Source organism: Lissotriton helveticus, chromosome 5_1, assembly GCF_964261635.1.
Source record: "Lissotriton helveticus chromosome 5_1, aLisHel1.1, whole genome shotgun sequence".
NCBI lineage: Eukaryota > Metazoa > Chordata > Amphibia > Caudata > Salamandridae > Lissotriton > Lissotriton helveticus.
Window position 1 is genome coordinate 367,828,071 of NC_136065.1, and position 576,716 is coordinate 368,404,786.

At 47.8% G+C, this 576,716-nt stretch overlaps 2 protein-coding genes across 15 annotated transcripts in view; both read left to right on the forward strand.

The window, feature by feature from the left end:
• The first annotated feature begins 72,281 nt into the window (after positions 1-72,281).
• On the forward strand, positions 72,282-354,075 carry LOC144753169 (uncharacterized). 4 transcript variants are annotated; one of them, XM_078640940.1, is made up of 13 exons: positions 72,282-72,527; positions 181,149-181,288; positions 275,810-275,872; positions 280,306-280,431; positions 288,162-288,308; positions 290,056-290,118; positions 306,387-306,512; positions 320,177-320,323; positions 322,005-322,067; positions 335,413-335,538; positions 339,483-339,626; positions 353,346-353,464; positions 353,900-354,075. In XM_078640940.1, the coding sequence occupies exons 1-4, from the start codon at positions 72,366-72,368 to the stop codon at positions 280,307-280,309; spliced, it is 369 nt and encodes a 122-aa protein (XP_078497066.1). In that variant the 5' UTR covers positions 72,282-72,365; the 3' UTR covers positions 280,310-280,431; positions 288,162-288,308; positions 290,056-290,118; positions 306,387-306,512; positions 320,177-320,323; positions 322,005-322,067; positions 335,413-335,538; positions 339,483-339,626; positions 353,346-353,464; positions 353,900-354,075. The 4 variants fall into 4 exon arrangements, with proteins under 4 accessions (XP_078497066.1, XP_078497062.1, XP_078497065.1 ...); XM_078640936.1 differs by lacking the exons at positions 72,282-72,527; positions 181,149-181,288 and adding an exon at positions 221,589-223,527; XM_078640939.1 differs by lacking the exons at positions 72,282-72,527; positions 181,149-181,288; positions 339,483-339,626 and adding an exon at positions 221,589-223,527.
• A 213,554-nt stretch (positions 354,076-567,629) lies between these two features.
• UBR4 (ubiquitin protein ligase E3 component n-recognin 4) overlaps positions 567,630-576,716 on the forward strand; it is a 2,329,353-nt gene continuing 2,320,266 nt past the window's right edge. For all 11 annotated transcript variants that reach the window (XM_078642504.1, XM_078642505.1, XM_078642507.1 and 8 more), the window contains exon 1: positions 567,630-567,797. In XM_078642504.1, coding sequence (XP_078498630.1) covers positions 567,676-567,797 — 122 coding nt within the window. In that variant the 5' untranslated portion in view covers positions 567,630-567,675. The remainder of the gene's footprint in view (positions 567,798-576,716) is intronic.

Here is a 576,716-nt window from a genome sequence, read left to right on the forward strand (position 1 = left end):
AGAATCTATAAACAGAACACCTAGGCAAAGAAGTAAAAGGCGCAGAAACAAGAATGCACAAATAAAGTCCTGGAAAAAGCCTACAAAGGGTAATAAGCCAAAAGATACTGAGGATGAGGTTCTAATAATAGAACCTAAAGTTCCCCTAATCCCCCCGAGGTGGCTTGATTCTGTAATTCTAGACCTGCAAAAGCACCTGGAGGCGTTTATAACCAGCCAAATTAAACCGTTGGTTAGTAAACTAGATAAAATAGCCAATGAATTGCAGAGACAGGGTAAAGCCATAGAAATTTCAATATCTAACCAATTAGAGAAGGCTGTACCAGCAGTCAATTTACCAGCTCAACAACCCCTAGCACCTAATAACTGTGTAAGCAACGAGCAATGCACAATCGCACAAGTGCATGCAGTGCCTAAAGGGGTAAAAGAGGGAGGGGATGGAAGAATACAATCACATGGAAGTGTGGACAGAAATAACACAGTAGGACAGGGACACGTAATACAAATGTACTCTGAGATATCTGATATCCCTCAACAAATAGGCAACTATCAAATAAGTAGGGAGCAAAATGATAGATCCCAAGGACCCCTACCCTGTGTAAATCTACCACCAGAAGCAAGCCCCTTTGTTGTTATCTTTGCTGGGGTACCTGAGCTCAGACGGGGGCAGAGAGAATCCTATATAGAACTCAAAAACAAGATCACTAATTGGCTAAACATCCACAGACCCGTGCAGGGAGGGGAAGGGGGGGAAATTTTACATGTAAGGAGGACAAATTGGGTGGGTAATAGAAGGAAAGATATTGAAGGGAACTGTATAATCGCCAATATTAGGAACCCGAACCTAGTGGACTATATATTGGATAACAATAACAGAAATACAACCAGTACAATAAGGACCATGCTACTAGCGTATTTCTACCCTAGGAAATTGGCTACATATCCCCCAAACTTCCAACAGATTAGATGGGGTAGACCTACAGATGGGCACTGGGCAAGGCCCCGGGAGTATGGCATTCAGCCCTTATCATCCCAGGGTAGACCACAGTGGACAAACAGATGTAGCCCCTTACAGTCCCTGGATGAGAATGAATGACTAGGGACAGAAGGTGAGGAGAAGGACGAAAAGGGGATAACGTATGATAGGGAAGCAATAGTCCAAGGAAGCAAACAAAGGCAAAAACCTGTAGGACATCCACATACCCAAGTTAAAGAAAAAGAGAGGGCTAGGTTAGAGAGGACAGTTGACCTGAGTCTAACTGAGCTGGGCATAACAGCTGGTGAAGAGCGAGTAGGAAAGTTGAACATTATGTCATGGAATATAGCGGGCCTATCCGGAAAATTTGAAAAACCAGATTGGAGAAATTATCTCCAGGGTTTTCACATTCTAGCATTCCAGGAGACATGGGCAGTCAATCCTACACCATACCAAATAGAGGGCTATAAGAGCTTCTTTGTGCCGGCACAAGAAAGCAGAGCAGGAAGAGCCAGAGGAGGGCTGGCACTCTATGTTGACTTAACCCTAGAAGGTAGATGGTCAGTACCAACCTGGACGTCACACACCCTGCAAACTGTAACTTTCCAGAGCAGAGGGTCGAGGCTACAGCTGTTCAATGTTTACAATCCAGCACCTATAAATGGGAAGAATGCCGCCCTATGTGAGATAGATGAAAGACTCACACAAGAGGCGGATCAGAGGAAAGGGGGGGGGGGGGAACCAATGACATTATTAATGGGCGACTTTAATTGCCACCTCTGTCCAAACTTGCCCCCTATATCATTAGACTGGGACACCTGCCCACTTAAAGATGGGCCGCATTTTGAACATAATCATGAGGGCCTAACACTAAATACAATATTAGAAACCCACTCATTAGCACATACCATTGACTTAATAGTCCCAGAGGTAGAGGGCACATATGTTCCAACGTTTAAGGGGAGAGGGTGCTCTACTATTATAGACTTCATAATGATATCTACCTTCGCCAAAAATAGAATTACAAAGGTTAGAACGAAATGGAGCACCTTTAGTGATCACAACCCCCTAGTTATGGAATTTATACACACTTGTAGGGAGGGTAAGTTTATACATAGGGACACTATCCTGCAGCCCACAGACCAGGGGAGGCGACTAAGGTGGGCGAAGATAAATTCCCAGGAGTTTTACAAAATATTAATCCAAAAAGGAGGGAAACAGATTGAAGACTGCTTGGATCCCCTAATAGAAGGACCAGAATTAGTTGCATCATTTGCATCCCTGACAAATGTAGTTGATAAATTACTGGAAGCAAGAGGCCCAAGTAAGGGTCCTAAGCAACCAAGATGGTTCGATAAGAGTTGTTCTAAAGCCTTGAGGAACCTAAAAGTATGCCTCAAAGCTAACCCAAGGGACAAGACAGAAGTGGCAAACTGCAGACCAGTCTATAAAACGAAAGTAAAGGACAGGAAGAATATCCTACAATCAGAAGTATGGGCTGACTTGAGAGAGGCGGGAGAAAACAGGGACTTTGCAGAATTTTGGAGAATTGTAAATAGGCCCTGTTTCCAAGATAACTCCGCCCCGGTGATTAGCACCAATATCCTACCAGAGCAATGGGTCGCTCACTTTCAGGGTCTTTATAATAAGTCTAAACTAGCAATTCAAGAAGGGGAGTGGGAGGGTACCCGAAGTGCTGAAATAGTTCTAGCAGTAGAGGAGATAACAAAGGCGATCCAAGGTTTGACCCCAAATAAAGCACCTGGCCCAGACGGTACTCCACCAGATTTATACAGAAGCAACACAGACCTATGAGCCCCAATCCTAACCAGGGTCCTAATCGCGGCTATCAAATCAGGGTTACCACGCTCCTGGTCAACTGCATTGATCGTACCCATTTTTAAGAAAGGGAGCAGGGATGATCCAAAATGTTACAGGCCGATCTCGCTTATTGATGTCTCGGCCAAAATATTAGGTCGAGTGATCTTGAATCGGCTTATGGAGTGGACAGAGGAGCACCGAACTATAGTTGATATACAGTACGGGTTTCGAGCCGGCAAATCAACTAGTGACCAGTGTCTGAATATGTACCTGCTAACCGCCAAATACACAAAAGCTAGCAAGGGCACGGTCTACATGGGATTTATGGACCTGGCTGCGGCCTTTGACAATGTGAATAGGACTAAATTGTGGGCTATGATGTACAAGATAGGCATTGATGTGGGGTTGATAAATATCTTGAAAGAGTTGCACTGGAACACCACCGCCAGGGTCCGTTTTAGCCCAGAGGGGGGGCGTACTGACCCATTTTTATGCTCAACAGGAGTAAGGCAAGGGTGCATTCTCGCCCCTTTTCTTTTTTCACTCTACATCAATGCCTTAGAGAGTGCCCTCATCTCCCTAGCTGTGGATTGCCCTAAAGTAGGACTGCGTCACATCCCAGTACTATTGTACGCGGATGACGCGGTCTTGCTTGCTCGAACACCGAGGGCCATACAACAACTGGTGGATGGATTTGTCAAGGTTATGGCCGACCTAGATTTATCTGTTAATCTAAATAAATCTTTTGTTATGGTGGCTGGCAAAAAACCCGCAAATAAATGTGTGTTCAAAATAGGGTCACATACCTTGGATAAAGTAAACACTTTTCCCTATTTGGGCCTCCTATTTGATGGTGATATTCAATTTAGCCAACTGGTCGTGGAACATTGTACCAAGTTAGTCTCCTCGAATGGTGCTATATTAAGCTTTGCTCGGAGGCTGGGGCGATGGTGCCCCGAACAAGTAATGACTTTATATGGTTCAATTAGTACGGCAAAGGCCTTGTATGGCACGGAGGTGTGGGGCTTCAGGGACTGCAAACAATTACAAGTAGAGGAAGATAAATTTCTTCGCAGAATCCTGAAAATCCCACACTCCACCTCTGCCGAAATTGCTCATGCAGAACTTGGGATGCCATATATTTCAGACTATGTTAAACTAAGGCCAATTATAGCATGGATCAGAATTTGGACCAATCCGGAGGCATCACTGAGTAGGGAAATTGTCTTAGACTGCCTGCAAAGGGATAAAGGGCTACAAATTCCTTGGTTAAAATATGTTAAAGGCTCCTTATTGGATATAGACCAGTATCACCTTTTTAGTGACCCGTCCTTGATCTCTAGCAGCTGCAAACTAAGGGTGAAAAAGTTGCTTCTAGAAAAATTTGAATCTGCTAGATGTGGTCTTGGTCCTGTAAAGAGTTCAATAGCAGCTCATGGTTTAGTGACAAATGGGGTCGGAATGGAGTCTTATCTGTTTCTGATGTATAGCCAGTATGACAGATTTTTAATGTGCCATTTTAGGCTCAATCTGTTACCTAACATTTTAGCTTACCCCGCGGGTTTTACTGTAACGATTGAGCAGAAGGGTGCCTGCAGCTGCGACAATAGGTCTCCGCAGGACACCCTTCATTTTGTACTTTTATGTTCATTTTATAGAAATCCTAGGCGTTTATTTTTGGTTGACATCCTTAGGAAACAGAAATTTCGCCACGCAAGAGCTGCAGTGTTTTTCTTACAGAAAGCCAGTGATACACATACCTTGTGTGCCATTTTAAGTTTCTTAAAAGTAGCCGTAAGACTGAGAAATACAAGAAATTAATTAATCTCTGTAAATAACTATTTTTGCTTATGAATTGTAGCTCCCTCTCTGTATACTTTTTAATTATATTTTATCAAAAGTTCAGAAATGTAATTTAATGAAATTTTTACTGTGTAATGTATTTTTATGAGGATTTTTTATTCTTCGAAATAAAGATTTACTGAACTGAACTGAATACTTGGCCCCCCTTGGCTCACAGAGCACAACCCAACGATTGATTGGAGCAACAGGACAATAAGGATGGATTCCAAGTATTGTCTGGAAAATTGTTTTGAGGAAAATGAGAGTATGCAAGAGTTCAATCCAGCCCACTCTCTGTGTCAAACTGGAGATTCAATATGTGTGATTAATGCACTAGAGATACCTGAAGAATATAAGGATTTTCAGGATGTATTCAATGAGGTGGAAGCCGAACAACTTCCTCCACACAGAGTCTATGACTGCAAGATTGAAATTGAACCTGGTTCCAATCTACCTTGCAGCAGAGTGTACGCATTAACCGTAAAAGAGCACAGTCACCTAAAGGAATACTTAGACAATTTCATTCGACCCTCTCAATCCCCGGTCTCGTCGCCTTTGTTTTTCGTGCCGAAGAAGGAAGGGGATTTGAGGACCTGTATCGACTACAGAGCGATCAACAGAATCACACAAAAAAATCGATACCCGTTACCTCTAATATCAGTTTTATTGGACCAAGTGAAAGGTGCCCAAATATACACAAAACTCGACCTGAGAGGTGCTTACCATTTGGTCAGAATGCGCGAAGGCGATGAGTGGAAGACGGCCGTCAGAACCCGATTTGGATTGTTCGAATATCAGGTCATGCCTTATGGTCTTTGCAATGCCCCGGCAGCCTTTCAGCACTTCATCAATGATGTACTAAAGGAGTTTATCGATCAATGTGCCATAGTATATATAGATGACATTCTAATTTACTCCGCGGATCAGGAAAGGCATCAGGACCAAGTGCGAGGGGTTTTACAAAAATTACGAGATAACAGACTGTTTGTTAAACTGGAGAAATGCGCTTTTAACGTCTCCCAAGTAGAATTTTTGGGCTTCGTCATCTCCCCTAATGGTATACTTATGGACCAGCGAAAGATCGAAGCAGTGGTGAATTGGAAATCCCCTGAGAGTGTAAAAGAGGTTCAAAGCTTCATTGGATTTGGCAATATCTATCGAAGGTCAGTGAGTTCTCGCAAAATTTTTTACCGCTTACTAAACTGCTCAAGGAAGGAATCCAGTTTGAATGGACAAGAGAAGCTGAGGAGGCCTTCAATTCCTTGAAGCAAGATTTCACGTCAGCTCCAATTCTTCAACATGCTGATCCCACTGAACCTTTTTATGTCGAAACAGACGCTTCAGATCAAGCTGTTGGAGGAGTTCCATTTCAACGGAACAAGCTTACAGGACAATTGCATCCAGTCGCCTATAGATCTACGAAACTGTCCCCAGCTGAAATTAATTATACCATCACCGAGAAGGAGCTGTTGGCGATAAAAGACGCTTTCAAGGATTTGCAACATCACCTTATGGGAGCTCAGCATCAGGTGACAGTATTTACAGACCATCGTAATTTAAAGTTCCTGAAAACGGCCAGAACACTGACTCTGAGGCAGTTGCGATGGTCGTTATACTTTGCCGATTATGATTTCGTAATTACCTACCGGCCTGGAACACAAAACGGGAAGGCTGACGCCTTATCCAGAATTGACACCGAAAATCAAAAGATGCCCTTGGAGAATCAATCTATCATTCCGAAGGAAAAGATAATTGGAGTTACAACCTCTGTCAATCTTGAAACTAGTGTATCCGAAGTGATGAGTCCAGAGGCTATGCTAGATTGGGTTAAGGAAAAAGAAGGCAGAAACATAATTTGTCAACTCCCTTACTTTCAAGGACATTTGTATATTCCCACCAAAGAATTACAGCAACAAGTAATGCAAGAGTGTCATGATGCAAAGTTGGCAGGACACAAGGGAGAAGCGAAAACCAAGGAACTGATCAAAAGACATTATTGGTGGCCGGAAATGGCTAAGGATATCGAGGAATATGTTAAGACTTGTGAGATATGTGCTCAGGGAAAATCTGAATGGCAGGCCCCGAAGGGTTTGCTACAGCCCTTACCCACTCCACCTTATCCTTGGCACACGATCACATTAGATCTCATCACTGATTTACCACTCAGTCAAGGTTATAACACCATATTAGTAGTGGTAGATTCTTTCTCGAAAATGGCACATTTCGTAGCTTTAAAAGGAGTTCCTTCAGCAAAACAGTTAGCTACTCACTTTAGTACAGAAATAGTGAAAATACATGGAATCCCCAAGGTAGTAATCTCTGACAGAGGGCCACAGTTCATTTCCCATTTTTGGAAATCCTTCCTGGAAAGTTTAGGAACTGAAGTAAGATTCTCCACTAGCTACCACCCTGAAACCAATGGTCAGACCGAGAGGGTGAACCAGGAGCTAGAACAATATTTAAGTGTGTTATTATTAAAGCAGGATGGAAACTGGTCAGAGTATTTGTGGGCGGCTGAGTTCGCCCACAACAATGGGAAGAATGTATCCACAGGTTTCTCCCCCTTCTATATGAATTACGGAAGGCATCCCAACTCAACTCTTAGGCAAATCGACATTTCCGTCCCAGCAGTTGAGGATTTAGTGTCACATCTAGAACAAATTCACCAAGAAGCTATAGAAAATCTAAGAGCGGCAAAAGAGAAGTATAAAACCTATGCTGACAAGAAGAGACGTGAAGGCCCCCTTTTAGAAACAGGGGACTACGTTTGGTTAAGTACTAAAAACCTAAGACTAAAGGGAAACCGGAAATTTCAACCTTGGTTTATTGGTCCTTATCCAGTAGAGAAAAAGGTTAATCAGGTGACTTAAAGACTTACCTTGCCGTCAAAACTCAAAATTCACCCAGTGTTCCATGTTTCTCTTTTGAAGAAATCCCCAACTAATTTGAGAAAGAAACTACCTCCAAAACCCCTACATTTTGAGACTGGAACAGAGTACGAGGTCAAGGAAATCCTAGATTCCAAAAATTTCAAAAGGACAACTGTACTATTTAGTAGATTGGAAAGGATATGGTCCTGATGAACGATCTTGGGAGCCGGATGAAGATGTTCACGCTCCGAAGTTAGTCAAATCCTTTCATCTTCGATTCCCAACAAAACCAAGAAGGAGAAGATCTACCTTGTTGGGGGGTACTGTCGGGACCCTAGGACCACAGGTGGCTCTGATTCAGCACCGAAAGCATCAACACGAGGATTTGAGATCAGTTGGGGGTTCCTGGTCCGATAGAATACGATATCGGAACTCCAAGATGGCCGCTGCTTGTGGGCAGAGGTCAGCGGTCTAGTTCATGGTCCTCCGGTGCAGCCGAGTCCAGGTGGAGTGCGCGCTTGATGAATCTGCGCACTTCACCAGAGATTCGACCGTGAGGAGATGTTTCCCTGTAGTTCCTGCGCGTATTTAGAGAAAGTAATAACCGAGTAGTAAAGTAGTAAGTCGGACGACAGTTAATGACTGACAAGGAGAATTCTGAACAGAGAGCACAGCTTGTGAACGTTCGTTGACAACAACAACAGAAACTCAAGCGACAAATCTTACCTGACCACAGAACTCGAGTTCACGTCGAGCAGCGAAGCTGGACCCAGCGGCTGACAAGAGAAAACCAAGAAATAGAGATAAGTGACTAGAACTAGTTTGTTGTTAAAGTAATGACTTTATAAAATCTAAAAGGGAAAAAGATACTTACCGGAGATAGAGACTGAATAATCTTTCGATGAAGTGTATAAATAAGACAAGCCCAATGGAAGTAATCCTAGAGAAAAATAAGAGAATAGAAGACAAGGAATGAATTAAATTCCAAGAGAAGATATACGAAGAGTACAAGATTAAACAGAATAGCTAATCAGTAAGTAGATCAAGAGCTTAATAAATAAATAGAAGGTTATATTAGCTTACACACATAATAGTTAACTCTGGTGTCCTTTAAACCATAGGAAAGGTTGGCAACAAAATAATAAGAAGCATATGAGAATAAGACTACAGGAGTACTGGAACGAAGTGAGTAAGTTAAAAAGAGTAGTTTTTCAAAAGCGAATTAGGGAGATCCTAGAAACTAATCCACGTACATGTGATTGTGCATTGCAGGAAAAAACATAGGAAGCCAAATTCACTAGCCAGTACAAGAAAAGGAAGGCAAATAGAAGAGAGGGCAAGACTCTTGGAAGCTTATGGTAGGTCAGAGGAAGAAAGAAAGCCAAGATTAGAATAGAGTAGAGTAGTCATAGGAGAATCTAATTAGTGTTGTTTTCCTTCAGGTACTCCAATCTGTAGCGGTCTGCAGGTCGGACTGACGAGAGGAACCAGCCAAGAAATTCTCTTCTTGTTTATTATTTTATCCACTTTCCCCCTTCCCTCCCGAGGTAACCAGTTGGAGACTCGTTTACTTGAGCTCTAGTTTGTTACCAGGGGTGGATTTGGGATCAAGCATCTCTGTTCCCGTGCAGTTACCTAAGGAGTTTTCTCATAGTCTGACACCTGGCGCCTTTCCCCCTTTGCTGGCATTTAGGGCATGCTCAACTTCAGCCAGGGTAAAATTTAGGGCCAGTGAGATGGAAAGAGGCCTTGAACTATTGCTGCGATTCCCTTGATTACACTGGTTGTATCCTCTGTTAATCCAAAAATCTGGGCAAAATGGGCTATCCAAGTCGATTCGTCGATTGTGACTTCTATTTTACTGGTCTCCCTTGGACCAGAGAGGAATGGAGTGTTTATAACGTCCCAGAAAGCTGCACTATCATTGGTTACACAGCTGTTGTGTAAAGCTACCCATAGTTCCTCTTTTAATTCCAACTTTCTTTGTCGTAGGACCTTGTTGTATGTTTTTCTAAATTGGATTACCTCTGTCCTATCCATATTGGTTTTTTTAAGAGCGGTTTTAAGGTTAGAGTAGGCTTTTGAACAAGATAAATTAAACCAGCCAACCCTATTTTTTCTTTTTCCTTTAGGTATGATAGTTAAGGCTTCATTAACGGATTTGGTTACTACCTTAAAGTTGTCTAGAATCTCCTGCGAGGTTGAACAATCCGCCAAACATGAACTAATTGCAGACATGGAGTTTCTGACAACCTTTTCAGTTATCATTTCCGGATCTGAACGGATCCATTTTATGGAGTAACCATTCAATCTGTTCATAGTCAGACTTTCCTCCTCATAAAGCATCATCGGCTTATCCGTACCTCGTGCCAACTGCGCGGAAAAGGTTATAGAAATCGGGAAATGATCGTTGAATACGCAGTCATGAGTTTTAAAATTTGTTATGAGGGGTGAAGCCCTAGTAGCCAAAAGAATAAAATCTATACAACTAGAGGCTCCTCTGCCGTTGAAAGTTGTACTTAAGGGGACAATGGGAGATAGCAATTCATTTGCAAGGGCCAGTTGAAGGAGCGAAATCGACTCGTTCAAACACGCACCAATACAAGAGTGGGGAAAATGAGTGATATTATTTTCTTGCTCGTCTAAGAGGCCGCATGTTATGTTATCATTTCTTTCACAGAGAGATAAATTGAAGTCACCACCCCAAACAATGATGGGATTTTTCCCGTGATGATTATTGTTAAAGTCTATAATGAAATAGCGAATTTCCTTCAGCGTCATTTTTAACTGTGATTGTTGTAAGTTAATTTAGAAAATAATTAGCACAATGAGGTCCAGTTTATCAGTGGCTATTGAGATTATTTGGTAGTTCTCCTCGTTTTTTAGGGTACTAATTTCTTTTACCTGTATTAGGTTTGAGATATAAACCCCTAGCCCACATTTTGCGCGCCCTGATGTAGATGTAATTGCAGGTGAAAAGAATGTTTTATAACCATTTAAGTGGATTGGTTGTACAGCCCACGTCTCTTGTAAACACAAGATGCCATAGTTCCGCACAAATGTGAGCCAATCTCCTTGGTTGATCTTAGAGCGGAGGCCATCAATATTCCAAAATTTAACGCTGAGGGGAACCACTCGTGGAGAGTTAGTATCAGGCGGTAAATCTGTAGTTGAGCCTCCAAGTTTCTTTAGACTCGTACTACCCGTTAAAGAGGCCAAGACTAAGTCTGAGTCGTTTATTATTGGTGAACACTGTAAAAGTGATTTGTTGCCATGATTAGCTATGGGAGATTCTTGATCCTGTTCGAATAGGACCAAGCTAGGATTGGAGGAAAGAGTCACAGGATTTACTGCACGCACTGCTACCAGAGGGGGAATACAAGCTGGAGTGACTGGTCCATCCCTGCTATTTCCCTCAAATATATGAGGAACAGACCCCAATGCACAAGTTGGTCGCAAGTCCACCTCCTCTAAAAATGATAGAAGCTCAAATCTGTTAGAGGTTATAACAGAACCATTTGTTTTCACACTAGGCTTGGGGAAAGGTTTATAGAAAAAACCAAGAGGAAGGGGCAGAATTGGTGTTGGTATTGCAGGTAATTCCTCTTTGTAGGTTAAAAGAGAGCGAACCATTCTGGGCGTCCTAAAGTTTATAACGATGCAATCACCCTATATAGATTTTATATAGGGACCCACCGACCCTACTCTTCGGGCCATCAGAATTTGATTTATATACTGAGGGTTAAAGTGCTTATATGTCATCAGCCAATCCACTACTTTATTACGAAGGGAAAACCAGGATTCAGTCTGTCCCTGTTTTAAAGGTGGAACCTCCGTTAAAACCAACACATAGGGACAGGATGCAGGTGGCAAGTTTAGGTTATCTGTGTTGGGTTGAGCAATAGAATTGGTGGAGTAAAGATTATTATTATCCTGCCCTTGATTTCGCATATTCTCCACCCTGGCACTAACCTTTAATGTGCGGTCCTCTACTATGGGATTTTTTTAGAGTTTCCAGGTGCGGCTCCTTTAAGGAGCCAGACTTGGGCTCTTGGGTGGATTGTCTGCAAAGACCCTTTTGCGATAGGGAAGAATTCGTACTAATATGGGTCATTTTTGAGATTGCCAGTCGAGCACTAATTGAATCTATATTCTCCTTCAGTTGTTCTAGCTTATTCTCAATACGGGCGAATCTTTCATCAAGGAGTGTGGTCATCTGGGATGTCATATCTCTGAGCTTCACTTCTAAGATTTTTTTTATAAGATCTTCCATATGAACCCTCAAGCCTTGTAAGGCGTCGTTAGAATTTATAGTAGGGGTACTTAACTGCGCTTCAAAGTGACTTGGAGCTTCCTCTGTTTGGGTTTGTATTGAAGCTGTTCCCGAAGAACTAGGGCCATGACAATCTTTTTCCCTTCCCTCATTGCCCTGCTTATCTCCCTTCTGTTTCGTTCTTAATGCTCGCCCTTTCATTTGTTTGGTTTGTTTCCGAGTTTGGGGCCCTTTCCCTCCGGAGATAGAGTTATCAATCTCCCTCTCCTGTGTATTAGGAGGTAGAGATTGGATATTCGAGGGGGTGGGAGAAAGTGTTTGGGGATGATTATCTTTGGGGTTAGTGATCTAGTGAGTTCTTCCTCCCTGGTCAGCGGAAACTGTAGAGGGTCGAATGAGAGGCTACGCTCAGTTAGTAGAATCTCATGGTTGGGAAGGGATTCCGCTCTCACCAGAAAAGCGTCCAAAGTGCCCACTGTACTCGCGTTTCTCCATCAATTTTAATTCTTATAACAAGAACTCACAGTTAGTAAGGGGTAAATAGGCAGGCTTAGGAACGATGGAAATAAGTAACTACTATTATCAAAACAACAAGAAAGGAAAGACAAAATAACTCTTCAAACAATGGAGCTCGCGCTAAGGGGGACCAACGTCAGAAAGTCCGTACCGCCAAAGTTCTTACCAGTCCTCGAAATATTGCAGCTCAAGGCGAACAGCCAAGGGACAGGGACGGAGCGGGAGAAGCGAGGTGTTTTTAAAGCCCCCAGTTACAGGGGGGAGGGGCAAGTTGGCTGCTGGTAGCCCCACTGATTCCTGGGACTCGCAGTTCCTCTTCGTGGCACCCCACACGCAGTTCAAGCAGACCATATTCAAAACATCACCTCTTGGACACCACCAATTTCCACTTTAGGTGGGAAGAAGAGTGAGAGGACGATGCTTACCAACTGCACAAATGCTTCCTTGTGCCTGTCAAACGGCAAAGGTTGGCACCTTGACGGGCACGGCCCTATGTCGCAAGCCTTTAGGGCATGCTTTTGGTCATGCTAGTCCTGGTTGTGTTTTCGCTGGGCTGCACAGTAGAAACGAGGAACGTGTGGTCTCATATCCAGAGACCTTGGGGGATTGCGGTGGGTTTACTGTGCCAGTTTGGGATCATGCCCCTAACGGCCTACCTTCTAACTCGCGGTTTCCCCGTGAAGCCCGCGCAGGTTGTCAGGGTCCTCATCATGGGGTGCTGCCCCGGAGGGATCATATCTAACATTATCACATTATGGGTGGAAGGAGACATGGACCTCAGGTAAGACTATGTTGCGCCCTTGTCATATTAACTTGTGTTGCCCGCAATGTATGTGTCTATTTCCAGAACAGTGGAACCTGTAGACTGCTAACTAAACACTTTACACCCATACTTTCACAGAGGCCACCCCATCCTCCAAAGGTGAGCCTCATGTTCACCTCATTGTTTGCTGGTGTGGATGGAAGTTTACTACTAGAAATGCATGCTCGACATAAAAAGCAATGCCACTATTACTATTGTGTCATATTAAGTGACATTACTTACAATACTTTTCAGAATTATGGAGGAGAAAATTGATGTTAGGCAATGAGTTATGAATAAGTGTAGGTCTATGTTTTCTTAACTTGTTTTTCTTTTTCTTTTTTTCTCCGCTCCCTGATATGCATCTGTGTGTCTTCACAGAATTAGGAATCTCATTTTTCTAATAATTGGAGGTTGAAACGTAATTTTAATTCATAATGTTAATGTAGTCTTAAAGAAAAAAACTGTTTTCCCAAAAGCCCTTGATTATGTGTGTGATTTTGTCATTTAAAAGTAATTTACAAAAAAATGTGGTGATAGGTTCCTAATTCCTCTTTTGTGAACACTGCACGATGCACTTTTCTAAATTCCACACATTTCCCACTTGCATGTCACAAGCATACAAAAAAAACAACTAGTATTCAAGGACCAGTGTAGTGGTATTAAGGCGTTGTCAAGCCCATCTTTAAGTGACGCTACTGAGGAACCTGGCCGCCCAAAAAAAACTGTAGTTCCTTAACAGACGTCCTTAAACTACTGAGATACTTGAATCTTTCATCGTGACAAATCCGTCCTCCTTCTAGACACTTGAAGCCTCCTCAGTGACTCCCAGTTTGGTTTCTACACTTTTTTAATTTGTAAAAAATAAGTGATGCCTAAAACAGAAACAGGTATTAACCATGAAAGTGGGGAGAGGATGTGGCTACTGGTCAGAGCTGCAGTGTTCGGAGCTGGGCAGCAAGGTTTGAGTCTAGGTGTGGGCTCAAAACCATGTGATTCTGGGCGAAGCACCATCAGCCTGATTCATGAAGCGAAATAGCGCCCGCAATGGCTGCGAAAAAGCAATTGCGGGTGCAAAACACGAAAACGGCATTCAAGTACGAAATAGCGAATTCGCAAAAAAATAATAGCGATTTAAATAGCGATTACGCTATAATAGTCGCAGACTCCGGGTAGTCGAGCATTAGCGATACGGAAATAGCGACCAACCACGGAATCTGCGAAATGAATAGCGAAACGCAATATTGTCTCAATCGGCATTCATGAAATAAATACATTAGCGAAAAAGCGCTAATTCGCACGTTTGCGCGGCGCAATTTAAGGACAACTCAAAGCAGGTGGTAACCATAAAAGCCATGATTAAGTAAAATTTGAAAAACTGTTGGCCAATCACCAACAGGTCCAGGCCTGACCAATCACACATAAGGACATTCAGCAGCAGCATTAGGCGTTCCACAATGCCTGGGATGTACATGGTGGTGAGGCGGCGAAGGCTACAGCGAGCAGCACGGAGGAGACGCATGAGGCAGGCAAGGATTTACCGGCAGCGGGTCACCTTGCTGGGCCAAACCAGAGAACAGATTTATGCTAAATACAGGCTGAATGGGGAAATGATCACCTGGCTGATACAAGAACTCGACCCCATCATGCAGCACCCAACAAGGCGAAACAATTCTGTGCCCACACATGTGCAGGTATTGTGCAGCCTGCACCCCCTGGCCTCCGGCAGTTTCCAGGGCATAGTAGCCGCTGCTGGGGGGATATCCCAGCCCACCATGTCACGCTGCCTCCACACTTATGTTGACGCCATGCTCAGCCAGCTCCACCGGCACATCACATTTCCCACGAGCCAACAGGAATTGGACCTGACAAAACTACAATTTTATAATGTCGCCCATTTTCCCCATGTCCTCGGCTGCATAGACTGTACCCACGTCGCCATCTGCCCACCAGCTGCCACGGAGTATATGTACCGCAACAGGAAGTCCTACCACTCCCTCAACATACAGATGGTCTGCAATGCCAAGACCATCATCACTGACATTGTGGCCCAGTACCCAGGGAGTACCCATGACTCCTTTATCTTCAGGCACAGCGGACTCCACACACGACTGATCAGGGGAGAGTTTGGGGAAGGACACCTACTTGGTAAGTACACTTTGTCGACAATGTCACATTGCTATGAAGTAACTGCGCTGCACAGGCAATCAACATCTGCTCCTCTCATTCAGGTGACAGTGGCTACGCCCTACGGGAATACCTCCTGACCCCTTACCTCAACCCTGCCACACCTCAGCAACGGCGCTACAATGTTGCGCACATCCGGACAAGGAACTGTATAGAAAGGACATTTGGCCTGCTCAAGAGCAGGTTCCGTATACTGCACAAGACAGGTGGGGCCATGTATTACAGTCCTGCAGCATGCTGCCGCATTGTGGCTGTCTGTGCAATGCTTCATAACATTGCAACCAAGCGCCGGATACCTGTTGACATCTCAGGCAGTGAATCTGAGGGGGACGACCGGCCACCAGCACATGCGCACCATGCACGCGGGGAGAACCCAGCTGAAGGCCACAGACGTCGCAACCACATCACAGCTAACAATTTCTAGCCCACCCCCTTCCCCCACCCCACATATCACAATTGCATGCAAAATGTAATGATTACACAAGGCTAATGTGTGCAGTAAAATAAATGTATTTGTTTCATTCACAAGAAAAAGGTTATGGTTTCAACTATTTACAAATTACAGTATTCCTGCATACTGCATGTGAAGGTTCATGGCAGGCTTAGCGTCAGCCTGCGCCAGTGTCCCTCACACAGTGTCATTGGCGCCTCCGGCGCGTAATGCCCAGGCGCCGTTGAGGCTCATCCTCATCCTGGGCAGCTGTACCAGGCGTAGCCCTGGTGCTGAGCCTAGGTGGCGGGACCTGCGTGGCAGAGTGGCTGCTCACGCTGGAGGCACCCTCACTAGCATCGTCTCCCCCTACAATGGCCGGTAGCACAGGTGTATGAAGTGCCGTCACGGCGGTGGTCAGGTGCTCCAGCACCCTAGTGATGTCCTCGCAGCACTGGACCAGTTGGTGCTGCTGGGTGAGGGAGCGCCGCGACAGCTGGGTGGTGGCATTTGCTGCCACATAATTTGACCTACTATAGGCCGACAGCCGGCTCATCAGCTGGTGGTGGCGCCTGCTTGCAACACTGCGGTGTTTGAAGAGCGCAGCAGTGTTCTCCTCCATGGCCGTCGTCATGCGGTCCATGGCCGCCGTCATGCGGTCCATCCGCTCTCCAACTCCCGCCACATTGCGGCCAATTTTATGCAGCTGGAGCTGGATGGCTCCTTGCTGCTGCGACTGGCGCTGGTGGATTCGGAGCATGCGCCGCTCCACGCTCATGCAGGCATGGAGATGCCCATTGCCCCTCCTGCTGTTCGGCCGCTGTGTTGCGGATGTGGCTGGCCCAGATCTGGTTGCACGAGCTGCAGGTGGTGTAGCAGCTGGTGTTGCTGGTGCGGCAGGAAATGGAGGCACATTGGTGGGGTGCCTGGCTCTGGCAGCCGGTTGGCCGGCAGATGTAGGAGCACGTACGGTGGGGGGCCTGGCCTTGGCAGCCGGTTGGCCGGAAGATGTAGGAGCAGGTACGGTGGGGGGCCTGGCTGCTGGTGTTGGTGCAGCGGCAGATGCAGGAGCAGGTACGGTGGGGGGCCTGGCTGCTGGTGTTGGTGCAGCGGCAGGGGCTGGGTTTCGGGTACTGATTCCTCCTCCTGGGCCTCCTCATCAATCTGCAGCCTCTCGCTGTCACTGCTATCATCGCCACCTGTGAGGGTAAGTGGATACTCATTAGGTGCATGTGACTGTCAGACGTGCAGATGTTACATGCATGCTGGGTGTCATTCCCTGGATGGCTGTGGATTTGCGCACTTTGGAACCTTTCTGGCCGCATTGTGGTACTACTACATTGTGGACATACTACATCTCCCACAATGCTTCAGGGCATTTCCTGATGCACAACATAGGCATGACTAAGGGCCAATGAGTGAGCCTATTTGGTCAGGGACGGTCATAGGGGACAGGGTCGCAGTCGCATGCCACTTACCTTGGGTGTCTTGGGTGGGGCGGGAGGAGTCCAGAGGGGTCACGCCAACACACGCCTCCCTCTCCAAGGTGTTCTCAACCTGGTCCTCCAGGGGTGTGTTGGGTGGGACAGTCGGTCCGCCACCTCCAGTGCCCGATGCCTCACCAAGGCGCTCCGCCACCCTCTCCTTGGCACGCCCTCGGAGGTCGTACCAGCGCTTCTTCAGCTCCTCCAACGACCTGTCCGCCACGCCCACCGAGTTTACGCTGGAGGCTATCCCCAGCCAGATCCTCCGCTTGTCCTGCTCTGGGACCTTTCTGGAGTTGGTACCAAACAGCCTGTCGTGGTTGGCCACCACCCCTTCAATCAGGTTCTCCAGCTCCTGCTCGGAGAACTTGAGCTTGCGCTTTCGTCCAGCGCTGTTGCTGGGGCCAGGGACAGGTTCCTCGGACATGGCGGTCGCTATTTCTGCCGTTTCTGGAGTCGCTAACGGTGCTTTAGCGTCTGCTTTCCGTCGTGCACACTCGAAGGATAGCGTCACTGTGGTGTTTGGGGGTGGGAACTGGCTGCTTCCTGGTTGTGATGTCATCACGGTGCTCGGAATGCGTCTTCCCGTTTTCCCGATCGCGCGAGAATGCGACTCGCATTCCCGATCGCACGGGATTGCGAGTCGCAATCCCGTGCGATCGGGATTGCGAGTCGCAATCCCGTGCGATCGGGATTGCGAGTCGCAATCCCGATCGCAGGTAGCCGGGAATAGCGATTTTTCTGCGTTTTTTGTAGGTCGCTAACGCCTTTAGCGCCCGCGTGCGAGTCGCTATTTTTTCCCCGAAAAGTACATGAATGCCGTTTTGCGTTTCCTCAATAGCGAGTCGCTATTAATCGCTATTAGGGACACGCAAAACGGCCCGTACATGAATCAGGCTGTTAATCTCCCCGTGCCTACCATAAATGAATGAGCCCTTAACTGGGGATCATGAAAAGCTCTGGTGTTGACTAAGAGCGGCTCAAATTAAGCACTGGCCATGCCGCAAGAAATGAAATCATAATCAGAAAGGAGCCGTTCAATACCAGACACCAGGACCACTCTTGTGCTGCTCTGATAATGCCTGCGCTCTCTGCACCGCAAGAGAAAGTGGACATTAAAGCTCCCCTTCACAGGTAACATTGACAGGCAGTTTCAGGGGGCGGTTGGGAGCTAAAAGTAGTCCTGGAAAATGTGTCATACCAGATCACTAGTGTAGCTAGTGGATCTAGACGGTAAGTCTCAATGGGCTCAGGATGAGTTGAGAGGGCAAATGTTATACTTGTCAACCAGAAAATGGTGTTATTCCCTTAGGGCTGTTTGCCAGGCTGGGAAGATAAGGTCACCATAATGATAATGGTGCCCGCCCCCAACAGCAGCCTCCTGGTCCTGGGCCTGCCAGGGGTTTTCCCTGTGTCTCGTATGGCCAGTCCATTCTGGGGTAAAAATAATGATGGTGGTTCTAACCTGTAGTGAATTCCAGCACCCGCCCTATAATGTAACATCACCCATTCATACTGTCAACACCAAATACATAAAGGCTCTGGAATATTACGATTGGCCTACATATCCATTTCAGCACATTTAAAATCCCCAAACTTAAAAATATGGAGGGAATCGGAACGAAACCATATGTTGTTACGAGCAGAAGAAAACATGCACACCCAAAGAAAATCAGAATACCACACTGTCTTCCTGCCGCCATTTATCGAGGAGATCTTCAGTTATAAGTATGCACTCATAAACCCCTACTTTTAAACCCAGCCAGCAGGTAAAAGCTCAGACCACCAAATACACGGCTATGGGCACCTTTGCCTAAAAAGACTTTGACAACCAAGAAGAAAGATATCTGGAAAATGTATATCAAAATTGCAGGTTAAAATATATTTAAAAGAAGATGCTCATAGAACATAAAAAATATTTCCTGAACCGGATTCCACAGTGCAGATTTCTCTCAAAACGCGTATCTTCAGTTCAGTAAAGAGATGTGTGGCTTTTCAAGGACTGTCTGTTCATGGGACATGTTGCTAAGAGAAACAAAAACAAGCATTGGCATAGCCAATAGGTCTCGCCTTTGGGACCTTTTAAGTGTTTAGCCATGCAACAGTTGTTGTTGCACCAAGAATATTGTGCTGCATAACTAAATACTTAGACAGTCCCAAAAGCGCAACCTATTGGCTATGTCAATGCTTGTTTTCATATTTGTCGGCCCATCTGCCCCCGGGGGAGGTGGGGTTTAGAAAACCCACTAGCACCAGGGATATGTATATATTAGGTTTGGTGGTGGCCCCTTAGGTAAGGGTTGCCCCAATGGGATGGGGCAAGGGTTATTATTTACTTCTGCCAGTTTTTTTGTCCCCCTTGGTAGCAGATTAACCAATTGGGTAGTGACATAGCAGGTTATAATGTCAATAGTTGTATTTATTGTGAATTGCAATTGTAATGTATTGAGTGAGGCACCATGTTTATCAGGAGACCCGGGGGAACGCTGGGTGGCAGGAAATTTGTGTCAGCCCAGTGATCGTACAACTCTCCCAAATAGAAATGTAAGGACATTTTGATTTTTTAGCTAAATTTGAGGTTTGAGGGGATTCTGGGTAGGAAAACATTGGGGGATCCACACAAGCTATACCCCCCTGGACTCCCCCCTCCATTTTCAGAAATGTCTAGGGTAGGTAGGTTTCCCTTGATGGCCACCGAGCCTGGTACCACAAACACAGATGAGCCCCTTGCAAAATCAGGTCATTTTGCGATAGGTAATTTTAATGTCTTCACAATACATTTTGAGCCCTTCCCTGCCACGGGTACTTGGCCCACCCACACAAGTAAAGTACCATTTATAACCAGGAGACTTGGGGAAATGCTGGGCGAGTGTAAGCTTGTGGCTCCCCCCAGATTCCGGAACTTTCCATCACAGAAATGCAGGGAAAATGTGGGTTTTTTGACAAAGTTTGAGGTTTGCAAGGGATTCTGGGTAACAGACCCTGGTAAGAGGCATACACGTCAACCCATACTGGATTCCCCTGGGTGTCCATTCTTCAAAAATGTACAGGTTTGCTAAGTTTCCCTGGGTACCGGCAGAGCTAGGGTCTAAAATCCACAGCTTGGAGGAACATTGCAAAAAATGGTCCGGTTTCACTGGAAAAATGTGGTGTCAACATTTTGTTTTGGACTGTTTCCTGTCGCAGGTACTAGGCCTACCTACACAAGTGAGGTACCCTTTTTATCAGGAGATTTGGGAGAACACAGAATAGTAGAACTATTGTTGCCAATTAACTTTGCATTTCTGCCTTCCAAATGTAAGACAATGTGTAAAAAATAAGACATTTTGAAAAATGTTCTTTAATTCACATGCTTGTATGGGTACCCACAATTTGGGAGATGTGCAAATAACCGCTACTTCTAAACTCTAGATTTTGTTCCCATTTCACAAATATATAGGTTTCCTTGATACCTAGATTTTCACTCTTTATATTTTACCAAATGATTTGCTAAATACTCGATACACAATGAAAAACCATTGCAAGACGCAGCTCGATTATTGGCTCTGAGTTTCTCAGGTTCTAGGTAAACCTACATGTTCTATATATCACGGCAACATGAAGGGTCCAGTAGACATAAAGGTATATTGCTTTCAAAAACCTGCCATAGTTAGAAGTTGTTACAGGTAAAAACTTTAGCAGAAATGGCTGTTTTTTTCAAATCAATTGCCATAGTTTTTTATTTTCACCTGTTAGTTTTGATTTCTTTTAAAACCTTGAAGGGGCGTGGCCAAGATAGCGGCGGAGTAGGACGTGCCTTTAGTCCCTCCGGCGCCGCATGTTGCATAGCTTTGTGTATCGCCCTGATAGGCGCCCATCCAAGCCAGAAACAACGGTGTCTTGTGCCCTGGAGCTGTCCGGCAGTGTTTGGCGACATTATTTTCGCAGTTGGAGCCTGACAGCGGAGGCGCAGCAAGGTGCGGCCTAGACGAGCGGCGCGCCAGGAGGGCCTCGTGGTTGGCGGAGTAGGGCGACCTGTAAGCCCCGGAGCGGATCGGTCTGCCCTGGAGGCGGTGCGGTCGGTGAAGAAGTTGCTGGGGCGCTAGGGACAGTCTCAGGGAGTGCCTAGCCTGGTGTGGAGAGAGCAGCTGTCGCGAGCAGAGCAGCGGGGGGCCCTCTGTCTCCCCGCGGCGGAGGTTGCAGCGGTGACCGGGCCTGCTGCAAAACGAGCGGGGTCTCTGGAGCTGACTGGTGCCCGGCGTTGGCACTGATTCCCGCTTCCATGCACTGCCACGGCCTTTGGAGGTGAGGAGTGAGAGAGGGACTCCTTGAGCCGATTGAGCTTCGGTCCGCAGACCGGCGGATGGCACTGGGGGTTGGCAGCCGACCAGCGCTGGAGGGAGGAGCGGTGTCCCTGGCCCGGAGGGGGGCTGGGCGGCCAAGACTGTTGCGTGACTCCCCGGCTGCGGCCCGGGGATTACAGTGGGCCCCAAGGCCCGGGAAGCGTGAAGGAGGCCTAGTGTTGGCGGTAGGGCCCTTTCCACACCCCTAGAACTGGTCACAGCGGCATGTGGCGCCAGGAGGAGAGACGGTGGGCCCTCGTAAATAATTCCGCTTCCCGCCTAGCAACTGGACTTTTCCCGCCGGGGGTGTGGAAGCGATTGTGCTGGACTTTGTACACGGGGGGCCAGGTGCCCCGGCTACGGAGAGCGCTTTGGGCCTTAAATGACCACCTGAGCGACAGTGCGGCTGTGGCCGAAGTGTACCTCTTGTCCCCGGTTGGATTTGGTGGGTGGGGGCTGCTAGGGTCCGGAGGTCCCTGACTGGCCCGTGGAGGCGCGAGGAAGTTTGCAGGAGGCTGGCTGAGGCATAACATCTGTGCACCTGGGACGAAACAACCTGGCCCTCCCTGGCACCTGCCTGAGTTTGATGTTGTAGGTAGTGGTCGGCCATCCCTGGCCTGGAGTGAGGAGTGCTGCCGGAGTGGGCGGGGAGGCCGACGAGCACGCTGAGACCCCGCGGCGGGGGCGGCATCGGAGGCAGCGCTCCCTGAGCAACAGGTGGGGGCCCTGTGCTGCCTAGAGCTCGACGGAGGCATTGATCCCCCTGCTTTGGCCCTGTGAGACTGCTGGAGGTGAGGAGCAGGGCGGGAACCCCTCAGGGCGACTGGGATTCGGTCCGCAGAGGGTGGAGCGGGATTGTGTGGCCGAGACTGTTGCTGTCCCCCCCACCCCCCGGGGGCTCCGGTCGGTACGAGGAGGCTGGGAGAGGCCTAGGTTTGGAAGTAGCACCCTTCACCCCTCCCTTGGTGCCAAAACTGACGGCGGTCTGTGCCCGAACGCAGAAGTACATGGGGCCATGAAGAACCCACTCGCTTCTTGCCCAACGGAGTGACGCTGCCGCCTGGAGGTTGTGCGATAGAGCGACGATTGGGCTGAGACTAGCTTACAAGAGGCCTGGGGGTTTGTAGCTGCCTGGAGGTCTGCGGGGCTGCTAACGGAGGGAGCCGCTTGCCCTGTCTGGTATTGCTGGAGCGGCGGCTGTAGGAGTCCGGGGATCCCTCACTAGTCCAGGGGGGTGCTGCGTAGCGGGCTGGCTGCTGTATGAATCCACTGCTTGACCACTCGAGGGCGGGATAGCCGGGCTCCTTCTGGTTGCCGTGTGAGTGGGCCCTCGACGGCGAGGGGCGTGAGCAGGGGTACTGGACTCTGGTTGGTGCGGCCCTCATCGCCTTAGTAGCTTGCTTGCAGGCTCCCCCAGGGAAGGCAATGGCGACGACCAGGATCAAGAAAGACATGCCGGCGAAAGATGGGGCCCAGAAGGTGGCTGCGCAGCCCTCCTCGCGGGTAGTAGATAAGTCCCCGCGGTGGGAAGATAATGAGGCGCCAGCGACCAAGGCCTTCATGATAGAGCTGTTCTCTGCTATCAAGGAGGACATTTCAGAACTGCGCTCCCAGCTGGCGTCTGATCTTCGTGAGGTGCGGCGGGACGTGGATGGTGTGGGAGAGCGGGCCGCGACCTTGGAGGAGCACGATCTGGGGACGGTGGAGGACATACATAGGCTCCAGCAGGACGTGATTTGCCTGACGGAGCAGAACTTAGACCTGCAAGCCCATGCCGAGGACTTAGAGAACAGGTCCCGCCGCAATAACATTCGGATTCGGGCGGTGCCTTGGAAGGGCGAGGGTTCGGACCTGCGGGAGTATGTGGCAGCTCTCTTCAAACACATCCTAAATGAGGAGGACCTGCAAGATATCCAAATGGACCGAGTGCGCCGTGTCGGTCTGCCGCGGGGACCTAAGGCCCCTCCTCCTGATATATTAATGTGTGTGCATGACTTTCAGCTCAAAGAATGGATCCTGCGAAAGGCACGCAACCTTACTCCCCTTCAATTCCGCGACCACCGTCCTTTGCTTTTTCAGGATCTTGCAGCTTCTACTCTGGTAAAACGGAGGGAATTTAAGCCTGTCACCAACTACCTACGGGAGCAGAGTGTTCACTATTCCTGGGGGCATCCATTCAGGCTTAACTTTAAATGGAAGAACAGGCTGATTCAGGTCCGGTCTCTGGAAGCGGCCCTTGACTTCTTGGGGATGGAACGGCCCAACCCCTCATCTGACGCCAACAGTTCTCCCAGCAGGCGACGACGGCGCTCTGCGGAATGGCAGAGAGTTGGTAAACCTGCTCCCGCTGCAAAACCTGACTTGTCAGCGAGCTTGCTGGAACGGGGGCTGCGGTTGCCTCTGTGGCTCTGGTAACGGATGCTTCATTGGGCACTTGAGGTACGGACCCTTCGCTAGGCCCTAACAGGGCCGGTAGCTGGCGCCGGAGGAGACTGTCCACAGGAGGTAAATGAGTAGCATTTCTGTGTCCTGGTCTGGAGTGGAGTCCTGTATCAGGAATTGGTTGAACGAAAGGTTGGCGCCATGTTCCCCTGCCTTTGGGGCCTACTTTACGAACTATCGTTTGTTCCTTTTTCTTGAACGGTTATGCCTTGTGTTCTTGGGGTTTTCCATGGTTGGGGGAGGGGGAGACTGGGAGTGGGGGGGTTGGGGGTTGTGTTGGGGGCTCCACATCAGCTAGGGGGGGCATGGGGAAGGATCCAGAAGGGGCACCAGGGGGGCGCTTTGGGACCACGCGTGCCCAGGGTTGCACTCAGGGTTGAAGTTCTGTCCCACTTGTGGCCAGGCTGAGTAGGGAGCTGAAGGTGGTGAGTCTTGATGTCAGAGGCCTTAATAGCACAGTGAAACGTGCTGCTGTCCTATCATTATTGGAAGGCGCGGAGGGGGACGTCTGTCTGCTGCAGGAGACTCCTCTCCTTTCTAAAGATACCCGATGCCTGGCGGACAGGCGTTTCCCTTTGCAGCTGTGGTCTTCAGGGCCTAACAAGAAAACGGGGTGGCCATTCTTTTCAGCGCGCGGGCACATTGTAGGGTCGTCTCACAGGTAGTGGAGATTAAAGGCAGATTCTTAGCTGTGCGGATTCAGTGGGGGGAGACAATGTTCACGATTGGGTCCATATACGCCCCAAACATGAATCAGGAGCCCTTCTTGCAGACAGGGCTTGCACAGGTCCTGGCATCCCCTGATGCCCTAGTGCTGGTAGGTGGGGATTTAAATATTGTTATGGAGGCTGACGTTGATAGATCGGGACAGCGGTCCAATGAGGCTGGGGCTCTGACCTCGGGGGGGGGGGGAAGCAGTGGCTGTTGGATTGAGGGTTGCACGGTACACGCTGCGCTGGATTCGCGGAGGGTGGAGCATACCACGGACTCTGCCATCATAGAGACCTTTCCCCACTTATACCAGACCCTGTATCAAGCGGAGGAAGTGCCTGCTACGGGAGTCGCGGACTACCTCGCTACCTCTGGCATTACCCCCTTGCATAGGGACTCAGCGGAGAGTTTAGACTCGGAGATACGCATTGAAGAGGTCATCTCGGCGATTGCAAAACTAAAAGTTGTGAAGTCTCCGGGGCCCGATGGCTTCTCTGCTGTTTTTTATAAGACCTTCTGTAGGGAGCTGGCTCCTCTCCTGACCCGTCTTTTTAATTCTTTTCTGGCCCGGGGGCGGTGACTCCGTCCATGTCGGAGGCTGCCATTACGGTCATTCTCAAACCAGGGAAGGACCATAAAGAGTGCGGATCGTACCGGCCGATCTCGTTACTAAACATTGACGCTAAACTCTTTGCGGGCGTGCTTGCGGCGCGGCTTAGCCCCTTGATGGATGGGATTATCGAAACTGACCAGGCAGGATTTGTTCCTACAAGGCAAGGGGGTACAACATGAAACGGCTGCTACATCTCATGGACGTGGTTCACCACTCGCGGACGCAGGCCTTCCTGCTCTCCATAGATGCGGAGAAGGCCTTTGACCGTGTAGATTGGGAATACCTGTTTGCGGTGCTGAGGACCTTTGGGGTGGGAGACAACTTCCTGAGATAGATTCAGTGTATCTACGTGGCCCCTCGGGCGGCGGTTCGGGTGAATGGCTGTCGGTCAGCACTGTTTCCTATCGAGAGGGGGACACGACAGGGGTGCCCCCTCTCCCCGTGCTTTTTGCGCTCTATATGGAGCAGTTCGATCAGCGCGTTCGGTCGAATGTGGACATTGCAGGGATTAAATTTGAGACTGACCTGAATACGGTCAGCCTCTATGCGGACGATGTCATCTTGGCGCTCACTGATCCTTACTCTTCTCTGCATAGCCTTTCGAAGGAACTGTCTGAGTTCCAGAAAGTAGCCGGCTTTAAAGTTAATTACTCCAAGTCACAAATCCTTAACCTATCCATTCCAGAGACGGATGTCCGGGACTTGAAGCAGGACTTCGAGTTCCAGTGGGCTCCATCTGACATCCCGTAATTGGGTAGACGGCTGGCCCCTTCTATTGCCAAAACGCTATCCCTGAACTATGCGCTGCTGGTTGAGCAGGTTACGAAAGCCGTTACGGATTGGTCCCGTCCTAACCTGGCCTGGAATGTAAGACTGGCGGCTCTAAAGATGACAGTACTTCCCCGAATACTGTACCTCTTTCAAATGTTACCGTTAAGTCCCCCGCACGGCATCCTTGGGAAGCTGCAGGGGCTTCTCAATAGGTTCTTATGGAACAACAAACGGCCGCGGCAGGCCCTGTCCGTGGCAGTCACGCCAAAAGCAGCCGGAGGGCTGGGCTTTCCTCTGTTGACGGCCTACTTTCAGGTGACCGTTCTGCGATATATAGTCGAATGGAACAGGCCCATGTCCAGCAAGCATTGGAACTTTATGGACCAGACGGTGGCAGGTTGTAATATCTGGAGAGAGCTTTAGCTGCTGCGCAAGCATAGAGCCTGGGGCCTTAACTCCTCCCCGGTGACGTCTCCGACCCTTAAGGCATGGGATCAATTGACTCAACGCAAAAGGTGGACTTCGTTCCCCTCCCTGATGACCCCTATCGTGGATAACGCGGACTTTCCACCGGGCCACACGTCCGCGGTCTTCCAGCGCTGGCGAGAGGAAGGCTGCAAGAGGGTTGGTTCCCTTTTTGACTTAGATGGTTTGATCCCGTTCGCCCGGCTGCGAACAGAGTTCTTTCAACTGCCGGTCACTGATGCTTTCCATTATTTGCAAGTGGCGTACTGGGTTACCCATCCGGCTAATGTGGCATCCATGTCCCGCCCTTTGACAGCGCTCAAAAAATGGTTGGTCTGCAAGAAAGACAACCGGAAACTTATCTCGGAATTATACGCGATGATAGTGCATCAGCCCAGGAGGCAGCGTACAGCGGCGCAAGTTAGATGGGAGACGGAACTGGGTCTCCCGCTGACGAAAAAGGAGTGGGAGCACGTCTTCTATCATGCACAGCACACGGCCGCTAGCACTGCGGGTACCGAGTCAGCCTACAAAGTAGTGACGTATTGTTATTATACATCAGCACGCATTAGGGTGTGGGATCCCTCCAAGTCGGGCCTCTGCTGGCGGGGGTGTGGCCTTACAGGGACGCTGGCGCATTTGTTGTGGCATTGCCCAAAATTGAATAGGTATTGGACTACGATCTAAGATGAGTTAGACTCTGCGTTTCAGATTACATTCCCCCGGTCTCCAGAGTACACTCTGCTAGGGCTTTCTTACCCCAAAGTCTTTCCCCTGCGCTCACTGAAAGGTAGACAGATTGCGCTGGCGCTGTTGGCTGCGAGGCAATTGCTCCTGGTGCAATGGAACTCTCCGGCTGAGCCCGACCCTCGGGACTGGTTCCAAAGGCTTTGGCACATTTTAGCGATGGAGCGGCTTTCGATGGGAATGGAAAGGAAAGGGTCGGAATATGCTCAACTGTGGGGCCCATTCTTGCAGCTCTTATCAAAGGACCTCCGAGAAGTAACCTGCCCGAAATACCTGCAGATTCTGCAACTCATTCCCCTGGAGCCACCAGTGTCCAAGTCCGGGGGCGGACTGTTCTTTGACTAATCTAGTGATTGTAGAAGTGCCCTGAGATGAGAGAAGCTGATGCGGAGCGGGGTGGGAATGGGAGGGGGGTCGTTTTCCGGAGGGGGGTAGGGGGAGGGGGGTTTTGGCTCATTTTGTTTCTCCCTTTTGCACGTTTGTTCTTTGATAAAAGTCGGACACTGCAGCACAGGTGGGGCAGCTACCCAAACGCTGTGTCATTGCACTGAGGTTACGCCCTGCCGGCAAGTTGATGTAGGCAGCTGGGCTGTGTACCGTGCCATGTTCCCGCTAAATAAAAATGGTTGACTCTAAAAAAACCTTGAAGCACCTACACAAGTGACCCCTTGCTGAATTCATATGTTTGTCTACTCTTCAGAAATATATATTTTTCCGGGATCCATTATTGCTTTCACATCCATTTCAACTGCTATCTGGAAGGAGGTTGAAAGCACAAACAAATAGGAAAAATAGGCTATGTCCCAGTAAAATGTCAAAACTGTAAAAATACAGCTGTATTTTGGCCAATTTCTCAGTTCCCTCCAGGGGAATCCACAAACCCTGGGTACTTTTAGAATCCTCAATATCTTGGAAGAAAAGGAAGCAAGTTTGGCGTGGATACCTTATGTGGAAAAAATGTTACAGGGACCTAAGCGCGAACTACCCAAAATAGCCACACAAAAAAAGCTTGGGGGGGATGAGGCCTATCAGCTACGGGATTATTGTGTTTTAGCCAAGATAAGTGCACGTTCACAATGCTAGTAAAGCGCTCTCCTTGTTCTTGTTTTAACATGGTACTCTGAGGCCTGAAGGCAGGGCCGGCGCTAGGCATGGGCAGTGTGTGCAGCTGCCCAGGGCCTCACACTCAGCTTACAAACAGGGGGCCCCCGCTTCACTGTGAAAGGCCAAGCTTTCACAGTTAGTCCACCTGCTCCCCCAGGGCCCCCTCCCCACACAATCACAATACACATCAGGGATGTCACAACCTTGCTGGTCCGGGCATTGTGAGATTCCTGGGGGTGCAGCGGTGGGGGGAAGGACAAACAGAGTGGGGACTGCAAATATGTTGGCTCACAGTGTCAAGGGCGGGGCAGCACCTCTGTTAAGTAACGGCCATTCCCTTTCTGCATTTTGTTCCTAGGCGTCAGAATGCCCCTTTGTGTCCAGGAACAGCCAGACATAGGTAAGGAGAGGTGGGTGAGGGGAGGAGGGAGGAGCCAGATCACTGGCTTTTTTAAACTTTACATCACCCATTTTTTTAATGAGAATATGCATTTAAAATGCATGCACAACTGCCGTGGTAGAGCAGTGTGTTGTGAAATGCCTTGTTACTGCTTCGAAGGGTCAGGGGAGGGGGCCCCTTTCCCTGGGCCTCTAAGCACTAGAGCAAGTTGCAAGGTCCAGATGAGGGGGCCCTCCTTCCCTGGGCTTTGTAGCCATTACTCCCTCTTTCCATTATTGTACCCCTGTGAAATGTATCCAAAAAAAGAAACACTTGCTGGAAAGGTAGTCTATTTCTAAGATTTTTCACTTCCCAAGTGCAGCCTCGGGACAGAGAGAAATAAAAGGTTAAAAATGTGAAAGGCAACTAAAGCAAGACAGTGTGTCGAAAAGGGGCCAGATTGATTTTATTCACCTCCAAAACACGTTAGTGCCACTTTACAGTGATTGCCAGTGATGCACTACTTTTGTTTTCTTGTATTTCTCTGAACAGCATTTTTTTTTCCGAGTGGGGAAGCACACCTTTCCTGGAGGTACTGTGCAATACCCGCTTGATGGGCGGGTAAGAAAACAAAATGCATACCACTGCTCAGTATTCACGAATGTTGACTTTTTAAACCATACTGCTTACATTTTGTAAGGATCTTGGCAATGGACATTTAAAATGGTCCCTTCTGGTCCTGTAGTCATGTCCTTGCCTTTTCATGCAAAAGCACTCACTGATTCTGAACAGTGAGTGTAAAAGAGTTGAGGTTAGCATGTTGTTCATGCTTACATTTTACATGCTTTACTTAATCTTGGATTCCCTATGTGTGTTTGCTTTTTCTAGAATGTTACTTTTTTTAGGCAGCATATTGCCCATGTCTAGTGCGTAATTTGAATTGTGTCGCATCAAGGTGTTTATGGCGGGGCGCAATTGAGTTGTAGGTGAAGGCAGTGCGAGTTTCCCTCAGTGGGGCAGTATGGTGGTCAGTGGGGGAGAGGATGTGGCACTATGGTCAGAGCTGCCAAATTTGGAACTTTGGAACCAGGTTCAGCCTTCATGACCAGTCCACCAGACCACTCTGCTGAGAGAGCACATTTACATGCTAGACCTGAGAAGGCTCCGAAAGACCTTATAAGAATGGTGTCTGAACACCAGCAGGTGGACCATAGCCGTGGCAAGTGTGGGTTAACCCTGAAGGCCTGTCCACTACAACCCCTATTGAAGCTCACCTCCAGTCTTGCAGGCAGGCCTACGAAGCAGCACCCTAGAGCAATAGTGACTCCGTCACTGCGGTTACAGGACCCTTGAGCAGGGAGGCTCTAGGGTGGTGCGACCGGTGAGATCGCACTGAGAGCTGACTGCAGGTGAGAGCGTCATGTTTTTTAGTATATTTTGTTTAAAAGCACTTGCTGCCTCCTTCCTGGCCTCCAGCAATTATCGGCAACAATAAAAATGTCATGATATCTCTGATGATTAATGTTTCTTCCTAGAGAGAGATAGAGTTTCGTCAGGTGGAATTGTTGACAGTAGAGCAGAGGGTTAATGTGCCTGCTGCAAAGAACATGTACCGTGCAGATCACTAAGTCAACATGATGTAAATAGACCAGTGGGTTACTGCTTTTGTCAGAGATCCTTTTGTTACTTGCAGTTTATAAGTAACAATCCTAACACAGAACAATGAGCTATTAACTGTCATCTAAGAGCTGCATACAAACACACAAGGTATAAATTAGAGCGTTATATTTTTCCCCAGTCTTTGATTATCCTAATGATGCAAAAAGGGTTAATTTGGACAGAAATCAATTCTGGTTATTAAAGAGAATCCCCAACCCTGGTATTACGTTTTAAATTCAGAGTTTGTGTTTCTCCAGATAAATAGCTATTAAACTATACTGCCTACTAGTAGGATTGTCATGTGACTCCTACACCTTGTAGTCCTTTGTCTTTTGTAACATTACCTTTTGTGATTTACACACGTATGATTGATTGTCTCTGTGTAATGTGTGTGATATAAAGTTCTCTGACACCCTACACTGATGTCAGTGGCGCTGTAAATCAAATTGAATGCATCTGAGCAAGAATGTGGTTATGGAGACTTGAGGGACACTGTTAAAGGGTGGTAGTGAGGGAATTCGTGCTAAAGCCAACCACTTCGGCTTCCTACAGTTCTAACACCAAATCAAAAACGTTGATTTGAAAACCCCTTCAATCTGAAGCATACCTTTAAGTCAATGTATGATTTATTAGTGGTCTAGGTTGTTTTAAGTCTTTTTTTATTTATGTACAATCTTTATTTGTTTGCAATGGTGTCTTGTAATTTTGTATTATATGTGTTGTGTTTTTGCACTTAACATAATTCTGCCGAGTAAAGAGCCCACCCACAAAAAAGATTGTCCTATGACTCTGGGATACTTGTGAGAGGATTTACGTTAATACAAATTACTAAGTATTAATGTCATCCTAAGGTAGCACAATAATCGCACAGAAAGACAAGGGAGCTTTTTGAAATTTGCGATTATATCCATGAAGTGAGGTGTTTTCTCTTGTGTCATTTTATATTTTGAATGATCCCGCCCCTCATTACCTCAACAGGATCTCCCCCCTTTATGAGACAGAACAGGGATGTTTATCATGCATTCATCTGGAAATAATCAGCTAACATGAGTAAAAAATATCCATCTTTGTGAGACCTGCACCTAGCTTTTCCACCCAACGCGACAAATGTAATCCATTTAATACAGTTTTAAAATATATGGACTTATTTAATTTGTATATTTATCTTTTTGTCCATGTTACTGATATCCACATTAGATCTCTTCAGTGATGCCAAATAAGATCAATAGTCCTGCAATGTCACTTTCTGTGATGTCACTTCTTGTGATGTTACCAAGATGGCTCCTCCACTAGGGCGGATGAGCGTCTCCCCACTGCTTTCTCGCACAGCGAGAAGCAGAAACATAAAATGCTAAAACTAAAATGTTATGTTTCTGCTTCTCACAATGTGAGAAAGCTGAAGTCTTTGGGTGGGGGGGGTTCTGCTCTAGGGCAAGGGAGGAGAGGCTTGCACACTGCTAAGGGCTCTGACTGTTTGGTCGGCCCTCTGGGGTCGACCAAACCAGTCATGCGCACTCTGGCCTTCCTCGTGTGGCTGGTCACCGTCCTGACCAATCACAATGCTGTCATTTTAACTTTGTGATTGGCTTAGGAAAGGGGAGGGAGGCTGCAGGAGAGCAGGGACAACTCCAGACCCCGGAAAGGAAGTTTAGTTTTATAATAACCCCCTACCATCCCGCAAGAACCCGCGAGACCCCCCACCCGCGAGTCATGCCTGCCGCGACTGGATGTTACATGCAAATTAGAGGATCCTCACATCTTCCCTTTCGCCCGGGGCCCAGGCCCGGTTCTAGAGGGTGGGCCAGGCCCACCCAACATGAGCCTGGCCCACCCAAACATGAGCCTTGGCCCTCGCAGTGAGGACATGAATGCCAATAGAAAATGTGCACTTTACGATGTTTTTCTTCCTATTCTGGGCGATACGTGATTGGGCCTGGGCTTTTTCTCACACCTAGCCCAAATCACCCATCTCCAGGGCTTTAAGTGGACTGGGTCTCACCGGTGCTGATCATCGGAAGTTTTTTTGAGGAGTCCTCAAAACGGGTCTCTTTCGGGCTCTGTTTTGTGCCCTGGGACAGGAGGTCTGTTTTTTCCGGACTGCAGGGACAGCAGGCACATCGATGTGCGCGTGCGCACAGTGCTCACTTCTCACTAGTGGAGAAGTTGCGGGGTGACATCATGCCAGGTGAGCGTTGTAGGGGGAAGGGAAATCCTTTAAAGAGAGTCATTTTCTCTATGTATTTCCCTTTTCTTTTTTAAACTCAGGAGCAGCAACATTGTCGTGGTGTCACCAGGGCTTTGAGTGGATGCTTTTTTAATATTAACCTCTTCCATGCTCATGACGAGCTGAGCTCGTCATGAGCCATGGCGCTCCGGTGCTCATGACGAGCTCAGCTGACAATAATAGCAAAATATAGGCCGGACGGCACACTATGCTAAGCACAGATTTTTTTAGCGTAAGTGTTTTTAAGACACGTCCTTAATTACACTGGCCAGCCCCTTTGAGAGACCCCCCCAGTTTTTTCATCCCACTTAAAGCCCTGACCAACTCCTTTTAGAAAGGTGGGCTGTGTTGTGCAAGTAAAATAGGGGCATGACGAAGGGAACAGATTCGCAATTTGACACTGAGTAACTTTTGCCTACCCCTGTGCTGCAGGGATATTTCTATTTCTGTTCAGCATTGGAGAAAAGAAGTTTGTTTATTCTGAATCACCTTTCCTGACTCCTGCAGCTGCTTATCAGATCAGGCTGTGACCCAAGGAGTAGGTAAGAAAATGTGTTACTATTTTTTTTTATTTTTTTTAATCTGCACAGGCCCAGCAAGTCACATACTTTGTGTATGCTTCATTTAAATAGTTTTTATCATGATCATGGCCATGATGTATGCAAGACAACAATATAAAATGTCCAGAGAAGTGGTGAATAATGATCCGGCAGGAGAGCAGTCCTTTGCCTGCTGGTAGTTTCGGAATGCAGATAAACTGTATTTCATTTGGATAGCTCAGTGGGTTACTGCCTTTATCACAGAGATTCTTGTGTTACTTGCAGAACAGAAGTTACAATCCTAAAATAGGACAGTGACCTATGAACTGTCATCAAAGAGCTGCATACAAACATGAATGGTATAGTTAGAACTTCACTTTTTTGTGTTACTATATAGTTAGAATTTCCCCAGTCTTTCATTATTTTAATGTTGTTAAAAAAGAGTTTGGGCCGATGTACATTTTTATTAGTAAAGCCAACCCACAACCACTGGGGTATGCTTTAAATCCTGAGTCTGTGCTTCCCAAGCCCAAACCCTCTTAACATATACTGCCCACCAGTATGGATGACATGTAATTCCTACACCTTGTAATCCTTATTGGCTCATGTGGCATTCCCTTTAGAATGATTTACATACTTCTATGATTCACTGTTTCTGTATAATGTGTGCATGATGTAAAGTACTGTGACACTCTACACTATATGAGTAGCTCTATACAACAAATGCAATGCATATGAGAGGGGACTACAGAGAGATGAAGGGCAGTGTTGGAGGGTGGTAGTTATGGTATCTGCGGAAAAAGAGATCATTGTTGAGGCGCCAAAAAAGACTTTCGCCTTATCGCTAAAACAGGCCCTACCATGGCCTTTCTGTTTATATTTAATTAGCAGTCAGGTCATTAGGGCAACTGTGGAACATATTTTAAAGTGCGAGCCACTTATCTTTACTGCTATATTCAATGTTTTAAGTTTGAAGGTCATCATCATCATCATAAACTTTTATTCGATTGCCACATATTATTGCAACCATAAAAAGTACAAAAACATTAGATTTATACAATATTAAAAGACGTATACAGAGTAAGTCAATCATGTTAAAAAGAGAATAAGAAAATGTAAGCTAAAAAATATAGATTACTCATAGTTACGTCGGTATTTGATGCAAGCTTTTAAAAAATTAGCTACATACTTCGCTGTAATGGGAGAGTTCAGGCATTGCAAAGTTGAATATGCTGGGCGACAAGTTCTTAGGCCGATTGTTCTTAGTAAGGGCAAAATCCAGACCTTCCTCGGGAAAACATAAAATTTGCAGAAAAAAAGAATATGTAAAGTTGATTGGGGGGAAACATCATCACAAGGGCAAGGAATAATAGCAGGGGACCAGTTTTGGATGTTTGGGAAAGTTATGAGCCGAAAAAAGGAATTAAAACGGAACCTTGTAAGTAGGTACTTTTCATAATTGTTCAGGGGAAAGGTTAGGTATGGTTGAATACCCAGATGGGTCTGTACGGCTATAACTTGTGAATTTGTAGATTTTACCAGTTCTGCTGCACTTCGAAGTGCTCTTAGATGAGACAAACATAGCTTTTTGAGATTTCTTCTTGAAATGTCGCTCATACTCCATGGATCATTGAAGAAGTTGGTACGATCGATGTCCTGGAAAAAGTTCCTGATGTAAGCTAGCCATGGTATTTTTTCCCAGTTAACAAGAGCTGTACAGTCTGAAATTATGGAACGTGTTAGGTGGCACTCCTCTTTGGTCCAGATACGGTGCCACAAAAGCACAGGTTGGCAACAGATGGTGTCTGTGATAAAATCCATGCCCAGTTCGGCTAGCGAGGCATAGGTTGGCGCACTTTGTGGTAGGGCCAAGAGATATTTCGCAAACTCGTTCTCGATCGTTTGGAGTGGGCCTATCGGACCATAGCCCCAAACCCCTGCACCATACGTTGCCACACTGTGGCATTTTGCATAGTATATTGTGAGTAATTCAGGGGGTGCCGGTTTCCCCAGTTTCTTTGAGAAGGAAACTAGGGCTGCCTTCGCTCTCAGAAAGAGCAGTTTTTTGCTTGCCACGGCCTGCCGCCAACTCAAGGAATCGTCCACCGGGATGCCCAGATAAGGATAGGCGCGAGTTCTTTCAAGTTTGATTTTGTCAACAAAAATGGATTTGGGGGTTTTTATTTTCGGTCCAAGGTGCATTACGAATGTCTTTTTTATATTGACCTTGAGGCCAAGCGAATCCATATAAGAACAATATTTATTAAGCTGTGCTTGTAGTTGGATCAGCGTCCTGGCAAAAATGACTGAGTCGTCCGCATATAACAGCGTAGGTATAGGGCGATGTTTTATTTGTGGAAGGTCCTGGCTCCCTTCTAACATGGCTGCCTCCAAGCCATTAGTATACAGATTGAACAAGAAGGGAGCCAGTACACAGCCCTGTCTGACTCCTTTTGTAATTTTAAAAGGGGGGGGTGAGTTCTCAGCTGGTCCCATATCTGACTTTTGCGGTTGCGTCAGAGTATAGTTCGCGCAAGAAACCTGTCAGAGCAGGATCAACGCCCATTTCCTCGAGGAGGGCCCAGAGTTTCGAATGCTGTACACAGTCGAAAGCTGCACTGAGGTCAACGTACACCAAAAATAAGTGGCCTTTTTTTGCATTCACATATTTCCCTATCAGGAGAGCAAGGTTCAGCGCCTGCTCTACAGTCCCAAGACCCTCCTGGAACCCGTATTGGAGGTCGGTCAAGATGTTATTGGTATTTGCCCACTCCTGGAGACGTTCCAGCAGCAAACGCCCCGCTACCTTACCCAGGGAGTCCAGGAGGGAAATGGGTCTGTAGCAGACCGGGTCATTCCGGTCGCCCTTTTTGAAGATGGGGAGGAGGATGGATGTAGACCAGGAATCTATAAGGCCCAAGGTTGTTATCGCGGTCAGAACCTGGGTGAGAAGTGGAGACCAAAGCTCGATGTTATGAGTAAAAATATCCACCGGCACCCCATCTGGACCGGGGGCCTTGCTTGGTTTCGACTTTTTTAGGGCCCTAATCACCTCTCCGTGTTCAAACCGGATGTTTAATGGGAAGATCTTTGAGACTATTGTAGAAACGGTGATAGAGCTTTCCTCGGTTGAGTTAGTTAAGGATTCTCCGAAAATTCTTGAAAAGTGGGAGACCCATTCTTCAGCAGTTATTGCAACGTCGAGGTGTTGAGTAGAAGACGAATTTGACAGGAAGGGAGATTTTACCACACGCCAGAAATGACCGCTGTCCCTTGATCGACAGCTGAGGTGAAGTTGTGACCACAGTTTAGTTTTAATATCTTTGGTTCGTTTTACTCTTTCAGCCTTATAGAGTTTTCTTAATTTTGCTATCTCTAAAGGGTCCCTCGGGGTGATCTGCAGAGCTGCCTTGAGATTTGAAAGTGCTTTCCGACACCCGGAATTAAACCAGCTCTCGGACGATGGATTCCGGGCGATGGTACGCGTTAGTTCCTCTTTTATTGTTCCCAGAATCCTGCCGAAGCTAGCCAGCACTGTTTGGGGGGATGAGCAGGGGTCTAGGCAGTTGTTAACAGAACAGATGGCTTTTTTAAGGACTTTCTGTGTTACTGCGTCAGGATCTATTTTAGCCCATTTCACTGAAAACCCGTTTAGTTTGTCCATTCTTAATGATTCCTGCGTTAACAGGCTTCTAACATTTGTGTGAAGTGATACTGTTTGTAGATGTATTATAATTCTATTTGGGTAATGATCACTAGAACTGTCTGTGCCTGTAGAAAATTTTTCCAATTGTCCCTTTAAGTTCTGTGAGCAAAGAATGAAATCAATTATACTGGACAGACCCCTACCATGAAATGTTGTAGAGAAGTCGACCTGAGGGTGAACCAACTGATTAGCATAGTCTAACTCCAACATGACAAGGCTCTCATTCAGAGAGTTCCCAGTGGAGCTATGTACAAAATGGGCTAGAGGGGAATCGAACTCGTCATTCAATCCACAATTCCCATTACTGTGATTAGGGCAGAGTGGGATGTTGAAATCGCCTCCCCATATGATGTAATAAGGGAGAAACGATGATTTATTCAGCTGTGACTTTAAGCAGGTGGTAATTTCATTAATTATCTGCACACAATCGGTGGGTGCAAGATTGTTATATAGGTTCACCAAGAGGAAAACAGATCTATTATCAACATTGATGCTTAAGATTTGGTAACATGCTTCTTCTTTTAAAGTGGTAATTTTTGTAAAAGATAAGATGTTAGTTACATAGATGGTTAGACCACCCTTAGGTCTTCCGGACAAACCCTGTGTTGCTGCGATTAAAAAAGTTTTATAGCCCACCAGATGGACGGGGACCGTTAGCCAAGTCTCCTGGAGACAGAGAATGTGGTTCTGGTTGATCATATCCGCCCACGATTGTAAATTGGTCTTGGTGCGAAGACCAGCAATATTCCAATATAAGACGGATAGGGACAACTCGTTAGATGGGAAGGAGTCACCTACTTGATTATACGAAAAGACTGTAGTTGCATTATCAGTCACGGTGAGTTGGAGAGGGCATGTCCGAGTCTCTATATGTAAAAGAGACTTGGATCCCTCAATCAAGGGGGGCATTTGACCAGAAAAGATTTTTAAATCCTCCACAGCAGGACCTGTGGGGACAGCGGGACAGGATAAAGATAATGAGGATTGGGCACTGATAGGAGTAGAGAGTGACAAATTTATGTTTATCGATAAATTTGTCAAGGCTTTCATTATAGACGATGGAGGAGTAGGTGTCCTCCGAAACTGAATCATGCACTGTGGGGTAACTGGCGGTCAATCGACCATTTCCAGACAGTCATACCTATTTCTTGTTGGGAGACCTTGCCATCCCGCCAGAGGAACCTGTTCTCTATTAGAAAACCAAGGCCGAAATTGCCATTCTCTACTGATGTTTCTCTGGGTAAGCCAGGGGCCCTCATAGTCCCAGGGCCTCTCCAGTGAATGCTCCCAATTTGGAGCCATTGGATTTTGATTGTTATATTGGTTGTTATGTTTCGGAGGGTAGAAGAAGGAAAGGCGATAAGCGTCAATCCCCCCGCTCTTAGCTAGAACTGGCCATGAGCAGATGTGATCGACAGTAACCGGGTCTTCACAGTTAACTATTATACAGTCTCCCTGTATGCTCTTAGGTTCTGTGCCTATCCACGATACTCTACGCACTGTGGATATTCTGCTAGTAAAGGCAGTTTGCGTTGGCCTGTTAATATTAAGCCACTGTAGGACCTTATTTTGAAGGGACCAAGATGGTTCCTTCGTCATTTCCGGGAGTTCCGGAACCCCCGTAAGAATGACGGTGAAGGGGGACGCTTCTCGTGGGAGGTGAAACGGGCGTCTGGACTTATACCCCCTTTTCCCGTCACCTGGTATATTTAACATGGGGTGCCGGGGAATTAAAGGTGGAATTGGTCTCTGGGGTTGTGACTGGACGAAACCTATGTCAGGAGTCGTCTGAGTTGGTACAAGTTGAGGTGGGGCTGACTGGTGTGGGATAATAGTCGAGGTCGTAGCTGTTGGCCCGCTTCCAGAGGTAGGAGTGGGTGGAAAGGGAATGTGAGGCTTCTTGGCATTTGGTTGCATGGTTTGAGGTGTTGGGATATTTGAAGCTTTGGATTCGGGGACGTTTTTTAGACCGCCTTGAACAGTAGAGCTTTTGGAAATTCCCTTGCTAGCCCCTATGTTGGATTGAATCATACTATGATGACTAGATGGTTTTTGGGTCAGCTTTGCTAGTTGTCTTTCAATAGCCATAATGCTACGTTCTAGGGGTTGGAGGTGGTGTTTTAGGATTTCCCTAAAGCTTGCCAGGAGCTGAGTATTTGTGCTACATAAACCACAAGGCTCCCCAGCATTTACTGTAGCAGGAAGGGTTAAGTTTACCGGTTGGTCTGTTAAATTGATAGGTTGGGTGGATGGAGCATTTGGAAAACTCTGCATATTTGGAGAATTAGGTTTTTCATTGTTAGTAGAAGTAGCCTTAGTGTTTCTTGATTTGTTTTTTTTCTTATCTTTTTTTTCCTTAGGGACAGCTCCCTCCTTTACCCCCGTATGGTGGAAGCCTGTGCTTGGTTCCTGGGACTGTAATAACTCAAGGTCGGGTGTGTTTTCTAAATTCCCTAGGGTGTCTGTGTCAAGTGAAAGATTCGAAACAGAGAGATCTATAGATCTCGGGATTGAATGGATCTCTGCTGAGACAATTGGCTGTAGTTGTAGTGATTGTGTTAATGCTGGAGATTGTGTTAAGACGGGTATATCAGTTGACTGTTTAAGCGGAGATTGGGCTAAGGCTATAGGACCCAGTGACGACCTTCTGGCGATAGCGAGATCGTATGAAACCCTTCGCTCTAGAAGGGATATGCTTTGATTAATGACTTCATTTGTCCGTGTAATGAAGCGGTCGAGAGGGCCAGTGGGTAAGGCATTGGCCATAGCAGTCTTACTTCTAGTCTCCCGGGTCATGATAAGTATATCAAGGATTCTTCCTAAAGTAGTACGTTTGGACTACTGATAGCAACAACAGTGGAAGTACCTGGTCTTCAAGGTGTATGTTGCTTGAAAAGAGAAACCACGGAGGGTGGCCCAGCCCAGTCTAGCTCGGTCTAGAACGGGCTAAGACGGGCCCGCCCTTGGCCCGGGCTTCGCCCGGCGTCCCGCGAGAGGGAACTGGAGAGACCTTTATGCGCCTCCTGGCGCAGAGTTCTGACGTTGGAGACCTCGAGGGCTGCCGGGAGTTGTAGGCAGCCCCTCGCCTCACTCCACTCGGCGGCCCCGCTGTTAGTTGTCGAGAAACAGCAGGGCGGCGGAAGGCAGGCGGGAATGACAGGGTCTCGACAGCCAGGTGAGGAGCTTGAATGAATCACCACAGGGCAAGTAGGAGGACGAAAAACGAGCAAAACAGCGCAGCCCCGCTCACTGCAACTGGAGAGACCTTTATGCGCCTCCTGGCGCAGAGTTCTGACGCTGGAGACCTCGAGGGCTGCCGGGAGTTGTAGGCAGCCCCTCGCCTCACTCCACTCGGCGGCCCGCTGTTATTTGTCGAGAAACAGCAGGGCGGCGGAAGGAAGGCGGGAATGACAGGGTCTCGACAGCCAGGTGAGGAGCTTGAATGAATCACCACAGGGCAAGTAGGAGGACGAAAAACGGGCAAAACAGCGCAGCCCCGCTCACTGCAACTGGAGAGACCTTTATGCGCCTCCTGGCGCAGAGGTCTGACGCTGGAGACCTCGAGGGCTGCCGGGAGTTGTAGGCAGCCCCTCGCCTCACTCCACTCGGTGGCCCCGCTGTTAGTTGTCGAGAAACAGCAGGGCGGCGGAAGGCAGGCGGGAATGACAGGGTCTCGACAGCCAGGTGAGGAGCTTGAATGAATCACCACAGGGCAAGTAGGAGGACGAAAAACGGGCAAAACAGCAGTTTGAAGGTGATTTTACTAATGTTTTTCATGGGAATAATAAAAGCAGTGCTGGATGGTGGCTGATATAGGGCTGTGAGATAAGGTGCACAGGAGAGGGATGGTAGAAAAGTGGATAATCGGGCCTGGAAGTACTTGTCTTCTTGTCTTGAAACCTGGCCTGTTGGAATTTGAGGGTTTGCACTTAGGTCCAGACATTGCTTTTAATTTCAAATAACTCTCCACGTGCTCTGTATACACACAGAATTGATTTGATCTGTTGTATCGTGGTGAGTGTTTGCAAGTAAATATAATGTAATCTAGGGCTTGTAGGCTACCACAAGAGGCAACAAATTGGGCCTGCAGTGGCCCACCCAAATGCACCTTTGGCCCAACCAACTAAAAATTCCTGGAGCTTCCGTCCTCTAGCTGGGCTTGGGGGGGGGGGTGTACTGTTAGCGATGTTCCGTGCACCGCGCTTGGGCTTCCCGAGGGTCAAACCACCGGAGACTATGATATGTAGAAGTTGGTGCTGCTCAGTACGCCGCGCTGTGTTTACTTAACCTCAGATAAAACGTGCGTACAGCCGCACGTACAGAACACTCGCCCGCCGCCCGGCCTTCTCACAGGCTCCATCGCCAGAAGGATGCAGTTCAGAAAAGGCTCGAACACGTAGGCTGGACAAGTCCTCCTTGTGACCAATCACAATACAGGGTTGCCGCGGGGAGCTTAAGGACACATTTTTGGGATAACAACATGCATAGTGCGCAGCGTAGACAAAAGAAGGGGAGGGGGGCACAAATATATGGAAGCTCAGGCTAACGGAACGTATATATGTCTTTTACAGTTTTGGACGTGATTTCACTAATGAGCGTTTGGCTGCTTTATTGACGCTACGTCTCGCCCACTGTTACGTCGCTAGCCACCCTCCGCGTAACGTTAAGCGTAAATGTTTATGACATCATGATCTGCAATTGTTACGACATAGGTGGGTTATATAGCAAGTACTTTCGCGCATTTCCTCAGATCCTCTTCCCCGACCCCTGAGCTTCTGTCACGCATGGCCAGGCAGCATTGCCCGAAGAAACCCCGCCTCGCATTCCGACCAACATGATGAGTTCCCCGGCCTTTTCAGATGAACCGGATTCTCCTTTAGGTAATACCGCCCACTTCATGCTGCCCTCCGCCATTAACGACGGCCCCAGACCTCTCATCTCCGAGAATGGCACTGCCTTTCCGCCTGAAGAGAATGACGCAACTTGTCCCCTTCCAAAGGATACCGACTCCAACACGACCACTGCCTCTCTTCCTTCTAACTCCGACAACTCAACATCCTCTCTTGATTCTTGCAGGAAAGTCACCCATAGTCAATCCTATGAGGAACGCCTTGAAGCTGTGGTAAAGATATTTGAGGCCATGCATCCTGGGGAGAAAGACGTACGCCCTTCCAACTCGGATAAATATAAACATTTCTGCACCCGGTGCGACATGTATCGTGCACAGAATACCCTTAGATTACCGACTCCCCATATTAGCTTGTCTAAAGCCTTAATTTCCTCCGAGACTACCGCCCTGGAAAATACTAAAATTTCTGTGCCAGTCTCAGAGACCGCTGGCATCTGTCCTATAATCCTCCCAGTAGAAAGTTCCCCAACTGTTCCATCCCTGGAGAAGAAATTAGACATTGTGCCCATCTCTCCCACGCCTTTAGTAGAGCCCAATCTTTTTACTGACCCCTTAGTCAAGGCTGACCCCTCTGCTCTGCTTTCAAGGGACTCTAATCATAGAATAGACACCAACCTCAACCTTGGCATAGTTGATCAATCGCCTGCCCCTGCATTAGACACAGACCTTCCTCCTAATGCTTCAGTAGAAGCAGACTCTTCTGCACCCTTATTTGACCAACATCCTTCCCTTGAAGCGGACACCTCATTCTTACGTCCCCCATTATCTTATTTTGATTCAGGCAGTGCCACCTGCTCTGTCCCCCCATTAGTAGATGTCACCCCTTCTCCCCTAGCGTCTGTTGATTCTGACTGTGCTCCTTCTGCCTCTTTGAATCCTTCAGTCTTGGGTAAAGGCTCTCCATTCTTAAGTCCTCGCTTATCTGATTCAGGCAGTGCCACCTGCTCTGTTCCCCCTTTAGTAGATGTCACCACTTCTCCCCTAGCGTCTGTTGATTCTGACTGTGCTCCTTCTGCCTCTTTGAATCCTTCAGTCTTGGGTATAGGCTCTCCATTCTTAAGTCCTCGCTTATCTGATTCAGGCAGTGCCACCTGCTCTGTTCCCCCTTTAGTAGATGTCCCCCCTTCTCCCCTAGCATCTGTTGATTCTGACTGTGCTCCTTCTGCCTCTTTGAATCCTTCAGTCTTGGGAATAGGCTCTCCTTTTCACCCATTGGAGGTAAGAGTGGATACCTCATTCTTAAGTCCTCGCTTATCTGATTCAGACAGTGCCGCCTGCTCTGTTCCCCCTTTAGTGGATGCCACCCCTTCTCCCCTAGCATCTGTTGATTCTGACGGTGCTCCTTCTGCCTCTTTGAATCCTTCAGTCTTGGGTATAGGCTCTCCATTCTTAAGTCCTCGCTTATCTGATTCAGGCAGTGCCACCTGCTCTGTTCCCCCTTTAGTAGATGTCCCCCCTTCTCCCCTAGCATCTGTTGATTCTGACTGTGCTCCTTCTGCCTCTTTGAATCCTTCAGTCTTGGGAATAGGCTCTCCTTTTCACCCATTGGAGGTAAGAGTGGATACCTCATTCTTAAGTCCTCGCTTATCTGATTCAGGCAGTGCCACCTGCTCTGTTCCCCCTTTAGTGGATGCCACCCCTTCTCCCCTAGTGTCTGTAGATTCTGACTGTGCTCCTTCTGCCTCTTTGAATCCTTCAGTCTTGGGTATAGGCTCTCCATTCTTAAGTCCTCGCTTATCTGATTCAGGCAGTGCCACCTGCTCTGTTCCCCCTTTAGTGGATGCCACCCCTTCTCCCCTAGTGTCTGTAGATTCTGACTGTGCTCCTTCTGCCTCTTTGAATCCTTCAGTCTTGGGTATAGGCTCTCCATTCTTAAGTCCTCGCTTATCTGATTCAGGCAGTGCCACCTGCTCTGTTCCCCCTTTAGTGGATGTCCCCCCTTCTCCCCTAGCATCTGTTGATTCTGACGGTGCTCCTTCTGCCTCTTTGAATCCTTCAGTCTTGGGTATAGGCTCTCCATTCTTAAGTCCTCGCTTATCTGATTCAGGCAGTGCCACCTGCTCTGTTCCCCCTTTAGTAGATGTCCCCCCTTCTCCCCTAGCATCTGTTGATTCTGACTGTGCTCCTTCTGCCTCTTTGAATCCTTCAGTCTTGGGTATAGGCTCTCCTTTTCACCCATTGGAGGTAAGAGTGGATACCTCATTCTTAAGTCCCCGCTTATCTGATTCAGGCAGTGCCACCTGCTCTGTTCCCCCTTTAGTAGATGTCACCCCTTCTCCCCTAGCGTCTGTAGATTCTGACTGTGCTCCTTCTGCCTCTTTGAATCCTTCAGTCTTGGGAATAGGCTCTCCTTTTCACCCATTAGAGGTAAGAGTGGATACCTCATTCTTAAGTCCTCGCTTATCTGATTCAGACAGTGCCACCTGCTCTGTTCCCCCTTTAGTGGATGCCACCCCTTCTCCCCTAGTGTCTGTAGATTCTGACTGTGCTCCTTCTGCCTCTTTGAATCCCTCAGTGTTGGGAATAGGCTCTCCTTTTCACCCATTGGAGATAGGAGCGGAGACCTCATTCTTACGTCCCCGCTTATCTGATTCGGGCAGTGCCACCTGCTCTGTTCCCCCTTTAGTGGATGCCACCCCTTCTCCCCTAGTGTCTGTAGATTCTGACGGTGCTCCTTCTGCCTCTTTGAATCCCTCAGTTTTGGGAATAGGCTCTCGTTTTCACCCATTGGAGATAAGAGTAGATACCTCATTCTTACGTCCCCGCTTATTTGATTCAGGCAGTGCCACCTGCTCTGTCCCCCCATTAGTAGATGTCACCCCTTCTCCCCTAGCATCTGTTGATTCTGACTGTGCTCCTTCTGCCTCATTGAATCCTTCAGTCTTGGAAATAGGCTCTCCTTTTCACCCATTGGAAATAGGAGCGGAGACCTCATTCTTGCATCCCCGCTTATCTGATTCAGGGAGTGCAACCTGCTCTGTCCCCCCTTTAGTAGATGTCACCCCTTCTCCCCTAGGATCTGTTGATTCTGACTGTGCTCCTTGTCCCTCTTTGAATCCCTCAATGTTGGGAATAGTCTCTCCTTTTCACTCATTGGAGATAGGTGCGGAGACCTCATTCTTACGTCCCTCCTTATCTGATTCAGGCAGTGCCACCTGCTCTGTTCCCCCTTTAGTAGATGTCACCCCTTCTCCCCTAGCATCTGTTGATTCTGACTGTGCTCCTTCTGCCTCTTTGAATCCTTCAGTCTTGGGAATAGGCCCTCCTTTTCACCCATTGGAGATAGGAGCGGAGACCTCATTCTTACGTCCCCGCTTATCTGATTCAGGCAATGCCACCTGCTCTGTTCCCCCTTTACTAGATGTCACCTCTTCTCCCCCAGCATCTGTTGATTCTGACTGTGCCCCTTCTGCCTCTTTGAATCCCTCAATGTTGGGAATAGGCTCTCCTTTTCACCCATTGGAGATAAGTGTGGACACCTCATTCTTACATCCCCACGTATCCGATTCAGGCAGTGCCAGCTGCTCTGTTCCCCCTTTACTAGATGGCACCCCTTCTCTCCTAGTATCTGTAGATTCTGACTGTGCGCCTCCTGCCTCTTTGAATCCCTCAGTGTTGCGAATAGGCTCTCCTTTTCACCCATTGGAGCTAGGAGCGGACACTTCATTCTTACGTCCCCGCTTATCTGATTCAGGAAGTGCCACCTGCTCTGTTCCCCCTTTAGTAGATGTCCCCCCTTCTCCCCTAGCATCTGTTGATTCTGATTGTGCTCCTTCTGCCTCTTTGAATCCATCAGTTTTGGAAATAGGCTCTCCTTTCCACCTATTGGAGATAGAAGTCGACACCTCATTCTTACGTCCCCCCTTATCTTATTCTGATTCACTCAGTTCCACCTGCTCTGTCCCCCCTTTAGTAGATGGTACCCCATCTCTCCTAGCATCTGTAGATTCTGACTGTGCTTCTTCTGCCAATGTGTTGGAAATAGGATCTCTTTCCCCCCAATTGGAGAATACCGACTCCTGCGAAACCCCCCAAATTTGTCATACTCGTAAAAAATATCTACATCTTTTGCACCCTCCTGTGGGAACACCAAGTTCACTCCTTCCTCACGAGTGGAGTACCTTCATCGCTGTTGCCCCAGTGTCAAATGCTGATCTACCTAATCTCTCCATGTGGGAAACTGCCTCTTCAGTAGTTGACAATCAGTTTGACTCTCCATCAGACAATAATTCTACATGCCTTTTGGCAAGAACGGATTCTTCTGTTCCCCCCTTACTGGATGCTACCACCCCATCTCCCAGTGGGATTGATATCAATCTCTTCGATCCCCTTTCAGAGCTTTCCAACACCCTTTCCACAACTGCACCTGATTCCGACTCTTGTCACCGTACCAAGGCATATATCGATCTGACAACACCAGCTCCAGTGGCAACAGATCTTTCAGCTCCCTCTTCAAAGAGTAAGGTCCTCACGCCTTTCCCATCAGGGACTACTACTCACATAGTGGATACCAGTGCTTCTGCCTGTCTCTTAAAGAAAGATCCCTCCTCTCCCCCCCCTTCATTGGATACTGACTATACTTCCCTATCAGAAGCTACTATTCCCATAGTGGATAGCAGTGCCTCCTCTTCTGCCCCCCCAGTGTATACTGACTATGCTCGCCCACCAGATGCTACTACAGTAGTGGATAGTGGTTTCTCCCCTCTTACCCACTTATTGGATACTGACTATACATGCCTATCAGAGGCTACTATTCCCATAGTGGATAGCAGTACCTCCTCTCCTGCCCCTTCATTGGATACTGACTATACTTGCCTATCAAAAGCTACTACACCCATAGTGGATAGTGGTTTCACCTCTCTTACCCCCTTATTGGATACTGACTATACTTGCCTATCAGAGTCTACTATTCCCATAGTGGATAGCAGTGCCTCCTCTCCTGCCCTTTCATTGGATTCTGACTTTACTCGCCCACTAGATGCAACTACTTCCATAGTGGATAGCGGTGCCTCCTCGTTAACCCCCTCAGTGGATACTGACTATACTCCTCCGTCTGATTCCACCTTACAGGATAATGATGTCTTATTTCCTTCCAAAATGGATATCAACCCATCTGTTCCATCCCCAGAGAATGTCAAACCCTGTGTTGCTCCCTCCATTGAATACCAAAATATTTGCATCCCCCTAATGAAATACCAACATCTTTGGTCAACGCTTGAGGGAATACCAACCCCCCTACTTCTCAGTCAGTGGAATGCTGAAATCACTTTGCCTGGTTGTACTGACAATTCTGATCCCCCTTTCATGAGTCCTGAGCCCCTCCCTCAACTCACGGGCGATAGTGACTCTGTTTTAGTTCCCTCAGGGATGTCTGACTACTCTCCCTCCACTACAGAGAAAGCATACTTCTCAATGTCACAGCAACATGATCTCCCAGTATTACTCCCAGAGAAAATCAGCTCATCTGTCTCTGGCACAGAGACCACCAAACCCTGTCCAGAAACAATTAAGGCCTCTACGTCCAGAGTTGATAAAGCTGAATCATCTGTTTCCACCACAGAGAAAATCGACCTACCTCCCTCCTTCCCAGAGGAAACTAGTCCCTGTATCTCTTGTGCAGAGAAAACTGATTTCCCTGTCTCAGCAGAAAAAATGGACCCTTCTGCCTACCGTTTTGAGAATTCAGTCCTCTCCATGTCCTCCTTAGAGAAACCTGATTCTCAAGCCTGCTTTTTAGAGACAGAGAAAAGTGATACACCTCCTTCCACTCCATTAGATACTAACATTTCTAGGCCTCTCTCGGACCTCCTTTACCCCTCGGGGGATAAAACCCCATTGGTATGCATCAAACTCCCCTCGGGCAAAGCTGATTCATCTCATGCTCCTGCATTAGACACTGACCTTCCTAATACTTCAGTGGAAACAGACTCTTCTGTACCCTTAATTGAACGCCATCCTTCCCTTGGCGCAGACACCTCATTCTTAAGTCCCCCCTTATCTTATTCTGATTCAGCAAGTGCCACCTGCTCTGTTTCCTTTTTAGTCGATGGCACCCCTTCTCTCCTAGCATCTGTAGATTCTGACGGTGCTCCTTCTGCCTCTTTGAATCCCAATGTGTTGGAAATAGGCACTCCTTTTCACCCATTGGAGATAGGAGCGGGCACCTCATTCTTACGTACGCGCCTATCCTATTCAAGCAGTTCCACCTGCTCTGTCCCCCCTGTAGTAGATGGCACCCCTTCTCTCCTAGTATCTGTAGATTCTGACTGTGCTTTTTCTGCCTCTTTGAATCCCTCAGTTTTGGGAATAGGCTCTCCTTTTCACCCATTGGAGATAGGAGCAGGCACCTCATTCTTAGGTCCCCGCTTATCTGATTCAGGCAGTTCCACCTGCTCTGTCCCCCCTGTAGTAGATGGCACCCCTTCTCTCCTAGCATTTGTAGATTCTGATGGTGCTCCTTCTGCTTCTTTGAATCCCCCAGTGTTTGAAATAGGCTCTCCTTTTCACCCATTGGAGATAGGAGCGGACACCTCATTCTTACGTCCCCGCTTATCTGATTCAGGCAGTGCAACCTGCTCTGTTCCCCCTCTAGTAGATGTCACCCCTTCTCTCATAGCATCTGTAGATTCTGACAGTGCTTCTTCTGCCTCTTTAAATACCCATTTTTTGGGAATAGGCCCTCTTGTTAACCCATTGGAGAATACTGACTCCTGCGAAAACCCCTATATTTGTGATCCTTGTATGAAATATCTACATCTGTGGCGCTCTCCTATGGGAAGTCCAATTTCACTCCTTTACCAGGAGTGGATTACCTTCATCGCTGTTGCCCCCTTGTCAGATACTGATCTACCTAATCTCTCCATGTGGAAAACTACCTCTTCACTTGTTGGCAATCTGTTTGATTCTCCATCAGACAATACTTCCTTTTGCCTTTTGGCAATAACGGATTCTTCTGTTCCTCCCTCACTGGATGCTACCACCTCTGCTTCACTTGGGATTGATATCAGTCTCTTTGCTCCCCATTCATTGATTTCCAATACCCTTTCCACAACTGCTATAGATACTGACTTTTGTCCCCGTACCACAGCATATATCGATCTTACAACACCAGCTCCAGTGGCAACAAATCTTTCAACTCCCTCATCAAAGAGTATTGTTCTTATGCCTTTCTCATCAGGGGCTACTACTCCCATAGTGGATAGCAGTGCTTCTGCCTGTCTCTTAATGAAAGATGCCTCCTCTCCTGCCACCTCAGTGGATAATGACTGCACTTGCCCACCAGATGGTACTACTCCCATAGTGCATAGTGGTTTCTCCTCTCTTGCCCACTTATTGGATACTGACTATTCTTGCCTGTCAGAGGCTGCAATTCCCATAGTGGATAGCTTCTCAATATCACAGCAACATGATCTCTCTGTATTACTCCCAGAGAATACCATCTCATCTATCTCTGGCACAGAGACAACCAAACCTTGGCCTGAAACAGTGGAGGCCTCTACGTACAGGGTAGATAAAGCTGAATCATCTGTTTCCACCACAGAGAAAACCGATCAACCTTCTTCCTTCCCAGAGGAAACTAGTGCAGAGAAAACTGATGTCCCTGTTTCTGTGGACAAAATGGACTCATCTGCCCACCTTTTTGAGAATTCAGTCCTCTCCATCTCCACCTTAGAGAAAACGGGTTCTCCTGCATTCTCCTTAGAGACAGAGAAAAGTGATGCATCTTCTTCCACCACAGTGGAAGCAACTGTCTTTGTCCAAATTGAGCTCGGTGTCTCTGCTACAGAGAAAATCGACCTCTCCTTCTCCTCTCCTGTGAAAATCGACGTCCCTCTCTCGAGTCTAGATAAATCTAATACATTATTCATCTCTTCAGTGAAAACTGTAGTGTCTGTCTGTGGTAAAGAGAAAGGTGACCTCTCAATCTGTTCCCCCCATAAACCCGATATCTCTATTCTCACCAAAGAAAAATCTAACCTTTCTGTCTGCACCACTGAGGAAATTGATGTCTCTGTGTGTGCCACAAAGAAACGCGATGTCTCTGTCTCCTGCGAAGGAAGAAATATCACCTCAGTCCCCTCTCCAGACAAAGGCGATCTCACTGTCTGCTCCACAGAGAAAAGTGTAGTCTCTGTCTCCTCCCCCAAAAAATCTAATGTCTTTGCCAAAACTGAGTTCCCTGACTGTGTCATAGAGAAAACCGACTCACCTATCTCCTCTCCACTGAAAAATAACCTTTCTGACTGCTCTACATTGAAAACCGACCTCTCTGTCCCCCCTCTAGTGGAAACTTGTTTCCAGGAAGTCTTTCTAGTAAAAAGCAACCTCACTGACGCCTCTCCAGTGGTAGTGGACGTCCACGAAGTCTCTTCAGTAAACACTGACCTCTCCGGCGACTTTTCGGCCAAAACTGATATCCAGGATGTCCCGCCAGTAAAACCTGTCTCCTTTCTAGAGGTAATTGACGTTCAGGAAGTCTCTGCAGTACAAACTGACCTCTCTGTTGCCTTTCCAGTGGGAACTGATGTCCAGAACCTCTCTCTAGTAAAAAATGACCTCCCTGTCACCTCTCAAATGGAGACTAGCATCCAGGATTTCTTTCCAGTAAGAACTGTCCTCTCTGACGCTTCTCCATCGGAAAGTGACATCCACAAAGTCTCTCCTGTAAAAACCGACCTCTCTGGCATCTCTCCAGTGGAAATCGCTGCTCAGGATGTCTCTCTAGTAAAAAGTGTCCACTTTTCAGCACAATCTGACGTCCAGGATGTCTCTCTAGTAAAACCTGACCTCTCTGCCTCTCCAGTTGAAACCACAGTCCAGGGTGTTTCTCCAGTCAAACCTGACCTCTCTGCTGCCTCTTCAATGGAAGCTGATGTCCAAAACATATCTCCAGTGCAAACTAACGTTCCGGATATCTCTACAGTAAACACTGACCTCTCTATTGCCTTTACAGTCACAATCGCCTCCCAGGATGTCTCTCCAGCAAAAACTGACCTCTCCGTTGCCTCCTCAGTTGAAACCGCTGCCCAGTGTATTGCTCCAGTAAAAACCGACCTCTCTGTTGCCTCTCCAATGGAAATTGATGTCCCTCAAGGAAAAAATTACCTCTCCGTATCTTCTCTAGTAGAAGCTGATGTCCAAGTAGTTTCTCCAGTAAAAACCGACATCTCGGTCGCCTTTGAAGTTGAAATCGCCACCCAGATTGTCTCTCCAGTAGAAAGTGTCCCCTTGTCTGCAGAATCTGACATCCAGGATGTTTCTCCAGTAAAACCTATCCCCTTCCTAGTGGAAATTGACGCCCAGGATGTCCCTCCAGTAAAAACTGACCTCTCTGCCTCTCCAGTTGAAACCGCAATCCAGGGTGTTTCTCCAGTCAAACCTGACCTGTCTGTTGCCTCTTCAATAGAAGCTGATGTCCAAAACATATCTCCAGTACAAACTAACTTCCTGGATATCTCTACAGTAAAAACCGACCTCTCTAACACCTTTCCAGTCAAAATCGCCTCCCAGGATGTCTCTCCAGCAAAAAGTGTCTCCGTTTCAGCAGAATCTGACATCCAGGATGTCCCTCCAGTAACACCTGTCACCTTTGTTGTGGACATTGAGGCCCAGGATGTGTCTCCAGTAACAACCGACCTCTCTGTTGCCTCTTCAGTTGAAACCGCCGCCCAGTGTGTTGCTCCAGTAAAAACCGACCTCTCTGTTGCCTCTCCATTGGAAATTGATGTCCCTCAAAGAAAAAATGACCTCTCCGTATCTTCTCTAGTGGAAGCTGATGTCCAAGTAGTTTCTCCAGTAAAAACCGACGTCTCGGTCGCCTTTGAAGTTGAAATCGCCACCCAGATTGTCTCTCCAGTAGAAAGTGTCCCCTTGTCTGCAGAATCTGACATCCAAGATGTACCTCCAGTAAAACCTGTCACCTTTCTAGTGGAAATTGACGCCCAGGATGTCTTACCAGTAAAAACTGACCTCTCTTCCTATCCAGTTGAAACTGCAGTCCAGAGTGTTTCTCCAGTAAAACCTGACCTCTCTGTTGCCTCTTCAGTGGAAGCTGATGTCCAAAACGTATCTCCAGTGAAAACTAACCTCTCTGTCACCTTTCCAGTGCAAACTAACGTCCCCGATATCTCTGCAGTAAAAACCGACCTCTCTGTCGCCTTTCCGGCTACAATCGCAACCCAGGATGTCTCACCAGTACAAAGTGTCTCCTTTTCAGCAAAATCTGACATCCAGGATGTCCCTCCAGTAAAACCTGTCACCTTTCTACTGGAAATTGAAGCCCAGGATGTCTCTCCAGTAAAAACTGACCTCTCTCTTGCCTCTTCAGTTGAAACCGCCGCCCAGTGTGTTTGTCCAGTAAAAACCGATCTCTCTGTTGCCTCTCCAATGGAAATTGATGTCCCTCCAGGAAAAAATAACCTCTTTGTACCCTCTCCAGTGGAAGCTGATGTCCACGTACTTTCTCCAGTAAAAACTGACCTCTTGGTCGCCTTTGGAGTTGAAATCGTCACCCAGATTGTCTCTCCAGTAAAAAGTGTCCACTTGTCTGCAGAATTTGACGTCCAGGATGTCCCTCCAGTAAAACCTGTCACCTTTCCAGTGGAAATTGACACCCAGGCTGTCTCTCCAGTAAAAACTGACCTCTCTGCCTCTCCAGTTGAAACCGCAGTCCAGGGTGTTTCTCCAGTAAAACCTGACCTCTCTGTTGTCTCTTCGGTGGAAACTGATGTTCAAAACATATCTCCAGTGCACACTAACGTCCCGGATATCTCTCCAGAAAACACCGACCTCTCTATCGCCTTTCCAGTCAAAATCGCCTCCCAGGATGTCTCCCTAGCAAAAAGTGTCTCCTTTTCAGCAGAATCGAACTTCCAGGATGACCCTCCACTAAAATCTGTCACCTTTGTTGTGGACATTGACGCCCAGGATGTGTCTCCAGTAAAAACTGACCTCTCTGTTGCCTCTTCAGTGGAAGCTGACGTCCACAAAGTATCTCCATTAAAATCTGACCTCTCTGTCACCTTTCCCGTCAAAATTGCCACTCAGGATGTCTCTCTATTAAAAGGTGTCTCCAATTCAGCAGAATTTGACATCCAGTATGTCCCTACAGTAAAACCTGTCACCTTTTTAGTGGAAATTGATTCCAAGGATGTCTCTCCAGTAAAAACTGACCTCTCTGTTGCCTCTCTAGTTGAAACCGCAGTCCAGGGTGTCTCTCCAGTAAAAACTGACCTCTCTGTTGCCTCTCCAGTGGAAATTGATGTCCCTCCAGGAAAAACTAACCTATCCGTACACTCTCCAGAGGAAGCTGATGTCGACGTAGTTTCTCCAGTAAAAGCCAACCTCTCTGATACCTTTCCAATCGAAATAGCAGCCCAGAATGTCTTTCTAGTAAAAAGTGTCTCCTTTTCATCAGAATCTAACATCCAGGATGTCCCTCCAGTGAAACCTGTCACTGTTCTAGTGGAAATTGACACCCAGGATGTCTCTCCAGTAAAACCTGACCTCTCTGCTTCTCCAGTTGAAACCGCTGTCCCGTGTGTCTTCCCAGTAAAACCTGACCTCTCTGTTGCCTCTTCAGTTGAAGCTGACATACACAAAGTATCTCCAGTGGAAACAAACCTCTCCGTCACATTTCCAGTGCAAACTAACGTCCCGGATATCTCGCCAGTAAAATCCGACTTCTCTGGCGACTTCTCAGTCAAAATTGCGGCCCAGGATGTCTCTCCAGTAAAAAGTGTTTCTTTTTCAGCAGAATCTGACTTCCAGGATGTCCCTCCAGTAAAACCTGTCAACTTTTTAGTGGAAATTGACGCCCAGGATGTCTCTCCAGTAAAAACTGCCCTCTCTGTTGCCTCTCTAGTTGAAACTGCAGTCCAGGGTGTCTCTCCAGTAAAAACTGACCTCTCTGTTGCCTCTCCAGTGGAAATTGATGTCCCTCCAGGAAACACTAACCAATCCATACACTCTCCAGTAGAAGCTGATGTCGACGTAGTTTCTCCAGTAAAAACCAACCTCTCTGATGCCTTTCCAATCGAAATCGCAGCCCAGAATGTCTTTCCAGTAAAAAGTGTCTCCTTTTCATCAGAATCTGGCGTCCAGGATGCCCCTCCAGTGAAACCTCGCACTGTTCTAGTGAAAATTGACACCCAGGATGTCTCTCCAGTAAACACTGACCTCTTTGTTGCCTCTCCAGTTGAAACCGCTGTCCCATGTGTCTTCCCAGTAAAACCTGACCTCTCTGTAGCCTCTTCAGTTGAAGCTGACATCCAGAAAGTATCTCCAGTGGAAACAAACCTCTCTGTCACCTTTCCAGTGCAAACTAACGTCCCGGATATCTCGCCAGTAAAATCCGACCTCTCTGTCGCCTTCCCAGTCAACATTGCTGCCCAGGATGTCTCGCCAGTAAAAAGTGTCTCTTTTTCAGCAGAATCTGACATCAAGGATGTCCCTCCAGTAAAACCTGTCACCTTTTTAGTGGAAATTGACGCACAGGATGTCTCTCCAGTAAAAACTGACCTTTCTGTTGCCTCTCTAGTTGAAACCGCAGTCCAGGGTGTGCCTCCAGTAAAAACTGACCTCTTTGTTGCCTCTCCAGTTGAAACCGCTGTCCTGTGTGACTTCCCAGTAAAACCTGACCTCTCTGTTGCCTCTTCAGTTGAAGCTGACATCCACAATGTATCTCCAGTGGAAACAAACCTCTCTGTCACCTTTCCAGTGCAAACTAACGTCACGGATATCTCGCCAGTAAAATCCGACCTCTCTGTCGCCTTCCCAGTCAAAACCGACTCCCAGGATGTCTCTGCAGTAAAAAGTGTCTCTTTTTCAGCAGAATCTGACAGCCAGGATGTCCCTCCAGTAAAACCTGCCCCCTTTCTAGTGGAAATTGACACCCAGGATATCTCTCCAGTACAAACCGACCTCTCTGTTGCCTCTCCAATGGTAATTGATGTCTCTCCCAGAAAAACTAACCTCTCTGTCACCTCTTCAGTGAAGACTGATGTCCAGGATGTCTGTCCAGTAAAACCGAAGCGCTGTGTATCCTTTGACACCAATGTTGTCTCTTTTTCTTTCGAAACAGACTACCAGACTTGCTCTTTAGAGGATAGAGATCCCTACTCCTTCTTAGGTCACAGCCAATCTGTTGTCTCTTATGGGAATGTCCCCCCTTCTGTTTCTTCCTCATGGGATGATGAATCATGCATAAGCTCCCAAAATAATTTGAATTATTCGATATGCCCAAATTGTAGTTCTTGGTCTTTTGCTGGCAGCCACAGCGATGCTGCCCCCTATTCCTCCATGCCAGAGAATACAACCCCCACTACTTACACTTCCAGTTGTGCCTACTCCCATAACGTCTGTCCCAATCATCTCACCTGCTCTTTGTCCTCATTAGGGAACGCTGAGCCCTACGCTTATCCTTTACAGAATAATAACGACGGTGTTTGCTTTCGGGAGACCAACCGTTCTGTCTCCCCCAAGAATGTTGCATCCTCAGTTTCTCGCCATGAAAATTGGGATTTCTATTATTCCACCCTACAGACTACTGATCTCCCTATTTCTTCCTCAAGAGATGCTTCACCCTGCAGTGTCTACTATGAAGATGCTGTCCCCCCTACCTCTCCCGCAGAGTGTACTGACCCAGGTGCATACTACCTAGAGGAAATGGATAATTATACAGTCTCAAGTTGTGCAGGTACATTGTGCCCCAAGCATTCAGCCTCTTCTTTCTTAGAGAGCGCTGACCCTTTCTCTTCCACCCGAGAGGATAGGTATCTCTCTGCTTCCTTCTCCAGGGATGACTCACGTTATAACACCAGCAGCAGACATGTTTCTCCTCATGCTTCTTGTGCCTCTCCCCAAGAGCATACTGCCATCTCTGCTGATTCTTCATTATACATCTCCTCCCGTACGCCCCACTCCGAAAATATCAGCCTGCCTCTTTCCTCCCCAGGAAAGGCATTCCCTTGTTCTCCGTATCCCGATATTTCTGACCCTTATGCTCTCTCCACTAAGAAGACGTATCCCTCTGATTTGTGCCCCATCAGCACCTACCTTTCATTATTCCGTAGCATGAAATGTGACCCCAGTCCTTGACTGTTTCCTGCCCAATCATTCTCTGCCACACCATGAATACATCTGTTTAGGAATTGCTGCCTGGCCATGCTCTGGACCATCATGCCCTGCTGCTATCCCATCTTTTCAATTTTCTGTAGAGAATGAATTCTCCCTCATATCGAGGAATGATCTCTAGTTCTTTGCCTTGCTCATGGGGCTAAGTATGCTGCGCATGCTATCCTGGAAGAAGAAGCATAACGAAGGCAGAAATGGTGAGTCATCTCTGGAAGAGTGGTGGTCGGTGTATGTGAGTCCATGGGGAGGGTGGAGGGCATGCAGCCCTCAGATCACAAAGGCGTGTTTACTTTTATCTGTAGAAGCAATGTATGCATAGAGGTGGTGGCAGGCACGCCGAGCCAACCAAGTATGTTGTTTTGCCAGAGCTTGTTTATATTTTGCTACAGTGTAGATCCATGAAGAGACAACTTGTGCAATATATTCCAATTTGCTCATTACAGTATATTTAAAAAAATGTTAAACGTATAATTGCAATTAAGAGGGTCCATTGTAGCCCTCGATTCTCGGATTCACTGCACTTCCTGCACCATTGAGAGATACGCCCCAATGTTATCACATGCAGAGAGGAACACTTTCCCCACTTTAACTTTAACTTTGCGCCGGGATGCCCCTTCGCTGGGGTCGCTGAGCGCATTATAAATTGTTATAACATAACATAACATAACACATACAGGTGTCACATAATTGCAGTGCACCAAGTGTACATCTTTCCTTTAAAGTCATGAAGTGGGTTATCTTCTTTTCCCTCACCTGTTTTAATGCTTTTCCATTTTTTCTATGGCCCTGTTTATTCTGCTCAGTATATCACATGATTCTAGATGTCTGTTGTGGCACTAGTGACTTCCTGCTTCGAAATGGAGCTCCCTTTACAGTGGAGCGAGTCAGCAGAGATGTAGCTATGCCTGTGCACCAAATCAGGGCGGACTGGCCTTTGGTTCCACCTTGAATTTCCCAGGTGGACGGCAGCTATTGGAGGCTGGTTTTGAAAGCCAGGGCCTCTCTGGAGCCCGTCACTTTCCTCGGCTGCCCGAGGTGATTTGCAACTGACATGAGAGGCTTGGAGAGAAAGAGATTGAGAGAGCGAGAGATCCGAGAAGGGAGGGAAAGGATGAGTTGCTGGCAAGCGAGAGAGAGCCAAATAGGGAAAGGGGGTGGGGCTTGTTGAGGGACTGACTGGAAGTTAAAAGCAGCCTTGGCAACAACTTTTTCAAACCAATGCCTGCATAGTGCTGCGCCGAACAAGTGAGCATAGAGTATTCCACTGTTTGTATCCCAGCATCGCGACCTTCAGTTCCTCTGGTTCCCTTCCTCCACTCTTTCCATTTATCTTCTGCCTCTTCTTCCCTCCTCTCTCTCTCCCCTCTTACACTTGTCTCCAGTCCCTCTGCTTTTGTCCCGCCGTGCCCGCTGGAATAAACCCTGGGGACCTGGACCTGGAGAGAGTGACAGAGGTGCCGGCTGCCTTGGGACTAAACAACTGGGCTCTAATGCCTGCAGCTGCCGGGGAGATGCCCAGTGTGAGATTAATGGCCAGTACGGCCTTGGTTTGCAAGGGCTGCTTTTAAGTTCCCCAGCCTGGCCCTGCCAAATCATCAAAGTCAGGCAGACCATTTGGGCCCCCCGCCCATGTCGATGGCGGGGTGTTTTTCAATAACTAACATGGCAGTACTTCTTAAAGTAATACAGCTGCAGTGTTGTATTCCTTGGGGCAAACTCTGTTTACCATGACATGGGCATACTGTTCACGACAGAATCTAGGATGCGACAATAACTGGCGAAACTGGGTCTGGCCGAAACCCATGACATGAATAATTAATTGTGTGTGTGTGGGGGGGGGGGGGGGGGGGGGGGCGGTGGTATCGGTGACATTGCAACAATTCAAGGCATTGGGGATACCAATCCACTGGTAGCCTCCTTTACGGTAGGCTAGCAGCACAACTTCTTGACGGCTACCAATCGCGCCCACTGGGGCCTGCGAGTTACTCAGCCCTCACCATTCTGCTTGTTATGTTGGGGATGGGACATACCCAACATATTTGTTTGCTGAAGTGGTTTTGACTAGTACTTGATCACCAACCCGGAGGACTCAGCTCATGGCATGTCTTATTTGGGAGACATGCTCGTTCTGTGCCGGACGTCCAGGCAGTGTTTCAGCTACTTAATTTTTTTCCGTTGAAGTTTCCATCACCTGTGGAATGGTGTCACCCACTGCCCGATTCATGCAGAGAGTGCTGGGGCTCACCTTGGTTCTGGCATGTGGCGTGAGATGGTATTCCCTCTGAAAAGAGTAGAGAGCGCTCTCCCTGATCTGTCCATTGTCTAGGCCAGGAAGATTCGCAGCCCCTTATTCAATGTCCACATGAACCGTTTTGCCTCTCTGTTAGCTTGGGGCCAACGAGGTGTGATTTTTTTTTGATGAAGAATGTCCTGTGACTGCAAATACTCACCAAATTCTTGACTGGAGAATGGAGGGCCATTGTCAGTTTGGAGTTTGCCCAACAAACCAGTGGCTATGACTTTTTCAAATCGTGGTGTGGTCTGGCTGGCTGTTGTTGACTCGATGACCTCAGCTTCTGGGAACTATGTGAAATTGTCTAGTATGTGTCTGCCATCTGGTAAACTTTCAAAATCAGCACTGGCCCGGTGCCACAGAAAAGGGAGAATGGTCTCTGTAGTAATGGATGCCAAGGACTCTGCATGACTAGCAGACTGACACAGCAGGAATTGTCTTATTGTCCGTTTCACTAGAACTTCTTGACTAAGGAACCATACCATGCACCTCAGTCTGGATTTTGTCCTGACAATCCCTTGATGAGCTGTGGTCAACCACCCATTGTTGCAACGTTCTCAAAATCATCAAAAATCCTTCTGGGGACACTACTAGTTCCAGCCGGACATTGTGTTACAACACCAGTGTCAATTTTGCTTCCTCCGTGCAATGAGAGACTTTTTGAGTTAGAGTGTGCCAGTTTCACGTTGTAACTGAAGAGAAGGCTAACTGGAGGCATTTATCACTGGCTGTAGCTTGAACAATGTCTTCTAGTGAGATGGGCAGAGGTCTGGACCCTCTCTACCACCAGCCGGACATATTCCTCTATTTCTTCCACATCAGACGCCTCTTCCCCGGTGGCCTGCCTTGCAAATATGGGCAAATTACGTAATCTCCCTATACCTAATAAAATTAATGTGTCCATCTGTAACACAACCGGTGTTCATGTAAAACGCTCTGATACCTTTGTGTCGAGTTTGCGCTATATAAAACTTCCAGCAAAAAAAAAAAGTCTAGTCAAAAAGTCAGCAGGATTCTGGGCACCGTGTCAATATACCACTGAGAAATGGTAGGTCTGCAGCTGGAGGATCTATTTCACAATCCTTGGAGGAGGCTAAGAGGAGGATCCAGTGAATAGAGGAACCAGCGTTTTGTGGTCCGAATAAACAGTGAACGGTTGACTGTAGAGGTATAGGTGGAAATGGTAGCAGCCCCAGTGTACCACAATGGCCTCCTTTTCAATGTGAGAGTAAGAGTGTTTTGTCTCCGTCAAAGCACGACTGGCATACATTACTGGAGCCCACTCGCCATTTGCTTGTTTCTGGTACAGCCCCTAGACCAATGGGACTCAAATCTACAGTTCAACCCCTTCTTTGGGTTTAAGAAAGGAACCCCTGACTACAGGATTTTAGATTACACCTGGACGAAACTCTGCTACAGAAATCCCGGAACTTCGGCGATCTACACGACTAGATGACTGAAGAATCTCCCTTGGAGTAAAGGAGTTACTCCCCTGCTTGGCAGGCACCTAAGACGCATCTGCCCGGTTTGCATCTCCGAAGCTCCCACCGGACTCCGAAGTATTTGTAACACAGGAGGTGGGTTTCCAGACTTCCTATGGGCCGAACTGCGTCCTCAGCAAAGCTGAGACCCGTAGCCCTTGTGGATACCGTGGAACCGGAACCCCTGTACACCATGCACATTTGCAAGTGCATTAGCTTCTCGACTTTCCTTGAGGCTGTGCATTGGGTTACTTGTAGCCCGGACCCTGAGCACCTATTCTACCGAAGATTGCTGGCCCTTTGTGTTTCCGCTCGAGGTACCGTCGCGATCCCTGGTACATTGAGTGGTGGGTCTCTGAGAAGGCAATTTTTTTTTGTTGTGGAATTTTTTTATTAATTTTCGTGTTAATCATACATTTCAGGAACTTGTGACAAAAACATGCAGTACAGCTTCTCACAGCGTTAACAGTACAAGTATAAATACATCCAGCTCCAAACCGTGCATTCGTATAACAACTGAGACCCATTTGTCGTTTATTCATCCACGGGTCACTATACCTCCTCCGACTCAGAGTCACTGTCTTCTCGGTCTGATAGTGGATCACAAGGTTCACCCCTATACTTATTCCATGCCCCCCATAGAGCATTCCACTTTTTAGGGCAACCCCTGTTACGATATATCGCCCTTTCCGCAATCATGGCTGCATCCATATCTCTGCTCCATGCCACTAGGGTCGGCACCTCCACCCCTCCCCACCTCTGTGCTACAATTCTCCTGGCCGTCATCATGCCCAGCGTAACCCAACATTGCCCAATGCGCGTGAGGTCGTTTGACTCCCAAATATTTAATAAACAGCGCCTAGGCTCCGGCAGTAGCGAGACCCCCTCTACCTGTGAGATGGTCCGCATCACTTTGGCCCAATATTCCGCTATCCTGGGGCAGTCCCATATGGTATGGTAAAAGGTACCCTCCTCTCCACAACCCCTCAGGCAGTAAGGATGTTCCATCCTCCCTATCTTGTGCAGAGTGCCTCTAGTGTAATAGGAGCGATGCAGTATGCGTAATTGCACCAACCTAAGTCTTGAGGGTATACCCACCTCCCTTGGGGATCCTAACGCTTCCTGCCACTCTGTATCATCCATGTCGCCGAGCTCATGGGTCTAGTTATCCCTCAGGGGCCCCATTGGGTCAGGCAAGTTATTTATGAATTTGCGGTAGGTGAGAGATGTCGCCCTCTTTGGCATATAGTCTGTCAACAGTCTGTCCTCTAACGGGGACGCCTCCGGGACCTCTGAATCTGTCGGTAGTACTGCCATCAAGGCGTGCCGTATTTGCATATACCTAAATCTTTCTGAGGGGGCCATTCCATACGTTTGTCGTAATTGCTCAAAGGAAATCACCTCCCCCTTTCGCCACATGTCACCCACCGTTGATATTCCAATGGCGTCCCATTGGTCGAAACACTTGCTTTGTCTAAGTTTCCCCAGGCGTCTCGTATCCCACAACGGTGTAAGTTGTGTTATGACTCCTCGCCATCCTAGTCGTGCCTGAGCCGTATGCCATAGACCGAGGGTATGTCGCAATGGTCCGAATCGCATTTCCATCAGTTTCTTATCATAAAGTGGAGCCAACATATCCTCCACGCCCAATTGCGCTCTATATGCCTGTAGTGCCGGGTCTGAACGTGGAAGGTGGATCCACTGATTAATCACCTTCAGCTGCGCTGCCCAATAATAAAGTTGTACATCAGGGAGTGCTATTCCGCCCTCGTACCAGCTACGCACCAGCTTCGCCTGCGCAATACGTGCCGGTTTATTACTCCACAGCAGTTTAGATACCTGCGCTGCAATTGCCCTAAAGTATGAGGGTGCTACCGTATATGGTGTGTTTTCTAGGATATATAGAAATCGAGGCAAGGCCATCATTTTAAATAGCGCTGCCTTCCCCACCAAGGTTATCGGCAGCGTTTCCCAATGACGTACGTCACGTTTGAGCCGATCAAGCGGCGGCTGCAGATTTTTATCATAGAAAATTCCCGGGTCAGTTGTGATGTGTACCCCTAGGTATTTGAACGTTCGATCCGCCACATGCAGCGGGCAACTAACAGGGAGACGCGGTGGCAGGCTGTGAAGTACGTACATGATGGACTTGGACCAGTTGATAGTGTATCCTGACGCCCGACCAGACGCTGTACATACATATAGAAGGGTGTTAATGGAGCGCGCAGGGGAAGTCAGATACAACAGGATGTCGTCCGCGTATAGCGAGATACGATCTTCCCATGTGTCCATCCACTGAAGGCCTTTGATCGTTGGCTCCCATCGCACCCAAGCCGCAAGCGGCTCCAGCACCAGGGCGAATAGTAGTGGCGACATGGGGCAACCTTGGCGCGTACCTCTTTCCAGAGGAAAGTCCGCCGACATGTGGCCATTTGCAGACACATGTGCCATAGGTTTGGTATAGAACAACCGGACCCAGGAACAAAACTTCGGGCCGAATCCCAAATGGCGCAACGTTGCGAATAGAAAGGGCCAGTGTACCATATCGAATGCCATATGTGCATCCAACGACAGCACCACCGCCGGCACCTGTAAGTACGCCGAGCGTGCAATCACCCCATGCAACCTTCTAAGGTTAAGCGCTGTACTCCTGCCCGGCATTAAGCCAGACTGGTCCGGATGTACGAGGTTCGTCAGATGTGGCGTTAGACGGAGCGGCAGCACTTTTGCGAGAATTTTAGCCTCAGCATTGATATGGGAGATAGGTTGATACAAGGCACAGACATCAGCCGGCTTTCCGGGCTTCAAGATAGTCACTATGGTGGCCGTATGTAGGTCTAACGGTAGCTCCCCAGCCTGCAAACTGTCAGTGTACATATTCAGCAAATGGGGTGCAATGGTATCCGCCATCTTTTTGTACAGTTCGATCGGCACACCGTTTGGTCCCACCGCCTTGCCCGATTGCAGTGCCCGGATGGCCACCTGTATCTCCTCTACTGTCGGATCAGCCTCTAGCGTCTGTGCTTCTTCTGGAGACAGCTTGGGCATGGCAAGATCCTGTATATAAGTCAGCGCCTCATCTTCTGAAATATCAGAGTTGGAGGCGTACACAGATTGAAAATGCCGCGCCAGGGTCCGTACTATTTCGCACGGGTCTGTCGTGGGCTTACCTCCCCCGGTGTCTAGCTGTGCTATCCATCTGTCGGTCTTTTCCCTTTTATCCAACCATGCCAACAGTTTCCCTGCCTTGTCGCCTATTTCATAAATTTTGTGTCGCGTGGTCGTCAGTTGTTGCTTAGTCAATTCTGTTAGGTGCCCTTTGTGGCTCTGCTGGGCAAGATCTAAGGTATGCGCCGAGTCGGGGTTGGGTCCTGAGTGTGCTCTGCATCCGCCATGGCCAATTGGGATTCTAGATTTTGCAATTCCATTTGCCCCTCCCGCCTGAGTGCAGTTATGGACGCCAGAGCTTGCCCTCTGATGACTGTTTTAAATGCCTCCCTTAAGATAGTGGGGGAAGCAACCAAACCTTCGTTTTCTTTGAAATAATTTGTCGCCCCTTTCCGGAGTCCCTTTCTGATCTGACGGATTTGGAGGTAGCCGGGGCGAATCGGGTAGATCCGCCGCCGCTGTTGTTGGTGAGTGGTGTACGTGAGTACTAATGGGGAATGGTCAGAGATACCCTGCTGTCCGATTTCCACACCGTCTACCTGCAGAAGGCTGCCCGCCGAGCCCAGAAAATAATCTATTCTCGTATGGCTATTATGAACATTGGAGTAATAGGTGTATTGGCGTTCTGTGGGGTGGTATTTCCGCCATATATCTATCAGTCCCAGTGCTTCCATAAAGCTCTGAAGCCTTGACATGCCGGTCGGGACCCTCCTCTGTGGGAATCTGTCCAAGGAATCACTTGCCACCACATTGATGTCCCCCCCCAAAAACCAACTCCCCAAACGGTAACCCCAGCAAGAATGCACTGAGATCAGGTAATGTAAACGGAAACTATGTTGAAGGGCTTCCCCTCCCATTGCGCATGTATGGTAGCAAATCTCCCCGTATTCTCAGACTTGACCTGTTTTATAATTAGGGGAAAGTGTTTTTTTATCAATATGCCCACTCCTCTAGAGCTAGACGTGAATTCAGAGTATACCACCATTTTATATCCTCATCTATCCATCGTATCCCCATCTATCCATCGCTTTTGTGGACGTACCCATAAGATGTGTCTCTTGCAGCAATATGATTGCCGGGCTTTCTCTTTTAATGTACTGCAAAACCAGACCACGTTTGATCCTGTCACCCAAACCACGCACATTCCACGTGAGCACTCTGTGGGATGGTATCATTGTGGTGGGCCCCCGTGGTATCACCCTGCATTGTGTCTCCCATCATGGTAGCCAATAGGTATGGTGGTCTCAGTGATAAATGACAAAAGTGAACACCAGTGTGTCCCCGTGAGCGCTAGCACTGCTGAACCATCGCCGCACCAAACAAGAACATACAAAAAAGTCAACAGATTAAAAAACAATCCCAGCCCCGCCACCCCTCTTCCTGCCTTGCGGACCCACCACTGCACAACTGCGCGCCACACCAACTTAGCAGAGTGTTTAGATCCCCATACCTAAAACCGTACTTGCATGTGCTGGGGTGGGAAGTCCGAGGAAGTCCATTCAGTCCCCTAGCCCCAGAGTCATTACATCTCAATATTACCATCACGGTCATCAAAGCAAGGTGAAGTCCACATTGTTGCCGGGCTTGAGCGGGCCAGAAAACTTGCAAACAGAGCCTCATCTTCCCACAAGGAGACCTCGTTACTGAATAGCGTTCATTCTCCTGAGTCTTTCTGCGATTGTTCCTCATTCATCCCCTCTTGCTTCGCGGCCTCCGAGTCTTCTTCTCGTACTTGACGCCGTCGCCCCTCTGCGTCCTGCCAGGCTTTCCTGCTGTTCGCCATCCCTCTTGATCTTGAAGAAGCTCCTGCGGCGTGCCGAGACAGCCGCCGTGTAATCCGGAAAGAATGAAATATGCGAGTTCTGTACACGGATGGGCGGTGCCACCCTGGCCGTCTGAAGGATGGCGTCCCAGTCACGAAAATTGAAGATGGGGGCCAACACGAGACGCGGTGGGCCCCAGGTTTGGGTTTGCCACCCGGTAACCTATGCGCCCTCTCCACGGAAAAGAATTTTGAGAGTCCCTTAGGTTGCAGGCGCGTGTTTATGAGGTCTTCGACATAGAGGTCCATTGCAGGGCCTCCTTCCGATTCTGGAATCCCCGTAATGCGGACATTATTGCGACGGGAGCGACCTTCTTGGTCATCCAATTTCTCTGCCATACGCTTATTCTCTGCCTCCAGACGCGCTACCTTCTTTGTCAGAGTTGCCGAGTCTTTGGAAAGGGCGGCCGTCACCTGCTCCACCTCCGTCACTCTAGCTGACATTTTCTGGAAATCGGCTCGCAAGAACGTGACAACTGTAAAGATGAAACCCACTGTTGTTTGCACTTTGTGGAGGGCTTCCATGATATCTTCGAGCGTCACCTTGGGATCTCCCTCGTCTTCCTTTTGCTTCCGTTCCTGACTCTTAGCTTCTGGCAGTGGGGGGAAGTCTTTAGAGTATGCAAATTTATCCAGCTTTCTTTGTTGATTTGTACGAGGGCCTCTACCGCTCATCTTGCTGTCTACTATGGCGCCTAACCACTGGAGCAGGGGTCGGACGGGGGAGTCCCTACACAACGGGACTGATGTGGATGTACTTTCGCTCCTCGTGAGTTCGTCGCTGACTGTCACCAGTCCCCCTCAGCACAGCGTCGCCACCGTGACCCACTCAATCGTCACTCACCGGGCGCAATGGTCCCTGGCACTGCTGCGGTCCTCAATCCTGATCGACACCACACCAGGTCACAGTCCTCAACAGTTCACGGAGCAGTTGCCTCCACCGCGCCTCAGCCCCAATGTCCACAGGTCCTTTCCCAGACCAGCAAGCCCACACCTCACTTCAATGCTGTCTTCAATCAGCAGCCCAGCCTGACAAGCCTCCACGCTGACAATATGTCCGCAATGCTCCGCGGGGACCTGCAGTCATCAGCCGTCTCTCAAAGCTCCATGGGGGGGCCACGTGCGCATCTCAATCCAGCCCCAGCGTCAGCAGGCCTCACCTCCGCCCCACAAACCTGCCACGGCCGCACTCCAGTGCCGCTGCCAACCCCGTCCGCCTGTCTCCTCCTGCCGATCTACTCCGTGCCTTAATCCTCGCAGGGGGGCGACGGCCCACACTCAGCGCTGCGCTCACCCTGCCGTCAATGCGCTCAGTTTGTCTTCCGCTGACCGCAGGGGCACACCGCTAATCTCCGGTGAGCATCCCTGACCTTCCTGGGTCTCCGCCGGCCAGTCTTAGTCAATCGAGGCCCCGGCTGCCGCAGATGAACTAGGCCCAATCTGCCCTCGGCTATAGCTCAGAGCAGAATCCTCCGTTTCTCCACTGCGCTGGGTCGCGCCGGGTCCGTCGCTCGTTCCGCACCTTGTAGCGGCTCTGGGTCCAAGTTTAGAGACGGATTATTGAGCGGATTAATCGGGGAGAGGTTCTCACCCTCGGAGCCCCGTTAGGCTGCGGCCATTTTGCTCGCTGCTAGCCACGCCCCGCCCCCCCAGAAGGCAATTTTGACTTTCCTTGGGCTTCCCTGGTTTCTCCAGAGGCGCCCTGACTCTCCTCCACTTGGTGAGTCCCCCAAACCTTGCTGGTCTGCACCGAAGCCTATTTTCTCTTCCTGCGTGGGTTCCTGTTGCCAAGGCTTGTTGGGTCCAATCCGGGCACCGACAACACAGCACTCGACATCCTTCGTGGGACAGCTCAAATTCAGTTCCTGGTCGTCGTCGACGCCTCCTGGTCCTTGCGGCTGCTGAGTCAAGCTTCACCTCTTCACACCTGACTCACCCGACATCAGTGGGCATTCGTCTATTGTGGCCCTGGTCACTGGCAAGTGACCCAGACTCTGTCCTCTCTGCTTTCAGGTTCTTCATATCTTCGATCCAGGCTTGGATCACCCCTGACACTTTCCACTTCGACGGCAGCAGCACTTTGCAGCAGATCACCATTGAAATCAACGACGATTCCCAACACCAAAAGACACCTATGCACCCAGCTTCCCTGGGTGAGGTAACTCGAGTACTCCGGTGCTCCCGTGGGTGTTGGCCCTAGAACCCCTTAAGTCTAAAGAGGTTTGCTCAAAGTCTTCTCCTAAGTGTCCTTAAACTTTAAATTTCCAATGGGGCAGAACTTTGGGGTCCACACTGCAAGTGTAACTTTGAAGTGGATGAAAACAATTTTGTACGACGGTTACTATCTTTACCTAATAGAACTCCAATGGTACCGGTTTTCCTAGACATTAATCTACAGCGCACTGACAGTCTTGCTGCGTTACGTCCCCTTATGTATTGGATAAGAATTTGGACAACGGACGAGCTTGTCCATTACAGATCGGGGTTACAAGAGATAATGCCCTTTGGTATTCTAAAAGATATCCCATGGTTTAAGCATATCGCCACCTGGTTCAAAAAAATAGGATTAGTAAACTATTGGGAAAACCCACAAGAGTTAACGAAATCCTGTAGCAAAATAGCAAAACGTTCATTCTGGAACTATTTAAGTAACACATTGCTACAGGATATCAGTTTAGGACCTCTAACTACAAGGTTTCTTCAGTTTTAAGACATTCCTAAATTTGAAATTTTCTTGGATGAAGTTAACCCCTCGGTAGCAAACTCATTATACCTTAAATTCAGATATGGGGTCTTGCAGACCAATGATAAGAAATCCAAATGGGGCAGTAATGCACAAGATAAAGATTCTGACAAATGTGTTTTTTGTAAAAATTTTACATCTGTCAAGGAAAATGCTATGCATATTTTATTTTTTTGTCCAGCATATCAATACTCGAGGGAAAGATGGATCAAACCCTTATGCAACACCCTCAAACTAAGACACTGCAGACAGGCAGAACGGATTTTACGATCAGACACTACTCGATTGGTAGTTTTTTGTGTGTCTAGGTTTCTTATGAACGTAATGTTCCATAGAGCCAAAAATGGCCTAAAATTGTAATTGCAGTAGTGCTTTATCTAAACTGTTACAGGAGGTAATATGTCCACTTAATTTTTATCTCAAAATTACGTTTGTCTATTTTTATAACATTATATTGGAGTAATCTAGTATTGATTGACCAACCGAATAGCAACATTTTAAATTTCAATGGAATGTATGATTTTAATTTTAATACCCTGCTTATTTTTTATATTAATATAAATATTTATTGTATTTTTTATATAAATGATTTTATCGGTAAACTAATGATGAATTGTGGAAACAATTGCCCCATCCCTGTTATTTGGTTTAATTGTTAAGATTGTTTAATTGCTGTGATGATGATTTTAAAATTCAATGTGATGTATTTTTATCTTATGCACTTTTATGGTCTAAAGAAGACCGAAATAAAGTATTGAATTGAATTGAAATTTCCAGCTGCGACTTTCCCATAGAAGCTAACGGCGATTCGCGGCTGTGTTCTCACAATGCACGCGTCCCCCGTGGGTCCCCTGCGTCACTACCTTGGGTGGTTCCTTGTGGTCCCAGCGATTCTACAGGCTCTAGGCCTTGTGTCTAGTCAAGTCGTGGTTATTATGCCAATTTCTTAATATATGGTTTGGTTCGTCCCTAGGGCCTAACGTAAATTGTTCTAATTTACTGTGATATATTAAGTGTAACATATGTGCTTTGACCTCTAGCCTCATAAAGAGACTAGTAGGGTGTGTTTAAGAATACATACATATATTTTATATATATACCTGGTGTGGTTCTCCTTTCATTTAGCCATTCAAGAGATTATAGACTGGTAAAACAAGCTGCTTTACATTCCTTCAAGACTTAGCCTGAAGGCTCTCTCAATAGCTACCGCTAGGATAGCTTTCAAATAAGGTTGTCTTTAACCTATCACCTCTAAGGGGTTGTTTGGACTTGTGCAAGGTGCCCACTATAACTAGTGGACAGCATATGCCAGGCCAACTTCTCACACCTCAATATACCAACTGTGGGATGTACAAAGTACTTACCATCACATTTAGAGGAGAGAGCCCTTCCACTGGGGTCCTGGTTAGCAGGATCCCAGTGAACTACAGTCAAAACACACTGACATCAGGCAAAGAATTGGGGTATCAATGCCAGAAAAATCCTACTTTCCTACATTGATAACCGGCCCAGAGATCCATCTTGGAAAACCACCTCGAGCCAATAACCTCAGCCATAATGTCATTAACCATGGGTGTCAGGTGTCACTCATGTTGGATGCCAGATTGGGTAGGAGCATGTCAACATATATTCTGACCTCTCCTGGCTGCTTGGGTTTTTGTGCCACCACGATCAGAGATACCCAGGGTGTAGGGCCATTGACCTTTTAAATAATGTCAGCCTGTTCTAACTTCTGTAATTCTGCCTCCACCTTGGGGCGTAGATGGAACACCATCCTCCGATGCTTCAATGCGACAGGCTGGATGAAGTCATCAATGTGCAGCTGTATGAGATGGTTTTTGAGACATCCTATTCTGTCGAATATGGGTGCAAAGTTATTCACCATTTCGTCCATGCCTCCCAAATGGACGCAGAAGGCAAAAGCGACGTTACGCTGTCCAGCAGATCAACAGCATTCCAGAGCCACCTTTGGTAATGAACACTCTGGCACAAGTGGTGTGAGACTCTTGCCTGAGCTCCGTTGTGAACACTCCTGCTAGTGGGAGCGATGTTGATGATCTATATTCAAAAACTTGGGTGGATGTGGGGCGTAAGATCAGTTGTAAAGGGAGTGTCTTCAGGACATCCTGTGCCAGAATATTATGTAAAGCCTCTGTTTCGATTAACAATGGCAGCTGATGGCCAGCCAGGAGGATGTTGCACTTAGGAATGCGTCTCTGCGGATATCCAGTGGGCTGCAGAACAAGGATGACATGGACTGCTCCTTGTTGTTTTGCCCGCTGAGCCGGCCCGATGCACTTGTGTCCCTCCTGGCGTGCGTTTTGATCCGCAAGCCTGCTGCTTCCCGTCCCTGACGTTTCTCTGAACCAGTTCACTCCGCGTCCGTCCATTGTGGGTCTACGGCTGTGGTCCATCAGTACAACCGATAATCAGACTCTTTGTGGGTTGCTGCCCTCTGGTCTCTGACTTTCCGCTGGGGTGTTGCGGATCCCTCCTCGAGGATCACAACTGCGGGCTGAGACGAGGAGCCTTCACGTACTGGGGCTGCCTTGCTGCTCCAGGCACGGTTGCTCAGGAGTCTTGCTGCCTGTGAATTTTACCGTTGTTGTTGCTGATCCCTCGTCCTCGCGTAGAAGTGCTGGCGAGTTGAGACGGGGGGTCGGCATGTTCTGAGAATTTTGGAGAAACACTGATGACAATTTACGCTGAGCGATCCAAATACAACAAGCACATCTTCCATTAAAAAGAATCATATTTCAGATCCCTCCTCGACTCAGCCAAAAACAGACCCCAAAAACTTTTTGACCTCATCAAAAGCCCAAACTGCTCTCCTCAAACCATCAAGCCTGAGGATTCTTCAAAGAAAGCAACAGAATTCGCTATATTCTTTGATGAAAAGGTCAAATCACTTGTGGATCAGGTCTCCCACCCCACCCCCATTGAGGAGCGAAAATCCTTAATCACTTGGCAGAACCTTTCCACCATCTCGGAAGATGACCTCTTCAAATGCATCCTTAAAACCAAACCCTCCAACCATTCTTCCGACCCCGTCATCAGTGTCATAGCCATTGATTTCTACTTAAATACTCTCTCCTACTGGACCAGGCTAGTCAATCTTTTCCGCAGCCAAGGCTCCCTCCCTGCTGCCCTCAAAACAGGACAGGTTACCCCTCTCCTAAAAAAAAAAACCAACAGATGCGAACGACTTCAACAATTTCCGCCCCATCACCAACCTCCCTTTTCTTTCGAAAATCACAAAAAAATGTGTGGTGAAACAACTTTCCCTACATATTATGGACAATAATCTCCTTGATGTGTTCCAGTCTGGCTTCATTCAAAATTGCAGCACTGAAACAGCCCTGCTGCAAGTGATTGATGTTGCTCTGCACATACTCGATTCTGGGGAATCGTGCCGTCTGATTCTTCTTGACCTCTCTGCAGCCTTTGACACTGTTAATCACAACACCCTCCTTAACACTCTTCAACAGAGAATGGGCGTGGAAGGCACAGTGCTTAAATGGTTTGCTTCATTCCTCTCGGACAGATCCCAAATGATCAAGATAGCAAACAGTCTTTCGTCTCCATTGGCGGTAGGCCAAGGCGTCTCCCCAAGGTTCTATCCTTGCACCCACTTTGTTTAATCTCTATCTGGAACCATTATGGAACCTCGTAAGTAAAGCTGGGATCCACTACCATCTCCATGCGGATGACACTCAAAACTACCTCAAGGTGTCTTGCTCACACGTTCTATCACTCCTCAACTCTGCTCTCAACTCTATTCACAACTGAATGTTAGTTCACCAACTCATTCTCAATCCCTCGAAAACTGAAATCCTCCTCCTATCTACCTCTCTCTCCCCTCCTCCTGTTCAATCCTGGATGGATCAGCTGAATTTCTTCAACAATAAACCCATCATTGTCAACGGCGCTAAATCCCTAGGTGTCATACTTGACTAAAGACTCAAAATAAACTCCCACATCAACTCCATTGCTAAGAACGCACGTAACCAGCTGCGCCTTCTGTGGGGGTTTAGTCGGTTCTTCTCGGAGAAAGACCCAAATACCTTGGTCCAATCGCTAGTTCTATCTAGACTGGATTACTGCAATTCTCTTCTGACTGGCCTACCCAAATCTCACCTCTCCCCTCTCAAATCCGTCCTCCATTCAGCAGCTCACTTTATTTCAGGATCCAAATGAAGTGACCACATCACTCCTATCCTGTCTTCTCTTAGATGGCTTCCCATCGAGGCAAGATCTATTCACAAAACTGCTTGCATCACCCACAAAGCCTTGCACACTTCCTCCCCTTGTTACCTGACGAATAAACTGAAAATGTCCGGAGGCTTGAGACCTTCTTGGAATGCCAAAAAGTTTCTGCTTGAGCCCCCCTCCTTCAAAAGGGAAAGATCGATGGCTCAATCGTTCTCAGGTAATGCGGTGAGAATCTGGAATTCGCTTCCTCCATTGCTCCGTGCCACCACCTCTATCCAGATCTTCAAAGCTGACCTCAAATCTCTTCTCTTACAAATACACTTTCAGAACTAATACCTTCATTCTCAGACCCCTCTAGGAAGTTTGTTCATCATTGTAAATTTGTAATATTTTCTTGTACATTCCCCACCCTTGCTTAACGTGTTTGATATTGTGTTCTTGCCTTCTATGGTTTTATCCTTCCTCTTCTAGTCTCCTGTTTATTTTTGTAATGTTCTATTTTGTAAAATTTCTCTCATGTAACGTAACTGGTTCTATTGTACAGCGCTCTGACACCTTCGGGTAAAGTCTGCACTATATAAAAATACATTAAATAAAAATAAACTAAATAAATCCCTACAGGCACCAGATGGGGCAGCGCGACCTGGAAGAAAGCCGCCTTACGTGATGGCCAATCCCCACACACACCACAGCGCATCGGGGATGACGAGGCGCCTCCTGCATGGATGCAGGATGCATGCTTGCACCGCTAGGCATGGGCGCCCAAGAAACAGGAGAGCGGGTAAAAATACGGCCACAGGGGTGCAGCGGAGCCACAGGATACACTCCACAGCCTTCGATCAGGAGCCAGTCACCGCAAGCAGTAGAGGAAGCACGCATAAGGGTGAGCGAGAGCCCACTTGTTGCCATGTAGTTATGTCGGCGGCACCCAGGCCTTTAAGTAGGCCGGGTGTAACTGGTGCTGAGCACCGGTAGTTTTTTAAAGGCGGCCTCAAAGCGGGTCGCAATTGGGCTCTGTTTCCGGACTGCAGTGACATGATGTGCACGTGATCACACTGCTCACTTCTCACTAGTGGAGAAGTTACGGCATGACGTCATGCCATGTGAGCGTAGTAGAGGAAGAGAAATCCTTTAAAGAGAGTCATTTTCTCTCAGGATTTCCCTTCTCTTTTTGAAACTCAGGAGCAGCAACATGGTTGTGGTGTCATCAGGGCTTTAAGTGGAAGCTTTTTCAATATTATATACAAGCCATGGTTGCTGCTTATTTATCTTATGCAACTAACAATTATTGACAAAGCCAATAGTCTGATGTTACTTGTTGTATCATATATCTGTATGCAATGACAGAAACAGCAAAATACAAGTCGGGTGGCACACTATACTAAGCACAGAATTTTAGCTTTCGTGTTTTAAGCCACGCCCTTAATTATATTGGCCACACCCCTTTGAGAGACCCCCAGTTTTTTCATCCCACTTAAAGCCCTGTGGCACCTCCTAGAAATTAGGCCTCACAGAAGTAGAAAAGTAACTTAACTGACACATGGGTAAAGTGGTACTAGAACTGACCACTAAGCAGACTCCCCGGGCCCTTTTATTAACTATGCAGTAATGTCACCGCAGTAACCATCGTTGCCAACAGTGGTGGGGTTAATTTGTCAAAGCCCCCTCAACAAACACATATCGTGGGATGTGCCATAACACTGCTGAGCCTGAACACTCCCAGAGCTTCAGAGAGCAGCTCACTGTGAACTAGACACACAATTGAATGTAGAACGGTGTAAATATTGCTGTTGTCAGGGGGTAGCTTCTATCGGCGCAGCACTAGCAATGGCACCAGGTCCAATGACCTGAGGGACCCACATAACCGTGATTATTGCAGTAATTTATCATTCAACAGCATCCAGGAGACATGATTCTTTCCTTGCACTAGGTCCCAAGACAGACTGGTTACACTACTGAATGCATGCATAGAAAAGAGGTATCATTGAATCGCAAAGACTGTTACTATAAGCAGTGCTGCTGGAATTATTTGTTTTGGCATAAATATGGATTAGATGCATTTGTCACACTACCAATCATCTGCTGCATAATATGCAGTTTTTAACGGATTCTAAAAATACAGCGACGTGTTAACTCACAATGAAAGGCCTTTCACAAAGGTTGGCTGGTCACCTTTTTGTTGCTTATTGGTATATTTGGGAGTTAAACTGGTACTAATGAGGTGGAAACTATCCTTAGACAATGTTACAAAGTTTAAAAATAATCTAACGAAGTGATACAATCACAAAATGTGCAGCAGTATTGTGCATTATTTGCCTTTTGCTTGTGGCATAATTTAGTCAACTCTGCCACTGTAGTGTAGTTCCTATATTCCCAATAGGCTCTGCGCATTGGAATAATATATCCTAGAAATTTGACGTAGGACTTAAGTCAATAGGTCTCTATCGAATATACTAAACTTAATTGTGTGTGTCAGCTAACTCAGAGTTCACTAGAAACGTTCTTGAATTCACAAGAAGGGATTCGTTTCTGACAACCACATAAACATGACAACTTTGTTTCCCAAGAATAAGAATATATCTCTCAGAATCGTGGAAACAATAGATAACTATTTTACTACAGAGTTGCCGAGAAATAGTGAGACGGGCGTTTTCAATAAAAGGTTTATTGAACAGTCTTCTTTCTCATGCAAGAGAGGTGAACTGCTACAATCGTTAGGCAGAAAGCAAAGTATAATGCGTACAGCGAGAATAGTATTATAAAATAATACTGTAAGAGCATTGTATGGTTTCTAAGCCATATAAAAATACATACATAAATAACGTAGACTAAAATACTCAACTGGTGCTTCTAAAATACGCCTACCCCAATGTACCTAACCTAAGTCTAGTACGTGGGAAGAAGTAAGTATGATCTTTTGCATAGGTTTAGTTATGCCAAGAATCTACCAAAGGTTTCTCTAGGTTTGTCAGGGTCTGGGTGGGTAAGGACGTACACCACGACTTGTACTAGAGTAACCGGCTTTTATTTAACAGGTATGTCTCAGTCAATACGGACAAAGCAGGGAAGCACAGAAGATCGTCACACCCCGCTGGGGGTTGTTTTTCTTCCTGTTGTGGACTCCTCTCCCTCGTTACTCGTCTTGGCTTCTCGTCGGGCTCTCTTGGGTCGGGGGTCTGGTGCGACTCGAGAAAAGACAGAGACAAGAGAGCCGGGTTACTGGACAGTTCGGGGTTATAACGTGGGAGGGGGTAAGGGAGTGAGGGGTCACCAGGGTTCCACCACCTTTCAAACACTAGTTGGTATCTAAAGTGACAGAGGGAATGTGATCTTACCCGTGAGTCCCCTCTTACCCTGTCCCACCCCTAGAACTGAAGAGCCCTTGAAATCGTCCCCGTACCTTGTGCAGCCACACTTCTCCCTTGGAAGTGTGGCAGGGCGGCTCGTGGGAACGTTGGCCTCCTGGCTTGTCGAGTTTCGGCTCTGGCAACCCCTGTAGAGGCGTGAGGTCCCTTCCGTCGTCTTCTTCCTCCGTGGCGTTCTTCTCCTCGCGGCTCGGCTGCTCCCCGGGAGATTGCGCGTCGGTGTTTGTCAACGGGGCTTCCTTAAACGCCCTCAAAGTCCCTGATTGGTCGAGGTCCGATGACGATCTCCCTCCTGATTGGCTGACCCTTTAGGAACTTCCCGCTGACGTCACGAGAGGTGGGTCCAGTGACGGAGTCGGGAATGGCAAAGCCGAGGCCATCCAGGAAACGTCCCAGGGGTCCTGCGAACGGGGCGGAAAGTGACAAAGGTTAACGGATTCCACGCAGCCGCCCATGACAGGGACCACGTCATCGTCACACAAAGAGGGCAAGGGGGAGTAACTGGTCCCAGTTCTTCCCGTCTCCAGACAGGAGTTTCTTTAGTGTTAACTTCAGGGAGCCGTTGTAGCGCTCTACCAAACCATCTGTCTGGGGGTGATACACGGATGTTTTGATGTGGTTAATGTTTAACTGCACACACACCTGTTGCATCAAACGGGAAACAAAAGGGGTACCCTGGTCGGTAACAATTTCCCTTGGAAAACCCATACGGGAGAACACCTCAACCAGCCTCTGGGCTATGGCAGCTGAGGTAGCGGCCTTAAGAGGAAAAGCCTCTGGATATCGTGTAGCATAGTCAACCAATACAAGGGCGTACTGATGACCTCTGGACGATTTAGGCAATGGGCCGAGCAGGTCCATCCCCACGCGGTCAAAGGGAACTCCTATAATGGGCATAGGTACCAAAGGGACCGGGGGAGGAGTGTAGGGATTCCGTTTTTGACATATTCTACACTCCTGACAGTACTTCTGGACTTGAGCGTAAATGCCCGGCCAAAAAAAATGTCGCAGTATGGACTGTCCTGTTTTTTCTGCCCCTGAGTGACCTGCCAAAAGATGGGCATGCCCGAAAAACAATATCTGGTCACGAAAGTCGTTCGGGACCAACAGTTGGGTCTCTGCGTCAGCTTTCGCGAGTCTATACAAGAGGCCATTTTTTTCTATGAAAGTAGGGTAACTTTTGGTGGAGGGGTCTTGTCCGTCTCGTGCGACCTGCCATGCATTCGTGAGACTTGCGTCATTTAACTGAGCGGTTCTAAAGTGTGTATCCCTGGCCCACGGTTCTGAAGCCAACATGGAGTCATGGGGGAGGGATAGGTTTTGGAGGGTATCCAACAACAACGCATTAAAGGAGGGGTTATCGGTTCCTATGATAATGGGTTCGGGTAATTTGGACATAACTCCTACAGTGACATCCATGCCTTTCCCTGAGGGTGTGTATAGCGTGACTCTGGCTACAGGGTATCCCTTAACGTCCCCATGGACACATCTAATATGGACCTGTTTCCCCGGGACGAGAGAAGAGGGATCCACCAGCTCCTCTCTTATCACGGAGTGTTTACATCCGGAATCCAACAACGCTCTTATAGAGACACCATTAAGAGAGACCCTTACATAGAAAGTGGTTCCTGTTTCTTGGGCGTATAATATGGACCTGGGTGCATAGCTCACATCCATGGGTTCGTCTTCTTTTTCCTTTTTTTTCCGACAGTACCGGGCTATATGACCCCATTCCCCGCATTCGAAACATTGAGGGCCGGTGTTGGGCAATTCAGGTCTTTGGAACCGTGTCTTTGGTGGTGGTTCTGGTACTATTTTCTGGAATTTCTTTTCGGGTTTAAGGGGTACTATAACTTTATTTGGTTTGTCAGGTTCCCTCATGAACGGCTTGCCGTGAGCCCGGGCATAGCTGGTGGCCATTTCTATGGCGTGCTCTAGCGTCAACCCAGCATGTTGTTTGAGCCACCTTTGAGTGCTGTATGGAAGGGCTTCGATAAACTGTTCGAGATACACTTTGTTCATGATGGCATCGATGTTGCCTTCCTGGGGTTTTAGCCATAGATCAGCAGCTTCCTTCAACTTAAAAAACAAAGTTTTAGGTAGGTCCCCGGGAGTCCCTCTTTCCTGGCGGAAACGCAGGCGATGAGTTTCTTCATCTACCCCTAGCCGGTCGAGGATGTATTGTTTTACCACCGCGTATGCTGTGGTGCCATCTCGATTTACTGTTTGGTAAGCCGATTGAGCTTCCCCAATCAACAACGGGGCTAGGTAAAAGGGCCACCTATCCCCAGGCCATGAGCTTGCTCTCGCCGCCCTCTCGAAATTGAGAAAGAAAGCAAGGGGGTCCTCTCCTGGAGTGAACTTCTGCAGCGGTACTACCGTGCCTGGGGGCGGGGCTGTAGCCCTTCCTTGACCCAGAGCAGTCATTAGTTGGGTCTGTCCTTCAGCGAGTTTCAGTATATTGTCTGACTGGCTTTGGATGGCTTGGGAAAATGCAGCCCGGTCGGCCTCCATTTGGGTCAGTATATTTTCCATTCTTTATCGGATGGCGTGGTTCTCGTCGCTCCTATCTGGCTCGCCACTTGTCAGGGTCTGGGTGGGTAAGGACGTACACCACGACTTGTACTAGAGTAACCGGCTTTTATTTAACAGGTATGTCTCAGTCAATACGGACAAAGCAGGGAAGCACAGAAGATCGTCACACCCCGCTGGGGGTTGTTTTTCTTCCTGTTGTGGACTCCTCTCCCTCGTTACTCGTCTTGGCTTCTCGTCGGGCTCTCTTGGGTCGGGGGTCTGGTGCGACTCGAGAAAAGACAGAGACAAGAGAGCCGGGTTACTGGACAGTTCGGGGTTATAACGTGGGAGGGGGTAAGGGAGTGAGGGGTCACCAGGGTTCCACCACCTTTCAAACACTAGTTGGTATCTAAAGTGACAGAGGGAATGTGATCTTACCCGTGAGTCCCCTCTTACCCTGTCCCACCCCTAGAACTGAAGAGCCCTTGAAATCGTCCCCGTACCTTGTGCAGCCACACTTCTCCCTTGGAAGTGTGGCAGGGCGGCTCGTGGGAACGTTGGCCTCCTGGCTTGTCGAGTTTCGGCTCTGGCAACCCCTGTAGAGGCGTGAGGTCCCTTCCGTCGTCTTCTTCCTCCGTGGCGTTCTTCTCCTCGCGGCTCGGCTGCTCCCCGGGAGATTGCGCGTCGGTGTTTGTCAACGGGGCTTCCTTAAACGCCCTCAAAGTCCCTGATTGGTCGAGGTCCGATGACGATCTCCCTCCTGATTGGCTGACCCTTAAGGAACTTCCCGCTGACGTCACGAGAGGTGGGTCCAGTGACGGAGTCGGGAATGGCAAAGCCGAGGCCATCCAGGAAACGTCCCAGGGGTCCTGCGAACGGGGCGGAAAGTGACAAAGGTTAACGGATTCCACGCAGCCGCCCATGACAGGGACCACGTCATCGTCACAAGGTTCTAATCAGCTACATACCTTTTTACAATGAAGGAGGTCTGGTATCTCTGTCTCGAGACTCGATTTCCCAACAATCCCGCAAGGGGAGTCGGAAAACACTGGATCTGGATTCTCAGCAGAGAAGGGCAGCTTCCTGATCAGTGCGTCAGCTGGAGAGTCGGCTTCCTTCAGCACTTGCTGTAGCGAGCTGCGTCGGGCAAGTAGGTCGTTGAACTGCTCCGAACCACTGTATCTTGCTATAGCAAGTGAAGGCATATTTATACCTTGAAGGTGTTAAGGAATGCCATCGTTGACGTAAAGTCGGGCACATGAACGTCATGGATGAACCCCTAAGGAATAGTTGTTTATGCATAATAATGAGTTTTTGTGGCGAAATCAATATCCAGGCTAAGGGGAAGTCCCTTCTGCTTAAGAGTCTGGTTTTCCAAGAAATCGTTGTGCCGTTTGGTGAACGGATGGAAGTAGCCATGCCTGTATTTGGGTAGCATGGGCTATGCCTAAATAAGGGCTTGATTTCTATGCCTATATAAGGGCAACGTGAATTGTACCTATATAAGGGCATAAATCGGGAAAATTCAATAGGAGCCTAAAACGCCACACAACACCACATAATTTGGTCCTCCTTTGCCGCATGATTCCGGTAACGCTGACTGTAAATACCTGCTCAAGCTTCGCTACACGCCACTGCAGCCTACATTATTTGGCTTGGTTGACATGCTTGAGGTGTCGCCACCCGGAGGTAGATTTCTTGCACCTAACGTGGGTGTGTCTGTGGTTACGAGATAATGGAGTGATATATTTCACGCACTGACTGAAATGATTGGGACAGAGTTAAGACCCACCCCACTCAGAGCATTGCAAGGATATGGACATTATCTCCCTTCGTCTATCAATAAGTAGATCTGCGATTGGAGCAACTGCCAGTCACATGTAGCGACAGGATTCCCTACTTGGTACACATTCCACAACTCTACATTCCATAAATGTTTTCTTTTCAGCATTATCCCTCTTTTAATACTAGCTGGTCTTTTATGTGGCTTTGAGTAAACTGCTAAAACTTCTGTTCCTAGCCTCATTTTTTTTCTTTTACTACATCCAAAAATGCTGAACTTCATAGACTGGACAAGTGAATTGTAATGGGTTTGTATGGTGCCCTATAGTCGAAGTTGTCAAAGCGCTGAGGGAAGGAAATCTGCTGTATTCTAGATGCGCCCTGAGAGATACTAGATTTACTGAGTGGAGAAGAGCCAAGTTTCCAGATGTTTTTTAAAGACGGTCAAAGACTGTTCCCAAAATATGAGCAGGCAAGGTGTTCCATAGTTTGGCCACAGCCACCAAGATGAAACGGCCTCCCCATCTTGCCTTGTCAAATCTGGGAATGATCCCCTTCTTAAGGGAGGAAGATCTGAGAAGCCTGCAAGCCCTGAAGGTGACTGGGGGTATTTACCTCTGCCAGGGGACTCGCTGTCCTACAACTAATGACGGCAGAAAGGAGTGGCCGGATACTGCACCGCACTGCATCACATTGCGCTGTATAGCGCCCTTCAGTCTCCCGCGGGCTGTGCCCGGCCCAATGGCAGGCCTGTCAGCTCCCATCTGCCAGTCGAAGCAGAGCTGTGCCACCCCTCTGATTCCTGCTTTATGGGATAAGACATTCTATGTTTCCCCATCCACCTTCTCTGGTTGCCCTTCTCATCAGCAGGCTGCTAGCCCAAGGAGCAGGACTTATCTCGCAGGACATTGTCTGCCTGTGTGCTGTATGTGACAGCTACTCTTGCAAGCCCCTGGGGTCTTCCATTTTTTCTGAACACTAGCATATTGTGGAAGAATGTCTAAACGGAAATTAGAGTCGATAACGGGGGGAATCTCTGGCCAAAAGAAAGACTCCCATGCTTGATGGCTATATTAAGAATGTCGTGGGAAACATTGACAAAGAAATACTTTCCATGGAAAGAAGGCTTTCTCTCTCACGCCCGATGCCAAATGCACTGATGCGGCAAACACACAAGACTTTGCCCATGAGTCCATAGACCAGCCAGAAGTAGTCGCTACGGTAGACAAGGCCAATTAGGTGGTCCATCCTTGTACTTCAGACCCACCACCTCTAGTCTTATCCTCTCCTTGTGCCCCATCATCTCTTAAGACCCCATTTCAACCTCCCAAACTTTCAAGTTGCAAATACAAAAAAACAACACCCATAAATTCAGTGGCAAAGTGAGCAAGGGACCCACGTCTGGGAATAACCTGCCAATTTAGGGCGAACAAAGCAAACACACTGAGATGATGGACGGAGCGCTGAAACTTTTCAGACACTCACCCCCAGTTAGCTTTGGTTAAAAGCAAGGCACTGCTTTCACAGGCTCAGTACATTGAAAACATGAGGTCTTCTGGAAAAAAATATTAACAAGTAAAGTTGTAGTGTAGTTCCTATTATCCCAATAGGCTCTGCGCATTGGAATAATATCTTCAATAGTATAGACGTAGGACAGAGGTTAACTAGGTCTTCTACTGACGATATTAGACTTAAAGTTTAGTGTTTGCCAGCTAGCTCAGAGTTCACTAGAAACTTTCTCGAATAGACAAGGAGGAGTTTAACCTCCCTGGATAGACAAGAAGGGATTTAGTTTCTGACAACCATAGAACATGACAACTTTGCTCTCCCCTAATCAAGAGTGTATCTCTAGAGTCGTGTGAAAACAAAAGACAACTTATTTTACTCAGTCAGTTCAGTGCATTCTTAGTTTCACCAGATTGTAGAGAAAAGGAAGAGACAGGCGTGTTCAATAAAAAGATGTTATTTATTGATCAGTCTCTTTTCTCATACAAGAGAAATGAATCGCTATTATTGCAATACTTATAGTTAAGTAAAGTGCATACAGTAATAACAGAATTATAAAATAATACTGTAAAAGCATTGATATGGTTTCTTAGCCATATGATACTTAAAATGGATAAAATAGATACATACATATATACATTGACTAATCGTACTCAACTGGTGCTTCTAACTACGCCTACCCCAATGTACCTGACCTAAGCCTAATACGTGGGCGGGAGTAGATGAGTAGCAGTTTAAGTTAAGTTTGCTTTGCCAAGGGTCTGCTTCAAGAATTCTCTGCAAGGGGTTATTCAGTTCAGTACCTGGGATTTAGAAGGCTGGAGGGCTGGTATCTCTATCTCAGGGCTTGATATCCCAGCTGCCTGCAAGGGCGGCTGGAAGCGCCGGAGCTGGATTTCTCGGCAGGAGAAAAGGCAGCGTCTCTCTCTCAGCGCGTCAGAAAGGAGGGGCAGCGTCTGTGGGCTTCGCTGTCAGCTGGGCTCCTCGGCAAGTCTCGCTGCTCCAATCTTGTCACCACCTCGTGTGTTTGCTTAAGGCAATGTCGGTATTATTTATACCTGAAAGGTGCCGAGATTGACGTAAGGATGGACATAAATACGTTAATAAGGATGTCATACGAACTGGTCGTTCGCACATTCTTTACTGAAGTTCTCGGCTAAATCAAAACAATAGCTGCGGGGATTTCCCAGGTCGTGGTAGGTTTGATTTGTTTTGAGAACACCGTATGCCTATTAGGGGGCTGGAGAAATAGTGCTTGCCTAATGAGATGGCATGCGCTATGACCTAATCAGATAACGGGCTTCTGTGCCGTTGTGTGGCTAATCAGATAACGGGTTTCTGTGCAGTTGAATGGCTGCTAGTTAATTATTAACCAGACAAGGGTCAGAAATAGGGGGATCGATACAGTACCCATAGTAAATACATCACACCCACTCCACGTAATCTATGTCCATATTTACAAATCTAGGCATAGTAAACAAAACTAGTAGTGCATGTGTATACCGAACCACCCCAAAATACAATCAAATGCATTCTGAAAATTGGAAATGCGAAATACACGAAAAGATGAGTATAGTTACTATATGCACTTCAAGCAGTATAATAATGCTAAATCTAAACGCATATTTTGAAATCAGCATGAACGAAATGCGGAAATTACACATGAAATGGCTCTTAATACAGAAGAAAAATTCGAGACCATCTCATCACAAAATCATAAATACTTGTGAACATGCTAGAGGGTAGCTAATGTCTCTAGAGTAGCTAAAAATAGAAATTGTATTCTCTAAGAATAGTTTTACTTTAAGCAGAAGATAAGTGTCCCCAAAAATCGTAAATATTTTTGGAAATGGATGGGGAAAAAATGTCTCGCTCTTTGTAAAAACTGGTGAGAAAATTTCTTATTGCTTTATTTTCAAAGTTGAAGGCCAAATTCAGGGTGTAGGGAACGCCGTGTGCTAGTTTGTTCAAAGTCATTCTTTCTGCTCTGGTGAAAACATCATATTGTTGAGACTTTCGAAAAAACTGTCAACTGCTTCTTGCGAAAGTTCCACTAACTCGGAAAAATTTTGTAACATGCATTCATGAGCATGATTGCCTTCATTGATGTTTCGATCAGCATAGCTGACAGAAGGTCGTACCTGATCGATGCTGCTTTCATCTTGTACTTCACTACTCTTTAATCGTAGTGGTGAAGTCTCCACGAATACCGTCATCAGGATTGGTAGCCGCTGGGGACAGTACAATGCATGAGCCGTTACCGGACCCAACAAAGTCTCTGCGTCCATTGGCACATCCGATTGTAGTGTCAGACAGGTGTCCAACACGCATTCTTTGCCGCATAGCAAGCACCTTAATACAGGCATAACACAACTTTGCCACATCGGTCTAAATGAAAGAAACCAAGTCATGTTCAGGTCTCTAAGCCGGGCTATTCCAAGGACTTTAGTTATGCGGTCCCTGTAGCGTATGGCTAGGATCGTTTCTTCCATTGTTGCTGGTGTCTTGTCTGTGACGTGGTTTGCCATAGCGAAGTAACAGGATCAAAAATAGGATGCCTGCCACTAGTCCCAAAAGGAGAGGAAGTCCGCCAAAGATGGAATGGACAAAATCAAGAAAAATACCCAGGATGGCTTTGAATGGGGTTAAAGCTCCCGAAAACACTGTCTTAAATACACTCGAGATTCCACTTGTATCAGAAATATTTAAGATTTCGCTCAGTATTTCTGCGAAATGTATGGGGGAATTGGTTGATAACAGTGAATGAATTTCTGCAGTTGTCCTTGCAACTTGGAGATCATACGTTTCTTTTGATGACGTTAACTGGGTTGGTGTCTGTAGGAGCACAGTCTTCATTCTGCTTAAAGTATCAATTCGAATAGAAGACATTTTCAAACTGGGCCATAACCTTGCCTCCCTGTCTCGAGCATCGTTTGGGAACAATACTCGTTCACAGCACATGACCTTCGTAGTCACGGTTATGAGATAAGGTTTTCCGGGCAGCAGACTGCAACATCTGCGATCTACAATTAGAATGTAACTCCCGTTCGAGAGTCTCCTAAAGAATGGTTCTATTTGTGTTGCAGGTGTGCCTAGCTGGTGACATGAAAGGTTATTTGTAGTCCCTTCACAGGCTCCATGCAAACTAATACCCTGACACAGAAGTGTACCGCTTAGTGATCTTGCACAATTATTGCCACTAAGAAACACATTCTGGCCTTTATTACTAACACATGTGTGTGTATAGGGCAGGTTCCATGTTGACTTAATGTACCCTTTACCCAACCTTTCATACTGGCCTGCCTGTATATATTTTTGGCAGTATTGAAACTGGAAAGTTGTTATCGGAATATTTATTATCCCATGTATTATCCATTCAATGACAGGTCGTTCTGACATTGTCAATGGTAATCTCTCAAGTTTTTCAATGCTCAGAATTGTATAGTCAGCACCCTTCTGTGCCAAACTGATTTGTTTATCAGTAAGGTTAAAGATATTAAATAGTGACGTTGTGTTGATTAAACGCCAAGGCACATAGCCTGAACGCAGATTTTGTAACGTCCAGCCAAGTTGTACAATAGAACGCAATTGGGACTGACCGTGTTGTAACATCAGTAAGTCTTGCTCTATTATATCGATTGCTGAAGACACAATACTGTCCAGTGAATATATTCTGGAGGACAGAGTCATTAACCCATTGTCCGCAACAGAAAGTGATTTTTCCAAATTAATACGGTCAATTTCCCGTATTTTTTCTGCTGTCTCAATTTGAGTTACTTTCCAAGCTTCATTGTAAGCTGCATATATAGAGGCCGCTATGAAACGTTTTTGATGCTGTTTGCGTGGTCCCATAATGAAATCACGCAAGTCAGCACCCTCTTGAAGTAAAGTTAGGTGTTGCTTAATTTCTGCCAGTGTGGATGTTTGTAGCCATTGAAGGCAGAGCTTGCCCACACTGTAAGTAGTTACTATCCCTGGATGTTGTCTTTGGGAATATCTAGGGTCTGGCCTGGTCAATTTGAACCCCTGTTTTTTGTTCAGGAATCTGTCTTGACAGTTATTTGTATCAGTGAGCCAGATCAACCATTGTTTCCAATCAGGATGTGTTCTGTTTTGGTTTTAAAATATGGTTCACGTCTATCTCAACATCTATAGAGCTATTACTGTTAGTTGTTGGCTTTGGAATAGACGGTTTGTTTAAGTCTTTGATTTTGGCTAAGCCAAGACAGGTAGTTTGTTGAATAGTGTCATTCAAAAATATAATTTGTTCTGGGATCATGCAGGCTCTGAACAATGATTCTATACCTTGTACTTGCCAATCTTTTGTACCCCAAACAGTTTTTGTTTCAATGTTATTGTTCCAGAAATCAAAACCAAATGTATTCATTTGCTCAAAAAATGAATCTGAATATATCAATTTCGTGTTTGTAAGCATGGTCTTCATACCTGTCTTATTCGACAATTTGAAATAAAATGTTTCTGCATTACTTGTGTTAAACCCTGAAAAATATGAATATTTATCATAAAATGTTTTAGAACTACCCTTTGGAGGAGTAGCACAATGTTCCCATTGGTTATAATTTAAAACATTTCTAGGTTGTGCAGATTTATGGAGATAATGGTTACCATAGTGGTTTTAGCAGAACATTTGATCATAATTAGACGAACCCTGCAAATAATCATGTTCTGTAAATTTAGCAGACATTACTAGGTCAGACATCATATCATTTATACTTTCAAAGTCCCAATCATCAGCAAATGTGCTTGGTTTTACAAAGTCACTTAACGAGATCTTAAATTGATGTGGATACTTCAGGATTTCAACCGGGCCATAGATTTCATAATCAGTATTGTCCCATGCTACACCGCCTGGTATAGGATTGGCTGTGAAGTTCACTGGAGAAAGTTCTCTTTTCTTGACGTGTGAAGATGTGTGTGGTTTAAGGACCAAGTTGATTTTCTGGCTTGCTGTGTCCATTTTAGAATATTTTCCCTCAATGAAATGTCCCAAGCATAGTACCATGATGAGCCAAAGTATGAGGACAAATGCACCTAATGTCACCCAAATTTCAATCCATGGAGAGGTTAGATAGGTTCCCTTTAGTTGATGAAAAAGTTCCTTTGTTTTGTCTTTAAAAGTTTTTGTTGATGGCTGTACTTCTGGTTCACTTGGATCTTCAGAAAAATCATCGAAGTTGATGAAGTAGCCGGATGCCGTTCTGTCAATTGTTCCAATTGCTTCTGGATTACTTTTTGGTTTTGGATTTTGCTTTGTTTCAATAGCAAAGTCTGTTGTTACATCATCGTAGGTTGTTGTTCTTTGATGAAAAGCTTTTATTTGGGTTTTAAGAGGTTCAATTTCCATTGCTTTATTGCATAGTCCTTGTTGTTTCACTGTAGATTTTCCAAATGTGATCAGTCTTTCAGTTTGAACCTCTGTGGATGTAGCAAACTTTGGTGTTCTGCTACTTCTTGGGAGTTCACTTGGCCTACTATTTGTTATCGGCCACATGATTGTGGTTTAACCAGGTCGATGGATATGACTCGGTTCTCCTTTTTACCAGCAAGGGGCGGTAGTACTACTGATCTTGTCCCGTTGATAGACAAGACAGGAACTGCTTTTCTGTAAGAAGGCCCAAATTCCTTCTTTACCGCGATCTTCTCTCTGACCAGATCCCCGACTTTTGGAATCCAGACAGGCCTTGCTGGGACAGGTGGTTTTTCTTCAGTGGTTGTTGGCTGCTGTTTCAACTTTATGTTGCTCAGGTCTTTTCTTGTTTCATTTAAGTCCTGTAAAATAGCCAAGCGATCTTTGATATAAAAGCATTTTTCTTTAACCACTGAAGTCTGACTATCTAAGTCCTGGATTACCATTCTAGTCCCAAACAATAGTTCGTACGGACTGAGTCCTTTCAGAGAATTTCTTGGCAGGTTATTTAGACTACGTTGGACACTTATTAAATGTTTGACCCACCCAGCTCCTGAACCTAATATCTTCGCTGTTATAGATTGCTTTATGCCTTGGTTTTTTCTTTACACCATCCCGTTTCCCTCAGGAAGGAAGTGAGAAGAGTCCCGCAATGCAATGTTCATTCTGGCCAGGCACCCCCCATAAGCTGTTTTAGAGCTAAAGGAAAGATTTTGGTCAGAACGTAACATGCTTCTAGCGTATATGCCATTATAGACTCGCAAATCTTTGTATAACAGTTCCGACGTCAGCCGAAAGTTGGGGTCTACATTATAAGTGAAAATAGTCTTTACATGTTAATGTGACGCATTATTCATACTGGTTTTTATTTTTTAGTTGATTTGATACATTCTGGAGTGAAACGCCATGGTATTAAACCGTTTCTCTCGCCGCTGCGATCTCTGTTGCAGTCTGGGCAGTTTTTTACAAAAATGTGATGATGCAGGCTCATGCCTGGCCACCAGTACACTGATTGTAATTCTTCCAGAGAATCTTTTAGCTTAAGGTGTCTGAGACCCTCACCCATATGTGCGGCTTCTATTAACAAGCCTCTCCTGTCCGTGTTTGGAATTACTCTATCCCCCACTCCAGGGATTCAAGCAAAAGGGACTGAGTTTGCATCGATTATGTATGTATAATTGAGTGGGTAATTGATCGGTAGCGCTGAGCAGTCGCCTTTTGATGACGTTTTTACTGCCAGCACAGTTTCACCGTCAATGTATTTTACTGCACGCTTTTTTGTAGCTACGGAAGCCGATTTAGTTGCTACCGCTGTGGCTGTCTCAGCCAATGAATTCCCTACAACGTGAACGCCATCACGCCGATGACTCAGTGAATGTATCACGTGAGTTTTTGGTAGTTCTTTCTGTAAAAGAACTACTTGTTCCCAAAGCACTTTTTGCTTTATTGTTGCACCTGTGTCATCTTTGTAACCGTTTTGAATCCATCTCTGTAAATCGTTATTGTATGATTTGACGCAGTAATACGAATCGCACACTATAAGTGTCGGGAATTCGCGATCGGCATTATCTAGCGCCATTTTTAACGCTATTATTTCAGTTTGTTGTTCTGAATTATTTTCCACTGAGTGTGTTTTTGTAAGTAGAGGTCTTAATTTACCTCCGCGCCACACTTCTTTTACAATTTCGCATGTGGCGTTGTAAGCCAGCTCTCCCCAAACTGAGGGTTGAGCATGACCGTCTGTATATATTACACAGGCGTACAGTCGTAAAGGCAGAATGTCGGTTGACAGAGGGTATTCTCTCTCATAATCTAGATATTTTAATTCTTTCATTTCCGGGTCAAAATAGTATTTTACTTTGTCTGTAGCAACAGAATTTACCCATTGTATCCATTCTGGATTCAGTGCAGTTGTCGGAAAATTACATGGTGTTGTTAATGCCTCAAAAGCTGATTCTGCTGTTCTGACTGTAACCTGTCTACCGTCGGCTTGGTATTTTTCTTTTGCTACAGCTGTTTGAACCGCATGAACAATGTTTTCCTTAATGCTGTACCTTTTTTCAGTTTCTGTGTACAAATGTGATTTGTATGCAATCGGTACCTTCTCTCCTTCATTAGAGGTCAGGTATGTGAATCCGCATCTTCCTGGGATGACTCGAATCACAAGGTTGCGTGTGTTGTCACGTGTTTGTAATTTTGTTTTAACTAACATATCTGTTTGTAAAGATCTCAAAATTTCTGTGTGTTTTTGAGTCCAATTGATTCTTTTAAAATCTGGTTTTATAGGATCATAAAGAGGTTTAACTCTCTCTGCATAATTTATAATGTAAGTTCTTCCGAAATTTAGGAAACCTAGAATTGATTGTAAGTTTTTTAGTGTTCTAGGTGCTTGGATTACAGCACATTTCTCTAGGAAATTGTCAGCCAGGCTTTTGCCTTCACTTGATAGTTCATATCCTAAAAACAGGACTGTTAGATGGGCAATTCTTGACTTTTTAAAGTTGAATTTGTAACCCTCTGCTGCGAACCCAAGTATTATGGTGTTCACTCTCTTCAAGTGAGTATCCAAGTCATCATCTGTTAGATAGATGTCATCGACATAAGATAATGCCTCATCATCATATATTTGTAGTAACTCTGTTACTCTTGCTGAGAATAATCCTGGGCTGTTCTTGAACCCCTGGGGCAAACGACAGAATTTCTTTTTGCGCGCCATTTATTGAGAACGCGGTCAAATATCTGCTCTCTGGTGCTATATTTTGACAGAAGAATCCATTAGAGATGTCTAATGTTGTTTTGTATTTTTTGCGCACTATGTTATTCATTAGTGCAGCACTATGCGAGTTTTGTACTGCAAAAGTTTTGCAACATGAGTTAAGGTGTCTGTAGTCCAAAACAAGACGATATGAATTGTCTGGTTTGGAGACAGGAAACAAAGGATTATTCATTTGTGAGGTGCAAGTTTCAATCACCCCCTGGTATTCAAGTTGATCTAGGATCTCTTTTACCCGTTTTCTAGCTTCTTGCTTAATTGGGTACTGCCTCTGAGCAGTAGGTTGTGATTTTAACTGGATTTTGTGAGGAGGAGAGTCCTCATCCCATCCCACATGGTTTTTATATAATGCAGGAGCTTGGGCTACTGCCCACTTTCTTGCAAGTGTATATTTTTTATGAATTGGAATATGATTTGAGAAGGCAGGCATAATTATTTCTTCGCCATGAGGGCACTCCCTGACAAACTCTGGTGGCCAGTCTCTTTCAGCTAGAAGGATGTCATAGCCCTTGGAGAGATTATCCCAAAAGAGACCCCTTATTTTCCTAGTCTTATCCCCCTCTATACGCAATGTTATTTCATATATTTTATGAGGTTTGCTAACTCTGGTATCTGCAGTTTCCACCTGAATGTATTCATTCGTGTCCACTGTCTCCAGATGATTCATAAGGATCTTGCGAGCTATGCTCACTTCTGCTGCGCTGTCTAGCATTGTCTGAGCCCATTCTCCGTTTTTCAGCTGTGTCCTCAGTATTCTCGGCATGGTTGATTACTTTAATACTGGCTACCTTCTTTTTTGGAAACTGTAATTTTTTATTTTGATGAGCAGGTTCCTTGTCTTTGTACTTGACGTGATCTTCCCTGTGTTCTGATCGTCCTCTTCTTTCCGATTTCTGCAAGGAAGTCTGAAAAAATTGAGAGGGACATGTATCAATATCTTGATATCTATCAGGTTTCTTCAGATTATCCCTATTTCTAAGGTTGTATTTTTTCTCAGAGGGCTCCCTCTGGGGAGACTTGTGTCCTTGGTCCGGAGATCTTTCTCTCTGCCGAGGAGACCTTCCTCTGGACTGGAATTTTTTTTATTTTGGAGTTGATTGTTTATTTCCATCCCACATCTTCTTTGAAGTGTTTAGATTATTTTTAATAAATACCTTTTCAGGTTTTTCTATTAGTTGGGGTTTCACTGGTTTCCCACCCAAACTATCTCTTCCTAGTTCTTCATAGGATTTTTCTATGATTCTGGCAATTTCAAATGGTTGGTCTGCTATATCTGTCTCTTTCAACCTCTGGCGGATCGCCACATTTGCTGCTTCTCCCTTTATATTGGCTAATAATATTGCCGAGACCTGTTTGAAGTCTTTTAGTAGTTTCATACCAAGAGTTAAAGCAGGTTCTGGACCGTATTCATCTTGAATTTGTTTTAGCACATCTGGTATTACTGACATGGATGGAACACCATGTGTTTTTGTGTAAATGGAAGCAAAGACTGTACCCCAAGTGTCACAGTCCTCCACATGTGGTGCGATTCCCATTGGAAGACAGATAGTCAGAATCCTGTGTTTCTCAACCGGGGTGGTATCTGGAAATACCGCCTCTATTTGAGTGATTTTTTGTGCTAACCAGAATGGAATTTGTTCCCGTTTTGCGGGTACTTTACCTAGACAGGACTGTATGTTCTGTGGTGTAATTTTATTTGTGTTCCCCTGGTGAGGGATCAGCTGTGGAATTTTAATAGCTGGTTGGACTGTTGAAGTCCGCATTACATATTGGACTAATTGTCTATGTATTTTAATTAATTGTTTTAGCTGTGCTAAAAGTTCTGGTGCAGACATTTCTTCAATGTCTGGATGTGGTGTGTATCCGGCTAGGACCGGCCACGTTGCTCCTGGTCTACCTAGTGGTCCGAGCCTAGTGATGTGATAATTATGTTTTAGGGCGCCATTAAACTAGAGCAGGTGCTCTTGGTATTTGAGTGGTATTTCCACCTCCTCGAAAGGAGTGTACTCATTAGGAGGTTCCTCTATTTTGTAATAGTGGAAGTCCTTTGTTACAGCGTTTGCTGCTGGAAAGTTTATCCATGAATAGAATACCTCTGTCTGCCGATATTCGTGTGCCTCAATTACGAATATGACTGTACCACCTCTCGGTGTCAGCCCATTTTCTATAAGTTTTAAAGTTATAGATTTTCTTATGTTGACCGGGATGAGTATTGCATCCGGGTCTTGCTGTAGGAGACTATTGTCAGCCGCTAGGAGTTGAGCTGCTATTCTAGCTGTCTCCCTTTCTTCTTCAGCTTGTGACATTCTAATGTCAAGAAAGTTATTTTATTTATTTGCAGATCAGGTTTCTATGGAAACAAAGATTAGATGCACAATATTTTGGAACAGTGTATCCTTCAACGTTGAATAAACCAAGAACCATACATAGGAGTCTCCTCCTACTAAGTTTGGCGGATTTAACCTTTCACCCACTCCAGACGTCTTTGGAGTATTATGGGGAAAAGGGGTCTGTGTGAAAAAGCACGACTGAGTTACTCTAATGTCTTACGTTAGATTTATCGCCTATCCAAACAGTTGGGCGCCATGTAGTGTAGTTCCTATTATCCCAATAGGCTCTGCGCATTGGAATAATATCTTCAATAGTATAGACGTAGGACAGAGGTTAACTAGGTCTTCTACTGACGATATTAGACTTAAAGTTTAGTGTTTGCCAGCTAGCTCAGAGTTCACTAGAAACTTTCTCGAATAGACAAGGAGGAGTTTAACCTCCCTGGATAGACAAGAAGGGATTTAGTTTCTGACAACCATAGAACATGACAACTTTGCTCTCCCCTAATCAAGAGTGTATCTCTAGAGTTGTGTGAAAACAAAAGACAACTTATTTTACTCAGTCAGTTCAGTGCATTCTTAGTTTCACCAGATTGTAGAGAAAAGGAAGAGACGGGCGTGTTCAATAAAAAGATGTTATTTATTGATCAGTCTCTTTTCTCATACAAGAGAAATGAATCACTATTATTGCAATACTTATAGTTAAGTAAAGTGCATACAGTAATAGCAGAATTATAAAATAATACTGTAAAAGCATTGATATGGTTTCTTAGCCATATGATACTTAAAATGGATAAAATAGATACATACATATATACATTGACTAATCGTACTCAACTGGTGCTTCTAACTACGCCTACCCCAATGTACCTGACCTAAGCCTAATACGTGGGCGGGAGTAGATAAGTAGCAGTTTAAGTTAAGTTTGCTTTGCCAAGGGTCTGCTTCAAGAATTCTCTGCAAGGGGTTATTCAGTTCAGTACCTGGGATTTAGAAGGCTGGAGGGCTGGTATCTCTATCTCAGGGCTTGATATCCCAGCTGCCTGCAAGGGCGGCTGGAAGCGCCGGAGCTGGGTTTCTCGGCAGGAGAAAAGGCAGCGTCTCTCTCTCAGCGCGTCAGAAAGGAGGGGCAGCGTCTGTGGGCTTCGCTGTCAGCTGGGCTCCTCGGCAAGTCTCGCTGCTCCAATCTTGTCACCACCTCGTGTGTTTGCTTAAGGCAATGTTGGTATTATTTATACCTGAAAGGTGCCGAGATTGACGTAAGGATGGACATAAATACATCAATAAGGATGTCATACGAACTGGTTGTTCGCACATTCTTTACTGAAGTTCTCGGCTAAATCAAATCAATGGCTGCGGGGATTTCCCAGGTCGTGGTAGGTTTGATTTGTTTTGAGAACACCGTATGCCTATTAGGGGGCTGGAGAAATAGTGCTTGCCTAATGAGATGGCATGCGCTATGACCTAATCAGATAACGGGCTTCTGTGCCGTTGTGTGGCTAATCAGATAACGGGTTTCTGTGCAGTTGAATGGCTGCTAGTTAATTATTAACCAGACAAGGGTCAGAAATAGGGGGATCGATACAGTACCCATAGTAAATACATCACAAAGTCAAGTCGTTTCAAGGCAAGAGCAACAACAGATTAGGAAATATAAGTGGGTTGTGAGGGGTTAGGTGTTGGATGTGGTTGATACATAACCCTATTTAGGGGGGGAAAATTCAGCCGGGCTAATTGCTAAAAACATCTCCCAGTTCTCAAGAATAGCACTGTCCCATGTAAATGCATTCTCACCTCTATGTCAAAGAAGTTATTCATATTAGACATTGGCATTATTGAACAAAGGGAAAGATACATTTTTTTGTAAAACTAGTACCTTAAATATGCTGCCCCTATTGAGTCTATTCATCTTGAACTGGGGATATCGAGTAGCTATATATAGGGTTGGTGACAACGCTCCAATTTAATATGTTTTTAAAGTTTATGACAGTTAGTTACAGGGCACATATCCCACAGCATGAAACGTCATTGCAGAGCCATTATTATAACATTCGTGCAATTTCGATTATCAAGATACATTCTTTGGTTCTGTGAAGAGTGGTGTCTGTTTGCGTGTCATGGCTGATGGGCGTTTATATCTACCCACCTTCTCTGACTTTGTGTGTCCGGATTCATGTCAATTCAGCGACATCTACCTGCTCTGTGATTTATGTTGTGGGGCGGTGGGTAATACCTACAATGGGACGACTTAAAACATAACTAGGTGAATACAACCGGGGTTGGATACTCCAGCAGTCTCCGCATCTGTGCTAACCTCATTACAGTTAAGCTTGCTCCACTGTTTCCAACTACCCACTATATAGGCTTTGTTTCTAATGGGGTGTGGGCAGCTCTGGTGGTACCTGTGGTTAGTATGTTTGCACCCTTGCTCTGGCTGTGTCTGATATATATTCTCTGTCAACCCATGATTTTAGCTATGTGTGAGACCCCTTCTGCGTCTTCGCCTGTGTGCAATAACTTGGTCAGCATCGCATCCCACCCAGCCGCTATTGGGGTCCTGTGATGTCCTCACGGCGAATTGCGACGCTTTCAGCTTTGGCCCAGGCCAGCATTGCGTGTCTCCATGCATAAATGTTGGGAGGGTCCTGGGACTTCCACCTTTTGGTGATTAATCTTTTGGCTACTACAATACCCAGATCTAGAAACCTTGCGGACACCTTATTTCCACTAGTTCGGTTGTATAAGTGTAGTATGTTTGCCTGCCATTCAAAAGGTATATGCTTTGTGCAGGAGGCCAACATAGCTGCCACCTCTCTCCAGTAAGTGTAAAGGCGGGTACAGCATCATAAAATGTGTAATAGGTCAGCATTCCCCAGAACGCACCATGGACAAGTGGCATTTGTGCGGTTGAAGTAACAATTGATTTTGGCAGGTGTAAGGTATGCCCTTTGTGTGATATAGTACTGTATTTGGCGGAAACGCATGTTCTTCAGAATGCTTATTGGGCTCTCTAGTACCCGAGCCCATTCCGTGTCTGAGACTAGTCTCCCCCAATCTTGCTCCCATCGGATGCGAATGTGACGCAAATTGAATGCTGTGTGCTGGTGGGGAGAGGCAGCAAACCACCTTGTGAGGTATCTTTGATTGACTATGACATGTAGGTACTGCATAGTGAGATTAGTGTGATGGCTCAGCAGGAGGAACTGACCGGGTGGGAGCCTTTCTTCTACCTGTTATTTCACATATGGAACTAGTGTGCCATCTCGATACAGGTCGCCCAGGGATTGGACACCTGCCTCATGCCAGTGACGGAGCTCTGTTGCTGTTACTGCCGATCGGCCTTTGGATGACCCCTCTAGTGGTAGTGGTAGTGCCGGTGCGTATGGAGTGACTTGCCTAGTTAGAAATAAACTTCTGTGGAAGCACTTGTATGCTACTCCAAGCTGCAGGGGTTTAGGGGGTCTCACAGTCGGGCCGGGATGGAATATCTTCATGAGTCGTGATAATGTATAGGGTGGACTCATGGCAGCATTGTAATTGCGCTGTCGATCAGCGAGCCACCAGGCTATCCACTGTAATTGGGCAGCGAGATAGTATTGCTCAAAATGTGGGGCTGCATGGTCTCCCTGATCTGTGGAAAGGTATAGCTTTTTAATTGCCAGGCACTGCCTATATAAAGTCACTGACTAATTTCTCCTACATAATAAAAAAGGAGAGGGGACATACAGTGGCAAGTTTGAGAAATAGTATAAAAATCGTGGGAGAGTCACCATCTTGGTGAGAGCTACTCGACCTGTGACAATGAGCGGGAGCGTACTCCAGAATTGCATTTGCGACCTTATGACGGTAAGTGCTCTGCCCAAGTTACTGTCGAACAAGTCTGTTGGGTGTCTATATATCCGGATACCTAAATAACGAAACATGTGCACCATCCATTGTGCCGGCTCGCCATCAAGGACGTATCACGGGTCGCAGGCTCCCTCTCTAAACGTATATAGACAGGACTTGTTAGTGTTCAATTTTAATCCAGAGAGGGTAGCTAAATCACGTAGTATGTGCAGAGGCACATTACTGGTGTCCCTAACGTATACCAATAGGTCATCCTCATACAAAGAGACTTTATGGGTGTCATATGCCAGTGGGATGCCGTCTTCCAGTGTGGCACGGATTATCTCCGCTAACTGCTCAATGGCAAGTGCAAAGAGTAGGGGAGACAGTGAGCAGCCTTGCCTAGTCCCCCAGCGTACTGGATTGATTTCTGAGATGTGTGGGCCCACTTTCACCCTCACGGACTATGCTGATAAACATGGCCCCAGGGTATACTTTTCCAGAGCTGAGAACAGGAATTCCCACTCCAAGGTATCAAACGCCTTCTCTAGATCTAGAATTAGGCAACCTGCCTCTTGCCATTGGTTAAGCACCCGGTTGAGGAAAGTGTTACGGGACGGCACAAACCCGTTCTGATCAGAGTGTATCTGGGAGGGGACCACTTGTACGAGTCTGTCTGCTAGGACTTTCGCCAAACTTTTGTAGTCTATGGTTAGCTGTGCAAGTGGCCTGTATGAGCCTAACTCAGTGGGTTCCTTATCAGGCTTAAGTAATGTCGCCAGGTTTGCTTCGCGCAGTGACAGTGGGAGACACCCCTTATACAGCGCCTCAGCGAACAATGCCTGCAGGTGTGGTGCCACTGTTGTTTGATTCGCCTTGAAGTATTCCGCCAGGAATCCGCCGGGATCTGGTGTTTTTCCTGTGGCTAGGGATGCTATTGCAAGCCTAATTTCCTCTAGTGTGATTGGCTCATTCATTAGTTCCCTATGTTCAGGTGTCACCTCGGGCAACTGGATGGCGTCCAGAAATGCTTGCATTACTTGCTCGTCACACTGCCCTCTAGATTGATATAGTGTGGCATAGTGATGTGCCATAGCATTGTGTATCTCTTGTTGTGTGTATACTAACTGTCCCATATCTGTGTACATTGCTCCTATTGGTTGACGTGTGTGTTCCTGCCGAATGAGACACGCCAGCATCCGACCCGCTCGGTCTGCCGACGTGTGGATGTGTGCAGTGTGTACTACATAATTATGGCACCTGAGTCTTTCTGATTGCTCTGTATGTTCTACCTGCAGTATCTCTAGGCGCTGGGCACCCCTCCCACCCCTTTGGCACCTTGCATCTCGTACTACAGCAATTGCGCCTCTATTTAATGAAGCAAGTCAGATAGTTGCTTACATTTGTTCCAAGTGACCCCAAGGCAGTGTCCTCTCATGGTCACCTTAAAGGCCTCTCATTCAATTAGCTTGTCGCCCACCTTGTCTTCATTGTCTTCAAAGACTTCTAGAATGGAAGTCCCTTTTGACGAATGTTAGAACCGGCTATTTCTGGTAGGCTAAGGCTGATGCCAAAGCCAGGCAGAAACCACCATTCTAGTCAGGGCAAGGAAGTCACACGCCAAGATAACCCCTGCTCACCCTCTAGGTAGCTTGGCACGAGCAGTCTAGGCTAAACTCGGAGGCGATGTGTAAAGCATTTGCGCCAGCGCACAACAGCAACAACATACTAGGCACACCACAAAAGGAACTCCACACAAGGTTATATTAAAATAACTTTTGTATTGTAAAAATCACATCAGATAGAAATCACACCTGTACATGATGCCAACTGGCACGGCAATATTCACAAGGGATTATTTACAAGACAGGGCCACATGGGCCACTGTCGTAATCAACACATTGCAGATATAGAAATACTTGTCAGAAATTAGAATAAAAGTATATAAAATCACTGTAACACAAAGTAACAGTTATAGATCACATCCAGTAATTACTGGGAACAGGTAAGTACCTCCTACGCAACCCTAACCACCTTAGGTGAATGTCACGCCGGGGACCAGGACCTCACTAGGACCACCTGTACTAAAAAGAACAACCACCTAAGTATCACACAGCATTTAGGGGTCTAAGAAAGCACACATTACCCATGATGTATGAAACACATTCAGAGGAGTAGTAAAGGAAAACCACCTAAGTATCACACAGCGTTTAGGGGTCTAAGAAAGAACACATTACCCATGATGCATAAATATACATTCAGAGGAGTAGTAAAGAGAAACACATAATGTATAAACCTACACATTCAGCAGTGTTAAGAAGAAAGCACCTGATGCAATAAAAATACATTCAGAGGTACCATAACAATACAGTAGCGCAAAAGTCACATGATGTCTAAAAATATTCAGAGGTGCAGGAATAAAAACCATACAATTGCGCACAGCCTTACATAAGCCACCACCTGTGGCAGTCCCTAGGCCAACTGGCCTTGTTGGGGCAAAGATGCCCTGAGTCTCAATGTCAGGGCGCGCTGTTATGCAGCGCCAGTCTCAAGAAAAGCCTAAACGTAGCAGGTGCCCACTACTTGCTGGGCACCTGGGAATCACACAAAACCTAAACGGTGCAGCTGCCCACTAATTGCTGGGCAGCTGGGAACTTCATACTGCGACAGGGTCCTCACTGACCCTCAGGCGCAAACTGCGCCACGCTGGAGCCACACAGGCTCTACAAACACCTACGTCCACGTTGGAGCCACACAGGCTCTGGCATGACATGTGCCCAACGTTGGAGCCACACAGGCCCTTAAAACCACGGTGTCCCCTTGAGCCTCTCTGGGCTCGAGAAACAAAATTGGGGCGGGAGCCTCTCGGGGCTCCACAGAACAAAGCATGCCCCCAGAGCCTCTCTGGGCTATATCTCCACGTTGAGGCGACCCACTGCCAACCGGGGCCGCCCTTGAAGCCTTCGTGGCTTCATACTGAATAAGCGCGGGCTCGCGCTACTGGAGGGGGGGGGCGGACACCGACAATGTGTCCCGGCGCCCCTCCCTTCCCTTCTGCCCTCATTGGAGTCCTTCACGGAGGACTCGAAATCGCCACCTGCCCCCCAATGGTCGGAGCGGCCCCTTCAGCACACGGGGCCGCTCTTGGCTTGGTGCCCTCACTGGCACCACATCCGTCGCCTCCCCCCCGGAGCCCTACTCACCGGCTCTGGCGGGGGAGGCTCTTCGGCATCTGAGGAGCTCCTGCTCCTCGCAGTCTCACCTCGCTTTTGCCCGGTCCAGCCCAGACTCACCGGGACTCCGATGCGGGACGCCAGCCTCTTCTCTCTCTCCGGGGCTCCCTCAGCACAAAGGAGCCCCAGCAGCAGGCGACGCGTCCTCCTCTCTTCTTCTGGGCAGCGCGGGGCTCCTCTTCCACCACGGGGCCCCGCCTGCACGCCTGCACGCTCAGCTGCTCTCTGCCGCTCTCCTTCTCTCGGCGCCTCGTCTCCTCGGGGCTCCCTCAGCCGAGAGGAGCCCCGCGAACGGCCGCCATCTCCCGCCTTCTCCTTTCTTCCTCCCCGGGCTGCGGGGGCGGGCACTTCCGGCCGGCCGCGCTGGGATTGGCCGGCCGGCCGACCACTTCCGGGCCCTTCTCCTTAGGCAGGCAGGCGGGGGGCTGATTTCTTTTACGGGCCAGATGCCGGGTGGGCACCGGCGAAGCACACAAGCGCTTTCCAGCGCAATTAGCCAAAAGGCAGCGCTTCCAGCGCTAGAACACAAATAAAGCGCTTTTTAGCGCTAGAACACAATCCACAGCGCTCCTAGCGCTAGAACAAAAATAAAGCGCTCTTTAGTGCTAGAGCACAATCTACAGCGCTCCTAGCGCTAGAACAGCAGGCAGAGCGCTCCCAGGCGCTCAGGGGGAAGCACAGCGCCTCCAGGCGCTAGAAATACCACTCCAGCGCTCTCCACAGGAAAATGCAGCTTCTCCATGCTGCAACGGTCCCTGAGCTTCCCAGGGGGCAAAGCCAAGTCCCCCCATCAGCCCAGGCAGGGCAGAGGGGTCCCCCAGGAGTCCAGGAATCCAGGCATCAAGGGGCTGGGCAGCGCCCACCCCTGGTAGATTCAAGTCAGCCACAAGAGCAAGAACAAGAACATTTTGGAAGGGGACACAGCCCCTTCTTATACACAGTAAAGCCTTTGAAGTCTTTTGAAGTCTTTGTGTAAGCGGGCCCTGAGCCCTGGGTGTTTCTGGTTTCCCTGTCCTGTCAGCCTCAGGTCAGAGGTGACAGTGGGCCATCAGGAGGGAGAGCCAGCAGGGTGGTCAGGCAGGCACAGCCCGACACCACCAGACGCTATTTCCTCCCATCCCTGACAGCAGATGGGGCCTTTCATCTACCGCTGACTCCGACCCCCTCCCTCTGGGGGCTCTGCAGCGCCTGGCACCCTCAGACCAGACAGTCAATCTACAAGCAGGCCCAGTCACTCCTGGGCCAGGCTCACCAGCCAATCACGTGCCAGCAGACTCACTACACAATTATGCCAACTTCTAAAAGTGGCGCTTCTAGACTAGACACAACCATGCTGCATACACCATTATGCAGCATTCATTCTCACGAGTTCATACATATCAAACTCGACCCTGCACTCCCCACACATCAGGAACTACCATGGGCATACATATTCCCCATTCATTCCTATGGGAGGGCAGGTCACTCACCACACATACACAGAGAGCACACGCACTTTACACTGTGCCACAGTGAAAAAGTGCGCAGAGGCCTAAAATCACCAACCCAGGTTCCAGAAACAGGCTAGGAAAAAGCAAAAAGTCTCGGGGTGAACCTGCCCAAAGGACCGGGTCCAACACAACCCCCTTCCAGCCAAAACGCAGGGTAGACCAATCACTTCACTGATGGGCTTCACTGCTTTGGGCGACAAAAACACGGACACGGGCCTGCACGGCAGGGACACCTTCCAGTTTTTCGCCACTCTGAACCCACATAGATTTCCTCAACAAAAGCTCTCTGGCACAACTAGGATACCCCACTGGTACACACTAGTCATCCACAGCCAGGACCAGGCCCTAGGCCATCCAAATATCACAGGTCCTAACCAATCCACAGAGTGGGGGCAGTAGCCCCTGGCACACAATAGCCAATCTCCACTCTCTCTCTCAGGGAAGCTACAACTACCACTGATCCAACAACCTTGGGACCACACCCTCAGGTTGACCAGAGGTCACGGCAAGAATGCCCCATCCTACCTCTACTCCACCAATGTTAGAACTGGGGGTCTCTAGTTGGCAGAGGTAAGTACCTTAGACCAAGTAGGGACCCTTGCTTCTAGTCAGGGTGTAGGAATAACCCTCACAGGGAAGCACTCACCAAAACACAACTCTCCTACCAGATCAGGACCTCACTCCGTCACTGGTCTACCACGTGGAAACTATTCCACTTCTGAGGTACAAAGCACACAGCACAGTCCCTCTTCAAGCAGGTGGGGGGCACAGCACACAGCGAAGCCCCCTTTCCTCTACCTTAGTGGAAACAACAATTGCAGGTGGGCCCCAGAACACACAGCAAGGGCAGCCCCCTCAGTCTCTTCAGCTGATCCAATTTGGTAGAGATTCCTCTTGACCTAGAAGTTTCCTAACCTCCCAACCTAGGATCTAAACCCTCAGGTTGCACCGGGGTCAGAAGTACACCGTCCTTCTGCACCCCCTTCCAGTTCCATGATTACAGGCCCAGTATGTCTCAGGCTAGACAGAGCACACGCCAGCGGCGTATCATCAACACACTTTCCTCCGGTACTCCCTCTCACAGTGGGATTCTCAGTATGTCTAAGGCTAGACAGAGCACACGCCAGCAGCGTATCAGCAACACACTTTCCTCCCCCCGGGGTCAGAAGTAAGGACACCGTCCCTCTGCACCCCCCTCCAGAGTTCTGCACCCTCCCACTTTGGAGCGGTACCCCTGGAAGCCAACACCAGGTCAGGGCACTGATTACAGATGCCCTTCCCTCCAGGTCAGGCTGAACCTGAACCTGGCCTCCCCCCTCCTCGGGGAACAACCTCCAGAGGCCCCAAAAAATGGTCAAGCACTCTAGACGGTCAAATGCCCAGCGAACCAGGACTTTTGCACTTTCCACTTAGGAGCGGTACTGCCCAACACTAGGACCGCCGGAGTTCTGATTACAGACACTCCCCGTCCTCTAGACACAGGAAGCTCCTCCTCAAATGACTTGTAAGTACAGCCTAGGCCCCTGACCTGGCGCTCCCTTAGGGAACCCTCCAGGCCCTGAGACAGGGTTTCGGGCCAACGTGGGACACACCGTCCCACACTCACTCCGCCTCCACTGAGACAGGACGTGAGCCCCTACACCCCTACCATCCTAATGGGACCTAGCTGGGCTACACATGAACCTCTTCACCTACACAGGATCATCAGATACACAAGCCACTACTTTTAGAATCACTCCCTAATGCTTCTGCAAGACATCTAGCACACCGCCAGACGTCCACCTTCTTGTCCAATGCCTCTGCAGGACCTCCTGCACACCACCAGAGGTACACCTCACGTGCAAGCTCCTAAAAAAACCTCATTCGAACTCCTCCAGTTCCAGACACCACTCATCCACACACTCCCCCTCCAGACTGGTGAGACAGTTCCTCACTGCCTCTGACTCTCAACCTGTCACCCTCTTACTGAGCACCAGGCACCATACTCTGGGAACTAGGAATGGGAATTCACGCACTGGACACATTTTAAGCTGCCACCACTGGATCCTACCATACTGGGGAATCCAGACACACACACTACACTCAGGGAATAACCACCCTCCTGAGCAAGCAATTTCTCCTCCACCCTCCCTCTCTTCCATCTACCCACACAGGGACAGGAACAGGAATTGGACACTGGACCCAGCAAGGGATTCCTAATCTATGGGAACCTCCCCTCTCTACTGGCGTCCCACCCTGTCATTTTCTCTCATCTGCCACTAAACATAAAGCGCAGGAACACCATCTGAAAATGACACTCTTGAGGAAAAACAAAATCAAAAACAATAATCCCAAACATGTGACTATCTGAAAAATGCAGAGTTTTTGTAATGTAGCCAGCTGTCGCTATGGCACTGCGCAAACACAAGTCCAAATCCGCACCGCTGACCAACAATGTTAGAACCGGCTATTTCTGGTAGGCTAAGACTGATGCCAAAGCCAGGCAGAAACCACCATTCTAGTCAGGGCAAGGAAGTCCCACGCCAAGATAACCCCTGCTCACCCTCTAGGTAGCTTGGCACGAGCAGTCTAGGCTAAACTCGGAGGCGATGTGTAAAGCATTTGCGCCAGCGCACAACAGCAACAACATACTAGGCACACCACAAAAGGAACTCCACACAAGGTTATATTAAAATAACTTTTGTATTGTAAAAATCACATCAGATAGAAATCACACCTGTACATGGTGCCAACTGGCACGGCAATATTCACAAGGGATTATTTACAAGACAGGGCCACATGGGCCACTGTCGTAATCAACACTTTGCAGATATAGAAATACTTGTCAGAAATTAGAATAAAAGTATATAAAATCACTGTAACACAAAGTAACAGTTATAGATCACATCCAGTAATTACTGGGAACAGGTAAGAACCTCCTACGCAACCCTAACCACCTTAGGTGAATGTCACGCCGGGGACCAGGACCTCACTAGGACCACCTGTACTAGAAAGAACAACCACCTAAGTATCACACAGCATTTAGGGGTCTAAGAAAGCACACATTACCCATGATGTATGAAACACATTCAGAGGAGAAGTAAAGGAAAACCACCTAAGTATCACACAGCGTTTAGGGGTCTAAGAAAGAACACATTACCCATGATGCATAAATATACATTCAGAGGAGTAGTAAAGAGAAACACATAATGTATAAACCTACACATTCAGCGGTGTTAAGAAGAAAGCACCTGATGCAATAAAAATACATTCAGAGGTACCATAACAATACAGCAGCGCAAAAGTCACATGATGTCTAAAAATATTCAGAGGTGCAGGAATAAAAACCATACAATTGTACACAGCCTTACATAAGCCACCACCTGTGGCAGTCCCTAGGCCAACTGGCCTTGTTGGGGCAAAGATGCCCTGAGTCTCAATGTCAGGGCGCGCTGCTATGCAGCGCCAGTCTCAAGAAAAGCCTAAACGTAGCAGGTGCCCACTACTTGCTGGGCACCTGGGAATCACACAAAACCTAAACGGTACAGCTGCCCACTAATTGCTGGGCAGCTGGGAACTTCATACTGCGACAGGGTCCTCACTGACCCTCAGGCGCAAACTGCGCCACGCTGGAGCCACACAGGCTCTACAAACACCTACGTCCACGTTGGAGCCACACAGGCTCTGGCATGACACATGCCCAACGTTGGAGCCACACAGGCCCTTAAAACCACGGTGCCCCCTTGAGCCTCTCTGGGCTCGAGAAACAAAATTGGGGCGGGAGCCTCTCGGGGCTCCACAGAACAAAGCATGCCCCCAGAGCCTCTCTGGCCTCTATCTCCACGTTGGGGCGACCCACTGCCAACCGGGGCCGCCCTTGAAGCCTTCATGGCTTCATACTGAATAAGCGCGGGCTCGCGCTACTGGAGAGGGGGGGCGGACACCGACAATGTGTCCCGGCGCCCCTCCCTTCCCTTCTGCCCTCATTGGAGTCCTTCACGGAGGACTCGAAATCGCCACCTGCCCCCCAATGGTCGGAGCGGCCCCTTCAGCACACGGGGCCGCTCTTGGCTTGGTGCCCTCACTGGCACCACATCCGTCGCCTCCCCCCGGGAGCCCTACTCACCGGCTCTGGCGGGGGAGGCTCTTCGGCATCTGAGGAGCTCCTGCTCCTCGCAGTCTCTCCTCGCTTTTGCCCGGTCCAGCCCAGACTCACCGGGACTCCGACGCGGGACGCCAGCCTCCTCTCTCTCTCCGGGGCTCCCTCAGCACACGGGAGCCCCAGCAGCAGGCGGCGCGTCCTCCTCTCTTCTTCTGGGCAGCGCGGGGCTCCTCTTCCACCACGGGGCCCCGCCTGCACGCTCAGCTGCTCTCTGTCGCTCTCCTTCTCTCTGCGCCTCGTCTCCTCGGGGCTCCCTCAGCCGAGAGGAGCCCCGCGAATGGCCGCCATCTCCCGCCTTCTCCTTTCTTCTTCCCCGGGCTGCGGGGGCGGGCACTTCCGGCCGGCCGCGCTGGGATTGGCCGGCCGGCCGACCACTACCGGGTCGCTGCGGGCCCTTCTCCTTAGGCAGGCAGGCGGGGGCTGATTTCTTTTACGGGCCAGATGCCGGGTGGGCACCGGCGAAGCACACAAGCGCTTTCCAGCGCAATTAGCCAAAAGGCAGCGCTTCCAGCGCTAGAACACAAATAAAGCGCTTTTTAGCGCTAGAACACAATCCACAGCGCTCCTAGCGCTAGAACAAAAATAAAGCGCTCTTTAGTGCTGGAGCACAATCCACAGCGCTCCTAGCGCTAGAACAGCAGGCAGAGCGCTCCCAGGCGCTCAGGGGGCAGCACAGCGCCTCCAGGCGCTAGAAATACCACTCCAGCGCTCTCCACAGGAAAATGCAGCTTCTCCATGCTGCAACGGTCCCAGAGCTTCCCAGGGGGCAAAGCCAAGTCCCCCATCAGCCCAGGCAGGGTAGAGGGGTCCCCCAGGAGTCCAGGAATCCAGGCATCCAGGGGCTGGGCAGCGCCCACCCCTGGTAGATTCAAGTCAGCCACAAGAGCAAGAACAAGAACATTTTGGAAGGGGACACAGCCCCTTCTTATACACAGTAAAGCCTTTGAAGTCTTTTGAAGTCTTTGTGTAAGCGGGCCCTGAGCCCTGGGTGTTTCTGGTTTCCCTCTCCTGTCAGCCTCAGGTCAGAGGTGACAGTGGGCCATCAGGAGGGAGAGCCAGCAGGGTGGTCAGGCAGGCACAGCCCGACACCACCAGACGCTATTTCCTCCCATCCCTGACAGCAGATGGGGCCTTTCATCTACGGCTGACTCCGACCCCCTCCTTCTGGGGGCTCTGCAGCGCCTGGCACCCTCAGACCAGACAGTCAATCTACAAGCAGTCCCAGTCACTCCTGGGCCAGGCTCACCAGCCAATCACGTGCCAGCAGACTCACTACACAATTATGCCAACTTCTAAAAGTGGCGCTTCTAGACTAGACACAACCATGCTGCATACACCATTACGCAGCATTCATTCTCACGAGTTCATACATATCAAACTCGACCCTGCACTCCCCACACATCAGGAACTACCATGGGCATACATATTCCCCATTCATTCCTATGGGAGGGCAGGTCACTCACCACACATACACAGAGAGCACACGCACTTTACACTGTGCCACAGTGAAAAAGTGCGCAGAGGCCTAAAATCACCAACCCAGGTTCCAGAAACAGGCTAGGAAAAAGCAAAAAGTCTCGGGGTGAACCTGCGCAAAGGACCGGGTCCAACAACGAACAAAAGGATTGGTCCTCTACTGCAACTGGTTGTAGTCGCCATGTTGGGATCGGTGGGGGATCTACTGTCCAGTTAAGTTGTATGAGCTGTGGCTTATGATCAGAATGTGTGCGCCCCAGCCAGGTACTCTGTCTTCTGAATGTATGGGAACAGTGCCGGTGAGCCCACTATGTAGTCTTTTCTTACATGGAGCCTATGTGCTGCGGAATAAAACGAGTATGCCTGCATGGAGGGGTTTAGGGCGTGTCAGATGTCTTTTAGTGACCAGTGGGTTAGCCAGTGCCTTAAAGTCTGTGCATTAGAGTGTGCTGTGGTTCGGGTGAGTGGCAGGAGCAATCTGTCAATTTCTATATTGAGCACTGCGTTAAATTCACCCCCAATTAGCCATGGTATTCCTCTCCACTGAACCAGCACCCTGGTTAGATTGTCGAGGAAGGTGAGGTGGTCCGAGTTTGGCGCATAGACAGAGCTTATAAGCAATGTTTGGCAGTTTAACCTGCCTTTCACAAAGGTGTATCTACCTTCAGGGTCTATAATCTCTGCCTCTTTAGTGTATGGGACCCCGGCTGTAAGCCACACTAGTGCACCTCGGGTGTGGGCTGAGTAGGTGGTGCCATATACTTGTCCCCTCCAATGCCTGCGCAAATGGTCCAGCTCTGCATGGGTCAAATGCGTCTCTTGTAATAAGGCTATGCTGGTGACCCTACGCTGTAGTGTAGTTCCTATATTACCAATAGGCTCTGCGCATTGGAATAATATATTCAGCAGTGTAGACGTAGGACTGAGGTCGACTAGGTCTCTACTGACTATATTAGACGTAAGGTTTGCCAGCTAGCTCAGAGGTCACTAGAAACTTTCTCGAATAAACGAGGAGGAGTTTAACCTCCCTGGATAGACAAGAAGGGATTAGCTTCTGACAACCATATAACATGACAACTTTGCTCCCTCAGAATAAGAGTGTATCTCTAGAGTCGTGTGAAAACAATAGACAGCTATTTCACTCAGTCAAGTGTGCATACTTAGTTTCACCAGAGTGCAGAGAAAAGACGGGCGTTTTCAATAAAAGGTGTTATTTATTGAGCGGTCTTCTTTCTCATACAAGAGAAATGAATTGCCACAATTGCAATACTTAGCATGAAGTAAAGTGCGTACAGTAAAAGGAGTATTATAAAATAATATTGTAAAAGCATTGATATGGTTTCTTAGCCATATGTTTCTTTAAAATAGATAAAATATATACATACAAATATACATTGACTAACGTACTTAACTGGTGCTTCTAATCTACGCCTACCCCGGTGTACCTGATCTAAGCCTAATACGTGGGAAGGAGTAAGTAAGTAGCAGTTTAAGTTAAGTTGGTTTTTGCCAAGGAATCTGAATCAAGAATTCTCTTAAGGGTTTAGTCAGCTCCGTACCTGGGTGTTAGAAAGCAGGAGGTCTGGTATCTCTCTCTCAGGACTCGATATCCCAGTAACCCGCGAGGGTATCTGGAAACACCAGAGCTGGATTTCTCGGCAGGAGAAAAGACAGCGTCTCTCTCAGTGCGTCAAAGAGGAGGGGCGGCGTCCGTGGGCTCTCGCATCAGCTGGGCTCTCGGGCAAGTAGATAGCCGCTCTGCTCCAAAATCACCACCGTGTGTTTGCTTAAGGCAACGTTGGTATATTTATACCTGAAAGGTGCCGGGTTTTGACGGAAGGTTGGACATAAGACGTCAATGAAGATGTCACTAAGAACTGGCCGTTCTTAGAGGGCTCACAGGAGTTCTAGGACGAAATCAAAACAGAAGCAATGGGGAATTCCCAGGTTGCTGGAGGTTTGGTTTGTTTACAGAACTTGTTGTACTTTCTAGGAGCCTGGGGAAGTAGCCTTGCTTAATTTGGGCAGCATGGGCTATGACTAAATATGGATATGATTCTTATGCCTTTATAGGGATATTATTTATTATAACCACATAAGGGCATAAATCAGGAATATCGAATTAGGGTCCTAGATAGAACTACAACACCCACTCCACGATCTAATGTCCCTCATTACTTAAAACTAAGCAATAGTAAACATATAATGGTGCATGTGTTTTCCAACCCACCCCAAAATACATAAATTTGCATTTGAAATGGTATATGGTGAATACACGAAAATGAGTATTGGTACTGTACGCTTTTCAAGCAGTGGTATCATTCAGTTAAAAAAATGCATATATATATCAGCTGGATGAATTGCGAAAATGACACATGAAATAGCTCTTAATACAGAAGAGAAGGTCGAGACCATTCCATCACATAATAATACAAATTCTGTACATGTGCTAGAGGCTGAGGTAAAATATTGTCTCTAGAGTTCCTAAAATAGAAGCTCTGTTCTCTAAGAATAGTTCTACTTTAAGCAGAGTACATGTGCCTAAAAAAAGGTAAATATTTTGGAAGTGGAAAAAAAATAATTTCGTTTTCAAGGGAAAAATAGTTCCAAAGGTTTTCAGTAGCTTTTGTTTATCAAAGCTGAAGGCCGAATTTAGAGTTCAGGGAACGCTGTGTGCTCGTTGCTTAAAGTTATTCTTTCTGTTCAGGGGAGAACATCATTTCTGACAGACTCTCAAAAAATTGGTCTACGGCTTCAGGTGAAAGTTCGACCAAGTTTGAAAATGCCGCAACAGTACAGTCGTGAGAATGATTGCTATCATCGATGTCAGGATCAGCAATGCTCACAGAAGGTCGTACCTGGGTGATGCTGCTCTCACCTCGTACTTCACTACCCCCTAATCATAGTGGTGAAGTCTCAACGAATGCCGTCATCAGAATGGGTAGCCGCTGGGGACAACACGATGCATGAGCCGTTATAGGACTTAGCAAAGTATCTGTATCCAATGGTACTGCTGATGGTAGTGTAAGACAGACGTCCAACACGCATTCTTCTCCGCATAGCATACATCGAAGCACAGATAAGATGCAATTCTGCCAGATGGGTCTGAATGAAAGAAACCAGGTCATATTCAGATCTCTTAGCCGGGCTAATCCAAGGACTTTAGTTATGCGGTCCCGATAGCGTATAGCTAGGATCGTTTCTTCCAACGTTGCCGGAGTCTTGTCTGCGACTTGGCTTGCCATATCGGAGCAGAAGGATCAAAAATAAAATTCCTGCTACGAGTCCCAAAAGAAGTGGTAGGCCGCCAAAGACAGAATGGACAAAATTAGGAAAAATGCCCAGAACTGTTTCGAAGGGTGTTAACAGTCCCGAAAAAATTGTCTTAAATACATGTGGGATGCCACTGGTATCTGACATATTTAGGATTTGGCTTAGCATTTCTGCGAAATGCACGGGGCAATTTGTTGATAAAAGGCTATGTATCTCTGCCGTTGTCCTTGCAACTTGCAGATCATATGTTTCTTTTGATGACGTTAAGGGCACAGTTGTCTGTAAAAGAACAGACTTTATTCTGCTTAAAGTATCAATTCGAATAGAAGAGATATTCAAAGAAGGCCAAATTGTTGCCTCCGTATCTGGAGTGCTGTTTGGATACAATACTTGCATACAGCAAGTGACCATGGAACTCACGCTGACGAGATAGGCTTTCCCTGGCACCATGCCACAACAGCTGTGGTCCACTATTAGAATATAGCTCCCGTTAGAAAGCCGTCTAAAGAATGGCTCTATTCGTGTTGCAGGTGTGCCGTGCTGGTGACATGAAAGGTTATTTGAAGTCCCCTCACTGACCCCATGTAGGTTAATACCTTGACACAGAAGTATACCGCTTAGTGATCGTTTACAATTATTACCACTAAGAAATACATTCTGTTTCTTTTCACTGTAACATGTATGTGTATAAGGTAATTTCCATGATGACTTGATGTACCCTTTACCCAACCTTTCATACTGGCCCGCTGGTATATACTCTTGGCAGTATTTAAATTGGAAAGTTGTTATCGGAATTGTAATTATTCCGTGTATTATCCATTCAATGACAGGTCTTTCTGACATTGTCAATGGTAATCTCTCAAGTTTTTCAATGCTCAGAATCCTATAGTCTGCTCCTTTTTGTGCCAAACTGATTTGTGTATCAGTAAGGTTAAAGATAGAGAATAATGACGTTGTGTTGATTAAACGCCAGGGCACGTAGCTCGAACGCAGATTTTGCAACGTCCAGCCAAGCTGTACAATAGAACGTAATTGGGACTGACCGTGTTGTAACATTAGCAAGTCCTGCTCTATTATATCAATAGCAGAGGATACAATACTGTCCAGTGAATATATTCTGGAGGACAGAGTCATTAACCCATTGTCCACAACAGAAAGTGATTTTTCCAAATTAATACGATCAATTTCACGTATTTTTTCTGCTGTTTCAATTTGCATTACTTTCCAAGCTTCGTTGTACGCAGCGTATATACCGGCCGCTATGAAACGTTTTTGACGCTGTTTGCGTGGTCCCATTATGAAATCACGCAAGTCAGCACCGTCTTTAAGTAAAGTCAAGTGTTGCTTAATTTCAGCCAGTGTGGATTTCTGTAGCCATTCGAGGCAGAGTTTCCGTACACTGTATGTTGTTACTATCCCTGTATGTTGTCTCTGGGAGTATCTTGGGTCTGGCCTGTTCAGTTTTAACCCCTGTAATTTGTTCAGGAATCTATCTTGACAGTTATTTGTGTCTGTGGGCCAGATCAACCATTTGTTCCAATCAGGATGTGTTCTGTTTTGGGTAAAGATATGGGATACGTCTATCTCAACATCTGTAGTGCTATTACTGTCAGGTGTTGGCTTTGGAATAGACGGTTTGTTTAAGTCTTTAATTTTGGCTAGGCCAAGACAGGTTGTTTGTTGAATGGTGTCATTCAAGAATATTATTTGTTCTGGGATCATGCAGGCTCTAAATAATGCTTCTAGACCTTGGACCTGCCAATCTTTGGTACCCCAGATGGTTTTTGTTTCAATGTTGTTTTTCCAGAATTCAAAACCAAATGTAGTCATTTTTTCATAAAATGTTTCCGAATAGATCAATTTAGTATTTGTCAGCATTGTTTTTACCCCTGTCTTATTTAACAGTTTGAAATAAAACGTTTCTGCATCACTTGTGTTAAACCCTGAGAAGTATGGGAATTTCTCGTAAAATGTTTTCGAACTGCTTTGAGGTGGAGTTGCACAATGTTCCCATTGATTATAATTAAAAACATTTCTAGGCTGAGCAGATTTATGCAAATAGTGATGTGCAAAGTGATTATAACAATACATTTCTTCATAATTTGATGAACCCTGTAAGTAATCATGTTCTGTAAATTTTGCTGACATTACTAAATCTGACATCATATCATTAATACTTTCAAAGTCCCAATCATCAGAGAATGTACTTGGTTTTACAAAGTCACTTAACGAAACCTTGAACTGATGTGGATATTTCAAGAGCTCAACCGGGCCATAGATTTCATAATCCGTTTTGTCCCATGCTACCCCACCGGGTCTTGGATTGGCTGTTACATTCACTGATGATAGTTCTCTTTTCTCGATGTGAGATGACTTGTGAGGCTTTATGACCAAGTTGATGTTCTGACTTGCTGTGTTCATTGTACTGTATTTTCCTTCAATGAAATTTCCCAAACAAAGAACCATGATGAGCAAAAGCAGGAGGAAAAGTACACCTAACACAATCCAAAATTCAATCCATGGAGAAATCAGATAGGTTTCTTTGAGTTGATGTAGAAGTTCAGTTACTTTGTCTTTAAACGTTTTTGTTGCTGGCATTTCTTCCGGTTCGCTTGGATCTTCAGAAAAGTTATCAAAATTGATGAAGTAGCCAGATGCAGTTCTGTCAATTGTTGGAATTGCTTCCGAATTTTCATTTGCTTTTGGATTTTTCTTTGTTTCACTAGCATAGTCTGAGGCTACATCGTGGTAGACTGGTGTTTCTTGACGAACTGTTGCAATTTGGGTTTCAAGAGGCACAAGTTCCATGGCATTGTTGCATAGTCCTTTTTTATTCACTGCAGGTTTATCAAATGTGATTAGTCTCTCAGTTTGAACCTCTTGTATTGTAGCAAGTTTTGGTACTCTGCTATTTCTTGGGAGTCCACTGGGCCTACTACTTATTATTGGCCACATGATTGTGGTTTTACCAGGTCGATGGATACAACTCGGTTCTCCTTTTTACCAGCAAGGGGCGGTAGTACAACCTAAGACAGGTACTGCTTTTCTGTAAGAAGGCCCAAATTCCTTCTTCACCGCGATCTTTTCTCTGACCAGATCCCCAATCTTTGGAATCCAGACACGCCTTGCTGGGACAGGTGGTTTATCTTCAGTGGCTGTTGGCTGCTGTTTTAACTTTACGATGGTCAGGCCGTTTCTTGTTTCATTTAAGTCCTGTAAAATAGCCAAACGATCTTTGATATCAAAGCATTTTTCTTCTACCACTGAAGTCTGACAATCGAGGTCCTGAATATGCATTCTAGTCCCGAACAATAGTTCGTACGGACTGAAACCTTTCAGAGAATTACTTGGCAGATTATTAAGACTACGTTGGACACTTGTTAAATGTTGGACCCACCCATCACCCGAACCTAATACCCTCGCCGTTATAGATTGCTTTATGTCCCGTTTTTTTCTTTCCACAATCCCATTTCCCTCAGGATGGAAGGGACAAGAGTACCGCAATGCAATGCCCATGCTGGTCATGGCCTCCTTATAAGCTCGAGAGCTAAAAGCAGGACCCTGGTCAGAATGTAGCATGCCAATTGCGTATGTGCCGATGAAGACTCGCAAATCTTTTATAACAGTTCTGGCGTCAGCCGAGCGCTGGTGTCTACATTTTAAGTGAATCTAGTCTTAAACATAAATGGGACGCATTTCTCCTATTGGATTTCTGCGTATAGATAGCCTTATGCTTTCTAAAAGAAGGGTCCTGGCATTGCTCCAGCTGGTTCGCCACTGCGATCTCTGTTGCAGTTTTGACAGCCCATTGCAAATTTGTCGTTTTGCAGACTCATCCCCGGCCACCAGTATTCTGATTGTAATCCTTTCAGAGATTTCAAGATCTCTTGGTGCCTTAGACCTAATCCCATATGTGCTTCCTGAATCAAGAAGACTCTCCTGTTCGTGTTTGGAATCACTCTATCCCCCACTCCAGGGATTCAAGCAAAAGGAAAGAGGTTTGCATCAATTATGTATGTATAATTGAGTGGATAGTTCACGGGTAGTGCTGCACAGTCGCCTTTTGAAGACGTTTTTACTGCCAGCATGGTTTCCCCGTCTATGTATTTTTCTAAACGCTTTTTTGTGGCTACGGAAGCCGGATTAGTTGCTTCCACTGTGGCTGTATTAGCCAATGAATTCCCTGCAGCGCGAACGCCATCACGCTGATGACTCAGTGTATGTATCACGTGAGTCTTTTGTAGCTCCTTCTGCAAAAGAACTACCTGTTCCCAAAGCTTTTTATGCTTTATTGTGGCACCTGTGTCATCTTCGTAATCGTTTTGAACCCAGTTCTGCAAGTCATTATTGTAAGATTTGACGCAGTAATGCGAATCGCACACTATTAGTGCGGGGAATTCGCGATCGGCAATATCGAGCGCCATTTTTAAAGCTAGTAGTTCAGTTCGTTGATCCGAACTATCTTTTACTGATTGAGTCATAGTTACCAATGGTCTTAATTTTCCTTTGTGCCACCGGCATTTAACAACCGCGCACGCAGCACTGTAAGCTTGCTTACCCCCAACTGCGGGTTGTGCTGATCCGTCTGTATATATTATACAGGCGTACTGTGCTAGAGGCAGAATTTCGATTGGCAGAGGATATTCTAATTCATATTTTAGATCTTTTAATTTTTTCATTTCCGGGTCAAAATAGTATTTCACGTCTTCTGTAGCAAGAGAATTTTCCCATTCGATCCATTTTGGATCTAATGCCACCTTAGTCATATTGCGTGGGCTTGTTAATGCCTCAAAGGCTGATTCGGCTGTTAAAACAGTTATCCTCTTGCCTTGTGCTTGGGCTCTTTCTTTTGTTACAGCAGTTTGAACCGCATTTACAATGTTTTCTGTAAGACTGAATGTTTTTTCAGCTTGTGTGTACAAGTGTGATTTGTAAGCTATTGGTACCTTTTCTCCCTCATTAGAGGTCAGGTACGTGAATCCGCATCTTCCTGGGATGACTCGGATTACAAGATTGCGTATGTTTTCGCGTGTTTGCAATTTTGATTTAGCTAACATGTCTGCTTGCAATGATCTAAAAATTTCTGTGTGTTTTTGAGTCCAATTGATTGGTTTGAAATCAGGTTTTATTAATTCATAGAGGTTTAACCCTCTCTGCATAATTTAGAATGTATGTTCTTCCGAAATTCAGGAAACCTAGAATTGATTGTAAGTTCTTCAGCGTTTTTGGTGCTTGGAGTACAGCGCACTTCTCTAAGAAGTTGTCTGCTAGGCTTTTGCCTTCACTTGATAATTCATATCCTAAAAACAGGACAGTTAGATGGGCAATTCGTGACTTTTTAAAGTTGAATTTGTAACCCTCAGCTGCAAACCCAAGTATTATGGTGTTTACTCTTTTCAAGTGAGTCTCCAGATCATCATCTGTGAGATAGATGTCATCGACATAGGATAATGCCTCATCATCATATATTTGTAGTAACTCTGTTACTCTTGCTGAGAGCAGTCCTGGGCTATTCTTGAATCCCTGTGGGAGTCGACAGAAATTTTTCTGCGACCCCATTATTGAGAAAGCGGTCAAGTACCTACTTTCAGGTGCAATGTTTTGACAAAAGAATCCATTAGAGATGTCTAATGTCGTTTTGTATTTTTTGCGCACGATGTTATTCATTAGTGCTGCACTGTGTGAGTTTTGTACTGCAAATGTTTTGCAACATGAGTTAAGATGTCTGTAGTCCAAAACTAGACGATATGAATTGTCTGGCTTGGAGACAGGAAACAAAGGATTGTTCATTTGAGAGGTGCATGTTTCAATCACCACTTGGTATTCAAGTTGATCTAAAATCTCCCTGACTTGCTTTTTAGCTTCTTGTTTAATTGGGTACTGCCTTTGTGCAGTTGGTTGACATTTTAATTGGATTTTGTGAGGAGGAGAGTCCTCATCCCATCCTACATGATTTTTGTATAATGCAGGAGCTTGAGCTACTGCCCATTTTCTTGCATATGTATATTTTCTATGAATTGGAATATGATTTGAGAAGGCAGGCATAATCATTTCTTTGCCATGAGGGCACTCCCTGACAAACTCTGGTGGCCAGTCTTTCTCAGCTAAAAGGATGTCATAGCCTTTCGAAAGGTTATCCCAAAAGAGACCTCTTACTTTCCTAGTCTTATCTCCCTTTATACGCAGTGTTATTTTGTATATTTTATGAGGTTTGCTTACTCTGGTATCTGCAGTTTCCACCTGAATGTATTCATTCGTGTCCACTGTCTCCAGAAGATTCATCAAGATCTTGCGAGCTATTGTCACTTCTGCTGCGCTGTCTAGCATTGTCTGGGCCCACTCTCCGTTTTTCAGTTGTGTCCTCAGTATCCTCGGCATGTTTAAATATTTTAATACTGGCTACCTTCTTTCTTGGAAATTGTAACTTTTTACTTTGTTGAGCAGGTTCCTTGTCTTTGGACTTGACGTGCTCTTCCCTGTGTTCTGACCGTCCTCTTCTTTCCGATTTCTGCGAGGAAGTCTGAAAAGATCGAGAGGGACGTGTATCAATATCTTGATATCTATCAGTTTTTTTCAGATTATCCCTATTTCTAAGGTTGTATCTTTTCTCAGAGGGCTCCCTCTGGGGAGACTTGTTTCCTCAGTCAGGAGATCTTTCTCTTCGTTGAGGAGAACTTCCTCTGGACTGGAATCGTTTTTCTTTGGGAGTGGATTGTTTATTTCCATCCCAGTTCTTATTTGGAGTGTTTAGATTATTTTTAATAAATATTTTTTCAGGATTTTCAGTTAGTTGGGATTTTACTGGTTTCCCACCCAAACTATCTCTACCTAGTTCTTCATAGGATTTTTCTATGATTCTGGCAAGTTCAAATGGCTGTTCTGCTATATCTGTTTCTTTCAATTTCTGGCGGATCGCCACAGATGCTGCTTCTCCTTTTATGTTGGCTAATAATATAGCCGAGACCTGCTTGAAGTCTTTCAGTAATTTCATACCCAGAGTTAAAGCAGGTTCTGGACCGTATTCATTTTGAATCTGTCTTAGTACATCTGGTATTACCGCCATGGACGGAACACCATGTGTTTTTGTGTAAATGGAAGCAAAGACTGTGCCCCAAGTGTCACAGTCCTCCACATGTGGTGCGATCCCCATTGGAAGACAGATAGTCAGAATTCTGTGTTTCTCAGTAGGTGTAGTATCAGGAAATACTGCCTCTATTTGAGTGATTTTTTTGTGCTAACCAGAATGGAATTTGTTCCCGTTTTGCGGGTGTTTTACCAAGACAGGATTGTATATTCTGTGGTGTTATTTTGTTTGTATTCCCCTGATGAGGGGTCAGCTGTGGAATGTTAATTGCTGGTTGGACTGTTGTAGTCCGCATTACATATTGGACTAATTGTCTATGTATTTTAATCAGTTGTTTTAGCTGTGCTAAAAGTTCTGGTACTGACATTTTTTCAATGTCTGGATATGGTGTGTAGCTGGCTAGAACCGGCCACGTTGTTCCTGGTCTACCTAGTGGACCGAGCCTGGTGATGTGTTTGTTATGTTTTAGGGCGCCTTTAAACCGGAGCAGGTGCCCTTGGTAATTTAGTGGGATTTCAATCTCCTCGAAAGGAGTGTATACATCCGGAGGTTCCTCTACTTTGTAATAGTGGAATTCGTGTGTTACATCGATTGCTGCTGGAAAGTTTATCCATGAATAGAATACCTCTGTCTGCCGATATTCATGGGCCTCTATCACGAATATAACTATACCACCTCGTGATGTCAGTCCATTTTCTATAAGTTTAAGAGTTATAGTTTTTCTTATGTTGACCGGAATGATTATAACACTCGGGTCATTTTCTTGGAGACTTGTGTCATCCGCTAGGAGTCGAGCTGCTATTCTAGTAGTCTCCCTTTCGTCTTCACTTTCCGTCATTTTTACTAACAGAAAGGTTTTTGTTGCTGATCAGGTTTCAAGGAAACAAAGATTAGGTGCACAATATTTTGGAACACTGTATCCTTCAACGTTGACTAAAGCAGAAAACTTTACATAGGAATCTCTTCCTACTAAGTTCCGGCGGATTTTAACCTTTTACCCACTCCAGACGTCTTTTGGAGTATTTACGGGAAAAGGGTTCTGTGTGAAAAAGCACGACTGAGTTACTCTAACGTCTTGCGTTAGATTTATCGCCTTACCAAACATTGGGCGCCATGTAGTGTAGTTCCTATATTCCCAATAGGCTCTGCGCATTGGAATAATATATTCAGCAGTGTAGACGTAGGACTGAGGTCGACTAGGTCTCTACTGACTATATTAGACTTAAGGTTTGCCAGCTAGCTCAGAGGTCACTAGAAACTTTCTCGAATAAACGAGGAGGAGTTTAACCTCCCTGGATAGACAAGAAGGGATTAGCTTCTGACAACCATATAACATGACAACTTTGCTCCCTCAGAATAAGAGTGTATCTCTAGAGTCGTGTGAAAACAATAGACAGCTATTTCACTCAGTCAAGTGTGCATACTTAGTTTCACCAGAGTGCAGAGAAAAGAGAGACGGGCGTTTTCAATAAAAGGTGTTATTTATTGAGCAGTCTTCTTTCTCATACAAGAGAAATGAATTGCCACAATTGCAATACTTAGCATAAAGTAAAGTGCATACATTAAAAGGAGTATTATAAAATAATACTGTAAAAGCATTGATATGGTTTCTTAGCCATATGTTTCTTTAAAATAGATAAAATATATACATACAAATATACATAGACTAACGTACTCAACTGGTGCTTCTAATCTACGCCTACCCCGGTGTACCTGACCTAAGCCTAATACGTGGGAAGGAGTAAGTAAGTAGCAGTTTAAGTTAAGTTGGTTTTTGCCAAGGAATCTGAATCAAGAATTCTCTTAAGGGTTTAGTCAGCTCCGTACCTGGGTGTTAGAAAGCAGGAGGTCTGGTGTCTCTCTCTCAGGACTCGATATCCCAGTAACCCACGAGGGTATCTGGAAACACCGGAGCTGGATTTCTCGGCAGGAGAAAAGGCAGCGTCTCTCTCAGTGCGTCAAAGAGGAGGGGAGGCGTCCGTGGGCTCTCGCATCAGCTGGGCTCTCGGGCAAGTAGATAGCCGCTCTGCTCCAAAATCACCACCGTGTGTTTCCTTAAGGCAACGTTGGAATATTTATACCTGAAAGGTGCCGGGTTTTGACGTAAGGTTGGACATAAGACGTCAATGAAGATGTCACTAAGAACTGGCCGTTCTTAGAGGGCTCACAGGAGTTCTAGGACGAAATCAAAACAGAAGCAATGGGGAATTCCCAGGTTGCTGGAGGTTTGGTTTGTTTACAGAACTCGTTGTACTTTCTAGGAGCCTGGGGAAGTAGCCTTGCTTAATTTGGGCAGCATGGGCTATGACTAAATATGGATATGATTCTTATGCCTTTATAGGGATATTATTTATTATAACCACATAAGGGCATAAATCAGGAATATCGAATTAGGGTACTAGATAGAACTACAACAACGCTGTAGGTAAGAGTATATGGAATATCGGCGAGTCTGTGTGTGCATGCCATGCACATTCCATTTGACTATGTTAGTGTGGTCCATGGCGCATCAGTAAGCATTCTGCGTGCAGTGAGAGAAAGCACTATCTCCTGATAATGGGGGTCTGCAGTTGTACTCCGGAGTTTCATAACGAAAATAAATAGGGGAGACTGAACAACTCTGCGCGTATTTGCGCATGGGTGAACACACAATTGACATTTGTCCAAACGAGGGATGCCAACTGTGGCAATTGTTCTGCTTTTGTATGGCTTGTGGGTTTGGGCGGTAGGTGTTTATGTGATGTTCTATGCCCCTTTATACAACAGTGAGGGGCCTAGGAATCCCAACTAGCCTGTTGGTGCATATGATTGTGAGTGTTGTTGAGCATATGCAGTATCTCTCGTGCTGACACCAAGGGGGGTGGAGAGGAAACAGAAATGAAACGCATGCAGTGGCACAGGTAGTGTTAATGAAAACTGCCCTCACTGTGTGACATGCTTCATCATCGGGTCTGCTTACAAAACACCCTGGCGTAGCCACGCACAGGATGGAGCATAGGGAAGGAGAAGACAACAACATACAAATAACACAAAATGGTGTGTACAACTGTGCTACCACCACAGACTGGGAACAGTGATAGTAACAAGTGCAGTGAAAGAAAATGTTAAAACTGACTCGTGGGTAACCTATCGATCACCTTTATTCCAGGGTCCCACGGTCAAGATTAAAAACATAAAGGACAGGCGCGTTAGAGAGATTGCTAGATACTCACAACACCCCTCCTTGTACTGCAAATGTCAACATGTTTCGACCGTGTATGTATGCCCACAATAAAGGGTCACGTCGGTCTTCTTCAGGACTCCTATCAATCTCAGTCATACAAACCCTGTTACCTTATTCTGGTTAATTACCAGGGTACCGAAAATACAACGATCCCAACGTGTGGAGACAGTTCCCCTAACACGGGATACAAATACTGAAAAGTAAAACATACATGTCACGGGGTATTCGAAGGATTCTGGTGAATAACCTCTCATCCATGGTATTGCATATTAATAAACACACCCCTGACACACAGAAGTTAATTCTAACCTATGTGTGTATCTCCATCCTCCCCATAGGAGTGAAATCAGGGTCATGGAAAAAATACTCAATCAATCCTTATTTCTCCATATATTCTCCAAATGGCTGCGGGCGGGGAGAACCCCTAAGGACACAACCTGCAGCAGGGGAACAGGGAAGAAAACACAGTGCAGACCAAAAACGTAAGCTCCAAAATACTTAGGAATTCACAAGCATCTTCCTCATCAAAATTCCAGGTCACCCCTTGAGGGACAAGCCCGCTTACTGTCCTGAAGGTGGTTCATGCCACTGCGGCTCGCCTCAATCCCGCCGTGTAGTGATATCACTAAGGAAATTGTTTCCCTGGTTGAGGAAGCAAGGTCTAATGACTGGATCTCTGACCTTGAAGCTGAATTTTTGGTTAATAAACAGCCGAGAACTCCTTATTTTTATGTTCTCCCCAAAATTCATTAATTTATCAGACCCCCTCCCGGGAGACCGATTGTCTCAGTGATGGGTTCCCTGTTGGAACCTCTGTCGCAATTTTGTGACTTCTATTTGAAACCTTTGGATCTGAAAGAGACACGTTAGTATTAGATTCCTTACCTTAGAATATCCCCAGGCGTCAGACTGGATCCGGAAATTTTTGCGTAGCAGTACCCTTGCGTGTCGGTAGGCGTCGTCTGCGGCTCCGCGTCCGTCGTCAACGTCGTGGGGGCCGTGATGACGTCGTCGGAGTACTTAGATGCCGCCTCCGCGTGCTGACGTCAGTTCTTCTTTTTTCCGCGCCAGCAAGCGCAGATCTGGAAAAAGCAGTAACCCTAGTCACTTTTTGACTAACTTTTTGATCCTTTTTGATTGCTATTTCGAGTCTCTCGACTCCGACATGGTGCCTTTAGGGATGCCCGGCTTCAAGCATTATGACGATTGCGACCGGCTGATGTCGGTCACGGATCCTCACCGAGTGTGTTTGTCGTGTTTGGGCGTCGACAAGGCCTGCTCCGACTGTCGGGCCCTCTCTTAGAAAGCCAGGTGGGAGCGGTCCCGTAGGCGCCTCGAACTCCGGCAGTCGGTCCCGTGCCGTGAGAGGTCCCGATCCCATGGGAGGTCGAGGGACAGGTCGCGGGCTCGGAGCCACCACAGCTCCGAGAGTAGGCCGCACTCCTCCGGGTCGAAGTCGTCGTCAGGTAAGAGGCACAAGAAGTCCAAGCGGCGTCATCGCTCCTCGGACTCCCCCCGACGCTCGCGCGATGCGGCCGGGGGTTCGGGTGACACCGCCCACGCGGCTCCGTCGGAGTCGCGGGCGCCGCGTGCAGCTCCACACCCTCCGGTCCCTGGGCTGAACGCGTCGCCGGAGGAGATCGAGCGCTTCCTCATGGCCATGAGGAAACTCTCTCCTCCGACGGGCTCCGCGGCGCCTTCGGTCCCAGCGGACCCGTCTGGGAGCCCTAGCGGGTCGGCGGCTCCGGCGGGTCCCCGTTATCCCGACGCCGCCGGTGCCTTCGGGCCCGGCGCCAAGGGGTCCAGTTGTTCCGACGCCGCCGGTGCCTGCGGGCCCGGCGCCGCAGGATGCCGCTGGTCCTCCTTCGGGATCTGGTTCGTCGCCGGTGGATCTGACGACCTCCCCGGCGTCGGACCCTCAGGTGTCACCTCCGGCGCCGTCCTCGGGCGGCGCCGTCCCCGGTTCCACCTTCGTTCCTGTTCCGGCGTCGGGACGGCCCCGATGGGCGCCGCTCCAGACTCCGGTTGGAGAGTTCCATCTCTACGAACAGGCCCCATTAGATGAGCACCCTGAATTTCAGGAGATGGGTGATGAAGAGGACTGGGAGGGGTCTGAGGACCCTCTGACCAGGGAGTGTCAGTCTCATGAGGACTGGGCAGGAGACCTTGGGGAGGCCAGTGGCCTGGACACCTCTCCAGACACTGGTTTTGTCTCCCCTCCTTCCGTGGCATCGGAGGAGGGGGCAACTTATAGTGTGGTGCTGATGAGGGCTGCCAAGGCCTTGGGCCTTGAGCTCCCCGTCGCGGCCGTGAGGACTAACCTCCTCACTGAGGTCCTTAAACCGCAGTCAAGCTCGGCCGAGCCTCTGCTGCCCTTTAATGAGGCCTTGACCGACGTTCTTCTGGGCACTTGGTCCAAGCCCGCTACGGGTTCGCCCGTAGATAGGAACGTGGCCAGACGCCACCGCCCAGCCCCGGGCGACCCATGTTTCCTGTCCTCCCACCCTACCCCCGAGAGCCTGGTCATCCAGGCCTCCAATTCCCAGACCGCATTCCCGTCCGCCCCCCCGGACCGGGAATCCAAGAGGTATGACCAGTATGGGAAGAAGATCTTCTCATCCCTTAGCCTCGGCCTGCGGTCTTCCAACACCGCCTGCCTCTTGGGACGTTACACCCACTCTGTGTGGGATAAGGTCGCGGAAGTGCTGCCAGAGTGTCCGTTGGAGGTATGGGCCAAACTCGGCCAAGCCCTTGTGGAGGGCCGGGATGCAGCCAAGTATTCCATCCGGTGTGGGCTGGATACCACTGACTCCCTGGGTAGAGCGATGGCAACGACGGTGGCGGTCAGACGCCACGCCTGGCTGAGGTCTGCCAACTTCTCGGCAGATGTCCAGAACACGCTTATGGACATGCCGTTCGATGGCCGTCGCCTCTTTGGCGACAAGGCAGACCATGCGCTTGAGCGTTTTAAGGACTCCAGGGCTACGGCCAAGTCCTTAGGCCTCTCGGGCCAGCGCCAGCAATCGGCTGCCTATCACTCCTTTCGTGGCCACGGAAGAGGTGCGCCCACACGTGCTGCCAGCCACGCACCGCAGGGCAATACCCAACGCGGTGGCGGCCGTGAGAACCGCCGTCCAGGCGGTCGGGGGCAGCGGCGAGGTCAGTCCACACCTTCCCCCGCAGCATCCGCCTCAAAACCCTCCTAGTCCGTGCTTTCAGGCCCATGTGACGCCAGTGGGAGGCAGGGTTCGCCATCACCACCTCCACTGGCGCACTGTCACGTCGGACAGGTGGGTGCTGCAAATCGTCCGAAGGGGCTGCTCCCTCCCCTTCGAGGCGACTCCTCCAGCCATGCCACCGCAGAACCACCGTGTATCGGGGGATCACTTGCAACTTCTGCAGGAGGAAGTTACGGCCCTCTTGGCCAAGGGGGCCATCGAGCGCGTTCCTGGGCCAGAAGTAGGGTGTGGTTGCTACTCCCACTACTTTCTGGTACCCAAGAAGGGCAAAGGGGGCCTACGCCCTATCTTGGACCTACGGAACGTCAGCGGCTTCCTCCGAAAGGAGAAGTTCAAGAAGCTGACACTGGCTCAGGTCCTGGCTGCCCTGGACCCAGGAGACTGGATGGTAGCGTTGGACTTGCAGGACGCTTACTTTCATATCCCCGTCCTGCCTGCCCACCGGCGCTACCTGCGGTTCATGGTGGGCCACGAGCACTTTCAATTTACCGTGCTCCCCTTCGGCCTTACCAGCGCCCCACGGGTGTTCACGAAGGTGATGGGGGTGGTCGCAGCTCATCTGCGCAGGTTAGGGGTTTCAGTCTTCCCCTACCTCGACGACTGGTTGTTGAAGGCGGGCCCGCCCCAGACAGTCGTCAGCCACCTCCAGACGACGGCAGACCTCCTGCACCAGCTGGGGTTCTCCATCAATGTGCCGAAGTCACACCTGTGTCCCTCTCAGAAGCTCCTCTTCATCGGAGCGGTTCTGGACTCGGCGCGGTTTCGGGTTTATCCGCCCGAACAGCGGGTCCGGGATATTCAGGCTCTGATTCCCATCTTTCAGCCGTTATCCCGGGTTTCGGTCAGGTTGACGCTGCGGCTTCTGGGTCTGATGGCCTCCTGCATCCTACTGGTGCATCACGCCAGGTGGCGGATGCGGGCTCTGCAGTGGGACCTGAAGTTTCAGTGGGCCCAGCATCAGGGCAACCTATCCGACCACGTCCTGATCTCGGAGAGCACTGCGAGACAGCTGCAGTGGTGGCTTACGGACCGCGATTGGGTCAGCGGCAGATCCTTCTCCCTTCGTCAACCGGAGCACGTAGTTGTGACGGACGCGTCCCTCCAGGGCTGGGGAGGCCACTTGGGAGAGGCGGAGATCAGAGGCCTCTGGTCTCCGGCGGAGACCCGGCTCCACATCAACCTGTTGGAGCTCAGGGCGATTCGTCTAGCACTGAAGGCATTCCTCCCCTCTGTCCGGGGGAGTGTAGTGCAGGTGTTCACGGACAACATCACCGCCATGTGGTACTGCAACAAACAAGGCGGGGTGGGGTCGTGGATCCTTTGTCAAGAGGCTTTTCGCCTTTGGCAATGGCTGGAACGCCAGGGCATGACCCTGGTGGCTCAACACCTGGCAGGTTCTCTGAACGCCAGGGCGGACGAGCTCAGCCGTCGGTGCATGATGGATCACGAATGGCGTCTGAACTCGGACGTGGCGCAAGGCCTCTTTCAGCAGTGGGGAGAGCCTTGGTTAGATCTATTCGCCACCGAAGAGAACGCGCAATGTCATCAGTTCTGCACGTTGGAATTTCCAAGGCGGCACTCGCTCGGAGACGCTTTTCGTCGCGAGTGGAGTTGCGGTCTGTTGTACGCCTTTCCGCCTATACCACTTCTGCCCAGAGTGCTGAAGAAGATCAGGCGCGACCGGGCCCAAGTCATCCTTGTGGCTCCGGACTGGGCTCGAAGGTACTGGTATCCAGAGCTACTCAGTCTGTCAGTCGATCCCCCGCTTCGTCTGCCTCTTCAGGAGGACTTTCTGTCGCAGCAGCAGGGGACGGTCCTCCACCCGAACCTGTCCAGTCTCCACCTCCATGCTTGGAGATTGAGCGGCGACAGTTGAGGCCATTTGACTTGCCTCCTGAAGTCTGTAACATCATTCTGGCAGCCAGGCGTCCCTCCACAAAGTCGGTATACGCCTGCAGGTGGAACAGATTTGTGGCATGGTGCACAGCAAAGGCTGTGGATCCTCTTTCTGCCCCTCTTTCTGAGGTTCTTCTCTTCCTTCTTTCTCTTGCCCAGCAGGGCTCTGCTCTGGGCACTATCAAGGGCTACCTTTCTGCCCTTTCAGCCTTTCTCAGGCTACCTGATCAGCCTTCTTTGTTCAAGTCCCCTATTGTAAACAGATTTCTTAAGGGCATCACTCACACGTTTCCTCCTGTTCCGTTTGTGATGCCTCAGTGGGACTTGAACCTGGTGTTAACATTCCTGATGTGCGCTCCCTTTGAGCCACTTCACAACTGTCCTCTTCGCCTTCTGACCTTGAAGACTGCTTTCCTGGTTGCCATCACCTCTGCCAGGAGAATGAGTGAGCTCCAGGCTCTTTCTTGTACTCCACCTTTCCTTTCTGTCCATCCGGACAAAGTGGTGCTTCGTACCAAACCTTCTTTCCTGCCCAAGGTTGTCACCGCCTTTCACATCGAGCAGTCTATCACCTTGCCAACCTTCTTCCCGCCACCGCATCCCTCTAAAGAGGAAGAGCGGCTCCACCGTCTGGACCCAAAACGTGCGCTCTCATTTTATCTGGATCGCACACGCCAGTTCCGGGTGGATGACCAACTCTTTGTTGGTTACGTGGGCGCTAAGAAGGGGAAAGCGGTGCACAAGAGGACCATCTCCCGGTGGATCATCCTGTGTATCCAGGCATGCTACTCCTTGGCTAGGAAGGAGCCCCCGGTTGGACTGCGGGCTCATTCTACCCGAGCGACGGCGACTACCACTGCCCTGGGCAGGGGTGTGACCTTACAAGACATCTGTCAGGCAGCTACGTGGGCATCGCTGCACACGTTTGCAAGACACTACTGTCTGGACAGCCAAGTCCGGAGGGATGGCTTTTTTGGCCGTTCCGTCCTCCAGGACTTTCTGGTGTGATTATTGGTTCGCAGACCCACCACCGGGGTTGGTATTGCTGGGGTATCTATTCTAAGGTAAGGAATCTAATACTAACGTGTCTCTTTCAGATGCACAAGTTACTACTTGTGTAACGATATATCTGTAAGAGACATTAGTTAGCATTAGATTCCTTACCGACCCACCCATCCTCCCCGTTCTGCGAACCAATATCTAGGGTTAGGGTTGTTCCCCTTCAGGGCCCTAGTTTCAATGGCACCAGTGTTGGTTTTTAACATGGCTCTGCGTTTCTGGCGCGGAAAAGCTGTGTCTAAGAACTGACGTCAGCACGCGGAGGCGGCGTCTAAGTACTCCGACGTCGTCATCACGGCGCCCACGATGCCGACGACGGACGCGGAGCCGCAGACGACGCCTACCGACGCGCAAGGGTACTGCTACGCAAAAATTTCCGGATCCAGTCTGACGCCTGGGGATATTCTAAGGTAAGGAATCTAATACTAACTAATGTCTCTTACAGATATATCGTTACACAAGTAGTAACTTGTGCTTCAGAAGTTGCCGGCTTATCTAAGGGATACTTTTGATATCCTACACCATCTGAAGGACTTGCCGTTTGACCCTGGGACTGAGTTTCTCATAGGCCTCGATATCAAGGCCTTGTATACCAACATTCCGCAAAGAGAAACCCTCAGGGTATTGGAGGACATTTTGTTCGCGGAAGACTGGCCCTATCAAACTCCTAGGGCCTTCGTCTTACATCTGGCGGAAACAGCCCTGACCAAGAATTACATTGAATATGTGGGGGCACTATACCTCCAGACCCATGGTACCTCCATGGGCAGTGTTTTTGCCCCGAGCTTGGCAGGGCTTTATGTGGAAGCTTTCGAGAAATCTATGATTTGTGACATCTCTTGCCCTTTGTCGTCCCATATAAGACACTGGCATCGTTATATTGACGATGTCTTGGTAATCTGGAAGGGTGATGAAACATCTGTTCACCTCTTCTTGAAATGGCTCAACATGAGGAATCCCTTGCTTCACTTCACTTCTACTGTTACCAAAACAGGGTTACATTTCTTGGATCACTTGATCGAACCTAGTACTCCAGACAAGAGTCTTTCATAAACCACAGACAAGAATTCACTGTTAGCCTTTGACAGCTTCCACCCGAAACCCCTTAGGGAAAACTTACCGGTTGGACAGTTTTTCCGTATACTACGTAATTGTTCTGCGAAATCAGATTTTACGGAGGAGGCAAGTTTACTATCTGAGAAACTGTCAAGGAGGGGTTACCTTGCCCGGGTGGTCAAGAGAGCTAGAAAGAGAGCGACCATTATCAATCGGGACCTCCTCCTGTCCAAAACGATTAGACCTGTTACTAACAAACCTGTTTTTGTCTCCACATTTAACACCTTAGGAGCTTCGTAAATAAACCTCCCCAGTGCTGCGCTGTCCATTATCCAGTGCTGAACTGGACGTCCAGCGGTCGCACGCAGCACTGGGGAGGTAGTGCCCGTGACGACCGTTGGCCGACGGCAGCACTTAAAGGGTTAACATGGCTTCTCAGCAGATCAAACAGACTGTCCTTAAGAATTGGAGGATTCTGAATTCGAATTGGTTGAGCATAGAAAAACACTATTCTCATTTAAACGGAGTCAAAATTTGAAAGATCTATTAGTCCATACCAGACCTAAGGGCACTCGAGATGGTGGAGCTAGTATATCTACTCACCTGCCACCAGTCACTGGGCAAACACGGTGTGGTTCATGCAGTGTGTGCCATTTGACCATTAACACAAAATGTATCGACATTGGCTTGGCATACGTCTGAGAACAGAGAACCCACACGAATTGTAATTCGGAGGGGGTCATTTATTTGATTACGTGCCCTTGTCTGAAGCAATATGTCGGGATGACAAGCCGAAAAGTTAAAACCCGGATAATGGAACATCGAAGCACTATTAGATGTGGGAGATCTAATACGAGATTGACTGCCCATTTCCTAGAATTTCGGCACTCTACGGAAGATCTGAGGTGGTCTGTGATTGAAAAACTACAGTTGAATTCTTTTGGTGTGGATAAGAATAGAGCTCTCTTATTGCGAGAACAGAAATGGGTCTATCGATTGAAGAGGCACGTGGTGGGATTAAATGATGATATCCCGTGGCATGCGCTCCCCCTGTGTGCCTATCCTGGGGACCTTGGAACAATGTTGTTTTACATCTGTGGCTCTATTTGTATTGCACGCATGTAATGTGGAATACATTTTGTATCTGTAGACTCTTGTTTGGCACTGGTCTTAAGTGCCCTTTCCTGCACTCTCCTTGAAATTTCTTGTTTGATAGGAGGCTGGTTGGGGGATGCACCCTAGTGGCGGCCTTATACTACCCGGAAATTGACCTTCCTGACTGGCTTATCGGGGGCTAAGGCTTGGATTAGGGGAGTTGATTTTACGATTTTCAATTTCCCTTTTGGGAAATGTTCCCGAGTTCTGTTCCTCTGTATTGTCTTGATCTGTTCATGTCGCAGTTGACGTCTACTATTTGCGTTATGCACGTTGGCTCACTCGAATATATACATATTCTGAAACTGTGGCAATGTCCGCTGTCATTCTGTATTACACTTGTGACGGCAGTATGGGGCAGACTTGGAAAGGGGCGGAGTGATGTAGGTGGGGGCCTTAGCTTCCCAGCATAGAATCCTCACGCATACGTGTCCCACGTGACATGGGGACGTATGCGGAAGCAGGAAACTTAACGCTCCACCTAAGGCACATACGGCACACTACATGGCGGGATTGAGGCGAGCCGCAATGGCGTGAACCACCATCGGGACAGTAAGTGGGCTTGTCCCTCGGGGGTAACCTGGTATTTTGATAAGGAAGATGCTTGTGAATTCTTAAGCAATTTGGAGCTTACGTTTTTGGTCTGCACTGTGTTTTCTTCCCTGTTCCCCTGCTGCAGGTTGTGTCCTTAGGGGTTCTCCCCGCCCGCCGCCATTTCAGGCATTCTAAATCTGTAAACTCGGTGAGTGCAGGCTGGGGGGAGGGAGGGCGTCAATAATTATCATGGGGCAATGGTCATAAAGCCCCAGTTTTAACCGCATGCGTGCTAGCGGGTTTTCCCGCTGCGCGCTGAGATTTTGAAAATCGCGCGTTACGTGACAAAGCCAGCTCGCCATGCGCGTAGCGTAGGTAACGCCCATGACGAGCTGGCTTTGTCATGCGCGTCAAAGGGGTTAAATACAAAGAGTTGGAGATGTGTGGTGGATGTTCTATGTGCGACAGCGGCTGATACGAATAGCTGGGACGGTTAGATATTTACTGTAGTAGGGTATGGAGAAATAAGGATTGGTTGAGTATTTTTTTCCATGACCCTGATTTCACTCCTATGGGGAGGGTGGAGATACACACATAGGTTAGAATTAACTTCTGTGTGTCAGGAATGTGTTTATTTATTTATCATTTATTTTTTTTTGAAAACCTTTATTTGCATCAACAGGATAGACAAGCGTGGGCCCACAACCAATCCGGCCGGCCACAATTAAAATTAGCTAAAGTCAAAATAAGCAACACAAGGCCAGATGGCAGGCAGGCAAACATATTTAAAACAATGCTAAGGAAAGGACAAGCGACATTAACAGCCCAATATCAGGATCAATGAGGTCCATTTTATAATAGGGGACAAGGCTCATGGCAGATTCATAAAATACGGAAAAAACAATAAATAAAAATACACCCTCGCCAAAATGGGAAGAGGAGGGGGAAGGGAGGGGGGACGTGAAGACACGAGTCGGTCGTAGCACAAAACAAACGCAAAATATAGTAGATAAGCATACAAGTACTACCAGCATCTCACGCCCCCCACCCAATAACACGCTAACGAAGGCAAGGGGAGCAGATAAACTGCACGATCGAAACCTACTCGCCATACGAGCCTGGGGAAAAAAGGGGGGGGGGAAGGGGAGGGGGGAGGGAAAGGGGAAAAATAGGGGGGAAACAGAGGGGAGGAAACCAATAAGGGCAAGAACAGGGAAAGGGGAAGAAGGAGGAACAGAGAAAAAGAAATATAAAAGGAGAAACACAATCGTGCAAGATGGGCGCCACCCCGGGCCAGGCATCCCGCGGCTAATAATACAGAAGAAAGTAGAGAGCTGGCGAGAAGAAGGGTATGGCAGTCGCGACGGAGCATCGAAACAGATAAAAGTGGCATAGCGACAGACCCCAACCCACTCATGCCAGAGAAGCGAGGACAGAAGCGGCACCGTTATAAAGTGATAGAAAAGGGCCATAGAACCGAAAAAAAAACATCTGAAAGACCCCGCCCACCCGTCCCACCCCGCACCCCTGCAGAAGGCTACGGCCTACCCTCCAAACAGCGTGCCTGTCGCCCTAATCCGAAACCCGAAATATAGTAAAGAAAGAAAGTAGAATAAGGAGACAAAAAAAAGGGAGGAAAGGGAATATGAAACAAAAATAAGATGTGAGGGAGGAGCCAGAGGATATGAACAAACACACTCAGCTACGACCCTCCCCCGACCAGCAAATGAATAATTATCAAATCAGTGCTACACCTTCACATACAGCAAAAACCCGCAGGGGGGGGGGGAAGGGGGGAAATTTTAACGTTTCACAATGTCGAGAGTACAAGCATCAGTGCAACAGACAGGTAAACCAGCAGTCTATCAGTGTCTTGCAACTTACCCCCAGCCCTTCCTAATCACAAAACCAACCCAATAAAGGATAACATGAAGCGGACCACCCAGCACAGAATAATCGTAATGTTGACCAGGGTTACGGCAATGATGTAGAGTAGGGAGAGCCACCATACTAATGGAATACAAAAAGTCAATGAAGCAAGTCAATTGGAGCAGCAACGACAGGGCAAGCAAAAGCAAGCCGAGTCCAGTTTCGCAGTTCGACAATGCAAAGGTACCCCACCAGGACAAAAGCTCGAATCCATCGAAGTGGGAGCAAACAGCGGTCCACCGTAGTTCCCAATTGTCCGGGAAGGAGCAGATCTCCGCGTCATGTGCAAGTCCTCGAAGTCCGGGCGGTGAGAAAGCGGAGGTTCAAAAGCCACCGGCCCATCAAGCGGCCGAAGAACAGCGACAGCAACTCCTGGCGCAGCCGAAGGGGGCAAAGCAATGGAGGCATCAGGACGACAGGGGTGCATGAAAGAGCGACGACCCAAAATGGCGGCGGGCCGCATGGGGTCGGGAGAAGCACCGGGGGCCAAAACAGCGTACAAGGACATCAAGGCGTCCAGGACATCTCCGAGCGTGGGCGCTCGAGCACACGCCCAGGCCTCCGCGCAATCCGGCCAGCAAGGTTCGTCGGTGCAGAGCGGATCACCCCCCACGTTGTTGGTAGCCATTTTGTGAGTTTCGCCGCCCCGCACTCCACCGTGGGCCCCCAAACAGTTCCCAAATGTAGGACTTTACAGACTTCCGGAGGTTCCCAACAATGGCCTCACCGGCACAGAACGGGCAGGCGCTCAATGGGGGGGGGCCCCCCTCCGAACAGTGGCGGGCCCCACAAGCGAGAGCCAGGCGCGGGGTCCAGGGCTGCCGGACAGAACAAAGGCGAAGGGACCCCTTCACACAGTCAGCCCCCGACACATCTCGTCCCCCTCCAGCCGCACGGCCCACAAATCGGGGCCGGTTCAGGATCGCCGGGGCATACACACAACGGCTCCCACCAGTGGCTCACTCTCGCGTCCGGGGCCGGCAATCTCAGCACCGCCGGTCGGGTCCCACAGGCGGGTCTCGAGCGCCCGGAGGCCCCAATCCCACCGAGGGCACAGCTGCGGACCCACAGCACGCAGGAGCCTCCGGACCAGACGGTGAGTAAGAGTGGGTCGTTAAATTCCAAAATCTGTAGTGAAGTATCGTCGCAGTACAGGATATAGTGCAGGATATTCGAGGTTGGCCGGAGGGCCGACGGAGCCGAGCTAAAAGGCGGCCATTATGCTCTCGAGCTAGGCTCTTCCCCCAGGAATGTGTTTATTAATATGGAATACGATGGAGGAGAGGTAATTCACCAGAATCCTTCAGATACCCCATGACATGTATGTTTTACTTTTCAGTATTTGTATCCCGTGTTAGGGGAACTGCCTCCACACGTTGGGATAGTTGTATTTTCGGTACCCTGTTAATTAACCAGAATAAGGTAACGGGGATGTGTGACTGGGACAGATAGGAGTCCTGAAGAAGACCGACGTGACTCTTTATTGTGGGCATACATACACGGTCCAAACATGTTGACATTGGCAGTACAAGGAGGGGTGTTGTAAGTACCTAGCAATCTCTCTAACACGCCTATCCTTTATGTTTTTAATCCTGACTGTGGGACCCTGGAATAAAGGTGATCGATAGGTTACCCACGAGTCAGTTTTAACATTTTCTTTCACTGCACTTGTTTCTATCACTGTTCCCAGTCTGTGGTGGTAGCTCAGTTGTACACACCATTTTGTGTTATTTGTATGTTGTTGTCTTCTCCTTCCCTATGCTCCATCCTGTGCGTGGCTACGCCAGGGTGTTTTGTAAGCAGACCCGATGATGAAGCATGTCACACAGTGAGGGCAGTTTTCATTAACACTACCTGTGCCACTGCATGAATTTCATTTCGGTTTCCTCTCAACCCCCCTTGGTATGAGTATGTTGTATTAGGGGGTTTGAGGTAGATGAGTAGTTGACCCTGTCCCCTTATCTTTTGTGTGAAGTAGTATGTCTCATGCTACCTGCCTGCACATGGAGCCTAAATGCCTTCAGGCGTGCTGCAAGTGTTCATACAGTACGTAACCAATGCTACTTGGTACCCACTAGTGCGTATGTATTGCTTGCTAGCAGTTCGCCCCCAAGCTTTTTGTGTGCAGTTAAATTATTTCATCTGCTGTCTGTGGCGTGATATCCGAAGGGTGCGGCCCTTCCATATCACCAAACCTGGATAGTGATGACACACTGGCCCTCGATGAGTGGGTTTGACTCGTGTCACGGCCTGTGGATTGCTGGTTTGTTCTGACCATTGCTGCAACTTGTAGTGCTTCCTGCCACTCCATCTGTCTCTGTTCAGAGTCCGGAGCAGCTGACAACGACGGCACCACCAGGGCCTCCGTGCCTGCCACTGTAGCGAGTTCTCTTGCCCTGTCTTGCTGGTGTAGCATCCGCCTGGGGCCCAACATCTGGCCCGACTCCTCCAGCCAGTCCCACACCTCAGACGGTGAATCAAAAAAGCGGGTAGTGTCTTTTGTGACTATGCGTAGCCTGGCTGGGAACAGTAGGGAATAGTGTATGTTGAGCTCACGCACCTGACGTTTCGCTGCAGCATATGTGCCCCTGCGTCCTTGGACCTGTGCTGTGGAGTCCGGGAATATCATGATTTGGCTACCCTGGATTTTGAGGTCTGCCAGCTTGCGCGTTTCGCGAAGTATTGTGTCTCTGTCCCTGTAGTTGAGCAATTTAAACAGGAAAGGGCACAGTCTAGCCCCCGGTGGAAGTGTGTGCGCCGGTAATACACGGTGTGCGCGTTCAACCACAAAGTGTTCTGACCGGGCACCTGCAGGGGGCAGGTCTCTAAGCCAGCGTTCCTCGTACTCCACTGGACTGCGGCTCTCTTCTTCCTCGGGGAGACCCACTACACGGGTGTTATTGCGGCGCAACCGCCTTCAGGTTCTTCCACCCAGTCTTCCAGCACATCCATGCGATCAAGTAGATCTTGCAGAGCGGATGAGTGGCTTTGAGCTGTGGGTCTCAGTACAGACCACCTGCGTGCAAACTTTGTCCGCTAGTTTCTGGTGGTCTGCGTTCGGCAATGTGAAGTCAGAAGTTACCTTATCTATCTTCGACTCTAGCGATGTCCTTGTTTGGTCTAGTGAAGCCCCAATCTTCTCCACTGCCGCCAGGACCGTGTCAAATTTAATTGAGAGTGTGGACTGCACTGTGTCACCTGGGTTGACCTCTCCCGCTTGTTCTGCCTCCAAGGCGCCTGCACGTGCTGTAGAGTGCTGCGTGTTTGTTCGCAGCAGACCCATGGCTAATTTCTGCGTGACAGTATTCAGCTGGCACCACCCGCTGTAGTGCTAATTTCTAAATTAGGGCATAAGTGGCCAGTCCTCAGCTGAATAGACTTCTCTGTAGGCAGTGCTGCTATCCTGATGTTATGGGGCACAGTTGAACTTGCAGCATATGTGTTGTATCACCATTTCCCTACAAGGTCAGGTCGGCCTCCCGGCCACTTGGTTGCCCCGCCATCCACAACAGTAAAGGTTTCTGGAGTGCAGAGCCCACGGAGTCTCCAGATCCGATCCCAGCAGCTGTGTCTTAGTCTCGGGGAACTTTAATCTGAGCGTCGAATCCTAGCTTCCTAGGAGGTCAGGGCAGACATCCAGTACGTGTACATTTGCTTAATTTGAATGCTTTGTGCTACGATCCGGGTGGTCGTGCTAGAGCCTGCGGGCCCGCATGTCCTCTGTAAGTTGGTGAGGTCAGTCACACTTTCCGCGTGGCACCCCCAAGTTAGCGCTGTCTGCAGCTACTCTGTGTGCCGCTTTCAGGTTCAAGGCCAGTCAGCTAAGGCAGTGTCCCACTATGCAGCGTCAGCCCAGTGCTGCCTCATGCCCTCCGACTCCCCACCGTGCTCCCAATAGCCGTGACTTGACTGAGAAATGGGCCTGCCTCAATCAAGCAAGCCCCAGCTTCCTACAGCAGGCCGCTCCCTGCGCGTTCCGTATCAGTAGGCCATGTGGGCCCTCCTGCTTCTCCCTCTGTCCCATGCGAGTCCTCTTACCGGCATCCTTGTGTGCAGGTGACAATGTCTGCCTCTGGGGCCACGTCCTCCTTCTCATAGCCATTCTGAAACTCTCACAACTTCAGGCCTTGCCCACGGTGTCTTGTTCCTGAGCCCTCAAATCACCAACGACACGCTGCCTCCGAGTTCGGGTAGACCAGTTCCTGGGTCTGTATGCTTGCGGGGCAGCCCACCACAGCCGAATGATGCCTGCCTGCCGGTCCGGCCAGTGGCTGCTCCGCAGGGTCCCCAGGTGGCACACCACAGCCTCCTCCTTCATCACTCTTCAGCTCGCCAGACCCGGATCTCCACGGCAGTGTTGAGTTCCCGTTGGTAGTAGTGGCCGCAGCTGTGCAGCATCAGCCCAGTGCTGCCTTGGGCCGCCTGGCCCCCCCCTTGTGTTCTTGATGGCTGCAACTTGATTTAGGAGTGGGCAAGAGGCGCCTGCCTCAACCAGGCAGGCCCCAGCTTCCTACAGCCGGCCGCTCCATGTGCATTGATTATCAGTGGGCTGCGTGGGTCCTCCAGTTCCTCTCTCTGTCCTGTGGGGGGCCTCTTACCGGTGTCCTTGTATGCAGGTGACAATGTCCGCCTCCAGGACCACGTGCTTGATTGCTGATGATATTGTCCGGTCCCGGAGCTGTGGCCTCCTTCGAACGGCTGCTCTGCAACTAACGCAGCTGTAGGCCTAGCCCACTGCGTCCTGTGTGTGCGCTCCCCAGTCATCAAGGACACGCCGCCTCTGAGTTCGAGTAGACTGGTCCCTGGGCCTTTCACTTGCTGGGCGTCCCACTGCAGTCAAATCGCGCCAACCAGCCAGTCTGGCCAGCGGTTGTTCCGCAGGGTCTCCAGGCGGCACACCACAGTCACCTCCCCCAACACTCCTCAGCTCACCAGATCCCGATCTCCACAGCAGTGCAAGAGTCCTGTCGGTCACAGCTGTTGCAGCCCGGTTCCCAAGTGAGAGCTCAGCAGTCCTTCTCGCCTGCCTTCCTGCAGGGTACACCCCACTAAACCAGGTAGGTGCCTGCATGGTTGTATAGGTCCAATGCTTCTGTGTTTTCAGCCCTTGGCGTGAGATCGCATTATTTATTCAGGATAAACGGGGGATATTCAGCGGAGCGCTAAGATTTCAAATAGGCCATGATGGCTGGCAACCACGCCCCCCCCTTGACAACGCTCTGATGGGGACATTTGAATGTTTTGGGCAGAATACAAAGGTTTTTACTCTTTCTAACCAAGCACTTAGCCACTATAAAATTAATAAGCTGGATATAGAGGAAATGTGAATACCTGAAACATATAATATCAGGAGTAGTTCACTGGCTAATCACATGGCACTTTGTTTAGTGTAAAAGAAGTTGGATTTTGTAGTATTTGCGTGTATTGGACAACAATTTCAACCGTATTCAATTTGTAATTTTTAAGATGGATTTGCGTTTTTTTATTGTTGATGAATATTTTGCCATTAAAAATGGTTATCAGTGCTTGGAAAGGACTAAAATGCGAGGACAGATTATAGGATATTTGTATGGCTTCACCTCAATATATGAATCATGTATTATGTGTCTGCCTTTTGCTGCATCTTAACCTTTTATGCATTTTTTAAACCATTATTTTTTAAATATGGGTCCGCTTGATGCACAATGTGTTACCATTTTTTGCCAACTCAATGAAAAATATTTAAAATCTATTTAAAGTTGATTTTGTGATTCTGTGTTATTAATAATGTGGATCTCAAGGCAGTTCTAAATCTTAATAAATAAACTGAAAATTAATTTGAGGTCCTGGGAAGCAGATCTTTTGTTTATATTGTGGTCTCGTGGGACACAATTCAGCTGAAACACGAGTGCTCCATACCTGCAGTGCAGGAGCTCCTGCATTGTCGCGTCTCCCTCAAGTTAAATGTGGTGACTACAGGCATTGTTTATAGTTGCCAGGAAACAGTGACATGCGTGCCAAGGCATGTCACTGGTTGTTTCCTAGAAGCTATAAAGAAGCGTGAAGTGCCTCTTTTCTTGTGTTTAGGCTGAGACTTAGGGAAAAAATGGAGACCTCAGGGAAATGCAAACAAAAAGCAAATAATATTGAGGAAGAGCCAGAGGGGTTTGCTGAGGTACCAACCATGGCAGCTACACAACATAAGGACGTTTAGGGTGTAGTAGAGCTGATGGAACGGGGAGATGACCTAATTCCAACTTTAGCAGCAATGGAGCAACAAGTAAGATTATTGTCCGGCATTTCATTTGACTCATTGAGTGCCATTGCATCAACTGCTGGTTCATCCGTAGCAGAAGACGTCGGTTATGGTTGAGATCTTGGGTGGATGCAATCCAAATGGCTCTTTTGATTGAGATACACTTTTCAGGCAGGAAGCTGTTTGGAATTCAGCTGGACGAAATAATAAAAAACTCTGTGGAAGACAGGAAAGTTATGACTCCTTCGAGATTTCCAAGAGACTGATCATTTTTAGAGCAAAAGAGCTTTGGCTTAGGTTTTCAGGGTTTCCCTCCAAATCCATCTTTAAAGGAAAAGGCCAAGCAAGATGACTTAATTTCCCATCATCATCTTCAATGGAAGTGACACATTTCTCATCAGCATCTGCACAGGAAGTGACATCACTGATTTCCTGCCAAAATTGATTTTAGAAGAAAAAAAAACAATAGGACTTCATTTGCCATCATCCATCTGCACAGAAAAAGACATAACTGTATTCCTGTCATTCATCTGCAGAGAAAGTGACATAACTTCCTGGCTTCTCTCTACTATTGTCAACTCTTCAGGGCATCCCCAGCAAAAGGCAAACACAGACAAGTGCATTGCCTGATTTGGCCTGTTAGAGCCTGGAAGGGCCTTGTGCCAGAACCCCCTGTTCTAGTGAAACCTGCAAGGTCAGACTATAATCATGTGCCCCATAATGTCAAGCCCCACAATCATACCCAGATTTAGACAACTCATCCACTCATATAGCTTTTGCATAACACTTAGTCCCAACCTTGAACACATCCTACTAACTACCACATACCCTTAAACTACATAGCACACATTCCAAGTCATGCTCGTTAATGCTTACTCTGCACACCAGACATTCCAGACCTCATCACCCATCACAAGCTTTACACCCTCTTTGTCACAGAAACATGGTTCACCCCCACATTTTCACACAGCCTAGACATCCTTCTTCCCACAGAATACAGCATCTGTCATGTGCACCAGGAATATAAGAAGGGTGGAGGCCTCAGTGTCATCCACATTTCCTCCTAGTCCTGCACACTAGGCAAGCTAGTAACTCAACTTCATGGAGCTGCCGACATGTAATTTTCCTCTCTCTGCATCTCAGACCGCCACATTCCAATTCGTGCTCAGGCCTTCAGGAGAGAACAAGAATTTCTTTGATGACTCATTCGAACTCCTCACACCTTGTCCATTCTACCTGCCCAGACCAACCTCTTGGGTGACTTCAGCCTCCCAGACAACGCAGGTCAAAAAAAGAAACAAGAGATACCTTCTTTAACCTCATCAATACACTCAACGTGGTACACCATATCACACAACCGGTACACTCCAAAGCCCACATCCTTGATCATGTCTTCTCAACATCAACAGTCCAATGCAAACTATCCATACCTATGGACTGGACTAATTACTCTGTTCCACCTGTAGCTCCCTGCTTATGTACTAAAAATGAACCAAGGTAAACACAAAAGAGAAGGCCCAAACCTTTAGAACCTTCAAAGACTAACCCATCGACACCCTAATGCTGGAACTCATCTCTCACCCCATCAGGTCTATATCGAATGCCTACACCCTTCTAAACAACTTCAACATTGTTTTAGATAGTTATTTAAAGGTCCATGCCCCAATTACCGCACACAGATACACGCCAAATCCTTTAGCACCTTAATATTCTGAAGTTCTTGCTAAAAATAAACAATCCATTCCCAGACAGGAAACAAAAGTGAAGTTAAGCATAATTCCAGAGAACCTCTTTATACGAAGGCCCTCCACGCAACATAAAGAAGAGCTAATCACATCAACAAAAGTATACTATTACACCATGACCATTAATGAAGCCTCCAACAGAAGCAGAACATAGTTCAAGACAATCAAGCACTGCATCAACCCCTTGCAATGCCATCTATCTCTTCTTCGGGAAACATACAGAAGACAGAACATTGATGATACCAAGCCTGCTTCATCTTCCACTTTCACCCCTTCCCGTTGAATCCAGCAATGGTCAGCCTTCAAAGCCCTGTCTCTCTCAAATCTGATTGACATAATCAAGTCCCCCAAAAACAATTCTTAGAAAATTATCTTACCATTGTCATGGCTAAAAGCTCTCTCTGGGGATGCTCTCTTACACTTTCGTACTCCTACTTACCAATATCAATGTCTCCTTCACTCAAGGCATCTAACCCTAAGCTATCAAGACTGGCCAGATACTCCTGCTTCTGAAGAAACCTACAGTAGACCCTGATGACCTCGCCATCTATTGGCTCATCACTCACCTACCATTCATTGGCAAAATAACTGAAAAAGCAATCTATGTTCAACTCCAAGATTACATCATTGCTAACCGTCTTCTGTATGACCACCAGTCTGCCTTCTGAACACACTGCAGCACAGAGTCTGCCACCTTATACATCGTAGGTGATGCCCTTGTGACCAAAGATGAAGATGAGACAGTCGACTTTCCCATCCACATATGCTCCCTCATACATTCCCTCAAATGAATGGGATTCACCAGCAGTGTTCTTTTCTGGTACTCTCTATCCAATTGATACTAGTTAATTCAAATGGACACCTTCGTAACAGCATCAAGATGCAGCAATATGCTAATGATACACAAATCTAATTGAAGTTCTCCTCTTCTCCAGACATTCAACACCTCAACACTGCTTGCACAACTTCCAGACCTGGATGTCCAGTGCCTGCCTGAAGCTCAGCCCAACCAAGACAGAATTGCTATTGTTTGCTAAGAGGAACAATGAAAATACAGTACAAACGTGTCATGAACTTTGACAGTTTCTGAACCCTAACTCTCACTGTATTCAACCTGGAAACCAATCTCTCCCCCAAGCAGTATCTTACTAAGAACAACAAAGATTGCTTGGTACCAGCTCTCTCTTTCAAGTCAAGTTGTTTCTTCTTGAAAGCGACTTTAAAACTGCTGTTCTAGCCTTTGTATTCTTACAGCTAGATAGTGGTAATTCCCTATTTTATAACTTCCCACACGCCACACTGACATCCCTTAGGGGCATTCTGTATACCACAGATCGTCCTATCTACGCCTGAAGAAGCATAGTCTCATAACCCCCATCCTGATTAAACTCCCTTGACTCCCCTTGCCAGCCTGCACCATCTACAGAACCAGCTCCATAATTTACGAAGTAATCACAACCATAACTACCGCTTATCTTGCAGACAAGTCACCTTCTCAGGTGGTTCTCGGCACACCCATAGCCAGGACACCATCCGACTGCAAACTAAGTGCCTGATTTAGATCCTGGCAGTGTTATTGCCAAGTCCGCTTCTGCTGCGGTCCCAAGTATTCCGTCGAGCTGTTGGCAGTCCGCCCTCCCTATTTAGATGTTGTGCCTATAGAAAGATGACCACCGTGGGTGGGGTCTGCTCTTGCTGGCTAACAGTACTCAGCTATCATCAGGCCAGCGGGATTGCGCGGAGCCGATTTAGAAGTTCTCATTGTGCCGGCCGCGGAGTCCTGACTGGGTGAGGCCATGCGGGTGTGGAGATAAGTAAGTATGACTTATACATATATATGTTGGGAATCTGTCAGCATGTATATGTAGGTGATGTGTGCTGCACATATTTTTACATATAGCATTCCACACCAACAACATGCACACACTATTGAATGTACACACACACCCACCACAGGAACTTTCCTTGGATCTCAGCGGCAATGGGGTGGCTGAGCGTCGTGCCCAAGTAGCAGCAGTACAAGATGGACCTGGACAATGGCATTCAAGACAGGATCCATGGTGGGACCCCGGAAAAAAGGTTGATTTTTCACCACTTTTTCGGCAGTTCCGCCAACTCTTGCTTGGAGGTTACGTCAACACATTTGCCTCGATGGAAAGGCACATCGTAATCTGGATGGTGGGAATCTGGGCTGGAGTCCGTCCGACAGCCAATTCTGCTTCTACTGCCGTTGACACAGTTGAGAAATTCTTTGGGGATTTGCTGGGTCTGCGGTGGTCTTCTCTCCACAGACCTGCCAATATCTAAATCCGGGGTGAGGGGCACCAAGCCACCGTGGGCACTAATCCGGCAAAAACTAAATCGGGCCCTATGAAGTGTAAAATAGTAAAGCAAAGTAAACCGGCCTTTACCATCTACGCACTTAGAATCTGGAATAACATCCCCATATTCATTAGAACTGCCCTAATTTAGGACAGAGTATTTTTAAAGAGCACTACATCCCAATGAAATAACTGTCCACAACTCAACTTCCTCATCTATTACCAGGGCCCCTCGAAGTATGCGATCCTGCGGCTGTTGCATTTTTCGCATAATTATGGTTTTTTCACATACTCCATCAATTGCTACATAATCTTCAGAATTTAAGGAACATATCTCCTTCTCAAGTGGATCAAAAGTTACTAAAAACGACATGAAGACGTGTTTGTGTGCAGTGGAAGGCCCTTTGCAAAGGTTAACTGGTCATCTTTCAGTTCCTTATTTCTGTGTTTGGTTGTTAAACTGGTACTTAAATTATGAGATCTATGCCCAGCCAGTAGTACCATGTGTAACAATGACAAAATATGGATTTAATACTATAAACAAGCATTTGCAATGCAATAGGTCTCGCATTAGGAACGTTTGAGCTATTGGTATTGTAAATGTCACATTTTTTATTCATGTGTTGGTTTTGAAAATAGCGAAATTAATAGCTTTGTCATTTACAATGCCAATAGTTTTAACTTTTGCAAATGTGACACCTACACCATTTGTAATGCAATATGTGTTGTATTTACGTGACTTAGATGTATTGATATTACAAATAACAATGGCTTTTAATTTTTTGAAATAATTAATACTTAAATAAAAGTTATTGTAATTTATAATGGCAATAGCTTAAACTTTTTAAAATAACTTTTGTGAAGATTATGTTCAGTGTATTTTATTGTGACGAAAATCCAAGAACAGAAGTGAAATATTAACATCTTTTTGTGTGATATTTGTAAAAAAGCTTGAAACATTGAGAGAACATATTTGAACCAGTTGTTGTTGAATGGTTGCGATAGATAGATAGAGTGAGGGAGATAGATAGAGGGAGGGCGATAGATGGATAGATAGAGTGAGGGAGAAAGATAGAGTGAGGGAGATAGATAGATAGGTAGAGATAGAGTGAGGGCGATAGATAGATAGATAGATAGATAGATAGATAGAGTGAGGGCGATAGATAGATAGATAGAGTGAGGGTGATAGATAGATAGAGGGAGGGCGATAGATAGATAGTTAGATAGATAGACAGATAGAGTGAGGGAGATAGATAGAGTGAGGGCGATAGATAGATAGATAGATAGATAGATAGATAGATAGATAGATAGAGTGAAGGAGATAGATAGATAGAGTGAGGGCGATAGATAGATAGAGTGAGGGAGATAGATAGATAGATAGATAGATAGATAGATAGATGGATAGAGTGAGGGAGATAGAGTGAGTGTGATAGATAAATAGATAGATAGATAGAGTGAGTGAGGGTAATAGATAGAGTGAGGGCGATAGATAGATAGAGTGAGGGTGATAGATTTGAGTAGGTAAATTCCAACTTTTTCCATGGGAATAGGATCATGAAAAGGAGGGGTGGTTGTTCTACAAAGTACACTGTTTGCATAGGAATTGTTGACCTGCTTCATTTAATTGGTATTTCAGGGACGTTGCTTTAACAAAGATGCCAAGGCTTTTATAAGTAGATGCATTTCCCTTTCTGCATTTGTTTTGGAGCATTTCAGAGTGGTTATTTCAACTTGGAACACAGGTGTCGAAAGCAATGTTCTGGGGTTGAAAGGTACTACGGGTCTCATGATTAAGCAGTAAGTGAGAGAGGGAAAGAAGCAGGGCAGTTACAGTCTGTTGGCTACATGGGTGCGGGTGAGGGGAGAGTCACGCTTTCTCTAGGCTGGTTGGCACCCCGCACGTGCACAGTGATGCCAGTAAACGGCACAGAGATGCAAGGGCCCCCTTTAATGGAGTTGATAGAGCGTACGGGGGTAACCGGGGGGCCAAAGTACCCTCACGGTAAGCGGGCCCTCTGTGCATGCGCACTTAGACGGAAGGGAGGGGTTAATAGGGCGTACGGGGGTATCCGGTAGGGGGTATACCCCCATGGTAAACGGGCCCTCTGCACATGTGCACTCCGACAGGAGGGCGTGGTTAATAGGGCATATGGGGGGAACCGGGGAGGGGGTGTACCCCCACGGTAAACGGGCCCTCTGCGCATGCGCACTCCTTTCAGGAGGGCGTTGTTTAGTGATAAGGATCTGACACCAGTTATTGACCTTGCCATAGGCCTAAATAGGTACGCAGAAAATATATTGTATGTGATTGATATGTTAGTCTCGGATAGGAAATACCTTGTACTAGAAATATGTTAAGGTTAGCCCTCTGATTTTTAGTAGTTAGCCGATTGCGGTAGGCAGTAGGTAATAAGATTGGGTGCATGTGGAAAGGACGTTTCTGTACTGGGAGTAAATGTCAGACGCATCTCAGTCATGGAGATCCTGCCTGGCCCCCTGCGGGGCACTGAAGAGAGGGTGTTGTTGAATGGTTGCACAGATTGATGCTGTGGTGGCGCTGAGTGATGTTGTGGTGGCGACAAGTGATGCTGTGGCGTTCAGTGATGCTTTGGTAGGGCATAGTGATGTTGTGGTGCCCCTGTCATGGAGATCCTGCCTAGACCCCCTGCGGGGCACTGAGGAGAGGGTTCATATTTCACTTTAAGACTTTCTCTTCCACATCCTCGTAACGGGTCTGCCTGGCCACAGTTTAGTTTTAGTTTATTTAAATAATTGCAAAGTTACTAAAAACCATTGCAAGAAAAAGTTATACATGATATAAATACATAAATACGTGAAGTGCATAAAATTAGTAATTCTAAACCCACCGGGTATAGTGGCGTTTCAGTTTGGAGTCCGAGCATTATACATGCAGTAATCAATATTCTCTCCGCGGAACTGGTGGCAGAGGTGCTGGTACGACTGGGCGCGAGGAAGGTAAGGCAGAAGTGGCAGCAGGCAGTTTAGATGGATCTGGCAGCGCAGGTTGGGCTGGCAGTTGAGTGCGCAGGTAGAAAGCAGTAAAGATAAGACTGGCAGAGGCCATGGGGACTGCAATCATGCAGCGCCTGTGGGACTGGCAGCAGATTGCGCGGGTGAAAAGGGCAGCGGGTAGCACAGGGTGGACCGGCAGAAGAAGTAGCCCGTGGGGAAGACGGCACAGTGTGTATGCAGGTGGGAGTGGTATCAGAGTGCACAGGTGGGACTGGCAGCGTGGGTGGGGCTTGTAGCGCAGCGCGCAGCAGGGACAGGCTGCGCAGGTGAAGCTAGCATCAGAGCGCGCAAGTGCGACACGCAGCAGCATATAGCGTCGGTGGACCTGACGGGGGGCAGTGAGTGTTGAACTGGCATTGAGTGGGCAGCACAGGTGAAACTGGCAGTGGGAAGTGTGTGTTGAACTGGCAGTGGGCAGCGCAGGTAGGACTGGCAGTGGGCAGTGTGTTGAACTGGCAGTGGGCAGCGCAGGATCGACTGGCAGTAGGCAGTGTGTATTGAACTGGCAGTGTGTGTTAAACTGGCGGTAGGCAGCGCAGGTGGAACTGGCAGTGGGAAGGGTCTGTTCAACTGGCAGTGGGCAGCGCAGGGTGGACTGGCAGTGGGCAGTGTGTGTTGAACTGGCCCTGCGCAGGGTGGATTGGAAGGAGAGGAGGGGGCGCTGTACTCCTGTAATAGTGAGAGAGAAGAGCAGAGGGAGGAAAGAGCCGGTAGTGTGCTCTGCGCCTACATTGGGAGGAGGGAGGGCTGCCCCTTACCTACTGAGGGGAGAGGAGGTGTCAGACGAGAGTGGAGGGGGGGCTAGTGATTGAAATGTCCTTATTCCATATATTTTGCCGATCACCGATGTCAGGAAGAAACAAGTCCGGATTGCAGATTTTTAAAGGCAGCAAATAACAAGTGCCACCCGTCGCCGCGAAAGTGATAGTAATCGCGGCTGGTGACGCGAGTGGTGCGCATGCGCGCGCGACGGGAAAAAGTGCTGTGCACGTCGCGCACGTGTGTGTGCGTTCTAGCAAGCTGGTCGCCTGCAAGCTTGTGGCGGGTAGCACTTTTGAAACTTTCTAAATGTCTCGCTGACAGCGCATGCGCGCTGGTTCAGCGAGACTTAAAAAGGACGCATAATTTGCCTTTTCTTGCCGCATAATTTAGTCATCTCTGCTTTATAATTTGGTGTGCCCCTGCTGCATATTTCCAGTGGCCCTGCCTATTACTCACCGATTTTAAGCTTGCCTTTAACCATGTGCGACAGTCTGCTACCTTTTGGCTAGTTTCCTGCTATAGAAATATCTTATACAAACAAATCAAATTAGCTCTTTCAAGAAAGAGACACAGCGATAATTACTTACCGGGGGGAGGAGCCTAGCTCGAGAGCGTAATGGCCGCCTTTTAGCTCGGCTCCGTCGGCCCTCCGGCCAACCTCGAATATCCTGCAATATATCCTGTACTGCGACGATACTTCACTACAGATTTTGGAATTTAACGACCCACTCTTACTCACCGTCTGGTCCGGAGGCTCCTGCGTGCTGTGGGTCCGCAGCTGTGCCCTCGGTGGGATTGGGGCCTCCGGGCGCTCGAGACCGGGACCTCGCCTGTGGGACCCGACCGGCGGTGCTGAGATTGCCGGCCCCGGACGCGAGAGTGAGCCACTGGTGGGAGCCGTTGTGTGTATGCCCCGGCGATCCTGAACCGGCCCCGATTTGTGGACCGTGCGGCTGGAGGGGGACGAGATGTGTCGGGGGCTGACTGTGTGAAGGGGTCCCTTCGCCTTTGTTCTGTCAGGCAGCCCTGGACCCCGCGCCTGGCTCTCGCTTGTGGGGCCCGCCACTGTTCGGAGGGGGCCCCCCCCCCATTGAGCGCCTGCCCGTTCTGTGCCGGTGAGGCCATTGTTGGGAACCTCCGGAAGTCTGTAAAGTCCTACATTTGGGAACTGTTTGGGGGCCCACGGTGGAGTGCGGGGCAGCAAAACTCACAAAATGGCTACCAACAACGTGGGGGGTGATCCGCTCTGCACCGACGAACCTTGCTGGCCGGATTGCGCGGAGGCCTGGGCATGTGCTCGAGCGCCTACGCTCGGAGATGTCCTGGACGCCTTGATGTCCTTGTACGCTGTTTTGGCCCCCGGTGCTTCTCCCGACCCCATGCGGCCCGCCGCCATTTTGGGTCGTCGCTCTTTCATGCACCCCTGTCGTCCTGATGCCTCCATTGCTTTGCCCCCTTCGGCTGCGCCAGGAGTCGCTGTCGCTGTTCTTCGGCCGTTTGATGGGCCGGTGGCTTTTGAACCTCCGCTTTCTCACCGCCCGGACTTCGAGGACTTGCACACGATGCGGAGATCTGCTCCTTCCCGGACAATTGGGAACTACGGTGGACCGCTGTTTGCTCCCGCTTCGATGGATTCGAGCTTTTGTCCTGGTGGGGTACCTTTGCATTGTCGAACTGCGAAACTGGACTCCGGCTTGCTTTTGCTTGCCCTGTCGTTGCTGCTACAATTGACTTGCTTCATTGACTTTTTGTATTCCATTAGTATGGTGGCTCTCCCTACTCTACATCATTGCCGTAACCCTGGTCAACATTACGATTATTCTGTGCTGGGTGGTCCGCTTCATGTTATCCTTTATTGGGTTGGTTTCGTGATTAGGAAGGGCTGGGGGTAAGTTGCAAGACACTGATAGACTGCTGGTTTACCTGTCTGTTGCACTGATGCTTGTACTCTCGACATTGTGAAACGTTAAAATTTCCCCCCCCCTCCCCACCCCCCCCTGCGGGTTTTTGCTGTATGTGAAGGTGTAGCACTGATTTGATAATTATTCATTTGCTGGTCGGGGGAGGGTCGTAGCCGAGTGTGTTTGTTCATATCCTCTGGCTCCTCCCTCACATCTTATTTTTGTTTCATATTCCCTTTCCTCCCTTTTTTTGTCTCCTTATTCTACTTTCTTTCTTTACTATATTTCGGGTTTCGGATTAGGGCGACAGGCACGCTGTTTGGAGGGTAGGCCGTAGCCTTCTGCAGGGGTGCGGGGTGGGACGGGTGGGCGGGGTCTTTCAGATGTTTTTTTTTTCGGTTCTATGGCCCTTTTCTATCCCTTTATAACGGTGCCGCTTCTGTCCTCGCTTCTCTGGCATGAGTGGGTTGGGGTCTGTCGCTATGCCACTTTTATCTGTTTCGATGCTCCGTCGCGACTGCCATACCCTTCTTCTCGCCAGCTCTCTACTTTCTTCTGTATTATTAGCCGCGGGATGCTTGGCCCGGGGTGGCGCCCATCTTGCACGATTGTGTTTCTCCTTTTATATTTCTTTTTCTCTGTTCCTCCTTCTTCCCCTTTCCCTGTTCTTGCCCTTATTGGTTTCCTCCCCTCTGTTTCCCCCCTATTTTTCCCCTTTCCCTCCCCCCTCCCCTTCCCTCCCCCCCCCCTTTTTTCCCCAGGCTCGTATGGCGAGTAGGTTTCGATCGTGCAGTTTATCTGCTCCCCTTGCCTTCGTTAGCGTGTTATTGGGTGGGGGGCGTGAGATGCTGGTAGTACTTGTATGCTTATCTACTATATTTTGCGTTTGTTTTGTGCTACGACCGACTCGTGTCTTCACGTCCCCCCTCCCTTCCCCCTCCTCTTCCCATTTTGGCGAGGGTGTATTTTTGTTTATAAATTTTTTCCGTATTTTATGAATCTGCCATGAGCCTTGTCCCCTATTATAAAATGGACCTCATTGATCCTGATATTGGGCCGTTAATGTCGCTTGTCCTTTCCTTAGCATTGTTTTAAATATGTTTGCCTGCCTGCCAGCTGGCCTTGTGTTGCTTATTTTGACTTTTGCTAATTTTAATTGTGGCCGGCCGGATTGGTTGTGGGCCCACGCTTGTCTATCCTGTTGATGCAAATAAAGGTTTTCAAAAAAATAAAAAATAAAGAGACACAGCCTTGGTGAGAGTCCACCCCTCACAGAAATCCCGGTCAGAACAGTATGGGAGTCCAGCTCAACTTCCTAAGAGATCCTGGCTACATGGACAGGAGCTAACTCCCAGTGTGAGCTTGAATATCTCATTTTGCACAGGTTGGGAAAAGAGCTGTCTCAGATTGATGGTCCTTCACATATCAGAGAGGGAATTCCAGATTGTTTTCAAGTCCCTGCCTCCAGATTTTCTTCCGTGCAACTCGGCTTCCAACAAATTCAGTAAAAAGTCAAACTTTTCTGGAGGAAGTTCAATAACTGCTTCTCAAGAAAATGATTTTACCTGTACCAGTTTATCAAAGAAGAAAAGGAATGTATTTGATTCATTTTTTTTTTTTGCAGAGTTTTATATAGCGCGAACTAGAACCGAACCGAATCAGTTATCAGAGCGCTTTACATAGCACCAGTTACGTTACATGAGGACACACTTTCATTTTAGGCACGGGGAGATTAAGTGATTTGCCCAGAATCACAGAGGGTTTTTGGCATCGTTACCGAGACTCGAACCTAGATTCCGAGGTCGAGCGCCTTAGCCGTTAGGCCAACCCCTCTCCCCCTGGACCCCCTCCATGGGTGGTCTTTATTTGATAAATAACTATGCGGGTAAATTGAGGCTGGTCCTTGACGTAAAAAACACGAATTATTAAATCCTTTATGCAAAATCCAAATTGCTGACTCTGCAGAAAATTCTACCTTTTATCAATCAGGTAGATTTCTTGTAATTTCTGGATATGTTAGATGCTTATCTCCATGTGCCAATTCATTCCAAGTCACAGAAATTTGTCGGCGTTTGTATAAAGGACCAGCACTACCAATTTCAGATCATTCCCTTTGGCCTTGCTCTTCACCCAGGGTATTAATTAAGGTTCTTGCACAGCTAGCGGAAGTCATTTATAATAGAGACGTTCAAGCTTTCCTTTATCTAGATAACTGGCACATTCATTCTTGTTCTCACCCTAAGGCTTGTATTTAAGTTCACCAAATGTGCAAAATGGTACAAGACAATAGATTTGTACTAAATCACAAAATGTCTTTTCTGATGCCTACACATTACTTACGCTTCATTGGGGCACACATCAGACCAGATGTAGGACAGATGTTCCCAGCCCTGGAGATAAGACAGCTGTAAGGCGAGGGTCAGTCAACTAACAAAAATGTATTTAAGGCCAAGGCGGCGATGTGAACAGACATGTCTCGGGCGAGCTCCGTCGCCCCGCTGCCTCAATTAGCCATAATAAGCGGAATTCGGGGGGCTTTCTGGGGAAACCGGCCTGCCAACTGCTCCCTGGACAAGGGGTGACCTCCGGGGAAATCGCCCCGGGGAGAGAGACCCAGCGGGGGCCGGATAGTGACCAGAACGATTACCGGCCAGGGTGCTCCCGCCATTTTGTCACCGAGCCCGGCGACTGGCGCCCGGAGCGCGTCTTCATAGCAGGTGTCCCCTTGAGCTACAGAGGTAACCGGAGGAGCGAGCGGTCTCCAGCGGCGGATTCCCCAGCTGCCGACTGCACGTCGGGAGACCAGAGACCGGAGGGGAAGCTGCAGCCGATTTAGAGGCGACCCCCTGGCGGGGGTGTTGCTGGAGCCCGGCTGCGGACATCACGCGAGACCCCGGCTTCTGCGGAGGCGCAAGGCCGCAACTGGCGCGGGGAGACAGCCGACGGACCTGCTGCTGCGACGCCCTGCTGCGGGACCACGATCGGTTGCTGAGGTATCCTGGAGAGCTGTCCCCGTTGTGCCCGCCGCCTGCCTGCTGACGGCTGAGCCCTGGACCCTTGAGCCGCGACCGGGCTCCTCCAAGGTACTGTCCGCCATCTTGCCTCCCCTGCCGGCCGCCCGCCGCCCGGGTGCCTGCCCTCCCGCGCTGTAGTGCGACCTGGCTGGACACTGCGGGCCCTGACGGGTGGTGCCCGCCTGCTAGAGCGGGGCCGGGCGCTGAGGAGAAGGCCCTCCCCACATCACGCTGCCACTGGGGTTGAGGGACCGGACTTTGCCTTGAGAGCCACAGCGGGTCCCTGTCCCACCTTCGGATTGCCAGCGGAGCGGGGTGGTGGAGCTGCGGGTGGCGGCGCGATCCCCGGATGGAGGCGGAGTGACTGCACGGCCGCCGGTCCTACTCCGAGACCCGGCTTCAGTGGAGGGGTGAGGCCGCTCTGGGTGCGGGACGACTGCCGGCTCCCCTGGTGGGGTATCGTCTTGCTCCCTCTGACCCTTGCTGGACTGTCCTCGGCGCCCCCCCTCCTGACCTGCGGACTGCTGCTCTGCCGGCGCTCTGGGCTGAGGTGTCGAGACCGGTCACGCTGCTTGCCTTCCCTGCCGGCTTGCCTCCCTGTCATGGAGCTGAGTCGCCATTTTGGACCCCTGCATCAGTGCCTCTGCTTGACTCCGCCACCCTTGGGGACCCTCTGGGAGACGTTAGAGAGAGTCGGGCCCCACTGGTCAAGCTCCGGTGCCCGCGCTGGACCTTCATCTGCACTCCTGCCCCACGGCACCTGGGGGGAGCTTTGGGCTGACCGGCTGCCTGGAGCTATGGCGGCGCCTGGAGCTGCCGCGCTGTGATTGAGAGCGCCGGAGGAGCTGCCCGCCACCCTGGGCCCCCGAGCGGGAGATTGCCCTCCGTCCTGCCTCCGCTCGCCGACATCTTCACCCGGTGTACTTGCCCCTGCAGCCGGTGGGGGCCTGTGACGAGTGCCTGACGCGGCGGACCTCGCTGGTACACCCGCGCTGACCCTGGACCTCTGAACAGGCCTTGGAGTGCTGTTGCCTGCCACCTCGCCTGCACAAGCGACCCCCCAGCGTCCTGGACCCCTGCTGCTCGGGCGAGCCTAACCTGCCACCAACGGGCCGGGCCTGCCCTACCTCGGGCTTGTGGAAGTCGTCCCGCGCTGTCTCCTGATTCCCGGCCTTGAACCCCTGATCGTAGGACCTGGGCTGCTTGACCACCGGGGCGCTGGTGCGACCTCCCTTGAACTTTTCTTCATCACGACCCGGAGGATCCACGCAACAGCCTGCCCTACCTCTCACTATCCTTGGTCACTCCGAGTTGGTCATGACTCGGGGCAGAGGGACCAAGCCGGACCCCCCCCCAGCGACGACCAGGGGTACATCTGTGGCTTCCATGTGGGGTAAGGCGGGTTCGTCGCCATCTTCTGGGGGTCCCCCGTCATCGGGGGAGAAGCCTCTGCCGCCGGCCGACTCCCCTCCGGTGACTCAGGCCTTCATGTCCTCCTTCATGGCAGATCTTAAGTCCGAAATTGGGTCCCTCAGGACGGAGGTCCACACATGCGTCAAGGAACTACGCAAGGAGGTCACTGACCTCGGCGACCGGGTTGATGGCCTGGAGAGGATGGTCGATTCCCGCACCGACGACCTCGAGCAGATCTGGCAGAGAGTGGCGACCCTCGAAGAGCAACACATCCAGCTCCAGATCAAGCAGGAGGATTTGGAAAACAGGGGGCGCCGCAACAACCTCCGCATACGGGGTGTGCCACTCGGAGAAGAGGGGACTAATACCATGGCCTATGTGGCGCTACTCCTGCAAGCGGTGTGGGGCGAAGAGGACGCTCCCCCACCGCGTCTTGACCGCGCACACCGAGTCTTTGGAGCGGGGGGCAAAGCCGGCCTCCTCCCAGACATTGTCGTCAGACTTCATTACTTCACGGAGAAGGAGGCCATACTCAAGGCGGCTAGGGACGCCCCGGACCTGCGGTACGAAGGCCACAAGATCCAGATCTTCCAGGACCTGGCCCCCACCACGCTCCACAGGAGGAAGGTCTTCCGCCCGATCACGGAGAAGCTCCGGACCCTCAACATTTCCTATCAATGGGGCCATCCTTTTGCTCTCATCTTCAAGTGGGAGGGCAAGCGAAGGGCCCTCCGGTCCTACCAGGAAGCGGCGCAATTGCTTGAAATGCCGGGGTCCCCGGATCACAGCCCAGCCCGCTCTCACCACCCAGAGAAGGCTCCTCCGCGCCCCGACTGGTCCACTGTGCGTAAACGTCGCCGGTCCCCCCCTGTGGACGCCCTCTCTGCCTCGCAGACCAAGCAGGACATTATTGCTCACATTCGCTCCCTCGAGGGCGACCGCGGGGAGCAGGACTCACAGCTTCCCGCTTCTGGCGCTGAGGGCGGGGACCGTCCTACGACACCAGAAGGCCACTGATCGTGACCACTGAGACCCGAGCTGCCTTACGCCTACACTCGCCCCTTGGGCACACGGACTTATCCTATCGTGCCACGGCGGCCTGTTCCTACTGCTCTTGGAGGGGGACCTCCCCTTCTCTCTAGCGGGTCGCCCCTGTGGCTTCCCCCCCCTGTGGGGGTCGGAAACATCTGACACTGGACACCACCTCTCCTGGGTCCTGCACCACTCCACTGAGCTTCGGTGCCCTCTCGGCGACAGGTCTGCGCATGCGGACCCATGACTCACCCCCGGATTACCTAGCGGCAGCGGGGTGGACGAGCTGCGAGACGACTGGATTTCACTTCATCTACACAGATCTCTGCTCCCCCCCTTTGTCCCATAGGAAGTGACATTCCTGAGTTCATCCAAACCCTCGGGTAGAGGATGTCTGGTACCTGGGACAATGTACACTGGCCCTGTTGGCCTGTTTTGGTTATATCTCTTCTTTGCGCCCTTTATATTCCTTCTCTCTCATCTCTTCCTACTTTTCTCTTGCTCTGCCTTCTCTTACTGTTCTCTCCCCGCGCCTGCGGAGGGGTGGCATGGTGGGTCCTACGGGGGTTGACACGCTGGAGGCGAGGTGAGGCTGCCGCTGCCCTGGCTGCGGGGGGATTTGCTACACTGGGTCTTGCGCTGCTCCACTCCCCCTTGGTACTATGACAGCGAACGTCCCTACACCCTTGAAGGTCCTCTCACTCAATGTCAAGGGGCTCAACTCCCCCAACAAGCGGAATCAGATATGGCGCTACCTCCTACACCACTCCCCTGACATTATCCTCCTCCAGGAGACGCACCTTCTCAGGGGAGACACCACACGCATGGCGCACCCTAGATACCCCACACAGTTCTGGGCATCCTCCGACACCAAGACAGCGGGGGTGGCAATCCTCTGCAGGGCTGGCATTAGGCGGGGACCCACGAAACCCTTCAAGAGTGCTGACGGGCGTTTCCTCCGAGCCACGGTGCAGGTGGGTCGTATACAGCTCACCCTCGGATGTGTATATGCGCCCAACCAGTCGCAGGACAAATACCTCCAGACACTCCTGCGGGATCAGTTCCCATCGGGTGACCCTAACGTGATCCTGGGTGGAGACTTCAATCTTGTCTGGGACCCTGAGCTGGATCGTGCGGGGGCCTCCTTCAATGGCACGGGAGCGATGTCCGCTACCCTTAGAACGCAGCTTACAGACCTGGGACTCGTGGATGTGTGGCGCTACCACAACCCGGGGACCCGGGACTACTCCTTTTATTCACACTCCCATCGGACATACTCCCGAATCGACTATCTCTTCACATCCCTTGAATTGGCCCGAGACTCCTTAGCTGCCGCTATATCCGACATTTCCCTGTCAGACCACGCCCACGTGGAACTTTTACTGCAGGACCCCCTGGCCCATGCCACTCGTGAACGCCGATGGGTGCTCCCGCCGAGAGTCCTTCGGGACCCGGAGGACGTCGCCAGCATCCGTGACGCCATAGACTCGTATTTCGCTGTTAATGACACCCCTGACTTGCCCTTTCATACGATCTGGGATGCCTTTAAGGCCACCATTCGGGGTCATATCACCTCCCTGGCGGTGGCGCGGAGGAAGGAGGCGTTCAAGATGGAAACCGACCTGGCTAGCGAGATCAAACAAGCGGAGGCCCGGGACCGGGACTCCCCTTCACGGGCGTCAAAGAGAACTCTCGCCAACCTCAGGGGGCAACTCCGCGCTCTGCGCACCAACAAGGCGGAACACTCCCTACTGGCGCTCAAACAACGCTACTATGAGGGCGGGGACAAAGTTGGCCGCCTGCTGGCCGGCAGGCTGCGGGCACGTGCCGCTAGGGCCCACATCGCCAATGTCAAGCGGCTAGACGGCACCTGCGCCACCACTGAGAAAGCCAAGCAGGCCGCATTTGTCGCTTACTATACTTCTCTATATGCCGAGGAGCCTACCTCCGCGGAGGCACGGGAGGCCGTTCTTGCGGATTTCGAGGGGTCTCCACTGTCTCCGGCGTGTGCAGCTACACTAGAGGGCCCCCTGCAGGAGGAGGAAGTAACGGAAGCTGTTAAAGACCTTCCCACTGGGAAGACCCCGGGACCGGATGGCCTGCCGTTGGCCTTCTATCGCCTGTTCCTGACCCAGCTCCGCCCGCACCTGCTGCGGCTATACGGTTCCTTCTCGGACACCACCGGCCCGTCCCCTGACATGGGCCTGGCGGAAATCGCCCTGATCCCCAAGCCAGGGAAGGACCCCACCTTATGTGCCTCCTATCGCCCCATTGCCCTCCTGAACACTGATCTTAAGATCTACACTAAGATCCTGGCCAAACGGCTGGACCCGTACATGCCGGGTTTGGTAAACCCGGATCAGGTGGGTTTTATACGGGACCGCCAGGGGGCCGACAATGTTCGCAGGCTGGCACATTTAGTGGGGAAGGTGCAGCATTGGGATATCCCGGCCTGCCTCCTTTCACTAGACGCGGAAAAGGCCTTCGACCGGGTAGATTGGTCCTTCCTGCGGGCGGTCCTCCGGAAACTAGGCCTAGGCCCTACCATGATTTCTAGGTGCATGGCCCCGTACCTCGGGCCGCAGGCCAGAATTCGGGTCAACGGCCAACTGACATCGCCGCTCTCGATCCACAGGGGCACGAGGCAAGGATGCCCGCTTTCACCGCTCCTGTTCGCCCTAGCGGTGGAACCCCTGGCGGAGCTGATTAGGCGCACTCCTGACATTCACGGGATCCCCCACGGGGGGCGCTCCAACAAGGTAGCACTGTTCGCGGACGATCTGATCCTTACTCTTACGCGCCCTCGGGACTCTCTCCCAGCGGTGCATAAAGCCCTCACACTGTTTGAACAAGCGTCCGGCCTTAAGGTTAACCACACCAAATCTTGGGCTCTGAACCTTACCATCCCCGAGGAGGAGGTCTCTTTCCTGAAGGGGGTCGCGCCCTACCGTTGGGCGGAAGATCACATTAAATACCTGGGCCTGGACCTCACGCCCCACCTCGACTCGTGGTCCTCGAGGAACTGGGCCTCTTGCCGCAAGGAGGTTCTGGCGGACCTGCGGAAATGGAAGCCCTTGATGATTTCTTGGCTGGGGCGATTAAATGCGGTCAAGATGTTGGTCCTCCCCCGTATTCTATATGTTTTCCAGTGCCTACCCACCCCGATCCCGCTCCACTGCATCAGGAATCTCCAACGTGACCTCACGTCCTTCATATGGGGTGGCAAGCGACCCCGGTTCTCGCAGAAGGTTCTCATGGAACCGAGAGACAGGGGCGGTCTCGCCTGCCCAAATCTCCTCCACTACTACTGGGCGGCGCATCTTCGGTTCGTGATAGAATGGGGTGCACGCGAAAGCGACAAGCACTGGTTCCACATGGACCGAGTAGTCACGGGGCGCACCATATGGGATCTCCCTTGGCTGCCGCGTGTGGCGCGCTCCAGAAGTGCATACATGGCGGTCCCGACGAAGACGGTTCTTGACGTGTGGGACAGAGTGGCAGTGCCCAAGGGTCTAACGACGTTCCCCTCTCCACACCCCCCCATTGCAGGTAATCCGCACTTCCCTCCTGCTGCCCGGACCCGGGCTTTTGAGAGCTGGACACAAGGAGACTGCAGGGTTGTGGGGGACCTCTTTCTTGGGGGGTCGCCTAAATCATGGCCAGACTGCAGGGAAGAATTTAACCTCCCTTTCACCGCCAGCTTACAGTATGCGCAGCTGCGCCACTGGACTTCGGGAGACGACATGTTTCGGGCTGCTACCAGGGCATACACTCCATTCGAGAAGTTGGCACGCTCCCTAGGGGGACTGAAGCGGCTCATCTCCCAGATCTACAACATCCTGCAACACCCCACCATTCCGCCCGCACACCCCTACCAAAGGCAGTGGCAGTCGGCAACTGGCGCCGATATCACACCTTCACAATGGGCTAGGCTGTGGACTGACATTCCCAAAACCTATCACAGCATCCCGCAGAGGGAAAACGCATACAAGATGCTTACGCAATGGTACTACACCCCCCTGCGACTCAGCAAAATGTTCCCCACTTCCTCCCCACTGTGCTGGAGGTGTGGCACTGCGACTGGCGACTTCGTACACATCTGGTGGTCGTGCTCTACCCTGGCTGTCTTCTGGAAAGAGGTCCTTAGTCACATCAAGAAGGTGTTGGGTTTCCCCCTCCCTGAAGAGGTTTGCACACTCCTGCTGGGCATTCGACCCCCCACACTTAGGGCCCTCACGCGCAGCGACTGGATCCTCACCCTTCACATGTTAGGCGCTGCCAAACAACTCATTGCTCTGTACTGGAAGCGGGCTGAGGCACCGCCGATAGCTTCCTGGTTCGTGCGCCTCTGGCAGGTCCTGACTATGGAGCTGCTCACGGCGCGGATACAATCGAGGGGGGTGCGCTTCAAGGCGGTGTGGGAACCTCTTGTGCGCCATCTGTGCTCCATCAGCTATGCCCGCCATATGCCTCCCAGACTTCGCGCCCTGCAGTTATTTGAGGACGCCCTCATCCCTGCTGATCCGAGCAGACTAGGCTCTTAGTCGCTTCCCCCGGTGTAGGCTTGCGTCTCCTATCCCCGACCGGCGACTGCAGTTTCTCCCCCTAGACCCCTCTCCGTCTCGCTACTGCTCAATCCTCTTCCGACTTTTTCTTCTTTCCTACTTGCCTCTCTGGCTTCCGCCCCTCTAAGGGGCAGTTTGGGCCCCGTTGGGCCTTTTGAAAATGTGACATCACTGCTCTCCCTCCTATACGCGCCTCCCCCGCACAACGATGCATCGCCAGCGTATGGCCGCCTCTTGCCGTCATTGCCCCTAAGCCACGCAGCCGGCCCCCTCCAGGGGTTGTAGGCAGGGCGCTGTGTTAATGCTTCATCCTCCCCTGGCTACATGAGTCTACACACTCTTTTTTGCGCGGCCGGCCCCGACATGGGGTTGTAGGCTTATCGCTGTGTTCACAATAAAACAGTTTTGAACAAAAAAAATGTATTTAAATTCTCCTACAGCTAGTGTAGCCTGGGGACAGAGGGCAACAATGATCCTGACTCAGTCATGCCTGCCTGTAGTGTTATGCATGCACAGCACTGCCTTGACAACAGTGGTTTAGTGCACTATGCCATTCCACATGTAGGATGCACATCCAGATTGTTTAGTCGGGAGCTACATCAGATGGTTAATGAATATACCTGAAAGCCTGCGGCAAGTCTTTTCCCAGAGATGCAAAGTACCTGTGTTTTCCGAGTGGTCTGTCTTTCACTGACACAACATTGGTGATGGGATGGCCTCATGCTCCCTACATTACTTCCAACAAGTTCCCAGAAAGCCCCCAGAAATCCTGATGCTGCAAGCCCAACTCACGCAGGTCGTTCCTCACTGCATGGCCTGCCCTCTGTCAGTCTCACCTCAGCTGCTGCGGGGCCTGGTCTCGTGGCCTGTTGGAGTGCAGCCTCCAAACTGCACCCATTCTTGTAGACCAGGGCTCCATTTTTCACGGGGTAAGCATCAGCAAAATGATGAGTACAAATTATGAGAGAACCAGGAAAGTCCTACCAGACATTGTGATGTTGGAGCACTCCCATAAATTTCCAGTGCCAGAGCTTCACAAATGGAAGCAGCGCTCAGTGAGCCCTTCAAGTTGGCCTCAGTCAACCAGCTTACAAAAGCATCCAAACACACAGAGATGACATCCAGGCATCTGCGTGGACACTGTTGAGGATCTTTTCCTCACTCAAGAGAGTGCCCGGCTTGAGGAAAGAAATGTGCATCACTTTGCAAAGGTCTGCCAATCCTCTTGTCCCTCGAGACAAACTAAAAAGAAAAGTGCTAATGCTGTTGTGCCACCCTCCCTGACATACCAGCTGATGACATGGACTATGATAAGGAGGATGAAGGAGAGGATCACAATGTGTATGCCGTTGAACAAGAACAGCTTACAATACGCACCCAACCCCACTATCAGTACTCCCATGGAAAACCAACACAGGAGCCTTTGTTACTGTGTTAAAGATAACTTTTGTCTCTCTGGATTCCCAGATGTAATTGAAACCCACCATGATAAAGATCTACACCCATGATCACCAGCAAAGTTGCTGCTGTGTGCTGCATGAAAAGAGAGCAGGACAGAGCTGTATCTACTCAGATATGGCGCTATTGCTATCTTCCCAAATGGTGCACACATTAGGCTGCCATGCGCCACGTACAAAGCTTTGCACCTTAGTGCAAGGGTGTCTGTGTGATATCTAGTGTGTGCAATGTACAGTACAACACATATGCAAGGAAGCTGGAAAACATAACACTTTTCTCCAACTTTATCCCTACGTCCAGGAGAGGAAAATTTTTGCACAAAGCCTTGTCTACAAAGGTTAGTAGATAGGGCTTTGTTTGTCAAACTCCATGGGTGGTTGATTCAGAAGACCGATGCACCACCCTTGGATGCCCCCTTTACGCAAAGTGGTGAAAAGCAGCTCTACATTGACTTACTTTGGGGCTACTTTCCAAGGCAAAACAAGTTTTGCCACCTCTGGTTGTGGAAGTCTTCTGTCTGCTAGCGAGGTGGCTGGCAGTCTGTGTGGTCTCTACAATGATGAGTACTTTGTGAGGCCCTCCATCACAACCTGTTTGTTGAACAAATCCTCCAGATATATTTCCATGCATTATCCATTAACATTTTCAGTAAGATCAATCGTGCATTCTTTATACGTGAACATCCCTCCTCATTGGCTGCTCCATACTCAAATACCCTGTTCTTTTTTTGTAAATCCAACAGTTGCATCTGCATGCCTGATATGCGGGACTGGGTATCCGCCAATGATGTCTCTGTTACATTACTCTTGATTATCAAATCTTTAATTACGTTTTGCAGGAAGTAAAAAAAAAAAGCATACAAACCTAGAAAGATCTCCACTAGAGTCCCAGTAAGAACGCATCCCTCAAGCCTCAGCTTTAAAGTATAGAAAGAAAACCATTACATTAACAGCAAAGTTCCAGCTAGAGCAGATTATCTCAATAAAGTTGACTAAAAGAAAAAGAGGAAAAGAGGAAAGTTAAGAGAAAGAACATATTGTCCATGCTTAGGATCGTTGATTTCCTCATGTCATTAAGTAGGTGTGGAACTCATCAGATCGCCATACCTCTGCTTAATTTTCTAAGCAAGTAATGTATAAGTTGAATAAATCACCAATATTAGCATGAGGCTAAGGCAACTCCACAAAGGTTTTAAAAGAACCTTCTGAAACTAAATGCTTAAAAGAATCAATACCCTTTTCTTGCCATAGAGGTAAATTAAGCAATCGATCTTCAATATCATCAATAAGCCGCCAGGGGACTTGTTTGTGGACATAACCGTTTTGTTTTATGACCCTATGACAACCTGACCAAATCGTGATTGAAATCATTAGTATGGGGATGTTCTTTGCACTATCTTTCACAGCCAGGTGTAAGTCACTTTCAATTGTCACTGCAAACATGATTGGTTGTTTGCAGCATGATCTAGTTCTGCCAGTCTTGGGTAATCTCTTTGTCATCCATAATTCGTAATTTGGATATCGATGCTACAAAGCTAGGTGTGAGGGACATAAAAAGGTATCCTACCAAATATATAGGTAAATAATGGTGCGACCACCATTTTGATTGAATTCTGCCCCATTGGGAAAGCTGCAGTTTGGACCATTTTGCAAAGTCCTTCTGCATCTGAGCTTACAAGATTCTTAAGTTGTCTATGACCATACCCTGAATGTTTCTACTAATGAAGATACCCAATTATTTCATTTTGGTTTGAGCCCACTCGGATGGGTATCCTCTGAGAGATGGTGCGTGCCATCATGCTTCTAGTCATAGACGTTGTTTTGCCCTTCATCCAGCTCATTTTATACCCTGAGAACTCAGTAATTATTTATCACCAATAGTTTTGGTACTGAAGTAGTAGGTAAAGAAAAGTTCAGTATGTAATTATCGGGATAAAGCATTATTTTGAAGTTGCCTGCCACCGTGTCTATCCCTCTAATACCATTTGAGCTTCGAATTAACAATAGGTAAAGGTCCTAAGGGCCAGTAGAAGGAGCAGGGAAGAGAGAGGAAACCCTGGCTGGAGCCTCTGCTGATCATTATCCCTTTAGACAAGAAGACATTCTTGTTCATCAAAGCAGTGAGTTTTGGTTTTTAGCCATTTTGTCATTGTTGTGAACTTCAGACCCAGGCTCTTTCTGTGCATACTGCTAAACAGTTAGCCCCACTCTACTATATCAAACACCTCAGTGACGAGGGAGGGTGTTAACTTCTCACCAGTAAAATATTTTGTTTTCTATAGTAGATGTATAAAGTACGCAGATGATTCGTGGATGAGCAGCCAAGTACGAACCCCATCAGGTTTGCTTCAGTCAGTGACAGTACAAAAAGTCCAAAGCTTCCTCAATCTTTTTTTTTTTTTTAAACAAATTTTATTGTTTTTTTTGTCACAAAACACACATCAATTGTTGCATTTCCTATGTCACCCATCATATTTAAGTGATTCTTTACAGTAGAGTCCTAAATAGTGCACCCCGGCATGAACAGGATCAAGTATAGAAAATCTCAATAAAGGGTATTCCTACCCTATCTTGCCCCCAACATTCAAGAGATGCTAAAGTTAACTCCCCCCCCCTCCCCAGTTCCCACCATCGGCGCATGGTTTATATTGTAGTTATTGTGGTTCTAAAGCACAGGAGTCGTCAGGTAAGGGTTCATGCAATGTACCTGTCGTGTTATAGGGGTATAGTCCAATCATAGTGTTAGTCCTCCGGGTCGTGTCGTGTGTCATAGTCACACAGTGTTCGTACCAGGGCCTCCCACGCTTGTGCCATCTCCAAAGCCTTGTCATTCTGTTGTCGTCGTGCCGATTGAAACCTCAGCGTGCTCTCCCCACCAGCCTATTTAAGGAACTCATTGCACCATCTAGCACCCGCAGGACCCGTCGGTGCCTTCCAGTGCCGTGTAATTTCGCGCTTCGCAAGGATGAGCCCCATGTCTATGAATTTGCTTGTAATCTTATTTTTGGGGGTATGAGGAAACCAATGGAGAACCCCAACAGCCATGTCAAACCTCAAGTCTCGCTCTGTCACCTCATTAAGAGTATCACCCACTGTCTTCCAATAAGGGTTTAGACTAGGACATGTCCATAGCATGTGATCGAGCTCTACACCAACTGCCTTACATCTGGGGCATCCCGCGGAATCTACAGCAAAGTATTTTTTGATCTTCCCCGGGGTTAGGTATGCTCGGTGGAGGATGTAGAAGTGGACTAGTTGAAATCGCGCATTACGCGTGCTCTTCCAAGCCCTTCGCAGCAGTTGTGCCCATACTGTCTCAGGAATTTCTCTCCCTATATCAGCCTCCCATTTACCCTTTAGTGTCTCCAGAGGAGGCAATCCCTCGTTAGTCATTCTGGAGTAAAGGCACGTGACTGCTTTAACCGTTCCCGCTGCCATCATGGTGTATTGGCAGGCCATTGTCGTTTTTGGTTCGTCGAGCCCCTCCTTCCAGTGTGCTTGTATTGCACGTGTGAGTGCCGAATGCAGCAGAAAGTCCCCCCTAGGTAGTTCATATCGATCTAAGAGTGTCGGAAACGGCAGTAGCGTTCCGTCTTCATAAAGGTCTCCCAGGACTTGGATCCCCGCCTCCTCCCATTTCTGCAACTGTGACCAATCTCCGCCATGTGGCAGTGCTGTTAGCATTCCCAGCGGGATTTCGGGGGCATATGGGTGGGTCACGCACGCCCTACGTTGTGTCCAGTTCCAGCATAGTCTAATTGTTTTTTCCTCTTGTGTGAGGTCACGAAGGACTAATCTTTGCTGCATTGCTATATAAGAGAGCACATGTCTAGGTATTCCCAGACCCGTCTATCCTCCGGTCCTCTGAACTCGCGTGCTATTTCCTGGGTGTATATCTGTAATTGGGCCGCTAAATAATACACTTCAAAGTTAGGGACAGCTAAGCCCCCTTCTGATTTAGGTCTCATCAGTGTTGTAAGAGCTACTTTGCGTCGACCCGTTCCCCAGAGGAAGGACACTATCATAGATTTCAGGAGCCGGAAGGTAGCAGGAGGGATCCAAACGGGAAGCGTCCTAAAATAATATAAGAGGCGCGGGAGCGCCACCATTTTTAGCAGCGCTATTCGACCCGCTACCGATAGTGGGAGAGTGGCCCAGAAGGACATACTACCCTTCAGTGCTCTGATACTGTATTTCAGGCAGCTGGGTTCCCACCTGATTGCCCTGATTGTGGTGGGCTGGATCTCCCCTTTGCGTACTGGGAATAAACATGTCTTGGACCAGTTTACTTTGAGGCCGGAAATTTCACAAAAGGTGGTCAAAAGGTTGTCGGCTCCCACTAGGGCTCCGTCGGTGTCCTCGAGAAAGAGCAAAAGATCATCAGCATATAGCGATATGAACTGCTGCCCCGTCATGCTCCGCAATCCCCTATAATGGGCTCCCGTGCGGTTTGACATTGCGAGGGGCTCCACAGCCAGCGCAAACAGCAACGGGGACAGCGAACATCCCTGTCTCGTGCCTCTTTCTACTGAGTATTGTGGCGATATCAGTGCGCCCGATTTTACTCTAGCCATTGCTGAAGCATACAGCACAGCAGTCCACTGCAGGTACTCCTCTCCCACCCCATAGCGCCTAAGTACTTTGTAAAGGTATTCCCATTCTAGGCTGTTGTATGTCTTTTCTAGATCTACCGATAGTGTCATGGGGTGGGGGGCCTCCACATGGTCTTCTTCTAGAAGCCGTATCAGTCGGCGTATGTTCATGGTGGTGTTGCGCTTAGGTATGAAGCCCACTTGGTCCTCATGGACCAGTGTGGTCATATATTCTAATAGGCGGGACGCTAAAATGCTACTCAAAATTTTATAATCCGTAGTTAGCATCGATAGCGGTCTGTAGGACGTCGTATCATTGTTCTCTCTACCCGGTTTAAGTAGGGGGATTACTAATGCCTCGCGCATGGTGTATGGTAGATAACCCAATTGTTTTGCCTCTCTGTAGACTACTAACAGCCGTGGAGCCAATAGATCCATGTATTTGGCGTAGAACTCAATGGGCAAACCGTCCAACCCCGGGGTTTTATTGCATGCCATCTATTTTATGGCGCAGCGGATTTCTCCTAGTTCAATATCTTTGCCCAAGTTCTTTGCTTGCTCAGGGTCTAACACTGGGAAGGGGAGCTCCTCAAGAAACATGTCTATAGTCGGAGTACCGGCCAATAATTTACTTTGATACAGCGTTTCATAATAGTTTGCGAAACTACGCAGGATTTCAGGCTGGGTGTATACTTTGTCGCCCTTTGCCATGGGTATGGACACTATGGGAGAGCTTCTCCTCATGGGGTTGGCGAGCCAGGCCAACAGGGCTCCTGACTTGTCTCCCTCTGCGTGGGATCTGGCTGGGTATGCGTTGTAGTCGAAGCTGCGCAGCCTTTCTATTTCAACTGCGACTGCTTCTTTCGCCGCTGTGCTCTGCTCTTGTAACTCGGGACGGCCAGGTCGCAAGAGCTCCATTTCTCGGAGTTTCTTGTCTGCCTTATCAAGGTCGTCTAAGAGCACCTTTCGTATTCCTGCCTTTTTACCTATGCAAAACCCTCTAACGACTATTTTGAAGGCATCCCACTCCCTCGCTCTCTCCCTCGTCGTGCCATCATTCTCGTCGAAATAGTGGGTTATCCTCTCATCCAGTGCTTTATGGAAAAGTGGATCTTCTAGCATTTCTGGGCGTAGTCTCCAGGTAGGAACAAAGGAGGCGCCCGGGAACCACTGCATAGCAAGCAATAAAGGATTGTGATCAGATAACGTCCTCGACAGATATTCCGTTCTCACTATCGTTGGTATTAACGTTGAGGAGCACAACAGCGCATCCAGCCTCACATGGAGCTCGTGCATTCCCGAGAAAAATGAATAATCTCGGGTGTGCGGGTGCTGAGCGCGCCAGATGTCGGTTAGGCACCCATCTTGATTACCATTCCAGCCTGCCCTTAGCTATGCGGTGTGTTGGGGAGTCAGCCAGCGGAGGGTGCGATCTGTCGAGGGTTACATCTAATACTGAATTGAAGTCACCTCCCATTAGCAGTGGCCCTACTAAGAAGTGGGCCAGGGAGCCTGACAGTGTCGCAAGAAAGGCCAACTGGTCCACGTTGGGCGCATATACGTTGCAAAAGTTAATGTCCCTGCCTCCCAGCTTTCCCGCTATGGTGACAAACCTCCCCTCAGGGTCTACCACCTGCTTGGCAACCTGAAAAGGGACCCCAGCCCTGATCCAAATTAGTGCGCCCCTAGCGTATGCTGAATATGTAGTACTGTATACTTGGCCTCTCCATCTGCGCTGCAATGCTATCCCCTCTGCCTTCGTTAAATGTGTTTCTTGCAATAATGCTATCTGGACCCCTCTGCACACCAGGTAGGCATGTATTTTATGACGTCTCGTCATGGTGTGTAGACCCCGCACGTTCCAGGTAATGCATCTCAAGTCAGGTAAGTCACCCATTGTCCCACAGTGCCCCGTGTCCGCTTCTCCACCCGACATTTACGTGTTCTAAGTGTGAAAAATCTCTAGCACCGATGGCGTGCCCTCCCCCCAGAAATATAACATTCTCCCAAACTCCCCCCCCCCAGAACAGGACCCAAAGATCGCAATCTAGTTCTCATCCAAACACTCCCAAAAGAAACTGTCAGATAAACCCAATGGTAGTCACCGCAGGTGTGCCTTAAGGGCAATGTGGGGGATTGAGTACCAACGGGAAGCCACCCTCCACTCGGGCCTCTTGCGAGTGATCGAGCCTTAAATAATTACGTGCAGCTGATACCTTCACCCGCCTCCTCTCTACAAATAATCAAGCAGCCCCCTCCCTCAGTTCGTAGCAATTAGTTCACCACAGTCCGTACCCCAACCGCAACAGCTCACCAGGATTTCTCATTGTTCGTCTAATATTCCTTCGGCCGTCTCTGGGGTGACCGTGGGCATCGGCACACTGTCAGTTTCCGAGCACTCAGTGTCTGAGCAGTCATCGCCCCTGCCGGATTCTGCCCCCTCTGTCGTTGGTGCATCCTGTGATCCCGAAATGTTGGACACCACCTCCAGAACTCCCCGCCGCTCCGCCGCCGTCTCCGACAATGAAGGTCGCTCTAGTCCTCTACGTCGATTGCGTATCCGCCTGGACTTCCGTCGCGGCAGCCCCTCTGACACCACTTCAAGATGTGAGCCAAAGCCGTCTTTTCCGGCCCTGTACAGTTCCAGTCAGCTACATACGTCTTCTGGTGTGTCAAATAATTTGGTAGAGCCATCAACGATTATTCGGAGTCTAGCCGGGAATAATAAGGAGTATTGGATGCTCTCGCTTCTCAGCTCTCTCTTGACCGCCAGGAAGGAGGTCCGTTTACGCTGCGTTTCGTAGGTGTAATCCGGGAAGATGTTGACTTTACTGTTCTCCACCTGAAAGGGACCATTTAACCGAGCATTGTGAAGTAATAGGTCTCTGTCTCGGTAGTGCAGCAGCCGCGCAACCACTGGGCGCGGAGGGCGGCCCTGCTGTAGCGGTCGGGACGGGACCCTATGCGCCCGCTCCAGCGTGTAAAAGGGGGACAGACCTTCCGGCGCCACCTTTGTTCGGAGCCAATCTTCAAGAAATCAAACCATTTCTCCCCCCTCAATTTTCTCTGGCAGTCCTACGATTCGGATGTTGTTCCGGCGATTGTGCCCTTCAGCTTCCTCGGCTCTTTTCTCCAGTGTTTCTATGCGGTCCAACACATCAGTCATAGTGGCTGAGAGGGCTTTCTGCGCTGGCTCCAGAGTGCGAACAGTGTCTTCTACCTCTTTAACCCTATCAGACAACTTGCCGTGGTCTGCTCTGAGCAATCCGAGTCCCGTTGCCACTTGTGCTATATCTTGTTGAAGTGCCGCACGGGTATCTGTTATCGCCGTCAAGATCTTGTCCAGCTGGTGTTATAGGTGTGGATCCCGTGGCGGGTCGGGATCTGGTTGATCTCCCTTGTCCGGCATCTCTGCGTCCGATGTGGATTGCGTGCCGCCCTTGGCTCCCTTCGGTTTCCCCATGTCGGTGGTGACGTCCAATGCCGTCCGCGACGAGTGGGGGGAGCCGTCCAGTGGCAGGCGAATCTCCCTGAAGCCTATTTCGGTTGGCGGATGCCCCAGCGGTTGGGAGGGATATCACCTGGGCGTGCGTAGCTCGGGCTCAAAAGAACAGTCACAGAGAGCCCATGAGCAGGTCACCGGCAGTCTATAACAGCTATATCTGTCCAAGATGGTTCCAGTCAGGAACACTCTAGACCTCCGGTGTAGGGAGGCCTCGGCGGGGGGAGGCGAGCCACCGGGGGCTCCCACACAGCGCGGCAGTCCACCCAGCGTCAGCTCCAAGGCCAGTCTCAGCAAGGGTCTCCCAGCCCCACAGATCACCAGCCGGGTCGCTCGCGCACCAGCCGAATTCGCAGGCGTCCCAGGGAAGGGCCAATCTCAACCGAACGAGGGTCTGTCGCGGGAAAGGGCCTGCGTGGCGTACCCCGTGTAACTAGGCGTAGCCAGTTGTTAGTCCTCCAGCGCTGTTTAGTAGTGCCACTCCACAGGAGGCCCCCTGCCCGCGCCGCCCCGCATCAGCCGCTGCACTCCGCCACCAGTGTGAGCCCCAAAGCGTAGCAGTCAGTGTATGGGTGCCCCCTCCTTTGCCCCCGGCATATGATGACAGATTTCTCACCGTGGGGTGGCCTCTTATTGATGTGGATCAGCCTCACAGCGGGAAGCACACCGTCGACGTCCCCGCCTCCACTCTCGCACAGGGGGGTCTCAAGTGTATCCAGGGGCCCAAGAGGCACCGCGCCGACGTAGAGGGGGTCCTCCAAACAGACTCCGACGACTGGGCTCTGATGATCAAAGCTCCCCGCCGGCAAGCGCCGTCCGACACGGCAGAGCGCTCTCCACGTTATCCCCTTCAATGGTCGCCCAGCACACAGCAGGGACCCCCCGGCAGTCCCCCCGGTCCTCCGTCCACTCCTGCAGCCAGGATCCGGCTCCAGCGCGTCCGTCCGGCAGCTTGTTCAAGGGGCCTCTCACCGCACTCCTGACGGCTGCAGAGGGGGGGGGGGAGGGGGGAAGCGATCCGCTACCCCCTTCACTGTCATTGCAATCGGATCACAGCTCCTGCTCCAGAGCAAAGCCAGAGCGTGGCCGCGGGAAGTCCAGACACTCCTCTGTGCAATAAGGGATGCCGACGTCCCAGACCAGCTCCGGCAGCGGAAGGCCTCCTCCAGCCCGGGGGCTCACCGCCCACCAGTGCCGCTCGCAATCCGGTCGGGCGGTTTACGCCACCTCTCGCGCCCAGTATTCCCCTGCGGCCGCCGCCCGGTAGGGTGCTTCGCCCGGGCCCGCCGCTGTATCCGGTATTCCGTAGGGTCCACCGGGGCATCCAAGGACTTCGGCGGTTTCGGAGCTAGAGGGACTCCGCGGGCGCCATTTTGTCGGGTTGTTCTCTGCACCTCCGGCCATCAGCAAAGCTCGGCACACTCCTCTGCAGGGTCGGACAGGGGGTGTTCCGCAGCCACGTCGCAGGAGTCCGCTTCCGCCGCTCTTGTGAGGGGAAACGGGAGCCTTAACGTTTCGCAATCAGGATAATAAAGGGCTCGATCATGGAGCCCAGCGCTCAGGCGACCTCCACCATCGGTGCCCAAGCCACGCCCCCTCCAAAGCTTCCTCAAGATAGTTATTGTCGACAATAAAACCATACTGGTGGATTAGGTACTTAAAGCTTGATTTAGTGTTTGACGCATGGGTTGCTCTGCCACACTTGTAATAAAGCGAACAGGCTATATTTCACGTGTATATGCCAGTGTAGATACTCTCCTAACAATAACTACACAGCTAGTTAAGGAGACTACATCCAGGGACTAGAAACCGAAACCAAAAGAGTGTAAGGAGCATATAGAGACTACTGCATGGTGACCTGTCTGTGCCTTCTGAGGTTCCAGTTTTTTTGAGAATTACATTGTGTAGTGGGAGACAGAATTGCACCATGTAACTGTTGTCCCTCTTCTCATATGAAGTTTGGAACATTGTAGTGTCTGAAGCTTATTGTTTGGATGGAAAAGTCTTCTTCCTGCTAATAGAAATGCACCTGTGTCCTGAGTACCCAACTGTACTGATGTCTGAATCCCTAAAGGCAATTCTGTTGTCATTGGCAAACACGCATCATGTGTGTTTGTCATGACGTGCCTGTCTCATGGATTGCGGTCTTTTTTTTTTTTTGGGAGTACATTTTTTTATTAAAGCATTCATAAAAATGGGCATCCAGGAACCAGCACAGCTCAGATCAATTAACACAGCATTGGATTTCCTTACCAATTGGTTGCATAACAATTTCAACCCCATGTCCATATTCGTCATCAGCAGTATCAGTGAGAGTTCTTAAACACAGTGGTCACTTCTGCGGAACTGTGGGGAAAGCACAAATATTGCCTCTGTCCATGTTCCATTTCCCCCATACCCGATCCCATTTCTGTAGGCACCCTCTGTTTTACACCAATCCATATCTCTTTGCCATTCCCCCGGGTCGGTGTCTCCGCCACCCCCATCTCTGGGATATGTTGAGTTTGGCGATCGCAAGACCCAGGGTGGCCCATAGTTGTTCAGCACAATTCATGTCGGTGGCCTCCCACACATTAAGTAAACACAGTTTGGAAGCCACAGGCAGGGCGACACCACTAACCTCGCCCTTCTCCTCCACCACTTTAGTCCAGTACATCTGGATGATGGGCATTCCTAGAGAGTGTGATAGAAGGTGCCCACCAGCCTCGTTGACACTCAGCATCAACACTTCTGCCCTTCTTAACCAATACTGTGCACGAGATGTACGTTCTATGGAGGATCTTTAACTGGATCAACCATAGGTGTGATGATATGGCAACTTCCAGAGGTAAGTACAATGCATCCCGCCAATCCTCATTCTCATAGTCCCCAAGGTCCACCCACCAGCCTGTATGTAGTTGTTGTAGTGGGTCCTGAGTGTTGTTGATGATTTTGAGATATGTGAGTGCAATAATTTTCCGATCTATATGTTCGGTGAGTAATCTGTCCTCTAGAGGGGTAGCCTCCGGACATCCCCCTGCTCTAAGTGTCGACCTCAATGCATGTTGTATTTGTATGTATCTAAACACCTCCCCATATGAGAGTTCATAGGCTTGTTATAGCGTGGCAAACGTAAATATGCTACCTTTTTTACAAGATCCCCCACCATTGACAGGCCTATGGTATCCCATTTGTCAAAGCCTTGATATCTGATCAGCTTGCCCAGTTTCTCAGCATGCCACATGGGTGTACTCAGTCTAAGTTTGCCACCCCTGACCAGCCTTCTTGTGACGGCGTGCCACAAGGACACTGTAAGGGCCATAGGGCCTGTGAAGTGCTGCCTGCCCGGTCTCGTTTATAAGGCTTCTCCGAAACCACCCTTGCCCATCAACCACCTGTCCACTCGGCTGGGTCTTACTGATCGCTATACACTCATTGAATCACAATCGAGAGATGTGTAGCCCAATAATAGGCTCGGATATTTGGCTGCGCTATCCCCCCATCATACCAGCCCCGAACAAGCTTGATTGTAGTGATATGAGGGGGCTTCCCATCCCATAATAGTGTTCTGATTTCACCGTCTATTGAGTTAAAGTACGTTTCAGGAACGTTAAATGGCGTAGAGGAAAAGGGGCAGTGCCATCATTTTATAGAGTGCGGCTAGCCCAAGCAGGGACGCCAGTGACGGACGTCACTCTGCAAACGCTTCAGAGGGCCCAGTAGGTTCTGCATGTAAAAGATTGATTGGTCGGCCGTCACGAAAATTCCCAGATAGCGAAAACCGTCCGTTACTATGTTCACACCACATTCCAATAGAATATCCAGAGTATCTCCTGAAGTTGGAGCAAATCTGTAGGACCCTGGCAATGAAGGCATGAGGGGAGGTGACGTATAGCAAAATGTTGTCTGCATAAAGCGAGAGCCTGTCCTCCCAACCATCTGCCCATTTTAGACCACGTATCAGCGGGTCACCACGTATCCAACTCGCCAGAGGCTCTAAGACCAGCGCGAATATGACGGGCGACAGCGGGCAGCCCTGTCTTGTTCCACGGTGCAGGTCGAATGTCTTTGACGTGTGGTCGTTCACCACTACCTGTGCAAGTGGTTCGGTATATAATAACCGAACCCATTCAATACATTTCCTACCAAAGCCCAAACGTTCCAAAACAGCAACTATGAAGGGACATTCTACTGTATCAAAGGCTATATGGCCATCTAGGGACAATATAGCTGCGCTTTCTCTTATAGTATCCTTCCGAGTTTCTTCAGGTTGAGGGCTGTGTTATGACCCAGCATAAAACCGACTCGTCCGGGTGCACTAATTCGGTCACGATTGGCAGCAGACGAGTGGCCAGTATTTTGGCCAGGATTTTAACCTCAATGTTGAGCAATGATATGGGGCGGTAAGAGGAGAAATCTCCAGCTGGCTTTCTTTTTTTATGGATAACGACTATGGAGGTTGCACGTTGATCTTTAGGCAGTATCCCCTTACTTTTACTCTCGAGGTACATGTTCAGCAGGTGGGGAGCCACCTTTGTGGCAGTTAGCTTGAGTAGTTCTACCGGCAGGCCGTTGAGGCCCATGGTCTGTATGCTATGTATAGCCCCTGTTATTTCCTCGATAGTGAGATCTGCATCAAGCGTTTGTTGATCCTTCCTGGTCAACGTTGGGATCTTGATGTCTTTAAGTAGCTCCTGCGAATCAGCAATTGAGTGTAAGGCCTTGGGGGAGTAAAATATTCAGCAAAGCCCTCAGCTATAGCTGTCCGGTCCCTCGTCCACACCCTGTCACACCCGTAAATTGCTGCAATCCATCGGTCTGCCCTGTCTCGTCTTTCTAGCCATGCAAGCAGCTTGCCAGCTCGATCACTGTGCACATATATCCTATGCTGTTGTGTCCGGTATTTATCCCGGGCAGTCTCAGGGGTCAACGCATTATACTCCTGGCGCTTGAGCTCCAAGACGCGGGCACCCACATCATCTTGCATAGTGATAATAGCCTGCTCCTAGTCCTGAATATCTCAATCTAGTTTTTCCAGTTTTTTGTACTTCTCTTTTTTATACCCCACCACCAGGGAGCGAGTCTGCCCCTTTATTACTGTTTTATAGGTCTCCCACATAGTATGAGACGATTGGACCAAGCCCAAATTCTCGAGAAAGTTGTTACCTGTAGCCGAGCCTGCATACTTTGTCTTCCGCGCCTGCCATGATTTCCCGGTTTGCCGACCTTTTGCCACCCGTCCAGCCACTCCCAGGCCGCTTCGGGGACTGTGAAGAACCATGTTTTACCCTCCACCTCAACTCTGAGTTTTACAGGAAACAGCATAGCATACTTCAAGCCTTTACCTCTAAAGGCTTTTTTGACGTCGAGGAGGCATCGTCGTTGCTTTTGGACTTTCATGGTGAAGTCAGGGAAGAATGTGATGTTGCTATTTTTAATTTTGAGAGGAGGGGCAGTACGTGCTGTTTGCAAAATCAAGTCCCTGTCCCGAATGTTAGACTCGTGCAAGTATTGGCCTAGGCGGTTGACCCGGTCTGGGCCGGCCACCCGGCACACGGTGCGCTCTTTCTATAGAGAAGAATTTGGAGAGAGTTTTGGGCTGTAGCCACTGGGTGATGAGTTCCTCAACAAATAGATCCATGGCGGGTCCATCGGCTCTCTCGGGAACCCCCAGGATTCTAACGTTGGTCCGCCTGGCCCTCCCCTCATAAGCATCCAACTCTTCTGCGAGGGCCTTACTGCTGGATTGCAGGTCATGAACTTGTTTCTCCAAGTCCTTTGTGGTGCTGGCCAGCCCTGAGTCACCCTCTCCACCTCTTTAATACGGTGGTCCATCTTCCTAAAGTCCGCAAGTAGTAAAGCGATTTCAATGGACACTGTGTCAATTCTGGATTCAAGCGATGTGCGCACCACTGTGACCACCTCTCAGATGTCTTGCAAGGAGGGAGAGTTTTGCTTCTTAGATGCATGGTCCTTCTCGACTTCAGGATGGGACCCCTCTTGAGCCTTATTCCAAGAAAACGTATCCCGCTACGGCTGGTGTGTGCCGCGGCTTCCCTTGCTCCCTGACGGATTGCGGTCTTGTTGGACCAGGAGGCGCAGCCATAGCACTACCCTCATAATGGCCGAAGGCTACTATCTTCACCAAAAGTTAGCAACAGCATACCATGTGGTTATCAATAGGATCGATCGGGCCATTTTTAACCTATGTCAATGGAGTGAGCCCTACAGACTCGCTCACTTTTAAAAGTTCCGCTGCTGTGTACTCAACTCAACCTTAAGTCGGGAACAAAGGCATGCGCAGGTCGGAGGTCACACCTCCTGCCTCCCATGAAAGCTAGTGAAGTGGCACATCAAGGTGGGAGCTTTAAAGGCTACACCATCTCTGATATGCATATGCTGACTCCCAGGGGAGGAAACAGCCCTCCCTCTGCCCAAGCCACATTTGCACCTGGGCAGGTGGGAAATTAGGTATGCAGGAGGTGTACACCCCCAGAAGGCTAGCCACACCTCTAGGGTGAGCTGCCTGGTCTGTACAGCTAAGGAAAACTTCTGCCATTTTTAAAAGTGGTAGAAATAGTGGGTTCTGGGTAGAAAAGGTGACCTACACCTGGTGGTTACAGAGCTGCGGCTTGCCCCTTGCACCTACACCTGTAACACCCCTAAATCTAGGATTTAAGGGCTACCCCTGACACCAGAACCTCAGTTCTGAGCAAGCTGTATCAAAAAAGACAAAGATGAGACCCGTGTGTGCAGCTACAGGACCTGCACAGACCAAAAGACGGATACTCTACCTGTCGCGACACTCCTAGAACTGCCTGAGACTCGTCATAGGCTACCTCCCGGTTCCCCCAGACTGAGGGACCCCTGTGAGAGCCTGAAGCACCCTCAGACTCTCCTGGACTCGTGGCACGAATCATCTGTGAACTATAGAGAAAACAATGCTCCAGATCCGAACAATCAGAGTAATTTGGGCAGCTTAAGAATCACCCAAATCCAGATGGTCTTGTGCTCTGTGGGAACTGTAGTCCTACCTTACACAAAGTTACAGGCAGCTACCGTGTTCCCGGGGACCACTGGACGTCTAAGTACCTTTTTCCAAGGATTGCCAGTGCCAAGGCTTGTTGGTTGTCAGACCAGCAACCAACCCCTGTGCTCGACGCTGCACCTACAGGGAAGCCTATCCAACCTTCGACCGATGTCAGCGACCTTCCCATTGTTGTATTTTTGCAACTTGTTCCCTGCAGCACCATGTAAGCGGTAAAAGCAGCTCTCCCGTAGCTGCTGCTCAGCACCTGGGACAGCTAGGACAACTCTGCGCCCGAGCTCTTCAGGCCAGGTAAAATTGAACTGACTGTTGTGGCCTGGTCCTGGACGCACATCACCTTTATCCTGCAAAGGTTCCATGAAACTCAACCTAAAAGTGACTGATTGTCACTAGTGGTTTTTCCCACTGACCGCAATGATAAAGTCTCACTGTATTTGCACTAATTTTATATTACTTCTAAAATCTATAACTCCAGTTATATGTATGCTATTCCGTTAATTTTGGTCCCTAAATTCAGATAAAAATACTCTTTATGTTTATAAATTGGTGTTGAATGTCTCTCAATTACTTATCGTCCATATTGGTACTCTGAAAAGCTTAACACATGTTCCTCTGATAAAGCCTGACTGCTCTTTGCAACACTACCAGGACTGAGCTAAAGATTTATTATTGTGAATCCAAGGATCATTCTTTGGGGTCTGTGAGAGAATTGCATGGTGAAGCCTAACCAGCATCACCACATAATAAATACTCCACCTTCCCATAAGAATGTTTGCTCTATCTTAGGAATTTGAATATTTTATGTATTTGATATTTTAGGCAAAACTCAGACTTGAAATTAAGCGGAATTCATGAAAGTTAGCCTTTATAATAACTATATCTTCAGCAAGGATGATTAGTGAAATTTCTGGTGATGATATTTTCATGTTTTTCCTAGGTAAACAGTTGTGCTTCATAGTTTGTTCTTTCTACCCTAAAGTAATCTTAATTTTCCAGCTAATCTAGGCTGTTAATTTTCCCACTTTATGTTCTTACTCAAAAGCCAATACATGGCAGTCCTTCTAAGACGAATAATGATATTAAACTAAACTAAAAACGCTAGGTCTTCAAAACCGCTGCATGTCATATGCTATGACTTTTACATAAAATCTTGTTCCCCTCCCCCAAACAAATGCATAGGTTTCTTTATCAACATGGTGGCTGTCCACTTCCTGGTAGACCTGGAATTCACTGGGATTAGTAGACGAAAAATAGCAACTTCAGCTATGTAACAGAATATTACCCCCTCAGCTATGTCCTTTTCATCCCTATGGTAACTTTTAGTGAGGCATTTCTGCATCCAGACAGACCTTTTCCCATGTTTTATGAGATACTTCCTGTTTAGCATAGTCTCTCTTTCAGCTCTATGCTTTCAGAACTTCTACCGTCTCCTGTAATTTTCTGTCTCCTGCGTACTTGACAAAGGTATGGATGTTTTAATTTACAAATATTTATTGTTATTTGAAATGTTACTCAAAGCACGATTTGGGTGTTTTTAAGCAAGCTGGCCACTGACGCTCTCCTCGTTCATGTACTGGCTGGGGTGGGGATCCTTCTTGGAGTCCACAGTCGCTGCCATTAAGAGAGCTCTGTTCGGGCGTCTCAATCAATCAGCATTTGTATAGCACAGCACTGTGACACCTAGGGGTTTTTGGGCGCTATGGATTTGACGTTTCCACAAAGAGCCAGGTCAGAACCAAGAATGAGGAAAAATAAAAGTCAGAAACGAATAGGAAGAGGAAAAGTAAAGGTAAGAAACGATTAGAGAGAGGACAAATAAAGCAGAAAGAGCAAAAATAACATGCAGAAAGAGCAAAAATAACATCCAGAAAAAGGAAAAATAATGGTCAGAAATGAACAGGAAGAGGCAAAATAAAGGTCAGAAACAAGAAGAAAGAGAAAAAAATAAGGTTCGTAACTAGCAGAAAGAGGCAAAATAATGGACAGAAACAAGAAGAAAGAGAAAAAATTAAGGTTCGAAACTAGCAGAAAGAGGCAAAATAAAGGACAGGTTGAACAGAGAGAGGCAAACATAGAGAGCAGAAGTGGGCAAAACAAGCAGAAAAACAAGCAAAAAGCAACCAAAAAGAAGCAGAGCAGAGGAGGTGCACACATAAGCCAGCAGAGGGGTGACTGCGGACAAGCTGGACAGGATAACTGTTGGCAGGGGGAACTGGCACGAGGACCTGCTCTCAACACTGTGCTGGTGCTTCTTTGCACTTCTGGTGCAGGAAGACAAGGGGTGCACACATTTTTTCCCATTTAAAAAGATAATGCTTTTAGCGCATCTCTGCAAAGCAGTTTATGTTATCTGGCAAACTGGTGTGGACGCTGCCTTAGCAAGTCAATTTCCTGTGTGCAATCATGGAAGGACAACACGCACATTCCAAGCAACATCATTTGGAACCAACTGAAACAGAAGAGAATGTTTTGCAGATTTGAAGGGCTGAACTCCAGCCTCTTAGGAGGCTGTAGATTCTGCATTTACTGGGCCACAGTTAAAGTGACAGATGGAGGATTAAGACTAAGCAAAGGACACTGATCAGAGGGGCAAAAACGTCCAGGGAAGCCACTTTTATGATCTTCTCAGCCATATTGGTGTACTGGGTTTTGAAATAAAACCTCAGCAGAGGAGGGTTTTTATGGTAAATACAGTGGTGCCCAGGTAGATGATCTGCTGCTGCATGAAGTCATAAAGCAGATTCTGCTTAAGGAATAGAAGGACACAGATAAGCAATATAAACCTTGCCTCTTCAACACGAGGTACGCTTTGTAAGACTTTGATTTCTCTTTTCTGCAGATTCCAAAAGGGAATACTATTTTGGTGTCCATGGCCGCCTCTTCATCCATGGTGTCTGAAGACTCAACCATACCTGATGTGGTGAATAGAAAAGCAGAGACCACACTTAAGACATTTTTTGCTGCGCTGCCTTTATGCTATTTACTCAGCATATGCCACTCAGAAGCTTTTTAAGGACTTTCACTCATTATATTATTGTTTCCAAGACAGTGGAGATTCCTAACCAGTTCTTGCCAAAATGGAGCTGCTTCCTAAGTTTTATCAGGTGTGTCGTTTGATGGTCTCTGGGTAGCTTCATCCTCCACTGGAGCGGCGGTAGCTGGTAGATGATTATTGAGGATGACATTATGGAAATTTGAACCCTCTCAGAGAGCTCTTGTCCTCAAGCTGCTATAAACGGGACCCAAATTATTTGGTGGTGAGCTAGACATTATGGTCCAGAAAGCGTCGGAAGAAAGAAAGATCATTAAGACATCAAAATTGTATTCTGGGGAAACCTATTTTCTTCCAAACAGACACCTCAGAAGACACAAGTTAAACATCCCTTTCGTAGATGGGCCTGAGCTCGGCGGGCTGCGTTTACAAATGAATTCCAACCACTCAACTCTCAAGATCAAACTCAGTCACAAAAGTGACTATGCCAGAGTTTGGACACGACTACCAATTTTATGTTCAACAGTGGGAAGAGTGCATTGCCAACTCCTGGGTTTTGAACCTTATAAGACATGGGAACTTCATCCCTTTTCTGAATTCTCCTCTTCCTCAGATTCAATACATACCTTCTTACCAAAAGACAGATGTAAAGCTTAGTCAATGGTCCTGAGGTTATAGTCACTGCTGCAGAAGGATCAGTAAACCTGATGCCGTACGAACAATTTGATACAGAATTTTATTCTATTCCTGTTTTAGTGCAGAAAGTAGATGTCACTTTTCAGCCTGTTCTAGATTTTAAGACACTAAACAAGTACGTCCTGGTGGAGAAGTTTTGTATGATTTACCTTCAAATTTCTAGCCATACTGGACATCACAACCTGTATTTTCATGTTCCCATTCATGCAAACCGTCGGATTTCCATACGGTTTGCAATTAAATATCAACATCTGCAGTTCCAAGCTTTTCTATGTGTGTTGGCAACTTTTCCCAGGGTTTTTACAAATGTACTTGCCTATCTTTAGTTTTGTGGAGTATATGTTGTCCGTTCCTTGATGATAGGCTGTCGTCTGCTTCTTCTGTTTTCTCAGGCTCCGCAGAATGTAGACAAGGCATTGGAAGTCGTGCAGCTCATGGGCTTTTTAATCAACCTTCGTAGTCACACCCTCAGCTACTGCAAGTCAAGACTTTTATAGGGGCCAAGTTTAATAATGCAAGTGGTTTAAGTCTTCCTACCTCACTGCATGGGTGTGACACTTTAGAACTGCCTTGCTTTTCACCTCAGTCAACAGTAGGTGCCAGCCAGCAAATGCTTGAGCGTCCAGGGACTAATTGCAGAATTGACTGGAGCGCATGGGCTCTTGTCCACCTCAAATAATTAGTGAACCGCATTGGGCCCCAAGTTCCCAGAACCTTCCTTGACCTCGACCATTCAACAACAGCTACATTGATGGTTAATAGAGGCCAAATTATCAAAGGTGGTTCCCCTACACCTTCCTCCGCAGAATCACCTGACCACATATGCAAGTCTATGGGGTGATGCCCAACACTGGAAGACCTGGAGCTGAAGGTTCAGTGGTCTTAAGAGGAGCAGTTGCACTCCCCGAATCTCTTCAAATTGTGAGTCATTTGCAGAAGGCTGCAATGTGTCAGTAAGGACAGACATCCAGGTGACGAGGGCCTACCTAAACGGGGGGACCAGGAACATCAGTCTAAACCTTCCGGCTACAGAGATATTTTCTTGGACAGAGACCCACCTTCTATCCCTGTCAGTAATTTACCTTCAAGGCCAGTTGAACTTCAGGGCGGATGGTCTAACTCGCATCCTTCTATTCTCCTTAATGTACCATCTAACCGTTCAGGAGTGCTGTTGGCTTTGTGCAGGGTTCGAAGACCCATGGATAGATATGTTTGCGACAGGAACAACTCAGTGTTGGGTATATTTTGGCCAGAGATGTGGTGGCCAAAGGTTTGGGCGATTGGGTAGAGGGTCTTCTCTATGCTTTCCCTCCAGTTCCCCTCATCTCAAGGAGCCTTGCGAAGATTCTGGAGGAGAGGACCTCAGTAATCTTGATAGCACCCTTTTGGCCACGTTGGCCTTGTTTTCTTCCCCTGATGTCTCTGTCTCTGGGGAAGTACTTTCACCTCCAAACAGTTCCATATCCTTTTCAGTTCCCTCTCCTGCCCGCAACCCACCTTCAACATCTCAGGTAGACTACTTAGAACTTGAACGGATAGATTTACAAAATTTAGGCTGTCCTGAATATTGCTATGGTTACTCAGCTGAGGAAACCATTAACTTACTATAAAAAGTTCCAAAAGGGGTGTACAGCATGTGCTCTTGACCCAATTTCTATTGATCCATTCAAGATTTTAGATTTCCTTAAGGAAAGGTTTTCTAAAGGGTTATCTCCAGCCACTCTTTCTGCTCAATCGGCAGCTATAAAAGTTCTTTGCTTGCCTCAGGAATTCCTAGAAGATCTCCCCAAACATCATTGAGCTCTTAAAGAGTTTTTGTAACCATCATTGCATAAACCAGTTCCTTCCTGGGGTTTGTCAGTGGTCTTGAAAGGGTTGCAGATGCCTCTATTCGAGCCCCTAGAAACAGCAGTCTTGGCTGTCAGCTAAGATGGCCTTCTTTATAGAAATCACATCTGCAAGAAGGCTTGGGAGTTGGGAGTTGGGGGCTTTGATGAGCTCTCATCTTCATTTGCTATTCTTCCCAGACAGGCGTACCAAGGGAGTCCGAAAGGCACCACATGTCCAGGATGCCTCATCAGTCCTCCGTGATGGAGTCCAGCCTTGGAGAGCTGTGGTATGAACGTCAGATTTAGCAAAGTGCATGGCCATTTTTGAAGTGAAGAAGTGAAGAAGATCTTCTGTGTTCCCTCATGATAGACTCGGAGGCGGGCAGGGTAGAACATCGTTTACGGCACACCGGCCACCTGGAGTCTCACTGGTAAGTATTCCCGTCGAGCAGACTCCACTGCCACAGTGAAGCCAGGGAAGAAGGCAACATTATTGCCATGATAATCGTCCCCCTTTCTCTGGAGAGGGGCAGGACCGCATTGCGGTCTCAATAGTTGAGCAGTTTGGCGATTATTGGCCGTGGCTTGGTCATGCGGGGGCCCCGCCTGCAAGGTCTTGTGCTCCCTCTCCACGTTAAGTACAGAAGACAAGTGCTGACTTCCGAATATCTCCTCCAGCATGTTTTCCACATAATTTTCCAATCGGCCGGTGTTGGTGGACTCCGGTATGCTCGTAATTGGGAGGTTGCTGCAGGTATTTTTTTCCGCCTGGAATATAACCAATATTTTACCCATATTCAATTGTTTAGTGGTAAACAACTGTATATCATCTTCTGCAGCAGATATCTGCTGCTCCGCCGAGGTAAGGCGTGTTGCATGCTTATCTAGCTTGGATGCCATACTGTCCATTCTAAGATTCAAGATACCAATCTTTCTATCAATTGACTGCAGACTGTGCTGCATAGCAAGTAATCTGATCTCTAGAGTGGGAGTAATCTGAGATGGCTGTTCTTGTTCAGTAAGAGTGTGCGTGCTGTGACAATTTAGGTGTGCACCTCAACTCAAACGTGAGTCGGGTCTGCTGTTTATCATGTTTCCCCATGTTGAACGGGCTTCCAGCTGCAGCAAGTAGTAGGGTAGCAGAGCTCCCAGTCCTGCCACTTGTTGGAACCACACGTCACTGGAATCAAACTCCTAGAGCCCCGCTTGCTCCCCCGCTACGCCTCCTGACCTCTGGAATGTTTGTTTATCTATGCATACCGCATCTCCCCCGTCATGTAGGGCCTCACTGTCATGTTGCAACTGATGATAGAATAAGAGTGGCCAGCGTGACCCCCAGTCACTGATCAATCGGTAGCAGCTAAACTGAACAATATGGGCAGGTTTTAGGGCAATCCACAGTCCGCCCCTTCCACCACTTGTCCAGGGAGTCCTGCCTGTGCGGGCCAAGCATTAGACTCGGGTAGCCCGGATCTCGGCACTCCATGCAGCACATTCGCAGGGGGTCACAAACCAGAGCAGATACAAGGCCGGGTGAGGCTCACCAGTATGCAATTGGGCCCTCAGCGTGTACAGTCCAGTGCCACAGGGGGAGAGCCTCTGAACTTTTCAGTACGGGCCAAGTCTAGCTCTCCACGACAGATCAGGTGCTCCAAGCGGGCCGGGAGCGATCAGCCTAGGGTCTGGAGGTCCCCGGACCCATTTCTCACCTTGGGCTCCGCAACTCCACAGTCAAGTTTGCCCAGCAGTAGGAAATCACCAGCTTCAGCCGAGGCATTCAGCATTCCGTATCAGACATCAGCCCATCTAGCACACGTTCGGTGATGGTCCACAGGGCCGGCCCAGGTTCTCGTCAGTAAGCCCGCCCAGAGGCCGGCAGTCTCCCCAAGTCCCCAAGGTACAGCGCACTACGTCTCCCCTGGCAGGATCGGTGCTGCAAGGGTCAGCTCTCGCCCACCATATCTTCCTGCTATCACCAATCAGCTACACCAGAGCCCTCATTCCAGTAGTGGCCCACAGCCCAGAGTTGCAGAGTTTTTCCATCAGTTCATTAGTGTGGCGCCGCCATTTTCTCACCTCGGCTCAGATTGGCCCCACACCTCTACACCGTCCAGAACGATGTTATCTATTCAGAGGTTAATTAACAGATTGTCGAGCCTGGCCGGCAGAAGTACACTAATGTGCGGCCATCTTGCTGTGGGCTCTCTAGCCCCCTCCCTTCCCCAAAGGTAAAGATGTTTACCTTTTAATTGCAGTTAGCCATCATGGCTAACTTGGTGAACAACCGTTACAACGAAACTATTACAACGCACTACAATTACAACGCGGTCATTACATCGCAAACCATTACAACGCATTGCGCTGGGGGGCGCTCTAGGATAGGGAATAAGTTTAATTTTCTATCCAACACCTTCCCTAGTGTCCACGGGGACTGGAGTTGGAATAGAAAATTATACTTACCACTATCCAGCACCTCTAAGCGCTATGCGTTGTAAAGGTTTGCGATGTAAAAACCGCGTTGTAAAGGCAGGCGTTGTAATAGCCTGCGTTGTAACGTCATACATCCGGCTAACTTCATTACTCTTGATGGACTTTCCCAGCCTCCTGTTTGTCCGAGTAATCTGTGGCCTACAAGAGAGCGTCATGTCTGGTGCATGGCATTGTGAAGGCTGCAATGCTGGTAGCCCTAAAGGAAAATCAACTACCGGTAATTCTCTGTGCAGTCTCTATTTTTATTTTGTGTAAAAAGACTGAATATTTATTTTAAAATAATATAATTATTTATATATTAATTTTAAAAGTGTTCTTGGATTCCCCTAGAAGTGTCCACACCCTAACATACTTGGATAATTAAGATAACCATCGTAGGAATTACAATTACAGGTAACAACATTTTATTGCATTTAACATGGAAAATAGAAACCATCTTCGCTTTCAAGTTTGTAGCATGTATAAGTTAGGTTCATGTTTTTTCATATTGAGTATTAAGTTCTTGGGGCCATACTAAAAGGTTTTTGAAGTTATTTAATATTTCCATATTACTAAGTCCATATCTTTTCTTTTTTTCTTTCCAGTCCAATTGCACCAGCAAACATATCTCAATACTCCGAATGCTAAAATGGCTCTTGGATAATATCTCAAGGGAATGGCAAAAGAATGAAGACAAAAAGAAGAACATGCTTGTTTTGTGTATAAAATGTCTGCAAAGGGCAACGTGAGTCTAGACAAGTTATATAAAAGTGGATAGATTCTCATTTAACGTATTAATATTACCAACTGGGAAATCACCCATCCCAAGACTGCCCAATTTAGTTAATATTTAATTACTTAGGATATCTAAATAGTTACCTAAAAGGAGTTACCATATTTCTTATATGCTACTGTTTTGATTGTGATGCTCCTGTTCAAGTGGTGTAAGTTGATTTCAAATGTCTTTTTTCATCACATACTGCTACATACACTTTTTTAATAGTAAAAAGTAAAAAAAAAACTCATGCTGGCTCAAGTTGCTCACTTTGGGGCCTATTTACAAACTGCATTTTGCAGTACATTTAACTCCTTAACTGCGCCAAATGTTCCGCGCTAGTGCGGAATGTTCTATTGCGCGGGCGGGGCCGCGACGGCCAACGGACGTGCGCAGCACCCCAAAGGTAGTGAACGCGACAGCCGTTGGCCGTCGGCAGCAGTGATGAGGTTAACAGTGCTACAATACTACTACTACTAAAGTACCACAAAAGGCTATTCGCAAACCTGTGACTCTAATTGACTAGGAATAGCGATTTTCAAATAGTGATTTATCTGAATAATTTCTACTGGGTTGCAAATCGACCTACCTCATGAATATTAATGAGGTGAGCTGCAGTTTGTGACCCATTGGGAATCACAGCCATCACAGGGATGGTGGCCAGCAAACCACTATGTCTGTACATGCGTTTTAATAAATGTTTTTTTGTTGTTGAATTGCAACCCGAAACGGGACAGATTTCAACAATTTAAAATGAAATGTTTGGTTTCATTTTTTAAGAGCAGGCAGGACCACTGCCTGTTCTTAAAAATGTTTTCTCAACATTCAAAAAGAGGTAGAGGTCCCCTAATGAAAAAATATAAGGTGCCACAACAGGATCCAGACTTCCTGAAAACTGAATTGAAGGCTGATTTAATTATAGTACCCGTTCAGTTCTGGATACTACAGCTCAGCCAGAGTGAGAAAGCAAAGATTTAGGGGCACATGCAGCATTCTAAATACCGGTCACAACGGTGCAGATTCGTAGAATCTGCCCCTTTGCGACTGGTATTTTTGCATTCGGGATGCATTAACCCAAATGTAAATTTGCAATTTAAGTAATCACAAAATTTGCGATTCCTTCATACATAAGGAATTGCGATTACTAAATAGAGATTTCTTAAAATTGCTATTAAGGAATCAGAATTCATTATGTTGATGCATGTGCCCCTTAGATGCTACTGGCAGAAAAGTATGTTAGATTGCAGCTATTCATTTAAAAAATACCAGTGTGACGGCAGTCCTCACAAGCTATCTTTTATAGAATTTCTTGTCAAAACATCAGCAGCAAGACTTCACTGCAATGCTTCATGGAAATCCATTGATTTCTAAATCAAATTATTTCTAGCTCTGGAAACTGATATGACTAGATTAAAAACATAGAGTTTGGTCTTCAATAATTGCGCTGTGTATTGCTCCAATTGATATTCATTCAAACACTACAACTTTTTTATAAAACATCACTTTTCACATATAGTTATGGATCTTGTATTTTGCCACCTTTCTGAGATACCTGCCTGGAAAACCTTTTGAACATTTGATAGTTGAATGCAACATGTTCGCATTGTACCGGGAGTTCTTGTCACAAGAATCACCCATATTCAATTAGATGTATTAATGTTCTGTCTGTGTCAAATGTTGCACTTTATTTGTGTATTGATCTCTAGTTTGTATCTAATTTTTTTAAACCCTTGTGTTAAATGAAGTAAATGTATTAATGTAATGATCAATCAAATAATTAATTATTGTTGGTCATTTTTAATTGCTTTCTTGATTAAGTGTACACACAGGGTCTTTTGCTTTGATTCTGGCAATCAGTGGTCCAACCTCCCATGTTTTAAGGACCTGTCCCCGTTTCCCTTCCAGGGATTCAGAAACATCAACATCACAACCCTGTGATGGCAGTAAATTGTAGTGGGTTGCAATTTGCGACCTGCCTCATTATCAGGTAGGTTGAATTGTACCCCACTCCGATTCGATATTATGTGAGCCCGACCTATTATTACATGCATCAGTTCACAAAATACCACTGAATTCACTAAAAGTCAGTGCGAAAATTGTGACAACTTTTAGCAAATCCTATGTATCTGGCTCCTAGTTTTGAATGCAGTCCCATTCTATGTTTAAAATGGTCAACAAATGTGTCAAGAGAGGAAAAATTTACATTCTAGTCTAGTCCTTAGTCAAATTTTGCCACAGGCAGACCAGTCATATTGCATGGGCATCATAGATCTTAAAGACACATATTTCCACATTCCTATTTGTGTGTAAAACACAAACGATTCACAAAAGTTTGAATAGAGAGCTTCCACTACTAGCCATTCTGACTAGAGTCTGGTCCCTTTCCCTTTTGCAAGTCCATAGCCATCGTAGTAAATCTCTTCGGTGGAAAGGTCTCATCATCTATCTGTACCTATAGCTGATTCACGGATGTATGACGTTACCACGCATACTTTTACAAGGCCTACCTTTACAACGCATTTTTTACAACGCAACATCCTTTACAACGCATTCCTTTACAACGTATGCATTTGAAACGAAATTTTAAAAACTACCTTTAAACGCATTCCCTTACATCGCATACTACCTTTACAACGCATACCATTACAACGCATAACATTACTTTGCATGTAAGGTAAGTATTGGATAGTGTAGGAGTAATAATTACTATTCTAACTCCAGGGGGAGCAACAGTAGGGTAAGTGTTGGATAGTGTAGGGGTAAAAATTACTATTCTAACTACAGGGGGTGCAACAGTAGGGTAAGTGTTGGATAGTGTAGGGGTAAAAATTACTATTCTAACTCCAGGGGGTGCAACAGTAGGGTAAGTGTTGGATAGTGTAGGGGTACTATGTGTTGTAATGCTATGCGTTGTAATGGTATGCGATGTAAAGACTGCGTTGTAATGACATGCGTTGTAGTGGTGTGCGTTGTAGTGTCATGCGTTGTAATTGTTGCGTTGTAAATGCATGCGTTGTAATGGATGTTGAGTTGTAAAAGTTTAGTTGTAATGGTAGTGCATTGTAAAAGTTGCGTTGTAAAGGTTGTTTCCCCTGATTCACCACAATGGCTACGACGTTTTCTACAAACAATTCTTCTCCGGCGTAGAGGGCGTTGCCGTAGTCCAGTCTGCTGGCGATGAGTGTGCGAGTGACGGTTTTCCTGGAGTTAGGGGGGGGGAGGGGTGGGATCCACTTGAATGTCTTGCATGGTATGCGGAGGGTGTTGAAGCATGCGGAGGAGACAGCGTTGATGCCGAGGTTATGTGCATGGTCCGTTGGGATGGAAGGGTTTCCGAGGGCAGGGGGCCACCAGGTGTCATTCAGGTGTCATCCCATGCAGAGGGGGTAGAGCCGAAGATGAGGTCTTCTGTTTTCTCCGAGTTGAGTTTTAGGCAGCTGTTCCTCATCCAGGTTCCGACAGCTTTCTTCCCTTCTTGGAAATTGTGCCCGGTGATGTCGGGTTCTTTGGTGAGGGAGAGGATGAGCTGGGTATCATCTGCGTAGGAGACGATGTTGAGCCCGTGATTTCTGATGGTGGTTGCGAGGGGAGTTATGTAGACGTTGAAGATGGTGAGCTGAGGGAGGATTCTTGGGGTACTCTGCATCTGATCCCTGTCAGTTCTGAGAGGAAGGGCGGGAGTCTTATTCTCTTGTTCTGCCTGAGAGGAATGATCGTAACCAGTCTAGGGCCTTCCTTAGATGCCAGCGTCGTGGACCCTGGTGGCTAGTGTGCGGTGGAAGACAGTGTTGAAGGCTGCTTACGGGCAAGGAGGATGAGGGCTTCTGCTTGGCCTTGGTCGAGGAGGGCATTGATGTGGTCAGTTGCGGCGAGGAGGACTGTCTCGGTGCTGTAGTTGCTGCTGAATCCAGATTGAGAGGAGTCTAGGATGTTGTTTGTTTTGATTAAATGTGCTAGCTGGGTGTTGACAGCCTTTTTTATGACTTTAGCTGTAAATGGAAGCAGTTAGATGGACCTGAAGTTCTTGAGGTCCGTCGGGTCTGTGGAGGGCTTCTTTAGGAGGGGTTGACTTTGGTGCGCTTCCAGTTGTCAGGGAACGTGGCTAACTCGAGGGAGCAGTTGATGCATTGACGTAGCTCGAGTACGATGGCAGTGGAAGATGTGCGGCGGGCAGGGGTCAGAAGGTGCTCCAGAGTGGATGCTCTTAACGGTCTTTAGGGTATCTTCTGTCGTGAGTGGGGTCCAGGTGAGGCAAATGGCTATATCTAGGGGTTCCACTGCTGAGGCAAACAAGAGAGGGGAGAGTGGGCAGCCCTGTCTGGTGCCCCTGTGGATCAAGATTGGGGCGTAAGCTAGCCATTAATTCGTAATCACGCTACAGGAGAGGTGTAAGGAGCCATTAGCTTAGAGATCATTGTTGGTCCTAGGCCAATGGAGTACCTTTATGGAGAAACTGCGAGTCAAAACAATCAAAGGCTTTCTACTGCATCAAGGGATAGCAGGCAGGCCGGGATGTTTAGCTTTTGGACCTTTTCAATAAGATGGGTAATTCGCCAAACATTGTCAGCTCCCTGTCGGTGGCGAATAGACCCCACCTGGTCGGGATCGATCAGGCCTGGGAGGTAAGGCTTGAGGCGGTTTGCTAGAATATTAGTGTATATGTTGGTGTCAGTGTTAAGCTGCGCGATGGGCCGATAGGAGGTGCAGAAAGAAGGGTCTTTTACCGGTTTTGGTATAAGCACTACTTCAGCATTTGAAATTGTGGGAGTAAGGCCCATGGTGTCAGAGAATGTATTAAAGAGGTGGAGCAGGTGGTCCTGAAGTTGAGGGAGAAAGGCGCGGTAAAAAGCAATCAGGAGGGGGGCGTGGCTTACGCGCCGGCGAGCTATGGCGCATCTTCCGTGAGCTCCGGAACAGCGCGGGACTTGCTGTTTGTTTCCCGGTGTCTTGTCCTTCGGCGGAGACCAGCAAAAAGCATCTTTCTACGGCGGAACATGATCCCCGTCTGCTGCGAGGTGCGGCGGCCCTCCTGAATGCCGCTTTACACAGTTTTGCCGGTAAACATCCCTCGGCTGTAGTGGAACGCGAGCGGCCGCCATTTTGTGCCGCCGAGCTCGCGTTCCGTTTTTTATTTATTTTTGCCGCATTACCAGCCTGTTGTTTCTCCTGATGCGATATATGGCCTTATGGTGCTGGGGTATGATGTGGGGACCGTTTAACATGTTCCTACTCTGCCCTCGCGACTTTTGGCGCTGCAACTCTCTTCATGTCCTCTCATTATCTTCCTATTGATTGACGGTGGCCATTTTGTGGTGTGTCTGGCGCACTATCCATCACCTTCAGCTCCTCATCTCATAATCATATGTGGTGTTCTGGTTGACCTCCTGTGGTCTCAATTCTTATGGACGCTTTGCTGTTGCCTTTCTACATATTCCTGGATGGTTTTTTGCGTGCACATTACCTTGAGTCTTGCTCCATTTCGACGCACAACGTGTGGGTTTGCGTTGTTGCTTCTCCTTTGCTCCGTAGTACCTCTTCTACGGCCTCTTCGCCCCAGTACCTCTGCTTGCTACCTATATAGGGTCTCACCGTTTTGGTCCTTGCGGTGTGAATTCTCCTCCTGTGGTTCTCCTAGTTTGCCCCTCTGTTGGCATCATGTCTCAGAACGCGGGACATGCGAGATCTTCTGTCACCGGTACTACACCGAAACGTCACAAGAATGACCCTCCTTCTCCTATTCGTTCATCTCAGAATCCTGTGCTGGACTCCATTTTAGAAGAGGTTCGTGGCTTACAACCATTTATGGTGGCAACTAACGAGAAGCTCAAGCAGATAGAAGAGCGCTGGGTCGTTATGGAGAACAAGGTTTTACAACTCGAACAACGCGTCAGTGACGTCCAGGATGTCTCTTCGAAAATTCCTATTCTAGAAAAAGAAATACAGCAGCTGAAACTCCACACAGAGGACCTTGAAAATCGCAATAGGAGGAATAACCTTCGTATTTATGGTGTTCCGGAGTCCCTTGAGGGGACCGACATGGTGTCCTTCGTCCGCAAATTCCTCTATGAACTTTTGGACCTCCAACCGGAATCTACTCCTCTGAATATACAGCGTGCTCACCGTTTGGGCCGACTCACGTCAAACCCGACCAAACCTAGAGGCATTATCCTACTTTTTCTTGAAATCACCGAATTGATGACTGTTCTTAAAGCTGCGAGACTTAAACGTCGCCTCCTCTGGTCAGGACATACCATATTTCTTGCCCAGGATTTATCAAATGCCACGAATGCTCGTCGCAAGGAGTTCCTCAATTTACGACCACATATGAGGGACTTGCACATTCAATATGGAATCCTGCACCCATGTCTCTGCAAAATAACTCACAACGGTCGTTCCCGTACATTTGATGATCCTCTGAAGCTTCGTGAATACCTTCGGACCGTCTCTGCTGCACCTTCCACTATGGACACCAATGACTGAAAATGATTAATATATTTTTCCTACATTCACTTATCTCATGTCTTGACGACTGTTGTGGCCTTGTCCTGGTTTCTCTCTTGTAATTCTTCCCTATGACTTCTCTTCCATTTGTATATCTCATATCCCTATTCCCGCGCTTTCCGTTGCTCTGTGGGGTTGCCGCCTTCGCCGGCGTCTCCATGCTCCTAATGTCTAACTCTACTCTGTTCTCTCAGATCTGGCTTCTTTGTCTTGATCTGTTTGTTCTCTTTCTTCCTCTCTTTCTTTCTTCTCTCTTTTTTCTTTTCACAGGCCATGCATGTTCTCCCAATGCTCATTTTTGTTCCGTGGTTTTCTTTGTGTGCCTATCTTCCTTTCTTCCTTTTAACTCCTGTGCTTCTCGTTACTCCCCTACTTCTTTCCGTATGCTTGACATGCTCATTCGTCTAATGTCTCCTCGTATTTACCCTAATCTTCTTGCCTTTTGTCATATTCATTATGTGATTCTCATTTTTACCGTGTTTGTCTCCACTGTCTTCCCTTGTAGTTTTTCACCCGCAGTGTATTGGACCCAGATGTCATCCTTCTACCTTGTCTTCCATCATGTGTAATTTTGTGACGTGGAATGTTCGTGGTCTTGGACACCCTGTTAAACGTCAAAAGGTATTGTCCCATTTATCCAAGTTAAACGCTCAGATTGCTTTTCTCCAAGAAACGCATTGTACTGATGTTGAATCGTTGAAACTTAAGAGGGCGTGGGTGGGTCAAGTTGTATTTTCTCCGGCTGTTGATAAAAAAGGTGGTGTTGCTATTCTATTTCGTAAAGGTTTGGATGTTCAAATTCTATCCTCTCAATCAGATGCAGAGGGTCGTTGGGTTATGTCAAAGGTGACTATACATAACAAAACTATGGTGCTTCTCAATATTTATGGCCCTGTCCGACCTGACCCTAAATTTTGGGCGGATGTCAAAATCCTCATTTCCTCCATTGACTGCCCTAATATTGTCTTAGCTGGCGATCTTAACCAATGGTTAGACCCCTTTTCAGATAGACTATCCTCCTCCAAATTCCAACCTGATAAGACACACAAATCCTTCCAATCAGCCATTGCTTCACGTCCCCTCTTCGATGTGTGGAAAACATGCAATCCAAACATACTCGAATATACATTCTACTCTAATGTTCACCACACCAGGTCCAGAATTGACCATATTCTAGTCAGCAAATCCCTTCTCCCTGCAATTCAGAAATCTGAAATAGGTTCTATATTTCTTTCAGATCATGCACCTGTGTATGCCACTTTTGACCTGGCCCAAACCTCCTCCTCTTTCAATCGTTGGAAATTTAACACTTTCCTTCTCTCCGATTCTGTTTTTATGTCTAAAGTTAAGGATTTTATCTCTGAATACTTCACCCTCAATTTGCCCCAAGACACGTCAGTTTCAAACAATTGGGATGCTTTTAAAGCTGCTATACGAGGTTTCACGATTTCTTATGTATCTCGGAAAAAGAAACTCAATCGTGATAAATATACCGCCCAACTATCCAACATTAAGACCCTTGAACACTCTTACTTCTCGTCCAAGAATCCTGACGCTCTCCACCAACTTATTAAAGCCAAATCTGACCTTAATCAAATTGCCACAGTTCAAGCTTGCAATACCCTCTTGAAGGTTAAATCTAAATTTCATGGGGGTCAGAATAAAGCGGGGAAAATGTTAGCAAACTATCTCAAAATTAAATCTGAGCGTAAATCAATTGGCTCCATTCTCAATGAGGTAACCAATACAACAGTTTCCTCTGACGAGGATATTGCACAAGTATTTCATAACTATTATAAACTCCTGTATACTGATGACACGCACCCTGATGATGATAAACTTTCCCGCTTTTTCCAAGACCTCCCCCCCTCCTCCATCTCTCCCTACCGAATTCCATCAATTAGAGTCTGAAATTACCCCTCAGGAAATTCTCAAGGCAATTACCTCCCTCAAAAAAGCGAAAGCCCCTGGTCCAGATGGTCTCCCAATTGAATTTTACTCCAACATGCATTCTATTTTTGTCCCCCATCTTTTACAACTTTTTAACTCATTTATCGCAAATGCCAAAGCATCTGGCTCCTTTTTGGATGCCCTCATAATTATAATCCCCAAACCTGATAAAGACCATTCCCTATGTAAAAACTATCGTCCCATATCCCTTATTAATTACGATTGTAAAATTTTTGCCAAAATTTTAGCGGCCCGCCTAGACTCCCTTATTCCTCTGTTAATCACAACCGATCAAGTTGGTTTTGTGAAAGGTAGATTTGCAGCTGATAATGCCCGTGTTTTTGCCAATATTATCTCCCACAGTAAACGATTCAAAACCCCTCTAGCTGCCCTATCCTTAGACGCTGAGAAAGCGTTTGACCGAATTAATTGGAAATTCATGTTTAAAGCATTACATTGGTTTGGGTTTGGCCCCCACTTCATTTCCTTAGTTAAACTACTGTATTCTGCTCCCAGGGCTAGTGTTTTTGTTAATAATCAATTCTCAAAATTCTTCCCCTTATCCAGAGGGACAAGACAAGGCTGTCCTCTTTCCCCTTTACTTTTCATTCTTTGCCTTGAACCCTTCCTCACTAAAATCCGCTCTAACCCCCTAATTCAAGGGTTCACTCAGTCCTCGATTGAGACAAAAATTTCAGCCTATGCTGATGATGTCCTGGTTTACATGGCTAACCCTGTTTCTTCCTTCCTCCATTTTTAGAAGAAGTCCGCTTATACGCGTCTGTTTCTGGCTATAAGCTTAATCTCTCTAAAACGGAGGTCCTACCCCTCAACTCATCTTGTTACCAATATATGTTTGCTTCAACTGATTTTGCCTGGTGTCCCTCTAAGATCAAATACCTGGGTATTTGGTTCTCCTCTACCTTGCGTGACACACTCAAACTGACCTTTACCTCCCTTACTCAAAAGATCCAATCTCTCCTCCAACTATGGTCTCCCCTTTTCCTTTCTTGGTGGGGGCGTTTAGACACCATCAAAATGATGATTTCTCCACATATTTTATATACTGTATCTATGCTACCTGTGAAAATCCCCAAATTATATTTCAAGCGGCTGAACTCCATCTGCTCCAAATTTCTGTGGAATGATAAAAGACCTCGTATTTCCTTGCATAAACTTATACGTCCAAAATCTGAAGGTGGAGTCCGCTTTCCTGATTTTCAATCGTACCATTCTGCATTTTTATTAAAACAGGCCTTCTCATTGGCATTTGATTTCAATGATACTCCTCTCCCTAGATGGATTGCTGTCGAAAGGTCCTTGTTAAAGGACTTTTCTTTCCAACACACCCTTTTCATGTCAAATTGTACATTCTTGACTGTACACCCTGTACTGAAATACTCACATACTCTGTTGCATAATATATTCTCGAAAGAATCGTCTCCATTACAAACTTTTCTTTCCTCTAGCGTATGGTATAACAAATATCTTAAGTACAAGGGTAAATCTTTCTACTTCAAGTATTGGAAAGAAAAGGATATTATGTTTGTGTACCAATTTTTTTCTGGTTCATCTATTATTTCATTTGACATAATGCAAACTATGTTTGATTTACCTGCACATTTTCACAAAGACTTTGACATTATTACTTCTGCCATTTTATCTCACTTATCTACCCTTCCTACTTTTGATTTCCTTCCTTCCCTTACTCCTTCCACTCCATTATATACTATGTTCACTCAACAAATACCAAAAGCTGCGTTCATTTATAAACTGTTATTAGAGAATGTAGGCCTTAGGCCTAAAACTGTTATTGAAACTGTTTGGGAAAATGACTTATCTTTCTCGTTATCTGTTGATGTTTGGGATCGCTTATGGTCTAAACTGTTTAAGACTTCGATTTCAGCCCGTATTACTCAGTCACTTTTTTTTCTTTACCATAGAGCTCTAATTACCCCCGTCAGCATTACAAAATTCTCCCCTTCCTCCTCACCCCTTTGTTGGTCCTGTTCCTCTCACCAAGGTACACTTACCCACCTCTTATTTGATTGCCCATCAGTTCTCATTTTTTGGAACGCAGTTTGGAAATATTGCATGCGTATTTTTCATTTCTCTGAACCATTTTCATCGTTGCATATTTTTTTAGGTTCCCTATCTGATGTTTTGGATTTACATTCTTATAATGCAAACTTGTTTGATCTTCTCATTGCAACTGCTTTCAAAGTAATCCTGTCTTGTTGGAAGGATAACTCTAAACTGTCTGTGCATACATGGTGGAATTTTGTATGTGATGAGCACAGAATTGCAATTGCCTCCTCCTCTTCTGTCACCTTAAAAATCAAATCTGATCTTACCTGGCTGCCTTTCTCTACCTTCTTATCCTCTCATCCCCCTCCCTAACCTTTCCCTCCTTTCTCTATCTCTTCTTCTTTTTCTCTCTTCTTTTCTTCTCTTTCTTTCTCTCTTCTATTTCCTTCCATTTCATATTTTCTCTGAACCTTTTTCGTCCCCACTTATCTTTTCTGATTATCGCATATTGGTTCTGTTATTTGTCATACTGTAATATTATATTGTACTATCTTTCTTAAACAAAATAAAAACCTTATTAAACTGAAAAAAAAAAGCAATCAGGAGGGCATCTGGGCCCAGAGTTTTATTTAGTGGAAGTTGTTTAAATGCTCTTTGAATTTCGTGTAAGGTAATTGGGTCTTCCAGTAATTGCGCATGCTGAGTGTCCCAAGGGTCCCATGGACATGCATTGAGAAAGGAGGAAGCCTCATCAGGCATGAGGGGGTCTGCGGTGTATAGTTAAGTGTAAAATGCAGCAAAGACCTAACCCTTGTCTCGTTCGGATGTGGCCCAGGTGTTGTCCGCGCATTCAATTTTAGAGACATGAGCTTTAACAACCTGGGCCCGTACACGACGTGCCAGTACAGCCCCCAACTTGTCTCCCCCTCAAAGAATCTGTGCTTAAGTGACATAAGGGTATGTTCTGCTTTATTAATGCAAAGTAGTCTCAATTGACCTCCAAGCATGGCAAGTTGTTTTTTGAGAGTGAGCGAGGGTGTGACATGATCCCTGCGTTCCAAAGCCTTAACGTCATTAGTTAAGCAGTGTTCAACCAGGCAGGCTTCTCGGGAACGGGCGATCATTTTAGAAGTTATAAAACCTCAGATGGTTGCTTTAAAAGCATCCCACTGTGTGGCCTTGGGTGGTTCCGGGGGAACGTTCACCTCAAAGTAAGCCGAGATCTCCAGACGGACTTCTGCCAAGCCTACTGGATCTCCTAAGACATGGGGGGGAAGGCGCCATCTACTGGGGGCCTCGTATTGTCTACCCGGGACATGGAAGGTCACCGCCACATGGGGAGTGGTCTGATATAGCTATGTTTGAGATCTCTGCTGAGTCTAGATATTTAATCAGGGATTGCGATAGGAAGTAGGAGTCACATCTTGAATAATAATGGTGTACATGAAATAAGAAGGTATAACCTCATTCACCCAGGGAGTGGTACCTCAAGGCGTCCTTCAGGCCAATCTCTGTGAGGTCCCTCATCAAAGCAGCTGACATTGCCCCTGTGGTCTGAAATGAAGTGGCGCTACCGACTAGTGTGGGGTCCCACACCATGTTGCAGTCACCTCCAAGAATCACCGCATCCGCTAAAGAGTGTAGATGATCCTTCAAGAAGGATCTGAGAAAGGCATCTTGCCCCTGGTTGGGCGCATAGATGTTGATACGGGTCAAGGGTTGCGCACTCAATTGGATTTGGAGCTTTACATAACGTCCCTCAGTGTCCCATGTCACTCGAGAAGTCGCCCTTCCCAGTCCGGATCTGATTAATATGGCAACCCCTGCCGTTTTGGAAGTGGCTGATGCCCAGTATTGGGGAGGCTATTTCGGGTGAGCCATGACCTGGATATCTGTAGAGAGTAAATGGGTTTTTTGGAGGAAGATAATATCAGGTTCATGGAGGAGTAGGTATTTCGTCTTTTATTAGGAGAGTTAAGGCCCCTTAACAATAAGAGTAAGAAGTTTCATTGATTGGTTTGTGGTCATAGTGTAGTGTCACTGGGAGTGTCCGGGAAGGCTGTCTTAGTCATGGGTGGGGGATTGGTACTCTCCTAGGGAGAAGAGGTAACATTTGTGGGGCGTATGACAGGCACTCCCAGCGGAGAGATCGCGTATGGAAGGTTGTACGAGGGCCGGTATGTCGGACTCGCCCTGCCCCCGATGTAGGAAGGGAAGAATAGGTGGGGAAGGAACAAATAAAGGTGTAGTGATTAACTCCAGGTAGACATGATGAGTTTCAAGAGGATTTATTCAGGAAAGTTACAGGATACAAAGATGAGTAATACAAGCCCCACCAGGAGCAGACAGCATGCTGCGCAGCCCACTCAAATGTGACTTCTCTGACAGGTTCTCAACATTCTGAACAGCATCATCACAGCAACATTCTACTGGTGTTAAAATAGCATTGCATCTACAAGCGCGAGATATAACATATCCCCCTTTCGTATACCATAAAACAAAATAGGTAAAATAAAAAGAGAAAAACCTAAGATAGAGAAGAACAAATATACAGAAGCAACAAGAAGAATGAAACAAAGAGACAACAAGAGACAATAAGAAGAATGCAAAGAAGACAACAAGAGAGATAGAGAAACAGATAAGAATAACCCATCCTCCCTTCTACAAATAGAACAGAAAAACTGGAAAGACATAGGGAAAGAAAACAGCGAGATAGAGGAAGAACGCAAAGACACTAATAGCAATCTCCAAAACACACCAGCTGGCCAGGCAAGCATGCAAGGATGCAAGAAATATAACAGAAACAACACTGGGGAAAACCCAGACACGGACAAAAAGAGGCAAACAAAAGAGGAACGAAAAACAAGCACGCTGGACAATAAGAGAAAGAAAACAGGAGACTGAGAAAAAGAAAAAGACCAGAAACTGAAAACATGAGAGTCAGAGGACAGATGAGAAAAACAAAGTGAGAAAATCAGATCCTAAAACTACGTTGCAAAATGTAACAATGCAACGGGAAAACATAACGTCAAGAAAACAGTGGAAATAGGAGTGAGACTAAGATGACATACCCATTGCAAAAGTAAAGAAGTGCCCACGCATGTGAACATGGGACGAAAGACATGTAACAATAAACCATGTTCAGGCAACGTAATCTGGAGTTGACACTGAGAGCAATGAAGTAATGGGACTCGGACCCATACAACACACATGTAAGGGAACATGAGACAAAAACCCAAAACAGGTTATCGAGATAAAAATGAGTTAACGTTAACCAGATAATATGGGTCTGAACCCATAACTTATACCTAGGAATAGAAGGTTAACAAATGCAACAAGCATTTACAATGCAATGGTCTCGGCATTATTAAAGGTAGAGCTATTGGCATTGCTCATGGCTTTTTTTTTTTTTTTTTTTAATCATAAATAAATGGCAATGTCATTTACATTGCCAATAGCTTAATCGTTAAATAAATGGCATTGTCATTTACATTGCCAATAGCTTAATCGTTGAATAAATGGCATTGTCATTTACAATGCCAATAGCTTAATAGCTCGCAAATGCATGACCTATTGCATTTACACCCACACAGAGCCACACACACAAAGCAAACCACACACACATACAGAGCCACCCACGCAGAGCGCCACACACACACAGAGGCACACACACACACACCCAGAGCCCCACACACACACACCCAGAGCCCCCCACACACACACACACCCAGAGCCCCCCACACACACACACACAAACACACCCAGAGCCCCACACACACACACACACACACACCCACCCAGAGCCCCACATACACACACACACACCCAGAGCCCCACACACACACCCAGAGCCCCACACACACACACACTCAGAGCCCCCCACACACACATACCCAGAGCCCCTCACACACACACACACAGAGCCACACACACACACACACAGCCACACACAGGACAGCAAGCACAGCGAGGGGGTAGGGAAGCAAGCACAGCGAGGGGGCAGGGAAGCAAGCACAGCGAGGGGAGCAAGCACAGCGAGGGTGCAGGGAAGCAAGCACAGCGAGGGGGCAGGGGAACCAGGGGTCAGGGGAGCAAGCACAGCCAGGGGGCAGGGAAGCAAGCACAGCCAGGGGGCAGGGAAGCAAGCACAGCCAGGGAAGCAAGCACAGCCAGGGGGCAGAGAAGCAAGCACAGCCAGGGGACAGGGAAGCAAGCACAGACAGGGGGCAGGGAAGCAAGCACAGCCAGGGGGTAGGAGAGCAAGCACAGCCAGGGGGCAGGAGAACAAGCACAGCCAGGGGGCAGAGGAGCAAGCACAGCCAGGGGGCAGGAGAGCAAGCACAGCCAGGGGGCAGGGGAGCAAGCACAGCCAGGGGGCAGGAGGCAGGAGAGCAAGCACAGCCAGGGGGCAGGAGAGCAAGCACAGCCAGGGGGCAGGAGAGCAAGCACAGCCAGGGGGCAGGAGAGCAAGCACAGCCCGGGGGCAGGAGAGCAAGCACAGCCAGGGTGCAGGAGAGCAAGCACAGCCAGGTGGCAGGAGAGCAAGCACAGCCAGGGGGCAGGAGAGCAAGCACAGCCAGGGGGCATGAGAGCAAGCACAGCCAGGGGGCAGGAGAGCAAGCACAGCCAGGGGGCAGGAGAGCAAGCACAGCGAGGGGGCAGGAGAGCAAGCACAGCAAGGGGGCAGGGAAGCAAGCACAGCGAGGGGGCAGGGAAGCAAGCACAGCGAGGGGGCAGGGAAGCAAGCACAGCGAGGGGGCAGGGAAGCAAGCACGGGCAGGAGAGCAAGCACAGCCAGGGGGCAGGGGAGCAACCACAGCCAGGGGGCAGGAGAGCAAGCACAGCCAGGGGGCAGGAGAGCAAGCACAGCCAGGGGGCAGGAGGCAGGAGAGCAAGCACAGCCAGGGGGCAGGAGAGCAAGCACAGCCAGGGGGCAGGAGAGCAAGCGCAGCCAGGTTGCTGTGACTGTATCTTGCATGCCCTCTGTTAGGCGGGGTGAGACTGGGACAGAAAAAGGCACGTGCACCTGGAGCACCCGAAAGCTAAATAGGGTCCCACACTTGCAAATAGGACAGTTGAATTCGTACATTTGTTGGTGTTTTGCAGCGTGTTGGAGATACTGTAAACAGTCGAGGCTTGGTAGCAGGTAACTGTAAATACTCATTGTATTGTATTGTATTTCAGGGTACATGGCCCCTTGGTGACGTGAATGCACACACTGTGAAACATCCAGTGACACCTAACTGAAAGCGCAATGTAGTGGACCAATGAGAAATGACAGAAAATTACATTCCATGTACATGCCGATAGCTCGCTGTCTGACTTTTCTTTCCTCCCAACCTTTATTTGACTACATAGAAATAAAAACAGGATTGATCTGAATTCAAGAGTGCTTTCAATAGGGACTGGTTTTCGTTTCTAAATTTTGTCTTGTTTTAAGGTGGTTTTCTGTATACGTTAGCACATTAAATGCAAACCTACAGGCTTTGGCAATTCGTTTTTATCAATGATGTTGTTTGAAAATACCTCCCTTCCACAAACATAATCTTACACACTTAAAGCACACCTTATAAACACTTATCCCAAAATGATGTCACTGTAAACACACAGCAGACCTATTGACTTTATCAATTAGATTCTAGTTAAATGCGTTCAAAAACACCAAATCCTCCCCGCACACAAAATGCTGGTAAACATGCATATTTTATTTTTTCCTTTTTTAATGCAAGCGGGTGTGCTCTGAGACATACATAAATCACTGCCACCTTCTCCTGTGTGCGGAGTCAGGCGTTTTGATGCACAAAGACGCGGATTGCTCTGTGACCTTTAATGAATAATATAGCAACTCATTTGCATGCAGTGGTGCTCTCCCTTCCGGATCAGCACTGTCCTTGTAAGCGCCCCCCGATCCCACCTCCCCTGCGCGCTCCGTGATGCTTGGGAGCTCACCAGATGCCAAGTGTAACGTTGCAGTTACCATAAATGATGACGCTGCAAGTATGGAGGGTAAACTGGTATTTATTAGTACATCAGCTCTAAGGAGCGCCGAACCGCCGGCCACTGACTCGGCCTGAGCGCTAATCCTTTTCACGCCTCCTGCGCGCACAGCCTAACCTCGCCGTCTGCACGTCACGTGGTGTACGTGACGTGCGAACACTAGAGCGCGCCGCTACATATCTCCCCTTTTTTCCAATGCAAACTGTTAACTCACAGTCCGTCATTTATGTCAAAGTCTCGGAACCAGGCTGGTTTGATCACCGCCCTCCCCCTCTGGGTCAGTCTCACTGGGGTAGACAGGGTCCTTCCTTCCTGGCTCCCTTCCCCGCACCTTCCCCTGGTTAGTGCGGCCTCCTTACTTTCTCTCCAGTCCGTGACGTCTTCGCTAGCCAATGTTTTGTTGGCACCTCCTGATCTCTCCTCCTGTCGCTCTCTGCTCCCCTCCTCAGGGTCTGCCTCTGGGTGTCCATGCTCTACAGTATCCCTTTCATCGTTTTCCAGGTCTGCTCCAACTCGGTCCCAACTCAGCACTTTGTTGCATCTTGCCATGCGGTCCATAGACCATGTGTTTCCGTCGCTTAACCGAGCTGCTCTGCCCCGCACTTCCTCGACTTGCATAGGTTTGCTGTACTTGCTGTCCCCCTTCCTTTGTAGGGTGGCTAGCTTTACTCGCACCCATTCTCCCTTTTCCAATCTTGTCTCCTTCACATTCCTCCTGTTGTCGTAGTGTTTCGAATAGACAGCCTGTGCTTTTTCTAAGTTGGCTCTTACTACTGCGGGGGACCATTCGCTTGTTATTGTTTTTTCTTTCCATACTCGATTGTCTTGGGTGAATGGTTCTCGGCCCCTTAGTATCTGGAAGGGACTGTATCCTGTCCCTGTAGGGGTTATCCTGTATGCCCAGACCAGATGCCACAATTCCTTCTCCCAGTCCTTGTTGTTGGAGATGGCTGCTTGAACCGACCCCATCACCACTCTGTTAAATCTCTCTACCAATCCGTTACCCGCTGGGTGATATATAGACGTGTGTTTCACCAGTATGCCGTTTCTCTGCATGAAATCCATCCATTTCTCTGATTTAAATTGGGGTCCATTGTCACTCAAGACGGACTTCGGGATACCTTCCCTCACAAACGTTGACGTTGCTGGCATTAGTCATCTCTCGGGTGGACTATGCCAATGCCCTATACGCAGGCATCCCGCAATACCAAATCAAAAGACTTCAGCTGATACAGAATCAGGCAGCATGCCTCATTTACCACCAACCTAAACATCACCACGTCCGTCCCCTTCTTAAAGCCCTTCACTGGATTCCTGTATCAGAGCGTTGTCAATTCAAACTAGGCTGCTTGACCCACAAATCCCTGGCCGGCATCGGCCCTTCCTTCATTTCGTCGCTTCTGCACCCGTACGTCCCTTCCAGACCCCTCCGATCTTCCCACCACGCTCTCCTTCAGACGCCCAGGTTTAGGCGCAAAAAGCACGGAGGCCTCAGATTCTCCTTTCTGGCCCCCTCACTCTGGAACTCTCTCCCTCTGGAACTTAGACTTTCCTCTTCTTACCTTCACTTCAGGTCTCTCCTAAAAACTCACCTCTTCCGCTGTGCTTATACATAAGCTCCCCTGCCCTCCCTTCTTTGTCTCTTCCTGATTTAGTGAACAGCGCCAAGAAACCGTCCGGTGTATGCTGCGCTCTATAAATCCTTTTTACATTACATTTTACACAGACGTGTCGGCCAGGAACTTGACGTTTCTGCATCCATCGCCTCACCTATTTTTAGTTCCGGCCACTTGGAATATCTATCCATCAGGACACAAACATACTTTTGGACTCCTTGCGCGTCCAGGATTGGCCCCAGAATGTCCACCGATAACTCTTCCCATGGGTTACTCGGGAGATCGAACTTTCCAAGGGCAGGGCGTAGTGGTTTAAGGGTCTTATCCGCCCCTTGGCACTGTGTGCATTCCCTGACATGCCTCTCAGCCCTTACGTCCATCCCTGGCCACCAGTAATTTTGTTTAGCTCTCAATTTCAGTTTTCCTATTCCTAAGTGACCTTCGTGGAGCATGCTCAATAGTTTGTGGATGATTCCTGCCGGAGGAATGACTTTCTCTCCCCTGTACACGAACACTCCTAGGTCGTCCATCGACAACTCATCTCTGACTTCAAAATAGGGTTTGAGGTGCCCTCGTGTTTGTTGCTTGTCTGGCCATCCACTGGTGATGTACGTCTTCACTTCCTCCATTATCTGGTCTTCCCTGTATGCTTCCTTCCATTCCTGAAGACCAATGTTTTTTTCTTGGTCGTCTGTGAGCGCCACCATTTCGTCCCCTCCATCTTGGTCTTCTCCACTCACGTCCGTAGTTGCTGCTCTGCTTAAATAGTCGGCCACCCTGTTCCTGCTGCCCGGGATGTGTTCTACATCGTATCTAAATTCCAGCAATTTGATCGTCATCTTCGCAATTCTGGGCATCGCACTGGCATGTCCGCTAGACGTTAGTACTTTCAGGAGGGGTTTGTGATCCGTTCTCAACAAAAACCGTGTGCCCCACAAGAACTGCCTGAATCTGGTCATGGCCCACACTACCGCCAGCATTTCCTTTTCAATTACACTGTACTTCTTTTCAGTTTCAGTTAGCGTGCGGGAGGCGAAGCTGATCGTTTCCATTCTCCCGTGGCCTCTGTCTTGCATCAGGACGGCCCCCAACCCTTTGTCGCTGGCATCGGTGGTGAGCACCGTGTTTCCTTGGGGGTCATATCCTTGTAGCGGTATTGCTCCAGCTATTTCTCTCTTTATGACCTCAAATTCACCTTGTGCCTCCTTCGACCAGTCAAATTCTGTGTTGTCCCTGGTCAGCTGCCTCATGTGGTGGGTCTTGGAGGCGAAGTGCTGGACGAATTTGCTATAGTATTCCGCCATTCCCAGGAACGAACGGACTTCATCTTTGTTGGAAGGTGGTGGAGCTTCACAAATGGCTTTCACATTGTCTGCTTTTGGGGTGACGCCTCGTATCCCAATTTCATGTCCCAAGTATGTCACGGACTCCATTCCTATCCTGCATTTGGACCATTCAGCCGTGAGGCCCTTGCTCTCGAGGATTTTTAGTACTTTCTGAAGTTTGTTGTCGTGATCCTGCTTGTCTTGTCCCATCACCAGGATGTCGTCCTGAAAATATTGGAAGCCTTCGGTGGTTCTAAACAGTTGGTGCATTAGCTTTTGGAACACCGCAGCCGCTGAGGCCAGTCCGAACGGCATGCGGCAAAATTGGTAGCACCCAAAAGGGGTGATGAAAGAGGTGAGTTTACGGCTTTCCGGGTGCAAGGCAATCTGATGGTAGGCGGAGGTCAAGTCTATGGTGGAATACCATCTGGCTCCTTTGGTTCTAGCCAGCATTTCCTCGATCCTGGGCAACGGGAATTTCTCCACCACGATGCTCTTGTTCAGTTCACGCAGGTCGATGCACAGCCTGACCTTCCCGCTGGGTTTCATCACTACTACCACAGGCGCGAGCCACTCCGCGCACGTGATGGGTTCTATGATTCCTTTCCTCTCCAGCTCCTGTAGTTCCTCTTGTACTGCGTCTCTCACTGCCAATGGTATGTTCCTCACCTTGTGGGCCACCGGCACGGCGTCTTCCTTCAGGATTATCTTGTGGGCGAATTCCTCCATCCTGCCAACGGTGCCTCCAAATACCTTGGGATGTTCATCTTTCCATTTTTTCAGGTCCGGCCAGGATGTCGGTTCTGTGAGAAGTATCTGTTCTTTGCCCCTTGGGTCCAGCTTGATTCCCAGGTCGCCTTGGTCAAGCCATCCTAGCACCGAGGGCCCCCTCTCCGATACATAGAGTTTGCAGAACGCGGACCGGCCTCTGAACTTGAAATGCAACGGCCTGAACCCTGCCATGGGTATGCGGTCCCCATTGTACATCACCGGCCGAATGTCCAGCTTCTCCAGTTCTGAGCCCAGGTGCGGCACAAAACACTCCTCCCATACTGCTCTCTGGACGATGGTGTAGGGCGAACCTGTATCGGCTACCACGTTTATCGGTACTCCTCCTATCGACATCTCCAATACTGGTTTCCTTGTTCTCTTGCCGTCGACACTCATTACTTGACCGTCCACACCTAGTACCTGGTCCTCGATGTAGATGACTGTGACGACATCTTCCCCCGCTTCTTCGTCTTGCTCTTCGCCGTCTTGTCCAACGTACTTCACTACACTTTTGGATGCCTTTTTTCGACATACCTTCTCGTAGTGTCCGACGATTCCACAGTACATACATTTGGCGCGGAATGCTGGGCATCTCCTGTCATGCGCTTCATGGGACCAGCTCCCGCACCTGTAGCATGGCTTCTTGTTGTGTCCCGCTTGTTTGCCTGGTGGACCGGGGTTGCCTTGCCACTTGTTGGGTCCTTTCGCCCCCGACCCCCTGTACTTGAAATCTCGGCGTGGTTCCTCATCGTCGGCTTTGTTCACCATGGCAGTGGGCCCCGTTTCCTTCCTCGTTGCTTCCGCACACCTGCGCGCTAATTCTGCTCTTTTGACGATCACCATTACTTCTTTCAGGTTGGTGTCTCCGCTGGCCCATAGTGTGCCTTGCACGGCTGTGCACGTGGTGTGCATTACCACTTGGTCCTTGATGAACTCTTCTTCCCAATTGTCGTACTTGCACGTGGATGCTAGTCTCTTTAGGGCCGCCACATATTCCTCCACCGTCTCGCCTGGGCGTTGCCTCCTCTGTTGGAAATTAAATCTATCCACCGATACGCACACCGCCGGTCTGTAGTGTTCGTTTAGGTCATCGATGGCATGGGCGTACACATCGTCGTCCGTGCTCCCTCTTTCCTTCGGCACCAAACTCTTGTATATCCTCAGGCCTTCGGGGCCTAGATTGAGTAATAGGATGCGTTTTTTCCTCTTGGCGTTAAACTCCTCCTCACTTTCGTCTTCCAAGACTCCTATGAAATTGTCTATGTACTCTCTCCAGTCCTCCCACTTCATAAGTGGCTCCCCCGGCCTGGGTAGAAATTGTACTGGCGCCATCGCATATCCCGCTTGCGCACTCATCTTTTCACTTTTGACCTTGGTTGGCGCGCTTCCCTGGTTCCTGGGACTGCCCGGCGTGTTGTCCTGCTCCTCCTTACTTGTGTGCCGCTGGGGACTACTTGCGTCCGCCCCCTCGCTCTTTGGTGGAGGATCCAGCGCTGTCTCTCCCGTTCTCCGGTCGCTGCTTGATTCGGCACACTTTGGCCTGTGGCTGTTTGGTTGGGCGCGCTACCCCTTGGATCTTGGGTGGTGCCCCGTCTCTGCAGGGTCTCTTCCTGCTTTCTCGAGCGTCCCTGGGCTCTGCCACGCTCCTTAGGGCTGGTACCTGTGTTTGTTTCCTTCTTATGTCGTTCCTTTCTGGCTGGTACTCCTGGCTTCCAGCTCCTTTGCTCTCCTGGCTCCCTTGCAGCTTAGCCCCAGTGCCCCGGTGTGTTTGTTGGTTTCCTCGGTGGCTCCTGGTCCAGCTGTGCTTGGTGGGGTTGGTTCTGCTATCCCACCCTCGTCGCCATTGTAACGTTGCAGTTACCATAAATGATGACGCTGCGAGTATGGAGGGTAAACTGGTATTTATTAGTACATCAGCTCTAAGGAGTGCCGAACCGCCGGCCACTGACTCGGCCTGAGCGCTAATCCTTTTCGCGCCTCCTGCGCGCGCAGCCTAACCTCGCCGTCTGCACGTCACGTGGTGTACGTGACGTGCGAACACTAGAGCGCGCCGCTACACCAAGCACGACCCCCTGCAACGCCCCAGAGAGCGAGGTCCTGTTACCATGCTGTGGCTCCCACGGTGTCCAGGGGTTACACTGCGCCTCTCTTTGAGTCGAGTGGGATGCTGGGGTGGTATAAAGTGCAGGCTTTGATTATCGTCCTGTACACTTCAGAACCTGTCTAGGACAGTGGCGCTGGAAGCAAGACAAGCTCTCCAATGCAAAGAAGAACTGTGGAGTCACATACCTCGGCCTGATGCCTCCACAACCACCCCCTCCCCCCGCCTTACTAATGATAGATACGCCCTGGGTGAGGAAACATGTGGGACCCATCCCGAAAACATTGCTGATTTTGTTCTGCTCCTTTATTACATTACTGGTTGTAAATAGCATTTGCTGTGCCGGTGTAATATTGCATCTTTATTTGCACAGTCTCTCTGCAGCAGATGCTTTAACCCTCTGAGCTATCGTACTGGCGCTTGTTTGAAAATACCTCCCTTCCACAAACATAATCTTACACACTTAAAGCACACCATAAAAACACTTATCCCAAAATTATGTCACTGTAAACACACAGCAGACCTATTGACTTTATCAATTAGATTCTAGTTAAATGTGTTCAAAAACACCAAATCCTCCCCCGCACACAAAATGCTGGTAAACATGCATATTTTATTATTTCCTTTTTAATGCAAGCGTGTGGAAAAATACAAACTGGGGGGGCACTACCAACCAGAATATAAGATCCTTAATTATTGCCCGGCGATGTCGCCTCTTGAACCCACAAAGAAGTTAAACTATTGAAGAGGCAGGCGCTGGAGACTGGAAGGCAGGAAACAAGGTTTTTATTCTCTCCGGAGGAGAACACAACGAAACGGACAGAAGGTATCGTTCTGAGGTGCTCTAACTGCATCCCGGAGGCCTGGCCTCTTATACACGAGTTTATCTCTTTATTACATGTAACACATTCTCGTTGATACTTTGATGTACGGAAAGACATCCTCAGAATCCCCCCTTCCCAGCCCGTTCCCATGCAAGGCTACAGTGGAAGTCCCCGCCCCGTTCACAACAGGTGATGATCATTGCGCAGCTGGGTATTCTGCCGATTCACGGAGTGTGCGGGTTTCGATCGGATCTCGTGGGATGGGGGGGGGCTTTGATCATCTCGGGGGTCCTTTGAGGAGGGAAGCTTCCTATTGTATGGGGAGGGGCAAGAGAGTGGTATCGGCAGAGCTAGGTGTCGGCCTGGGAACGGGGAAGACAGACGGGCACACGGGGAAAAGGGGTTTGCATCAAAAGGGCCGGAGGTCATGACGGGGAAGCAGGGAGATGTCGCGCTGGGAACAGGATGAGGGCCTGGGGCAGAGCAGCGCCGAAGAGGGGTTTATGACTCAAGGCAGGTGCAGGCAGGGGGGGGGTTGCCAGCGAAGTTAGGAGAGAGAGAGAGAGACGCGCTGGCTCTCGGCGAGAGCAGGGAAGCCATGGTGTCCAAAATGGCGGCGGTTTTACGCGCACAAAAGGTTTAAGGAGAGCAAGAGGGCGCCGATAATGTTGACGGTTTTCAGCCTAACTTTTAACAGTCCTCCCTTTTCAACATATCTAGCCAACTTGCTTACTCAATGTCAATTTTCATCAAATTCCTAACTTCGGTATCATATAATGCCCTCATATGTTCGCTTCCAATGTCCACAGTTTTGGGAAAAATACAACTCGCACATAAAGAACACATAGGTGGCAAACATTGAATTCCTAAGCATAGGCCACATATTACAACTACGGGAATCAGGATAATGGTGAGCAGTCTCCAGCCCCAGCTTTTGACGGTGTCCCAGAACCAACCACCAAGCGACCATTCTTCTTGCTCTTGGTGGACTTCCGAAGAGAGTCTGTGAAGATGTTCGATGGCTTTGTACACTGAGGGTGAGTTGTCCGGTATGTATGTACAACAGCTGGCCCCAATAATGCGGCATGCTCCTCCACGGTCCGCCAGAACTACATCTAGAACGAGGCGGTTCTGAAGAGCCACCAAACGGACCGCTTGGAGCTCGGCAGTGTTGTTGGCAAAGATGCCCGCTGTGATGTTCATGGTTGTCTCGACTGCCTGAGTCAAATGTCGGATGGCACGGCTGTTTGCCATCGGGCCCCAGAGGGGGACGAGTCCTTTCATAGCATCGAGGAACTGTGCTCCTGTTGAGTCGGCTTGCTCAACGTCTTTTGCTCGTTTTTGCCTGTGGTGATTCGCTGGGGCCACATAAGTTGGAGGAAGGACGAAGGAGATGTAGCAAGTGCCCCCCCAACCTTTGGGGAGCCAGGTGTAGGCCTTCGTGCCACAGATGAAATACATGTTTGGGGATGACACAAAGGAAGGTGGATCCGTGGAGTCCAAAGTTCTGGTAAAGCGGCAAGCGCTGTGACCCACCAGCTGTGTCCCAAGTCCTTCTACACACATGTGGCCTGTGACGTTGATGACCGTCAGGGCTACAGTCAGAGTGGCAGCCGTTCGTTTCCGCAGATAGGAGAAGGTGGGTCTGGTTGGATTGTTGAACACCTGCATTTCGATTCGTTCTTTGGCCGGAATGTCCATTTGGGTTGAGTCGCTGGGGGTCAGCGGGCAGAAGTGTGTCTTTGTCTTGTTTCGCCCGGCCCCGTGAGAAGAACGTGCTACAGCTCTGCTGGAGGTGGCATTTTCCGTATAGCTCTCTTGCAGGAGGATCAGCCAGGCAAGGCAGGAGCCGTGGACGGAGAAGGGTGAAGGGATGAATGGTATTGAATGTCCAGTGGCATGGGGTAGCAACCCACAGATCCAGCAGTTGGTGGCGTTGGTGGCAAGATTGTGCTGGTGAAGTAGCTGCACGAAAGAGTTGTTCCAAAACTCCTTTCGCCTCTCTCTTAGTTGAGGAGAGAGCGAAATTAGATAATGTTCCTTCATGGTGGTAGGCTGAGCAGTGGTTAGGAATGTTTCGTGAGCAGGTGCGTGTTCTTCCATAATCCAGAGCGTAGTCATGAGGAGAAAACAGAGGAGGATTACGATGAAGAGTGCAATTGTCTTTGAGCTATGGAGTCTGTCTGTTCTCGGATTTCTGTAGTGGGTATTTCCTGTTGTCTCAGTCGGCTTCTTGTTTGGCGCTTCCATCATCTTCTTATCTGGCGCTTCCATCATCTTCGTCTTCAAGGTGCTCGGTAGTGGGCAGGACCACAGACTCAGTTTTAGCTTCTCTCCAGGTAACCCTTGGTAGTTTGGGTCACCGTTCTGAGATTCTTTAACCTAGTCCGTGGCCTACTTAGCCGAAGCTCCCTCCTTTCGACGCAGGAAATACCCTTCTCGAGATGGCACAGTGGGGTCAGGATGTTTTGAAAGTTCAAGTGTCTCTGTATCAGGGTAGCAGTTCAACGATGGTCGGTCCCGGTTCAGGAGCTCTTCTTGGGTGTTGACGGTGTCTGTCGTGGCCAGGGCTGAAGAGACCTTTTTGCAGTGATGAGCGTGCAGCCAGTGTTTCTTCCCCTCCACTCGAAGTGCGGTCCGAGTGGTGATCAGCACTTGCCAGGGGCCCGTCCACCGGGGTTCCAAACTCTTTGATCGCTGAAAGTTTCGGATCAGCACGAAGTCCCCCGGCTGGATGGCGTGACCCGGACCCCTGGAAGCATCGGGGATGGCCTGCCGCACCTGCTGATGAAGGACAGACAAAGTTTCAGTCAATTTGTACAGATAATCAGACATTAGGACATCCGGAACGTCATGAATGGACGTTGGTTTCGGGGCAGACCAGACGCTCATGGGTCGACCGAAGACAACTTCATAAGGGGTTAAGTGATGTCGGGTGGGGGTAGAGCGCATCGATAGCAATGCCAATGGGAGGGCGTCTGGCCATTTCAGGCCCGTCGTAGCCACTATTTTGGCCAGTTTAAGCTTTAGTGTGGCGTTGTGTCGTTCGACCAGCCCAGCAGATTGAGGGTGGAAGACTGCGTGGAATTTCTGTTTGATACCCAGCCCATTTAGGATGAGCTGGATAACGTTGGCTACAAAGTGGGGGCCATTATCACTCCATAAAACACGACAGAGGCCATAACGGGGGAAAAACTCTTTTAACAGGACCTTTGCAGTGGCCATAGCGGTGTTGTCACGGGTCGGATATGCTTCCACCCATTTGCTAAATGCGCACACCACGACAAGTACATATTTCAGGCCTTGGCATCTGTCTAGCTGGATGTAGTCCATCTGCAGGACTTCAAATGGGTGGTTTGGGACCCCAAATCCCCCCCGGGGTACTACAGTTCCCTTCCCGGGGTTGTGTTGCAGGCATATTAAGCATTGTTGGACCAGGCGTTTGGCGGAATCTGGGATCTTGTCATTGTGCCAAACCCTGGAGACAAGTTCGATCATGGGGGCTGATCCTATGTGGGCTGGGGAGTGTGCCATGGATAATATGGGAATCAAGTATGAATCAGGTAGCAACCATCTGTTCGTGTCTTTTGTCCGCCAGCAGCCTTCATCGTCTTTCAATCCCACCCGTGCCCATTCAGTCAATTCGTGTTGTGTGCTAGCCATTTGTATGTCTCTAATTGTGTCCTTGGCGTCAGTCCAGTTTTCTGCTTGTGACCTGGTCACGTACATACGTGTTGTCGTTCTATTTTCAGCTGTCGTTCGGGCGGTGATGTCGGCTAGTGCATTTCCCTGTCCAATAATGTCTGTCACCTTCTTGTGTGCCTGGCATTTGATAACGGCAAGTTTGTTGGGGAGGAGGACAGCTTCGATTAAGGCGGAGACTAAATCCCCGTGCAGGATGGGTGTGCCGTGTGAGGTCAAGTATCCTCTCTCCCTCCAGAGGAGCCCAAAATGGTGAACCACCCCGAAGGCATACTGGCTGTCGGTGTAAATGTTCGCCGTGGTTCCTGTTGCCAGGATGCAGGCTCTCGTCAAAGCAATCAGTTCCGCTGCCTGGGCAGATCGCTGGGTGATGCGGGCTGTTTCTACTACAGTTCGAGCCGTGGTGACTGCATAGGCAGCGGAAGTGGTACCATCGGAGAGTTTGATGCAAGAACCGTCCACCCACAACTCCCCGTCGGGGTCAGGGAAAGCTGTGTCTCTGAGATCGACCCTACTCCTGGTCTGTTCGTCCGTAAGAGTCACGCAGTCATGTACGGGGTGCACATTGGGGTCGTTCTCTGGCAAGGGTAACAGAGTTGCTGGGTTCAGTGTGGTGCATCTTTTCAGGGTGATATGGGGGGCAAGCAAGGTTAGTTCGTATCCAGTCAGTCGTGCACTCGTCAGATGTTGCGTCTTGGTTTGGTTCAGGAGGGTGTCGACTGCATGGGGTACCAGTACCGTGAGGGAACTCGAGAGTACAATCCCCTCACTCTGTCGGATAGAGACTGCAGCAGCAGCTACAGCTCGAAGGCAGGCAGGCAAGGCTCTGGCGACAGGGTCAAGAGTGGCAGAGAAGTAAGCGCACGGTCGTTGCTTAGGACCGATGGCCTGGGTCAGGACAGATAAAGCGCACCCCTCCCTTTCGTGAGTGTAAAGGGAGAAGGGCTTTCTGTAATCAGGGGTACCCAGGACAGGGGCTGAGCAAAGGGCATCTCGTAGTTCTGTGAAGGAGGTTTGACACTCAGGAGTCCAAGGGAGTGGGAAAGGGACGTCTTTGTTTAGGAGAGAGAGCAGTGGTTTTACAACGAGGCTGAAGTTTGGCAACCATTGTCGGCAGAAGGAGGTGAGGCCTAATAGGGAGCGAACCTGCTTCTGGGTCTTAGGGACAGGGGTGTCTAGAATGGTCTGGATTCGATCAGGGGTGAGTTTCCTTCCATCTTTGGACAGAAGGTGGCCTAGGTAAGTGACCTGGGGTAGGCAGAATTGCAACTTCTTCTTGGAGACCTTGTGGCCATTTTCCGCAAGGAAGTGCAAGAGTTGAATGGTGGCGGTAACCGCTAGAGGGGTGGTGTCGGCTGCCAAAAGGATGTCATCGACATATTGTACCAACACCACCCCGTCGGGTAACCGGACTTGGTCTAGTTGCCTTTTGAGGGCCTGGCTGTAGATGCTAGGGCTCTCCGTGTAGCCTTGAGGGGCTCGGCAAAACCTATATGAGCGGGATTTTAGGGTAAAGCCGAAGAGATATCGGCTGTCTGGGTGGATGGGGATGGAGAAGAAAGCGTTCTTGAGGTCGATGACGGAAAAGGTGGTGGCAGTGGATGGAATCAAGGTCAGGATGGTGGTGATGTCTGAGACCACAGGGTACTGGGGTACCACCACTTTGTTGATCTCTCGGAGGTCGATGATGAAACGGTATGCTTTCTCATCTCCCTCTCCCTGCTTCTTGATAATGGGCAAGATAGGGCTGTTGCAAACGTTGCTAACCACTTCCTCTACCACTCCTGCGTCTATCAGTGACTGGATAATCATTACCAATGCCTTCTCGCCCTCTGGCGATATCCGATATTGTGGGAGTTTTGGGAGTGTTGCGTCTGGTCGGACAGTAATGTGCACTGGGTCAATTAACATACGCCCTACGTCCGAATCCGCTTTGGCCCACAGATACGGAGGCAGGGTGTCAAGCAGGGACGCGTCGACGTCGGTGATGGAAAACATGTGTCGGGGGGAACAATGTTTAAGCAGAACGGGGTTGTCGTAAAGAAACACTCGAACTCCATCTTGAGAACACCTAATCGTCGCTCGGAAGTGTTTCAGTAAGTCAAGTCCCATAATGGCGTCAGGGCTATTGGAGGAAAGCAAGAACGTGGTGTCGGTGGTGTTGTTTTCTATGTCAAAGAGAATCGGGGCAGACAAAGGGTTGGTGGAGGGCGTTCCATCGAAACCTGTCGATGTTATGAGTGAGCCAGACAAGGGTGCCCTTGGAATCAGTCGTTTAGATAACGCACTACGTGTTGCGCCAGTGTCTACCAGAAATGGAGACTTGGTACCCAGGACCTTAGCAGTGACATAAGGGCCCTGCTGGTCAACATAGAGCTCGACTGGATCCCTCCCTCGCCCTTGGCTGTCCTATGCAAAGGTGTGAGTGTCGTCATAGTCAGATTGTTGATATTGGTTCTGTCTGGGTCGATCGAACGTATTCGGTCTGCTTGATCTGTCATTAGTCGCGTCATTTGGGGGCCCTCGTTGTGTTCCCTTAGGTCTCGGTCCGTTTGCTACATCCCTGGGGTCTCTGTTCCTGATCATTTCCAGGAGAACTGGGCACTGGGATTTCCAATGGCCAGTCCCTTTGCAGAAAGCGCACTGGTCATCTCTAAGGTCTGTGCGTCCACTGTAGGGAGTCAGAGTGCGGTCCTGGGGAAATGCAGTCTTAGGGACGTTTGTCTGGTAGCTTCCCCGGTATTGGTCTCGTCCTATAGTCACCCCTTGCAGTTTGGCAATCATCACCCTCTCTTTTAAGTCTTTCTTCTTTTTCTCTGTCGCCCTATCGTTTTCATTTTTCTGATGCTCATAATATTGGGCCATTTGAAGAATCGCTGTAGGTTTGGAGGCTGCCCAACTACTCTCGCTGGCCTGTAGTTTCTGGGAGATGTCCAATGATAGGCCCTTAACATAATTCTGGACAAACAGATGGTGTCCGGTTGCAGTGGTCATGTCCTGGCCGCTGTAATCGGAGAACACCGTTTCAAACCGGGAGAAGTATTCCGATACATCCTCCTGGGGTTTTTGGCGACAGGCTGTTACTATCGACCAGTCCACTTTCTTTTCTGGGATCAGGGTTTTTAATTTCTCTACAATTTTATCTGGGAGGTCTAGAATGGATTTCAATGGCTTTTGTCCTGGTCCCCGTTGTTTGTCCAAGTCATCGAGTTGTGGCCAGGTATGTCCGAACAGCTCAAGGTGGTCGACTTTCCGGATTTGCTTCCACACATCAGCTGGTAGACATAACCCGAAGAACAAGTCGATGTCAGCCAGGGTCATGATAGTTGAACCCAGGGCTGTACCCAATTCAGTATAGAAGGCAGTAGGGTTTTTACGTAGGTCGGGTAGAGATTTCCGGAATGTCAGTATCTCTTGCCGGTCCCATGGCTGGTAGACCCAGTTGTATACTACCCTTCCCTTCGCATCTTGGTTGTTTGCATCATCGTGAGTCCCTGTACCCCGAGGAGGAACCCAGTAAGGGGCAGCCTCACGTATCGGCATCATGGTGTTGGATTGCTCGGTTGGTGGTTCGGTCACTACGGGGGCCGCGGATTTAGCTCCCGGCTTTCGTTCAGTGAGGTGGCGGAAAACCTCAAGCGTACGCGTAAGGAGGTCCGACACATCACACTCGCCCTCATCCCCGATATCGACCTTCCGGTACAGAGTCCTTAGGCTCTCGGGACCTTTGTCTCGATATCGGTCCTCGTATGCATTCAAGACATGATAACACAGTCGTACGGTAAAATGTCGTCTGTGACTCCCTGTATACGAGCTGAACATATCTGTGATGTACTCTTCATCATCCTTCCTTTCTACCAGTGTCCTTGCTATTTTGTCGATCCCCGCTCGCTCATCTTTGTCTAGCCTGTTTGTTCTTGCAAGGCCAGTCCCTCGAGTCTCATGCTCGTCTAACGTTGTCGTTGATGCGGGTTTTAATACAAGGGGTTCGGCTGGCACAGAGGCCATTGGGGCCGACGCTGCGGCGGTACCTTCGTTTGTACCTGGGGGTGGCGCGTGCTGCGCCAAGGGCCGAGAAGGGGCGTATGGAGGGGGCATGTAGATGATAGGAGGACCTAACAGCAGGTCCTCATTGGCTTGTCGTTTCGAGGGTAAATCAGGGTAGAGCATGGAGGGGGTCCTAACCGGACACTGGCTTGGCGTTTCCCTTTCTAGTTTCTGTTTAGCTTTCTCTCTTTCCTCTATCTCCCTTTTTAGTTTCTGAGCAGCTAGGTGGGCTGCTTTTTGCAGCTCTTTTTCCAACCTACTCTCAGTTTTCTTTTTACGCTGTTCAGTTTCTTTTCGCCACATGCCGAAGCTATCAAGCATAGTGGGTGTTGTCTTGTTTTTACCTAGGGCAGTTTCTAGCATTTTTATTTTATCATCATCGAAGGATCCTGTCAGGGGCCATTGACTTTCTTGACCCTGTTTTGTATATTTATGCCATAGTTTACTATAGGCAATAGCGGTCAATCCATGCTTCATGAACATGTCCTTATTAGGGGTGCCTTCCAGTGGGGCTGGATGGTCCATCTCTAATAAGCGGTCCGGGCTAAACAGGCTACCAATCAGTGGGGAGAAGACAGACATGACGGCTCGTAACGAGGGACTAAAAAGTCAGCACTGCCTATCTTATCACTAGGTGCAAAGACTAGACAGAATATTTCTATTCTACGTTGTTTGCAGGCAGTGAATACCTCATGGATCACAATAACCAAAGACCAACAAATAACAATGGGGAGAATGAGTAGGTCCGCAAAGATCTGCGTTACCTACCTTTTTCACTATCTGCAAAAAGGGTGGTCTCTTCCCTGTTTGCAGACAGGGAATCTCCAGGAAACAATAATTTTGCGAACAACAGTTCAGTTTCAAGCAATTATAGGGTGAGGGAGAAAAAAATAAGCACGGCTGCTACCCTACCTATCCTCCACTGCTTGCAAAGAGAGAGACCTTTGTTTCTCCGTTTGCAGACAGTGAATCCCTCATGGATCAAGATAACAAAAGACCGACAAATAGCAATGGGGAGAGTGAGTAGGTCCGCAAAGATTTGCGTTACCTACCTTTTTCACTATCTGCAAAAAGGGTGGTCTCTTCCCTGTTTGCAGACAGGGAATCTCCAGGAAACAATAGTTTGTGAACAACAGCTCAGTTTGTATTTTTCCACAAGCGGGTGTGCTCTGAGACATACATAAATCACTGCCACCTTCTCCTGTGTGCGGAGTCAGGCGTTTTGATGCACAAAGACGCGGATTGCTCCGTGACCTTTAATGAATAATATAGCAACTCATTTGCATGCAGTGGTGCTCTCAATCAATCAATCAATCAATCAAGGCATTTATATAGCGCGCTACTCACCCAGAGGGTCTCAAGGCGCTTGGGGGGAGGGGGGGGTGGGGTCCGCTACTGCTCGAACAGCCAGGTCTTGAGCTGCTTCCTGAAGGCGAGGTGGTCCTGGGTGAGGCGAAGGTGGGTGGGGAGGGAGTTCCATGTCTTGGCGGCCAGGTAGGAGAAGGACCTTCCTCCTGTGGTGGCTCTTTGGATGCGGGGGACGGCGGCGAGGGCGTGGTTGGTCGATCGAAGCTGGCGGGTGGGAGTGTAGAAGTTGAGTCGGTTGTTGAGGTATCCTGGGCCTTGGTTGTGCAGGGCTTTGTGTGCGTGGGTGAGGAGTCGGAACGTGATTCTCTTGTTGATCGGGAGCCAGTGCGGGTCTCTCAGGTGTTCGGAGATGTGGCTGTGTCGGGGGATGTCCAGGATGAGTCTTGCTGAGGCGTTCTGGATCCGCTGGAGTCTCTTCTGGAGTTTGGCAGTGGTTCCGGCGTAGAGGGAGTTGCAGTAGGCCAGTCGGCTGGTGACGAGGGCCTGGGTGACCGTCTTCCTAGTCTCGGTGGGGATCCACCGGAAGATCTTGCGTAGCATGCGCAGGGTGTTGAAGCATGACGAGGAGACGGCGTTCACTTGTCTGGTCATGGACAGGGAGGAGTCCAGGATGAAGCCCAGGTTTCGTGCGTGGTCCGTTGGTTTGGGTGCGCTGCCCAGGGCAAGGGGCCACCAGGAGTCGTCCCAGGCGGAGGGTGAAGATCCCAGGATGAGGACTTCCGTCTTATCTGAGTTCAGTTTCAGGCGGCTGTTCATCATCCACTCGGCTACGTCTTTCATCCCTTCGTGTAGGGTGGCTCTGGCGGTGGCGGAGTCGTTGGTGAGGGAGAGGATCAGCTGGGTGTCGTCGGCGTACGAGATGATGTTGAGGTTGTGCTGGCGTGCGATGGCCGCAAGGGGGCTCATGTAGACATTGAAGAGAGTGGGGCTGAGCGATGAACCTTGGGGGACTCCGCAGATGACTTCGGTGGCCTCTGATTTGAACGGGGGGAGGCGGACTCTCTGTGTCCTTCCGGCGAGGAAGGAGGTGATCCATTCTAGTGCCTTTTCTTGGATTCCGACATTGCTGAGGCGCTGTACTAGGGTGCGGTGGCAGACAGTGTTGAATGCTGCGGAGAGGTCCAGGAGGATGAGGGCCGCTGTTTCCCCGTTGTCGAGCAGGGCTCGGATGTCGTCAGTGGCGGCGATGAGGGCGGTCTCGGTGCTGTGGTTGGCCCGGAAGCCAGACTGCGAGGGGTCGAGGGATCCATTTGTCTCGAGGAAGGCGACCAGCTGCTTGTTGACGGTCTTCTCGATGACTTTGGCCGGAAACGGGAGGAGCGAGATGGGGCGGTAGTTTTTGAGTTCAGTGGGGTCCGCTGATGGTTTCTTCAGTAGAGTTCGGCGTGCTTCCAGCTCTCCGGGAAGGTTGCGGTGGCGAAGGAGGTGTTGATGATGTCCCGTAGGTGGGGTGCGATGATGGAGTCGGCCTTGTTGAAGACGTGGTGAGGGCAGGGGTCGGTTGGAGATCCGGAGTGGATGGAGTTCATCATGCGTAGCGTTTCTTCGGTGTTGATCGGGGTCCAGGCGCGGAGGGTGGTGGTGGGGGGCGCAGGTGAAGTCGTGGGGAGCGTTGACTGTGTGCTGAAGCTGTTGTGTATATCTGCGATCTTGTTGTGCAAGTAGGAGGCGAGGGAGTTGCAGAGGTCTTGCGATGGGGTGATGTCGTTGTTTCCGGCGCTGGGGTTGGAGAGCTCTTTGATGATTTTGAAGAGTTCCTTGCTGTTGTGTGCGTTGTCGTCTAGTCGCTCCTTGAATGCGGTTTTCTTGGTGGTGTGGATCAGTTGGTGGTGTTTTCGGGTGGCGAGCTTGAGGGTGGTCATGTTGTCTGGTGTTGGGTCTCTGCGCCAGGCTCTCTCGAGGGCTCGGCAGTTCTTCTTGGAGCTCTTGAGTTCGTCGGTGAACCATGGTGCTTTCTTACTGCCGGGTCTGCTGGGCGGGGTCCTCAGTGGGGCGAGGTCGTCTGCGCAGTTGCTGATCCACCTCGTGAGGTTGTTGGCGGCCTGGCTAGGGTTCGCTGAGCTGGCGGGGGGGTCCTGGCTCAGGGACGCGACGAGCTGGTCGGCTGTGATCTTGTTCCAGCTTCTGCGTGCAGCCTGTTGCTGGTGGTGGTGGATCGTGTTCTTTTTGAAGCTGAAGTGGACGCAGCTGTGGTCCGTCCAGTGGAGTCCGGTGGCGTGGCTGAAGGCGATGTCCTTGCTGGAGGAGAAGACGGGGTCGAGCGTGTGTCCGGCGTAGTGGGTGGGGGTGGTCACCAGCTGCTTGAGACCGAGGTTGGCGAGGTTGTCCAGTAAGGTGGTGGTGTTGCGGTCGTTGTTGTTCTCCAGGTGGAAGTTGAGGTCCCCGAGGAGGATGTAGTCAACGGAGGGGAGAGCGTGCGGGCTGATGAAGTCGGCGATGTCTTCGCTGAATTGTGTGCGTGGTCCCGGGGGTCTGTAGATGAGGGTGGTCTCGGGGTCGGTGTGGATCTGGAAGTGCAGGTGTTCGGCGGCTCTGAAGGTGTCGTCGATGTTGGTCGTGATGCCGATGGTGTTCCTGTGGATGATGGCGATGCCTCCTCCGGTCTGATTGACGCGGTCCCTCCGGGTGATGTTGTATCCGTCCGGGATGGCGATGGCGATGTCGGGTGCTGAGGAGGCGTTCATCCAGGTTTCCGTGAGGAAGGCGATGTCTGGTGATGTTGTGTCGAGCAGGTTCCAGAGTTCCACGGCGTGTCTGTGGAACGGAGCGGGTGTTGAGCAGGATGCACTTCAAGTGGTTGCTGCTGGTTTTCGGGTTGGCGGGTGCGGGTGCCGTGCAGGTCCGGATGCAGGAGAACTTGCAGGAGTGGCAGCTGAAGGGTCCGTGTGTGCGTCTTGGGGTGGCTCGGTGGCATCCAGGGATCCGGCCGGTGTTGAGTGCGTTGAGGGCGGCGGCGTCGTAGGTCTGTCGGGGGCGTCTTGCATCGGCGGGGGCCAGGGGTCCTGGCACTGGGCGCGGTCCAGGCGCAGACGGGCTTGCCTTTGGCGCGCCTTCGGCGCACAATCGGCGCACCTGCTGCGTGTCAACGCTGCGCGTGGGAGTGGGCGACATAAGTTAGGAGCCGGGAGGGCGGGTCAGCTGGGTGGCGGCGAATGGGCGTCTGGGGGCTTGGCCGCAGGGAGGCAGCGGCGGGAAAGTCTGGGCGAGCGGCGGCTCTGCGGTGGATGGGGCGCTCTGTCGGCCGGCTCTGCGGTGGCTGGGGCGCTCTGGCGGCCGGTATTGCGGGCTGGGTCGCTCAAGTGCGGTCGGCGTCAGCGGGAGGCAGGAGGGGGTGACCAGGCCTAGGGAAGGCGCTGTGGTCACTGAGGAGGGCTGTCTGCGGTCCCCATAAGTTAGAAGCCGGAAGGGCGGGTCAGCTGGGTGGCGGCGAATGGGCGTCTGGGGGCGTGGCCGCAGGGCGGCAGCGGCGGGAAAGTCTGGGCGAGCAGCGGCTCTGCGGTGGATGGGGCGCTCTGGCGGCCGGCTCTGCGGTGGCTGGGGCGCTCTGGCGGCCGGTATTGCGGGCTGGGTCGCTCAAGTGCGGTCGGCGTCAGCGGGAGGCAGGAGGGGGTGACCAAGCCTAGGGAAGGCGCTGTGGTCACTGAGGAGGGCTGTCCGCGGTCCCCTTAAGTTAGGAGCCGGGAGGGCGGGTCAGCTGGGTGGCGGCGAATGGGCGTCTGGGGGCGTGGCCGCAGGGAGGCAGCGGCGGGAAAGTCTGGGCGAGCGGCGGCTCTGCGGTGGATGGGGCGCTCTGGCGGCTGGCTCTGCGGTGGCTGGGGCGCTCTGGCGGTCGGTATTGCAGGCTGGGTCGCTCAAGTGCGGTCGGCGTCAGCGGGAGGCAGGAGGGGGTGCCCAGGCCTAGGGAAGGCGCTGTGGTCACTGAGGAGGGCTGTCTGCGGTCCCCTTAACTTAGGAGCCGGGAGGGCGGGTCAGCTGGGTGGCGGCGAATGGGCGTCTGGGGGCGTGGCCGCAGGGAGGCAGCAGCGGGAAAGTCTCTGCGGTGGATGGGGCGCTCTGGCGGCTCTCCCTTCCGGATCAGCACTGTCCTTGTAAGCGCCCCCGATCCCACCTCCCCTGCGCGCGCCGTGATGCTTGGGAGCTCACCAGATGCCAAGCACGACCCCCTGCAACGCCCCAGAGAGAGGTCCTGTTACCATGCTGTGGCTCCCACGGTGTCCAGGGGTTACACTGCGCCTCTTTTGAGTCGAGTGGGATGCTGGGGTGGTATAAAGTGCAGGCTTTGATTATCGTCCTGTACACTTCAGAACCTGTCTAGGACAGTGGCGCTGGAAGCAAGACAAGCTCTCCAATGTAAAGAAGAACTGTGGAGTATGTGCCCCCTGTTGGGGAGTAAACCAAAGTCATGATTTGGGTGAAGTGGGGGGCACACATACATCGGCCTGATGCCTCCACAACCACCCCCTCCCCCCGCCTTACTAATGATAGATACGCCCTGGGTGAGGAAACCTGTGGGACCCACCCCGAAAACATTGCTGATTTTGTTCTGCTCTTTTATTACATTACTGCTTGTAAATAGCATTTGCTGTGCCGGTGTAATATTGCATCCTTACTTGCACCGTGTCTCTACAGCAGATGCTTTAACCCTCTGAGCTATCGTACTGGCGCCATCTTACTGCAGCTGCATGAGGCCGGCCCACTAAAAGCGACCACAGCCTGGAACATATTGCAACGAGGGGAATAATGTGGTAAATGTTATTAAAAGCGCGATCAGGGAAATAATTTCCAATTACAGTGCATCAGCCGCCCCTCCTCACCCGAAATCCGGCCCAAATTATGTACATATTTTTGTTGCGCTTTTGATACATCAAGGCCTCTGATGACAGGCTCTGATAGATATAGGATTTAAGAGTGGAGCGGGCATACTTTTCACGCTCACCTGGCCGTCAGCGGGCAGCGGGAGGGTGGGCGGGAAAGGAGACACGGACAGCGGGAGGGGGGGGCGGGAAAGGAGACACGGACAGCGGGTGGGGAGAGGTGGGAAAGGAGACACGGACAGCTGGAGTGGGGGCCGGAAAGGAGACATGGACAGCGGGAGGGGGGGCGGGAAAAAGACACGGACAGCGGGAGGGGGCGGGAAACATACACGGACAGCGGGGCAGAAGGCAAGACAAGAAAGAACAAGCATTTGCAATGCAATAGGTCTCGCATTAGGAAAGTTTGAGCTATTGGTCTTGTAAATGACAAATATTTTATTTATGTGTTGGTTTTGAAAATAGCGAAATTAATAGCTTTGCCATGGGCTGGAACGGTCAGCAGTGGCTTGTCTCCCATCCAGAGAAGCCCTGGCCTGCCTGCTGGGGCTGGACGGGGCAGCTCCAAAGCTGCTGTGCACGTGCTGGTGTCTGTCGAGTGACATAGTGGGCAAAAAACGATGGATTGGAATGCGGCCTGCAGCGTTTGCCAGTAGCGGAGACGCTGCCATTGCACCCATCCCCGCTGTGCATGTATCCGAGCTGGAAAGAGGCCGAGGGCGCGTGTTGATGCTGTCAGTATCCTCACGTGCAGGCATAACGGAGATGAGAGGTGGCATAAGGGAAAGAGGGGCATAACGAAATGGAGGGCGCGCAAAACAGGAAGGATGAGAGAACGGCTGAGAGAGACAGAGGGCAACAGAAAGAGACATGGGAGGGAGAGACACATCTGGGAAGATGAGGGGGAGGGGGTGTTAGAGAGATGCGTGCGAGAAAAGATGACGGGAAACAGAGGGAAAGAGGGAGGATGGTAGAAAGGAGTAGTCGAGGGAGACATGAGCGCCTGGAGAGGGGTCAGAGAGAAGTTAAAAGTAAAATTAGAGATAGGGTGAGGGTGGGAAGAGAAGGCGAGGATGGGAAGAGAGGGTGAGTGGGGGGAGGGCAAAGGAGACGCTGAGATGAGGGGGCACAGAATGGGTGAGGGATATCAGTAGAGTCAGAGAGAAAGAGAGACAACGAAACACACAGTAAAGTGGTCGGACAGACCACAAAGGGTCGGAGAGATGGAAAGCGAGGAGGGGAGACTTTTATTTTATTTTATTGAATGCATTTTTATATAGCGCGGACTTTACCCACAGGTGTCAGAGCGCATCACCGTAGAACCTAGTATGTTACATGAGGAGACTACAGCGCGAGAGAGACCGATGAGGGGACACAAACTAAAGGAGACAAAAAAGTTGTTGGACGGTGGAAGAAAAAACACGGTTTAAGAGGGGCAAAGACAGACAGACACAGGGAGACAAAAAAGTAGGTGGACAGTGGAAGAAAAAACACAGTTTAAGAGGGGCAAAGAAAGACAGACACAGGGGGATGGGGTGATGGAGACATGGAAAGGGGGCAAGTGATTAGGGGACACAGTGTTGGAATACGGCCTGCAGCGTTTGCCAGTAGCGGAGACGCTGGCATTGCACCTATCCCCGCTGTGCATGAATCCGAGCTGGAAAGAGGCCGAGGGCGCGTGTTGATGCTATCAGTATCCTCACGTGCAGGCATAACGGAGATGAGTTGCACTTTTAAATACCATTTTCATGTTAATTTGTAACGTGTGGCTCCAAACTTGGCAACATATATTCATCACTCTAAATTGTGCACTATGAATAATTCAAGGACGAGAATTTCTTTTAAATGCCTGGCAATGTTCAAGTCTCTCTCGTTCCTTTGAGAGGTGCAGCTTGTGGGATTGTCAGACATCCCCACACACGCTGTACAATAACAGTGCGCCAGCCCCACAACACTGGCGTCTGAGCGTGCATGTCTGTAGAATGAGAATGTAAACACGCCCCGGTCACTGGAGTTTAAAGGAGCATGGTGCACCCATGCCAAGGATCTGTACGCTCTAAAAAGCCACTAAGGCAAGTTCGTGTAACACCCACCACCAATATTGACTTTTTTCTTAACATTTCGGGGATGCGAAGACCAGCGTTTTAAAATAAAGTAATCCAGTTTTTTTTCTCCAAACATAGTACAAAATAGAGACACTTCCTGAATCGAGAAATCAGTGCAAATGTTGTTTGATTATACAAGGACAGTGCCTGGCGAGTAACCACAACCCCAGGCTGCTTTTATTTTAGTGCAGGGATTCAATGGCAAACACGCGCAAAACCTCCCGGACATATGTGAATCTATGCGAATGATGCCTGATGGCAGCAGTAGCAACTCCCGGGCGTGGGGACATACTGCCTGGTCTCCCACTAACCAGGTGCAAGCAGTCCCCAAAAAAACAAATGCAAAAAAGCGAAGAAAAACCAGAAAAGCAAACTAATAAACTGGTGTTCTTACTCACCCACGCCGTATTTTTCTTCTTTCTTGGTGGGGACCTATCAAATCATTTTCAGGGAGAGCTTCGGCGGGGAACCCCTTTCTTTGGAAGCGGTATCTGGGGGTTCCTGACCCACCCGGAACCCCTGCTCCCCGTCACACGAGCGCCGTCAGGCAGGGCGGCGGAACAGGCAGGAAACTGCACTCTTCTAAGCGGCCATTTTCCATATCTCTGGCCAGCAGCAGGAAAAAGTTTTGCCAAGACGGCATGCGCGGCTGTTGCCCCGCTGCTGGAGAGAGGCGAGCTCCGGAGTCCGACGGGCCTCAGAGGTGCCCGGCAGCGGGTCCTGGTCTGGTGGGAGCTACAGTAGGGCCGGGAGGCAGGGGAACCGTGGATCCCAGCGCCGGGAGGGAGCAGAACCGCTGGTCCTACGGCTTGGAGTGGGAGGAAGCTCCTACCCGGCAGCCGAGATGGGAGGGAGCTCGGCGAAAGCCGCGGGGCTGGGTTGGGAGGAAGGTCGGCTATGGCCTCTGGGAAGGGAGGAAAGTCGGTGCGGCTGGGTCCCGAGAACAGCTGGGCGGACACATCCAGCTAGCGTGGCGCGTTTTTCTGCAATTCTATAAAATAGTCGTAGGAAATAACACACGTTGACGTCACGGTGTTTAAAAGTACATGGTCAAACTTTATTTGATTACCTGACAACATGTGTAAATTCCCACCTTTCGAACTTGCCTTCATTCACCTTATTACAAAGCATGGATGTGCTATTCTGTTTAAAAAGCAGTTCAGCGTTGCCATGTTGAGAACAAGCAATCGTGATCGGAAAACAAGCTCTTTTAAAAAATGCCCGCCCCCTTTAGCAATAACGAAACCAGATCAAAAACGAAACCTGCCGTGGGGCTGGACTTCCGTCTTCGGGAGCCCGCGCCCACGGAGTGCCTGAACAGAAAAGCAGTGCTGGTGACACGGGGCTCCCATGCCCGAGGGAGAGCCCCGCGGAGGCTGCAGAGTCCGGCGATGCGGTGAGTGGGGTTGATCGGGGGTCGTCTTTATGTGGGGGGGTCGTCTTTATGTTGGGGAGGAATTGTCTGTGTGTGTACTCTCATGTGTGGGCGGCGGCGGGGGGGCTGGGGAGGTGTGGTGTGTGTCTGTATGTGTGCGCTCGTGTGTGTGTTGTGTGTGCCTGCCTGCGTGTGCATGTGTTGTGAACAGCCTGCCGGAATGTATGTGTGTGTGCGTGCCTGCCTGCGCGCGTGTGTGTGTGTGTGTGTGTGTATGTGCCTGCGTGCATGTGCGCGCGTGTGTGTGCCTGCGTGCGTGCCTGTTCACCGACGCGAAAGCGTGCGCGTTCACGCACCCAAATCCAGCCAAATCGGCAACAGAGGCGCGTAACACCCTCCTGTCCCTAATTCCCCCGAGACGGCTGACTAAAGTTGTCGAACTGGAGCATCCTATCGGATGCAACTCCAGCTCGACCTAAAAAGGATGAAAATCCATGCATAAATGAGCAGATGGGACTACAACCCATTGCGATTCAAAACATGTAAACTGAAATGATGGACTCTTGCCGGTGCGTATCTAGGGTCCATGAACGTACAATGTAGATAAAACTAAACTCATTGTACAATCCTATTAAGGATAAAATAAAACAGTACTGTGAGCAAGTAAAGTCGCACAATGTAGATCTAACTGAACTCATTGTAGAATCCTATGAAGGATAAAGTGGAGATAAACAGAAACTTATCCACCATAAGACGAAACGTAAATGCAAATGGTAAAACACAACCCCTAATAAACAAACTATATGTGAACGTGTCACCGTATGTATGTGAAAACGTGAAAAATTGCATGCATACAAAAGTGAATATTCTGCCAATGAACATTTGTCTCTGTAAAAAAAAAATCTTGCCCCACGAGAAAAACTATTGAGAAAAGACATGTGATATGGTACCAATGAACTTGAACATGCAAATACATTTGAAAGCCAACAAACTGATAAGAAAGAAATGAAACATGCACCGTAAACTTAGCATATCGGAATAGTCACTGGTGTGCCTGTCACCGGGATAGAAATAGAAAGGCTTGTTTGGCACAATTCCCAAAAAACTGGCAGAATAACTTGAGTAATGCAGTAAATAATACCAACAAGCATTATACATTGACTTGAAAAATCACCAGTGAGCAAAATCCTACTCCAACTGAAAAATGGATGATAAAAAACAGGCTTAACTGTCCCAAGAGACTTGAACAAGAACAGACTTTGCCAGGGGGCACAGTCACAAGTCTGTGCGAGTCACTGATGCTTCCAAGAGCTGCCACCACCCACCGGCTGAGCAGAAGCGCTCTGACGTAGAAGAACAAGGAGGTACCTGCATAGAAATGCGCTGTGAAGACAAACTAGGAGAGCAGGAGAGGAGCCGATCTCGCCGATTTCCACACTGCGACGCTGCCGCAGTTGAGTAGCGTGATTGGCAAAACAGACAGTGACCTCGGAGAAAACGCCAATCCCAAGATGGCGGCACGCTCCACTGACTCCGCGCCGGGTGGCTTGCAGTCACAGCCTGCTGTCAAGCGTTGCAGATGAGCTGCCTATATAGCGACATCACAGAGAAACACAGAGCTGACGTTGCAGGAGAAAGAAGATCCCTCGAAGCAGGAGATCCCACAGAGCTGCCAGCGTCAGCAGAAGGTTAGTGCGCGCATTGGAAAACGCCACGCGTCTCTTTTTGAATCTCCCACGCAGCGGTTAAACTGCAAAGAAACGATGGGCCTCCCCAAAACAAATAGATAAAACTGAGTATGCTCACCAAACTTCCTCTGTTGCCTGGGTCAATGGGTTGATCACAGAATGACTTGAATAAAGATTTTTGTAAAATCCTTGTTTTAAAACACCAATGGAGAGTTAAAACAGACCCATGTGGTAGCGGTCTAGTTGTTCCGGAGACGGAACAGGAAGCAGCTAGGCAGGAAGCGGAAGGCGGCCAGGTTGTTTGCTGGCGCCGACCGCAAGAGCAGTCACGCAGCCCCGGCGCTCCCAATAAATACATAATTTAAAGCAAAAACGGAGTCTATGATCATCATTACAATGGCGACGAGTCGGGATCTCTAAAGACCCGCGCACGCACACGCGACCTCGGCGATTACACCCGCATTGTGCGTTAGACACAAATTAAGCTCCGGAGCGCGGCAGAGGAGCTGGGACCAGTGAAGTTTTGGCGCGAAGGTGAACCACCACGTCCCCATGCCAAGCAACTGACAGCCAGCCAGCCAAGCATAGTGCACCACCCTACCAAGCTGGAAAAACGCCCAGAAAAACGCCCAGACAGCAGAGGGCACCAAAGGACAGTGAGGGACCACTGCTGATAACCAGAAGAACACGGCTGGGTTGTGCACTGCGGAGGAACATCACCTGGTGACCAGGCACCCAGGCAGAGTGACACACGCTGGCGCAAAAAGCAGGCCCATCACGTCCAGGGGCGGTAGGGGCAAGGCAGGCGACATCCGACACCACTAGGGGCACGCTAGTGGAGGATAGCGAAGAGGAGAGCGGGGGAGACGAAGGAGTGGAGCAGGACGCTCCGGGCAGTCCGACCAGGCAGGCAAACGCCGCATCTACTGGAAGGAGGAACGCACCAACCATGGCGAACCCGAGCAATTCTCTCACGCAGCTGGTGCCATTCCTTACGAAGAGCGGAGAACCAGAGAGAAAATGGGAGGACTGGAAGAGGTACTTCCTGAATTACCTGGAGGCATTAGAAGAGGAGGGCGACACCCCATTCACAAGCAAAAGAAAAAAGAAAATTTTGCTCCACAATTTAGGCCCAGAAGGGCTCAGGATCTACGACACCATAGTGAAAGGTGAGAGGACGGCGGGGGACGCGGAAGTGTTTGATCACGCCATTGAGGATTTGGACGCACATTACAGACCAGTGGTGTGTGTCGCAATTGACAGGTTCAATTTCTTTCAGAGAAAGCAGAAAAATGGTGAGTCAGTGGACGAATACGTGGTTGCACTGAAGAAGTTGGCCATCACCTGCAAGTTTGGAACCCTACATGATGAACTCGTTAGGGACCAAATAATTATGCATACCACCAGCTCTCACATTCAGGAGAAGCTGTGGGTCAACGGCGACGCTCCCCTCAAGGAGATCTGGGCGATGGTCAAGAAGGCCGAGTTGTCGAAGAGGTGCGCTCAGGCGGCGAAGAGGGATGCCCAAGAATCACAAGCGGTGTGCAGAGTGATGACGCCCAACAGAAATGACCGATGGAAACAGAGTGATGCGAGGAGGAACCAAGGAGGTAGCAGAGCAGAGTTCCATACAAGACCGCAGTCGGACGGCAGGACACACAAAGCGGGTAAAGCACAGTGTTACCGGTGCGGTAGCAGCTCTCACTTGGGCAACGACAAGGCATGCCCCGCCTTCAGGGCCAAGTGCTCCTACTGCAACATATTCGGACACTATGAGAAGGTGTGTCGCAGGAAGCCCAAAAGCGCAGTGGTGCGGCTGGTGGACCAAGAGCAAGGAGGTGATTCCAGCGACCAGGAAAGTGCAGTGGAAGAGGAGGAATTCCTCTACATCGACGTACAGATTTTGGAAATGGATGGCTCCAACACGGATAGACCCAGGCTAGACATGCACATAGGGGGAGTACCCCTGGAGATGATTGCGGACAGTGGAGCACCTATATCTATAATCCAGAGACGTGTGTGGGAGAACGATTTCGCACCCATTCTCAAAGACACTTTGTTACCCATGGATGTGAGACCGGTAACGTACACCGGACAAAAGATTCCCATGCTGGGCTATTGTCCGCTCATGTTCGAATTTAGAGGCCGGCAGGCGCAATGTAAACTGTATGTTGCAGAGAAAGGCCCATCTGTACTGAGTTGGAAAGACCAGGGGGCATTGGGAATTCAACTCAACCCGGGAGGCATAGAGAAAATTCTACTGATGGACATGGAAGTCAAGGAGAATGTGCAGTTGTGGCGGGCAACGTATCCGAGAGTCTTCAATGGGCAGATAGGTGAGCTGAGCAAATACACGCATCTCATCAAACTCAAAGACGGAGCGGTGCCGGTAGTGCACAAAGTGAGGAACATCCCGTTCCGCAGCAGAGAGGCAGTACAAATAGAATTGGAAAGGCTGGAGAGGGAAGGCGTCATCAGAGCGATTGAGAGTGCGGAATGGCTATCTCCCCTGGTCGTTGCCCAGAAGCCCAACGGCAAGGTACGTCTATGTGTAGACCTGAGAGAATTAAATAAGAACATTGTCGTGGATAAATTCCCCCTTCCGCGCATCAATGAGATGTTGGCAAAAACTAAGGATGTCACATGGTTTTCCACGGTGGACCTATCATCCGCCTACCATCAAGTGAAGCTTCACCCATCGTGCACACACCTCACCTCCTTTATCACGCCATTCGGGTGTTATGAGTTTGTGAGGATGCCGTTCGGCCTTGCCTCGGCAGCGGCCGTATTCCAGAAAATAATGCACAAACTGTTGAAAGACCTGAAGGATGTCCTTTTCTTCCAAGATGACATTTTAGTGATGGGGAAATCAATGCATGATCACAACGCAAAGCTCCACAAGGTGCTACAAAGGCTGCAGGATAATGGGTTGACTGCTGAATGGTCCAAGTGCAGTTTGGGAGTTCAGTCTGTCACATATCTCGGTCATGAGATTAGTGGACAGGGAATAACACCCAAGAAGGCAAACATCAGAGCCATCGAAGAGGCACCCACTCCAGAAAAGAAGGAGGATGTTCGGTCATTCTTAGGAATGGCTGAGTATTACAGCAAGTTCATCCCACAGTTCGCAACCAAGACACACTGTATGAGACAACTGCTTAAGGAAAGAAACAGGTTCCAGTGGAGAAAGGAAGAGCAAGCGGAGTTCGATGCACTCAAACGAGAAATGAGCACTGCAATTCCCCTCAAGGGCTTCGATCCCAGAGCTGAATCCGTTCTCACCACGGACGCAAGTGACCGAGGCCTAGGGGCAGTCCTGATGCAGAGGGAGGATTCGGGTGAGATGTCGACGGTCAGCTTTGCCTCCCGTTCGTTGACGCCTAATGAGGAGAAGTTCAGCGTGGTGGAGAAGGAAATGCTGGCTGTAGTCTGGGCAGTGGAGAAATTCAGGCAGTATCTATGGGGGGCCAAGTTCCTTGTCAAAACGGACCACAAGCCATTAGTTCGCGTCCTGACGTCGAGCGGACATGATCATGCCACACCCAGAATCGCCAAGATGACCCTCCGATTATTGGACTTTGTCTATGATGTTGAGCACATACCGGGGCCACAGAACAAAGTGGCTGACTTTCTGAGCAGGGCGGCGGCCATGGACGAGGCACAGAATGAGGAAAAGAATGACTGGGAAGGATATATGGTAGCAACCATTCAGGACACCGAGGAAGTAATAAGTGCCCAAGACTGGGAAAGTGCCTACAAAGAAGACACGGATCTGGAAGCAGTGAAAGGCTACGTAACACATGGCTGGCCTGAGAAGAGACATTTGAAGGAGGAATTGAAAAGGTACTGGGAAGTTAGGGAGGAGCTGTCTATAGCGGACAACCCTGTGTTCCTACTCCGTGGTGACAAGGTGGTACCACCCCAGAGCATATTGGAACGGCTGATGTCCTTACTCCATGAAGGGCACCAAGGGATCACGAAGACTAAAGCGTTGGCCAGACAGGCATACTGGTGGCCGGCCATTGATGCACAAGTTGAACGGCACGTGCGCAACTGTGAGTCCTGTGCCAGGGCTGACAAATCTCAAAGCATGCTTAGGCCGCCATTGGGAAGATTTCCTATTCCGGAAGGTCCATGGGAAATGTTATCGGTGGACATAATGGGGCCAGTTCTGGACAAAGATGGTACTCCGAAATATGTACTAGTGGCAATTGATAAGTATTCCAAGTGGCCGGAGCTGCAAGTATTGGAACAGGTGGACACTGAGGCGGTGATACGTTTCTTGCGCACCACGTTCGTCAGCGAGGGCATCCCCAGGATCATCACCTGCGACAATGGTCCCCAGTTCACGTCTGAGAAGTGGATCGCCTTTACCAGCAGGAATGGCATTGAAGTGAAACACACCCCGATCTACCACCCCGCTGGAAATGGACAGGTGGAGCGCTTCAACCGGGTGATAATGGGCACCATACAAGCAGCTATTGAAGATGGCCTAGATTGGGAAAGAGAGTTGGAAAAAATGATTTGGGCATATCGCATTACACCCGGAAGTACGGGCTATAGCCCCTTCAAGATCTTAAGAGGTAGGGAAGCATTCACCAAAGACAATGCGGCCTGGAAGAAATTGGTGGTGCAGAGCAAGTGGTCACCAGCGGTGGTAAGAAAGAACCTGGAGAGAGCACAGGACATATACACTGTGCATTACAACAAAAGGAGGAACACGCGCAGTACGGAATTGGACAAAGGAGAGTGGGTGAGGGTGAAACTCGCCATCAGGAAGAAGAAAGGGGAAAGTAAGTTTTCTCCACCCCTCAAAGTAGTGGAGCCATACTCCCGGTCTGCACTGCTGAGCGACGGAAAGGTATGGTCTATGGACAGAATGGCCAGGTGCAGCAAGATAATGAAATGGGAGGAGGAGATAGAAGAAGGAGCGGAACAGGTCATTGAAGAAGGAGAAGGTGAAGTGAGTGTGAGACAGGAAGAGAATGTCGGAGGAAGTGGTGAGAGACAAGGAGAGAACGTCGACGATACTGATAGGAGATCTGCAGGTGAAGGAAGAGAAAGGTGGAAGCCAACAGGAGAAGGAAACAGAAGAGAAGGAAGTGGTGAGAAGAGAGAGAGAGACAGAGAAGAGGAAAGCAATAGAGAACGAAGAGATAAAGGTATGACGGAAGGTGAGAGGAAGGAAGAGAGAATGGAGACTCGTGTAGGAAGAAGAATCAAGGTACCGGAGAGATTTAAAGATTTCGTAATGGACTAGAAGTAAGACTTTGTAAATTGTTGTGTGATTAAAAGGGGGGAGATATGTGGTAGCGGTCTAGTTGTTCCGGAGACGGAACAGGAAGCAGCTAGGCAGAAAGCGGAAGGCGGCCAGGTTGTTTGCTGGCGCCGACCGCAAGAGCAGTCACGCAGCCCCGGCGCTCCCAATAAATACATAATTTAAAGCAAAAACGGAGTCTATGATCATCATTACAACCCAGTTCCAAACTCTGCGACAATGACTATGTGCAATACACCCAAACTGAAACTGCCACAACGCAAAATGTAAACACCAGTATAATTCAAGAATCAGTAGCACACAATGCCTTTGACCATAATGACCATTTTACGCGATGTTGAAGTATGGCACACTTGGGCTGGAACGATGTGATCAGCGTATCCAAGTGAGAAAATTGAGTTGAAGCACAGCAACTCATGTACAGCTGAAAGAGGAAAAGCAGGAACTGGCACAATTGTATTGTGGGCAACCGGTGGCAAGGTCACTGGTGCGGCTGAGGGATGCCAGTATTCAATAAACACGCAGCTGTAGTTTAATAGAAAATCCTTTACCTTTGCTGAGGGCTAGAGGTTTACCAAGCCCTTAAAGTTCAGGGGATACTCCTTCTTGTCAGGTAGCCCACACAGGTTCTTTTCGTCAACTTGTAGCCATAAATTTGTAGTATTTAACTCCAGGTAGATGTGATGAGTTTAAAGAGGATTTATTCAGGAAAGTTACAGGATACAAGATGAGTAATATACGTCCCACCATGAGCAGCTAGCATGCTGCTCAGCCCACTCAACTGTGACTTCTCTGACAGATTCCCAACATTCTGAACAGCATCATCACAGCAACATTCTTCTGGTGGTAAAATAGCATTGCATCTACAAGTACAGGATACAACAAAAGGCCAACAGGGCCTGTAAGATGTACTGCCATCTCTGGAATGGCTCGAATGTCGAGATTGAGGCCATTCAGAGGATGTCACCCCCCCCAGTAGGCACTAGGTGAGTGGGGGGAGTAGTATGTGACAGTGTGGATGGCGCGGGCTCCGAAGCCCGCAGCGAGGTTAGAATGGTGGTTGGAATAACCGAGCCATTAGCTATCAGGGAGAGAAGCTAATGGGGTAGTCAACAGAGGCAGGTAGGCTGCCTCTGCGACCCTCCCTGGTCTTGTGAGAGTGTAAGAGAGTATGCCAGCTAGCAAAGTGACTGTGTAATGCTGAGTCTCAGGCTATGGACCGAGAGGGAGGGTTACTTCAAAGCATAATGAGTTAGAGAAAACATTTGAAGTCGTTTATACAGGTGGACAAATTGTTAGTTGAAGCACAGTAGCTAGAATAAGGATCATAAATGTTCCCTTGGCAGGGGATCTTCCTGAATGATTCAGAGCATACCTGGTCCATTAGTGTGAATGTGGCTTTCCGAGGTCTCCGAATTGTGAGTCGGTGAGCGAGGAGCGCTCATGGTGCGCAGGTGGTTAATAATGCCCCTCTTTGTTTGGAGAGAGGTCTGTTCTTTGACGCGTGCCCTGCGTTTGGGGGCCAGGACAGTAAACCATTCCGGACACATCACCCCTCTGCGGGGGGACCCCGGTGGAGAAGGCCCCCTGTCATCCGAGTCTATGAAGGAGACGCTTTGCTTCATGCAATGAGCGGAGAGCGTGTCGCTTGCCCTCCCAAGAGAAAATTAATGTGAAAAGGTGGCCCCAACTATATTTAATTTGAGGAGCCCGTAATTTGTGTGTAATAGGCTTGAATTCTTTACGGCTACAAAGAGTGACCGGGGCAATGTCCTGGAAGACTTGATTGGGGTGGCCTTTGTACGTCAGATTTGTTTCTCCCTGTATCTTCAGGAGGATGGCCTTTCTGAGCTCTCCCTGGTCGAGAGCGCTGGGGCTGCGAGCTAGCTGAGACCGAGCATTTTCTTTGCTGCTTTTATCACGTTGCCTGAATTCATTTTTAAAACATTTTAAATTGTGTAACTATTTTGCTGCTGGGGGGCTGTAAATCATTTAGTTAAAAGGGGAAAGTAACGAGGCACACTGACACCCCTTCACACGCCACTGCTCTCTGTTTCCTGCCTCGCCCAGCCGTTTACTGAACCGGCTGCAAGCGTCGGTGGGCGCCATCTTTGGTGTGGCTGGGGCTGCGCTCTAGTCGCGCCGGCCTCCCGCCCTCCTTAGCTATTTAGCTTGGCCTGGAACTCGCTTCGCTGCCTTTCTGAGCTCTCCCTGGTCGAGAGCGCTGGGGCTGCGAGCTAGCTGAGACCGAGCATTTTCTTTGCTGCTTTTATCACGTTGCCTGAATTCATTTTTAAAACATTTTAAATTGTGTAACTATTTTGCTGCTGGGGGGCTGTAAATCATTTAGTTAAGAGGGGAAAGTAACGAGGCACACTGACACCCCTTCACACGCCACTGCTCTCTGTTTCCTGCCTCGCCCAGCCGTTTACTGAACCGGCTGCAAGCGTCGGTGGGCGCCATATTTGGTGTGGCTGGGGCTGCGCTCTAGTCGCGCCGGCCTCCCGCCCTTCTCACACTCTATATAACTAGCACTATGATCAGACGGCGCAGCGGGCTGGCGCAGCGGGCGCGCCGGACGCGCGCCGAAGCCGCGCCTAAGCCAAGCCCGTCTGCGCCCGTACGCGGCCGGACACGGCCCAGGACCATGACCCCTGGCCCCTTAGTGCGCTATTCCTCAAATCAACTCAGACTGCTTAATCCGCGATATGTTAGCCACCATTGCATCCCCTTGCCTCCCTCCACCGCTGTGGGTATTAATCCCGCCCCGTGTTCTGGATGCCAATATCAATTACCGTCTCCACTTCTGTCTGATTTATCAGTTCCTGATGCCCCCTCCAATACGATCATTACTCCCTCTCGGGGCTGTCGAGCAGCGCTCATTAACACGCGCTCCCTCCCATGCCATAGTCTGGATATCAGTGAGTTTATCATTACTCACGATCTTGACTTCCTCTTCGCCACCGAAACTTGGGGAGATGCGGGCTCGGGACCAGACTTCTGTCAAGCTACCCCTGATGGCTATAGCTTTGTGAGACATGACAGACAAATAGGAAGAGGGGGAGGACTCGCTATAATTTACAAGAATCAGTACCACACTACGCTTGACCCCATTCTATCCACTAAATGTGAAGCAGCAACTTTTGCAATCAACATTAATTGTAAACAAACCTTCAAAGGTATTCTGTTATACCGACCTCCTGGACCTCGGAACTGCTTTCTTGGTTCCCTCTCTGAGCTAAATGACTATACCATAGACTCCACTGACTACACGATACTGGGAGATTTTAACTTCCCTTTGGAAGAACAGGGAAATCATGATACCTTCCAACTTACTGCTGACTTCCTAACTTTAGGACTTCAACAATTGGTAAAGGGAACTACTCACCAGGCGGGACACACATTGGATGGTGTGTTCACCAATAACTCTCTCATCACTATACTAGATATTTTACCCCTTACCTGGACTGATCATAGGGCTATTATCTTTGGTATTGACACTCGGCCAGTTAACCCTCCCTTTTCTAGACCACCCAGCAGAGAAGGAATTCGTGCCTGGAAGAATGCTGATATCCCTCAGATGGCAGATATCTTGACATTATCTTCCCCGATTATAGGATCCAACCTTGTCCCTTCTGCTTCCGATTTCCAAGATTGGATCAGGAATGCTGCTGATCAAGTAGCCCCGGAAAAGTCTATCCGACCTAACAGAAGACTGCCATCAGCGGCGTGGTATACAGAAGAGCTTAGACTTCATCGACAACATTGTAGGAATTTAGAAAGACGCTGGAGGAAATCCTATTGCCCCATAGCTAAGCAATCCTACAAAGATGCCTTAACTATATATAAAAAGGCTATCATTGCTCAGAAAACGATTTTTTTCTCGACCCAAATAGATAATGCCAGTAACTCGGCCAGAGAATTGTTCTCAGTGGTCACCTCCCTATCTACTCCTTCGTCTGGTTTTGGAGTTGAACCCTCCCAGCCTTTCTGTAATGCGTTGTCCACTTTTTTTATCACTAAAGTGGCAGATATCTACGCATCTTTTGGTGGGGATGCAGGGATTAGATCCACTGTCAGCAGTAAGGAAACACCCCATATTAACCATGCCCCCCTTTCCTCATTTGCCGCCACCACAGAAGACCAAATTAGCAGACTCATCTCCATCACCAAGTCTGGATCCCCTTTGGATCCATGTCCTCCTTCAGTGATGGCTAATTTAAGTGAGGTGATTTCTCACCCACTTATGGAAATCTGTAACACTGCCTTTCAAACCGGCTGTTATCCAGCCCCGTGGAGGAAGGCAGTGATTAAGCCTCTTTTGAAGAAGCCCTCTCTGGATCCCTCCGACGTGGTCAGCTACAGACCCATTGCCTGTCTCCCCTTTCCCGCCAAAATTTGCGAAGCTCTGATGAATAAACAACTCTCAGAGTTCGTCGACATTCACCAACTCTTAGACGAAACGCAGTTTGGCTTTAGGAAAGGACATGGAACGGAGACCGCTCTAATAAAAGCTTCAGATGAAATTAGAGCCATTATGGACCAGGGAGGTGCGGCCATCCTGATTCTTCTAGATCTGTCCGCAGCATTTGACACGGTCGACCATGCTATTTTGGTCGACCGTGTCACAGCTTTGGGGATAAACGGTTCGGCTAGAGACCTTATTTCATCTTTCCTGGCCGACCGTACCCAGACAGTCAAGTTGGGTAATTACTACTCTCCCGTCTCTGCATTACCATGTGGAGTACCACAGGGCTCCTCGCTAAGTCCCACGTTATTTAACATCTACGTAACGGACTTAGCGAGGGTAATAAAGGCCCATGGGGTGCGATTAACATCCTACGCAGATGACACCCAACTGGTGCTGACGATCCATAAGAATGGCACAGCGGTGGCAGCCAATTTCCAGGAGGCTATGCTTGCTGTTAGTATGTGGATGTCCTCCAATTGCCTAAGGCTTAACTCGGATAAAACCGAGGTTATGACCTTTGGCAATTCCTCCCCAGAATGGTCCTCCATCTGGTGGCCCAACCAGCTGGGTTCTCCACCTGTCCCAGTGGAAAAGGCGAGGAATTTGGGAGTCATCTTCGACAGCAAGCTGACATTCAACCTTCATGTCAACAAGGTTGTCTCCTCTGCTTTCTTTATTTTAAAGAAAATTAAGAAATTGCTGCCTTACCTCCCCACCTCAGCTGGGAAGACCCTAGTTACCACCTTGGTATTTTCTAAAACCGATTACGGAAATGCCCTTTTTCTCAATACCCAGAAACTTGTGTTGTCTAAGCTACAGTCTTTACAGAACGCGGCTGTTAGAATTCTCTTAGACATTCCTCACCGCCAGCCTACTACCCCTGCCATTCGCCAGCTTCATTGGCTCAGAATAGAGAGCCAAATTAAATTCAAGGCCCTCTGCATTGCCTACAAGGCAGTGCATGGCGTCGGACCCAAGTTTCTGACTGAGGCATTTCAGCTGTACATTCCCAAAAGGCTGCTGAGATCTGCTAACACTTGCCTCTTACCAGTACCTCGCACAAGAACGGCAACTTGGGGAGACAGACGCTTTCTGTTTGCCACACCAAAACTTTGGAACCTTCTACCACTAAGTATCAAAAATGCCCCTAACTTGATGAGCTTCCGGAGGCTCTTAAAGACATGGTTGTTCAATCAGTGAATTCTATTGCTGCGGTCTTGCTAGCCCACATATGCGCCGAGACACCTCAGGGTAATTGTTGCGCAATAAAAATTTCTAAATAAATAAATAAATTCTTTTTCTACAAAGAAATTTACTCAGATGAGAATGTCTGAGACAAAGCCCTGACGGTCCCAGGGGTCAGCACTTCGGGGCGCTCTGTCCAGGGCCGGTAGGGAAGCATCATCGTCTGCTCTGAGTGTGTGCAGAAGTACAGTGGGGAAGGCCAAAATGTCCTGGTCCTCTGCTCCCCACGGGACCCCGCTAATGCGGACATTGTTTCTCCGGCTGCGGTTTTCCAAATCTTCTTTTTTCAGTTGCAGGTTAATATGCTGGTCTTATAGTTCAGCCATTCAGCGCCAGAGGCTCTCATGATCTTCCACGTGGGGTGTCCATCGTGCACTCAAGGTCGTCCACCCGGCCCCCAATTTCGGTGACATCTTGTTGGATTTCTCATAGGCAAGATTTAAAGTCACTCTTGAGCAATCCAATTTCAGCCTTGATTTCTTGTAGAAATAGGTCAAGAAATCCTGTGTAATCGGCGCCACCATCGGTTGTTTGACCGAGGTGGAAGTATTCGGCGGGTCCGAAGTAGGTAGCTGCTGGGGAGTGAGTGGATTTCAACCATAGGGATTCCACCGGATTGTCTTAAGCTAGAGTAGGTGCAGAGTCTTTGCCCGCTTTGGGTCACGGCATGGCGGAAGACAGCTTTTTCCTGAATGTTGCGTATCACAGAAAAAGACACAAGAGGACAGGGAAGGAAATGCTAGCTTTGTGGGCGGCAGTCCCCCCCGGGGATGCTGTGGACCAGCCGCGGCGGAGTAGTTGAGGGTTAAGACCCTATCTGTGCCAGCGGGTGGGCTTGGGTGCCATAGGCTGTTTGGATCCCATCCACGTCTGTGATAGCGGTGAACCCAGAGATCCAGGGGAGGGCTCGGGGGGAAGGCGCCAAGAAGCTGAACGAAAGAGATTAATAGAATCGGTGAGCAGGCCCTGTAGGAGAGATCCTTCATCTGGGGGCCAGAGGGAAAAGTATGGAGGATCCAGGGGTGCGAGTGCAGTTGTAAAACTTCGCTAAGTTTCAGCCCGTAGGATTGTCCTTAGCTGGGGTGAGCGAGGGTCTTTGCTCCTTTTTTAGAGCGTGGTATGGTGAGAGTTAAGTCCTCCAAAGTACAGTGCATAGGAAGAATGATTCCAGGGGATAAGGGATTTACGATGTGCTGGGAGGCCATTGTTGTCCTTGCTATGGTAAAGTAGTCATATATCAATTCCCCAGTGCGTACAGATGGAAGCCTCAGAATGGTGTCCACCAAGGGCCCCCTCACATCCGTAGAGAGGTCGGACCCCCAAGCTCCAGGAGAGGTTCGAGAGGAGGGGTGCCTCCGGGGTAGGCGAGAGGGAGGTGGGTGCAGAAGTTCGCTGCACAGTCCCCTCAACCGGTTCCCGGAGTTCAGGAAACAGAGGGAGGGGTCAGTATGCTGGTGCTCAGGGGAGCCGAGGGTGCAGGCCCTATTCCAGGACCTGGCAGGCGTACAGTGCACCTAGAGGGGTAAACACACAAGCCAATATTGAATGCAAGCTGTTGTAGTAGGGGGCCGCAGTATCACATGCCCATGTTTTGTCCACGCTAGACACTTTGCACTCCCCAGTACCGCCAGGAAGGCACAAGTCCAGGCCTCCAGGGAGGGACACACCAAGATTCCACGTAGTGGGTCGAGGGGGGGGGTAGAGAGTCTCGCCGCTCGAACCCCGCAGCTGATCTCCCTCACCCCAAAAGGTGTCAGAGCCTCGTGTGGCCCCCACCTCAATAATCAGCAGGCAAAGCAATGGGCGTTAGTTGAGTAGAAGGGAGTGGGGGAAAGAGCTGAGGTCGTTCATAAGGCCAAAGGTAAAGTGTAGGTATCCTCTATGAGGCACTTCAAGGGATAGGTAGTGAGGCCAGGACACAGCCACACTTGTCTATGTACTGGCCATCTCTCGGATTCAGGGGAGCAGGCTCCAGTCTCCCAGGTGGGCCCAAGTGAGAATCAGCAGGAGGGATAAGGGAAGGTAAAGACCTTGCTGCTCGGACCTCACAGCCGATCTCCTCTACCCCCGCAAGCGCTGGCGTAATGCTGATCCTCACAGCGGTCAGGGCCAAAATTAATGGTCGTGCAGGGGGGCGATGGCGAGGGGGTAGCTGGGAGGCAGCAAGGCGGAGGAACGTTGGTCTCTGCGATTCCCTCCCGGGATGTTCAAGCAGGAGGTCTCTGGAGGAAGGCGGATGGCATGCAGCTCACGCAGCCAAGAGCCTAGCAAGAGAGGGAGGAGGGTGTGATCCCCGCAGCGATCCCCGTTACCTTCAGGTGTATCACCGCCAGTCGCGTCTCCTCTGCGATGCAGGCCAGCGGCAGCAGGAGTTGCGCAGGGCCCCGGCCCAGAGCACGGTCCGGAGGTGAGGCCGATATCTATGTTTGGGGCCGCAATGCAGTTGTCACTTCTCTCTAGGGCGCCCCTCCGAACTTTGTCTGTCGCCTCCCCGCAGGTCGCATTCACTTTCTTTTTAAGGCTGCTGCTAGTAGGTCCGCCGGTCCTTAGGTTGCGGCTCCTGCTGGACGATTTTACAGGCCTCTGCAGTCGGGCCCATTCTTAGGTCTCGGTCGGGAAGCAGCTGGGCTCTTCATTAGCAGGGCATTCCCCTCGCCTCTGCGCCAGTCCCCAACGAATTCGGCAGAAAGAAGCAGCCCCCAGGGCAGGCGTGTTCCGCAGCAGAGAAACCAAGCGGGGTAGAGGTGACCCCACCAGTGCAGGCCCATAAATGAAGCCCAAGATGGCGTTATCGCAGAGCACGGCTACTGTGTCTTGTTATATCTGGGTCTGCAGGAAGGGTCCCCAGCAGATTTTCAGGGTGTCGGGGGGGCTCCCAGCGTGGTCCAGGAGCTGATCCCTCGCCGTCGAGCCTGACAGCTAGCTCTTACCCTAGCGAATGAGCTTTAGCATGCCGCAGTGGATTGGAGCTCCGAAATTGCACGTCTCACTCCATTCGTGGCTCGGCCACGCCCCCGAGAATACCTTTTTAACAGAATGATCGAAAGCAATAATATACACTTTCCTTCTGATTACTCTGCTTTACAAGGTGGTGCCCAACTGAGATTCTCAATCAATCAAGATTAATAAAGTGCAGCTAATCACCTAATGGGGTATGCTGGTGCTTGCAGTTCCTGAATGGCTCATTTGAACAGCCAGGTCTTGAGGGTCGTTCGGAATTCTGGAAAAGAGGTGATAGTCTGACTTGCTTGAGGAGGCTGTTCCAGGTCTTTGCAGTGATGTAGGAGAAGGGCCATCCTCCACTTCTGCTTTGGTAGATCTGGGGAGTGTAGGCAAATGATAGGGAGGCGGTACGTAGCATAATCTGCTTGACAGTTAGTGAAAGTTCAGGCAGCGGCTAATGTAGTCGGATCCTTGGTTATGAAGAGCCTTGTGTAATGGATTAGCAGCTTGAATTGGCACCTCGTCTGAAGGGGAGAGCCAGATTTTTTTATAGTTATTCTGATGGGAGGCTTCCAAATAGATGAGACATACTTACCATAGTTAAAATCAGAATCCTTCATCCCAGCCAGTGTTGCTAACCTTTACCAGGTTGCTCATCATGTAGTAAGGCTACCTAAACTTGCCTATTATGTTCATGAACATTTTGGGAGAATTCAAAACTCTTTCCACCAGGTCAGCAAACACCTCCGTATGGAAGAGATACTGCATCTGGTGCCTATATTAAGCAATTGATGCAAGAGGTTGCCAGCATGTGATGGTACCTCCTTATTTTCTCATTTTGCCCAAATATGGTCTTATGTTTGACACTGATCACTGCTTATCGGAAGAATTCATCTTGGACATCTTTTTCACTGTTATTGTGATCACAGGTTTCTCTTCCAGGGGATACTCACCAATACTGGTGGTGAACCAGGTAATTAGTGCTGCAGCTGATGCTTCGGGTCTGGCAGGCCATGGCTACTCTCATGGCATCTGCGCTAGGCGATCCTCTTGGCTATGATTTACAGGTCTCAAACTTGAAGCCCAACACAGGATCTTGAACCTAGCCTTCAGTGGAACCTCCCTTTCCGGCACCCATGCCAATGATGAAACGGCGAGGATTAAATCTGAATTCTGAACTCGACACCCTGAAATCAGTAGGTCTGGAGAAGCGCAAGGACTTTAGGTGCAGATACCGTCCCTACGATACTCGCTAGGATCAGCAGATGGTTCAAACCCCTCACTTGACCTCCCAACAGCATCACCAGTCTAGATCCCACCACCGTCCGCATCGGCCAATACGAGGATGGGAGAGCTGCCAGAACATCAGCTTCCTCTTCTAAGCAACCGACCAAACAATGAGCACTTGCTTCCCCCAGCTCTGTTCCCCACTCCGGTGGAGTGGCAAAAAATCACAAAGGGTGCTCAATATAGTGCAGAATAGTTACTCAATAAGATTCAAATCCCTGCCTCCTGCAATCCCACCTCAGAGAGCAAGACCTGCTTCGGGTAGAGGTAACTATTGTTCTACAAAAAGAAGCCATCGAAAAAGTTCCCTGGCCCCTTTTACGACAGGGGATCTACTTCCTAGTCTTAAAGAAGGGCCCAACTCGAATGTACAGGCCTATACTCGACCACAGACTCTTAACCCCTTCAGTGCTGGACACTTTCAGCAGACGTCGCGTGCACTACCTCGGTAGTGCTGCGCACGTCCGCTGAACGTTCCGGCCCCGCCTGCGCAATAGAACGTTCCGCACCAGCGCGGAACTTTCAGCGCAGCAGAGGGGTTAAACAAATGTATCCACAAAGAAAGGTTCAAGGTGCTGGCACTAAATCAAATGTTCCCCAGCTCCATCAAGGGGACTGGGTGTGCTCCATCGACCTGCAGGATGCACATTTCCATATAACGATTTCCTGAAAACTTTGGAAATTTCTGCAGTTCCAGGTGGCGTTAGAGCACTTCCAGTAAAAAGTCCTCTCTTTTGGGCTCAAGTCAGCCCCACGCACGTTATAGAAGTGCATGGCGGTATCTATACCTGGACGACTGGTTGCTCAAGTGGTCGTCTCCTTATCTACTGAAAGAGCACCTCAAATCCTGCATTTGTGTGCTAGGTCATTTGGGCCAGTAAGTCAATTACAAAAAGTAAATTCTCAATCCAACCCAAAGAATTCTCTACCGGGATGCTAATCTGGATACTGCAGATGCAAGAGTGTGTCTTTCAGAGGAGAGATTCTGCTTAATCAACAACAAATACTGCACTCTCCTCCACACACTTCATCTCACGACCAGACATGTATCCTCGCTACTGGGATCCATGGCATCCTGCATCTTCTTCGTCCCCAGTGCCAGGTTGAAAATGCGACCTCTCCAGCAGGCTTTAGAAGATCAGTGGTCACAGATTTCAGACTGCTGCTCCCCCAGATGATCAAGGAATCCCTAAGGTGGTGGACGCAACGTCCTCATTTGATGAAAGGAGTTCATTGCCACCAGGACCTTCCCAGTCACATAATCATCACGGATGCATCACTTCAGGGATGGGGAGCCTACATGGGCCCTCTCCAAGTTCAGGGGTTGTGGTCTTTAGCGGAGAAGAGTTCCCACATCAATATGTTGGAACTTTGAGCGGTACATCTGGCGTCAAATAATTTTTCCCTTCCATCCAGACACGATCCCTGTTAGTCCAGGCAGACAACACCACAACCATGTACTAGTGCATAAATAGGGAGGCACCAGGTCAAGACCTCTTATCGCTAGAGGCCCAAGCCATCTGGAGATGGTTAATAGCAAGAACAATAACTATATCTGCGATCCATCTCCCAGACACCCTTAATGTACATGCGGACACCCTAAGTTGCAACTTTGTCGAAGCTCCCGACTAGGTGCTAAATGGCAAGATTGCACAGGACATTTTTCAACGATGGGGATCTCCAGACATCAGTCTGTTTGCAGACTCCACAATCGCAAAATGCTGCGTCTTTGCATCCAGAAATCCCTAACCAGGTTCCTTAGGGAATGCGCTTATGAACAATTGGTCAGAGACATTACTTTACGCCATTCTGCTAATCCCGCTCATTCCTCTAGAAATCAACAAATTCTACAATGTCAAGTATAAACTGTATGAATATTCGGAAAGAATCAAGTATGACTGTATGAACATTCTGACAGAATCAAGGAGGCCATCCACGATGAAGTCATACGCTTTCAAATAGAAGCTGTTCCACCTATGGCGTACCACTAATGGCCATGATCCCATCCTAGGACAGAAACAGGTATTCTTCCCTACCTGTTGTATTTGGCTAAATCAGGCCTTCAGTTTACCTCTATAAAGGTTCACTTGGCAGCCATTACAGCATACAGAAAATCGCCCACGCAGGATTCCTTTTTTCAGATGCTTTCCTTGAAGAGTCAAAAAAGGTCTATCCTCCTGTTAGTTCTCCCACTCCTCCCTCGGAGCTTAGTGTAGTCTTTCCTAAATTGATGGGTCCTCCCTTAGATCCCGTATGTAAAGCATCTCTGCAGCATTTGATGTGGAAGACTGCTTTCTTAAGGACAATTACCTCTGCTGGCAGAGTTAGCGAGATACAAGCTCTGTGTTCTAAAGAACCGTATCTCATTTTCCATGCCAACGGGGTGGGCCTTAAAACCCCCCCTAGTTTCTTACATAAGGTTGTTTCTGATTTTCATATTAATCAGGCTATTACACTCCCTACCTTTTTCCCGACCCCTTCCACCCCTCCTAAGAGAGCATTGCATTCTCTAGACCTCAAAAGGTTTCTGAAATTCAACCTAGACATAACCAAGGGCATAAGGTAATCAGACCATTTATTTGTAAATGATGGTCCCTTGGCCCTTTTGACCAATAATACTGCAAGATCAAATACTTTGGTAGCCATCTTGTATTTCTAGGTTCGGGCGTGTATCCCGAGAAGGCAACCCTCCACACAGAATTTCAATATGTATGGACTGTGGGGCAGCTCCAGTGCATGTACTAAAAATTGGTGGCTCTGTGTCGACACCTAGGGCAGGCGAACGGTGCCTCTGGGTATATCCATCCTATCTTGTGTGGGGTAAGGTATATCAATATTTATATATCTGAATCTGGCATTACGAAATACATTTTTTGGGTACTCCAGAGCAATTTGCCACTCTTTATCATTGATTGCGCGACCTACCACACTTTCCCATCTATCCCTCAGTGGGTGGAGAGATAGCCCCGTAATTGCAGTCAGTGATTTGTAATGGCAAGTGATTATCTTTCAGTCCCTACACATTGTGTACAGCCTCTGTAACTTTGCGTACTGGGGGCACGGCGATATCTATATTACACTGGCACTTTACGGCTTGTAGTATCCTTCCATAAAGTAAAAGATGTCCTTGAGGGAGGTCCCATATGTCTTCTAGGGTCTGAAAACTCATAAGGGTGCCATTAAGAAAGAGGACCCCTATCATGTCAATCTCCACTGTGCTTAAGTTCTGTACGTCTATTTCTGTTAAATGGCCCTTTTTGAATATGATCATCATAAAGTCAACTAAATCTGCAATACTATCCAATAGTAGCGGTATAATTTTTGGAATGTATTTGTGAGTTGAAATATTATCACTCCCTTTTAGGTTCCACTGGTTATGGTCAGCACCTCTGAAGTCTCCTCCCATTCCGCAAAATAAAAGTTTGGGCTGATATATACAAATCACATGCAGCTTAAGTGTCCTTCCTAAATTCTTAGCTCCTCAGCCAGAGCCCACTCCAACAAATCACTTTCACAATGTGATACCTGGGGGGGGTCTTATGTTTTGCCATCTAATCACTAAGCATTGTCTGGCCAACACTGAGGCCTAAAGCTCAAACCTATGTTGAGCTTTCTTGTTTTTTTGGTTTGGAGTTAATCCCCAGCACCATATAAGCACACCCAGTCACCTTTTTCACCATAGGTTCTATCTCACTCCAACAGTGTGCAGCATTGTGCATTACCATATCATGTTAGGAATGCAGCCTCCATTGCTCCACACACATACACACAAAGGGAACATGCAGATATATCATGTTCAATTTTACTGTTATACGGTAAGTTCGGTGGAGGCCATTAAAATGCATTAATTTGAAAAGTTAATTGCTAGATACCGTCTGCACTTGAGTACATGCTACCTTCCATTCACTATCCATCAATGAGGTGTCCGTATCTACTGATGTCTGACTGTCAGTGGTGCTTGTTTATGGCTTTGTATAGATGCAAGATTATCTGTCGTTATTGGCCCATTTCCAGCAATCCTGTCAAAGTAGCAGGTGTGTCTGGTGCATTAGGGAATTCAGGCCAGATCACACTAGCAGTTTAAGCCAGCTTTGCATATTGCAGGAAGTGTCCAGGCCCAACCCCATACGCCTACCAGGTTCCATCAAAAATTATACATTCCTATCCCGGGTACAAATACGCAATGGTAAAAAATATCCTCCATCCTTCCAATTTATCACTGACATTTCTTCAGCAATGTTGTGAAATGTCTGTAACCACCTATTTCCAGATCTCTAGCAAAAAGAGAACCACCCAAAATTCTTTTAACCATATCTACTCTGTCAGAGGGAGGGTCGGAAATGAAAGCTAGGGGGCCAGAGAATGGAGACAAGTTGTTTTATTGAAGTCTTTGATAAAAAGTATTTGAGGGTATTTGTAAGTGGTTAGTTGTTGGGAGGCAATTATTGTCCAAAATTAAATCTCAAAATCCGAGTATGGCGCAGCAGAGGTGTGATGGTTGTGCAGTATGGGCTGGATGGCTTCTACTTCCAGGTTGTGGGGTTCTTCTGGCTGGTGGCGATTTTCCAGGATATACAAATCAAGGGGAGAGTGGACCACTTGTCCTGTGTCACCAGGGTCACCAATTGCGGGTTTGGTCTTTCTTGTAAAAAGAATCCTCATATACGGACGCAGGCGTTGCGGCGGTATATGTTGATTCTCCGCCTATGTGCACCGTAAAAGCATGATCATTTTGTCTTTTCTTTGTAGGTTATGCTGTCCTCCACCTGGAGGAAGACCCACTGGTTTGACAGTAGTGGTCAGAGATAAGAAGGGTTGTGCAAGTGTTCGAATAAGGGTGAGTTAAAATTCCTAATTCCGGTCTCTTGTCCTTTATTCTTGAGGCGTAAGGAATTGGAAGTTAAAAATGAGTGGTCGTGCGCTTGTGGACTTAGTTAGTGGTCTTACACACTGGTGATAGTGATCATAAAGGTCAACATGTTTCAGCCTCTTGGAACCTCTAGGCTCTAGAGGCTTTCGTCAGGACCATAAAAAGTTAAGAACCACTTCTGGCTCTTATTTGTGAAGGGTGAAGTAGGTTTGTACTCACTGCCTTTTTGTGATGTTGGTCAGATCTAATTAGTCTGTACCTGGAGGATTTGAAAGAAAAGAAGAAAAGGAAAAAAGTACATAATGTCGACATATTGTGTTAATGTGATTAATACATGACTTTTTGTATGCTGTCACTTTTTCAATTAACCTATGTAATTCTTATAGGATAAGGCTGCTTGTGAGCGTTACTATTGTGTAATGCAAAGTTTAACAAAGTGTGCATCAAGGCAAGAAATTCAAAGTACAGTTCATTCATCTCGTGTAGCGTGCGTTTCTGAGCGTCCACCGTATCATAGGTGAAATTGGTTTGCACCTTCTTTTTCGCAGATGCACGTCACGTGCATGTGTGGCCATGTTATGTCTCGGTATACTCAGAAGTTTGTTTTGGCATGTTTTTGGTAGAGTGGAACCGCACGTTAAACTTTATGTGGGAGTGAGGCAGAAGGCCATACATGTGATGGTACGATAGTCGTACTTATCTATAGTCGTGCTTATATATAGGGCGCTTTTATGGGGATTATGAGCAAGATTTTCAAACTAAACTCAGAGAGTCAGACATGTTTCATCATTATAATGTGGTGATTCTTTTATCTGATCGTATTGTCATAGGCGACTTACATCGAGGGGAAGTTTGAGCCTGATCTCATTGACTCGGATGGTTGCCATTAGTGGCGGGTGGTTTTGACGTAGGAGAATATTTTCGCCCACATGTCTTGGTGCCCCAACTGTAAACGGTACGGTTTGTTTTATGCATGTTTAGCGGTCAGGGTAATTAACATAGTATTACAAACACAATTCTGGTATTTTCGATCATTACCTTGTACATTTTTCGGGTCTACTATCATCGAGTGTCCCACTTAGTCAGCAGGGCCTATTTCTGGTAAGACATAATGAGGGAAAGGGTGTCGGTTATTCGTATCTTACTCCCGGTTACCCTGTTCTTCATGGTTTGGCTGTCTCGTTGGCTTACCGGCGCGTGTACAGAGCGACTTGTTCTGACTCTGTCTGTGTGGTTCTCGGAAGACGCGGTGACGTTTTCCCGGCGTCTTTACAGTAGTTTAGACAATTGACATAGGCAATAGACTATCTTTGGTAATGGTTGGCAGATTGGTTGGCATCTGGGTTCTGTTGAATCTGAATAGAGACTGCCGCGATGTTTTTGTCGAAAATTGTGGTTTGGAGTTTTTTTTTTAATCGTATGGTTAATTCATGGGTCAGTCCTATGTATTGTAGAGGAGCAATTTTTTATTATTTTCACTTGTGGTTTGCTGCAATGGTTCTTAGTTCTAGTGCAGTTTCACAGGTATATTTGGTGTATAACAGTACATTTGTCATTATGTCACTAGGGCTATAGTGGATTTCATATATGGGGTCTCATTCATTAGGGGTGTATTCTGACTTATGGAATTTTGGAGTTTTAAATTCATTATTACATTAGTGACTCCATGGATAGTGGTAACATGGTGTTTCCTGGGATTTTATGCTAAAGTATGCCATGGAATATTGTCATTAAGCCCTTCTTTGTCGGTTTTCAGGCGGTGCACCCAACGTTGTTCTTTTTCTTACAGAATGTGTTCTGCATTGTGGTTCCTGTTGGGTGGGGTCTCTAGAACAACCCAGTTTTGGTCTCCTGGGCGATGATCTAGTTCAATGAGCAGCCCTGTCAAGTATCACGCTTCAGGCGTGATTCTAACGCATTTCAGTGTGGTGGTCCGCATCACCGCACTGAAATGCGAAGTCACGCATATTAGGGCTTGTGGTCCTCAGCTGTCAGAGCTGCGGTCGAGCTCTGGCCTGTTTAATTACTAATAGCAGCCGGTGAAGCGCGCGCAGTTCGACATACTAAAGAGCCTGTTTTGTTGAATTTATCACTGCGCAGCCGCACGCATTCCGCACTTTCTTGACGTCACAGCAGCTGCAGCCAATCATGGGTAGTGATACCGGGCGGGAGTTAATTCAGCAGAGCCCGCTCTCTGTAAAATGAGGATTTATGTGGATTTGGAATTGAGCATGAGTCCGACCCCCGAGGACACGACGGAGGCCACTGTGGTCTTGACGCCGCCCAAACAAACTGGCCAGGACCCCTGACTGCAGCTCTCAGCTGACACTGAGCCAGGCCAACCGAGCTCGGCCTGTCAGGCATCGGACGAGGGGAGGGCGGCCGACATGGAATGCAGCTGCTCTCTCCACAATCCCTGCATAAAGTAAGTGTGTGGACGCATAACATGATTAATTGCAGTAACGTTAATTTAAAGTTCCAAATGTTGTGGTTCCCGTAATTTAGAGACTCTGCCTGCCAGCAGTGTCTATTTAGTGATAAGAAATAATATTTACCAAATGTCCTGGATAGTGGTGGGGTAATCTTTGCTACAAAACATGCCTGGTACCGTCGGAGCGAACACTTTCTATGTAGAAACGCAAATATTCTGACAAAACTTTGAATTGTCTAGTCCCGGCTTTTTCCTGACCTCAGGCCACTCTGTACCTCTTTTCGGTTAGGTTGGCCTCTGCAAGATTCCCTCGGCCCGCCTTCAGAGCCATATCTAAATTTCCATGTATGCATGAGACTTTTACTCGAGTGTTTACATGGCTCAAGCTCTAGACGGTAACTGTGGATGGCAGCTCTTTGTCAACTGATTAATGTTCTTCCTGGAGCGCGATCATTTTAGTGAAAGTCTTGACTGATTATAAGTAGCACAGCAGGTTAATATACCTGCTGCAAAATACGCGATCCATGCAGATCAGGGAGTACACATAATGAAAATAGGCCAGTGCTTTAGTTAGAGAGGTAATTTTTTACTTGAAGTGTATAAGTTAAAATCCCAGTTTAGAACATGGAGCAAATAACTGTCATAAAAGAGCTGGAAGCAAACTGGAAGGTAGAGATTAGGTCGCTATGACACCCCCCATCCCTGTCTTTCATTATTATGTTGCAAAAAGGGCCTGGCTGACTGTAATTTATGTGTGCCTCAGTCTCACTCTCCTGAGGCTTGCCCAATGCTTAGAGTCTTTGGCCGCTGACCGATCAGGTTACAAGGGCACTAGGTTGTGCCCTTCAATTTCTGGTGCTTTGCAGATATGTTTTAATATTGTTTTAGGAGTTTCTAGTTGCTCAAATGGGTGTCATTTCTGATAATTGTATGTTTCCTTCGTATTCAATGCTTGATTTTGCTTGTGAGAAAGTGTCACTCATAGTTGTTTAAATGTCACTCATTATTACACTGAAATTATGAAAATGTCACACATAGCAATCTAAAACCTTGGCAGCTATGAATGAAGTGTCTGCTCATTTTAGTGGTTGCTTTTTTACAGGTGATGTTGCTCCTGTGTTCAATGATCGGTTGTTTTATCTTTCGGCATGTCATGCCGATGTAACGCAGGTTGCCGGAGCAGGTAATCATGTACACTAAGTGTGTGGTGTTGCAGTTCGTGTGAGTGCGTAGTTCCCAATTCAGGTTCGGTAGTAATTGTAGGTTTTTGGTCACTTTTGTCAAGTTGCATACGGTGCATGTACCACAGGGATAATGTCCTGTTATGGGGTCCATATTACACGTGGACATGAGGCTGTTCTTCTTAGATGTCACCTTTGGTCTCGTGTGCACTAGGATGTCTTTTATATTTCTGGTTCGTTTGTTGGCAAACCTGGGTTTGGGCATGTCAAAGTGTTCGAGGTGAGTATCCTCCAGTTTTTGTTGATTATCTTCTTCACATCATTCGATCCAGTGTTATAAGTGGTAACGCAGGTTAGAAGATCTTCATGTTCCTCCCGTGTAGTTGTCTGTAAGAGATTTTCTCTGGGTTGGTTCCGTGCTCTTTTTTGACATTTCTTTATTGTCTTCATAGGATAGTTTCTTTTGACTAGGCTTCTTTCCAAGTCTTTTGCTTGTGTTTTGTAATCTTCCAGGTTGCTGCAGTTCCTTTTCAGGTGCAGAAATTGGCTGTATGGGAAATTCTCCCTCAAAGGGCGGGGTGGAAGCTGTCATATGTCAGTATGCTGTTGCGGGCTGTTGGTTTGTAAAAGGTTTTTGTGTGTAGGGTACCTCCTCCTGTAAAGATTGTGATGTCAAGAAAGTCCAGTTGTTTGTTGTTAGCCGTATATGTGAACTTGAGGCACTCATCTCTTGTGTTGATCCAAGTTACAAAATCATTGAGAGTTTCTGGCGTGTCATCCCAGATCATGATCACGTCGTCAACGTAACAACGCCAAAATGTAATTCCTTCTCCGAAAGGGTTGGTTTGGGGCTGTATTTCTGTAGTAGGGGATCTCTGTGTATAGTCATAATCTAGTGAATAGTCCCGCCCATGTGCGTGGACCCCGGATTAATCAAAAATAATCTCTTAAGCTGTCTTCATTGCAGTCCTGCATAGACACTTAAGAGAAAATTAAAGACAATAATGCAGCCTGTACCTACAAGGCTACACTGTCCAGTACTTCAACTAGAAATGCCAAGGATATAGCACCAATAAAACATTTAACACAATCTGTCAAGTTTCACCCATAGAGAAACTTTCCTCCCCTCACCAAATCCTTGGAATGATAGAGAGGAAGGTAAGGACAGACAAGCCTAGCATAGGCTGCCATTATGTGTCTGGAAAAGGGATACCATGCCTTTAAGGAACTCTCTGGAGACCCTCGGTATCCCAGCATGCTCAGCCCCTTCCTTTTACTTTCAGTTCTTTTTTCCGGCTCCTGCTAGCAGGACCCTGGAGCATTGAGCTCTCCCTTTTTGGGTGTTTTGTTAACTTTTTGGAACTTTTAAAGTGTTAGAGTGTGTTCACTCGACTTATTTTTGCTCCTTCTTCACTTTTCTGGTGATTTTGGCCACTCTTTTATCAAATATGCCTGCCTTATTTGAGAAATTTCCAGAGTGTGTCAGGAAGAAGGCAAGATCTGATCCACACAGGGTCTGTATCCTGTGTCTCCCTTCTTCTCATGTTCCTGGGACTTGTGAGATCTACCTGCAGTTTTCCAGTAGGACCCTGAAGGACAGAGAGAAGATCAGGCTCCAAGGACTGGAGCAAAGAAGACAGCAAGGTCAAGGTGGGTCTGGGCAGGAAGGGGCTTCTTCCTCAGCCCGTGCTGAGGCCTCTGGGGGGCTCCCCAGTAAGTAGAAGGTCAGAAAACGCCACCGGTCTCCGTCGGCATCGATAGCCTCGTCGTCGGCGTCGAGAGGAATGACCACGGTCTGCTCCCCGTCTCCCCAGGGCTCTGGGTCGAAGCGACGTCGACGTTCGACATCGAAGGGATTGACGTCGAGACCTCCATAGAGGTCGACGTCGAGAACTGCTTCATCGTCGAGTCATCATCGACATCGAGAGGGTTCAAGAAGGCGCAGGCGGTCGACGTCGAGGCGTCACCGTCGTTCACCATTGACGTCGACTAGACGTTCGGTGTCGAGAAGGAGATCATCATCGACGTCGAGAAGGAAATCATCGACGTCGAGAAGACGTTCATCGACGTCGTCAAGGAGTTCTCCAATCCCAGCACCAGCAACAACGACATCACTCCTTCACAGGATCTCTGCGACTCTCTCGCCTCGTACTTCCACCGCAAGATCGCCGACATCCACAACAGCTTCTGCGCACCTTCCACGCACCCAATCGTCGAACCAACGCCCCCCACCGCCACCCTCCGCACCTGGACCACGGTGACCACCGAAGGAAGACCCAGCCCGCACGATGAACACCATCCACTCTGGATCCCCAACCGACCCCTGCCCCCACCACGTCTTCAACAAGGCCGACTCCATCATCGCACCCCAACTCCGGGACGTCATCAACTCATCCTTCAACACCGCCACCTTCCCGGAGAGCTGGAAGCATGCCGAGCTCAGCGCCCTACTGAAGAAACCAACAGCGGACCCCACCGACCTCAAGAACTTCCGCCCCATCTCGCTCCTCCCTTTTCCTGCCAAAGTCATCGAGAAGACCGTCAACAGACAGCTTGCAGCCTTCCTCGAGACGAACGGATCCCTCGACCCCTCGCAGTCCGGGTTCCGAGCCAACCACAGCACCGAGACCGCCCTCATCACAGCCACCGACGACATCCGAGCCCTGCTCGACAACGGGGAAACAGCGGCCCTCATCCTCCTGGACCTCTCTGCAGCGTTCGACACCGTCTGCCACCACACCCTAGTGCAACGCCTCAGCAACATCGGGATCCAAGAAAAGGCACTGGAGTGGATCATCTCATTCCTCGCCGGAAGAACACAAAGAGTCCGCCTCCCCCCGTTCCGATCCGAGGCCACCGAAGTCATCTGCGGCGTACCCCAAGGATCTTCGCTCAGCCCAACCCTCTTCAACATCTACATGAGAACTCTGGCAACCATCGCACGCCAACACAACCTCAACATCATCTCCTACGCCGACGACACACAGCTGATCCTCTCTCTCACCCGAGACCCCGACACCGCCAGAACGAGCCTACACGAAGGGATGAAAGACGTCGCCGAATGGATGAAGAACAGCCGCCTGAAACTGAACTCAGACAAGACGGAAGTCCTCATCCTGGGACCATCGCCCTCCGCCTGGGATGACTCCTGGTGGCTTCCCGCCCTGGGCACCGCTCCCAAGCCAACAGACCACGCACGCAACCTGGGCTTCATCCTGGACTCCTCCCTCTCGATGACCAGACAAGTCAACGCCGTCTCCTCATCGTGCTTCAACACCCTGCGTATGCTCCGTAAGATCTTCCGATGGATCCCCACCGAGACCAGGAAGACCGTCACCCAGGCACTCGTCACCAGCCGACTGGACTACGGGAAAACCCTCTACGCGGGAACCACAGCCAAACTACAGAAAAAACTCCAGCGCATACAGAACGCCTCCGCCCGACTCATCTTGGACATCCCCCGACGCTGCCACATCTCCGGACACCTGAGGGACCTGCACTGGGTCCCCATCAGCAAAAGGATCACGTTCAGGCTTCTCACCCATGCACACAAGTCTCTCCACGACCTGGGCCCCAAGTACCTCAACGACCGCCTGACCTTCTACACACCCACCCGCCAGCTACGCTCTACAAGCCTCGCCCTCGCCGCCGTACCACGCATCCGAAGAGCCACCGCCGGAGGAAGATCCTTCTCCTACCTGGCAGCCAAGACATGGAACTCCCTCCCCATCCACCTCCGGCTGACACAGGACCACCTCGCCTTCAGGAAACAACTCAAGACCTGGCTGTTCGAGCAGTAGCAACCCCCTCCCCCCAGCGCCTTGAGACCCTTCCGGGTGAGTAGCGCGCGATACAAATGCCATGATTGATTGATTGATTGATCGACGTCGAGAAGGCGTTCATCGACGTCGAGACGGCGTTCATCGACGTCGATAAGGCGATCATCGACGTCGAAAAGACGCTCAGCGTCGAGGAGGAGTGCATCGTCCTCCAGGAGGTGTTCCAAAGCCAGGACTGTGTCTTCGGTCACCACAAGTCCACGGTCGCGGCGGCGCCGTCGCTCGGCTGCCAGGGGTACGGCCTCTATGTCCCCGCCTTCAGGTCAGGCGAAGAAAAGGAAGAGAGGGGAAGAGGCTCCGGGCTCGGAGCACTCACAAGTTTATTCCCCCGCCAAGCCGAGGTCACCTACACCTCCTCCGTTACCTAAGGACCCTCCTCCACGTAACCCAACGCCTCCTCCGCCACCTGTTCCTCCTCATCGTCCTCCACCTCCTACGCCGCCACCTCCGCCGAGGTCTGCCTCGTTACCACATCTCCCGACGCCGCCTACGGGGCCACCGCAACCTAGGCTCCGGTTTAGGCCTCCACAGCGCCCTCCGCTGCGGCCCATGGAACATCTGAGGCCGTGGAGGTCAAGATCTTACTCCAGACGGAGGGATAGATCCAGGAGTCGCCGTCGCTCTTCTACAAGATCCAGACGGCGCCATAGGAGGGACCGGTCGAGGTCCCGCTACACGGATTCCTCTAGTGCCAGGGGACTATTCACCTACCCTGACGGATTCCCCTCGGACGAGGGTGTCTCCAGTAGACGACATAGTGTCCTTCCAGGACATTTTGCTACGAGGGGCGGCTAAGCTGGGCATCACGCTCACTGTGCCCGCGCCACTGACGTCCGTCATCTTCGAAACGCTGCACAAGAAGCAGTTGTCTCGCCCTTTGCTGCCCTTGGTGCCTGGGCTGGTAGAACCGGCCATGGAACTGTTTCTCACGCCTGCGTCTACGAGATCGGCACCTTCAAGGCTGCAGAAGAAATATAAGGCTCCTGACTCGGACCCAGCATTTCTCCGGGTGGATCCCACGCCTGACTTGGTGATTGTGATGGCAGCAAGAAAACAGCCCGCCACCACCCCATCATCAACAGTGCCTCCTGAAAAGGAGAGCCGCTGGATGGATACGGCAGGCAGGAAGGTTTGCGGGACGGCCTCCACATCGATGAAGGCCGCGAGTGCCTCAGCCCTGTTGGGATGTTACGATCGGGCTCTGTGGGAGTCCTTCCAACAGTTTTCGGAACACCTTCCCCGGGAGAAGCGGGAAGATTTCCAAGAGATCCTCGCTGAAGGTCTGCTGGGTTCCAACCAGGTGATAAGTTCGGCTGCGGATTCTTCCCTCTTGGCAGCCCACGGGTACTGCCATGGGGTCAACCTGAAGCGCCACGCCTGGCTGCGTCTTACATCCTTGAAGCCCGAGGCGCAGCAGAGAGTTGCTAACCTGCCCTTTTCGGGCGAGACCCTCGTCGAGAAACATGCGGACAAGGAGATGGCCCGCATGAAGGCGGATGCGGAAACCCTGACGGCTGTCGAGTTGGAAAAGCCTAAGGAACAGAAAAAGACCTTCCGCCCTTTCCAGAGGCGGTACGGGGGGCAAGGCAGAGGGCAGGGTCGGCAGGCTGGACAGCAACAACAACAGCAGCAGTTCCAGCGGAAACCGTTCCAAAAGCGCCAGAGGGGCTGAGGGGGTCGACAGTCTTCCTCTGCGACCGGAGGCCAATACCCTGTTAAGAAAAAGGGCGATAGAAGACGTCCCTCCGTCTCAAAGGGGAAAGGGTCTTTACTTACGCTTCTTCCTAGTACAGAAGAAGGACAATAACGAGTTCAGACCCATTCTGGATTTGCGACAAGCAAACAAGTGGATTCACAGGGAAAAGTTTTGCATGCTGTCTTTGCACCAGATTTATCCTCAGCTGCAGAGAGGAGACTGGCTGTGCGCGATAGATCTGCAAGGTGCGTACTTCCATGTGCCCATTGCACGGAAACATCGGAAGTTCCTGCGCTTCCTCGTCGGCGCCAATCACTATCAGTACACCGTACTACCGTTTGGACTGAAGTCTGCACCCAGGACTTTTTCCAAATGCATGGCTGTGGTAGTAGCACACCTGAGAAAGAACAAGGTGTTTGTCTACCCGTACCTGAACGATTGGTTGATCAAAGCCTCCACCTTCCAGGAAGCGCAATTGTACTTCAACAGGACGGCCGTCCTGTTGAACCGTCTGGGGTTGCACATAAATCTGTCCAAGTCTGTCCCGATTCCTGTACAGTGCCTGCAGTACTTGGGAGGCTCCATCAATACGCTGTCGGCAAGCGTGTCTCCTTCGGAGGAGAGGCGCTTATCCATCCTTCAGAAGGCTCAGGCTCTCATAGCTGCTCCATCTACAACAGTGAGGATGGTGTCTTCTCTACTGGGATCGATGGCCTCTTGTATCTTCCTCACTCCGCACGCGCGCCTACACATGAGGCCGCTACAGGAATGTTTGGATGACCAGTGGGATCAGAGGAAAGGGTGTTGGGACGACTGGATTCAGTTGTCTCTTCACGCCCAACAATCCCTGAGATGGTGGTGCTCAGCAGAGAATCTGTTCAGAGGGGTTCCTTTCCACAAGGACATCCCGACTCAGACTATTGTGATGGATGCGTCTCTCCTGGGCTGGGGAGTGCATTCAGACCATCTGCAGATCCAGGGAACGTGGTCTCCGACAGAGTCCACGTATCACATCAATTGCCTGGAACTCAGAGCTGTTCACTTGGCACTGAAGGCCTTCCATCCGTCCTTCCAGACCAACTCCTTGCTTGCGCAGACGGACAATACGACCACGATGTATTACCTCAACAAGCAGGGGGGCTCGAGATCACGCACACTGTCACAGGAGGCGCAGGCGATCTGGCACTGGCTACTAGCCAGAGGACTGACGATAACGGCAACTCATCTGCCAGGTGTGCAGAAAGTTCAGGCGGACGCCCTCAGCAGGTTGCTTCATGAAAACCACAAGTGGTTCATAAACGACGAGGTGCTCAACGTCATCTTCACCATGTGGGGCACTCCAGAAGTGGATCTATTCGCCACCGCAGAAAACAGCAAATGCCGCGACTTCGCCTCAAGGTATTACCAGCCGGGGACTCTGGGGAACGCGTTATGGATCAGCTGGTCGAACAGCTTTCTGTACGCTTTTCCACCCATTCTCCTGATTCCAGCGGTGCTCATCAAGCTGGCCCGATCCCGGGCGCGGATGATCCTCATTGCGCCGGAATGGCCCAGACAGTGGTGGTTCACGGACCTGCTTCACCGGTCTATCCTACCTCATCGGCGGCTGCCGTGTCGGCCGGACCTTCTCACGAAGTTCGGGGGGCGGATGGTGCACCCCAATCTCTCATCGTTGAGTTTGGCGGCATGGCTCCTGAGATAGTGCAATATGGCCACTTGAATCTTCCTGAGGATTGCATGGACATATTGAAGGAGGCTAAGAGGCCATCTACTAGGACCTCTTATGCTTACAAATGGAAGAGATTCTGCATCTGGTGCATGTCTAAGAACTATGATCCGACGACCTGCAAGGAGGATGTTATCCTTCCATACCTTCTGCATCTAGCTCAGTCTGGCCTTAATTTTCATTCCATTAAGGTTCATCTAGCTGCATTGACTGCTTACAGAAAATGCCCTTCACAGACATCCTTCTTCCAGATTCCTGTGATTAACGATTTTTTGGAAGGGTTGAAGAAGGTGTTCCCTCCTGTTCGGCTTCCTTCGCCTTCATGGGACCTGAACGTGGTGCTTGCCAGGCCGATGAAGGAGCCTTTCGAGCCTATTTATAAGGCTTCACTGCAGCACCTGTCTTGGAAGGCGGCATTCCTCGTGGCCATTACATCGGCCCGCAGGGTGAGTGAAATTCAGGCATTGTGTTGCCAGGAACCTTATACTGTATTTCATGCTGCTAAGGTTGTTATGCGTACTCACCCTAAGTTCCTTCCCAAGGTGATTTCTGATTTTCATGTTAATCAGACTATAACTTTACCAACATTTTTCCAGAATCCTTCCACTCCAGCGGAACGGTCTCTTCATTCCCTGGATGTCAGAAGGGTGTTGAAATTCTATCTAGATAAGACCAAGGATATTCATAGATCCGGCCAGCTGTTTGTCAACTATGGGTCGGTTAGGACTGGTCTGGCTACTTCGAAACAGTCCATCTCTAGGTGGATTGTGTCATGTATCCAGCTCTGTTATGAGAAAGCGAATAAGACCTTAGGAGGTAAGCCTAAGGCTCATTCTACCAGGGGCAAAGCAGCTACCACGGCTTTGCTTCTAAATGTTCCCATTGCAGAGATCTGCAGGGCGGCCACTTGGAAGTCGGTCCACACCTTTACTAAGCACTACTGTCTGGACTCGGATGCCAGAGCAGATGCTCAGGTTGGGCAGGCTTCGCTGCGGAATCTGTTTGCACAATAGTGGTGTTGTCTTTATTTCTCCACCGCCGGATTGTTTTTGGATTGGCTTGCCATTCTACTCACTAGATTATGACTATACACAGAGATCCCCTACTACAGAAGGAGTAGTTTCTTACCTGTAACTCCAGTTCTGTAGTAGGGGTATCTCTGTTATAGTCATAAGCGCCCGCCCTCCTCCCCGGTGGAGAAATTGGTACTGTGATGTATGCTACAGGCCTTGCTTTATGCACCTTCAAAAAGAACTGAAAGTAAAAGGAAGGGGCTGAGCATGCTGGGATACCGAGGGTCCCCAGAGAGTTCCTTAAAGGCACGGTATCCCTTTTCCAGACACATAATGGCAGCCTATGGAGGCTTGTCTGTCCTTACCTTCCTCTCTAACATTCCAAGGATTTGGTGAGGGGAGGAAAGTTTCTCTATGGGTGAAACTTGACAGATTGTGTTAAATGTGTTATTGGTGCTATATCCTTGGCATTTCTAGTTGAAGTACTGGACAGTGTAGCCTTGTAGGTACAGGCTGCATTATTGTCTTTAATTTTCTCTTACGTTTCTATGCAGGACTGCAATGAAGACAATTTAAGAGATTATTTTTGATTGCTCCGGGGTCCACGCACATGGGCGGGACTATTCACTAGATTATGACTATAACAGAGATACCCCTACTACAGAACTGGAGTTACAGGTAAGAAACTACTCTGTGTTCTTGTTCAAACGCACTTACGTATAATCCGGCTACGCTTGGGGCAAATGTGCTGCCCATAGATGTACCATGGCATTGTCCGAAGAGGGTACCTTCAAATTCAAAAAAGTTTTCTGTAAGCGCTAATTTGCAACATTCCAGTACGAAATGCCTGGGTGTTCTGTAGTTCCAAGTTTCACTGAAAAGAATGGCTTCTAGAGTCTCCAGTGTTTTTTGTTGAGGAAGGCTGGTGTAGAGGCTCTCTACATCAAGCCCTACTAGGAGCATCATTTTCTCATCGTATGGTTGTCCGTCAAGTAGATTCAAAAGATCTCGGGTGTCTTTTAGATAGGTCGGTGTTTTCTGTACCAGTGGACGCAGGTATTGGTCAGCAAATTGGGACAAAGGTTCTAGGATTGAGCCAATTCCAGAAACTATTGGGCGTCCAGGTGGTGGATTTTTGTTCTTGTGTATTTTAGGTAGGGAATAGAAGTATGGGGTTCTGGGTTTGTTGGTCTTGAGGAAGTTGGCTTTGTGTTGCGAAATCCATTGGTTGGTTTCAGCTTCTTGTACCATCAGTTCAATTGTCTAATACAATCTGTTGGTAGGGTCTAAAGAGAATTTCTTATAGAATTTTTGGTCTTAAAGGAGTGTAGTGCATTGTTGGTGGTATCCTTCTTTGCTTAGCAGTACTATCGCTCCTCCTTTGTCTGCCGGCTTTATGACAAGTTTGTAATTTTTGCTTAGTTCTTCTATGGCCGGGCTTTCTTGTCTTGACATGTTGATGTATGGTTTTTTTGATGTGTTTCCAAGTTTATCTATTTCTTGCATTATGGACTGCTCGAAGGCTTGTATTTCTACTGGTACCAAGTGGGCTGGTGGGCAGAAAGTGGATTTCGGTCTGAGTTTAGTGTCACTTTCTGTAGTTTGGTAATCTTTATCTTTGAAAAAGGCTTTGAGTTTTATTTTTCTGCAGAATTCACCCATCTCACATTTTAATTTGAAAATGTCGAGAGGGCGGTGTGGGGACGAAGCCGAGTCCTTTGTTTAAGACGTTCTCTTGTTCTGCTGTTATTCTAACTTCTGTTAGGTTTACTACCAGTGATTCGTTGAGCTAGTTCCCGGTTGTTCTTTGGTCATGCTCCTGGTGTTCATCCGTCTCTCTTGTTCGTTCCAAGTAACTGATTTCCTTCGGTTTCTTTGATATTTGGGGCCTCTTCCTAAAAAAGGAGGAGGGGATTTCCCAGGATACTCAGAGGAAAGAGAAACAAATGGCGGTAAGTATAATTGTGGGTTTCTATGCTACCCTTCACCTATCCTTGTGACAGTCGTGCTATACAAAGGTCACAACGGTGAGACATGTGAGGGAAGGGCATGCCAGGGAAACAGAAAGGAAATTGTGCGACGAATAGTAAAAGACCAGACTGAATCCCCTTTTCAAGTCCAACTAGATGCCCCTCCCTCCTCGTACGCCCAAACGAAAAATAGTTAGCCGGACAGGCTTTTGTAAATCAAGCAAGATTACTCAAATAAGCAAAAATAAATGGGACTGTTTCAATCAGTGGTTCGGCTGTGTTTGCTCTGGGTTGTTTTTGTGACCAACTGCGGCCCTGAACTCAACGGACATCCCGCGTCCCCCTCCCTTCCTTCCCCTCCAGAGTCCCCAGGTCACCGTGTACTCACCGCCAAAGCCGTAACTCTCCCTGAGTTACGGCGGCAAGCTCGCTTCTCCTGGGGGCGTCCACTAGTCTTTGCTCCATGTCTCGGATTCTTCTTCCGGAGCTGCGTTGACTGGGTATTCGGTCTGCGGTGTTCCTTCCCTTGGTCCGGCAGGAATTCTCCTCGGCCTGACGTCTTCTTGCTTGGCTCCCACGGCGTCTTCGGTTCCTCCGTCTCCAACTTCAGCGTTCGCCCCGTCTTCATGCCCGAGGCTTATTTTCTCCGCCTCTCTCAGCGGGGATTGGTTGTCCTCGTCTGCGTCATCCTGCAGAGGAGAAGTCACAAGGAGTCTGTTAACCCCTCCATGACTGGACCTTTTCACTTCTTCCTGCAAATGCCGAGCCCCCAGGTTTGCGGCATTCAGTCCCCATCCAGACACTCCCTGACATACTCATACAGATTCCTTTTAACATACTACTTGCGGCTGTCGTTCCAAAGCGCCTTTACCCCACATTTGGAGAATCAGAAACAGACTTACACATAGTGTTCTGTGGAGTAATCTATTCCCTAATTATCAGACTCCTTGCACCATTTTACAGGACATTGGAGCTGTGTCATCATGCAGTACAACAACAGGCTGCTCCTCTGCTAAGGCGGAGGAACGTCGCCCCGCTGCCTTTCAGCATGGCAAGAAAGAAAACAATGCTAGCATTGCACTTATTTATTTTGTGTAGTTACTATAAATCTATATAGAATCTGCACGGTTAGACAACATAGCCAGTGGGATAGGTGTCCAGACTGATTCACGACACCCCCACCAGATATGTTCTCCTGTATACCTAGCTAACTCACAGTGCCACTATGAACTCCTCTTACCAATTAGCGAATCGTTTCTGGCAACTATCGAACATGACAACCCTTTCCCCTCAGGGTTCATGGAAACAGTACAGTACTTTTCGCTCAGTCACTCGTGCTCATTTTGTCTCAGAGAGATACACAGAATAAACGGCGGGGACCTTTTCAATGAGCATTTATTGAACCAGCGCCATTCTACTGTAAAATATATGTGCTGCAATAGCCATAAAACAGAAACAGATATAAGTGATTATAAGCACCAACAGAGTAAAAGGATGGTAGATTTCTACCATAGTGCTAAAACAATGAGTATATGCAGCCATATAAATACATGTCAGTAATAATGCGTACTCCTACGATGCAAACCCTAACTAGATGTACCTAAGTGTACCTAGCATGTATGTAGGTGTATAGCCAAGAATCCCCCTAGGATGTAACCAACCCTATCTTGGTCTCGAGATGGACACCCCACAAGGGGTGTCAGACCACTGAGTGCTGGATTGTCAGCTTTCAGGAACCTCAGCGTTACGTGTCAGTGTGTCAGCATGGAAGTCTTTCTTCTCTGCCTGCCCCAGTAAAGATATGGTGTTTATATACCCAAAAGGTATCTTCAAGGGTTCTACCTTTCTGTGTAATGTTGGCTGAGGATGACGAAAGGGATAACCCTTTTACATAGTTATAATGCAGAAGATGGTAGTCCTGCTGTGATTCTGAGAATCCTCATGCATAATAAATTAGGCTAGTTTTCGGAGAAAACCACACAACATCTATGCAGCACCTAACTAGGTTGTAGTACAATGGTACGGTAAATGTAGGTGAAAAGTTAGGTGACCACCGAAGCCTATATTGGGATTCATTACAAAGCATAACATCCACTCCTCATCCGACTGGACAGCATACTAAAAAGGGAATGGCCTTCTAATCAATCATAAAACATTGTAAAAAAAAAATCATAATAAAAATTATCTAAAAGTTTATAAAAAATGTCTAAAAACTCTATAAGTCCTTTAAGATATGCTCATATATAGTTTGAGCAACTGAATGCGCCTGAAAGCCATGGTGCTCATTAAGAGTAAAGAAGAAAAAGAATTCCAATTTCGGTTGTTTTTGGTAAAGGCTGAATTTTTCTCAGCACACGGAAAGCAAAATATTTATTTGTCCTGTGTGGGAGACGCAACATTACTGTTGTTTGCCTACGCAGACGAAGGTCCCTGTAACACCTCGCAGATTAGATCAATCAAACAAAGGTGATCTTCAGTTCCCACAGCTGATGCGGGGGGAGCAGTTGAAACATCCAAAGCCTGCGTACCTGTAGTAGAGCCAGTATCCATTCCAACATGAGCTGAAGCATCCCGTGGTGGTTCTAAGAATAACAACATCAACATGGGAATACGCTGAAGACACTGCACTACGCGGGTCATTAACGAATCCAGTAATACATCCACGTCTGGTGGCGCAACTGATGGAAGTGTTAAACAGAGATCCAACACGCATTCGTGTCCGTAGAACAAGCAGCGGAGAACAGGCAAAATACAGTCAATCCAGATGGTCGGAATGATAGGAACCAAGACTTGCTTAGCTCGCGATGTCGAGGTGTGCCCAGATGGAGTACCATGTGATCATGGTAACATCGCTCCAAGTGCGTTTTTTCCATCTGCTTGGTGACTGGGACGTCCATTGCGTAGCAGAAAAATAAAATCAGGATTCCCACTACCAGTAGCAGGATAAGTGGAAGCCCTCCAAAAATGCTTCCAAATATGAAGTGTAGAAAAGCTGGAATCACTCCGAAGACTGTCTAAAAGGTGCTTAACAGTCCAGAATATATGGTCTTAAATAGGTGTACTATACCCTTCGTATCATATATATTTCTCTGACATGGCAAGGGCAATTTGTTCATACAAGTGCCTGTATCTCAACTGAGGACCTTGCAACTTGAAGATCAAACATCTCTTGGGATGAGGTTAAGGGCACATCTTTCTGTAAAAGGATGGCTTTCATTCGGCTCAGAGTATCAAACCATATAAAGGAAACATTCAACAAAGGCCATAAAGGCGCCTCCCTAACTGTATGAGTCGTGGAAACAATACTTGCATACAACAAGTAACCCCGGAACTTACTGTCACTAGATATACGATGCCTGGAAGCATCCCACAACAAGCTGGGGACCCTTTCAAATGACAGGACAAGTTTGCAAATGAACTATTACAGGCCCCTTGAAGAATATTATCCTGACAAATGAGAGATCCACTCAATTAATTTGCACAGTCTGTACCACTGAGAAACACTTCAGTTTCTCTGTTCCTGCATCTAAATCTATAGGGTAATTCTCAAGATTCATGAATGAATTCCCTACCCATTGCTTCATACCTTCCTACCTGGTGGTGTTCTAGGCAATATTGCAACTGGAAAGTTGTTACTGGCAATGTTATATGGCTATGAACCATTCTGTGGACGATGACTCTGCCACGGTGAAAGGTAATTGGTCTTATTTTTCAATGTGCAGCATTGTATATTTTGCATCCCTTTGTGCCATTCTTGTCTGCTTTTCAGTCAAATGATATGCAGAGAACAAAGACGTACTGTTGATATATCGCATGGGGGGCACATAACCAAAGCCCAAGGATTGTAGCGTCCAGCATTATTGACATAATAGAACTCAACTGTGATTGCCCATGTTGTAGAATGCACAGATCTTGTTCCAGTATATCTATAGCAGAAGATACAATGTTGCCTGGTGTATAAATTCTGGATGTCAGTATGGTCATTCAATTGTCAACCACAGCCAAAGCCTTTTCTAAGTTAACTCTGTCAATTTCACGTAGCCCCTCAGCAGCTTCCTGTTGAGAGACCTTCCACATTTAATTATAGACAGCGTATAAGAAGCGTTTATGATGTGGCTTCCGGGACCTGGCATAAAATCCCTTTAATCCATGTCTTCTGAGAGCAAGGACAAGTGTTGTTTCACCTATGACAGTGTTGAGGTTCTTAGCCAAGCTAAGCATAACTTCCCAACACTGTATGATGTCACCACGCACGGATGTTCTCGTTGTACACAGCGTAAGTCAGGCCTATGGATACTAAACCCTTCGGTGGTACCCTTGAATCTTGACTGACACCTATTTGTGTCGATAGACCAAACCAACCATCCCTTCCAATTGGGATCTGTTGTAATTTTATGAAAACGCCTTGCATGATGTCATCTAGTGTACCCTCACCCTTTTCTGTATAGTGATGCCTACGCTCATAGTGTGCAAGCAAGGGAATAGGAGGTGTGTACAAGTCCTTGATCTTGACTAACCCAAGACAGGAAGTCTGTTGCACGGTGTTGTTGTGAAAGATAATTTGTTGTGGTATGAGGCATGCTCTAAATAGTGCCTCAGTTCTCTGAACCTGCCATTCCTTAGTACCCCAGACAGATTTTATGTCTATAGTGTCTTTCCATAAGTCAAAACCCTAATCAGACAGTTGGGCAATAGACATTTGGACAATAGAGGATGCAGAGTATATTTGCTTCGTATTAGTAAGCATATTTTTCTGTGCAAATGTAGGCGCAAGCTTATAATAATATGAGCATGGATCAGATGTATTGAACCTGGAAAAATGTGCAAACGTTTGTGAACTACCTTTCGGTGGTGTTGGGAAATGTTCCAATTGGTAATATACAAAAACATTATGTGATGCACTTGTTTTATGCAGGAAATGATGACCATGATGTTGGTAACAATACATGGTGTTAAAATCAGATGAATCATTAAACATTTCATTTTTTGAAAATGCTGCAGACAGTTCTAAATCAGACAGCATACTATTTACAATCCCAATCGTCAGAGAATGTGGAAATGCACTGGAAGTGCTACAGCGCATGCATGAGAGCTGTTTGATATAATAGAATCTCTGGAGGAATGCTGGTGTTAGGTAGGCTTGATGCAGATACAAAATTGGATGTTTTTTCAAACAGTGGATTGCAAAAGACTTTCTTTGGGTACTCTAGGGTCGGCTCCCATTCTTTATCATGTAATGGGCGCTCAAATTCGCGTATGGTCTTATATACCCAGATAATCAAGCCTGGGGCCTATGTGCAGTGTTGTATGGAGTACCGGGTGTGTCATTGGCTCTCCCTCGGATAGGTCCCAGAGTGTGCGGCAGTCTGAAATGATTTGTCCATGGAGGACATGGGACAAGTTGTCCGTCTGCGAACAGAGTCTCTACCTCAAGTAGCGAGTGGTCCGTCCATGTCTGTAAGAGTTGGGTTGTATAATATTCTGAACCCCTGGGTAGACCAGCTAGAGGTAAAGGGGATATAGAGTGGGGTCTCTCGGGAGATACGGTGGATTCTCATCATACACCTACGGGCTATCTCTACCTGTATGGGATACGTTGTGCTGGGGCAGTTCCCTGGAAGCAGTAAGTGGCATATCGCCGGTACCGGCAAGGGGCCGGTTTCAGAACTGGTTTCCTCCAGGTGTCGTCCTGCCATCCACCAGGATAACCATTGGAGTTGTGCTGCCAGGAAATACACCTCAAAAGATGGAGCCCCTAGTTCTCCTTGGTCTATAGGTAGGTGCATAGTTGTGAGGGCTACTCTATGTCGACCATTACCCAGTATGAGGGATCTGAGCAAGGAGTCCAGTTCTCGGAAAAAGGATCCGGGGGGACGAGTGGTATGTTAGCAAAATGGTATAGTAGTCTAGGCACTATGATCATCTTTGCTATGGCTAGTCTGCCGATTGGGGCCAAGGGTAGAGTTTTCCAGAATCCCACTGAGCTCCGTATGGCTATCAGTGCTCGTCGGTGGTTGCCTTCATATAGGTCAGCTGGGGTATGATAGAGTCAGAAGCCTAGGCATTGCGGGGCTTGGGCACTCCAGGCGTGCTTAATATTTCCTATCGGGACCTCCCGTGGGGGGAGATCTGCGTTCAGGTAGTATATGGTGGATTCCACCCAGTTTACTTGCAATCCAGGTGCAGCTGCGAAATCCCTAAATGTGGCCCATAGGGGGTCTAGATCCATTGTCACATCCCGCCCGTATTGTAGCAAGTCATCTGCATATAGGGACATGCTGTGGGTGATGCCAGCTAGTGGGATTCCCTAGCTCTCCCACTCCTGGTGTAGACGGATTGCCAAGGGCTCCATTGCTAAGGCAAAGAGGAGGGGGGAGAGTGGGCACCACTGCCTTGTGCCACACTTCACTTGGAAGGGTACTGAGATGTAGTGACCTAGACGTACGCGGGAAGTAAGGTTGGTATATAGTAGTCTTGTGTATGCTAGTTGTCTCTGGCCCACTCCCACGTGCTGCAGGACTGAGAAGAGATACAGCCATATCAGGGTGTCAAAGGCTTTTTACAAGACCAGGCATACCGCGTGGGGGAAACGACCCCGCACCTGGTCCTGAACGTGGAACAGCCTGTGGATATTTTGGGAGGTATTGTTGCCCGGCACAAAGCCGCATTGGTGTGAATGTACTAGTGTTGGGAGAATCTGGGTGAAGCAATCCGCTAAGATCTTGCTCAGGATCTTACAGTTTGCTGACAGCAATGTAATCAGCCGATACGAGGTTAGTAGGGTTGGGTCCCTGTTAGGCTTTAGAGAGGACACAAAGAGGGATTCTCACAGCCACCCTGGGAGTTCCCCCCACTTTCAACACCGGTTTATACATTTCCTCCAACAAGGGCTCCAGCTGGGCAATGACATCTCTGTCCTTATAGTTCAGGATTTTCACAATTAGTGCCCTGGGCTGTGTGCATGGGGTAGAATTGGCACCAGGGCTCTGTGACCCCTTCAACCACAATTACTGCTGAGGTGCAAGACGCCTTTGATCCACTTTTCAATAAATTGTCCAGTTCATTACCTCCAACTCATTCTGGGAACCTTTAAATAAAAGGCTGTTGCAGCGAGAGCTCTCCTACGCATCTTCAAGTCTATTTTCTAGAGAGACTTAGCTTTGACAGAGTGAGAGTCACTTTTTTTTATATATATATATATATATATATGTGTCACTTTTTTATATATATATGTGTCACCTCTGTTTACATCATAGCCACCTTCGTCTATTTGGTCAGGCTTCTCATTTATTTTCCCCAAGTCCACTCTCAAATGGGAGACTTTGATTACAAGGGTATGAATTTTGTACTCCAGTGTGTGATGAGACTGCTTTAGTGTGATAAAATGTACGTTCCCGTTAGGTGTCCACCACTCCACAATCTCCTATACTCTTTCCAACCCCTTGTGAGGGTGTCCTCCAGTGTACTGGTCTATATTCATCTGCTGCGAGGATTGTAGCAGCCTGTCATGGCCAATGGCAAATGTATTACGTTGGAGACCTCAGTGAGTTAAAGACAAACCGATAATGCCTTACTTCATCCTAGCTATCAATTATAGCAGTCTCTTCAGTTCATGATCAAGTGAGGAACCTCTGCCCATGTAGCACGCCTGAGTCTCCAGGCCAGGCAAGAGTCTGTGGATTTTACACAGTGTGCAAGGACGCTTTTCTTGTTTCCTCGTTGCATGAACAATATGTAGAGCGGAATTAACAGAGAAAGTGCTGTGTGGGGTCTGAAGGGTGGGGAAGCATCAAAGGGAAATGGCCAACAGTAAAAATCTCCATTATTTAATCCAAGTGCCATTGCAGCTCACCCACTTTTACCCACTGCGGGGGTGCCAACATGCACCTCTACTGTTGCAACCATCATGTAGGATGGGAGCATACTTCCATGAAAATCAGGCTGCTTCACCATATACCCAGTTCACCCTCCATGGGCAACAATCAAGCATCTCACCTCCTACCTCATCAGACCCAGGTGCTCCCCTGAGGGTTTTGCACAACTCCAACATGGGGAGACAGCTCCTCCTCTGTTTATCAGCTCCTCCTTTAGAGCGCAGCTCATTCGACCACTCTGCCTCACGATTCTTTGTGCAGGCCACAGCCGTCCCTCCCACACCAGCACCAAACTCACTTAATTTTGTGGAAAGCAAGCAGTCAAAGTCCTTGCCACTGCAGCCTCTCCTAGTTTCAGAGGGGGAAGGGCACCTCTTACCCTTCCAGTCTCATGTAGTTTGGGAAGGCTCAGGCAGATTGGGCAACCCCCAAAATGTAGTATTGGCAAAGATAGACAAAAAAACGTATTGTATCAAGTTATTTAAAATTATCAGAATATAAAAAGAGCAACCTGGTTAAAACAAAAAAAAACTGAGCGACAAGTCAAAGCCTAATCAATCGATACATATAGCAGCACTCAACTCTATAAGGAACCAGGGGCCATATATATGAAACTTTGGTTTTGCGATTCTCAAATAGCTATTTTTTGCAAATCGCTATTTGAGAATAGCAAAATGCTATGTATGTAGGATTTGCAAATAATTTTGCAAATCATACATATTCCTTAATTGCGATTGGCAAATTGCAATTCACAATTAAGGAATACCTCCCCATTCATTCCTTTGGGCCTAGAGGCCCATAGGAATGAATGGGAAGACATTCTCAATTTGCGATTCGCAATTAGAGATTCGCAAATTGAGAATGCAATTTCAAGGGTGCCATGGTGTCAAAAGGACACCCTGTTGCACCCCTGAAATGTACATGTGTGCAAATGTGACACACATACATGCCCTAAGGGCATGTATGTGTGCCACATTGCTCTTTGAACTTGAAGTTGGTGGTAATTTGCGATTCCTTAAGGCCAAATTGCACTTTTTCTGGGCCTCTTACATAGCATTTAAGAAATCGCAATTTGCGATTCCTTAAATGCAATCGCAAAATAACAAATCACAAATTTTGCGATTCCATATTTTGCGAGGCTGTTTTCCTTTCATACATCCCACTTAGCTATATTGCGTTCGCAAACGCCAAATTCGGCGTTTGCGATCGCAATTTTGAATGATACATATGGCCCCAGATCCACTAATGGGCAAGTTGCGATGATATCCATATGAGATTAAAAGAGCCATCAAATGAAGAGAAAATAACAACGTACTACAAAACACTACACAGAAGTTATGTAGGCTACCAAGAGATATGTAGAGAGGAAATGTTTAATAAAGAAATTATCATTGCTAAAATGCACCGAGCAGAACCCTCAAACAGCATCAATGCAGCGTGTCCGATTGCAGCAACATAATTTTCATCATAGTTTGGATGGAATGCCACAGAGCCTACTAAAAGAAATTCATTTTGGCTGGGGTCTACCGTCTACTAATCGACTTCAGTGCAGGGCAAGCCATGTCCGCCCCAGCCAATTAAACCTTGTTCAAAAACCAAAGTAGTGAACTCTAGGAAGTGATATTGTGGTCGATCTAAAGCTGCCGTAAAACATCTGTAATGCAGATGCAACTTCCTACGGCAAATCTTTTTGACTATGGTATGCACAGCTGTTTGAAAATAAAGAAAAGAAGTCCAGGAACCAAGTGTAGTCCCCAAAAAATGGATGAAAGGGCTAGGCACTTTGGCGGTTAAGATAGTTAAAAACTCTCCGACTGTAGATTCAGCTTTAGCGCTTCTTTGGAAGATTTCATACATCTAGCTGATAGCTTCCGGTTCACACCACTTAGACATGCCGAGACAGCCGTGTTGCATTGTCTTATGTCATGTTTACAAAAGAGGAGTTTCAACCAGTAGCATCTTCAATTCTTCAAAACTGGGCACATGCATATTATGTGGAAAAGACTTTCCTTCTTACAGTTACAAAAGCGGCAGTGCTGTTCCGTAGACCCGGTTAAGCGCCCCTATTTAAAGCCTTTTAGAGGAATTAGACCACATTTCAGCCTCGGCAGATATTTTTTAATTGCCAGTTTCATGGGGCAGGCTAAGTACACTGCTTTCCCCGGCACTCGGTACAGTAAGTCACATAAACTGGCATGGGCGTTTCGAGAGAGTTCTTGTTTGTTGTCAATTCCGGATTGTATCTTCCCCGTTTTTACCAACAGTTTTGCAGTAAGCTTCGGAGTTAAGTTGTGATCAAGGATATAAGGTGCCTCAAGGGCTTCCAAGGCCTCCCTATGGTAAGGTTCCCACATTACTTTTTGTCGTGGATACCTCACCTTATCTGTTCCTTCAGAGACTCTGGAGATGCAGCTCTAAGTTTCACGTAGTATCCCAAAAACTGAGCCTTAAACATTATTGATTGCTTATAAAGACCAAATTCCCGCTTAGTCTATGGAGATGGTTGCGTCCGGGAGGTTGAATAGACATCTGGTACATCTTAATTACACTTTGTCCAGCCAACCCGAGATATGGTCCTTAAAAATCAATGAACCATACATGAGTGTTAGTATAAATTTGTCATTATTTACTTTACAGATGACCGATAGATCGGGCCACTCATCTTGGAAGCCAATTTTTTAAAACTCATTATCATTGACAAGGAGGAGTCCTTTAGGTAACAAAGATGTGAGAAGTGGGACCTACTTTGTTTAAATAAAAGCCCAGATATTTAAGACTTGTCCCTTGTTCTAGAGCGATGTTATTCATTGACAAATTGAATTAAGTTTCACGTCTGTTTCCTACTCCGCAAGCCATGATTTTCTTTTTGGCATAATTAACTTCAAGTTTGTATTCCGCACAATAAACAGCAAGGGCCGCCAGTGATTGCTGCAGCCCTACCGGGATGTGACCAGATGATACAATGTCATCCGTGTATACCAGACATTGTAAATGGGAGCTGGCAAATTTGGGTGGAACAGCACGTGCCAACCCCAGCTTGTTTTTTTTATGTCCACCAAGTATAGGTTGAACAATAGTGAAGTGAGGATACAGCCTTGTTTTACTCCATAGGTGGTCTTGATTTTATGGGTAGTGACTGTATTAGATGTAACTTTTACTTTTACCCAGGTTTCTGTGTACAGGCTTCTAATGGCTCTTAAAAGATCATCCGGGATGCCCCAACTGGACAGCCTCTGCCACAGTCTCCCTCTATCCCCTTTATCAAATGCAGTTTTTAAGTCTATCAAGATGATATAGATCAAAGGGCTTTTTTGCTGTTTGCACCTTTGATCAAAGAAGAGAAGATCATCAAATTGTGTTCAGTGCCAGACCCGCACCTAAAACCAGAATGAGGGATGGGTATTTGGGCCTTAGTGTTCAACCTCTCCTCTAGCTCATTGATTAGGATTTTGGCAAAGCATTTACCTTCCACATCGAGTAAGGCAATGAGCCGGAAGTTGGATGGATCATCACATGTGCCTTTTTTATGACTTGGACTAAGTATGGCACCTCCTCAGCTGTCAGGCACTGTGTGCTCCCACAAACAATTTTTAAAGAGGGAACTTAGCAAATATGCCCATTCTTCTGTAGCCGTGGCTCCAGCAGCTCAAAAAGATCCCAGTGTATGATTAATCTATTCTTGGGATGATAATGCTTCACCCAAGTGCAGCAGACTTTAATGAGAGCAGTCTATTTGTTGTCCCGCAGGATCATCGTGCCCGCACTTATTTTTCTCAGCGTTATACAGGTTGAAAATGTATTTTGACCACTTGGAGGTCGGCATGGCACACGAGGTTTTTCAAATGTTTTTACTCAACCTCATCTTAATGAGATTCAAAAATGTTGCTGGATTTTTTGTTTTCAAGGCCTCATATATTTCCACCCATGCTTGTTCTTCATTGGTTCGGGTGCTTTCTCAGACTTTTGAACTAAAAGCCTTCCGTGCATTCCGGATCTTGGCTACTTCTGATGCAGTATCAGCACTTTTGTGTGCTAACCTCCGGAGTTTATTTAGTTCTTGTTTAAGGACCCTCAGCGCTGGGTTACAAGCTACCCTCTGGGTATCAGCACTGGCTGGCTTTTGGACCTTACTGGTGAGTCTTTCCGTTAGTTTTCCCAGTCATTTTGGCCAGTTCGCAGCTAAGGGCGGAGAATTACTTGCCTCAAATTGCAGAGATTCTCCCACCTCCACCAGGGCCGAAGGAGAGGGAGTTGTTGACCATTTTGTTCTTCGAAGCCCCCAAGTGCCCTCTTCTGTACCAATTGTTTGAAGTTGTGTCAGTTTAGGAGTACCATTATGGAGCGTACAGGATAGCCTTGCATTGTTGGTCGTCAGAATGTGGCACACTTGGAAATTGCTTACCCACGTGAAATGCAGGGTGAAAATCCCCTCTTCTGTTTAGTGTTCTAAGATCCAAAGCATTCAAAGAGGAGGCAAACTTCTGGCCAACTTTGTCTTTCTTTACATGACCCAGAGCGATCTCCGGGATGCCCCATATGTTGTCCTCTTCTTGTTGCCATGGGAATGGTTCACGGGTTTTGAGCGGGAACATATTGAAGTCACCCGCCAAGATCCACATTTCTGCGAGATACTGCTGTCGTAGGACTTTGATTAACTTTAAGATATGACTAGAGATTGTTTTCTGTCTTCTTTTTTATCTGTTTAGTAATAAATTTACCAATAATAAGTGCCAGCATCTTTATTCCGTATACAGAGGATGTTGCCGCTAACAGAAACATAGGCCCCAGCGCCACTAGCATGGACTCTCACATCAGGCTCCAGAGGTTTATGGACCAAAATTGATACACCTCCTGATGGAGGACCCATTTTGTTGGAGGGGTTGGCTCTGAGAAAAATTCATTATGATCCTGCCAGGCAAAAATCTGATAGTGGAACTCCACCCGCCTGACTATCTCTTTGTTTCTGAATTATACTTTTGTTTCTTCCTGTAGGCTCTCTTTGTGATGAGGGATAAACATAATGTAGGTCAGATCTTTTGATTCAAGCAACCTCAGTTTAGGTAAGTAATCTAAATAAGTTGATCCTATTTAGGATGTCTTACTGGTCGCAAGAGATAAATCTGCAAAAGGCTAACGGCACCACCACCAGGTGCCAGCCTGCTCTTCACAGGCCAGCAGCCACCACCCAGATGCCCCTCCAGACTCCTCCTGCCCTCACTGATCCAGGTGATCTCCTTTCCTTGCAGCTGGAGCACAGTAATTGACAAAGTCCAGCCCTAGTGCTGTTACACTTGCCACTCACCTAAAAATCCTAGAGATTTTGTAAGGGCGATGCGGGTCCACCCACTCCTAATCTAAAAGTTCTGAGTTCATAGGTGCCCCACAAGGGAATGGGGAGAGACAGATGCTTTTGAAGTGTCAACAGTCATGTGTGTCAACTGACAAACATTTAGACTTGTCTTACCTCAGACGGTTTTGCCTCTATCTCACCTGTGTGCTTTACTTTGACGCCATTACGAATGACTTGCTAGTATCCTTTTGCTCCACAATATGCTGTAGCCTATTCTTGGGAACACACTCTAAATAAGAGAATATACAATCACTCTTGCATCACACTGCAGCTGCTTGATTAATGTCTCTAGGATTAATCCAATTGTGGCACTTGTCTATAAAGCCTCTTGGGTTGATTAATATTGAGTTCTTTTTTCCAGTTTGTAAACACTTGTCATTCTCTCTCAAGAGGCCTTTGTTTACCAAGCCTTATGGCATACCAGTAAATATTTTTTAGAAAAATTGTTCTTGTTTTTAAAAGCTCTGCTGTGCTCTGACTATATTTTGCAAAAGCTACTAAGGGATGTTTTGACTTGGAAACAATATTACTCAGGATTAGTGTACTAACCTGTTGTGGCACCTGCTGTACTGCATTATAAGGGGATTGCATGGATTCTGATGCATTCTTTCCTTTTTGCATTTCTGTGGTAAGCCCCCTCAACATCTAACTTAGTATATATAGTTGAGTTTCAGACATGGTCCAACTGTACCAGGATTAAGAACAATTCTTTATTGTGGCCTTGTTCACTGCCCGATAATCTATACAGGCACATAGCTCACCATTTTAATTTGGAGCGCAAAACAAATGGGAGGGCAGGGGAGAGGTAGAATTATGGATAAAACCAGTCTCTAAGAGTTCATCTGGATATTGATTGCTTTCAATTGTTGTGTTTCTGGTTCTGTAGTGGCATAAACCCTACTGCAAGGGAGAGGAGCCCAAGGAATTAAATCTATCCTGCAATCAATTGCTCTGTGAGGGGGACAGTTGTGTAGCCTTTTTAGCACTGAACATATCTAAGAAATATTGGTAGACCTCAGATAAATTTCCCTCCCAGGTTCCCTGTACTACAGCCTACTCTGGGGGGATACTAAGTCAAGTACTTCTTCATAATATACGTTAACTCAATAGTGAGAGTCTAGGGTGATTTTGCCGAGTACTTATTCAATTCTGGGAATATGATGTTATAACTGGAGCATTCCTAATTGGGCTAGAATCAGGAGTATCAATCACGTCAAAAGCTAGTTTCTCAGAGTGCTCATTTTCAGAAGCCACAACAAGTGGTGGTGTTTTAAATCTAATCAATCAGGAGGATAATTCTGGCCTGTCTACGTCTCTCACACTTTGTAGCTCAACCTTTGTCATCCTAGGTATTCCCAACTGTGCCGCTTCTGACATCTAAAAAATTCATGTACCTTCAGAGTTGATTAACATACACATCACTTTCCTCTGTTGAGTAGAGATTATTATTGGCGATGTGATAGTTAAGTAACGAGGGATTTTACTACAAGTGTTTGCCAAATATTGTGAGATCATAGTTCTTCTCTTTTCTCCCAACAAATTGATCTCTTTCCTTGTTGGGCTATCTAGTTTTTCTGGTTCAATTCCTTGCTTCTTGTAGCAGCTGCCACTTTCTCAGAATTATTGGGTCTGGTAAGGCAGTCCTTTGCAAAATGCCCAGGTTTACCACAATATAGATAGGTATTTCGTTTGTGCCCTAGTTCCTTTTGTTCTGGAGTTAGGGATCCTTGAAGTGCCCTGATATGCATGAGTTCTACATCCTGCACAAATGGCAGTTCTTTGTGCTCCAGTTCTTTTCTTTCAGGTTTTAATAATACTACTCCAGCATTACCTCAAGGCCTCTCCCCTTTTCATTCTTCTAACCTAACCGGTGCTCCAATTGACTACTATTGAAATAAATTCTGAGCAGGCCTGTGATAAATCTAAAATATGAGACAGGGAGTCTTTCAGAATTCTTTTTAATGCCCTGTAAAAACAAATACTTCTTTTTTTTCTTCAGGTCATTAGTTTCTGTGACCAAACAATTAAAAGTCATAACATAGGTTAAAAGGTGTTTGGACCTTTGTTTTAGATTCAGGAACACATTATCACTATATTATATAAACACAGGCTTTGCAAACAATTTTCTAATATCCTCCTTGAATTTCCTATGGTCATATAATATTGGATTATTATTTTCAATCATGGAAATGGACCAATTGGCCTCTCTACTTCAAAGATAGGATATTCCAAACACTGTTTTTGCTGTTTCATTAGGTAAAGCCTTAATACTACACAGAAATTGGATTTGACCCTGACTAAAATACGTCATACTTGGAGCTGTCTCTTGAGGGCTGTCAGTGGGATGAGTAGTAACCGTGGCATTCAGTGGTTGTGTGCCTAAAGATGCATGTTTTGGTGCTACGTTATAACTTGATTCTCCAAACTGTTGTAATTTCAACATGGAGCAACTTAAATAGGAACAAATGGTTGTAAAATGGGACGGTATTCCTTAAACAGTCCTCTATTCCATGGGTCATACCTAGTTTTCTATCTTTACAACTCATTGTGTAGTTCTAAATTTCCCTCCCTTGGCGCTTGAGCCTCATTTTGAATGTTTGCTAAGGCCTGTGCCAAACCATATACCCCTGGGATTGATTGGCCAAATCCCATGTATGAGTTGAATCATAGTCATAGTCAAGTTTATTTGTTTGATTAAATAAAATCTTACAAAAATACATTTAAAAAAAAAATATCATCGGCAGTAAAAAGCTTAAAACACCATGCACATAATTATTCTAGTATTATATAATTTAAAAAGGAGAAACCTAAATAATGTTTTCCTTAATGTTTTTGCCAATCACAGATACAAATTTTACAAATGCAGAATTCATTAATACATCATTCGAGGTTTAGACATGCCATTAACGCTTGTCTGCATGTTCTTACTCCTCGAGCATTAAATAATCTCTTAAGGATAACTTTCCTTTCCACCTCTATTGCAGGGCACAGACATAGCAGATGTAAAATTTCTTCTTGACCACATTTACACAACCTACATATCGTATTGTCCTCAATAGTCTTCCATAGTGGCCGACGACACAAACCAGACCAAACACCAAAACGTACTCTTATAAAAGTTTGTTTGCTTTGCTGTGACCAAGGAGTTTCCAGATAATTTGGGATTTGCTTTTTTTTGTATCCATTTATAATTGGCCATGTGTGCCTTCTTTTTACCAATAATTCTTTGTCTTTTATCAATGAGAGATGGATAGTCAACTTATTAATTGTTCTTTTAAAACTTTCCTGGGTAATTGTGTTTTCTCAAATTGGTATTATTCCAAATTCTTCTTTTGCTTCATTTAAATATGCCCAAGCTTGTAGTTTCCGGTTGTCTTTTACTTCTTGCCATAATGTTCGAGATAATTGATTGTCAAGGTCATTTTTTATAAGATACCAAACTTTCAGAATTTGACCTTTCCGGGCATATTGCTGATTGTTTATCCCAAACTCCAACCTCACCTGTGCTTGCGAGGCATTACCCGGTAGGTGGAATAATATCTTGTAGGTTTTCGCCACTGCATTGTTAATTATCTGTGCATCTTTACCATTTAAGATTTCGGAGCCATATGTCAAAGTTGGTAGTAATTTAGCAGATATGATCTTTAATAAGGGACCATATGATAGTGTAGTTAACTTCTTTTGTATGGTTCTAAATGCAGTCACCAAACTATTTGCTTTCCTAGTGATATCTTTCCTCTGTGGGAGAAAACTTCCATTATCATTAAATAAGACGCCGAGATACCGATAATTATCAACCTGCTCTAGCTGAGTTTGTTCCAACATCCATTTGTTTTTCTTTTTTCTGTTCTTTGTAACTACCATTATTTTTGTCTTTGCCTCATTTATTACCATTTGATTGTCTTTTGCGTATCTCGATGTTCGATCAATTAGTCTTTGCAGCCCCACTTTGGTCTGACTCAGCAGCACAACGTCATCCGCATACAGCAAATTTGACATATGTTTTCCTGCCTCGGTAGATGTGAGTTACCTTCATTTAGTGCAATGGTGAGGTCGGCTATAAATAGGTTAAAAAGTAGTGGGGCAAGGACACAACCCTGCTTTAATCCTCGTGTCACCGGTATTTTATTGGATAATGTTCGGCCATCACCAATCCTCACCCTGACCCAGTTTTCAGAATATAATAATTGGATAAGGTTTAGAAGCGAGTCCGGAATTCCATAGACCTCACGTTTTTTCCATAAAAGATTCCTATTTACAAGATCGAATGCCGATTTGAAATCGATGAAACATGAGTTGAATCAAAAGACCGCTATGTCGCCCAGGTGTAATATTTTACAAAAAAAATCTTGGCTTTCTGTCACACATGCCACTTAACTGAAGATTCATGAGAGTCCACAGGGGCGATGCTGGTCTGTCCGCTGCTCTTCAGAACAACTCTCGATTCAGTCTAAAAGTTTTGAGTTGCCTAGAAAGGAAGGGGGATGGGAAGGGTAAGATGCTTTTTAAGTGGTCTTCAAGGATGACACTTCGCAGCTGCTAAACTTTTAGACTTGTCTTTTCTCAAAGCAACCTCCGTATCAGCTAGGTGCTTTACTTTGACAAATATCTGTAATTATCACAAACAAGAACTATCAATCGCCTGAGACAATTATGAATGATAGGAGTTTTCTTTTGCTACACAACATGTTGTACCTTCTTCTTAGGAAGACACTCTAAATAGCAGAAAATGCAGTCACTCTTACATACATTTTTCAGCTCCTCGATTAATGTCTCAAGGGATATTCCAACTGTGGCATTTCTCTATAAAGTCTCTTAGGTTGATTCATATCAGTTCTTTTTAGCAGTTCATAAACACTTATTATTCTTTCTCAAGAAATCTGCCTTTGCCAAATAATCAAGCCTTATGCCGCAATAGTTAATGTCTTTTAAACAAAATTGGTTATTGTTGTTTTTAAATGCTACTCTGTGCGTTCAGTATGTGTCTCAAAAGTTGCTCTAGGTTGTCTTGGCTTAGAACAAGTGTTACTAAGGATTGCCATGCTGCACTTCTAAGGGCATTGCGCAGATTCTTACTTTTTCTTTCCTTTTTGTGTGTTTTCTCTTAGGGTTGCTGCTGATCGCAAGTATGTCTCCGCGTGGCCATGTCACAATAGCTGGAGATTCTACAGGTTAGTGAGTCTTGGGTTCTTTTCGTGGCTTTGCATTTGAACACACAGCGCTGGAGTTTGAAAGGAAGCCAAACATAGGCCTCATGCTCGGGCGCGGTGTTTATTACCCTCACCCTCAAGATGCCTACCAGAGCACATCTAATACTGAACTATTGCGAGACCTTGCATGATTTTGAGTTCATTGTTTTATAAGTGAGAGGGGACTGTGACCTTCCTTTTAGTACTTCAATTAGGGGGATGGTTGGAAGAAACAATCATGGGCATGATTTGTTCCGCAGTTAGGCGGCCTTAATTTGGGAATCTGGAATGGGAGTAGCCATAAAGGAGGGCTACCAAGCAGCAGATGCAACCTAAGCGGGCAGTTGATGCAACCTAAGCGGGCAGTTGTTGCAACAGCAGCACTATTTCCAGCTGCTCCCTCCGTGCATCCACCGTTTTTTTCTGGCAAAGGTGTGCTGTGGCTCTCATGCCCCACTCGCTGCTTCCCATGTCATCATCACTGCCAGAACTTATTCAATATCTTCTCCCTTGCACTGCAGTTCAGGGGCAGCTAATGTATACATTTTCCACCTAGATCAGGTCCTGATTGTGTAGGATTGTGATGACTTACAGTCACCTGTTTTCGGACATCTTGGCCATGCCACCCTACCATATCCCGCCACACTCATCCCTCCCTCCAAGTACTACCATTTTAACGGTAGCTTATTTACCAAGCCAGAGAAGGCCTGTCTCATGCCATTACAGCAGATCCTTTGAGCTGGGCCTTAAAAGCAGGATATAATTGGGTTTGTTATTTGTTAAATTACTGCAGTGATCTGCAACCCCACATATGTTATAGACTCCACCTCCCAGCTGCTCCTCCCTCCCTTCTCTCCCTCTTATGGCGGCCGCTGTGCGGCCGCTCCGCTGGCGCGGCAAAGGCGCATCTAAGGCAAGCTTGTTTGCACCCATCCGCGCCTGGATCGCGCCCAGCACCAGAACCCCTGGCCCCCGCAAACTCCACAACACCCGACTCTGCTACGACGCCAGTACCCTCCACACACTCAACGCCGGCGGATTACACACCTGTGTCGGGGCCACCCATGGACCCTTCTCCTGCCAGAACTGCAACTACACCAGCCTACAAGCCACCACCACGCCCATTGGGGTAGGTCGCAACAGCCTTCAATGCCTTCTGCTCAACACCCGCACCGCCCTCAAACACGCCATCGAACTCTGGGACCTTCTCGACTCCACCTCCCCAGACGTCACCTTCCTGACAGAGACCTGGATGAACCCCTTCTCGGCACCCGACATCGCCATAGCCATCCCGGATGGCTACAAGATCACCCACAGGGACCGCACCAACGAAACAGGAGGAGGAATCGCCATCGTCCACATAAACACCCTCAGAATCTCGACCAGCACTGATTGTTTTTTTTTAAATATATTTTTATTGCAGCATTATGTGTACAATCAATTCGCCGATCAGGCCAGCATCCTTCAGTCGCGTAATACAGGCTCCTAAAGGGAAAAAAAAAGGCTTACACGGCCATTCAGCTCACACCCTGGAGGTCGAGCGGCATTAGACAGGAGAGCATTAGTCGCTGATAGATGCATTAAGGCACACATATAACTGCGTCTCAGGCAGTACTCAGGGCTGCGTTTCTTACTACCCGGTTCTCCTGCACCCGGCCTATTGAGCTCCTAACAAAATCAAACATCCCCCCCTCCTCAACTCCCCACCCCAGGCCCCACCATCCCTTCCCCCTCTACTCTCGACCAGCACTGATGACCCACTTATCACTGCCGAAAACATGCACTTCCAGATCCACACCGACCCCAACACCACCCTCAGAGGAACCCTCATCTACAGACCTCTAGGCCCCCTACCGCAGTTCCGTGACTCCATTGCCGACTTTGTCAGTGTGCACGCCCTTGCGTCCATAGACTACATCCACCTCTGAGACCTAAACTTCCACCTAGGGAACAACAACAACAGCAACTCCACCACCCTGCTCAACAACCTCGCCAACCTTGGACTCAAACAGCTCGTCACAACTCCCACCCACTCCGCCGGACACCCGCTCGACCCCATTAGCCAGAAACCACGTCGCCTTCAGCCACACCACCGGGCACCACTGGATCAACCACTGCTGCATCCACCACTTCTTCTTCGAGAAGCCTACCACGCACCACTGCACACAACGGGCCCCCCACCGCAGCTGGAGCAAAGTCACAGAAGACCAGCTAGTCACCATCCTCGCCCAAAACCCACCAATGGACACTACCGACACAGACTCCGCTGCCCTCAACCTCAGGCAATGGATCGACGACTGCGCCAACACTCTTGCTCTGATCAAGAAACCCTCGAACAGACACACCAACAGAAAAGCCATCTGGTTCACCGCCGACCTCCAAGCATCCAAGCAGACCTGCTGCAGGCTCGAGAAGAAGTGGCACCACGAACAGACACCGGACAGCAACACAGCTTACAAGAGTGCCATCCGCAGACACCACCAACTCATCCAAACCAGCAAAAGGACCTCCTTCAAAGAACGCATCGACAGCAATGCACACAACAGCAAATAGCTCTTCAACATTGTGAAGGAACTCTCCAGCCCCAGCTCCAATGACATCCCCCCATCACAAGACCTCTGCGACTCCATAGGAACCTTCTTCGACCACAAGATTGCAGACATCCACGACATCTACAGCAACCAGGCCCCCCCGACAGACACAGAGACCTCAGACTCACCGACCCCAGCCACATCGACCCCCTGCTCTCATGGACCCGCGTCAACGACGAAGACACCATCAAAATCATGAACACCATCCACTTCAGTTCTCCATCTGACCCCTGCCCGCACCACATCTTCAACAAAGCAAGCTCCACCATTGCACCCCATCTCCGCAAGATCATCAACAGCTCCTTCAAGACCGCGACCTTCCTGGAGAGCTGGAAGCACGCCGAGATCAACGCCCTACTCAAGAAACCCAAAGCTGACCCCAAGGACCTCAAGAACTTCCGGCCCATCTCCCTCCTTCCGTTCCCGGCGAAAGTCATCGAGAAGATTGTCAACAGGCAACTGACCTCCTTCCTCGAAAAGAACAACATCCTGGACCCATCCCAATACAGATTTTGCAGCAACCACAGCACCGAAACAATGCTCATATCCGCCACCGACGACATCAGGGCCATGATGGACAATGGAGAAACCGCGGCCCTAATCCTCCTGAACCTCTCAGCCGCCTTCGACACTGTCTGCCACCACACCCTCCGCACACGCCTGCACAACGCAGGGATCCGTGACAAAGCACTGGACTGGACCCCTCCTTCCTCACCGGCAGAACCCAGAGTGTCCGCCTCCCCCCTTTCCGCTCTGAAGACACATAGATCATCTGCGGCATACCCCAAGGATCGTCCCTCAGCCCAACACTCTTCAACATCTACATGGCACCGCTCGCCAACATCACCAGATCACATGACCTCAATATCGTCTCATAAGCCGACGACACCCAGCTGATCCTCTCCCTCACTAAGGCCCCCACCACCGCCAAATCCAACCTCCACGAAGGAATGAAGGCCATCGCCGAATGGATGACGAACAGCCTCCTGAAACTGAACTCGGACAAGACGGAGGTCCTCATCATCAGATCCTCCCCCTCCACCTGGGACGACTCATGGTGGCCGACCGCACTGGGAGCTGCACCGACACACACTAACCACGCACGCAACCTGGGAGTCATCCTGAACTCCGCATTGTCAATGACCCAGTAAGTGAACGCCATCTCCTCCTCCTGCTTCAACACCCTCCGCATGCTCCGCAAGATCTGCAGATGAATACCCACCGGTACCAGAAAGACAGTCACCCAGGCCCTTGTCATCAGCAGAATGGACTACGGCAACGCCCTCTAAGCAGGAACCTCAGACAAACACCAGAAACGACTACAACGCATACAGAACGCCTCTGCACGCCTCATCCTCGACATCCCACACCACAGCCACATCTCAGCCCACCTGAAAGACCTGCACTGGCTCCCCGTCAACAAGAAGATCACCTTCAAGCTCCTCACCCACGCTCACAAAGCTCTTCACAACATCGGACCAGCATACCTCAACAAACGACTCACCTTCTACACCCCGAACCGCCAGCTTCACTCCGCTGACCTTGCCCTCACCACCGTCTCCTGCATCCGCTGAGCGACCGCCGGCGGCTGATCATTCTCCCACCTCGCCGCTTAAACCTGGAACACCCTCCCCATCCACCTACGACAGACCCAGGACCTGCTGGCCTTCAGGAGACTCCTCAAGACCTGGCTGTTCAAGCAGTAGCAGTCTTAAACGTATCTGCTAGATTGTCCATAAACTGTTCATAATGTGTTGCCAAACTTCGATGCATGGGCGTGGTTAAAAGTGTTCTAGAAGTTTCTAAGATTTTCTTTTTTTCCAGGTAATGGACTCCAAGCTCATGCTGAGGAGACGACGCCAAGGATGACTGGATCGGCAGGCAACAGGCGCCCATTGGAGCCAAGGAAGGAAATCTTTGCAGTACCAGGACTGGAGAGCTTCCAACCAGGTAGGTAAGAAGCCAAGCAAAGGCAATTAGGTACATGCTAGTATTTATACCTCTGAGACCAAAATACCTGCTGGATCTTGCAAGATTTGCAAATCTGGCAAGATTTTGAGACTAATGGTATGTGCAAAGGGAAGTAGGGAAGGACCCGTAGGCAGGCCTTTTGGAGTGCTTTTGGAAAGACTCACGGGTAATGGAGGGAAGGGCTAGGGGGTCAATATGGTTATGGCAATATGCATGAGTAGTGGAAGGAAGGGCCAAGGGGTTAGCATGATTGTGGCAGTACCCATGGGAAGCAGAAAGATGGCCAGTGGAGATGCAAGGGGTCTGTAATGACTCAAGGGAGAAATGTGCCAGGGGTGCAGAGGGCACAGGTTGTGCAGATTGTGACAGTAATATAATTGCAGGTCAGAGAGACCTAGCCCACCCTCCACTCTATCTAATTCAAGACCAGATAATCGGATAATCGTAGCCAGCTTCTCTTTCCCGCCCAAACCAAAGAAACAAAATCTAATTTAATTCCCTAAATGTGGATCGGAAATGTTGTATTATAAATAATATACGCAGCAGGGCAAGTACCCCATCTTCGCAAGGGTGATATGATCTATTCTGAAGAGGGGGAAAGTGTTTCAGAAGGTGGTGTAATTTCGGAGTCCTTGCAGGACACTACCCATATTGTAAGCATATTGTTTATGCAGAGTATGGGCTATCTGCTCATCTAAGTATCTAAATATGTTCACTTCCCATTGTAGACCCACATCTGGTAGGTTTTTGAGTGTGGCTCCTACCACCCTGCCCATGAGGAAAGTCACCAATGGTAAAACCTTTGTGATAAATCTTGTTTTAATTGTTTGCAAAGTGCTAGCTATTTTTTATGGTTAAATATGCCAAATAAAAATATTCAAATGGATGGAAAGTCACCAGCTTATCCTGATTGACTCTGAGACCAGATGCCATCCCAAATCGCTCCAATTCTGTCAACAATATCCATAGAAAAGCATGGGGTTATCTAAGCTAAACCAGAGTATCATCTGCGAACATAGATACTATATCTCAATCTTGATCCCCAATTCTGCAGCACATCCTTAAGCTTAATCGCCAAAGATTCTAGAGCTAGGGTGAACAATAAGGGTAAAGAGGAACATCCCTGAAAAATGCCACGTTCCATCACCCAACTTTTGGATACCATGAGCCGAATCTCTCTCTAGACATGGGCTCACTATATAGCAATTCCACTCAGACCTGAATAATTGTAGCAAATCTCATGCATCACCATGGACATGTGTGACCCAATAGTATCAAAAGCTTTTTTTCGATATCCGGTGCTATCAAGGCTCCCTCTATCTACATTTCATGGGAGGGTATGCAAGACATTTATGAGCCATCTGAGGTTCATCAATGTGCTAGTCTCCGGAATAAAGCCATGCTGGTCTTCGTCCACTAACAACCCAATAACATGTTTGAGTCTACTTGCCAATACATTGGCTATAGGTTTAACGTCAATATTAGTCCTGTAGAGAGTCTGTAAGAACCCATCTCTAGTAGTCGTCAAGCCCCTATTAGTGTCAAAATATGTCTCATTGCCTCCTCAATTTCTAATACAAAACATTGGACTGTGCAGAGCCTGTGGGCAAAGTCTCCACAGGAGAACCCGGGGTCTGGGCGGAGCACCACTATAATTTATCACCAGTGGTGCATGATCTCTACCAGTTACGGTCTGTCGTCGGCAGCTAAGGCAGGCCATGAGCACTAAGCATCCAAAGTCAAAGTACTTCTGCATGCCCACGTGTGCCCCACACAACTCCATCTGATGTGTTCATGCTTATATGTACTGACATTACTCTTTTAATTCGCACTGTTGCCATAAGATGTAAAAAGTCATACAATACTATTGTTTAGTATGCAAAACCCAATAAAAAGGTTTCAATAAAAAAAACAAAAAAAACAGTGGTGCATGATCTAAAATAAATCTATATTGATACCTGGCCATCTCTTTTTTTCACGTTATGTCGCTTGTTACTGTAGGAAGCTGCCTCTTAATATAGTGGCACAAAACGATGTACACTTTGTAAAGACTCTAGACACACCCTAATTGGTTTACAGAGGCAAACATGATAACCTAAATGCTCTCTTTTGTGGTAGTGTAGGTGAGCAGTTAGATGTATCAGAGGGTTGTGCTAAGCATTTGTTGTACTCACAATGGCAGTAAATGAGACACAAACTTAAGAATAAATCCGAGGCTAAGTTGAAAAAATAACTTGTATTTTTATGTAAATTTTTACAGGTAAGTAAATAGTTTGATTCAATGCGTCTTTATGCAGCAATGCTTCCTCATGGGAGAAAAGGCATATGTCGCATACAGTTATTTGCAATTGGCCTCTGTAGGTCTCCTTCAGGACTTAGGCTTATAGGGGGCCAAGGTCTTAAGTGCCACTAGCAGTTACTCGTTACCTGCCCTGGGGTATCCAGTTACAGAGGTGCTGGTTGGGTTGATAGCTGTGCACAGTGCACTTGTGGACAGAAGGGGAGCCACCTAGAAACAGGCTGCAGGGGGGACTTGAGGAGAAGTCCAGGAGCTCCCAGCAGGGGGCTCGGGTCACAAAGGTTCTAGGAACAAGGGGGCACACCAGGTTTGTCGGCACCCGGGCTGGGGCGCTCGAGTGCAAAGTGAAAAGGTCCGTTGGGCTCTGTGCATCCTAGGGACTTGCTGTGGTCGGTCTCGCCGGTTGAGGGTGCAGAAATCAGGGCAGCTGGGCCACTCAGGAAGTGGGATTCTGCGGTGCTGACGTCCCTTGACAGCTGCGCAGTCTCGGTGCAGTGGGAATCTGGACTGGACTCTCATGGACTCTGTTTGTTGGAAGGGGTCCAGTACCCTGGTTATTGGTCCTGTGCAGCTCCGGTTGGTCCTGGTGTCCTCTCACTGGGTGGAGGGAGAGTGGGCAGATCGGACCTTCAGGAGCACAGGGCCCTCTTACTGGGGGGTTGCTGCATCGGGCCTGCTGGGGAGTGGCAACGCAGTAGACTGAACTTTGCGTTTGGTGCCTCTGGACTGCAGGGTAGTAGCTCCTCTACTCCAATGGAGATTGCTGGCAATTTGCAAAGAGCTGGCAATCTTACGGGGTGCACACAAGCTGTACAGCTGCAGGACGAGTCGCTGGACACAATCGTTGAGACTGGGTGCAGGCAGCAATGATTTGGCACCAAAAGTCCACAGCAGCCTTCAGTTTTCACTTTTCTTGTGCTTTTTCTTTGTCCTCTCTTCTTAATCCAACAAATCTAAGTTCCTGGTGTTAGGGTTGCAACCTGAATACTCAATTTTGGGGCGTACCGGGGAGCGACAGGTAGTAGCCAATGGGCTAATTACCTTTAGAGTGTCAATAGTCTCTATATGACCACTTCCTGTGGAAAGGGGCCATAACCCTGACACAAAGAGCCTAATTCTGCCAAAACTAAGATGATGGAACTCTAAAGGTAGTGTTCACTTCAGGTAGCCCGCCTTAGGGGTGGTACTAGCCTGAGAGGGGAATATGCCACCTGACTAGCTGATTTTTCGGTTTATCGTGGTTTCAAATGGGCCCAGGTCAGGGGGTGGCATTTCCCCTGTCTGGGGAAGACTTAAGTCGCATATCAAAGACGAAAGAGGCCAATGAAACCTACTGCTTTGATATGCTGATTACTTAGCCATTCTACTTGTAAGAGGTGACAACACTTATGGCTGGAGTAGGCATTGTTTCTGCCGTTAGGGCGTCGGAAACCTGTCTGTGGTGGCAGGCTGGTCTGCACCAGTCAGCCAGTACACAAGTAGTTGGTAGGTTTTCAGGGGGCACCCGTAAAGTGCTCTCTGGATGCATGTATTAATAAATCCATCACTGGAATCTGTGTGGGCGTATTAAAAGGAGATGTTTGATATGAAACATCTCTAGTTTCAGTGAAACCATGATGTAGCTGGGGAACTCGTAAACACCAGTATCCAGCACTTGTACTCAAAATGGGTTCTCTGTTCACTTGTAATATCTAAGAATCAACTTAGACTTCACTGGGGCATATCTGCTCATGCAGATATGTCCACACATGTAGTATAGTGCACCCTGCCTTATGGTGGTAAGGCCTGCTGTAGGAGTGGCTTACCTATACTGCATGCAGTGTCTGCGGGCATGGCACACCGGAGATGTGCCATGTTGTGTCTTCACATTTCTCTGCACCCTGGGCACCCAGCCTGCAATGGCTGTTTGTATGTTTGGTGCTGAGGGGTCTTTTAGGGTGGCACATTACATGCTACAGTCCTTTGAAACCCTCTTTAGCTTTCCTGCCCTAGGTACCAGGGGTACCATTTACTAGGGACTTACATGTGCGGCTGAAGGTATTGCCAATTGGGTCAACAATTGTACGGTTCTAGGGAAAGATATATGGCACTATGGACCTGGATAGAAGCAGCCCGGTGCACGTCTGTCAAAATTGTATCAGATACCAGGCAAAAAGTGGGGGTGACCCTGTCAAAAAGGGCACTTTCTTCAGTTACCGGTATACAATTTAGTCTGCTATAGGTCTCTTGTGTTGACAAGTGGCAGGAGTATTTACTTACAGTGGGGTTGAGATCACTCCAAATGTATATGTATAGTTTGAGGTGCCCATCATCTCAAGCTGGGCCCGTCATATTTAGTTTTGCATGTAGGCAAGTCCGCAAGAGTGCAGTTGGAATAACGTTCCCATATAAGCGGTATGTCTAAGTATGGTATTAGTAAATGCAACATTCCTAGTCCAGCATTTGGAGAAAGGGATCCTTGTGGCCAACCAAATCCCATCCCCCATGTAAAGGATAAATAAGTTGAAGAGTACATCTGATCCCTCCATTTTTGCCAATCCTGCCCATCTCCATATATAGTAAATGTTTAACCTGTAAAAATGCTACTTTTATGGATTCTAAGGTAAGAGTGCACTCTGTAACTCTTTAAGAGGTTATTAAGACCCCTGGCATTCCCTGTCACAAGTTTAAAACTACTTCGCGTGACCAATGTTCAATATCTAGTGATCAGGGAGGAGAGGTGAAGGGGGGAGTGTCAGAAGACATCCCCAGATGAGGATTCTCTTAAGTGCATCCTGCAATACATGCCAGGCCCACAACTCAGACCTGGACTCGTTTATGTCCTATGAGGATCCATTCACATCACTGCTTCTTTCAAGCTCTGGAGTACGCTTGTATTGGTTCTCTCTATATATTGTAGTGATTTCTCTTCCTCCTCAAGACTTCACCCGCTGGCTATAAAGTTTCACCCATGTCTCATTGTTTTAGATGTTAATATCACAATCAGGATCATTAATGTCTTTTAACCCTAGAGTTTTCTTCAATTCACTTCTCACCCTCTCATTAGATGTAGTAATTCTCTTAAGTAGCTCCTTAAATCTTGTCCTTCTACGCCACATGGCAGACCTATTATGCAGCAAAAACCTTTTTGAGCTGTAGTTCTTCATTTTGTTCCCTCAGTGACTTGACAATGGCCTACATGACTCTCTTGAACTGTCTATTCAAGTTCATCCACATCACAAAGAAGTTGAATTACCCTTGGGTACTTTGAAATAACTCTTTAATCAGGTTTCATCGGTCCCACTTCTGACTTGACATATTTGAGAAACTGCTGCAAATAGTCTTGAGTTATCTGAATCATTTCCTATTCCATGGTGGCACCTGCAGATAATTGGCTCGACAGAGTCAGCGTGTCATTACTTATCCTTCTTTGAAGATTTCGAGATTAACATTTCTCTAATCCAGTGTTCCCTCACATTCCTGCCATCCTTTCCACACTTTAGCAACAAGCTCAAGTTCCAGGTAGCAGTGGTGGTTTGCATTCAGTCCATCTCAGATCAGACAATCCATGGTTATTGAATGCACCAGTGACAAGAAGAAAACTAATCACTGGAATAAATACGCTGTTTAGTGCCAACTGCCGCGGGAAGCAGAGAATCCACAGATCAGGTACATCCGTGCTCCTCTTACTGAAAGAAATACCATTCCCCCTCGAGAGCTGAGGGTGCAGAGTCTTTGTAGATGGAGAGGTTGTTCTGAGTTAAGAGTTGGTCTAAATCATCCGTGAAAACTCTTTTCCAAGTCTTTCTTTAACCAGGTCAGCAAAGTTACCCCTTAGCTGGCAAGTGACTGTCAAGTGGATTTCACCTGAATTCACCCCCAGACACAGTCAGAGGTCAAACTCGTTGAATGGTAATAGTTGTTAGGTTGTGGCTCAGTAGGAGGTAACTTCTTACTTTTTTCAGGGTTCACTTCATCATGATGTGTAACAGTCCAGAAACCAGCTACCTTTCAAATCTCATCCTTCCCTTTGACTCCACATAGTGCTACCCTGACTTTGGCTTGGGTTATGCTTTTTAACACCACATGCATACATACTTAGGTCCCCCCTTTTCAGTACATCCTTGTTCCAAACGTGCAGGGAGCAGCCACCACATGAATAGCAGGTATTCAATTCAAATATTTATTAAGATTTGGAACTCATTGAGGCCCACTTAAAATAGTATACAAATTGTTACAAAAAGAAATTAAACATAACAAAACTCGTTCCACGTTTGGAATTAACAACAAACAGATTAAAGTGGCAAGGCATATCCTAAGAAATAGGAAGATGTACGAGAAGCAATAGGTAGCAGCTAGTTCAGGTACTTGATAAAATCCAGAATTCATCCTCAGCAAACGATCAGCTTTAGCAGCAAGAAAAGGGATTATAAAGCATGGCCTAATATGTGCAAACAACAATTAAAGAGCAGCAGTAAATTGTGGAAAACGCAATCCAGAATCACACTTTGGGTGAGTTTTTAACTTGACAGCAAAACAAAGGCGGGAAATGAACATTGCATCTCCCTCTTGTGCAAAAAACAGCAATTAAAATATATATATAAACTCCTTAAAATTATTAAGACGTTTTATACACACTGCTTCATTTTTTGGACAATCGCATTGGCAATGTATGCAGATGAGGATGTGTAAAGTGGATGGGGAGAAAGGTTTTGGAGATATTACTCCATTCACCCGCTTCCCACACCTACCTAGTTGCCTTTTTTTAAAACACAACAAGCTGCCTCTTTACTTTATTGTGATGCTGTTTTATATGAAAAAATCTGTTTTAAAAAGTGTTCCAGATCACGTGTGGGTAGGGTTATATTCTAATGTTTATGTACTCAAAGAGAAGATTACAGGTGAGTATTGTTTATTTCTTTAGTATGAGTATTTTCTCCATCCCAGTTTACCTTTATATAGTGTGTTCTGCAGTCCTGCTTTCTGGTCCTAATGTTAAAAGAAATCTAAAATGACATTCCTTCAGATGTGTGTGAATTATGGGAGCTTATCTGTATAATTTGTACCCCAAAAATAAAATGATTGACATATTTGGAATTGCAAAACTATAAAATATAGACTTGCCAAATGTTTTTCTGAGAATCTTGTATCTGCTTAATGAAACTACACACCTTTATGCATGGTGGAATTTAGAATTGTTTGACTCATTTTCGTAAGGTTCTCTTCTTCATTTGTAGAGAGAACGTATGAATGCACATTTATTGATTCCACAACCTAGACTAACAACATATCAGCTCTGCTCATCTACTTACTTTGATATGTTGGTATTGGTATTGTTGCGTTGATATAAGTACAGGCCAATATTAAAACACTTTAGAATAAAGGATAATTTGTTGGTTGTTTGTCTTTTATTGTACTTTTTGGACACTAGGACGGTTGTTTGCTTGTTGCTTTTGCAATCAAAATTCCAGAAAAAACTTCCCTTGTTGCACCATCCATGAGAATAGGGAATACTTCCCTCGGAGTAGAGGAAGACTGCTTCTTCCCAGAGTCACCTGGACGAATAATCTTATTTGAGGTGAGACCTGAATGTAGTTGTTGGTCAAATAACTCATAGAGTTAAGCAGTCACTGCTATAAATCATGACATGCAGATTTAAAAGGCATGAGTTATAGTTAATGTAGTATGGTGAGTGTGGTGGGAACACGATGTACATAGCTGCATGACATAGTCATTTCAAGGTGGTATGTTAAGTTAAAATGTAAGTAATAAGTAACACTGTGTACATAGGTGGATGGCTTATAGTAACCTGAAGGTGGTGTGTAAATTGTAAATTAAAGTTATAACTATAACTTTAGAATTTCTAATCTTTGTCTAGTTTAAGTATGGTTTGGATGGAAAGAATAAATAACGTTTTCCTTATATAACTAAAACTTTAGACTGTTTAGTTTGTAGTTTAAACGTAGTTTGTATAGTGAAAATAAGTTTTTCAATCTATAACTAAGCTTTCAGTTTCTAAGCCTGAACATAGAGAGCTTCACTGGGACCAATGCAGATCAGCACCTGATCGACGTTGAGGCCAGTGGGATGGGTAGTAGTAACCGTGGCATTCAGTGGTTGTGTGCCTAAAGATGCAAGTTTTGGTGCTACGTTATAACTTAATTCTCCAAACTGTTTTAATTTCAACATGGAGCCACTTAAATAGGAACATATGGTTCCCTGAATCACGATGGTTGTAAAATGGGACGTTATTCCCTAAACCGTCTCCTATTCCATGGGATGGGTCAAACTGAGTTTTCTATCTTTACAACTCATTGTGTAGTTCTAAATTTCCCTCCCTTAGCGCTTGAGCCTCATTTTGAATGTTTACTAAGGCCTATGCCAAATCATATACCCCTAGGACTGTTTATCATATTCTGTGTATCAGTGTAATCCAAGATCACCATATCGCCCCGGTGGAATTCTTTTTTTATATATATATATATATATATATATATATATATATATATATATATATATATATATATATATATATATATATATATATATATATATATATATATCTTACCTATCTGTCACACTTGCCACTCACCTGAAGATTCACGAGAGTCCACAGAGGAGATGCTGGTCTGCCCGCTGCTCTTCAGAACAACTCTCAATTCAGTCTAAATGTTTCGAGATGAGAGTTGCCCAGAAAGGAAGGGGGATGGGAAGAGTGATATGCCTTTTAAGTGTTCTTCAAGGATGACACTTGGCAGCTGCTAAACTTTTAGACTTGTCTTTTCTCAAACCGCCTCTGTCTCAGCTAGGTGCTTTACTTTTACAAATATCTGCAATTATCACAAACAGGAATTAGCAATTGCCTGAGACAATTATGAATGATAGGAGTTTTCTTTTGCAACACAACATGCTGAACCTTCTTCTTGGGAACACACTCTAAATAGCAGAAAATGCAGTCACTCTTACATAGGATTTCAGCTCCTCGATTAATGTCTCAAAGGTTATTCCAACTGTGGCATTTCTCTATAAAGTATCTTGGGTTGGTTCATATCAGAGAGTTCTTTTTTGCAGTTCATAAACACTTGTTATTCTTGCTCAAGAAATCAGCCTTTGCCAAATAATCAAGCCACACCAGTTAATGTATTTAAAACAAAATTGGTTATTGTTATTTTTAAAAGCTACTCTGTGCTTTCAGTATGTGTCTCAAAAATTGCTCTAGGTTGTCTTGACTTAGAAACAGTGTTACTAAGGATTGCCATGCTGCACTACAAAGGGCATTGCGCAGATTCTTATTTGTTCTTTCCTTTTTGTGTGCTCTCTCTTAGGGTTGCTGCTGATCGCAAGTATGTCTCCGCGTGGCCATGTCACAATAGCTGGAGATTCTACAGGTTAGTGAGTCTTGGATTCTTTTCGTGGCTTTGTGCTTGAACACACAGCGCAGGAGTTTGAAAGGAAGCCAAACAAAGGCCTCATGCTCGGGCGCAGTGTTTACTACCCTCACCCCCAAGATACCTACCAGAGCACATCTACTACTGAAATATTGCGAGACCTTGCATGATTTTGAGTGCATTGTTTTATAGGTGAGAGGGGACTGTGGCCTTCCTTTTAGTACTTCCATTAGTGGGCTGGTTGGAAGAACCACTCAAGGGCATGATTTGGTCCGCAGTTAGGTGGCCTTAATTTGGGAATCTGGAATGGGAGTAGCCATAAAGGAGGGCTACTAAGCAGCAGATGCATCCTTAGCGGGTAGTTGTTGCAACAGCAGCACTATTTCCAGCTGCTCCGTGCGTCCACTGTTTTTAGGTCTCGCTGAGCCAGCGCATGCGCTGCTCCGAGACATTTAGTATCGGGGTTTCCAAAGTGCTGCCACCGGCTTTTGGTGGCATAGCGCTTGCGTTCACGTGAGCGTGCACGCGCGCAGCCACCATCTGCCTCCCTTCCAGCGCGATCACTTTTACTTTTTAGTGCTGGTGCGCGCGTGCATCACTAGTGTGTTTTTTTTTTTTTACATTACATTAATCGAACAAGGGCCTTGTTGCAGGAGGGCATGAATGCGTTGCGAAGGTCATCTCCCAGAGCAGTCTGCAACCCGGCGGCAGCAGCTGGTGTTCATTAATGGCTAGATTTTACTGCCCCTCCAAACTGAAGGGAAGCTTGGCCACCCCCCCACACACATACACTTTAAGAGAGCATGGGTTGCGAGGTCCTTTGTTACGTCGCTTCCAAGTGGTTACATGCAGGTATTTGTAGCAGGCCCATAACCCACTGAACTACTCACCCCATGATTTGCATGTTACACAAGTATATTTTAAGCTACACTGAAACCCACAATGGTATATTTTGGGGATTTTCACATACAATAATCAGGTTACACGCACTGCTCTGTAGCACACACATTAACCTTCTAAAATATTTTACCTATCTCTTAAGAGCCACTCTCTTTCTCCTGTACCTCTCTCTCCTGTCTTCGGTCTCCCTCTCGCTCTTTCCTGTGTCACTCTCTCACTTAGCTGTCTCTCACCCACATTACTCGGTATAACCTTTCCCCTTTTCGGTGTTCCTGTATTGTCTTCTCCTGTTTCTTTTTTGTCAGGGATTATATTTATTGCATCAGAAAAAAGCACATTTGTTGAAACTTTGTTATTTTCTGCTCATCTCCCAGAGCAGTCTGCCACCCGGCGGCAGCAACTGATGTTCATTAATGGCTAGATTTGACTGCCCTCCATACTGAAGGGAAGCTGCCCCCCCCCCCCCCCCCCAACACACATACACTTTGAGAGAGCGCGGGTTGCGAGGTCCTTTGTTACTCCCCTTCCAAGTGGTTACATGCAGGTATTTGTAGCAGGCCCATAACCCACTGAACTACTCACCGCATGATTTGCATGTTACACAAGGATATTTTAAGCTACACTGAAACCCACTACTCTATATTTTGGGGATTTTCACAAACGATAATCAGGTTACATGCACTGCTCTGTAGCACACACCGTAACCTTCTAAAAAATTTGACCTATCTCTTTATAGCCACTCTCTCCTGTACATCTCTCTCCTGTCTTCGGTCTCCCTCTCGCTCTTTCCTGTGTCACTCTCTCACTTAGCTGTCTCTCACCCACATTATTCGGTATAACCTTTCCTCTCTTCGGTGTTTCTGTATTGTCATCTCCTGTTTCTCTTTTGTCAGGGCTTATATTTATTGCACCAGAATAAATCACATTTGTTAAAACTTTATTTTCTGCTCATCTCCCAGAGCAGTCTGCAACCCGGCGGCAGCAGCTGGTTTTTATTAATGGCCAGATTTTACTGCCCCTCCATATTGAAGGGAAGCTTGCCCCCTCTTCACCCCCCCACACACATACACTTTCAGAAATCGCGGGTTGCGAGTCCTTTGTTACGTCCCATCCACGTGGTTAGTTACATGCATGTATTTGCAGCAGGTCCATAACCCACTGAACTACTCACACCATAATTTGCAGGTTACACAAGGATATTTTAAGCTCCACTGAAACACACTAAGCTATATTTTGGGGATTTTCACATACGATAATCAGGTTACACGCACTGCTCTGTAGCACACACGTTAACCTTCTAAAATATTTTATGGTCATTCAAATCTGTAGTCAGTAGATTATTCGCAGATCTGTGAAAGTTGCCTTGATGCTCCAAACCATCTTACTAGCGGATAGATACACTTTACTTCAAGATACACCTAAAAGGATGTGTACGTGGCCAATGTTTCTGAAGTGCTGAGCCAGAGGCAACATTCAACTCTTTTGTTGAACTTTCATTCTTCTAGGTTCAATAAAATAAGCATTGGCTCGCTCATTTTTTGACTTTGCCAGTGCATCGACAAGCACTGGCAAAGCCAAAAAAAGCATTGGCAAAGTAAAACAAGCATTCGCATAGCTAATAGGTCTCGCCTTTAGGACCTTTTCAGTGTTTAGTTATCCACCACAATATCCTTGGTGCAACAACATCAAGTGTTGCATGGCTAAACACTTATAAGGTCCCAAAGGCGAGACCTATTGGTTATGCCAATGCTTGTTTTTCTGGCAAAGGTATGCTGCGGTTCACATGCCCCACTCGCTGCTTCCCACATCACCAGCACTGCCAGAACTTATTCAATCTCTTCTACCTTGCACTGCAGGTCAGGGGCAGCTAATGTATACATTTTCCACCTAATCTGGTCCTGATTGTGTAGGATTCCGATGACTTACAGTCAGCTGTTTTTGGACATCTTGGCCATGCCACCCTACCATATCCCGCCACACTCATCCCTCCCTTCAAGTGCTGTCATTTTAACCGCAGCTTATCTACCAAGCCAGGGAAGGCCCGCCACATGCCATTACTGCAGATTCTTTGGGCTGGGCCTTAAAAGCAGGATATAATTGGGTTTGTTATTTGTTAAATTACTGCAGTGATGTGCAACCTCACATATGTTATTGACTCATCTGCCCAGTGCCCATTGAAGAGAAACAATTGTCTGTAATGCAAATTTGGGATGTTTTTTGAAGTGGTTAAGTTTAGCACCTGCCATTTTTGCCAGTTAATCCTAAACACAGACACCTCACCATATTCTTTCAATTCTGTCATCAGAGGAGGGAGGGATTAAATGGGATCAGAGTGGATCGAAAATGTTATCTATATTTGTAGTTTAATGTGTCTCTTCCAGTTCAAATCCTGCTAATGCCTCCACTATTTCTCAAATTTTCTGCCAGATCCTACTTTCCTACATCCATCAGCCAGGTTTTGTCCCGTGGAGGTACCCATACACTTTTTCTTTAAACTTTATTTATATATTTAAGCATAAACATGGTCCATGCGTCCAGGACAAAAAAAATGTAACCATTGCAACAATCACAGATGTCATTGATATTTCACCACAATACCACTTCTCCACTGGCTCCAATCCCCATTCTCCAATATTAACATTTTAAGCATTGCAGACCATAATTCAAAATCATCTAGGAGTTTAGCATCTTTCCTAAATGTCTTTAGCTGAATTTCCATTGCAATAGTAGCCCACTCTTACAGATCTCACTCACAGGACGCTATGGACAGGCCACATGATCTCAGCTATTGAATAGCAATATGGTGTTTAACTTCCCCCAACGAAGTACATTTGTATTTGGCCTTCAAACCCTGGGGCCTGGGTATAAGATTAAATAGGCAAATGTACTGAGAGCATACTAGGAATATTTACAAGTCCCACTATTTTGGTACAAATGCTCGCCAAAATGTTTACTGATGTTCACAACTCCATGTCTCTGCATTTTGGCCATTTTAATGAGCTGAGTGGATACATTCTATTAATCCGCAGATGGGAAGTATAGGTGCGGCAGAGGTAACTAAGATTTGTCAGATGGAACATGGTGTTAATTGAAGTTAGCTTAACGTGCTCCTGAATTGAGTCTGGTTCTTTATCTATTAGTGGTAACTCCAGATCAGCATCTTATCTATACCTTACTGGAAGATCAGACCTTTGTCTATCAGTCTTCAGTGCCTTGTATAACTTGGAAACAGTGTGTGTAGCATGACCAATTCCAGTAACCTGGAAGCTGGGGAGGGGGGGCAGCTAAGAACTTGGGCCAAATCTCCCTTGCTGTTTTGGATATTTTACGTATTGTAGAAACTGTCCAGGGCCTAACCCAAACTGGAGTTGTGCCTCCTCAAATTAAATAAAACTATCTGTCAGAGACAGGTCTCCCAGAGTCAAATCTCTGTCTGCCACATGTCTGCAGTATGTTTATTGATGAACGGGCAGTGGGTGTGCGCACCTCCAGCCCTCATTAATGTAATGGGAATGGGTTCCTCCTCCCAGCATCCCTTCAGTAGCTGTTTTCCCAATTGTCCTCAACCACGCAACAAGAGACTGCGTGTTGGAGCTGAGCTTCAATGCAATTGTCAAAGTCCCACGTACCAAAATACCAGAAGCCTTTGGGAGCAAAGAGAGTCTACTAAGCCCCCTGACATTGACCCTCAAAACATGATGTTCGGGGGGGGGGCATGACTAGTGACCAGACAAAATGGCCACACACTAACAGAGCTCTGTGACGGTATAAACCATCCCCGCAAAATCCATCCACTTATCCTGCAAAAGACTGGACTTGTGCCCCAGCATCGGAATCGGGCAAACTTCCGGACCATGGAGCACTGCTTCTGGGACCTGTACCCCTGTGCCTCGCGGAGCAATATAGCGTTGAATATTTCGGCCGCATCTCCACGCCGGAGCCGGGGACTGTGGTATACCGGCGGCCCGACGGTGCGGCGTCCCAGGCGGAAAGGACACCATCGGAGCGGAGGTGAGGAGTCGAGACCGCCTCACGGCCACACCCCTCAGAGGGAGATTAAGTGGACTCCTGTCCACGGCGCATGAGGCCACGGTGACCGAGCACCGCGGTAACCAGCGAGGCGGGAGCCTCTGCGCCAAAAGTAATTTGAAAGCGGCCATTACCCCGTAGCAGTGACACCATCCCAGGCGGGCGGGAAACAGCGGAGCGAGAACAGCGGCGACACCGAACAGTTTGGCGGACCCCAGGGGGACCACAGGCATCGTAGCCCCAACCAAGGCTGCCATAGCTGCCAAGGTTTCAGATTGCTATGTGTGACATTTTCATAATTTCAATGCAATTATGAGTGACATTTCAATGACTATGAGTGACACTTTCGCTCGAGCAAAATCACGCAAGGAAGATGAGGGAAACATATAGATATCAGAAATTACGCCTGTTTGAGCAACGAGAAAATTTAAGAAGATCTTGGAGGGGCACTAACCAGAGACAGACTGAATGACTGCAATTCTCAGTAACAAGGCAGGAAGTCGCTGCAGCTGCTCAGTATATTATCTCATCAATCTGATCATTCATGACCATGTGCTAGCCTAAAACACATTTTATAGCATAGCATAGCATAGCAAGTGTACCTAGGAGATTGTACCCTCACTCAGTCTCAGGCACATCTTTGCAAGCCTGGTGAGCAGGCGCTGCGGCAACACAGCTGCTTAGGTTTCAGATTGCTTATGTCTGACAATTCTTTAGCTCAGTGTGCTTGTTTGTGACATTTCATTCTCTTTGAGTGAGCCTATAGAAACCAGCAGTTATGCTATGTGCCATTCTGCACACATACTGAGTATAAACTGTGCAGAAATAGTGAGCTGAGTGCTAGCCCTTGTTTGCTTGGCTGCTTAAGAAGCACATTTACCTTCATCAACGATAATAAAGAACATCATCACATGAACGTGCAGCTGCAATACATCACTGTGTTCTTTGACTTTAGGCATTTAATACAACAGTCGCAACTAGCACTGGCCTGATAGGATTAACTGCCAATATGTCAGTGAGAAAGGTGAACAATACAGACCCCAGAATGTAAAGCTAGGAATGATAGACCGTTTTCACCTCACTGCCACATGACAGCTGTCTGATAGCGACACTCACACTGTATTAAAAATAAGGATTCTGATTGATTGATTGACATCCCCCATCAACAAAGGAATTTTATATGCATATTCTCAATTTACTAAAAAAATAACTTTTGAAAAAGAAAATATATAGACCTCCAAACGTCAAATGCATTGTCCTGCTTCTGTAAAGTTTGCTTTTACTTTCAGATGGTTGCACCAGTCATGCCCCACTTCTGCCACTATAAGAAATTGAAACTTTTGAATGCTGCCTTTGCTTCAGCATCGTGTCATAATATGCTAGAAAGGTTATAACCCTTTTGTCGTTGTTATGAATTAGAACTTTAGCCAGCCAGCTTTAGCCAGCCTGCTCTTTAAGCCAACCCCTTCCTGCATTCTGAGATTTAAAGTTTTATATGTATTTGCCTACAAATTCAGAACTTGCTGAAAGCGCATTAAATTCATGTCAGCCTACCTAACTGTTATAAATTTCAAGGACAAGAACTAGTTGAATGAATGCGTGATGGGACTTTATCACCACCAACAGACCTTCAAAAGCAACCCTATATCTACAGTATTCCATTCTTGGTTTGCTATTTGATTTCCTGCACTTAAACACGCATCTCTGCAAGTGCACGGTTTAATTTGAAGGTCTGAACAGTTAAAGGTAAAGCCAGGCATGCTTTCATTAGTTTGTCCTTTAACTGTCCTTTTGCTAATTCTGAAAACTCATCCTTTGGCTGGGATGGCTTACCGGCCCCCCAAAAGCAACTTCTCGTAGGTATATTCTCAATGTAAGGTAGTGGACGGTAATTGCAGTGCCAGCCATCAAGCACCTGCGGTGCGCAGAAAACTTTATTAATAATATGGAATAGCCTTACCTTATTCTGTCAATGCCACACTCTGGCCGCGCAGAGCGGCTGGCCGGATCCTTCCAGGTCCCAATGTGCGTGTGCAAGGAGCACCCCAGCCTGCTAAACAAATATGTGCAGGCCTCTGAAGCAGCCGTCGCTACACCCAATGAGGCCCGAGCAGGTGCTGTGTGGATGATCAAGTGCAGACAAACTTTCTCATCACGGCTCCAATGCTGACTCCTTCACGATGACGATATAAAACGGCGATCTGTGGCTTGCTGATGTTCTTCTCCTCACATTATAAACCACTGATTTTCATAACCTCATGTGCAATGGTTAAAATGCATATTATACCGACACACAGACAGATCGGTGATCTCTATAGTAATTCACATGACATGCTTTAATACTAAGAGGCTGCCGCTTGCCACTGCACAGTTCAGTTTAGGGGCCAGCCGCCTGCCTGCGTCCTTAGACTTGACTGCAACAGATTAGTCTCTCCCTCGGCAAACGGGCACGGAGTCGGACCGTGCGCCACCCCGGAGTAACAAACTCAGCTAGCAGCAGCCCCACTGCTGCTCAGTGGGCCTGCCTTCACATATGCTCGGTCCTGTCGGGTCCGGTTTGGAGGTAGCGGCCGGGTTCATGTCAGCCCACAGGCGCGCGGCGCGGCACGCCTTCACTAGTCCCAGCTTCCGGAATCTGACCTCCCTTCCCTCCAGAACGTGAGGTCAGGTCAGATCGGCCCCCCGTGGGGCCACAGTCAGTTTGCTGCCCTTAACCACTCCTGAGGGCACAGCAGGCCCCGCCCGGGTGTCTCGGATCGGGCAAAGGACTGCCTCGGCCTGGATACATTGTATCGGGCAGCAGTACACAAGTCAAAATATTAACTGTCTGTTTACTAACAGTCAGACCCTGTTCTGGTGGCAGCGCCCGGCCGGCAAGCCTGCCTGCGGGGAACAGCAGAGCCTGCGCACAGGGATCAGAGGTGCGCCACAGCGCATGCTAGCAGCCTGGTGTTACCAGTTTTACCGCTGGTACAGCAGAGTGAGATGGTGGCTTAAAATGCGTGACAATGCATTTCAGTGCGGTGATGCGGAGCACCGCACTGAAATGCGTTAGTGTCACACCGGTTGCGTGATACTTGACAGGCCTGGGCTGCCCTCAATGGGGGGGGAGGGGCAGTTTGACCGTCCGCACCACAGGACTGTTGCCGAAGGGTGCGTGAACCGTTTTTTAACAGCGCTCAGACCACAGCACAGTACCAGCACCAGGCCCCGGGGGGCACGGCGTGGGACTCGCCCACAAGCAGTCAATTGGAAACTGGTGCCCCGACATATCGGGTGTGTGACACCCAGACAACGCGGAAGGGGCCCCCGAGTCATCGTGAGCCGGAAAAGGACGCCCCTGCAAGGTAGTAATCAAGGCCTAGCAAGATGAGTGGCAGAGGGACCAGAGGCCAGCCACCCCCGAGGCTAGATAAGTTCGCCTACACTAAAGACACCTCGGACGCCCCCCGGGCAGACGCATCCCGCACCTCCCCTAGCTGTCAGTTGTTTTCGGCCTAATTTTGCACTGTTATAGGTTATTCAGTTCACAATCTCTCCATGCACACTTGCGAGTACTGCTGTGGATCAGGAGCAGGCCTGTCAAGTATCACGCAACCGGTGTGACACTAACGCATTTCAGTGCGGTGCTCCGCATCACCGCACTGAAATGCATTGTCACGCATTTTAAGCCACCATCTCACTCTACTGTACCAGCGGTAAAACTGGTAACACCAGGCTGCTAGCATGCGCTGTGGCGCACCTCTGATCCCTGTGCGCAGGCTCTGCTGTTCCCCGCAGGCAGGCTTGCCGGCCGGGAGCTGCCACCAGAACAGGGTCTGACTGTTAGTAAACAGACAGTTAATGATTTTGACTTGTGTACTGCTGCCCGATACAATGTATCCAGGCCGAGGCAGTCCTTTGCCCGATCCGAGACACCCGGGCGGGGCCTGCTGTGCCCTCAGGAGTGGTTAAGGGCAGCAAACTGACTGTGGCCCCACGGGGGGCCGATCTGACCTGACCTCACGTTCTGGAGGGAAGGGAGGTCAGATTCCGGAAGCTGGGACTAGTGAAGGCGTGCCGCGCCGCGCGCCTGTGGGCTGACATGATCCCGGCCGCTACCTCCAAACCGGACCCGACAGGACCGAGCATATGTGAAGGCAGGCCCACTGAGCAGCAGTGGGGCTGCTGCTAGCTGAGTTTGTTACTCCGGGGTGGCGCACGGTCCGACTCCGTGCCCGTTTGCCGAGGGAGAGACTAATCTGTTGCAGTCAAGTCTAAGGACGCAGGCAGGCGGCTGGCCCCTAAACAACTGTGCAGTGGCAAGCGGCAGCCTCTTAGTATTAAAGCATGTCATGTGAATTACTATAGAGATCACCGATCTGTCTGTGTGTCGGTATAATATGCATTTTAACCATTGCACATGAGGTTATGAAAATCAGTGGTTTATAATGTGAGGAGAAGAACATCAGCAAGCCACAGATCGCCGTTTTATATCGTCATCGTGAAGGAGTCAGCATTGGAGCCGTGATGAGAAAGTTTGTCTGCACTTGATCATCCACACAGCACCTGCTCGGGTGTAGCGACGGCTGCTTCAGAGGCCTGCACATATTTGTTTAGCAGGCTGGGGTGCTCCTTGCACACGCACATTGGGACCTGGAAGGATCCGGCCAGCCGCTCTGCGCGGCCAGAGTGTGGCATTGACAGAAAAAGTAAGGCTATTCCATATTATTAATAAAGTTTTCTGCGCACCGCTGGTGCTTGATGGCTGGCACTTCAATTACCGTCCACTACCTTACATTGAGAATATACCTATGAGAAGTTGCTTTTGGGGGGCCGGTAAGCCATCCCAGCCAAAGGATGAGTTTTCAGAATTAGCAAAAGGACAGTTAAAGGACAAACTAATGAAAGCATGCCTGGCTTTACCTTTAACTGTTCAGACCTTCAAATATAAACCGTGCACTTGCAGAGATGCGTGTTTAAGTGCAGGAAATCAAATAGCAAACCAAGAATGGAATACTGTAGATATAGGGTTGCTTTTGAAGGTCTGTTGGTGGTGATAAAGTCCCATCACGCATTCATTCAACTAGTTCTTGTCCTTGAAATTTATAACAGTTAGGTAGGCTGACATGAATTTAATGCGCTTTCAGCAAGTTCTGAATTTGTAGGCAAATACATATAAAACTTTAAATCTCAGAATGCAGGAAGGGGTTGGCTTAAAGAGCAGGCTGGCTAAAGCTGGCTGGCTAAAGTTCTAATTCATAACAACGACAAAAGGGTTATAACCTTTCTAGCATATTATGACAGGATGCTGAAGCAAAGGCAGCATTCAAAAGTTTCAATTTCTTATAGTGGCAGAAGTGGGGCATGACTGGTGCAACCATCTGAAAGTAAAAGCAAACTTTACAGAAGCAGGACAATGCATTTGACGTTTGGAGGTCCATATATTTTCTTTTTCAAAAGTTATTTTTTTTAGTAAATTGAGAATATGCATATAAAATTCCTTTGTTGATGGGGGATGTCAATCAATCAATCAGAATCCTTATTTTTAATACAGTGTGAGTGTCGCTATCAGACAGCTGTCATGTGGCAGTGAGGTGAAAACTGTCTATCATTCCTAGCTTTACATTCTGGGGTCTGTATTGTTCACCTTTCTCACTGACATATTGGCAGTTAATCCTATCAGGCCAGTGCTAGTTGCGACTGTTGTATTAAATGCCTAAAGTCAAAGAACACAGTGATGTATTGCAGCTGCACGTTCATGTTATGATGTTCTTTATTATCGTTGATGAAGGTAAATGTGCTTCTTAAGCAGCCAAGCAAACAAGGGCTAGCACTCAGCTCACTATTTCTGCACAGTTTATACTCAGTATGTGTGCAGAATGGCACATAGCATAACTGCTGGTTTCTATAGGCTCACTCAAAGAGAATGAAATGTCACAAACAAGCACACTGAGCTAAAGAATTGTCAGACATAAGCAATCTGAAACCTAAGCAGCTGTGTTGCCGCAGCGCCTGCTCACCAGGCTTGCAAAGATGTGCCTGAGACTGAGTGAGGGTACAATCTCCTAGGTACACTTGCTATGCTATGCTATGCTATAAAATGTGTTTTAGGCTAGCACATGGTCATGAATGATCAGATTGATGAGATAATATACTGAGCAGCTGCAGCGACTTCCTGCCTTGTTACTGAGAATTGCAGTCATTCAGTCTGTCTCTGGTTAGTGCCCCTCCAAGATCTTCTTAAATTTTCTTGTTGCTCAAACAGGCGTAATTTCTGATATCTATATGTTTCCCTCATCTTCCTTGCGTGATTTTGCTCGAGCGAAAGTGTCACTCATAGTCATTGAAATGTCACTCATAATTGCATTGAAATTATGAAAATGTCACACATAGCAATCTGAAACCTTGGCAGCTATGCAGGAGCACGCACACAGGTCCTTTGTTAATCACGTTAGTATGTAAGAGCACATTAATGACACACTTCAGCCTTGCGGCGCAAATAAATATCGGGCACATAATGGATTTCCAGTTAGTATACAATGGCATACTCTGCAGAAGGAGTCCCTAACTCCCAAGCTACGAACATGTCCTGCCCTACACTATCAGTGATATCCTGGAACGTTAATGGACTTACAATACCTGAGAGAAAGGGCCCCACTGTCGCACTGCTCCAGGAAACACACTTAATGGGCGGGGCCTGCAAGGCGCTAGACCGATGGGGGTTTAAGATGGTCACTCACGCTGAATTCACATCTGGCTCACGCGGGGTCGGTATACTAGTACACAAAAGCTCCCCACAAAACCTGCTCCGATGATCAGGGCCGATTCACCGCCCTGTCTTGTCAGTGGGAAGGACGCAGGTACAACATGGTCTGCGTATACATACCCCCGGCACTTCACCAGACAGCCTTCAGGGACCTGGGTAAATTCCTGTTAGACCTACCGGAAGGGGAGCTGATCCTGGGTGGGGACTTTAATGCTGTGGTAGACGCTTCCATGGACCGCAGGCCCCCTAGAGATACTCATGGACACAATCAAGCCCTGAGAGACTTTTTAGCTGCAATGGGACTGACGGATTTGTGGCGGCTTAAGCACCCTACTGTTTGCCAGTTTACCTTCCACTCAGGGGCACACAATAGTCTTTCGCGTATAGATTACTTGTTCACGATAACGGTTCCCCCTGACAAAGTGAGTGCAGTGAAACATCTGCCCAGAGGCATCTCTGACCACTCCCCAATGCACCTCACCTACACAACACAGACGCATAGTCAGTTGCGGGTCTACCCGGTATACCCAGGATATCTCCAAACTCCCAACATAGCTAAGGCCTTAAAGAAATCCACTGAGCAATATTTCACGGAAAATATACACTCTGTAGAATCGCCGAGCATATTGTTGGAGGCCTATAAGTGTCAGTGATCCGCGGTCACGCCATCTCCTCCATTACCCGATACACTCGAGAACGCAGGGAACACTTAGACGCGCTAGAAACGCCGGTGCAGAGGGCGGAGATTGCACACGCAGAGGCACCAACTGAGGCGACAGCACAAGGCTTAACACTGGCGACTCAGGAATACAGGGCATACGCGTGGGAGCAAGTGAAAAATAGGCACATGAACACCTTGCACAGAGTATATGAACTGGGGGACAAGACGGGCAAGATGCTGGCTTGACTCGAGAAAAAGGAGAGAGCAAATAGATGTATCCCACTGATGGCGCTTGGGGATGGCACCGTCTCAGCTGATCCCCAGATTATTGTGGAGGAGCTAGCGACCTATTACGAACGGGTTTACACCCCACGGGCCACAGCAGCAGTGGATGACAACTTGCACTTCTTACGAGCCATAGACTTGCCGGCATTACCGTTAGAGGATATGCAGGCGTTAGAAGCTGACCTCACAGTAGAGGAACTGGGGCGGGCCCTAGCGGCCCTCCACACGGGAAAGGCTATGGGCCCCAACGGTTTGCCGGTAGAGCTTTATAAAAAGGTGTCTGGAACCATCACACCTCACTTGCTCGCAATGTATAATGACTGCCTGGGGGAGAGAACCCTGCCTAAAGATCAAAGGCTAGCGACGATCATAAACCTGGTAAACCAAAGGCCCAACCATTGTCCTATTGTCCGATCTCACTGTTAAATGCAGAGGCAAAAACACTGGCGAAGACACTGGCGCTCCGCCTACACCCATATCTCACCACCTTAGTCCACCTTGACCAATCAGGATTTATGCCAGGCCGCAACACCTCCCTCAACCTACGACGCCTACACAGTGTACTGGCACGCATACCTCTGATAAAGGAGAACGCAGCCATCCTCTCACAGGACGCCACAATGGTGTTCGACCTGGTTGAATGGCCGTTCCTTTTTTGCAGTACTTAGGAAGCTAGGATTCGGTCCTAAATTTTGTGGGTGGATTGAACTGTTATATGCGGCACCGCTGGCACATGTAGTGGCGAACAGACATATCTCTAGGGAACTTCAGTTGGGGAGAGGAACGTGACAGGGCTGCCCACTGTCCCCTCTCCTCTTTGCCCTAGTGCTGGAGCCTCTGGCCGCGTGGCAGAGACAGGAGCCTCGAATCCGAGGGATACAATGGGAGGAAGAATGAGAGGACAGAGTGTCTTTATATGCCAATGTTGCACTCATATATCTGTAATCGCCGGAAGACTCGCTGAGGGCCCTGCTGGAAATCCTAACACAGTGCGGGACAATGTCCGGATATACCATCAACTGGTCAAAGTCACTACTGTATGTGCTATACGGGCCAGTACCCGAACTACCACCGGGATGTACGCTCTAAATTGCGAGTACCGGGTTCAAGTATCTGGGGATATATGTCACACCGCAGGAAGATATATTTATGGCGGAAAACCTAACAAAACCCCTCACACGTCTTAAAGCAGACGTCGGACATTGGCGATCGCTGCCGTTGACACTGCTGGCGAGGGCGGCATTATTAAAAATGTTGGCACTGCCCAGGTTCCTTTACGCCCTCCAAAACACCCCTTTCCCGGTTCCTCTGTCTTACTTCAGGGCCATTGAAGCAGCAGTCACCTCACTGTTATGGGACGGTTGACCGCCCCGTATTGCGCAACACAAACTGGTCATAGCTGCTACGACGGTGGCATTGCCCTACCATATGTGAAACTTTACTATTGGGCTACCCAATTGATGATTATAAATCAGTGGCTGCACGTTCCACAGGATGAGCCAGCGTTCCGGTTAGACAGGGCCCTCCTTCCTACACAAAACCTAATGAAAGCGCTTTACACTAACAGACGAAAACATATACTCACAGGTCCCACCGCGCACACCATAAAGATCTGGCATACCTAGCAGAGGGCGCTGGGCTGGGAGGGAGTACTAACACTCGCCACACGCCTTTGGGAGACGCAGCGGCTGGGCACTCTAGTGAACTCCAAAGGATTCAGACAATGGGACCTCATTGGTATTTCAAAGATCGGAGACCTTTGGGTACGGGGAGAGATATTCACGTTCGCAACACTACAGGCCAAATATGCCATGGGAAACACAGAACACTATCGCTATCTGCAAATTCGACATGCCCTCCAAAGCGCGATCCCAAGGGCACCAAATTAGCCGATTCCTCACCCCTTGAGGATAGAATCTTGACAGATCACATAGACAAAAAAGCGATCTCACACACTTACCGAAAGCTAGTCAACAACCAACCAGACCACACGCTGATTCTTCGGGCCAAATGGGAAACAGACCTGGGAGACATAGATGATACTGACTGGTTGGGCGCATTAGCGTCAGCTCGTGAGGCGGCGATCCCATCCCGACTCAAGCTGATACAGCTCAAGGTGTTGCATCGGGTATACTATTCCCGCACTCTCCTACACAAGCTGGGACGTACATCCGACCGATTCTGCCTTAGGAGTTGTGGGCAAATCGGAACATTCTATCATGACATATGGGACTGCCCCAAGATACAATCATATTGGGATCAGGTCACAGAAGAACTATCGGATGTGGGAGGGGCTGAGGTTCGGCGAGACCCGCGATGTTGTCTCTTAAACATTTGGCCACCTACTAACCTAAACTTAGCGTTGCAAAACTGGGCGACCCTGGGCATGACCATTGCCAAGCGAAACATAGCCAGAAACTGGGGGCCAGGGACGCCGCCAACACTGGCACAATGGGGCACCGACATGGACGTAGCCATGGTAGCAGAAAAAGCGGTATACACTCACAGGGGCTGCCCCAAAAAATGGTCCAGAATATGGGGCAAGAGTAACGAAGCAAGAGGAAGTATCTGCGACCCACCACACACCACTTCCACCCCAGAGAATAGCCCATGAATGTGTATTAGTTTCCAGGGACAGAGCCACAGCATCACATGCGATGGTGTGGGGAGGGGGGCGCAGTAAAGATTGGGACCGCAGGTCTGGGGAAATGTGGTCCTGCCGAGGTTGGACAGTAATGTGTAATATGAGAGGTAATTTGCTAAAATTGTGTGTAAATGGAGAGGATTGCACTTTCATGATGTAAAATGTAAATGTTGGATACTTGTAAAGCGCACTGTTACTCTACCCGAGTGTCCTGGCGCTGTAGACCGCTGGGGAACCCGTCCTGGTTTTCCCTGTGAGATGGTTCCTTTATGGGTATCTCCAGGGTGAAACCAGGCATCCCCGGCGTCTGTGGGGGGCCGTTGTAGAGATGAGGCAAGCTTAATGCCCAGAGTTACCGAGTTTGTTCCCTGGTTAGAGTAGGCACTGAGGCGAGAATTATCGAGTCCGTTGACCCTGGTCCAAGACCCTGCCGCGTCGGGAATTGAACCCTGGTCCCGGGCCGTTCTCTGCTTACAGGTCTGCCGCCTCTAACCAGTGAGCCACACCTCTTCACATAATGGAGCAGATAATTCAGCAGATTGTAACTGTACACATACGAATTGACAATAAAAAGTTTTTTTTTAAAAACAACAAAAAAAAAACATGATGTTCAATGGTTATTGACGGTTGATCTCCAAGGGACGTCACCTTTACATATGTCACATTAGTTTTCATCCACACAGCGTGTGATCATCTCACCAATAAGTTATAAGTGGGAATACTGTCAATTACTCTATTTAAAGGATAGAGGGTTGCAAATCAAATTCTCTTAGTCCTTCCCTATTTAAGCTAAGGGGCTACATTGTATTACACTGAAAAAAAAACAGAGTACTACACTGTCCGAGTTTTTCACATCCTTTGTTTAGCGACTTTGTTGTCACTCCCCAAGGCTTTTAGTCTTAAACGTATCTGCTAGATTGTCCACAAACTATGCACAATGTGTTGCCATGGCGAGGTCAAAAGTGTTCTAAAATTTTCGAAGATTTTCTCTTTTTTTCCAGGTAATGTACTCCAAGCTGACGCTGAGGAGACGACGCCAAGGATAATTGGACCGGCAGGCCACAGGCCCCCGTTGTAGCCAAGGAAGGAAAACTTTGGAGTACCAGGACTGGAGAGCTTCCAACCAGGTAGGTAAGAAGCCAAGCAAAGGCAATCAGGGATATGCGTAGTATTTATACAACTGAGACCAAAATACCTGCTGGATCTTGCAAGATTTGCAAATCTGGCAGGATTGTGAGCCTAATGGTATGTGCAATGGGAAGTAGGGAAGGACCCATAAGCAGGCTTTAATTTTTGGAGCGCTTTTGGAAAGACTCACTGGTAATGGAGGGAAGGGCTAGGGGGTCAATATGGTTATGGCAATATGCATGAGTAGTGGAGGGAAGGGCCAAGGGGTTAGCATGATTGTGGCAGTACCCAAGGGAAGCAGAAGGAGGGCCATTGGAGATGCAAGGGGTGTGTAATGACTCAAGGGAGAAATGTGCCAGGTGTGCAGAGTGCACAGGTAGTGTGGATTGTGACAGTAATATAATTGCAGGTCAGAGAGACCTAGCCCACCCTCCGCTCTATCTTAATTCAAGAACAGAAAATCGGATAATCGTAGCCAGCCTCTCTTTCCCATCCAAAATAAAGAAATAAGAAACACATTTATTTCCCTAACTGTGGATCGGGTTATTTTGTATTATGAACTATATACGCAGTGGGGCAAGTATCCCATCTTCACAAGCATGATATGACCTATTCTGAAGAGGGGGAAAGTGTTTCAGAAGGTGGTGTAATTTCAGAGTCCTTGAGGACACTACTCATATTATAAGCATATTGTTTATGCCAAGTACGGGCTATCTGCTCATCTAAGTATCTAAATCTGTTCACTTTCCATTGTAGACCCACATCTGGTAGGTTTTTGAGTGTGGCTCCTACCACCCTGCCCGTGAGGAAAGTCACCAGCTTATCCTGATTGACCCTGAGACCAGATGCCATCCCAAATCGCTCCAATTCTGTCAATATCCATAGAAAAGCACTGGGTTATCTAAGCTAAACCAGAGTATCATCTGCGTACATAGATAATATATGTGTTACATTCTCAATCTTGATCTCCAATTCTGCATCACATCCTTAAGCCTAATCGCCAAAAATTCTAGAGCTAGGTTGAACAATAAGGGTAAAGAGGAACATCCCTGACAAATGCCATGTTCCATCACCCAACTGTTGGATACCATGAGCCCAATCTCTCTCTAGACATGGGCTCACTATATAGCAATTCCACTCAGACCTGAATAATTGTAGCAAATCTCATGCATCACCATGGACATGTGTACCCAATAGTATCAAAAGCTTTTTTTCCATATCTAGTGCTATCAAGGCTCCCTCTATCTACATTTCATGGGTGGTATGCAAGACATTTATGAGCCATCTGAGGTTCATCAATGTGCTAGTCTCCGGAATAAAGCCATGCTGGTCTTCGTCCACTAACGACTCAATAACATGTTTGAGTCTACTTGCCAATACATTGGCTATAGGTTTAACGTCAATATTAGTCCTGTAGAGAGTCTGTAAGAACCCATCTCTAGTAGTCGTCAAGCCCCTATTTGTGTCAAAATATGTCTCATTGCCGCCTCAATTTCCAATACAAAACATTGGACTGTGCAGAGCCTGTGGGCAAAGTCTCCACAGGAGAACCCGGGGTCGCCGATCACCCTTGAACTGTCTAATCAAGTACATCCACATCACAAAGAAGTTGAATTGCCCTTGGGTACTTTGAAATAACTCTTGGAATCAGGTTTCATCGTTCCCACTTCTGACTTGATCTCTTTGAGAAACTGCTGCAAATGGTCTTGAGTTATCTGAATCATTTCCTATTCCATGGTGGCACCTGCAGATAATTGGCTCGACAGAGTCAGCGTGTCATTACTTATCCTTCTTTGAAGATTTCGAGATTAACATTTCTCTAATCCAGTGTTCCGTCACATTCCTGTCATCATATCCACACTTTAGCAACAAGCTCAAGTTCCAGGTAGCAGTGGTGGTTTGCATTCAGTCCATCTCAGATCAGACAATTCATGGTTATTGAATGCACCAGTGACAAGAAGAAGACTAATCACTGGAATAAATACACTGTTTAGTGCCAACTGGCGCGGGAAGCAAAGAATCCACAGATCAGGTATATCCGTGCTCCTCCTACTGAAAGAAATACCATTCCCCCTCGAGAGCTTAGGCTGCAGAGTCTTTGTAGATGGAGAGGTTGTTCTGAGTTAAGAGTTGGTCTAAATCATCCGTGAAAACTCTTTTCCAAGTCTTTCTTTAACCAGGTCAGCAAAGTTACCCCTTAGCTGGCAAGTGACTGTCAAGTGGATATTTCACCTGAATTCACCCCCAGACACAGTCAGAGGTCAAACTCTTTGAATGGTAATAGTTGTTAGGTTGTGGCTCAGTAGGAGGTAACTTCTTACTTTTTTCAGGGTTCACTTCATCATGATGTGTAACAGTCCAGAAACCAGCTACCTTTCACATCTCAGCCTTACCTTTGACTCCACATAGTGCTACCCTGACTTTGGCTTGGGTTATGCTTTTTAACACCACATACATACATACTTAGGTTCCCCCTTTTCAGTACATCCTTGTTCCAAACGTGCAGGGAGCAGCCACCACATGAATAGCAGGTATTCAATTCAAATATTTATTAAGATTTGGAACTCATTGAGGTCCACTTAAAATAGCATACAAATTGTTACAAAAAGAAATTGAACATAACAAAACTCATTCCACGTTTGGAATTAACAACAAACAGATTAAAGTGGCAAGGCATATCCTAAGAAATAGGAAGAGGTACGAGAAGCAATAGTTAGCAGCTAGTTCAGGTACTTGATAAAATCCAGAATTCATCCTCAGCAAACGATCAGCTTTAGCAGCAAGAAAAGGGATTATAAAGCATGGCCTAATATGTGCAAACAACAATTAAAGAGCAGCAGTAAATTGTGGAAAACGCAATCCAAAATCACACTTTGGGTGAGTTTTTAACTTGACAGCAAAACAAAAGCGGGAAATGAACATTGCATCTCCCTCTTGTGCAAAAAACAGCAATTAAAATATATATATATATAAACTCCTTAAAATTATTAAGACGTTTTATACACACTGCTTCATTTTTTGGACAATCGCATTGGCAATGTATGCAGATGAGGATGAGTAAAGTGGATGGGGAGAAAGGTTTTGGTGATATTACTCCATTCGCCCGCTGCCCACACCTACCTAACATCTTGAAACAGAACGCTAAGAAAAGCCCTCGCATTCACAGCTACCCTGCTGCAAGCTGTACAATTTAATTCGTTTTTAAAAGCCCCGTTTTTGGTCATATTTTTTCTTCATTTACCTGTTTTCCCTTGCTTTTAATTAAGGCCACTCGCAGACTCGCACAGCTGCCACCTTACCCCCACTCTAATTGGAGAGATCACCGCGTTTTCGAGGTCCCTGCCCACTGTCTTGTGTGGTGGCCATCTTGGGAGGGGGGACACTGCCGGCGGCGCGGTTAGCGCTATAGTCTTCAGGCGCTCGGCGAGCATAAAGGCAGGCGTCAGGCAGGTGAGCACCCTTAACATCTTGAAACAGAACGCTAAGAAAAGCCCTCGCATTCACAGCTACCCTGCTGCAAGCTGTACAATTTAATTCGTTTTTAAAAGCCCCGTTTTTGGTCATATTTTTTCTTCATTTACCTGTTTTCCCTTGCTTTTAATTAAGGCCACTCGCAGACTCGCACAGCTGCCACCTTACCCCCACTCTAATTGGAGAGATCACCGCGTTTTCGCGGGTCCCTGCCCACTGTCTTGTGTGGTGGCCATCTTGGGAGGGGGGACACTGCCGGCGGCGCGGTTAGCGCTATAGTCTTCAGGCGCTCGGCGAGCATAAAGGCAGGCGTCAGGCAGGTGAGCACCCTTAACATCTTGAAACAGAACGCTAAGAAAAGCCCTCGCATTCACAGCTACCCTGCTGCAAGCTGTACAATTTAATTCGTTTTTAAAAGCCCCGTTTTTGGTCATATTTTTTCTTCATTTACCTGTTTTCCCTTGCTTTTAATTAAGGCCACTCGCAGACTCGCACAGCTGCCACCTTACCCCCACTCTAATTGGAGAGATCACCGCGTTTTCGCGGGTCCCTGCCCACTGTCTTGTGTGGTGGCCATCTTGGGAGGGGGGACACTGCCGGCGGCGCGGTTAGCGCTATAGTCTTCAGGCGCTCGGCGAGCATAAAGGCAGGCGTCAGGCAGGTGAGCACCCTTAACATCTTGAAACAGAACGCTAAGAAAAGCCCTCGCATTCACAGCTACCCTGCTGCAAGCTGTACAATTTAATTCGTTTTTAAAAGCCCCGTTTTTGGTCATATTTTTTCTTCATTTACCTGTTTTCCCTTGCTTTTAATTAAGGCCACTCGCAGACTCGCACAGCTGCCACCTTACCCCCACTCTAATTGGAGAGATCACCGCGTTTTCGCGGGTCCCTGCCCACTGTCTTGTGTGGTGGCCATCTTGGGAGGGGGGACACTGCCGGCGGCGCGGTTAGCGCTATAGTCTTCAGGCGCTCGGCGAGCATAAAGGCAGGCGTCAGGCAGGTGAGCACCCTTAACATCTTGAAACAGAACGCTAAGAAACGCCCTCGCATTCACAGCTACCCTGCTGCAAGCTGTACAATTTAATTCGTTTTTAAAAGCCCCGTTTTTGGTCATATTTTTTCTTCATTTACCTGTTTTCCCTTGCTTTTAATTAAGGCCACTCGCAGACTCGCACAGCTGCCACCTTACCCCCACTCTAATTGGAGAGATCACCGTGTTTTCGCGGGTCCCTGCCCACTGTCTTGTGTGGTGGCCATCTTGGGAGGGGGGACACTGCCGGCGGCGCGGTTAGCGCTATAGTCTTCAGGCGCTCGGCGAACATAAAGTCAGCCATGCTGACGCGCAGCGTCATCACGCAGCGTCATCACCGGAATGTCGCCGGAGTTTCGCCAGAGTTAAGCCCGTCTGGGCCCGTCCGGCCCCAGACGGGCACAGGGCATGTTACTCTGCTCAACTCTGCCGTATGTATGGACACTACTCTCAGATATCCCAGGGATACTCTGCTATCGTTACAGGCCCCTAGGCATACTAGCTGCAGCTACCAGTGGGTAGAAGGCACCTCTTTTACTCAATGCCCACTATGTTATTTTGGTAGTACCCTGAATGACCTGATACAGTTTTCCATGGCTCTGCTTAATTGCAGATCATTACCGTGCCACGCCGTGGAAATGAATTCTTTAGTTCTGGATCATAGTTTGGATGCCTTGTTCCTTACGGAAACTTGGCTGACCTCTAGTTCTGGACCTGATATTGCTAAAGCCCTCCCTCCAGGATACCTTATGCATCATCTAGATAGGCCGGATGGGAGGGGGGGAGGAGTCGCCATTGTGTATAGAGATAAATATGTATGCAAAGCGATAGACTGCGGTATTAATAATTCTGAAAGCTATCAATTTTCGCTGCGCATATCTTCTACTAACTCTATTTCTGGCCTTCTGGTTTATCGGCCTCCTGCAACGATGGGAAACTTCTTAGATTCCCTCATTGAGGCAGTGATACCATTGGCTGCCGCGTCCTCCAACTTTATAGTGCTCGGAGACCTTAATTTACATTTCGATGATCCTTGTGATGCAGTAGCGAGAGACCTACAAGGCACGCTGGGTGCATTTGGTCTGCACCTTGTCAATGTTGGTGTCACCCACAATAAGGGTCATCAGCTGGATGTTGCTTTTGCAAATTTTGAGAACCTGCAAGCCCTCCAGCCTTTGGATCTTCCCTGGACGGACCATTGTTTAGTCCCTCTTACATGGCTGTTGGGGAAAGAGAGAGATCCTGTGCCTAAACGGTATACAATGGAACGACTCTGGTCGAGGCTACCAGCTGACAGCTGGGCCACAGAGTTGGCAAGAACTTGTCCTCCCCCTGTCACTGACCCCATTGTTGCCGACCAGCATGTGGGAAGTTGGTTGACTAATACTTTAGACTCACTGATTCCGAAAAAGAGAAGGCCCATTAGGGAAAGGAGAGTCGGTTCCGCGCCCTGGTATACCCCTGAGCTTAGGGGTCTTAGAACATCATGTAAAAGGTCAGAAGGGGCTTGGAGGAGAGAACGAACGGAAGAAAGTCGGGAGGACTATAAGATAGAGATGAGGAAGTATAAAGTCGCTTTGAAAGATGCCAAAAGGGACTTCTTCAGTGATAGGATTGAAAGGGCAAGTAACTCACCAGGGGAATCGTTTAAAATTTTTAAAGAGCTTCTGAAGGCCCCGGTTCCACCTGTTGTGCACGACAATCCTCAAGAAAAATGTGAAGAGCTAGCTGACTTTTTCCATTCGAAAATAGAGAAGATCCTGTCCTCGTTGCCTGCGACCCCTCAGATCTCCTCGGACCCTAGCCCAGTAATATGCTCCGCTGAGCTGTCCTCCTTCGGCCCTTTCTCTGAGGAGGAGGTTATAAAAGTCCTGAAAGGGATGAAGAGTGGGTCTCCTAGCGACCCGGTGCCTGTGAAATATCTTAAACTTGTAGCAAATACTTTGACCTCCCCGCTTACAGATCTCATTAATCTCTCACTCTCCCAGGGCACTGTGCCTCAGAGATGGAAAAATGCAGTTGTCAAAGCTTTATTGAAGAAACCTGGATTAGACTCCTCAAACTTGGCCAACTACAGGCCTATATCACTTCTGCCCGGCTTCTCAAAAGTCGCTGAAAAGTTGGTCAACCGCCAGCTCTCTCACCATCTAGAGTCCCACCACTTTTTGGGGGACTCCCAGACGGGCTTTCGCCCTGGTCAAGGAACAGACACAGCCTTATTGGCAGTGGTGGAGGAAGCAAGGAGCATTCTTGATTCAGGGGGGTCAGTGGCAGTGATCCTCCTGGACTTGAGTGCTGCCTTTGACACCGTAAGCCATCAGGTGCTCCTCCAACGTCTGTCAGGGGTGGGTGTGACAGGGATGCCCTTAAAATGGCTTGAATCCTTCCTCTCCAATCGTTTCTATCAGGTCTGGGAAGGGGCAGAGCAGTCGTCCTTGTTCCCTCTTCAATGCGGAGTCCCTCAGGGCTCATCTTTGAGCCCTACCTTATTTAATATTTACATGACTCCTCTTGAAAGAGTGGTTTCCCCCTCAGGAGTGAGAGTCATCAGCTATGCTGATGATACTCAGCTTGTGGTAGGCCTTACCCAGCTGGTGGAACAACCCGAAGTCTTTCATGACTGCCTCGCTAATGTCCATCGTTGGATATCCCATTCTGCCCTTAAACTTAATGGTGAAAAAACAGAGCTGATGCTGATGGGCAAAGCCAGTCCCACACTTATTGCTAGCTGTTTGCCCCGGTCTCTGGGTGACCCACCATCTCCCAAGAAGGAGATTAAGACCCTGGGAGTTTGGTTGGAGGAAGATCTGTCCTTTAGGACCCATGCCAGGAAGACCGCGGGGTGTGTTTTGGTCTGTTGCGGTCAGCGCGCAAGGTTCTACCACTGCTCCCTAACTCTTCTAGGAAGCTCCTTATCCGTGGTCTAATCTTGTCAAGGCTTGATTACGGGAATGCACTATTTCTCGGCGCTCCCGAAGCGACGTTTAAAACTCTTCAACAGGTGCAGAATGCAGCTGCCAGAGTGCTGATGGAGGTCCCGAGAAGACACTCAGCCGCCCCGGCTCTGAAAACGCTTCACTGGCTCCCGGTTAAGGAGCGGGTGAAATTTAAAGCGTTATGCACAGCCCATAAGATCCTATATGGCAAGGGCCCCTCTATCTTGTCCACTATGGCACGCCCCTACAAGCCCACTCTCCCACTGCGTTCGGACCAAAGACATTTTCTACAGTCAGCCAGAGTAAAAAGAGCTCGCTCTGGGGGCCGCCGCTTCTCAGTGCAAGTGGCGGCACTGTGGAACTCTTTGCACTTTAAGATTCGTTCAGAGCCCAACATCTTGTTTTTTAGGAAACTCTTGACGACCCATCTGTTTCCGGTGTAGCGACTGAGTTGAGTGTTGCTTTCTGTTGTCTGCAGCGCCGGGATGCCCCCGGGTTACTGAGCGCGGTATAAATTTTATATAATAATAATAATAATAGTTGCCTTTTTTTAAACCACAACAAGCTGCCTCTTTACTTTATTTTGATGCTGTTTTATATGAAAAAATCTGTTTTAAAAAGTGTTCCAGGATCACGTGTGGGTAGGGTTATATTCTAATGTTTATGTACTCAAAGAGAAGATTACAGGTGAGTATTGTTTATTTCTTTAGTATGAGTATTTTCTCCATCCCAGTTTACCTTTATATAGTGTGTTCTGCAGTCCTGCTTTCTGGTCCTAATGTTAAAAGAAATCTAAAATGACATTCCTTCAGATGTGTGTGGATTATGGGAGTTTATCTGCATAATTTGTACCCCCAAAATAAAATGATTGACCTATTTGGAATTGCGAAACTATAAAATATAGACTTGCCCAATGTTTTCTGAGAATCTTGTGTCTGCTGAATGAAACTACACACCTTTATGCATGGTGGAATTTAGAATTGTTTGACTCATTTTCGTAAGGTTCTCTTCTTCATTTGTAGAGAGAACGTATGAATGCACATTTATTGATTCCACAACCTAGACTAACAACATATCAGCTCTGCTCATCCTGACCGTCCTGTCCCGTGCAGAAGCGGTCGCTCCCCTCACTCCCTCTCACCTGGTATCTGGTATCGTAGCGCTATTTACACTGCTGCTTTGCTGATCGCGCTAACTTCTGTACATATCTCCATTGCTGCCTGGGCTCTGTGCCTTGCAACTGTTTTGAGTCTTATTTGGGGTTTCATTTGATCAGAGCGCTCGACCGTTGGGCTTGCTGATCTGTTAGCGTGCAATTTTAATTGACTGCTGCTGAAGATCGTAGCGCTTGCTCACTGCTGCTGGTTGCTTAATTTTAACATAGCGCTCCATTGCTCGCCCCAACCTCACCCTGATTGCTTTTGTTTTCATTGCTGCCATTTTGTTGTTGTGCCGTCCGAGCCCGTCCCCCAACACGCTCCCGCCTCCCAGCTGACCCCACCTCCCACGGAGTATACAGGCTGATCCCTGCCTCGCTGCAAGCTGTGACCGTCCTGTCCCGTGCAGAAGCGGTCGCTCCCCTCACTCCCTCTCACCTGGTATCTGGTATCGTAGCGCTATTTACACTGCTGCTTTGCTGATCGCGCTAACTTCTGTACATATCTCCATTGCTGCCTGGGCTCTGTGCCTTGCAACTGTTTTGAGTCTTATTTGGGGTTTCATTTGATCAGAGCGCTCGACCGTTGGGCTTGCTGATCTGTTAGCGTGCAATTTTAATTGACTGCTGCTGAAGATCGTAGCGCTTGCTCACTGCTGCTGGTTGCTTAATTTTAACATAGCGCTCCATTGCTCGCCCCAACCTCACCCTGATTGCTTTTGTTTTCATTGCTGCCATTTTGTTGTTGTGCCGTCCGAGCCCGTCCCCCCAACACGCTCCCGCCTCCCAGCTGACCCCACCTCCCACGGAGTATACAGGCTGATCCCTGCCTCGCTGCAAGCTGTGACCGTCCTGTCCCGTGCAGAAGCGGTCGCTCCCCTCACTCCCTCTCACCTGGTATCTGGTATCGTAGCGCTATTTACACTGCTGCTTTGCTGATCGCGCTAACTTCTGTACATATCTCCATTGCTGCCTGGGCTCTGTGCCTTGCAACTGTTTTGAGTCTTATTTGGGGTTTCATTTGATCAGAGCGCTCGACCGTTGGGCTTGCTGATCTGTTAGCGTGCAATTTTAATTGACTGCTGCTGAAGATCGTAGCGCTTGCTCACTGCTGCTGGTTGCTTAATTTTAACATAGCGCTCCATTGCTCGCCCCAACCTCACCCTGATTGCTTTTGTTTTCATTGCTGCCATTTTGTTGTTGTGCCGTCCGAGCCCGTCCCCCCAACACGCTCCCGCCTCCCAGCTGACCCCACCTCCCACGGAGTATACAGGCTGATCCCTGCCTCGCTGCAAGCTGTGACCGTCCTGTCCCGTGCAGAAGCGGTCGCTCCCCTCACTCCCTCTCACCTGGTATCTGGTATCGTAGCGCTATTTACACTGCTGCTTTGCTGATCGCGCTAACTTCTGTACATATCTCCATTGCTGCCTGGGCTCTGTGCCTTGCAACTGTTTTGAGTCTTATTTGGGGTTTCATTTGATCAGAGCGCTCGACCGTTGGGCTTGCTGATCTGTTAGCGTGCAATTTTAATTGACTGCTGCGGAAGATCGTAGCGCTTGCTCACTGCTGCTGGTTGCTTAATTTTAACATAGCGCTCCATTGCTCGCCCCAACCTCACCCTGATTGCTTTTGTTTTCATTGCTGCCATTTTGTTGTTGTGCCGTCCGAGCCCGTCCCCCCAACACGCTCCCGCCTCCCAGCTGACCCCACCTCGCCCCCCCACTATTCACTTATGTTGCTACTGCTGACGCGCAGCGTTCACGCGCAGAGGTCGCGCCCCATGCGCGCTGAAGGTGCGCCAAAGGTAAGCCCGTCTACGCCCGTCCGCGCCAAGCCCGCGCCCAGCGCCAGACCCCCTGGCCCCCGTACCACCAACACCACCCGCATCACTTACGACGCCTCCACCCTCTTAGCCCTTAACCCAGGCCGACTCCCCAACTGCTCCCAAGCCGCTCCTGGACACACCCATGGACCCTTCACATGTATCTCCTGCAAGCATGACGGCACCAAGACCAACTCTTCATCCACGAACACCAAACAGAGATCTGACCCCAACCACCTAAAATGCATCCTGCTCAACACCCGATCGGTCCACAGACACGCCATCGACCTTTGGAATCTACTAGACACCATCTCTCCGGACGTCGCCTTCCTAACAGAAACATGGATGAACGCATCCTCAGCCCCAGACATCACCATTGCCATCCCGGAAGGCTACAAGATCATCCGTAAGGACCGCATCAAACAAACAGGAGGCATCGCAATCGTCCATAAGAATTCCATCCGCATTTCAACCAGCTCAGACGCCAACCTCGCTAGCGCCGAACACCTTCACTTCCAGATCCACACCGACCCCAAGACCACACTCCGAGGCACCCTTCTCTACAGGCCACCAGGACCCCGTGCACAATTCAGTGAAGATATCACTGACTTTATCACCCCACATGCCCTCCCCTCCGAGGACTACATACTACTGGGAGACCTCAATTTTCACCTGGAAAAGAGCAACGACAACAACGCCACCACCCTTCTGGACAATCTGGCCAACCTCGGACTCATACAACTTGTTAACACCCCCACTCACTACGCAGGCCACACACTCGACCCCATCTTCACCTCCAGCAAACATATCTCCTTCAGTCACACCACAGCTCTCCATTGGACGGACCACAGCTGTGTTCACTTTGTCTACAAAAAGACCACAACCCACAACCTTCCTCAACCCACTTTGCGAAGAAACTGGAACAAAATCACCATCGACCAGATCTCCTCATCGCTTCTTCAAAATTCCCCGGCCCACTCTTCGAACGCCAACCAAGCAGCCACTAACCTCTCTCAATGGCTAACAAATAGCGCCGACAACCTAGCACCTTTGAAAAAACGTCAAATCAAACTAGGCAGCAAAAACGCTCCCTGGTTCAACGATGATCTTAAGACATCCAAGAAACTCTATCGCTCCCTTGTGAAGGCCTGGAAAAAAGACCCAAACACCAACACCAAGGACGCCCTCAAAAACGCCACCCGCACACACCACCAACTGATCCGGACTGCCAAGAAAGCTGCACTTAAAAACCGTCTAGACAACAACGCCCACAACAGCAAGGAATTATTCAACATCGTCAAAGAATTTACCAACCCCTCAGCCAACTCCAACGACATCACTCCCTCTCAAACCCTCTGCGACTCCCTTGCCTCGTTCTTCCACAACAAAATCGCAGACATCCACAACAGCTTCGACAACCAACACGGAGACCAACCCACCCAACCTTCTGCCGTACCCTCACCCCCCTTGAACATCCTTACTGATTGGAACCCAATCTCCACTGAGGACACCATCCGACTGATGAACTCCATCCACTCAGGATCCCCCACAGACCCATGCCCTCACCATATCTTCAACAAAGCTGACTCCATCATAGCACCACACCTCCGAGACGTCATCAACTGCTCCCTCAACTCTGCCACCTTCCCGGAAAGTTGGAAACACGCCAAACTCAGCGCCCTTCTGAAAAAACCCACAGCTGACCCCACCGAACTCAAAAACTACCGCCCCATCTCGCTCCTACTATTCCCGGCCAAAGTCATCGAGAAAGCCGTCAACAGCCAGCTCGCCGCCTTCCTCGAAACCAACAAATCCCTCGACTCCTCACAGTCCGGCTTCCGAGCAAAACACAGCACTGAGACCGCACTCATCGCAGCAACAGACGAAATCCGAACCCTACTGGACAATGGAGACACAGTCGCCCTCATCCTCCTTGACCTCTCCGCAGCCTTCGACACAGTTTGTCATAGCACCCTGTTACAACGCCTCAGAAACATCGGAATCCAAGGAAAAGCACTGGATTGGATCACCTCGTTCCTTACCAGAAGAACTCAGAGAGTCCGCCTTCCACCATTCAAGTCAGAAGCCACTGAAGTCATTTGCGGCGTGCCTCAAGGATCTTCACTCAGCCCCACCCTCTTCAACGTATACATGAGCCCCCTCGCGACCATCGCACGCCAACACAACCTCAACATCATCTCCTACGCTGACGACACTCAACTGATCCTCTCACTCACCAAAGACCCGAACACCGCCAAAACCAACCTACATGAAGGAATGAAAGAAGTAGCCGAGTGGATGAAACACAGCCGTCTGAAACTGAACTCAGACAAAACAGAAGTCCTCATCTTAGGCACCTCCCCTTCCGCCTGGGATGACTCTTGGTGGCCAAAGGCCCTTGGAAAAGCACCCACCCCGACGGACCACGCACGGAACCTGGACATCATCCTGGACTCCTCACTCTCGATGAACAGACAAGTCAACGCCGTCTCATCATCGTGCTTCAACATTCTTCGCATGCTCAAAAAAACATTTCGCTGGATCCCCACCGAAACTAGAAAAACGGTCACCCACGCACTGGTCACGAGCCGCCTGGACTACGGTAACACCCTATACGCCGGTACCACCGCAAAACTTCAGAAAAAACTCCAACGCATCCAGAACGCTTCAGCCAGACTCATACTAGACATCCCGCGTAAAGACCACATTTCTAGTCACTTGAAAAACCTCCACTGGCTCCCCGTCAATAAGAGAATAACATTCCGACTCTTAACCCACGCACACAAAGCACTCTACGAACTCGGACCCGAATGCCTCAACACACGACTTTCCTTCTACACCCCCTCCCGCCAGCTACGCTCCTCCAACCAAGCCCTTGCTGCCGTACCCCGCATCAACAAAACCACCATGGGAGGTAGATCCTTCTCCTACCTGGCAGCTAAAACCTGGAACTCACTCCCCATTCACCTTCGCCTCACTCAGAACCACCTAGCATTCAGAAAGCAACTTAAAACTTGGATATTCGACAAGTAATTCCCCACCCTTCCTCTAGCGCCTTGAGACCCTCTGGGTATGTAGCGCGCTATATAAATTATTTGACTTGACTTGACTTGACTCATCTACTTACTTTGATATGTTGGTATTGGTATTGTTGCGTTGATATAAGTGCAGGCCAATATTAAAACACTTTAGAATAAAGGATAATTTGTTGATTGTTTGTCTTTTATTGTACTTTTTGGACACTAGGACGGTTGTTTGCTTGTTGCTTTTGCCATCAAAATTCCAGAAAAAACTTTCCTTGTTGCACCATCCATGAGTATAGGGAATACTTCCCTCGGAGTAGAGGAAGACTGCTTCTTCCCAGAGTCACCTGGACGATAAATCTTATTTGAGGTGAGACCTGAATGTAGTTGTTGGTCAAATAACTCATTGAGTTAAGCAGTCACTGCTATAAATCATGACATGCAGATTTAAAAGGCATGAGTTATAGTTAATGTAGTATGGTGAGTGTGGTGGGAACACGATGTACATAGCTGCATGACATAGTCATTTCAAGGTGGTATGTTAAGTTAAAATGTAAGTAATAAGTAACACTGTGTACATAGGTGGATGGCTTATAGTAACGTGAAGGTGGTGTGTAAATTGTAAATTAAAGTTATAACTATAACTTTAGAATTTCTAATCTTTGTCTAGTTTAAGTATGGTTTGGATGGAAAGAATAAATAACGTTTTCCTTATATAACTAAAACTTTAGACTGTTTAGTTTGTAGTTTAAACGTAGTTTGTATAGTGAAAATAAGTTTTTCAATCTATAACTAAGCTTTCAGTTTCTAAGCCTGAACATAGAGAGCTTCTCTGGGACCGATGCAGATCAGCACCTGATCGACGTTGAGGCCAGTGGGATGGGTAGTAGTAACCGTGGCATTCAGTGGTTGTGTGCCTAAAGATGCAAGTTTTGGTGCTACGTTATAACTTAATTCTCCAAACTGTTTTAATTTCAACATGGAGCCACTTAAATAGGAACATATGGTTCCCTGAATCACGATGGTTGTAAAATGGGACGTTATTCCCTAAACCGTCTCCTATTCCATGGGATGGGTCAAACTGAGTTTTCTATCTTTACAACTCATTGTGTAGTTCTAAATTTCCCTCCCTTAGCGCTTGAGCCTAATTTTGAATGTTTACTAAGGCCTATGCCAAATCATATACCCCTAGGACTGTTTATCATATCCTGTGTATCAGTGTAATCCAAGATCACCATGTCGTCCCGGTGGAATTCTTTTTTTTAATATATATATATATATATATATATCTTACCTTTCTGTCACACTTGCCACTCACCTGAAGATTCACGAGAGTCCACAGAGGAGATGCTGGTCTGCCCGCTGCTCTTCAGAACAACTCTCAATTCAGTCTAAATGTTTCGAGATGAGAGTTGCCCAGAAAGGAAGGGGGATGGGAAGAGTGAGATGCCTTTTAAGTGTTCTTCAAGGATGACACTTGGCAGCTGCTAAACTTTTAGACTTGTCTTTTCTCAAACCGCCTCTGTCTCAGCTAGGTGCTTTACTTTTACAAATATCTGCAATTATCACAAACAGGAATTAGCAATTGCCTGAGACAATTATGAATGATAGGAGTTTTCTTTTGCAACACAACATGCTGAACCTTCTTCTTGGGAACACACTCTAAATAGCAGAAAATGCAGTCACTCTTACATAGGATTTCAGCTCCTCGATTAATGTCTCAATGGTTATTCCAACTGTGGCATTTCTCTATAAAGTATCTTGGGTTGGTTCATATCAGAGAGTTCTTTTTTGCAGTTCATAAACACTTGTTATTCTTGCTCAAGAAATCAGCCTTTGCCAAATAATCAAGCCACACCAGTTAATGTCTTTAAAACAAAATTGGTTATTGTTATTTTTAAAAGCTACTCTGTGCTTTCAGTATGTGTCTCAAAAGTTGCTCTAGGTTGTCTTGACTTAGAAACAGTGTTACTAAGGATTGCCATGCTGCACTACAAAGGGCATTGCGCAGATTCTTATTTGTTCTTTCCTTTTTGTGTGCTCTCTCTTAGGGTTGCTGCTGATCGCAAGTATGTCTCCGCGTGGCCATGTCACAATAGCTGGAGATTCTACAGGTTAGTGAGTCTTGGATTCTTTTCGTGGCTTTGTGCTTGAACACACAGCGCAGGAGTTTGAAAGGAAGCCAAACAAAGGCCTCATGCTCGGGCGCAGTGTTTACTACCCTCACCCCCAAGATACCTACCAGAGCACGTCTACTACTGAAATATTGCGAGACCTTGCATGATTTTGAGTGCATTGTTTTATAGGTGAGAGGGGACTGTGGCCTTCCTTTTAGTACTTCCATTAGTGGGCTGGTTGGAAAACCACGCAAGGGTATGATTTGGTCCGCAGTTAGGCGGCCTTAATTTGGGAATCTGGAATGAGAGTAGCCATAAAGGAGGGCTACCAAGCAGCAGATGCATCCTTAGCGGGTAGTTGTTGCAACAGCAGCACTATTTCCAGCTGCTCCGTGCGTCCACTGTTTTTAGGTCTCGCTGAGCCAGCGCATGCGCTGCTCCGAGACATTTAGTATTGGGGTTTCCAAAGTGCTGCCACTGGCTTTTGGTGGCATAGCGCTTGCGTTCACGTGAGCGTGCACGCGCGCAGCCACCATCTGCCTCCCTTCCAGCGCGATCACTTTTACTTTTTAGTGCTGGGTGCGCGCGTGCATCACTAGTGTGTTTTTTTTTTTTACATTACATTAATCGAACAAGGGCCTTGTTGCAGGAGGGCATGAATGCGTTGCGAAGGTCATCTCCCAGAGCAGTCTGCAACCCGGCGGCAGCAGCTGGTGTTCATTAATGGCTAGATTTTACTGCCCCTCCAAACTGAAGGGAAGCTTGGCCACCCCCCCACACACATACACTTTAAGAGAGCATGGGTTGCGAGGTCCTTTGTTACGTCGCTTCCAAGTGGTTACATGCAGGTATTTGTAGCAGGCCCATAACCCACTGAACTACTCACCGCATGATTTGCATGTTACACAAGGATATTTTAAGCTACACTGAAACCCACTACTCTATATTTTGGGGATTTTCACAAACGATAATCAGGTTACATGCACTGCTCTGTAGCACACACAGTAACCTTCTAAAATATTTTACCTATCTCTTTATAGCCACTCTCTCCTGTACCTCTCTCTCCTGTCTTCGGTCTCCCTCTCGCTCTTTCCTGTGTCACTCTCTCACTTAGCTGTCTCTCACCCACATTATTTGGTATAACCTTTCCTCTCTTCGGTGTTTCTGTTTTGTCATCTCCTGTTTCTCTTTTGTCAGGGCTTATATTTATTGCACCAGAATAAATCACATTTGTTAAAACTTTATTTTCTGCTCATCTCCCAGAGCAGTCTGCAACCCGGCGGCAGCAGCTGGTTTTTATTAATGGCCAGATTTTACTGCCCCTCCATATTGAAGGGAAGCTTGCCCCCCCTTCACCCCCCCACACACATACACTTTCAGAAATCGCGGGTTGCGAGTCCTTTGTTACGTCCCATCCAAGTGGTTAGTTACATGCATGTATTTGCAGCAGGTCCATAACCCACTGAACTACTCACCCCATAATTTGCAGGTTACACAAGGATATTTTAAGCTCCACTGAAACACACTAAGCTATATTTTGGCGATTTTCACATACGATAATCAGGTTACACGCACTGCTCTGTGGCACACACATTAACCTTCTAAAATATTTTATGGTCATTCAAATCTGTAGTCAGTAGATTATTCGCAGATCTGTGAAAGTTGCCTTGATGCTCCAAACCATCTTACTAGCGGATAGATACACTTTACTTCAAGATACAGCTAAAAGGATGTGTACGTGGCCAATGTTTCTGAAGTGCTGAGCCAGAGGCAACATTCAACTCTTTTGTTGAACTTTCATTCTTCTAGGTTCAATAAAATAAGCATTGGCTCGCTCATTTTTTGACTTTGCCAGTGCATCGACAAGCACTGGCAAAGCCAAAAAAAGCATTGGCAAAGTAAAACAAGCATTCGCATAGCTAATAGGTCTCGCCTTTAGGACCTTATCAGTGTTTAGTTATCCACCACAATATCCTTGGTGCAACAACCTCAAGTGTTGCATGGCTAAACACTTATAAGGTCCCAAAGGCGAGACCTATTGGTTATGCCAATGCTTGTTTTTCTGGCAAAGGTATGCTGCGGTTCACATGCCCCACTCGCTGCTTCCCACATCACCAGCACTGCCAGAACTTATTCAATCTCTTCTACCTTGCACTGCAGGTCAGGGGCAGCTAATGTATACATTTTCCACCTAGATCTGGTCCTGATTGTGTAGGATTCCGATGACTTACAGTCAGCTGTTTTCGGACATCTTGGCCATGCCACCCTACCATATCCCGCCACACTCATCCCTCCCTCCAAGTGCTGTCATTTTAACCGCAGCTTATCTACCAAGCCAGGGAAGGCCCGCCACATGCCATTACTGCAGATTCTTTGGGCTGTGCCTTAAAAGCAGGATATAATTGGGTTTGTTATTTGTTAAATTACTGCAGTGATGTGCAACCTCACATATGTTATTGACTCATCTGCCCAGTGCCCATTGAAGAGAAACAATTGACTGTAATGCAAATTTGGGATTTTTTTGAAGTGGTTATGTTTAGCACTTGCCATTTTTGCCAGTTAATCCTAAACACAGACACCTCACCATATTCCTTCAATTCTGTCATCAGAGGAGGGAGGGATTAAATGGGATCAGAGTGGATCGAAAATGTTATCTATATTTGTAGTTTAATGTGTCTCTTCCAGTTCAAACCCTGCTAATGCCTCCACTATTTCTCAAATTTTCTGCCATATCCTACTTTCCTACACCCATCAGCCAGGTTTTGTCCCGTGGAGGTACCCATACACTTTTTCTTTAAACTTTATTTATATATTTAAGCATAAACATGGTCCATGCGTCCAGGACAAAAAAAATGTAACCATTGCAACAATCACAGATGTCATTGATATTTTACCACAATACCACTTCTCCACTGGTTCCTATCCCCATTCTCCAATAATAACATTTTAAGCATTGCAGACCATAATTCAAAATCATCTAGGAGTTTAGCATCTTTCCTAAATGTCTTCAGCTGAATTTCCATTGCAATAATAGCCCACTCTTATAGATCTCACTCACAGGACGCTATGGACAGGCCACATGATCTCAGCTATTGAATAGCAATAGGGTGTTTAACTTCCCCCAATGAAGTACATTTGTATTTGGCCTTCAAATCCTGGGGCCTGGGTATAAGATTAAATAGGCAAATGTACTGAGAGCATACTAGGAATATTTACAAGTCCCACTATTTTGGTACAAATACTCGCCAAAATGTTTACTGATGTTCACAACTCCATGTCTCTGCATTTTGGCCATTTTCATGAGCTGAGTGGATACATTCTATTAATCCGCAGATGGGTAGTATAGGTGCGGCAGAGGTAACTAAGATTTGTCAGATGGAACATGGTGTTAATTGAAGTTAGCTTAACGTGCTCCTGAATTTAGTCTGGTTCTTTATCTATTAGTGGTAACTCCAGATCAGCATCTTATCTATACCTTACTGGAAGATCAGACCTTTGTCTATCAGTCTTCAGCGCCTTGTATAACTTGGAAACAGTGTGTGTAGCACGACCAATTCCAGTAACCTGGAAGCTGGGGAGGGGGGGGGGGGGCAGCTAAGAACTTGGGCCAAATCTCCCTTGCTGTTTTGGATATTTTACGTATTGTAGAAACTGTCCAGGGCCTAACCCAAACTGGAGTTGTGCCTCCTCAAATTAAATAAAACTATCTGTCAGAGACAGGTCTCCCAGAGTCAAATCTCTGTCTGCCACATGTCTGCAGTATGTTTATTGATGAACGGGCAGTGGGTGTGCGCACCTCCAGCCCTCATTAATGTAATGGGAATGGGTTCCTCCTCCCAGCATCCCTTCAGTAGCTGTTTTCCCAATTGTCCTCAACCACGCAACAAGAGACTGCGTGTTGGAGCTGAGCTTCAATGCAATTGTCAAAGTTCCACTTACCAAAATACCAGAAGCCTTTGGGAGCAAAGAGAGTCTACTAAGCCCCCTGACATTGACCCTCAAAACATGATGTTCGGGGGGCATGGCTAGTGACCAGACAAAATGGCCACACACTAACAGAGCTCTGTGACGGTATAAACCATCCCCGCAAAATCCATCCACTTATCCTGCAAAAGACTGGACTTGTGCCCCAGCATCGGAATCGGGCAAACATCCGGACCATGGATCACTGCTTCTGGGACCTGTACCCCTGTGCCTCGCGGAGCAATATAGCGGTGAATATTTCGGCCGCATCTCCACGCCGGAGCCGGGGACTGTGGTATACCGGCGGCCCGGCGGTGCGGCGTCCCAGGCGGAAAGGACACCATCGGAGCGGAGGTGAGGAGTCGAGACCGCCTCACGGCCACACCCCTCACAGGGAGATTAAGTGGACTCCTGTCCACGGCGCATGAGGCCACGGTGATCGAGCACCGCGGTAACCAGCGACGCGGGAGCCTCTGCGCCAAAAGTAATTTGAAAGCGGCCATTACCCCGTAGCAGTGACACCATCCCCGGCGGGCGGGAAACAGCGGAGCGAGAACAGCGGCGACACCGAACAGTTTGGCGGACCCCAGGGGGACCACAGGCATCGTAGCCCCAACCAAGGCTGCCCTCAATGGGGGGGGGAAGGGCAGTTTGACCGTCCGCACCACAGGACTGTTGCCGAAGGGTGCGTGAACCGTTTTTCAACAGCGCTCAGACCACAGCACAGCACAGTACCAGCACCAGGCCCCGGGGGGCACGGAGTGGGACTCGCCCACAAGCAGTCAATTGGAAACTGGTGCCCCGACATATCGGGTGTGTGACACCCAGACAACGCGGAAGGGGCCCCCGAGTCATCGTGAGCCGGAAAAGGACGCCCCTGCAAGGTAGTAATCAAGGCCTAGCAAGATGAGTGGCAGAGGGACCAGAGGCCAGCCACCCCCGAGGCTAGATAAGTTCGCCTACACTAAAGACACCTCGGACGCCCCCCAGGCAGACGCATCCCGCACCTCCCCCAGCTGTCACAGCCCGATGCCCGGGCAGCGGGCGGAGACCAGGTCACGCTTCAAGATGCAATGGCAGCACTGAAAACAATGCAAACATCGATGGGATCAGTCACCACCGACGTCTCCCTAATCAGGGCGGACTTTGCGAAACTGTCAGATCGTTTATTAGAAGTTAAAAAGACGACGTCGGGACTCACAGGAGACACGGCCGAACTCAAACAAAAAATGCAGAGGCTGAAGGATGACAACCGCCATCTGAAAGCCAAACTCGATGATCAGGAAGGCCGCTCCCGTGCAATAATGTGCGCATAGTGGGAGTGCCGGAGTCCAAAGGGGGCCCGGCACTGGACCTATATGTAGAAGACCACGTCCAAAACCAGCTCCAACCAAAAGGATTGTCCAATTACTTCTCGGTGGAGCGCGCCCACCGAGTACCAGGAGGAAAGCCGAGCCCGAGAGCACCACCGCGTCCGATATTGGCGAGGATCTTTAATTTCCGCGACCGTGACGCGATTCTACAGGCCTCAAGAATTGCCCCGCCGCTGAAAATTGATAACTCGGAGGTCTCTTTTTATCCCGACTATACAGCGGCGGTGGCGCAGCAGCGACGCAGCTTTACGGAAATCAAAAAGGAACTCAGAAGCCGGGAACTGAAATATGCAATGATTTTCCCGGCGAAGCTGCGCGTCGAATTGGAGAGGAAAGTATGGTTTTTCGAATCACCCGGAGACGCACAAGACTGGCTGGAAGGCTGGAGACCAGCGGGAGGGCCCAGGAATCGAGACGCGAGACGACACACCAGATAAAGGGACGACCCATGAGCTCGGCAGACGGACTTCATGGCAGAATTCTGCGGCGACGTCGCTCATGGATTCCAAGTTGCAATGGACAACATATATTAAGCAGCCGAATTACAGCATAGATATCCGGAATGCGAACAGGGATTTGCGGGTGGCAGAGGGGCAGAGGTAGGTAGTTGTGCTTGCATTACGGGTGAGCCGCCCTGCGGCGAAATGTTGGACCCAAAGAAGACTGCCGCAGGTAGGACGTATTAAGTTGGCACAGCACCACATGAACACTGTAAGGGGACGAAGGTTTCATTGCCGTCACAGAAGTCTCACCCTCCAGAATGTTGCAAATGTTTAAGGGTAGCAAGCACTCTGCTCAGTTGGGGTGGTGGACAGTTTGGGATCCGCCGGGCAGGGAGGCAGGGTGGGAGGTGGGGGTGTTGGTTGTTTTCGGCCTAATTTTGCACTGTTATAGGTTATTCAGTTCACAATCTCTACATGCACACTTGCGAGTACTGCTGTGGATCAGGAGCACGCACACAGGTCCTTTGTTAATCACGTTAGTATGTAAGAGCACATTAATGACACACTTCAGCCTTGCGGCGCAAATATCGGGCACATAATGGATTTCCAGTTAGTATACAATGGCATACTCTGCAGAAGGAGTCCCTAACTCCCAAGCTACGAACATGTCCTGCGCTACACTATCAGTGATATCCTGGAACGTTAATGGACTGGGAGACAAGATAAAACGGGGTCTGGTTTTACAATACCGGAGAGAAAGAGCCACACTGTCGCACTGCTCCAGGAAACACACTTAATAGGCGGGGCCTGCAAGGCGCTAGACCGATGGTGTTTAATATGGTCACTCACGCTGAATTCACATCTGGCTCACGTGGGGTCGGTATACTAGTAAACAAAAGCTCCCCACAAAACCTGCTCCGATGATCAGGGCCGATTCACCGCCCTGTCTTGTCAGTGGGAAGGACGCAGGTAAAACATGGTCTCCGTATACATACCCCCAGCACTTCACCAGACAGCCTTCAGGGACCTGGGTAAATTCCCGTTAGACCTACCGGAAGGGGAGCTGATCCTGGGTGGGGACTTCAATTCTGTGGTAGACGCTTCCATGGACCGCAGGCCCCGAGAGATACTCATGGACACAATCAAGCCCTGAGAGACTTTTTAGCTGCAATGGGACTGACGGATTTGTGGCGGCTTAAGCACCCTACTGATTGCCAGTTTACCTTCCACTCAGGGGCACACAATAGTCTTTCGCGTATAGATTACTTGTTCACGATAGCGGTTCCCCCTGACAAAGTGAGTGCAGTGGAACATCTGCCCAGAGGCATCTCTGACCACTCCCCAATGCACCTCACCTACACAACACAGACGCCTAGTCAGAGGCAGGTCTACCCGGTATACCCAGGATATCTCCAAACTCCCACCATAGCTAAGGCCTTAAAGAAATCCACTGAGCAATATTTCACGGAAAATATACACTCTGTAGAATCGCCGAGCATATTGTGGTAGGCCTATAAGTGTCAGTGATCCGCGGTCACGCCATCTCCTCCATTACCCGATACACTCGAGAACGCAGGGAACACTTAGACGCGCTAGAAACGGCGGTGCAGAGGGCGGAGATTGCACATGCAGAGGCACCAACTGAGGCGACAGCACAAGGCTTAACACTGGCGACTCAGGAATACAGGGCATACGCGTGGGAGCAAGTGAAAAATAGGCACATGAACACCTTGCACAGAGTATATGAACTGGGGGACAAGACGGGCAAGATGCTGGCTTGGCTCGAGAAAAAGGAGAGAGCAAATAGATGTATCCCACTGATGGCGCTTGGGGATGGCACCGTCTCAGCTGATCCCCAGATTATTGTGGAGGAGCTAGCGACCTATTACGAACGGGTTTACACCCCACGGGCCACAGCAGCAGTGGATGACAACTTGCACTTCTTACGAGCCATAGACTTGCCGGCATTACCGTTAGAGGATATGCAGGCGTTAGAAGCTGACCTCACAGTAGAGGAACTGGGGCGGGCCCTAGCGGCCCTCCACACGGGAAAGGCTATGGGCCCCAACGGTTTGCCGGTAGAGCTTTATAAAAAGGTGTCTGGAACCATCACACCTCACTTGCTCGCAATGTATAATGACTGCCTGGGGGAGAGAACCCTGCCTAAAGATCAAAGGCTAGCGACGATCATAAACCTGGTAAACCAAAGGACCAACCATCGTCCTATTGTCCGATCTCACTGTTAAATGCAGAGGCAAAAACACTGGCGAAGACACTGGCGCTCCGCCTACACCCATATCTTACCACCTTAGTCCACCCTGACCAATCAGGATTTATGCCAGGCCGCAACACCTTCCTCAACCTACGACGCCTACACAGTGTACTGGCCCGCATACCTCTGATAAAGAAGAACGCAGCCATCCTCTCACAGGACGCCACAATGGTGTTCGACCTGGTTGAATGGCCGTTCCTTTTTTTTAGTTTTTTTTTTTAAAAACCTTTATTTGTACAAAAAGGATATACAGGTCAAGGCCTACAACCAAACTGGCCGGCCACAATACGAAAATCAGGCGAAGAATCCAAAGAGAGCAATACAGAATCAATCAAAGAGGAACATAAGCAATAATATCTTAAAAAGGAGGAGAAGGAGAAAGGAAGTACGACATGGCCTGCAAACAGGAGCAAAGAAGGTTAATTTTATAATATAGGGATAAGGGGCATGACAGGCTTAGTGACAACATAGAAGGATCCGGAGTCCCCAAATAAACCATTGACAATAAAGAGGGGAAGGGGTCATAGTACAGGAGTGTCAATACTGTATACATCGATATGAAAAACAGATGCAATAAATACAATCAATATGCAATGATGAACAACTTCGTCGGCCCACCACCCAAAAGTACAGCGGAACCAGAACAGAGGGGCCGGAGGAGCGACTTCACCAAACCTAGCCCACCATACGAACCTAAGAAGAGAAAGGGGGGGGGAAGGGAGGGGGAGGGAAAGAAAGAAGAAAGGAAAAGAAAAACACAGACGAAAGAAAGAGTGCCGCGCAGAAAAGCATCCCGTAGCAAGGGATACAGAAGAGAGCAGGAATATTAACAACGAGGGGGGTACGGGAGTCGCTACAGGAAGCAGCAATTATAAGAAAAGAACAGCGACAGGACAGACCCCACCTCAAACACGCCCCGGAAGGCAGAACAGACGCAGCACTCCAAGAAAGAAATACAAAAGGGCCATAGAACTGAGGAAAAAGAAACATCATAGAAAACCCAACCCACCCTGCACCCCTGCAGAAGGCTACGGCCTACCCTCCAAACAGCGTGCCTGTCGCCCTAAACCTGAACCCGAAATACAGTAGAGAGAAGAGAGAAAAGGAATAAGGAGACAAAAAAAGGGGAGAAAAAACAAAGAAATGAACGTGGGGGAGGAGCAAAAGGGCAAAAACAAATACGGTCGGCCACAGCCCTCCGCCCAACCATAAACATATTACGCGAAAACCAGAACGTCATGATCTCGAGCGCCATAAAGACTAACAGGGGGTCTCCCACAGCGCCATGAATATAAGCAACTGCGCCATGAATCCGTACATCAATAATCCACCGGGAGCCATGCGCCTCACCCCAATCCCTTCTTAACCACAATTCCCTCCCGCCACATGACAAATTGAAATGAGCAACACAGTGCGAGGCAAGCACACAATTGAAAGAAAGTACGAACTAGACGTAGACCAGGGAGGGCAGTTGATCTGCAAGTAGACAAAAGTGCAGATAGGTAGTTCGAATGTCTCAGCAATAGTAACACAAACAGCAAAAAATAGGAGGCCAGTCTCGTAGATCGGAAAAGCAGTGGTGTACTTGCAAAGGAAAAAAACAACTCCGTCAAGGCAGCAACAGGAAGCAGTCCACCATAGTTCTCCGGCATCCGGGGAGGAACGGGCCTCCGCTCCACATCCAGGTCCCCCAACTCCAACCACTGAAGAGCAGGAAGTTCCAAAGCCACCGGCCCACAATCCCGTTGACGAACAGCGGCAGCAAGCTTCACGGCGTCCGAGGGGGGCGAGGCAGCGGCATCACCGGGACAAGAAGGGGTCATGAAGAAGCGTCCACCCAAAATGGCGGCGGATCGCAACGAGTCTCCAGGGGCACCGGGGGCCAAGGACGCGCGCCAGGATCGCAAGGCACAAAGAACGTCTCCAATAGTAAAGTTTCGTGCACACGTCCCAGCCCCCGTGCAATACAATGACCCAAGTCCGCCATCGCGAGGAGATCGACAGCCCAAGTCTGCGGCAGCCATCTTATAAATTAAGCCTCCTCACCACCCTCAGTAACTCTCGGGACAGTGCACAAATGCAGGACTTTACAGATGTCCCGGGGGTCCCGGCATTAGCGGCCCTGGCACAAAGAGGAGCACCGCCCAACACGGGGGCCGTCTGTAGCACCACCGGCGCTCCCCACGATTAGAGTCGGAGCGCGCGGGGCCAGGGCCGCCGGACGGAGCAGCGGCGGAGGGCCCCCTGCACGCGATCAGTCCCCGGAGCACCGCGCCCCGCACAGCCTCACCGCCACCAGGGCTGGCCCGGATCAGGGCACCGGGATGCTCGCACAATGGCTCTCACCAGCGGTTCAGTCTCTCGGCCGGGGCCAGTGGTCTCAACAACGCCTGACCGGATCTCATAGGCGAGGCCCCGGCCCCAGCCCCACGGAGGCCCCGGTCCCTTCGGAGGGGCACAACTTCGGATTCTCAGCTCGCCGGAGCTTCCAAATCAGATGGTAAGTGAGAGCAAAATGTCCCAATCATAATTCCTCGAAAACGTGTCGTCTTTGGACAGGATATGAATCAGGATCTAAGGGTCAGGACGGAGGGCTGACGGAGCCGAGCTAAAAGGCGACCATCACGCTCGCGAGCTTGGCTCCTCCCCCCGGCCGTTCCTTTTTTGCAGTACTTAGGAAGCTAGGATTCGGTCCTAAATTTTGTGGGTGGATTGAACTGTTATATGCGGCACCGCTGGCACATGTAGTGGCGAACAGACATATCTCTAGGGAAATTCAGTTGGGGAGAGGAACGCGACAGGGCTGCCCACTGTCCCCTCTCCTCTTTGCCCTAGTGCTGGAGCCTCTGGCCGCGTGGCTGAGACAGGAGCCTCGAATCCGAGGGATACAATGGGAGGGAGAATGAGAGGACCGAGTGTCTTTATATGCCGATGATGCACTCATATATCTGTAATCGCCGGAAGACTCCCTGAGGGCCCTGCTGGAAATCCTAACACAGTACGGGACAATGTCCGGTTATACCATCAACTGGTCGAATCACTACTGTATGTGCTATACGGGCCAGTACCCGAACTACCACCGGGATGTACGCTCCAAATTGCGAGTACCGGGTTCAAGTATCTGTGGATATATGTCACACCGCAGGAAGATATATTTATGGCGGAAAACCTAACAAAACACCTCACACGTCTTAAAGCAGACGTCGGACATTGGCGATCGCTGCCGTTGACACTGCTGGGGAGGGCGGCATTATTAAAAATTTTGGCACTGCCCAGGTTCCTTTATGCCCTCCAAAACACCCCTTTCCCGGTTCCTCTGTCTTACTTCAGGGCCATTGAAGCAGCAGTCACCTCACTGTTATGGGACGGTCGACCGCCCCGTATTGCGCAACGCAAACTGGTGCATAGCTGCTACGACGGTGGCATCGCCCTACCATATGTGAAACTTTACTATTGGGCTACCCAATTGATGATTATAAATCAGTGGCTGCACGTTCCACAGGATGAGCCAGCGTTCCGGTTAGACAGGGCCCTCCTTCCTACACAAAACCTAATGAAAGCGCTTTACACTAACAGACGAAAACATATACTCACAGGTCCCACCGCGCACACCATAAAGATCTGGCATACCTCACAGAGGGTGCTGGGCTGGGAGGGAGTACTAACACTCGCCACACCCCTCTGGGAGACGCAGCGGCTGGGCACTCTAGTGAACTCCAAAGGATTCAGACAATGGGACCTCATTGGTATTTCAAAGATCGGAGACCTTTGGGTACGGGGAGAGATATTCACGTTCGCAACACTACAGGCCAAATATGCCATGGGAAACACAGAACACTATCGCTATCTGCAAATTCGGCATGCCCTCCAAAGCGCGATCCCCAGGGCACCAAATTAGCCGATTCCACACCCCTTGAGGATAGAATCTTGACAGATCACATAGACAAAAAAGCGATCTCACACACTTACCGAAAGCTAGTCAACAACCAACCAGACCACACGCTGATTCTTCGGGCCAAATGGGAAACAGACCTAGGAGACATAGATGATACTGACTGGTTGGGCACATTAGCGTCAGCTCGTGAGGCGGCGATCCCATCCCGACTCAAGCTGATACAGCTCAAGGTGTTGCATCGGGTATACTATTCCAGCACTCTCCTACACAAGCTGGGACGTACATCCGACCGATTCTGCCTTAGGAGTTGTGGGCAAATCGGGACATTCTATCATGTCATATGGGACTGCCCCAAGATACAATCATATTGGGACCAGGTCACAGAAGAACTATCGGATGTGGGAGGGGCTGAGGTTCGGCGAGACCCGCGATGTTGTCTCTTAAACATTTGGCCACCTACCGACCTAAACTTAACGTTACAAAACTGGGCGACCCTGGGCATGACCATTGCCAAGCGAAACATAGCCAGAAACTGGGGGCCAGGGACGCCGCCAACACTGGCACAATGGGGCACTGACATGGACGTAGCCATGGTAGCAGAAAAAGCGGTATACACTCACAGGGGCTGCCCCAAAAAATGGTCCAGAATATGGGGCAAGAGGAACGAAGCAAGAGGAAGTATCTGCGACCTACCACACACCACTTCCACCCCAGACAATAGCCCATGAATGTGTATTAGTTTCCAGGGACAGAGCCACAGCATCACATGCGATGGTGTGGGGAGGGGGGCGCAGTAAAGATTGGTACCGCAGGCCTGGGGAAATGTGGTCCTGCCGAGGTTGGACAGTAATTTGTAATATGAGAGGTAATTTGCTCAAATTGTGTGTAAATGGAGAGGATTGCACTTTCATGATAATTCAGCAGATTGTAACTGTACACATACGAATTGACAATAAAAAGGTTTTTTTTTTTAAAAACAACAAAAAGAACCATGATGTTCAATGGTTATTGACGGTTGATCTTCAAGGGACGTCACCTTTACATATGTCACATTAGTTTTCATCCACACAGCTTGTGATCATCTCACCAATAAGTTATAAGTGGGAATACTGTCAATTACTCTATTTAAAGGATATAGGGTTGCAAATCAAATTCTCTTAGTCCTTCCCTATTTAAGTTAAGGGTGCTACATTGTATTACACTGAAAAAAGTACTACACTGTCCGAGTTTTTCACATCCTTTGTTTAGCGACTTTGTTGTCACTCCCCAAGGCTTTTAGTCTTAAACGTATCTGATAGATTGTCCACAAACTATGCACAATGTGTTTTCACACCTTGATGCCATGGCGAGCTCAAAAGTGTTCTAAAAGTTTCTAAGATTTTCTCTTTTTTTCCAGGTAATGTACTCCAAGCTGACGCTGAGGAGACGACGCCAAGGATAACTGGATCGGCAGGCGACAGGCCCCCGTTGTAGCCAAGGAAGGAAAACTTTGGAGTACCAGGACTGGAGAGCTTCCAACCAGGTAGGTAAGAAGCCAAGCAAAGGCAATCAGGGATATGCGTAGTATTTATACAATTGAGACCAAAATACCTGCTGGATCTTGCAAGACTTGCAAATCTGGCAGGATTGTGAGCCTAATGGTATATGCAATGGGAAGTGGGGAAGGACCCATAAGCAGGCTTTAATTTTTGGAGCGCTTTTGGAAAGACTCACGGGTAATGGAGGGAAGGGCTAAGGGGTTAATATGGTTATGGCAATATGCATGAGTAGTGGAGGGAAGGGCCAAGGGGTTAGCATGATTGTGGCAGTACCCAAGGGAAGCAGAAGGAGGGCCATTGGAGATGCAAGGGGTGTGTAATGACTCAAGGGAGAAATGTGCCAGGTGTGCAGAGTGCACAGGTAGTGCGGATTGTGACAGTAATATAATTGCAGGTCAGAGAGACCTAGCCCACCCTCCGCTCTATCTTAATTCAAGAACAGATAATCGGATAATCGTAGCCAGCCTCTCTTTCCCATCCAAAATAAAGAAATAAGAAACACATTTATTTCCCTAACTGTGGATCGGGTTATTTTGTATTATGAACTATATACGCAGTGCGGCAAGTATCCCATCTTCACAAGCATGATATGACCTATTCTGAAGAGGGGGAAAGTGTTTCAGAAGGTGGTGTAATTTCAGAGTCCTTGAGGACACTACTCATATTATAAGCATATTGTTTATGCCGAGTACGGGCTATCTGCTCATCTAAGTATCTAAATCTGTTCACCTCCCATTGTAAACCCACATCTGGTAGGTTTTTGAGTGTGGCTCCTACCACCCTGCCCGTGCGGAAAGTCACCAGCTTATCCTGATTGACCCTGAGACCAGATGCCATCCCAAATCGCTCCAATTCTGTCAATATCCATAGAAAAGCACGGGGTTATCTAAGCTAAACCAGAGTATCATCTGCGTACATAGATAATATATGTGTTACATTCTCAATCTTGATCTCCAATTCTGCATCACATCCTTAACCCCTTCGACGCTCATGACGAGCTGGGCTCGTCATGCAGTAGCCTCCCAGCACGCTCATGACGAGCCCAGCTCGTCATGAATAATGGGTTTTTGTAAATCCCAGCGCAGCAGCAGAATATGATGAGCTTCCAAGTGGTTAAGCCTAATCGCCAAAGATACTAGAGCTAGGTTGAACAATAAGGGTAAAGAGGAACATCCCTGACAAATGCCATGTTCCATCACCCAACTGTTGGATACCATGAGCCCAATCTCTCTCTAGACATGGGCTCACTATATAGCAATTCCACTCAGACCTGAATAATTGTAGCAAATCTCATGCATCACCATGGACATGTGTACCCAATAGTATCAAAAGCTTTTTTTCCATATCTAGTGCTATCAAGGCTCCCTCTATCTACATTTCATGGGAGGGTATGCAAGACATTTATGAGCCATCTGAGGTTCATCAATGTGCTAGTCTCCGGAATAAAGCCATGCTGGTCTTCGTCCACTAACGACTCAATAACATGTTTGAGTCTACTTGCCAATACATTGGCTATAGGTTTAACGTCAATATTAGTCCTGTAGAGAGTCTGTAAGAACCCATCTCTAGTAGTCGTCAAGCCCCTATTTGTGTCAAAATATGTCTCATTGCCGCCTCAATTTCCAATACAAAACATTGGACTGTGCAGAGCCTGTGGGCAAAGTCTCCACAGGAGAACCCGGGGTCGCCGATCACCCTTGAACTGTCTAATCAAGTACATCCACATCACAAAGAAGTTGAATTGCCCTTGGGTACTTTGAAATAACTCTTGGAATCAGGTTTCATCGTTCCCACTTCTGACTTGATCTCTTTGAGAAACTGCTGCAAATGGTCTTGAGTTATCTGAATCATTTCCTATTCCATGGTGGCACCTGCAGATAATTGGCTCGACAGAGTCAGCGTGTCATTACTTATCCTTCTTTGAAGATTTCGAGATTAACATTTCTCTAATCCAGTGTTCCGTCACATTCCTGTCATCATATCCACACTTTAGCAACAAGCTCAAGTTCCAGGTAGCAGTGGTGGTTTGCATTCAGTCCATCTCAGATCAGACAATCCATGGTTATTGAATGCACCAGTGACAAGAAGAAGACTAATCATTGGAATAAATACACTGTTTAGTGCCAACTGGCGCGGGAAGCAAAGAATCCACAGATCAGGTATATCCGTGCTCCTCTTACTGAAAGAAATACCATTCCCCCTCGAGAGCTTAGGCTGCAGAGTCTTTGTAGATGGAGAGGTTGTTCTGAGTTAAGAGTTGGTCTAAATCATCCGTAAAAACTCTTTTCCAAGTCTTTCTTTAACCAGGTCAGCAAAGTTACCCCTTAGCTGGCAAGTGACTGTCAAGTGGATATTTCACCTGAATTCACTCCCAGACACAGTCAGAGGTCAAACTCGTTGAATGGTAATAGTAGTTAGGTTGTGGCTCAGTAGGAGGTAACTTCTTACTTTTTTCAGGGTTCACTTCATCATGATGTGTAACAGTCCAGAAACCAGCTACCTTTCAAATCCCATCCTTACCTTTGACTCCACATAGTGCTACCCTGACTTTGGCTTGGGTTATGCTTTTTAACACCACATACATACATACATACTTAGGTTCCCCCTTTTCAGTACATCCTTGTTCCAAACGTGCAGGGAGCAGCCACCACATGAATAGCAGGTATTCAATTCAAATATTTATTAAGATTTGGACCTCATTGAGGTCCACTTAAAATAGCATACAAATTGTTACAAAAAGAAATTGAACATAACAAAACTCATTCCACGTTTGGAATTAACAACAAACAGATTAAAGTGGCAAGGCATATCCTAAGAAATAGGAAGATGTACGAGAAGCAATAGGTAGCAGCTAGTTCAGGTACTTGATAAAATCCAGAATTCATCCTCAGCAAAACGATCAGCTTTAGCAGCAAGAAAAGGGATTATAAAGCATGGCCTAATATGTGCAAACAACAATAAAAGAGCAGCAGTAAATTGTGGAAAACGCAATCCAGAATCACACTTTGGGTGAGTTTTTAACTTGACAGCAAAACAAAAGCGGGAAATGAACATTGCATCTCCCTCTTGTGCAAAAAACAGCAATTAAAATATATATATAAACTCCTTAAAATTATTAAGACGTTTTATACACACTGCTTCATTTTTTGGACAATCGCATTGGCAATGTATGCAGATGAGGATGAGTAAAGTGGATGGGGAGAAAGGTTTTGGTGATATTACTCCATTCGCCCGCTGCCCACACCTACCTAGTTGCCTTTTTTTAAAACACAACAAGCTGCCTCTTTACCTTATTGTGATGCTGTTTTATATGAAAAAATCTGTTTTAAAAAGTGTTCCAGGATCACGTGTGGGTAGGGTTATATTCTAATGTTTATGTACTCAAAGAGAAGATTACAGGTGAGTATTGTTTATTTCTTTAGTATGAGTATTTTCTCCATCCCAGTTTACCTTTATATAGTGTGTTCTGCAGTCCTGCTTTCTGGTCCTAATGTTAAAAGAAATCTAAAATGACATTCCTTCAGATGTTTGTGGATTATGGGAGTTTATCTGCATAATTTGTACCCCACAAATAAAATGATTGACATATTTGGAATTGCAAACCTATAAAATATAGACTTGCCCAATGTTTTCTGAGAATCTTGTGTCTGCTGACTGAAACTACACACCTTTATGCATGGTGGAATTTAGAATTGTTTGACTCATTTTCGTAAGGTTCTCTTCTTCATTTGTAGAGAGAACGTAGGAATGCACATTTATTGATTCCACAACCTAGACTAACAACATATCAGCTCTGCTCATCTACTTACTTTGATATGTTGGTATTGGTATTGTTGCGTTGATATAAGTGCAGGCCAATATTAAAACACTTTAGAATAAAGGATAATTTGTTGATTGTTTGTCTTTTATTGTACTTTTTGGACACTAGGACGGTTGTTTGCTTGTTGCTTTTGCCATCAAAATTCCAGAAAAAACTTCCCTTGCACCATCCATGAGAATAGGGAATACTTCCCTCGGAGTAGAGGAAGACTGCTTCTTCCCAGAGTCACCTGGACGATAAATCTTATTTGAGGTGAGACCTGAATGTAGTTGTTGGTCAAATAACTCATTGAGTTAAGCAGTCACTGCTATAAATCATGACATGCAGATTTAAAAGGCATGAGTTATAGTTAATGTAGTACGGTGAGTGTGATGAGAACACGATGTACATAGCTGCATGACATAGTCATTTCAAGGTGGTATGTTAAGTTAAAATGTAAGTAATAAGTAACACTGTGTACATAGGGGGGCGTGGCTAAGCACGCAATGGCGACGGACGCTCTTGAGTAGAGCTCCGCGATCGGCTCCCCTTCCCTGAGCCAATTATCCGTCAATTTCCACCGTGGCCACCTGGAACTTTGAGCGGACCTCTCCGGAGCTCACTGCGGCACTTCTGGCGACTTTTCATTTTCGGATGCCGACGGGGCCGACCCTGACCTCTCCTGCAACCCTCCTGCGGGACCGGGCGCCCCCTGGTCGGCAGTGCAGCTAGGAGAGACCAAGGCTTGGGCCTTGCGGACAGGCCCCGACGGACCACCCACACCGAGCTGCCTGGGACCCACGGGCTGCCAACTGCCCCACCGGGAGGCCCCGCCAGAGGTCCGGAGGCCGCCCCGCACAGCTGCACAACACCGGAGGCGGGCCGAGACGGCAGGGGGGACAGGCGCCATCCGCCCACATCGCGGCCCCCGCACGCCCGCTGCCCCGGACGGAGATGAGGCACAACAGGGCCCCCCCCTTGGCGCACCCGAGGCTACCGGGAGGCAGGGATCGACCCGGGAGAGGCGGGGGGAGCAACGGGAGCCCTGATGACCAACCGCCCCCCCCTGGGGGATCACACAGCAGCCGGCGCCACCCGGGGACCCCACCACACCCGAACGGACCGAGAGGGGCCGGCAGGTAGCGGCAGCCATCAAGCCCGACACTTAGGACCTGACACCCCGGCCTGGGAGTCACACTGCTGCCGAGGACGGAGCGGCCACCCCCCCCTGCACCGAGGGCACACGGAGAGGCACCCAACGCCGGGCCCACCTGCGGGCCCCCCTCCCAAGGAGGCGGAGACTGCCTGGGGGACAGTGGGGCACGCGTGGTGAGAGGATCCGGCCCAGACGGCGGCGCCCGGACCCCACGGACGCACGCAGCACACGCGCCCCCCCGGCCTTTGCCACACCCGGACCGGCGGGACGCAGCCGTGGGGCGGTAGGGTGAGGCACCGCCTGACAGACCCCCCCCCCCGGTGTAACAACGACGGCCTCGATTGAGGGGACGGCTGTCGACCACTGAGCCCCCCACCCTGGAGAGAAGCGCCCAGGGGGCACCATCACCGAAGCAACTCAGGCGACAACCCTGCCGAACGGACACCACCTGCACATGTCCGGGGGAGTGCGGACCCGCACAGGGACTGGTGGGGCCTCGTCAAAGGGGAAGACAGACAAACTGCTGAACAAAATGGCCGCCAAACAATTGGCCTTGAGGCTGGACAGCGTGCTGGCAGCTGTGGAGCGAATGGAACAGTCACTTCAGCAAACCAGAACCTCTCTGGAGTCCAAAATAGATGGCGTCGCTGTAGACCTGACCCTCTTGCGTGACGACCACAGGAAATTATCCGACCGGACCAAGACCCTGGAAGGCGCAGTGAAGGAGATTGAGCCCAAGGTCACCCAGACGGACAGGCAGATGCAGGATCTCTTAAACAGAGTGGAGTTCCTGGAGGACAGGGCCGAGGACGCGGAAGGGAGGGCGAGACGCAACAACATCAGACTCGTGGGGGTCCCTGAGAAATGGGAGGGGAACCACCCAGCGCAACATGTGGAAGACTGGCTCCGGACCCTGTTACCCGAAGGCTCGCTATCCCCCCATTTTGTTGTGGAGCGCGCTCACCGGGTACCGACGAGGCCCCATACCACCGGCGCCAACCCGAGACCACTGCTCTTCAGAATACTGAACTATAGAGACAGGGACACGGTGCTGCGGGAAGCACGACGACTAGGCGAGATACGTATAGACACCGCGTCGATCATGTTCTTTCCTGATTATACCATCCAGGTACAACGCCAGAGGCACGACTTCATGGAAGTGAAGCGGAGACTACGCACCGCGGGCCTCAAGTACTCCCTGCTTTTCCCTGCCAAACTGAGGGTGGTGGCGGGGGACAACACCTACTTCTTCGACAACCCTGTGGAAGCAAATGAGTGGCTGGACGGGGGCACGGACACGGCACCCAAGCGCTCCCGTGGTGGAGAGACAAGGACCAGGCCGCGCGGGCCGCGGCGCCGCCGTGGGCACAGAACCCAGCAGCCCCAACATGCGGAGGAAGGGGCGCGCCACTCTCCCCCGCTAGACCAGATGCTCAAAGAACAGCGCGATGCGCTCCGGATGGTCTCTCAACTGAGCAACTCGCCCTCCCAAGAGACAGCCCTAGAAGACGGTCAGCAGCCAGTACCGAGTGACGACGATGAGGCCATATACGGGATCCCGAACTCACAGATCTCGGTGGACCTGCCTGTTGTCACGCCTCAAACCTCTGACCTGATTCACTGATTCCGCGGGCAAAGTTTGCAAGGGTCTTGCCGCGGCGAGGGGGGGCTGGCGGAGGCCGACTGGATGATGGAACGCAACCGACGTCCGCCACTGCTGGGGGTGTCTCCCTCCCCTCCTCTGCCCGCCGTTTGAACAGTGGACACCTGGAACAGTGAGTAATGCCCCTGCGACGCAGGTGATAGACGGGGTGGGTGTTGGCGGGGTTATCTTTCAGCATGCACCCAGATATGGACGTCTCCATGTGCGGGCCCGGGCGGGAGGGGGCTCCTCCCGGTGGGGGCCCACGCCGCATGACACTCTGCCCCGCACCTGCAGAACCTCACGCAAGCGGGGCCCCGCACGAGCAGAGTAATTCAGACCACCGGAGCATAGATGGTGGCCACCAGTACCCTGTATTGTGTGGCTCGGGGAAGAGACTTGATTTCCCTAACTGACTACATATCCTCCTTGCCGAGATTGTGCTTAGCGCACTTTGCCCCTTAGACGAGTAAGATTGTTCCTCTCGCTTGAGAGCATGGACGGTGGCCCGTTTTGCCACTGCCCTTTTGGTATTTTAGTGGGGTTTGCCCGCTGTTGGTTGCTGTTATTCATTGTTTTTCCCTGCCCTAATGTCTTTCCGAACATTGCTGAGTGCACTATGGGGGGTGGATACGAGAGAGCTGGGAGAACCACTGTGAGAGCACTTGATGGGGCTGCTGTTGGTAGGAATGTTGGGGGGGAGTGTATACTGCCGAAATGACTGCGATAAAGTTATGTACCTGGAATATTAGGGGCATGCACACACCTGCGCGTAGATACCAAATATACTCCTACCTGAAAAGACAAAATGTGCAGGTTGCACTCCTACAGGAAACGCATCTGTGTGGGGCAGAGGTGACTGCGCTGAGGCGAAGATGGAGGGGACAATTGTATGCCACTGAATACTCCTCGTTTGCCCGTGGGGCGCTCTTGTGGGTGAAGCCGGGCACCCCCTTCACAATGTCGGAAGTTCACACAGACACGGAGGGGAGGTATGTCCTAGTGAAGGGCCGTTTGGACGGGCAACCAGTAGTTCTGGCGTCCATTTACGCTCCAAACACGGACCAGGGCACCTTCCTAGCGCGCATATCGGAGAAACTGGCGCCCTGGCACGGTGTCCCATGGTTACTGGGTGGTGACTACAACACAGTGCTGGACCCTGTGATGGACCGCTCGGTCCCGCCCAGGCCGGAAGCAACATCCCTGGGGGCCACGAGGGCACTTACACAGTGGGCGACACAGTGGGACCTGAAAGATGCATGGCGTGCGCACAATCCAGACGCCAGGGTATACTCTTATTTCTTAGGGGCGCACACGCTGCACGTCCGCCTTGACAGGTACATGGTGTCAACGGAAATGCTGCCGCACATCACTGACTCCCAATACCTAGGCCGGACACATTCGGACCACAACCCCCACACCCTACACATGGCTTGGGAACGCCCGCACCCACCCATCCCCACATGGCGGCTGCAACCTGCTCTGTTACTGGACGCCCCCTTTAGGGACTCCCTGCAGGCCTGCGTAGCGCAATACTTCACTGACAACTCAGACACAGCGTCCTCCCCGAGAGTAGAGTGGGACGCCTTCAAGGCAATGATACGGGGACACTGCCTCAGCGCTCAGGGTAGCATACAGAGGAAGGTGGAGGTGGAGCTGCGCAGGGTAGAAGCGGACTTGCTCTGCTGGGAACGGGAGGCGGTGGGAGGCGCAGGAGACCGGCTGAGGGAGGCCCGAGCGGAACATGCAGCATTGCTGGAAAGGCTACGGCACGTTAACTTCGCGGCTCATTCGGCGCGGGTGCACCAATACGGTGACAAACCCGGAAGGCTACTGGCCTGGCTGGTCAGACAGGAGAACCGCACGGAGCCAATATCCGCTATCCGTACAGTAGAGGGAGAGATAGTGTACACCCAAAACAAGATACATCAGGCGTTTGTGGGGCACTACCAGGCCCTATACAAATCACAACTGAGGGTCTCCACGGCCTACATTGCGGATTACCTTGTAGAAATCCCACTGCCCTCCCTCACAGACGCACAACAGGACGCTCTAGGGGCACCATTCTCCCCGGAAGAAATGCGCGAAGCCATTTTCGCACTGTCCAACGGCAAGTCCCCTGGCCCGGATGGCCTGCCCGCCGAATTCTTTAAGGCATGTTCGGACACGCTGATCCCGGAGATGCTCAAACTGTACAATAGTGCAATTGAGGACTCAACACTCCCAGACTCGCTCAATGAGGCGAACCTGGTCTCACTACTGAAGCCAGGTAGGGACGGCACACACATGGGATCCTATAGACCGTTAGCCATGCTGAATACCGACTATAAAATCTTCACCTCCCTCCTGGCCCGCCGCTTGGCCCTAGAAGCCCCAACCCTGGTGCATGCGGATCAGAATGGCTTCATGCCGGCGAGGAGCACCTCTCGCAACCTACGCCGCCTCTTCCGGGTTCAGGATGCGGCCACGACGCATTGGCCCAGATCGGGGTGTCTGGTCTTGGACCTGGAGAAGGCTTTCGACTCTGTGGAGTGGCCGTACCTGGGGGCGGTATTGGACAGATTCGGAGTAGGTGATGCCTTCGCGGACATGGTCGGACTGCTCTACCAGAGACCCAGTGTCCGAGTGAGGACAGGCGGGCTGCTGTCAGAGAAGGTCAGGGTACGCAGGGGCACCAGACAGGGCTGCCCCCTGTCGCCCCTCCTTTTCGCTCTAGCAATTGAACCCCTGGCGGCTCTACTACGGGACAAAGGAGCGGAATGGGGGATCCCGTTGGCCGATGGAACACATACGGTCTCGCTCTATGCGGACGACCTGCTGCTCTATGTGCGGGACCTTGCCGCGGTGCCTGCCGAGCTGTCGGACATCTTCCAGACCTTCGCGGAAGTCTCAGGCCTCAGGGTCAACTGGGACAAGTCAGGAATATACTCGTTCAGCCAGGACCAGGAGGAATGTGATGTACGCCTTGGAGGGGCTCGGCTCGCTTGGTACCCAACCACGTTCAAATACCTCGGGCTACACATCTACAGAGACCCGCGGAACATACTGGAGGGTAACCTGGTGCGTGCTATCTCCTCATTGCGAGCCCAGATGTCCTTCTGGAAAACTTTGCCATTGAACGTGCCCAGCCGGATAGCACTATCCAAGATGATAGCGCTCCCCAGGCTGCTCTACCACTTCGCGAATATTCCAACATATGTCCCCTCGTGGATATTCCGCGACCTAGAATCAATGCTTTGCGGCTTGATCTGGAACGCGGGACGCCCACGCGTGGCACTGGCTAAGCTGTATTCCCCGACTGCGGAGGGAGGATTGGCAGTCCCCAATATGGAGCTATATTACCTAGCTGCACAGCTACAATGGGTGACGTGCTGGCTTAGCGACACGCATCTAGACGACACGGCCACTGCGGACCACCAATGGTCCCACCCCCAGGTGTGCGCCCTGTTTCACCCGTTGACTAAGGGACCCCGCCCTCTACCCCTACATATGGCCGTGGCCCGCAAATGCTTTGTCCGCAGCCTGAAGCTGACACAAAACGTCAGACCGTATGCTCCTGCCCTCCCCCTGATGGGGACCCCCAGGAGGAATGGGATGGTGACGCCACGCAACCTGGAACAATGGAATGCAGCCGGAGTAGAGACCATGGGCGACCTGTATGCTGATGGGGCCCTGCTCCCATTTGAGGCATTGTCGGAGGGCACGGGCCTGCCGGCTGGGCAATTCCTGCTCCACGCGTCGGTACTACGGGCATATACTGACTCCTGGGGGGACATCCAGGGGGAGCCGCCGATGCATCATCTGATCCAATACCTGCATGTAATGGGCAGAGGCTCACACATTACACACTGGTTAGCCCAGGCGCTTCTCATCCACACACAAAAACCCACGCAGCAAATCAGGGATAAATGGGCAACATACCGAGGGAGGGACTGGACAGATAAAGAGTGGAACCTGGTCCTAGCCGGCCCTGTGAACGTCCCCCGCAACTCCCGCTTTCGCATCATCCAACTGTACATATTACACCAGGCATACTTAACACCGGATAGAATAAATAAGTATTTCGCGATCAACACCGCCGCTTGTCCCAGGTGTGACCTGCTGGGCGCGGATATCCTGCATATGCTCTGGCACTGCCCGTCTCTGGCTACGTACTGGAGGGAAGTGACATCACTCCTGATCCACAGCACGAGCCCGGCATTGCCCGACACGTGGGAGGCATGCATCCTCGGGTTATATAAGAGGACTAAACTAAATAAAACGCAGGCCCGGTTCTGGGATCTGGGCCTAATCACGGCCAAGCGGCTGCCCACTAGGCACTGGAAGCGGCGGGAACCACCTACCCCAGCACACTGGTTCGCATCCTTCACTAACTGGGCCAGAGCAGAGGGTACGGCACTTCACCGAGAGGAAATAGCAGGTCTGAGGCAGTTCCCGATTGCACAGCACTGGGATGGTATCCTGGGGTCCCTGCAGGGGGAGGGCGCAGTCAGAGGGCTCACGTAGAGAAAGCAGTGCTGGGCGAGCGATGCGGGGGCAACAGCTCAGTAGACGGGAACACCACGCACCGGGCCACCCCCCCCACACCCGGACGCCGACCACCCAGCGTGCAGACCGCAGACACGGCCAGCCACCCACGCGAGTGCTCACCAGCAGACACCGCCTCACAATTCACCCCCAGCTCCGAGTCGTTAACACCGCTCCCACAAGTGCACTCCACCCCCACCCCCTTCCCCTCATATGTTCACATGTTTGTAGTATCGGACTCCTGATCACCGGCTGCTACATCAACAGCTAGGCTACCCCACTTGATTGCTACATGCGCCACTAGCCAGGCCGGCGACCGACGAGACGCCATGGCCCACAGGAGCCGTCCCACTTTAGATCCGCGACCATTTGCGCATGCGCACCACTGACCCCCTAATGTACTGACGCATTGTCGGTGTACACCACACCATCTAGAGGGGTATACTTTCAGTACTGTGCAAGCAGGACGGACACGACGCGGCGCAGCCGCGAAAGAAACATTGGGACGCGCCGATACGAACTGTTCTGTTTAGTTTGCTGAATCTATGGTTAGTTCTAGAAATATTGTAAAACTAAGACGTCATTTATGGAAATGCTCACTTGCTGATCGAAGGTAATGTGACCACAATGCCTGTAATCTTATAAGCCAGTGACACGTGGGGCGCAACAGCACCCCCCCCCTGCAGGCCTGCATCCTCACGATCTACCGCTCTTTTGCAGCCGGCCCGCAGGGTTGTAGGCTTGGCTATATGTACTGCACTTTTGAATACTAATAAACGTCTTACTAAAAAAAAAAAAAAAACACTGTGTACATAGGTGGATGGCTTATAGTAACGTGAAGGTGGTGTGTAAATTGTAAATTAAAGTTATAACTATAACTTTAAAATTTCTAATCTTAGTCTAGTTTAAGTATGGTTTGGATGGAAAGAATAAATAACGTTTTCCTTATATAACTATAACTTTAGACTGTTTAGTTTGTAGTTTAAACGTAGTTTGTATAGAGAAAATAAGTTTTTCAATCTATAACTAAGCTTTCAGTTTCTAAGCCTGAACATAGAGAGCTTCACTGGGACCGACGCAGATCAGCACCTGATCGACGTTGAGGCCTTCCTGGGCATGGTTGTCCTAGGGTGCTTGTTTCCGGTCCAGGGAGGACCTGGCCTGGCAGTTCGGGCAGGACTGTTTCCATGAGGTACAGGTCAAAACTGATTTGCATATGGCTGGGTCCACACTGGGGTGGCATAGTGAGCAAAAGAAAGATGGATTAAACCCAGAACTGAGACTAGGGGCGAATGGTGGAATAGTTTCAGCACTCTGTCCATCATCTTGTTGTGTTTACCATGACGCACTACTGCCAGGTCGTGAACATAGCAGATACTCAGCTGTGGGGCAGATAGTTCTCCGCAACCATAAGAGGGCTGGCAGCCCATTAAAGTCTTACTTCAAAATAGGGAAAAACCAAAGGAAATGATGGACGGAGCTTTGACAATACAAGCACTCACTCCCAGTCAACTGATCTCGATTTAATCCATCACCGTTCTTTAGCCCACTCTGCCACCCCAGTTCAGACATGGCCATATGCAAATCAGTCTGACCCTGTGCCTCATGGGAACAGTCCAGCCCAAACTGCCAAGCCATGACTTCCCTGGACCGGAAACAAGCTACCGAGGACCGGTTTCTGGCATTTCAGCCGTCTTCAGCCTGGCTTGCTTGAATCCAGTGGCAAAGTGAGCAAGGGACTCACGTCTGAGCATACCCTGCCAACTTATGGCGAACAAAGAAAAACCAAAGGAAATGATGGACGGAGCGTTGACAATACAAGCACTCACCCCCAGTCAACTGATCTGGGTTTAATCCATCACCGTTCTTTAGCCCACTCTGCCACCCCAGTTCAGACATGGCCATATGCAAATAAGTCTGACCCTGTGCCTCATGGGAACAGTCCAGCCCGAACTGCCAAGCCATGCCTTCTCTGGACCGGAAACAAGCTACTGAGGACCGGTTTCTGGCATTTCAGCCGTGTTCAGCCCGGCTTGCTTCAATCCAGTGGCAAAGTGAGCAAGGGACTCACGTCTGAGCACACCCTGCCAACTTATGGCGAACAAAGAAAAACCAAAGGAAATGATGGATGGAGCGTTGACAATACAAGCACTCACCCCCAGTCAACTGATCTGGGTTTAATCCATCACCGTTCTTTAGCCCACTCTGCCACCCCAGTTCAGACATGGCCATATGCAAATAAGTCTGACCCTGTGCCTCATGGGAACAGTCCAGCCCGAACTGCCAAGCCATGCCTTCCCTGGACCGGAAACAAGCTACCGAGGACAGGTTTCTGGCATTTCAGCCGTCTTCAGCCCGGCTTGCTTGCATCCAGTGGCAAAGTGAGCAAGGGACTCACGTCTGAGCATACCCTGCCAACTTATGGCGAACAAAGAAAAACCAAAGGAAATGATGGACGGAGCGTTGACAATACAAGCACTCACCCCCAGTCAACTGATCTGGGTTTAATCCATCACCGTTCTTTAGCCCACTCTGCCACCCCAGTTCAGACATGGCCATATGCAAATCAGTCTGACCCTGTGCCTCATGGGAACAGTCCAGCTCGAACTGCCAAGCCATGCCTTCCCTGGACCGGAAACAAGCTACCGAGGACCGGTTTCTGGCATTTCAGCTGTCTTCAGCCCAGCTTGCTTGAATCCAGTGGCAAAGTGAGCAAGGGACCCAAGTCTGAGCATACCCTGCCAACTTATGGCGACAAAGAAAAACCAAAGGAAATGATGGACGGAGCGTTGACAATACAAGCACTCACCCCCAGTCAACTGATCTGGGTTTAATCCATCACCATTCTTTAGCCCACTCTGCCACCCTAGTTCAGACATGGCCATATGCAAATCAGTCTGACCCTGTGCCTCATGGGAACAGTCCAGCCCGAACTGCCAAGCCATGCATTCCCTGGACTGGAAACAAGCTACCAAGGACCGGTTTCTGTCATTTCAGCCATCTTCAGCCCGGCTTGCTTGAATCCAGTGGCAAAGTGAGCAAGGGACTCACGTCTGAGCATACCATGCCAACTTATGGCGAACAAAGAAAAACTTAAGGAAATGATGGACGGAGCATTGACAATACAAGCACTCACCCCCAGTCAACTGATCTGGGTTTAATCCATCACCGTTCTTTAGCCCACTCTGCCACCCCAGTTCAGACATGGCCATATGCAAATCAGTCTGACCCTGTGCCTCATGGGAACAGTCCAGCCCGAACTGCCAAGCCATGCTTTCCCTGGACCGGAAACAAGCTACCGAGGACCGGTTTCTGGCATTTCAGCCGTCTTTAGCCCGGCTTGCTTGAATCCAGTGGCAAAGTGAGCAAGGGACTCACGTCTGAGCATACCCTGCCAACTTATGGCGAACTAAGAAAAACCAAAGGAAATGATGGACGGAGTGTTGACAATACAAGCACTCACCCCCCAGTCAACTGATCTGGGTTTAATCCATCACAGTTCTTTAGCCCACTCTGCCACCCCAGTTCAGACATGGCCATATGCAAATCAGTCTGACTATGTGCCTCATGGGAACAGTCCAGCCCGAACTGCCAAGCCTTCCCTGGACCAGAAACAAGCTACAGAGGACCGGTTTCTGGCAACGGTGATGGATTAAACCCAGATCAGTTGACTGAGGGTGAGTGCTTGTATTGTCAACGCTCCGTCACGTTGGTTTTTCTTTGTTCGCCATAAGTTGGCAGGGTATGCTCAGATGTGAGTCCCTTGCTCACTTTGCCACTGGATTCAAGCAAGCTGGGCTGAAGACGGCTGAAATGCCAGAAACCGGTCCTCGGTAGCTTGTTTCCGGTCCAGGGAAGGCAATGCTTGGCAGTTCGGGCTGGACTGTTCCCATGAGGCACAGGATTAGGCTGATTTGCATATGGCCATGTCTGAACTGGGGTGGCAGAGTGGGCTAAAGAGCGGTGATGGATTAAACCCAGATCAGTTGACTGGGGGTGAGTGGTTGTATTGTCAACGCTCCGTCCATCATTTCCTTTGGTTTTTCTTACTTCAAAATAGGTCACACCTGCACCGTCAGATAGTTGGCAATCTAATACATTTCCTTCACTCACCCTTTTGTGACATTACTGTTACAACCCTTCTTTAAAAAATCCGAGCTAAAGAGGCAAAGCATTTTCTGCTACGACTCCCCTTCTCTGGACTACCCTCCCTAGAGTTGAAAGTTACCTCTTTTCACTTTCTTTTTAGGAAGAAACTTAAAATTGTCCTCCATTCCTGATTTCTCTAATTTCTCCCTTCTTGGGCACAGATTTAGAGTTTGGCAGACAGAGTACTTTGTTTGCGATGGCAGAAAACAGTACCGCCGCCCTCCTGAGGAACCCCCGCCTATCAAATTTAGAATTGTGCACCAGCCCTGCACACAACTCTACATATTGACAGGAACCACCGTCATGGCAGTTCATGTCAATAAAGAAAAGGTTAGATAGACGGTACCGTCAACCTTCATGGACAGACTTCTAACTTTTCAAAAGCTTTTTATTTTTCAAAAGTAACTCCCAAAGCGGGAGTTTATTTTTGAAAAACAAAAGTGGCCTCTCCCTATCCCTCACTCCCCCCGAACAACTGAAAAATTTGGCTGGCAGAAGTCCTTTGGGTTGGTAGAAGTATTGTCCTCCCATCACTACGGATCCTTCCATCCATACGGACTAAACTCTTTCAAACTCCAAGTCAGGCCCTCAACACCATCCACTTTAAGTGGGGCAGATGGTGTAAAGTTCTTCCTCTGATGGTCCCACCTAGATCGGGCCTCCTCTGTTGACGGAGTACTTACAATCCACCCAACTCCTAATGAGGGCTACGACCAGAGAGTTTGGTGGACAGGATAAGCCACTGCATTTACAACAGAGTACCCTGTCTGCCAAACTATAAATCCGACTTGTAGTCTGTTCTGCCGTTAGCTCCAAAAAAAACATTTTGGTTTATGAAGCACTCTATACATATTTTTAACATAACAGAGTATGTGAGATAGTCCGTAGGGTTCCTAGGATTTGTCTGTTAACTTTTGGCTTTTAAAAATGGCTGTTGGTGTGTATGAGGTCCATGCCACAAGCTAGTTTTAATTGGGACCACATGCATGCACTTTGTGTTTTACAGTCATTGTATGATTGATAATGTGAATAAAATGCTTTTATAATTAAAAAAACCTGTCCCAAGATAACTATCCAATTGTATTTTGTAATTGGAAAATTGAAAAGGCCAACAGTACAACAAGGTCCTGCAAGACTTCCAGTCAGTGGTGACAACCATGCAAATGTCTGACTCTAGAAATCATGTTCAGACTGTCAGCACCTTCCCTGGTGCAGAGAATTCATCAGCAGGACATGAACTGACACAAGTGGCAACTTTGTTATCTCTCTTGTGGAGGATGAATAAATAGAACATGATAAAGTGGTCCTTTCCAGAAAGCTCGGTCAGTTCAGTCCATGGTAACAGATGGCTCCCTACCAGCTTGAAGAACCCACTTGGTTGATCTTCAGAGTCATGGACTTTCGTCCCATATGGAGTCACTCTCTTAAGTGAACACCCTAGACCTCACAGTGGTTCATCTGCACTTTGCCCCTAAAAACACAAAGCACAAGAAAAAGCACGGGCACCAAAAGGCAAAGCTCTGCTATGCTAATCTCTCTCACAACACCCAACAGCAGCACTCTTTTTGGTAGATAGCCCCAACACTGGAGACACACCAATCTAAGAGGTAAGTGACCCTGTAGTTCTCCCTGATTATCCAGATCTTAGAAGAACAAGAATTGACACTGGTCTCCCTGGTGCAAATGCAGGACACAGTGGAAAACTGAAGGCTAGGGATTCCATTTAACCCCTTAGCCTCCAGTGCTTGTAGAGCTCCTGCACACTTCATGCAGTTCTCCCACTCCCTGTTGCTACTCCCCCAGTATTAGCCCAAGCATATTCAGATCCACAATATATATTTTCAGGGTAAACATAAGTGTGAAACTTGACAAAGGGCCTTATTTACTGTATGGAGATGTTTACTCTGTCAGGGAAAAGACTATACGTTCATCACTTTCACTGACAAAGGATCACCCCTCTGGCCTGTGAAGGCACCAAACGTTTGGTGGATAGCCACTGACGGTTTTGACAGCTGTCCATTAAACTTTTTGTTTTTCAAAAAACTCCCATTCAGGCCGAAACATATTATGTGTTGTAAAGAACTCCCTTAAATGGGTGGGACTATTTAAAACCTTTTGACTTCAATGATGATTCCCACAAGGAGATCTAGGATTACAAGTAACTTTTCATTCTTTATCTTTTAACTTCTCTGCATTTATACTTGATGTGTACATCTCCAGTACTTCTTAAAGTGTCAACCTACAGGGCTTGGTCTGTACTACTTTGAGCTGAGGAATAATTGTTGACAGGCCTCTGTTCCAGCATCTTAAATTGGATTATCTTGCAGCTCAATTAGAGGCAATCATTACAAGTATGGTGGAATACAGTTACATGTTTGCCTACCATGGTAAACACCATTAACCCGGAGAGAAGTATGTAGCATTTGTGGTAAATACCTACTGTTTTGAGTTTCAAGAGGCAAATGAGGCATAACATGAAGAGTCGGTTTTAATACACAAGTCTTACCTTTTTTTCCAGGCCTTTCCCCCTACCGGATGCAATTCCGCAGATTTGATGTGCCAGAATCTATCAGGAGAGTGAGATAAATAACATACAACTCATCATTCCGATCCTCATGCAAATTCTTGTTTGCACAGGTATCAGAGTTTATCCAAAAACTTTTAATTACAATTAAATTGTGCCTTCAGTAAGATGCCCGCCTCCTGCACTGCCCGGAAGTTACTTGTAGTGACATAAGGGTAAGGAGAGGAGCAGTAGAGAATGCAAGCTCTCCCCTGATAAACTTTAAAGTGGCTGTGTTCTTTAGGGGGAAAGCATCCTACTGGTGAAGGAATACTCTGTTGGTAGTTAATGAATGGAAACTAGGACCCAGTTTGGGTAATTTTTTTCTGAACTGCTTTTGGCCTAACTTCCAGTATGTGTTTCTTGTACAAAGTATCTGTATATTGTGTAAAAAGAACAAACACAGTGTTGGATTTATTATTTCGTAAGAAGGCCCTGTGTTCATGTATACTCTATCTAAATCTAGCAAACTAAATGTTGACTCTAAATATTGGGGTTTTGTTTCTTAGAGCGCACTGCCAGTGGCGAATTGAAAAGGACTTAAAATAAAACTGCCTTGCTGAGACTTCAAGAGGAGAAGGTCGAAAAGTGAACAACCACCCCACAGGAGAAAATCATAAATGACCTCTTTGCTCTACGCCTCACTCTGTACACAAAACAAAAAAAAACATTAAACATGCATGTTAGCAGCAAACTGTCTGAGTCAGAACTGTGATTATGCAAAGAAAAGTAGAAGTGAAGTAATACCTTTGGATATTCACTACATTCACTGAGCCACAGGTCTTGCCCAACTCTGCTCTTGAATTTCAGCTAATGACACATTAACACCCAGCCTAATGTAAAGACAACTGATGGCTATAGTAGGTAAAAGGCTAGATTTATTTACAAATGGGCATGCTTCTTGTCCACTGCTTAGTTTACTGAGATATACAGCCTCACTGGGCAAACCTCTCCTCCTAGTAGTTATTTGGTGCTGTCATTTAGATTTGTCATGCCTGGCAAAAGATGAGACGGGCATCAGTGGGGTATGTGTTACACCTAATCCAAAGGTCCTGCACAAGACATCCTTCTGCTGAATGAAAAAAAGAGCTCTATCTAGAACATTGAAAAGTGGGGTTCAGAGGAAGGAGAAAGATCTGATGGGGGTGTTTTCATGAGTGAAGCGAGATATTTGGTATTCCCACAAAATTTCGAAACCAAAGTATCGTCATACCAAAAAATCATGTCTAAAATATCGTGACATAGAAATATCGTCTGCAAGAATATCATTGTCAAGAATATCTATTTTAAGGCAAGTAATATCTATTTTGCATATATGAAAAACATTATTATCGTTTACAAGAATATAGTTGTTTATAATATTGTTTTTTAGTGATTGTTATATATTTTAGTATATACTTAACCCCTTCTATGCAATGGGCGTAACCATTACGTCCAAGGCACAGCATTCAGAAATCCAGATTTCCTCTTTTTTTTCAGCCTCTGGAGCTGGGGAAGAGCTACCCCAGCTGCCCGAGGGATTTTTTTTTCCCAGTGTAATGATGATCTGGGCGCATGGCGCGCTGACGTCGTTACACTGAAAGTGAAATGAGCTGATTGGCTCATTTCACTTTCACAGCATCATTGCTCATGGTGCTATCTCAACCCCAGAGCACCGAAACACACGGGAGAGGTATCGTTGGATCTCTGCTTTGGAGTCACTTTGTAATCACTGCAGGAGGGCGATGCCCAAGCAGGGATCCACCAATGGACACCAATGAGGTATCATTTTTATCGAGAGATCAAGGAGAATGCTAGGTGGTATAAACTGTGTGCCAGCGCGGTGATCCCAGACAGAAATGTAAGGAAAATTTGATTTTTTTAGCAAAATATGAGGTTTGCAGGGAATTCTGTGTGAAAACGTTGGGGGGATTCATGCAAGCCACATCTCCCTGGACTCCCCCGGGTGTCTAGTTTTCAGAAATGTCTGTTTTTGGTCGATTTCCCTACATGGTCGCCAAGGACCAAAAACGCAGGTGACTCCCTCGCAAAACCAGGTATTTTTGTGATCGATAATTTTCAAGTCTCCACAGTATGTTTTGCGTTGTTTCCTGTATTGGGCACTAGGCCTACCCACACAAGTTAGGTACCATTTGTATCGGGAGACTTTAGGAATGCTGTGTGGGTAGAAGTTTAGGACTCTCTGTAGAATACAGAACTTTCCATCACAGAAATGTGAGAAAAATAGTTTTTTTTTACAGTTTGTGGTTTGCAAGGGATTCTGGGTAACACAAGTAACCCCATCCTGAATTCCCCTGAGTGTCTTAATTTAAAAAAATGTACAGGTTTGCTAGGTTTCTCTAGGTGCCGACTGAGCTAGTGCTCAAAATCCACAGCTAGTGACATTGCAAAAAAAGGGTCGGCTTTCATTGGAAAAATGTAATGTGTCCATGTTGTGTTTTCACCCGTTTCCTGTAGTAGGCAGTAGGCCTACCCACACAAATCGGGAGACTTAGGGGAACACAGAATAGTAAAACCAGTGTGTTAGACCTGTAGGCCATTTGGGTGGTCCCTCCTATTATTTATTTATTTTGTCCCTTTTGGCCTCCTAGTACTTTTCATTTTTTTATGTCCACTGAAATTTTTAGTGTTGTCCTAGGGGGTGGGTGCTACCTTGTCCCCATAATTTTATTAAGGCCTAGGTGCCCCTTATAAAGATGAAAATTTAGTCACACAAAATGGTGGCTGGTAACTGCCACAACTGATTACCTCAGGGACTGGCCCATAGACTTATATGGGGGATCTGGAACCTTCTGGCCTGTTCTGGACACTTGGGACTAGGGGTATAAAAGGCCAACTTGAGGGCGGCCATTTTGTCATACAGAGAGAGTCAGTTGGAGTACAGGCTGTGGCGCTAGGTGGGGTAGGACATTCAGAGGGTTGACTTCTTTCTAAGGGTTGCCTCCTTACTGCTATCACCGCTCCCCCTTCCTGCAGACCTGACCCTGCTAGATTGCGTTCCTGATGTCCCTGGACAGAAGGTCCTCACGAGTCAAGAAGGACTGACCCCTAGCCTGGGGTGAAAATGAGAGACTTTAGGGGAGTGAGCTGAGAGGAAGTTCTGCCCCGCTGTCCAGTGAGCGAACACTAACCTAGAACTTTTGAAAGCCCTGCCAGGGTAGAGAAAGGACAGTGAGAGCGGATTTCCCCCCCCTTTCAACCATATTCTGCCCACGCTGGTCCCATCTGTCCTCCCCCTCACCTGTGCTTAGCAGCGCTATCGAGCGATCGTCTTCCACACGTGAAACCTGGTGGAAGGTAGCGGGGCCCCCGTGGAGTGAGCTGCCTGTCCCGCAGCCCTAAGCCTGGTTGCGTAGCCAGGGACGGTGGTAGTTACTGGTTGTGAAGGAGGGGAAGGAATTAGTGGCAAAGACACCCGGAAGCCGTTGGCCGCTCTGAGGGAAAAGCGGAGTGAGTGGCCGGGGAAGTTGTGAAGGCGCGGTTCCGTGCAGGCCCTGTAGAGTGACAGATAATCTCTAAAAGGGGGCGGAGTGGCAACAGGAGAACTGCAGCGTACGCGCAGGACCGGAGGAGAGCCGCTAGTCTCCCACGCCTGCTCACTGGTGCAGCTCGCTAAGAAGGCGACAGAGGCGGCGTAACGAAAGGCTGTGTTGTGGTAAATACCACGGCTCCATTGTTCCAGCGCGACCTCCCCTCGGTGTCGGCCCAGTGGTAGATCGGCCTGACCTGCGAGGGAGGCGTCACTGGGAGCAGAGAGTGGCTGACTAAGAACTCCGGTCTCCCTCGACTGACAGAGGCGGCGGAGTCCGATATAAATACTATTCACCACAAGTAAGGAGAGATCTGGGGGCTGGTATAGGACCTGAGATCAGAAGCTAAAGGTCCCAGGGGTGAGACCCCCCCCCCTTTGTGAATACTATTTAACTTTGTCGTGCTGGCCGTAGGAGCCATCCTGGCAAGACAAACAAACTGAGACTGTGAAGCCACCTGATCTCGAACTAATGTTGAATAGTAAAGTGAAGTAGGGTGCTAGTGCACAACGAGTTTACTGAACCATTATAATTCTGAAACTGATTAAGATTGGTGTCTATTCTTTTCCTTGCAGAGGGGGAAGGGGAAAATTAACTCTGGCATTTCCTTGACAGTCACCTAATTCGATTTAACTACGCAGGTGGTATTAAGTGAACTACCATCTGAATGCGTGGGGTTACTTCCTTGTTCCTTTGAAGGTGAAAGACTCTATTCCTAAGGTGCCAAGTCAGATCAACCAAGAAACTGCCTTTATTATAAAGTACATAATGCACTTGTTGACCCCATTGAGTTTAAGAAACAATGTATTGTTGAATTGACTGGGGGAGAAATACTTGATGTGAGTAGCTACAAAACAGTCTGATGGAATAAGAGAGCACAAAAGAACTTTTATAAAAGTGAACCGTATTTTTCTAAACTGGTGTAGTGTCATTTTTGAGTGGATGGGCGCTGGGGTCCTGTGAGGGTGCGACGCAAGCTTAACACTTTTGCCTTTGGAAGGACCTTCCTACTCTGTGTCCGGCTACCCTATGTGGTCTGGTAACCCCAGGTCCAACATAATTGGTGTCCTGCGGTGGGATTAGAACGTGTGCTTGCGTCCACTTGGCAGTAACTCAGTGTGCACCACTTGCCTACACCTGGAGTTTTCTCCTAGCGGACTCCCTAATTAATAATTTTTGCTTTTCCAAATTTACTCCTGGTGGTGGGTGGAGGTAGCTTTTAATTACCCCCTTTCTTAACTTCTTCCAAGTGGCTGTCCCTGACCCTCATTGGCAAAATGGAATTTGATCTGGAAGAATTGGAGACTTATACTGTGGCCCAACTCAGGGAATTTTGCCAAAGTATGGGAGTGTTTTTCAAGCGTGGTGCTAAAAAAGGGGAACTCCAAACCAGCTTGAGAGCGTGGGTGGCAGCTCACCCAGATGGGAAGGAGGAGGAGGAGAGGGGGATCGGGACACTGTCATCGGAGTGGATGGACTGTACCAACCTGAAGTGGGGAACCTACTAACAGGTCCTAGGACACTTTCAAGGGAGGGCAGCAGTGTCTCGGAAAGAAGCTTGACCGAAGCCGAATTAGCTGACCGGAGAGAGAAAAGACAGTTGAAGTGGGAGCTAGCTAGGTTGGAAAAGGAGAGGGAGGAAAAGAGGATGGCTCATGAGTTGAGTCTCAGAGAGTTAGACCTCAAGGCCCTACAAATAGGGACTCCTAGTACTCCTGTTGGTGGCAGCGAATCCAAAGAGATAGCCAGGGAACCCAGACCCTATTTGCCCAAGGACGTAGTCGCCAGCTATAGCGCAGGGGATGACATTGCAAAGTGGCTGGCTGGCTATGAGGTCTCCTTAAGAGCCCATGGGATATTGGAAAAACACTGGGGGGGTGGCTTGTATAAATACATGCCTCCTGCAGGATGGGATACACTTTTGGCCCTAGAGCAGGGAGAGCAGACCCACTACGCCACCATGAAAGTGGCGCTGATAAAAAAAAGTTTGGTCTGACTCCAGAAAAATACAGACAGAAGTTTAGGAGTAGTCACAAACTAGGCACACAGAATTGGGTGGATTTCCTAGACTATGCAAAGAAGGCCCTAGAGGGTTGGGTGCAAGGCAGCGAGGTGGGGGACTACGAGGGGTTGTATGATCTTATCCTCAAGGAGCACCTACTCGAGAAATGTTTTCCCGAGCTGCGACAACACCTGGTGGACAGCAAGCTGACCAGCCCCCGGAAGCCTGCTGAAGAGGCGGACATCTGGGCCAGTACCCGGGTGTCCTCAAAGGGGACTGGAGGGGATTCCCAAAGGACCGGACAGGGCGCTCCCCAGAAGAAAGAGGGGGGAGATAAAAAGAGGGAGTCCTCAAGAGGCCCCCAAAACAATTTCCAGGGAAAAGGAACAGGATTCATTCCCAAGGCTAACCCGCCAAGAAACCCTCATCCTGACCATAGTCAGCAGCCAAGGGTTGTCCGCTGCTATGAGTGTGGTGGGGTTGGGCACTATAAAGGTGATGTTAAGTGCCCAAAGAGACCACCCCCTCCCACTGGAGGAAAAGCCCCGGGAGTAGCTAGTGTAGTGCTCGGGGAGGAGTTGGCCTTAGATAAGGGGGGGAGTGGGCGGGTGTCACCTTATTGTCCCTGGGAGATTGGGAGATGGTTCCTAAGATCCAGGTGCCCTCAAATACTACTAAGTATGGGCAATGGGTCACCATCAATGGCCAAAAAGGGGAGGCTCTGAGAGATACAGGTGCCAGTATGACTATGGTAAGAAGTCATCTGGTGTCTCCAGAGCAGGTGATTCCACATGTACTCCACCCCGCCGCGATCGCTGATGGCAGAATGGGCCACTATCCAGTGGCCGAGGTTCCATTTGAGTGGGTAGGGGTTGCAGGTTTAATTCGAGTTGCCGTAAGCCCTGCTGTGCCAGTAGATTGTCTGTTGGGGAATGATATGGAGCACAATGCTTGGAAGGAGGTGGAATACCGGACTCATTCTGAGATGCTGGGTACCCCTGACTGGGCCTGTGTCAGCACAAGGTCCGCGACTACCCGGAGGGGGAGTTCGCTTGGGCTGAAGCCTGGAACAAAGGCACAGCCAGCTGCCAGAAAGGGAAAGATGCGGGGACAGGAGAAGCCTGCCTCGACATCCACGCCCCGTAAGATTGATAGACCACCTGCGGTGGTGGACCAGGGGTCCACGGAGGGGGATGTCATCCCCCTGGAGAACCTACCTATCCCTACCGAGTGGCATGTGGAAGGAGGGCCTACCAGGGAGGAGTTTTGTAAGGGCCAGAAGGAGTGCCCTACCCTTGAGGGACTGAGGCGACAGGCCGAAGCCCAGGCAGCAGGTAACGTTACGGGAAACTACCATATTTACTGGGAGGATGGTCTCCTCTACAGTGAGCCAAAGGCACCAGTGCACGGTTCGTCACGGGCCTTAGTTGTCCCTCAACGTTACCGAGCCTTTCTTTTAGAACCGGCTCATGAGATACCCTTGGCAGGACACTTAGGTCAGGACAAGACCTTTGCCCGGCTTGTCCCTCACTTTTATTGGCCTCAGATGAAGGTGGCGTCCGACACTTATTGCCGGACATGTGTGTCTTGCCAAGCCAGTGGGAAAACAGGGGTGAAGCTGAAAGCTCCCCTGGAACCACTTCCTGTCGTTAGCACCCCCTTTGAAAGGGTGGGCATCGACATTGTGGGGCCATTGGATCCACCAACTACAGCTGGTCACAGGTTCATCCTGGTTCTGGTGGATCACGCCACACGATACCCAGAGGCAATTCCTCTGAGGATCATTACTGCACCTGCAGTGGCGAGGGCCCTGATGGGGATCTTTACCCGAGTGGGTTTCCCCAAGGAAGTTGTGTCCGACAGGGGGACCAACTTCATGTCAGCTTACATGCGGTGTATGTGGAAGGAGTGTGGGGTTACCTACCGGTTCACCACTCCTTTTCACCCACAGACGAATGGCCTAGTGGAAAGGTTCAACAAAACCTTGAAAGGCATGATCAGAAGTCTGCCTGAGAGCCTGCGGAGGAAATGGGACGTCCTCCTACCCTGTCTGTTGTTTTCCTACAGGGAAGTTCCACAGAAGGGAGTGGGCTTCAGCCCCTTCGAGCTTCTGTATGGGCACCCTGTGCGTGGACCTCTCAGCCTGGTGAAAGACGGATGGGAAAAAACTCCCAGGAAGCTTCCCCAGAATGTGGTGAGCTACATGCTGGCCTTCCGGAGCCAAATGGCTAAGTTGTGGAAGCAAGCTTCAGACAACTTGGAAGCCAGCCAAGCAGTGATGAAGGAGTGGTATGACCACAATGCTCACCCTGTGGAGTTGGAGCCTGGCCAGAAAGTGTGGGTGATGGAACCTGGAGAGTTGAGCGCTCTACAGGATCGCTGGACAGGCCCCTTTGAGGTGATTGAGAAGAAGGGCAAGGCCACCTACTTAGTAGATCTTAAGCCCCCTAGGCAGCCCCATCGGGTGCTCCATGCCAATCGCCTCAAACCCCACCATGAGAGGCCCGAGGTCATCTTGATGATGGTGACTGATGGAGCAGAGGAAGAGGAAAGTGAACCTCTCCCTGATCTATTCTCGTCTCAGGAAAAGGATGGGTCGGTGGAGGGAGTGATTCTCTCTCCATCCCTAACTCCTGAACAGCGGGAGGACTGCCGCCAGGTTCTGGAGCAGTATTCCTCGCTGTTCTCCCTTATCCCGGGAAGGACCCACCTGTGTACCCATGACGTGGACACAGGAGACAGCCCACCAGTGAAGTCTAAGACCTACCGGCTGTCAGATAAGGTGAAGGCCAGCATCCACAGTGAAGTTACTAAAATGCTGGAGCTAGGAGTAATTGAACCTTCGAGTAGCCCCTGGTCCAGTCCGGTGGTTGAGAGCGGATTTGCCCCCCCCCCTTTCAACCATATTCCGCCCACGCTGGTCCCATCTGTCCTCCCCCTCACCTGCGCTATCGAGTGATCGTCTTCCACACGTGAAACCTGGTGGAAGGTAGCGGGGCCCCCGTGGAGTGAGCAGCCTGTCCCTCAGCCCTAAGCCTGGTTGCGTAGCCAGGGACGGTGGTAGTTACTGGTTGTGAAGGAGGGAAAGGAATTAGGGGCGAAGACACCCGGAAGCCGTTGGCCGCTCTGAGGGAAAAGCGGAGTGAGTGGCCGAGGAAGTTGTGAAGGCGCGGTCCCGCGCAGGCCCTGTGACAGCTAATCTCTAAAAGGGGGCGGAGTGGCAACGTGAGAACTGCAGCGTACGCGCAGGACCGGAGGAGAGCCGCTAGTCTCCCGCGCCTGCTCACTGGTGCAGCTCGTTAAGAAGGCGACAGAGGTAGCGTAACGAAAGGCTGTGTTGTGGTAAATACCACGGCTCCATTGTTCCAGCGCGACCTCCCCTCGGTGTCGGCCCTGTGGTAGATCGGCCTGACCTGCGAGGGAGGCGTCGCTGGGAGCAGAGAGTGGCTGACTGAGAACTCCGGTCTTCCTCGACTAACAGAGGCGGCGGAGTCGGATATAAACACTATTCACCACAAGTGAGGAGAGATCTGGGGGCTGGTATAGGACATGAGATCAGGAGCTAAAGGTCCCAGGGGTGAGACCCCCCCCCTTTGTGAATACTATTTAACTTTGTCGTGCTGGCCGTAGGAGCCATCCTGGCAAGACAAACAAACCTGAGACTGTGAAGCCACCTGAGCTCGAACTAATGTTGAATAGTAAAGTGAAGTAGGGTGCTAGTGCACAACGAGTTTACTGAACCATTATAATTTTGAAACTGATTAAGATTGGTGTCTATTCTTTTCCTTGCAGAGGGGGAAGGGGAAAATTAACTCTGGCATTTCCTTGACAGTCACCTAATTCGATTTAACTACGCAGGTGGTATTAAGTGAACTACCATCTGAATGCGTAGGGTTACTTCCCTGTTCCTTTGAAGGTGAAAGACTCTTTCTTCCTAAGGTGCCAAGTCAGATCAACCAAGAAACTGCCTTTATTATAAGGTACATAATGCACTTGTTGACCCCATTGAGTTTAAGAAACGATGTATTGTTGAATTGACTGTGGGAGAAATACTTGATGTGAATAGCGACAAAACAGTCTGATGGAATAAGAGAGCACAAAAGATCTTTTATAAAAGTGAACCGTATTTTTCTAAACTGGTGTAGTGTCATTTTTGAGTGGATGGGCGCTGGGGTCCTGTGAGGGTGCGACGCAAGCTTAACACTTTTGCCTTTGGAAGGACCTTCCTACTCTGTGTCAGGCTACCCTATGTGGTCTGGTAACCCCAGGTCCAACACAGTGTTATTAGCAGTTGTCTTTCTATGCATTTCTGCCTTTCAAATGTAAGACAGTGTGTAAAAAAGAAGATATTTTGAAAAATGCCCTCTAATTCACATGCTACTATGGCTACCCTCTAATTCAGAGATGTGCAAATAACTACTGCTTCTAAACTCCATATCTTGTCCCCATTTTGGAAATACTTAGGTTTCCTTGGTACCTATTTTTCACTCTTTATATTTTACCAAAAGAATTGCTGTGTACCCGGTACACAATGTAAAACCATTGCAAGGTGCAGCTCCGTTAATGGCTCTGGGTACCAAGGGTTCTTGGTGAATCTACAAGCCCTATATATCCCCACAACCAAAAGGGTCCGGCTGATGCACTGATATATTGCTTTCAAAAGTCTGCCATAGTTAGAAGAAATTACAGGTGAAAATGTTGGCACAAATGACTGTTTTATTCTACTCAATTTCAATATTCTTTTTTATTAAACTGTTACTTTCTATAGGAATACCTTGAAGACCTTGAACACCTCGCTGAATTCAGAATGTTATCTATCTAGCTTTCCGGTATCCATTATTGGTTTCACACCCATTTCTACTACTAACTGGATGCAGGTTGAAAGCACAACAAATAAGAAAAATAGGCTATGTCCCAGTAAAATGCCAAAACTGTGTGGAAAGTTTTGGTTTTCTGACAAAAGTCTGCCTCTTTCTGAAAGCTGGGAAGATGGTGATATATATATATTCATGTAATAAATATAAATACGTTTTTAATTGAAATCTAAATATATATCAATATGTGTTTTAATATTTTTATTAGTATAATAGTTATATTCATTTCAAAATTAATTACATATATTTAATTTCTATTATATTAGGGTACATATATTTTTTTTAACTATATTTGGTACAACAATATTTTTAATTCAATATTTTTGTCATTTACATTATAAAGGTAGCTTGACAATATTGTTCACAATTATATTTATGTGAATATATTTTGGTATGGTGATATTTCCAAAGGTGATATTTTGTCAGTGAACAGAGATAGTCTTGTGTTTTGGACAGACATGAAAGAGAAGATTGTGTTAAAGGAAGAGTTACGGAAAAAGGAGTTACCGGCTCGCCATAAAGTCTAAAGTGAAATCCCTTGAGATTGGGCGATGAAGTAGCCCCAAGAAAGTGCGTCACTGCAAGGTTTTGGCACCTTCATACTTGTTTGAGTCTGATCTTTTGATTGGAGCCAAACAAGTTGCCTAACAAGGAGGTAAATAGCCTGGTGAGGCTTAACAGTTTCAAGATAGTGTTTGGCTGGAAACAGCTGGGTCGCTGCAGGTAAGAGCGGTACGGCCGGCTGGGGGGGGAGGGGGAGGGGCGGGGATTTCGAGGGATGACCACAAGGGAAAATGAAATAAATAATTTATTTTCCCTTGTAGTCGTCTCTTGAAATCCCCCCCCAGCCGGCCCCACCGCTCTTACCTGCAGCGGCCGCGGCTGGCTAGAATGAACACTGTGCGGTTGTCAATAGTCCACCTGGAGTCGCACTACCTAGCACGCCACTGGTAGCGCTGCTGGGGGTAGTTCAAGAAGTCCCTCTGCAGTCGAGGCAGCTCATAGCAATGCTACTGCTGCTGGCAAAGAGACTAGTGGCCTTGCACTGGGGCGCTGCCTCCCCACCGAACATGAGCGAATGGGTCAAAGACGTCACATACTGTAGGGACCAACTGTCTTGCTATTGGGAACTAATGCCGACACCATCCCGCCCCAGGGACAACTGGGGCCCATTTACCAATTGGCTGGGTTCTGCTGATGCAGATGACCCCTGACACAATAATCATTGGAGCCTGGGCCTTGGTTCGCAATGAATAGAAGCATGTTGTTAAGATTTCTGGTGCCGAAATGTGATAATGTAATGGCTTGTATGTTAAGATGTTAGTGAGCGCACAACTAGACTGCATTTTTACCCCTTGATCTGTGGATGCATTCAAAAGTTATAATGAATCTGTTCTGTCTGCCCGGCTGGACAGCTGTCCTGTTTGCTAATTAATGTACTGCAATGTTGTGTCATAGTTTACTGTCTCGTACGAAATGCCAATAAAAACAAACAAAAAGAATAGTCCCCCTGGAGTCATGTTGGTAGTGAGGGGGCAGTCCAACAGCGAAATGTAGGTAGAGTATTCCGCTTGCATGCTGGTGGAAAGCAGCAGTGTCCTAACAGTAAGGGGAAGGCTCTGTTCCATGTGCCAGATGACTGAAGGTAAACACACATCCCTTTAGAGCTTGGGCATGGGTAGAACATGAGAGACAAGATTAGACAAGCAGCTATCTTAAAAATGGTTTGAAGTTTGAGATTCAAGGGAGTAGCAGTGTCTTTGTTTATTGATAAACTGTGCGATTACTTAAAATCTTTACAGTGTAAAATACAAAGAATTACAATAAAATGCAGTAAAATGCCCCCCCCCCCTTCTCGGCCAAAACCAAGTAAAACCATTAGTTCAACTATATAGTTACAAGACTGACCTTATTCACTACTATTGTCCAATCAGGGTTCTTTTAAAAGAATGAGAATTATGATTTCACCATGGGACCACGCCTACTAAAGTCTGAGAGACGTATAGAAGTTCGACATCCACACTCACGCTGCGGAGCCAGATGACAACTGTTGGATTCTGCATCAGACCCTTAGCCAACCCAGATTAAGTGCCTAAGTCCGATGGTTCCGATTACTTGTCGACGACTCCCTGTGTTAACTATAGGCTGACAACTTTGGGGCGGCGGGGGGATCACTAAGCCCACTGTCAGGGCACATCGGAACTGTAGCCTGTAGTTGGGAATCGAGTGCCGTTTTAACTTTGTGGATAAACTTGCCGACCCTAGCTAATAAGCAGGTCGTAGTTTCTGAAAAACACCAGTCCGAGGCCTCTCTGCATGTTCTGTGGCCCAGATTCCGTAAAGCTGGGCGGATCAGTCGCTATCGGTCGCTGGCCAACTTTGTGCAGCAACATAGCAGGTGTAGCCAGGATTCTCTGCGATAGTTGCAAAGACGGCAAGCAATGGCACCGTCCGTACGAGCCCAAGTTGGATTAAAGTCCGCGATCCCGAGGGCCAAGAGGCGCATAAACAGAATTTTCTGTCTTGCCTGGGTTGTTAATTAATCATGCAGATATGGTTGGGGTTTGCCAGAGATATAGGACTTGTCCAGGGCCAGAGTTAGTGGGTTTTGCCTGAGTGAAGAAAGATCTAATTCAAAAGAAATGGACTGAACTTGGTGCTTAATGGCTTGGGCCCAGGCGGTAAATGGAATTTCGTGAAGATGCAGGCTCCTTCCCTCAATTTCCAGAACTTTAATGGCTAGTTCCACCTTGGAATGCCATGGGGAGCCTGCGTCGCCAAAGACGATTTTTAGGGAATGCTTTAGGGTGTTTTCGGGCGATTTCAATACTTTTATGTAGTATTTTAGCAAGTCCCCCAGTAGTACCAGCTCTGGTCGTTTCAGGCCTATTTCTAGTCTAAGCCTGTTGTTCCGTGCCAGTCTGGGGGCCCGAAGCTCCATCTTGTATGCTGTCACCTTGGCTGCTTGGACCACTTTCTCAAAGGCCCCTGGGTAGGCTATATGTCCGTACGTGATGGCGGGAATCAGTTTAGCCCTTAGTATTGGCAACATCGGGTCCGCAGAAGGACTGGCCAGGCCATGGCTTAAGCGTCTTAAAGACGCTATTATTTTGTTTATTTTTGGTTTGAGCTCCTTCAGATATTTAACTGCAGTGGCCCTCTCAGATACCCATGTGCCCAGATAGTTGTAAGATGGAGTCGTGGTGAGTCGGTGCTCCTCCAGTGACCATGAAGTTTTTGTTTTAAGATGGTATTTGCCAAAGATTACTATCTTGGTCTTGCTCACGTTGATACATAGCTCATTGTCCTTGTTGTAGGTGGCAAGACTATTTAAGGCTCTTTGAAGCCCTATCCTGGTGTGGTCCATGATTACTGTATCATCTGCATATTGCAGCGTTCCCAGGACCAGCTTCCCTAATCTAGGGGGTGCTAGGTACACATCTTTCAGGGCTTGCCCCATGTCCGCTGTGTACAGATTAAAAAGTAGAGGGGCCAAGACGCACCCCTGCTTTAAACCAGAGTTGGTGGCAATTCTTGTGGTTGTAGTTGAAGAGCTTAGTTTCACCTGACCCAGGTCCCCTCATAAAGTGCTTGTATGGCTTTTAGCAGGACTTTGGGGATCCCCCAGGTCACTAGTTTCGCCCATAGCCGGCTTCTGTTCACTCGGTCAGAAGCCGTTGAATAATCTATAAAGCAACAGAACAAAGGTAATTTGTTCCTTGAGTTAGCCTTCTTCGCGAGGTACGTGAGCGCTATGATGTTATCCAGCGTGGAACTGTTAGCCCTAAAGCCAGTCTGTGTGGGCGGAAGAATGCTGTTCTTATCCACCCAGGTCTCCAGATCCTTTAGGAGAAGGCGGGCATATACCTTAGCTTCAATGTCAAGAAGGGCTATGAGTCTGTAGTTAGCCGGGTTTGAGTGCTCGCCTTTTTTATGAATTGGAAATAGAATTGAGCCTTTCCAGGAGATTGGCAAGATTGCGGTTGCGAATGAGTGGTTGAATAGAGAAATAAGTTTGGTTGCAAAGAAGGCTGGGGCGGTCTTAAAAACCTGAGCGGGAATCCCGTTTGAGCCAGGGGCGCCATCAGTTCTGATGGCCTTGATGTGCTTTACTATCTCCGCCTCCGAGAATTTTCCAGGTCGGGTCGATCTTGATTCTTCGGTCGGGGTGCTTTCAGTAATGATGGTTGCGGCTGCCACCTTAGACCACACAGTGTTACAAAGAGTTGGCCGATTTGGCTCACAGGTATACAGCCTCTTTGCATACGGTTCCCACACTTTACCTGCAACACTGTTTTCCTTATATACGCCTCCAGATGACAGGCTGTTAATATAACGCCAAAGCTTGCTGTTATCTTTTTCTTTGATTAGGGAAAACACTGTCAGCCAGTTTTGTTCGGTCCGCTTTCTTTTCAGTTCCCAGATTTTCTTTTTGTAATTGGCTTGCAGAATGGCAATGGGGGGCCCCCTGTCAGGTGGATGCCTTTCTTTTTTGCCCTCACTGCCTTGTTGAGTGCATGCTTAGTCTGATTCAGACTCTGTGTTATTAGGCGGCATGGCCTGGTAGTTTTTTGACTGCTTCTTGGTTGATGGGTATTGCCCAGGCACTTCAATATATCTTTAATCAGTGTTTCCCATCTGTATATGGTGTTCTCACTGTCTTGTGGCCTTAGTACTTCCACCCTTTTGGCTACAAATGCCGAGAGTCTATGACTGAGATAAGTCGACCATTTTATTCTTTTGAGGACTAGATGATGTTCTTCGCCTGTGGGCGTGCCAATTACTTCGTAGGGCTTCGCCTGTTCTCGTGTCAGGTTGAATGTGGCACGGAGAGGCCTATGGTCGCTTTCGACTCTGTCATCCACGGTGAAATTACAAAGATTGTGAGTCAGGCCTTCGTTGGTGAAGATGTAATCTATAGTGGAGACGTTCCTGAAGGTCGGATTGGCGGTCCATGCTGGGTGGCTCTTTTTTTGTGTCCCATGGGTGGATTGCAAGTTGTAATTTGCTAGAAGTTCGATCAATGGAGCTGACTTCTTACTTGGGGGTGCCACAGGGATCAGGTCCAGTCCTCTCAGATTGAAGTCACCCGCTATTATTACATCCTAGTGCAAGCGGCTTATTAGTAGGTCTTCCAGGGCGATGGTAAGTGCTTCCAAGGCGTGGGGGGAATGCAGTTTTGCTGGGTTGAGATAACAGTTGATTAATAAAAGCGGGCGGGTGTTTGATCCACTTTCAACCCTTCTATTGGGATGGCTTGCAGATCAGGTGACTCCAGATTTAGATCCTTTACATTGAGTTTACAGGCATGGCTTACGAAGATGGAAAGACCCCCTGACGGACGACCAAAGATCGTCCTTTTGGTAGCTGATTTAAAATGTTCGTAAAAGCCAGCTATTGGGGTCTTTGACCTAGCCCAGGTCTCCTGGATGCATAATATGTCCCCCTGAGCCAGATAGTCATGAGTGGTTGTGTCCCTGCGGATATTATTTAGCCCCGCAATGTTCCATGAAATGATGGTTAACTTGCGAGCTTGGCCCCTTAATGGATATACGCATGCTCTGTTTTCATGGGTATAGGCGGGGTTAGGAGCCCTGTCTCCATGTGTCCTCCGTATGAGCCAGGCCTTGCCGCTGCCCACTGCGCTGCTTTTCTTTTAGCTGGATTTTTATTTTTAACGGGGATCTTGGCCTCCCTGATTTCAATCCCCCGTCTGGACTGGTGGATTTTGTGCCTTTGAGAACAGAGATAGGTTCTTGAAGGCCGTAGTGCGGTCTAAGGACGGGTGGGTATTTTGGTGCCCTGGGGGGCAGTGACTTCTATGCCCCATTCTGCCAGTTGTGTTACTTCATTGAGGACAGCTTATTGGGCTTGCTGATTCACGAATCCGACTATGGTGGAATCACCGTGTGTGTCAGTCTCCAGGCTCTGAAACCTCACCAATTCGATCATCACCGAGGTGATGTGTGTCAGGGAATCTATATGGCTGAAAAGACGTACAATGTTGGACCTGTTCAGGATGTCAAAGGAGCCTAAGGCTATGAATCTAGGGGTGAACAGCAGCTCATATATTTCTGATGGATTTTTATGTTCAGTGGAGCGCCGTTGTGCCCCTTCTCCCAGGGACATAGGCCTCTGATGATTTAGATGTGGCGGGTTTTTATGGGTGTCTCCTGGCCACAGTCTATCTGGCGCCACTATTGGAAGTCCCACCTTTCTTGACGATCCTTGCCATTCCTCATTGATTACATTCTGGTGTGGAAAGTTATTGTATGCAACTCCTGGCTGCTGACTGCTAGGAACCTCAATTGGTTGGCCTACCAGGCAGGGTGGTCCCAACAGCGCCCCCTGGTGTGGTAAAAGGTTTGTTTCTGTCTTACTCTGAAGTGCCCAACCAGTTGGGCCGTTGGTGCTGGGTTGTCCACCGATTACCACCTGTGATGACCTTGGTTGAGCCTCCACGTTGGATTGTTCCTCCATGTTAGGGATTAGATGTCCAAGGGCCTCGCGTGGAATGAGAGATGCATCGCTAGGCTTGTCGGTCTTGGGTCCGTGTTTAGGGATGAAAATGGGAAAAGGAGGTTTAAGGCTGCTTTCAGTAGCGGTGGCGCCAGGGGTTGTTATGGCTGGAGATATGATCCTGCTTTTGACTTTAGATTTCTTTAGTTGTTTCTTTAGTCTTTTCTTGGCTCTCCTTGACAGCGGAGCATTTACACTGGCCGGTACGCCTTCGGCCTTCTCCAAGAGAAGTATGCTGGCGGATGAGTCGTCGCATTCGGTGTCGGGGTCCAAGACATCAAGGTCCCCGCTCCCTTGTTCTGCCAAGCTGTGATTACTGCATGGCCCTTCCAGTGGAGCTCCTGGTGGGCTGATAATCGCAATGCATTGGTCGGACATTTCGTCGTGCACTTTCGTCAGAGCTGGTAACTTTTGTGTCGCCTGTACTTGAGAGGACCTCTCACCCAGGCCCTTGGCTAGAGCAAGCATATCTTTTAGAACTACGGGTAGACTTGCCCATTTATCTATAATGGCGGCACAAGAGTGCATATTAACCTCGTGGGCTTCGAACAGCGCTTCAAGCTTTGCTAATTTGGCATCTTGGCGCACCAGGTGCTGGGCAATTGAGTGCAGGAGATCGACTTGAACCTCCATCTTCGTAGACTGCCATAGTAAGGCCCTAGCCATGGTGTCTTGAACTTCTCTTATAACGGTCAGGTTTAAATCTTTGACCGTGACTTCGTCGATGGAGTCTTGATGTTGAGTCAGGCCCAAGGGGCTCCATTCCTCCGTCTGCGATGTTCTCCTAGCGTTGATTCTACCTGAGTTTATGGGTGTATCTTCAAGTGTGCGTTCTATTGAGTGTTCTAATTTTTGTAGGAACGATGCCGTTAGCGCAACCATGCCAGGAGTGGTCGACTTCATTGATGACCGGGGTGTCACCGTTGTGCTTGGTCGTAACCCTGTGCTCTTTGGGGGAGAGGGTGCAGTAGCCGTGTTTTGCTTTGCAACGCCTGTCTCCACGTGTGCCCCCTCCGTGGATCTCGTGTGAACATCAGCTGTGATCTTTAACGGACTCTTCACCCTGGCAACAGGTTGGAGTCGTGCTTACGGGCTTCCGATTTTTTCGATATAGGGAGGCTCGCTGGAGTAACCGCCAGTTTGATCTTGGTTGGCCTTTGGCGACCCCGGTTTGGCACTGCCCTCAGAGCCTGTTTGTCTCACGTCCGGGGGTATCGGTCCACTGGGGGCCTGGAAGAATAAAGTAATGAGACCCTGTGGGAGGGAGCTGCCCGAGACTGAGTCCTGAGTTTTCTGGGTGCTAACACTTCTAGTTACTCTTCTTTGTGCCATGTTTTCAGGGTTCACCTCCGCCCCTTCCACCTCCGAGCTGGACTTGATCTTTTTGAGCGTCATCTTTAAAGCGCCGTAAACTGGGGCTCTATGTGGTGAGGTTCGTTTTCTTATATGCTTATTTGTTGGGGTATCTCACCTATGAGGGCCTTATATTGCTTGTGTGAGTCTGGTTAATATTGCTGGTTAGTGTTTCTAGTTCACCATGCAAACAGTACTGGTAAGGGTCCTTACAGGGGGAGAGGGAGGCGGCAAGCGGTGCACACAGGGGGTCCGCAGGCTGGGAGACCTAGTCAAGCAGCCCCTTGGTCCGCGCCCTCGGCTCTTACTTTGCGTCCGCCTCTACAGGCAGCCGCGCTCGCCACTGCCACTTACCTCCCGCACTGGCTGCACAGTCAGACTCCAGACACTCCAAATGCTCCAGGATCCAGATATTCCAGATAACCCAGAGTGCTCCAGTTAGCTCCTAAAAGGCATAGGGCAGCAAAAGGCAGCAAAAGGCAGCCAGAATCTCGCAATGCTCGCAACGCCCGATGTTCAATGCTCGATGTTCAAGCTCTCGAGCGCAGTTCAAATGTCTGTGCTGCACAATAAGCCACTGTTACTGCTGTGCAACTCCACTTTGGCGCCGCGCTGTGCTCTGCGGACGTGAGCTCCGGACGCACTGACCGCCAGACCCTGTGCGGCTTCACAACAGTTTGTTGGTGCAGAGGCTACCCCCGGCTCTCCAGCTCTCTGACTTCTGGCCGCAGGGGTCTGGCCGCAGAGTCGCGGGGACGCGGGGTCCGACGGAGAAAACCCCCGGACCCGATTTCAGCAAAACACGGCTGGCGCAGGTGCTGCACCTTAGCACGCACTGCACGCCGCCGCCGTTACCGCCGCCGCTGCTCTAGCTCTCACTCCCAACACACTGCACACTGCGCTGCTCACTAGCAGTGTTATGGCCTGCTGGCTTGTGAGCCTCAGGGGGCCCAACTATAACAAAGGGTCTCTACACTGAAGGTGTAATGCATATATCCTGGCAAAGGGTGAGAGGGACTTGGAGGCATTGGAGAGCCTGTTGCAATGGAAAAACTGAAAGGCAGTGTGGCCAACGAGCATGTTACAACCTTTTCAGTGACCTCCTATCCATGGCAACTGGGAATCCAGAAACCCAGCTGAGAGCTGTAGCGATGGGGACAATACGTATGAAACAACAATGCTAGGACTGCTGCAGAAGGAATTGTCTGAAGTGGGATGAAGTGTGTAATTTTGGAGACGTATTCCACCACTACCAAAAGTGCTGTGCAAGAGTCAGATGGACATGGTTCTATTATGTAGTAAATAAATATTCTGGGCCAAGGTATCTGAAGTTGGAAGATGCATAAGTAGTCCCATAGGTTTAGGATGACTGGCTTTCACCTGAATGCTCGTGGTGCAATAATGTACATATTATTTTCTTTGTGGATCTTAGCCTACTAAAATGCACATGCTACTAGATCTAGACCTCGTCAACCAACTGGGTGTTCGGGCATTGGAGTGGTTGACACAGGAATGAACATTTAATTTTTTCAATATTATCCTCTATTGTTTGCTCACAGGGTTCAGGGTCTGTGGCACCCAGACTTTGTAGTCAATCATCTGCTCAGACAGTATGATTTCTTGTCGACCGTCTCCTAGCAGTTCAATACCAGGATGTATTGTTCAACAGTAGGTGCTTTATTGTTATCCCGGAGCCAGGATAAAGCACCTGCGTTTCATTGATTGCCGCGTTGAAAGCTCACCAGGAAATGAAATCTGGTGAAAAAGAGCATCCAGCATGCATTGCGAAGATTTGCACAGCACATGGACTTTAGAAAACTTAACAACTACTTCTATGATTGGCACTTTCCAAATAGAGCCCCCAATAAGAGAATGCATCTTTCAATTTAAATTGAATAATACTGCTACGTTTCTGAAAGATTTGGATAGTAGAAAGCAACTGGATTTAGTACTTCATTACTAGGATCTCTTCACAATAAGTTGGTACCAAGTGCTGTGGCTGATATGTTAGTCAATGTTTGGTTGTTAAGAACAGGGGGCTGTTGTGGATGCCTGCTTCAGTTCCTTTCAAGCTGCCTCCCTACTGAGGGTACCAAATAAATAGAACATCTTCCTTTGAAAGCTATACTGTGGGAGAAATGATTGATGAAAATGCATGGCTAAGTTTTTGTTACAACTTAAAGAAGTACAACACTTTCTTGTTTTCTCTTGCGGTTGTTGGAGCAGGCCAGTTTAAAACAACTTGTTTGCTTTATTAGTGAATTCTAAAAAAGAAACCGATGAAGATGAAAACACACATCTCTCTAACTTGGCATACAGATGGTGATGTAGTTGTAGTATTCGAAGAGGGACTTCAGTTACATATATTCAATGTTTAGTAGGAGTGTTAGAAAATGCCAGGATAGCCAGAAAGTACAGAATAACATAGGTATGCATGGGCATTGGAAATGCCAAACACCAATGCTAAGTACTTGTAGTGGCCAAACTTAGTATGAAATCAGGTTTTCTATTCCTCTCATTGCTTAATGTGCACACAATTATATTCCAGGAAGGCAGGGAGAAGGGAAGGTCGAATGTGATACACCGCACATGAGACTGAAAAAACGTAGTAATCACACGGTCCTCTGCCTCGACCTAAGGCACACTTTGGTCTAATGTTAGGGGTTGGTTTATGGATAGCTACTAGCGTGAGCACATTTGTGAGAAGCTGGCTTAGTATATGGTGCACACTTTGGGCAACCTGTACTAATCCAGACAACCCTTATGGTGATTTTAGTGGTCTTAGACAGCCTTAGAAAGCTCTCTAATGGAAGTTGTGGAGGACAGCCCTCAGGCTTAGTCCAGATGGAGTGTAAAGCAGCTTGTTTTACCAGAGCATAATCTTAATGGTAGAGATTAAGTGAAAAAGAAACACACAGAGTATTTATAAAAATATGTATTTATTATAAGAGACTCACTAACACATATGGATATCTCCTAGCTGGAGATATACGCAGTGCACACAATACTTTTCAATAGAAACCGGTAAGTAGCATGAATACACAGTGGTCACCAGGGGGGAGACCAAACCATATACTAAATTAGTGGTATGCGAACCACGACTCGAGTCAAGACTGTACCCAGAAGACTTAGAAATGCCTGGGACCCAAGGAACACCGCAGAGGCTGTGTGCAGAGTGGTACATGACCGCGGCCTCGATACAAGTCAATGGGTAAGTCATTTCTAAAGAAGAAGGACCCTTCCCAGTGGACCCTTAAGAAACCCCGTGGAGGACAGAAGGTTGGAGACTCACCCCACCCGTGGATACCCTAGGAATCAGGATACCTACACCAGGGAAGCTGGGTGCATAGGTGTGATGTGGCGTCGGAAACCGCCGTCAAACTCAATGGAGGACTTCAGGAAGATGCTGCTGCTGGAGAAGGTGAAAATGTCCAGTGGAACCCAAAGGTGGATTCAGCATAAGAAATACCTGCAAGCAGAAGGGACAGAGTCTGTCACTCAGGAGTGACCAGGAGGCAGGGAAGACGAATGCCCACTGATGTCGAGTGTTGCAGGAGAGCTGACGGTGACCTTGGAACTGCAGCTGTGCAGATCAGGCGGGGCTGTGGAAGACCAGGAGCCGTGCATAAGCTGTCCCTCGTCATATATCGAGAGTTAAAGGGTCGGGATTTGTCGGGAGCACCAACAAGCCTTTGCAACTGCAACCAACGTGGAAAGTGAGAAAGGTACAGTGTCGGGACCAGCAAGGTCCAGGTGACTCACCACCAGCAGGGAAGTCAGGGCAGTTCCCGAGCAATCAGGGGAGCCCCCTGAATTCAAAGATGACCCTCAAGAGGACCACAGGCCGGAGGCACTGGAGTCGCGAGAGGACCTCGAGCAGCTCACCAAAGATGCAGGCCCACGGTGCAAGTGATGTGGTGAGGACAAAGATCTTGGTCACAGGAGATGCTTGAGGTGGGGGCTACTTGGAGTCAGAAGATCTTGGAGGAAGGAAGCCAACAAGCCTTTGCAACAGCAAGTCGACAAGGTGCACAGGTGTTCGGTTCCTGCGGCTCAGACGAGGGATACTGGCCTCAAACTTGGTGAGAAAACAGGGCAGGCCTCGAGGAATGAGAAGAACCACCACCTGTGTTGCTGAGCCTTTCAGAGTCCATGGAAGCTTGGGATCAGCAGACCGGTCAGCTTCGTTGCGGTGCCTGCAGGCGCAGGGAAGTGACTCCTTCACTTCAAGGGAGATTGCTGCAGGCGTCTTGGATGTCCGCAAGCCTTGGGAGGTTCCTGTATAGAGCACAGACATGTGCAAAAAGAACAATTGATGGACAGAATGCAGAACAATTCCTTAATTCACCCCAATACAGAGATCGGGGCCTAAATCCATCGTTTTTTTGCTCACCATGCCATTCAAGTTTGGACCCAGCCATATACAAATCAGTCTCAACCCTGCACCCAATGGGAACAGTCCAGCCCGAACTGCCAAGCCAGGTCCTCCCTGGACTGGAACCAAGCATCCTAGGACTGGTTTCAGGGTTTCACCCCTCATCAGCCAGGATAGCTTGACTCGAGTGGCATGGAGAGCACGGGACCCACGTCTGGGCATGCCCGTCCCACTCGGGGTGACAAATGCAAAAAGAACAATTGATGGGCAGAATGCAGAACAATGTCATACATTCACCCCAGTACAGAGATATGTGCCTAAATCCATAGTTTTTTTCCTCACCATGCCATTCCAGTTTGGACCCAGCCATATGCAAATCAGTTTTGACCCTGCACCCAATGGGAACAGTCCAGCCCGAACTGCCAGGCCAGGTCCCCCCTGGACAGGAAACTAGCATCCTACGACCGGATTCGGGGTTTCGCCCCTCATTAGCCAGGATAGCTTGACTCCAATGGCATGGAGAGCAAGGGACCCATGTCTGGGCATACCCGTCCTGTTTGGGGTGACAAATGCAAAAAGAATAATTGATGGACAGAATGCAGAACAATGTCATACATTCACCCCAGTGCAGAGATCTGGGCCTAACTCCATCGTTTTTTTACTCACCATGCCATTCCAGTTTGGACCCAGCCATATGCAAATCAGTCTTGACCCTGCGCCCAATGTGACCAGTCCAGTCCGAACTGCTAAGCCAGGTCCTCCCTGGACTGGAAACAAGCATCCTGGGACCGGTTTCGGGGTTTCACCCCTCATCAGCCAGGATAGCTTGACTCCAGTGGCATGGAGAGCATGGGACCCATGTCTGGGCATACCCGTCCTGCTCGATCACAGGCATGGACATTGCAGCAGACAACTAGGGAGACAAGACCAGGAGCAGCAGGAGTCTTCCTAGTTGCAGTCTTGATGCCCAGAGCGAAGTCCAGAGTGCCCAGATGGTCGAAGAAGTAGTGGTGTCTTGAAATTAATCTTGTCCTACGACGAATCTAGGGAGCCACCAACAGGTATGCCCTTAAGTATCCTAAGGAAAGGGTTGTGACTATTCAGTGTTCCTTCCCAGCGGAGGAGTCATACAGTGGGGAGGATACTCCCATGCCCTTTGTCCAGTTTAGCGCCAGATCGGGAGCCAACAGCTCCCTGAGCTGGTTTGAACTGGATTATGCAAGGAGGGCACCAAATATACCCCTCAAGCAGACACTCCCACCCGGCCCCAATACACTAAACCCTGTCTGGGAGGTGGTCGCACCTCCCTGTGACAGGATACCTATTGTTCTACCTTCCCCTGCTCGAGCTTGGCTCAGTAGCAGGAGGGCAGAATCGTGTCTCTGATCGGCAGCAGCCATATTACGCTGTCCTCTTCTAGGAGATTGGTACCGGGAGCACTGAGGGCCTCCCAGAGGAGCTTTACAGTGCATGGAATCATACTTCCCACACTGTTTACGGTGTGGCGGTATGATTCCAACAAGTTTGATACCAAACATAATAGGGATCGTTACAGCCAGTTTAGAGATGGTCATTTGTTTTGGGCGTGTGCCCCTGCCCTGAGTGCCTAATAGTACAGTTAGGCACTCAGGGAAGGGGCACACGCTCAAAGTAGAGCACTTTTCCATCCCGACAATACCCATATACATTTTCAGAATTACCACCAGAACTATATCCATGCATTGGTTATCCTGGACCAAAGGCTACTAGCTTAAAAAATCAATATCCCTTAAAACTCATCTCAGTGTGCGCACAGTGAAAGCACTGTGCTTGCAAGAAGTACAATACACGAAGGGTGAAGTGTTGTGCATTGGCAGTGATTGTGTTTTCAAGTAGCACACCATGGCACAACATAGAAAGGCTACAGTACCGAGCAGTGCACACATAATGAATGTGTGGGCTGAATGTATGTGTGTCTGATGGCACAATGCATGGAGGTAACAGTGCTGATTACTGTATGTGCTATGTCCTTACAGTAAGTGTAAGTGTGCTTGTAACGGTACATTAAATGAAGGATCCGGGGTTCCAATTTGGGAAGCCCAGGCCTCAGTGGGGGCTGGCATGGATCAGGGGTGGGGGAGGGTGAGGGCATTAAAAATTAAGCGAAAAAACTCTCCTGATTGTCTGGTCTCTCCTCAGCTGTCCTTCCATCATCTCTCCAGGCTGGAACAGGGAAGCACGAAGCACTCGCCTCTCAGGCTCCAAATAGCCAATCACAACTCTGCATGCAGCGTTGTGATTGGAGTCAGCAAAGTGGTTTGAGGCTCAGCCAGGGAATTGGGGCCTGGACATATTCTCCATGCAGGCTGTAATGCAGCCTACATGGAGAACATGCCAAGTGCACATAATGTTTTGGTTGCCCCAAAAGGGCTGGCCAAACAGTCATGTGCACGTAGGGAATACAAACCAATCCTCCCCTGCCCTGCTCTATAACCAGAGCCACCCTGCCCGCAAAGCTGCCATAGCAGGGAAAAATAAAATGAGGATAACAACGAGTTATTATTTTATGTTTCCTTTATTTCACTGCTGCAAAGCAGTTAGGCGACTCTCCTCCGGCTTAGTGGAGGAGCCGCCACTGCCAGGCCTGCCTGGTGAAGACAAGAGGAGTGGAGGAATCATCCTAGATTAATTTCTTTATTGCTGCATTCCTTAGAGCTGAGTGGGACATGCTGGAGGAACGGAGTGACTCCCCCTGTACACTTCAAAGGGTCGTCTTTGATTCAGTGATAGATTACAAGGAAAGTGCCTGGATACATCTCAGGGAGATGGGGCTGGGAAGGGAATCATAACGACTAGGGCTGAGAGACCTGGATTAACCTTTTGATACACCCATCACTGTAGCTGACATCCAGGTGTGAACTCTGGTCACTCCCAAGAATTGTGTTGTGGGACTATCAGATTCTGATTCTCTTCTAATGAGACAGACAGCCTTTCAAGAGAAAGAAGAGAGAGAAAAGTGTACCAAAGAAGCAGAACCCCAACATAAAACTTGAGTGCCGAAGTCTAAATCACATTTGGTGTCTGGAAATAGACTATAAGAAGGGGAGGTTGAGAACCAAAAATGTGTTGTATGCTAAACAGCCAGACGGGCTGTGTGAGTAGGGGAAGCTCTGCAAAACTTCTGGCTGTGACCAGGACAAGGCCCAAGGCCTCCTAGTCTCCCTGCTGGATAAGGGGACATCATCCAGGGAAACTAAGACCACGTACTCTGGAGGTTGGTTCACCAGTGCCTGCCTGATTGCCAAGACCAGTGTGCCCTGTAAGGAAGTTAAGAGTGTTTGTGTTAGCAATTCCAGTGGGGAGCCCAACAGAGTGGACTCCTGGTGCAAGATGACAACTACTGCACCTATTTCTGCTTCTCAGTTCCTTTTCCATCATATTTTGAATGTCTGGGTAAAGAGGACAGGGTTTTCGTAGACAGGAAAGAATGGCACTCTGCAAAATTTAGCGTAAAGTGTGAAGTTGGAAACAATTTGGTATGGTGCTAACCGGGAAGGGGAAACCCTACAACCCCTTAATCTGTGAGGAGAATCCTAGCACAATCGAATATAGCAACAGTCCCGTGCACTCATACAGTCTAGTAACACATCGGGTCGACGTAATGTAGAAGCAAATGGACCCAATCCAATGTTGCTGTTCTTGAATTCTTTAATTGGTCATCAAACAGAAAGACAACAGCCAGCTGACACGTGTTTCATCAGAGAAACAGTGTACTCAGACTCTTCAGGGCTCTGTGGCTGAATTCAATCTCTGTGGTATCCCAAAGCAGGTGATAATTCCAACCCGGTAGGGTCTGATCAATATTGATGGGGCAGTTGCCTGGCAAGAGTAAAAATACGAACGAATCCAAATATATTGCGGTCTAAGCGCCAGTACAGGTGCTTGGGTGTGTGTTGCCACCGCAACTAATACATTAGAGGATAAGGATAATGACCGCGGATCAGTCCCGGTGCAGCACGTGTATGTGCTGTCCAAAATTAATTTGTCTGTACGTGTTCCTGCGTCCTGGCATCTGTGAAACAATCCTGGGGTCTATTTTGTATGTCTCCTTGTTTTCATATCTGTAGGTTTGCCTTGTATTTCAACTTTGTTCATTATTCCTGCTCTTCGGCACCCTGGGAGTCAGAGCTGGTATCTTGGGCAGTGTCTGGGCTGGGAAACAGTCAGAACACCACAGTCTTAACCATGCGTGTTCCGACTACGCAAGCCAAACCACGCTTGCCTTAAGCAAACATTTGCCTTAACCATGCACGTGCCAGGTTAAGGCAGTGCGTGGTTTAGCTGCTGGGGACGGAAGCAGGAAGACCTCGCCAGGAAGAAATCCGCAGTGAGATAAGTGGGGCTGGGCTGTAGTCTTCTGGTCTGGGAGTAGTCTTCTGGTCTGGGGGTAGTTTTCTGGGTTGGGGGTTCAGGGGTAGTTTTCTGGGCTGGGGGTCGGGTAGTTTTCTGAGTTGGGTAGGGGGTCGGGGTAATTTTCTGGGCTGGGGGGTCAGGGGTCTGTTTCTGGGCTGGGGTCGGGGTAGTTTACTGGGCTGAGGAGGTCAGGTTAGTTTTCTGGGCTGAGGGGGTCGGGTAGTTTTCTGGGCAGGGGGTCGGGGTCGTTTTCTGGGCAGGGGGTTTGGGCTAGTTTTCAGAGCTGGGGTCGGGGTAGTTTTTCGAGTGGGGGTCAGGGGTAGTTTTCTGGGATGGGGTATTTTTCTGGGCTGGGTAGTTTTCAGCGCTGGGGGGTCAGGGTAGAGTTTTGAGCTGGGGAGTTGGGGTAGTTTCTGGTCTGGGGTATGGGCTAATTTTTTAGGGCTGGGGGTCGGAGGTAATTTTCAGGACTGGGGGGTTCAGGGTTAGTTTTCAGAGCTGGGGGGGTCGGATAGTTTTCTGGGTGAGGGTCAGGGGTCGTTTTCTGGGCTGGGGTGGGGTATTTTTCTGGGCTGGGTAGTTGCAGGGTAGTTTTCAGGGCTGGGGGGGTCAGGGTAGTGTTTTGGGCTGGGGAGTTGGGGTAGTTTTCTGGTCTGGGGTACCGGCTAGTTTTTCAGGGCTGGGGGAGTAGCAGGTAGTTTTCAGGGCTAGGGGGTAGGGTCGTTTTAGGGCTGGGGGAGGGTCATAGTAGTTTTCATGGCTGAGGGAGGGTCGGGGTAGTTTTATTTAATTAAGGGTTATGGTATAAGGCCTAAGGGCAGTGGAAGGGGTTGGGGTAGTTTTAGGGACAGCGCGGGGTGGGAGGGGGTTGGGATAGTGTTTGTTAAGGAACAGAGTTTTAGGCCTCCGGGCAGGGTGAGGGGAATGGGTAGTTGGGGTCGTTTTTAGGTCTTGGGATAGGGCAGAGTAGTTTTTAGGGCTGCAGGTCGTTTTTTAAAATAGGGGTTTGGGTTTTAGGCCTAAGGACAGTGGAAGGGGTTGGGGTAGTTGAAGGACAGTGCTAGGGGGTGGGAGTGTTTCGAGGTACTGTTTAAAGGTTAGGGAGAGCATGGGGATCAGGATATTTGGACCTCAGTGCGGGGAGGGGGGCAGGGGGGAGTTTGTAGCTTAGGGTGGGGAGAACGGGTCACAACCTTAGCCACGCATACCCCTTTACCATTTCTGCCTTTACCACAAAATTACATGGTAAAGGTATGCGTTGTAAAGGAATGCATGGTAAAGGAATACCTGTTTAAGACGCATTTGTGGTTTAGGCTGCGTGGTAGAGGCGCGCATGGTTTATCCAGTCATGCCTCTATCATACAACTGTCTGAGTTCATCAAGACCACCTCCAGTGTGAAGCAGGGTAAGATGACTACTGTTTACATGATCACCTCCCTTGTTCAGATTATCATGTTTCCATTCCGTAGCACCCCCAGTGATATTATCCATCCATTAGTCCTGCTAGCTTCCCTTCCCAGAACCAACTTAATACCGGTACAAGTTTTACTACAACCATCCTCTTACCTGATGAGCTCCTGTGTTTCACTCTCTCTTTTCCCTGTCCCTTGTTCCCCCTGTAACATTTGTTTGGCTTGCAAGTATATTGCCACCTTTAGAGGGATCAAGGGAGGTCCGGTAGTCACAGCAAGTCCATGTCCTCGCCTTCAGCTTGAGAGTTTGCTAGAAACATCAGTCATGGGGCAGGCAAAGGCAATCAGAGATGGGGATGGTATTTATAAAGGAGCTTTTCTCCCCCTAAAACCTGGCAACTACCTAGAGCTTGTATTGCGTAAGTATTGATCCAAAAGGAAGTGGACAGGGCTGTTCCTAGGGAAGAAAAAGGTTGTGTGGAATGCTGGTCACAGGGAAGTAGACACGTGGAGGCCTGAGTGTGTAAGCCTACCACTGGGTATCCATTGTGTTGGATATAATTGCCTCACACACCCTTGCAGGTGTCATGCTTCATCATCGGCAGTGCTCCTCATCGGGTAGGCGGTGCAATTCCCAACGGGCTCACCTCAAAGAGTGGCTCTTTGGTGGAGATCTTTTGTTCCAACTGCCTATTGGTGAAGTGTGGGTATGGGGCCAAGTGGGTTGTAGACTGGAATGTGAATTAAAAAGCTGCTTTTTAATTCACATTCCAGTCTACAAAACATCTCCACCAAAGAGCCACTCTTTGAGGTGAGCCCGTTGGGAATTGCACCGCCTACCCGACGAGGAGCACTGCCGATGATGAAGCATGACACCTGCAAGGGTGTGTGAGGCAATTATATCCAACACAATGGATACCCAGTGGTAGGCTTACACACTCAAGCCTCCACGTGTCTACTTCCCTGTGACCAGCATTCCACACAACCTTTTTCTTCCCTAGGAACATCCCTATCCACTTCCTTTTGGATCAACTACCTCGAGCTCCCAGCTTCAGTTTTTTGCACAATTTATGCAGCACTCTAAGCCTGAAAGGGTATCGTTTGGAGTTATACTGGATGTTCCCTTGTGGCCGTACAAAGCTATACCTCTCTGAAGAGCTCTAATAAGGGTGAAACACGAGTTAGGTTTTGGTTTTATTAATTCAGCCCAAAATGGCTGTCAGATCTCGCAAGATTTGCAAATCTTGCGGGATTTTGAGCTTAATTGTATGTGCAATGGGAAGGAGTCCCTAATCCTTGGAGCACTTGTTGAAAAACTCATGAGTAGTGGAGGCAAGATCTAGGAGGTTAAAACTTTATGGCAAGGATTGGGGGAGTGGGAGAGCCAGAACCAAGCAAAATCGACTATGCTTATGAGATCATTTCAGGGCTACTTTTTCTAGACCTCATAATTCATAAGTGGGAGTTTTATAAAAGGGCAAATTCATCAAACAAAAACAAATTGACTATGTTCCCCATAATTTGGGTGTTGTTAGCCTCTCACGCTCCTGGGCCTCAAGGCAACATCACCAGCTGAACTAATGAAAGCTGCAGCCCTGATTAGCAGGCTGTCTCCTCTGCCTTTTTCACTGCTTCCCCTCTATACTTGATCATCACTCCAATCTTGAAACAGGTTCTCTGTTCCTTTTTTCGGGGGTGGGGTGGAGGAATTTTAGATGGTGAGGACTCAGACACAGGGCATTGGAGCACTTTACATGAGCACCAGTTACGTTACAGATGGTTAGATTAATTTTTATACAGTAGTACAAAACGTTTATTGTATTAATTACGTAGAATATATTAGAACAATAAACAATCTCAATCATCAAATTGAAGTTTTAAAAACAGAATTATAAAGAAATTGTTATTAAACGTTAAACTATGATAGTATATTTTTTTAACATAGATCTAAAACGTTTGATTATTTAATAATACAATCATCATTTTATAATAGTAAAACAGTATCGAACCACCCTTGAAATTGATCTTATGTTTACTTCACTCCGCAAATAAAATCTCTTTTGTGGATACAGTTTCGGACAAATGCATAATATGTAAAGCCTAAAGAGAACTGGGGTTTTTTAGAGTTAGGGAAATACTAGGCGCACAGCACACGGTAGTGTAAGGTATTGATGGGTCAGGGTGCAAGTAGGTGAGGGGATAAATGCCCTAAACCCCTCCAAGTGTGTGCAGGGCACACAACATACATGGACAAAAACAAAACCTAATGCACACCAATAATAGACAGTATAGAGAAAGATGTCTCAATGGACATTAGTATGTACAAGTAACAACAATCGCAGAAAAGGAAAACGACGGTGATGCGATTCCTCTTTTATTGCATGGATGGCCAGCCGACAAGTGTTTCGTCGTCAAGCGGTAACAGTGCTTGCACGACTCCTCAGGGCTGTAGCGCGAAGGTGATGAACCACAGGTCGCTTAGCCGGTGATATTTCCGACCCGGCCTCCGCTCGAGACCAGGTTAAAACTATTCGTGGAACTTAGGTATGGCTCCAGATTCGTTAGCGGTTCGTGCAGTAATGGTGCTTTACGTTATGTAAATAGTGCTCAGAACGCCTGTAGTTCATCGGTGTCACCAAATGGTGAAGAGCATCCACTTTAAGGTACTTGATTGTAAGGAATTGTTAGATCCGTGTTTGTGACTGAAAGTCATGTAGTCACTTTCAGGAGTATAATCCGTTTCAGTAGCGAAAGCCGGCAGGACGAGTAATCCCACGCAAAGGTTCCGCACCCGGAACCTTTGCGTGGGATTACTCGTCCTGCCGGCTTTCGCTACTGAAACGGATTATACTCCTGAAAGTGACTACATGACTTTCAGTCACAAACACGGATCTAACAATTCCTTACAATCAAGTACCTTAAAGTGGATGCTCTTCACCATTTGGTGACACCGATGAACTACAGGCGTTCTGAGCACTATTTACATAACGTAAAGCACCATTACTGCACGAACCGCTAACGAATCTGGAGCCATACCTAAGTTCCACGAATAGTTTTAACCTGGTCTCGAGCGGAGGCCGGGTCGGAAATATCACCGGCTAAGCGACCTGTGGTTCATCACCTTCGCGCTACAGCCCTGAGGAGTCGTGCAAGCACTGTTACCGCTTGACGACGAAACACGTGTCGGCTGGCCATCCATGCAATAAAAGAGGAATCGCATCACCGTCGTTTTCCTTTTCTGCGATTGTTGTTACTTGTACATACTAATGTCCATTGAGACATCTTTCTCTATACTGTCTATTATTGGTGTGCATTAGGTTTTGGTTTTGTAAATGCATAATATGTGACTGAGGGTTTCCTCTTTGTAACCACAGAGTCTGCATGTACTCTTCCCGTGTAGGAGCGGATTCCAATACCGCTCAAATTCATGGATAGGTATTCATAACAATCTGAATATAAGATTTTTCCTTTTTATTGCGCATTGCAAACTTGAGTTAATATACTCCTGATGCAATGACAAATAAAATTCACATACCAAACCCATAGGTTTATATTTTTTTAGTGAAGTTAGGTCTTCCACCAGAAGATAGGGTCTTCCTTAGAATGGTTTTCTGTGCTGCTTGACTCAAAGCGGGATATTCATAAGGACCGGCGATACCTATCGCAAACGCCAGTTAGAAGCAGTTTTTTATCGCCGCCTAACCCTGAAGACTATCTCCATATTAGCAGCGTATTAACAGGCCGACGCTACATGGCGATAGTATCAGGGAACGGCGGTGAAAACCGACCCTAACATCAGCGCGAAGGCGATAGGAAATCCGGCGTTAGCGGGCGAAAACTACCGATAGGTCCGTAACTCACGTTAGCCAGCCCAACATATGTTTTTTTTGTCTCTAATGCAAGAAATAGCCTATCAGTCAACATCCAATAGAAAATAGGCATAAAAACCAAAAAAAGCAAAATGGAGCTGCCTGGGCCAAGTGCAGCACTCAGACAAGAGAAGGGCAAGATGGCCGAGAGGACGTAGTTCTCCTCGCCTCCGTCGGTCCCGCGGCTGTCTATGATGCACGCGGTAGCATAAAGGTACCAAAATGCACCCAAGCATGGGAAATGAGCTGCGGTGTAATGAGCAGTGGCAAAATCATGAGCTATGGGCCGTTTCCCATCCCAGGGAGTGCAGGGAAGATCGGGGAAGGAGGAGCGGCCCGGACTTAAGATGGCGGTGGCCCACAAAATCTGAGCGCGAACACGAATCGCGCACTACCGGGGCCAAATCAGGTGACGGAGAAGGGCAGCAGCATACGCTAATGGGACCTCAAGGCTGTGGCAGCAATATGTGAGGGGCGGAGGCCGGAGGGGAACCTGAGGACGAGACAAGGTGCCCAGCTCCGGAATAGAGGGCAGCTTCTGTCATCCGCCTAGAGGGGTGCACCGGTAGGAGACGGCTGAGGTTGGCCATTGGGGATCCCCATTGACGCTGAGCCCCCCCTTGATATTGAGAGTGTGTGCCCCTCAAGATACCCTGATTTTGGGAGAGGCAGCGTGGGCCGACTAGATCCTAACTGTCTGACCTTAAGATGGCAGCTGTCGCGACCAGGCAGTGCATGGGAAATAAGCATGGATGAGGGGAGCACAACAGGAGACAAGAGACTCATCGCCCTGCTAGAGATGCACAGGAGGAAATGAAGCAAGGGCCCTGACACACAGAAAGACACCGCCCAGAGTAGTGGCTGCACATAAGCTCTCACTGCGCCTGAAGACCTGTGCAGGACCCGGGACTTAAACATGGCACCCGCCGTTTACAATGCCTATACACGGTTTGGGTGCGTTGGGCCTGCCGGGGCCTGACTGCGGGTGCTTGGCCAGGCGTGAGACCTGACATAGTGGCACAGTTCCGCCTGCCCTTGAGCGCAGTGAGGGGAGTAAGGACCTTTACCAACCAATACCTCCGTATCCCGATCACTCTGAGTCAGATCTTCTGAACTCCCCGCCAAATCAGCAAGATCACCACCCGATGCCGGCGAAGCTAACTCCGCCCCCCTGTCATATTTCTCCACAGGAGCCTATCGAAAGTCCGGATTTGGAGGTAGGGGACGGACGTAACCCCGGAACCAAAAAGCTGATGTCGGTAAATAGAGTGCCAGAAAGAACAGATAGCGGGACGTGTTTGGATAAGAAGGAGTACGAGCATTACAACCCGAGAGTGGAATCTTCGAGAAGGAGCCCAGCAGAGAAAGCGGATCATCGACGGGAGGAGCCGGAGCCGAGAGGGAGCCCAGCAGAGGAAGCGGATCATCGACGAGAGGAGCCGGAGCTGAGAGGGAGCCCAGCAGAGGAAGCGGATCGTCGACGGGAGGAGCCGGAGCCGAGAGAGAGCCCAGCCGAGGAAACAGACGAACCAGGGGAAGAGGAGGAGTGGAGTGAAGACTGGTGGAGCCCTCAACATCCAGGATGACCAGGATGAGAGCCAGGATGCCTTGCTGGACCTGTGTCTGGAGCCTGGATGCCTCGCTGGACCTGCATCTGGAGCCTGGATGCCTCGCTGGACCTGCGTCTGGAGCCTGCAGTGGGATGCAGAGGAGCTGTGGAGTCAATGAGCCATGGCGGTAGACATTGATGCACGACAATCGCCCGTACCTGGTGGTGAAGTGTGGCAGGTTGCATGGAGACACATTGCTGACCTGTGTGAGAAGACCGCCTTGCGACCCTTCGAGCTGTTAATAGTGGAGGCGCTCCTGTGCCCCAATGTAGGGGCACAGGGCATCGCATACTACGATCCACCACTACACCGGGGTGCACTGAGGGGACTACCAATGGTGGGTGCCGCCTCTCTGCATCACAGGCCGGATGATTTTGGGCTGGCCAGACGGTGTGGAGGGTGAGGCCCCTGAGCTGAGCCAAACTTGTGTGACGGGAGCGCTGCAACTTCATGCCTAAGGGAGCCCTGCTGCATCAATTGGATCGAGAAGTTCACCAGTGGGATTGCCGGGGACTGCTATACCCAGGCTTGTGAAATCCCACCTGCCTGAGGCTCATGCTGGCTGAATAACAGATTTGGAGAGAGTGCAGCGGATTGCTCCACGGTATCAATGTCCAGGTAAGGAGAAGGTGGGACGCGTAGTGCAGGACACCTGAGGGTCGAGTCGCCCAGGCCTAGCACACGTAGATGACGCTCCCCCAGTGGCGGCTCATCCGCTATGGAGGAAGAGCGTTGCCCCACTGCTTTCAAGCAGTGCAAAAGAAGAACAATCATCACATGATGATAACTTACTGATGTAACCGTGCTATGTGTCCTTTGCGGGTGGGTAGGACTGCTCCAAGCACGGGGCAAGGCATTGGGGGGGTTGGCATGCCCACTCAAGTGCGCAATGACTGTTTGGTCAGCCCACTCAGGCCGCCCAAAGCAGTCATGCGCACTTGCCTGTTCGTAATGCAGGCTGCATTACAGCCTGCATGGAGAACAAGCCACCCCTCCAGCCCCTGGCTGCATGCCTTGTCATGTTGCCAATTCCCAATCCCGCTGCTGCATCGCAGCGTTGTGATTGGCTCAGGGGAGGGAGCCAGGCTGCCTACTTCCTGTTCCTGGAAGCAGACACAAGAGAGCAGGAGCAACGAAGACATGGGACCCGGCTTCGAGATAAGACTTCCTTTATTAAAATATTTACAACACCCGCTCATACACACATCCCTGCGTCCACGCCTCATCCAGTGTTCTTTCCATCGCATACCACCTCCCAGCTGTCGAGCCCCCCGCACTTCTCAATGGCGGCCACTGTGCGCCTATGCACAGCGGGCATACCACTAGTGTGCCAAAGGCACATACGTGTAGTGACGCATGCCACAACATCGCATTCCATTGCATACTAATACTAGGCACATTGCAACAGTAGAGTAGGTGTTGCATAGCGGACACATTAATATCACTATTCCCACTTAAGTGAGTGCAACCCAAAACTAACTTTTGCACCCCAAACCCAACCGTGAATCCTGGAATTCCTTTTTGAGCCCCATAACACACCCAAAAATCTAATTTGACCCAAATGCACACCCCGCTTTTCATATTTTACCCAAAATACACCCCAATTTCCATATTTTACATCCGAAACTCATATCCCCCGAAAAACTTTAAAATACTCCATTATTGACCTCACCATGCGTTCTAATCAAATGTGATGTAAAGGCACCTGCGTTGTCTGGGTTGTGTTGTTAACTATGTACTGCCTGCATTGTAATGGTCGTCTCCTGTTCCAAAGGCAACACATAGGCTACGTCGTTTGCGTCTGTCTGCCCCTGTCTGCCCCTGTATCAGGCTCAGCACCAAGGAGCCTTCCTCTTGGACACTCCACCGCTAGCATCCTCCTCGCCATCAACAGGGGACACCACTTCGCCTGCCAGGACCAACCTCTGCTCCGGACTGGACATTGCCATCGCCATCACTGACGGCTGCTGTATAACCCGCAAGGAGCACCCCGACCATCAAGGAGGAGGCATTGCCATCACCTACAGAAGCACACTCCGACTGACTACGCACTCTAATGACCTAAGGGTGACCATTGACCACCTCAACGCCAGACGAAGCCCAAGCACATCCTCTGCGGCACCCTCATGTGCTGGCCCCCCGGGCCATGCTCCCCCATTCTCCAATACCATTGTAGACTTCATTGCACCCCAGGGTTTTCCATCCACCGACAACATCCTACTAGGTGAACTCAAGTTCCACCTGAACAACCCCAGTGACCAGAACACCACCACCTCCTGGGGAAGGTCCCCTACATTAGACACCTCAAAAAGCCTCATAGCAGGACATACGGTCTGGCACGTCACCTGTGCCAGCGGGATATTCAACTACAGCCACAACACCGGACTCTCCTGGACCAACCATCATTGGTAACATCACGTCTTCACCTTGCCCATCGGATGCCACCACCATCATCGCACCCCCTCGCAGCTGGATCAAAGTCACTGAACAATGTCTCGTTAACTCCCTCCGCACCAACACTCCACCAATGCTTCCAAATGATGAAACCGAAGCACACAACCACCACCACTGGATCTCCAACAGCGCTTACATTCGGGCACCCCTCATGAAGGGCACTGCGTCAGAACCTTCCGCCTGCCTGATGGCAGGCATGAGGCTGAGGCCAGCCTGCCACAGGGATAGGCTGTCCCCATGCATTGCTGGAGTTCCGTCATGGTTGTGACACAACTTCAGCAATGCGTGACTTTAGCGCAGACAGATACGTCAGGACGTATCTGTCATTACTTGCGTCATGGAGCGTTGTCCAGTGAATACAGCGCATCCATGCTGTCGCAAGAAGGGTGTATTGAGAAGTGCTGCCTGCATGTCTTGTCGCAGCCTGGCAACACTTTTCATGACTGGGGCCCAGGAATGTGCACTATCTTATTGATGGTGCGCATTCCTGCACTGGAGTTTTTTCTCAGGGTAACGCTGCAACATTGCTTGCAGCGCTGTCCAGCACCAAATCCTGCTGAGATGTGACCCCCAAGTGTTATCCCCATTTTTAAGACCAGCTATTTTCTGGTCTTAACTAACTGGCTCTAACTGCAGTTTGAGCCAGTTTTTTTGGTCTTCAGAAGTTCAGGGATCCCTTGTGAATATGGAGTAGTGGTGTTTGCTGCCATTTTTGCACGGGAACGCCAGGGGCGTAACACAGGCCCACGCAGCCCCCGCGGTGCGGGGGGGCCTCTAGCTCCAAGGGGCCCCCTCGGCACTGCACTGTGGCCGGAGAGCTCCTGATTGAGCCCGGAGGGGGCCCCTCTAAGTACCGTGCAGGGAGGCCTCCTCACTTTTCGTTACGCCAGTGGGGAACGCCTCTCCTGCTTATCATTATCGCTAACAGAAGTAGTGATCTTTACAACGGGCATTTTTGCCTAAAAACTGTCCCTAGTGGCTGTTAGCGACAGCTTGGTAATAGGCAGATAAAATGATCGCTGCATTACTCCTTGTGAATATGCCATAAAATCTGATAGATTATGTGCTTTAATTACCTTGTTTAATGACCAGATGTTTAATTCCATATAATTATTTGTAGTTTTCTTGAGTTCTAGGTGGATTTAAGATTTCAGGGTGCTGGAGCCTGCACCTACAAAATCACATAAATAGTTCATGGTGGCTCCTGTGTGGAGTAATAATAAAGATTTTAAATTCAACTGCAGCCTGCGACACAGTGAGGGGTAACCAATCAAAGCTGTAACAGTTGACGGATGCTCTGGATATAGATTTTATCGAGATCAATGATCATACTGCCATTTAGGAAGGGCGAATCGTAAAGTAGCAATGGAGTGCGTTTCATTCTTAAAGCTTTTAGAAAAGAGTGTATTGCTCTACCTCCAAATATTTTAGCAAATCTCATTATTGATTCGGAGGTAATAATAGATGTAAGCTTCCTAATTGAAATGTAATTCGACCAGGACAACCTAGTGTCATTCGAGACTCCAAGGTAATCATATTGCTTAACATTTTCAATTATACCATCACCAGAATTTAAATTTGTTTCTTCCTGAACACCATGACTTTCGTTTTTGAATGATTGTCTTTTAGTCCATCAGCAAGGCTGAAATCATTTGGTCGGCACAAAAGGTGTTGCAATCCTTCCGACATTTACAAAAGTATCACGAAATCATCAGCATATGCCAGATGTGTGATCCCATGTGTTCCCAGTTTTGGCATCACTGCTTGGTCTTGATTGATGACCTAAGGCATGTCGACTGTATAGAGAGAGAACAGACGTAGAGCCAGAATGCAGCTTTTTTTTAAGGCTATTCTTGGTCTGTATTTTCGTAGGGAACGCATTATAAGTAGTAAGTCTTATGTGTAGCCATGTATCAGTGTGTTGCTCAATAAGAAAGTGCAAAAGTGTCGGGTCAATTCAATTCAGTTCAGTTCTTTATTGTTTAGCTACTAAAAGCCATTACAAATAGCGTGCCACAATAAAAAGGAAAAGACAGACAGGGATTCAAAGTGCATAATACAAGTCCAATGTACAGTTACAATGGTTAGCAAGATCTTTGCGTATTGATGAGATTTTAAAATGACCACAAAAAAAAAAATAAGAAGACAGTACCCTCTTGGTTGTTAAAGCCAACCAAGGAAAACAATCATTGTTCTATGTACTAAAAGAGAATAAAACGGAAGTGAATCTTAAATGCAGTGGAAGGTAAGATCCTTACCGAAGGCTATTGTTCACTGCATGGCTTCAGCAGTCAAAGTGCAGAGTGCAAGAGAGAAAAAAATAAAATAATGGCAGGCAATTTATAGGGGTGGGCCGAATTTGCGTAGTCGCGCTACGCAAAGCTCTGCAAAACGGTAAAACATTTCTTGGTGTTCCGCGGACACCCGGAATTGCTTGTTCTGCCCGTTCGCGATGCTTTTTTCCTGTTCGTGAATGCTGTTTACGTGCTCGGGGGAATATCTCGTGGACACGCATTTTGAAAGCGTGAACAAGCAAAAAATTCAGCCTGCAGATCGCAGAATTTATGGCTATTCCGCGTTCTCCGCAGAATGCAAAATTACCCAAATTCCGCGAGCGGAACGGAATTTACAGCCCAAGCTTACAGGCGATCAGAGCTTCCAAACTGCAACAGAGTAAAAAATAATTGTACAATTGATGGTATAAACATTTAAAACTAGTAAACAGTTCACAAAGCTGTTCTGGGGTGAGAGACTTGCAATACTGGTCCTGGCTATCATCCTGGCTTTCTCGTAGCCGATCCAGTATGCAAAGCGAATGATGTAATTAAAGTATGTCATTGTTTTCGATGGGGTACTGCTGCTTCTGATTTGGAGAGCTGATGCTTTAAAATTTGAACAAATTTAGGGCATCTCGCCAGTACCAAGGGGTACAGACTACCAGGGCCGGTTCTAGGATTTGCGGGGCACCGGGCCAAAAGGGAATGTGCGAGGCCCCTCTAATTTACACAAGTGACACAGCTCTGGAGGCTGCTTTGTGCGGACTCTTCCTGGGCCTCAGCTCCTCCTCCCAGCCTCCTACAAGACCCTCTTTTACAGCTCCTACGGCTGAAGGTGTGAGAATTGCTTGTGGGCTGAAAAGTTAAAACTGAGGGGGCACTAAAATGCTGGACAATGAGCGTCCCACACAGTGTCTCTGAATGGTCTCCTTGCAATTGGGACAAGAGGAAGTGTCTCCCTCCCCTAGGCCTCCCAACACCATCCCTGATAGGCACGGGGAGGGAGCCCTTCCCATGGATCCAAATTGCAAGGAGACACCTCTCTTTCAGTTGGATTGGCAGGGAAACAAGAGAACACACCACTGGTGTGAGGCCCCGTGCTGGTGGGCTGAGTGCGAAGCCCTGGGCAGCTGCCCACACTGCCCATGCCTAGCGCCGGCCCAGCGAGCTACTAAAGCAAATGAAGGAGGCCTGAGCGCAGGTGTGGGCCCCCTCTGCCAATAAAAACAGTTTAAGCAAGAATCTTCTTTGGTGGTCTAAAACGGGGTGGCTACAAAGCAGATGAGCCCATGATTCTTGTTTGTTATGTCATAGCCTGCAGCCACTATTGTCTACCAAGCCTGCCCAGACTGGATTAAAATATTTTATTGGTAGAGCTTGTAATCTCATGTAAATGGTCTGGCCTCGTGTTTCTGCATTAATGGGATCCGTGAAGTAAGATTGTGGCTTACCCATGTGGTAAGAATCATTCAGAGGCTGAGCCAGCACACAGCTATCTACAGCTGATAGGTCTTGTTCTCAAGCGGTCGTTTTCATTTGTTTGTTTATTGCTGTTTTCCATGCGGAATATGGGATGGCACCATCCCAAAAGCAGATTCTCTGATCTTGAGAGTCAGGATTGCTTCCCTTAATTGGTTAAGCCATGGATTACTAGAGCTTTCGTTGATGGTTTTTAGAAGGCTTTTTAAAGAAATTGTGGGGGCCATCCTGGTCTTGATATTTTAACAAGGATGCTTTACACTCAAGAGATGGAATTACTAGAACCAGAGCTAATCTTAATCTGGAGCGTCAAACATATAGTGGTTGATGAAAGGATTTCCTATATGCTCTACAGTGGCATTGCTCAAAGGTGGCTTCTTGTGTGACATGATGGCCATACTGTAGAGCTGGAGTTAAGGTTGCATTCATTACTCTTAAAATGGGGACCACAGAGGCGTTGACTATTATACAAGTTAGTTGGCCAATGCAGTAAATGATACGTTCGCCTTCTTTTAAAATGTGTATATTTGAGCTACGGCAGAGCTGCTTTCGCAAAACCACACACCTACATACATGTAATCCCTGGATGTGGTGATTTTCTGGCATCCCAGACGTCATGTTGCCATCTTCTTGTGCTGATAACTGCCAAAGATCAAGACTTAAGTATTGTCCTGGCTAACCATTAGATGGTTGGCCATATTAAATCTGTTCAAGGCATCCAAGCCTGTTGCAAACCTGATTTTGTGTGATTCATCAGCACGATGTCTTCAGCGTATTGTATCATTTGCAATGCGATAGTGCCTAGCTTTGGAGGGACCAAACTACTGGAATCCAGTGAGGTGTGGTATATAAATAAATAATACCGGATCTATTTTTGGATGAATGAATGAATAACAGATAGCTCAATAAAATAAGAGTCAAGATTCGAGGTAGTAGGAGTTTCTGCAGGTTTATTACAGCATAAGGACAGGATCAGGACAACCTGCATAGGATGACCCAGCAGGGGAAAAGAGGCCCAGCAGCTGCTGGGGCCGGGTCTGGGATGAGCGCGCTAACATTCAATAACAAAACACAGGCATATATACATAGCGCGAACACATAGCATTACATTGCAGTAGGCGTAGCAGTGGGTGGAGCAGAAAGGCATGACGCGTAGCAGTCGCGAAAGATAACAGTAAAAATGGGTGTAACTGGGAGTATACATAGACATGTGATGCAAACGTAACAGAATATGTCATGAATGGGGCGGAAACATTGGAGGGGGCTACCTAAGGAGCCGGGACCTCTAACCTAATGGTGCGCGAAAACTGGCAATGACGTGTTACTAGGAGAAGCTGGGGGCTACGAACTCTGTGCTAGGAGCAGAGACTAGAGTCTGGAGGGTCGGAGCGACATGTACCTAAACCCTATCTGGTATCTGATGTTTAGGGAACATGTTGATATGAACTAGAAGTCATGAGGGGAAAGCTAACTTGACTCTAAGACTGGACCATGCATTATTCTACATGTAGTGCGTGATGAAGAATATTAAATGACCATTAATACAGTATTTCTCTAACGTGGAGACGAGAAGGCTAGACAATGACGGAAACTATTGATGCAGTTCAGTAGCTTAGGAATGCAGAAGAGGAGGACTGAACTGATAGCTGGAACTATAACATACTCTTGGCAGACTCAGAGGCAGAGCCAAGCTGCACCGGGCACTGCGAGGCAGGAAGTAAGTGAAGGGTCGAGGATACAGGTGGGGGCTGTATCGCTCCTCAGCGAGGCTTTCAGGAGACAGGAGCTGAATCTGTGGTCCGGGCCCTGTTGAGGCCTAGAAACGGGGACTTTATAATGGAATAACGTGCACACTGGGAAACGTGGCAACATAACTTTACATAGGCCTGATATTCGTAGTATTCACGAGGACTGGAAACTAACATACTAGAGGTGGACACAACTGGAATTGCGTCATTAATCGGACATGGGGAATAACATATGCATATTGGTCATGCACACATAACATATGATGGATAAGGCGTAGGGACACAGAACATGGCAAAATTTACTTTTCCACATTCCCTCCTTGTCACTACGTTTCCATCAGGAAACATCAATTTTCATGATACCATCTATCATTTCATACAGTACCATTTGCTCGTCTCGAATTATCCTGGAACGGGATTTAGAACGGGGCTTGGGACTAGGAATACAAGAGGTAGCACACATGCTGCAAATCGCAGGGCCACATTGTATACAGAGGCAGCAGCTAAATATGATTGCTACTGCAATACCTAGAAAGGACAGGACTTTCCATCCCCATGCGGAAATTATATTCCAGAACCAACCGGACCATGTCCAAGTGCCTGGATCTTGGTGTAACAGATGGGCAATTTTATGGAGTCTGGTTATAGCTGAATAAACAGACGGCGCGTTATTTGGAATGAAAATGCAGCAACTAGATCCGATGACTCTACAGGCCCCGCCCCTATCGGCCAGTATGACGTCAAGGACGAGACGATTTTGCAAAACGACAAATCTCATAGCAGATTGTTCTTCGGTTAGGTTACCTAGAGCAGAGGCAGTCTCATTAACTACAGCTTCAAGGGTTCTTGTTAACCTACGGATCAGTTTACTATTCTGGACAGGTCCTACAAAGAAGAAGAAACCTTTATTGAAATCTGTATACTGTTCTAGAGTAGTTTCAGTATAATCGACAATTGGGGACTCCCTTCTATGTCTAATGTGTACTAGGTGTGTGTTTCTGTGATAATCAGATGGGGCTAGAAAAACAGGTGGCAGTAGGAAGGCAATGTAACAGGTTCCCTCCCAATCGAGGGGCAGACGGACATATGCGGTCTGACCACAAATAAAATAAGAATGACGTGAAGCTTTGAAAACAGATTTCCCACTGTCACTATACTGGATAACAGTAGTACATTCACTATGACCTATATGTATGGAACCATAACTACGGACACATAATTCGCCTTTGACAGGTAGTACTGAAATAGCAGGTAAGTCTGGAGTAGTATCAGACTGAACATTCAGGACCATGAAATTCGACGAATAATTACCTAAATTATATACTTCATTTTCTAGATCTAAACCTGTTCTGTGGGGGAAACCTTGCTTGTCTGGAAAACATGTACTGTTAAGAAAAGACATATCTGTTGAGGATGACGTTAACGTGGACCATGCTCCACACGAACCATTGTGTGAGAATGGATAAGGAAAGAGTGGCAGAACTCCCTTCGAGGTCTGGAAAGGGGGGAGTCGACCACACACCCAACAATTAGTGGCATTGCTGGTCTGGTGTGAATAATGTAACATACGGATAAATGAGTTGTTACGCATAGCGAGGCGGTAAGAATATTCGTGAGGAGGCAGATCACTAAACGTGTGCTCTACTGTAGTATTAGCAGACATATTTACATGAGGAACTGGACAATACAGATAGAACGCATAGCTGGTGCAGGAAATCATAATGCTGATGAATAATATGAAACTCAGAAAAACGATACATCTGATTGAACTTCGACTGACTCTCTCACTATGGGGGTCTATTTTATACATGTCAGAAACAGTCTAACCATTTCACCTAGGGGAGGACTTATACAATCAAACTGACTGACTTATTTTACTAGACCTGAGCTTTAACTTATACTCCTGCTGCGGAGTTTTCTCTAACAAGGGAGGGGTTGTAATAATGTCTTGTGCGGGACAGTCCTTTAAAACAATGTCTTGACAGTCTTTCGAATCTTGGGAATCCTTGGAAATGTTCTTGGAAACTGGTTTCAATCCTTTGAAAAGTTTTACATGAGAAAGGTGGACCCACCCCTTCCTGCCTTCCAACTTGACGGCAGTACGGGTGGTCAAGAGGACCTGACGTGGCTCCTTCCAACGTGGTTCCAGCGGACTTGATCTGTCGAAATTTCTGATCATCACCAAGGAGCCTGGAACGATCTCGTGCGGTGCCACCTCGGTATTGTCTGGAAATGCGGCAGCAACCTGTGAACGACATGAGTTGAGGGCAGACATCAAGGAAGCTAGGTAATCTGTCAGCATATTACATGAAACATCGGTAATACTTCGGGGTCTAGGAGTACCCCACATGTTAGGGGGGCGGCCGAATACGACCTCATACGGGGATAGACCTGATCTGGAATGTGCGACCATGCGCATATAAAACAGGGCGACTGGCAGAGCTACTAGCCAGTCCACACCTTTTTCTTTACAGACTTTAGCAATACGGATTTTCAGGGTCTGATTATGTCTCTCTACGAGACCGGCTGCTTCAGGATGGCGTACACAATGGAACTTCCACTGGTACCCTAACAAAAGGGAAACGTGCTTCATGAGTTCGGATGAAAATGGCTGGCCGTTATCAGAATATACGACTCTAGGGAGTCCATATCTAGGGAAGAATTCACGAACCAACTGCTTGGCAGTGGTCGCGGCTGTGTAATCTGGGACTGGATATGCTTCTGTCCACCTGGACAAAGCGCATACAACTACAAGGACATACTTGAAACCTCGACATCGCTCCATCTGAATATAATCCATCTGGAGGACCTCAAAAGGGTGGTCAGGGGGCTGGAAACCACCTTGTTCCACCGGGACACTTTTACCTGGATTAAACTGACAACATATCATACAGGTACGGACTTTCTGCTTGGCTGCAGCTCGTAAATGCTTGTTGAACCAAATGTTCTGGATACTGTCTAACATAGCTTTTTCTCCTAAATGTGCTGGACTATGTGCGGTATTGATAATGACTTGAACCATAGAGTCGGGGAGAAACCATGTGGCTCTACCCTTCGTTAACCATCCTTGATCTGTCTGGACCCCTCCTTGTTCGGACCATTTCTTGATTTCATCGGGAGTAGCATGTAACTGGATATCTATGACATCTTGTGTAGGGTCCTTAACTGTCATGCAGGTAGTCAGATCTGGAGTATGTGTCTGATTAACTGGAATGTCTGGAGTCTGTGCTGTAAGCTTGGCTGTGCGGTCTGCTAGATCGTTACCTTGGGAAATAATGTCAGTAACTTTCGTATGTGCTTTACATTTCATGATAGCAATGGATGTCGGTAAATGTATGGCATCTAACAGGGCTTGAATAAGGAGACCATGCTGAATCTTGGTTCCATGAGAAGTCATGAAACCTCTCTCCTGCCAGAGCACTCCGAAGTCGTGTACAACTCCGAATGCGTAACGTGAATCTGTGTAAACATTAACTTTCAGGTTCTTGGCATGTATACAAGCTTGTGTCAGAGCGACTAGCTCTGCTGCTTGAGCGGACAGGGTATCAATACGGTGTGTTTCAATAACTTCAGTGTCAGTAGTCACTGCATACGCGGCAACTAATTCTCCTGTACTAGTTCTCATACATGAACCATCCACATAAAGTGTCAGGTCAGGATCTGGTAACGGAATATCTGTCAGGTCTTGTCTTGGCTTTGTCGTAATGTTAACTACTTCCACACAGTCATGTGGGTCTGGATTTGAACTAACTGATGGTAACAGTGTAGCAGGATTCAGGACGTTGCAGCGTCTAATGTCTATGTGTGGCTGGAACAGTGTCAATTCATAACCTGTTAAACGTGCAATTGTCAAGTGCTGTGTTTGTGTTCGGTTTAAAAGAACTTCTACTGAATGTGGAACTTGTACGGTCAGGGAATGTCCTAAAACTATGGAATCACTTTGTCTGATAGCTAGTGCTGTGGCTGCAACTGACTTGAGGCACGCAGGCAACGCCTGGGCGACTGGATCTAATGTGCTCGAAAAATAAGCACAGGGCTTGTATTGTCCTGCTTGATCTTGTGTGAGAACAGATAATGCTGTACCTTCGCGTTCAGTAACGAAAAGTGTAAAAGGCTTACTGTAGTTCGGTGTAGCTAGAACTGGAGCTTGACATAGGGCTTTCTTTAACTCGTTGAAACTAAGTGTATGTTCAGATGTCCAAGGGAGGACAGTCGCTACGGCTGCCTCCTGTGTCGTTAACTGTATCAGTGGCTTGGCTAGAAATGCATACTGGGGAATCCATTGTCTACAATAAGAAGTAAGGCCGATAAAAGCACGTACCTCCTTCTGGGTTCTGGGCTAGGGAAGACTCGCTATTAACTGGATACGGTCTGGTGTCAACTGCCTACCCCTCTTGGACAGCAAGTGTCCTAAGTATACCACTTGCTGGACACAGAATTGAAGCTTCGAAGGTGACACCTTGTGCCCCATCTCGGCTAGGAAATACAGAACTGTAAGGGATGCTCGCTCGCAGGCACGTTCAGAACGGGCTGTGATCAGTAGATCATCGACATACTGGAGCAGGGCAGTGTCAGTTGGCATGTGAATGTTGTCTAGTTGTCTCTTGAGGGCTTGACTGTAAATACTAGGGCTTTCTGTGAAACCTTGAGGAGCGCGTGTAAACATATAGCTCCTTCCATTTAAACAAAATCCGAAAAGAAACTGGCTGTCTGGATGAATTGGAACACTAAAAAATGCATTCTTGAGGTCAATGACAGTGAAAAACATGGCTTCGGAATCAATAGCAGTTAACAGGGAAGAAATGTCTGGGACAACTGGGTACTGAGGAATAATACATTTATTAAGCTCTCGTAAATCAATCACTAATCGATATACTGGGGGTGCATTTGGATCAGTACGTTTCATGACTGGAATGATCGGAGAATTACATACATTGGAGTCAGTTTCTACAACTACTCCTTGAGCCATGAGCTCGTCAATAATTTTGGATAAGGCTGCTACAGCCTCAGGTGGCAATCTGTACTGTCTGATTCGTGGTAACACTACACCTGGTTTGAGAGTCACACGATGGGGTGTGATTTGCATGTAACCTACATCAGTTGGACCTTGCGCCCATAAGTGCTGCGGAACATTAGACAATCTTGAATCAAAATCTCGTAATACATAGTGACCCTTAAAGTCACGTAGGAACAGACGTATTCCCTCTGGGGAACAGCAAATAACTGCACCTAATTCTTTCAGTGTCTTAATGCCTAACAGATTTTCTGGACATGACTTAGTAAGTAACAGATCAGTAGTACGGGACAATGGACCTACTTCTAGAGTAACTGGCTTTGATATCTCATTAACTATTGGCTTTCCTGAAAATCCAAGGGAAACATTTCTTGAGCCTGAGAGCGGAGCCCCTGGAACTTCGGCGTGACTAATTGTGGTCCTACTTGCCCCTGTATCGATCAAAAACTTTCTATCTTTCCCTAATACTTGACTGTGAACATAGGGACCTTCTTGATCTACAGGTATCTCGATGAGAGGCAAGCCTACCTCCCTCTCTAGGCTGTTTCATGAATATGACTGGTACTCTGGATACTCAGACTGTGCATACTGGTACATCTGCGATGTAACGTGCTGTGTTGCAGCAATAGGCTGCGGTACTGTAACTGTCTGTTGTGCATTCTGTGACTGAGGAATCTGTGAAACTTGTTCTTGTCTAGGCGGACGTGGTCTTTCTTTAGTCTTACCAGTAGCTATGTTATGTTTCAGAACTGCACACTCGTTTATAAAATGACCTGGCTGTTTACAATAATTGCAGTTCCCTTTAACGGGAGCTGCAGGATGACTGGCTTGATTCGGACCCCTCTTCTGACTGTCTTGAGGAACAGATTGTGCAACTAGCACTTTCATTTTCGTGTCTTTCATACGTTTTCTTTCGTGTTCTTGCTCTTCTCTGATTCTATTCTGGTGGTACTGGAGCATCTGGAGCATCTGGGACGGGGTATTTGCTTGCCAGGTGCTTTCGACTTTCAAAACTCGATTTTTAATTTGTGGACTTGAATTCTCGACTAATTTGGTAACGAAAAGATGAGGGTATGACTCACTACTTGTCTTGAGACCACTATTAATACTGAAACATTTCTCGAATCTAGAATAAAAATCACTAATATCTTCATCTTGTTTCTGTTTACAGGCTGAGATTGCATCCCAGTCTTCTTTTCTAGTTGTCAATAATCTGGGTAAAACTTGAATCAGTAATTCTGGTAATTCTTTACATTTATCCCCAAGACCGGTACCTGGTACTCGTGCCTTGTCTTCAGCTTCTAGAGCTGTCCAATCGATCTTTTTCTCTCCCACCTCCCATTCTTTTTCTTTTAACTTTTCATATACCCCTGCGGGTAACAGGACCTTTAACATTTTAATGATATCTGGGTAAGTGTATTCTCCCATACGGAGCATGTCTTTTAATTCTCTATGGAACCCTGCTGGATCTTTGTCATGACAGGGAATTAATTTCTTCATTTCAAGAAGTTCCATCTTTGATATTGGAGTGTATACAAACACTCGTTGCATTACGCCACCCGCCCCTTGGACTGGGTGGACTTCTCGTAACGGATTCTGTCTGTCTATGTAGAATGGTTTACTTTCTGGGGGTGAGACATGAACAAAATGCGGGTTCAGGAACGTTCTATATTTGTGACGCTGTTCTAGAATGACACTAATTAAATCGGTACCTAGACCTCTCCATCTATACTGGAGTAACTCGTTCAGGATATCGTGTAACGGACCTGGATCAGAATGTTGACCCTCATACAGAGTAATGAGGTGCTGGATCATATACATACCCACCAGTCGTTGCTCGGCTGGGGGCAGTTTCAGAAACATTTGTGCCACTATTTCGTCTGGAAAAGTGGTAGAATCAGTAATCCATCGGACTGCTGATCGGACTAGTTCTTGTTCATGCATGGTACTTAATTCACTGTAACCGATTCGTGATTTCAGAATGTGATCGGTAGCTTGAAATACTTGTTCTAGAGAACCTTGTTCTGGTGCTAGATGAAAAATAGACTTGGGTTCTAGACGTAAATGGCGATCTGGAAATCTGGATTTTCCTACATACGCTATTCTGGCGGGATTCTCGTCCTCTTCTTCAGGATCAGAGATACTTTCTTTCTCGCTTACTTGTGCTGCTTTACGCTGTTCGTGTAACCTTATTATTTCTTTACGAATTTTCTTGTACATACTCTCCATGGCACCGACGGTCTTGTGCTTACCCTCGGCTATATTATCACTCCACCTTGTCAGGATTCTCATTTCGGCGGGATCTTTAGACGGATAATCTTGTTCTCTTATTAGACAATTGATCAGGAACTTTAATATCATGAGCTGAATCTCGGCTTTCCTTTGAGACATAATCTCGCCAATACTTTCTGGATCATCCCCTGTACGGATGAAACGATATATTCTGTCTAGATCTTCTTTCATATTCGGTAAGGTGACTAGATACTCGGTCACTCTCCTTACACGTACGGAATATAAAACCATATTATATTCGCCTGGAACTGGATCATAGACACATTCGTTAAGGGTTTGCCTGATTTCTGTGACAGACTTATTACTTTTAGGAGTACGCTGTGATGCTTGGGCATGTAATTCGAGTGCCGATAAACGCTTGTGTGGCGGCGGGGTTTGAGGAAGACCTCCTCCCGCGGCCCCTAGACTAGAATCGTCGACTGACATTCTTCGTCCTGGCAGGGTCGGTAATTGTAACGTGGGCTGGACTTGTATGGCGGACTGGACCGGGGGAGCTGTTAAGGGCACCCCGGTGTCTAGAGGAGCAGGAAGTGCCTGATTTACAGGGACTGGCGGAGCGCGAACAGGATTTGCATATTCGGGGACTGTGTCGTCCAAATAGGACGAAATAAAAATATCAGCTGCGGTCTGTTTGTGACGTAGCTTGGTCGGAACTAATGGCGGCGGGAAATTACTGGATGCCTCTGGGGTCGCTTTTGGCAAACCTTCGGCAAGGAGAGGATACATACCCTTAATTAGGGCATGCCTCTGTCTGTCTGACTGTTCGGCTTTGACTTGTTCACCTATCTCGATTAATTCTCTTTCTTGGGCTCGTTCCTGGGATTCTCTACTTAACTCTGACTTTCTGACTTCCTTTTCCGTTCTTCTGTGCGCTTCTTTACGCCATAACTCGATGGCATCTTTCTGTGACTGTCTGGCTTTCTTTTTCCATAATGCTTCTTCTACTCGCATGATACATTCGGCATCCCATGTACCCGACACGGGCCATCTATACTTTTCTTCTAACTGTTTGGTATACTCTACCCATAAATCTAGATACATTATGGCGCTTATGCCATGTTTCTGATACATAAAATGACCTGGACTGTCCCTAGGCGGGACAGGAACTGCTTCCTCTAACAGACCCTTTCTAGTTTTTAACTGACGTAATCTTGAAAAGAGCGGCATTGTAAACTTGAATCGGAACACAATACAATACACGAAGAACAATAACAATTGGGAAAACAATTCAGGCATACCACGATATTAGAAATACATTGAACAACATCATAACATAACAGTTCGGACAGAATACTACCTGAAAATACTGAAAACAGAAACAGAACAGATTTTCTCGAGAACGGAACAGACTAGAGATACTGGATGCACTGCTGTAACAGTACGGAACATACCGGTCCCACAAAGGGACGCATCAAGACCCGTATCCACCTAGGTGAACACTTCGTTTGTGAGTCTGGGCACCACCAACCCACGGACCAGGAGTCAATTTAGATTGGTCCTGTCTAGATACTACCCCAGCAATGGTACTCACCGGGCAGCACGGAACGGAAGGCCTCGGACGGGACTGGACTGCTACGACAACGAACTTCGGACTTCGGACTTCAGTTACGGGTGGGCCTCCGGATACCTCGGACCTTGGACTCTCGGCTTGGGCTCTGGTCGGGACTCGCCGCGTTCCTCCACCGTCTCGTTCGGATGCTGGACCGCCTCCTCCGTCTCCTCCGTGGGCCTGAGGGATACTTGAAGCAGAAATATCTGCACGTGGCCGGTATGGTTCCGTCACGGCTGCAGAGGGTCAGGGGGTCGGCGTGGCTTCACCGACGCGTGGGGAAAGGGCAAGTCCCTATTCGGGCGCCATTATGTGGTATATAAATAAATAATACCGGATCTATTTTTGGATGAATGAATGAATAACAGATAGCTCAATAAAATAAGAGTCAAGATTCGAGGTAGTAGGAGTTTCTGCAGGTTTATTACAGCATAAGGACAGGATCAGGACAACCTGCATAGGATGACCCAGCAGGGGAAAAGAGGCCCAGCAGCTGCTGGGGCCGGGTCTGGGATGAGCGCGCTAACATTCAATAACAAAACACAGGCATATATACATAGCGCGAACACATAGCATTACATTGCAGTAGGCGTAGCAGTGGGTGGAGCAGAAAGGCATGACGCGTAGCAGTCGCGAAAGATAACAGTAAAAATGGGTGTAACTGGGAGTATACATAGACATGTGATGCAAACGTAACAGAATATGTCATGAATGGGGCGGAAACATTGGAGGGGGCTACCTAAGGAGCCGGGACCTCTAACCTAATGGTGCGCGAAAACTGGCAATGACGTGTTACTAGGAGAAGCTGGGGGCTACGAACTCTGTGCTAGGAGCAGAGACTAGAGTCTGGAGGGTCGGAGCGACATGTACCTAAACCCTATCTGGTATCTGATGTTTAGGGAACATGTTGATATGAACTAGAAGTCATGAGGGGAAAGCTAACTTGACTCTAAGACTGGACCATGCATTATTCTACATGTAGTGCGTGATGAAGAATATTAAATGACCATTAATACAGTATTTCTCTAACGTGGAGACGAGAAGGCTAGACAATGACGGAAACTATTGATGCAGTTCAGTAGCTTAGGAATGCAGAAGAGGAGGACTGAACTGATAGCTGGAACTATAACATACTCTTGGCAGACTCAGAGGCAGAGCCAAGCTGCACCGGGCACTGCGAGGCAGGAAGTAAGTGAAGGGTCGAGGATACAGGTGGGGGCTGTATCGCTCCTCAGCGAGGCTTTCAGGAGACAGGAGCTGAATCTGTGGTCCGGGCCCTGTTGAGGCCTAGAAACGGGGACTTTATAATGGAATAACGTGCACACTGGGAAACGTGGCAACATAACTTTACATAGGCCTGATATTCGTAGTATTCACGAGGACTGGAAACTAACATACTAGAGGTGGACACAACTGGAATTGCGTCATTAATCGGACATGGGGAATAACATATGCATATTGGTCATGCACACATAACATATGATGGATAAGGCGTAGGGACACAGAACATGGCAAAATTTACTTTTCCACAGAGGAAAAGTCGAAAATGACTCACTCTCCCCACCAGGGATCTATCCAGCAGTTTGCATAATAAAGCAGCAAAGGAATTGACAGGAAATCTGTAAAATTAAAAGACATCTTTATTATAATTAATTATGAGGCTTCGTCGTCCAACCGTAGTTTTACAGTTGAAAGAGGGAGCCTGCCTGAGCTTTCTCAGGCAGGCCTTTTATACAAAAAGTTTGCCCCTAGGCTCACATTCTTGCTGTGACACACATCATTGTAGGTCGCTCCCATGGTACCATAACAAAGCAGGCTATAATTATGAATTCCATTCTACTTGCCCAAACTGACCAACCCATCTTCCATCATGAACATATGTCAAACTTCACATATTTTCCTGTGCAGGCCGGAGAAGCTCACAATAGAACTGGTTTCCTCCCCATCATATAAACAGTCACCTCCCCATTGTAAAAGCCCAGAAGCAGAGAAACAAAGCCAGGTGTGGAAGATAGAAATGTAGGATAAGGGGTGCTTATGGACCATAAACAGGCATGGCTACTGTATTCGGCCTTCTTATCTTGCTCAGGCCAATGTACACAACAAGTTGCTCAGATCTTTAATATAGATTGACTAGAGGGCATGGACTGGTTTGGTGAGGCCAACATCACGTAGGCAGATTCAGCCTGTTCAGGTCAAATGGGAATCAGGAAGAACTCAAGCTAAGGGGTACGTGTCCTTTCATACTTGCTCTACCAGAATCATTGGCTCATGTATATGCCTATGTAAAGGGCAACACCTAAAATGGACGCTGTTCACAACATGGGTGCCTGTGGGCTCAGAATGAATTTGCCAATAACTCCTGCATGCATCATTGTATTGTGATGAAAATACACACACATATAAAACTTGCCATTTTCGTTTCTCTGATATCAAAATCACAGCAGAATAATGATATTTTAAACACAGGTTCAGATTTCAAAGAACCTCAGACGCCCCTTTTGCCCTTACATAGGCAATAACCTATACTCACGCTAGTCTGGGTCCAGATCTATATTTTATAAAAATCCTCAAGATGTTACTGAAGCATAATCCTATTACCTAGCATCTTTCTCGGGACAGGTCTCCCTACACACGTAGTAGAACAAAGGCCATATATGGCAGGACAAAAATAGGGAGTGCCTCTATCTGTAGTATGTGGTACAAGGCCACATACCCAACAATAAGTGATGTCCAACTACTAACTGGTGTTGATGAAAACGATACAAAAGGAATTATCAGTAAACTCTGATCTCCTAACTATCCGTGTTCGGGAAACATCTGGAAAGATGCAAAGAAGTAGAAGAAAGACATAGGTGTGGGAGGTGGGTGCAGATGTGAATTGGGCAGAGAAAAAAAAAAAAAAAAATCCTACCCATAAAAGACAACGCCATGTTTAAAACACACTAGAAAACACGTCATTAGGAACATATAAACAAAGCAGTGACCGCTATTACAAATGAATCATAATTTTCCACAACCCTAAGCAAACGTAAATCCTAAAATTATCTAGTACATTTTAGGTATTCTTATGCATTTCTGTAATTCATCATATGTTCAAGTGAAACAGTGGTGACTCTCATTAATGCTCTGAGGTGAAAAGGGGGTACTCTTTCACAGAAAATGGACGTTATTCTGCTTCAACTCAAGGGAATAGTACTTTAAAATAATGCTAGCAAAGCTGCAAAAATTAGTTTCCAAACTCCAATTCTAGACAAGCTCACAGAAAATACCCAGAGTCCGTCAAAGCCTCTACTGGTAGGCTTCTATTGTCCATCAAATCCGCTTCCAGTGTCTTCTTCGCGTTGGGCCTCTCCATTCAGGCTCTTCATGACTCAGTATCCGTTGGAGTGCCCTCTTGGCAAACACTCATAGCTCAAATACAAAGTCTCAATGTCTCAAGGCAGTGCACCAGTGTCTCTTCTTCGTGGCAGATACTACAAATGATGCGCCCTTCATTGATCAAGGGCACAAAGCATTTCATGCAGATCCAAGCACTACTGAAAAACAAGCCAGCAAGATCAGCAGCACTTTCAGACTCCAACACTCATTATTTAGTGTCAGAGGACGTTCAAGCTGCTCTCTCACGGGCACCAGAATGTAGTGCCTTTTTCCAAACTCATATTCTCCGGTGCACTGCCTTTCCGCTGGAGCAAAGAAAAAGAGGTGTGTGTGGGGAAAGGCCAAAAACTCAGGCCAAGGGGGGTCAGGGGACCGCGCGCTGTCAGAGGTTCAAGCACATGACAGTTTGAACAAGTTGAACAAAGTAGATGACAGTTCTGCCATCAGAAGCAGGGATCCTCCGCATCTTTGCACTGAACTTCTGAGGCAAAACAGAAAATTAGCTCCTTAACGCTTCCTGATGAAACAAATGGCTTGCTTAGGAGGTACCACTGAAGGCACGCTGATGATCGCTGTCCATGCTGATGACCGCTGCCCACGCTGCTGATTGCTGTTCACGCTGCTGATTGCTGTCAGGAATTGCAAGGCCAAGAAGTCTGTAGTCGTCTGCCATGTTTACTGATGGGGACCAGACTTTTTCTTGATCACCGGTCTGCAGGGTAACATTCTTCCTTTTTGACTCTGGAAGATTCCCGCAGAACCTAGTGATATAGGAAGTGTAACACAATTGTTAGTTTCCTTCAAGTCAGATATAAAAACAGTTCATGGGTTGGCTTTTTTGGCAAGAGGACTGCAAGCAAGTGGCCTGTAATCTGCAAAGGAGTGGCAATACGTCATGGGAACCTAAATGGATGCCCTCACACAGTGGCATTATCTAATGGGATACATTATTTAATGGGGTAAATACATATTCTCCTTAATGATGAAGCCTAGGTGTTCCTAAACTCCTTATCTAGAACATCTCAAATAGAGAAATGACATAATGCACATTATCAAGGACATGAAGAAAAGTCCCGTTTTAAAACAATGTGCATCAGGTGCGCTATGTAATACAAAGGCTACTGATCAACTGTGCAGTCAAAAGGACAAGAACTAGAGATTCCTGGTATCTGCATGATTAGAACACATCTAATTAAAAAAATTTGAGGCAGCAGAAACAAAACTGGGGGTATCTCCTATTGAGATGGAAAACTTGTATTGGGTCAATCAACCAGGCTATCACTATCCTGACAGTCAGACTGAAAAGGCATTTGAAGTAGGCCTAAAGAAAATTCTTGAGAACCAGTCTGGTCACACAAAAGGGAATAGTATGTAGCATAAGGGGGGTTCCTAATACATCACTGCAGTCTAGAAGTGTGAACATGAACAATACACCCATAATAATAAATGGGCTGACTGGTGAAAGGAAGATGGAGAAGGGAAAATGGACGTAGAACACAACTAAAATCTTCAATAAATAAACATGATGCAACATTGGTCAGGTAAGAAGCAAAAAGAAAAATCTATAGGAAGGACAAGAGTTTGCTTGGGTGGCCTAAGGCGTGTGACGCAGCACCAAGAGCACGGGGATACATGAAAGACCAATGTTACAGAAATGTAACTCTACCGCTGACAATCTATACCCTACACGGTAATTCCAACTAATGTTCAGTTGTCTCTTCAGGGAAAGAGAAAAAAAAATGAATCCATAGGCTAATCAAAAAAATGCGATCAAAAAATGCGATATCGAAATTAGGCCACCTTTAGTCACGGATCTATAATTCCATCCTTAGGCCCAATCAAGGATACATAAATGCAGAGCTGCCTGTCCTTAAGGAAAAAGGGCAGTTAAGTGACTAACAACGGATGGCACACTTTGATCCAGTATATCATTTTAGTTTTCTTAAATATCATTACAGCCAAATTTAGGCATGCACTGGAAAAACTGCTGCCTTACTCGCTCACAGTATGAGGTCCATATCTGTGAAATTTATCTTAATACAATATTCATCCAATTTATTGTGAAATAACACATATCGTCATATGTGTTCCTTCACAGCACAGGGGATAAAAAAATACACATATCAAGCCATCTCAAGCCATAAGATATACTTGCTGTATATCAAGCACAAGGAAAAAAAAAAAACAGCCCAGACAAACAAACAGCATATATGAATAAACGGTCATGCATAATACCATGGCACATGTACTGTATACTATAAACCTGCAGCCCAATCTCAATTGTCAAGTCTAAAATCCTATACCCTACTTTTGACAGCAGGGCATCATGTAATTTATACTCTGCTGTAAAAATATAATGTCGCTGTGTCAAATAACGCGTTTCAGTGGACCAAATGTATAAATGAAACATAAACACACATTTTTTTTTCTTAAAGAAATTACGCAAAAAAAAACAACATTTCTCTTCAACCAGCCAACTCACGTGTCTTGTGAATTAATCCATGAATTATCTGTAGGAAGAAGCAGAAAAGGTACACAACACACACATTTCTCATAATACAACATCAATTATAACCCTTTTTATCAGACTAAAAAACATGACACAATGTGACATACAAAAAACTTTTCATTATTTACCTGTAACTTTTTGTCCATGTACCTTGCAAAAACCGCCCATTTTTTTTTTTAAAGAAATCACTTTTGCATTTGCCCTTTTTAAATCATATTCCCTCATTTTACACAGTGCTTAATTTGTAAGACATGAAGTGCAGGTGCTACAATTTTGCATGAGGAATACCTTTCCTATTTGTTTATTATCTCAGATGTGCGCTTTTAACGCAGATGTAATGTGAATGCGGCAAATGAGAACAAGCCAGCCTGCAATGAATGAAGGTTACAGATTTAAATCATATACAATCAACTACATCTCATATAAAGCGCTTGTGTGCAGCATTTTGAAAGCAACTGGGAGCTATGCAAACCACGTGTGGGCTCTAGAATCCTTCAGGGTACTGACAAATGAGGCTGCAGTTTTTCAAATTAAATAGTGTTCCTTTTATTATTATTAGCGGGATGCAATGCTGTGTCAGCCCTGCCGTATTTCTAATTTGAGATAAATGTGTTGATGACATAATTTACCGAACAACAAGCGTTTTGTGGGAACATGCTGGAGCTATTATTTATTCTTTGGCTAAAATGCAATCATCATTTGCTGTACATGTGCCCTGCATCCTCTGCTCATTTTAGTTCAAAAACAGAAACCCCATCCCAGCTAATGTCAAATTTGTAACGCTTTAAGAAGACATTTTTAAATTATGAACATGAGCAGGAATTAAATTTATGGAGCAAGTCAGGCTATTCAAGTGACCTCAGGTCAGGACCGTGGCAGGGGCAGGGATTTAAATACAAAGAGGCAGCTGAAGTTAGCATCAGATGCATGTTTAACCATGTCATGCTGCATTCCACAGGCGAGGCCCTAATTAAAAGGTCACAAATGTCAACAAGACAGCCTTGCAAGATAACATCTCGGCCGCTACTGCTGGAACACGTTATACAGGTTCTGCCAGTCCCCTGCTCGTGGTAACTGAAGCTGACAAAGCCAGTAGGTTTAACCACTTCCACATAACCTCCAATATTTCACTATATTTAAAACAATTTCTATGACACATTGACTCGCTGAATCATAAGAAGGCACAACCTGCAAACATATATTATGACCTAAATGTATGCATTTTACTGAAGTGACGCTTTAAAAGGGGCCCTGTAACCATTCAAAACAGTCTATTTATCTGAAAATCGACTTTTGCATTCTGGATACTAAGAAATAAATATCATACAATTTTTTTGCATAATGGGTATTACTAGAATGTCTAATATCAAATTTAGGAGTCATACATTTGAAAATAATTATTTATACCTTATAGAAATGAGCTTGTTTGCGCCTAGGGTAAGGGAAATTGCGCACAGAAGTGTTTGGTCATTTTCGTGGTACAACATAACTTAAATCAAACATTTTAATGCTAGGGGGTCATAGTATGAGTGTTAAGCTTCACAAATATTAAAAAAGATTTTTGTAGCACTTGTTTTTAATTATTATTTTTCATAATTAATAATTTTTTCCTCCTAATGAAGCCTAATTATTGCTATTTGTGACTGTTCTACATGTAAAACGCTCACTATATCCCTAGCCTATTATTTAGATACATATTAACACACAAGCTTAGGCGCAGCTGCCTAACTGGGAATGCGTGAGATTACTGCGCCATATTTATTTAAAAAGGACTGTTTGCAAAATTCCACCACCCGTGTTTAACTAAAGAGGTGCTGGCTGAATGAACATTCTTATTAGATATACTGCAGCTGAAAAGACTTGGCTGTGAACATCTAACACCGTGCGTCTAAAGAACAGGCAATTTCGTTTTTTCATTTTTTTTCTTTGGAGCCTTATTTACATCTATTGAACGTGACCCATACACATACATACATTGAGCTCATTCCAGACACAAAACAGAAGGGGGGTCAAACATTCAGGATACACAAAACAGCGTGCTCTAACCATTTCTTGTAAATAGCGCCGTCGCAATTTACAACAAAACCCACAAACAACATAGACATTTAAACACACATTTTAACCCATAGGTCAACACTTAGGACAGAAACAAGGAACAGCCTACAGACTGTCTTCAAAAATAACCTGCCAATACTAGTTGTAAACCATATTTACAACAAAAACTTTTTTGTTCCTATTTTTTTTCGTTTTTTTTTTGTTAAATTCTTCAACAGATTTCCAGAAGGCTGCAAAAGGGACAGCCTCACAGACCTTTAGAGAGAGCTCATAAATTGGAGTTCCAACCGGAGGTATCAGACGCGAATCCTCCAACCGGGAATCCTTTGTTGCAACCTAGTCAATACTAATACAAAACAAAATACCGCGACCAGGCATCTGCGCTCACTAGTCGGGTTTCAGACTTCATGGGGCTATCTCCAACGATATACACGCAAATGTACGTGACCCACGGTTTTTGAATACTGCAGTGTTCAAATAATACTAAGGAACCAATACTGAGGAAGATTATCCAACTACAGCAACCTGCGATAATCTGAACCACAGCAACCAAAGGCCTACCGAACGAACCAAATGTACCGATACCCGAACTGAACCGAATGATTATCATAACCAGAATAACCAGTGATAATCTTACGAAGGACTGCGTCACATTTCTGCGACCAATAAATAACCAAGGACTGCGTCACATTTCCGCGACCAATAAATAACTAAGGACTCAGAACCAAAAAGGAGTGGGAGCGACCCACTTATTCTTCAATTAAAGCAGATGGAGAAAATATCTCTTCATTAACTGCCTATACAAATTGCAATTTGCATATACACAAATATTTGTCCAAATTATAACTGTCAATTCCCCACTGCACTAACAGTCTGTTAAAAAATACTTACAGCAAAAAAAGAATGGGTTCCTTAGTCAGGAGTGGCAACTTCAGGAGAGTTTTAAGTCAGGAAAATCAAAAAACATACTGGGCCGCAGAGACAAATAATCCCCCAGAAAACCCTGTGCCCAGAGTACCTCTTTTTGGTAGAATTCTGTCTTGTCTTCCCCAGCAGTTTTTCCATCCGTTGACAAAACACTACTGAAGATAACCACTCCATTATAAGGCCCACAGTTGGATGCGCCATTTGAGGAAAAGTCGAAAATGACTCACTCTCCCCACCAGGGATCTATCCAGCAGTTTGCATAATAAAGCAGCAAAGGAATTGACAGGCAATCTGTAAAATTAAAAGACATCTTTATTATAATTAATTATGAGGCTTCGTCGTCCAACCGTAGTTTTACAGTTGAAAGAGGGAGCCTGCCTGAGCTTTCTCAGGCAGGCCTTTTATACAAAAAGTTTGCCCCTAGGCTCACATTCTTGCTGTGACACACATCATTGTAGGTCGCTCCCATGGTACCATAACAAAGCAGGCTATAATTATGAATTCCATTCTACTTGCCCAAACTGACCAACCCATCTTCCATCATGAACATATGTCAAACTTCACATATTTTCCTGTGCAGGCCGGAGAAGCTCACAATAGAACTGGTTTCCTCCCCATCATATAAACAGTCACCTCCCCATTGTAAAAGCCCAGAAGCAGAGAAACAGAGCCAGGTGTGGAAGATAGAAATGTAGGATAAGTGGTGCTTATGGACCATAAACAGGCATGGCTACTGTATTCGGCCTTCTTATCTTGCTCAGGCCAATGTACACAACAAGTTGCTCAGATCTTTAATATAGATTGACTAGAGGGCATGGACTGGTTTGGTGAGGCCAACATCACGTAGGCAGATTCAGCCTGTTCAGGTCAAATGGGAATCAGGAAGAACTCAAGCTAAGGGGTACGTGTCCTTTCATACTTGCTCTACCAGAATCATTGGCTCATGTATATGCCTATGTAAAGGGCAACACCTAAAATGGACGCTGTTCACAACATGGGTGCCTGTGGGCTCAGAATGAATTTGCCAATAACTCCTGCATGCATCATTGTATTGTGATGAAAATACACACACATATAAAACTTGCCATTTTCGTTTCTCTGATATCAAAATCATAGCAGAATAATGATATTTTAAACACAGGTTCAGATTTCAAAGAACCTCACCAGTGATTTCCCTAAGTCAGCTGTGTACAGGTTAAAAAGCTTGGGGACCAAAACACAGCCCTGTTTTAACCCACGGTTGGTGTCAACTTTTCGGGTAACTGTAGACGGGTTGATTTTCACCCGCAAGCGCGTCTCTGTGTATAAGGAAGTAATGCTCTTAGGAGATCTGAGTGTAAGCCCCATGCATCCAGCTTCCTCCAAAGGGTGGCCCTGTCCACCCTGTCAAAGGCCCGGATGAAGTCTATGAAGCAGCAAAGGAGAAGTAAGCTTTTCTTCTGGAGGGCTTGATACCTGAGGACTGATAGTGCATGGATGTTGTCTGTGGTATGCCCTGAAGCCTGACTGGAAGAAGGGCAGTATGTCTTCCTTGGCTACCCAGGTTTCTAGTTGTTCTAGTAGGACTCAGGAATATTATTTTGCCTCAAAGTCAAATAAGGCAATCAATCGCTAATTAGCAGCTAAAGTCATATCTATGTTTTTGAATATGGGGCATAGGATGGATCCTCACTTACTTCCTCCCTCATACTAAGCTTAGGTTAGGTACACCGGGGTAGGCGTATTTTAGAAGCACCAGTTGAGTACTTTTAGCCTCTGTTATTTATGTATGTATTTATAATAATAATAATAATAATAATAGGAAAGTTTATAAAGCGCCTGGTTACGCACACCGGCGTGTCCCCGCGCTATGGTAAGTGGAAGCAACAAAGTCTCAGCAGCACCTAGAGCCCATCTACTGAACAAACAGGTGAGTTTTCAGTTTCCCCCAAAATCTGGACTCTGACGGTTCCAAGCGTAGTTCCAGCGGGAGCCTATTCCAGCTTCTGGCTGCGAGAAACCGGAAGGATCTACCCCCAATGCGTGCCTTTTTGACTTTGGGAACCATCAGTAGGCTGGAGCCATAGGATCTCAATGCTCGGGCTGGCTCGTCGCGAGTAATTAGGCCCTGTAATGGCTTCGGTGCTTTGCCTCCCATAATGCGGTGGCACGTGCACAGAGCCTTAAACTCAATTCTACTCCTCACCGGAAGCCAGTGAAGTGCCTCCAACGCTGCCCTTGAGGCGGATCTTCTGGGCAGCCTCAAAACCAAACGAGCCGCGGCATTTTGTAACACCTGTAGGCGGTCAAGGTTCTTTCTCGTGGCACCCAGATAAAGAAGATTGCCATAGTCCAATCGAGCGGTGACAAGGGCATGCACCAGCGTCCTTCTAGCCTCTATAGGGAGGAACTCTAGAACCTTCCGTAGGCCTTTCAGGACGCCAAAGCATACCCCCACCACCCGACTGATCTGGGGCCCAAATGTTAGATCAGCATTGAGCCACACGCCCAGATTTTTGGCTTCCTGACATGGTGTTGGAGTCGACCCCAGACCGGGTGGCCACCATGCCGATGACCACACCGATGGGCCACCCCCCACCACGAGCACTTACGTCTTGCTGCCATTCAGCCTCAGGCAGTTGGTCGACATCCAGGAGGCCAGATCCTGCATGCATGCTCTGAACCTGTCCACAGCAAGATCGGGCGCACGAGATAAGGAGATGACCAACTGCGTGTCATCGGCATAGGACACTATGCGCAGCCCATGGCCCTCAACTATGGTTGCTACTGGGGAGACATATAGATTAAATAAAGTTAGGCTCAGGGACGAACCCTGAGGTACGCCCTGACCCAGGTTGACCACTCTAGAGTAACAATCCCCCTGCCTGACCTGAAAGCCCTGGTCCACCAGGAAGGACTGGATCCATTTCAGCGCAGCACCCAAGATCCCACCTTCATTCAGACACTGTAGCAAGGTGACATGTGCTACAGTGTCGAATGCTGCGCTTAGATCCAGGAGGATCAGGGCCATAGTTTGGCCCTTATCCACCCCCTGTCTGATGGTCTCGACCGCCATGAGCAGAGCCGACTCCGTAGAGTGACGAGGTCTGAATCCAAACTGAGTAGCGTGAAGGAGGTTAGCTTCCTCCACATATTCCATCAGCTGGGTGTTCACAAACTTCTCCGCTACTTTAGCCATATAGGGTAATAGTGAAATGGGGCAAAGGTTCTCCAATATCTCAAAGCCTATATTCGGCTTCTTTTGGAGAGGGAGTACTATCGCCTGTTTCCAAGCTATAGGCACCGTATGAGTCCCAAAGGATACATCCAGCAGATGTCTAATGTAAGGCTCCAGGATCGTAAGGCTTTCCGCAAGCCGATTGGGTGAGGCGGGATCCCTAGGGGAGCCAGACTTTATTGATCTGCAGATCTGTATTAATGCCTCTGGGGAAGGGGTAGTAAAGTTCTCAAGGCCGTGTCGTCCCCTAACTTCCCTTGCAGCTTCTACAAACTCAGACCCTAATTTGGTTTGTCCCGGAAAGGATGAGTAGATTTTAGCCTCTTTTTCAGCAAAGAATTCCGCAATGTGATTGCATGAGTCTACTGAGAAATCCACAGGCGCAGCGTAGAACTTAGCTGCGGATATTGTTTTGTAGATTTTAAACAATTCCTTCGCAGAGTTCTCCGCATCCCTAATCCTATTTGCAAAGTATGCTGCCTTTGCCTTTCTAATCAGCCCATGGTAGGCCCGCCTCTTGGCTAAATACTCCTGTTTGGCCTGGCTCAAGAAGGCCACCCTCCACAGTCTCTCATACCGCTTGCATTCCGCCTTTGCAGGCCGCAATTCATCATTCTACCAAGGAGCCGTTCTCTGTGTACGGCGTCCAGCATTGGTCAAGCAGAGTGGGGCAGTACAGTCCAGTGCCTCTGTTATACGCTTATCCAGTTTAGGAACCATACAATGCTCTTACAGTATTATTTTATTATACTATTTCTACTGTACGCATTATACTTTACAACCAATGTTACGATTGTAGCAGTTCATTTCTTATGCTTGAGAAAGAAGACTGTTCAATAAAACCTTTTTATTGAAAACGTCTGTCTATCTATTTCTCTGCAGCTCTGGTGAAACAAAGCATGCACGATTGACTGAGTGAAATAATTATCTATTGTTTACACGACTCTGAAGATACGTTTTATCTTGGGGAAACAAAATTGTCATGTTTATGCGGTTGTCAGAGTCTAATCCCTTCTTGTGAATTCGAGAAAGTTTCTAGTGACCTCTGAGCTAGCTGGCACACACAATTAAGTTTAGTATATTCGGTAGAGACCTAGTCGACCTCAGTCCTACGTCTAATCTACAGGATATATTATTCCGATGCACAGAGCCTATTGGGAATATAGAAACTACACTACAGGACTGGATGCAGAGAAGGCACCCCCAAGTGATTTTTCTGGTTGCCTGAAGAAAGGGTGACTTCTCCTAGGAGCCACTGTATCATCATGCCATAACTATTCACCTCAAAGATGTCATATGTTTCCTTAAGAAGATCCCAGTTAAAAGGAAAAAACACTAAGGAAACAAGTTTTCTTGACAATCTTGTAGATTCTCATTTGCAGATGATGAATGACCGCCCTCAAACAGGAGTCAAGATTAAGATCTTCACCACTAGAGAATCCAAATAAGTGATCCAGATGCTGAAAAATAGAGCAAATATCAGGGATGAATAGGCTTCAAAGTGAGTGATGAATGTGACAATAAATTAGGGAATTCATGTTTCACAAGGCATACATCTCAAGGCAAAACCTCCTTATCAATGGTACAAGCGGAAAATTAAATCACAGCTAAAAAGGTTAGCATAATCCTGGAGGATGATTTTCAGGCAATAATGGAAAGGCAACCAAAATGGAAAGGAACAGATTTAAGACTAGCTACGCCTGCATCTCCAAAAGAAAGTTGCCTTCCTGGCAGGAGAAGAAGAATACCTTGCTTAGCATCCTTCTGCTGTTTTATGCTTCTGCAGTTTGCTAGAACCACCCTAGGCTGGCACTGGACATGGCCTGTAGAACAGACTGGATGCAGCCGTTATTGAAGACACTGACAAAGTAGGGTGTGAGAAAAACCCACATCTTGCGTTGAGCGTGAGTACCATACACCCCTTGCATCCTCCATGTGCTTGGATGCCTGTAAGCACGGTGTCACACTTGAGTCTCCTGTGCATTCGGGCCTCCATTCTTGTTGTGATCCAGGGGCTGGGGTGGGACTGCTTCCCTCAGCTTTCTGGGGGGTGAATGTTTGGCCATTGTGCATCTTTCCGTCCATCATTTTGTGTGTTTTGCTCTTCACCCTATGTGGGAAGGGTATGCCCAGATGAGGGTCCCGTGCTCACTACACCCACTGGAGCCAAGCTATCCTGGCTGAAGACGGCTGATAGCCAGAAACCGGTCCTAGGATGCTTGATTCTGGTCCAGGGAAGACATGGCTTGATGCTTCGTTCTGGACTGTTCCCATGAGGGACAGGGTCAAGACTGATTTGCATATGACTATGTCTGAACTGGGGTGGCTTGGTGAGCAAAATAACGATGGATTAAACCCAGATATGTGACTGGGGGTGAATGTTTTGCCATTGTACAACATTCTGGTCATCGCTTTGTGTATTTTGCTGTTCACCCTATGTGGGAAGGGTATGCCCAGATGTGGGTCCCGTGCTCACTACGCCACTGGAGTCAAGCTATCCTGGCTGAAGACGGCTGATAGCCAGAAAACGGTCCTAGGATACTGATTCTGGTCCAGGGAAGACATGGCTTGGCACTTTGGTCTGGACTGTTCCCATGAGGCACAGGGTGAAGACTGATTTGCATATGGCCATGTCTGAACTGGGGTGGCTTGGTGAGCAGAATAACAATGGATTAATTCCAGATCTGTGACTGGGGGTGAATGTTTTGCCATTGTGCAACATTCCGTCCATCATTTTGTGTGTTTTGCTGTTCACACTATGTGGGAAGGGTATGCCCAGACGTGGGTCCCATGCTCACTACGCCACTGGAGTCAAGCTATCCTGGCTGAGGACGGCTGATAGCCAGAAACCGGTCCTAGGATGCTTGATTCTGGTCCAGGGAAGATATGGCTTGGCACTTCGGTCTGGACTGTTCCCATGAGGCACAGGGTCAAGACTGATTTACATATGGCCATGCCGGAACTGGGGTGGCTTGGTGAGCAAAATAACGATGGATTAAATCCAGATCTGTGACTGGGGGTGAATGTTTTGCCATTGTGCAACATTCCGTCCATCATTTTGTGTGTTTTGCTGTTCACCCTGTGTGGGAAAGGTATGCCCGGACGTGGGTCCCGTGCTCACTACGCCACTGGAGTCAAGCTATCCTTGCTGAAGACGGCTGATAGCCAGAAACCGGTCCTAGGATGCTTGATTCTGGTCCAGGGAAGACATGGTTTGGCAATTCGGTCTGGACTGTTCCCATGAGGCACAGGGTCAAGACTGATTTACATATGGCCATGTCTGAACTGGGGTGGCTTGGTGAGCAAAATATCGATGGATTAATCCCAGATCTGTGACTGGGGGTGAATGTTTTGCCATTGTGCAACTTTCCATCCATCATTTTGTGTTTTTTACTGTTCACCCTATGTGGGAACGGTATGCCCAGACGTGGTCCCGTGCTCACTACGCCACTGGAGTCAAGCTATCCTGGCTGTAGACGGCTGATAGCCAGAAAGCAGTCCTAGTATGCTTTATTCTGGTCCAGGGAAGACATGGCTTGGTGCTTCGTTCTGGACTGTTCCTATGGGGCACAGGGTCAAGACTGATTTGCATATGACCATGTCTGAACTGGGGTGGCTTGGTGAGCAAAATAACGATGGATTAAACCCAGATATGTGACTGGGGGTGAATGTTTAGCCATTGTGCAACATTCTGTCCATCATTTTGTGTGTTTTGCTGTTCACTCTATGTGGGAAGGGTATGCCAAGACGTGGGTCCCGTGCTCACTACGCCACTGGAGTCAAGCTATCCTGGCTGAAGACGGCTGATAGCCAGAAACCGGTTCTAGGATGCTTGATTCTGGTCCAGGGAAGACATGGCTTGGCAGTTCGGTCTGGACTGTTCCCATGAGGCACAGGGTCAAGACTGATTTGCATATGGCCATGTCTGAACTGGGGTGGTTTGGTGAGCAAAATAACGATGGATCAAACCCAGATCTGTGACTGGGGCTGAATGTTTTTCCATTGTGCAACATTCTGTCCATCATTTTGTGTGTTTTGACATTCACCCTATGTGGGAAGGGTTTGCCCAGACGTGGGTCCCGTGCTCACTACGCCACTGGAGTCAAGCTATCCTGGCTGAAGAAGGTTGATAGCCAGAAACCGGTCCTAGGATGCTTGATTCTGGTCCAGGGAAGACATGGCTTGGCAGTTCGGTCTGGACTGTTCCCATGAGGCACAGGGTCAAGACTGATTTGCATATGGCCATGTCTGAACTGGGGTGGCTTGGTGAGCAAAATATTGATGGATTAAATCCAGATCTGTGACTGGGGGTGAATGTTTTGCCATTGTGCAACATTTCGTCCATCATTTTGTGTGTTTTGCTGTTCACCCTGTGTGGGAAAGGTATGCCCGGACGTGGGTCCCATGCTCACTACGCCACTGGAGTCAAGCTATCCTGGCTGAAGATGGCTGATAGCCAGAAACCGGTCCTAGGATGCTTGATTCTGGTCCAGGGAAGACATGGTTTGGCAGTTCGGTCTGGACTGTTCCCATGAGGCACAGGGTCAAGACTGATTTACATATGGCCATGTCTGAACTGGGGTGGCTTGGTGAGCAAAATAACGATGGATCAAACCCAGATCTGTGACTGGGGGTGAATGTTTTTCCATTGTGCAACATTCTGCCATCATTTTGTGTGTTTTGACGTTCACCCTATGTGGGAAGGTTATGCCCAGACGTGAGTCCCGTGCTCGCTAGGCCACTGGAGTCAAGCTATCCTGGCTCAAGAAGGTTGATAGCCAGAAACCGGTCCTAGGATGCTTGATTCTGGTCCAGGGAAGACATGGTTTGGCAGTTCGGTCTGGACTGTTCCCATGAGGCACAGGGTCAAGACTGATTTGCATATGGCCATGTCTGAACTGGGGTGGCTTGGTGAGCAAAATATTGATGGATTAAATCCAGATCTGTGACTGGGGGTGAATGTTTTGCCATTGTGCAACATTTCGTCCATCATTTTGTGTGTTTTGCTGTTCACCCTGTGTGGGAAAGGTATGCCCGGACGTGGGTCCCATGCTCACTACGCCACTGGAGTCAAGCTATCCTGGCTGAAGATGGCTGATAGCCAGAAACCGGTCCTAGGATGCTTGATTCTGGTCCAGGGAAGACATGGTTTGGCAGTTCGGTCTGGACTGTTCCCATGAGGCACAGGGTCAAGACTGATTTACATATGGCCATGTCTGAACTGGGGTGGCTTGGTGAGCAAAATAACGATGGATCAAACCCAGATCTGTGACTGGGGGTGAATGTTTTTCCATTGTGCAACATTCTGCCATCATTTTGTGTGTTTTGACGTTCACCCTATGTGGGAAGGTTATGCCCAGACGTGAGTCCCGTGCTCGCTAGGCCACTGGAGTCAAGCTATCCTGGCTCAAGAAGGTTGATAGCCAGAAACCGGTCCTAGGATGCTTGATTCTGGTCCAGGGAAGACATGGTTTGGCAGTTCGGTCTGGACTGTTCCCATGAGGCACAGGGTCAAGACTGATTTGCATATGGCCATGTCTGAACTGGGGTGGCTTGGTGAGCAAAATATCGATGGATTAATCCCAGATCTGTGACTGGGGGTGAATGTTTTGCCATTGTGCAACTTTCCATCCATCATTTTGTGTTTTTTACTGTTCACCCTATGTGGGAAGGGTATGCCCAGACGTGGGTCCCGTGCTCACTACGCCACTGGAGTCAAGCTATCCTGGCTGAAGACGGCTGATAGCCAGAAACCGGTCCTAGGATGCTTGATTCTGGTCCAGGGAAGACATGGCTTGGCAGTTCGGTCTGGACTGTTCCCATGAGGCACAGGGTCAAGACTGATTTGCATATGGCCATGTCTGAACTGGGGTGGCTTGGTGAGCAAAATATCGATGGATTAATCCCAGATCTGTGACTGGGGGTGAATGTTTTGCCATTGTGCAACTTTCCATCCATCATTTTGTGTTTTTTACTGTTCACCCTATGTGGGAAGGGTATGCCCAGACGTGGGTCCCGTGCTCACTACGCCACTGGAGTCTAGCTATCCTGGCTGAAGTCGGCTGATAGCCAGAAACCAGTCCTAGGATGCTTGATTCTGGTCCAGGGAAGACATGGCTTGGCAGTTCGGTCTGGACTGTTCCCATGAGGCACAGGGTCAAGACTGATTTGCATATGGCCATGTCGGAACTGGGGTGGCTTGGTGATCAAAATAACGATGGATTAAACTCAGATCTGTGACTGGGGGTGAATGTTTAGCCATTGTGCAACATTCTGTCCATCATTTTGTGTGTTTTGCTGTTCACTCTATGTGGGAAGGGTATGCCAAGACGTGGGTCCTGTGCTCACTACGCCACTGGAGTCAAGCTATCCTGGCTGAAGACTGCTGATAGCCAGAAACCGGTCCTAGGATGCTTGATTCTGGTCCAGGGAAGACATGGCTTGGCTGTTCGGTCTGGACTGTTCCCATGAGGCACAGGGTCAAGACTGATTTGCATATGGCCATGTCTGAACTGGGGTGGCTTGGTGAGCAAAATAACGATGGATCAAACCCAGATCTGTGACTGGGGGTGAATGTTTTTCCATTGTGCAACATTCTGTCCATCATTTTGTGTGTTTTGACGTTCACCCTATGTGGGAAGGGTTTGCCCAGACGTGGGTCCCGTGCTCACTATGCCACTGGAGTCAAGCTATCCTGGCTGAAGAAGGTTGATAGCCATAAACCGGTCCTAGGATGCTTGATTCTGGTCCAGGGAAGACATGGCTTGGCAGTTCGGTCTGGACTGTTCCCATGAGGCACAGGGTCAATACTGATTTGCATATGGCCATGTCTGAACTGGGGTGGCTTGGTGAGCAAAATATCGATGGATTAATCCCAGATCTGTGACTGGGGGTGAATGTTTTGCCATTGTGCAACATTTCATCCATCGGTTTGTGTTTTTTGCTGTTCACCCTATGTGGGAAGGGTATGCCTAGACGTGGGTCCCGTGCTCACTACACCACTGGAGTCAAGCTATCCTGGCTGAAGACGGCTGATAGCCAGAAACCGGTCCTAGGATGCTTGATTCTGGTCCAGGGGAGACATGGCTTGGTGCTTCGTTCTGGACTGTTCCCATGAGGGACAGGGTCAAGACTAATTTGCATATGACTATGTCTGAACTGGGGTGGCTTGGTGAGCAAAATAACGATGGATTAAACCCAGATATGTGACTGGGGGTGAATGTTTTGCCATTGTACAACATTCCGTTCATCATTTTGTGTATTTTGCTGTTCACCCTTTGTGGGAAGGGTATGCCCAGATGTGGGTCCCGTGCTCACTACGCCACTGGAGTCAAGCTATCCTGGCTGAAGATGGCTGATAGCCAGAAAACGGTCCTAGGATACTGATTCTGGTCCAGGGAAGACATGGCTTGGCAGTTCGGTCTGGACTGTTCCCATGAGGCACAGGATCAAGACTGATTTGCATATGGCCATGTCTGAACTGGGGTGGCTTGGTGAGCAAATTAACAATGGATTAAACCCAGATCTGTGACTGGGGATGAAAGTTTTGCCATTGTGCAACATTCTGTCCATCATTTTGTGTGTTTTGCTGTTCCCCCTATGTGGGAAGGGTATGCCCAGACGTAGGTCCCGTGCTCACTACGCCACTGGAGTCAAGCTATCCTGGGTGAAGACGGCTGATAGCCAGAAACCGGTACTACGATGCTTCATTCTGCTCCAGGGAAGACATGGCTTGGCAGTTCGGTCTGGACTGTTCCCATGAGGCACAGGGTCAAGACTGATTTGCATATGGCCATGTCTGAACTGTGGTGGCTTGGTGAGCAAAATAACGATGGATTAAACTCAGATCTGTGACTGGGGGTGAATGTTTTGCCATTGTGCAACATTCTGTCCATCATTTTGTGTGTTTTTCTGTTCACCCTATGTGGTAAGGGTATGCCCAGATGTGAGTCCCGTGCTCACTACGCCACTGGAGTCATGCTATCCTGGCTGAAGACTGCTGATAGCCAGAAACCAGTTCTAGGATGCTTGATTCTGGTCCATGGAAGACATGGCTTGGCAGTTCGGTCTGGACTGCTCCAATGAGGCACAGGGACAAGACTAATTTGCATATGGCCATGTCTGAACTGGGGTGGCTTAGTGAGCAAAATAACGATGGTTTAAACCCAGATCTGTGACTGGGGGTGATTGTTGTGCCATTGTGCAACATTCCGTCCATCATTTTGTGTGTTTTGCTGTTTACCCTATGTGGGAAGGGTATGCCCAGACGTGCATCCCGTGCTCACTACGCCACTGGAGTCAAGCTATCCTGACTGAAGATGGCTGATAGCCAGAAACCGGTCCTAGGATGCTTGATTCTGGTCCAGGGAAGACATGGCTTTGCAGTTCGGTCTGGACTGTTCCCATGAGGCACAGGGTCAAGATTGATTTGCATATGGCCATGTCTGAACTGGGGTGGCTTGGTGAGCAAAATAACAATGGATTAAACCCAGATCTGTGACTAGGGGTGAATGTTTTGCCATTTTGCAACATTCCATCCATCAGTTTGTGTGTTTTGCTGTTCACCCTATGTGGGATGGGTATGCCCAGACATGGGTCCCGTGCTCACTATGCCACTGGAGTCAAGCTATCCTGGCTGAAAACGGCTGATAGCCAGAAACCGGTACTAGAATGCTTGATTCTGGTCCAGGGAAGACATGGCTTGGCAGTTTGGTCTGGACTTTCCCATGAGGCACAGGTTCAAGACTGATTTGTATATGGCCATGTCTGAACTGGGCTGGCTTGGTGAGCAAAATAACAATGGATGAAACCACGATCTGTGACTGGGGATGAATGTTTTGCCATTGTGCAACATTCCGTCCATCATTTTGTGTGTTTTGATGTTCACCCTATGTGGGAAGGGTATGCCCAGACGTAGTTCCCGTGCTCACTAAGCCACTGGAGTCAAGCTATCCAGGCTGAAGACTACTGATAGCCAGAAACCAGGGAAGACATGACTTGGCTGTTCGGTCTGGACTGTTCCCATGAGGCACAGGGTCAAGACTGATTTGCATATGGCCATGTCTGAACTGGGGTGGCTTGGTGAGCAAAATATCGATGGATTAATCCCAGATCTGTGACTGGGGGTGAATGTTTTGCCATTGTGCAACTTTCCGTCTATCATTTTGTGTTTTTTACTGTTCACCCTATGTGGGAAGGGTATGCCCAGACGTGGATCCCGTGCTCACTACGCCACTGGAGTCAAGCTATCCTGGCTGAAGACGGCTGATAGCCAGAAACCGGTCCTAGGATGCTTGATTCTGGCCAAGAAATGCCCGTCTTAGCCCGTCCTAGCCCTGAATAGTCTGGGTCACCCCCCTTGGCTTCCAGTTTAAAAGTACTGTTGATCTCCTTTCAATTCCTAGTTGGGACTATGTAAAAATATCTCGAACGGCTTTATTGCCATGCATTCAAAGGTCCTGATTGGGGTGAGATCTTGTCCCCCAGGCTTCCCCTGTGTGTAGGTGGGGCTGTTTTGCAACTTGCTTTAAAACACCAGAATGCTCCTGCCCCCGTCTTCTTATCTTCTGTCAGGCGGAAACATAGGGCTACTACTGTGAAGTCTACACCTGGTACTACCTTAGATGATTTTCTACAGTGTGCTGTGGGAGCAATTCATAAGGAAATTGAATCAGCAGAACGACGTCTGTCCTTGGCTTACCCACCTGGCCCCAAGTCTGAGACTCTGCAAGGCCCACTCCCTCTATTGCTGATACGGGCTCCTGCCTGCTGCTGCAAGCTGTAACTCTTTGGGCTCCGGATGTTCCAACTGCGGCTGCTGCCTTTGTTGACAATCTGGAGGGGGCTCAAATTTGTGCAGGGAAAAGGAACTTAAAAAGCCTTGATGGAAGGAGGAAGAGGGCAGAAGGGACGGCTAAATCTAAGAGACAATGTACCTTTCCCCAGTGTCTCTGCACAGTCCGAGACCCACTCCAATCTGTGGCCCAGCAGTCACAATATGAGTAAGCACAGGGAAACTGTGCCCAACAAGGTAGAAGAAATATGAAAGGGGTGATAACGTGTTACAAGTGTACAGGCCTCCATTCTGGCTCGTTCTGAGAAAGTAGAAGAGGGTTTGACAAATCCAGTAGTGTTTTTGTTGAGTATCATCCAGCAGTGTTACCACTAATGCCCCCTCTATGGACCCATAAACTATAAAAATCAAGAGTTCTCCTAAATGCAATTTTAGGTCTAGAGTGGGGGGGGGAAAAACAGCAAATATATAAAGATATCTCTATTCTGACCTGTACATTTTAATCCGGCGATTGAATAACAAAATATTTCACAGAGGATGCAATATAAAGGAAAATACTTTTATTTTATTTAGGCATATTGGGCCAGATGTAGGTAGCCTAATACCGGTCGGTAACGGCCGAAAATCTGTGTTTTCGGCCGTTACCGACCGGTATTTGGAAAATTAGATGTAGGTCGCCTAAAATCGGAAATAATACCGAATCGGTAGATTACCGGCTCGGTAAAGATACCGAAACGTCAATATTTCCGAATCGGTAAAATTACCGATTCGGAACAAATACGGAGTCGGTAAAAGTTCTGAATCGGTAAAATTACCGAATCGGAACAAATACCGAGTCGGTAAAAGTTCCGAATCGGTAAAATTACCGAATCGGAAATTACGAAATGGAAAATACCACGCCATCGAGATGTAGGTGAGCCTTAAATTACCGATTTGCTCCGAAATTCGGTAATTACGAGTCGGTATTTAACATGGATTGCAAGCAGGTGGTAATCAGGTGCAGCCTATAAAAAAGGGCCCCAAAATGTAACACTGGAAGCAGAATGGCGGCTTTTTACGTCATAGCAAGACGGCTAAGGCTACAGGCAGCAGGTGAGAGGGAATGGAGAAGGGAGGAACAGGTATATAGGCAAAGGATTACACTCCTCCAAATGACAGAGCCAGAGATACTGCAGAGATACAGACTGCACCCTGAAACCATCATGGACCTGATCAGGGACCTGCATCCACTCCTGGACCACCCAAGACCAAGGGCCCATGCCATCCCACCCCATGTCCAGGTGCTCTGTAGCATACACCTCCTAGCATCTGGGAGCTACCAGAGTATAGTGGCAGCGGTAGGTGGGGTGTCCTGGAGCTGCCTGACGCGTTTTTTCCGAAATTTCCTGGATGCCATGATGCAAAGAATGGATCACTACATCCACTTCCCAGACACTGATGCGGACTTGCTCAGGACCAAGACTGACTTTTACCTCATGGCAAACTTCCCACACGTGATTGGCTGCATTGATGGGACCCACATCCCCATTTGCCCCCCAGCTGCCACAGAGCACATATACAGGAACAGGAAGTCAACACACACAATTAATGTACAAGCTATCTGTGATGCCAAGTTCATCATCACCGATATAGTGGCCAGATACCCAGGAAGTACCCACGATTCATATATCTCCCAGAACAGTGGGATGAATTCGGGGAAGGATACCTGCTAGGTAAAGAAATGGGTGACACTCCCTTGATAGATGAAGCAGATGTATGTCAATGTGTGCATCTGAGTAATGTATATTTTGTCTTTCACTTTAGGGGATAGTGCATATGCACTCCGTTCCTTCGTCCTGACACCCTACCTCAACCCCACAACCCCCAGCCAGAGACGTTACAATGTGGCACATAAATCCACCCGGAACATCATTGAGCGCACCTTTGGCCTCCTGAAGAGCCGGTTCCACTGCCTCCACAAAAGTGGGGGGGCACGGCAGTACACACCTGAAACGTGCTGTAAGATAATTGCAACCTGTGCAATGTTGCACAACCTCGCTACTAAGAGGGGCACAGAGGTGGAATTGGAGGAGTATGTAGACCATGACGATGATCAGGCACTACCAGCAGCCAAAACAGTCGGAGTACCAACACCCACAGATGGAAGACAGAGACGGACAGAAATCACACACAACTACTTCTGAGGAAGTATCGAGACAAAGCACGTGTTGTACGTCAATGCACGTAGTTTATTTAGCACTACGTAGAAAAGACATGAGCCACAAATTTCACATACTAGTGTGCCTGGCACTACTGTGTGTACAGGGGTTACCTCACCCTCACATGTCCAACTGAACATGCTAGACTCACTGCTTGCGCCCATGAACAGCCCCGCGTGATGCATGAGCTTGGCTGGGTTCTAAGTCTGCAGTGCCAGCGCCGGCACTCTGGCGTCTGCTACTCCTCCTTACTTCAGGGACAGGGGTGCTGCCCCTGCTACTAGTGGTATCTGTGTCCGCAAGACCTTCTGCTCCATTGGTGGCTGACTGGTTTGTCAGCAACACTTCCATCGCTGTAATGACTCTCCCCATCCCCCGTGTGAGGTCAGTACAGCAGTGCACCAGCCCCTCCTGCATTGCAACTGACCGGCGACACATCAGAGAAGTTGCATTAGCAAGTTGCCGCATGCCGCCTGTCTGCTGCTGCGTACGACGGGTCTCCCTGCGCCGTTGTGCACGGTCCTCACGAAGTTCCACACAGAGTGTCATCACACTCTGAGACATCTCCCTGACTCCCTCTGCCATGTCCTTCATGCTGTCTGCCATAGATGATATTCCTTTGTTCATGTCTGTGAAGTTGCTGTTCAGAATTCGCATCTGCCTGTGTACTGCACTTATCCCTTTTGCCTGCAGGCGCTGAACCTTCACCATTGTGGTCTCGAGGCCTTGGAACACACTCTCATCACGGCCACTGCCGCCTGACTCCCGGACCCTACGACGTCTTGTTCCTTCAGATGGCCTGACAGGAGTGGATGTGTGACCTGGTGCATTCCCTGCCATAGACTGCATAGACTCCTCACATTCCCCTTCCTCATCCGAGGATGTTTGTAGGATCCTATGCGGGGGACCCTCATGCCTCACAGGCCTGAGGATTTCAGACACCTCGGAGTCTGCTGGTGTATGTGATTGTTCTGACGCAGGTAGTGGTGAGCCAATGAGCACAGGAGATGCTTCCAGTTGCAGGGTGTCGTCTGCCTCTGGTATGTCTGCTGCTTGTGTGCATGGTGCTGTAGGTCTTGCACTGCTGGGCCCAGCATCCCTGCCCTCTTGCTCACTGCTATCCCTTTGGGGATGTGTCTTCTCCCTCACCTGCTGTGACTTGCGTGATGTCTCTCCTGTGGACAGACATGGACAGTATCTTAGTGGTGCTTTCACCGTGTACATCAATATAAAATTACATTTTCACATCACTATTTTCTGCTCCTCCCATGTGTCTGATTGTATTGTGTGGCATGCCTGACTACATTTCATGATGACTGCTCATATGGGTATTCTTATGACTACCACTCCCATAATGCATTGCAGGTGAGTACTAAAGTCAGAACTGGATTTCCTACATACATAGCCACATTGGGGGAGGTACACAGGCAGGGGGTGTGGGATGATGGACATGTCCCTTACCTTTCTTAGCTGCAGCTCGGGCTGAGCTGTCTGCATCACCAATCCCCAGGACGCAGTCTGGCTCCAGTGTGGACTCCACTAGCTCTTCCAGGTCTGTGAGTGGAGGTGCCTTGTTCTTCCCTCCACCTGTTAAATTGGACTCCTTGCTTCTTGCAGCCAGTTTCTTCTTCGTGATGATCCTTAGATCGTACCATCGCTTTTTTAGGTCGTCCACTTCCCGGTTGGTCACTCCTATGGTGTTGATTTTAGTCTGGATCCCCAGCCAGGTGCTCCTCTTGACAGCCTCTGGTACCTGCAGGGACTGCTTTCCAAAGATTCTTGGGTAGTGCTTGACTACCTCCTCCACCAGCACCTGCAGTTCTCCAGTGCTAAACGTCATCTTCCTCTTCCTCTCTGCTCCTTCCCTCTGAGAGTCTTGGGGCTCCATTTGTTTCTCCTGCAGGGATCTGCTTCCCAACTGCCTGTCTCTGTGTGTCTGCTCTCCTGTGTGATCAGTTACCCTGCACCTGCATGGGTGTGGCCGCTTCCTGGTTGTGGGGTGGGGTCGATGCACAGGATTGGTCTATTGCTCTGTTGGTTGGCTGAGGGGCGGGATGGAGACACGTGATTGGTTGATACTTCAACTGCCTGATATTTTGTATCCCCGATTCGGTAATTACCAAGTCGGTATTTACCGAGTCGGTATTTGCCGTATCGGAAAATACCGATTCGGTGTATACCGTGAAGGGGTTACCGAATTTTACCGAATCGGTATTTTTTACCGGATTTTGACCTACATCTCGTTTCACTTTTCTGAAATACCGATTCGGTAAAAATCGGTATTTTAGAGTCGGTAAAAATGAGTTACCTACATCTGGCCCATTATTTTTTACTTTTCCATTTTTTCTTTTTTTATCATATTAAGTGCACATTCATTTTTTATAAAAGGATTTTTTCAACATTTCATATGAATAAATCTATATAACACATTCATTGTGGTGCGAAAACTCTTTTTTGGCAAGAACCCCATAAAGTCACCATAAATTCATTACCACTCACTCCATCATACACTCTTCATCACTCACTCTCCAACCTCTAACATTACAATACTAACATATAGGACAAAAAATAATAAACATACAGCAATAAAACTACTGAGAATCCCCTATGAGTTTTACAAGGCCAAGTATTCAAGATCTCTCATTTATGGTGTTATACATTTTCCATTCTCTTTGTTCCTTTTCTTCTTTTTTTCCCTTTTTTTATTATAACTCTCTGTGTGGGGGTCTCAGATGCGTACGGCCTACGTACGTTTCGGTGATTGGTATAATTTAGTTCACCTTCTTCAGGGCCAACAAAAAACGAAACAACAGACAAGTATGTACACTCTATGTTAAAAACAGGGGGTTCTTTTATGTCTTTTTTTTATCAGGAAGTGATCACTCTGTGACTTTCTTACGAGCAGAGAAACTTTACAACATGGCGATGGCCAAATCCTGTTTAGGAAGGGTCCTACGTGGTAAAGATTCTAATGCTTAGGTAGGTTTGCCTTTAGCTTTTCTGTGCTTCGTAATTTGAAGTTGCTCCTTATATATCAGTCTGGGGAAGATTACCTATTTTTAGAAATCTGTTGACAAGCAAATATTAAGGTTGCTAATAGCAATTCCTCTTCTCCTTTCGCTGCATGTAAAGTTCTGCGTCTTGCAAAGTAACCTGGTTAAAAAATAGCAGCACGTAAGTAGGGAGGCGTCCGGCTTTCTTAACTGCCACAACTGCAACGGCGCTTAGTGAGCTTCATTTATAGGTCTAACGTCTAGTGCACGCTAAGGACCAGTTGGCCAAATCCTGTTTAGGAAGGGTCCTACGTGGTAAAGATTCTAATGCTAAGGTAGGTTTGCCTTTGGCTTTTCTGTGCTTCGTAGTTTGAAGTTGCTCCGTATATATCAGTCTGGGGAAGAGGACCTATTTTTAGAAATCTGTTGACAAGCATATATTAAGGTTGCTAATAGCAATTCCTCTTCTCCTTTCGCTGCATGTAAAGTTCTGCGTCTTGCAAAGTAACCTGGTTCAAAAATAGCAGCACGTCTGTAGGGAGGCGTCCGGCTTTCTTAACTGCCACAACTGCAACGGCACTAAGTGAGCTTCATTTATAGGTCTAACGTCTAGTGCACGCTAAGGACCAACTTTACAAGGACGCAGAACTTTACATGCAGCGAAAGGAGAAGAGGAATTGCTATTAGCAACCTTAATATTTACTTGTCAACAGATTTCTAAAAATAGGTCATCTTCCCCAGACTGATATATACGGAGCAACTTCAAACTACGAAGCACAGAAAAGCCAAAGGCAAACCTACCTTAGCATTAGAATCTTTACCACGTAGGACCCTTCCTAAACAGGATTTGGCCATCGCCATGTTGTAAAGTTTCTGTGCTCGTAAGAAAGTCACAGAGTGATCTCTTCCTGATAAAAAAAGACATAAAAGAACCCCCTGTTTTTAACATAGAGTGTACATACTTGTCTGTTGTTTCGTTTTTTGTTGGCCCTGAAGAAGGTGAACTACATTATACCAATCACCGAAATGTACGTAGGCCGTACGCGTCTGAGACCCCACACAGAGAGTTATAATAAAAAAAGGACAAAAAGAAGAAAAGGAACAAAGAGAATGGAAAATGTATAACACCATAAATGAGAGATCTTGAATACTTGGCCTTGTAAAACTCATAGGGGATTCTCAGTAGTTTTATTGCTGTATGTTTATTATTTTCTGTCCTATATGTTAGTATTGTAATGTTAGAGGTTGGAGAGTGAGTGATGAAGAGTGTATGATGGAATGAGTGGTATGAATTTATGGTGACTTTATGGGGTTCTTGCCAAAAAAGAGTTTCCGCACTACAATGAATGTGTTATATAGATTTATTCATATGAAATGTTGAAAAAATCCTTTTATAAAAAATGAATGTGCACTTAATATGATAAAAAAAGAAAAAATGGAAAAGTAAAAAATAATATGCCTAAATAAAATAAAAATCTTTTCCTTTATATTGCATCCTCTGTGAAATATTTTGTGATTCAATCGCCGGATTAAAATGTACAGGTCAGACTAGAGGTATCTTTATATATTTGCCCTCTATGGACCCATGCCTTGCTCAGTTGGGTCGGACTAGAGCTGACAATTTGTTTATTCTCCTTGAAATTGTGTGTACACCTGTCATCTTTCCAAGAAGTGTCTCACAGCAAACAAGGAAGACTAGCAGCTCCGTGTGGGAGATAATTAACAATCTTACCATTATTTACCTCCAGCCGGTTTCCTGTATGTGGCAATAATGACTAATGTACCCCCTTTTTCCCAGGTGTACCTGAGTCATCTGACCAACTAAGGTCCTCTATTGGTTACAGTCTAAGTGTCTCTTTCCAACTGTGAGGGAGGACCTAATAATGATGACAAGAAGGGTTTGGTGGATTGGACCTAATAGGAAATGTATTGAGGGGGACTGTGTTACTATAAATGTTAAAGACCCCCATGTTGCAGGTGAGAATCTGTCTAGGTCTCTATGCCTAGTAACAATCCTAATAACGTAGCTCTTCTCCCCTGGGGTATTTCTAGCACCACCTGCATCAATCTCGCAGGTTGCCAGCCCCCGCTCCACCTTCCCAATTTCCAGCGGCTGATTGTCCACCTGCGGTTCCTCATTCAAAAGATTTATGGCACTAAGCGAGTTACAGGTAATAGAATGACATAACATCATTGGGGATTCACCCAATCAGGGGGAATGGGGTAACCAGAGAGTAGTTAAAACAATGAATTACTAAGGACATTACTATGTGTAATTTATTTATCTACTCTCTGATTTCCCTCCCTATATATCTGTTCTATTCTCACAAGCACAATTCATTTTCCGCACTCCCCCTGGAGCAACCCACTTTTCTGTTTTGAAACGTTCCTGACAGTGATCTGTTATAATAACTGTGAGATTAAACAGTCACTATTGAAGCTATTTACGGTGCTTGTGTGTCTTTTTGATAATATACTTAATTGAATTGAGAAACTACTGGGGTACACTTATGATGTAACTTGAGTTCTATGTGTACCATGTTCATAGATTTTGACTTAATGAATACCTTTCTAAGGAAATTAGTCTAGCATCCCCACTACCAGCATCAGTGGGACATAAAGTAGTATGTTTTTTACATCATGGAACATATTTGGTTTAAAAAGCAAGCTAGACGCCCCAGGCTGAGTCTATATTTCATTATATATGGTAGGCAAAATGGGTACGACAGTCCATAAGGTTGGGAGATAAACATTATATATTGTCATGTATAGTACAAAAATGTCAGTAATGGGTTCATAGACCCGGGTTTCAAGTCCTAACAAAAATGAGATATAATGTTGAAGCTTTTATTAAATGTGTAAGATATGCATATTGTATTATGTTAATAATATATTGACATATGTTTTTTGTATGTTTTTTTAATTAGATAATTGAAAAAAAAACGCTTTTAATGTTCTAAAAGAAAAGAGACACTCAACTGCTTTGGTCTTGATAAAGGTGGTGCATAGCAAGCAATACACCGAAACGCGTCGATGCTTCTGTTGCATTAAATTCAAGGGACTATGGGCCAGATGTAGGTCGCCAAATACCGGTCGGTAACGGCCGATTTTGGCCATTACCGACCGGTATTTGACTTTTGAGATGTAGGTGGGTCTGAATTTACAGAATCGGTATATTTACCGATTCGGTAAATTTACCACTTCGGTATTTTACCGAATCGGTAAATATACAGATTCTGTAAATCCATATGTAGGTGACACTCCTAAGAGTGCCACAGGCCCTTAAGAGTCGGTATTTTACCACCCAATCCTATTGGGTGGTAAAATACCGAATTCAGGTGTGCATGCACATCTGTGCCATGTGACATACAGACATGCCCTTAGGGCATGTATGTGTGCCACATGGCACACATGCCTGTACTTGGGGTGCTAGAGGCTGTCAAAGTGACACCCCCTGCACCCTTGCAGGATTCGGTATTCACCGAATCTGTAAATACCGATTCGGTATTTCACCTTGATTCCTATGGGCTTCAAGGCCCATAGGAATCAATGTGAAATACCGAATCGGTATTTACAGATTTGGTAAATACCGACTCTTACAGATTTGGTAATTTTTTACCTACATCTGCCTCCTTCCTATTTACCGACTCTTAAATACCGATTCGGTATGAGTCGGTATTTAAGAGTTGGTAAATAGGAATTACCTACATCTGGCCCTAGATGTTTTAGGCATTGATGATATTAACACAACGGTGTTTATAGATCCTAATTAATTAATAGTTTAGGATGTTTTCGTATTGAATCACCAACTATTGTCTCTTTTGTGATTTTAATAGTTTTATGAATTTTTGGGGGATTGTTGATATGACTTATGTTTATGATGATGTTGTTATATTTTTTTTATATCAATTTACATTAAATAAATTTGAATAATTCCTTACATTTGGAAGCTTCAATTTTTGTGCTTATATTCACAGCTGGCAGAGGGACGAAATGTTGGCATTGAGTTGCATGTATGGTAAGACTGGTGACTATGAGTGAGATTTAACCCAAGGGAAAATGTTGATATTACACTGAGTCTATATTACCTCCAATTCTCATGTGATTTGTCTTCAGGAAACCTGGGATGTAGTCCCCCACTACGTGGAAGGATTCTCTTCTATTTGTAAGCCCACTGCTCCATCATTATAAGGTTGGCCAAAAGGTGGTCTTTAAATTCCAATTTCAAATGTGTTACCCGCTGTTATTAGGAGATCCTTTACTGCCTCACCCTATTACAAGCTTGTTTGACTGTCCTTTTCAGGCAGATCTCACCTGGTTTTAATTAATTTAATAATAATATTTTTGATTCCACATGTACTGAGGTTGTTACTTCTTTAGAGGCGGATTTAGATATATTTTTACAAACCAGTTCTACAAATTGTTTTGTTTTATTAACAGGGGATTTTAATATACAGACATGTATGCTTGCTGCTAAATTGGTGTGTGGTATAACCCGTCAGCAGGTGACGGAGTCCCTCACTTTTCACTTAACTCATATAGGTACCCCCATCAAATCCCTAATATTTTAAGTACAATTGATTATTACTAGAGAAAATTACTGAAGAAATAAATTACCAGATCCCTTCATTTATTGGTAGAGGAGCCAGTATGACTATTGACCATTTTAGTCTTCCTTTCAACCAGGAACCTTGTTATCGATCATGAAATAATACCAAGAGCACTAAGTGACTAAAAGCTGCTAGTTGTCTCTTGTTATTGTAGACTGAAAAGCAGAGGATTAGCTCCAAGACTGCTAACATGGATGCCATAAGTAGACAGGGATAGATTCTCCAGCTGTGGTCCAGAAGCTGTTAATTACTAATGAAGCTGAGTTTAGGTATTGCCTGGTTGACAAGGTAGATAATATGTTACTCATTTTTGCATTTGAAACTATGACTAGGCCACTTAATGCTTTCCTAACCCAAAAGCCTAGACACCCAGCCCATAGCAAACCATGATTGTTTTCATCATTCATACATTCAGGATGCTAAAGTGTTGCGGGCAGCACTGCACAGCTCACCAAGGGAGCAAACTGTCATCAAAATACTTAGGAAGAACTACAACTCAGCTTCAGGCAATAGTAAGTAGGCTCTCAGGGTAAAGGCTTGGGCAAATTTAACCCAGGCAATCGAGGCCAATGATGCTACTCTGTTTTGGAATACAGTTAATGCCCCATTGCTGAAATTTGAAACATCACCAGAGCTCACTCTGCATGTCACCCCCCTATACATGGGTTGAGCATTATTCATACATTTTTGGCTCTCTAGCGAGTGATACAGAGCCGATCGGTAGCTGAGTTGCTAGGAGTCCTCTAGAAACATCTCTGGAGAAAGTTCTTTTGGCCTTCGACCACAGTACAGGGGGTAAATTGCCCAGGACAGATGGTTTTCTGGTTGATGCCTTCAAGGCTGTGGGAGAACTCTGGGGCCCTCTTTTTCTTGACACAGTTGCAGACAGTACGATTTCCCCTAGCTTCGCTGACTCTATTATAGTGTCCATCTTCAGGAAGGGGGATAGATCAGATCCGAAGTGCTTCCTCATAATTTCATTACTGGATTCTTCTGCCAAACTAATCAGTAGGGCTCTCCTACAAAAATTTGAGCAGTGGGCCACCGATAACTCCATCCTGTCAGGAGCCCATTTTGGTTTTAAGAAAGGGTTGGGGACCTTTAAACAGTGTGCCAACCTGGACCTTCTTATCAAGAAATCTACAAAGGTCAAAGCTGGCTCATTATCTTTATTTTTGCTGACCTCAGTAGTGCCTTTGATTTGATAGATCATTCGACTTTATGGCATATCTTAGTCTCATTTGAGGCACCCGAGAATATTGTTAGCTTTCTTACTACTTTGTATAAGAGTTTGACTGCTAAGGCACACTTTGGCTCAAGCTGGGAATGTACTCACTCCTTTAAAGTCAAGAAGGGAATAAGGAAGGGTTATGTTCTGGCTTGTTTCTTTTTGCCCTTTAGATCAATGGTGTTGATGATGCTCTCAGGGCTCTGCAGGCCAACGCGCCTATTGTCGCCAGCCGGTTGGTCCATGTGGAACTTTTCGCTAATGGTGCAGTTTTGATGTCAAGAACACCGTCGACCTGCACAGACTATGGACACCTTTGTCGATTTTATGGAGGGGAGGAAATTGAAGATCAATATTACCAAAACCTGTACGAGAACATATGGTAAAAAAGACCTAGAGGAGCAGAAGCATCTACATCACAGATTCCCTGATTACAAGGATCAATACATTCATTTATGTGGGTATATCGCTTGCCAGCAATGGCTCAAGGGTCAATCGCATACAAAGTGGTAGGCTAAAAATAAGTGGGGTCTGCAAGGGTATCTTTAGATCTTCAAGGAGGCTCAGTAGTCGTCCTACTAGAGAAATGATAAATATATATGAAGCCAAAGCACTGGTTGATGGCTTGTATGGAGGAGGCATCTGTGGATATGTTCTGAGTGGCTCTTTACAGATAGAGGAGAATGCCTTCCTCGAGCATCTCCTAAGAATCCCTACCTATGTCTTAACGTACATTACCCATTATGAGGTGGGACTTAGCTATCTAGAGGATTTACTCTTACTGAAGCCGATCTAGCTTTGGCGGTCAATTTGAGCTAAGCCTAAAATGACGTTTACTAGAACTATAATCATGGATTGTCATACACTTGACCACGTTTTGAATATTCCTTGGCTCTCCTATATTAATGATGTGCTAAAGAAGTTTCATGACTCCCTCATAATTCAATCCCTATCCAGTGTTATGGACCTGCATAAAAGTGATTTTTAAGACCTTTTTAGGCTCCAGATCTGGAAATATGGCACTGGTGGAGGGTAGGAAACCAATGGGCACCCTATACATGTCAATTTCATCCAGAGAAGGCTTCCAACTGTATTAGTCTACGGTCTTATGTTCCCAGCACCAATTTGTTCTAACAAGGCTTCGGAAATTGAATTGTGCACTTTCTAGTCCCCTTTCCAGAAATGAAACAATGACCTAGCGATGTGACCCCCATGCCCATGTGATGGCACTTCAAAGCTGAGCACTAAGCACTTTATTATTTTTTGTTGTTTTATGATGGACTGCAATGATTTTATCTGAAACCACTTTTCATTGCAAATAATGCCAGGTACCACAAAGCTGCACTAAAATTCCTACATGCCTTGACGGACTCTTTTCTATTTTCTAGTAGTGCTTCATTTATATGGGTTGAAGTACAAATTAGGAAAAGCATTTATTTTCTAGCTTAATACGGAGCATACTCATTTAACATATTTTATTATATTTTAGAAGCATAGGATAAACTGAAGACACACTGTCAAGAATCGTCCTTCTAGGGACTATTAACTGAAGTTCTGGGGGCCCTCCAAATCTGCTGCCTATCAATCAATCAATTATTTGTATAGCACGGCAAATCCCTCTGGGGGGTATCCAGGTGCTGTGCTGAAGGTATCAGGTGAAGACCCAAGTCTTGGGTTCCTTCCTGAAGTGGTTCAGTGAGGGAGAAGTGCTGAGGTGGGGGGGTGTTCCAGGCTTTGGCGGAGAGATGGGAGAAGGAGTGTCATTCAGAGCGGTGGATATACTGTGTCTGAATGAGCACAAGGTGTTTGGAGCGGGGGTTTCTGGGGGTTGGTGGACAATCAGGAGGTGGTTCATGTAGTCTGGTCCTTGGTTGTGGAGGGCTTTGTATGCGTGGGTCAGGAGCTTGAACTGGCATCTCTTCTGGATGGGAAGCCAGTGGAGGTCTTTCAGATGCTGGATGATAAGTGCTGTCTTAAGCAGGTTGAGGAGCAGTCTGGCTGCTGCATTTTGGATTTTCTGGAGTCTTTGTAATATTTAGGTGGAGGTGCCGGCATAGAGTGTGTTGCTGTAGTCAAACTGGCTGGTGAGGGGGGCCTGCGTCACAGTTTTCCTCATGCTGATGGGGATCCATCTGAAGATTTTGTGGAGCATGCCGTTCATACAGAAGAAGGCAGAGGCCACGGTGTTGACCTGATGTTTCACTGAGAGTTTGCTCTACAGTATGATGCCGAGGTTTCGGGCATGCTTTTTCGGTCCGAGCTCCGTTGGTCGCCAGGAGTCATTCCAAAAGGGCAGTATGGTTGCCAAAGATCAGAACTTCCTTTTGTCCACGTTGAGTTTCAGACAGTTGTGACAATCTTCGTGCAGTTGGTTTTTGTCAAGGTGGGGTTTGTTGAGAGTGAGAGGAGGAGTTGAGTGTCATCGGCGTAGGAGATGATGTTGATGTGCAATCTGACAATACCTGCAAGTGGAGTCATAAAGATGTTGAAGAGGGTAGGGCTGAGCTGAGGGATGAGCATTGGGGGACTCCGCAGATGGTGTACTTAGGTTGCAATGTGAACGGAGGGATGTAATGTATTTTCTATGCATCACCTGTATTGTTATAATTATTGAGAATTGTAGTAGCATTGACGTATGCACTGTATTTTATTACCACAAAACAATGGTCCGGGGATTAGTTAATAGCCTTTTATTCATAATGTTGTATTATTGTTCTTTTATCTGCAACTTGTTTGCACTAAATAAAGCCCTTAAACAAAACCAAGTCTCATGGGCACACACAACACCTGCTTCCCCTGGAAAAGTGGCCTGCGGTCACAGGAAGGACTCTGGCTGGGATACGAATATTACAAGTAGCATATCTGTGTCAACTGAAATACCTTAAGCCAGGTAACGGGAATAAGTGCTTAACACCTTGCAGGAAAGCAGTAGTTCACACAGTTTGAAAGGTCTAATAATACCGTGTGAGACCTAAACCACAAACAGCACTATAGAAAAGTAAAAAAGAGAGGTTAGAGAAAATGAAGGATTTCCATTGTTTGAAGTCTGTGGTTTAAATGGGAGTTGCAATGTGTGAATTGTAAATGTTTTTGCTTTAAATGATTAGTAAATAAAAGACAAAACCACATAAAAAGCCTCACTGTCTTGATGTAGAATCAGGTTCCCTAGTACTTGTGTGGTAGAGGAGTAGAGTATATAATGTTTAAATCTCAAACAAAATCGACTTAAAACACTGATTCTATAAAACTATAGGAGCATGAGCTGCACACTATTACTATTCTAATGTATGTACTTGTTTTTAAGAGTAATTGAGTGCCATCAAGGGTAGTCTCAAACCAAAGGACAACACAAAATGCAGAATTGGAATTGTTTAAAAGAGTTACTTAAAAAAGTGATTCAAACACATTCAAAAGAATGGACAACAGCTTAAGGAACATCTATTCTATTAATGGACATGAAGAAAGATCTACGCTTGAGTAAATGCTTTTTACCTTTCAGGGTTAACTTACATCCAGAATATCAGTATATATTCAATTTCCACTGGAACAAACATGCTGTATGTGAGGTGTGAAGCAGCAGCAGTGCCCCAGTAACAGTGTTAACCATTCTCATCCCTTCAGGTCAATCAACCTTCCCCCTGATTCGTAGGGTATTTTGAGAGAAAGCATCAATATCAGTTCAAAGCTTTATTTCGATATACACATGATATCATAAAAGCACATACAAAGATTAAAAAGAAATACCACAATTCATAGATCTTGCATTTTGCGGGATTAGTTACAGTAAAAACTTTAACTTTACAATAAATAAGTTAAGAAGCATATTAAACAATAGCAGCTTTGTAGAATTAAAAAAGGGAGAAGAATTTGATTAAAAACTAAGTTGTCTCATGGTTTGTGCTCTAATTACCCATGCCCAGTTCAGAAATTTGGCAACCCCACAGACTAAGCATGTACTAGTATCAGTCTTTAATATTCTCAAAGCTACGGAATGATTCCTGGTTCCGAGCAATAGACATGCAGGTTTTAGCCATTTCTGTCTCGGTTTTGCATAGGCTGGGCATACAAAAAAAACATGAGCGATGGTTTCAGTGACGCCATCACAGATTGGGCAGTCAGGTGGGGTTTGGTACGGAGGCTTCCATTTAAAGGTGTAGTCGTGTAAGGGTAGGTTTCCCAACCTGAACTGGATAAACAGCGATCTATCCCTTGGTTTTTTAATGAAATCCAAGTAAGGCTCCAAGCGAGGCTTGGGTTTATGCTGTTTGAACTCTTCGGTCAGCCTTCCTTGGTTTGGGTCCCTTAGATCTTGCTCGTCCACCCAGTTCCAGTAAACTCGCTTAAGTTCAAGCTTGGATAAGGAAACTCCACGCTCCCAATTGATTGGCAAACCAGTGTCATTCAAAAGCTTCTTAATATTACGGATCCAGCTGACTTTGTGAGAGCCATTAAGATTCATAACCTCTGCCAAACCATCAAGGTACTTAGAGAGCTCGGGGGTCCGCCATAGCCTGGCCCAATATAAAAGAGGTCGAAGCCTGGCTAGGTCCCGGATAGAGCGGCGATCCAGATCGCTCAGTAATGGTTTGATGGGGGTGCCCATTGGAAGGGATACCAGCTCCCTAAAGAACTTATTCTCGGAAGTGGTGAGGCCACTAATGCATTCAAAGCCCCACAATTCGGCACCATAGAGGGCGCTGCCCTCAGCATTTGCAGCATATATATCCAGGGCAGGGGCAACAGGCTTAGAGGTGGACATACGATGTTCCCGCCCCAAAACACCAGTCACCCTTTTATGGTTCAGAAGCATTTTATCAACATGGGGCTGCCACTTCAAGTTTTGAGAGATTCTAATTCCCAAATAATCGAATTCTTTTATACGCTCCAATGGTTCTCCATCAAGGAAGAGGGTGGACCTGGAGGATTTACTGGGATTGAAATAGAGAAGCTTAGTTTTAGTGGTGTTAATGACTAGGCCCCTAAGTTCACAAAACAAACTGAAGCGATTCAGCAACTTTTGCAGGCCCACAGGGGTTTTTGAAACCAACAAGGTGTCGTCTGCGAAAAGTAAGGTGGGCACTTTATCGCCTGCCAAAACCGGGGCGTCTGCTTCAATTTCAAGCAGAAAAGAGACAACACCATTCACAAACAAAGAAAAAAGTGTTGGGGCTAACACGCACCCCTGTCTGACCCCTCGCATCACAGGAATCCTATCGGTTTTTTGCCCTTGGGAGCCCCATCTAATACGGGCATAGGTACCATCATGCATACGTGCCAAGAGGTTTAGGATTGGAAGAGGAATCCCCATCTCCTCCAGTATCGTCCATAGGCGGTCTCGGGGAACCAGGTCAAAGGCGGTCTTCAGGTCAATAAATGCCAAATAAAGACCGCCTTTGCCAATGGTAACCACCTTCCAATGAAGGAGTAACAACCTAAACGCTTGGTCAATTGTACCTGTGCATGCCCTAAAGCCAGCCTGGTAAGGGGAAATGATTTTAATGCTCCTCTGCCCACGAGAGGATCCTTTCAAGGAGAACCCTGCCAACCAGTTTTTGTCCCGCGTCTATTAGACTAATTGGACGGTAGTTGGCAGGGTTCTCCCTAGGGCCCTTCTTGTAGATGGGAATCACCTCTGCCGCCTTCCAAGAACTAGGGACTGGTGAGCCAGCCATCAATGCATTTATCAGGGTGGCAAAGTACATTGCCCAACCATCGGGGTTAGCGTTAAAAAGGTCGCCGGGCACACCGTCCTGTCCTGGAGCTTTGGCAGATACTATTTTGGCTATTGCAGCAAGAACCTCTTTTTTATTAACTCTAGTTGGCGCGAGCTGCCCGGAACCATCAACCAGAGCACCGCTCAAATGCCCAGGGACTCCGGGCAGGTCATTCCCACCATAGAGTTTGAAGAAATGTTCAAACCATTCACTGTCCGTGATATGATTTGAAATTTGGTTCGAGCTGCACCCAGATGATTTTCTGACTAGTGACCAAAACAGATTACCATCCTTGTTTCGGCTTGCATCTCTAAGATTTTCCCAATGGGACTCTTCCCAAGCCCTTTTTGCGGCTGTAATTGCCTTTCTATAAGACAATCTAGCCGAACGTACAGATACTGGGTTAGAGGATTTGATGGCAGAAATTAAATCGGTTTTCCTCCTTCTACAATTACTATCAAACCAGTCCTGCAATGGTTTGGTAGTTGCCAGGCTATTCTTTTCTGGGACTGTAAACAACTTGCCAATCTGATCCATTGTGGCAGTATAGATATTTTCTACCTCTGCTGACCCAGCCTCCTCATCACAGACTACAGATAGCCTTAATGACTGCTCTGCAAGGATTCCATCCAGCTCGCGCAATCTAGACTCATCCAGACAGAACTTTGGCCACTTAAGAAATCTATTACAATTAGATGGAATAAGTTGCTTTGTTAATAGACCCCCGTTTTTTAAGAGTATGCGCTCCCTTCTGTGCCATGGGTCTTGCAATGTAAGGGACAAAGGGTTGTGGTCACTCTCCACCGATGGTATGATAACCATATCCACTACAGACTTCCAAGTCCTCCTATCTATCATTATGTAGTCAATCCTACTCTCGCACAACACTCTATTATAGGTGTTAGCACCCTGAGCATCGGAAGTAGTACGGAAGTAGTACAGCCGTTGGCAGCTCTTAAACCTGTTTCAATCATTAAGCCGTTTAATTGAATGACTACAGGAGACCATCTCCGCACGGGCTTGAGGGTTAGGGACGGGACGCCCCATTGCGCATCGTCCTCATGTACTCCTAAAATGTCCTCTACTGCCAAGGGTTCAAATGAGCAATTAAAATCCCCAGCAACCAGAGCTAAGGAATCTGGAGTACACAGCCTTAGCAAGTCAGTTAGAATATCAATTGTGGGCGATTTGGCCCCCCCCTGGGTACCTCTTACATATACATTGAAGAATTCCCAAGCGGGGGCACCATTTATACCATCAACGGATAGTCTCATAATGTCCGGACAGGGAGGGGTGTGATGTGTAATCTTAAGGTTAAGATCAACCCTTACCCACATTATGAGTCCACCAGAAGGACGACCACGTCCAACCGATGTAGCAGGTACACAAAAGGAAGAAAAACCTTGCATATGCAGCGGTTCCAGACTCCATGTCTCCTGAAACATGCAGATGTCAAACCCATTAATACAGTCAATCCAGTCTGGTAACAAGAGCTTGTTTCGCAGACCTGCCACGTTCCACGAAATAATGTTAAGATTGCTAGCATTATCCCTACCATGGGATAAGACACTTACAGTGTCAACCAAGGTCGGATTGGCGTTGATGTTTATAATAACTACAGGGTCCAGGGCTATGCCAGTGGATTTTATACCCTCTGACACTTGAAATGCAGGTAGCTCTACGGGGTGGTCACTCTGGGGGGAAGAAGAAGTACTTATTTCACTTCCAATAACATCTGGTCAATCGACTGCATCCAGACAGTCATAAGCATCAATATGGCTTAGTGAGCTAACCACCATTGCTAACGTCTGTTTGAATCCTGGTAAGGCCAACTAAGCTGTTCATACTTACTAGTTCTAAGAGAAATTCAGTACCACTCATCGGGTAAAGGCTGCACCCATTATTGACAGCGTTTAGAAAAGGCCTAGCCCTCTCCACTCAATGTCAAGTGCGAAAAGGATTGTACTTGGTCTACTGTCCAGAGCCTTAGAAGGATTATCTCCAGGACACCAGTTGCAAATGACCTCAACCTCCATGGTTGGGGCCCAGTAACTCCTGTCTACCCTGGGGACCTTGAATGGGGACTGACAACATGACTCAGATACTATTTGCCTTTCATGCACCTCCCCAAGATTTTTCCCGGGAAAGCTTTCTTCACATGAAAAGGAAAAAAACTTTCTTGGGCATATACATTGACCATGATTCGGTCTTGCTTCCTTTTCAGAGGATTGGAACTTCCAACCAATAGGTTGTCACTGCACTAGCTTTGCTAGAACTGAAAACTCTACAAGACTTGGTATGAATTTAGTAAATGTAGGCAACATACAGAGGAAATACAATTATCTTGGAATTATCTTTATTTTGGCTCAAAAGGGCCATAAAAATACACAATACACAGCGCATACGAAGGAAAAATAATAAAATAAACACATGCTAAGAACATACAATTCTCAGAAAAAAAATAAACATTCAGCAGCCAACATTCCTGAGCGAAGTGTAAAACAATAACATTATAACAACCTTCATAAAAACATAATTAGGATCACAAAGTTTGCAAATAATGAAAGGAAATACAGAGATACCCCTTTGTTCTAACAGCATCGCAGATGGGCAGCCTCTAACAGTAGCCTAAAATAAGCTCTCAGTGGCCCAACTGTGCTATCGGGCAGCTAAAGTAATAATCTGAATTTGGGTTTCCCTCATATCTCTAGATTTTACAGTGTGTTAAAGTGCACAGTGTAAAAAGGTAGTAAAAGTTTAACCAATATAGTCTAGTATTGTACAGGTCACAGTTCTAAAAGGCGCTTGCCTCAACAACATTTTGTGCAATATATCGCATTGAATGGAAAAAGTTGGAATCTAAATATACAACACTGGGCCTAGCATGTGACTAACAGATTCATTTTTTGATAATCAACTTTATTGGCATTTCTTAAGCAACAGCGAAAAAACATTGGAGGCAACTCAGCAGTTATTAGACATAAGTGGAAAAAAAAAAACAACATTCAGCGGTGTACTGAAAAGGGTGAGCAGTGTCCCAGCCCAACAGAAAAAGTGTTTCAATGGAACAAAACATAGAGCTAATATCAACGCTCATGGCGGCGACTAACAGATTCTTAAAGGTAAATGTCAGTTCTCTAAGTGGAAGAGCTGCCAAAGAGAGATGATCCAACGTGGGCGCTGCTTAGCATAAACAGTACAAGAGAATAAGACATGTTCTTCATTTTCAATATTTGGAATCCCATAGGGCTTAAATTATTGTTGGCCATAGCAGAGATTTTATTCCATGTGCCAGTAAAGACAGCCAGTGGGAGTATTCCAAGTCTGAACTTAATAAACAAAGATCTCACTGAAGAGACAATCACAAAGTCCATAAAATCTTCAAAGTGGGACTCACACTTGGTGGATAAATAAAGATCAGATAAACTACCCGCAGAAACAATGGAAATCCTATTGCAGAAAACGATGTTCCAATAACATGATGTAACAATTTTATGGGCACTCTTGGGCATGGAAGAAGAATTCTGACAGTATGCAGAAAGGCAACGCTTGGACATCCAGGTTTTGATGTGAGATACCCGGGGATCGTGAGTGCCAGGCGATTGTCGATTATCTCACTGATATAGTCTCTACATGGGGGCACGTCCTCATTTAACCAGAGTATTGTCCATTATAAGATAGGTTTCAGACAGACTACATCAGTGAGGTATGTAAGTTTAAGTCAAACCTCAGAGGAAGTGATAGAGTGCTTTTTGGTAATCTCATAAGATATTTATTAAAAGTGTTTTTACGAATATCTAACTGATTGAGATTGCAGCCCCGTATAGCACTGCCCTACAAGCTTGAGTCTTATAAAATTCAACCACTGAGAAAATTGGATAAGAAGCTGCCTTGCTTACGAATCGTAATAGTAGTAAAATACTTTTGACATTTTACAGCTCGGCATGGATAGCACTGTGCTAATCCTATGCTTAAAAACTTTCTGTAGAAATGGCAAAATACTTTGACCCTTTCTATCTCAACGTGGATGGCATTGTGCTAATTCTATGCTTAAAAATATTGATAGAAAAGCACACCTTTGAGATGAGCATATTCAGAGGGTCGCTGGTGTTGTAGGGTGCTGTACATAGGAGCTGCTCAAGACCTAAACTTGGGAACTATTCAGAGTAATCTGCTTCTTTTTTGCATAATTTATGCAGCAACCTATCCTTAAAAGGGTATTGTTTTGACTTATACTAAGTACACGCTTGTGTTTGGACAAGGCTAAACCTCGCTGAAGAGCTAGAATGATAGCAAAACAGAGGTCAAGGGTTGATTTTGTTCATTTCAGGTTGCCTTGGATGGTTTTTAACTAATCCAAAACTGTAATACAGTGCCTGGAGTGGCAAAAGGTTTATGTCATTTTACAGTTTGGCATGCATAGCACTGTACTAATCCCAATGCTTAAAAACTTTGCTGTAGAAATGGCAAAAGACTTTCTCCCTTTCTATATTGGTGTGGATGGCAGTGTGCTAATCCTATGCTTAAATACTTTGATAGAAAAGCAAACATTTCAGGTGAGAAAATTCAGAGTGTCGCTGGTGTTTTGTAGGGTGCTCTACATAGGATCTGCTCTCCACCTAAACTTTGGAACTAACCAGAGTTCTCTGCTTCTTTTTTGCATTACTTATGCTGCACTTTATGCCCCACATATACATACATACATACATAAATACACATACATACACATACATATACCTATACAGCTATATATAATTTAACACAATGAATAAAAATATATATTTTTAATTTACTGTTATAAAAAAGCATACATATAATATATTTTAAATTAAATATAAATAATATTAGCACACAAGTGCAAAAAATAATTAAATATAACAAAATGAAAAAAATATTAAACATATTACAATTGTTTCAAAACAAACAAATAAATAATGCTAATATATTTTAACACAAAAAGATGGGTCCGGTGGATGGTAAACGGAGGCAAGATGACGTCTGCACGGCGGACGTGTCTGTGAGCAGTTCCTGGTTACCTCGCCTTTCCTGTCTGTTCCATAGAGGAGGCTGCAAGGCGGTAACGTGGCAGCAGCGGTGGTGTTGGCTGGAGTGGATTGGGGCTTCGATCTGAGTGTTTATGCTGCCCGTACAGAAGGTTTTTTGAAGTCGGAACAGTAAAAAGGAACCGCCGTGCTCCCAGCTGTAAAACTAGCGAAAACGGCATTGGTAGAAGGGGATTGGCATCCGGACTTCAGTCGCACCTGAGTCGGCCTGCTAATGGCTGCTAATGGAGTCTACTGCTGAGCTCGCGGCCACGCTTGGAAAATCCTAATATTGAAAGCAGTAAAAGCAGCTGAGTATTTAATCTTTACTGTTGTGGAGAGGCAGCATCTCCTGTTAATTGCAAAAAACACAGTTGATGGACAGAATGTAGAACAATGTCATACTTTCACCCCAGTACAAGGATCTGGGCCTAAATCCATCGTTTTTTTGCACTCCACACCACCCTGGGTTAGACACTGGCTATATGCAAATCAGCTCTGACCCTGTGCCTCATGGGAACAGTCCAGTCCGAACTACCAAGCCATCTCTTTCCCAGACCGGAATCAAGCATCCAAGGACCGGTTTCTGGCTATCAGCCTTCATCAGCCTGGATAGCTTGACTCCAGTGGTGTGGAGAGCCTGGGACTCATGTCTGAGCATACCCAGCCCACTCGGGGTGCAAATTGCAAAAAACACAGTTGATGGACAGAATGTAGAACAATGTCATACATTTACCCCAGTACAAGGATCTGGGCCTAAATCCATCGTTTTTTTTGCACTCCACACCACCCTGGGTTAGACACTGGCTATATGCAAATCAGCTCTGACCCTGTGCCTCATGGGAACAGTCCAGTCCGAACTACCAAGCCATGTCTTTCCCAGACCGGAATCAAGCATCCAAGGACCGGTTTCTGGCTATCAGCCTTCATCAGCCTGGATAGCTTGACTCCAGTGGTGTGGATATCCTGGGACTCACATCTGAGCATACCCAGCCCACTCGGGGTGCAAATTGCAAAAAACACAGTTGATGGACAGAATATAGAACAATGTCATACATTCACCCCAGTACAAGGATCTGGGCCTAAATCCATCGTTTTTATGCACTCCACACCACCCTGGGTTAGACACTGGCTATATGCAAATCAGCTCTGACCCTGTACCTCATGGGAACAGTCCAGTCCGAACTACCAAGCCATGTCTTTCCCAGACCGGAATCAAGCATCCAAGGACCGGTTTCTGGCTATCAGCCTTCATCAGCCTGGATAGCTTGACTCCAGTGGTGTGGAGAGCCTGGGACTCACGTCTGAGCATACCCAGCCCACTCGGGGTGCAAATTACAAAAAACACAGTTGATGGACAGAATGTAGAACAATGTCATACATTCACCCCAGTACAAGGATCTGGGCCTAAATCCATCGGTTTTTTGCACTCCACACCACCCTGGGTTAGACACTGGCTATATGCAAATCAGCTCTGACCCTGTGCCTCTTGGGAACAGTCCAGTCCGAACTACCAAGCCATGTCTTTCCCAGACTGGAATCAAGCATCCAAGGACCGGTTTCTGGCTATTAGCCTTCATCAGCCTGGATAGCTTGACTCCAGTGGTGTGGAGAGCCTGGGACTCACGTCTGAGCATACCCAGCATCTCCTGTTAAATCTGTTGCTATAAAGTTACTTTCTGATAAATTCTGATAAATTCTTGCTACAAAGACATTGATACCAGGCTGTGAGCAGACTACGGGAGAGCGGCCAGGTTACAAGTCTACAGGGAGTTCACGTGTAAAAGCACATTAACTTTTCATTGGATTTTTTTCTTCTGGGCTTCATTATATTAAAATAGGCAGCTGGACTCTTTGAAATTTATTGTTCTCGGTTTTTCTGGGACACTGTAAGTAGTCTGGCATGGCACCTAAAGTTGCGCGAGGTGGGAAAACAAGAGCCACTGGGGAGTCTGCGTTAGGAACACGTGCAGCAATCGCCAGAAAGAGTTCCAAAGAAATGTCTGGCGCTGAGCACCTAGACAGTACTGTACAGCACAAGGGCATGGTACAAGTGACACCTAAAATACCGCAGATTTTCCAAGTGGCTGCTCGTAAAAAAGCAGCGACTTCTTTGACAATCACTTCAAAACCCAGTATTCTTGACGTCCAGCAAGGGGGGGTGAACTGACCGGTCTATCTCTTGCGTAGAGTCACTTGTCTTTGGAACATGTTGAGCCACCCCAGGCTGATTTAGGCATTGTTAATGAGCCTGTATTAATGAATGATAATGGCATTATCAGTGACGATAGGAATGAACCCACCAGTAGTAAGGAAAGAGAGTTTTATTCACTTTCAGAGCACTCGGAGGAGCCTGATATGGAAGGAGATTTTCAACTGCAGGAAGAAGGGTTTGGAGACATTACCCCTACAACCATGGACGCAAGCCATACCAAGAATTCTTCTTTGGGTGGCGTATGACAGAAACGTCTGATTGGGAGATCTCCAGTGGGGAGCAGTCGCTGCAAAACACAGTTAGACGGCTGGCAAAAAAGTGTAACGATTTTACTGAGCGGATGGCAGAAGCAGAGACTCACATATCACTCCTAGAAGATAAAACGGTGGCTCAAAAAGACGCTGTCGCATATATAAAAGCCAATAAAGACGATGTGCATGATAAGCTAGTGCACTTAGAAAACCGCCTGGGAGGTAACAACCTGAGTATTTTAGGGGTGCCAAAAGGACTTGAGGGGCAAGATGTGCGAAAATTTGTAGCTGAGCTGTTTGAAGAGGCGCTGCCTGAGCTGAAAGAATGGAATTGGCCGCAGGAAATTCAACGGGCAAATAGATTTCCGTTTCGGCAACGACCAGCAAGGAGTGGACAAGGGGTGCAAAAACTGCAGGCTATTTTGATTTCCCTCAATAATTTCTTGGCTAGACAGGCATTGTACGATCTGGCTAGACCAGATAAGAAGAGAATTGGTAAAGGGACGCAATTCTTTGTGAGACCCAATTACTGCCACTCCACAGTGGAAAAGAGATGGCAGCTGCCGCAGCTGATTACTCCTTTCCAAGAAAAAGGCGTACAGGTGTTTCTACTACAAACAGCTACTTTAAAGACTGTTAATAAGGGACATATACGTTTTTCACTTCGGTCATTACAGCCAAAGAATATCTTCAATCCTTGGGTTGAGGATAATTATACAGGCTAATGGATCTTGTATGTAGTGATATGACTTCTTTTCTTGCCACTTTCTGTGATTTCTTTTTTTTCTATTTTGTCCTAAGCGGCACATATAAGGATGCGGGAAAGGCGAGCACCAAGTGGGCTATTCACCGAGCATCACAAGGGCGATTGGCCCTAAGGCATCTTTGATGGGGGAGGGTCACAGGCAGGGGTGTGGGTGGGCTCTTTTGGGTGATGGTGGTGGGGGTGTAGAGGGCCGCTTGGGGAGTAAGGGGTTGGGTGGGAATCTACTAAATTTAAAAATGTGTTCATAGCATGTGCGGTAGGAATCTTAGAGTATATCTCTCGTATATATTGATGGCCATGAGATACTCATATAGTAATGGCAGATAGGAGGCTGCAAATATGTTCATTTAATGTTTGTTGGATGAACAATGTACCCAAGAGGAAACGTGTTAACGCTGAACTGCAGCTAATAAACCCTGATATTCTTTGTCTGCAAGAGATGCATGTTCCCTAGTCTAATCGTAGGATACTATCTGAGTTGGGATTTACATTGCTATCAACTTCAAAACAATCCATTATGAATAGGGAGGTGGCGATCTTGGTGCGTCATGGCATAATTGGTACGGGTAGAGAGAGGGTGGATAATCTCGGGAGGTGGGCTATTACTGAGTGTATTCTACTACTACTTGGGGATTTTAATATACATGAGGAAGCACAGATGTGGGATTCTCATTTTGCTAAGTATAAAGGACGTAAGCCTAAAGTATTTAGGGGCTTGCAGCAACTTTTACAGAATCACGGACTAGTTGATGGGTGGATGACTGTGAATCATGGAGATCCGGGTTATACATTCTTTTTGTCCCTACCCAACAAGTTTGTTCAGTTAGACTATATTTTCTTACCTCGGTTGTTGACCGTTGGTGCAAAAATGCAGGTGTGGTCCCGTATTACATCGGATCATGGCCCAGTAGTTATGGACCTAGAGAATCTTCTGCTGGAACAGCGGTCCTTTACATTCAATAAAAAAATGTTAAGTGATGAGGAGTATTTTCGTCATATCCAAATTGGGGCCACGCTGTTCTTGGATAGTAATAGAGGATCAGCAGCCCAACCAAAGATCTGGGATTCTTTGAAAGCTGGGCTAAGGGTGGAAACACTTAGTTATGGCTGGGCTAAGCAGAAATGACAGAAAGAACATATGCGGGGTTTACTCGAGGAGTTAAAGAAGGCTGAGTGTGAACTTATACAAGCGGTTAGAATTAATGCGGATACTAAAGAAGTGCACACTAAGACGGCAGGCTGTAAGGCCCGGATTAATGGGGTATGGAGTCAAGAAATAGCTGCTCAGTTCAAAATTCATAAGGAAGAAAAATATGAATATGGAGAAGCAACTGGTCGATGCCTATCTCAAAGACTGCGGGGCAGACAAACCTCCCAGTGAATTGAAATTATGGAGGATGGTAAGGGGGGCACAGTTAAGACCATGGAAGGCACAATGGTGGTATTTAATTTGTATTATAAGGAACTATATACTCAAGAGTCTGTGGAGTTGGGCAGCATAGAGCGGTATCTCCATAATTTTGATTTAACTGAATTAGGACTAATCGAACGGGAAGAGCTAGAAGCTCCTATTACTATGCTATAACTTCAGACTGCAATAGATGAATTAGCATTAGGGAAAGTGGCAGGGTTGGATAACCTCCCTTTCAAGGTCTATCGCATACTTTTCATCATTATAAAGGATGATATGCTCGCCACTTGTATAGAAGCCCAATGTGGGAATCCCCCATCATCCTGGGATAATGCCAACATAGTGATCTTAAAAAAAAAGGATAAATCTCCCAGGCTTCCGGGGTCGTATCGACAGATATCATTAATAAATGCTGATGGCAAGGTGTATTCAAAGATCCTTGCCACACGGTTAGCACAAGTTATACCATTGTTGGTATCCCGGCACCAGCACGGCTTTTTTGCCTGGCAGGAGCACAGTCAATCACCTACACAGGATTATTGCATCGCTAGACTATGCTACTACATTGCAAAAGCAAATAGGGTTATTTTTTTTAGATGCGGAAAAAGCATTTGACCGTGTATCGTGGTTATTTTTGTGTGCTACAATGCGAAAGATGGAGTTCGGCCCCCAATTCTTGGTAGCATTACAGACTATGTACAAACGCCTGTGAGCTAAAGTTTGTACAAAGGGCAAAGAGTCATCCTTTGTGTATATATAACTAGGGGCACCCGGCAGGGATGCCCCTGCTCGCCCTTACTATTTGCCATCTATATTAACCCATTGTGGTTAATATTGGAGACTACTAATGGAATACAATCAATGGTATTTGGGCAGCATCAGGTACGTGTTCTTGCTTACGCTGATGATATAGCGGTAGTAACATCTTACCCAGAGCAAGCATTAAGTGAGATTGAGAACCTGACTCAGCAGTATGGGGAAGCCGCCGGATATAAGCTAAATGTTACCAAAACCCAGGTTATTTGTACAGAGGGGCTCAGTCCTGGGGAAGCATGTGTTACACCAGAAGCAAGATATCTGGGCATAAAGATTAGGATGGTACTTCAAGAGATAGTTGAAGTGAATTGGGTAGATATACTAGCTTCAGTACGAAGTCAACTGGAAAGGGTTGAGTGTCTGCACTTATCAATGGTAGGATGATCCAATGTTTAAAAATGTGTATACTTCCCTGGGTAATGTATTTTTTTGGGGACGGTACAGTTAGAGCTCACACGAGTACAATTAATGCAGCTTCAGTCTGTTGTAGACAGGTTTATATGGGGATAGAGAAAAAACTCGGCGTGCTTCAAAATATATGACGCTACCATTGACATGTGGTGGGTGGGGGGTGCAGAATTTCGTATTTTATTATTTAGTTTGTCTTTTGCAGAACATGCAGTATCTGGTGACCGAGGTCGACATAAGGTCATTTGAAGCCCCTAATATAAATCAGATGTTGTTGGGGACCCAGGCAAGTGAGGCTCTGCTCAATTTCTATGAACCAAGTTACTTTAAAAGAACGCGATTTAAAATTGTATTGGCTGCTTACAAGGCGTGGAAGATGATAGGTAAAATTGTATCTATGAACCGGATTGGTTATTATACACCTTTTAACTCCACGGAAATATTCCCTCTGGTTTTTTGGGATACAAAGATGGATATTTGGAGGGATATGGGGATACGACGTTTAGGGGACATTTACAGTACAGGAGTACTTGTTTCTTTTTCAGATTTAGTTGAACGATATAAAATATTTAAGAATGATTTCTTTAAATACTTGCAAATTCGTGATTTTATTAGTAAACATTGTAGACACTCGCCCGTTTTAACTAATGATTTAGTAGAGCCTCTGATTAAAAGAGCTAAGATTGGGACACTGTACAATATATTGCAGGTGACTGAGCGGGATGATATTGAGATGAACGAAGAAAAGTAGAGGGATAGATTTGGCAATACTGGCTCACATGTGCAACTATCAATTGATAATGCAAGTAAAGTTATTCTGATGGCAAATCTACGCACCCAACACTATATAACTTTGTTTAATTTATACTATACAACTGTGAAAATGATGAAGTGGGGTGCTCTTCATGACGGGAAATGTTTTAGGTGTCAGGCGGAGAAAGCTGACATTGTACATATATTTTTTGATTGTATAGTGTTAAAACAATTTTTAGATGGCATCTCAGAATTTCTATCACAAACTACGGGGGTTGGTGTTAGCATTTCTTGGGAGATCATGTTAGTTGGAGTAGGTGAGGATATTGAACCCATGCAGACATGTTATCCTTTTAGATATTTCATATTTATGGCTATGGCCGTTGCCCGATTATGCATTGCCTCTCTCTATGTGGCTGCAAGCAGAGGCGCCATCATATGAAATGTGGCGTGCTAAGTTTTATAATGTGTTTAATCTTGAATTTAGTTTGTATCGCATAAAATCTTTGAGGAAGAAACAATTAGGGATTAAAATTTGGCAGCCTATGCTACAACATATGGAGATGTCGATTTGAAATGTAGTTGTTTTTGATTGTCATAGCTTTTCCTTCTTTCTGCTGTTTTAATGCTATTCATGTTTTGGTGTTAATTTTATAACTACATAACATTCCTATATTAATGATTTCAAGTGATTGATTTGTAAATACTATATGCTATGAACTGAACAATAAAGAAATAAAAAAAAAAGATGGGTCTGGTGCTGGAAATATACAAGGCACAAGCCAGAGGAGCTGCCCTGTATGGAGTGGAAATGTGGGGCCATCTGCAATCTGAACAACTTGCCAAGATTGAGAACTCCTTCTTCAGACAACTTCTGGGAATTCCCAAAAGTACACCTCTCACCCCCTCCGAATGGATCTTGGAGTTAGCCCCATTGCATTGGAGGTCACCCATAGACCTTTGTCATATTGGCGCCGCCTATGGAGCATTCCAGAGCTATCTATGTTTAGAGAGGAATTGAGGGAATTGGCAAATTTAAATGGAGCAAGCAAAATATCTTGGCTTTCCCTCATCAAGAATTCTTTAATATCCATGGGAATGGGAGATTTGTGGGCTAGTCCCGAAGACAGCTGTCCGTTAATACCTAGGTAGGTCCTGCTGGGGGGTTCCAGGATTGGTACGTTGACAACATCCTTTCTAGAAGTTAAACTGCAATATAGTCTAGAACTTGTCATAGACGATATACAGCTGTCTCTTGCTAAGAAACTATACTTACAGTTCAGGCATGGCATACTTCCCCTGCGTGCTCTCACACATAAGTGGGGGAGTGACTCCACAAAAGACTGTCCGACATGTAATAATTGTACAGAGACCGACCTACATGTACTGTTTTTCTGTCCGGCATATAAGGTAGCAAGACATCGCTGGCTACGATGGCTGTGTAGGAAACTTCGAACCTCCAATTGTTCACAGACCTTTAGAATCCTTAAATATGATAGCAGTATGTCCATTGCGTATTCAGTATCCCGCTATCTGTTCACAATGTGGTGCGCACGCCAAGTAATTTTAAAGAAAGGCCAACCCCAACTAAATGACTCTACTTCCCAACTGTGACTCAAGGTTTAAAACAAATTACATTTATTTTACTCATTATGATTGAGATACCTGCACTTTTTTAGAATATTTATCATATGATATATTTCCTATGAATTTCTGATCAAATATTTTAATGTGTATGTTTTATAATGTTGGATAAGTTGCACTGATTGTATTGTAGTTCATATGTTTTTATCTGTGCTTTTATGACCTTGTTAGCCCAGAATATAGTATCTCTCTAGTATTTTAATAAGAAAATGATAAATATACTATTCCCACTCCAGTCTGTAACAATAGGGAAAGCATTGGCATTCAAAGGTGTTTATTTTACTATTTCCCCTCCAGTCTGTGCAACAGTAGGAAAAGTGTTGTATTTCGGATGGGTTAAATTTACTAATCCGACTCCAGTCTATGCAACAGTAGGGAAAATGTTGGACTTCGCAGAAGTAAAATTTACTATTCCAACTCCACTCTGTGCAACAGTAGGGAAAGTGTTGGACTTCAAATGGGTTAAATTTACCATTCCCCATCCTAGTCTGGGCAACAGTAGATAAAGCGTTGAACTTCGGAGAGGAAAAATGTTCTATTCCAACTACAGTCAGTGCAACAGTAGTGAAAGAGTTGTACTTTGGAGGGGTTAAGTTCACTATTCCCACTCCAGTCTGCAACAGTAGGGAAAGCGTTGGATTTCAGAGGTGTTAAATTCACTAATCCAACTCCCGTCTGTTCAACAGTAAGGAAAGCCTTGGACTTTAGAAGGCTTAAACTTACTATTTAATAACTCTATTAGTTGACCAAATATATACAACTCTTAATATGAAAATGATATATCTGAAATTAAATAACAATAAAAAAGTACATGATTATTAAAACTTTTAATAATTTTAAAACATACATTAATGTTATAAATGTATTATTCAATTGAGTTCCCACACTATACTCCCACAAACCTAGCAGCCAACACTTAAAATATAGCTAAAAGAAAGAAGTATAAGAAAATGAACATATTTAACGATCAATTAAACATTTAATAAATAATAATAGCCTAAATAACCTTCCACCCTATCCTCCTACAAACACAACAGATCTCACCTTATACATAACATAAAAAAATATAAAAATAAACAATTTACATAATGAATTATGATTTAAATAATTAATAATACATTAATAATGAATTGTTAACGAATTATTACTTAATTAATGTCCCACCCTATACCCCTACAAACCCAACAACCCCCACCTTATATTTGCACAATTTACATAATTGACAATCAACTGAATAATCAATAATTAATTAATAGTTCATTATTAATAAATTATTACTTAACTTCCCAGCGTATAACCCTGCAAATCCAAAGGCCCACACCTAAAATATAACATTACAAATATTATATTTACACAATTTGAATAATTGAAAATCAATTAAATAATTATTAATAAACGAATAATTAATTATTATTCAATTATTACTTAATTAAGTTCCCAACACATACCCCTACAAACCCTACAACCCCCCCTACAATATGACAAAAAAGTAATTACACAATTTACATAAATAATTATCAGTTACAAATTATTACTAAATTAAAAATGCATTATTCATTAATTATACTTAATTAACTTCCCACTTGGCACCCCTACAAATCTCGAAACCCGCTAGGACACTATAAATTACTATTAACAATTAAATTAAAATTTATAAATAACCTAGCCTTGCAAACTGTATTTAAAAAGATTGTCAGCAGTTCTACAAACAATATATAACACATAAAATTAACATTCGAACTAAAACACATAAAGATAATTAAAAAATGACATTTATATCTGCAATATCATTGAAAACAATATTTAAAAAATTGATATTCTGGAAACTATATTATTCACTTAAAACAATCCATCTTGCTGTGAACGATATATCTGCATCACAATTTTTATGTGAACTCAATATTTGTGTATCTCAATATTTTAAAATTTTATATTGTTTTCAAACATGGGTTCACACCATATTAGAACTCTCATATGCCATTCATTAATTACTGTTTTGGCATTATGTTGCCTATGGTACTGAAATGATAGTCAAATACATTACCTTCAGGGCGATGATGACTTTATTAATTGACATACTGTTTGTGATTTGCTTTTTCCTGCCATCTAGTTGCTTTTAGTTCCTGCTCAAGTCTTGTACATTTTATGGAGACCTGTTTAGTGGAAATATGCATAGTAGTATTTGCACTTGTACAGTGCTTCATTCTCCATTGCACATTATTGTCCAGGAAGCACACTACACAGTGAGGAGTGCTTGTTTGGCAAAGTGCTTTTCTTTGTGGGAAGCCTACTGGAGTTGTGTGTGAGTAACCAGAGTTGTGCGCCTATCATGTGTTGGTGTCAGAGAGAAAACATGAGATAGGGTTAGTACGCAATAAACTACTCTGCAGATGGCATGCTGAGTTTATAGTGATTATTGAGATCTTTCAAAGCACCTCCTGCAATGAATTCTGCAATTAGGAGATCCTCTGTGTAGACCTGGTGTATCTAAAGAAGATACGATGGAGACCCAAACAGATGATCTACAGGGATGCTCATTCCTTAAATTGCAGTTGTTCTCAAGGGGTTTGTAGTGCTTTAGAATATCCAGGATTTAATCCAGTGGATTCTAAGTGGCTTAGTTTAGGTGCAATAATGGTGTTTTTCTGATAGTACTAGAGTTTCACATGGCATTAAGCTCTGTTCTGGTAGTAGCCAGGTTAGAAGTGCTTTCTCTGGACCACTGAGTGTGCAGAACATTCCTCCAAACTTTGTGAAGTCTGTTGGACAAGATTCTTTTGTGCCTGGGCTATGAAAACTTACTCTGTTGGTCCTTACAATTGGAGTGTCTACCAAAATTAAGATTAACATATAATTTGATAAAAGAGAAACAGCTTCATACCGTCTGCTTGTCTGTTACCTATTCTTTCTCCACAGGTGTCAACAAACTCCAGGTTTACAGTTGCTTACCTACTAATTCTGTTACCCTTGGGTGCATTTCTAAAATTGTTTTGGCCCAACTTCTTTGTCTTGTAGGCTGGACAGTGTACAGCAACAATACTCTAGACAAAAATAAAGAAAAAACAATCGAGGGAGAACTTTAATTATAATGAAAAAATTTGTTTCATGGTAATGCAATTTTTAAGTTTATCTGGGAATGCATAATAGAACAACAACATTGTTAGGGTAATTTGCAAGCTTTTTCGGAATCATAATATTTTACAAATGTTAAAATATACATCCATTGTTCGGCAAATGTTTATTGAAGATGTTGGGGTTTAGAGTGAATCTTTAAATTTACTGGTTGTAAGGTGCTCTTTTTCGGGTTCCAGTTATCATCACTAGTCATCATAATTTAATAGAAAAGAGGATATGAGAACTTGAACATTTTTTCACCATTACATATACCTGTGGATGAAAATGCTGAATCTACCCATTTCTTGTACTAATATGTTTCATTTTTTGTTTTTACAATAAAGATTCTCTTCGGGGGATATTCTCAAGAACGTATGATAACCATCGCAAATTTAGCTTAATGTAACTTTGCATATTGCGGCCTATCGCGGGAAAGCAACGCAGTATTAATGTAGTATTCTCAACCTGGCGGCACCATGTGATAGTCCCACGATAATGTGTCAAATTACTGCATTAAAATCAATGCGATGCCTCAAAAATGCTAAACACGAACAGGAATAAAGTTGAGATGAGGCCAACTGCGCTACTAAAATCTGCTATAACCAGCGACAGGCCTGCAATTCCCACGCGTCATGTGGGAAAAAGCACTATCAAAGCTGAACAAGAAAAATACACCATAAACAAAATAAACAGCGTAGCAACATGGATGCACCCGTAACGAGTGCCCAGGTCAACGTGAATCCCACATGCCTCACAGGACACCTGTAAGGAACCTTGGTGTCGGGGAAGGCCAAGGAGAAGAGGAAGATGAGGGACAGTCCGCATGACAACAGGATCGTCGTCACGGAGGTGACAGAACACTAACAACTGTCCGTCACCTCCACCGTGTCATTGGATACACAGAAGGAAAAATGGTTTTCCATCGTGAATGCAGTCGGTGTGTCAAGGAGGCCAAGATGCGCAGGCACGATATGAAAAGCTCAACCAAGCATAAACCCGCTGCCAACAGGAAGGCAGCGACGGCAAATGGAGGTTGGGAGTCCTGCCCCACAGGAGGAGCTGGAGCAAATGGTAGCCACAGTCATCAGTGTGGAGACGGTGCAAGGAGTCGGGAGTCCGGACACTGTTCGACATGACCTGACACAACATCAACAGGGTGAGCAACGAACAGGTATTGGGGGGGTTGGGGGGTGACGGGAACAATGGCACATATGCACAACGAGGTGTAGCACACCGCACACCCACAATAACGCAAAAGACAATGCCTGCTCTTTCGGCACAGTATGTGAAAAACTAGGGAGGATGATATCCTTGTCCCTCGGAGCGGCTAAAACAAAGGGTGGGGGCCAATGTGCCTTAGCTAACAAGATATCATAAGAAGGAGTCAGATTGTCCCAAAAAATCCCTTTAATAACACGTTGGATGTCAACTTCAATTTGGAATACTATGTCATATAATCTGTCAGGGGAACCCACTCGGGTGTCAGCAATCTCAACTGTGATGAATGTGTCAGTTGCTGTCACCTTCAGAAATGGACGCAGTGCTTGCCGCACTATGGTAACCACTGCTGCGCTGTCTAGCAGGGTTACTGCCCATGTTAGGTTCTGAAGTTGTGTTCTCACCATCCGTGGCATATTGTGCTGTTAAAGCAGCAACTTTCTTTTTCTGAAACTGAGGGTGCAGATGAGTAAAATCGCTCTGCTTTCCTTTACGGTTATTCTGACGAGGCTGTTCGCGTTCTTGCAGGGCACCTCGACCTCTGCCGCAATCCTGGCGATCTCCTCCACTGGCTTGTGAGCCTGATGTTTCCTGTGAAGAACGAGGCGAACACTGATCAGGGACCTGAAACCTGTCAGAAGACCTAATTCTAGCACGGTTGCTCAAATCATAAGTGTGCTCAGAATACTCGGGTATTGGTGACGCAGCACGCAACCCTTGTTCCTGTTGTTGCTTACCCTGTTTTTTATTTTTCTAATTCTTTATAGGAAAAATAGGACGGTCGTCCTTATTAGACTGCGCCATCTGAGTTTGCTGTTGTGCCTGTATTTTAGCAAAAGGCTTAAAACCCAAACTATTGCGTCCAACGGTCTTATAAGCATCCGCAATAATTTTCGGTAAGTCACAGGGTTTCTCATCCTCTGGGACAAGGTACGAAGCATTAGGCACCTGAAAGTTAACCGCATCTCCATTCAAATTTGCTAGTATGAGACGAGCAACCACGCTAAACATTCCGACAAGCCTCATTCCCAATTCAACCGCCGCCTCCGGGCCGTGCTCATCTTGAACACGCTTAATCATGGAGGGCAGTACAGTCATAAAAGGTGTGCCGAAACATTTCGCATACACCGCTGCGAATACTTTACCCCAATTCTCACAATCGGCTACCTCTGGTATTAAGTCTTTCTGCAAACTAATTGTTAGGATCCTGTGTTTTTCCACAGGAGTGGTATTAGGAAATACTGCTTCCAGCTGGTTAAATTTCTCAGCAAGCCAGTAAGGTAAATCATCCTTATTCTGGGGGCGTTTGCCCATAACCGAATTAACCATGACGGGACTAATGGACATCCCGACCGGGCCAGCTGGTTGTGCCGCAACCCCAGGTACTTAGAGCCTTATGTACTCCAATTAAAGAGGTATATAAGACACGCAATTCATCTACAGAGACTACTAGATAACGTGGATGAAATGTGTACCCTGCTAAAACTGGCCAAGTGGCCCCAGGAATCGACAAAGGGCCTAAACGGACCGAAATCACTGTGTGGGGGAGGGCGCCATTAAACCAAATACAGTGTTGCCATGCTGAAATCGGAACTTCGAGTGTTATATATGGCGGATATGCTATAGGTACTGCAGTGGGAGTGTATATATGGAACAACTTAGCATCTCCATTCACTGCCAGAAATGTTACACAAGAGTAGAATACCTCAAAGTGGTAATCCAGGTGAGCACCAACTACAAAAATAAGTACAATACCTCAGCAGGCACTCCATATGAAGCCAAATGACGACGGAGTGGTGGCGACTATGCACAGCAATATGGATATCAGCCATAAGGACAAAGAAAAGAAAAACAACTTTTTTGCGAGGCAGCACAAAAGGGTCAGTAATTCAATAACAAGAACCTTTTTATAATATCAAGCTTGAAAGAACCTATAACCTATAAAATATCAATATAGGTAGATTATGCCATCACAACTGTTTATCCGGAAAACAGGAGTGTGGTCTAGAGTACGTGGGCATGACCACTAGGGCTGTAAAAAGGGCTGTAAAAACCTGTATGAACGAGCATAAGAGCAACGTGCGCTGCAAAAAGAAAACAACCAAGATGGCCACTCACTACCTAAATGCCCAACATTGTGTTAATGACCTTCAATGGACTGTAATTGAACAACTACAGACAGTGGAAGACCTTTTTCAAAAAGAACAGCGCTGGGTGTTCAGTCTGGGGACGCATTTAAATGGCCTCAATGATGATATACCGTGGGGCCAACTAACAACTTAAACTAACATGGTTTATAAATGATAACCAAGAGTGAATATCAGAAAAACTATACATCCCTCAGTACTGTCTTTCAGTCAGATACCTGCCCACTATAAACTATAAGGAGATTTCTCTTTATATTATAATGGAAAATGAATATCAGTAAATACTACCCACCTCGCCATTATAATAGACATCTTGCAAAATTTCCCTTGATCGAATACTCGAGATGTTCATTTTGGTATGAGAAAATAAAGGCACAGGATTCGCCGTGCCTTTGTACTCTGTTTTTCGCTGTACCATAATTAAGAAACGTCTCAATAATTTGACCTTAAACGACCATAGCGCTAAGTTCTTACGCATGCGCTTAAACAAGTCCGGAAAGCTTTTGACCTTGGCGCATGCGCAGAGCAATACAGCTACACACATGCTCCCTCCACTCACACTACCAACGGGACAGTGAGGTTCCCCTAAGACCCCGGAAAATACTTATAAGGGCATTCCATTGCATCCGGACAACCTCTCATTATTGCCAATTAAACAACCACTTAACCATGAAGAGGGAGTATAAATAGAGGATGCGAAAGCCTCCATCTCCATTCCAGCGGAGCTGCGTATGGGGAAACATGGATCAGAGCTCCCATTGAGTTCGTGAGTATGAGACTGAGTGATTTAACAAACTACGAACTGGAAGTAAGTAAACCGCGATGTTTACTACTGCAATTATTTTTAGATTGCAGATTGGCAATTATCACCCCAGACGTTCAGGAGGCTTGTGATGCTTACAACATTATAAAGACAAGTATGCCAAATACCTATTCCTTTCTCCTCTGCACATTTCGCCACCGCTGAAATAGAGTGTGTGTTTTCTGTTTAATGTTTGTATGTCATGTATTTGTCTCTTTTTTACAGGGTTAAACCTTCACAGACAGTTTGACCCCCTACAACATGTTTTCTAGGTGACTGCACCTGAATAATAATTTTCCTCATATTTTTCCTCAGATACTGCAATTCGCATTTTCTTGAGCATTACCGCTGTAGGTACATTGTAACCTATAGATTAAACACATATATATATAATTTTTCACTTTTTTGTAAATACACATTGTTCTTTTGTGTATTGAAACTTGAGTAAGGTGGGGAAGTTGTGCACCCCGTCCTGAAGAAGGAGCTCTGTCTCCGAAACATGTCGACGCACACATGAGGTGATGTACATAATCACTACATTTAACACCTCGCACTCCACTTCTTTTAACAGCACCAGCCCGGGGACCTAATAAAAAGTTTTTTTCAGAGTCCTACGAGCCAGGTACTTTTTAACTTTTCACTCATTTCACCACTCACTCACATATAATACCTCACATGCACCATCCATAGTCCATTATAAGTGCTCCCGCGTAGTCGTAGGTTGCAGCACGCCGCATCCCGTAGAGGGGTGCGAAGACCCCTATGATGAAGCATGACACCAAGGGTCCTTTTGGTGTGTGAGGGGTATTTTAAGAAACACTAAGTGTTCCACACCACTGTGAGGAACACTTCCATACATTACTAGGTGTATGATCTGGGTGCCATCAGTGTGTGACAGTAAAGGGAGTCCCAGGGACAAACTGAAGATTACCAGGGGAGTATTGTACATGTAAAAGTGAGCAGGACTCAGTCAAATGATGTTTATTTCTCTGCGGATAACCACATTTTGTGATGATGAAATAGGTGGGCGTCAGTGGTAGCAACCTGCCTAGTCTGACTGGGCCTAACCCTTTAGAGTTGGTACACACTGCATACTGTTCTGAACTATGGAGCAGAGTGTGTTAGTAATTACATCACATGAGTAAACAAACATTGGAAAACCATGGTAAGTGCATGCCCTGACACATCCCTGCAGTATGGCAAGGTTGCTAACTGTGTAGAGAGTTGGGTGCATGCACTTGAAACATGAGACTTTGGCCACATGAATACATAATGTACATGCAAGACAGCAGAACAATGCAGAATGCAGTGGTGTAGTGTACGAAAGGCAGACTGCAGGATCACATCAAATACATGACCAAACCCACACCTCTTTCCCTGGAGCTGTGGGCTGAGTAGTGCCTAGAGGAAATGCAGGTACCCAGGTGCCATGGTGCAATGTGCACAGTAGTGGTGTCAATATGTGAAACCACATTCAGAATAGCCATCAAGAAAAACAAATACTAATCTAATCAGAAGGCAGATTTGGATCTCACATCAACATACCAGCACAGCCAGGGCAGGCCAGCAAGATGTTTATCTATGTTTCAATGTATAGTCTAAAAAGTCAACCTTGTCACACAGTGGTAGTGTGACCAAAGCTGAGATACTGCCATCTGCAAGACAACTACAGTGCAACTTGACAATATTTCTTAAGAGTCATACACGTCCTACACATCAATGTAGAAATCGAAGTTAATGAGAATAAAGTCTGTATGTCATCGAGATTACTCATGTCAACATTTAGCATAAATCACTATTAACATATTTCTATTTCATTGCAGAGGGGGAAACAACATCACCTGGACAGTTGCCTGTCCTGGATGAGCAGCTATTGGTGATGACATCCTGCTCCTAATGGACAATGACATCTTTCGGCAACTCTTCTATGCCATTGGAACACCTTCTCTGGTAGCGAGAGGGGATAAAAGAGGGTCATGGTATCCAGAGGAACCGCCCACATCTGGACATACCCCATCTGCCAACCCAAGCCAGCCCTGGACTCCAAGGACCCCACTGCTATCTTCTTACAACAGGCGGTAGGAGTTCAGTGGTAGCTGGTGGATGAGGTGCAAGTGGGTATGGAGACCATCACAGGCAGCCTAGAGGGAGTCCGTGAGTCCCTCAGTCCAGATAAGGACACCCCTGAGGCAATAAGAGGCATCTACCTTCAACTCGACAGATTGGAACAGTCCCTGGCTGACATCGCTGGTGTCATGAGGCAAGAACAACAGATCTGCTGATGTAAATCCAGTGTCGTTAGCACCCAGTCGGGGGCTATACGCACCATCCTTGAATCTTTGGAGCAGAAACAGGACTCCTATATTGTTACAATGGGTGCCTTCCACTGCAGCATTGTTGCTGTGCTGACAAGTCAGCAGTCCCTTTTCTACACTCTACTGCCTTCCTAGCTGGCACAGGTAAATGATGCAGGAGACAGGGTAACCACATCTTCTGCCCCTGATGTATGTGTGCCTCAGATGCCTCTTGAACTACAACTACAACGCTCAGGTGAGGCACCACAAACATCATTGGGCAAAGATGGGGACTTCAACCTTCTCCCACGGAGCAATTCCCGCTAACATTTGTCTGTGCCACTTGGCCCATTTCTCATTGGGCCTGTGTTTAGGATCATGGCACCGCCCTTTTCACCTGGTTCTGTCCCCTTTTTGAATGCCCTCCTGTTGATCAAATCCATTTGTGGACTGCTGATGTGGCCTACCTTCCTTAATGGCAATGTGGACCTCCTCCTCACTGAAACACTCTCTTCTCAGCACGGCACAGGACATGTCTCCCCCTTTAACTCTGTCTGGACATCCCCTGGCTCTCAAACAATGTTGGGGTTGTTGCTGCAATGCTCAGTTAAACACTTGAATATAAAAGCACTTACATGAACCCATGTGTTGTATGTATTATTGCAGGTAGGACTAACTAGACAATGGCGGATGTGTGAATACAAAACACACTTCTCAGCATCTGAAGGAAATTGCACTAGGGTCCCTATCACATGGTCTGTTTGGACACAGCCAAGCATCAAGTACCTCCACTGCCATGGCATCAAGTTGAAAGTCTTCTTGAACTACTGAACTTCCTGGCATTACAATAAGCATCAGTAACTAGAGGTACACTCAGTTAATAATTTCAACCAATTATGCACTTGAATACATGCACAAATTGTGTCCTGTGAGGCATATGAGCCACTAATACATTCTCATACATCCACAGATAACTCGCTCAGTAATCATGACAATATAATAATGCACACATGTCAGCCCATTAAAGATATCACTTTTTTCCTATATTAATACATGCAATGAGAACAACAAGATACCAATGGCCAGACTCTTTATTATTTGGTATCATATCTATGCCACTGAAGGATATAGAAGCTCCATACTACCCCTTTGATGTCTGTAAGCCCCTCCTGCAACTACTAGCAATTTGGTTCCTGTGTTAAATGATGTATGGTGTAGTAAGGCACACTGGCATACACATGGTCAATGGGCAATGAGTGTGAGTGTAACCACACATGACATAAACTTTACTATATACACACATCAAATATGAGGAGCCAGGTCACAGAACCATGGAACAAGCTACACATGCCCAGGGGAAGAGGAATTGGTAGACCAATGTTCATCTAACCTAGCAAGTGGTTGCATAAAATCACAAGCAAGAAGTGCCACACTTAGCAAGTTGTCGATGACAAGTACAATTGGAGTTTCTGGCCAGGTGGGGGCCACTCCAATGGATACTAGCTGACCAAAAAACTGATGTCATAGTAAAATGGTGCAAGGGTGAGTGCGTAAGTGGCAGGCACCAGTGTGTCTCCCAAAATAGCAATCAATGGTGACTATTGGTTGAGAAATCCATCCGTACAATACATGTAGCATAAAGGTACACACACAGTGCAACAGTAGGTGACTACATGTGTTGGGCAGTGGATCCATTCACACAAAGAGTCCCACTTACAGCGGGCAAAGATTTTTGAAGATCCCTTGAGGTGCTGCATTGCAAATGTGACTGACTCTTGTCCATAGGTATCTAAACGTTGCACATATCTACAAACACAGCAGGGAATTCCTACATCATGTGCTCAAATTAACATAACCTAATATGACAACTCCTCCGCAGTAAAACACCAAGTATTCGTGAAAGCAGAAAACATTATTTCAAATCTAAGAAATGTAAAGTACCTATGAATAAAAAAACTACCCTACACTAACTACTGCTAAGTAAACTAAACTAAGTCTTACCTAACTTAAACTATCTCCTCGTCCTTATCTCTTTCTATGTGCTCTGTATTCTGTAGCACACATAGAAAGGGGAAAAGGCAGCCTAGGATTGTTGCAGTGCAGGAACCTTCCTGCACAGTAACAATCCTGATGACAGCACAGGCACCTCTGCACCATGGTGCAATTGTGCTTGCATTTGCACTAGTTTGCTGAAACTGTGCCAGTGGAGGGAGAATGGACAGGAACGCACTGCACTGTATTACATAATATGGTGCATTCACACCCTTTCACATTGGTGTAGGGCAGTGCAGTAAGGTGACTTGCTGTGCTGCCCTAAGCCACTTCCCTGTAACTAAGAGCCTAGGTACATATTTAGAGATGTGTATTTCCTGTGGCCAGCTTACATGTACCTTACTGTAAAAACATTGGTCTTTGTCTATGAGAATTTCTAAAGACAGTTTCGCCCAGTGATGTGCTGAATCACAGACTGACAGCTCATTGATTACCTCCCGCCACATATTGCGATAGCTCATTCCTACATCAATCAAACACATACATCAAAATAGTACCATTTATTATTACTGGTAGCATTGGGAACCTGGAATAATTGCACCTCTCCCCATGAGAATGGAAGATGGCCACCTAAAAGACATGAAATAGGATATGGCATTTTGAATTTTGCATTTTAGCATGTCAACATATTTATAAACTATACCATAAGATAACAGTATCAATGAAGTGCCCACCTTGGAAAAATGCATTTGGCAATATGCCCTGCTCATTGCATGCATCGAGTGTATCTGGGATGCTGGACTTCAGTGGTACTGATAATGACATGCTTGAAGCATGCGTCCAGGATGGGATAGATTGAGTAATGCTGGCCAGCACAATGGCAGAGTCCAGTGTGCCAAGGCACATGGGTGACACGATTTACCCTGGCTGCCCAGATTTATGACACAGTGTTGACCTGGGAATGTGCAAATACCATATGGCTCCCCAGAGGAGGCAAAAGGAGGAGACATGATTGGAGTTCTGCTCGTCGTCTCCTGTATGCATGTGTGCTGCATTCTGCAATACATATGGAAAGAGGAGAAAGGGTCACAGGTTTTACTTTTGTGCAAGCATTTGTGCCTTCCTGCGCAAACACAATCCTAGCAACAACACAGGCACCCTTGCATCATTGTGCAAGGGTGCCTGCGTTGGGGCCAGTCTGCCAATACAGAACCAGTGTAGGGTGAAGGAACAGGAATGCACCAACGTCCCTATATTGTTGGAAAAGATAAATGAAGTATTAATCATGTTTCCGTTTAGTGTTGCAGATAAAGGTACATCACTATATGCAGACATGACATACATTCATACTGACAGGTCCACCGATCTCCAGCCCCAGGAAGTCTATTAGATCGGTCTCCACAGAGACAACATATGCTGATAATGCTTTAGCTGGTGTGTAGTAAGGGACACCTTGAAAACATTTTTGTGGTGCCAGCGCACCTGCTCCCATCGGTCATGTGTGTCCTTTGCAGGATAGCCCTTGCTCATCCTGCCACCAGCCTCAAGCATCCTTGAGAGGTAGTGTGGTATGAGCCAGACCAGCCATCCCAGCTGTGGCTCACTGAAGTTCTTCCCCCTCCCCTCCCAGACATACCCCAACCCTCAACAATCCCCCAAATGGTCTACTCTAAATCTAAAACCCTACCAACTATACCTAGCCACAGTACCCCAAAACACAAACACCAGCAGTACAATGACAATACAAAATACATAACAATGACACTACACAATATATGACAGCAACAGGGACCTGGACACAACACACACTCTCAATATCAACTAACACACTTCACCAACAGATACTCTCAGGCAACCTCCTCCACTATGCACTGACTAACAGAGAAGTGAAGGGGTAAGCAAATTCACATTTCCTAGTTAGCAGGCTGTCACACCCAATGCATCACTTCCTGCCTGTATCCCGACCATTTTTCACAAATGCGTTGGTTTTTTGATGCATTGGTACTGAAATAGACGATGTTATGTTATGCCAATTTAATTTATGACTCACTCGAATCACCCCAAGGGGTATCTTGGTGCAACCAAGAGACAGGGCAACAAGAGCAGCTAGATAAGAACAAAATTGTCTTAAGTACTTTCCTAAATCGAGAATGATCCGAATAGATCCAAATATGGTGTGACAGTTTGTTCTAATAATAAAGAGCCAGATAGGAATAAGACATCCTGCCCGAACGGGCCCTTTTGACACGTTGAATGATTAACAATGCTTTATCAACCGGTCTCAAAAATCTCAGCGGGTTGTAGTGCCTACGTTTGGTAGCTATTTAACCAGGACAGTTTCTAGTTAGAGCTTTATGTGTAAGACAACACGTTTTAAAAATTATTCTCTTCCGAACTGGGAGCCAATGCAAGGTCTGCAGATGGGGAGCTGAGGCAGCCCCAAGTGACAAATTGCAAATCAGGCAATCCACAGTGTTTTGTACCACCTGTAATTTTGATGGCAACGTCTCATTTGCAAAAGCAAAAAAACCTTGCAATAATCCAGGCGGCTAACCACAAGGGCCTGGACCGCCGTTTTCCTTGCTGAGACTGGAAGGAAGAGAAACGCTCTTCTCAATAAGTGCATGATATGAAAACAAGAACCTGAAGCTGACATCACCTGCTCTTTCATGGTAAGAGGTTGGTCAAGGCGGACTCCCAAGTTCTTGACCCCCCGCTTGTGTGTTGGCACAATCCCAAGTTCTGATTGATACCAGTCAACAGTCCATAGTTGGTGGGCCTTGCCAAACAGCATAATCTCAGTTTTTTCTGCATTCAACTTGAGAAAGTTTTCTGTCATCCATGTGCCATTTGCTGTCATCCGTCTAAAAAGCTTTGTTTAGTTTTGACTAAATCTTTCTCAAAGTAAATTACAAGCTGTGTATAGTCTGCATATATTATGATCTCAAAGCCAAAGGCTCTTACAATCTTGGTGAGTGGTGCAAAATATATGTTGGTGAGCAGAGGGTCAAGACAAGAGCCCTGGGGCACACCCTTGTCCAGCGACATTGTGCGAGATTTAAAAGAGCCTAAAATAATGGTTTGGGTTCCGTTGTACAGGAAACCGCCAAGCCAATTTAGCTCTGTCCCATAAATGCCAATCTATTGTAACCTATAGAGTAATTTGGGATGGGACACTGCATGGAACGTGGCCGACAAGCGAGCAATACTAGCATAGATGGTATATTGCCATCTAGAGAACGTCTGATATGGTCTGTGACCACTACCAAGGCTGTCTCAGTGCTGTAAGACGGTCTGAAACCCGCTGTGATGGGTCTAGGATGTTGTTAACCTCAAGGTACTCTAAAAGTTGTTTGTTAATTAATCCTTCCAAAAGCTCACCTAATTAAGGAAGCAATGAGATCGGGCGATAATTAGAGAGGCTCAAATGTGTTAAACTAGCCTTTTTTTGGATTGGCCTAACCTAGGCAGCCTCCCATGTGGCAGGGATTTTTCCAGTGTTAACCAAAAGATTGAATATCAAATCTATAGCAGGAGCCAACTGATAGGCGAGAGCAACGGAGATCTTGTCGGGACAAATATCTAAAGGAGATCCGGATTTGTTACCTGAATTTCCTCCAAGGAAAGCTTCTTGAACTTTTCCAAGTTTGGTACCCTGAGGGCGAGGGGAGGTAAGGAGAAGTCACCTCCAGATAGTAGGGGAAATTCTGATAGACTTTGTTTAGTTTTTCTTCACAGTGATTAGCCAGAGAATCACAAGGAGGCTGAGATGGCTGGATGACTAGAGTAAATTCTCTAGGGTTTACAAAATCATTTTGGACTCTAAATAATATTTCAATAAGTTTTTTACCTGTGAAATTTGATCCGAGATGTATAGTTTACGAGATGTATAGTTTCCCAGCAGCATTTACGGTGGTAGCATGTACGTGCTGCTCTATACAGCTCTCTGTCACAGGTATTATTAGAGCACCTCCACTGGCTTTCTAATTTTTTACTTGATGATTTCTCTGTTCTAAGAGCCAATGTATACCAAGGGGCGTGGGCACCATGTGAGGGAATATGATCCCTTCGAAGAAGGGTAATCTTATCAGAGGCACAATTTAGAACATTGTGATATTTAGAAAGAGCTTGATCCACGTCTGGGGTACTTGCTATGATGGGATGATTAAATGCTAAAGCAAAGGACTCAGGAGTGATTTTGCGCCAATGTCTACTTAGGTTTTTACCTACTTTAGATGATTTATGCATTTCTGTTGTTGTAGGAATCCTAAAATTGATCAAAGAGTGGTCCGTCCAAAGTAAAAATGTTTGATGTTCACAAACCAGAGGAATAGAGATGTGAAAACTAGATCTAATATATGCCCTGTGACATGCATGGACCCATTTACTCTTTGATGCAGTCCGAGAGAGGCCATGTCAGCAATAAACAGGCTCGCCTCTCGTTGTCTGGTTCTTCCGGGTAGCAATTAAAATCACCTGATTAAAAAAACTGTTTTGCTGCCAGGACATGAGGAGCCATATATTCAATTAGGTGCTGAGTAAACTCCATTTTAGGCCCTGTGGTCAATATAATATGGCACATCTACAGTGATCCTTGGGCGAAAGTTCCAGTTTGAATATGCAAATCTCTGCCCAATCAACCGGGTCAGCATCTATAATAGACATTTTAATCGTGTTTTTGAAAGTAATATCAATACCTCCCCCTATCCTGAGCTCCTTATCCAATTTAAACATGGAGTCATTTAGTGGGAGGGCCGTTGTTTTAGCTGAGGAGGAGGCTGGGGTCAACAGGTTTCAGTAAGGAAACCTACCTCCGGAAGGCTTGCAGAGTTCTGTTGTATGTTTAAGCAGTGACCTAACATTAAGAAGGATACAATCTAAGCCCTGCAGAGTTGAAACAAGGCATACTTGACACAAGACGCATTGACCCCAATGCCTTTTTCAGTGTATTGGCACCAATGTGTGACTTACGAGCAAAACTACGTTTGCAATGCAATGCACAAAAGTATGAATGTTTGAGTTTTGGCCTCACACGCAACTGGCCTATTGTCTGCGATACACTGTGTAGTAATTTGTGCATTGCAGGTGAACACAGCTTGAGCCTCACATACCTTGCTCTTCTCTTCCCACCTGACAGGCTTGATATCATCAGTTGGCTGCATTGTCATTGTAAAAATAGTGCCTATAGGTAGATTTTTGTCTTTCTTGTGCAGACATATTGGTTGACTATATGTTTATGTGAGGAACACATCCATGTTGTGATGTGTAGAGACATAACCAACCCTTTGCTGTTTTGTGGGTTGCAGTATGTTTGGTGGAACGTAGGTAGCAGCGGATTAGTCATCTTTTTGCTCTATTTTATAGCATTGCTATGCCTATGAAATACAATGTTGTATAAACTATCATGCACCACATCAATATTCATACATTCTGTCTGCATTGCAGACATAGATTTGTTTACGGATGCAATTGACACTAAGGGAGGCACAGAGACTGACTCAGCCATGCAAAGTACCATGCATCAGGCGTTAGCCTAACGCATTTTAGTGTGGTGGTCCGCATCACAGCACTAAAATGCGAAGTCACACATTTATAGCGGCTCCTGATGCTGTCAAACCAAAGCACTATAAGTGACCAAAGCAGCCCACGGCCCATTTCGCTGCTCTCAGAGAATCTGACTGCTGCAGGAACTGGAGGCTACCTCAGCTGCGCTCGCTGGCTTCATTCGGCATTGCATTCACATGACAAAGAGTCATGAAAAGTCATTGCAACAATGTGTCCATGTTTAATTTGCCCAGTAATGTGGCCAGTATGCAAACTATAAATAGTGCAGGCCACACGGGGAGCGGGAGTGGATGCCGGTTATCACATTTTCTTAAAGTTAAATTCTGGCTGGAGTCACCTTGCCGGTACCACAGGCAGTATTTGGTGCGTACCTGCTGCCTGTCGAGTGAGTACCGCCTCATGGGCTGCTGGACAGACTGTGGTTGGTGCCTGCAGCCTGTTATGATCATGTTGTGTGAGTTTGGACCGGACACGGCTGCCAGAGAATATTTTGTGCCTGCGGCCTCTCATAACCCTGGCCCCGACAGTACTCCTTAGATCGCTCTGCCTGAGCCAGACTGTCCGAAGTCTCAACAAGGTTATTTAATACTATTATATTAATTTTTGAGCATCAATAATCACTGTGCTGTGCCTGTTACCGAGCTTACTGCTTGACTTTCTACTCTGTTTTAATTGGATAAAGGACACCTGACTGGGACCTGCAACAGTGTCTGGTGCCCTTTCACTTCATTCTTGGCCGGTAATCCCAGGCTGAAAGGGAACCATTAGCCCTTCACCAGGCCAAGTCGGGATAACATGGGGGAGCGGTGGTGGTGGTGGTGGTGGAGGAACCCGTCCCGCCCCCGTAGAGCAAATCTCAGGTGACACAGGTCAGACCTCTGTTAGGTTGCCCGGTGCAGAAGAGAGTGTGCAACTGCAAAGTGCCCGTGCACTACCCAATTGCCCCAGGTATTCAAGCACTGAGAATAGCCACTCACCCCTCCTGACCACGGAACTGCACAGCAGGAAAGTCTGTGCCCTGGAGAGGGGAATGGGGTTGCGTCCGTACTGGCCACAGTGAGAGAATCCATAGCTTGGCTCTGGATGGGTGAGCCGACAAAGCTTCAATAAAGCCTAAACCGGCCTTGTGCTTTTTGTCAGTGCATGGGGGTTACTGCTGCGGCCACAGTGATTTGCCCCCTTAGATGAGGTTGCAGGTATCTCTTAAGTTGCCGTTCTGCCACCAGTGCAGTCAGATCTTGAGACTACAGGTCAGGTCAGTGTGTGGGGTTGATTTTTTTGGTCTGTTTATGTGCTTATCGGCCTAGGTGGCTGGGCTGGACTGCTGAATTTTCTGGAAATAAAATCCTGCATTAAGCTTAATTGGATGGAATATGACATATGCAAAATATGTATATAGCATATGAGGAAAATCTGAAAATGTGGCAGCTATGGTGTAAGTCACGATCTCCTACTGTTGCACTGACTTGCTATGCTAATAAAATGTGCTTTTGCTGGCACAGTCACGTTGCTCAAATGAGTGTAATTTCTGATATTTTTGTTTCCCTCCTCTTTATTGCTTGATTTTGCTTGCAAAAAAGTGTCACTCATATTCGTTGCATTTCATTCAAAATGTCATTAAAATTATGAAAACGTCACACATAGCAATCCGAAACCTTGGCAGCTATGCTGGCTGGTTCAGCCAGTCTGGCATTCTGCTTACCAATTTATAGGACAAATATTATGCTGTGTTGTTAGGCTAATATGACCCCTGTGACTGTTGGACAGATATCAATTACCACACTACACTAGCTAACTTCCACCCTGGAATTTAATGGTGCAGACACATTTGCTTTTTGGGCTTTGTGTGAGAAACAAGGTGTGTGGCACATGCACAATGCACCTTGGAAAAAGTCTCATCGAAATCTGTGTGCCTATGGTATGACCATGACGAGTCCAGCTTCAGTAGGCCAGACAAGTGTGATTATTTATTTATTTATGAATCCTGAGTACCACTATATATATATATATATATATATAGTCCCTACATTGCATTACTCTGCATTAGAGAGGGGTTCCTTCACTTTTGCATGTGAGTAGCCATGGACATCAGCTGTAAATATGTGCATATACTGAAAGATGACACCAGGCAAACCTGTAAAGCGTCAGTGACTGCTACCTTCACTGGAGTGATAGTACATGTAGTTACACCTTACCATTTCATCTTTTCTTCAATTTTATTGGTATCCTGTGTACAGCAACACACATAGTTGGAGCACTGGGGCAAACAGCAAAGATAGGTTATCAGTAAGACACACGTTTACAGTCGCATCTATTTCTAGTTGTAACAGTCACATCCTTGCCTCGTGGGACAAGTGTGCCTGCACTGGCCCTAGTTTGCCATTTCAGTCCCCGCACAGGTCAAGAGGTAACATTTTTAAAGTGTTATGTTGGATACTGTACAAATCTTGCAATGTACTTGTAAACATAGCTGTGGCATAGGGAGACTATCTGTGTGGCACTGTCTGGCCATTGCCAATATACGCCCCTCTATTTCTAACCTCAGGACATCATGTAGACTATACAGTGTTCCACATATGTAAGACCAAAAGTATTGTCATTGTCATGACCTCCTCCTGCGCCCTAAGGGCAGTGGGCTTGCAGGGATCATGTTGTATTACCCATGCGGTGCTTCATGGACTGCAACTATGCCATGACTGAGTTTTCATAATCCCTCAAATTCCTTGACACTTGAGTCTGTTATTTTACCCTTGTGCTGCCCTATCACTCTTAAGATTCCATGACCGTTGTTTCCCATTACCTGTGATGCCATTGTGTTTCAGTCACATCAAGCGTCCCCCAAAACCCATGACCATATGGGTACCTTGCACCTACTGCCACTAGCGTCTTGGTTTTGTGTTCCTTTGTGCAGGTTTGAGCTGAACAGAAACATTAGTTTCCTGGCTGATTGGATCCAAACATCAGTTTGAACCTGCCCTGCCTGTAAGATGGAAGCCAGTGCAGCAACACATTTATCCTTCTAGAGTCATGGGGAATCTTCCAGGCTGCAACATGATGCATGTGTCACATGTGAACTGCTACATCTGTTGAATCCTCAACTTGGTATGTCTACCAGCCCTAAAACCCCAGGACCTTGCTTGTCCTACGCACCCTGCAAAACAATCTTCACACGTCCCAAGCACCTGAACAATCTGCCAGACCCATTCTGTTATCTGGTCTTCAGCAGTTTAAGTTGGGCTGGTGATTCCCATGTGTGCCCAGCTCCCTCAACTCCGCCTTCTTCTCAGCCTCCTGCAGAGCTACTCCAGCTACTGTAGCATGATGCGGTACATGTGACAATGTAACCAGAAAATAGTTCACATTTGCTGTGTTTTGTAGAAAGCCACACATGTGTTTATGCGTTGTTTACACGTGACAGTTGTTACATTTTCGCATGACCAACAACCACAACACTTTGCATCATCTGCCAATATAGAAAAAGATAGAGGTTTGCGAAGTTTCATGGAGATTCATCAAGGAGAAGCCAAGTTATTAATGTTCAAAAACCCAGGAAATTCATAACTCTGGAAATCCTAACTATAGCTACAGAGTGTCTACCATCAGTGTGTGTCTGTGTGTGTGTGTGCGTGTGTCTGTGTGTGTGAGTGTGTGTATATATATATATATATATATATATATATATATATATACACTCTCCCGGTTGCCCAGTTTTGAGGACGCCCTCCACTTCAGGTAAGTGACATACTTTATTAAGCAAACAGGCGGGTTCTCATCCCAACTGTAAAGTCGTTCAGCCTGACGCGTTTCTGAAGCACTTTCGCTTCTTCATCAGAGGCTAGCATCGGGAATCATTCATTACTGCAACCACGTTGTTCTCTGCATACTACTCTTTATTTTCCCGCAAACGAAGCAAGCCCATACCTCAATTAAATAAAGGCTGGTAAACCTGGCTTCGGCTCGAGTGCTGGTCATGTGAGTTTTACCATGTGTGGATAATTAATATGGCGGAGGCTCATCCGCTGAATCAGCACCACCCCATGATCCCAAGGGGGCCACTTAGGATGGATACACTACCCTTTCTGTGGAGCTGCCACCGAGGATTGAGGATGTACACATTTATGGGGGCCCACTCCGGGCTTTACTTAGCAGTGAATTGTGCAATGAATTTCAAGGAATAGCAGAGCACTACAACTCCCACAAATCTCGGCATGGTCATACTGAGGGCGGGACTATGTACAAATAATGGGAGACACACCCGCCACAGCATGCTCTTTCCGAAAAGCCCAGATGAAGAGGAAACTCGAAACGCGTTGGCGTCAGGAAAGCTGTTTATTTTCCTGCAAACTAAGCAAGCCCATACCTCAATGAAATAAAGACTGGTAAACCTGGTTTCGGCTCGAGTGCTGTAAATTTGACTCTGTTCATGTTATATATATATATACATATTATGGTGAAAACGGCAATCAAAACATCAACTAAAACATGCACTTTAATGAAGTCGATGAAATTGGTATTATACGTGCATCACGCTATTTTTCATTATATTGCATTTATGCTGTAATGTTGTGCAAATTGTACACAATCTATTGAATGAGGTCTTTCAAACTACAAGTCCCAGCATGCATACCTGACGAGTATTTCCTTCATTTCTATATATCACATGGAGGGGGTGAAAGCATCACATATTGAAAAAAACTGTATAAAAACTAAAAGTGGACTACGTGTTTGTAAATTGAGAAAGAATACAAAGGTATTCGAAACGCATCTGACTATTTGATAAATAAAAGACCTGCATTTTCCACGATATTTGGAGTCTGTTGTTCATCCTTTGGTGGTGTTCCGGCTGGGCACTGCAGAGAGGAGTGAAGGTATCGAGATATATATATATATATATATATACACACACACACACACAGTGGTTTGTATAGTTTCAGATATGTTATAGAATTATACACTTGAGACAATTCAGAGAGTGATGAAGAGATTAAAAATGTATGGCATGAGGTAAGAATAGACATGATGCCAATGTATAATTAATTAGGGTATCCGCCCGATTGTAACCTATCCATTGTTGAGACAAATACAAATGCAATTAATTAAGGAAATAACTATTACATAAAATGTTACTCTGTTTGTAAACTGGGATTTTAAACTCATAAGATGTAGAGTGAAGATAAAAACCATCTTCAATCAACTAGTGTATTAGACCCCACTTGGGAATGCAATCATGTTGAAACACAAAATACAGAACAAAGAACACACAGCCTGCTGTAAACAATATTGACAACTGAATATGTGAAACTAGAAAGCAGACTGCAATGTTGTTTGTAAACATTGATTCTTGCAATTTTGCATACATAATATAATGAGGCACTATACTCACTGATATTACACTTGCACTTTCCTTTAATTTGGGTTGAGCAAACAAGGAGAAAAATAAGGGGAAAGAAAATGCCTAATGTATTTTATTAAGCATTTTTTGCACAACTGAATGAATGTTTGCTATGCCTATGCCAGTGTGTGCACGTTGCACACGACAGTACGTATGTAAAGATTTGAAGTAGTGGCATCTACTTTATGTGCAAATGCAAAAACAACAATTGATGGACAGAATGCAGAACAATGTCATACATTCACCCCAGTACAGAGATCTGGGCCTAAATCCATCGTTTTTTTGCACTCCACACCACCCCAGGTCAGACATGGCCATATGCAAATCACCCTTGACCCTGTGCCTCAGGGGAACAGTCCAGCCCGAATTGCCAAGCCATGTCTTTCCTGGACCAGAATCAAGCATCCAAGAACCGGTTTCTGGCTATCAGCCTTCATCAGCCTGGATAGCTTGACTCCAGTGGTGTGGAGAGCATGGGACTCACGTCTGAGCATACCCATCCCACTCGGGGTGACAAATGCAAAAACAACAATTGATGGACAGAATGCAGAACAATGTCATACATTCACCCCAGTACAGAGATCTGGGCCTAAATCCATTGTTTTTTTGCACTCCACACCACCCCAGGTCAGACATGGCCATATGCTAATCAGCCTTGACCCTGTCCCTCATGGGAACAGTCCAGCCCGAACTGCCAAGCCATGTCTTTCCTGGACCGGAATCAAGCATCCAAGGACCGGTTTCTGGCTATCAGCCTTCATCCGCCTGGATAGCTTGACTCCAGTGGTGTGAAGAGCATGGGACTCACGTCTGAGCATACCCATCCCACTCGGGGTGACAAATGCAAAAACAACAATTGATAGACAGAATGCAGAACAATGTCATACATTCACCCCAGAACAGAGATCTGGGCCTAACTCCATCGTTTTTTTGCATTCCACACCAACCCAGGTCAGACATGGCCATATGTAAATGTAAATGTAAATGTACATGTATTTATATAGCGCAAATCACCGACACGGTATCTAAGCGCTTGCTTAGGGAACCCGTCCTGGTATTCCCCTGTGAGATACCCTGGCAGGGTATCCACAAGGTGAAAGCCAGGCATCCCGCCGCGAGGGGCCGTAGTGGAGATTAAGCAAGCTATTGCCCTGAGTCGCAGAGTGTGACCCCGTGAGTTGAGTAGGCACCGGAGCGAGAATTGTCGAGTCCGTGGAATTTTTGAGCCCGAGACCCGCCGAGGCGGGGAATCAAACCCTGGTCCACGGCCGATCTCAGCTTCCGGGTCTGCCGCCTCTAACCACTGAGCCACACTTCTGCAAATCAGCCTTGACCCTGTGCCTCATGGGAACAGTCCAGCCCGAACTGCCAAGCCATGTCTTTCCTGGACCGGAATCAAGCATCCAAGGACCGGTTTCTGGCTATCAGCCTTCATCAGCCTGGATAGCTTGACTCCAGTGGTGTGGAGAGCATGGGCGTCACGTCTGAGAAAACCCATCCCACTCGGGGTGACAAATGCAAAAACAAAAATTGATGGACAGAATGCAGAACAATGTCATACATTCACCCCAGTACAGAGATCTGGGCCTAAATCCATCGTTTTTTTGCACTGGGGTGGCAGAATGGGCTAAAGAACGGTGATGGATTAAACCCAGATCTTTTGCCTGGGTGTGATGTTTGATTGATTCAGATGCTCCGCCCATCACCACCCCCTTTTGTACCGCTTTTGGCCGCTATAAGTGTGGCAGGGTATGCTCAGACGTGAGTCCCTTGTTCACTTTCCCACTGGATTCAAGCAAGCCGGGCTGAAGACGGCTGTTATGCCAGAAACCGGTCCTCGGAAGCTTGTTTCCGGTCCAGGGAAGACATGGCTTGGCAGTTCGGGCTGGACTGTTCCCATGAGGCACAGGGTCAGACTGATTTGCATATAGCCATGTCTGAACTGGGGTGGCAGAGTGAGATGAAGAACGGTGATGGATTAAACCCAGATCTTTTTACTGGGTGTGAGTGTTTGATTGATTCAGATGCTCCGTTCATCACCACCCCCTTTTGTATCTACTTCATGTGAACAAGGCACTGGAGACTACAGAAACGTGATATAGCCATGCCAAAATAAATGGCTTTATTGAAGATCCCAGTTTGTAACTGGAAAGCAGGAGTTGGAGTAATATATAAAAAAAAATATATATATATTATTTGTTAAATTATATATTTTTTTTGCCCAGTAGTGGTCGCCACTGGGTATAGCCAGCATTTCTACAGGAAGTGCATTTTTTGTGTTGCTAATAGCTTTGGCACTGTACACAAATCTCCAAAACAAATTCCAAAAAAAGCTAATTTTTGCCTAGTTTGCGCATGGAACGTTTCTAGGTGATCTGTCAATTGGAGGCTGAGAAAAAAGGAAGGTCCCAAAACACAATGATACGAGCCGCACCATACAATGCAGTCCTAACCCACCCAGAGTCAGGTTCACCGCACCTCCCTGGAAATGAGCCACAACATCTAGTGCAGAATAATACGAGTAGCATCAAACAATCTGGTCACAATCAACCCACAGTAGGGTTCGCCCTACCTCTCTGGAATGAGGCACAACATCTGGTGCGCAATTATACGAGTCATACCAGACAATCCAGTCCCACACACACAGTAGCAAGTTCAGTAGTACCGCACAAGGTAGAATGAGGAACTACTAAGGATGCGCCCTCCCTCCGATGGTCGCAACCTGTGAATTGGACACCACACACAATGAGCATGCTGTCAGTGTGTTGCACAAGGGAGATGCGGCAACGATGAAAAACGGGGTCATGCTGAGCACCGCAACAGGTGGATCCGCTCAGCACCAACTAGACACTTGTGCATGCTGAGGCCCTACGATGCAGGGGCCACATTCCTTAGATGGAAGCACGGTTTTGGTTCTCCAAACAAGGCAATCTGGTCCCCAGGCAAAATACTTAGTTCCACACTCACACCGCATTGCAGTCAGGATCCAGCAGATGAAGAAGACGCTTCAAAGAGCACCGCTCTCTAGGTGAAACACGTAGATGGTGTAGGTCCGTCAAAGGAGGCCTTTGATGTCCCTGAGATCTCCACAAACAACAGAGTGCAAGCCAACAAACCCTTGGAGAGCACACTTCAGGGTGCCACACAGCAGCAGGTAGTCGGCCGAGGGCAGTCACTATTCAGGCAGGGTGCATTGCACCTTCCTATGGCAGTCTCCTTACGCACAACAGATTTCTCTGGCTGTGTGCACCAAGCAGTCCAAGATGTCTGGTCCCACATACCCACAAGTGTATTTCTGTCCTGCTGAAGTATGGCAGCAGTAGATATACTGTAGTGTGCCTTTGAAGTTGAGGTGATTCAGAAGATTCCCCTTTGAACCACAGGTGTCTCGCCTACATTTCAGTCATGTCTGCAATGAGGGTTTGGAATGGAGATCTTAATCTATAGTAAGGCCATGATCCGGCTTCTCAGAGGCCAAGTGTCAAAACATCTCCCCCAATCTATCCAGCCAAGTCCTCAAATGGCAGAGGTCTGTCATTCCAGTAGCATGCCCAAGGTTTATGGCTGTCTCTGGAGAATGCACAGGTGTGCTCTCCCAGCCTCCAGTGCGGACTAGAGTCAACTAAAAGGCACATAAAAGAGTTACGCCTAGAGTCTGTCTGAAAGGCTATTTTGTGGGTGGCACAATTAGTGCTGCGGCCAACTAGTAGCCAGTGCAGTAGGGAAACAGCCTGAACAACGAATCTTTAACAAGTGTATTAAAATAAAGAATCCTTAACCAAGACCTTTACCAGAACCACAACCTCATTAACCACTACTGTACATGAACAACGACCACCTGAACCACGACTTACTACACCAGAGGTAAGAGTCAAAATGAAAATAATGAATCTTAAATGCAAGTGCAATTATAATAAAATAATTTGGAATGGGAGGTTGATTTTTGGATATATTTAAGAATTTAGGAATATGTAATATTATTTTAAAAATTCATTTGTACATTTCCTTATTTTAATTACGATGTAGAAATATTAGTTTGTTTTAATTTGGTGTGTTAGGCCAGTAGGTGGCAGTGTTGGGTTATTTTACAGTTATGTGATTAAGATCAGTGCTCGATGTGACTGTACTCCGGTTGAAAAAAAGTTGAAATAGTTACAAAACGGTGGATGAACGTTTTTTTTTGTTTCATTTAAGTGAATTATTTTCACAAATAAGAAATATGTACTGCGATTCATTTTAAAAAAATTAATTTTCTGTAAGACCTTTTTGTGGAAAGCCCGTTGGAGTTATTAAAATATTTTTCTTGTCTATGTTGCTCCTAACAATACATGTTTTCTGTTGCTCCTAACAATAGATTTACCCACCGCAATTAAATTCGGAGTTTAGAACTGTTTCTTTCTTAACATTGATTATATAGCGTCTCCTGGATCTGATGATTAAAGACTTAAAACAGTTTATAAACGCTCATGATGTAACATAACTGGGTGTGAGTCTCTTGGCCACATGACTAATAATCGTTATTGCTCTCTTTGAGGGAGAAGTTTGTAGTATGCTTCGCATGGCCTGACTGCCCTTTAGAACAATCACTTGGTGGGGGCACGCATGCTCGAACAGCACTTGTAATAATCGATTATTAGATTGATAATTTAAAGATTATTGAAATAAAATTCTTTAATTTAAAAGTAATGTTTAGTTTAATATCATTTTTCTTTCCGTGTTTCAAACATGCGATTTTTTAAACGTAGTGGTAGATTCCAGTAAAATGAAAAATTAATAATTTTCGGAGTTTAGTAATTAGTTGTACAGAACGTAGTGGTTTGGCTTTGGTAGTGGTTTAGCCTACATGATTCAGGCATTCGTTGTTTAAGTGGTAGTTGTTTAGTCATACAACCAGTGCAGTAACTTCCCTGGGTATGTGGTATACCTCTTTAACCCCTTCGACGCCATGACGAGCTCAGCTCGTCATGAAGTACGCCTGTCGTACGCTCATGACGAGCTGAGCTCGTCATGAACCGCGGGTTTTTCCAAACTTCAGCGCACAGCGGGAAAACGCTTAGCGCGGATGGTGTTAAATGGTCCTCACTGCACGCCAATTTGAGATGCAAATGAAGTTGATATGGATAGAGTTTGCCCTGTTCCACACTGTTTGCAGCCAGTGAAAGATCCACGAGAAATACACTACAGAGAATTAAAAAGAATTTTCTAAGAACAGTGTACACTCTATGCAACATTTAGCAAAAAAAGTCACTATTCGCTTACAATAAGCAACATTTAAAGGTGCAATAGAATATTCTATCTGCAGACTTCTCACTATGGCAAAACTTTTACAGACAGGTCATGTTCCGAACTAAAGCAAGCACATGTACATAGCTTAATACCTGGTACGCACAGTCTTCTATGTTGTGTAGAAATTGTAATGATAAGAATATTCTGTCTAATATCTCAAGGCTGTTTCCAATACTTAGTATGTTGTAGGGTGAATCTTTGCCCTGTTGCACACCGTTTCTACATAATCTAAAAACGTGGGTGGAGCATAATGGACACTGTTGGACCCGGCCTCGTGGCGTGGTCCCACTCCTCCCGCATGGCGGGCCCTGGACAGCCTCGACCCCTGTCCCCTGGCCTAAAGATCCGACCCCAATCCCGGGCCACCATTTCAGGCCCGACTCCATCTTGGACCCTCCACGACCGGACCACGTGACCACGGCCCGACCTCGGCTACAGCCCCCGCGAAGCCCCGACATCGAGGCACCAAGATCCCACCAGGTGGTAAAGCGGCCACTTGACGGATCAAGGAGGAGGGGGGTTTCGCTGGGCCCCCCAGCCGTCCCCGGACGCCTGGTTTCGATCGCCCTCCGGCCTCCCTGGGCGCTGGCTCCACCCCCCTGCTGGGTGTCTGGGCGCTCTCATCCCGGCCCCTCTGACCCCCAGGCGCGAGGGTCCAGACATCAAAGGACTCCAGACCTATATCTGGGGCAGCTCTGGAATGGGTAGGCAGTTGTATCCTGGAGTCGAGAGCCCTGCTGACGCTGTCGCGGCTGACCCTGAGAAGAACTCGCTACTTTGAACCCTGAACCTCTGGAGCCTGCTGGCGCTGCCGCGGCCCAACCTCGCTGAAACCACCTTTGGAGTCCTGCTGGCGCTGCCGCGGCCCAACCTCGCTGAAACCACCTTTGGAGTCCTGCTGGCGCTGCCGCGGCCCAACCTCGCTGAAACCACCTTTGGAGTGCTGCTGGCGCTGCCGCGGCCCAACCCCGCTGAAACGATCTTTGGAGTCCTGCTGGCGCTGCCGCGGCCCAACCTCGCTGAAACCATCTTTGGAGTCCTGCTGGCGCTGCCGTGGCCCAACCTCGCTGAAACCATCTTTGGAGCCTGCTGGCGCTGCCGCGGCCCGACCTCGCGGAACCCCCCAGCTCGAGGATTGAGAGCTGAGCGTAGGGTATCCCTGTGCCAGACTGGTACCAAGACTGTCCCGCTACCCCTTTTCCCCCAGTTACCGAGACTCTAAGGATCCCTCGATCCGTTTGTACATATTGCCGAAAGAACCAGTCGGTATTGCTGATAAAGATTCTAAGAAGTTACCCTCTTGTGTGGTGTCCCTTTGTAGTGGTGTGATTGCTCTGCTGTGACGATTCTAGGAGAGGACCCCCATCCAGGAGGCCTCTTGACGGCGCTCGGCCAATTCCATAAGGAGAGGGGGGTCTCGGGGTGGTCAGCCAGACATCTTCTGCCTCCCCAGGGACCGCCTTTCTAACATTGGTGGCAGGCGGTGGGATCCAAGCCGACGCAAATCGTACAGAGAGTGACTCACCCACTACCGACAGAAACACACCGCAACCATGACGACCAAAGAAACCAGACCGACCGCAGAGTTCCAGAAGGAACGGTTGGAAGAATATAACCACAAAGAATTGAAACAATTCTGCAAGGACCTGGGCATCGCTACCACTGGACTAAGCACCAAGGAGGATTTCAAGCAGGCCCTACAAACGTGGGTGGAGGCAGGAGCAATGCCACCCCAGAGCGAAGACAACACAGTTCCGAACATTCCCCCCGAGACCGACGCAACCCCAGCGGGGGAAAGACCTACAAACATAGACACGGGCCTCTCCCACGAAGACGCCCGAGAGCGAGAAAGGAGCCGGCTCCACGAATTGGAGCTCGCCCGACTCCGTCTGGACGGAGAACTACAGCTGGCCGAGAAAAAGATAGCCCTTGAGCAACTACGGCTGCAAGGAGACCTAGAGGAGAAACGAAGGCAGAGAGACTTGGAGGAGAAGAAGCTCACGTTCGAGCACGAGCGTGGCTTAAAAGAACTTGAGATCAAGGCCAAAACAGGGGAGGCCAGCGCCTCCGGGAACCAGAGCCCACCTCCTCCTGCGGACACGAAGGTCCACATCCCCAAAGATGTTGTCAAGGAATATTATAAAAACAACGACATCCAACAATGGTTTAAGGCCTACGAGGTAGCCATGGCCTCTCATCGAGTACCCCAGAAAGACTGGGGTGCCGGTTTGTGGGGGAAGTTCGGCAACGAAGGGAGAGACGCCCTGCTAGAGCTCCTCGACGCAGAGATGACCTCTTATGAACACATGAAAGCCGCCCTCCTTACTCGATATGGACTCACCCCCGAGATGTACCGGCAGCGATTCCGACACTTTAAAAAACTCCCCGGTACTACATGGGTGGAGTACGTGAACTTCTATAGTAGAGCCCTAGAGGGGTGGATCCAAAGGCAGCCAGGTCACCACCTACGAGCAACTGTTCAATCTCATTGTATGGGAGCACCTCTCCAACAACTGTTTTATCGGACTCTGGCAGCATCTCCTTGACAGCAAACTGACCGAGCCACGTAAACTCGCCGTCGAGGCCGATCGATGGGTGAGCACCCGGGTCCCCCGGAGCCCGATGGGAGACTACGGCCGAGGTTCCCCGGGGAACCACCGCCCGCGAGGCGGCGGGTGGGGCCAGAACAGGAACCGCGACTCCCCTGCGGGGCCGCCCCGACCTCCACTTTACCATCGCTGGCCAGAAGAGGGACCCCCCAGCACGGCCGGGGCCCCGCCCGAACGTTACCTGCCACAGATGCCAGCGGCCCGGTCATTATGCCAATGACCCCCTCTGCCCGATGAACCAATGACCCGGCACCACCGGTCTTCCAAGCCGCCAGATCGCCACCGCCGCCCTGGGAGAAGAAAGGGGCGAAGAAGAGGACTATGACCCCGACAGGCCAAGTGGGAGCTCGCCGCTATGTCCCTGGTATGTCTAGGTGAAAGAGACATGATCCCCCGGGCCCCGATCCCGGGCAACACTCAGAAGTACCGCCAGTGGGTCACCATTAATGGGCACCGGGCCGAAGCCCTCCGCGACACCGGAGCCAGCGTGACGGCCGTCCGTTGCCACTTGGTGACCCCTGACCAGATCCTGCCCAATGTGCTGTGCCCCGTACGGTCGGCGGACAATTCAGAGAGCCTGTGCCAGATGGCCCGTATCCCCTTCGAGTGGGGAGGGGTATCGGGCATGCTGAAAGTGACCGTCCGGGACGATGCCCCCGTGGAGTGCCTCCTCGGGAACGACCTAGAAAGTTCCCCCTGGGCCGGCGTTGAACGGAGAGAGCATCTGGGGATGCTAGGCCTTCCTGAGTGGGCCTGCGCGACCACCCGATCCAGGGCTGCCCGGACCACCACCCTGACGGAAGCCGCCCCGACTGAAGACCCAGAGTGGCCCGCACCTCCGCCGCCCGCCGTATCCGAAGACAACGACCCAGAGCCCGACCCACTGGGGCCCAACAGTGAAGAAATTGCTGAGCTTGGCAACCTCCCAGAACTAGCCCAATGGCGCCAAGAAGGTGGCCCCACACGAGAACAGTTCCGGCAAGAACAGAAAACCTGTCCCTCCCTCGAGGGAATCCGACAGCAAGCCGCCACTCAAGCCACTGGAGACCCCTCGGGGTCCCACTGGGTCTATTGGGACCACGATCTCCTCTACAGTGAGCAAAAGATTGCCGAACTAGGGGCCAGCCGGGTGCTGGTGGTCCCCCTCCGATTCCGAGACTTCCTCCTGAACCTGGCACACGACGTGCCCCTCGCCGGGCACCTGGGGCAGGACAAAACATACAGCCGCCTGGTGACCCATTTCTACTGGCCAAAAATGAAAAATGATGTGAACAATCACTGCCGGACCTGCCCCACCTGCCAAGCCAGCGGGAAGAGTGGAGGGAAGCACAAGGCCCCCCTCCAACCCTTTCCAGTCGTCAGCACCCACTTCGAGCGGGTGGGAATAGACATTGTGGGGCCTCTGGAGCCCCGCACCTCCCAAGGACACTGGTTTATTCTCGTCCTGGTGGACCGTGCCACCCGCTATCCCGAAGCCATCCCTCTCCGAACTGTGACGGCCCCCGTGGTGGGCCGGGCGCTGATGGGGATATTCTCCCGAGTGGGCTTCCCCCGAGAAGTCGTCAGTGACCGGGGTACGAACTTCATCTCCCGATACATGAAATCCCTGTGGCACCAGTGCGGGGTCACGTATAAGTTTACGACCCCCTACCACCCCCAAGGGAATGGGTTGGTGGAACGTTTCAATAGAACTCTCAAAGGGATGATCATGGGCCTGGAAGAGCCCTTGCATCGCCAATGGGACGTGCCTCTGCCCTGCCTCCTCTTCGCCTATCGGGAGGTCCCTCAGAAGTCCCTGGGATTCAGCCCCTTCGAACTATTATACGGACACCCCGTCCGGGGTCCCCTCAGCCTAGTCAAAGAAGGCTGGGAGGTCGCAGTCTAAGATGCTCCCCCCGACGTCTACCGGTACCTCCTGACCCTCCGAAATCAGACTCGGAAGTTCCGGGAACTTGCAGAAGCCAACCTCGAGGCCAGCCAAGAGGAGATGAAACGCTGGTATGACCAAAACGCCTCTTCCATTGAGTTCGAACAGGGCCAACAGGTCTGGGTCATGTCCCCGGTCGAACCCTGTGCCCTCCAGGACAAGTGGACGGGGCCCTTCAAGGTGGTGGAGCGCAAGAGCCCTGTCACTTACCTGGTGGACATGGAGTCCCCCAGGAACCCCCTCCGGGTCCTCCACTCCAACTGGCTCAAACCGCACTTTGTCCGAACGGAGCTTAGCCTGCTGATGGTTACCGATGGTGGGGCCGAAGACGACTCCGAGCCCCTACCGGACCTCCTGAGCACCTCCGAAAAAGACGGCTCCGTCGAGGGGGTCACCCTCTCCTCCGCCCTGACCCCAGAACAGCACCAGGATTGCCGGAAATTGTTGGGTCAATTCGCAGACTTGTTTTCCCTCACCCCCGGAGTCACCCAGTGGTGCGTCCACGATGTCGACACCGGGGACAGCCCGCCTGTGCGACACCGGGCCTACAGAGTTCCCGACCGAGTTCGGACATGCATCCAATCGGAGGTCTCCAAGATGCTGGCCCTGGGGGTAGTCGAACCCTCCGACAGTCCGTGGGCCAGTCCAGTCGTCCTGGTCCCAAAAGCCGCCGCCGCCCCGGGCGCCACTCCCGAACTGCGATTTTGTGTTGACTACCGGGGATTGAACGCCGTCACCCGGACCGATGCACACCCTATTCCCCGGGCCGATGAACTGATCGACCGCCTGGGGGCGGCCCGCTACCTGAGCACCTTCGACCTAACCTCCGGCTACTGGCAGATCGGACTCTCTCCGGGCGCCCAAGAGCGCTCCGCTTTCTCGACCCCAGATGGCCACTACCACTTCAGGGTGATGCCCTTCGGGATGAAGAACGCCCCCGCAACCTTCCAGAGGCTGGTGAATAAGGTATTGGCAGGGCTAGAAGGGTTCAGCGCCGCATACCTGGACGATATTGCGGTATACAGCCTCCACTGGGCCGAGCACCTCAAGCACCTCTGGGAGGTCCTGACGGCCCTCCGACGGGCCGGACTGATAATCAAAGCAAGCAAATGCCAGATAGGCCAAGGATCCGTGACCTATATGGGACACCAAGTGGTGAGCGGCCATGTGGCTCCCCTTCAACCCAAGATCGACGCCATCATGGCCTGGGAGCCCCCGGTCACCCAGACACCCAGACAGCAGTCAAAGCGTGGCGCCGCGGCCAGGGCGACTGACGCTGGAATCTGGGGACCACGGTTCGATCTCCGGCTCCGGCGGCAGGTCAGCCCAGCACCATGTGACTCTGGGCAATAGCTCGCTTAATCTTCCCGACGGCCCCCCCCAGCGCCTAGAGACCCTTACGGGTGATTGTGCGCTTTACAAATGTGGACTTTTGGACTTTAAAGCCTTGCTGGGGCTCACTGGGTATCGTGAAGGACTATGGGAGCATTGTTGGCCCCCTCACCGAACTCACTTCCAAGAGGCAGCCCCAGAAGGTGCACTTGACCCCCGAGTGTCAGGCCGCCTTTGAGACTCTGAAAACAGCGATGTGTACCGCCCCCGTGCTCCAAGCCCCCGGCTACAGCCGGGAATTCGTGGTCCAAACAGATGCCTCGGAGCACGGTGTCGGGGCGGTCCTTTCCCAACTCAACGCCGAAGGAGTTGATCAACCTGTGGCCTTCATCAGCCGACGTCTGCTGGCCCGAGAGCAATGCTGGAGCACCATTGAAAGAGAGGCCTTCGCCGTGGTGTGGGCCCTCAAGAAACTCCGACCCTATCTCTTCGGCACCCACTTCAGGGTGCAAACTGACCACCGGCCCTTGCGATGGCTGATGCAAATGCGAGGGGAGAACCCAAAGTTGCTGCGATGGTCCATCTCCCTCCAAGGGATGGACTTCACTGTGGAACATCGCCCCGGCAACGACCACGCCAACGCCGACGGCCTGTCCCGCTTCTTACGCCTCGACGAGGAGAACCCCCAAGAAGATGGGTTACTCTCCCCGCCTTCATCTGGGGGGGACGTGTGTTGGACCCGGCCTCGTGGCGTGGTCCCACTCCTCCCGCATGGTGGGCCCTGGACAGCCTCGACCCCTGTCCCCGGCCTAAAGATCCGACCCCAATCCCGGGCCACCAGTTCAGGCCCCGACTCCATCTTGGACCCTCCACGACCGGACCACGTGACCACGGCCCGACCTCGGCCACAGCCCCCGCGAAGCCCCGACATCGAGGCACCAAGATCCCACCAGGTGGTAAAGCGGCCACTTGACGGATCAAGGAGGAGGGGGGTTTCGCTGGGCCCCCCCAGCCGTCCCCGGACACCTGGTTTCGATCGCCCTCCGGCCTCCCTGGGCGCTGGCTCCACCCCCCTGCTGGGTGTCTGGGCACTCTCATCCCGGCCCCTCTGACCCCCAGGCGTGAGGGTCCGGACATCAAAGGACTCCAGACCTATATCTGGGGCAGCTCTGGAATGGGTCGGCAGTTGTATCCTGGAGTCGAGAGCCCTGCTGACGCTGTCGCGGCTGACCCTGAGAAGAACTCGCTACTTTGAACCCTGAACCTCCAGAGCCTGCTGGCGTTGCCGCGGCCCAACCTCGCTGAAACCACCTTTGGAGTCCTGCTGGCGCTGCCGCGGCCCAACCTCGCTGAAACCACCTTTGGAGTGCTGCTGGCGCTGCCGCGGCCCAACCCCGCTGAAACCATCTTTGGAGTCCTGCTGGCGCTGCCGCGGCCCAACCTCGCTGAAACCATCTTTGGAGTCCTGCTGGCGCTGCCGTGGCCCAACCTCGCTGAAACCATCTTTGGAGCCTGCTGGCGCTGCCGCGGCCCGACCTCGCGGAACCCCCCAGCTCGAGGATTGAGAGCTGAGCGTAGGGTATCCCTGTGCCAGACTGGTACCAAGACTGTCACGCTACCCCTTTTCCCCCAGTTACCGAGACTCTAAGGATCCCTCGATCCGTTTGTACATATTGCCGAAAGAACCAGTCGTTATTGCTGATAAAGATTCTAAGAAGTTACCCTCTTGTGTGGTGTCCCTTTGTAGTGGTGTGATTGCTCTGCTGTGACGATTCTAGGAGAGGACCCCCATCCAGGAGGCCTCTCGACGGCGCTCGGCCAATTCCATAAGGAGAGGGGGTCTCGGGGTGGTCAGTCAGACATCTTCTGCCTCCCCAGGGACCGCCTTTCTAACAGACACAAGTTTTCAACTGTCACCTGCACACGGGGTTACTCTTCAATGCAAACATTTATAATGTGTTCAATACTTCTACACATCTATGAGGGATTTGGAGCATATGCATTTTTTTTTGATAATCAACTTTATTGGCATTTTGAAAACAACAAAGAAAATTCATGGGCAGCAGCCCGACATTCAATAGGTGCAGTGGGAACAAATCAGCAGCATACATAAAAGGGATTAGAGCAACTCGGTCTGACATTACATTGACATGATCTTGTTAAGAGACAAAGCATACCTCTGGGTTTACGGTGGAAGCAGATTGTACCATTTCCCACAAATCTTGGAGAACTGTGCTGGCGACCCCCGGGATTCGAAGAGGGCCTCCTCTTGGGCCCCACACCAATCCACCCCTCTCCTCCAGCCCTTCACCGTGAGAGCGGACTCTCGCAGCCAGTGACGTGCTATGTCCCGCTTAGCCACGGCCACCGCCGTCCCCAGGAGGCGCTTATCTGATCTAGTACCATCTAGGCCATCAAAGATCCCCAGGAGCAGCCGAAGCGGGTCATGAGGGACCTCCCAGCCCAAGGCCTGTGAAAGCTCTCTCTCCACTCCCCTCCAAAACCTCCAGAACCCCGGGCATGTCCATACCATGTGAAAGAAATCGGCCGGGGAATGTCCACACCTGGGGCAGTCTGGGGAGGTTCTCAAGTGGGCTTGATAAAGCCTCTCCGGGGTGAGGTAGGACGTGTGCAGGTAGTATGTCTGTACCAACCGCAACTTGGAGGACGTAGTTAGGGTACGTGGGTCCATCAGGGCATCTCTCCAATCGGCCTCCTCCAGGGGTTCCACCCATCCCTCCCATCGGGTACGCAGTTGGTCTAGGGACGTGGGGCTATTGTTGACTAGGGTACGGTAGATGCGGGATACTCCCCCACTCCCCAGGTCCCCCATCATCACCTGGGCCTCTAGTGGGCTGAATTCTGGAATGGTAGTTGGCGCGGGGAGATGCGCTTGGAGGGCGTGATGCAGCTGCAGGTAGTGGAAGTGCTGTGTTTGGGGAAGGGCGTGGCGCTGCTGTAGGTCGGCAAAGGGTCGGATATGGTCCCCCACCCATACATCCCCAAGTACCGACACCCCAATGAGATCCCAGCGTCGGAACCCACCCAGGGACGATACCTCCCGGAGCCAGTACCCGTGCCAGAGTGGCGTCTGGCGGGTAAGTTTGCGGTCCCATCCCGTGTGACGTAGGGCCGTGCGCCAAGCCTGCAAGACCGCTCTGATAATTGGGGCCATGGTTTGCGGGATCGGGCACCCATAAAGGAGCGTCTGGAGCTGTGGGAAATTCGTCTCCTCCAGTTCCACCCGGTATGCCGGGTCGGACAAGCCGCCCGCATACCAGTCGTGGATGACGATCAGTTTGGTGGCAAGATAATAGAGGTAGAGATGAGTCACCCCCAGGCCTCCATCAAAGGGTGGGATGCGGCTGTGTGCGAGGGAAATCCGCGGTCTTCCGCCGCTTCAGAGGAACCTGGACAGGGTTCCATCTAGCTCCAGGAACCAGGCACGGGGAAGGGGAATAGAGGTGTTCTGTAGAATATACAGGAAATGGGGAAGGATCATCATTTTGAACAACGCGCTCCGCCCCTGGGGATTAAGAGGAAGGGATTGCCATTTCTTTAAATCTGATCTCATTCGGTTCACTAGGGGCGTGATGTTCAGTGCCAATTCCAACTCTGGCATCAGAGTCACCCATATCCCCAGGTATTTGACCGAGTGGTGTCTGAGGGGGATGGACGACTGCCAGTCAAAACACTCCCAGGGTAGACTTCGCCGCGTTAAGCCGAAGGCCGGAAACCTGCTCAAAGTCCTGGAGGAGTTGTAGACATTTGGGGCCTGAGTTAGCCGGGTCTGCCAAGTACAAGAGCACGTCATCCGCGTAGAGGGCGATCTTGTCTATGTGACTCTCATTCCAGGCCCACCCTTGAATGAGGCGATCATGCCGGATGAGCGTCGCCAGGGGTTCCATCGCTAACGCGAAGAGGAGTGGAGATAGAGGACACCCCTGTCGCGTCCCTCTACTTATCGGGAATGCCTCTGAGAGCGTCCCGTTGACCAGCACTCGGGCCCTGGGGTTCGCGTAGAGGACCCCAATGTAGCTGCGGAATTGCGGGCCGAAACCCATCTCCCTCAGCACGTCTGGTAGATACCCCCAACCCACCGTATCAAAGGCTTTCTCAAAATCGAGAAAGAGGAGGGCCAAGTATGGAGATAGGCGGGAGCGATGGGCCAGAGCGAGATGGAGGCGGTGGATACAGTGACAGATGCCTCTGGCCGGCACAAAGCCACATTGTTCCGGGAGGACTAGATCTTGTAGGAAGGGTTTAAGCCTCTGGGCCAATATTGTGGCAAAGAGCTTGATCTCGGTGTTGATGAGGGAAATAGGATGGAAGTCCGCACAATTCATCGAGGGCGGATAGGTCTTGGAAATGACCACAATCGTGGCCAAGTCGGGGGGAAGGCGCCCTTCTCTATCGCGTGATGGAAGAGTTGCAGCAGTTTGGGGGCCAGTATATCCCGGAACGCCGCATAGAACTCTTGTGGGTATCCGTCCGGGCCAGGCGTTTTGCCATGGTTCAAAAGGGGGATGGCCTCCAGGACTTCTTCCCCGTGTGAGGGGCTGCTCCAGGGTTTCTGCATCCTCTGGAGTGAGGGAGGATAGCCGGACGCCGGCCCAGTCCAGGTGGTTAGTTAGGAGCGTGGCCGGAGGGCGGGCTACATAGAGGCAAGTGTAAAATTCAGCAAAGGTTCCCGCTATGGCCCCGGAAGTCACCCGGAGGGTGCCATCCGATGCACGTATCTCCGGAATGACGCGATGAATCTTAGGGTAAGAAACCAGGTGTGGGGCAGTTTGCCGTTTTTATCACCCCAGCCATATATCCGCAATACAGACGATCGCCACAGCTGCTGGGCCGAGTCGAGCGAGACTTGGCGGAGCTCTTTTCAGGTCAACGCTAACTGCCGGGTGGGGTCCTCCCGACTGCTTGCAGCTAGTTTGGCCTCGAGCCGGGCCGCCTGGGACTCCAATTCCGCAAGCCGGGCCAGCCGGTCTGCTCGTTTGGCGTGAACCAGTCCCCTCGCCACTCCAGGAATCACTGCCTTACCAGCTTCCCATAGGGTCCCCGGCGACCGGACGGAACTCTCATTGGTGGTGAAGTAGTGGGTAATTTCCTGCCCTAGGTCATCAAACAGCGCCTGGTCCTGAAGGAACCATGCATTGAGGCGCCACACCGCGCGTGGTCTCCCCGGGGCGGAACCCATGTGGAGGGAGACCGGGGAGTGGTCCGACAGTCCCCTCGGCAGGATATTCACTCCGGAGACCAAATGGCAATCTGTGGCCGGGAGCAGGAGGAGGTCAATGCGGGAGTGGGTGCGATGGGAGGCCGAGGTATGAGTGTACTGTGGCGTGCGAGGGTTCCATACCCGCTAAGTATCGCAAAGCCCCAGGGCCGGCGCCCAGCTTGAAAGGGCCGACGCGGATGAGGAGCGGGCCGCCGAGGGGGGACCAGTCGTGTCCCATCCCGGCTGCATTACAGCGTTAAAGTCGCCTCCAACAATTGTGAGGCCTAGGGGCAAAGCGGAGAGGATCTGTATGAGGGACCATAGCGTCGGGGGCAGGAGAGCGGGTGGGACATAGACATTCAGGATGTTCAGGGGGCAACCCTCCATTACGCCCGAGATCGCAACATATCTCCCCTGTGGATCATTATAGGCTTTAGTCAGGGTGAAGGGGAGACTCCTCCGGAGCAGGATCGCCGTCCCCCGGGACCCGCGCTGGAACCCAGAGTGCCAGACCATCGTAAATCCGTAGCGAGCTAGGAAGTGGCACTGGGTGCCCATGAGGTGGGTCTCCTGGAGAAGGAGCACGTCCGCCAAGAGGCGATGCGCCACTCGGAGGACCGCCGCGTGCTTGATGCGATCAAGAAGACCGTTGACGTTCCAGGAGAGAACGTGGAGGGGTCTAGTCAGTGAGTACGCCATTGGGGGAGGAAGGGACATGGGGGAGCGCATGGCCAGCCAGGGGGTGCGCCGCGGGGGTAGGGCCCATCACATCGCTCTGGAGCCCGGGAACAGGGTATGCAGCATGGGCCAGCGAGGCCCAGGCCCCCGGGGAAGCCAGTGGGAACTGAAGAAGGGGGGGCGGCCGCCCACAGTCCGCTCCTGTGGTGGCCCGCGGGGACCCAGGGTTGCCAGAGCATCGGTGTGCATGCAATGTGTGTCAGACAGGGAGGTGCCCACCATTGGTCATCAGTAGAAGGAGCAGCTGCCAGCCCCTCGCAAGCGGCAACTATGCAGGCCGAGGCGCGGCCGAACAATACCAAACTGAAAAGCGGCCCTTAGGCGGCTAAAAACAATAAACCCATGGGAGACAACGGCCCCCTCCCCGACCCCCCTCAACATCCCCACCCTACACTTCAGAACAGGAAGCATCTGTCGCCCTAAAGTACAACACCCAAAGGGAAACCCCCCCTAGGGGATTGAAACTAAACTGAAACGGTTAGTCGGGAGCAGTAGCACTAGTCCAGAGTCAATCAAGGGAGGACCCCCCTCCATATTGCCGGATGAATATCAACAGCTATAAACTGTGCAATTTAAGTAGCAAACCTGGTACAGCAACTGGTATTTGCGTAGTCACAAGAGACAGCAGGATGTATAGGCGGAGATTAGAGAGAGATAGGCATAAGAAAAAATTGGGAAGAAAGGGAGAGCGTAGGAGGGAAGAAAAACACAGGAGCTGTTCAACATGCAGATCTTGGGTGTCACCCCCGCAGGCCTTCCGTCGTCCGGGTGTCCGGTAAGACCTGGAAGGTCGTTCCCCGCAGTTCGGCCGCACAGAACGGCCTCAGGCAGATAGCCCTCTCAAAGCCAGGTTCAGGCCTCTGTCTCCTGTGGAGAGTCCCGGATCACCGGGCTACGGACAGGTCCTAGTCCGATCTGGATTTGAGCAGTTCCGTGCCCGAGTCCAGGGGCGTATCAGTGATGGTCACAGGTGACGGCCTGGTCGCTAGGGGAGAACCACGTTCCGGGGCAGCAGATGACCGCTGCGCAGGCCCCACCGGCGAACGGGAGGCATCCCGACGTTGGCGACCCCGTCTGCGGGATCCGGTCCGGCGCCGCATGGCTTGGGTCCCTCGCGGGCTGGATCCTCGAGTAGGGGAGGGCACCCGCCCAGGCAAAAGGGGACGTTCCTCCATGAGCCAAGTCCAGACGGCCTGTGGGGTGTCAAAGAAGAAGGACTTGTCTTGGAAGAGGACCTTGAGCCTGGCGGGGAACAGGAGACCGTATCGCAGACCCATCGCCCTAAGCTTTTGCTTGACCTCATCGTAGGATTTCCTTTGGGACTGGACCTCCCTCGAGTAGTCCGGGAATACCATAATTTTTGAGTTCTGGAATAGCAATGAACCTAGGTCTCTGGCCGCGCCTAGGATGGCATCCCGGTCTCGGAAATTAAAGATGCGGAGGATGAAGGGTCGGGCAGGGCCTCCAGGGGGAGGTTTGGGCGCCAAGGAGCGATGGGCCAGCTCTATGGCGAACCAGGGGGAAAGTTTCTCCGCCTGCATCCAGGACCGGATCCAGGTCTCCAAGAAGTCTGCCACCGGGCCCTTCTCCATCCCCTCTGGAAAGCCCAGGAGGCGTAGGTTGTTCCTGCGGGCCTGGTTGTGAGAAGTTGGCCTGATATGCAGTGCTCACTATTCTAGTGATCACTATGTATCAGTCCAAACAACCCTTATTGATGATTGGTTGTAAGTCAACCTTATAGACCAGCTATCCTAGTAGCATGGATACGAGCAGTCTAAGGCTAAGACTCTAGAGGGCGTGTTAAGCCAGCTGTTTTACCATCACATTACCCCTTGAACACCAAGTGAAAGGACACCACACAAGTTGTTATGAAAATAAACAGATATTTATTTATAACAAGACTACCCTGAACTCTTTATGAGTCAGGGAGCTAAGCACACAACAAAACTCTTACGAAAATACTTTAAGTCGCACAATTTACACAAATGCCCTAGGGGCACGAAAAACCATATACACAATAAGTGGAATGCGAATTACTAGCAGGTAAGTAACTATTCTCATAGACTCAGGAATCGCTAGGCCTACAATTCTAAACACTCGGATTAGATGCAGGAGGCCTGTGGACGGCGTGTGCAGAGTGGAAACTCTCACGCGTAAGGCGGGAAAATGTCTATGGAAGCTAGCAAAGGCATAGTTACTGTTCTCGGGTGAACCCGACGAGGTGGGTCGAAAACAAGAGCGGATCCGAACACTTAGGGTGTTGGACTATGCTGGAGCACCGGAGTACTCAGGTTACCTAGCCCAGGGGCTGCGGCTGCATAGGGTTGAAGTTGCGTCGGAAACCCTCGTTGAAGATCCAGGAGCCTGAAGAAAGAAGTTGCTGGCAGGCGGCCAGTGAAGAAGTTCGTGGTGATCCAAGCCTGGATCAGGGAAGAAGAAACCTGTAATCAGAGGGGACCAAGTTCTGAATCATTAGCCAGTGATTTGAGTGGGCACCAGGATGGCACCGGACGAAGTCACCCCAGCCAGGTGAGTGGGCGCTGCTGGGCTCTGCAGTCTCTCGGACCAGGAGGCATTGTCGGCGACCAGGATGGAGGTGCGAGCTGTCCCACGAAGTTTCTTGCTGTCGACGTCGCTGGACCCAGGATTGGGCAACAAGTCTTGGCAAATGCAAGGCCCACGCGGTGGACCTAAAATGGCGTCTTGAGTGGACCAGGAGGGTCCAGGGTGCTCCTCTTTTGGAGGGGAGCAAGGGCTAGTCTGGAGCAACCAGACCAGCAGTGGTTGTCGTCGTGGAGCGTCGTGAGAGGGCCACTAGCCAACGGGCAAGCGACCTGGACAACGCGGTTGGCAGCAAAGAGCAGAAGGGCCCCACGCAGATCTCGTGGATGCAGGGGGGCTGAACTTCGGTGCTGGAGCTGCTCAGGGTCGGGGCTTCTCTTACCCCAAAGCACTCGGTCGAGGGTCACTCGGTGGTCGTGCTGGACAAGCGTCGTGCAGTTCTGAAGATGGCCGGTCCCTCGAGGTCTCGTCACACCCACGGATCACAGCTGGGCTGATGATGTAGGTTGAGGTCAGAGGTGCCAGGGAAGCCGGTTCTCGTCGTGCTGGAGCAGTCTTGATCCGAAGGAGAGACTGGCAACAAACCGCGATGCTTGGTTGGTGCCTGCTGCTGCAGGGTGACTACTCCTTAGTCACAAGGGAGAATCTTGGGAAGAAGTCTTGAGTTCCTTTCGTGGAAAGTAGTTTCAGGATTCAAAGATGATCTGATTTGGAAGGGGGCCAGGTCCTACCTTTATCCTGCAAAAAGGGGCTGGCACGCGACTAAGTCCTGCCCTATGGGTGGGACTAGGAGGGGGGTGGTTACACCCCTCTCCTTTGGCGGGCTTTCCCCAGATCAGGGGCTGGAGTGCCCCTGGAACTGGTTCCAGCCGGCCTATGCACAGTGAGCACCGGGGTGCCACTTGCAGTCACCTTCCTCTAAAGCCCTGCCTACCTAGGATACACAAAATCCTGTCTGGGACGGTGCTGGCACCGCCCCTGGCAGAACACCCTTTGTCCTTGCCTCCTGGGCTGGGAGGACTCCCAGCAGCAGGAGGGCAGACTTGTGTCTCGGTGGCAGCATCCATTTTGTGGAGCTAAGGCTCTGTCTGACTTTAACCGGGGTTACAGGTTACATACATGTCGTGTCCCTCTAGAAGGGTGGAATGCTAACCCCGTCGCCAGAATTGGTGAGGGGTTAGTATTCCAATTCGTATGACACCTTACTCGACATGTTTTGATAAAGCGATACCAGAGTTGGCATATAACCGCGAGGATTATAATGCACTTAAGAGTATATGGTATGCGATATCATGGAAACGGCTAAGGGATGGATCCCGAAAGCCGCAGACAGGCTCAGCTCATGCCAGAGCACTATCTCACACGATTCCAAGCACTCTGCCTTCAGGATTGTCAAGGCCTGCCATAGGAGTGACTGATAGGAGATCTGTGTGTCCATTTAGGTTTAGATATAGGAATACTATATCTACAACAGAGGGTGAGTACACCACTCTGCCCCAGCTGTCAAGCAGCCAGTTGTGTCTGATTTAGTTAGTCAGCCCAGGGGTGGCATAATACATGCTGCAGCCCCTGGGAGACTTCTGGGTGCACCTCAGCCCTGGGTACAGGGACTTGAGAGGGCCCAGTGCCAATTCAGTACCTGGGTACAATTTGGAGTAGAGAGAACAGCTAGGCTGTGGGTCTGATTAGCAGGCCCACAGCCAGGGAAAGTCGTAAACCAGTGAAGCAAAAAGCAAAAATCTGGGTGATCATAGGATTGCAGACCCTACTCTCCTACATGACCCCCCCCAAACTTTGGGACAATAAACTAACCTTGACCAGGTGAGTCTTCTTGCTCTAAGTGGAAATACCTGGAGAGCCCATCAGCATTGCCATGATCAGTACCAGGTCTGTGCTCCACTGTAAAATCCATCCCCTGTAGGGAAATGGACCACCTAAGTAGTTTGGGGTTTTCACCCTTCATCTGACTTAGCCATTAAAGGGGCTTGTGGTCGGTCTGAACTGTGAAGTGAGTGCCAAACAAGTAGGACCTCAGCTTCTTCAGGGCCCAAACCACAGCAAAGGCCTCCCTCTCAATAGCTGACCAATTTTTCTCTGTGGGGGTCAGCCTTCTGCTAATGAAAGCAATTGGCTGGTCGTTGCCATCAAAATTCAGCTGAGATAGAACAGCTCCCACACCCAACTCAGAAGCATCTGTTTGGACAATGAATGGTTTGGAGAAGTCTGGACTCTTAAGGATAGGTGCTGTGCACATGGCCTGCTTTAGGTCATCGAATGCTTTCTGACAGCTTGCTGTCCACTGAACTTTCTTTGGCATCTTTTTACTTGTCAGGTCATTAAGGGGGGTCACTATGGACCCATAATTTCTGACAAATTTCCTATAGTACCCAGTCAGGCCCAAGAAAGCTCGAACCTGAGTCTGGGTGATTGGAGGAGCCCAGTCCTTGATGGCCTGTATCTTACTCTCCAATGGCTGAACCTGGCCTCCACCTACAAGGTGGCCCAGGTATACAACCTGTGTCTGCCCTATCTGGCACTTAGTGGCCTTGATAGTGAGGCCTGCCTTTTGCAGGGCCTCTAACACTTTCCTCAGGTGGACCAGGTGATCCTCCCAGGTGGAGCTAAAGACAGCAATATCATCCAGATATGCTGCACAGAAGTCATCCATCCCAGTGAGAACTTGATTCACCAGCCTTTGGAAGGTGGCAGGTGCATTTTTCAAACCAAAGGGCATTACCACAAACTGATAATGCCCACCAGGGGTAGAAAATGCTGTCTTGGGCCTGGCTTCCTCAGCTAACCTGATTTGCCAATACCCAGCTGTCAGGTCAAATGTGCTTAAGTAGTTGGCAGAAGCCAATCTATCTATAAGTTCATCTGCCCTTGGTATTGGGTGGGCATCAGTCTTAGTGACTGCATTGAGGCCTCTGTAGTCTACGCAAAACCTCATCTCTCTCTTACCACCCTGGGTGTGAGGCTTTGGCACTAGAACTACTGGGCTAGCCCAAAGGGCTATCTGAGGGCTCAATGACTCCCAGCTCCAACATTTTCTGCACTTCTGTCTTGATGCAGTCTCTGACATGATCAGGCTGTCTGTAGATTTTACTCTTGACAGGCAGACTGTCTCCAGTGTCCACTTCATGGGTACACCAATCAGTTTGACTGGGTGTCAGAGAGAACATATGTCTGAAGGATTGCAGAACTTGTCTGCAATCCTGTTGCTGATGTTCAGAGAGGCTGCCACAAAAGACAACACCATCTACTGATCCATCATCAGGATTCTGAGTGAGCAGGTCTGGGAGAGGGTCACTCTCTTCCTCCTGTCCCTCATCTGTGGCCATGAGCAAGCTCATGTCCTTCCTGTCGACATATGCCTTGAGCCTGTTCACATGGAGCACCCTGAGGGGGCTCCTGGGGGTTCCAAGGTCTACCAGGTAGGTAACCTCTCCCTTTTGCTCAATGATGGTGTGGGGCCCAGACCACTTGTCTTTGAGGGCTGCTGGGGCCACTGGCTCCAGTACCCACACCTTCTGTCCAGGCTGGTACACAGTCAGGACAGCCTTCTGGTCATGCCAAGCTTTTTGGAGTTCTTGGCTGGCCTCAAGGTTTTTAGTTGCCTTCTCCATGTATTCAGCCATCCTGGAGCGGAGACCAAGTACATAGTCCACTATGTTGGTTGCAGGCTTTTTGAGAGGTCTCTCCCATCCTTCCTTCACCAAACACAGGGGTCCTCTTACAGGATGCCCATACAGAAGTTCAAAAGGGCTGTAGCCAACCCCCTTCTGTGGGACCTCTCTGTAAGCAAACAAGAGGCAGGGTATCAGGACATCCCATCTACGCCTGAGCTTTTCAGGTAGTCCATGAATCATCCCTTTGAGGGTCCTGTTGAATCTCTCAACAAGCCCATTGCACTGTGGATGATAGGGTGTGGTGAACTTGTAGTTAACACCACATTCCTTCCACATTGCAGTCAGATATCCTGACATGAAGTTTGCACCTCTGTCAGAAACAACCTCCTTAGGGAAGCCCACTCTGGAGAACACTCCAACTAGGGCCCTTGCCACTACAGGTGCTGTAGTGGTCCTAAGTGGAATAGCTTCAGGATACCTGGTGGCATGGTCCACCACCACCAGTATAAACTTGTGCCCTGATGCTGTCTGGGGTTCCATTGGACCAACAATGTCAATCCCCACTCTTTCAAAGGGAACCCCCACCACAGGTAGTGGTATGAGAGGGGCCTTTGTTGTGCCACCTGACTTGCCACTGGCTTGGCAAGTGACACAGGAGCGACAAAACTCCTTGGTATTCTCACTCATGTGAGGCCAGTGAAAGTGTGAGACAAGCCTGTCCCAAGTCTTTGTCTGGCCTAAGTGACCTGCAAGGGGAATCTCATGGGCCAAGGTGAGAAGGAAACCTCTCAGAGACAAGGGGATGACCAGCCTCCTGGTTGCACCAGGCTTGGGGTCTCTTGTCAGAGTACAGGAGTCCATCTTCCCAGTATACCCTATGGGCACCTGTGGCATTCCCTGCAGCCTCAGCAGCAGCCTGCTGTCTGAGGGGTTCAAGGGAAGGGCAGTCTAACTGTGCCTTCCCCAGGTCTTCTCTGGAGGGTCCCCCTGAGCCCAGAAACTCAACTTGATCAAGTTCAAGCTCTTTAGGCTCAGTTTCCCTCAGCTCTCTCAGATCAGCCTCCTCAGAGACTTGATCCTCAACCTGGGGCAAGGGGAAGGCAAAGCCTTAACCCTACTGCTCTTTTTCTTGGAAGGTGTCTGGTCCATTCTTCCAGGATACAGCACCTGTTCAGTGGGGCATCTTCTGGCCTGTGACCTAGTCACAGCAAGCACATGTGCTGGCAAGCCTAACATTTCCATGTGAGTCCTCTGCTCCACTTCTGACCATAGTGATGACTCCAAATCATTGCCCAACAAACAATCCACTGGGAGGTCTGAACTAACCACAACTTTCTTTTGGCCACTTACCCCTCCCCAGGAGAAAGCAACAATCGCCATACTATGACTGGTAGTGACGTTGCTGGCATTGGTCACCAGGAAATCTGTACCTGGCATGATCTGTCCAGGGTCCACGAAGTTAGGTGTCACCATGGTGACACTGGCACAAGTGTCCCTATAGGCCTGAGCCATTTTGCCATTTATTAAAGGTGTCTGCCTGTATTTGCCCAAAGTATTGGGACTTACATCAGGGGACATATCCATATCCCCTGTACAGACAAGGACAGCCTGAGTGAGTGTGCCAACTAAGTTGTCAGACTCCTCAGTTCCCAAGGTTAACCCAACTAATCCCTTGGGAGGTGCACTACCACTACTGACTGTACTAGGGGGTGCAGTTGCCTTAGGGGCTGTAGTGGTAGAGGTTTGCCCTCCTCTTTTGGTGCACTCACTAAACCAGTGAGACTTACTTTTACAGTACTGGCACCACCTTTTTGACTGGCCTTCTTGAGTCTTCTTTTTCTGCTGTGAAGCCTGACCCCCACCCTCTTTGGTTTGTTGGGGACCTGTTGAAGACTTCTGGTCATTTTGTTCACTCTTAGTATTACCCTTCTGGTCTGCTTTCTTCTGACCACCCTGGTTCTGGTTCTGGTTCTGCTTGATCCTTGTTCTGACCCATTTGTCTGCCTTCTTTCCCAATTCTTGGGGAGAGGTCAGATCTGAATCAACAAGGTGCTGGTGCAACAACTGGCTCTGACAATTATTTAAAATTTGTTCTCTCATCATCAGATTATACAATCCTGTGTAATCAGTAACCTTGCTACCCAGCAACCAGCCCTCCAAAGCCTTAGTGGCACTATCCACAAAGTCAGACCAGTCCTGAGACTGAGTTTTCTGGGTGTCTCTGAACAGCAACCTGTACTGCTCAGTGGTTAAACCAAACCCATCAACCAGTGTATTCTTCAGGACCTGGTAATTGTTAGCATCCTCCACCCTTGTAGTGAGGAGCTTATCTCTACCTTTGCCATCAAAGGAGAGCCACAGTATAGCTGCCCACTGACTCTGGGGAATGCCCTGCACAGTGCAGGCCCTCTCCAGAGCAGCCATCCATTTCTGGATGTCATCCCCTTGTTTAAAGGGGGCACTATCTTTGTCAGGTGTTTAGTATCTAAACCCTTCTCTCTATCTCTTGGGAGATTGCTGCCACCAGTGGGAGCTAACCCACTCATCTGCTGCTCTCTAGCAAAGGCAAGCTTTTCTTTGGCCAGGGCAAGTTCTTCCCTTTCAATCCTCAGAGCAGCCTGTCTCATTCTGGCTTCATGCTCTATTCTCTGAGGGGAAGTCAATCTCCTCTGGGGAGAGTTCCTTCTCCTCTGAGAAGAGGCATTAGAGTGCAGAGATCTATTGGAGTCCCTAGAAAGAGATCTATCTCTCCTAACTCCAAGGTTAGGCCTACTTAGGGTCAGTACTGGGGGTCCCCCAGATCCTAGCCCAAGCAAGTCTATGTTGGCCCTAGTTAGCCTTCTGACTACCTCAAGACCTTTGTCTGCCTCATCCCCAGACAGTTCCTCAGGATCCTCCTCCTCAACTGCATTTACAGTGTTGTGGAGGTCTGGATCCCCAGTGGTACCCTCTAAGGCTGGCATATTCCCATCTAGCTGAGAAATCTTTCTCGCATCATATGTCTCTAAGAGACCTATCAGAAAGGGAATGGTGGGGTTAGACCCCTGTTTCAGTTTCCTGGAGGTACACACTTGTCTCATCTCCTGGAAACTGAGAGCTGCATATCTTGAAGTGACCTGTGGAGGGTCAACTGCCACAAGGGGAGTCTCAGTAGACTCTCCCTGGGTAGACATGCTTTTCTAGTGAGGTGTAAGTGGTGCACTTACCTACACTATATGTTTACCTACTGATCCCTTGCTAGAGTTGTAGTTTAGGGTGTGCTAGGCCCTAGGAGCTACAACAGCTGGTTCAGTAGAACTCAGAGTATTCTAAGCTAAGTTATATGTACCTTAGTACTTATGTGATCTTTCAAATGATATTCTTAGGATATGTGTGGTAAAACAACAGCAAGCTCAAATCCCAACCGCTGCTCACCAATGTGAGAAGTTGGCCTGATATGCAGTGCTCACTATTCTAGTGATCACTATGTATCAGTCCAAACAACCCTTATTGATGATTGGTTGTAAGTCAACCTTATAGACCAGCTATCCTAGTAGCATGGATACGAGCAGTCTAAAGCTAAGACTCTAGAGGGCGTGTTAAGCCAGCTGTTTTACCATCACATTACCCCTTGAACACCAAGTGAAAGGACACCACACAAGTTGTTATGAAAATAAACAGATATTTATTTATAACAAGACTACCCTGAACTCTTTATGAGTCAGGGAGCTAAGCACACAACAAAACTCTTAAGTCGCACAATTTACACAAATGCCCTAGGGGCACGAAAAACCATATACACAATAAGTGGAATGCGAATTACTAGCAGGTAAGTAACTATTCTCATAGACTCAGGAATCGCTAGGCCTACAATTCTAAACACTGGGATTAGATGCAGGAGGCCTGTGGACGTCGTGTGCAGAGTGGAAACTCTCACGCGTAAGGCGGGGAAATGTCTATGGAAGCTAGCAAAGGCAAAGTTACTGTTCTCGGGCGAACCCGACTAGGTGGGTCGAAAACAAGAGTGGATCCGAACACTTAGGGTGTTGGACTATGCTGGAGCACCGGAGTACTCAGGTTACCTAGCCCAGGGGCTGCGGCTGCATAGGGTTGAAGTTAGTCGGAAACCCTTGTTGAAGATCCAGGAGCCTGAAGAAAGAAGTTGCTGGCAGGCGGCCAGTGAAGAAGTTCGTGGTGATCCAAGCCTGGATCAGGGAAGAAGAAACCTGTAAGCAGAGGGGACCAAGTTCTGAATCACTAGCCAGTGATTTGAGTGGGCACCAGGATGGCACCGGACAAAGTCACCCCAGCCAGGTGAGTGGGCGCTGCTGGGCTCTGCAGTCTCTCGGACCAGGAGGCGTTGTCGGCGACCAGGATGGAGGTGCGAGCTGTCCCACGAAGGTTCTTGCTGTCGACGTCGCTGGACCCAGGATTGGGCAACAAGTCTTGGCAAATGCAAGGCCCACGCGGTGGACCTAAAATGGCATCTTGAGTGGACCAGGAGGGTCCAGGGTGCTCCTCTTTTGGAGGGGAGCAAGGGCTAGTCTGGAGCAACCAGACCAGCAGTGGTTGTCGTCGTGGAGCGTCGTGAGAGGGCCACTAGCCAACGGGCAAGCGACCTGGACAACGCGGTTGGCAGCAAAGAGCAGAAGGGCCCCACGCAGATCTCGTGGATGCAGGGGGGCTGAACTTCGGTGCTGGAGCTGCTCAGGGTCGGGGCTTCTCTTACCCCAAAGCACTCGGTCGAGGGTCACTCGTTGGTCGTGCTGGACAAGCGTCGTGCAGTTCTGAAGATGGCCGGTCCCTCGAGGTCTCGTCACACCCACGGATCACAGCTGGGCTGATGATGTAGGTTGAGGTCAGAGGTGCCAGGGAAGCCGGTTCTCGTCGTGCTGGAGCAGTCTTGATCCGAAGGAGAGACTCGCAACAAACCGCGATGCTTGGTTGGTGCCTGCTGCTGCAGGGTGACTACTCCTTAGTCACAAGGGAGAATCTTGGGAAGAAGTCTTGAGTTCCTTTCGTGGAAAGTAGTTTCAGGATTCAAAGATGATCTGATTTGGAAGGGGGCCAGGTCCTACCTTTATCCTGCAAAAAGGGGCTGGCACGCGACTAAGTCCTGCCCTATGGGTGGGACTAGGAGGGGGGTGGTTACACCCCTCTCCTTTGGCGGGCTTTCCCCAGATCAGGGGCTGGAGTGCCCCTGGAACTGGTTCCAGCCGGCCTATGCACAGTGAGCACCGGGGTGCCACTTGCAGTCACCTTCCTCTAAAGCCCTGCCTACCTAGGATACACAAAATCCAGTCTGGGACGGTGCTGGCACCGCCCCTGGCAGGAAACCCTTTGTCCTTGCCTCCTGGGCTGGGAGGACTCCCAGCAGCAGGCGGGTAGACTTGTGTCTCGGTGGCAGCATCCATTTTGTGGAGCTAAGGCTCTGTCTGACTTTAACCGGGGTTACAGGTTACATACATGTCGTGTCCCTCTAGAAGGGTGGAATGCTAACCCCGTCGCCAGAATTGGCGAGGGGTTAGTATTCCAATTCGTATGACACCTTACTCGACATGTTTTGATAAAGCGATAACAGAGTTGGCATATAACCGCGAGGATTATAATGCACTTAAGAGTATATGGTATGCGATATCATGGAAACGGCTAAGGGATGGATCCCGAAAGCCGCAGACAGGCTCAGCTCATGCCAGAGCACTATCTCACACGATTCCAAGCACTCTGCCTTCAGGATTGTCAAGGCCTGCCATAGGAGTGACTGATAGGAGATCTGTGTGTCCATTTAGGTTTAGATATAGGAATACTATATCTACAGCAGAGGGTGAGTACACCACTCTGCCCCAGCTGTCAAGCAGCCAGTTGTGTCTGATTTAGTTAGTCAGCCCAGGGGTGGCATAATACATGCTGCAGCCCCTGGGAGACTTCTGGGTGCACCTCAGCCCTGGGTACAGGGACTTGAGAGGGCCCAGTGCCAATTCAGTACCTGGGTACAATTTGGAGTAGAGAGAACAGCTAGGCTGTGGGTCTGATTAGCAGGCCCACAGCCAGGGAAAGTCGTAAACCAGTGAAGCAAAAAGCAAAAATCTGGGTGATCATAGGATTGCAGACCCTACTTTCCTACACTGGTTTTCTGCATCCTCCGCCCTATGATGGAGCTCAGACGTCAGGGTTTGGAGGCAGGCCACATGGGTCTTGAGAATGGTCAGGACGTCCTCCGTCGTGGATATGCGGGATTCGGCTTCGGTGATACGCGCCGTGGCATTCCTGAGGTCCTGCCGGATTAGGGCCACGTCCACCCGTCCCTCCCCAATTTTGGTCTCGACCAATGCTGGGAGGCGCTGATCAGTCCCCCCCTCTGCCCCCGGGGGAGGAGGAGGTCCGGTACCGGGGGCATGGTCCACCCTGGTAAATTGCTCCATACGTAGCTGGGAGGAGGGGACCGGAGTCTGTGTATTCTTCCCCCTGACCATGGTCCCTCCGGGTGATCGTGGGCCGGGGCGTCCCGGCTGCAGGCACTTAGTCTAGTCGGAGGAGCCGCCTACTCGCGCAGCAGACCCAGATGTCTGGAACTTGCGGTGTCGTTGGTGGAGCCGTCCGATCGCAGCAAGAAGGGGGCACCCAAGTGGGCTCCGCAGTTGGTGTGCCCAGTGACAGCACGGCCAGTTCCAGAACAGCGGGACCTATCACCCCCCGTTCAGCCCAGTCCGAGTCTCAGAGGGGGAATAGCGACGGTGCCTGGGCAGGTGTGTTGGTCGGGGGTCAGTCCTTAGGCTCCCAGTCTAGTCACAGTCGCAGCGAAGAGGCCGTGGGCAGTCTTGGGAGCAGTTGCTGCGTGGGGGATGCAGGGATATCCGATCTCCCAGCCCTGGCAGGCAGTCCACGGGCGAGACCCACAGGGGCACCAACCCCCTCCCCGCCCCCTCCTTACCTTAGCCTCAGCCACTCCAGGTCCACAGCAGGGGCTTTCAGGATTCGATCCGCCTCAGCTGACGGCCAGACAGGCCCCCCGGAAGTTCCCGGGACGCCAGGGATCCAGGCAGGGCGTAGCTCCGGGGCCCCCCTCAGCGTGGGGCATATTGGGCCAAGAACAGAGGGAGAGCTCAGGGGGAGCCTCAATGCTCTTGGTGTAGGGAGTCAAGCCAGAAGGGGACACCCCAGCGGGCGCCCCGGCTGCAACGTCACCCGGTGCCGGGCCCTGTCCGGGCGCAGGAAGACAGAACGGAGTCCTGGCAGTCTGGCCCAAAGGCCCCGGCGTCATCCCCGGTCCACACGCCGCCTGCGTCTCAGAGGAAAGAACAGCGATATTTCCAGGGCGGGTGTATTAGTCGGCGGCCCAAGGGGGCAGGGAGGGCCCAGGCCAGGGACAGACAAGGGGTCAATTGGTGTTCATGGGGCACGAGGGCACTTGGCCTCCCAGCTCAGGATGGCGGTCCGCTGGCGAGACTCTCAGAGGGCGTGTACAGGGGGGGCTCCCTGACCTCCCAGCCCATTCTAGTGACACTCGGGCCAGGCCGGGAGGGCCGCAGCTACCAGATGTGTATCCGGGCCTCTAGGCTCCAGCTCCCCCAGGCGGTCAGTCGCGGGGGCCAAGGGGGCCCGAACCTCGGGGACGACCCCGCTCCTATCGCCAGATCCGCGGCGGCCCCGATGGCAGCGGGTCGCCGCCAGGCTAGATCAGCTTCGCCACTGAAAGGAGTCCACAACAGGCCCGGCAACTCGGGCAGAGGGCCTCCCAGGCACCCGTACTTCCTCACCCCCCCGGAGTCTGCCGCGCGGTCGCGGATGGGGGAAGGCGGCACGCCGGCGGCAGGAGAGCCCCATGGTCAGCCGGGAAAAGACGGGGCACAGCCACAGATCATAGGGGTTCCCTCAGACGACCAGGGAGCGTCCGCCACCAACCGCAGGGACGGGCCGCCGCGGCGGGCAACAGGGGGCCGCCATTTTGTAGGACGCGAGGTCGGAGGAGTCAAGGTCGTCAGAGGCGGCAGGGAGCCTCCGCGGGATTCCCCGTGGCACCGGGGGATGCATCACAGCCAGGGCCGTTCAGGGACACCAAAAACGCCAGCAGGTGAGAGCTGTTTCAGGCGGATGTCAGACGGATGACGGATGGGGGGTCCAGAGCACTCTTAGAGTGCGACCCCCATCTTGACGTCCTTAGCCACGCCCCTCGCACATGCATTTTATAAACACTTAGCTGGACCAAGGCTGTACAACTATAAAACAAAGTAGCACACTCATTGGATGATGCCATCAGGGATGTCATCAATTATATAATTTGAGATGCAATCAGTGATGTAATAAATTATGTCATAGAATATGTCATGAATGTTGTAGTATGTGAGGCATTAAGCAGTGCATGACGTGGGAACAAGTAATACTTAGCTCAGCTAACTATAAGTGGTGAATTTCTGTTCAAAATGTTAATGTTGTCACTGACAAATTTACCTAAATTTAATTTTACTTGGGCGGGGGTTACGGCCTGGCAAATGGTTGATCGGACGCACACCTCTGGCACTCCACCGCCCAGCTTAATATCCTGCCAAAAACTGCAGTGGTGAGCCACGACCAAGGGTAATCCTGCACCGTATCACCCACTTGATTAGTAACCCCCCCCAACCAGTTTTGAGGTCAAAAGACACTTGGGGCTAAGAGGGAGTGGAGCTGCCTACCTGCTGCTTGCACCACTGAGTAAAATTGTGGCCTGCCAGTCTTAGCGTGTGCGGACCCACTTTGGTCCTGAGAGGAGGCAGCCTGGGGCCGCTGAGACGATCGAGGTGCCATGCTGGGGCAAGTGGTAAGGGGTGCAGCCGACAGCGTGTTGCACCTCAGAGAAGTGCAAATGCAAATTGCTGGTGCAAATAGAACAGTTGTGCGCAAATGCAAGGGATGATTGTTTATGTGCAGGGACACCTTCCTGCACATAATATATCATCCCTGCAACACAGGTATCCTTGCATCATGACGCAAGGGTGCCCGCATTGACGCACAACTATTCTTTTTGCACTGGGTAGAGGTGAGCACAGGGGTGGCATGTATTCCAGTAAATACGGTGCATCCCTTACTGCACATAACAATAAATAATGGCGTTTTGCTCCTTCTATGTGTGCTGCAGAGTGCAGAATACAGAAAAAGAGTAAAAAACAAGTAAGTAAAGTAAGGCTCCTCACTCTAAAGCCTCCTTTTAAAAGGCAACCTGAGCTTTACGATTACTTGTAAATCTGGGGCTGTGCCAAAAAGCAATGGGTGTTCCAATGGAACGCCTACAGTAAAACACATTGCACGCCCCTTTGACAGAGAAAACTATGTGAAAGTGTATGATATTTACAAGGTGGCGTTCAGCCATGCAGAGTGGCTTAGCACCACCTTGTAAACATGGAGCAGGGCATTGCACTAACGGAGCCTAGTAAGAAGTGACTTTCTGGTGGTGCAATGCCCTTGTAAATATGCACCCAAGTGTTTCAAAACAAATAGTGGTGTGTGTGCAGTGCATGATAGGTGCTTGCTGTACACGTCGAACTGCCACTCTGTCTGAATGGGGAGGCATTGCATTGCAAGGAAGTGAGAAAGGACATGTGTACTGCAAAGTAACCTCACAAATACAAATACACTGCTATGTCTGACTGGGTCACACTTGTATAGCAGCTGGTTAGAGATGACAGTTAACAGCCATTTGTGGTACTACATTCTACATGTCATATGGACCTGGGTGAAGATGTAGTATGTGCCAGGAGGGAATCTGGTCTAAAATTGTCTCACTGTGCCACATGTACAAGTCGGAGGATGTCATACAGTAAACTATCAAGGGATAGAGAGAACTACTTAGCCACCACAAATGACACGAGTCCGGGAAGGTCAGAGGCTGAGTTGGAGGGGCCTAGATGTCTTAGAAAACAGGTTAGGTACATGTCACCTTCCCAGCCCTACTACCATGTGGGGTGCTGCCTGACCCATATCACTCTATAACAGCCTGCCATGTCAGTCCATTGGTTATCATCATGCATAATGTAGGTTTTGTAGGCACATGTGACTCATTGTATAATCTGGGTCCCATCACTGTGTGGCAGTAAGTCGGCTGCCAGGACCAAACATGGAACAGCCAGAGGAGGCATTTACACATGCAATTTCAAGAGTCTGATTAAAACGATGTGTGGCACCCTGCAGATAATCAACTGTTGTCATGATGAAATGGGTTGAACATCGGTGATTATAATCTGACTGGTATGACGGGCCCATTAACTCACAGTAGGCACACAGTGGTTGTGAGAACAAGGCTGAGATCCAGTCATCTGAAAGGGAAAGAGAGTGCAATGTGCAATCCATACCCTTGCATAACAGGTGTCCTATGCATCAATGAGGAACTAAAAGTGAAATGTTTTGAACCTTGATTGTAAACTGGATTACTCATGTCAACATCTAAGAGAGATCAGAAATAGCATTTCTCTATCTCATTGCAGAGAATGAACCCTCACTTCCTGGCCAGCATACTGTCCTGGAGTTCCCCAATAATGGAGATGACAACCTGCAAACCATTGACCAGGACACCTTCCAAGAACTCCTGTACTCCATCGCAAAACCATCTCTGGACACAGGGAGGGTTAACAGCGTTGTGGGGTCTCCACATCCCCCACCTATCAACCAAAAGGCACCACCTGCCCCCCCTCCCCCCAGAGCCCTGGACTCCAAGGACCCACAAATTACTTTCTAACATACTGCGGTAGGAGTCCAGTGGGAGATGGTAGAGCAGGTGCAGGCGAGGATATAGACCATGGCAGCCACCCTAAAGGGAGTCCATGGGTGCCTCAGTCCCAATAGGGACAACAATGTGGCCATAAGAGATACCTACTCTCCACTCCATGGCCTTCAGCAGTCCCAGGCTAACATTGCTGGTGTGATGAGGCAGAGGCATGAACAAATCCCCTGCCAAAGTGGCACCAATGAGGTGGCCAACCAACTGGGGACAATAAAAACCCTCTCAGAGTCCATGGAGCAGAAGCAGGACTCCAACGTTGCTGCCATACCTGCTTAACACCACTGCCTTGCTGCTATGTTGCAAAACCAACAGACCCACCTCGCTGATATGCTGCCGCATGTGTTGGCACAGATGAATGCTGCTGCGGGCAAAAGATACACATCTTCTGCCCCTGATGTGTGTGTGCCTCCCCCGGCTGCCACACCTACAACCCCCTCATGGGAGACACTGCATACAGGGAGAAGATGTGGACTGCACCTCTTTCACACAAAAAAGTGTCTGGTATCATTCATCTGCAAAATAACGATGGATTAAACCCAGATCTGTGACTTGGAGTGAATGTTTGACAATATTCAACATTCCATCCATCATCTATTTGTGTGGCATGCACATGCAACAATTAATATCCACTTTTCCTGAGCTATTGTTCATTGTACAAAAGTTTATTTGTGATAGGAATGCACATTGAAAATGACAAATCACATAACATCTGACAACACACTCAATCCTTGCACAACACAATTAGCATTGACGAACGCACTCACCGGTGGTGTTGGGGTCCTTGAGACCATCCACCTCACCAACTGTGTATGACAGTGGTGCACATACCAGCCATAAAGTTAACTTAGAACATATATAGTGTATGCAACAGAAGCACAGTACCTATACATAGCTTTTGGCTATTTAACCCTTCAGGTTGTAAGTAATCAAATGGCACATTTAACATGCCTGAATGATACACATCTGTATGGCAAGCTGAAATGTACATACATATGATGAGTCAACACATGCACATGTGGCCATCTTGCTGAACCAGTAATTCAACCTTATTACTAAAATATTTTGCTATGGTAGCGAACTTTGATGAGTCTCTGCACCTACATAGCCCACATACCATACTTAGAAAGTTATAGCAATACTCATGCCCACTTTATTTTGACACCAGGAAATGAGCACACTACATACACACACATTATGCATACATGTTCCTTAGGTTAAGTGAGTTCTGTACCTGTCAGTGCTGGAGTACCAGATATTGTTCAGACATGTTCCATCCATCCCTAAGTATTATATTGGAAAATTGAACAATAACATGTATGGGTTATGTTGAGTTGTGTCAGATTCAGGCTGGCATTCCGTTGGATACAGTACCATGTGAGCGCGCTCCCCTCTGAAATACAGCGGGCCTCTTATATGTGAGGCATGTACAATGGTAGTCTCATATGTAAGGACAGCTGTAGTGGCTATGGCCTGAAAAACACCTCTATGATGCCATGCAAAGCCAGCATGCAGGATTTGCTATGCATTCAGAGGTAGGAAGTCAGCAGGGCAGTGCAAAGCACAACATAGCCATAGTGGACATCAAGGAGCCATACCTTTTACATAGGAATTGCTCTTCAAGACCATTGATATGTGTTTTGCCTCATTCACAGGTTAGCTAATCTGTGTAAGCCATGGCAGGCCTCATTATTGCCTGACTACCATGGGAGGTATTCCAAGGAGGATCATAGGCACATCACTATGTATTATTCTGTATTGTATGCGTGCTGCATTCCAATGCACTCATATAAAAGTTTAATACTCTGCCTTAGCATTTCTTTGGGCTGAGAGCTGTCCCTTGCAGTACAATACCAAGCCTGTCAATAATGTACACATATGTGCACCATGGATCAAGGGTGCATGTGTGTGCTAAGCACACCAAGAGGCTAATTTGCAAGCCGCTGACGCCTCACTTTTTAACATATGAAAATCGAAGCGCCGGTGCATCTATGGGCTTCTAAATAAGTACTGTTGTCGGTAAGGTGGTTTGCTATAACTCAACAGATTGCCCATTCATCAATGACCTCTGCCACAATCTGCATTTTCTTTGTCTTGCTGTCCAGCACAGGGCAAGTTCTAGTTGAGCTGCGCAGCACCATTACTTGTGAATTACACTCCCATATAGTTTTGCAGCTAACTTTTGGGCTTATTTACAAGGACCTTGCGTTGCCTGTACATCACTTTTAATATGGGAAAAAATGCCGTTCTACGCAAGGGGCTTGTAAATAAGCCTCTTTATGTGTAATGTATGTTCTGTAATGGCCCATTACAACTGTACCTGACAAATGCTTGTGGTGAAAAAAGCACCTCTGGAGCTGATCTGCACTACCTGGTTTGTCATCATAGGAGTTGTTTGGATGGGCTAAGGGCATGTGCATCAGCTAAATAAGTCCCCTGTATCACCTAATGGGACATTAGCACTTATGTGGCCCACTCAGTGTCACCGATAGCACTGGTACACAGTTCATGTCAGCGCTGTTGCCATGGCATTTCTCTCATTTGCATAGGGGCATGGATATTTTGAGCAAACAGTTATGTGAGCCATACTTAACCCCTTGGGCGTGGCCGCGATTCTGCGCCTGTGCGGCACATTCCGATCGCGGGTGCGGTCATGACGGCCAGGAGCCGTCATCAGCACACGAGCACTGTGTGCCATGACGGCTCCCGGCTGTCATCAGCATAGAAGGGGTTAATGATACCACTTTTTATCAATGGGTAAATGAGACACATAGGAAAACACACAAATCATGTGTACTTACCTACTACTCCACCAAATTGGATGCCAATGTAATTGAGGAGGTCTGACTCTCTGCCAACCACATCCTCACAGTGATGTTTGAGCTGCTGGACAATCCCATTGATTCCAAAGAGCCTCTGCATCTTTGCCCGCAACTTCTCCCAGTGTTGCTTCCGCACCGCCACCGGGTAGCCCAGGAGTACACATCCCATGCTGTCTACAATGTTGGGCAGGTAATAGGTCACCAGCCACAGGAAGCTTCCAAACTCCTCTTCGCTCCTAGGGCAAGTCCTACCCTTCCCAGGCATGTTCCCAGCCAAACACAACAAACAACCAAACAAACCAGAACTTAGACTATACTGATAGTTTAGCCATTGTTTGTATCTGAGTGCAATACACCAACATGGTAGGCTACACCACTGCTTGTCCCATTGACATCTTAGCTAAGTGTGGCTACATTCTCACTAGGTACAAAGTGGTGCATTTGCAAAGTATAGTATGTAGCATTTGTATGAGTGAGATGAGGTCTCCTACTGGATTTTATATGTGCATGCAGTTTTTGATGTAGCATATATAGACTGTAGGTTTGGGATTCCTGTGCTTACTTGTTTGGCTGCTGCCGTCCTGTCGCTGAGTCTTCGCTGTGCTCCTGAGAGCTCCTGAGAGCTTGCCTTCACTTCCAGCGCTTTTATTTTCATCGCGAGCTTGCCTTCACTTCCAGTGCCTTCATTTTCACCACCACTGCTAGCGGTACCCGCTGCGCGGGTCCCGCGTCGCCTGAAGGCTCCCTCTGACAGCACTACACCCTGAATTGAGACTTTGGGAGCTAGGACCTGCAGGGCTGCGAGTGTGTTTGTGGGCGCAGGACTCAAAGTCCCAGGAGCGCCCACAATCTACCAATCGTCAGCAGCTGGGACGCTCTCCCTGCAGGCTCCTCCCCTGGCTGGTCAGTCGCGGTATTAAGCCGCCTTTTCTTCTCTAACAGTGGATTCCTGTGCTTACTTGTTTGGCTGCTGCCGTCCTGTCGCTGAGTCTTCGCTGTGCTCCTGAGAGCTCCTGAGAGCTTGCCTTCACTTCCAGCGCCTTTATTTTCATCGCGAGCTTGCCTTCACTTCCAGTGCCTTCATTTTCACCACCACTGCTAGCGGTACCCGCTGCGCGGGTCCCGCGTCGCCTGAAGGCTCCCTCTGACAGCGCTACACCCTGAATTGAGACTTTGGGAGCTAGGACCTGCAGGGCTGCGAGCGTGTTTGTGGGCGCAGGACTCAAAGTCCCAGGAGCGCCCACAATCTACCAATCGTCAGCAGCTGGGACGCTCTCCCTGCAGGCTCCTCCCCTGGCTGGTCAGTCGCGGTATTAAGCCGCCTTTTCTTCTCTAACAGTGGATTCCTGTGCTTACTTGTTTGGCTGCTGCCGTCCTGTCGCTGAGTCTTCGCTGTGCTCCTGAGAGCTCCTGAGAGCTTGCCTTCACTTCCAGCGCCTTTATTTTCATCGCGAGCTTGCCTTCACTTCCAGTGCCTTCATTTTCACCACCACTGCTAGCGGTACCCGCTGCGCGGGTCCCGCGTCGCTTGAAGGCTCCCTCTGACAGCGCTACACCCTGAATTGAGACTTTGGGAGCTAGGACCTGCAGGGCTGCGAGCGTGTTTGTGGGCGCAGGACTCAAAGTCCCAGGAGCGCCCACAATCTACCAATCGTCAGCAGCTGGGACGCTCTCCCTGCAGGCTCCTCCCCTGGCTGGTCAGTCGCGGTATTAAGCCGCCTTTTCTTCTCTAACAGTGGATTCCTGTGCTTACTTGTTTGGCTGCTGCCGTCCTGTCGCTGAGTCTTCGCTGTGCTCCTGAGAGCTCCTGAGAGCTTGCCTTCACTTCCAGCGCCTTTATTTTCATCGCGAGCTTGCCTTCACTTCCAGTGCCTTCATTTTCACCACCACTGCTAGCGGTACCCGCTGCGCGGGTCCCGCGTCGCCTGAAGGCTCCCTCTGACAGCGCTACACCCTGAATTGAGACTTTGGGAGCTAGGACCTGCAGGGCTGCGAGCGTGTTTGTGGGCGCAGGACTCAAAGTCCCAGGAGCGCCCACAATCTACCAATCGTCAGCAGCTGGGACGCTCTCCCTGCAGGCTCCTCCCCTGGCTGGTCAGTCGCGGTATTAAGCCGCCTTTTCTTCTCTAACAGTGGATTCCTGTGCTTACTTGTTTGGCTGCTGCCGTCCTGTCGCTGAGTCTTCGCTGTGCTCCTGAGAGCTTGCCTTCACTTCCAGCGCCTTTATTTTCATCGCGAGCTTGCCTTCACTTCCAGTGCCTTCATTTTCACCACCACTGCTAGCGGTACCCGCTGCGCGGGTCCCGCGTCGCCTGAAGGCTCCCTCTGACAGCGCTACACCCTGAATTGAGACTTTGGGAGCTAGGACCTGCAGGGCTGCGAGCGTGTTTGTGGGCGCAGGACTCAATGTCCCAGGAGCGCCCACAATCTACCAATCGTCAGCAGCTGGGACGCTCTCCCTGCAGGCTCCTCCCCTGGCTGGTCAGTCGCGGTATTAAGCCGCCTTTTCTTCTCTAACAGTGGATTCCTGTGCTTACTTGTTTGGCTGCTGCCGTCCTGTCGCTGAGTCTTCGCTGTGCTCCTGAGAGCTTGCCTTCACTTCCAGCGCCTTTATTTTCATCGCGAGCTTGCCTTCACTTCCAGTGCCTTCATTTTCACCACCACTGCTAGCGGTACCCGCTGCGCGGGTCCCGCGTCGCCTGAAGGCTCCCTCTGACAGCGCTACACCCTGAATTGAGACTTTGGGAGCTAGGACCTGCAGGGCTGCGAGCGTGTTTGTGGGCGCAGGACTCAAAGTCCCAGGAGCGCCCACAATCTACCAATCGTCAGCAGCTGGGACGCTCTCCCTGCAGGCTCCTCCCCTGGCTGGTCAGTCGCGGTATTAAGCCGCCTTTTCTTCTCTAACAGTGGATTCCTGTGCTTACTTGTTTGGCTGCTGCCGTCCTGTCGCTGAGTCTTCGCTGTGCTCCTGAGAGCTCCTGAGAGCTTGCCTTCACTTCCAGCGCCTTTATTTTCATCGCGAGCTTGCCTTCACTTCCAGTGCCTTCATTTTCACCACCACTGCTAGCGGTACCCGCTGCGCGGGTCCCGCGTCGCCTGAAGGCTCCCTCTGACAGCGCTACACCCTGAATTGAGACTTTGGGAGCTAGGACCTGCAGGGCTGCGAGCGTGTTTGTGGGCGCAGGACTCAAAGTCCCAGGAGCGCCCACAATCTACCAATCGTCAGCAGCTGGGACGCTCTCCCTGCAGGCTCCTCCCCTTCTTTGTCTGATAGTATATTTTTAGTACAGAGTCCCGCTGCGCGGGAGCGTGCGGGAGGGCGCCGGGAGAAGCCCGGGACAAGGGCGGGTCCGTCTGAGGCCGTCAGAGGCCGAAGTAGGCTGGGCTGGGCTGGGCCCCCTCTCTTTGATTTTAGTCTTAATCTATATTGTTGATTTTGTTAAATTTCCAATACTTGGTTGTTTATCCTGTCAGCTCTACTGTGCTAGTTTCTCGTTTAATCTTTTTAGCTTCTTCCCTAGTTTAAACATGACTGCAAAAAAACTCCGTTCAGGTCGCGTCCTAGTGGGGAGATCTGGTTCTAAAACTAAATCGAACCCTTTACGTAATAAAATTACCTCTTCAATGCTTTTGAAAGGCCAATGCCAACTTTTTAATCTTTGGGATAAAGGGAAGGAAAAGGTGGGTGAGGCCGGCCCCTTCAGTGATACCTTAGAGGATAAAGTTCCCGAGCTAGCAACAGTTATTAGTAAGGATAACCCTATTTCGGGCTCGGTTCCTGTCCAGCTTCTGTCCGTTTCTATCTGTTCAGAGTCAGGGGGAGCTCTCCCTTCGATGCCCTCTGACTCGCAACAGAAGCTGGAGCTTCCTTATGAGACCTCGGGTTGTAATGTTGGGAGATCTGATAATGTAAGCCTCCCTCAAGTTTCTCAAATGGTAGCTCCTAAACCTTTAGCGAATAATATTTTTTCTTCAGTTTTACCAACTAACTCTGCTATCGCAGAGGGCGATTATACACTCCCAGATATTGATCTGATAGCACATAAAGGTTTGCAAAGACCCGCTCAGGACAATGCCCATGTTGTCAATAATGTAAATGAAGCTATAACAAGTTCAACTCCTTGTCTTCTTAGTAGTACTCCCTCAAATAAATTAGATTTTTCTTTAGCTCAATTAAACTTTACCTCCTGTTCTGGCCCCAATTTGAATAATTTTCCGGTGAGTCCTTCTAGTCCTCATGGGAAGTTAATTTCCAACTCATTGGCCTCTTTGGAATCTTTAATTTCTTCTATTTTGAGTTTACTTGAAAAATTTGTGGGAGGGTCGGAATGTATCTTCGATACAGTAACTCAAATCCTAAGAGTTCTTTTACAGACTAAGAGCGGGTCAGTTTCTGACCATCTTCCATTGCCAGCTAATCCTTTGGAGATGCCAAATAAGAAATCCCCCGATGGAAAGGTAATATTGGCCCCTGTTAAAACGCTTCCTGATCTTGAAGGTCTGAAAATAATCAATCCAGCAGTAACATCAGCAGATGCTAAGGTTTTTAAGGAGGTCTCGGCTGGAGCTAACTGTATAGTTACTGATAATGACGAGATAGAGGTGATACCTGTTTCCCCAGTTACTTTAAATTCGGAAACTCCCTCTCTCTTCCCTATATTTTCGTTTCAGTCAAAAAAAGAGGATGAGGCTCTTATAACCTCCCCTGGAACTTTCGAAAAGATAGTTTCCCCAAAACAAAAAAAGAATAGAATAAAAAAGAGAAAACCCATTCGAAGATTTTCTAAAAAAAGACAGAGGAAACTCCTGTTTGAAAAAAATTTGGAACCAATATTAGAAAATTCCGCCCAGACGGAGCAATCCTTTGTTACTCAGGAACATAGGATTGTTTCTCCTAAGGCAGTTCTAATGTCCATAGGGTCTGGTTTCATAAGTTCTACAAATCCCTTCCTCCCTAATACTCTATTACCCCCGGGTATTCCTTTCCCCTCCTCTCTCAATCCCTTAGCAAGACCTTTTCTAGATACTCCTACAACTGCAGCTATTCCCCTGGTGCCTACTAGGGAAAAAACAAATGTAGATACATTCTTTCTTGAATTTTCGCCCTTATTTGATACTGACTTAATTTTAAACAGATCAGCTTTACTTAGCTGTTTTAAAGATATTGAAGGTTTGAAATTAATTCAAACTTCAGATCTGGCTGCGGTACTTCTCCTTAACTCTCCCGAAGGGAAAACTGCTAGGGTGAAATTTCAGTCTAAAGTGGTGCTAAACCATATTTTACAATGGGCTGAGGAGCTCCAAATTAGAGGAATAGATGTTGTTCCATATTTTATGGAAAAACAAAGCCAAAAAGTACCTGCCAATTTGTCTTCTTCCTTTACTTCTAATTTGTTGCCTTTTGATTTGTCCGCAGTTAGATCAGAGGACTTAAAAATATGTGTGTCTAAAAATGAAAGACAAGTTCTCTATAAAACCCCCCCCGCTCAAACAAACTCTGAAGGACGATCATTCTAAATGGAGTTGGCTACCAGGAATTTTGTCTAGTAAATCCTCTTCCTGTTCCAAACCGCCCTCTAATTTTTAACAGCGATTTGAAGTTTATTTCTTGGAATACTGCTGGTTTTAAAGATCATAAGGAAAAACTACGTTTCTTGCGTTCCCTAGATGCAGACATAATTTGTCTACAAGAAACGTGGGTGGAAGATAATTTAATACTAGAAAAAGAGTACTTTGTCTTAGAAGTTAGCGCAACCCACTCTAGGAGGGGTCACGCGAAGGGTGGAATAGCTTGCCTATTATCAAATAGAATTAATTGGAACTATACTCACTATCCTGATCCAGGTAGACTGTTCCAGGCAATAACTTAAAAAAATGTATTTAATGATTGCCCTAATAGATCTTTTGTTCTGATAAATGCCTATATCCCCCCAAACTGTTGCTTCAATAATGGTTTAAAAGCACTCCTCTCCTTTATATCTAAAATAATGGACTCTTCCCCTTCCCCTTATGTATTCGTTCTTGGGGACTTGAATTGTAACATATCTAATAGTGGGCTTGACTTGTTTAGAAATAAACTTAGGGAAGAGTCTTTGACTATACCTCAGGCCCAGTTCCCAGCTAATATCAAAACCAATAAAAGAGGTAAATTTCTTCTGGAAGGTCTATATAATGTGGATTGTCTAATAGTAAATGGGAGACTCTCTTCTGACACCCCGGCAGCTTTTACTCATAACTCTAATAAGGGAAACTCTATTATTGATTATGTAATTTCAGATTGTACCTTTTTCTCTTCCTTGAAAGACCTTTCGGTTTTAAAAACTAATCTCAGTGACCATAATGCGCTGATGCTCTCGGTTTCCCTCAGCCCTCCTATGTCGGATACTTGGAGCATCGATACGGAAACGGTAAATTTTGGTTTAAGTTCAGGGAAATGTTTTTGGAATTCTTGTTCTTATGAGAACTTGTTAATGCTTTTAAACTCTACTTTAGAGAATTTATCCTGCTGGGAGGGGAGGGAACTAGTGGGATTTGCAGATTTTTTAGAATCAGTAACTTCATTAGCCAAAAAGAGCGCCCCCGTTAAAAAACCCTTAGTAGTCCCCCAACCGCTTCGGGTATTAAATAAAGAAATAAATAAAGTATTAAGGGGGCAATATTTATCTTTTAGTCAGGAAGCTAGCCAGAAATTAGCACTCTTAAAAAGAAGGAGATCCCGACTTAAGGCCAGTTTGAAACGAAATAAGGAGGATTCCTTATGGATTCAGCTTAGGGAAGCTTCATATAACGGCCAGGCCAAGTCATTTTGGTCATTAATTGGCAAAGGATGCGGTACTAGGGTCAGTCCTAAGCCTATTGCAATTGAAGAGCATATTTGGGTCCAATTTGTTGAGAATTTGTACAGTAATAACAACTTACAATTAAATAAGGATGTTTCTTATGTTGACTCTCGTGTGTACGAGTCCCCCTCGGAAAAGGAAATTGAATTTGCCATTAAAAATATGCGCTCCTCTGGTGCGATGGGTCCCGATGAGGTTCCCATCTCTGTTTTAAAACAACAGGGGGAGCTTTGGAGCAAAATTCTTTTTCCTGTGTTTAAATCTTGTTTTGCTAGTGGAATAGTCCCCCCTTCCTGGAAAGGGAGTATCCTTGTCCCTCTATACAAAAAAGGGGCAAGAGACCTCCCTCAAAATTATCGTCAAATTGCCCTACTTGCTATCGGTAAGGTATTTGCAAAATGCATTCTCACTTTAATCAACAATTGGGTAATTGAGTCTAAAATTCTGCCCTTTGAACAAACTGGTTTCAGGCAAAAACATGGAACGTTAGATAACTTGTCTGCACTTCAGGTTATCACGGAAAAATATGTGAAAGTTCGTGGAGGGCACGTGTACGGTGCATTCATCGATTTCTCCACGGCATTCGATAAAGTGGACAGAACTTTGTTGTGGAGAAAGTTATTTGATCTAGGGATGCCCCCCTCTCTTATTACATTAATCCGTGCCCTTTATTCAGATACCTGGTGCAGAGTGTTGCTTGGCGGCGAAAGAGGTCTATCCAGAATAATACCCACTTCCAATGGGTTAAAGCAAGGTTGCCTATTGGCTCCTTTGCTCTTTTCATTATATACAGTTGATCTTCCTCTGGCTCTCTCAGCATGCTCGGGTATTGCCCCATCCTTGGGGGGGGCCCCGATTGTATGCCTTATGTATGCTGATGATATTTTGATTCTTGATCTAACCCCGAAGGGCCTGAATAATTGCCTGCAAGCTCTCCATGAGTATGCTGGAAACCATTATTTGTTGATAAATGCTGAAAAAAGTAAAGTGATGTGCATGTCTGGAAGGAAGAAACCCAAATTTCCTAACTTTCCATGGGCAGTAGGGGGCCAAAAACTGGAAACCGTGAAATCTTATACCTTCCTTGGTAAAATTGTGATGAGTAATTTAAGTGAGAAAGCTCACATGGCCAATAATTCGCGGAAAGCTGTTTCGCAGGGAAAGAGTTTGGTATCCTTGTATAAAGCTACAGGTAGAAGGCATTTCTCTATACTATTAGATGTATTCAGAGCATAAGTTCCTGCCTCCCTTCTTTACGGAATAGAGTTAATTGACCAAAAAAATTGGAGCTTCTTAAACTCATCGGAAGGAAATATTTTACGCAGTTTATTATCTGTTAGCACAGCGAATTCAACTTCGGCCTTAAGACAGGAACTCGGCTTACGAAGCAGCTGGGTCCAAGGGCTAGCTGGTATCGTACGCTGGGTTTCAAGTCTTGCAAGGAGTGAGCCGAACACCTTAAGACATCTTTTAAAAAGGGAGTTGTTGGGAAACTTCAATAATTATTCATCAATTGTAAAAAAATTTAGATTCGCTGTGGGTCAATTGCAATTGGATAAAGATGTATTATTTTCTCTATCCCCTTTTCAGTTAAAATCTCTTCTGAAATCCTCTACGTGGGAATTAGGTTTCAGACTAGATAGAGAGTCTCGGATGGTGAAAAAAGGCTGTACGCCTGTTATTGAGTCCTGTCTCTTGAGGAAAGCACAACCCTATATTCAATGGAATATTCCTCACGGCGTTAGACGCCTGTTGTTTTTAGTAAGACAGGATTTGCTTCCGTTGAAATCTCTTTATTCCAAATGGTATGGCCATTCACCGATCTGTGATTTATGTCAGTTGTATGATCAAGATTTGTCCCATGTCATCTTCGTTTGTCCAGCTTTGATGCCTTTTAGGCGAAGATGGTTAAGACCAATTTGCCTCCAACTCAATATTTTGTCAGCCACTGCTTTTTGGGCGGCTATGATCTCTCCGCCAAATGAAATGTTTTGTTTCAAACTGTACAAGTTCTTTAAGTGTTTTTTGGATCTGTATTAATGTATGGTTCCTGATGCTATAATCCATTTTTTTTTTTAATTCTTTGTTTTTATTGTTTCTTTTGTATGTATATTTCATGTCTTTTATGTGGACCTCGTAAAGAGTTCCGTTATCATAATAAACTTAAACTTGAAACTTGACTGTAGGTTTGGGACTGTGATCTTATGCACACTCTATGGGGATGACTTTGCAGTCATCATACAATAGGGCACATGCATCAAGCATTTTACCTCTCGCAAAAATGCCTTGTCCGATGCATGTACCTTTTAGCATTTCGCAATATAGATAATGGCAATTTTTTGCGATTACCCAAATTGTGAATGCATTTAAGGAATCGCAATTTGCCATTCCCTATTTGAGATGCATGTAGCATTTCCTAAATGCAAGTTTGCAGTTTGGAAAACGATAATTACCATCAACTTCAAGTAGATGGTAATTTGTGCATGCATTGAAAAAGGCACAAACAATGCATTTTTCAATGCGCTATGTAGCGTGCACATGCCCTTAGGGCATGTGTGTGCTACACATGTGCATACTAACCTTTTTTGGGGGTGCCTCAGGGGGCCTTAGACCCCCCAGGCACCCTTGGATTTGCATTAGTAAATTGCAATTACCAATCTGGTAATCGCAAATTGGAAATGCATTCCCATTCATTCCAATGGGCCTATAGGCCAATAGGAATGAATGGGAATGTTAAGGATTCGCAAGATTATTTGCGAATCCTTCATGCATAGGCATTTGCGATTACCAAATAGCGACTCCTTACAATTCGCTACTTGGTAATCACAAATGAGTACCTTGATGCATGAGTTGATTCTACTCTTGTCCACAAATATGAGGCTGTACACATGGCTTGCTGTAGGAGAGACCCACACAGTCATAGCACACTATCTACTTTACCACACTATGTTAATCGTGGTTGGCAATGGAGGACTATTTGCTACAAGTAGGTGGCATCCACACTATTTTGTTTGAACAAGATATTGTCCTATGCTGTTTGCTACACACAGCTACATACATTTTTTGTGTAGCAATTAGTATCAGGTGTGATGTGAATGTTTTGATGTTTACTGTGACTATGAAATCAAAAGGCATACACACTGGTAGTACCCATATGTTTATTTACATATATATAGTGCACAGTTTCATGTAGACATCATTTTTTGATATGATGTAGGTTACTAATGTATCAGTGTAAAAATTGTGAATGATATGGTTCCTCTACCGTGTTGCTGCTACTAATGGAACAGTTTGATGTGGCTCCTCACCTTGCTCTTGCATCGTCCGGCAGTTATTGCTCCTCATTGGTATCAGCCCATGGTGTATTTGTCTGTGCACAATATTGTGCAATATGCAGCAAACAAGTGTAATTTTGCATACCATCTACAGTGCCACACTTCTTGGGGATAGTGTAGGACATATTTTCCAAATTATTCAGTGTCCAGGATTTGGCGCCCGCGTTGGCACATTATTCTCAAGATGACTGTGTTGTTGACTGTCATGAAGGATGTAGTTTGTCTACAAGGCTTTAGCTTGCTGTACAGTCTGGAGCCTCGGAGGACTGATAAAGCGGTTTATGCGTCCCATAACAGTGTGCGACGTGTATATGATGAGTAATGTACTGTAGAATGGTAGACATGGTCCTGTGATGTTAAATATAACAAAATTTCGCCGTTTCACAGGTCTGGGATACATCACGTGTCTCATGTCTCAAGACCATGATATTTGCCTGTGGACACACAGAATAAAGGAAGGTAATCCCTTAAACATGGTGTTTGCACACAGCATTTAACATAGTGTTGCATTAGTGAGGCTCTTTCAAACAATTGAATGCACACATAGGGCTTCATGTAACAGTTGTTGCCACAGGGCAGCACTTGATGTCATCTAGCTGGCTGACCTGCATCCAAAGTGAAGGGCTGGAATGTGCCATATTTCTAACATACAGCACATCTTTGGTTCATCTGCATTCACACCATTACATATTAGTAAATAGCGCCAACAGCCCCCCCCCCTTTGTACCATGGTGCACATGTGTCAGAGTTGTGTCCTCAAATAACTTAACCCCTTCCATGCTCATGACGAGCTCAGCTCGCCATGCAGCACAGTGCTCGTGTGCTTATGACGAGCTGAGCTCGTCATGACCACACCCGTTTTTATTGCTGTCCAGCAACTCTCAAGAAACTCTCAAGCAGCGATGTGGTTAATGGTTTAAGGGACACATTCCTGCACCAAACGCAAACAATTAATGGAATTTTCTCAATCTATGGGCCATGCGGAATGCAGGAAAACATTGTAATAGGACATGACAGATAAGGAAATTATGTATCCACATTTCACTGATTTTGTTCTGTTTGTTGCTGGATCCCACCTAAGAGATAATAAAGGAAACTTGAGACTTGCATATGCAGTTTGCAAGTGGTCGAATTGATCCCTCTTGCTAGGCAGTGCTATGTTTCTGGACAGCTGAAAGTAACAATTTTCACTGGTAGTTAGTAAAACTTTGGTGTTGTTCATGACTTTTGGACGCTTATGGTCACAAAGGGGATTCATGACCATCTCAGATTCCCTTATACATAATGGTGAAAATGTAAGGAGACTGCTTAAAGCTTTGCAGTTACCTGTCCAAAATGCAGACGTGAAATGTTCTGGCCACCATAGTGGAGATGACTATGTGACAGTTGGCAATAGATATGCTGCCAAGGCCGCACAATACTGTGCAACATCATAAAGTAAAATGATGGATGGAGTGTTGAAACTTTTCAAACACTCCAACCCAATCACAGATCTGGATTCAATCCATTGTTATTTTGCTCACCACGTCACCCCAGTTTGGACCCAGCCATATAAATCACTCATGACTCTGCTCCTCATGGCAACAGTCTGGCTCCAACTGCCATTCAGGACCTTCCCTTGACTGGAAACAAGCAGCATGGGACCAGTTTAATGGTATCACCCCACATCAGCCTTGCTAGCTTGAATTCAGTAGTGTGGAGAGCAAGGGGCCCACTTCTGGACATACCCTTAGCTAGTTAGGGCGCACATAGCAACTTTACACAAACAATTATAGACAGAGTGTTGAAACTTTTCAAACACTCACCCCCAGTCACAGATCTGGGTTTAACGAATCGCTATTTTGCTTACCACATCAGCCCAGTTTAGACCCAGCCATATGCAAATCAGTTTTTACCCTGCTCCGCATGGTAACAGTCCAGCCAGAACTGCCAGGCCAGGTTCTACCTTGACCAAAAACAAGCATCCAAGGACTGATTTGGGGGCATCACCCCTCATCAGCCAAGCTAGTTTGACCCCTAATCACCCCTTAAGTTAAGAGGTAACAGGAAGAAGTGTAGAAGCAGAACAGCAAGTTTGGGTCAGAGTATGATGTGTCAAAAGAGTTGTTTCAGGAGATGGAAGACCTGTGTTGACCGATAGTCTGCTGCCCCCAATGACAAGACATTACAATGGCCCGGCTCATTTATGGAGGGATGCTATGGTCAGACAGTTTGGACAGATGTGGTTTAACCACAGATTCAGGTTGGCGACTGAAGGATTGTGTCACAGATATGTTGCATGTGAAATGTAAGGAGAATGCTTAAAGCATTGCAGTTACCTGCCCACACTGCAGACATGAAATGTTCTGGCCACAGTAGTGGAGATGACTATGTGACAGTTGGCAATAGATATGCTGGCTAGGCCGCACAATACTGTGGAACATCATAAATTAAAATGATGGATGGAGTGTTGAAACTTTTCAAACACTCAAACCCAATCACAGATCTGGATTGAATCCATTGTTATTTTGCTCACCACGTCACCCCAGTTTGGACCCAGCCATAGTGCAAATCAGTCACAACTCTGCTCCTCATGGCAACAGTCCAGCTCTAATTGACATGCCAGGTCCTCCCTTGACCGGAAACAAGCAGCATGGGACCAGTTTCAGGGTATCACCCCACATCAGCCAGGCTAGCTTGAATTCAGTAGTGTGGAGAGCAAGGGACCCACGTCTGGACATACCCTTAGCTAATTAGGGCGCACATAGCAACTTTACACAAAAAATTATAGACGGAGTGTTGAAACTTTTCAAACAATCACACCCAGTCTCAGATCTGGGTTTAACGCATGGCTATTTTGCTTGCCACATCACCCCAGTTTGGACCCAGCCATATGCAAATCAGTCTTTACCCTGCTCCGCATGGGAACAGTCCAGCCGGAACTGCCAGGCCAGGTTCTCCCTTGACCGGAAACAAGCATCTAGGGACCGGTTTCGGGGTATCACCCCTCATCAGCCAAGCTAGTTTGACCGCTGATCACCCCTTATCACAATACTGTTTCCATAGGGATTGTACCTTTAACAGTGAATACTGTAAGGAAGGGAAAGATGAGACCAATCACAACTTATTGTTGACCATAGCCGACACATGTGTCACATGATTGTGTCACAGATATGTTCTGTATCAGCAGATGAATGTAGGCAAAAGAAACGCAGTGACTCTGGGCCACGTAGAAAGATAGGGTGGTCCATTTAAGAGGTTGCATTTGGACTAATGGGGCCACTCTTATTGACTTAAGGTGAGTATGAGGCAAGGTCCAAGGCAGTGCCAACATGTCACCTCGGGCGGTACTGTGGCAGCCGGGTGCAGCGGTGCTTTTCAGTGTTGGGTGCCCAATGTTATCCTATGGAGGAAAACATTTACTGCGTTCAGGCATTTCACAGCGACTTACAAGACCAATCTCCTGGACTTAAGTTGAGTAAGGGGCAAGGTCAAAGGCCACACCAACAGGTCACCTCAGGAGACTGTGTAATTCGGGTGCAGAGGTGTGTTACGGCATCGGATGTTCCATTTACGTTAACGGGAAACAGCCCGATTGCAAAAAGGCTGCTAGCTCGGACTGGGAGACCAGTCAGGCTGAACCAACAAGGAGGTTAAGGTCTCATAATGCTTGGGGACATGGGGACACCTTTGGTCCTCTTCTCCTAAGGCCAGGGCGGCTAGGTGCAGAGGTGTTTTGAGGTGTTGGGTTTTTGTCACCGGAGAGACACGCGGTAGAAGGAGCCAGCACAAAGAGGCTGCAGGCTGCATCGGTGAGTCCACTGTGGGCAAACCCAAGGTGGGCTTTGTCTCAGGAGCGATGAAGGAACAACCTGGCACCATTGTCCCACTTCAACTCGGGCAAGGGGGCACGGGTGCATTGGTTCATTCTGGTGAATGGTTTTTGGCAGGTTGGAGTCCTCACAGTTCTTTTGGAGTGCCTAGAAGATGCAGGGAAGCAGGTCTGCTATTCCACAGGAGTTCCTAGGTATTTGTTGAAGACAGGCAGTCCTCCCAGGCTTTTGAAGGCACACCAGCTGCAGTATGACTTTAGCGCAATCTGGCGGGAACAGCAGATAGGCCGGCAGGGTTGGTTCCAAGTAAGTTGATTCTCCACAGTCCTTCTTCCCACGGCTCTTTGGTGTCCTTCTTCTTAGGTCAGCAGGAAACAGATTTCCTGGTGTGAGGGGCTCCCCTAAATACTCTAAATACTAGATTTAGGGGTGTTAGGGGAGTAAAGGAGAGTAACCAATGGGCTACTTACTCTTGGGGTCATTACACCGCCTATATGACCACTTCCTGTGGGAAGTGGGCATAACCCTGTCCCAGTTCTTAATACTGCCATCACCAAGATGGCAGACTTTTACATTTCCTATCCACATAAGGAAGTCCCCCTTAGGAGTGGAACTAGCCTGAGGGTGGACACACCTCTCTGGCTACTAATGTTCTCGCATTTCCTGGCTCCAAATGGGCCCTGGTCAGGAGGGTTGGCATCCTCTCACCTCTGAGGAAGACAGATTTGCATTCCCAAAGCAGTGCGCTCTTTGAACCTCCCTGCCTTGGAATACTAAATTACCAACTTTCCTGAAGGAAGTGAAAAACATCTCCCTCCAGAGCAGGCTATGTTCCTGACTTCATGAAAACATGGACTCTTACACCTGGGGATCAGAAACTCGTCTGAGGTGGCAGGCTGGACTGAAACAGTCAGCCAGCACACTAGAGGGCTGATAGGTCTCAGGGAGTATCTCTAAGGTACTCTCTGCGTGCATGTATTATTAAATCCATCACTGGAATCAGTGTGGGTTTATTAATACGAGGTGTTTGATCAAAAACACCATATGTTTCAGTGAATCCATTATGTAAACTGGGGAAAACTTTTTGGCCAGTACATACCTTAAAATGGCTTCCCTTCTCACCTGCAATATCCAGTAGTGGAGCTAGACATCACAGGAGCATATCTGCTCATGCTGATTTGTGCTCATATAAAATATAATGCACCCTGCCTTAGGGCTCAAAGGCATGATGTAGGGGTTACTTGCATATATTAGATGCAGTGATTTTGTCATGACACACAGGAGTGTACTGTGTCATGTTTTCCATTATGGTTTGCACCATGTCATGCAGCCTGCAATGGCAGTCTGTGTGGAATTTGTGTGTGGGTACCTTAGGATGGCATAAGATATGCTGCTGCCCTTTGAGACCCTCTTTAGCACTCATATCCTAAGTACCTGGGGTATCATTTACTAGAGACTTACAGGGCTGCTAAAGTTCTGAGCCAATTTTAGAACAATTAGAAAACACCTTGTTTTGGGGAAGAGCACTAATACTGAGGTCTGGTTTGCAGGCCTCAGTGCACTACCGGAGTAGAAAATCAGCATCTAGTAGCTAAAAGGGGAGCAAAAAGTGGGGGGATAATAGCAACAAAAGCCCATTTACCTAAAGGCACTCATTTCAATAATGAGGTCCTGAAGATGTTGTGTGCAGCATTACAAGTGGGGCATAGGCTACATTGCAATTATTGGCCTGATGGTCAAAGAATCATAGAACAAGTGAATGGAATGTTAAAATGCAGACTAGCTAAAATGTGTGCTTTGATGTCTTTGCAATGGCCTGATGATTTGCCCTTGGCGTTGATGAGTCTTCGCAGTGTTTTGGATCGGAGGTCAGGATTGTCCCCTCACGAAATAATAAGGGGCAGGGCAATGAGATTGCCAGCCATACCTTCAAATGTGCTTGTGAATATTACAGATTACATGATTCTTGATTGCTGCAAAGGACTGACTGACGTGATGCATTCTGTCTTTTACCAGGTTAGAGCAGCCACAGCCCCACCTCATCAGGAGCAGTGTTGCAACCTCAGTCCCGGTGGCTGGGTCCTGGTGAAGAAACATGTGAGGAAAAGGTGCTTAGAACCTCGTTGGCCTGGCCATTACCAAGTCATTTTGGTGATGACTACTGCTGTCAAGTGAAGAGGTCAGGATCTATGCTGCTCATATTCGTAAAGTTGAGTGTTGCCTGGATGATGTGACAGCACCTCTCCCAGAGGTGCTAGTTGTGACCAGGACAAATTGGGAGCTGGTTAGACAAGCTGTAGGGACAAAGAAGAATCTGAAACAGCACATGTTCGGCCTGAGGGGGAGGGGGGTCTTGATGAATCGACAACTGAAGTAGAGGCTAGAGAGTCTTGTTCTGTGGTGTTGCCGGAACCAGATTCAGACTCTGAGGAAGGGGCTAATGCTGTAGTAATATGAGTTGGCGCTGAAGACCATTGGCCATTAAGGCAAGAGAGAGGGAGAGCAAGTTTGTTGGAGGAACGTGTGCCACCAATCATTCTAGAGGATACTGAGGATTCTGACTTGAGTGACAGTGAAGGCGAAGGGCACACATTTAGGAGATCCAAATGAGCTAGAGTGCCCTGTCGAAGGTACTCACCCCCTGAATGGACATACTTTTCCACAAATGAATGGAAGGGAGAACTTTGGGACCTGGAGGATCAGCGTGCAATTCCAACTGAACCTCCGTGAATGTTATGAATACTTACCGGTAATCCTCATTACTCTTAGTCGTACTTGTCCTTGACCCAGTCATAACACACGAGGTATATTCCATTGACAGGAAACAAAACAGGAAACGCTTTTAGGCTCCACCCATCCTACTGCCAGGGGCTATAGCACCATACTGGAATTGGCTATTGTTCCACTATTTTTTATAGTTCAGGAAAACAGAATGTTTTCAATAACCCTCACCCACCAAGATGTCCCATGGTGGTATGCTTCATCATAAGGTTCTTCCTGTCCCACTGCGGGGCTGTTTGCAACCGACGAAGACGTGGGAGCCCTTTGTGAGATGGATACTATAAAGCAAATGATGGTATAAGAGTGGGAGGGTCTACTTTACAGTAAAGAAATACCTGGCTAAGTAGGAACTGAATATTGATTCAATCCCCTTGCTGGTATTATTAAAAATGGGGAAAGGAGAGGCACACGTCTATGTGTGTGTATGTCACACTCAACATGTTTCAAGCCATTGCCCCAAGGCTTTTCTTCAGGACCATAACATTGATACCTAGTTGTAGCAGTGCAGGGTCGAATGGATGGGCGGGAGGTGGCCCTGTGTAGTGTGTATGCTCCGAATGTGGAACAACCGGCCTTTTTCTCGCGTCTGTCTGGAAAGCTGGCGGCCCTCTCGACTGGTCCGGTGTTTTTTGGGGGCGATTTCAACTAAGTCGCTGAGGTCGATTTAGATCGTTCTCACCCACCGTTGGCCCAGTCACCAGTGCATAGGATAGAGAAAGTGAGGAAAGACTGGCAGAGCACTTGGGGCCTAGTTGATGCGTGGCAGACGCATCATCCAACGGACAGGGACTATTCATTCTATTCAGTACCGCATGATTTACATGTGCGAATTGATGGATTCCTGTGCTCTCCGGAAGCCCAGGGGATGACTTATCACAGCGAATATCTGGCGAGGACGCTTTCGGATCACAATCCCTGCCTACTAGCAGTGCGGTGGACGATACAGCGCTAGGCGATCCCCACGTGGCGCCTGAGCCCCCTGGCTTTGGAGGAGCCGGTTTTTAGTGCTGAGGTCCGCACCGGTATTGAACACTATTTCACTGAAAACGCGAATACGGCATCTAGTAGGGCCCATGAATGGGACGCGTTTGAAGTTGTGATGAGAGGAGTGTGCATCTCGGCCACGATGGGAGCCCGCAAGACGTTATTGCAGGACATCGAGAAGGAGGAAGACCAGTTGCGTCGAGCAGAGAGAGCAAGCCACACAGATGCGGCGGGTCAGGAAGCAGTCAGGGAGGCCCGCGAAGCGGTGGCCACCCAGGTGGAGCGACTGCGTTGCCTTGAATATAAGGAATACCTGGTTCGTGCCTACGTGGAAAGGGACAATGTGGGTTCTTTGCTGGCTTGGCTGGCGAACCCGGCGGCCCGGGGCACCCCGATCCTATCTTTGAGCATGCCCACTGGGGACTTGGTGTACTCTCAGAAGGAGATAAATGACCAGTTCCTCAATTACTACACTTCGCTCTATCGGAGCGCGATGCCGGACCTGCCGGAGGAGATTCATGATTTTCGTCTGACGGCTCAGCTCCCACGGTTGGACCCGGCACAAGGCGACAAGTTGGGGGAGGCTATCTCCCTGGGAGAGATTCGAACTGCAATTAAACACATGGCACGGCGTAAGACACCAGGGGCCGACGGTCTCCCAGTAGAGTTTTATGCGAAATATGTTGATCTCTTGGCACCTAGACTGCAAGTGGTGTACAGGGAAGCTTGGGACCTGGGAAGGCTACCGGCGTCTGCCAGGGAGGCGATTGTAATACCGTTGCTAAAGAAGGATGGTGATGCCAACTTACGCTCGGCATATCGCCCGCTCTCTATGCTCACGGTAGATTATAAGATTCTCAGTAGGATCCTTGCGTCGCGGCTCTTAGACCACATGACGGCACTGGTTCACCCGGATCAGGCGGGCTTCATCCCCACTAGGAATACGGCGACTTGCATACGTAGGCTGATCAGAGTTATGGAAGGGGGCTGTCAAGATGTCCCGAATGCAACTGTGCTGTCGGTTGATATTGAGAAGGCCTTTGATAGTGTGGAATGGCCCTATATGTTTCAGTAATTAGAGAGAACAAGGGTACCCCATTAGTAGAACCTGGGGTGAACGTATTTGTAAGAGTTACAATGGTTTTAGGTGGCCCCAAGGGGTCCTGGGAAGGATACTTTAAATTATGAAATTAATTCATGAAATTAATTCAGGGAGAAGGTCTTGGCAAGGTACCCTACAGGTAAATTTTATTAACATATTATGCAAAAATAATAATGATAGTTACTTCCTATTACAGGTGCTCACATATGTGACAAAAAGTGCTCAAAGTGACTTTAGTGAACAAATATTAAAAAACAGTTATATACAATTATGTACAAAGATGTCACCACAAGGTTATTCCCACAGAAAATATATACAGTGAAAATAGGGAAGTTTTCCTTGAGTTTGTCGACGGCGTTTCGATCTAGAGTATTTTAGATCATCATCAGGATGTGAGCTTCCCTGAAATTATTAATAAAATTAATTTTAATCCTATGGTATTGCACAAGATTGAAAAAGAAATAAATTAATACTCCCAACGCTCTGAAGTTCAAGCAATTCTGGACATTATTTAACTAGGGTGAGCAGCCCTGAACTACACAAATTCATTTTAAGGGTGTAGTTGCCATTGAAAAACAAGATTATTTGCGCGAGTTTAAAATCAAACGAGTTATACAAAATCAATTTGCAATGGTGGGAAGACTGGAAACTGTTTAGATTTAACCTTTATGCGTGGTTGCTTATGGTAAAACACAATTTTACATCTTTTTTACCGTGGCCATTCGTTGTTTTGGATGGAGGGAACTATTACGCGATGTGTTGTCCCAGGTTAAGTCGTGTTGCGGTGATTAAGTAAGTACAAGCATCGCTACAGATTCGTTCCCCTTTCTTTAAAAGTACGCATCTTGATGCGGGAAGGCTTAATTTAATCTTCAATTCCACCTATTATTACTTTTCTGACTAGCTCCCGCCCTGACGCCGCAACACGACTTAACCTGGGACAACACATCGCGTAATAGTTCCCTCCATCCCCAGTTTCCAATTGTTTATAGATGACCCTCTGGAGACGGAGAATTTACATGTAAATAGTATTATTCTCACCAATCCCCCGACGTCTATTGTACAGATACCGTGTAAGTCTCCATCTTGATTACACTTGGGTTATACCACTGAATGAATTTCTTTCTTTAAATTTTAGATAGTGTGGTTCACCATACCGGCAGAATTAATTTCTCCCCCGCTTTGAATTACTGTTGAGAAACTTCCTTAAGTGAGTTCACTAGCACGCTTGAGCCTTAAAGCGCGTAAACAAGTCTTCCCACCATTGCAAATTGATTTTGTATAACTCGTTTGATTTTAAACTCGCGCAAATAATCTTGTTTTTCAATGGCAACTACACCCTTAAAATGAATTTGTGTAGTTCAGGGCTGCTCACCCTAGTTAAATAATGTCCAGAATTGCTTGAACTTCAGAGCGTTGGGAGTATTAATTTATTTGTTTTTCAATCTTGTGCAATACCATAGGATTAAAATTAATTTTATTAATAATTTCAGGGAAGCTCACGTCCTGATGATGATCTAAAATACTCTAGATCGAAACGCCGTCGACAAACTCAAGGAAAACTTCCCTATTTTCACTGTATATATTTTCTGTGGGAATAACCTTGTGGTGACATCTTTGTACATAATTGTATATAACTGTTTTTTAATATTTGTTCACTAAAGTCACTTTGAGCACTTTTTGTCACATATGTGAGCACCTGTAATAGGAAGTAACTATCATTATTATTTTTGCATAATATGTTAATAAAATTTACCTGTATGGTACCTTGCGAAGACCTTCTCCCTGAATTAATTTCATGAATTAATTTCATAATTTAAAGTATCCTTCCCAGGACCCCTTGGGGCCACCTAAAACCATTGTAACTCTTACAAACACCTATATGTTTCAGGTCCTGAGAGGATGCGGCCTGGGTGATCGGTTTATACAGTGGACTATGCTACTGTGCAACTCAGCCACCGCTAGGGTCAGGACAGGACCAACCATATCAATGGCGTACCAGGTGGGGCGGGGCACCCGACAAGGGTGTTCTTTATCCCCACTATTGTTTGCACTCGCAATCGAGCCACTGGCCGCGCACGCCAGGCTGAGGAGATCGTATGAGGGTCTGGTTTTACGAGGAGAGGCCCATTACATTTCCCTGTACGCAGATGACCTGCTGATGTTCTTATCGGGAGTCAACGAGTCGCTACTGGGGGCTAGAGCGTTGCTTCGGCAATTTGGTCGTTTGTCGGGCCTGCGAGTGAATTGGAATAAGACCTGCCTGTTCCCATTGACCCCGGATGAGCAGCAATCCCTGGCGGGGGGGGATTTGAGGTGGGAGCCAAGCTGCCTGCCCTATCTGGGCACCCGTATTTATCACACACAATCAGATATCCTGGAAGGTAATGTACACAAGGCGATGAGGGGCCTTAAGGGTAGTATGGAATTTTGGAGTACCCTTCCTCTGTCGGTTGCTGGCCGAGTGGCACTGTTAAAGATGGTGGCGCTGCCGCGCTTACTTTATTTCTTCCGCACGTTGCCGGTGTGGATCCCGGCTTCAGTCTTCCGAACGCTCAGGGCTCTGACCACGGGTTTCATTTGGGGTTCGGGTAGGCGGAGAGTCGCACTGACCACCCTGATGCGACTACGGGCCGGAGGGGGACTGGCGGTGCCCGACTTCGAATGATATTATTTGGCAGCACAGCTTCAGTGGCTTACGTTGGCGGTGGCTCGGGAATTCCGGGGACCTGAGGGACCATGTGGCAGGGTGATTCCTCGACACCTCCTATCTTTCATAGTCCTTCAACAGAAGATCGACCTCACCCAGCTTACTCTCGAGGAACGCACTCTCCGTTTGTGCTGGAATCGGAGTCAGAAGCGGGTGGGTTGCCCCTGCCCATATGCCCCGGAGATACCATTGGGCATGTGCACGGACCTCCCTCATGGGGGAAGCTGGTCTGCACTGGTGGTATGGGAGGAGCTCGGCCTTCTCATGGTGGGAGATCTGTATAGAGACGGTGTGTTGTTGTCTTTTCAAGAATTGCAAGACGTGTTTGACTTGCCCAGGGGCGACTATTTATTACACGCTGCGTTGGTGGTGGGGCTGCAGCGCCGCTGGAAGACGGGGCTGCAGGAACCCCTGACGTCGCTGGGATGTCAATATGTTACCATGGCGGCGGGTACGTTTAAAGCTGTTACTTGCCTCTATCAGTGCTTGTCGCGCGAACGGCTCCCACCCCTAGATGCTCTGAAAGGTAAATGGGAGGCAGACATCGGCAGAGCCATCCCGGAGACGACGTGGTCCCAATTGTTGCGGCGGGCATGGAAGGGTACGCGTAATGCCCGGTTTCAGCTGGTACCATTTTATACACTGCATAGGGCGTACTTAACTCCGGCCAAGATTCTACGGTATTTTGGTGTTTCCTGCCCTACATGCCCGAGATGTAACACAGACGGGGCTGATTTTCTGCACATGTTCTGGTCCTGCACGGGTCTGGGATCCTACTGGGAAGAGGTGGTGACGTGCCTGAACAACGTAACGGGGCGGACGTTAGAGACTGAGATGGCAACTTGCCTGCTGCTTTGGTTCCCACACACCCCCAACATGAAAGTCACCAGCAAGTTCTGTGACTTGGGGCTGATTATGACAAAAAGGGAACTTACCATGCATTGGAAGGCTCGGACAGGCCCTAGCTACCAGAGGTGGCGAGCGAGTTTCTTGACTTGGGCGGGTAGCGAAGGGACGCTCCGTCTGCAGATGGCTATGCGCTCAGCTAATGACAAGGCGCTAGAAACGGCGAGAGCGTGGGAGGCGCTGGTGACCGAGTTGATCACTCCGTCAGCTGAAACTGAAGAGGAGGATGGAGAGGGGGAGGCTGAGTCCGCTCGAGGGGTTCGCATTACAGCGCCAGACGGATAGAGAATGAGTTGAGAATGGATGTGGTGTATGGGCGACTGGGAGAGAAGCCTAGCTGAGGTCCAGGGTTGGCAATGTCAGTAGATTCGATAGTGGTCGGAGGGCCCTGTCTGTTTTCACGAAGACGCTTTAACTTAAATACAGCAACTGTTTTCTCTTTGCTCCAATAGTTGAGCGACTGGATGGTTGGATGATATTTCTGGGACCGACCGAAGTGAGGTACACTGACGGGGGGAGGGAGGAGCAGGGGAGGGGAGGGGAGTTTGGGGTTTAGAGGGAACGTAGGCCTATTTGATATTCACTTCTTCTCCTGCGGCAGCATGAGCCATCTGCGAAATGGCGGCAAAAAACTAATAAAATCTTTAAAAAAATAAATTTAAAAAAAACCATTGATACCTAGTACCACTCATATTAGTGACATCACATAGGTCTTCTTAATAAATATTAAGGGAAACATACATATAATATGATACCCAATCGGTATTTGTTCCTTTTAGAATTGGAAAGATAGCGAGTTTGAATCAGTGCCTGTTATCCACCGTGGCATGCACATAAAAACGACAGAGTGTGTTATCTGTGTTAAGAGTTTTGTACTATCTATTTTGTATTGAAAACCTTCTAAAGGGCAGCATGGACACAGTCAGCGATATAGTTAGGATTCATCTAGCAGAATAGCTGAAAATGAGAAATATATCACTAGTTTTTCCACATGTGGTGATGAGTTTTCTAGTTATGTCCATTTACCTATATTTATTGAAATGAATATAATAACTTTTTTGTCCTATCTTTCCGGATCTGAAAAGAACAAATATCGAACTCTTGAGATGTAAGAAACCTAGTATGCACTTTAGGCAGAAAACCAGGATCCAAACGTAAGATCACAGTGTTGTCCACAAACCTCAAAAAAAGGAAGGGAACATTGCAAAGCAGAAAGCTCACCCAACCTCCGAGCCGAGGTAATGGCCACCAGAAAAGCCAACTTAAAAGACAAGAACTTATAATAAAAAGATTAATGAAAAAAAAAAAGAACTTGGGATCAACAGAAAACAAAGGCTCAAAAGGAGAGGACTGGAGAGCACACAGGACCGGAGAAAGATCCCACGAAGGTACCGAAGAATGAATAACAGGAGAGGAGAGAGAAAAACTCTGGAACAATCGAGACACCAACAGCCCTTCCGAAGAGGGCAAGGAATCCGGATCCTGGAAAGCCCAAATAGCAGCCCTCTGGCCCTTCAGGGTAGACAAAGCATTACCCTTGCGGACCCCATCCAAAACAATCTGCAGAATATCAGAGACAGTACAAGAAGTAGAAGACAGAACATGACCAGAACATCATGAGTTGAAAGAAGACCAATGTTTAGAATAAGACAACATAGACCTCCTACGGGAGTCCTGCATCACAGAAATAATGTGGTCAGGCAAACCCCAGCCCTCTAGAGACTGTCGTTCAACCTACAGACCACTAATGTGAGAGGGACTAGCAGATGTGGGGTGGAAGACCTCAGGGGAGATGGAAATTTCAGCAAGATCCATGGTGGACTCATAGCCAGACTGTGCAATAACGGGAACCAAGGCCTCCTGGGCCAGTGAGGTAACACAGCCACCACCTGAGCACTCACCCTCTCAACCTTCAACAGAAATGCAGGGATGAGAGGAAAAGGAGGGAATGCATACAGCAACCAACGGGGCCACGTGAGGGACAAGGCCTCCACCCCCACACTCCCTGTTCCGGAATCCAGGAACAAAAGAGGGGAAGAAGAGCACTGGTCCTGGAAGCAAACAAATCCATCATGGAAGTCATAAACCTTCGTCAAATCAACCGGAACACACTGGGAGAGAGGCACAAAGTCAGAGAGGACGGAAAACTGCAGCTCAGCACATCCGCCACCCCATTTGTCCAACACCCCTATGTGCTGAGCCAAAATGGCCTAGATATGAAGGTCCAACCAACCTGCAATCACACAGACCACCAGAGTCAAGGACTGACTGCGAGAACTGCCCTGATGATTTAAGTAAGCCACAGTCACAGTGTTGTCAGACTGCATTAGATAATTGCAACCCAGCAGCTGATCCTGGAAGAACCGAAGGGCCAGCTCCACAGCAGACAGCTCCTTCCAGTTGGAGGATCGGCAGGACTGCGAGCCCCACGGAGCCTGCACAGTCCACTAACCTAGAGTTGCACCCCAACCCGATGCACTGGTATCCGTTGTCAACACCACAGGCAGAGAGGGATGTAACCACTTAGGCACAGGGTCAGAGCTAATTTGCATATAGCCAGTGTCTAACCCAGGGTGGTGTGGAGTGCAAAAAAACGATGGATTTAGGCCCAGATCCTTGTACTTGGGTGAACGTATGACATTGTTCTACATTCTGTCCATCAACTGTGTTTTTTGCAATTTTACCCCGAGTAGGCTGGGGATGCTCAGACGTGAGTCCCAGGCTCTCCACAGACTGGACTGTTCCCACGAGGCACAGGGTCAGAGCTGATTTGCATATAGCCAGTGTCTAACCCAGGGTGGTGTGGAGTGCAAAAAAACGATGGATTTAGGCCCAGATCCTTGTACTGGGGTGAATGTATGACATTGTTCTACATTCTGTCCATCAACTGTGTTTTTTGCAGTTTTACCCCGAGTGGGCTGGGGATGCTCAGACGTGGGTCCCAGGCTCTCCACACCACTGGAGTCAAGCTATCCAGGCTGATGAAGGCTGATAGCCAGAAACCGGTCCTTGGATGCTTGATTCCGGTCTGGGAAAGACATGGCTTGGTAGTTCGGACTGGACTGTTCCCATGAGGCACAGGGTCAGAGGACACACAGTGGGGGAGGGGGGGGGGTGCGCAGACCACCGTAGGCATTGCCGGTACCCTACGATCGAAACTAGAAGCAGAACGGGGAGAAGGATGTAACCATAAAGCAGAAACTGATTGAATTATCCTCCTTACACATAGCCCAACACACCTATGGACATACCTGACCAACACGAATCGCCGCCCGACCTCCGGGTTGAGGGCTAAATGGCTGTGTATCATACTATGGTGGAAACTGTGATTACAACTATGAGGTGTAAACTGCTAATGCATCTAATGTGTGGTTCTGCAATAAAAATTGTTTAAAAAAAAAAATGAGGCACAGGGTCAGAGCTGATTTGCATATAGCCAGTGTCTAACCCAGGGTGGTGTGGAGTGCAAAAAAACGATGGATTTAGGCCCAGATCCTTATACTGGGGTGAATGTATGACATTGTTCTACATTCTGTCCATCAACTGTGTTTTTTGCAATTTTACCCCGAGTGGGCTGGGGATGCTCAGACGTGAGTCCCATGCTCTCCACACCACTGGAGTCAAGCTATCCAGGCTGATGAAGGCTGATAGCCAGAAACCGGTCCTTGGATGCTTGATTCCGGTCTGGGAAAGACATGGCTTGGTAGTTTGGACTGGACTGTTCCCATGAGGCACAGGGTCAGAGCTGATTTGCATATAGCCAGTGTCTAACCCAGGTGGTGTGGAGTGCAAAAAAACGATGGATTTAGGCCCAGATCCTTGTACTGGGGTGAATGTATGACATTGTTCTACATTCTGTCCATCAACTGTGTTTTTTGCAATGTAACCACTTACCCCATGAAAGATTGGAAGAGTCCATCCACCACTGTAGAGCAGTCACAACCTCTAGACACGCCGGAACTGCCACGGAGAAATCCTGAACAGGTAAAGAAACACAGTGGTAAAGATGCCACAGCAAGGGGCGAAGATGTAACCTGGCCCATGGAACAGTGAACACTGAAGCTGCCATGTGACTCTGCACCTCCAACAACTGAAGTAGAGGTGCAGAAGTCCATGACAACAGCCTACCCAACAAAGACCGCAGACGCAGCATCCTGGAAGCAGGCAGGAACACCTTGCCAAGAACAGAATCGAAGTCCACCCCTATAAAGGACCTCCGGGTGGCAGGAAGAAGATGGCTCTTCGGAAAATTCAGGAGAAAGCTGTGGCTCGCTAGCGTACGAATGGTCAAATCCAGATGCTGAGACCGCCAGGGCAAAAGGGGTCTGCAGAATTCAGTTGTCCAGGTAGGGAAACACAGACACCCCCAGGAGCTGAAGATGAGCCACAAGAGGAACCACCACTTTGGTGAAGACCCTGGGAGATCGACGCAGGCCGGAAGGGAGGACACAAAATGACCAATGACGACCCCTCAGATAAAACCACAGAAACCATTGGAACCCCAAGGCCACCGGAACATGTAGATACGCATTCTGAAGATCCAAGATAGACATCACCCAGCCAGCATGAATCAACAGTGTCACACGCTGTAGGCTCTCCATTTTGAAGGGAATCTTCCGCACAGACTTGTTCAGAGGCCTGAGGTTTATCATGATCCAAAAGCCACCCTTGACCTTCGGCAACAGAAAGATGACAGAATATATCCCCTGACCCCACTCCGACCAGTGTGAAGGCACAATCACTTTCTTCACAAACAGTAGTTGAACCCTGTCTGACAGGGCTTGGTGATGCTGTGAGAAGTTGGCCTGGTATATGCTGTCCACTAATTAAAGTGGGCACCTTGTACCAGTCCAAACAACCCTTATTGATGATTAGGTTAAAGACAACCTTTATTGAAAGCTATCCTAGTGGTAGCTATGGAGAGCAGCCTTCAGGCTAAGTCTCGAAGGAATGTAAAGCAGCTTGTTTTATCAGTCTATAACCTCCTGAATGACCAAATAAAAGGAGAACCACACCAGGTATATATAAAATATATGTATTTATTTCTAAACACTCTCTACTAACCTCTTTATGAGATTAGAGAACAAGGCACACAATATTACAGTACTAGAACAACAGTAAATAGCACAATACACAGCAGGCTCCAGGGGAGACCGAACCATATACTAAGAAAGTGGTATAACAACCACGACTTGACTAGACATAATGCCTAGAGCACGTAGAATAGCTGGTACCCCAAGGAACCACCCATGGTAGGGACACAGGGGACCCACGGGGGACGTGTGTAGTGTGAGAACACAGCAGCGAGCTCCGTACAATCCTACGGGAAAGTCACGGTTGGAATTTAAAAGTTTAAGGACACTTAGGAGAGGACTTTGAGCAAACCCTTTCAGACTTAGAAGGTTTAAGGCCAGCACCCATGTGAGCACTGGAGTACTCTTGTTACCTAACCCAGGGAAACTGGGTGCATAGGTGTCAAATGGTGTTAGGAATCTTCACTGTTTTTAATGGCGAGATGCTGCAAAGTGCTGCTGCCGTGAAGAGGAAAAGTGTCCGGTGTGATCCAAGCCTGGATCGAAGCTGAGAAGAACCTGAAAGCAGAGGGGACAGAGTCTGGGTCACTTGCAAGGGACCAGGGGCTCGATAGATGAATGCCCACAGATGTCAGATGCTTCAGGTGAGAAGAGGTGAAGCTTGACTCTGCAATTGTGATAACACAGCCCCTACCCCCAACTCAGATGCATCTCTTTGGACAATGGATTATTTTGGAGTAGTTAGGACTTTGCAGAATGGGAGCAGTGCACTTGGCCTGCTTCAGGTCATCAAATACTTTTTGACAGCTAAATGAAATGAATTTGTACTTGTATAGCGCACTCATACCCTGAGGTGTCTTGGCGCTGTACACATACCGCTGTGGAACCCTTCCTGGCTTTGCCCTGTGAAATGCCCACTCCTGGGCACCCCCAAGGTGAAGCCAGGCATCCCAGCGCTGTTGGGGCCGTTGTGGAGATTAAGCAAGCTATTGCCCAGAATTGCAGAGTGGGACCCATGATTAGAATAGGCACCGAGGCGAGAATTATCAGGCCCGAGGAAATTGAGCCCAAGACCCGCCAAGGCGGGAATTGAACCCTGGTCCCGGGCCAGACCTCTGCATCAGGGTCTGCCGCTCTAATCATTGATTCATAAAGGGGGTGGTGATGGACAGAGTATCTGAATTAAGCAGAACACTCCTACCCAGTCAAAAGATCAGGGCTTGATCCATCACCGTTTTTTAGCTCACTGCACCATCCCAGTTCAGAACCTGGCTATATGCAAATTAGTCTGTCCCTGGCCCAGTGCATCATGGGAACAGGGCAGACCAAACTACCCAGCCAATTCTTCACTGGAAAGGAAACAAGCTATTGGGGACCGGTTTCTGGCATTACAGCCGTCTTCGGCCCGGCTTGCTTGAATCCTGATGGTGCAGTGAGCAAGGGACTCACATCTGAGCATACCCTTCCACGCTTGTGGTGGCCAAAACGATTCATAAAGGGGGTGGTGATGGACAGAGTATCTGAATTAAGCAGAACACTCCTACCCAGTCAAAAGATCAGGGCTTGATCCATCACCGTTTTTTAGCTCACTGCACCATCCCAGTTCAGAACCTGGCTATATGCAAATTAGTCTGTCCCTGGCCCAGTGCATCATGGGAACAGGGCAGACCAAACTACCCAGCCAATTCTTCACTGGAAAGGAAACAAGCTTCCGGGGACCGGTTTCTGGCATTACAGCCATCTTCGGCCCGGCTTGCTTGAATCCTGATGGTGCAGTGAGCAAGGGACTCACATCTGAGCATACCCTTCCACGCTTGTGGTGGCCAAAACGATTCATAAAGGGGGTGGTGATGGACAGAGTATCTGAATTAAGCAGAACACTCCTACCCAGTCAAAAGATCAGGGCTTGATCCATCACCGTTTTTTAGCTCACTGCACCATCCCAGTTCAGAACCTGGCTATATGCAAATTAGTCTGTCCCTGGCCCAGTGCATCATGGGAACAGGGCAGACCAAACTACCCAGCCAATTCTTCACTGGAAAGGAAACAAGCTTCCGGGGACCGGTTTCTGGCATTACAGCCGTCTTCGGCCCGGCTTGCTTGAATCCTGATGGTGCAGTGAGCAAGGGACTCACATCTGAGCATACCCTTCCACGCTTGTGGTGGCCAAAACGATTCATAAAGGGGGTGGTGATGGACAGAGTATCTGAATTAAGCAGAACACTCCTACCCAGTCAAAAGATCAGGGCTTGATCCATCACCGTTTTTTAGCTCACTGCACCATCCCAGTTCAGAACCTGGCTATATGCAAATTAGTCTGTCCCTGGCCCAGTGCATCATGGGAACAGGGCAGACCAAACTACCCAGCCAATTCTTCACTGGAAAGGAAACAAGCTTCCGGGGACCGGTTTCTGGCATTACAGCCGTCTTCGGCCCGGCTTGCTTGAATCCTGATGGTGCAGTGAGCAAGGGACTCACATCTGAGCATACCCTTCCACGCTTGTGGTGGCCAAAACGATTCATAAAGGGGGTGGTGATGGACAGAGTATCTGAATTAAGCAGAACACTCCTACCCAGTCAAAAGATCAGGGCTTGATCCATCACTGTTTTTTAGCTCACTGCACCATCCCAGTTCAGAACCTGGCTATATGCAAATTAGTCTGTCCCTGGCCCAGTGCATCATGGGAACAGGGCAGACCAAACTACCCAGCCAATTCTTCACTGGAAAGGAAACAAGCTTCCGGGGACCGGTTTCTGGCATTACAGCCGTCTTCGGCCCGGCTTGCTTGAATCCTGATGGTGCAGTGAGCAAGGGACTCACATCTGAGCATACCCTTCCACGCTTGTGGTGGCCAAAACGATTCATAAAGGGGGTGGTGATGGACAGAGTATCTGAATTAAGCAGAACACTCCTACCCAGTCAAAAGATCAGGGCTTGATCCATCACCGTTTTTTAGCTCACTGCACCATCCCAGTTCAGAACCTGGCTATATGCAAATTAGTCTGTCCCTGGCCCAGTGCATCATGGGAACAGGGCAGACCAAACTACCCAGCCAATTCTTCACTGGAAAGGAAACAAGCTTCCGGGGACCGGTTTCTGGCATTACAGCCGTCTTCGGCCCGGCTTGCTTGAATCCTGATGGTGCAGTGAGCAAGGGACTCACATCTGAGCATACCCTTCCACGCTTGTGGTGGCCAAAACGATTCATAAGGGGGTGGTGATGGACAGAGTATCTGAATTAAGCAGAACACTCCTACCCAGTCAAAAGATCAGGGCTTGATCCATCACCGTTTTTTAGCTCACTGCACCATCCCAGTTCAGAACCTGGCTATATGCAAATTAGTCTGTCCCTGGCCCAGTGCATCATGGGAACAGGGCAGACCAAACTACCCAGCCAATTCTTCACTGGAAAGGAAACAAGCTTCCGGGGACCGGTTTCTGGCATTACAGCCGTCTTCGGCCCGGCTTGCTTGAATCCTGATGGTGCAGTGAGCAAGGGACTCACATCTGAGCATACCCTTCCACGCTTGTGGTGGCCAAAACGATTCATAAAGGGGGTGATGATGGACAGAGTATCTGAATTAAGCAGAACACTCCTACCCAGTCAAAAGATCAGGGCTTGATCCATCACCGTTTTTTAGCTCACTGCACCATCCCAGTTCAGAACCTGGCTATATGCAAATATGCTCTAATCATTGAGCCACACTTCTCTAACTGTACCATGAACTTTCTTTGGCATTTACTTGGATATTAAGTCATCCAAAGGGGTCACTGTGGATCCATATCCTTTGGCAAACCTCCTATAGTGCCCACTCAGGCCCAAGAAAGCTCTGACCTGAGTCTGGGTGGTTGGAGCAACCCAGTCCATTATGGTCGGGATTTTGCTCTGCAATGGTTGAACCTGACCTCCACCTACCAGGTGGCCAAGGAATACAACATGACTCTGCCCTATCGGGCACTTGGTAGCCTTGCTAGTGAGGCCTGATTTCTGCAGGGCATCCACAACATTTCTCAGGTGGACCAAGTGATCCTCCTAGGTGGAGATAAAGACAGCAATATCATCTAGATATGCTGCACTATAGGCTTCCGGGCCTGTAAGGACTTTGTTCACCAACCTTTGAAAAGTGGCAAGTGCATTATTCAGACCACAGGGCATCACCACAAACTGGTAGTGCCCACTAGGGGTTGAAAATGTCAAGGCTGGGATCGTTGTGGGCCGCTGTCCGCGCAATGCGTGGTAATCGGCAACCCCTGCTATCGGAACCACAACTCCCAGAGGGCCATGGGGTCACGTTGCGCAGGACGTCAGCCGCACATCCCCGAAACTTAAGCCAGGAACCGGAGAAGAATGGTGCCGATAATTTTGCCGAGCGTGAGCCGAGGTTGGTAGAGGACGTTTCACCGGAGTAACTGTGAGTAGGAAGTTTTCCGTGTGGTTGCCGTCTGGAGGCACACGGACCCCGGGACAAGCGGAACGCTCGCTGTGTTCCTTTCTGAAGATTTACCCGGCTGTGTATGTCAAAACCCCCTGAGTCCTCGTGATACCTGTGATTGTTTTCCCCGTTTGCGGAGAATTGCGGCTGCGTTCTCTTGCGGGGGAAACCTTTAGGATACTCGCTATTTTGGCGAGAATACTTCCAGAAACATTTGGAGCGTGTTGGATTATTGTGCTTTGGTATTATAACTCACTATCCAAGTCTCACCTGAGTGGGAGCAAATTGGTATCAAAGGAAGAGTGCATTGATAACTCAAGACTGAGGTGTACTAACTCTTCCCTGTGTAACATTTTATCATTTTTTGAATGCCGGGAAAAAACAGGATATGAAGGTGCAATGAACCTTCAGCATATTGCTTATTATTTGTTTGTCGACAACCTCTTTTGTGCTTTATTTACGGTGCAGGAGAGGAACTACAAAGGGGGGTGCCTATGTAAACAGAAGAAGTGGCGCAAGGCAGAACATTGTCTTACAGTGGTATGTGAGGTGCTGTAAGAAGCTTATGCACGTAGTGAGAAGGATGTCTAATCTCATGTTCATTCTTGTTCCTTTTTTTTAGCTGATTGCTGCCACAGATAGGACCCTTACCTCCCTCTCCTGTATACAATGATTATCCTTTTTTCTTTTCAGGTATGAGTGAGTCTTTGTAAGAAAGGAGTATTACCACACTGATAGTGATTCAGAGTTATAGAGTAGATAGGGAGGGGTGTGAGTCTAAACACCTTGTCTTTGTCGTTTCAGATCTCCCTCCCCGCTGTCCCCTTCCTTTCCCGCGCTTACGGAATAATTCTGTTGGTCTGTGACATATACCGGGCCACGGGTGGTTGCGTGGGTGTGGGTATAGGTCTCTCAACACAGCCCCGAGGAGAATTGTGGCGGAGCCTGACAGAATTATCGGCCCACGGAAACTGTCCTCCTCTTGGCTGTGTTGACGGAGAATGGCCAAGCTTGACGATGTTCTGGCTGCCCTAGCTTTAGTTTAGACGGAACTGTCTGCCTCCAATAGAGAGGTCGCTGCTTCCAGAACAGAAAACGCTCAATTAAGAGCTCGCATGGATAAGATGCAAGGGAACCCATTTGACGCTGGGGCTAGTACTGCTTCTCCCCCTTCTTAGTCGTAGAAATGCCCACACAAATCCCGCTGGCTCCCCCTGAAAGGTTTTATGGGGACAACAAAAAGGTGCAAGTTTTTATGACACAAATACTCCTACACTTCATGTGCAAACCAAAAATGTTTTCAACGAATCAGGCCCGGGTGGCATTTTTGATTTCATACCTTGGTGGGGAGGCAGCACAATGGGCGGTCCCCGTAGTGAGAAGAGACGATCCATTCCTCTACGATTGGGACGAATTCAGGGTAGAATTCGAAAAGACATTCGACCGTAGAGCTGAAACGTTCTCAGCAGACCGTGAGTTGTTAGTTCTTAAACAAGGCACAACGGATTTGGTGTCTTATTTGAACAACTTCTGTCGCTTGGTTGCGGAAACGGACTGGCCTGAGGTCAAACAATCTGCTTTAGTCTACCAAGGACTGAATGACGAAATGAAAGATGTGCTTGCACATATAGACCCTCAACCCCGTACTTGTTCTGCGCTTATAGAACTTGCGCTCCGTCTGGACCACAGAATAAGGGAGCGCAAAGGCGAATTAAGAAAGAAAGAGCCGGTAGTAGTGGTTCATGAGCGAGGAGGAGGGGGTGGCGAAAAACCTGCATCTACCCAAGACGCAATGGAGATAGGGGCCGCCAGGGCTTCGTTGTCTCTTAGCGAAAAAGAGCATCGCAGAAAAGCTGGACTCTGTTTGTATTGTGGAAAGAAAGGGCACTACCTACGGGAGTGTCCAGTGAAACCAAGACCCGGAAGGTTTAGGACTGGTCAAGCCGCATCTGGAACATTGGAGAAGAAGTCGGAAAACTCCAGTGCTTGAGAGTGGAAGGAGGGGAACCCTCAAGCAGAAACATCATCCCTTCAATCACGCCCTGTTGCGATCAAGAAAGGAATCATGTATTCCTGTCCATGTCATTGTTAATAGAGACCGGAGAAAAGGAAGTCAAGGCCATGGTGGACTCCAGGGCCACTGGGTGTTTCATGGATTATACAGAAGCAGAAAGGCTGGGGATACCGCTCATAGCAAAGAAACAACCTGAACCGGTATATGCGGTAGATGGTAGTGAACTGATTGCTGGACCCATAAAATACCACACCCCGGAATACCGGTGCATATGCAACAACCTGCACCAGGAAACAATCACGTTTAACATCATACAAGCTCCGCAATATGGCATCATATTGGGGCTTCCATGGCTTCAAAAACACGAACCATACATCCATTGGACATCGAGGACGATCAATTTCGTCTCGGATTACTGCAAAGAGCAGTGTTTGGTGAATACAGAGAGTCCATCCCAGACCCTGGCCAGGGTATATAACATCGCCACAGCGGCCGAAAAAGAAGTGATCCTTCCGTCCTGTTATTCTGCTTTCTCAACGGTGTTCAGTGAGGAACAGGCGGAGGCTCTTCCGCCTCACAGAGCCTTTGATTGTCGTATCGATCTAGTTCCAGGATCGGTCGTACCGAACGGCAGACTCTACGCCCTTACGGTGCTGGAAACCGAATACTTGAGAGCGTATTTGGACAAGTATCTGGCTCTTGGGTACATTCGCCCTTCAAGGTCACCGGCCTCATCGCCGTTATTTTTTATACCGAAGGCAAACGGCGACAAAAGGTGCTGCATCGACTATCGCGCCCTAAACACCATCACGATAAAGAATCAGTACCCTTTGCCCCTGATTCCTGTTTTATTGGAACAAGTCAGAGCAGCCACAATATACACCAAATTGGACCTGCGAGGGGCATACCACCTGGTTCGCATACAAAAGGGCTATGAATGGAAGACGTCATTCAAGACGCGGTATGGGCTCTTTGAATATCTAGTGATGCCCTTTGGGCTGTGTAACGCCCCAGCCGCATTCCAATTCTTTTTGAACGAGGTGTTAAGGGAGTTCCTGGATCTCTTTGTAGTCGTCTATATCGACGACATCTTGGTATACTCCAACACAACGAACGAACACCAAGGACACGTGAGCAGAGTACTGGAAGCCCTGATGAAACACCATCTTTACTGTAAAATCACGAAGTGCGAGTTTCACGTGACCACCGTCGAATTCTTGGGAGTGATGCTCACGCCATCGGGCCAGGTAATGGCTGAGAGGAAAGTCAAAGCCATAAAGGACTGGCCTCGTCCGTGTACAGTCAAGGATATCCAGTGTCTCCTAGGGTTTGCTAACTTTTATAGAAGGTTCATATGTGGGTTTTCTACCCTGGTGACCCCCTTAACCCGTCTGACAAGAAAGAACGTTCCGTTTCATTGGAATGACGATACGCAGCGTGCGTTCGATGGATTGAAAGAAGCCTTTATCAGCGCTCCTGTATTGACTCACGCAAACCCCGACTTGCCGTTTATAGTGGAAGCAGATGCGTCTGAAGTTGCGTTGGGGGCGGTTCTCTCACAAAGACATGAAAATACTGGAATCCTACACCCTATTGCTTACATGTCACGGAAACTCAGCCCGCTGGAAGTAAATTACACCATAGCCGAAAAAGAGCTTCTGGCAATAAGAGACGCCTTTTTGGAGTGGAGGCATTGGTTGTTGGGAACGATCCATCAGGTTACGGTCTATACGGACCACCGTAACCTGCAGTTTATAAGAGCAGCCCGTCATCTTACGCCCAGACAATTACGCTGGATGCTGTTCTTTGAAGAGTATCGTTTCATTGTTACTTACAGACCAGGAGTTAACAACAAGAAAGCAGACGCTCTGACCCGGCAAGAACATCCAGTGTTGCATACTATGACCCCGAACAGATCAATCATAGATCCAGCAAAAGTGGTGTGTGTTGCACAAACTGGAGACTTTGTTCAATCATTACGTTCAGGGATACAGTCATGCGTTTGGAGAACCTGGCTTCGTCATCACCCGGAGTGGAAGGTGAGACAAGGGGTAGCCATGAAGGGAAAACAAGTGCTCGTACCTACAAAAGCCTTACAACGTACTGTGTTCCAATGGTGCCACGAATTGCCTAGTGCAGGACACATGGGACATGTGAAAACTCTGGAAAGAGCGTTAAGACAGTTTTGGTGGCCCTCTATCCGCCAGGATTTGAGTCATTGGGGAAAACAGTGCGTGCAATGTGCCAGAATGAAATCGGATCGACAACGACCCCAGGGGTACTTGCAACCTTTACCCACGCCTGAAATGCCTTGGGAAAGCTTCTCAGTAGACTTCATAGTTGGCCTGCCGAAAGACCAAGGGAAAACGGCCATTATAGTGGTGGTGGATTTTCTCACAAAGATGGGACACTTTATCGCTTGTGATCAAGTACATACAGCGGGGCGTTTAGCTCATCTCCTATTGACACACATAGTTAGGTTACACGGACTCCCGAAGGTAATAGTGTCGGACAGGGGGGCCCAATTCACTGCAGGTTTCTGGAAAGCGTGGTGTGCAGAGTTACACATATCATCTTCCCTATCCACCAGTTTTCACCCCCAGTCGGATGGCCAAACTGAGAGGCTTAATCAGTCCCTGAAACAATATCTCCGTTGCTATGTTCAGGCAGATACAGATTCCTGGGAGGATTGGTTATGGGTGGCGGAGTTGGCCTATAATAGCACACAACATTCCTCAACTGGTCATTCCCCTTTTCTTAGCAATTATCGCCACCACCCGAGGGTCAATCCATTGCTCCTCCCCAAAAACACTGTCAGGCTGCCAGACGTCAAGGCAAGATTGTTGCGCATTCGCAAGATTCTTCTGGCGACGCGCAGGAATCTTGTTCGGGCCAAGGTGAGATACAAGACACATGCGGATATTCACCGAAGGCCGTGTCCTGTGTATAAGAAAGGGGATCTGGTGTGGTTATCCTCTAAACATATCAGATTCCGGAGACAGAGCGTGTTCAACCCTAGGTTCATTGGTCCTTACAGGGTGGAGAAACTGGTGAACCCGGTAGCGGTGAAGTTGAGGTTGCCTGCTCATTTCAAAATCCACCCAGTGTTTCATGTGTCTCTCCTGAAACCCTCTCGGGTTCCTGTTCACCGACCTACTGTGCCTGTTTGGGTGCAACAGGATCGGGAATACGAGGTGTTGAGGGTGTTGGACTCCAGATTGGTGAGGGGGCGGCTCCAATACCTGCTTTCCTGGAAGGGCTTCGGGCCGGAGGAGAACTCTTGGGAACCACAGACTGCGTCCCGATCGACCAGCCCCTGGACAGCGTCCCTTGTGAGGGGGGATGTACTGTCAAGGCTGGGATCGTCGTGGGCCGCTGTCCGCGCAATACGTGGTAATCGGCAACCCCTACTATCGGAACCACAACTCCCAGAGGGCCATGGGGTCACGTTGCGCAGGACGTCAGCCGAACATCCCCGGAACTTAAGCCAGGAACCGGAGAAGAATGGTGCCGATTCACCGGAGTAACGGTGAGTAGGAAGTTTTCCGTGTGGTTGCCGGCTGGAGGCACACGGACCCCGGAACTTTCGCTGTGTCCCTTTCTGAAGATTTACCCGGCTGTGTATGTCAAAACCCCCTGAGTCCTCGTGATACCTGTGATTGTTTTCCCCGTTTACGGAGAATCGCGGCTGCGTTCTCTTGCGGGGGAAACCTTTAGGATACTCGCTATTTTGGCGAGAACACTTCCAGAAACATTTGGAGCGAGTTGGATTATTGTGCTTTGGTATTATAACTCACTATCCAAGTCTCACCCGAGTGGGAGCAAATTGGTATCAAAGGAAGAGTGCATTGATAACTCAAGACTGAGGTGTACTAACTCTTCCCTGTGTAACATTTTATCATTTTTTGAATGCCGGGAAAAAACAGGATATGAAGGTGCAGTGAACCTTCAGCATATTGCTTATTATTTGTTTGTCGACAATCTCTTTTGTGCTTTATTTACGGTGCAGGAGAGGAACTACAAAGGGGGGTGCCTATGTAAACGGAAGAAGTGGCGCAAGGCAGAACATTGTCTTAAAGTGGTATGTGAGGTGCTGTAAGAAGCTTATGCACGTGGTGAGAAGGATGTCTAATCTCATGTTCATTCTTGTTCCTTTTTTTTAGCTGATTGCTGCCACAGATAGGACCCTTACCTCCCTCTCCTGTATACAATGATTATGCTTTTTTCTTTTCAGGTATGAGTGAGTCTTTGTAAGAAAGGAGTATTACTACACTGATAGTGATTCAGAGTTATAGAGTAGATAGGGAGGGGTGTGAGTCTAAACACCTTGTCTTTGTCGTTTCAGATCTCCCTCCCCGCTGTCCCCTTCCTTTCCCGCGCTCGCGGAATCATTCTGTTGGTCTGTGACATATACCGGGCCACGGGGTGGTTGCGTGGGTGTGGGTATAGGTCTCTCAACACAGCCCGAGGAGAATTGTGGCGGAGCCCGACAGAAAATGCTGGCTTTGCATCCTCAGCTAATCTGATTTGCCAGTAGCCAGCTGTCAGGTCAAATGTGCTCAGAAATTTGGCTGAGGCTAAAGTATCTATAAGCTCATCTGCCCTAGGAATTGGATGAGCATCAGTCCTAGTGAATGCATTGGGACCCCTGTAGTCAACACAAAACCTCATCTCTCTCTTACCATTCTGGGTGTGAGGTTTAATTAGTAAGACTACTGGACTAGCCCAAGGGCTATCAGAGGGTTCAATCACTCCCAAATCCAACATCTTCTGGACGTCAGTCCTGATGCAGTTCCAGACATGGTCAGGTTGCCTGTAAATCTTATTTTTAACAGGCAGACTGTCCCTAGAGTCCACTTCATGAGTGCACCAGGTAGTCTGACTTGGAGTCAGTGAAAACATATGTCTAAACTGTTGGAGAACTCGTCTGCAATCAGTTTGCTACTAGTCAGTGAGGCTGCTTGCCACGGCTACACCATCTACTGAACCATCATCAGGGTTCTGTGAGAGCAGGTCAGGGAGTGGATCACTCTCTTCCTCCTGTCTCTTATCAGTAGCCATGAGCAAGCCCATGTCTGCCCTCTCAACATATGGTTTGAGCTGTTGACATGGAGCACCCTAAGGGGGCTCCTGGGAGTTCCTAGGTCCACCAGATAGGTAACCTCTCCCTTCTGCTCAATTATGGTATGAGGGCCACTCCACTTGTCTGGGAGGGCTGCTAGGGCCACAGGCTCCAACACCCATACTTTCTGTTCAGGCTGCTAACAGTCAACACAGCCTTTTGGCCATGCCAGGCCTTTTGCAATTCCTGGCTAGCCTCAAGGTTTTTAGTTGCCTTCTTCATGTACTCAGCCATCCTGGAGCAGGGACCAAGTACATAGTCCACAATATCCTGTTTAGTGGGTTTGAGAGGTACCTCCCATCCCTCCTTCACTAGACACAATGGACGCCTAACTGGATGTCCAAACAGAAGTTCAAATGGGCTGTAACCAACCCCCTTCTGAGGAACCTCTCTGTAGGCAAAGAGAAGGCAGGGCAAAAGTATGTTCCATCTGCGCCTACGTTTTTCTGGGAGACCTTTAACCATGCCCTTTAGGGTTTTGTTGATGCTTTCAACTAACTCATTGCATTGTGGGTGATAAGGGTGGTAAATGCTTAATTTACTCCACACTCCTTCCACATAGCAGTCAAGTAACTAGACATGAAGTTTGCATCTCTGTCTGATACTACCTCCTTAGGGAAACCCACTCTGGAAAAGATTCCCAAGAGGGCCCTTGCTACCACAGGAGCTGTGGTGGTCCTAAGGGGAATTGCTTCTGGATACCTAGTGGCATGGTCCACCACCACCAGTATAAATCTGTGCCCAGATGCAGTTTGAGGATCCATGGGACCAACTATATCAATCCCAACCCTCTCAAAGGGAACCCCCAGCACAGGTAGTGGTATCAGGGGGGCCTTTGTTGTGCCACCTGCCTTACCACTGGCTTGACAGGTAACACAGGAGCGACAAAAGTCCTTGGTGTCTTCAGACATGTGAGGCCAATGAAAGTGAGGAACAATTCTGTCCCAAGTCTTGTTTTGGCCTAGGTGACCTGCTAATGGGATATCATGTGCTAGTGGCAATAGAAAGCTTCTAAACTTCAGAAATATAACCAACCGCATGGTAGCTCCAGGCCTGAAGGCCTCTACTCTCTGAGTAAATTAGTCCATCATCCCAGTAGATCCTACGGGACCCACTAGCACTTCCAGCAGCCTCAGCAACAGCTTGTTGTCTGAGGGGTTCAAGAGAAGGGCAGCTCAGCTGCTCCTGGCTCAGATCTGCCCTGGAGGGGCCCCCTGTCCCCAAGAACTCAACCTGATCAGGCTCAAGCTCCTGCGGGCCAGTTCATTCTTCAGGACTAAGATCATCTCCCTCAAGAGAATGATCTGGACTCTGAGTCGGGGGGGGGGAGACACTGCCTTACCCCTACTGTTCCTTTTCTTGGGAGGCGCCTGGTTCATTTTTCCAGGATCCAGGGCCTTTTCAGTGGAAGATATTTTTGCCTGTGACCTGGTCATAGCAAACACATCTGCAGGGATGCCCAACATTTATGCATGAGTCCTGAGCTTCACTTCAGCCATACTGAAGTTTTCAAATCATTGCCCAACAAGCATTCAACAGGAAGGTCTGCACTTACCACAACCTTCTTGGGGCCAGTTACCCCATACCAGGTGAAATTACCTGCCAAGGAATGGTCTGTCCTGACATTGCTAGCATTGATCACTTGGTACATCTCCACCCCAAGATCTTTTGTCACCATTTTGTGACACTTGCTCCTGTGTCCCTGAATGCCAAGGCCTATTTTCCATTTATCAAAGGCTGCTGTCTGTATTTGCCCAGATTACTGGGGCTGACAAATAAGGAGCCCATATACATGCCTCCATCACAGATCAGTACAGCCTGAGTTGGAACTCTGACTATGCCAGAGTCCATCTCAGATCTCAGGGTTAATCCTACTACACCCTTATTTGAGTACCACCCCTTGGAGCTGAACTAGGGGGAACAGTTGCCTTAGGGGCAGTGGTGGTAGAAGTTAAGTCCTTGGACTTGTTACAGTCACTGGTCCAATGGGTATTCTGTTTACAGATTTGACACCATGGTTTCTTCTTGCATCGTTCAAGGAGCGGCTGGACAACAACATACACAACAGCAAGGAACTCTTCAGCATCGTATAAGAGATCTCCAACCCCAGCACCAGCAGCAACGACATCAAACCGTCGCAAGATCTTTGCAACTCCCTCGCCACGTTCTTTTACCGCAAGATCGCCGATATACACGACAGCTTTGGCGCCCAGACTCCGCCCCCAGCCACTGAACCAACGCCCCCTACAACCACCCTCAGCGCTTGGACTCCCATCAGCACTGAAGACACCACCCACGTTACGAACACCATCCAATCCGGCTCTCCTTCCGACCCATGCCCTCACCACATCTTCAACAAAGCCGACACCATCATCGCACCCCACCTACGGAACGTCATAAACAACTCCCTCGCGTCCGCCGCATTCCTAGAGAGCTGGAAGCACGCAGAGATCAACGCCCTACTGAAGAAACCCACAGCGGACCCTAAAGACCTCAAGAACTTCTGCCCCATCTCTCTTTTTCCTTTCCCTGCAAAAGTTATCGAGAAGACCGTCAATAAACAGCTGACGGCATTCCTTGAGGCCAATGGCTCCCTCGACCCATCCCAGTCCGGATTTCGAGCCAACCACAGCACCGAGACCTCCCTCATCGCAGCCACCGACGACATCAGGACCCTGCTTGACAATGGGGAAACAACCGCCCTCATCCTCCTAGACCTCTCATCCGCCTATGATACAGTCTGCCATCGCACCCTACTAACCCGCCTCCACAATGCCAGGATCCAAGGTATAGCCCTGGACTGGACCACCTCGTTCCTCTCCTACAGAACCCAGAGAGTCCGCCTCCCTCCCTTCCGCTCCGCGGCCACCGAGATCATCTGCGGCGTACCCCAAGGCTCATTGCACAGCCCAACCCTCTTCAATATCTACATGAGCCCCCTCGCCGCCATCGCACACAATCACAACCTCAACATCATCTCATACGCCGACGACACCCAGCTGATACTCTTCCTCACCAAAGACCCAGCCACCGTTAAACTCAAACTCCAGGAAGGAATGAAAAACGTCGCAGAATGGTTGAAACTTAGCCGTCTGAAACTGAACTCAGACAAGACGGAGGTCCTCATCCTCGGACCATCCCCATCCGCCTGGGACGACTCCTGGTGGCCCACAGCACTGGGCACCGACACCCACGGACCACGCACGCAACCTGGGATTCATCCTGGATTCGTCTCTCACGATGAACAAGCAAGTCAACGCCATCTCATCCTCATGTTTCAACACCCTGCACATGCTCCGTAAGATCTTCCAGTGGATCCCCACCGGAACTTGAAAGACGGTCACCCAGGCCCTCGTCACCAGCCGACTAGACTACGGGAACGCCCTATACGCAGGAACTACAGTCAAACTTCAGAAAAGACTCCAGCGCATACAGAACGCATCCGCACGACTCATCCTCAACATCCCTCGCCACAACCACATATCAGCACACCTGAGAGACATGCACTGGCTCCCTGTCAGCAAAAGGATCACGTTCAGGCTTCTCACCCACGCACAGAAAGCGCTCCACGACATAGGCCCCGAATACCTCAACAACCGCCTCACGTTCCAGACTCCAACCCGCAAACTCCGCTCCGCCAGCCTCGCCCTCGCCACCGTCCCGTGGATCTGCAGAACCACCAGCGGAGGAAGATCATTCTCCTACCTGGCGGCCAAGACGTGGAACTCCCTCCCCGCCCACCTACGACTGACCCAGGACCACCTCACCTTCAGGAAACACCTCAAGACCTGTCTCTTTGAGCAGTAGCAGCACCCCCCCCCCCCCTTCAGTGCCTTGAGACCCTTATGGGTGAGTAGCGCGCTCTATAAATGTATTGATTGATTGCCTTTTCCCTTGTTGGATTGTGACTCTCCACCAGAAGAAGATTATTGGGGCCCTTGAGAAGACTTTTGGTCTTTACCTTTTTCCCCACCCTTGTCTGAGGGTTTTGAATCTTACTTATTGGAGTCACCACCTTGGTTCTGAACCTTCTGCCTCACCCTGGTTCTGACCCATTTGTCTGCCTTCTGGCCCAATTCTTGGGGAGAGGTCAGATCAGAGTCCACCAGGTACTGATGCAACAACTGATGTTGACAATTATTAAGGATCTGCTCCCTCATAATTAAATTGTACAATCCTTTAAAATCACACACTTTGCTGCCAAGTAACCAGCCTTCCTGAGCCTTAGTAGCACAATCTACAAAGTCAACCCAGTCTTGAGTCTGTGCCTTTTGGGTATCTCTGAACTTAATTCTGTATTGCTCAGTGGTTAAGCCAAATCCATCAATCAGAGCACTCTTCAAGACTTTGTAATTTTCGGCATCCTCCTCCTTAACAGTGAGCTTGTCTCTACCTTTGTCTGCAAAGGCGAGCCAAAAGATTGCTGCCCACTGCTCCTGAGGGACCCTCCTTACTTTACAGGCCCTCTCAAGTGCAGTTATCCATTTGTGGATGTCATCCCCACTCTGATAGGGAGGGACAATCTTGTTCAGGTTCAAATGGTCATGGGTATGTTCTTCAGCTCTATGGACACTGTTCCTGCCACCATGGGGCTCTAGCCCCAATTTCTTAGAAGCTTTCTGAAGCTCCAGGGATTCCCTGTCTAAGGCCAATTGCTCTCTCTTGATTAGCAGCTTAGCTCTCTCAAAGGCAAGCAGTTGGCACTTTCTATCATAAGAGGACTCCCTCCTGTGAGAAGCAGAGGTCCTATGAGAAACAGAGGTCCCTACAGATACACCAGAATGATCAGAACCCTGAGAAGCAGATCTGGATCTTCTTGGCACGCTGCTAACTCTTCCTGGTGGAGTGAAGAGAGGACCACTTGGGCCTTCTCCTCCATCCCCAGGAAGAATTGGATTGTCCAGGTTAGAATCATCTTAATCCTCCTGGTCAGCTTCAGAGTCTAGGTCCTGGATGTTTTAACTTCCTGGCCTTTCCTCTTCTGCTGGCCCACCCAACCTGCCTGCCTCATCAGTCCCTGGAGTCTTTCTGAGGTCAACTAAAAGCAAAGCCTCTATGAGGCGTTGAGTGTTTGGGTTTTTCCCTGTCTTCACCCTTCTAGATGCACACATATTTCTCAATTCCTGAAATGAGAGATGGTCATACTTAATAAGCAAGGAGCCACTGGCTTCTGCCCTAGAAAACATACTAGTGTTATGTAGTGTGGGCACCTACCTAACCTAGTGGGAACTACTAAACTATCTTAAATTGGAGAAAGGGTGTGCTAGACCCTTGACTTACCCAACTCCAAGTTCAGTAGAACTTACTTTATTCTAGACTTGATTTATATGTACCGAAGTACCTTTAGTGGTTTTCAGTTAGTCACTCAATGAGATTATCTGGCAAAACAAAAGCAAGCTTGAATCCCAACCGCTGCACACCAATGTGAGAAGTTGGCATGGTATATGCTGTCCACTAATTAAAGTGGGCTCCTTGTACCAGTCCAAACAACCCTTATTGATGATTAGGTTAAAGACAACCTTTATTGAATGCTATCCTAGTGGTAGCTATGGAGAGCAGCCTTCAGGCTAAGTCTCGAAGGAATGTAAAGCAGCTTGTTTTACCAGTCTATAACCTCCTGAAAGACCAAAGGAAAGGAGAACTACACCAGGCATATATAAAATGTGTATTTATTTCTAAACACTCTCTGCTAATCTCTTTATGAGATTAGAGAACAAGGCACACAATATTACAGTACTAGAACGACAGTAAATAGCACAATACACAGCGGGCTCCAGGGGAGACCGAACCATATACTAAGAAAGTGGTATACCAACCATGACTTGACTAGACACAGTGCCTAGAGCATGTAGAATGGCTGGTACCCCAAGGAACCACCCATGGTAGTGACACAGGGAACCCACGGGGGACGCGTGCACTGTGAGAACACAGCCGCGAGCTCCGTACAATCCGATGAGAAAGTCACGGTTGGAATTTTAAAGTTTAAGGACACTTAGGAGAGGACTTTGAGCAAACCCTTTCTGACTTAGAAGGTTCTAAGGCCAGCACCCACGTGAGCACTGGAGTACTTGTGTTACCTAAACCAGGGAAGCTAGGTGTCAAATGGTGTTAGGAATCTTCGTTGTTTTCAATGGCGAGATGCTGCAAAGTGCTGCTGCAGTGAAGAGAAAAAGTGTCCGGTGTGATGCAAGCCTGGATCGAAGCTGAGAAGAACCTGAAAGCAGAGGGGACAGAGTCTGGGTCACTTGCAAGTGACCAGGGGCTCGAAAGACGAATGCCCACTGATGTCAGGTGCTTCAGGTGAGAAGAGGTGAAGCTTGACTCTGCAGCCACGGGTACCAGGAGATGTCGAGGATGACCAAGGTCCGCAGGCAGCTTTCTCACGAAGGATGTCGAGTGCTGGAGGGTCAGTGTCCGGATTGAACACAAACAAGCCTTGGCAACTGCAAAGCACGCGGTCAGAGAAAAGATGCTTCGGTGAGGACCAGCAAGGTCCTGGGGACTCCCCACGCAATGGAGAGTCAGGGCACGTCAGGAGCAACCAGGTAAGCCCACTGAAAGTTAAAGTTGCCTTCACAGGGACCCACATGCCAATGGACCAGGGATCGCGAAGGGACCTCGAAAGAAATAACAAAATACCAGCCCACGAAACACTCGTGGAGTGTAGGCTGGTAGTCTTCAGTGGAGTCACTGCTCGGGGTCTGGACTATAGGTAGCCCAAAGCACAGCTTCAGGGGTCACCAGAAAGCAGATGCTTCTGCAAATGGACACAGTGCCCAGGTGTTCGGGTTGCACAGTCCCCACGAGGGATATGGGTCTCGGGTTTGCTGAGCACACTAGTCGATCTCTGGATGCTTGGAAACCCACCTCCTGTGTTGCAAAACTCTGCGGAGTCCTCAGGAGCTACGGAGTTGCAAAGCGGTCAGATGCGTCTTTGGTGCCTGCTTAGCAGGGGAATAACTCATTTACTCCAAGGGAGATTCTTCAGTCATCTAGTGCAGTGTAGATCGTCGAAGTACTTGGTTTCTGAAGCAGAATTTTGTCCAGGTAAATCTAAAGTCCTGTAGCCAGGGGTTCCTAGTATATACCCAAGGAAGGGGTGGGACAAACTCTGGAGATCCACCTATGGGAGGGTCAGGACAGGGGGGGTGACTACACCCATATCCTTTGTCCAGTTTCATGCCAGAGCAGGGGCTGATAGCCCCTTCAACCGGTTTGAGCTGGACTATGTACAGGGACACCAAATGTGCCCCCAGTGCAGACATCAAAGCACTCTTGGAGTACACCCACCCAGCCCCAATACACTAAAGCCTGCCTGGGAGGTGGTTACACCTCCCTGTGACAGGAAACCTATTGTCCAGCCTTTACCTGCCAGAGTTTTATCCAGCAGCAGATGGGCAGTGTCTGTGGCTGGCAGCATCCATCTTGTGATGCCAGGGTCGAAATAACTGGTACCGGGTGTACCGGTATTGTCATATTTCTCCCTCTAGGAGGGTGGAATCATACCTCCCACACCAGTTACTGGTGTGGAGGTATGATTCCAAGGTGTTTGACAACAAACACAACAGTTTTCTGGGCAGCCATTTTGAAGTTAGCATTTACCACGAGGTTATAATGCACTTAAGAGTATATGGGAAGGCTGCATCACAGGACAAATCCAGAGAATAGATTCCGAAGGCTACAGAGGGGCCCTGGTCATGCTTGGGCACCCTCTCACATAAAACCCAGCACCCTGCCTTCAAGGATGATAAGGCCTGCCATAGGGGTAACTGATAGGTTTATATGTGCAGTGATAAGGTACCTATTCCTAAGTACGGGGTGCATGCACCACCTTACACAGGTTGCAGTAGCAGACTTGTGGTGTCAATTTGAGTGGCTTCTCAGGGGTGGCATAATACATGCTGCAGCCCCTGGGAGGTCTCTGGGGTAACTATGCCCTGGGTATATAGTATACCATATACTAGGGACTTATAAGGGTACCCCAGAATCCAATCTGGAGTGTACCTAAAGTACATACAATCAGTTTATAAGAGAAAGCAGCTAGGCTGGGGTCATGAATAGCAGGATCCCAGCCAGACTAAGTCGAAAACAGTGACACATCAGCTAAAAGTGTGGGGAACTATAAGAAGCAGATCCTACTCTCCCACACAACACCCCCCCCCCCAAATGTCAGGGCATTAAACTAACCTTGACCAGTTGAGTCTTCATGTTCTAAGTGGAAATATCTGGAGAGTCCATCTGCATTGGCATGGTTACTCCCAGGTCTATGGACCACCTCAAAAGTTTGGGGTTTTCACCCTTCATCTGTTTTAGCCATAAGAGAGGCTTATGGTCTGTCTGAACAATGAAGTAAGTCCCAAACAAGTATGGCCTCAGCTTCTTCAGAGCCCAAACCACAGCAAAGGCCTCCCTCTCAATGGCTGACTAACGATTCTCTCTGGGGGTCAGCCTTCTGCTAATAAAAGCTACTGGCTGATCCTGACCTTCATCATTCATTTGTGATAACACAGCTCCCACCCCCAACTCAGATGCATTTGTTTGGACAATGGATTATTTGGAGTAGTTAGGACTTTGCAGAATGGGAGCAGTGCACATGGCCTACTTCAGGTCATCAAATGCCTTTTGACAGCTAACTGTCCACTGAACTTCCTTTGGCATTTTCTTGGAAGTTAAGTCATTCAAAGGGGTCACTGTGGAGACCCCAAGATCTCAAGACTTGGCTGTTGAGTAGAAGAGCCAGGTCTTGAGGTCCTTCTGAATTGCTGCAGCGATGGTGATTGCCTGAGGTGCAGAGACAGGAAGTTCCAGGTCTTCGCAGCGAGGTAGAAGGATCTTCCTCCAGCTGTGGTCTTGCAGATCCGTGGGATGGAGGCCAGGGCCAGTTGGTCGGAGCGGAGATGGATGGTGGGAGTGTAGAAGGAGATGCAATGGTTGAGGTATGCAGGTCCGGTATTGTGGAGGGCTTTGTAGGCGTGCTTGAGGAGCTTCAAGATAATTATTTTGTTGATAAGTAGCCAGTGAAGGTCTCTCAGTTGGCCGGTGATGTGGCTGCGGCGTGAGATGCTCAGGATGTCTGGCGGAGGCATTCTGGATGTGCTGCAGTTTCTTTCGGAGTTTATGGGTGGTGAAGGCATAGACTGCATTGCCGTAGTTAAGTCTGCTGCTGATGAGCAAATGGGTAACTGTTTTCCTGGACTTGGTGGGGATCCACTTGAAGATCTTACGAAGCAGGCTGAACTTGTAGAAGCAGGAGGATGAAAAGGCGTTGATTTAGTGTTTCATTGAGAGTGAGGAGTCGAGGATGATGCTGAGGTTTTGTACATAGTCGTGGGTGAGGGGGGTTCCAAGGGTTGCGTGCCACTAGGAGTCGTCCTAGGCAGAGGAGGTGGAGCTCAGACCTAAAACGCTACAGAAAAAGAGCATAAAGCTATAGAAAAAGAGTGTAATGCTACAAGCAGAAACTTTTAGCGGTTCATACTCACACATGCCTTCCCTCCACCACTTTTTGGTTTCCTCAGATCCATAATCATTTTACCATGTTTAAAATGATGTTAATCTATGTAACTCATAATTTGACACCGTCCCCTTACTGAAGTGGTTCATCTGAAGATGACCACTGAAGAATGTCTACTAACTACTAAAATCTATTATAATAAGAAGTGTATGTCGTCGTGCTTTGGAGCACAAAGTAAAGCAGAATTCCAAGTAAGTAATCTTATAATGATATATAACAGCCTTCCTCTCACAAACTATGTGAGTGAGACCTAGGATACTAGTGAGATTTTCCACTAGGTTTCAGAAGCTGGTGCAGTGTCCTTGCATTTGCTTTTCTGTGTTATTAAAAAAGGCAATTTCATTTTGCATAAGTGTTTTTAAAATTGTACCAAGAATGTATAGCATACTTGCCAAACCTCGCTCACTTAGGTCGTAAGGCTACTGCTTTTTTAGAAATATCTATTGCCTATCAACCTTACATGACACTCCTATGGTTCAGTAAATCCTCCAATCCAGTCCCAAGCAATTAGCTTCCAAGACGACCCCTGACAGTGACATTTCCATCATTTAGCCAATTGGATCTGTCTCAGTCACCTGCCATCCTGCCTCACCAAGCCAATAGGCATCTATGGAGGGTGGGGTCTGCTGATGTTGAACTGATAATTCAATTCTCAGCTCATCTCATGTCCATCAAGGTCCAGGTAGCTCTGTATAAACAGTTCAAAGGGAGGCCGCAGCCCTTTTAGCTAAGCTGTCTCAGTAACAGGGGTGAGGGACTGTGTTGTGGTGCACACCTATTAAGGACACAAGAGGCGAGGATTATCCCACCCATTAGATGCAATTGTCTTTGAGGCACTGGTACAGTTTTAAAAAGTGATGTTAAAACAATATGTTAATATCAAATTGTGTTCTTTTCTTCTTTTCCCACCCGATAAATTGTTGTTAGTACTCTGTAATATATATATTTATAATGCCAGACTTTACATTGGTGATCTTTCCATTTCAGGAAACAACCAGAAGAACTGTTGAGAGAATCACCCTGATTTGGTGAATTCATTTCTCCTGAGAGGAGTTGTGTATAACTTATTGTTTTGCTTCAAACTTGAAGGCTCAACTCGGAGTTCAGTTGCGGGCCCTGGTTGTTGGATCACCTGGAAGCTTTAAATCCACTTTTGGGCTGAATGGAACTTTGGTGACTATTACCCCGTTTCCCTTTGGAATATCCTGTACTTATTGAATTATCTAACAAAGAAAGAGGACACAAAACGGTGACATCTATATTCATATGGGTGGCTCATATTTTATTGGAACATGTGATATGGGAGCAGCCCTGCTAAGTACCATGCATTAGACTAACGCATTTCAGTGCGGTGGTCCGCATCACCGCACTGAAATGTATTGTCATGCATTTAGCCAGAGCGCTACTTAAGACTGAGTGTCTCAGCCTACAGGTGCCATTTAGCACCATACAAAATGCCAAGGATTGACTATTTAATTTTAATAGCGGGCCTACCACTTTACTTTATTCTACTGTATTTGAATAGCCCTCACCCTTGTGGCCATATATATATATTAAGCTAACGGCCGCGAATATTAAAAACTCTAACAGCATACCACATCTATGTCTGTCATGAAGAGCATAGAATTATCCACATTGTTGTTTGTAAAGGGGGAATATTAAGACTTTTTTCTGATATTAACTCGCTCTATTGAAAATACTCCACTGCGCACTGGAAAACAATTAAACAATAATGATAATTGACCTGCTGGTTAAAAAAAACTAAGGTCCTTCACATTACATTCATCATCCAGGACGGTGAGGACGATTTAGGCAGAGATGCCAGGGGCTAGCATTGAAGCAAGGAGGGGCATAACATCTGCATTTTACAGTGCTATTTATTTCCTTGTGCTTTCCAATCCGGAGTGCAACATATTTGCCAACCTTAATCTGGTACTGCAAACGTTTTTTTAACAAGAAGTGTGCCAATTGGGTGTTCTCACCTGAAGCATGTTTTACAGGATGTATTTTAAAAGCGAGTGTTTTTCTCATACACGAGCGCAGCAGATTTACAACTAATCTCTGATTTATATCATGTTTTATGGCGAGTAGTGCCCCTTTGGACACCTCTCAGCCAAGTCCCACCAATTGGATAAATATATTTGTAAAAAATATATCTCTAAAAACAATTATTTCCGGTCTCTTTATACTTCCCAGACTCTGGTCTGGTTTTTTTGTGTCTGATGTTAGTGCTTAGAAGCAGGCACTCTAGGTCGTGCATTGTGCATGCTGCTCAGTCTTTCCACCAGGGATGTCGAATGCTGCTTTCCCACTCAGCATGCCCCTTGCCACGCCTTTGCTTTAAAGCAGTTGTCAAATCTTCTTAGTTTCTCATTACTCAAATTGGTTTAATGAATGTGTTTCACTTGTCCTAGTTGCATGCTTTTGCTCATGGGAAAGTGTCACTCATAGTTGCCGAAATATCACTCATAATTCCGCTGAAATTATGAAAATGTCACACACAGCAATCTGAAACCTTGGAAGATATGTGGGAGGTACAGGGAAACATGGGTAATGTAGTTTGTTGTTTACTTTATTTAGATTGGCTGCTGAAATGTTGGTATTAAAGAAAGGAGAAACACAATCCTTGGCTCCGTGTCCTGATAGAATTGAAAAATCATTTCGTAATGGCTAAACAGAGACGTTCGAACATTCAAAAACTATGAATGGAAACACTACACTCCTGTGACCATGGGAAACGTGAGAGCTCTGTGCATGACTGGTGGTAGGCGTAATAATAAAGATAATTTCACTTTACAATCTGACCTGGGTCCTGCGACGTTATTTTTTTAACTAAATTGTAGAGTGGATGTCTTGTAAATTCTTTCTCATTGCGCTATGTAAAATGGTCTCACGCCGTTTCTTCCTCTTCCCCCTCTAAACCTTAGTGAAGAACGCCGGGTTGGCCAACAAAGTACAGAGCGCGTAAAACAATTGCGAGAACTACTTTCTGCTCCCACCACGTCTGTGTATTGTTTTGTAGAACTAGAAGCTTGTCTCAAATTCCTCGTGCCGCTTTTTAAGCCCCAGAGCTAACATGACTCAGGAGTTGATGATTCCTTTAGTCCTTCGTTGTTGCTTTAACCTACTGTAGTAAGGCGGAGGCCATCTTGGAATGGTAGAGTTTAAGAGCGTTCAGAACCAAATAAATACGGAAGTTATGCTGTGAAGTAGATTATTGTCCGTTTCAATCACTCAGACCACACACAACAAGCACAAAAATGCGGATTTGAACGGATGGGGTCTGACCGATTTCAAAGAACTGCACGTTGTTTCCTCCATAGCCCCTGCAGATTACTCGAACTGTTGGGAGACAGACGCGTACCTTTTAAGCTACACGGAGAGCACGTTCACGAAAGACCTTTTGTTAAAACGACAAACCCTGTAGATACAGGCAGCTCACCCCTTTCGTACTTTAAAAAAATCTACAGCGCTTTACCCTGACCTAACGATGGCCACCAGTGAGGTCCAGAGTTTGTCGTCTCCACTAACCTCCAGCAAGTGAGCGCCAGCAAATTGGTGACACGCACTGCGTCTGACGTCCGACGCTATATCAGGGACGTCACTTCCGGCACCGCAGAGCGGTCTGAGAAGTGTAAGAGATGGCGGCGGAGGGAGCTGTTGAGCCGGGCTGGGAGGTAGCCGTGCGTCCCCTACTTTCTGCTTCGTACGCCGCGTTTGATTTGAAGGAACTGGCTCCGCTGCTTAGCTCAGTCATTGAGAGGTGAGAGACGTTTCAACACGCGTCTTAAGCTATCTAGTGACTCCCATGACACAGTGGACCACCTCTCCCATAGTGCTTCAGACCGGAAAGTCTGTCTCAGCTGTCAGTGAGAGGCCAATAGCTTCAAATTCATTACTAAAGATTACAACAATGTAAATGCTTATCACTTTCTACTAGGTTATACAAACTTTCATGATCCTGATTCAGCCATTGGCTAAATTAAGTAGAAAGCCCGCGTACCACTCACATAATGTGTCAAAACAGCACTTAAAAGAAGAGAGAACGCACCACGGGACATACCCAAAGTGTTCTAATTGTATTTTGGCCACTGTTTGTGTAGTTTTTTTTTACCATTATTGTTGAACCGACTTGTTTTTGTAATCTGGACACCGTCTTCCCATAGTTCTGGAATTTCCATTGCTTATGTCTGGTTTTCATTCTCTACAGTTAATGCAGATTTTCCACAGTTTAATGGGTAGAAAACCATGGTTGTATTAAAGGCACGGAGGCTAATATTGCTGTGTTTGAGGAGCAACAAAGGTATACTGCATAATATTGCCCTCCGGGCCTTGCCATAAAATAGAGATTTTAAAGTGCTTAGTAATAGTGTGTGTTTTTTTTTTTTTTACTAAAGAGCACTTTTGGGGTGGTATTCGTTGTATAGATGTGTGCAGCAGATCTTTACTTTTTATCGTACAGCATGGTTATTGTGATCATGCCTGCATTCTTTTATAGAGAGCATTGCCGAAACTGATGCAGTGTGGTGCCTGTGATGATGCGCTAAGTTTAAGCCAATTTAGTCTAAAGGGAGTGATGGAGAGTTGCTTGTTCTGTGGCTGCCAGCTGGCATTGGTGTTGCGTTGTATGTATATAAGTGCCAGGGGAGCTCTATTACATGTTCTGTTTGAGAGAGGCAAACTATCAGTGGAAAGATCCTGTGCTTCAACATCCTGCGCATGCTACGTAAGATCTTCCGGTGGATCCCCACCGAGACGAGGCAGACGGTCACCCAGGCCCTCGTCACCAGCCGACTGGACTACGGCAACGCCCTCTACGCCGGAACCACCGCCAAGCTACAGAAGAGACTCCAGCGGATCCAGAACGCCTCGGCCAGACTCATCCTCGACATCCCCCGACGCAGCCACATCTCCGGACACCTGAGAGATCTGCACTGGCTCCCGATCAACAAAAGAATCACCTTCCGTCTCCTCACCCACGCGCACAAAGCCCTACACGACCAAGGCCCGAGCTACCTCAACAACCGGATCAACTTCTACACTCCCAAGCGCCTCCTCTGATCAACCAACCACGCCCTCGCCGCCGTCCCCCGCATCCGAAGAGCGACAACAGGAGGAAGGTCCTTCTCCTACCTGGCCGCCAAGACCTGGAACTCACTCCCGACCGACCTGCGCCTGACCCAAGACCACCTCTCCTTCAGGAAGAAGCTCAAGACCTGGCTGTTCGAGCAGTAACGGCACCCCCCCCCCCCCAGCGCCTTGAGACCCTACGGGTGAGTAGTGCGCTCTATAAATGACCTGATTGATTGATTGTGTAGTACGTTTTATCGGGTACATGTAGCCTTTCTCATTTTAATAGCATAATTGCATGGCATATCTGCGCTACGCTGGATAGTGTTAAGATTTCTATATATTGCGTCTGTTGGAAATGGGTGTGTGGCATTTTGTGGTTGCAAGTGCAGCTGTAAGCACTGTGATAGCCACCTGTGTGGCATATCTGTGCTGTATTTAATGTATGGAAGATGGTCTAATATCGTCAGTTGAACGTTTGTGTATTATTTTCTTACGTTTGCTGTAGCAGTCGTCTGGGCATTGGTGACCAGGCTTGGTGTTTCTCACATGCTTATAAACATCTACGCAGCGCCAAGATATCTAATATGGGATGTGTATGTTTACAGCCAAAGACCGTAATTACAAAAGGCCCAGTAGATCAGAAGGTAGCATCTGTAGCGTTCGTTTAACTTACGAAAAGGATGCTGCAAAACGAATTGCCGATTTTCAAAATAGTAGTTAGGGCAGCAACCTATTTGACAAGAGCTAAGCCTGTGATATTGCATTCTGCCGTACTTGCATGCAACAAAGAGCGAGCAAACAATTGGAAGAGCAGTCAAAGTTGGCAACTATCTCTTTACACGACCAGATTTTACCTAATCGCTCTAGGCTGAAAAGACTAATTTTGAGTCGGCCATTCTCATACTCTTGAAGGGTGTCAAAGGCAGATAATCTCCAGGTGGAGCAGCTCTAGACCTCTCAATGCTCAGACCCTATCCAGATTGGCATTCGCCACATTTGAGGGGGGGGGGGGGGGAGGAGAGAAAACACTTGGTAATTTCTATCTCAGTCGAAGGATGGATGCCCTCCTCTCTTCTCACCTCTTCTCCCCTCTCTGCAAGCCCAATACTTTAAATGCTAGAGACCCTCCCTTTTTCCTATTAACATAACCTGGTATTCTACTACCCTCCTATAATTTTTTCCAACATAGTTTCATTTTTAGTTTTTACCACCCCATTACTCTCCATTGAACTCCCTTCTTACCATTAGCAAAGGCCTTAGATCCAGATAATTGCAGCCAGGTGGTTCTGCTAGAGGTATCACAGAGAAATTCAGCATCACCCGCTAAAAGCTTCTGTCTTCAGTATTGACAGCACTGCTCTTGGTGACTGTGACCATCTTGAATCCTTTTTCTCGAACCTCTTGCCTCATTGCTGAACCCTTTTAATATCCACTCCAACCCTTCTATATCTTCTTGAAGGGCCCTTAGACAGAACGCTTGCACATCATGTTTTAGAATTTATCTCAATAAAGGTAGTCTACGCTTTCATCCGTCACACCGTGATAGTTTAAAAAACGTCCAATTGGTGTTTGCTACATGCAGTGAACCTCCTCGAACTTCATGAGTTTCTCCCATCTGCTCTCTCGCCCTCCCTTTAAATCATCAATTTTTTATTACTCCTTTTCTCCTAACCATTCTCACTGAAAGTAGCCAGATCCTCTCCCTGCACTAGAAAATAAATCCACGCTCCTAGGAGAGCCCACCAACAACATTGTGCTGCATGTTATACCTTCAGTATGGACAATGGTGCGTTAGACTGCCGCCATTTCTAAAGATGTTATGGATGTGATATTTATAGAGTATGGAAACAAAAAGCAAAGGGACATGCCTTCACAATCATCCAGCAAAGCAATAAGTAGATGTAGGTGATTCCTATTTGCTATAGTTATTTGACTTTGACGATGCATACTTTTCACACGTGCAAGGTTGTGAAGAATGTGGATTATACATTTTTTTTCTTGTGCTGTTCTTCGCATTAAGATTTTTTCTTAAATAGTACTCCTTAAATGCATTCTAAAATAAATAGAAGTAAAGGAGAGCTTTTCAGCACTTCTGCATTACTCACGCAAGTTCTGTGTGGGCTAAGTCAGATTCCCAGATGTCTGAGAACTACATTGTTGCTTAGTTTTGAATACAAAAAATTCTACTTTGTGAATTCTTCTAGCACCCTAAGACATCTCCCTTGGAATGCCTTCTTTGCACAGTCAAATGTAAGGTTTGCATGACACACTCCTAAGTTCAAATTTGTTGGATAATTGTGAATTGTGCATAAGTTATGCATGCTTGAAATTTTGTTTTCTCGGCTGTAAGGCAGAGTTGACTCTGATAAATGCTTTGTGAATTACCCCATGGGAGTTTGCCCTCGAGCAGTTGGTATTCTGGTAAAATTACTTGAAATAATCTTAACCAACGAGCTTCTTATGGTTTTCTTAGATGTCACTGCTCTTTGTGTCATAAGTGAAAGCCAGGGAAAACTTAGTTTATTATTTGTAGAGAATTTATGAGCACCCTGGGCTGCCATATGGTTAGAGGATTGTCTGTCTGTAAAAGGGTTTTGCAAGGCATGATGGAATGTCTTCCTTTACATACTTCAAAATAAATAGTGTCCAGAAGCAGCTTGGGTCAATTTCAATTAGTCTTTATTCGATCATTTTCAATCATAAGACACATATAAAATACATACAATGTAGTAAAATGTTTTAAAAGAACAGTGTCAGAAATTTGGATTGAACATTCCAATAAAAGATTCCACACCGTGACAATACTTAATATTACAATTGATTAAATGAAGAAAAAGAAATCCTAATAAAATTTTAATCTAAGTCCATTTCGGAGCAAGGTTAGGTAATTTTTAATTTTTTTATATACAATTTACCTTGGATGGCAACAAGAAAGGACATCACACAATATACACAAGTTACTTAATGCAGTGCAGAGCCTACATTTGCATCCAAACTACTCCTTCTGAGGGCCCATGTCCAGCTCAAGAATTTAGCCATAGCTATAACTACGACTTCCCTAGTGCCTGTCTTTAGAATGCACAGTGCCAATTGGCATGATCTTGTGCCAATTTTTAGACAGATCGGCTTGAGCCATTTATGACGTGTTCCCTTATATACGGGGCACACAAACAAAACATGTTAAAGACTCTTCCTGGGATAGGCACATATAGCATTTTGTGTCTCGGTCATCAATCCCACTTAGCTGTAAAAGATTTTAAGGGGAGGGTACCCACTCTAAATTGGTGATAGTTTCCTGTCACCAGGTGTCGTCATAAAATCCCAATAGGCCTCCAGCCTATGTTTATACTTATGTTCTAAAAAGAGGCCTGTTAGGGAGGCCCTATTCACCAATGACAAGGACTTTTGTCAAACCATGTCCCTATATAGAGCTTTAAAATAATTTTTGGTTGGGAACAAGTTCCCTTCTGGGTCCTCCCACAAATGGCTGAGCCTCATATCAAATTGTGTGCCTTTAATCTTTTGTAACCATGTGATTTGTGAAGACTTATTGGCTTCTCTAATATGCTTAACTGCTATAGCATAGGGCGCTAACTCCGGGGTTGTCCATAGCCGTCGCCAATACGCCAGGGGTCTAAAACCCGCTGCCTCCTCAAAAGAAATGCATCCCAGATATAAAAGTAGGGGTTTAAGGGGGGACGATTGAGGGAGACCAGTCCATGATCTCAGAAACTTTTTCTGGGTTAGGACTAAAGGGCCTAGATTTTCGAAGCTCCAAGTTCTGCACCATAGATTATTGAAGCCCTAACTTTCCCTTGATAAATAGTTAGTGCCGGTCCAACTGGTTTGGTGTGGGATAGTCGATATTCTTTTAGAAGGGCCCCTGCTAGTTGATTGTGCCTAAGTACTAGTAGATCTATCTGCGGCTTCCAATTCATCCTTTTGCCCATCGTTACGTCCAAGTACGTAAAGGAATCAGTTTGCTCCAAAGATGCATTGTTAATTTCTACTCTGCCTTTCACTATTTTATTTTTGTGCAACACCATGAACTTGGTCTTGTCAACGTTGACTACTAAATCATGGTCGTTGCAAAATAAGGTGAATCTGTCAAGGGCTCGTTTCAGACCAGATTGTGTTTTAGACAAAATTAAAGTATCGTCCGCAAACATTAAGAGTGGAACCCTTGAACCGGCAAGAGTAGGGGCCTCCGTTGGATACTCAGTATAATATGAGATAACATTATTTATGAACAATGAGAAAAGGGTAGGGACCAAAACACACCCCTGCTGTACTCCCTTGTTCACAGGGAAGCGATATGTTAACTCACCCTGTTGTTCCCACCGAACCTGGGCATAATTAGACTCATGAAGCTTAATAATGAATGATAAAATCTCAGGGGGCATCCCTGCTTCCTTAAGTGTGTACCACAACTTGTAACGGGGCACTAAATCAAATGCAGATTTAAGGTCTATAAATACTGCATAGAGATCCCCCTGCTAAGACCACAGTGTTCCAATGTATCATCATGAATTAAAAAACTTAACCTGCTTGATAGTTGGATAGGATTTCGTTATCGTCTATCCACCTATTTACCCTACTTAGCACTAGTCTGGCCACAATCTTTTGCAAAGTGTCTATACGGCTTATAGTTAGTTGGGCTAGCACGGTCCTCTTTTTTTATAAATAGGAATGATTTGTGCCCCATGCCAGGATTCTGGAATGGGGGCACCTCTTGCCAGGCCATTAACTATATAAAAAATTTATTTGAGCCTATTCTGCCTATTGGATTTAAATATATCCGCCGGGATAAAATCCAGACCCAGGGCCCTGCCTGCTGCGACACCATCCAGAACTCTTTCAATTTCCCCTATATCAAAGGTTAGGACTGAATCAGAAATTACTCCGGGGGAGGGGGGGTAATGTCTTGGGCTATCTGTGATAGGTGAAAACAGGGTCTGGTAGTGCGCGACCCATGCTTCTGTTGGAACATTATTAACTGGTACCGGCCCTATGTCACCTCTGCCCCATTTAATTATTTGCCAGAACCGACACCAGTTTTTCCCGTTGCTTGCATGTAGCAAATCCTTCCATCTATTTTCATTGAAGGTCTTGTTTGCCCTTTTTTGGGCTTCCTTGTATTCAGACCTTGCTTTCCTAACCTCCTGCGGGACTCTCAACCTTATAGGTTGAGAGAGGTGCCTAAATGCTATCCTACATGCCCCATCGTACCATTTCGCTGATGTTTGGATAGGCTGCTTATAGGGTCTTTTATTTTTTGTAAAAAAAGCTTTCAACTTTGCAAACAGGTCCTCGTGAGCCTTTGTAAGGGCAGGAAGAGAGGCCTCGTGCATTTCGAGATGAGAGGGCTAATAAGGCATCTTCAAGAGTTGACTTTATCAAATCCATAGTGCCCTCATCTTCTGAAACCAGTGTGGTATATAAATAAATAATACCGGATCTAGGTTTTACTGGACATAGTAATAACAGATAGCTCAATAAATAAGAGTCAAGATTCGAGGTAGTAGGAGTTTGCAGGTTTAATACAGCATAAAGGACAGGAACAGGACAACCTGCATAGGAATAGGATGGCAGGGCCCTGCAGGGGGGACAGGGAATGAGCGCGCTGACTTTAATAACAGTACACAAGCATATATACTAAAACAGTTGCATTACAATACATATGATAGGCGGAGCAGTGGGTGTGGTCAATAGCAGTCGCGAAAGATAAGGGTGAAAGTGGGTGTAACAGGAGGCGTTTACATAGACATGTGATGTAAACGTAACAGAATATGTCATAAATAGGGCGGAAACATGGAGGGGGCTACCTAAGGAGCCGGGACTTCTGACCTAGAGGTGCGCGCAAACTGACAATGACGTGTTACTAGGAGAAGCTGGGGGCTATGAACTCTGTGCTAGGAGCAGAGACTGAAGTCTGGAGAGTCAGGGCGACATGTGCCTAAACAATATCTAGTATCTGATGTTTAGAGAACATGTTGATAGAATCCAAAAGTTATCGGGGTAAAGGCTAACAGACTCTAAGACTGGTGCATGCATTATTCTACATGTAGTGCGTGCTGAAGAATATTAAATGACCATTAATACAGTATTTCTCTTACATGGAGACGTAAAGGCTAGACGATGACGGAAACTATTGATGCGATTCAGTAGCTTAGGAATGCAGAGAAGGAGGGCTGGACTGATAACTAGAATCATAACATACTCTTGGCAGACTAGTAGGCAGAGCCAGGCTGAACCGGGCACTGCGAGGCAGGAAGTAAGTGAAGGGTCGAGGATACAGGTGGGGGCTGTATCGCTCCTCAGCGAGGGTTCAGGAGACAGGAGCTGAATCTGGTGTCCGGGCCCTTTTGAGGCCTAGAAACGGGGACTTTACAATGAAATAACGTGCACACTGAGAAACATGGCAACGTAGCTTTACATAGGCCTAATACTCGTAGCTTTCATGAGAACTGGAAACTGGCATACTAGAGATGGACACAACTGTAATTGCGTCTTTAATCAAACATGGGGAATACATATGCATATTAATCATGCACATATAACATAAGATGGGGGACACGTAGGGACACAGAACATGGCAAAATTTACTTTTCCACATTCCCTCCTTGTCACTACGTTTCCATCAGGAAACATCAATATTCATGATACCATCTATCATTTCATACAGTATCATTTGCTCGTCTCGAATTTTCTTGGAACGGGATTTAGAACGGGACTTGGGACTAGGAATACAAGAGGTAGCACAAATGCCACAAATCGCAGGGCCACATTGTATACAGAGGCAGCAACTGAATATGATCGCTACTGCAATACCCAGAAATGACAATACTTTCCATCCCCAAGCGGAAATTATATTCCAGAACCAACCGGACCATGTCCAGGTGCCTGGATCTTGGTGTAACATATGGGCAATTTTATGGAGTCTGGTAATAGCTGAATAAACAGACGGTGCGTTATTAGGAATGAAAATGCAGCAACTAGATCCGATGACTCTACATGCCCCGCCCCTATCGGCCAATATGACGTCAAGGACGAGACGATTCTGGAGCACGACAATTCTCATAAAGGATTGCTCTTCGGTTAAGTTACTTAGAGCAGAGGTAGTCTCAATCACTACTGCTTCAAGTGTTCTGGTTAATCTACGTATCAGTTTACTATTCACAACAGTACCTAAATAGGGAAATACACCTTTATTGATATCTATGTATTGTTCTAGAGCAGTTTCAGTATAATCGACAATCGGGAGGTCTCTCTTGTGTCTAGTATGTACTAGGTGGGAATTCCTATGATAGTCAAGTGGGGCTAGAAAAACTGGTGGCAGTAGGAAGGCAATGTAACAGGTTCCCTCCCAATCGAGGGGCAGACGAACATATGCGGTCTGACCACAAACAAAATAAGAATGACGTGAAGCTTTAAAAATAGATTTCCTACTGTCACTATACTTGACAATAGTAGTACAATCACTATGGCCTACATGTACGGAACCATTCTTTCGGACACATATTTCACCTTTGACTGGTAATACTGACATAGCAGGTAAGTCTGGAGTAGTATCAGACTGAACATTCAGGACCATGAAATTCGAAGAATA

Coding starts and splice junctions, on each gene's coding strand:
- LOC144753169 (XM_078640936.1), top strand. CDS start 223,419: ATGAGCTGCCTATATAGCGACATCACAGAGAAACACAGAGCTGACGTT. Junction 223,528..275,809: donor GCTGCCAGCGTCAGCAGAAG/GTTAGTGCGCGC, acceptor GTTTTCTCTTAG/GGTTGCTGCTGATCGCAAGT. Junction 275,873..280,305: donor AATAGCTGGAGATTCTACAG/GTTAGTGAGTCT, acceptor CTTTTTTTCCAG/GTAATGGACTCCAAGCTCAT.